The sequence below is a fragment of the Pezoporus occidentalis genome, unplaced genomic scaffold, assembly GCF_034315485.1.
Source record: "Pezoporus occidentalis ecotype Australia unplaced genomic scaffold, CSIRO_AGI_Poc_V1 ctg13, whole genome shotgun sequence".
In the NCBI taxonomy this organism is placed as follows: Eukaryota; Metazoa; Chordata; class Aves; order Psittaciformes; family Psittacidae; genus Pezoporus; species Pezoporus occidentalis.
The window spans coordinates 10,296,056-10,855,866 of NW_026913103.1; the positions used below are offsets into that span (position 1 = coordinate 10,296,056).

Genomic DNA, 559,811 nt, shown 5'->3' on the forward strand with positions numbered 1-559,811 from the left:
CCCAGATTTTCTTTTCAGCATTTTTTGCTTACATGAGTTGCTCCCCATGTTCCTTCACTTCAACTTACTCCCATAAGCTTCCTTCTGGGATGGGAGCATCTGCCTTCACAATTACAAGAAAACCAGAGGGAAAGGAGTCAGGATTATGTCTGTTGGACTGCCATCAAGCAGTATTTCCACCCCATACATTCCAAAAATGTTACTCACAACTCTAATGTGAACTTGTCTGTACCTGCTTGCATTCAGCTGACTGCATATGTCTCATACTGACTCAGCAATGGGAATAAAGGATTTATGAGCAGGCTCTTAATTTAAAGCTCCTCAAAAAGTGTTTTACAATTGGTGTAAGGATGATTAAAGCTTACTGTGTCATTAACCAAGATAGATATATTGAGTTACCAGTTGTCTTTGCCAGTCCCCTGTTGGTATCTGGGACACCCAGGAGTTTCTCACATGGTTAGTGGAAATCTAGGGCTTGATTCACGTGCACACACATAAACATCTGACGCCATATGAGGTATCCTAAGGTAAGCCACACATTCATGTGGAGCAGAAAGACATGATATAGAATCTTAGAATGGTTAGGGCTGGAAATGACCTTAAGATCGAATACTGGTGCTGTTATGAACAAAGCAGTAGCTGAAAGCCAAGTGGAGTGCCTATAGCACCTTTGGCGATACGAGACCCATGTGGGCAACTGGACTAAACCCGTAATCACAGCACTTTGAGAGAGCCCTGCGAGTGGCTCTGCTGACCCAACATGTCTACCCCATGGCAGACTTCAGTGCTGTCTGGGCTTCAGCTGACCGTTTTGGCCAGACTCCACTGCCTGCTAGCAAGTCACCTCCCTCTGCATTTTCAGCTGCTTGGGCTCCACAGACTAGCCCTGGTAGGGTCCAGCCCCACAGCCTTGGTTAAGCACACTCAGGGCATCACTACACCATGAGAAAGGGCTGCACAGCAGAGCCAGGCAAGGTATAGCAGAACCAGAGGTAAGGAGGTAAAGTTGTTGAGGTGAGGTCCAGGAGAAAAACACTAATGTGAAAAGGTATAAAATGCTGAAATGAAAAAACAGTCAGAAGATGGCAGTTTGGTGACACTGGCCAATGAAGACTCACCTGATGTTTTGCAGGTGAAGGTGAACACGCTGATGCTTGGTCTAGTAGCTTGTTAGTCATAGCTACCTCTATTAACCAATAAATTATTACTTTACACTCTTAAATTGTGTACATCTGCTTGCAGGGTATTTTTGCAGATCATGAACTGTATTGAGCAAAGTGACTCACGGGGTACAGACTGGTAAGAGATGCAGGCTACAGAGAATTTTTGTTTATTCTGAAAGAGAAGTTACAAAAGCTGAAAACAATTGTGCAGTCTGGTGTTGTCATAACTATTCATATTACAGATTTATAGCTTGGATTTTATGGGGACTATGTTAGTGTCAGCAATATAAAGATGGGAGAGAAGAAACGAATTAAGTTCTCCCACCCTGAGGAACTTTTAAGGATGCACTGAGTTCATGGGAGCAGGAAGGTTTCATGGGAGAAGGTGCACTGAGGAAAGCAGGAATGGCATTTGTGATCTGTCAAGAGAACACTAAAGGCAACACTCAAGTTTCTGCATGAAAAGGCTTTATGAAGAATGTCAGAATTTGGAATGATGGCTGCTACTTTATAGAGAGAAAACATGGAACTGAACTATGAAATGAAATTGCTAAAGGAACAGGACTGGAAACAGTGCTGAGCAAGCAGAACAGGACTGGTGGGGTGAGCTGATTTGTGTGTGTCTGCTGCAGAGCTTGTATTCAGCACTTGGGATGTGAGACCAGACAGCATAATGAATGGCATACTGGCAGTCAAAAGAAGTTCAAGCAGCTGCGAAGGGAGTATTGAAAGAAGCAATTTGTGGATCAGACCACTGACTTGCCAGAAGATGATTCAGTCTTTTAAAAGGGCACTGCAGAACAGCAGAGTATGGTTTCACCTCTGAGTGCAGGGCCTAGAGACAAAGATATTGGCCCCTGGGACCTTTTGATTTGGCTCAGTCCTTTTGATTTGGCTCTGCAGGGTTTCCCAGAAGTCACACCCCTGTTCTCTCTGTATACTGCTTTGAAAAAGGAGTTGAAACAGATTGTGTTTCCTACAGTTCAGATGGCTCTGGCTGTTATCAAAGCAGTCCCCAAAAGTGGTGGGGATGTGCATGAACAGGGAAAATGCAATCAGTAGTTGAGTTAATGTCAGAACAAGTAGGAATTGTATCACAGGTGCCAGGTCCCTTGAAGAGTACCCCTGCAAAGTGGATGGTGGGGCTTCTAGTGTGTGTAGGAGTGCTGGTTAAAGGTTTTAACTTTATTGCAGACACCCTTCACTCCATCCAATCAGGCAGCTTTATCAGTAGCATTTGAGGAACTCCAGCTGCAGCATTGGGTATAAAGGAGTCTGAAAGCATTACCAGTGCCCAAATTGCTGGATGGTTATCTGGAATAACAGAAAGCTGGGGAAGGACATGGTTCAGTGTACATACAAGCATCATGTTCTCTTGGCCTGCATTTTGTGAAAGAAAGGAGCTTGGAATACATTATGAAATGTTCTGGCCTGCACACGAGGCCACTGTTTATTGTGTCTCTCACCTCTGCATTCCTCTGTGAGGTGATTAATCCCAACACTTCTCAATTTAGGCTAATGCATGTTTAGTTGTTGGGTTTGTGTTGTTTCTTTGTGTTTTGTTTTGGTTTTTAAAGCAAGCGCATTAGTGTTTTTTTCTCTGCCTTCTAGTACTCATCAATTCTGAAATAAACCAACCTTCCTGCTTGTAGCAGCTCCTGGTATTATTAAGGAAACCATTCAGTAGAGTATCTCCTCAGACTAGTCCCCTGAAAATCTTACACCTTATCAAAAATATGTTAGTTTGGTCCAAGAGCCATGGTGACAGACTGCTGCATTAAATCAGTTCTTTTTCCTCTGGATGTATTTATATAAATGAATCTCTTATTTTAAAAAATGTTCTGGAGATGATGAACTGCTTAAAATCTGACTGCCAGCGTGAACTGTAACTTGAATATGAACACCCATTTTATGGTGTGCATACATACCAAGATTACATAAATATGTTGCACCTTTTTAAGGATGTTAGATGCATGTAAGGGATTTTATGCAAGTTAGCTATTTTTGTACTTAGTATTTTTTCAGTACCTTTTTGCTCAAGACCATAGCTCACAATGCTTAAAAGCGAAAGAGAACAGGCTGGCAGGAACAAAGGAGACTGGATATCTGACCTGTTAACAACAAACATGTATACAGTTACAAAACATGTATACAGCAAAATGAGAAAGGTAACACAGAAGGTATCAGGGAGAAAACAAATGAAACAGTCTGTTAGAGTCTTTTTTAAATGTAGCCATTTGAAGATTGTGCATGAGCTAATGAGCAAATATTAATACAGTGGGAAATCAAGTCAGATGTCAACCATATGCCACCGTATCAGAAGAGCCCAAAGAATTTACCAACCAGACTTATTTCTCATTTTACACACAGCTGAAATGGGTGAAGTTGATGTGTTTGTCTGTAATGGAGCAAATTAATACATGGCCACAGGTAAGTATTTATAATGTGAGCAAGAAATTTTGGTGTTCATGATCTGATTTCCCCACCAAACAGGACGTAGATAAAGCTGCAACAAAAAAAAAAAATCACTATGTGATAATGTCATGCACATCATGCAGTACAAAAACGGAAAAATCTCAATTTAAGAAAAAAATATTCTGCAATGACTATTGCAACTGACAGGGAAAGTTAAGTATGTCATTAAAGCAAACAGCTGCTACTGCGTATGATGACCTGTTAAGGGTTATCTTCTTTAATTCTTCAACTTATTCTGATGATCATATAAAAATGGAGGGAGTTTATAGGTTAAAATTTGTTTTAAAAATCCCTACAGTTCTTTCACAGAATGAACCCCTTAGTATAAAGCTTTATCACAGGAATGCAATTTCACATGCAAGAAAACCCAGAAGTTTTGTTTTAATGAGGAGAAAAAATTTGTTCCATTAGAAAACAAGAGATCTCAAATAATCCATTTGAATTATGTTTTATCAGAGTAATTTGCTCCTGTCATTACACTTCCATGCACAGAATTTCAGAAAGACATTCCAGCACTAACGTTTTAAATAGCCACGTTCCAGTGCATGCTCAAGGATGCATTTTAACTCTTCAAAGAGCCCATTATGTACTCTGGGTTGCTGCCTACTGAATTACTTACAGAGATTTCCTCAACTGCAAGTTGTTGGAACTAATGTTTTATAGTTATTCAGCACCTGACTTTAAAGCATCTATGGGATACTAAATTAGGCTGGGTTTATTCTAAACCAGTGTTTTAAGGAGACATGGCTAGTTCAGTAATGGGGCCCACCATGTCTAGGCAATTCCGATGACAAATAAAAATGGAAACTCAACAAGTCAGGTATTTTGGAAATACTGCACTGTTTGGGAATTGACTACAATTTCTAATTTTAAAAAAGGTAGCTCAACACTGCCTTGTCAGAATTGGCCCTGGTAGCATATGTGGTATTTCATCCCTTTAAAATAAAAACTAGAATCTCAATAAAATTTAAAAGAAAAAGCAATAGATTTGAAAGAATAGGTTCTTTAAAAACAACCCAGCCTTGCATGCCTCGCTCAATGCTCAATCACTTCAGACAGAATATGAAAATCTGAGGTTCCAATTAGAAAAGGATTACTCAAAAGTGAAACATGCGAGTCATCACCTAAACTGAAAATACCAAACAGTAAAACTAATGCATTAATGTTCTTTCAGTGTTATAATTAAACACATTTGAAACGTAAGTGATCTGGCATAAATTATGCTTACTCTGATAATACCCAATTAGAAATTTTGTATGTTAGCAAAAGTCACCTTCACTAAATTATGTAATATAGTCTCTGCCAAATTCTGAAGGGGACTACAAGAGCTAACTTCCTTGTGTTAAGTAAGTTAATAGTCTCCAAATACAAGGGCATGCACGACTACATAGAACTCAGACCAAATATATGCAAACTACATTCTTTAGTTATGATTCATATCATAGCCAGTATGATGAGACACTTTATTTAAAAAATAGTAATTTAGAAAAAAAAAAAAAAAAAGAACTGTCTGGTTTAGCCTGGTAGGTGCTCTTTGTCTCACAGCCACCTGTACCTGAAGGAATAAAGGCAGGACAGGGATTGTGACCTCATAGTGGGACTCAATAAGAATGAAAACGTGGAGCCAGGAATTATGGCAGTCCTTCAGTGAAGTCCTGTGGACCAGAGAGCTATCAGAAGGTGGCTTTTACCCACCATTGCTTTGGTGAACTCTGAAGACTGCTTTGTGTTACTTTAACGGAGGGTTCGGTCAGAAGAGCTGTCCTCACCCAAGATGACAGGTGGTGACAGTGTGAAAGGAATTTGAACTCTGTATTTTTGAAGCATTCTGCTTTGATTACAACTGCTATCATTACGCTTCACATTGACACAAGAACTGGTACTTTCTGCTATTCTCAACGTTTCTCACCTTCCTGAGAACCTAGAACTGCATTACTTATCGAGTGAGTCTTGGTGGAGCTGAGTTCCATCTAATGACTAGCACCTTTTTTCTAAGAACTCCACATGTATTCAATAGACTAATGCCAAAAGAGACTATTTGTTAAAAAAAATAAGTCATTGCGTCAGGCAGCAGTAAAGGGTTTGGAAACTACTGGTCTCCCTTTTGGCAGGTATCTGTATAGAGAGCCTTTAGCACTCATGCCAACTGGCTCTACCAGCTCCTGTATTCAGTATATTTCTACAGCTTCAAGATGTGCCAATATACAGCATACAGAAACTCTGCATTTGCATTCAGACCACAACAGAATTTAGACTTGCTTATCACAAGTTTAGCCCCTTGTTCCACAGAAACAAGCAGACACTGGGAGTCTTAACTCACTGACAGACATGCATCATTATACCTTACCTTGGCTTGAAAGTTTGAAAACTTTCAAATTCCATTCACCCGTCTTTCTCCAGAGCTATCTCAGTTACGAGCACATCAGTTATGAATGAGTGATGTACACCTCCCCTTACCCATTCTGGTGTATGGCAAGCTGCCTCCTGTTCAGGTCAATTCTTCCCACACCCCAGAGCTGCCACCACCATGGGACTGCACATACAGTTGGTTTGTGGAAGGACTGGGAGAAAAAAAAAAGAGCTGCTCTTCTGACCAAAAACTATAATTTTGTATCATTAATTAAACAAAAACAGTGAATACAGAACTTGGAAAGCAAGTTTTACTTCTTTTTAGGTTTGAGAGTGCTCTGCTGTCCTGGCTGATCCTGTGGTAAGTCTGCCCATGTTCAATAGTAAAATATAAAGTAGTGACGTTCGCTGATTACTACAACAGGTATTGTCCAGTCCTCATTTTAATGGTCTCTTCTTGATTTCGGTCACAGACGTACCCCTGTTAGAGGGAATCAGAACCCAGCACTCACATCTTTAGGACTTCCTATCAGTACATCAGAACGTCAAGGTGGAAATACATACAGATTCTTCACTGTGCCAAGTGTAGATGTGCAGGCTCTCAAAACAAACTTAGTAACGTAAATTCAGATAGAACACCCTCCTCTGAAGCCTTATAAAAATACCAGTGCAACATAGAGCCATTTTACAAAACAAATATCTTTATAGAAAGGTATTTTAGTGGTATATGCTGAGGTAAATAATAAAAACAGACCCAACAGAGGGCATGACCAGTGTTATGGAGAACTCCAGATGAAATTTGGCCAAAAGGCTATTTGTTTTATAAAAGCTAATATTTACCTACCAGTTATGATCCCTGGTAAGGCGCTTATTGCTATAATACTTCAAAATTATTCTTCAGTTTACAAATTGAAAAATATACGAAATTAGATCTGTATGAATGTTAGGTATTAGCTGTCACAAATTTTAAAAGGCATTGTACCAAGTTTTCTTAATTGTTTACTAACCAATTTGATTGTAGCAGGTAAATAAACTACAGCATACATTTTACCTGACACCATGCATCAAAATCACCATAAAAACTAAGTTTATCAAAGTCCAACTCCACAAGAAAAACATGAAAAAGTGCAAATTATGTACCCAGTATTTCTGTCACAGCTGTTTTTTCTTAATATGGCATGAAAAAGGTTTACAGCATATATTAAGAAAATTCTTACAAGTGTTCACCTCAATGCTTATATATATACAACATTTTGCTCAAAGTGCTCACTATATGAAAAAACTGATTGGATAAAAATATTAAACAGTGCTTTCTGAACGTTCAGGGAAAATTCATGTAATACATCAGTCCCGTTTGTCTTCCTCTTCACTCAGTGCAATGAGATGCAGAAGTGACATCAACTTCATGAAAACTTTCCTTGCCACATTGCCAGAAAACCTCAGTTACAGTGGCATTCTTGGCGTCCCATTGGGAGTTGGTCTTTTGTTTTTTTGCATGTGGCTTTGATGTTTTCGAGATCTCACTACTTTCATTCTCACTTCAAATACTTCTTGTATGGCTTTTCGAAAACAATGGAAATTGTAGTCTATTAATCCTACAGAGACAGAAATATTTTTCACATTAGTAAAAACATTTATACAAATCAGGTCATGAAAAAATTGCTTATGTTCTACATATAGTGAAGTAACATACTGAAGGTCATAATCACTGACTTTTACAGGCATTTTTTTCTGTGCTAAGCAAAAGCATGTTTGATAAATACACATGATCTAGTGAGCATTACAGTTCCATACTGTCTGATATTAAATATACTTATTAGCCTTAAGAAAAACCAAACAGAAGTTCACTGGCAGATAATGAAGTTTAACTTAGTAAAGACCTTTGAAGAAGTGCTCAGTATACAAGAAAAAAATCTCTCATAGAATACGATGTCATTTTGTAAATTTACCTTCCAGAATAACTGATAAAAATAAGAAACATCTAATAATCAGGATTTTCATTTTTGACAATGGATATTTGATAGAAATATTACCAAATAACAGCCAGCTATACTTCATCTTACATTGTAATTGAAAAATAACAGGCACGCTGTTAAGATTATATATATACATAACAAGGAGATAACGTTACCATGTGAGTGTGCTTAATGTAATCCCACAGAAAAGCTGTAAAGCCATACTGGTAGTCACTCGGAAGACTTACTGGGTGTTACAATTGTGTAATACTGCACTACAATTTTAGAACTTTGGTATTGAGCTTATGACCTCATTCAAAGTTAACATTAAACCTTTCTGAACTCAAATATTACTGCATTTTTCACTTCAATTTCCCTACCAGGAGACGATACATATTTTAAGTGGTTTAATTCCACCATGTTACACTTCTGTTTTTTTCCAGGAATTATTTTCCCTCTCCCCAGAGTTCAGCAAAATATTATATGGAATATCATCTGGCACCAAAAGCTAATCTTTACAATACCCAAACTGTACTGGTAAAGAATACAGGCTACAGCACCTAGCATGTAGACACAACAACCTGGTACAGTTGTGGACAAACCCAAATGGGTGTTTATTCAACATGGTGTCTTTTCTGAAATAGTGTTCTTAGTAGGTATGTTGAAGTAACACTTCTTACTCTTACAGCAGAAAATGACTGCATCTAGCAGTCATAGATAAAAAAGGTAGTACGGGTATGAAAGAGAAATTCAACCAGTTGAAGTTCTATAAAATAAAAGCTAAATAGCCTGTCACACAGTCAGCAGCCATGGTACGAGTACTGCATTCACACATCAATGCTTACTGGTGAATTAATATCACAAGATGGGGACACAGCCCAGATGATCACTCACTCTTCCATTGCTCAGTTCATGTCTCTAAGACCAGTAACTCAGAGCAAGCAGAACGATCACAAACTATGCTTTCAGTATTGACCTTGGCCAGGGTCAGAAAGATAATCAAGAAATTTTATGCACTTCAACGCAAAGTATGAAAGCCACCTAGGCACCAAATATCAAAAGCCTCTTTTCAGAGATGAGAAAAGCAAGAACATATTTCTTTCTATCAGAGTTTGAATAATTTCCCCTTGGTTATGGCACACAAGCTGTCCCAAATGCGTCTGCTGGCGCCCACAGGTACAAATCAACGTTAGCCAAGAAAAACTGACACATTCTACTGTTGCAGATGGAAGCTTTACTGCAGTTGTTGTAAACTTTCATACACTTTCATATCAGAAAGTTGTCAAATACATTTGTGATTTCATCTTATCTTAATGCCAGCACAAATACTTCATGCCTTTCAACATGTTATGTAAGCTCTATCAAACTACACTTACCTTTAATATTTGGGATAAAGCTAGAGACTGTTATCAGCTAATGGCAACCATAGTTATTCATTAACTCAGTAATATAAAGGAAAAGTAAAGCAATACTACAAAAGAGAAAAAATACCTTTTCTCTCAAAGCTTTCTTCTCTGACAAAACAAACAAGAGCAAGGAATTTTGTCACCTCTTTTAAATAAAGGACAGTTGTATTGTTCAGTTTTATGATTGCCATTGATTCCTTGTCATAAGGAGTTCCAGTGCCATCATCTTTTAGCCTAAAGGACAATATTCAGACAAACAAACAAGAAAAGATAAGCCACCAGATGAGCTAACAGAAATACTCCCACACTGGCTCCTTCACCAGATAATCTCAAATTTTATGAAATTTTCATTTTAACCTTTCAGGGAGACTCTTCTTCAAACTACGTGCAATGCCAGCTAAGAAGACATAAAGGTTAAATCATTTACCCTATCACACACCAAATCTTAGATTTGAGGCTAGAAATCAGATTGTTTGATTGCCAGGTGCCTGAACTGGAGCCTTATTTTACCCTCTGTTAGTTACCAGACATTTACTGCAAGGTTCTCATATCGCTGTGCTATATTACGACTTTATCTGAAACCTGTGAACCATTAAGTCTGTACTGGTAATTCTAAATCCAGTAACCTTGCCTGAGCAGTGGCAGCTGACTGATAGTTTAAGCCATCATGAGACTTTCATCATGAGATGCTGGCTTTTGCAATACCACATCCTGAAAAGAGATTTCTCCCTAACAGATGATGTGTCATGATGATAACTTTATTAGTTTTGTACCTTGTAATTTTACTCTCATTCCTGAATACACATACAGATCTTATCAAATGGGTTATCACCAACCTCCCAGAACAACTAGTATCAATAATATATTAATGTAGCAAGTTCCACAGATGCTCCAGGAACAGAGGACAAGAAATAAATTGTAGTACCATGTTGTAGGACTATAGCTAAAAACATGGCAAGGAGATTTCTGGTGATAAATGCTAAATAGTTACACAAAGACAGTGGCAAGGTAACATTTTGTTCTTGTGCAGTCACTAAAGTGACTCAAGGATCTGAACACAGTAGAATGTATAAACTTAAGAGAAAGGTATTTAACAATTTGCTGTTAAGTTCTAATGCTTACTGCACAGCTGCACTAAGATTCTTTTTTGTACTCTTGAAGAGGGCAAGAAATCCCTCAGTGGGTAAGAATGCAAGACTACTAGCACATTTTAAGCATGCTGCAGTTTAGCCTACAAGTCTAATGTATCTTAATGCACTAAATCTTAAGGTGTCCCTGCCTTTCCCAGGAGTAGCTCCCATTACATTTGGCCAGGAGCCAAGCCATTTAAAATGTAACTTGCAAGGAGATGTACATGCTACCCCAGGAGATCTCCAATTGCTAATGTGTAAGAAAGGGAAAATGAAAAATAAAAGAAAATAATAATAAAAAAATATAATCAAACCACAAAGGTCATGCAGGGAAAAGAAGACAAACTGAAGGAAGAGTGAAGCAGCATTCTGAGGCCAACAGAGGCCACTAGCTATTAAAGTAAATAAAATTAAATGTGGCCCCACTTTTTTTTTTAAATGGGAGGCATCCTTCTGTTGCCTTTGTCCCTGGGGAACAAAAAGATAATGTTTCCTTTTTTTTTGAGTGAGTTACTTCCCACTCCTTCCTCCAAATAAAAATATCACCATAAAAAGAGGACAGTGTTCACAAAACAGGCTGGGCAGAGGAACAGTGCTTGTTGCTGGCAAGGGATCTATTCCTCTGAGGCCTGCTGCTTCCTCCCTCTCTTCTATCCTGACAAATTACTCTGGCAAATTACACATTCTCATTATTGTTTATACTCACATCACTCTAATTTTGAGGCCATTCAAATTCTAGGTACAGAGTTTTATGAAAAACATTAGCGATTCACTTACCCATATATACAAGAAATGTCAATCACAACATCTATCATATCACAGCAGAGCTCGTAAGTTTGCATATCCACTGGAGTACTGTCCGTTGCAATATAGATCTTACTGACTACATCAAATAAAAATGCTTTTTCAATCCCAGAATTCTATTTAAGAGAAGAAGAAAGAAAAATAAAATAGAAGCCATGTTTTCAAATTAATACGAAGCTTACTGGTTCCCCTACTTGCCTGTTACACAAAAGCTATGCTGAAGAAATGCAAGTTAAACTGCAATCAAGCTCATTTTGAAAGAACTATACATACAGCACGGTCATTTGTAGCAAACCTTGATGCTCATAGACCTTCCAACAGTTTCTGCTTCTGAGCAGACGTAACACCAAGTTACAGTCCTAAACTTCCCCTCTCTGGAAAACATCTGGAGAGATTACATTTATTTTCAGTGGAAAATGCAGGGGGGGGGGGATGTAAATCTTCCAAGATCAGGCTTTGAGGGGCTTTTGATTGTAGCAATGGACATAAAAAGAGAGCTGTCATTTAAATGTATTCTAGCTGGACATGTAAGCAGGTAGAAAGAAGAAAAAGAAGAGGCTGATGGACAAAGATAGTAGTGTTTGAGAACTAATTTCTCAAGGAAATTGAGAAATTGTCTCATCAGGTTCTGTAGCTGGTTTACTGTCTGACTCCTTAAAACCTCTTTTAGAATCACAGGAGCAAGCCCAGTATTTTGATGATGCTCTTTCAGTTTTCACATAGCATTGGTGGTTAAGGCCATGTTTGTAATGCTAAAGCTTGCTAATGTGATGACAGCTATGTTCCTGCCAAGCTGATTAAGACTCTCTCCGTACTGGAGATGTATCATATGTAAGATGCCATGAGCCTCTGCTTCCTGGAAAAAAAAAAAAAAAAAAAAAAGGAAAAGAGGAAAAATGTGTATTGCTTAACTGGGAACAGTAGACTTGCCTGCTGGTATCAAGGGATTGCACCTGGGCACCTGTCCCAGCATGAACACAAAGGGCAATTTCCCAGTACTGCTAAAGCGCAAGCTATAAAATATGCTTCAAAATCCATCTATACAGGAAGAAAAGCAACTTTCTCCCGTCAAACCAAGTTTTCTCCATATATGGGCTTTCCTTTTTAATATGGTTTGGACTGCTGCCACAGCTACCAAGAAACACACTGCAAACCCCTAACAAGTTTTAATGACTTCAGCTTCCTTTGTAGTTACAGAACTTTGTCTTTTTTCTTCTTTCTTTTCTAAGTCAACTATTTATCACACAGTTAAGAGACTAGAGTGACCCTCTCACTTTCCAAATTTCCTGAAATAGGTAGAAATATGTCAACACTAGGTATGCTATTCAACAATGGCCAGCAGTATTTGGGGCATTTTCTTCTTAAAGAGGCTGAATTTTTCCACCATTGCACATACAGCTAAGGCTGGAAACAACCATCAATAACAGTAGATTATAGAGGTGAATTTCTTGCATTTCATTATGGAAGACTCCTTGAGTGGCACATTTCAGCAACTCATTAGTAAAAATAATATTCAAAATAATGTATACACTGTGGGTATCTTAGGTACATGGGCTGAAGCACATAATGTACACTGAAAGTCTCAGAGAACTGGCTTTTTTCAGCCTGGAGAAGGCTCATTGTTATCTACAAATACCTAATATAAGGGTGCTCAGAAGATAGAGCCAAATTCTTCTCAGAGCTACAATGTTGAATGACAAGAGGCAAAAGTACAAGCTGGAATTCTGACTTGATACAAGAAAAAAACCCCAATAGCATTAGAGTGGTGAAGCACTGGGAGCACACTGACCCGAGAGTTCGTAGTTTCCAACCTTGGAGATACACAAAGCTAAACTGAACCCAGCCGTGAGCAACCTGCTCCAGATTGCCTGACTCCGAGAAGGAACTGACCTCTGAAAGTCCCTGGCAGCCTACATGGCTCTGTGAGTCTGTGTTTTCTGAGCACTAAGAACAAAAATGTATGTATATTTATTTTGGTTATTCTGGCCATATGCAGTAGTTTTTAAATAATAATTCTGACAGCACCTCACATACTTCAAATAAGCCAAGATCCACCTGTAAATATAAGTATATAGCCATAATTCATTGCCAAAATACATATTTGAAAATACAAAACCTTTTAGACAAAATAAGTTGGAACTCAAGCCCTGTACTGTCATTCGTGAGGACTCAATTATAAAATTGTGTATGACAGACAGATCATGATCATTTCAGCTGTACTGGTAAGATATAAATTATTATGATGCAAGTGACAATATAATAACATTTAAGAATGAGAAGTGATTTTTCTATCCCAGAACTCCAGCTGCTACAGCCTGCCTGTATTTGCAGTGACAGTTTAAAAAGTTTTCATCTTAAGATGCTATGCCTGCTGGAAAGGGCAGACCTTGGTGTGTTAAACTATGCTCATTTTCAATTGAAACTAATACATCATGGTAGGTCAGGCTGAGAAACTTACTTCTGTTGAACTTTGTATGGTGACAGAAACCTCTGTGAAAGGGTAGGATGGACTACCAGGAATAGTGTAAAGAATACGAGAATGATTCGTGTCAAGAATTTAGGAATCATTGTTACCAATGCACCTGTGACCAGTGTACCATGTGTGGAATGTATAAAAACGACCTTGATTATAATAAATGTTGCTGTCAATGTAATGATGGGAAAGAAGAAGAAATGGGTCAGTTATTAGACGACCCTTTGGGGGTTTCTGAACGATTGGATCAGTTTTTAGGCCCTAATATTTATACATGGGAAGAGATGCAGTCAATATTGGGAATATTATTTACTGCGGAAGGAAAATCTATGATTAGGCAAGCCGGAATGAGGAACTGGGAGAGATGACATCAACAGGGTCCTCCCGGAGAGCAAAAATGGCCTAATCAGAATCCCTATTGGAATAATCAGAGTGGCCATGACAGGCAAAGCATGACAGACTGTTATAAATGCATTATTAATTGTTGTCTCTGTTACAAGTGGTGTAAGATTTTGGTCTTGTGATTTTGGTGTTGGTGACAGACTTTTATAACTGTTAATTGTTAGTTTGATACAATGTTAGTCTCTGTCTCGAGTGCTGTAACTGTGTCAAGTGTGTCTGTGGGATCCCGTGTGTGTGTGTGTGTGTGTGTGTGAATGCGAGACTGATACTAGGAAATCAGAGCAGAGTGGAGAGATCTTGAAAAAGAATCCTTTAGAGTGCATTTTGGGCACATTTGAAAGAACTGGGTTTCCTGGGGACTCGGTAAATGAGAAAACGTTGATAAAATATTGTAACCAATGATGGCTTTTGTATACTTTGGAAAATCAGGAAAATAGCCTAAAAATGGAACTTTAAACTATGATACATTGTTACAATTAATGTTGGTTTTGAGGGGACAAGGAAAATGGGATGAAGTAATGTATGCAGATATGTTTTTTCACTTTAAGAAACCACCCCAAGTGACAGATGAAATGCAAAATTAATATAGCTTCGACAGATTCCTTAATTTTGGCTTTAGAAAAGGGCAGGGAAAAACTGAAAGTTAAGTTGACGATGTTCAGCCTTTGATACTGGGGAAAGATGTTTAAAGTTAAAAAAACAGTAATCAGGAAGATAGATTAGAAAATCATGTATCACAGATACCTCCAAGAGGATCACCCTCTGCATCTGTCCTATCTGATATTGATAAGGAGGAAGAGATTGCTGTCACTGGCAACAAGCGGCCCATTCACATTCAGAGTTAAGAAGAGGTTAAACCAGAAGTGCTGTTGCAGAAGTAGGCATCTGCAGCCCCTGCAGAGCAGGGTGAGCAGCTGTGGGGGAAAAAAAAAAAAAAAGGGGGGAAAAACAAGGAGGAAAGGTGGGGGGAGCTCGAGTAGCTCCTGTGTTTGAGCATGGGATGAGTGCTGGGGCAGGCAAACAAGTGGGAACGACTGACAAGGAACCTGGGGAATTTACCCTAGCAGATCCACTGGTTAAATTAAAACTAGGGACTAGAGGAAATAAAGTGGAATTTTAGTGGATACAGGAGTAACTTATTCAGCGTTAAATCAGAGGGAAAAGATCTTTCTGAAAGATTTTATGCATCCCAAATTCTCCGAAATCTTTATTAGGGCAAGAAGCAACATTTAAAGAAGGCAAAATGGAATTAAGAGTTAAAAATCAATTAATTGCAGTTTTGAGTTTATCTTTAATTCAACAAAAAAAAGCGAACAGGAGGACCTCCCTGAAATAGAAGAAATAACTTAATCCAGGTATATCTGGGAGTATGGACATCTGAAATACCAATAAGAACTCCTGAAAAAGGGTGGACACACGCATCACGAGTAAAAGGACCCATAAAAAAATGGAAAGTTGTGACTGAACCTGGAGGCACCAAGATGACCCTCAAGAGGACTTAAATAAGTAACTGAGGGAATTCATATTGACTCTTGTAAATATTTATGGGAAAAACAAATACAACTGACATCATTTCAACAAATAATAGAATAAGGACCAACATCAATCCATGTCCTATCTGTAAACATTGCAACCTATATATTAGTGCAAGATGTCCCAAATGCTCAAATTACATTATTACTCGTAGAGAAGACCAAGAACAATTTCTGAGGAATCAATTACAGTTCCTTGGCATTTGGTGTGAAACTACCACCTCGTTGGAACAGTTACTGTGGGTCAAATACCTACCAGAGAGGCCAAGACCGGAGAGAATCGGTGCTGCAGCTGGAAAGGTCTGCCCAGGGCTGCAACCCCTGGGGCTGTGACCGCTGAGCACTATGATACTGACCGGACCTCTTTTGGTATTGGTTCTGATAGGAACCATATGGGAGAATGCTGTGGCTTCTAAAAGCATTCCCAACAACTGTAGTGAATGCACTACCACAACTAGACGAAGGAGAGTAACCTCTCAGACGCTGGTCTATCACACCGCATATGTATGTAAAGGAACAATAATCGACTACTATATACATAACCAAACCCAACATGGACTTTGTAAAGAAAAAAAAACAACTGAAACGATATGTTTTAATCCAAAAGAACTCCCCTATCAATATTGGGTAGAAATAAGAACAAACTCAGCAAAAGGAAGACTAACAGCAGAAAGCCAAATAATAGCTAATTTAAGTCACCCTGTATGGGTAACTTTTGATGCCTGTGACACTATTGATGATAATTTTTATTCCAACTATGGAAACTTGAATTGGAGAAGATATGATGGGGGACGTATTCAATTCCTTTTAGCATGAAATGGAAACAGGAGTCCAATATGAAATTCCCACAGTTACTAAAAATCTCTTTGTAAATCTTACTAAAAATATAACTAAAGCATTGCATGTAACCTACTGCTATGTTTGTGGGGGAACCCACTCACTGGTAATATTAAAGACTAAAGCAACTCCAATATTATCCGCAGCTCGAAAGGCAGTTATTAGATTAGAAGCCAAGCCACGAATCAATAAGTTACATAAAAACAAATGGGGAAACTGTAAAGAATACGAGAATGATTCGTGTCAAGAACTTAGGAATCATTGTTACCAATGCACCTGTGACCAGTGTACCATGTGTGGAATGTATAAAAACGACCTTGATTATAATAAATGTTGCTGTCAATGTAATGATGGGAAAGAAGAAGAAAGAAGGGAATAAAATAGTCCCCTCTTTAATCATTTAGACTGTTAAAACAATAAGGAACGCTTTTAGCTTTGTTTAGCTGCTTGAGTGCTTTAAGGGGGTTAAGTAACCAAGGAGACACATCCTGTTAAATATACGGGTCTAAGATTGTGGTTAAGCTTGTGATCTTTCTGTTAATATATTACCGAGAAGTTTCAGTATGTTTCTTTACCTGGAGAGAAGACCCCAGCAACGAGACAGAAACAAATGAAAAGGAGCCACAACGAGTTTTGGGCAAAGAACACAACAGGACTGGCTAGAACTCAAAACCAGGAACTGAAACCCTGGACCGAGAAGTATAAGAGACTGTACCCCAAAAACCCCGGTGTGCGTTGTTGGCGGAGCGGAGACTCCCCACGCAACCAGCGCTGCTTGCTTATTGCCTCTTGATATTAATCAATTGTAATAAAATAATTAAATCAGATCATGGCCAAGGCTAAATTTTTATAACAATAGTAACCACTAAATTGTACCAACATGACTGCAAAGACTTAATTTGCCAGAGTTTTTAGTACAACTAAAAAAAGCAAAGGATTTGGCAGAATGCTTGTGAGGAAATTGCTTGAGGGAAAACAGTACCAGCACAAACAGGTCATAAAAAAACAGGAAACAATGGACAAAACATACTCTTCAAAGAGATATTACCGCATTAATGCTCAGTCAGGGAAAATGACAGTAAGAAATCAGCTGTTTCTGTTACTAGAGGAGGAGTGTTCCTTATTAGAGAAACAAAGGCCAACAGCTGCTTTATGCAATTGAATGAAATGCTGCTATTGATCTCAATGAGAGCAGGGTCAGACTAAGCACTAGTTACCTCTGACACAACCCTACAGCTTGGAAAGAAGATGGAACATGAGCTAGAAGCTCTATCAAGCACTCTGAAGCGATGTAAGAATACTCTATGGCTAATATGAACCAAGACAGTCATTGTGAAAGATCTGCAGTGAATAGATGGGATTTTATTTTGGATAGGTAAAAACCATGATGTAGCTCAAATTCAAACCACATTTCTCAGCTACTATGGGTGTGGTAAAGTAGGCAGTTTCTATTCTTTAAATGGAATGGGTTCAATAAAACTGGTAGCATTACTCCAATTCCTAGGTTAGGTAAATGGGCTTTTTTCCTTCTTGAAAGCAGGAAGAGTAAGCCAAAATTTGGCCCTAAAAAGTCATTTTTAGAAGACTTTACAGAACATCACCAGTTACAGTTAGGAATGAAATCTCGTCAGTTATTTTAACAGGTCTTACAGCAAACAGCAGACTTCATGAATTAATTTTAATTTTAAATTCTACATTTGAGTTTACATATTATTAAATTTAAATAAACAAATCTGTACTTAATCTTATTGCTACCATGATAACGCATTGTTTGTTTTTAATACATACTTTTTAACTTTCCTCCAAGAAAAAAAAAAACAATAACCCTAAAATCAGAATCCACATTCCTGTTTCACGCAACTTGATTGAGTGGTGACAGTAGTGGTGAAGTGGTGAAGAACAGACACCCTTATATATGAAGTGGTAAGAGTGTTAGTCAGGTGAGATTTACATGGGGTTTGAATGCCAGATCAACTACTATTTTATGATTTACAAGTAGTTACATTAAAGAATGTAGAAACAGTATTATCACACTGATAGTTCCTCAAATGTGTAAGTGAACAAACTGTGGCACTACAAAGTTAGGCAAAAACCTGCTGTGAACTTAAGAGTGATCACAGTTCTATTTTTGTAGCCATCAGCTTTTTGTATTGCAAGCCTCCATGGCATAAATGAAAGCATATCCTCATGACACATTGCTTCAAAACCGAAACTAGAACACCAATACATGTACACCGGCTTCCTGAGGTATAGCATGACCACTGTCAAGATTTGTTGTCACAAAGTTGCTAAAGTAAAGAGGCTCTCACTAATTCTGGAGAGTGATGTTTACTCTTCCTGTGGTGGCAAATAGTCATTCTAAGTCTCCTGTCTATAGATAGAAGACACTTGTAAAAACAGACAAGACACAGTGATGCAGCTACACCTTGCTCAAGGTCATTAACAAACTGGACTTTGCTCTCTTTGGAGATAAGAAGCAGCCTGAGACTCTCCATACTGAATACTGCAGTGTACTTCTCTCACTTATTTGGACTTCTCATTCATTTGGAAGACTTGCTCTTCCTCACAAATTACATCTGCTATTCTAGATATTACTGGATCTGGATGTTCCAGAAACACAAACAACTGTCGTCAGTCATTCAGGAAGCAGGCTGTGTTTGATTCATCTTGTGGTTTGGTACAAATTCTTTGCCAACTCCAAACACTGAGGAGACTCCATATAGAGATCTAACAAGCAGCATGAGTGAATGGAGTGACTGGCACAAGGAGGATTACCATTCAGACAGCTTTCTCTTTAAGACTGTGTAGCATATTCAATATCAAATTGCTGCAGAACTGTTGTCATCACTCTTTTCATTATCTTACTGTCCTAAGTCTGGGTTTGAGATTCAATGGTAACTGCTACACAGTCCAGCCATCTTGGTACAAACAGATTTTTGTAACAATTACGAAATAATTAGTAACATTATGAAATAGCTAATTTGTTCCTCAATAGTAAAAGAGTGAGTTTTGGACAGACTTTCCTCTAATCCTAGCTCGCCCTTTCAGCAACACATCCAACTTTTTTCTCTCTCCGCTTTCACAGCCTACGCTGAGAAACTGTGAAATCTAATTTTATCCTACAGGCTGTTGAATAATATTAAGTAAGTTCATTACATCAAAATCACAAAAAGGCACAACAAAATACCATGGTTGGAAACTGGAGCTTGAGAAATTAATACTAGATGGAAGGTGCAAAATTAGAATACTGTGAGAAAGCATACAGTTTCAGAAGCTGCTATGACCTGACTTAAGGACCACCAAAACAAGAGTTCCCCCTTTTCAAAACCTACTGTGCTCCCCTTTGCTCATGACCACATGTTCCCAACTCTTTATCTTGTGCTAAAACAAGAGCATGTCTGACTCCTCCATGACCTGCTTTTAATTGAACAGTGCATTAGTGTGTCACAGTGACTCCACGAGGGATATGGCGAGTGTCAGTACCAGTACGAAGGACAGGAAGGGATCACACACACAGGAACAGTGGAGCAAGCAATTTACCTCCACAACGATAACAAGCCACTAGGTATACAAAGCTTCAGTGTATACTGCCCTTCAGAGTAACTACAGAAGTGGTGAAAATTGTGAAGAACTCTACCTCTAAAAATGTCAAGACAAGAGAAGAGGTAAACTTTTATACAAAGTAGAATTAATTCTAGGAAGCACTACAGACAGCTCTACATAGGAGGTCAGACTAGATAATGTTAGATAATGCTCCTTGAGGAATTTATTTATCCAAATTTTAAGTACTACTTAAATGCATGCAGCACAGACCTTTGCAACATTCAGATTAATGTATGAGCCGAAAAGTTATGACTACTAACCCACTCTGTATGATTCAGGAAATACTGTGAGTACCTCAGCAGCTCAGCAACACTGTTTTATCAGGCAGAGAGGAGAGGCTAAGCTGCATGTGGGTGCATTTCAACTAAGTTCTGATAATTCCTCTGAGAGTTCACATTGCTCATTATCTCTGAGAAGGCAGTGAACAGAGTATCATGCATGTTGGACATAGCTGGATCTACAGACAAAGTATATAACAAGTACTTACTGAAATAAAGATGTTAAGCAGGTTTTCCAGTGTTGGGAGCTGTGGAATCAGTTTCTGTACCACTTTGCTAAATGCTTCAAATATAGAATGATCATATATGCTTGTCAGATAAAAGCTGGAAAAAAACGTTACCACATTTTCCTTTTAGCCACATACTGTGAACATGATGTACCTTTCATAATATGAGTGAAATGAAATATTGTCAAACAGGAAGTGCCTACACTTCTGCAATTACGCCTTGTGATCAAAAATCACGTTATGATGGAAGCATAGAACTTCATCACTGTTTAAGAAAAAAGACAAACTAGACACTGCAAACTAGACCACCTTGATGTAGAACATCAGGATGCAACTCCCACCTTGGTTTTCTTATGAAAATACTTTTTAAATTGCATGAGAGGAATATTAGAAGTATGTATGGTTTAATCTACTTCTTAAAAGCTGTGGACCCATTTATCAGTGCAATGATGCAGTCAAGTAGTTAAGAGCAGGAAAAAGCTAGCATGTTCATAGAGCAAGTCTCTCTTTTTAATATATTTGCACTTGGCTTTAAGTGCTAAGAAAGCCAGGACAACTTGATGTCCTCTAGTTCCACTAATCCACTAATTTTTCATTATTTGCTACAATACTCTGCTTTATCAGCAGACTTAAGGCAAAGATGCAGCACCTGTCTTCCCAAATGGCTCCAAGCAGGCTGCAGCAGGTAAGGACTTGAGATTGGGAGGGGACTGTGAGGCACAAAGGTTCAAAAGCAGCAAAAATGATGTAGGTGACGTATACACTCTACTGGCTGGAGTTCTACTGCTTGCTGCCACTGTCCAAGCAACTTATTCCAAGACAGCAGCTGCAGCAAAATGGGTAGGACTCTGGCATATTTGTCATCTGGTTTTAAGCACATCTCTCCATCTTTCTCTCCAAGACAGCAATCAGAAATAAGACACTTTGTTTGGTTCAGGTCAAATGCAGTGTCTCCGATTATCCTTTTCTTTCACATATCAAAAGCTTGCAGCCAGGTACTTTAAGAGAACAGAAAATGGTAACTTGTCAAATAAGCTGCTCTCTTTTGGGATTCTCTGCACAGCAGGCTTTCTCACCTGAGGTGAATCTTCTCCAATCCAGCATCTGCAAGGTCATCATTTGCCCTTTGGTGAATATCTCTTTGTGTTTCAATCTTGTGATCATCAGATAAACCATCCACTTTATGGATAAAGATTTCAAAATTGATATCTGGATTCACTTTATAGGCTCTGGTAACAGTAAGATGCAGCCGAGCTAATGCTTCCATATAATCATCCTAATGAAGAAAAAAGAAAAGCTACAACTGTAGGAAAGTTCTTAAAATATATATGTAAAATTTTACAATACTTAATTTTAGATAATGCTACAGTTCAACAACAGCTTAATTTGTTTATTTCTTGTAAGCAGAAGCCTGAGCCTACATCCAGCATGTGCACCAATCTCATGCTGTCAGCAGTCAGATATATGACCAAGAACCTAGAGAGGTTAAAGCAAATTAGTTAACTTTTGAACATACTTTAGAGAGATTAAAAATACCCAAGCAGCTCTCTGGGTTTTAGTGACTTTCTTTCAATGCGTGTCTATGATATAGGTTATTTATTTGTTTGGAAAAAAAATCTAGGTTTTCCAAACCATTTGCCTACTGCTGAAAGAAGAAAACAAAAAGGTAGCTTAAAGCCCCTTTTTTACCTGAGAATCAATAACAAATATCAGTGCTCCAGTGCCTCTGAAAATCATCTCATAGTCAAACGTAGGGTCAAAGAAGTCAATTTGCCCAGGAAAATCCCATATCTGAAAGTTGACAAAGGAGCTGTTGGAAACATCCTCTCTGCAGATCTTGTTTGTGCTCTCCAAGAAGAGAGTCTCATTCGGCGACATTTTGTGAAAGACAACTTTCTGAATGGAAGACTTCCCACTTCTTCTCAATCCCATGAGGAGGATTCTCGGCTTAACTTCAGTACTGAAGGGATCATTGAAATCCAAAACTGAATAAAATCACACAAGAAGAAAAGTAATATAATATGGCAATATAATTAGCAACTGCCAGATAAAATGCATTTGACATTTATTTTTCTGATATTTTGACTTGGATGTATGCAAATGTTACCATTTTTAAGCTTATGGAGAGGTTATAGGGGCATTTTAATTTGAATGATTTGCCCCTTTAGGTTATAGTATCAGAAAACCTACTTCTCACTTGTAAGACAGAGACTGGAGAAGGCCTGTTTGCTCAGTTTGTATCTGAAAAATGTGTTATCGCACACAGACATCCTAAAATACCCGATTTTACTCTAATTAACACTATCCCATATACATTCTTCTTTAAAAGAATATCATCTGTAACAAATACCCTTGTCAACTGACAGCTAAATCATGCTGCTGGAAGAAACAGATGTTTGTGTTAGTTACATCTGTGTCATCTTCCTAACCCTCTGTGAGGGCCTCCTTCCTCTTAAATACATAAATAAAGTAAATAAATAAACAAATAAAACCCCACATCCCAGGAGTCATAGGAAGAGGACAACTGAACAGGCACAGAGTTCCTCTCTGTTGAGACTTATAACACAGTACAGAGCTCACAAGGAGTCCTTTTCTAAGGTGCTTAGGATTTCAATTGCTGTTGAATAATTTATGTTGTGATCTATAAAAGTTTGTTTTCTAATAAATAAGATTACAGCATATCCTCTATTTGCAAAACAAAGGCCTGGGAACACAGTGACATCACTGTGTTATGTATGCCAGTTTGAAACTGATAGCACTAAACCAGAGCATAGTGCCATCGAAGTTATATTATCATAAAGGTAGTTAAAAGGAGTGAACTATACTGTTGTATCTGTATAAGGACATGAATGTATCCACGCCTGTAAGCACACAAACTTCAGTTTCAAGTATCTCTAATAAAAACAGCTACAGCAGTCTAAATTGCTGCATTTAGCTGGCCTGTAACTTTGAAATGTCCTTTGGTGCTTAGCTGGAAACAGTACTGCACGTAGATGTAAGAAGTTTTCAGACACCTCTGTGATACCGTGTGTGCGGTGTCAAAGACAAGGAATGCAAAAAACATGAGTTTTCAATGAGTTGTCCATCTGCAGAGTAGGGCTCACAGCACACAGTGGTCAGGTTTAAAATACTAATTAGACAAGAGGCTAAGCACACTAGCTGTCAGGCAGACCTTCACCCACTACAGTACAGACTTTTCAAAATAATTACACTTCTTTCTTTTTCTTCTGGGATAAATGTTGAATTAGACGAAACCAACACACATCAGTTCACACACATGCTTCCTGCACATGCCCTGCATATGTTACCAACTTTACACCAAAAGTAGAAAGAGCCAAACCAAGAAACTCAGCAACAACAATCTGAACCTGTTCATTTATTACATAGCCTTATGGGCTAAAAAACATGGAAAGCTTGAAGGAATCCTTTAGGAGCATGTTCTGCACCTAGGAGTGGTGATCACATCTGTCTTCTTGCGTTCCTCAAGCCTCACTCGCCAGTTTCAGAAACACAAGAGCAACACATACCTAACAGGAGAGCAGACAACTCAGTTAGTCTGTGCCTCCTGAGCTTCAGTTAGAGAATTAGGGCTTCTCAACTAAAGGCCTTGCAGTGTTAGCGTAAAACATCCCTTGGCACCATCTACTGGCTCCTGAGTGGTTATGCCACTCAATGTGGGCCCATGTCACCACAGTGACTGACAGGAGTTAAAAACTCAATATCAGTGGGATCCTATCCATGTTAAATACATTTGAAAAGCCTTGACAGGTATTAGCACTTAGTGTGCTCTTGTCAATTACCACACAGAAAACACTGCCAGGCTGGAATAGTATGCAGATGAAACTCCTTCAAGCAGAATAGCAATAGGTTTTCTACTATTCATAAGAATGTCATTGTCCTTACACAGCCATGGCCAACTTTTGCTGATCCACAGACAACAAATTTAGTAAGTAATAAACTGCTGCTCTACTCTTTCTGTCAACCTCAACAGTGATAGTACCCTCCTGTGGCTGCAAGAAATGTGTCTACAATACTTCACACCTATAGAGGAATAGTAAGCATCTGCTCTAGGCTGACATAATAATACTTTATGTTTGGTGGGTACCATCTTGTCAATAAAGCAAAACAAAGGTAAAGGACTTAACAGTGTTTCCTCCACCCCACTCTCTTCTTCAATGCACAATTTTTCCACAGCTGCCAAATGCAGAGTCAATTTCATTAATGTACATCTACCCATACATCATGCAATTTGCATTTTGGCCATCAGAAGGGAAAATAATTTATTCAAAGCTTTATAATAACTTTATAAAGGCATGTGAAGACCAGTCTTCTGGTTGAAACTTTACTGCATGTTTCAAAAAGCTGACCTCCCTTTTGCTCTGTACACAAGAGATCTTGCGAAGTCTAATTTGCTGGAGGTTTGCACTTTTTGTCCCCTTCCTCTCCCCACCACAATAACACCAACTTCCCCCTGTATGTCTTACAACATATCCTCCAAATAACAGATATGACATGCTGTGGCTGATCTGGAGCTCAACACATAGTGGTTGGTTAGAATATACATACATGTCCACCAGTTTGCCCACTGCTGCCACAGAGAATCTGCTCGCCTGTCCCTCTGCGAACACTTCCATTTGGGTTTCTCTTCTGAATGCCAGTTTTTATAAAATTTGAGGGAACTTAATCATCTTTGAGACATCTTTCATTCAAATTTTGGTAGACAGCAGTTTTCAAAGCTCTGACCAGTAATGAAACGACTTCAAAACAGACTACTTACACAACTCCCTTTTCTTTAAAAAATAGTCTAAAACCACACATGTATCTAAAAATACATTTTAAATAACTTGGGCTTTTAACATTGTTGTTGTGTTAAATTATTCCAGGCTGTTAGATGTTTATGGACTGTAGTATTTACTAGAAGGAAAATGCTTTATATTAAAGCAATACTAAAAAAAAACCAACAGTTGCAAGTGCAAACAGTTACCGATAAGAATGAATACCAGCTCTTCTGCTAGTAAGACTGTTATTTAGGTTCTGAAATCCTGCCAGTTCAAAGAGAGGGAAATGTAAATGAGTATCATCCAAACCTGACTAGATAGCAAGGCTGCTATAGCAGTTTCCTCTGAGAGAGAGTTAAGAGATTACCTTATATGTAAAGGACTTGGACAATGCACTGCCTGCCCACATTCCTTTGCAGAGTACATGACAACTCCTCCTTTAATTTGCCACAGAAATGCCAATAGATGGATCACTGCAACTTCCCAGACTAGGTTACTAAGTGATATCATAATATGCTTAAGAGAAACATTAAACTCTCTATAAATTCTCATTAAATTCTCTATAAGGGAAAAATAATTTTCCATTGTGTGATTAAACACATTTCCTGCCTCATTCACTTTTGCAGAGTAAATGTTATAAAATGCCAGTTTCTAAGGCGTATCAACAGCCCTTCCTATTTTAAATTTTCTCAGCAGCCTTACTTGAAACTGCTGAAGAATTGCAGAATTCTGAAGAACAGAAGTCATGCTGGTTAGAGGCTGCCTCCTGAACTCTTCGTTAGGTAGTGGTAGGACAAGGGGTAACTGGTTCAAACTTAAACAGCGGAAGTTTAGGTTAGATACAAGGAAGTTCTTTACTGTGAGGGTGGTGAGGCACTGGAATGGGTTGCCCAAGGAACTGCTGTGAATGTTCCATCCCTGGCATGGTTCAAGGCCAGCTTGGATGGAGTCTTGGGTGAAATGGTTTACTGTGAGGTGTCCATGCCCATGGCAGAGGGGGTTGGAACTAGATGATCTTAAGTTCCTTTCCAACCCTAACTATTCTATGATTCTATGAAGTACTCACAAATTAAAGCACTTTCTCCACAGAGAAGCACTTGATTCCTTACAAAATTTCTGTAATTGCAGCAGTGTCCTTGCTCAGGGAGGGCTGTTTGTGTGCCCTGCAACATGCAGAAGAACCCAGCTCTGAGGAGTTAACTGAGAACTGCACATAGGAGTCCTGACCTGTCTCACCAGGAAGCACAGTACACAATGAATATTTTAGTATCTCTTCACACTGTTAGAGATATTAATTGATAACTAAAATAGTTTTTGATGCCCATCCTGAATTCCACATCAATTGCAATTAATTGCCAAAGCAGGTGACTTATCAGTGCTTCACAGGCATGTGTGTTGGGGATGCCACAGTGGAGGGTGTATTTGTAGATATCACCAGTTTTCAAACATCCAAATAAAGCATTGCAGTTCATCTGCTCAAGTGACATCAAGACAAAAGAAATTATTTTGCTCATGTTACCATCTGTAAAGTAACAAGCCTCTCTAAGTTTAGTTTTAAACTAATACAGCTAATAATGTTTTGCTCCTTAAGTTTTTTTTCTCCACTAATACAATTATGTTATTTTTAAGCTTCAACCTTTTTGTGTAAAGGAGAATTGGCAGTTCCAAACTTTCCACTCATGTATCTTTGAGCCCATTGATCTCATAGCATTTCCAGAGCTACTGTGACTGTGATAATTGCAGCACTTTGGAGTGCTGTCAAGACACATACAGTGAACATGTTCAACACTAACTGATCACCTGAGCCAAAACTGTTAGCAGAAAAAGCTTATATACAATCAAGAAAGCTGTTCAGCTACTATGGGTTCATAAACATTGCAGAAATACCTGGCGGAAGGAAATTCTTGTGGCAAAAGAAAATTCTCAGAACCAGAAGACCTGGTTCCACTCTGCCACAAGTGCAGCACTCTGCAATGTCTTAAAGCTACTTCCTCGAACACTCTGCAGAGGGTTTCCCCTCCTCTGAATACTTTTTAATTGCTTATATCAAAACGTGACTAGGCTTTATGTGAACTTAAGTGCTGTAAGGTCTGAATATGATACTACATGTAAAGAAAAAGAAATAAAGTACAAGAGCCATGGGAGACAGGCTGCAGACAAGAAACCAGTATAGGATGAGAAACGACCAGTATGAAGTTTTGAAATCTTCATGCCTACAAGCACAAATTATGCTTTTATTTGTTAAGCCTGGCTTTTCCCTTCACTTTCAGCAACCATGGATTGAAGCTGTTCTCATGTTGCCCTTTCCACTGTTTCTTTGTAGAAAAGTACAGGCTGTGGCACTGCATTTTGGACTACTTACTGTACAGAACGAGGAAGAGAGAGGACAAAAACTGGGAAAGCACCTTGCTCTGCAGCCCAGTGTTAAATACACAAAACACAGACCTAAATCCTAACACCCTCTATTAGAGATGCTCTATGGCTCTTTCTCCAGAGAATTCAGAATGAAAACCAGGGGATCTGGACTCTTAAAATGGGCCTTTGTTTTAATCCTGTATTAAAAAAAGGTCCCTGCATGGACTGTCTTTCTCCTGCTATTCAGAGTGTAAATGTTTCTGTTATGTATGACAGTCTGGTGTTACTGTGAAGAAGCAACTGAAATTTTTAGCTTAGTCTAACAAAGTTCCTATTGAAAAATATCCAAATCAATTCCTCTGAGGACAGAATATGGATTACTTCTCTACAGAAAATGCTAAGTTAGCTTAGCACAAAAGAAATATGCTAAAAATACATTCACTTTGCATGGGAATAAAGGTAATTCTTTAGCAGCGTCAAGTAAGGCTTTAATTAGTCTCAGCTACAGCTCTTACACCCTAGCATTCCCACAGCCTTTAACCATGCAGGCTTATACTCAAAGCACTGACACCCCCCCAAACTGCATTAGTCAGGGTGATAATTCTCATAGCAGCTTGTAGGATCGGGCCATTAAGGAAAAGGGTTCTGCATGCTAATAAACAAAGTAGCCTTAAAACATGCGGCCTTTTATTGTGCTTTTATAGAAAAGCAATTCTTTTTCACTCTCAGATACCGAAAGTTCTCCAAGCTCCTTTGTAAAATATGTCTCAGAAGAATGAATTCAGGCTCTGAACGACAGCAACAGGCTCTGAGCTGACACTGCCTATTTTTACTGAATGAGGCTGCTTTCCCGGGTGAGCCTATCCTTCCTAGCATCACCATCCATGCTGACACAGATATGCAGCGACTAACGTGGGTCCTCATATACACAGACAGACAGCAGACGTTCAGTGGAACCTGCCACTGTGGGGACTGACATTCACAGCTGCAGAGCAGCCCTGGACACGGAGCTGCGTGTTGCCACTGCCCTGTATAGCCTGACACCCAACCCCACCACCTCCCTGGCATATTCAAGTCACTTCATCAGGCCGTGGCCCCTAAGAACTAGTAACTCTCACCCCAGCCATGGAAAACACTGAAAGGAGATTACCCGCACACACATTGCCTGCGCTCCTTTTGCTTCCTCTTTCCCAGCCCTTCCTGCTACCTGTCAGCCCTCACCCTGCACCTGCCTCAGAGCTCCATGCTCGCTCTTGGCCCCACGGTCGCGCCCTGCGAGCACCCTGTCCCTGTCCTCGTCCTGTCCCCTCCCATGGTCACCAAGTAGCATCCCCCCTCAGCCCGGCCCCCTACCCCGCTCACCCCCGGCTCACCGCGGCTCGTCCTTCCTCCGGACGCCACGTCTCCCCCACAGCGCTCTCCCTGGCTCACCCTCGCCGTACCCCCAATTCCACGGGGAGCCTTGCCTCCTCCCTGACCCACATCCGCAGGCAGGCAGGCAGGCCCGACCCCCGGGAGCCAAACCTCACCTCCCCCTACCCGGCCGCTGCCCCGCTTCACCCGCATCTCCGTGGACACGGGGCCGGCCCTGCCCCACACCTCGCCTCCCCCCACACCCGCGCTCGTTGCCGGCCGCTGCCCCGTAGCTCCCTCTGCGGCCGGGGGCAGCCCCACGGCGGCCGCGGCGCAGCTTCCCGCCACCCCCGGTGACGGTGGGGTCGCCGTGGGTGGCACTCACACGCCTCATCGCCGCCGCTCTCCGCGTCGCCGTCCGAGAAAGACTCGGCCCCATCGGCGTAGCCCGCCAAGCCCACGATCTCCTCCTCCTCTTCCTCCTCCTCGTCCCCCTCTTCCTCCTCCTGCAGCTTCCTCGGCACCTGGCTCATGCCGGCTGCGCTCCCGGCGGGATTTCGAGGGCCCCTATTCCTCCGGGCAGGCTCGGGGAGCGGGGGGCCAAGGCACCGCGATGCCGCCGCTCCCCTCCCCCGCTCGGCGGAGCGCGCGGCGCAGCCTGGCGGCGGGGCGGGAACAGAGAGCAGCGGCGTGACCCGCGTCACCTGACGCGGCCGGTCACGGGCCGGCGGCGCCTCCGAGCTCGCCTAAGCCCGGTTCTTAGGCCCAGCCCTGCCGCTGGCAGGCAGAGCCCTTGGCGTTGAGGTGCTTACAGGCGGGCTTTGGGGCTGCCGGGAGCCGCCGCTTCCCACCGCGGGCCTAGAAGCACCCGTGGGAGCGGCGCACACATAGAACGCTGGCCCTAGCGTGCGGGGGGGGCGGAAGGGTGAAGGGAGCGGCGGTCTGCAGGACGGAAGCTGCTGCTGGTGTGTTTATTACAGGTAGCCTGGCCGCCGGGGCCTCTGGGTCAGTCAAGCCGTGTGCCTCACCCTGCACGGAGCCCAAAAGCGGCTGTGGGGGCACTCCGGCGTCACCCCACACGTCCTTCTGCCTTCAGTATGTGGGAGACAGTGGGACTCTGGTCAGCTCAGCTTGCAGATGCACCGTGTCCGCTTGGCACTGCTTGTGGTCTGTCCCCTGCTCCTTCCATCCTGACCGTGTGGTCATACGGCTAGGTTCAAAATGCTAGGGCAGGCGCTAATGGTAGGTGCTAACATACCTATAATGCGGGTGAGATATTATTTCAGAAATAATGATCTGGATGAATGAGGACTAAAAAGCCGTGGGAGTAACCCTCTGAAGAGGATGGGATTTTGAAGACCCTAACAGACTGAGGTGCACTGGACTGCCTGCTATTGCTTCCTCCAGACCTCCACCATACAGACAGACCTTCTGCCCCTCCACCCAGTCCCTTCTCAGGAATTTCCAGTGCTGCTGTTATTGTCTTGCACCAGTCCATGTGCATTAGTCACTGGCTGTCATTCTGTGCTGCCCACTGTGGTGACTGGCAGATGAGTTCCTGATTCTCCAGCAACACATTTTCTTCTGTTTCTGTTTCTCTCATACTACTTCTTCCTGTCCTGTCCTGTGCCCCCTCCCTGCATTCAGTGTAATGGTTGGTCTTACGTTTGGAGTCTCCACGTGTTTCCTGCGGGTGATCATCTTCCCACCTCTACACTGTGTGGCAGTCATATTACCAGGCTTTCCAAGCTGCACTAACGCACTTGAGGTAATGGACGCATGTTTTTGTTCAAGAGAGGAAGGGGGAGAAATCCCTCTAGCATTCCACACAGTGACTGATTTACTAATACATGAATTGATTGAAATGCTTTTCTTAATTCTCAACAGCTTGAAAGTTTTGCTTTAACAGATTAGCAAAAGATTATGGGAAACATTTCAAAGTTAAATCCCATACAAGGAATTAGGACTTGAGTTTGGAGCAGGATTTTTTTACCACTTGTGTTTTCTGCACTGTGTCTTGGGGCAGCCCTGGGGAGGGCATTCATCTATGGAAAACTCCTGATGGAACGAGGAGGAGAGTTTCCAGGTCCGTAATGAAGGACCATCCATCTCACTCACCAGTTGACCACATCTGTGCAGAAAGGGCGTTAAGTTTCAAGGCCAGCTATGGGGAGTGTGTCTTGCCTAGAAATTACTGTCTACATTAGTGTTCTTTTATGCTGAGAGGTATGAAACATCACCAGTGAGAGACAGAATAATCTGGAGATATTTAAATACTAAGTCAGGGTGTAGAAGCTCAGGAATGAAAGGACTGGTTACAGTGCAGCTCTTGCCACAATAGTGATATCAGTGGCCTCCTGCTTGACCGCAGCTTCGGCTTCAAAGCCATGCGAATGGTAGGCCCATTGTCAGATAGGTTTTTAGAGTAGGGCTGAAGCGCTTCTGCCAAGCCCTTGGCAATATAATCTGTCACTGACTCTACCTACGTAAGCTTCAGGACTTGTTCCTCCTTTGTCACTTTGCCACCAAGTTGTTCTCTGTCCCCTCTGCAACTGGCCATTTCCTTCTTTCTTTTGCATCAGGTCATGTAATTTTGATGCCAGTTGCATGGTACCCAGCCTTCAGTCACAGAACTTGTAATAAGGGCAGGTAGACAAGGTGGTGAGTCTTTGCATATGCAACATGTACAGTACTAGATGTGGCTGGACTTCGTTTGTGGGAAGCTGTGGTGCAGACGTGACATACTTTCTGTTTCAAGCACCTAGGGAATCCCCTCATGAATTTCCTTCCCAATGGTAAAAAAAATAAATCCAGAAGAATACAAAATTAGCTGTCTGGATTAAAAAAGGGAATTGTCCCACTGACATCCAGGCAATCACAGGAGCCCATCTGCATCTTGGTTTGTAGGATCATGGCAGCGCCTCATCCTGCTTCTGTTAAAGGGGGAAAACTCACATTAAATACATTGGTGGCAGTTCACTGCCAAGAAAAGTGTTTTTCTGTCATGTGTTAACATCTTGTTTCTCAGTCATAATGATCAAACATAGCCAAAGCAGTCCTGCAAAAATTTACATATCTTGAACTTATTTAACATACAGCTGAACTGTTACACAAATACTTTGACTGCATCAGAACTAGATGGTGCTGTGATACTTCAGTGTTTTGTCCATGTAGGGCATCATCCTGAGAATGCCCCTGAGCCAGAGGGGAGACCTTTGGAAGCAACTCGCACTGGATCAAAGACTGTTCTAACATTAACTTCAATCAGTACTTTAATAAAGGCATTTTTATCATTTCACGCTGCTCGCACAAGCTTGTCTCTCTCCTGTACCACTGTCTACAGGTGGTCCATCTAATTTGCCTCCCTACCAAACGAATTGGTGCTGGTGTGTGAATTACCGACGCACACACATAAACTGCCCCCCCCGGCTTTGGTGAACCTAAGGGGTGGGTGAGTGTGGTGGTCAGCAGGCACAGCCAGCTGCCATGTCAGCCCTCTTTGACCTTCAGCCCAGGCTCCAGAGCCCGCTGACTGCCTCCCTGCTGGAGCGCGTCTGGCGTCCCCGGCACTGGGCTTGTTTGTACCCCTTCTGCTCCTCCACAGACTATTACGACGAACAAGTAATTCAGGAGAGCACCCAGCTCTCTAGGAGCCCCTGCACAGCCACAGTCCGGCCTTTCCGACCAGCAGGGCAACTCGTCCCGCTCGAGGCCAGGCCGGTGGTCAAGACCAGCCTCCACGCAGGTGCTGGGCAGAGTGGCCGTGTCCCCACGCCTTCCCCGTTTCCTCGGTAGGGAACGGCTGCAAAGGGTCCGAGTCGGGCCTGTCCTGTCACGGCCCCCCGCCGGGGCGCAGGCGGGGCGGGCTGTCGGGGCGCTGTCCGCCCGTCCTCTCGCCGCGGCCGCCAGGTGTCGTCCTCGCAGCGAGCAAGGCGGTGGTGGGGGCGCCACCTCAGGGCAGCCGATCCTGGCCCGGCCCGGCCCAGCCCAGCCCAGCCCGGCGGCGGAGGCGCCGTTGGAGACGGTCGGGCTATGCCCGGCCCCGCGCCTGACGGGGATCGTGTGCCACGGGGGGAGCGCCGGTGAGCGGGGCGGAGCCGCCGAGCACGCGTGGGACTCCAGGCGCGGATCCGCGTCCTCTCGCCGGGGCTGCGTGTGGCTGTGGTGGGGCGGCGAGCGCGTCGTGGCGGGCTGCGGGCTGGCGCCGGGGGCCGCGGAGGTGGCGGGGCTGCAGGTGGGTGCGGGCCTTGCGAAACCAGCGCTCGGTGCCCAAGTAATTAAAAGTGTTCCTTTGTTACGGCCCCGGAGTAGGGTCCGGGGAGGGACCCTCCGGGGAGAGACCTCCCCCCTTTCATGCACACACGAACTCTCCTGGCTGCCGCAATGATACAGGATTCTGTGCCGACGTAGGGGGCTAATTGCAGGTTTGGGGGTATAAACGGGGAGCTTTACTGTTCTTTTTCCAACTTTGAAGGCTGCGTCTGATGAGAAATGGACATCTGGCTCCAGGTCATCCTTCCTGTTGTTGACATCACCTGAAAACTCCACTGAAAATATTTCCACTAGTTTACTGCAAACATCAGCTCCCTCTGAAGGCTCGAAACCTTGTGAGTATAGACTGGCTGCCGGGAGAGATCTCTGGGTTTAGAAATCCATGGCTACAGCGTGTAATTGTTCTGCAGTGTTCATTTTATTGCAAGCACTAATAAAGGGCTTATCATGCCCTAGGGTGTTGTGTGCATTACAGCATAGGCTGTAGACAGTGCTTTGTTTTTCTTGAAAGACATAACCGATATATTTTATAATTATGTGTGAAATGGTTATTTGTGTTTCTGTTTGATATTTCTGCAATAAATATGACCAAAAGGACATGTTGTTTTATGCTGAATACCTTTCATTCACAGGGAAAACACTGAGAGGGGTAGAAAGTGTCATACTGGCAGGTGGATCAGTGAATCTTCCCCCCAGATTAGTTGTTTAAATGAACTTAGAATGTCCTACCAATATTAAAGAAGAAATCTATTGGAAAGATCAACAAATCTGTCTTGTTCAAAAGTGGGAAAATGTAAGACTAAATTCTTATGCAGCATTAATTAGGAATGGTCTGGACCCTCTGAAAAGGACAGTTTGAGTGTATGGCTTATTCTCAGAAGAATGTTATTTAATTAACTTGCTTGCTTTCAATGTAGTATGTCCAGGTGTGCAGCTAGTTTTATAGTAACTTATTTTGGCAGGCTCAAGTTTCAAGTGTTGTGTAATCTTCATTCTCTAGATACTTGGAAAACAAAAGTGTTTCTGGAGATGTATGATTATGTGTAAGATCTGCAGTTGTGTTGCAGACCACGAGATGTGGCATGCTTCAATTTAGAACTCCGTAATAATTTCTGAGCAGAAAATATGAGTTACATCTACTGAATGTACCAAAACTCCAGTTGGCTGGCTAGATAAAGTATTAGGTACCTACCTGCCTTTAGATTTCAGTGAGAAGTTAAAGATACAAATGCTTATTTAGATGCCTGGTGTGTAGATGATGTATGCCTGTTTGTGTCAATGAGGACCTATTAGCCTGCCAGAGTGGAGGGGAATTCTGTAGCATCTCATTGCTTCTTTCCCTGTTGTTCGTTTGAAAAGAAATTGTAATAAAATTCAAAAGTGGTTTTGTAATAGTACTCAGCTGGGAAAGTTTTCAGTTTCCCCTATTCCTTGATACTTACCCAGAGAGTGATGTCAACCTCATGTAGGAGACTGGCTTTGAACATTAGAAACGAAATGATCAGTAAATGATTGGTAAAAATAAAGTGATAAACCTCCTGATCATCCAGGTGCTTTTCTTCATGCTTTTCTCAGAGTTGTCTTTTCTGAGGAGCAGAAACTGGGGGAAGCTGGATCCACAAATGGGGCTTTGGTGTTTGCTGATATAATGTAGTTGCAGCACCAGGATTAGCATCTTGCCCTGTCACACATGGCATGTTCTGGAGTTTGGACCATCAAACTTACGTTCTTGGGCTCGACAAGATGAATAATATCTTAATAAGTCAGGTGCTTGTACAGTACAGTAATGAGTGATTGAGCCTTGAGCTGCATTTCTCTACCTCTGATTTTGCCAGTGTGTCGTTTAATGATGTAAGAAAGAAACCTTGCTGCCCCTTACTCTCTGAATCTGATTAATAGGACTATCAATATCTATCTGCTGGAGGCTGGGGTAACTGTGAATGTTTGTAAAGCACTTCTAGGTTCTTAAATTAGTTGTAGTATCTGTCAACTACATTTTATTTATTTATTCTCATTAGTTTCAGATTTGTAATTCTTCTTTTTCTCTCAACAGTTAGGACTTTGGATGCACTTCCAGAGAACTCATAGTCATATATTTTCTTAGAGATACATCAGTGCAACATGTCACTAGTGGAAGTATTTTATTTAAAACCACAAATGAGGTACCATATTTCACTGGCAAGATTGGCCTACAGAGATGTTTGTCAAAGACATACATGAGTTGCAATTGCTTTGGGCAAATAAAATAAGTAATTTTAGCGCATTTTGTTTATTAAGGCATGCAATACATGCCACCTTCAAAAATGATCCAACCAAAAGTAAAAAGTGTAGAGCTGCACTTTGGCAAGACTTCAGTCCATAGCAGTATAGCAAGGGACTAATTCTTTGCTTCCTGTCCAGCTGTTTTGACCTCCAAAATCTCCAGAATAATTTCTGAGTACAATAATAGCAGAAATTCTTGCATACCGTTGCTAGCTTGTGGACCTTCTAGGAAAATCTCAGTTACTTCTGTCTTGACTGCTTCACTCCCTGTTAGCAGATACTGCTGAAGAGCGCTTTGTTGCAGTATATTCATAGCAGTTGTGAGAGAGAAAAGTGAAATCCTGAAATCTCCTGCATCTTGCAGGAGACATAATTCAGTGACCTTTTGCTGAATTATGTGTAATGACTTCTTTCCAATTTTTTCTCCTCCTCTTGTCTGTATTTGGTTTATCTCATGCTGCCATTTAAAAGACTATTGGGCTTGTGAAGGCAGATATTCAAATGGTAGGATGAGCCAGAGTAAACATACGTGAATTCCTGGCTTATTTGTTGCATAGCTTTCAGATGCATGTGTGTCAGGAGGTTCTCTGTACATTGCTTCTTTGAAGGACATGGTTGTACATGCCACAGTGATGCTCTGTATTGAAGGTGGTGCTAGTTTGGCTGTAGAAGTATTTTTACTGTTTTTTGTAAACTCCTTGAGGTCCAATTGCAGATGTACAGGTCTTGACAGTGAAGCAGGGAAAGATACTGTTGGTGTGCAGTAGTTCAATACCAGGGCAAAGAATGTGAAATGAGTACGTGATGAAACAGTGATGAAATGAGTAAGAGTCAGTTTAAGTCTTGTTTTAGAGAAGTGTGTGATAAGTGACACATTAAGGCTGCACAGGATTTTGAGGTTAACAGAAATGTAGCACATTACTACTAATAGTTAATCTGGTGTATTGAAAGAGGGAGATGTCCTGTGAAAGCAGTCATGTTGTGACAAATGAATCGATGTTGTGTGGCCTGACCAGTATTGTACAACAAGTTGAATTCTTGCGTTACCTAGTTGTGGAGGGGTTGTCTAGGTAACCTCTGTGATGTACTTCTGATGCAATACTGAGCATAGGTAGCTCAAAATATGATGCAGTACTGTAGATTGTTGGCTTGTTCTTTCACCATTTTACTTTTGATCCTTTGTTAGTGATCCGTGGGCACTGTAGTGGGTTTGCCCTAATCCTGAAGAAAAATTTATTTGGTCTATGCCAAAAGAGTCCAAGCTTTTTTCTTCTTTTTTTTTAATCTTACGTTCTGATCCAAAGCATATTTGGAGTATTCTTCATATCACGAAATCTTACCCCCTTCAAATCCTGGTTTAAAACAAGCTGCTTCTAGCAGTTTATCCTTTACTTTCCCTTTCTCTGTTGTGACTTGCTTTCTTCCCCATCAGTTTTTGTTAAGTGAGCCACTGAAGATAGAAGTTTTTGGGTGCATGACCTGGCATGGTGTTGGGTGAAGGCATTTTCATTTGCATTATGGAAAATGTATTTGGATTTGTTGGGAATTGATTCTGTAAGGGTGTGCATCTTCATTGTGTCTGCATTGCAGTAGGATCATTTCCTTTTCCAGTTTGAGATGCTGATTGCTTTAAGCCAGTGAGGTTATTTTCTGTTAGTTTTAACAGCGTCTGCAATGTGACATCTTAGCAAGACCTGTTGCTTGTCTATTTATATTGTGCTGATATACTTCAGAGTCAAAATTCCCCAAATTGTCTCAGATGGGTTGGTCACTGAGGAGAACGCCAGCTTTTTAAAATAGAAAAGCACCATGAATGTATGGTAATCATGTATTAGCTCAATATTTGAGTAACGTTTTAATAGTGATCACAGTGAATCATTTTAGGTATGTTTTACTTTAATAAGAGTTTGATGTCTGTGCATGTGCTATGGCTGCAGAAATTGCAGCTAGTTCAGAGTCTTGGGCAGGATGTGGTCTTTTCACCATATCGCTACTGTCTCAAATAATTGCACTAATATTTGCAGGGTATACCAGTTGCTTAAGTCAGATCATTGGTGTATTGTAAAGCTTACATAGTAGTAGTTTTCCTTAATTTTCTTTCTGCCCACTTTTGTGATTAAACTGTGTCTGGCTGAAGTCTTTTGAGAGGATTTAAGGATGTGGGGACAGGGGTTGTCTTTATTCTGGCTGTGGAATTATCTGCTTGCCATCTGCAGTCTGTCACTGACATTACTGTTCTGGTTTAAATCCAGATTTTGAAAGTGCAGCACTTTCTTATAATTTTGTCTTTTCCAGACTTTACAGCAGCTTCTGATTTCTTGCAAGTGTGGTTTTTTTTTTCATAGCTTTTCACAGCTTCTGTAAAATCAGGCCATCCTTTTTCCATGTGCGCCTTTTTTCCCTCTAAGTAGAAGTGGTATTGGTCTTAAATCTTAAATTTTTCCTCTTTTGTAATACTGTGTTATAAGTTGAGCCTTTGACTAGCCCCCAGGATCTAAACTTTGCATGTGTGGAAGCACAAGAAGTTCAGACAGATTCCTGTGGGCAACAAAACTATTGCATCTGTGTGCAATCTGTGTTCACTGTCTTCTCATTGAAGAGTGATGGATGGTGGAGTTGCAAGCAGATGTCACAGCAGATTCTGACTAGCTTGTTTTTAAATTTCAGAGTAAGAATAAGATTAAATGTTACGCTTTAACTTGTATCATGTTATCATTTTTGTATGCTGTCATATGGTGCCCTACAGGTAAATGGAGTCTCTACCCCCAAAACCTGGTAGCATGAGAAAAGCTCAGAGGCAAGATGCAGTTGGAAATTGATTTTCCTCCTGCCCCTGTGTCACACTGCCTGCAATATCCACTTCTTTCACAGGTTTAGGTTCTCTTAGACATGCTGAAATCCAGTCTCTGGACTTGTTAGGTTTGTCAGATGCCCCCCCTCTCCTCCTTCCTTGAAAAGAGATTGTGGAGGATCACATGTTCTAGCCCTTGAACAAATATAAATTTGCTTCAGCACAGGAGATGACACCCCAGTTTTAATGTGTGATCATTTCTTCCAGAGGTGTGCTAGTTTCCTCCAGGAACAGCTGTTCAACATGGTTGAATACCCTGCATTAGTGCAGCTATAGTTTAAGTTTATACGTATGAATGCAAGACTGGTGTGAAAGAAGATGAAGTGTGAAATTAAAGTACTGTATTTTATTAATGAACAATCAACTACAAAGTTGGATTCTTTAGTTTCACCTGAAGGTTACACAACATTAGTTTGGAGGAGCTGGGACTTCTGACCTGGCATGCACTGCGTGAGGCCATTGTCCGTTTCACTTTCTCTGATGTATTGATGGGCAAATGGAGATGCCTCTGCAGATGGATAGCTTAGCTACCAGTATGCCTGGTAAAGGAGTAGCAGGGGGACAGCTGGTAAACGAGGACATCTCAGTCCACAGAGGGAGTTGGTGTTAGCTGTTTTAGTCGCTACTAGCCTCAAAATAAGCAGAAGCAAATCTAATTTCTTTATATTCTAATAAGGTAAAAGAGATTTCAAAAATTTACCAAGTGATACAGATGCTTTTCATGTAGCTTGGAAAAACAGAGTACCTAACATAGCTGCTTCTCTGTGCAGATGTCTTCACGAATCACATTATTTCAGTCAGTTTAAAGGCAGGGAGAGGTAGACATTTCTTGCTGACTAGGACAGGTCTGTCCATCTGGAGAAATATCTTTCAGTTCTTCTTGCATGGTGGTCAACAGCCAAGTAAGTCATCTGCATTCAGGTATGATGGGTCTGGTCTGGAGGTGTAGGTGAACACTTCCATTGTCAGTCTGGCTAATTGTCACCTCTGTTAAAATGGCTGCATTTTGTTTGCAGGGAAAGATGGCATATATTCTCTTTAATGCCTTTTGCTCTTTTACTGTATCCATGTCAGTGACTCTCAAGCTGAGGAGGGTATGTGAGCAAGTAGGAAAAAGGCTGAGGAAGCCAGAGGAGAAAGGCTAGGAAAATGATAGCTTGAAAATTGCTTCCTGAGAACAGGCATTTCTTCTCACTTGTTTTGAGCCTGAGATCTGCTGGTTTAATCTGATGCCTTCTGATACTTCTCCAACCTGATTTCCCTCTGTTTAATATGTCCTGCCTCTGGTTGTCTTATGATCTCCTTCCTTGTGACTTTTCTAGTTTTGCTAGATGTTTTCTGAAGAGAGAGGGACAGAGTTATAACTTTCAGGATGCAATTGTACTTTTTAGACTGTTGAATAAAGGTGCTCTTGGTTGTATTCTCTGCAGTAATAATTTTTAGCACTCTGTTCTTTAACTGTGCTGATGCTTTCATAAGGACAACGCACTATAAATCTAAGATCTCATTCCTGAATCATCCAGAGCCTGTCATTATGCATATGAAGTTGAAGTGTTTTTTCCCACCATGAATACCAGTCTGTGTTTAAATGGTATCTAATTCCGCCATTTTAGAGGCTGGTTATTTGATGTTGTTAAGTCCTTCCATATCTCTTTGCAGTCAGCACTTGTCTTTCTCCTTAATAATTTAGTATTATTAGTAAGTTCTGTCATTTAACTGTTGTATTCTTTCCCTGCACCCCCTGTGATTCATTAGTGGGTATGTTGAATGCAGTATATTCTTTACACAGATCATCATGGAACTGCAGGGTTAGTGTCCCTCCACTATGAAGACTGAATGCTGTTTTGTTGTGCCGTTTATTTCCTGTCTACCTTGTTCCCCATACAGATGAGGACTTTTCCTGGTTTTGTAATATTGATTTTTTTATTTTATTTTTTTTAAGCATCATTCATTATTTTGAGGGAATCTTTCAGGACTGGATATGAGTTACCATGGTTTAAAAAATAACCACATCAGCAAAGCTGTGGTAACAGGCTATGTGCAAACTCACCACAAATGTGAAATAGCTTAATTTAAACTTCTTTCTTGCGTCCAGTCAGCATTCAACTCTAACTAGTCTACATTGCAATCAGATCCCAGCTTGCTTCATAAAATTTTAAGGTTTGGTATTCTGTTTGCGATTTAGTTTTGGTCAGATAGCACACTGGGTGAATTTGTTTCTCAGGTCTCAAGTCTTGTAATTTCTGTTTCTTTTTACTTGTCAGACTAGGTTGACTGTTTCTACATTTTAACAGTATCCAGCCATTTCTCAATGAGAATTTCTCATTTTGTTTTTCTGGCAGCAAGATGGGATCCAAAGTAAAAAATGAATGGCAGATTTAAAGAGTGGTATGAATTCTTGCACCAAGTAGCATGCCACACCAATGATTTGAAGCAGAATTTGTAGGTATAAGCTCTGGTCCTTGGTAGAGTTTCTTAAGAACCCCCCCCTCCCACACACAAAAATCCCCCCAAAACCCACAACCCAAAACCCCCAAGCCCAACTATTTTTAAAAATTATGCCCATTTCCATTGCGTGCCTACAGGAGTAACTTTAGATGAGAAAAACAAGCCCCAAATTTTTTCTGACTCTTCTCAGTTCCCCCTTATCCCTGTCCACCAACACTTGTGTTTGAGAAGTTTTAAAATCAAAATTCTGGCTTCAATAGTACATTAGTCTTTCAGAGAATCTGACCTTTCACATCTCTATGCAGACATACAAATGGGGATGTTGTCGCTTCAGTTATTAGAATCATGTCGGGTTTTTCTTCTTTTTGTTTTAATCCTCAAAGTGGAATAGTTGGCATGGAAGCAGGAAGCATATTTTATTCAAAATCTGGCATCCAGAATTTGGATGCATGTATTTCCAGCTTTTAAGAATAATTATGATTTGCAATATTGTATTACTATGAATTTGCTTAGGTATTGTATGTGGGTTTGTACATCCAGCAAGTGTCTGAATATATAATTATGTGGGATGAGCCAGTTCTGGTAACACACAGGCAAACCAAGAAAACAGGTAGTGGTGCATTCAGTAGAACCGAGAACAGCACTTGAAGAAAACAAACAACATTGAAAAGTTCATTTGTTCTCCTTCTCATAATTTGAAATTAAGAAGCTGTCCTTGACAAAGCTGAAACAAGTGTTGATCACTCATTAGGCTGTGGTGAAAAGCCAGCTTTACCTCAGTGTTTCCCAGAGACAGAGTCAGTGGAATGGAGATCTTGCTCTGTCTTGCAGTCCTCTGTACCTCTCATAAAACGCTGCCTTGGTGGAGAAAACACTAAATGCGCTTTTCAGATAAGCTAGGTCAGGAAGGGTTAGCAGAGTAGAGTGATACTACGATGAAATTTCTCACCACACTATTAAATGTGTGCTACGTTAAGAAGATGGGTTTCCTGATTTTTCTAGGGAGCAGTATACCATCATCCTCCCCCATATACTAAGATTTTGAAATCCATTAACTGTACAGGCAGTGTCTCAGTCTGATTGTTATTTATAAATTCATATTTTAATATAGCAAGCAAGCATCTGTTGCATGTCTGTGCTTTTTACTTGTAAAAAACAAACAAACCCTCACTCAGTTCTCATGATTCAGATTTTGAGTATTCACTCTTCTGCTAACAGAGAAGTTTCTCATGGTTTGTGTATTAAACTTACTAGTTCTCCAGATATACATGGTCTTTCAGGAAAAACTGGATAGGGCAAAAACGTAATGCAAAAGTTAGCAGATTTTACCAGGTACCATTAAAAAATGGTATCTCATGCTCTGTAAATGGGATTTTCAGGCCTTGCTTAATTGAAGATCAAAATAAAATGATACTAAAATAATTACTCATCTTTTAACAAAATTCTCTTTGCTTATACTTGAATAAGAGAAGTAATTACCAACAACTAGCGTGTAGTAAAATTATAATTAGTTTACTCTAGTAGGTCTCAGAAGAGTAGACCTGAAAAACAAAACCTTTGACTAGTCTTTGCATTATTAGATAGTTTAAAGCCTATTATCCTGGGCTTTTTAAAAATTCATTTTTATGCTGTGTTTGGTAACAGTAGTGCTGGATCAAACCTGATTTCCCTGCTTGTGTGACTGATCTCATTTAAGTCAATGACTGTTTACATGAATAAGACTCAAAGAATGTGGCTTTGTATGAAAAACATCCTCCCCAAGGGAGTTGTAGTAGGCTTACAGTTAGTGTAAAAAAAAAACAACAAACCCCCCAAAAAACAACAGCAAAAGAAAACCTATGTTTGTGTATTCTTGTCTCATGGTATAGTGATTTTCAGTGAAGTTTCGTATTCCATGAAATTAAATCTGTACCCAAGATTGTATGATATTGTACAGTTTTTATAATTCAGCATTCAGGTCTGTGCTATTGGAACAATAGGCTGAGTGTTTTAAGGTGCAGATAGCCTGACTAAAATAACACGTGTTGCAGAAAAAGTTGCAGTGCATTTTCAATAGAGAATGTTCAGTAGAAGGATACTTATCAGCTCTGTGTGGTATATGAAAATCACAGGAGTAGTTAACAAGATACAGAAAATCTCAGCTTGCTTTCTGTTTATAAAACTGGCCTTTCTGGAAGTACTGGAAAACAAGAATACAATATATAATATGCTTGCCTTCTCTTTCTTCCCCTCCTACCTGCCTTCCTATATTAAGCCAGAAATAGATGGGAAGATGAACTGTAAGAAAATGACATTAGAGTAAGTCCTCCTCCTCCATAGTTTTCTTTGTTTTATACACTATCAAGGGTGCCAACAGAGCAAAACTGTGCTGTAACTCTTCCTTAATCATACTGCTGTAGCTGCAAGCTCAAGGATGGATGGGCATACTTGGGGAGTGATCTTGTCAACACTGAAATGACAATGTGTTTTAGTCATATTAAGGCCACTTTTGTGGTTTTAAGGTAATAAAGATGTCCTTGACCTTAATTTCATTTTCCCATGCAGAATTCCTCTCCATCTTGTGCTGCTCCCAGAAGCTTCTCTCTATTGTTCCTCACCTTTGTCTTCTCCCTTCTTTTGTCCAAGAGTACTCTGGCATCCTTGATGTGAGAATCATCTGTTTTTCTTTGATCTGTTCCTCATCCCTTGCAAATCTGTTGTTTTGCTAGTTGTTTTCCTGACAGTGGTTGATGAGTGCTTTGAACCCAGATGAGCTATCAATAGAGCAAAAGGTGGCTTAACAAACTTTTAAAGAAGAATTTGTGAGAGTGAAAAAGGGTCCATGTCCCTCTCATGCTCATCTGTGCGCTCTTTACCAGATTGGTTGTTGTGTGACATGTCTTCTGCGTTTTTCTAAAAACTCGACATTCAGAGTTTTCTTCCTCATCCTCTCTTCTAGAATCATAGAATGGTTAGGGTTGGAAAGGACCTTAAGATCATCTAGTTCCAATCCCCCTGCCATGGGCAGGGACATCTCACCCTAAACCATGCCACCCAAGGCTTTGTCCAACCTGGTCTTGAACACTGCCAGGGATGGAGTGTTCACAACCTCCCTGGACAACCCATTCCAGTGCCTCACCACCCTAACAGGAAAGAATTTCTTATATCCAGTCAAACTTCCCCTGTTTAATTTTAACCCATTACCCCTTGTCCTGTCACTACAGTCCCTAATGAAGAGTCCTTCCCCAGCATCCTTACAGACCCCTTCAGATACTGGAAGGCTGCTAGGAGGTCTCCATGCAGCCTTCTCTTCTTCAGGCTGAACAGCCCCAACTTTCTCAGCCTATCTTCATATGGGAGGTGCTCCAGTCCCCTGATCATCCTTGTGGTCCTCCTCTGGACTTGTTCCAACAGTTCCATGTCCTTTTTATGTTGAGGACACCAGGACTGCACACAATACTCCAGGTGAGGTCTCACAAGAGCAGAGTAGAGGGGCAGGATCACCTCCTTCGACCTGCTGGTCACGCTCCTTTTGATGCAGCCCAGGGTACGGTTGGCTTTCTGGGCTGTGATCGCATACTGAAGCCGGCTCATGTTCATTTTCACATCGACCAGTACCCCCAAGTCCTTCTCCACAGGCCTGCTCTGAATCTCTTCTCTGCCCAACCTGTAGCTGTGCCTGGGATTGCTCTGACCCAGGTGTAGGACCTTGCACTTGGCATGGTTAAACTTCATAAGGTTGGCATCAGCCCACCTCACAAGCATGTCAGGGTCCCTCTGGATGGCATTATAGGCTATATCTGTTTCACTTGGCAATCTCATTTTTTCTGCTTTCACTTCACCTTCAGTAGTATTTGTGGTTTGGGGCATATTTTTCCATATCTTACTTCTTTCAACCCTGTCTACTTCAACATCAGCAGCTCATGGGCTTTTCTGATTTGTTAGCTTTGTTAGGCTTCCAGTCCTTAGTAGTGCAGGTTGTTTTTTTTTTTGATAATGCTAGTGTACCGTGTTCCTTGGTAGTAGTGATGGTGAAGGAAGATCTATTTCTGTCTTACCGGAGAGAACTCATGCCTCTTTGTGGTTTTTGTTGGGCTTTTTTCCTGTATGTTGTAAAAGCAAAAATGGGATCTCTCTGGAAGATGTCCTGGCATGTAGGAGGTACAGGGCTGCTGAGCTTCATGAGGGTAGGGAAGCAGAAGACCAAGAGGGAAATCCTGCCTCATTCTGGGAACAAGGTCCAGGAACATAGTGTTGCTGTAGCATAATCCTACTCTTCTCGATTATTTTGTCACCAGATCACCACTTTTGTTTTAGTTTTTCTTATTTCCCTTCAGGAGCTGGGCAGCCTTTGTGGGCAGATAATGTGAATATTCTCCATGTATTAACACTGTCTTGCACAAGCTGGCCTCTTGTAAAGTATGAAAGAAGACTCAGATATGCTGAAATTTCAAAATACTTATTAACTACAAAGCAGGTACTGAACTGCATTGTACTTCTTCAGTTTTGACTACCTCTTCAATAGTAAAAACAAGTCTGAAGCATCGATTTTTGGCTGTAGGGAAATTGAAAACATCAGGAGACTGAAGTGAGTGCAACAAATAGCGTTATGCTCTATGGTTGGTTGGGATCCTGCAGGGGCTGTGAGCATGCGGGAAAAGGTGGGAGAACAGGGAGTAGTGAGCAGGAGTGGGAGCATTGGTCTTCTCTTTGCACTCACAGCTCCCTGTACTTCACATGAGTTGGGTACAGGTATTTCTGGATGATGAATGTGTGATGACTTATGCGCAGCCATTAGGACAGAGTCTTCTGGGAGCTGAGATTCTGCCCTGTAGGAGGAGCAGCTTTCAAGAGATCAAGAGATGCAGACTCTGTAGTGTAGACTTTTTAATCACCTAAAATGATGTTAGTGGTGTTCTTTTTCATCTGTTTGAAGAGCCTCCTGGTATGGGAGATTTTTATTTTACCAGGATGGGTATTACATTTCGATGAAACAGATGGCATGTGTTTGACAAGTGCCCTTTAGTAAGAGAGTTAACGTAGCAAGAATGCACCCTAACCCATCGGTATTTTCTTAGGTCTTTTGTAATATCAAAGCACCCTTGTGCAGTGCTCATTATAGTCACCTGATGCAAGAGCCAAGATTTTGTGATACCTACTTTCTTCTGTTGTTCCTATGCTTGTACAGCTGGCAAGATTCTCAAAAGATATATGGAAGAGCAATGTGATACTCAAGGTGAGTTGTGTTAATCAAGCTGTAGCCTGCACTAAGAGAGGTTACATAAGATCAACTTCAGTTAGTTGGCCTAAAAGTACTTTGTGTCAGCACTTAGCTTTCTAAAATTAATTAATTGCAATACAAGTAGAATAGGACAGGAACATACAATTTTGTTTATTTTGAGGTTGGTGTGGAGGCATTCCAAATGCTGAGCTGAATGTAGTGGACTGTTGCTCTGCATGGCCTTACTCTGCTAGAACAAATGAGAAAGAACATTTTGGGAACTGAGCTGTTTGATGGACTGGAACAAAAGAGCCCTGGGGTAGGGAACCGTAAGTTGGATTTCTGTTACCTGACTGACATTCCCACCACTGGACTCTTGCATGATGTGAAGAAGATTCTTCTGCAGAGTTTCCAGAGAAGTTAGCGAGTATTAAAGAAAGCATAGAGCATGCCCACAGCTCAGTGAGTGCTCCTTCAGCTCCATATCTGCTATGGGACAGGTCAGGGCAATCAGAATTTCCAAAGTATTGTATGTCATGACCTGTTTGGAGATACTCACATCATCTACACAGATACTGCTGTGAAGGGCAGCTTGACCATCCATCAGCCAGAAAAGACCAGAAAAGAAATTGCTCTACAGCTGTTTTATAGCATTACAGCTTCATAGGGGGTATAGATTATCTTTTACAGATACTGTTTCTTAATGATAGTCTTCCTTCTGGAAGAACTTGGAACATGCCTGTATCTGTGTTGCATCTTTCTTTTCCTGTGCCTGGCTGTTTGTTGATAATGGTGAGTGCTTCAAGCACCAAAGTCTGGTTTCTCTGGGGAATCAGGTCCCCAGTCCAGTCCAGCTAGTCCAGAACTTGTCCACCATGTCAATCTTTTCCCATTTTTTACTTATTTCCGACACCTGCCTTCCACCAATAGTCTGTAATTACTAGGAGTAAAGTTGAGCTGTTCCTTTCTTTTGTTCAAAGTATCCAGCAGGAAGGGCTTCAGAAAACCTTCAGGCTGACACAGGACATAAAGCAGGTGTATGTTCACTCTCTGTAATTTGCAGGTCTCATCCGTATGCTTTTCAGACTTTTTGAAAGGATATGTTTCTCCTGGTTTGTGACAACCACACTGATGGGTGATTTGCTACACCAAAGCAGGTTATTCACTGACTTTAAAAAATAAGAGTGAACTGATCTTTTTCAGGTAGTAATTTCCAAGTTTATCTCTCTGTATAGGGTAATTCACATGGTCGTGTTCTGCCTATCCAGCTTTAGCGATAAACCCTGTTTCTTCTTTGCATTATTATTTGTATTATCGTTTTGTTGCAGTAACAAAACTGTTAGGAATTACAAATCCAAATGTAATCCTGTTGTACTTATCATCATCAGGACACTCACTGTTAGTTTCTTCAGACTGATGCATTAAAAACCTCACTGACAAAATTAATACATGGGAGGAGCAGAATTTCAGAGTTTTAGACTAGTGCCCTTGTTCTCAACTACCTGTGTTTATTTTACATCACAGCATTGCATCCTTGGATATGAACACTTGATGACGCAAATAAACTTTGGCACGTGTACTAGAATTACTGATTTAGTTGTGTTTGCTGCAGAGAAATAGCTGTACTTTGGCATGGATCAGATATCCTCAGATGCGTGCGGAGGAGGACTACCAGTTTATGCATCTTGAGATACTTAAAATCATAAATCTGTGTAAGTCATTGAATGTATTTTAGATGGATCACAGAATCACAGTGTGGTTGGGCTTGGAAAGGGCCTCTGGAGATCATCTGGTCCAGCCTCCTGCTTGGGCAGGGGCACCTAGAACTGGTTGCCTGGGTTACTTAGTTTCCTTGAAGTGCTTTGTGTTGGTGTTATATATCTAAATGTTTGAATGTTCTGTATCGAGATTCATGTACCCATATCTTAAGGCTCTGTAATGCTTAAGGATATTTTAACTTGTTTTGGGTTGAAAAATCATTGTAAGTTTTGCAATGAACAATGCGCCATTAGGCAAGATTATATGTCAATTTTGGTACTGTACAGTCCATAAAACCTGCAGATAATGAGTACACAGATGGCTTGATTTAATAGATTGGTTCATAAGCACAGCTGAGAAGGATGAAGCTGGAGGGAGTTGAGGGAGATGTTTGTCTTCAGAAGTAATTCTACAGGCAGTGTGAGGTTTTTGTGGTTTAGAATGTTGCTTAATACTCGGTATCTGAAGTATTCCAACGTGAAGGAGTGGGAAAGGACTGAGACCCTGGTGAACAATTTAAACTTTGCTGATCTCATGCAGAAGGTGAAACAAGAGTGAGCATGACATGAGATGGGTCAGTGCAGCTGAAGGCCTTTTGCAGATAATTTGTCAAACCTCTGTTGGCAAGGTTATTTACTCAATGGTGGGACTGTCTTCAGAAATAAGTGTATATTGTATAAACTAAACTTATTCCCAGACTCTCAGATTGTAACATATGAGTCAGCAAATATGTCCTACTAATACATTCATCCTAGTACTAATATACTCAGCCCAGTATGTTTTGATGAAGTAGAGATTTTGTATCAAAACCCTGCTGCTGTCACTGTTGTGCAGTCTGTCCCAGTACATGCCTTTTCTCAAGCATAACTAACCTCCTCTTCTCCTCCCAAAATCTGCAATTGTAAAGATCCTGCTGGCATGTCAGAACATGTCTTCAGAGAACCCGAGGGACATTTTTAATGAGAATAGCTTTAGAATTCCTGGCTTGATTTATGAAGAAAAGAAAAAAAGAACCACAGAAACAGCATCCTCTTACCTATTAAAATATTTGCCTTCTACTTAATGGTTATATCAGCTTAGCTTTTGCAGATGCAGATTGAATAACCAAGCTGTTTTCCACTTAGAAGTATAGACTCTGCTTAAATACAATTCCACAGAGGGAAGTGGAAAGGTAGAGCACTGGAGGTCTGTGTTCTAAATTATGAAAGAAATAAACATTCAGGACTTAAGGCTCTTATGTTTCCTGCAGAATTTTCCTGTAACTTGTCTGTGAGAAATATAGCTGAAAATATGTTTAGCAGTTTGCTGTACTGTTCTAAGGAGGTTTTTGTACCTTGTACAAAGGGAGACGAATGAGGCAACAGGTCTTTGCTTTTAATTCCATTCATCAACCCAGCTGTTTTAATGTATGCCTTTTATTTTTTTTTTTTGTTTGATTTTGAACAAGGCTTTAGGTTACAGCCACAGAAGTAAGAAAAGTGCAATCATTGTGCATTATTTATATACATGCATTCAAAATCATAATTCATATTCATAATCATGTCTATGGGTATAGAAACCTATTCCAGCCTGTGCTGAGGACAGCAATTACAGCAGGTGCCCTAAGTCTTATCTGCATCTACATTGCCTTTCAGAAAATGCCAAACCCATTCTCATTTATGCTGCTCTCAGCTGGTAGACATCATTTCTCACTGTTCAGTAACACCTCCCTCTCCTCCCTTCTCCCCTGGCCCCCCCAAAAAAGCTTGACTCCCAACATTCCTGTCATGTCTATGAATATTTGTGCAAGTCCTTGACAAGAAACTGACTCTGTTCCTCACCACTAGCCAGTCTGCTTCTGCTGCTTTGTTTGCCTGTGTCTTCCAGCGCTTATTCCAGTAGTTCAAGTACCAGAGGAGGTGAGGTGTTTACTGTGGTTTTAAACACCCTGAGTACAAGTGGATCATTACCATAGGCAAGTAGGATGAGAGAACGTAGAGGCTTGGGGTGCTGCTGGATATTTGTTTTTCCGTGGCTTTTATTTAAAATGGAAATTAAACATGGAAAACCGTAAGAAAAGAATGTTGTGGTGAACCTTAAAGATGTCCCATTGTCTGTGTTACTCTGTGGGAGACATGCCATGTGTGGTGCACAGGACATGCAGTGACTGGGCAGGGCTGAAGAGAGGTAAAGAGTGTGCTTTTGTGTGGAAGCTGTGACCTGGAACCCAAGGGCAGGCTCTCACCATCGGGAGCAACGGTTGACTAATTCTGGCAGTTCCTGCCCTCTCTATGATTCGCTTTTCAGCTTTAGTATTGTATTAACTCCTCCTCAGTGTTACACTGACTCGGAGCAGGCGTGTTCCTTACGTTTCTTGTTGCACTCCCAAACTGACACATTCACCAAAATAATGCAGGATAATTTTATGTATGTCAATTTCTTTTACTGTGTTCTGTTGCATGAATTTACATGGGACATAAATCTGGAAAAAATGGGTTTCAGGATTTTTGTTTCCTCATTTTAATACCTATCACTGTAGTACTATACCAAGGAGTTAGACCTCTGGGGAAATTTCTTTGCACTATCCTAATGATGGTCAATTCACATTAGTTTAAATATAATAATGAGATTTTGCCCCTCATCCTAAGGAGGACTTTCTCTGGAAGTGGAGAGAAGGTATTCTTTGAGAGGAGACTGGCACTCTGTTGCAAAGGTTGCCCAGATGCCAGGTCCAGTACTTGATTAAGAAATTTCTTGCTCCTCTTGGTTCTACAGACATTGTTTCAATCTCTTTGTTGTTTTTTATAAGCTTTTAATCAAAGCAAGCTCATAATAATGATAGTAAAACCCTCCAGTAACTTCTGAAGTGAATTTCTGTGTATCCTCATCATAGCAGGTCTGTTAAGAAATCAAAATGCAGTCTAACAAGGAGGAAACTTCAAGTAGAACTTCTGCTAAGCAGATGAAAATACAAATCCATAGGTCTCATCTCCAAATCTGGTTAATATGTAAAATTCAAATGCCTTTTAAGAGAACAGCTACAGATCTGTTAATGTAAAATTCCAGGTGTTGTTCTCTTGTGTAAATAGCTTGTCAGTATACCTGGAGGTACCAAAGTAGAAACTGTGTTCACCAAGGGGACAGTCCTGCTGTGCTTGATGGTTCTGGCAGAAATCATGTTTTGTAGGACAGGAGCAGAATCAAATTCAAATTCTTCATTTCTTTACCCTTTGCTGATTCCTGCTGAACTACCTTTTTTCCCCCCTTTTGTTTTTTTTTTTTTTCCAGTAGCCTGAAACACATTCCAGAAATGTCTGTGTGAGGGAGAGGAGTAAGAGTGCCAAGGCTCCTGATGAATAAGAGACTTTGTGATGAATCTTGTAAAATTGGACCTTTTCATTCAGAGAATGGTTCTCCATTACTGAGTCTTTTGTTGCCTTCTGTTGAATTAGAGGGGAGAGGAGGAGATGCAAAGTGTTTTCCTGTGACACTTCCCTCTAGTCTGCCTGAATTACCAGAGGGATGAATTGATTTGACTGTGGGTGGAATGGGGGAAAATGCAGAGGAAGTTGCTTCACCCTGTTAAATCTGAAGGTGCAGCAGTGGTGTTACTTCACCTCTAAAACTACCCAGTTTTGAGAAATTTAAATTTACATGGAAAGTTTGATTTTTAATTATATTGATCTAGGTTAAGATATAATAATGAAAATATTCAGGTTTAAAATCCTATTTTTAAAATACACGTTCAAGTTCTGCTGACTTGAAGTTGGGTGTTTTTGTTTTAGTCCTAAACTATTTCACAACAGTGTTGTAATTCTAAGATTTGTTTTGTTCATACATCAACTTGGAGCCTAAGTAAAAGGTAAATTTGGGTTGCATGTATATTCAGGCTATATCAGAATTCCAAACATACACTTTTTCCCTTCTGAACATACCATATTTCATATAGTTTTTCTGGTAATTACAGCTGGAGAACTACAGTGGCACTTTCTAATTTAACTAGGGGACATGTAGTGCATGGTCAGAGCTGCAGCAGCTGTGTCCGTGGAGTACACCTTGGTAAAATTACCCATCACACGTCAGGAGATAGTATCTGATTACTAATAGGTAATAATATGTAAACATAGGTGTGTGAGCTGTCACTTCAAGAGGGGACACTGGGTACAGTGGAGACACTGCATGAAGAGGTTGTCTGTAGTTTGCCAGGTTTAGGAGCTCTTGCTAGTGAAAGCTTGCACTTAGCAGAATTGAGTCTCATAAACTTGCATTTAAACCTTAATTCTTCATTAGGTACCACAGGGTATCACACAAAGGTCTTTGGAATGAATCCATTATTTGAAACTTCTGTAGTGGTTGTTAACTTAAACACCTTCAGAGAGAGAAGTGCCTTTTAATAGACTGGCACTTTTGCCCCTTCAGTTATTGCAGGAGTTCCTATTGTGTTAATTTGTGATGTTTCCTTCTTTCCAAATTGAAGCATGCAGCTCTGTTGCAGCAAACACTACAGCATCCTTTCAGCATTGCTATCAGAGCTGTCAGTCTTTAGCTTCAAGGGAGCTGCCCTGTTTCCACCGGTTGCTTCCAGCTTTTTGTATTTGCTCCTGGTGTGTTGGCTTGGCAGTCACTCTCATCTGGGATAGATTTTCAGAAGACTAATCCTTATTTCATATAAAAATCTTCTGGACAAAATGTCTAACTTGGGAATTAGGCTGCTGCTTTCCGCACTGCATCCAAGTTCTGTGTTTGACTTCCTTATAATGTACAAGGCTGGAAAGGCTGTGCTGCCTCTGTGCTGCTTGTCCTTCTGAACAGTTGCAGCTGCTGGCATCCCTCCAGATCTCAGAGGGAGACCTTGTAACACAGTGGTAAACATCTAAATACTTTCGGTTCTTGGGGAACCTTCCTTGGCAGGGTACTCGTTGGGGAGTATAGCAAGACACGGCTAGATGGGACCTCCTTCCCTCCTTTTCCCTCCTTCCCCAAGCAAGAAAGAGAAACAGAAAGTGGGTGCAAAAGCGAATCCTTTTGGAAGCAAGACAGCCTCTTCTCCCCATACCTGTGAGGGTAGCACCCAAACAGCCTGTGCCAGCAGCTGTACCTGATGGCAGATGTGCACTGAGGCCTCTTCCCTTCTCCCTGCAGACTGAAGATGTCATATGCACTCTCCCCCCTCCTTGATGGGCATCCTAGGAGCATAGTCTTTCTGAAGAGCTCCCCACATATGTGTGGATAATGCAGGTCTGCCAGGTTCATGTACCACAAATGAGTAAGCAGAATATGGTGAACCTGCTCCTGATTTTTAGCCTGGTGGTTTTCTTGCACTTCCTGCAGAATGGTATGGAGGGGCAGATTTTTCTGCCCTGTCTAAAGGTTTGGGGAGTTGTTTTGGGTTTCGTGTTTTTTTAAGCATTGGGATGTTGCCTGGTGTTACTGCTACAGATCTCCAAGACCTATTGTCAGGACTGAACATGTTTTTCAGGCTTCTCTGCTATCTCATCACTGCCCTCCTGTGCCTCACCCCAGCTTGCCATTTCCTCATCCATTTAATGAAGACAGAGGGTTCTTTATTGTATGATACTCAACATGCAATATGATAGTGTTGCAGGAGAGTTAGTGGAGTGGTCATTACCAGGTGTTTGGCATTTTCTGTTTCAGGGAGATCTATTGCTGTAAGAATGGCTTCAGTCTTACTCAGCCCCTATGCAAATGGGTTGGGAATGCCTTGTTGTGTGGCACCATCTATGCAGCCACAGGCTTTTCCAGGGGATGCAAGTATGTGTGCATGGTGGCGTGAGGTAGGTCCCTCTTAGCCTCTTGGAGAGGAACAGCACCTACTGCTTGAAGAGGTGAAGTGGGTCTCACAACATGTAGAAACTTCTGAGTTGGTGAACCAAATAGATGTGAAATTCCATATAGAATCTTCAAAAGATGCAAACATAGATTACATTTTTTCATGAAAGAAATATGGGGAGATCTGTTGTCATATAAAGGCTTCAGGATTGTTTTGTCTCTAGCCTCTCGGGAAGAAGGAAGCCAAGGTTTTACTGTAGAACGTGCTTTCAGTTTGCTGGTCAGATCATCTGTTTCTGTTTCACCTTCTGTTTTACTCCAAGTGAGCCTGCACTGATTACAGTGTTGTCTTTTCTGGCGGGCAGACAGTAAAGCAGTACTGATCCAATTGTTGTTTCATAACTACTTCTTGGAAGACACATCCATCATTCTGTGGACAAGTTCAATAACCAGAACATGTTTTCTTCATTTTTGAAAATGTGGCTCATGAAACATGTGTTGTTCTTTGGAAGTGAAGTGCATTTTAATGTGCAATAAAAGTCTCTTACAAAGAGTACATGCATAGCCTACAGGGAAAAGTAGTTTAATTCTCCCGTCTTTAAAGATTATTTTTATTTTGGAACTTCTCTTCCAGCAATATGATTAAAGTAATACACAGCCAGTGGTTGCCTTGGACGCTTGAGCCATCAAGGGAGTCAGGATTTGAAAGGCTTTCTCAGTATGAGTTAATAGCAATAGCAGCCTACCATACTCTCAGAATTTTATTCTATCAGCTTGTATATAGATACTTTAAAAAGGCTTATTGCAAATATTTCCTTGCTGAAGGAGAATTCAGCCATTATTGGATGTTATATTCCCATATGAAACCATCCTTTTGCCTATTAATGTATTGTATTTCTTCTGGCAAGTAGAATACATGCAATGTAAGCCATGGGACTGAATTCTTAATACAGTAATTGTACAAATGTCTTTTCCTATTCTATCAGTATAAATGCTTATTAATATTCTCTAACCTTGTTCATATCACATAATAGTTGTGTTTGGAAGGGACCTCTGAAGACCTGTGGAAGCTGCACACTTTGGATATTGCAACAGTGGCTTAAATACTTGAAGGGAACTAAATCCTCATACACTGTGCTGTTCTCATTGAAGATGAAACCACTTTCGACTGAGAAGCTTTCAAATGTATTGCTGATCTTCCAACAGTAGCACACTACTATTGATTTTGTCTCTAGTAATCATTTCAGGGTTGCCCTTACATCATTGCCATGTTTTTGTCCTTCACCCTTGGCTGAGCTTTTGAGCAGTGAGCAGCTGGAGAAGGTGATGAGTGTGATGAAAAGGTAACCGTTCAGAAAAAGTCAGAAAGGATGTTTATACCAAAAGGTTTACATTGGGCATTCAGCTTCACAAGTGAAGCAGTGAGATATTTTCAGGAGGTCACTTGTTCTGAGAGTGATTGGAAAGAGTCACCAGGGCATTGCAAGGTTTGGTTCCACATTTTGAGCAGAGGTCATGCTGGTCAAAATTTCAAGCTAGCAAGTAGTCGTCTCTTGATTTTTTGTTTTAAAAAGGGGTCAGCCCAGCATTTGAAAGCTGGACTCCAAGAAGCTAGACTCTGAAAAGCAAGCATTTCCTCCACCTTTTCTCTCATTACTAGACGATGAATTGGCAGTTGACTACCCTGATGATCTTCATCTTGTCTCTCTTTTCTCCATGGCAAACCCACAGCCTATATGTGCTTGAAAACTGTGTGTAGAGCTCAGGTCTCTGCAAGCATTTCCTCCTCTCTCAGTTGCTTTGCTATCTGTCAAATTACTAATGGTCAGACATATAAGGAATGAGTCCATGATGGATTTAAGGACTTAAGTGAGGTATAGCTCAAGGTACAGTGTCAGACACCAGACCAATAGTTTATTTCTAAGTAATGGCATAGTAACAAACATAGTAACAAACAAACAATTATCCAGGTTGAAATGACAGCAGATCCAGTAATTCACCAATACTGGGCATGTGAACAAAGACTTACATGCCCGTGGTGAACAGGCAGGCTAGCAGGAAGGCAGGCATGGCTCTTCTCCAGATGAGGAACAACTTGGACCAGCTGAGGGGCTCAGGGAATGCCTATTTCCCTGTATGTTTCTTCTTTTACTCTTGAGTTGCAGAAGCATTACCTGGGCTTGTTAACTAATGACTGTGTCCTGCCTCAGCTACTGCTCTGTGCTGGTTCTATCCTTGGTGTGCACATGGGTGGGAATACCACACAAGGCATTACTAGCCTCATGCTTACACCTCTGTTGTTGTGGCTTGTCAGTTGGAAACTGAGTATTCTGATTTCAGAAGGTACGGGTGGTGGTGTTGGAGGCAGGTCTTTCCCTGGTATCAGAGGTAGGTTCTGCTCCCAGGCAGCTGGTGGCTGTTAATGGATGACCTTTGTCTTTACTGTTCATGGAGAATTATTTTATGTAAGTGTACACAATTTTCTCATCATTTTTGCACTGGAAGGAAGGTGAAATTCCATATCCGGCATTTTAAAGGAAAAAAATAAGTGAGATAGTGAAGTGAGCCATTTAGTCGGTCATGGAAATCTGGGGACAGGAGTAAGGTGGCCAGGGGGTGCCAGCCAGCTCTAAACACCCAGACTTTTAACACAAGTGCTTTTGACTGTGCTGATATGTTTTATTTCAGGAGTTTTTAATGTTAGCATCCTGAAGGCTAGAACATAAGTATAAACCATATGTTTCAACTCCCTTAAGCTGGAAGGGGATCAAGTTTAGGATTTCCATTCTCCTTACTTGCCCCTTACAGGAAACAGTTGATGTATTTGTGGCTTTCCAAAATGAACAAGAAGAGGGTGGTACTTACTCATGGGGGTTGTTGTTACTTTATTACTGATTTTACAGCCTGTCCTGTGTATCATTTTGCTTGAGTGCATTTGGATCCAGATGTTGCTGAAATATAAGGCTATTTTTTCATCTGTGTTCACCTGCCTAAAAAGCTACCACGAGCAGAGGAGAAATAGAGAAATACTTTGAAACTGACAAGTCACAAGGGTTGTTCAGTCACGTGGTAATCATCACTATGAGCATACGAGAACTGAAATAATAATTGTAATAGTCTGTTTTCTTTTACGGCCCCTCAAGGCGAGTGCTTGTGATTATTTGCTGTCAGATACAAGTCAGAAGCAATATGTGTGTTAGGATTTGGGAACCATCGCATTAGCCTTGTGTAAGAGGGAAAAAGAGCCCATGTAAATTCCCTCATGCTAAGGGAATTTCTTGCAATAACCCATATCTGCAGCATAAATGTCGTGAGCTATTTAATAAAGATCCCTCTTGAAAAAAGAGTTGCTGAATACCCGTATTTAGTCAGTAGATCAGTAAGGCATTGCTGTCTTCTACAGCTTTTGCTCCGGTATTCTGCATAGTGCTTTATCCTGCATATAATAATATCCAGTATTATCCATAGTGATTTATTACCAGTCATTCTGCTGGTCAGCGGAAGGTACAGGAGGAAGGAGGGTCACTGTGTGCTATGAAACCTCTCTTCCAGCTGTGCATCAACAGGCTCCTTTATTTCTGGCCTGTGTAGTAACTGATAATTGCTGCCCATCGTGGCATGTTAGTCCATTTGGCACCTGTCGTGCTGCAGCTGAGTTAAGACCGACCTAAACATGTATGTAAGATTTTTCCCTGGTTAGACTGACCTTGGGAGTAAACCTGTTCCCTGGGACTATGTCTGGTTTTATGTGTGTGCAGGGTCAAAGTATTAAGTGTTAGTCAAAGTTGGTAGCTAGTTCGTGGTCTATTAAAAGTAAAACAGACAAGCTAAGACTGAATGGATTGTCTGAAGCTGTGCTCGTGTTCTGCTTCCTGCCATGCACAGGGACCTGATCTCTTTCCTCTTTCTAGTGGGTGTATATACAAGAAGTTTATAATCTCACTTGTCAGGAAAAACAGCTGTGATATGAAATATGAAAGCACATCTCACCTGGTAAAGAAAAATACTCTTTGTATACCTGTTGTGCAGAACATGACAGGACAATATAAAAGCACAAACTGTCTGCTCAACAGAAACTCTGAAACTCTAATAGATGTTGCTTACTGACTCTTAATGGCTTTTCTAATCTCCTGACCATGTCCCCTGGACAGTTTGGGAACTGCTTGGTGCATTAAAGGATGGCATCACACCTGAGATGCTGTTTGGTCCCATGCAGAGCAGCTGCTTTTGTGGATGCAGTGTGAGCTGTGCTCCAGTTTTAGGACTCCTTTTACCCACACTGTGGGGGTAACAGCAGTTTCTGGCACTGGATCCTGAGCACCTACAGCTGTGAGTTACTTCCAGCCTTTCCTCTTCCCTCCTGTTTGGAATGGTGTACCGTCTTCTCTATGAGAGAGACTGTGCGGTTGGGAGCATTCCTTGTGGAGGTCACATCTGCACTGCTCTGCAACTCCTTCTCTACCCAGAGTGGCACAACTTTTTTGGACCGCTATGCTCTCTTTTACCACAGCAGTTCTTGCTGTGCCAGAAAACATCCAAATGAGCTCTTCCACCCTTTCCTGGAGTCCTCAAGATAGATAAATTGCACCCTTGAAAGCAGTAATAAATACGAGTCTGAAATGCTGGCTTTATACGGCTTTTTAAATTTTATATGTCTTCCTCAGTGTTTCAATTAAGGCAAATTAAAAATTAATCATATAACAGGGTATGTGATAAGGTCATGCAAGTTAGCAATATAAATTCATTGTGTTTGATGGGAGCATAAAAACAAAATGTGAGATTGCAGGGGGTCTTAAAATCCTAATTCATTAGTGGTGAGCAAAATAAGAGACTCAAGATTTCCTAGGCTCAGCAAGATGCCAGTGTAAACTGGGATCCCAGATAGACATCCAGACCAGTAGGTGTTTAAAACATCCATATTACATTGCCTTCCCTTTGCCAGTGCAAAACCCCCACCACCCAAACAGGGACAAAATGTCATGTAGATTTCCACGTGTATGACCATATCTGCAGTAAGTATCCTGTGCTTGTTTTCATCCAGGTAGTCGGTTTGCTGACTGGGGATTTGTGGCTGGTTTCAGCCTCTGGAGGCTGTGATATTGGCACCATTGAATATCTCTTTGAACATATAAACTAAATGTTTTTTTTTGTGTGTGTGTTTTTTTGTTTTGTTTTTTTTTTTTAATTTGAGGCAGTCAGCCATAATCTTAATAATAATGATAATGTATTTTTGTAAAGTATCTTATGTCATTTTCTAGAATCAAAGCACTGGGACCTAAATAGCAGAGCTTCATTAAGGAGATGAAGTGAACGAAGAGAGGCATCTGGCAGAAGACCGAAGGACAGTGTAAAAATAGAGGCACATGGTAGTTTGAGTAGCATTAGTCATTTCTGATATTATGTTGCCTATGAACCTCTGCTCCATTCAGAGCGGAAGCCTGAGCCAACAAAGCTAGTTTTTGGGACATTCACACAGTGTTCCTTTCTTCCTGAAAATAAGCAGCTGAAGCTTGGGGAAATTGGAGGTGCCTTTTTGTTAGCAGAAATCTTTGCCACAAGGACAATTTGATGATGTATCCTAAATAAATCTTCAAAAAGCAAATCAGCAATTTCTGTACCACCCTTTATTTATTTAATTATTTATTTTTTCAGTATGCTGTTGTCCTAGAGCATGTGCCCAGATTCATTGCGATCGGTTAATGTGAGGATCCTGGGGAATATAATATATATAGACACCCCCTTTAGTTTTAGTTATTTATTTGTATAGCCTGCAAGAAGAGGTAGATTGCTTTGTGCTGGATTGCAGAGTTTTAGGCTGTAACATGGCTAAACCGAAACCTGTATTTCAGAAGCATTAATGATTTTTCACTTTTAATCTTGAGTTAAAGAGTCATTTTCAAAGTTCTGTCTTAAACTGTTTCTTTTTCTTAAGTTTTCAATTTCTCCCTTGTACTTACTTTCTCGTACTCTCTATTTTCATCTTTTATGCTCCTTCTCAGCAGCATAGCTCAGTGCAAACAGTAGTATATTACTTTTTGGAGTACCACTGTATGGCACATTAAATCTGGAATCAAACATCTTTATAGCTGGTAAACCAGAAGCATATAGAAATGACTCTCTCAATAGCACAGAGAAAGCTGCTATCAAACCTTGGACTGCAATACAGGTGTTCTGTTGACTCAGCTACCTCTGTAGCTGTCTAATTGCTGCTTTGTCTGTCTGACCTTTTGAGCTTTTTGTTCTCATTGTTTTCCTAATTTGAGCTCTTCTGCTCTGGTCTAGGTTGCTTCAGGCTTGCCCACTCTTGAAGTGCTTTGGTATACATGTTCACTTGGCTCTACGTAATGCTTTTCATCGTGGTGGCAACATAGGCAGGATACTGTTTCTTCTGATTGATAGAATAAATATGTTGAGTAATAATATGGTGGGATACAGGTATAATACTTAATGAGACTACAGAACATGTATCTGTTGTTATCCTGTCCAGGGAGAACAGGGACTTCAGGATTATTTCTGATTTATGTAATTGTGTGCATCATTAGATTTAGAGAATGAATGTTTCCTGAGGTAGGGAAAACATTTTTTGGCAGCTTGTTGAAAATTCCCTTGTGTCACTGACTGTATTGTACAAATAATGTAGAGTAGGGAGCAGGGGTTGAGCTTGATGGGAAAAACACATTTTACTTTAATACTCAAAAGTGCAAGTGTGAGCAATGCACTGTAATAAGGGATGGCAGTTGACGGTTAGCTAACGGGAGTTTCTCATACTTATAGATGTTAATAGTAATAAATACAATAATTCTGTGTGGTGAATGCTTTTAATTGTGGAATAAAAGGCACACCAAAACCAGTTTTCTTATGTACAGATGGTAAAACTTTTTTCCAAAATGAAGGTATTATTTAGTTCTGTAGAAGGTGGTGAGACCTGTGCTGGTTCAAAGTAGACCAGGAGAGGTTCAGCACTTGCCTCAGCTTGCTTTTCTTTATTTGCAGTGAGGAGCTGCAAATGCTCAGCTTTTCATGCCCATTTTTAAAGTAATTTGGTTAGCAGAAATGGGATGATGTAGAAGTTCCTTATCTCAGAGAAGAAATTCACTGAGGTGAGGTTTACTGTAATACTGTCTAGTATATATGCAAAATGACTGAAGTGAAAAAACATCTGTGTTCATACTTCCCTTTGTCCATTATTGAGGTGGAGAGATCCGGAGGACATGAGTAATTTGGATAAGTAACCTAAACTTTCATTATCAAGCTATGCTAAATGAATTAAACATGGGTTACTTTATAACAGTGTTACTTTATTTTTTGCATCAGTTTAATTAAGTTGGTTTTAAATCACTGCCTAAGTCACACTGATGTATTGTATTCACACAAATGAGCATTTTTCTTCCTTTGCCTACAACAATCCACAGTTCTCCAGCCACTACTAACATGTCTCAGCCTGAGAGGTATCTTTTATCCTTCAGCATGATATTCTTTATGTGTATTTAGTTTTTTATTCACTGTGTCTAACAGGTGGTTTCCTCCAGTACTACTGCTTAGTCAGTTTGTTCCTATTTTTACATTTGTAGAGTTGATTATTCAAATCTAAATGTGGAACTTTGCACTTTATTGATTGCATCTTTTTTATTCCAGACCATTTCTGCAATTTGAAATGACTTTGAAATGTGGATCTTGCCTCTCTTTAAAGGACTTGAAACTTTACCCATTCTAATGTCAGGCACAGATTTCGCAAGTGTCATCTCTGTTCTCTTGGTCACAAATGGGACTGTTGAACAAAACGACCTAGAATACACATACATGGATCCTCTTAGAAATTGCTGGACAGTTTGATAAGGAAGCTTTAATAACTGCTGAGTTCTTGATTTCTCTAAACCACCATGTTTAGTTTTTTTCACTTTTTCAGTGAGAGTCTTAACCTTCCTTTGTAGACTTTGTGTCTTTCCTCTTCCCAGTGAGTTCCTAAATGTGAGCCGAGACAGGTTTAGGGCCATTGGTTGAGTGTTTTCATTGAGATTATTTTCCAAAATGTCCTGACTTACCCCAAATTTTTTCATGGTACAACAATTTTCTTTGGTACAACAAGACAGGGCAGGAAGACAAATGGCTGTACTGGCTCAGCTGGACCAAAAGCTTCTCTTCCACCTTGCCTCAGACAGTGATTAGAAGTGGATGGCAAGGGAAGAGAAAGGGAAATAATTAAAATTGGTGTGTTATTTCCTCCTATGGCTCTCTAGGGTACTGTCAGCTCTAGGACTTTAAAAGCCGAATGTGGTTTTGTGTATATTCTGTCCCTCAGTAGATTTGTCTTCCATGTACTTCTCTCCTTGACCCCGTGTGATCTTTCAACATCTACAGACAAGAAGTTGCAGAGGTCTTGGGCTCTTCTTGCTTGTTCCCAAACTGGCTCCTCCCAGTTTCCTGTCATGGTTTTCTTTTTTTTCTTCTGAAGGGCAAACACCTATGTTGTATTGCCCCAAGTCACCTCCCTGCAGAGTGTCCTCTGTCCCTTTCCGAGGAGTTCTGGATCATCTTGACAATCCTTTTGTACAGTTTTCGTAAGCTCTTTGGAGTGTGAAGATAGAGAAAACACGCTTGGCAGTTGAAATTGATGGCTGGCTGGCTGAACACATTTGCACCTCAATGACCACCACTGGCCAATGAGGCTTTTCATTATTAGATATAACTCTTCTGTCCTCTAAACAAAGCCAGGGGACATCCTCCCTCCCTCTCTGTGCTCTCCTCCATCCCCATCCGCAGCTTCTCTTTGAGCACAGCTGCACATCACATCAGTCCTCCTGGGACATGGGACCTTCCTACCCTGCTGCTACTCCTCTACATTATGCCTTTATTTCCTTTTTCTCCCAAGATCGTACTGAAGAAGAAAATGCCACTCTTCGATTTCTAAATCCCTCTCTCTGTATATTGCGATCTCAGTGTATTTAGGTTTTAGGTAGTTGCAGCCTTTGAAAGAGGGAACAAGCAAAGAGGATTTCCAGCAGCAGATGCCTCACTAACACGTCTTGGTGAGAAGGCTTCAGAGTGTGTCTGCGAGTAGTGGTGGTGGTGCTGCGTTTTGCCTGTGCAAGGTAATACTGCTGGTTTTCCTCTATCCAGCAGCTGTGGCTGCAGCACGTGTATGTGGGGGGAGGAGGGTGAGGTGTGTGTAAAATATTTTCCTGTTTTGTTTTGGGGAAAAAAAAAACGTGAAAATTTGGAACTAAAGTTATTTTACTCATCAAATTGTTGTCTGTAGGATGTTAGTTACAGGATTTCTCTGGTTAACATGGGGTTGGATAGCAACAACCTAAGCTTCATTTCCTGAATTTCCTAAGTGAATGTTTGTGTTAATTTCTGAAGGTAAAAGAGTTCTTTTACTGCAGTGTAGTTGCTGCTGAATATTTAATCAGGTTATATTCAGATAATGTTTATGTCTTCAGCAGAAAACTCCTGTTATTTTTCCTGATGCTACCCTACCACTGCTGTAGCAGTGGCTGTAGCTTCAGATAGTGTTTTTTCATCATAAGCTGTGGCATGACTTTGGAAGGGTGTCTGGCATAGAGAGTTGAAGCAAATATCTATATATTGTATGAGAACTGAATGACTGCAACATTATTTTGGGGAGATGAACATGACAGAGAAGTTTTATCTAAATGGTTAAGAAGCATTGTTTATATTTTAAATGAAAACAGTATGCTGCTTTAGGGAAGGGTGATGAAAGAAGGATGACAGATTCAGGTGGAACAGTGGAAGCAGAGGAGTACAAAATGTAGGGTACAAGTTCAGTCCAGGTGGGTGAAAGTACTGAAGTCCCAGTGCTTTAAGCTGAGGTGCTTTGTAAATTTGTATAGGTCTCAGAGATTAGCTGGTGAGATGTAAATGTCAGTGTTGCTTTTGTGTTGTTATGAAGCTGATGATTGGGAAGATGACTGGGAGCTGATGCTCTGTGAAGTGCTCACCAAGTGTAGGAATCACAACATTTTGCTTTTGTGGCTCATCTGTAGAGGAAAAAACTAAACTACATATACATATATATGTATATGCATATTTATTTCAGTGATACATGCAGCAAGCCTAAAAGGGTCTGCTGTTTCTCCATAGCAGTGTTTCAAACACTGAGGTCTTCTCTGACTGTGTTGGAGGTCTCCATGGAGGACCAGCACGGTTAGGATAGGAATTTACCCAGCTGTAGGCTGCAAAGGGAGATGATGCAGGAAATACTTAGGCAATTATGCCAAAGTGATGTATCTTTCTGAATGTAATCCAAAACCAAACAAAGTAATGAGGAAGTTTTTTTCCTTTCCTTTGACGCTTTTTCAGTGATGCTTATTACTCTGACATGGTCTTTCCTGTCATTCATGAGACATCCCAGGACAGGCAAGACATGAATTTCTAATACAAGCAATAAACAGGAGCTTTTCCTCTCCACACCTAAATACGTATTTTAATATTACAGAGGCATAGGTAGGTTTTCTGTGGCAGGTCATTTTTAAGAGTCATTCACACCATTTTTATGCCAAAACACTTCACTGACTTAAATAATACTGTTACAGAGATAATTAATAACACAGAGAGAAATTAAGAAGCTCAGGCTAGAAAGAAAGGAGACATTTTCTCCTGGGGTTTGAAAGGAGTTGGAAGAGGCAGGGAGGTGCACGAAGGCTCTTCCAAATGACACAAGCAGGAGAGTTTTGCACCAGCAGTGCTAATGTGGTCTTGGGTGGGCAAAGAAGAGGCCTGTAGCACTTGAGCCGAGAGGCAGGAAAATCCTCTAAGGAAAGAGGTGGGAGCAGGATCCCAGCATGAGGGATGTGGAGGTTCAGCTGCACAATTGAGCTGTCAAGCTTGTGTTTTATGTGCCCTATCTCTGCCCTGCATGGATACCTCTGGTCATGAAGGGAGCAGTGCCAGAAGAAAAGGTGGCTTCCTCCAAGTTGCTTACAGATGAGGAACGAGTGCATTGGCCCATCATGTTGTTTAGTCTGTTTAAATTTCTTAATGCATAATAATATGAGAATTTAACAAGAAATTCCATTCTTTCCCACTTTCCTCTGCACTGAGGCTGCTGCCTAATTGTTTCCTTTCTTCTTTTCCCTCTTTCTTTTCTAATACTCACCAGATAGCTGGCATAATGGAGTTTTTCACTTCTACATCAAGTGCAGCACCTGCCATGTGAAATCTCTCCTTTTCTCTTTGGGTGAAAGCTTTAAGCAACACTTCTCTCACACAGAGATTAAGGCCTCAGTATTGCTGTCTGGGCTGGACATTTGATTAATACAGGGTCCCTTTATTATCACCCTGCCTTTCTGCTCTTCCTCATTAGAAATCAGTGACTCTTCCCCAATTCATTCATGACTGGGAGAAAAGAATGCCTAATGATACACATAGATAAAGAAAATGTATAGCTTGCATTCAGCTGGTAAAATGAGCTATTTTCCCACGTGGAGAGGGCATTAAGCAGGGGGTGCATTTGCCTGCTGCAGCTGCTAGTAGAAGCCTCTGACAGAAGATGGCAATGCAATGTGTGCATGCATGTACACCTACATATGGAAGAACTTAGCTCAGTTGTTGTTCATATATAATTTTGTGTTTTGGCGAAATGATGTGGTAGCCTGGAGTCGTTTTTTTTTTTTCCCTCTGAAGATTGGAAGTGTTTTTGCTCCTGTGAGCTGCTGAGTGTTTCCGTTACCACTTGACAGCACTGTGTCAGCAGAGCAATATTTACTTGCTGGTGTTTGTCCAGGGAGGAACCACAAGGAGGGTTCTGTAGGTGTGTTTTGGCCAGAGCATGGTTTCCTGAGGACATAATCCTTCCCGTAATGAATTGCACAATTTACTAAGTTAAGAATGGGTACTTTGATAGTTTGTTGTAACCCTTTTAGCACTTACATCCAGAGTTTTCTCCAATTTTTAGTGATGTAGTCCTTCCAGGCGCAGACGGTATGCAGTTCACTGGGGATTAGGGTTTGATGAGTGTGTTTCTGCTGTCCTTTTCCCGGCTGCCTCCCAGCTGAGCTGCCCATGGCTGTGCCATGGCTGGCATTTGGGGCTTGGTGGAGTTCCCTTCAGCCTGGGTGGGAGCACAAGCCAGAGAGGTGCGGTGCAAAGCACAAGCCAACAAGCTCTCCTGGACATGTGCTGATCCTGTGCAGGAGCAGCATGAATGGACTGCTGATGCAAAGAGAGGTGGAAGTAGTTCAGAGGAGAGGTGTCTCAGGTCCAGCCATTACTGAAGGGGATTTTATGGGGAGCAAGAGCTTTCTTCTGTTACTTGCTGTGTTGGTTGTAAGACCAGTGTGGCCTAGGCTTGCCTTTACCTCAGGGCAGAGGGGGCAGAGCTGCCAGAGCTTGGGGCTGAAGCGTTTGGAGGTGCAGGGTTTAGAGCCTGACTATAGGGATACATGCCAAAGGTTCCAGAAGCAGGGTTAGCAGATCCAGGATGGTGGGAGGTGTTACAGAACAGAAGCTCACCTTAGATATTATAAACCATAATGTAGATTGTAAAAAGGAATGTAAACAAAACCACATATATAAAAACATATATATATATATATATGCTTTTTTTCCTGAGTAAATTCAGCTTTAGGTTTGAATGTTACACTGAGTTGGCAGTGAATTGTGAAAAGCTTCCTAGCTCTAGGCATCACAGGAGGCAGCAGGAGGGAGGGAGCTGTCAGCAAAGGAGTGGTAAGGCTGACAGGAAAGGGACATTTTCTCTCTGTAAGTACTAAATAAACTTAAATGTCCATGGGTCAGAAAACTAGTTGAGAGGAGGCTTGTGGGGGCTAGTACTTTAATGTATTTGAGAAAAAGCAACTCAAGTTTGGGTCTTGGTAATATTGTGCCAGTTGTGTAAACCTGTCTCAATGTTCTTAGGATGTTCAATGGGGAAAATAAATCCTGGCTTCATGTGGTGCCAAGGGATCATATCAAGGGGCTTTGTGGCTATATAGCTGCACTATGGTAATACACAAGTTGTTCTTCTCTGAGTCTGTTCCTGAGAAATGTAAACCAAGGCATTCTTAGGAATCAGAAATATTTTAGGGTTACATGTACCTCATGCATATGTGTAGATGTCAGGGACTTAACTGTTGAGAGTCCTCTGTAACGTGGTTGGGAGACTGCTGCTGTTGTGCATTTCCTTCATGCTCAACCTTTATGGTCTTGCACTATCTACAGAAGTAAGAATCAAAAAAGCCCAACAACTCCGGTTCAAGATCAGTTCAGGTGAAATGAAGAATGTGGATGGGGGCAAATGAAGAACTGGTGCTAAGTGAGTGCTTTCTAAAAGAAAGATGCTTTGGCAGTGTACTGCCTCCAAAATGTGCTGGATTCACCCCAAATAATAAGGTGACAATGGGAGTAAGGTGCCTTTCTTTATCTTTCAGTTGATTTTACTTCTGTTTTTAATGTTTTAGCGTAGTAAAGCTTTTACCATCCCAACACCTGCCTGAGAAACTTATTCTACTGCTGTATGAAATGACATGATTGATAACTCAAGTTTTTAACTCTTAAAACTGAGTTTACCTCAGTTAATAACCCTTTGCATTTTTTTTGGTTGGTTGTTTTTTTTTTTTTCTTTTTAATGTGGTGTGGGTACCTGAAACTGGCAGTTTTCTTTGGCAATGGTGCTACAGGTCAAGAAAACAAAGTCAGACCTCATAAAGAGCGTATTTCCACAAGCGTACATCGTCAGAACAGGATGCACTTCATTCTTGTGGCTCTGGCAAATGAGCTGTGACATGCTCTTACTGATGCTGCTGCAAGTAATGAGCAAGAGGTTAGTTTTCTGGATGAAATACATTTAAATGGCGGTGAAGGAGAGGACTGTGATTTGTTTTGATTGGATTTCCCCATGTAATTTGCATACTGCAGTATGTAATATGAGCAGCTAGATATAATGGGTTTTTTCCTCCAAATCATAGCGTAAATCAAGAGAGAGGGAAAAAAATTGCTTTTAGTGACATTGCATTCTTTTTTGAAGAACCTAGGAGGAGCTTAGATCTGAATGGTTCAAATGAACATACTGTTCTAATTGTGTTGATTATAACAATACACAAGGTTGGGTTTGTGTACACAGTAATGTATCTGTGAGGTAAGTTATAAACATTTGGAATCATTACCTTTGTTTTCATTCTCTTTCCCAGGTCAGTGTTAAGTAGTTCTAAAACTGTTCTTCAGAGGTTTTGATAAACATTTTTCTATAGCTGACAGAGTGAAATAACTTGTTCGAGATAGGCTTGAGATAAAAGCACTTAATAATAAAGTGCTGTAGTAGCTATTACAGAACAGCTGTACTTTCTTTCTCCTTACTAAGGAGGTTATAAATTAGGGTGTTTTACTGTGCAAACTCAGTCCTTTCTTATGTTTGTCCTCATTTAAATTGACAAACCCATGAAAATAAATATGACAAAAATAGGTATAATCATTAAAAAGTTCACACTAAAAGTTTGTAAGTGTGGAATGGGGGCACAGATGTCCATTTAGAGAAACAGAACATAAACTTAGTCTGTAATCTGTGTGCAACAGGCTCAAATGACACCAGTTTAAAAAGAATGAAAGTCTTGGAAGGAACTTAGGCAGCAATAGAAAAACTTGACTTGCTCCCTCGCTAGCTTGTGCATGCCTGTGTGCACATCTGCTTGTTTTTCAGACGATTGTGCCAGCGCAATAGCAGCTCTTGTCTGGCATGACAGCACTTGAGTGCACTGAGACTGCAATGCTTGTTTCATCCCAGCATCTGGTGAGATTAAGTATTAGCACTGCTGTTAATGAACAGTTTGCGGATGTGAATGAATATTTGGGGTTGTTTTTGTTTCCTCTGGTTTGTAGCCGACAAAGCCGTCGGGATGAACAAAGCCTTCCAGACTGCCTACTACATAGATTAATTTACAGCTGCCAGTTTATATTAGTAGTTCTATTTATTCTGCTTGGGTGCTTTTTTGAGGAAAGGAGTATTTCTTAGTCAATTGTCTTGCAAAGAGAAAGGAATTCAGGAAATGTGAAGCAAACAAATTCCTGTCAATTAGGTAAGCTTTTGGCAGCTGAGTTGTTTGCTCCCTTTTCTTATGATTTTATGTTACATTGAAGGACTGAAGTTCAAAAACAGAATTTAAGTTGGGGTCTGAACTTTGTCTTTTCCCTCCTGCACTCTGCATTGGTGATGCTGGGGCTTGGGGAATAGCAGCTGTAACCAAATTTCTTGTTTGCCTTCTTAAAAGCCTGGCCTTACTGAAGGTTTTGACAAGAGCAGCAGCGTATATCTCTTGCCTCTGCAGCTCCGAAGATGCCACAGGTTTATCAGTAACCCCGCATGCTCCCTTTTTTTTGTGATGTTTTGCTATAATTCTTCTCTGTTGGTGTTTGTGCTGAGTCTTGGTTCCATGTGCCAACTGCCTGATGTAGCCAGGGACTGCTGGCTCTTGCTGCTGGGGATCTGAACCTGTGCACAACCCCTCACCCATGAGAGGTTAGGTGGTTATCAGTGAGGGCGTGAAAGAAATATCTGAGAGTTTATCCAAGAGCCGTGTGGATATGTCTGGGTATGGATGATACAGACTGGCTGATGTTATTGTCCATATTCTAAAATAACTGCTTTGGAGGACTTAAGTAGTTCAGAAAGGGATTAGTTGGTTTATTTACGGCAGGATCAGGCACACCAGGAGGTGTGCCCTTCTTCCCCAACCCCAGCTGAGCTAGCATTCTTTGTTGCCCAAATTGCTGAGAATGGGATTGAACTGGGCTAAATAAAATCTTCTTTCTCCCCCTCTTCTCTCCTGGGCTGTAGGGTGGGGAATAACGCATTGTGGGCCTGTTTGGAAACCAACTGGAAGGCAGTAAGACATGAAACGTCCCAGATGTTAAGAGGAGGCCTTGTAGTGACAGGAGCAACTGCTTTCAGGACCCTGCAGTGTCAGGGGTACCTGCTCTCCACCAAGACGTCCCAGATGAAGGGTCAGCTCTGAGGCAAGGCAAGGGAGTAGTGTCTTTTTGTCTTTCAGAAATAATTTCCCTCCTACTCATTATAATGAATGGTCCTTTCTGTAATTCACTTGTAAACCTTTGCAGGTAGCAATTACAGTACCTCATGTATTTTGATGCAAGTGTCTTATAGGAGAAATATCATGCATATGTAACTATACAGGCATATATATATATATATATATATATATATATATATATATATATATATATATATATATATATATATATATATATATATATATATATATATATATATATATATATATATATATATATATATATATATATATATATATATATATATATATATATATATATATATATATATATATATATATATATATATATATATATATATATATATATATATATATATATATATATATATATATATATATATATATATATATATATATATATATATATATATATATATATATATATATATATATATATATATATATATATATATATATATATATATATATATATATATATATATATATATATATATATATATATATATATATATATATATATATATATATATATGTACACACTTATTTTTTTGGTGAGAAGGTGGTTTTGCTCCATAGTAAGTGATCAGTAGAGGGCATGATACCTGTGCTGTGATTTCTGCTTTCTTCTGTCTTGGTTGGATTTGGTTTTGGAGCTTGCAGGTGTCTAACTGTGGCAATGGTGCAGGTGTTTGCTATGCAATGTGCAGCTTCATTTGAGAAGTACTTTCTGCTCCTGTTTTACTCTTTATTCCTTTGAAGGTTTTTTAACTGATTTGGAAACGCCAATTTAATGAATGCTGTTCTTTTAAGTGTTCCATATCAGGTGTTAGAAGTATGTGTGTGCTCCATTTAATAAGATTTTGTGTTACAGCTGAATAAAGAATCAGATTTCTTTGTTAACTACTACCTGCCATGCAGCAATCAGAAAACCTTAAGACCTGCATAGATGAGAGAGAACCATAGTATTTCTCAGTACCTGGCTGCTTTATTCCACATAGTTTTTTTCTGTACACTGTTTTTGTATGCATCTAAAATCATCACACTTATGATTATTATTAGTAAATTGAAAAGTCTTACTAAGAACTGCAGAGCTGCATAATTTCCCTCTTTCTCTTTCATTCTGGAAAGCCATCTATCTCACTATCTGTTACACCACCTAAGTCAATAGAGGCTTGATCCTCATCTGCATGTGAAAGGGGAATTACGCTGCTGTACAGATGAACAGAGTACAGGAATCATTCAGTATCTCCTTTAAGCTTCCTTAAACATTTTTAAAGAGTAAAACCTTTGACAAATTATGTGGTTAAAGACCTTCATGTCAAATGGTTTTCTTGGGTTACTTGATTTTCTTTCATGTGCACAGATGACTTAACAAAAAGAATGACTTTTGACTGTACTACAGGAATATATGTTGAGAGCATACATCATTAGTAAGACCTTGTAAAGTAATTGGTGGTTTATAAAAACCCACAAGACTTGAAATTACATATTTTTTTTTATTTTGAGTGTTTTGTTTTCAACTCCTGTTTTTTTTCTTTCCTTCTTCTGGTGTTTTTATTGGAGCTGATGACAATATTGTTTTAAGAAGCAAATCTTTTTACTCACTGTTTTCACCATCACATGTATTCTTTCTATAGAGATCTGATGGATTAACCACGAAATAGTCTGCTTATTGGTTACTCTCAGGAGAACAAATGAAGCATAAAATCTTTAGGATATTTTTTGGGTTGTTCTGCAGATATCCCAGTTGTAGCTACTTATGTTGCCTGATTTTGAATCCATTTCCCTTTTATTCTTGCCACAGATGGGGAAGCAGGCAGTGCACTGAACAGGTATGGGCTTGCAAGTGTACTTTCAGGCAGATGTGTCTGCCTGTTGAGATGCTATGTGTGCATCTGCTTTGAGCTGGATCTCTTATGGGGAGACTAAATGAGTCAGTAGTGGCAGTGCAGTGGGGACTACCTCTGAGGTGGAATCCTGTATTTGGATCTCAATATCCAAACCAGAAATGGGACTAATCCCATGTCCTCACATACAGATATGAAAAATATGCATTTAGTTTGTATTAGGTGAGGAAAAATAGTTCCTGTATTTGCTAATACATTTGGAAAATAATGATTTAGAATGAATGCAAGAAAGATAAGCAGGTCATTTTTTGAAGTCTGTCAGGTGTTAGCGAAACATCAAGCCATTCAAATTTGGACACTCGGGTCTTGAGCCAAACTGTCTGCTTTGGACTCTCTTCTAGTGAATGGAAATCATAGAATAGAAGCATACAATAGTTTGGGTTGGAAAGAACCTTAAGATCATCTAGTTCTAACCCCCCTTACATGGGCAGGGAAGCCTTCAAACCCTGGCCAACCTGGCCTTGAACACTGCCAGGGATGGAGCCTTCACAACTTCCCTGGGCAACCTCTTCCAGTGTCTCACTACGTAAGAGAGGTATTTCCTCCAGAGGGATGTTCAAAATCTCTAAATTAAGTGCTTAGTCTGGATTGCCTCTCTGTTTCCATAAGCATGCTCTGTAGTCAGCGAAGAGAATGGGGCTGAGATACCTGTGGATATGCTTCCCCATCCCTTGTTTGCCCCAGAGGATGGTGGTTTGGGTTCCAGAATAGTGGTGAGGGAGAGAGGTGCAAACATCAGGTTCTGCACTTGTGAGACATAGTTTAGGGGGAAAATTCGACAGTTTGTTCTTTTATTTCAATTAATTCCCTAAAACTCCCCATATTTTAGAGAAAACTGAATAAGTGACATTTTGTAGGGTGGTGATTCTGTTGTGATCTAAGGAGTTCTTCTGTTTTCATGTGGAGTGCACCTCATTCCCATGGTCATACTGCTCCACAGCCCTTTGTTTATCTTTCCCTCTCTTTTTACCCCTTTTGGGTGGAGGGGCATAAATCTCTTTGAAACATCTAGCTAAAATGTCACGGTACTTAATGAAACAGTGATGCAGCTAGTTATGTTCATCATGAAGAATTTAAACAAAGAATAAGCTAAGCCAGAAAGTTCATAAATATAAAGGCATGTTTTCCTGCAGGAACCATAACAGTTCTGTGGCATCTGTGTATTGTAGACAGTTACAGTATCTGGTTTTAATGTGTGTGACTTCTTACAGTGTGCAGTTACCTGAATATTCCTTTGACAGCCGTAACTTCGAATTGACTAACTTTCATGTGTTTGAGCTTCCCCTCTAGTATTTCTCCCTTTTCTCATCTGAAAAGCAGTAAAGAAACTAGCAGAAAAGAGGGAAGGAAGACACAATGGAGAAAAGTCATAACTGAGTTGAACATGTATTTGAATAGAGAAGACCTGTGCTTTTTTAAGTTTGTGGTGTGGAATTGTATCGCAGGCTAGCAATCCTATTTACTTCAAAGAGCATGCATGGATTTTAAATAGCAGATGTTGCAACCAGCAGAAAGAACTCTTCAGGCTGCTGTTTTGTAGATGGAGAAGATCTACAGATTAAATTTTCCAAGATCCCCAAAAGATCTTATATTCAGAGTTCAAAAAATAAAAAGTATCTTAAAGATTTAAATCCATTTGTAAACATGAACAATAACAAGCCTTACAGCTCTCTGGGTATCAGGAGCTGCAGTGAGATCCAAATGCTGTCAAAATTAACAGTGAATTCCCTATGACTTAATAGGGTCAAAAATCATACTTAATGGTTTGCATGTGTAAGATTAGATATACTCAAAGTGGCACAAGGAATGCCTTTGCTGCTTAAAGATGCTAAATGACAGATAATTGAACAGTGGTTAAAAGGTGCTGGGAATCCCATGGCCCTCAGGTGGGAGCACAGGGCTATAATTACAGTTCAGAAGACTACAGAGAATTTCTAGCAGTTTCTGTAAGAAAATGAAAGCCTTGACTTCGCAAAGTTCTTTCTTTAATGAAAGGCCAGTTCAGTGTTATGTATAGAGTGCACACCATCTGAGTAGAGGTGTGTGAAAATTAGAGGTGAGCTCCCTTTGTGGTCAAAGGGGTCAGAAAGAACCTGGGACACTCATCCTGTTGACTGCATTATGGCAGTTTCACTTTCTCCATTGACTGTAGAAGGATTAGAATGTAGAATTGAACTAATCTAAACCAAATCTTCCCTGAGGTTTAACTTAGGCAACATGCATCCAGCATGGTGACTATTGCAAGGCTTTGAGAGGAACATGCATGGCCTGTCATTAACCTTCAGTTTGGTGAAAGAATTTGAGGGAATTACTAATGTATTGTGTGTAAATTGTGTAAAATTGTGGGAGGAACGGGGAGCTGTGGCTGAATTCTCCAGGGTTGTTTCTTTTCCCTTCCCCTTTGCTCCTGGGTGGATCAGTAGAAAGGGAAGGCAATTGTGTAATGGCATTTTTGCCCATCACTGTGTGATGTTAGTTTGACACATGCAATTTACTTGGAAAAGCTTAAGTAGCCTTAATAACAGAAAGTCCCAGCAGAGCTGACACTAATGGTCTCCCCCGTTGTCAGCCTCAACAGAGAGATTAAGAACTAAATGAACAAAGAGACCAAATTGCCATCTCCCCCCTGTGAGTGTTGCATGAAAACAGGTATGAGCCATGACAGTGGGTCTTTGGGCACGCTCTCCCGGTGTGAGAGGGGATTTTGCCTGTGCTGTCAGTTTATTGCCATTACTGAGGGCTGCTGCAACATTACCCAGCCCAGCTGTTTTTACACAAAATAGTCAAGTCCAGCCGTCTTGAAAGAAATTCAGTATATTGTGCCCCAGTAATGCATATTGTTGAATACTCTTCAGACACTAACCATCTGATACACTGTGTTAAACCTAGACCAGCTAGGTCTACTGTTTTTCCTACCCAGTTTTGCACATGCAAATCATAATTTCTTGGCCAGAACTCTCAGTGAGGTGTAACAGTGCAGCTCTGCAGGGTGAGCCCTCGGAGATGGATGTGTCCCCAGTGCATTGGGTTGGACTTACAAAAGTGTCTCAAAGAAAATAGAACATCTGTTTAAATCACTGCTGCATATATTTTCTGTCTGTTTTTTGTGGCTACTGTGTGGAAGGCTTTAATTGCAACTCACTTCTAAGTAAGATTGATTGGCCTTTTATTCAGAGCACTGCTCATTTTCTGTTTCTATAGAATGGCAGGCCAAAAATTTCTGGCCATTAGCAAGTAAAACAAACATGTTTCAAGAGAGGTTTAGGTGGGCTTTCCAATCCAAGATTTGTTCTATGATGATGATTGTTTGTGAAGAGTAGACTCTCTACCTTATTCAGCCTCAGTACTAAGGAAAAGTGGATCACCTTTCTGTGAACAGCTGATTTTCTAAGATGCTGTTGTGTTTACAGATCAGTTGTTAAGCATAAACCGTATCTGTGTCCCCTGGATTTAGAAGACTGAAAGCTAAATAAGAGTTATGCCATCAGTATCAGCATTGTCTAGTCTTACCAGTCTTGCTTTATAATTCATTGTATTTTCCAGCATCACATACACTTGGTCAGGTATTACCAGGTGAATGGTGGAGCTTAACATATTTATACTTCAAAGGCAGTGAAATAGATGCTTTGCGTTTCATTAACTGAATGTAGGTAGATGAATGTATTTAATCGGTGGTTCTGTAGAGGAACAGTCCTGCTGTTATGTAATATAATGAATGATATCTAAGCTCCTAAAATATATTTGAGTCATAACAAGTAATGTTTTGTGCTAAAAATGTATTTGTACAGCTTAGTTTGTATGGTTTTCTATGTGCATACAGCATACAAATGAACTCTGTACATCAGATGCATGTGATATTTAATCTCAAGTGGAATGCTTGACACTTGTAGCAACAGTTCAAAGATGAGGGTAGCTTTATTAGTGTTTAGTCACGCTTTCTTAAATTCAAATTCTTGTCTTACTGTGGTCAATTAAAGTTTCGTTGTTGATCTCCAGCAATTAGAATTTGCTCCCTTATATGTTACAGTGTTGTTTTGTAATTGATTAATGTACGCATCAAAAATGTGGAGGAGGAAAAAAGGAGGAAAAAAGATGTTATTAAACTTCCTTAACAAAGACTTGCATGACTGATGCAAAAGACAGGAGGATGTAAATCTTCTTTTCCCTCCTAACGAAAACTAGAAATACCTCCTCCTGACTGGACTGCCACGCATTCTGGGAAATACCTACATGTTTCTTGAATCATGGACACTAAGCAAATCTGACAGTTTATAAGGATGTAGTAATTTAATATAAATATTTACTTAAGTAGGGCCTGGATTGTTTTCAGAAAGCAAATGCAATGAGACTGAAACAATTCTGTGTTATGCTTCCTGGAACCATGCCACTGTATCTTTTGTCTTGTCTGATGGACTATTGCCTTGTCTAACTTTCCAAGGAAGAAAAAGCAATGTAAATATAAGCAGAATTTTGATGAAGCAGAAAAGTGATTTGGGCACTCTATAAAGGAGGATTTTTTTCTTCCTTTCCAAGGAGAGAACACAGTAGACTTCCTAGATATTTTTCTCGCAAGTAAACTTACTCTATTCAGTTTTAGTATCTGGAAATTTCTCAATAATCACTAATTTTAAAACTTTTCTAGTGTATCTCTTACTGATTTTTAGAGGTACTCTTGTCCTTAAAGCAGTGAACCTGGGGAAAAGTGGGGAGTGCCCGAACAGTACATCTAGTAGTGCAGTCTGCCAAATGATTTCTGCGAACTTAAGCTCTCATTATGTTGGATAAATCTTTGTTGAGTGAAACTTTCAGGTTTCCCAGAAGCTGTATGAGAGCAGGAACTTAAAACGTAGCATTTCGTAACAACTTGTGAACAAGGCTGTGCATGCATCAAAGGAACATAATTTATACAGTTGACACTTTGGGGGTATGTCTGGTTCTTTACTGTATACCAAGCATCATTCCAGCATTCATTTAAGAATACTCAAGAGTATGTATTTTCTTCTGCTATGTCCTCCATCTCGTTGGTGAGTAATACAAGAATCACTCTGTCATTCCTGTGAGGTGCTCCTGTCCTGGCTTTGTGGTGACACAGGGTTCAGTTCAAGGCTGAACTGGTTCTGGTAGCCATGGGTCCTTTCAGCTTAACTGCAGTCTCTCTCTGCAGCCCCAGTGAGGTTTTTGCCAGCTTGGGTTTGTTGTTGGGGGGTTCCCTTTTTTTCTTCCCTCCAGTTCTCTCTCTGTGCAGCAACTCAACAATGCCTTTGAAGAGAAGACTGACAAAAGATGTTTTTTCGCTGCTTGTGCTCTCCCTTCTTACAAGCTGTCTGTTCTCCAGCAAAGGCAGACATTCTTTGCCGGCCTTCTTTTGCTAATCCCTCTGCTTGCCCTGCTCAGTCTTAATCATTCCACTGCTTTTTCATCTCTTTGCTTAGTGTCCACCCTCACTTCTTGTTCCTGTGGTTTTGATACCAACATAAGCTGACTTGAATCTCTTCCAACTTGAAAAAAGGACAGGCCATCACCAATTGCATTTGCACTTCTAGGTACCCTCTGCAACTCTCTCTCGTTGCCCAACATGCTTTCAGTAGCTGTTGGTGGAGTGCCTCCTTCTAATGCACCTGTGCCTTTTCCGGTCCAGATTTGCACATTTCATTCTGGGCAGCATCTTTCCTGACGTCTTCCTCATCAAGGTTTACAAGTTGCTCTGCCTCTTCAGCCTCACTTTAGCTGACAGCTGTCTCTTGTTCCCAGTGTTGTTCTTGAAATCCTACCCATGCTTTTGTTCTCTGATTATGTCCTCTTTGGGTTCTTGTGCCTCCACAGTGATTTGCTTGGAGGATTCTTCCCATCCAGCATTTTGCATTGTTGTCTGTGGTTGTGCCCTTGGTCGTTTGTGTTTGTATTCTGAGCCTTGTGGGTGAGATTACCTTGAGACAACATCAGCTCAACTTCTGTCTGTATGCTGAAGACTTCTCTTTGTTGCTGTGCATCCCCAACATATCTTCTCTATAGGCCAGAAATACCTGTCTTTCCAGCAGAGTCTTGTGGACATGGAGATGGTCAAGCTGGCATTTTTCTGTCTCATCACTTCTGCTTTTTTTCCTCCTTTGCAAACCATCAGCAGCAATTCTGTATTTTGGATCATTTGGAAAACAGTCATTCTTCTTGCCACTCAGATTCCTGATAATTCAGGATTTCTGTCGGTGATTGTGACCACACTGTACCTATAACTTGACAAATATTTCTGCATCTTGTCTCTTTTGTATACGTCTATATCGTTAAAACTGTCCAGAATGTTGTCTCATAAATTGTACTTCTGTTACTATAACGTGGTTCAGTGATATTGGTAATGTGAGGATTTCACCCTGTTGCTGCTGCTCTGCATACCCCTGCAGAGGTTGTTCCCTTAATCTTAGGGGTTTGACCAAAGCACCTTCCTCCCCATGACCATCCCACTTTTCTTTACAATGGTGAACATAAGGTGGTTCCCATTTTGTAGGAGGGAGCCTGTGGTGACTTTTGATCTTTCATTCAGTGTTAAGATCTCAAGTGCATCCCTGGCTGATTCCGGATGTCTCCTTCTGTTCCCTCCTCGGCTCATTTTGGCACAAACTCTTGTGCCCAGGGAGAACTACCAGGAAACATCCATGGTGCTGCCTGAGAATCCTCACTCGGTGCCTCCTCTTGCTTTTTACTGTGTTGCCTGCAAAATTAAAATGGTAACCAAGATGCTGCTAGCATGTCTGAGCTCTTACACGGTTCACTGTATTGTTGATGAATCCCTCCTGCACCATCTCTGTCTGCCCAGTTGCCGACTCTTGGTTTTTCTCTCAAATTTAGGGCAGGGATCATCTGTTTTACTGTCTGGACCCTTTTCTTTGAACCAAGTTTCAGGCCATAATTGTCTTTGATAAAGAATGTGTAAATTAGCAGCTTGTTGTGGTAATTCCATAAATTGCAGTCTCCATTCTAGACATTAATTGCCAGATGAACTGTTTGTGTAAAGTTACTTCTGTTAGTAGGTAGTTTTCAAGGAGTATAGGTAAGAGGTAAGATACCCAGGTGTGAAATAACACTAGCTGTGTGCCTGCTGAACCTGATGGGGTGAACACAATGACACAGCTAATCAAAATTAAATTGAATTAGGTTTAATCAGGCTTACAGCAATGTTTCTGGTTTGTTTGTGTTTTTTTTCTAAAAAGGAACCTGTTATTTTTCCAGTTCCCAAATGCAATTGTAATTGCACATAACCTGTGTTCCTTGTACACTCTCTGGGACCTGGGAACCTGTTTTCAGGGTACTCCATGTGTTCCTAAGTAGAAGTAGTGTGTAAATTCATCCCGGCTGTAAGAATTGATTAGATGAGCTCTGGAGATCTCTCTCTGATTTCCATTTCAGTGATTCTAACTTTAGGCTTTGTGTTCTTGCACCTCATCTTGAACATGGTATATTAATAGTCTACCTGCAGCTTAGATACAAGTTGGGTAGTTGTTTTTGTTTTGTTTTGTTTTACTCTCTTTTCGATATTTCAGTTGAATTTCTAATTAAAATGAAACTGAAAGGTGTATTTTCAAGCAATGACACTGTCATTGAGAACATAGCAAAACAGTACCAAAAGGTCAAGTCACAGACATAACCAGTGGTTAGTTTTCCGGTGTCTTTCTGTGTTACCAGTTTTGTTCTACATAAACACATCTGCTGATCTGAATGCGTTAGGAAAAAGGATAAGAAAAGCAGCTGAATTCTGCTGAGATGTTAATTGGTATGAAAGAGGGACGGTAAGGTCTTCCAACAGCATTTTCTAATTGAAGTCACTGAACTGGCATTTCGGCAATGCTTTCTGCTTCAGAGATCAAGAGAGATTATTTATTCTTAGCAGTTTTCTGTCTGCAGCTCTCAAAAGTTCAAGCAGGACAAAGGACTTGCAACGCTGCTGAACAAGCAGTGACATTGGCGATAGGTGATCATTCAGTGCATTGTTTACTTTTATGACTTGCTGTGTTTTACCAGCAGCCCAGGCTCTGGCAGATCCTTTGCTTCTATGTCAGGGATTTTGGGAGGAGGGTAAAGGTCCATCTCCTCCTTGTTAAAGTGGCAGCTGCTCTGCCTCTGTGCCCTGGGGAAGCTTCTGTAACTTGTTTCTCTACAGATGTACAGAGCTGACGTTTTACCTTTGGAAAGGAAACCACCATGAGTCCCCAGCCCCTCCACCTCTGTGTGCCTCAAGGGTTGAATTTATGACCCGGGAGTAGTAGAGACCTGCTTTTTTGGCAGTGCAGGCCTGTAAGTCTTTCATCTGCTCACAAGTACTGCTAACAGGGTAGTCTATCTGGAGTTTAGAGGAGATATGGTGGCTTCAGAAAGGATGTAACAACAGTTATGGCAACAAATAAACCTGGAAAACCAGCAAGAATGGGGAGCTAGTAGGAGTATTTGTGTAAAGAGAATATGAGAGACATTACAGGGTGAAATTTGAAACCTTAGTGAATGCACCTAGTAAGTTCCCATAGCCAGAGAAAAATTTACTTGCTTATGTCCACCTAGGTGCCATGGCTGAAATGGGATACCTGGGCTAGGGTGACAGTGAGATGTGATGGGGAAGGTACTAGAGAGAGAAGCAGGACAAATAATTTTCCTGATTTTCCTGATTTGTTGCCTGATTTCTGGGAAGCTACGAAGGTCTCTCTGCTCTCACTGCATTGATTTTTCAGAGATTAGTTAGCTGGGAACCAGACTGGAGAGCCATGGTTTGAACTTGTTTTGTTTATAGTGGGAAGCGGGTGTGAAAACCTCAGGAGGAAATGGCTGGGTTTGCCCAGATGGATACAGGCAGCTGAATGCTGCAGAAAGCACCGGTGTTAAGTTTCTGTACTCCTCAGTCTGCTCTGATGCTCCATTTATGGTGTGTTTCTCCTTGCGCAGGAGCAGAGTACCACCGTGGTACAGAGACTAACTGTTGCTGTCAGCACTGGAGAAGACTGAAGCTGGAATCCCCATTGTCCTTAGCCAGAGGTTGCCCTGCAAGACACAGCTGTAAAATGTTTGTCAAAAAAAACTAAGAGTGAGTAAAAACCAAATCTTTTTTATTTTTGTCTGAAATGTATAAAAATAATGCTGTGCAGAAGTGCATTTGGAAATGCACTGAAGTTCCTGGGTAAATAGGGATTTCTAAGGGCTGGTGGCTCAGTGCTAGTGAAGAAAAGTGTTAAGTGTCCTATTGGTTTCCCTAAGCAAGAGGCTGGCTCATAGGAAGAGCTGCTTTGTCAGGGAAAACCCACCTGGGAGGGACAAGCTTCTGGGGCTGATACAAAAGTTGCATGGGGAAATATCTGAGCAGCTGTATTGGGAAAGATGTCCTGTTATGTTTACCATGTTCACCTCCTCAGAGAGGGGAGCCTTGCAGGAATGAAGAGGATGGTTTCCTAATCTGAGTTCTCCAGGACACAGGTAGACAACGGTTTTTCCAATGGCAGAGACAGAGAACATCTTGAGGATGCTTGCAGTTTTCTCAGTGATTTTTAATTGCCTTTTGAATAGTAAATGTCTATGTTCAGAAACTCACTGCAAAGCAACATTCTTAGATATTTTGTATGTTGTAGCTCTAGACTTTAAGAGATGAACTTGTAGACCTGAAGAATCACATATTCAGTGGGAAGCTACAAAGTATGAAGCATTAGCTGGGGTGGCTGAAGGTAGGTGATTCCAGTGTCCAGCTCTTTCCTAGGCATTTGAACCCAGGTACCACTCCTGCCTTTCCACAGCTGAAAGAGGTCTGCCTATGGAGCCCATCCCCTGAGACACATCACCTGTGCTCTGCCCAAACCCAGCTGGGAGAAAATGCTTGACATTCAGTGACTGGTTTCCTTCAGAGTAGTCTGGAGAGTTTCTTTTTGTGGAGTGCTTGACTATCTGGGATATTTATCTAAGGTGTATTACAGTATTGGTTGTTAACTTTTCATGCATGATATAGCAGTGTTGTTTCATGAGCCTTGAGTGAAAGCAAGCTGCATGTCTTCTGATGCTATCTTAACAGCAAATACGTTAAAATGAAATAGTCCTGCTTGACATATTAAGGCACTCACAATTCTGATATGCGTGAAAGAAGAAAACCCAAATCAATCTTCGCTAAATATCCTATAATTAAAGCAGTGTCAGACTGAGCAATACATTGTTATAAACATAGATTGCAGTTGTTTTATTTATGCCATTTTCTGCTGCAAAAGGAATCACAGCTGCATGAATGGTTCAGCAGGATAAATGCTCAGGTACAGGAAAGCATTGTGAGAGGCTGAATTTTCAGATAAGTGGAGCCTATAACGCTTTTCTGTGTTTTTGACAACTTGCATGGATGTGTATATAGTGCCTACCACTTCCCTGGTATGCAAACCAGGACATTAGTAGTAGTAGTAGTGCTGGATGGAGAGGAAAATGAAAGACCAAAATCTGGAGACATAGTTCCTTAAAGTCTTTGGCCTTTTGAGTTGTCAGTGTTAAAAGCCCAAACTCTTTGTAAGAATGGACATCGTTCCTTAGAAATTAGATCTCTTATTTTTTACATGCTTTTATGTATGTGTGTATGTATGTAGGTATGTATGTGTAAAATAGTATTTTCATCCTCTAAGCTACATGTAGAGAATGTATGTGGGTGGACAGGGAAGCAGAGAATTTTTACTGGAGACAGAATGACTGAAGGATGTAATTCTGTAATATTATTTAACTGTTAAATTGCTGATGGATATAGAAATGAGCTGCAGTTCTGTCACAGATGTATACATGCTTGTTCATATATGTAAATGCGATGTACACAGAGAGAAGAAACAACTTAGCTTTCTCCAGTTAGCCAATTTCACATGAGGGGGAGTTGGATCTAGAGGTCTCTGTGATGATTCTGAAAAGGGTTCGTGTTTAATGTCATGAAATGTATTTGTTCCTGACCTGGTTGTGTACAGCATGTTGCAGTAGTGCACTGTGCACCTGCTGGAATAAGGTTTATGATGATGATTGTTTTTTTCAAGAAAAAGCCAGAGACTGTCCCATTAGAAAGCCCCATCCTTGGCACAAGGAGGGGCTTTCCCTGTGCTAAGTTGTTCCATTGTTTCTGGGAAATAGTGCACTGGAGAGTCAGCCAGGCTTGTGGGATCATTGCCAGAAGCAGTTTAGGGCTTAGAAAATAAAACCGAAGAGTGTGGTGTGATTTATAAAATCCATGCAGAAGACAAGTAATTAGTGAGATTTGCTGATACTTTCCACACCATTTGTTTTTTGCATTGCTTTTCCAATCCAAGTGTTGTAATGTTAAATAAATCACAGTGATTTACCACTGACAGGAGGTGTCATGGTAAAATCAGGCAGATAGAAGTCCTTTAGCAAATTGCAGAAAACTGAGTGTTTCTCACAGATACTGTGGGTAGGATTCATTTAATCTAACTTTGGATGTTTATAGTAGAGTATCTGAGATGATGCTTAATGAGGTAAGTAATTTCAGAGTGTCATTTATCTGACAGTTGAGATGTACTTCAGGATGATGTGGATCATGTCCTTTGTTGACTATAAAGGGAGCCTAGCTGAGTAAGTCAGCGGTATGTGTCTGCACTGCTTCGTGAACCTTACTGTTTACATCTGATGTCACAGTGCTGTCCAGAGTGTCCCTGAGTTTTGGAGAGATATGAAAATTTACATTCAGTTGTCTGTGGTCAGAGCAGAGGTTGTGCCAAACACTTGGCAGTCAGCCTGTTTTTTCTTTTGCTCTCACAAATCTGAGATTTGGCTTCAGTCATCAATGACTGTCTTGGGAGGAACATCATGTAATAAAATGGAAGTGATAATTTTTGGAACTGTTACTGCGAATCATAGCTCTGTGGTCAGACTTGCACATGAACGTCTTTAAACTTAAACAGGTGAAGTTCAGATTAGATACAAGGAAGTTCTTTACCGTGAGGGTGGTGATGCACTGGAACAGGTAACCCTAAGAAGTATTCAATCCCAGGTTGGACAGAGCCTTGGGCGACATGGGGGTGAGGTGTCCCTGCCCATGGCAGGAGGGTTGGAACTAGATGATCTTAAGGTCCTTTCCAACCCAAACTATTCTATGGTTCTTTGTCCATGCCATGCAATCTCTAAAATAAGAATTCATGAAAATACAGATTTTTTTTTTTTTTTTTGTGGATGATAAAAGAATCCTGATGTTTCTGTCTTTTAATCCTTTTGTGGATCCAATCCACAATCCAGATATCACTAAAGCTGGTGTGAACCTTATTTTTTCTTACATTTATTTGGAAAAACCTTCCTGCATAGAAGAGGTGGGGGAAAGAATGTATGAGAGTGACCTGAATGTGCAGCACACACTGGCCACATGGGTGGTGGGCATGTGAAAGGAAGCAGAAGGCACCAAAGAAACTAGCAAGGAGACAGTAGACAAGAATGTTGGTATTGCTGAGAAAAAAGCATGAGTGTGCTCCAGGGTGGTGTACTGCAGGGGCATGCTTGCACGAGGGATAGTGTCCTGCTGTCTTAAGTCCCACTGGTGAAAATCTCTACCTTTCCTAATCTCATTCCAAGAGAAACTATTTAGATTGCAAATGTAATGAGTTAATCTGCTGTGCAAACTATTCTGTAAGTAGTGCATACCCGGCTGTTTTACAGGCTTTCCTGTTCTCTGGATGAACAAGTAATTTCCTCTTCTTATGGGGTAAACCTTCACACAATGAGCATGTGTGCAATTTTAAACGCGTTCATTCTAATGGCTTCAGGTGACTGCTGCTTCATAAATTTTCCACCAAAGGGCTGTGAAGGGACTGGAGCATCTCTGTTATGAGCAAAGACAGAGAGCTGGGGCTGTTCAGCCTGCATAAGAGAAGGCTAAACAGAGACAAGAGAAGGGGTTCTCATCAATGTACAGGAATACCTGAAGGAGAGGATGCAAAGAGGTTGTATCCAGGCTCTTTTCAGTGGTGCCAGTAACAGGACCAGAAGCCGTGGGCACAGACTGAAACACAGGAGGTTCCCTCTGAACGTCAGGAAGCACCTTTTCTCTATAAGGGTGACTGAGCACAGGTTGCCCAGGGAGGTTGTGGAGTCTCCATCCTTGGAGACATTCAAAAGCCATCTGGGCATGGTCCTGGGCAAACATCTCTGCTGGAGCAGGGGTATTGGACCAGATGACCTCCAGAGATCCCTGCCAACCTCAGCCAGTCTGTGATTCTGTGCATTAGATACACTGGCTCTTTATCCCTCACAAATGTCCTTCACAACCTTCTTGGGAATTCTCATAAGGTTGTATAGGGCTCCTGGCCAAGGGTACTAAACATCTGCTTAATAGCAGGCTCCCAGAAAAACAACAATGTGGCTGGATACTTAGGAAATATTACCATGGTGATACTTCTGTGTTATGATGTTGGGTCAGATGGTGAAGTCAGTTTAAACTGCCTTTGATAGGTCATATATGGAGTCAGGGCACCTGATTCATAAATTTGTAATAGCCCTACTTACACTAATTATCAAGTGAAGCAGAGCAGGTACTTTAGATCTATTATATTCACTGGAACAGGAATGGCACAGCACTCGCTGGCGTCACCTTTTTACATGTAGAATTAATTGTGCAGTTAAGCTGTTGTTTTAAGATGTGTTTCCTCTTGGTAGTGAAGATACTCATCTGTGTAATACTGAAATTCTGCCACTAAATAGATCTAGAGATTCAAAAGGTGGTTTGCAGTGTGGTAGTTGTGATATTTTTAAAAGATACTGATAATTTTCCAGTTTTCTGGACCTATTCAAGAGAGTGCCCAAACATTTGGAGCAGTAACATCAGCCTCTCCAGCTCCTTCAGGTATAGCAACTAGATAAGAAATCCAGACATCTGCAGAAAACTTCTGAGTTGATTTATGATCCTCTTTGAGGAAAATATATTGAGGCCATAGTGATTGATGGTTTTTCACAACTCACAAATAGATTTGTGAAGCAAGTAGTACTTGCATATCCTTTGCCATTTATTCAGTATATATTTCCCTTGATGGGTCTTGTACATGAAGGGGGCAAACTCTGAAGATAATCAGTGTTCATTTCAATGCCTGATAACAGGAACATTAAAATCAGGGGCACTGTATATGGTGATAAGCAGGATGACATATGAAGAGCATGTTCTCTCTTCTTCTGTAACACAAATACATTTATTGGTGTCTGAAAATATGCAAAGTACCTCAGTCTCCTTCCCCAGCAGAGGAAGATGGCCACATGGGTTGTGGGACAGAAAGGACCATAAGATCTGTGTAGGGTGGGAAGGAGATGCAGGAACTTCAGGAGGAGAGGAAATCCTTGGGGATTTGGCTCCAAAATCACGATGATTAAACTCTGCAGAGGTGAGTGCCAAGCACTACACTTACTCGGCTGTGGGATTGGATCTCTGCTTCCTAGAAGGCAGGGAATGACTGGTTAAGCTGCAGGAACAGAGTTTGGAATGGGCTGGGAAGTGACTTTGATTTGTGTGATGCAGTTGCAAGGAAAGGCAAGCCCGGCTCTGGGGCTCTGGGATGCAGAAATTGAGCTGTGGAGGAGATCAGAGGGAGTTGTCACAACCCAAAAGGTTATCTGGCCTGCAGGAGTAGGAGATCATGACCAGGGGTTTGCAGGGATTCTGTAATACACAAGGACATGGTGGCTACTTCTCTGCTCTATTAAAGTTACCAGAAATAACACAGAATTCACCACTAACAAATACTGGTGATCAACACAGTGAATATATATATTCACAAACTGAACTGACCCCATAAGTGGGCCCAGGAAAGCAACAGGCAGAGTCTCATGTCAAAGATGATCCTTTTCACGGAGTTGGGAGTCAGCCAGACATCCCTGGTGAGGGTCCAAGAGCTTGTCTAGAAGATCTTGTAGAAGGTTCATGGAGGGAGCTCAACCTCTTTAGGAAAACTGTATGTAGCACATGGAATTCTCAGAGGGAAAAGCTCTGTTTTGGGTAAAAAAAAAAATAAGTCCTTTAGTCCTTTCTATATAGCACAGAGACATAAAAAGGCATTGGACACCACCCCTTGAAACAGCCAATAGATGCTGTTAGTTTCTGATGTTCACCTGCAAGAGCAAATAGATGATGATGATTTCTGTTCTTTCAGACCAATTTTTATTTTCCAGACTGTTTTCCTGATGTTGCACTTAGAACGGCCAATGGCAATTACTGGTCGTTTCTTTCTTAGGATGTTTTTCCGCTTTTTCAGACTATTTTTCACCTTTTCAGGCAATAAGTTGCTGTTACAGTCCCTTGGTTTTGTGCTTATCAATGCTGTCTCAGGGTGCCTCTGGCTTCTAGGTACCCAGCTGCACTTCAAAGGTGGTGGCTGTGCTTCTAAAGGATGCTGCTGGCACCAAGGCTGGCAGTTCCCAGGCTCACAGGCCAGCAGGCATTTTCTCTGTCACTATTTCAGCAGATATCTTCTTCTGCTCAGTATTTTTCCCCTTGCAGCCAGGTCACCTTTAGGGCTGCTTGCATCAAGTCCTGCTCACATCAGGAGTCCTCTGCAAATAGTCTGTGGGGTTTTGAGGACCAGGCCTCAAAAGAAATACAGCAGAGGATGAGCAAGCAAGATAGCAAGATAGCTGGAAAAAGTGATCCAGAGGGAAGGGAAAAAAAACCCTGCAGTGTGTTTTATCTAGAATAGAAAGCAACAAAGGAAATGAAAGAAGGGAGGGGAACGGGGATTCCCATCCATGGGCGGTGGTCTTCTATGCTTCATTATATTTGTTAGTATATTAGAAAAAGATTGGGGATCATTTTGGTAAAATAGCTTATTTTGTGGGAAACTGTGGGATTGCTTATGCTGGCAGAGAGGAGTGTTCAAATCAAAAGCAAGGAGGAGGAGACCTCCATACCACCACACCACTTCCATACCACCACACCACCATGGGGGCAGCGAGGTCCCCAAACTGAATGGCAGATACTGCCTGTGCTATAGGTAATTTGAAAAGTCGTGTCTCTAAAACCACCATGCTGGTGGAGTAGGAAGGTTGGAAGGCCTTTCCTGGCAGCAAAGGACGTACCTTGGGAGTAAGAAAAGAGGAAAGAGCAGCAGAGGAGCAAAGGGAGTTTGTCATGGGAAGGATTTTGGCACCTTCTGCTCCTGGTGAAGTGCTGCAGTCAGCTTCAGTGGGATCTGTGTGGAGTTTTAATTGATTCATGAGTGGCTCCTGCACAGAAGATGCTGGTGAGGGACAGTTCTCCCATAGTGTGGGAGCATAACATAAACCCCTGCTCTCCCACGAGTACAGCCGCCTGCCTGCTTCATTCCCAAGGTTTGGCTTCAGCGCAACTGCTGTTAAACAGCAGTGAGCTGGAAAGACCTCCTAACTGGTTTTATGCAGATGGGAGCCAGATATCTCATGCATGTGTATTTGCACACAGACAGTGCCCCTGTCAAACAATAGATACTGTTTTGTCATGTAAATAGTGCTCAACTGATGGAGGGCTTGCTGAAAATTGATCTCCCTTGTCCTGAATGGTTTTGACATGTGTACAGGCAGATATTGGAAGAGAGAGCAGGGAGAGGAATAAAGTTGTGAAACATCAATGAGATAAGCCAAAAAAAACCCCTGCATTCTGTTACATGGGAAGTTGCAAGTTCATAACCTGCATACTGGATGAGTGGGGTCAGGGCTGTCTATCGAAGAGAGGAAGTAAAAGTAGGAGAAAAAAGGGGAAGAAGTAGGAGGGGAAGAAAAACAGTTGTCTTCGTACAAAGATATTAGTGATGTTTAACTGTGACTTGACACTGCCTCCGATGTTCATCGTTGGTCTCCATGTGTCTGTGCCTCCCTCCAAAAGTGTTCTGCTTGGCAGGTGCAGCACTGAAGGTTGATCTTGGTGGTAAAAAGGCCACCAGCTGCAGTGGAGCAGTGCCGTCAACCAGTCCAGTCTGGTTGTGGTGGGAAGCGTGATGAGCAGCTGTCATGCTCCCTGGGAGGCTGCTAAATAGTCATTGTTGGAGTAATTAATAGCAACAAATGGGAAAAAAACGTAAAAGCCTAGGAAGTGCTTTCACTGATGTGCCACCAGGCCATGCTGATACTCGGTGATGAATCACACAACTGTCCATATGCAAACTGGATAATTTTAGTTGGTGTGATAAAATACGCAATGAAAACAATAGGAAAAAATGCAGAGAGCAACATATAAACTACCAGACTTTTATGTAGGTGTCCAGTTCAAAACATTGATGGGTATAAAATCTAACTCTAAAAATAGTATTGGTGTTGTTGTAAAGAAAAGTATGATCCAAAAGCACATTATTCTTGACTTGGTGGGGCTTTGCTGTTTTCCAGATATAGCTGTGGTTTTCATAATGACACCTTTGATTGTCCTGAGCTTCCCTCTGTTTTTTAGAAATCATCTTTCCTGTACTTTTTTTGGCAGTACAAATGCTGAAGCAGCCTGCAAGCGGTTTGGAGGGGAAGGAGCTGGGGAGGGGGAAGGTGCCTGAGGTGTTTTTTGTCCACTCTGCCAATTGCACGGGAGAGAGGCCAGAGCTGTGAGCTTTGAGACACTGCCACCAAGCAGCCGGCTGCCCGCCTATGCCTTGCTGTGCCATCCTGGCCAAACATCTCCTAGAGCATCTGTAGAGCAGAGTGACTCATTGAGCTGCGGGCAGCATCCATGGGGATGCGGCTGGACTTCAGTGCCTGGCGATGGTGCCTCACTGCTGCTGGTCAGGAATGTTAATCCATGATCACCTGTCTGTTTCCAAGCTCTGCCGATGGGGTGAGCAGGTTATTCTCAGAAGGGATTGCCATTTGGTGGAGCAAGGGCTTCACACCTGGCTGGTTTCCCTGGAGAGGATTGGGAAGTAGGTGTTGCTTTCCCAGCCTGCCCAGGTAAGTAATCTGATTTTAGAGAAACACAGAGGTGGCTTATTTAAAAATGCGTTAAAGCAAAATCCTTGTTTTGTTGTTGTTTTGAAGGCAGAAGGTTTGAATATTCCTGAGCTCTGTGTTTCCCGAGTTCCTGGATTTGGGGGATGATAATAAGGGATTTAATCCTGGACAGCAGGTTCTAACAGCAGGGATGTGATGTAGCACCTGTAATTGTGTTGTTTGGCTCATTTTGCACCATCTGGGTGTGAAAAGGGTGGTTGAGCTTTTAATTATAGTCCTTGGGCATCTGGTACCCTCCTCCTTCTGCTGCAAGTAGAGACATGATCAAGTAAAGATGCTTTGTGTGTGTGGCATGTGGGGAGTTAAAGCTGGCAGGGAATGATGCCACTGCTTGTTCAGCCACCAGGCTGGGGAAGGTTCCATGGGAGGGGAATGAGAGGGTTCTATCCCCTCCCTCTCCCACTGGTCACCTACCTACCAGCTCAGAAGAAAAGGAAAGTTGGTCTTAGAGTTGTCTGGGCTTCCTGTCCTAATTGGATGCACTTTTCTGAGTTGCAAATAATCTCAGCTAAGGTGATGTAAAGCAGCTGGTGTGGGGAATGTGACCTGTTGTGCCAGTGTCCATCTGTGAAACAGCCCAGAGCAGGAGCACAGCTTGTGATGTGATTGCCCTACAGTAAAGGGGACTGACGACTGCTGGAGACTAGGTCAATGTGGGAGACATCCATAAAAGACCAGTAGCTGAATCAACTCCTTGCTATGCCTTTATAAGTGATCCAAGCAATGGAAGAGGCAAGAAGGCAAACTACATGATAGCAGCAGTGCCATCACAGCCTGTCACACCAGTGTGGCAGGATATGGCAGGCTGAGGAAGCTCTTGATCTCTGGGGGGAGAATGTACTGCAGTGATGGGAACACAGTGAGAAAGAGGAAGAAAAATTCCAACTAGGGAGTACAATTTCCAGCATTACCTTGTGCAGGTATGTACCTGTTAACCAGATTTTTTTTCCCAGCAGCACTGAACTTTGCACTGTTGTGAGTCAGTCGATGTATTAAGGTACATTTCTAGTGGTGTGGCTAAGATGTAACGAACATCTACAGCTTATGTAAAATTGCTCAGAAATGTCAGCATGTCAGGAAAATATCTCCATGGAGATTTTTGCAGTGGATATAGAAACGTCTCAGTCACAGTGATGTTACTGTTTCATTTTGTTTCTTTATTTTTAATTTCAGGGGTAGGAAAACCCAGCAGGGTTTGACCACAAATGTTCTAAGATGCAGAGTTGTCACTGTATTGTGCATGACTCTATCCAAAGCATAGGCAGCCAGCTTAGGTGGGGACAAAGAAGCGATGGTATGGTTCATCTGGCAACTACTGCTGCACAGCCAAGGCTGGCATAGAAACAAATCACTCCGCTGCCTGAAAAGCTCACAGAGAAAGATCCCTGTTGTAAGGCTTGCCCTGCATTGTGTGCTGGTTAGGAGGGAAGGAGTGGGAAGTGCTCCTGGATGAGAGAGGTGCTTCTCTGGGATGTGTTGGGAGCATGGCTACTGGGCTCAGGGGGTTCAGCTCGCACAAGTTGCCAGAAAGCAAGTACTTAGGGAGGCGATGTTGAAATTCGGGTTGCTTTTCACAGACTAAATTACTAATTGTAGGCCACCTGTACTTCTTCGTTTGTACTATACCGTGCACATCAGGGTGCCAGAGCAGCAGGGTATGATGTGTACAGTGCTAGTGAAAGATACAAGGGGTTTTTCTTCTGTCTGCCATCTTTTCCATATTACCAGGGTGTCCAGACTGTGTCTGTCACGGTGAGGGTGTGAGACCAGTCCAGTGGCACCACTTCTCTGTTGTCTCTTGTTGCAGTGCCTCTGAGGCCCAGAAAGTTTGTCATGTTTCCCTGAATAAATGTGTGGTTATTTCCATGTTACGCCAAGCATGTTTACACTTAGAAAGCAAGGGGAAGGTGAGGAAAAGCTAACCTGAATATTTTACCTGGAAATAGTATTACTCAATATACATAGAAATTAAGAATCAATTATCTGGAGTTACTTTCTGGCTCTGACATAACTTTTCTATTAACCTTGGAGAAACCAGTAACTTTCCTGTGCTTTCAAGGGCCTTTTTCAGAAATGCATGTAATATTCTTGAGCATATTATTTACCTCAAAGAGTGTTATAAGAGTTACTGCTCATAAAGTGTTTCAAGATTTGTTAATACAAAGTACCACTGGAGTGCAGATTAAATTCTCCTAATATCATCTGCTACTACAAATTAGCCAGAATGGTTTTAATATACATGACCAAAAATGCTTAGTGTACATCAGTGATCCTGTAGCGTCCAGGGACTTTGGATACCACTTTGGTGACACAGGAGATCACAATACCCTATTAACTAATTAAACAGGGCTACAGCATCTTTTTGTCACAGAAAGGGTACTGGTGGACACAGTCCAGTAGCACTGGAATGATGTTCATTAAAAGCTCTCGCCCCCAGTATTTTAAAGACAGGGAGTTCACGTGCCAAAGCCATCCATGCATTTTCTCATTGTTGCTGGGAGTGGCATCTTGATATGAGGGTGGAAATAAAATCTTTCTGCTATTCTGCTGCTGATCTCCCTGCTGAAACTGTTAGCAAAAACGTCAGTACTCTGAGTGGTGGGATTATGATGGGGAGGGTTTTGTTATATCAGCTAAACTGAGACAAATCAATTTAGGGGGGCAGCAAAGACATTAAGCAGTAATAGCTTTTAGTAATAACTTTTAGTTACTGCTGTTTTGAGATGGATTCAAAAGAATAATATAAAGGTGAGAGGCATTGTATTCTGCTATCAATCTCCATGATCATCTAGTCCCTGTAGTGATTACTTAGACTGTGCAACGCCTGTAATACTGGTAGCTGATAAGGAGAAGTGCAGTGATTATTTCAAGAGAGAGAAAGATAAGTTATCTAGATACACACTGGCTATCTTGAAAGTGTTTTTCCTGCACTGAAACAGTTAAATATCCATGTGTGAAAAGCAGAGGTAAAGCTGAACCCTCTCAGAGTGGGCAGGTTCTGGGTCCTACAGCTTAAAAGTGATCTGTGGATGCATTTTCTGGAATTATGTCAGAAATCCTTTTTCAGCTCTGATGGCTCATGGAACAGGTCAGGGGAGCCCAGGAAGAAAAACACACAAGTTTGTGTGATGAGTGCTACATCTGAATTGTTGCTGGGGTCAGTGGGGTGTGATGTCAGCACTGCAGGGGGAACATCATTTCTCATTGACAGCAGAAATGAGTGTTTCCCAGTTGCAGGTCATGATCCCTCCCAGAGGTGTCCTTGGGCGAGGCTGTGAAGCATTTTATACTCATGAGGGAGCAGTCAGCTGCCTTTAATTGCTGACTGCACTCAGTCCTTCCACTGCAGAGGTTTGGGTATTTGTATCAGCAGCCAGTAACTATAACATATTCTTGTTCCTTTGGCCAACGCAGGCTGAGCTACTGTTAGCAGTGGATGTAGTTCACCTGTCCTTGGCTAATTCAAGTCTGGGAAACCCAGTGGGAAGGATGGAATGAAAGGGGGCCACACAGGTACAGGTTAGGCCAAAAGCTCTCAGGAAGTTTAAGGATTTTTGTCCCAAACTAGGGGATTGAGGGCACATTATGTGATACTGTCTGTATCCCTCTGCTTTGCAACAGAAATACAGTGTCTTCAGGAGGCTTTGAGGCTTTTTTGTGACCCCCTTCCAAAGCAATGCAAAGGCAAATGACGAGGGAGGAGCTGCTGCAGTGCTTCTGTCTCTGAAACCTTGCTTACAGCAGTGTTGTTTTCTGCTCCACAGGTCCAGAGGATGGCATAGCAGTAACATCAGTAACGTCAGTGTCCAAGGAGCTGGGGTCCTTCCTTGCCTGTCTGCATGCTGCTTGAACCAATCCCAAGCCTTTGTTTTTTGACCGAGGAATTGTGAAAACCTGTCTCTCCTAATTCATGAGCCAGCAGGATGTGGTTGCCGTGCTTTCAGAACGCCTGCTCGTAGCTGCCCACAAAGGCCAAGTGGAGAATGTGGTGCAGCTTATCAACAGGGGTGCCAAGGTAGCTGTTACCAAGGTAACAAGAGAAAAACGCTTTGCGAAATCCCTGGGAACTAACATAACTCCTAGACCATTGTCTGTGAAAATGCCTTTGTAGCTTTACCAGTCTGAATGTGACTGGGGTTAGTGCTTAGATTTCCTTAAAGTTTATACCAAATAGCTCATGTGAATTTACAGTGTAGTACATGTCTCATATTTACACACTTCCCAGCAGATGCAGCTGTAGTGAATGCTGTGTCCTTAGAAACGTGGTGTGTCAATGGAGCCACGTTTCTAATGCAATGTTTTTCAAAGCGTGCATTGACTTTTGAGCACTGTGTGAGCCGATGAGTGGAGCTATTTATCACTGTCTAGGGAAGGTGGTTCAGAGCGGCCATCTTTCTGAGTGAGGGGTGGGGGGAGCCACCTGTCACACAGGGGAATGGCATGCCGAAAGCATTTCCTGCCACTGAAATCTCTTGGTACAGCAGCCTCTCTTATACCTGTATAACTGTGTTCCCTGTACCTTTGAGATGAGGTCAGTATTGAAGTATTTCTGCTTAGACATTGAGGTAGTTCAGAGATGTTCATCTGTTTCTGACTCTCAACATGTTATAAATAATACTAGCATATAGAAGAGGAGATAGAATTAGCTGTTGCATAGAAGGTTTGATCAACAAAAACTCTTCAAAAGAATTGGGCAAGTTGGATCTTTAGAGCTCTAACATAACGTTTGGGACATCCTGTTTTGATGAACTATTGTTTTCCATCATATCTAGCTTTATTTGTATTTCCATTGGTTTTGAACACTATATATATATGGGAGCTAATATTTACAGATAGAAAGCAAACGTGAGTACATTTGATAAGTAATTTGTCTTTTCCTTTTTTTATCTGTCAGTGACAGTTGTTTTTCAATCCCTTTGCAGTGTTTGAGTTCTAGGTAGTATTTGTTTTGAAAGTTGGAGTGATCCAAGGACAACTGGTGTTTGTAGGTTTTGTTTGACAAAACTAAGTGGCCTGTTGTTGATAGGTACAAAGCACAGATGTAATAAACATAAGGGGTCCCATAAAGATGCCTGTTTGGCTCTGTTGTCCAAGAAGTTCTGTAGCTGATGAACCGGTATTAAAGGTAGTCAATAATAGATCAGGAAATACTGACTTACAGATGTCTGAATGGTAGCTTGGGGGTTTGTGGCTGTTTTTTGTTTGGTTGGGATATTTTTAAGATCATGAGCTTTTAAACTGCTAAGGGACCTACCCAGAATGATTGAAAGGATGCTATGCTTTGCATAAATTTGTGCACTAATGTAATTTCAGATCCAGCTTCCACATTTTTTGAATATAAAATGTCCATCCTTTGTCATTGTTGACAGAATAATCATGCCACTGATTTAACTATTTCATGAAATTAGTTGCCATGATCCACAATTCCAATGCAAAATTAATACTTCCTCATTGTTAAGGTGGTTTATTATGCAATAGTCAATGCCTTCTGTTAATTACAGTAAGAAGCAAATTGTGTAGCTTTGACTTTCAAACACAAAATCAGGTTAATTTAATAAAATACAGATTCACTAGAGTTGGCCAGGTTTCTTTTTCCTGTATAGTATAGGTGGCTTCTTGCACTCCCTTTATTGTTCAACCATTGCATGCAAAATCAAAGCAAAGCTCATTTGGCTGCAAAACTGCACCCAGTTGCAGAGTGTTGGTGTTTCTGTTGGGAAGCTGAGCTTGCTGGTGAGCTCTGAGGCCATCACCGTAGCTGACCTGGTACTTACTACAAGATTGTAGCTATTTCCTAGAGATTGTAGGTCATCCCCATGGAACCCAGGGAGGGGGATGACAAAATCTGTCCCTCTTGTCATTCTGGATGCATCCCAGCACATCGGCAGACAGCACAGATGAGGTACTTGGGTAGCTTGGTGATAGGCCCTGCTCGAAAGAGAAGGCAGGAGATCAGCAAGACTGTGGAGGAGTGCACAGAGGAGTAGAGAGGCTCTCAAAGGAGCAACTCAGGCTTGTGTGCTTGGGGTATTTTGGAAGTACGCACTCATTCTTTCCATGCTTTGAGCCAGATAGAGGTGAGGTTAATGTGACCCAAGAGGTGTAAGACCAAGCTGCTGCCCTCGTCAAAGCCCATCAGCTCAGGCTTAGTAATGTCCTATGCAGGTCTACACAGCATCCAGTTTGTATCTGGCTCTCACGTAGCCAGCTAGCTGCATAGGAGAGCATGTGCATATTTGCCTATGAAAGGCTGTATAAACATACCGTGTAAGAGCTTGATTTGCTAATCTGGTGACACATAAAAGCCGGTAGGATAAAGAGACATTTAAAGTCACAACAAGGTTGTCACAGGAGCAAGCCTGTATAAATTAGCCTCACTTTTTAACTGGAAATGTAAAGGGATTTTTTAGCCATCCGAGAGCCAGGTTCTTGTGCAGTCTTTTGATAAGCAGAACAGGTGAAAAATAAGAACTGCTTTCTGGATAGGGATTGTTAATTTTAGAATGGAAGTTAGATGGCAGGCTTGTTGTAGTGGAGAACTGTTGACCAAGCTTTCAGATAAATTGAAACCTGCAGTCCTCTCCCCATGATAAAACTTCTTGCAAATGATGCATAAAAATAAATTTGTTCACGTACATGCCTTAGTTGTCTTTTACCTGTATGTCTTATGCTTTTATTCAGAGTTTTCAGTTTGTTCTGTCAGGTTGGTTTTAAATTCTAGGGATTTGCTTCAAAAGGCTTTTGTACTTGTCAGCCAGTGTTCCTGCTGAATTCTGTCAGTTTTACTGGAAGAAGACATGCAGAGACAAAGCTCTTTGAAAGGAGAAAGAAGTTCCCACATCACTTTATGCTTTGTTTTTCTGATACACATCTGGAAGCTCAAACCAGTTCTTGTGAAAAACACCATGCAGAGCCACAGCTTGAAGTGACCAGCGTCTAGAGTTAAATGCTAGAGAGTCCTTTATTCAAACAGGGTTGAACATAGCTGAAGGAAAGTGAAGGATATTTTCTGTAACAAAGTACTGTTAAATACTGGATAGCTGACAAGTTCATCCAGTTCTATATTTATTTTATGTATGGAAGGTCATATGATATGGTTAACTGCTGCTTCAGTAAACAGCAGTTCAGCTGCAAAATGGTATTTAATTCTTGTTACCTCTAAGTAGATGATTCCTTTAAGAAGAAGAAAGAATATGAAAGAAACAAAGTTCAGTGGAGAATTCGTGTATCCAGGTGCTCACTTCAGTGTTTCCTTGGGGATGCACTTGTTTTGTTTTGGCAGCAGCACTAGCAACTGCAGGTGAAGTCGATATGGAAGTGTGCTTCTCCCTGATTCCAGTAAGGGATACTGGGTTCATTCCAGATTTGGGGCCTTTAAAAATATGTAGAGAAGAGCTGATGGCCACTAGGTCACATTGCTGCTGACAGTCTGACATTAGAGAGGCCAGAGGGGGAGAGGGCTGGTGGCACTGTGTTGTACGTGCATCAAGCATTTGTCCTGCTGCTGGGATCTCTGTCACCAACCAGGCGGGATTGTGGCCAAGGAAGAGATGGCCCTAGCACTCAGCAGAGGCTTCATTGCACAAAGTGCTCATGGGTAATTTCCATTTTTGTGCCTTTTTATCTGATGTTCTTCACAAGTGTGAAACTTACAGCATTTCTTTATGGTAAGTGAAAAAAATACCCCAGACGATGATACAAATTGCCTGACCCCGCAAGCAGGTGCCTTTATAAAGTATTTTGGTGAATATGCTGCAAAAGATGGAAAATTAAGAACTGAGCTTGGTGTAATTAAGTCTTTTTCTTCCAAGCAAGAAAGCTGGTCTCTTCTTTTAGTCCTTATGTAGTAGAGCTTTCTTTCAGCAATGTTATTGACAGCTGCATCTTTGACATGAAAGCACTGGGCCTTTTGCTGAGCTGCTCTGCCTTGTTTTCCCAGGATGTTGTTTTCCGGGGTTATTCTTTGTTTGATTTTGTGAGTTGGGATAGGTTAGGGAGAGGGCTGTGGACCCCCACGAGTGGCAGAGGAGCGGTGGTAGTGACATCTCAGATCAGATCAGCTCTTCTCATGAGCTTGCCCCCAGAATGGTGCTTGGAGCATGGAGAGAAGTGGGATTTGACCTTCCAGGCATCAACTTGATGAAGTAAGGCACTTTGCAGTAATGGCATCCATTAATGTCAGTTTGCTCAGTGCTCACAGATGAAATTTCCAGGTCTCCATCTATGCACTACAGCTCTCCAAGGCAGAAGTGTTCCTGGGTGTTGGGTTTCATTGGGGTGTTGCAGCACAGTGTGGAATGTTCAATAGCAAGAATTAATAAGGCCAGAAAAAGGTGTGTATTAATAAGCACACACAGAGGAGTGTCCTGCTTCTCTATTACACGTGAAAAATATTGCCAGAGAAAGACATAAAGGTAGTACAGGCAGTTTAAATGTAACTTGTACAGCACCATGGGGTTTATGAATATTTTGTCAAAGGGAAGCAGAATATAGCTTTTCTGCAGAGCACAGCATTAAGATCATAGCCATAAAATTGAAGTCTGTGGAGAAGGGATGATTATTTGGAAAAAAAACATAGAAATGCAAAAGGTAGTGCTTCTGTTTTGATTCAGTAATTCTGTTTGTTTGTTTGACGTTTGAATTAGTAGTTACAAGCCTACTATATGGCATCGCTTTTGTAATGCTGAGCTACTTGTACTCTTGCCATCAGAATTTCAACTTCAGAGCCTGTTGAGTTCTTTAAAACAATTGCTTTTTTTCTCCTCTTTAAGACGGAAACAAACACAATATATATTTTGATGCTTTCACATTTTTGTGCTCCTTCAGTTTGAAAAACTACTTGAGTCTGTTTTAAACAATAAAAATAACTGAAAAGGGAGGCAGTGAACATTTAAGGACTTACTGAGTGCCTCCTGAGGTCAATGAGAAACTTTCCACTGACCTGAGTGAGCGGGTTATTCATGGAGAGCAGTCTTAAGTCATCAGTGTGACAAGACTTGGTTTTTGTTTTCAAGCTTTCTAATAAAAGGTGGATAGGCATGTTTTTGTGTATGTGCAGAATGGATGAATAAGTAATAGTCCTTGTGCAGCACAAGAGCAGGGTGATATAGAAAACTGAATGTACTTGCGTAAAGGTATCTACAAATAAACACAACAAGAGATCATGTGGCTCGTGGTGCTGAGCTCCCCCCTGCATTGATTTGGTTTCAGAGTGCATACATTGGCAGCTGCTCTCAGAAAATTCTGCTTTAAATGCTGTGTATCAACAGCTGCCTGTCAATGCCTGGAAGTTAGACTACAGATTAAATACAAACATAAACCCTACCCTTCCATTTTACTGATGAAGTTCAATGTGGCTGTTTACTGTGCTTGGCTGCAACCTGATACTCCCCATAGCTGTAGCAGCATGTCAGGGGTGTTGAAGTTGCAGCTTTAGTGCAATGTAGTCCCATTTATTTTGTCAATAAGCCTGTGACACAGGAGCATTTTTATGATTTGTTGCCCACTGAAGCATTTCTATACATTTGAATAGAAGTCCAAATTGCATATTTTTTATATGAATGACTGCTTTATTGGTTCATTAATCCCAGGTTGCAGCAGTCTCTCATATGTATTTCTGTATTAACACCCAAGCTGTTGCAGTTGACATTTGGAAATGCTCACAAGCTTTTAAGTCAGTAATCTGCATATTAAGCAGTCCCTAGGTTTAGGGTCTCCTTGCAATAAGCATCCAGGAGACATTTGTATATTCTTGTTCAGGGAGACCTTAAAGCAGCATCCAGTACCTAAACGGGGCCTACAAGAAAGCTGTAGAAGGAGTTTTTACAAAGGCAGGTAGGGACAGAACAAGTTGGAATGGTTTTAAAATGAGAGAGGGGAGATTCAGGTTATATACTAGGAAAAAAAGTCTTCACTATGAGGGTGGTGAGGCCCTGGCGCAGGTTGCCCAGAGAAGCTGTGGCTGCCCCATCCCTGGCAGTGTTCAAGGCCAGGTTGGATGGAGCTTTGAGTAACCTGGTGTAGGGAAAGGTGTCCCTGCCCATGGCAGAGGATTGGAACTCGATGAGCTTTAAGGTCCCTTCCAACCCAAACCATTCTATGATTCTGTAATTTTTTCTTGCTGGGACCCACTTGCGTGTTCATACAAATCCACTCTTTGATGCTCCACTGGTGAGTGCGAAATGTCTTTAAGGAAGCGACATGGACAGCGAAATTTGTGTGTCTGCCGTCATCTCTCTTGCCTCTAAATATTTTGGGTATGCATTATTGTGAGAGTAAAACTTTGTGGTCTGTTGGTGTGACTTACAGACATGAAGGCACAAGCAGCTCTGGCTGTTGCTGCTAGGGCTTCCTGCTGTAGCCTGGATCCATTGAACATTTATCTCCAAAGCTTGCTGTGCTCCAGGTTTCTCATCATAGCATGAGGGGCATACAGATCACATTGTCTCTCCCTCACAGTTTGTTTTGGATTAGTGCATACATGCATATGTACTTAAATACCTGTGTGCATATGTGTATGTTTGTGTGGGGAGGTGGGTGGAGTGTTTTCCAGTGTTTGCATTGCCTGTGCTGGAACACTGTCCAGCTGTACTGCCCATCTCTGCTCTCATTTTGATGTTACTGGGAAGAAAAAGAAAGTCTGGCAGTGTCAGTTCTTGCAGGGTTATGATTAATCTTGAGATGATCGGAGCTTTTCCAAAAGCCCGAGCCTCTAATCAGTGTAATGTGCTGGAATTGATCCTCCTTCCCACTCCCATTCTCATTACAGTCATAATTTTCATTTATAGTCCCTTTGTAGTGGGAAGTGCTCAAGGACTTCAGGTATGCAATAGCTCTGATCTCCGAAGGTCTCTCTGTATGGGTCTTCAATAGGTTGGATGTCTCTCTTTTTGGATAGAGAATCTCCAAACAAACTCTCTGGAATTAAAAAAAAAAAAAATCCTTTATTTTTCTGTTTCAGTAACACTGGGTTTGGTTTTTTTTTCAATTATTCTTTTTTTAACAAAACCCTGGGTTTTGGGAACTTGGCTGAACTTACTGAACACGTGGGGATGATGATAGGGGACATGCACAGTTAAGGTGAATCTCTGTTTGCTGAGTGACAGGAACAGCCAAGTAGCTAGCCCTTGCTTGCAGCTCTCCAGCAGGTGCTTTCTCCTCCTCTGGCCATCTCCTGTGGCTGGCCATGAGCATGGGGAGGCTGCCTGTTGAGGATGAGGGACGGGTTGGTCCTAGTGACAGGAGACCCTGGTGCTCCCTGGGGCATCCTTCAGGTAATCCTGTTTCCTGGGGTGACTTTATTTTAATGTGCCTTAATGCACTGAACAAGCATGTGAAGGTTGTGTGATCCAGGTCTTCTTTTCTTGTGCTTCCTAGGCGATTACTCTGTGTGGTGATTGCCTAGGAGGGTGTATTGGGTGAGGAAAACCTGTCCCTCATATTGAGATATACTCTGCTTTCATAGTTTACTTTTAGCACAGTACCTTTGGCTGCATGTCAGCATTTTTTCAGTGTTTAGAGATGATTAACTTATCGGAAGGTTTCCCTGCTGGGATATATTAGTGTAGTTGACACTCTTTTCCTTTTAAAGAAGAGGAGCTGGCTTCAAGTTGGGTTTCTTTGGGATTTTTTTCTCTTCTGTGCACAGATAGCAATTATTTGTTTTCATGATGTATTAGTAACCTGCCAGAAAGTGAGAGGCCTGGATTAGGTGATTTACTTATTGCTATTAAGTAATGTAGAAAGTCAGAACCCATAACCATGAACGTGCTGGAGCACATACTCATAATCCAAACATGTTGTTCATAGCTGAGAATGATTTGTTAATCGGACTTGCCTTTTTTTTTTCCCTCTTTTCTCTTTTTTCCCTTTTCCCCCCATGTTACCTGGAGACTTTTATACCTCTTGCTATTGAGTTACCCAGAACTGTGACATAGCCCTGGCTCTCCTCCAGGCTTATGGAGAAGGAGGCGTGTGCAGTGCAGCTCAGTGCCCTTCACCAGAGGGGCAGAACATTTAGGGACCTGTGACCAGGTCAGGCAAGAAACTCCCAGGTGGTAGGCTGGATGGCACCCAGGAGCCGTGGTGATAGCCAAAAGCAAGCCCTTTCCATGCCTTCAGTAGGGCAGGAGTGGAAGTTTCCCATGTGGGAATGAGCTTCTGCTGCTAACTGGAGCCAGCACTGGGGTTTTGAGACCTGTGTGTCAAGAGTGCTTCTCCCTTAGATCTGGCCCCTCAGATCAATAATGCAGGACAATTAATCAATGTTAGTGTAGGAGAATTAATCAATGTTTAATGTTTTCGAATCATTGCACAGCTACTCAGTAATGACATGGATAATCTGTCCCCAGCTGTTCTGTGGATTTCGGCACTGGTTTTCCCTTTTGCTCTGAAGAGGCTGAATTCCTGGGGCTTTTTCCAGTTATGCAGGTTTGGGATTTGCTGTGTGAAAACAACCCTGCCTTGAGTTTGGCTTTTTATTTACCTGAAGAGGCTTTCCTGCTGGAGAAGCTGCTTAAAACCTCAGAGAGCTGATGGTTGCCTACTACTTACTTGAGGCCACTAGTAGTCAGTGAGCTCTCACGGTGTTTTCTCCCTCTGTAGGTGATATATTAGGGCTGATTATCTTCCTTTGCAGGATAAATCATGGGGTAGAAAAACAGCAAACAGCAACAGTAATGAAGAAATCGATACGTTATTCTTCACCTCTATCTATTATACATAACTCCTCCTTATCTCATAAAATTCCTAATGGAAAAAATGGGATTCTTTCTGAAGATGTTCTGCTTTCAGCAGGGGCTGAAATCCTGTTTTCTCAATTGTAATGAAACAGTTTTAGAGTGTTGCTGTTTAACAGTTCTTGAGTGTTTCACTTGCTTTTCATGTTGAGGTTTGAGGTTTTATATATATAGATACATACACACACACACTTCCTAGAGCAGTACTTAATTCTCGATCCTCCCTTGTGAGTTTTTCAGATTGTATGGATTACATGTTTAGGGAATGGCTTGTTGTAGCTCTTCTAGGTTGTCCATACTGCCTCTTACAATCTCTTCCCTCTCTAAGTCTCCATTCTTATGCCTCTTTTAGGAGAAGCAGCATATTCCCCTCTTCCTGAAATATTTCATTTTAAAATCTGTCAAAGGATGATGGAGTGGTGCTCAGTTATGAGTAACTATTGTTTTCCTCTTCTCATTTCACTTAGATTTTTTTTAACTCATTTGTTGGGAGGATGTAGGTTTGTTGTTGTTTTATTCTTTTTTTTAAACTGATTTTACTGTAAAATTTCATCTTTATTTTTCCTCCTAAAGCCATACAACGTGTATCCATCTCACTAATTAAAGCTTTTCTGTCCTTCTGTTTATTAGGGAAAGGTCCTTAATTACACTATCGATTGAATTTTGCATGACTATTTTGTACTCTTACTTTCATGTGGATTAGACCTTAGCAATGTTGAAAAATAGAATTTGTCTAAACCAACCTGATAGATCTTTGGCAAAAGGATGTTGGTTGTTGTACACTTGAAGTGACAGGAAGTGACCACAGGTCTTCCATTCCTTCTAAGGAGAGCATCCGTCATACACAACAGTTCATCAATTCTTATTTCTATTGCAAAGATGGTACCCATTGCAATATATTAATTAGCCCGCTGCTACTGCAACTTGGTCCTACTGAGTGAAGCTGAAAGTGGTTGACAGTTCTGTACTCCAGAGGAAAATTAAAAAATGGGCCATGAATTCTCTTCAGGCATGGATAACAAAGCCAAATCCAAAACAGTAAGGGGGTATCCTTATGTCAATATAATATCCCTTTTGTTGGTTATCACTGGGCTAAACTGAAATGTTGGAAAAGGGAGAGGAGTTTTCGGCATACACAAAACTAAGGGGAAGCCTTTGGTACACTAATATATGTCAGTTGCTGCTATTGCAGGTTTCAGAGAGCGAGGTATGAACGAGGAAAAGCAGATAAAAATTCTGTTTAACTACCATGCATAAAAATTGATCTTAAGTTATTACTGTTTTCTTCACGTTCATAGCATGGCCGGACCCCACTGCATCTTGCTGCCCACAAGGGTCATCTCCACGTTGTCCGGGTTTTGTTGAAGGCAGGTTGTGACCTGGATATTCAGGATGATGTAAGTAGATACAACCTTCTTGCTTGGGTGGAGGGGAAAAGGTAATTTGCAAGTAGCAGTAGACTGTCACTTCTTTGAAGTAGGATGAAATGAAAACAAAATGTTTCTCTATTTTCTGATATGGAGACATAAAACTGCATGGGAGACAATGTAAAATAGAGTGGTTTTCAGTGAATAGCTTGGTCCTCTTGCTCAAGCTGCTGAGCTTTATGAGAGCTCTGGTTGTGTCAGGCAGGTGTAAGTAGCAGTGAAAGTCATTATCTGTCACTTGGTGTAGGAGTGAAATAAGAGCTCACTGTACTCTGTGGGAACCCACTGGAGGACATCAGGCAGGAGACGTGATCTGTTGTGATGTTTGCTTGAAGTAGAAGATGCTTTTGTGTAGACACATACTGCAGCAAATAGAATATTGAGCAGTTGCCTGGAGCACTGTGCAGTGTCACAGGGAAATCATCCTGTTGGCAGCTGTGCTCGACGTGGGGATGGTCAAATCTGTGAGGCTGTTGTGTGGTGAAGCAGTAGCGCAATGAAAACAGCTTTGAATTTAGCAAATGGTAGTTTGTCTTCATTTGGTAAAATATGTAAGTTATTGGAATTTCTCAGTTTTCTGTAAGTATAGTTTTGATCTTGGACGAGGCTTAAAGGCACATTGGAGTGACTAGTAACACAGTTTTAGTTACCTCACTGTGATGAACAAAGGTGTAGGCTGAAATGCACAACATCAGTTGAATAACCACGAAACCATGACTTCTTCAGACTCATTGCTAACTTCTCATAGTATGCTGGAACAAGTTTGAGGAAGGGTTGCTTTTGTTCCGCCTGTAGTAAGTAAAATGAAGAGTCTTCAAAGGACCTAGAGGTCCAAAGGTAGTTTGTAGAAGCACTTGTATGGCTACTAAAAATACACTAGAAATGTCTAGGTGCCTTTTGAAAATCCCCTTAGGCATTTATTTGCATCTAGAGAGTCTTAAATGTCTGTAGAAATTGTAAGACTGGTTTCCTTCTCTGCCTGAGTAGCTTCCCTGTGAGATGGGAGCAGTCTTTCTGACAAGCTTAGGACTGGGGTACGGGTGCAGCCAGCTTGCTACTGGGAATCTTGTTTTTCTAGGAAGAAACTTTGCTTCCTGTGCTCTTTATTCTTTCCCTATGCCCATCTGTGAAATGGAGCAGATTTGCAAGTGTAATGTGAGTATCAGTTTATACAGATGTATCCTGAGTATGTTTTTTGACTTCTCCCTGCAAAAATGATTCATCAGGTATTTAGGAGAAATTGCAGGTAGTTTACAAGTACTGTCAGAGAAAAGCAAGCTGCTGCTCTAAGAATGGAAGAGCTTCCACCAATTTGGTCAAAATGAATTTCTGTGAAAACTATTTTTTGAGTAAGTCTGGGTTTTTTGTAATCCTCTAGTAATAAAATCTAGGCTGTTTATATGTAAATGTGATGGCCATAATGGAGAAACAGTAAATCAGTGTATAGCATCGTTTTGGTTTAGCAGAGTCTTGCACTGGAGAAGTGCATAGCTTGTAGAAGCCCTATTTCACTTGCCTTGCAAGCTTTGCAGGGGCTTTGTTCATAGCAACTGCATACCGCTTCTAAATGTGGTGACTAATCTGAACAGAATAGATGCATGCTTGATTCACAGATGCTGTTTCTTTAAAATGTATTTAGATTTTAGCTCTGTATTTTGTGCTAGTAATTTGGTTGGGGTTGAGGAGAGCCTCAGGAGTTGCAGAGTCTCAGTATGTGTGGATTTGTCTTAGAAGAAGGGGAAGGCTAAAACTTCAAGTGAAGATTTTTGCTTGTGAAAGGTATTAACTAAAATATTTCTGCTTTCCTTTTACATAGGTCTTCAAAAGGGTTCTATATTTTTTGTTTAAACTCGTAAAATTAATTTTTACTCTTTATTTATGCCCCACAGAATGTATCTGTATTCTATTTTAGTTGACATCTGTTGATGATGCCTTTGGTCCCTTTTACTGTGTGCTTATTTGGCAGTGAGGGCATCTTAGTTTCAATGTTGATTAACATCTATATGTTTAATTGCTCTTTTTCAGGAATACAGATTTAGGTTCAAAGATTAAATAACTCATAAGAGTGGGGGGGTATAATATTTAATTGAAAAATACATTACTTAGTTGATTTTTGTCTGTGGCATTGTTGTGATAACATCTCCAGTTTCTAAAATGCTGATTTAGATTTTATTTTTCTAAATAACAAGAGAAACGTAAGCACATTTTGTGTTGGAGTTGACTCTCTGGCTAATGAATGAATGCAAGACTAACTTTTAATCTGCCACATGATAAGCAGAAACGTGTTGGAAGTTGCTACCTGTTGTGGAGAGATTAAAACACTCACTTCATGTTCTACAGATAAATTCTTTAACCCACGGTAAGAGCCGTAAGAATTAGTTGAAGAATGACCTCCAGTGGCCTGGAGTGGGATTATTATGAATTTCAGCCGGTGGAGTCCAGCTCTGTAGAGTACGCCACCCCGGGAGCTAACTCCTTCCTTCTCCCTGCCAATACTGAAAAGTCTTACTGGGATCCCAATGCTATCTCTGAATGGTCAATGAGCATCCACACAGCACACACCTCAGAAATAGTCAAGGAGAAAGTTGTGCCGGTGAAGGAAATCAAGGATGAAAAAGATAAGAAAAACCAGAAGAGAAAGGCTAGGAAAGAACCTAGAAGATCAGAAAGAGAGAAGGAGGTTAGAAACCTTGTACATCAACCCTGCCTTGAGCTTGATGTCTCGCTTGGCTGCATGCTGCAAAACCTTGGCCCGATGGTCTGGCATGGCTGAGCTCTTCTGTGGTGCATGACTGCATGGCAGGCTTTGTGCTGGGTGCTCTACAGCAGGTCTCCTGCCCTCTATGTGCTCTCTGGGAAAACAAGTTGATTTAAAATACAGGCCTGAGGCCCCGAAACTTCCTTTCTGGAAGCTCCAGTTTAAGAAGCAGAAAATGAATTTCACATGGAACAGGAACCTGTGGTTCATAATGGTTTCTAGCTGAATATAAATATGCAGAGTGGCTTATTCCTGTACTCCCGTTCCAGTCCATTCAAGCTGTAATCTGTTTCATTTGTAATTTTTTTTTCATGCCTTGATCACTTCTGCTGGTCATGCATCATCATTGATCATTCAGAGTGAAGTAGTTCTTACTGTGTGTCATGATGACTGCTTCTCTTCAGCAGAGGAGGAGGAGAGCAGCGCAGTGACACTGGGGAACACTAGAGCACATGATTCAATTGTCTTTGTGTCAGCTGCTTCAAAACGCCCATGTATGCTTGGATGCTCCTGAGAGGATTTAATGCTTGGCTGTATTTTGAACTTTCCAACATGAATTTAGTGGTTTGATTTCATAGTATAAGACTTTGCAAGTGCCATCGAGCACTTTGTACTGGGGATTGAAGGCATGAGTTTTGGCTGGTTATTTTGGTGCAATTCTCCTGTAGCAAGACAGGTTTTTCTTAGATTTCTGCAAACATGCAAAGACAATGAGGAGGCAAAGTGTGACCCTGGAGAGGGGCTTTAAAGGAGATGGTACAATTGATGGATGTTCTGCAGAATAGGAGTGTGTAGGAAAATGAAATATAGTGGTTGTAGTTTTGGGTTTGTTTTTTTGTTTTAAATCAGAGGAAGAGGTAATATGTATTACAAACTGGTGTAAACCAAATCTCATCAGATTTGGGCAGTAGAGTCTATAATAGAGACTCCAATACCCAGGATTGCTGGCAGAAAGTGGAACAGCTCCCTGAAACCCCTTTGTAAGTTGTGTCATTTCCCTTCCCTTGGGGTGAACTTCAGATGTAAAATAGATGCCTACCCAGTTCCCCGGAGCCTGGTTGCAGTGGTTGTATCCACTGCTTTAATTTAGTCAGTAAATGAGGAAACTCGAGGAGGTAATTGCAAACACCGGGACACTGAGCAAGCGCCCCCAGCCTAACCAACACAGAACTGCTACAGTAAAGGGTAGCTCCATAGTCAGTGGAGGTCAGGATCCATGTGTCTGCCTTTCTTCAGGAGCCACAGCTTGCAACCCTCCCTTGAAAGCAGGTGTTTAAGCTCTCTGTACAAAGCACGGTTTCACACTTTGGAAATGTACTTGCTGATGCTGGGCCTTGCTGTGCAATAGACCCGTTATAGGTAGAGCTGTCAGGATGTGCAGTCCCACATCCTATGCAGCAGAGAATGCAGACTCCTATCCCAGTCTTCCAGCATCTCCCTCTCTCTAGCCCAGTGAATACCAACATGTTTCTTAAAAGTGGAGCTCTTCTGACTGAGAGCAGTGCTTTCATGGCAAGTCAAGCTGGGTGAGTACCATAACTTCTGGGTGCAGTGACCTGTGAGAGCCAAGACATCTGTGGTGTTGAAGGGAAAATGCTGGAGTTTGAGTTGCTTTCAGGGCTAGGAAGGGGATTCAGGATGCACCAGTGTAGACTTAAGTGCCTTACTTCTACCAAGCTTCACTTAAGCACCTAAGTGTCTTTGGCTTCAGGCCACACCTGCATTTAGTCAGGCTGTTGTATCTATCAAGGTCACATTTGTGTGACACAGCAGAGGTGTTATCTCTCTCCATTGCTACTGAGCTGCTCTCTGTTCCTAAGGAATAAATAACCTACAAATAGCATCATAAATTGTGCCCAACATAATAGTCTGGGCAGTTAATACACAGTTACTGGTGTAATTACACTCTGAGCCTCTGCAGCAGCCCCCTAATGCCTTGCTAAAGGTAGAACTCCGATGAGTGCTTTCAGAGACAGTTATTTTAGCAGTTAATAAAAAGAGTCAGTGATTGCACTGTCTGAAAATTCACACTGTGAAAAATGTCATTGGTTTTCTCTGACTCCATAAGAGACAAGACTGGGGTTTGCTCCTCTGCTGCAGGGAAGGCAAGGTAGGTTAGAAACACAATGGAGCCAGTGGGGTTATTTATAGGTGGGCTGCGCTGTCTGTGGCTGAGTGCTCAGTGACTCACACACAGAGGCCATCCACGGTCTGGTGGCTCAGCTTCCATGGCACCTTAAGCAGTTTAAGGTTCTTGTGTGTGATGAGGTCCAAGGGAATGGTTCACCAGTTCCTGCCCTGCTGGCTGAAGGGCCTGAGGGTGGTAGGGACCTTCTCCAGGACATTGATAACTGCCATGTCTTCACGGGGAGGAGCCTTGCAGCAGGTGAGGCAGAGTTTGAGATGCCCTTTGACACTCCTTGTTACTTGGATGAGGTATTTATTTAGCTGGTCAGGGTGCTGGTTGGATCTTATTCTTAGATGCTTGGCTTTCACTGTACTTGCATAAAGAGGATGTCAGCACCAACGCTCACACCTTGGTCAGGAAGCCCCTGAGCCTGCCATCTGTGGGAGTTGTTTCCCTTCACCTGCGATCTGTGGGACTTGTTTCCCTTCACCTGCCTGAGCTTCCATTCTGGGGACCAGAATATAGTATGAGACAAAGCCTGGGCATGGCTGAAGCTGTCCCTGTGTTGCTCTGCAGTCCCAGTGAGTGGTCCCCCAGCACATGAGCAAGGCTCCGAAAAGGAGCAGTGAGGTGTGCTTCCTGCTTTCCAAATATGTGCTTTTTTTTAGTTTAACTGAGGTGCCGTTAGAAGTAGCTGTTGTATTGACAAACCCCAAAAAGCTGAATGGCCTTTGACTGCACTGCAGTTACTGTGATGAAGTTCTTGTTAGCCTTTAAACTAGCCCAGCAAGAAGTCCCTTAATTATAAACTAAATCCAGTACAGTCTATTCCTGCCTCTAGTTTGGTTTTCTCCACAGTCAATTTTCCTGACTCTAAAGAAGTAGGAACCAACCGTTCACTGTTCAGGCTCTATCCATCACATTGGCAGATGTCATCTTGTTTTAGTCTTTATTATAATATTTTCTGGAGGTTTGCTGGTGCAGCAATGCCAGTTGGCAGGGATAGGTTGATGGATTACTTTCCACTTCGTGGTAGTCAGCTAAAATGACCTTTGCACTGTCCACATTACCCATTGCTGCAGTAGCTACTGTCATCGGTACCATGTATTAGCAAAAAAAAGGTTATAAGTACTTTCCCAGCTTGTTAGCAAGCAGATTTCTGTGTAGGAATAGTTACTGGAAACTGGCACTTGCACTTATGAGATGGTATATTTTGGACATTTTCCATAACGTGTTGGTTAGCTTTAAATGTGGAACAGATACACAGGTTCAGAGAACTTGCAGTGTTGTCAATTTTCCAATACTTTGTGTTTGTCTGAAAGTCCCAGTTCCTGTGACATTTACTATCTTTGTTTGAAATCTCTTAAAACACATTTCCAGTCTTAATAGGGGCAAGAACAAAAATAAGAGTCTGTGACCTCTAGAGACAACACGGACATAGCAAGTTTAAACAAAAATCCTTCAACACAATTTTTTAAAAGCAACTTCATGATTATAAGCCAATTTAATGGTTTACTGGGGGGGAGGGGGTTGGCATTTGAGGGGTTACTGAAAGGTTGTGGTTGGCAATGCTAATTTTCCTTTATGGATTAATAACTATTTTGCTGTCATTAGCACAAAAGAAGCCCACCAAGAGCGATTTTAAAGTCAGCTGTTAATTGCCTTTGAGAACAAATTATTCAAATTATCCAGTTAAGATGTGCAGACTGTAGGACAGAAAATACAGAAATTTCTCTAGTTTTAGTATTCAGTATAATGTGGCGTCATCTGATAAAGATTTGTAGCAGAGAACTTTTGAACCTATTTAGGGCTAGCTTCCTGCAAGCTTTTCTTCCTCAGGATACACTGCATATCTCTGCCCTCTGTGGATTTTGGTGAGCATTATCTAGATCAGCAGAAGAGGATTGAATTCATACTCTGTTTATTCATCCCCAAAAAAGGGGGATGTGTGCAGCTTTGAAGCTAAGTCTTTGTGCCTGGACTCAGGCTGTGCTTCAGCATTGGAGGTTCAAAGTATCTTCAGAGGAAAGCCAAGGCCGGTTGTTGTGGCAGCAGTGGAGCTACTGCAGCTCATTTTTCCACTGGTTGGTGTCTTACATGCTGCTGCATAAATCTTCTATTCCCTCTCTTTTATCATGGTCTCACCAACATGCGCATAAAAATGTATGGATAACCCCATATAGGTAGGGCCAGTAGTTCGTGTCTCTTCAGTCTTCAGGTTCTGAAGATTAATCTTGGGCTCTATAGCTCAGCGAATGAGTTCAGCAGTTGTTAGGGGGGCAATAGGTGGGCAGTCAAACAAGATGACTGCATCAGCATCACTTCTTTTGGAAGCTTGGCTGTAAAGGAAATAAACCAATGTAAGAAGCTTGCTTGTTGCTGTTATGTGGCCAGTCAATGAGAAATGAAAGTCATTTGGACCTCAAGATGCTCAGTTGCTTGAAGCTGATGGGTCTTGCAGTTGTGGTCTTCATCATAAAATTGCCTCAACTCTTAGCCCTAATTAGTAAACTCATCAGAGGTGCTAAAGCAACCACTCTCATCTCATGCTCCTTATCCTAAGCAGGGCTAATGGAGCAGTCAGAGCCAAAACAGGAGAGCCTCATCCAGTTAGTGAAAGTACTGGAGAATCATTATGATGAGTTACGGCAGCCTGCAATTCCCTTTAGTTCCGTACAGATACTGTTGATTATTAGACACGTTGTGCCAAATGTGTTAGATTCAGTGCCTTCTAATACTACCATGGTTTTAGTGCCCTTCAAACCTGTATATGGGATTGTGATGACTTGCAAACTTCTCTAAGCAGTTGGTTTGTAGTTCTCTAATACTTTCAATAAATTCATTAATCTTAGAAACTTTAATGACAGTTGTTTACAAGGACTGTTTTCAAAGGCAGCTTGAGTTGAAACACAACCTGTGTTGAAGATGCAGCCCCTGTGTGTGTTGTATGGGTTTGCATTGAGTCAGAATGAGGTGGGAATGGTACTGATCACAAACTTGTTTCTTTTGCAGGGTGATCAGACAGCATTGCACCGGGCTGCTGTTGTAGGGAACACCGATATTATAGCAACTCTGATTCAAGAGGGGTGTGCTTTGGACAGACAAGACAAGGTAACGGGTGAAAGCAAAGCCCTGTAGGATGGCAGCTTTGCCAGCCAGTAAGACTAAGGTCTCAGAAACAAAGTTAAGGTTTATACTCCTGAGTAAGTATCTGATGCTTTGAAAGTAATTGGAACAGTTACACTGGAAAAACACTGTTCCATCTTTTCAATATGAATTACTGATTCATTTTTTTTTTTTATAACAGGCTGATGGGGCTTTGAGCAACCTGGTCTAGTGGAAGGTGTCCCTGCCCATGGCAGGGGAGTTGGAACTGGATGAACTTTAAGGTCCCTTCCAACCCAAACTGTTCTATGATTCTATGGTAGTTTTTAGTTTAAGAGTCTGTTCTCAGCTCCTTAAGGGAGAAATTAATGTACAACCATACTGTGCCCTACTTAAACACTGCACAGTTTCCCTTGACTATCCTAGAAACTGACAATCCCAGGCTGTAAATTTAGTTGTGGAGTAAATATAACCAATTCCAAGATTCAAATGAAAGAAACAATATTTTTACCCTCTTGTAAAAATGAAATAGAAAATAAACTGGTACGAAAGGAAAATGGTTTTATTTGTAAAGAGAGCAGCGGGGTGTGCAGCTGCTGAGCTCTGAATGTAACATTACTCTGAGTGTGGTGGACACAGGACGCTAACCTTCTCCTTGTGTGTGTGCTCTGCAGGATGGGAACACTGCTCTTCACGAAGCTTGTTGGCATGGATTCAGTCAGTCTGCCAAAGTGCTCGTTAAAGCAGGAGCCAACGTTCTTGCCAAGAACAAGGTGAGACCCATGCGGGAGGAGCTTTCAGTTCTAGTGTATGGTGGCTGATGCTCAGCCCTGGCAATGTGTGGCCATGGCATTTCTCAGTAGGTGGGGACTACTGAGTGGGATTCTTTTTCTTCTTTTTTTGCATTTATTATGCCTGGATGGTTCCTCCACAGGCATTGGGGAGTTCATATTTTGACAGCTGAGGCAGAGGGAACTCAATAGCACATTGAATGATACATTAATTACAGCTGAGGAATGCTGCAATTCCTGTGGAAGTCTCCATGGTGTTCTAATTTATACCAAGCGTAGTCATTGTGCTTGGTGTGATTTAAAATGAAAATGAATTGTCCTAATAGGAAAATGGCTTTCAAAAGCCAGTATGTTTTTTGGAAATCAAACAGCCAAAGGAATGTAAGCCACATAGGGGAAAAAATAGTGTATCTTTTGTTAGAAAGTTCTTCCTAATATAATAGTGTAGACTCTTACCAAAATCCTGTAATGAACCCAGATTATGTTCCTTTTAGTATTCATGATACCTTGAGAGCAGTTTAGAGGAAAGAAGGACAGAGCCAAGGGGCTTTAGTTCCACTCTAATTGTAAAACCTGTGGAGACTTCAATTCAGTAATTCAGAAATTCATGGAAATGGCAGTAGCAGCCTGTGGTGTCAGCTGAGCTGGCGTTTGGACGACTGTGCCAGTAGGCCAGTCAGATTGCATGGTTGGCGCCATGTCCTTCGTTGCAGGTGAGAGGGCTTTGGCCTGGCTGTATGGGAACTCTGAGCATGTCTTGGTAAATGTGTCCCTGAAACAACAACTGAGAGTGGCTAGTGAAGAAAGGACAGAGCTGGTCAGAGTCTATGAGTAAAAAGGCACGTTGCCTGGGCACGGTGTTTCTGTATGTGCACATGTATACGTACAAGCATGGTCACTCTGTGGTCCATAATTACATGATCTGTGATACTGTTTTATATGTATTCCTTCTTTTATATTGTTCCAACTTCAATTTTTCTTTGTGGAATTGTTTTTGTGGTAATGTTCACCTAGATTTGTATCAAAGGTACTTCAGGAACTTCCCATGCTTGACTTTATAGTCTTGTAAACCATTATACTCCGATCTCTCAATACCTTTGTCTATGTATATATGTACATGTCTCTGCAAAGTGTGGGTTTAAGATGCAAGTCTGGTTATTGGGCATGCTCGGGTAGCAGAAGACTTAGCTTGTAGTACAGCCTATGTCAACTGGGGACAACGTGTCTTGGAAAGCACGTGCACAGAATAGCTCAGCAGGGTTGATGTCTGAAGTATGACTGGCAGACTAACACTGCATGACCAGCTCCTGTGCTGGTCTTTCATGTCTCACACACAGGGTAAGACATCCTCTCCCTTTGCATTTCACTGTTTGGGTGTTTTTTAATATACAGGATCTTTTCTCAGGAGCTGCTGAAAAATGCAGGAATCGTGCATGCTTGCACACATGCTCGTGCTTCTACCCCTTTTGATTTCAAGGCAGATGAAGAGTTTTACTCTGTCTAATCCCAGAATGTTTTCTCTGGTCTCTCAAATTCTTATGTTATTGATGACTACACAGAAACTTTCAGACACCAGGGCTGAGTGCCATAGGCAGGATCATGCTATACACAGGCTGTTGACTTAAACCTGAGCATCATGCCATTTTTGGCTGGCTGGGACAGATACAGGCTGTTAGACTTGTCAAACGCTGCTAAGCAGCAGGAGGTGGGAGGGATTTGAGACTGTATATTCTGTAACTCCTGGTTGATATGTCCTGGGAACGCTTGTACAGATGCACTTCTTGCAGCACAGCACCTAGACCACAGTGTATGTAAGGGCGATGCAATTGAAGATGACTCCCATCTTCAATTGCCTGGCTGGCCTCTGCCTTGAAGTGAAATGCAGAGGCCTGACAGAACACCTAGGACTTTAAAGGCAAGTTTTAAAAGCATTTCAGGCAGGCATTTGAAGAAGGGACAACGCATAGGGAATGCACCTGGGTAGCCATATTCCTCCTGTGCAGCAGTCACCCTGGAGATGCGATTTACTTTCAGTCAAGTTGGCTTAATGAAACTCTTCTGCTGTGGTAGATCATCCTGTTAGATCAGTTGTAGCCTTCTTTGTAGATCCTCCATCAGTCTGCATGTTCTGGTGAAGATTCAGCAGACCAGTGAAGACCTTCAGACTGGTACGACTTGGATCCACTCTCCCTCTCAAGGAAGCTGAGGAGAGCCTCTTCTGTGAGCCCTGTCCCCAGGCACCAGAACCATGACTTCTCCCAGCTTAGAACTCCTTGCCCCTCAGCAACTGTACAGGACCTTTCTGCTTTCCCACCGTGGCTGACCTTCTAAACACCACATGATAAAGGCATTGCAGAGGCAATAAACCCAGGAGGGAAATAATTGACACTTAAATGCAATTTAGCTGAGAAAGAAAATGTTCATGTCTGCCACAGCTTAGAGAAACAGTCTGTAATGTGGAACTGAAGACCTAAGAATTGGCTGTTTGTAATTCAAACCCTGCAGCTTTGATCTGTGTCTTGAAAGCATGGGGAACAAGTTAAAGGACATAATCAAAGTGAACAGGCAGCATAGTAAGCATGGGAAAACTAGTCACCTGAGCTGATTTTTTTTCTAGTTCCCAGGAGCCAAAAATCCCAAGCAATTTCAGGCCAACAAAAGCCAAATGCTGCCAGAAAAACTTGTCAGACTGATAAAATGCTTCACAGTGCTAGAAAGACAATAGACAAGCAACCTCTTCTTTCATTTCTGTCCGTAAAAGCTGCATGTTTGCTCCTTTCAGGAATCTTAGCATGTGATTGTCTGGGGTTTGGGTGGCTTTTTTTTTTTAACCTTCTCATGCTGGATGGAGACTGGTGTGCTTTCTGAACATTGCAGCTTCCCGATGATAGCCTAAAATCTGCATCCTGACATGTGAGACCCCCTGGAAACTGCCTTTATTATATCCCAGATAAATAATTCACAGGATGAAGAGGGTATTTCTGTCTCCAGGTTCATTCAGTTCATATCTTTGGGAAAATAACAGCGACATTATCCTCTTCCTGGTGGGATCTTCTTGTGGGAAGAGCTGTGAGGTTTTTTTTTAATGTTCGTGTACAATTTCTAACCACGACTTTTATATTTTCCTGTGTTTCTCTAAGGCAGGTAACACCCCTCTTCACCTGGCTTGCCAGAATAGCCATTCCCAGAGCACTCGTGTTTTATTACTTGGAGGATCTCGAGCAGACCTCAAAAACAACGTGAGTTTTGAAAAGAACGTGCTCATTTTTGTGTGCCTTTGTTTTAGCTGTTACTTTAACTTTTGGGAATACTCAGAAATACTTTCAGCTGTGGTTTTTGCTATAAATGCTACTGAAAAATGCCACTAACAAACCATTGTATACATCCTGTGCAGGAATGGTTCTCATAGGACTGAACAATGTACTACTTGTATCCGTCTCTTGAGTGGGGATGGAAGGAGTCATAGGGGGTTTTGCTGTTGCACAGACTGAGACAGCTGGTCCTTTGCTGCTTTTTGAGGTCCTGATGGCCTGACTCATACACTGTTGTGCAGTTCTGCAGAAGGGTTCTTCTTTCAGAAAGATGAAAGACTTAAAAGGGGTTTTTATGCCAGACTGGTGAAAGTCTTCAGACCTGCCCCATTGAGACAGATCATGTGTACTGTGTGTCGATCTGTCATGACGTAGATGGAAGGTGACTTCAGTTTCAGACAGCTTTCCTCCTATTTTATAATGAGAAGGAAGCCAGATGTTTTTGTCCCTTGCTTGATAGCAAGGTGGGCAGAGGCACACAAAGTGAAACCCATGGGGTTCTGCTCCCAGCGCCAGCTGCGCATGTGCCACCCCTCCTGGGGATGCTGCTCTGTCCCCCGCTCCCATATTTATTCATTATGTGCAGCACCATTGAGCATCCAGACCACATTGGTTTGTGGTTCAGAAGAACAGATTTAATGTAAAAATGTAGATCAGGTTTTGTAGTGCAGGAAAGCAGCATTTTGTGATCCCAGTATTTCCCACCAGTGGTTAAAGAATTTCTACCCCCAGCTTGCCTGGGCCCAGCTCTTGCTAAATCACACACACACACACTCACACCCACTGCGATAGCAGGTTTTGTACTGCAGAGGAGACAGCATTGCTGTTCAGTGGAGGTGTGTGGCACTTGCTGCTCTCTTTGGTTTAATAGGATTGTTTCATCCTTGAATGCCTTGACAAGTGCAAGCTTTACTACTGCGATTACATGCTCAGAGCTTTGTTTCTGTTTGCAGGCAGGAGATACCTGTCTGCATGTGGCTGCTCGTTATAATCACTTGCCCATCATTAGGGTGCTGCTCAGTGCTTTCTGTTCTGTCCATGAAAAGAACCAGGTCAGTGCATGAACCTCATTGTGACTTTGTGCCCTTTGCATATGGCTAGTTGTTGGGAAGAGGGATTCCTACCCAAGTGATCCCACTTCACTCTGTGTTTCACTGTACCACCAAATGCTTTTAAGAACAGCCTTAAAGTAATAGCATAAAAGTGGTTTATTATTTTGCCATCACATTTGCATCATTTCTTTAAAGCATTGCCTATTTATGAGGTTCTGCAATCATATGTTGGTAATAGGAAGGGGGTCTGGGACGGTAGTGGCATGAGGTTAGGAGTTGGCGCACTTGGGGCCTTATCAGTTCTTAGCAGAATGGGACTGGGCAAGAGACTTGGTTGTTTTATGGGGGCCCATTTTCTCCTCTGTAACTAGGATTTAATGATCCTGTGGCCATTACAGAGACATTGTAAAGCAGAACTCACTAACATTCAGATACTATAAAAGTGCAAATTCCTCTGAATAATTTTCTTTGCTGCATTTGCAGCATGGGGAATTGAAATAACATAAAAGTGAAGAAAAAATATGCTTTAAATTCAAAGTAATGGTCAGTCTAACCTAGGATTAATCATCCATAGCTGTTTATAGAGAAGTGATTGATTTTATACCTATAGCATAGCCTAATTGTGTGGTAGAAGGGAATGGATTTAGTACATCAAGATGTATTAAATCTGCTAAATAAATAGTTTATGTGGTGCTTAACCACATCGTCTCACGCTCCTGGGAAACTTTCCATGTGTGGTTGAGCATCATAAAGATGTTTTCTGATGTGTACATTTAATCTTGTTTCTCAGATATGAGCTATTACACCAAACAAAAAGGGTTTCAGTATGTTGAATTTACTGTGTAATTTTATTTGGAAATGAGTCTTTAAACTTGCAAAATGAGCTACTGAATATTAAGATTAACCGGTGTGAACCTGGCCCAGAGAGACACCCCTTCCCTCCATTCCCCAGCACTACCCAAAGTTGTTCCATATTTGCACATATAATGATTTTATGAGTACACCTCAGCCAGGTTAGCGACAAGCAGCAGACATCCACTAGTCTCAAGAAGATGTAATTTTCTGAAGGCAGAATGCAAGGCAGAGGAGACAGGAAGGCATTACATCCACATGTCCCGTCTCCTTTGAACAGCTGCTAACTGTGTTAGTGGTACCCGAATCTGATCACACCTGTCTTCACCTGTCTGTGCTGGGACAAGGGCAGGGCAGTGTGTTATGCAGGACCTGGATCGCTCCTGGCTTTCATCCAAACCCTGTTTTTCTTGAGGAATCTCCTGAAGGGAATACCAGCCACCACGCTGCTTGTACCTACCTGGCTGGTTTTGAGTAACGTGAGAGTTGACCGTCTGTGCACCAAATAATCAAACCCAGAAAAAAGAGAAGGATGTGGTAGGAAAACCGGTTCTGCCCTCTGATGTCTTATCCATTTGCTGGTGGTAGAGCTGGGCTGCCTCCCGGCTGCATTGTGTATCACTTGTTTCAGTTAAACCAGATCACCAGCACCCCGGCTGCGTTTCTCAAAACCAGGCTGAAGCAGGTCCTTGCCCTGAAGTAGTTTCTGCCCCCTCCTGTCCCCTTCCTCCTAATTCTATTTTTCTTACTGAACAGGCCTTATTTAAGCTCAATGAGTGCAGGTCTCTTGAACTCTGAGCCTCTTTTAGGGAGGTGTGATTTCTGCAGGGTGAGACCCAAGGACGCGTGTTACACCGTTGTTCTTTGCTTTCTGACTTGCAGGCAGGGGATACTGCGCTCCATGTAGCTGCTGCTCTCAATCACAGGAAGGTGGTTAAGCTGTTGCTGGAGGCAGGGGCTGACACATCTGTTGTCAACAATGTAAGCAGCACAGAGTTTTGTTGGTAACTTATATTAATGCAGACTCCCTTCAATGCTCTTTGTAGCGCTGGTAGAAAGTAATTTGGGTGTTAGAGCTGAATTAAATTGGGGTAAATGAAAGCAGTTAACTTCACTCTTGTGCACAGAGCATGTACTAACTTTGGGTGGAGAAATCCCACATTTCCAGGGGCTTCTGTTTGGAAGGAAATGCCATTTTCTTTTTCCTCTCAGGCAGGTCAGACCCCTCTAGAGGTTGCCAGACAGCACAATAACCCTGAGGTTGCACTCCTCCTCACTAAATCATCACAGGTACGTTACAGATCTTCCCCAGTACACACATACACTTGGAGCCGAGTCCAGTTAACCTTGAGAAGTCACATCCTCTTCTGCTGTGAAAGGTGCCTGTGTTTCTGCTGGCACTGTGTGCTGGCCTCGGGTATGTTGATGTGGAGCTTTTCAGCCCCCAAGCCCAGCAAGGTGTGCAGATTAAGCCTCCACAGCATTAAGCGCTGTCAGAGATCCCACTGGCCTGACTGGCAGAGGATGGAGCAGCCAGAGGCACTTGTTTGCCATTGTGGCCCAGGGGTTAGAAAGCTACCCTGTACCCTAAAGTTCCTGGGTTGTGTTGCTCTGCTGCCTGCTTCAGGCATCTCTCATCCTCGTTGCACTGGAAGATGCTTAGAAATGGGGACAAAATGTCCTGTTTGTACTGTGCTGCTGCATGTGAAACGCTGCAATGCTCTTCGGGTCAGAAGGCACATGGTAGGGCTCTCTATTCTGGTATGAGACAAAGTGCGGTTGCTGCCCTGCTCCTCTTTGTTACCTCTGAGTGAAAAGGGCTGGGCTTGGCTTGGCAACCAGCTGGAGGACACAGGAGGTGCTTACCTCTCCAGGGAATTGCAAAGTGTCCTTACAGACTTGCCTTAGTGGTGGTGTGTTTTCACAGCTATTGGCACCCATGGTGCTTGGCCCATCAGTGTTCATCTGGCAACACATTCTCCTTTATCCATTGCCTTTCAGACAGAGGTGAAAAGGGTATTACTCTATTACTTGGCTTCTGTGGTAAGAAAGAGCATGACATCACTGAGTAACAGTGTGGTCTGTCTTCAGGTCTCACGCTTTAACCGTGGAAGAAGCCTGAGGAAGAAGAGAGAGAGACTGAAGGAGGAAAGGCGAGCTCAGTCAGTACCACGAGATGAAGTGGTACAGAGCAAGGTATAGCTCTACGTTACCAGCTGCGTCTCCTGTGAGGGGGGATTGTAAATTCCATCAGGACCAAAGCTCTTTGGAGCCATCACTTGTGCATGAACACAGCAGCTGTCTGAGGCAGTCTGTGGTGCTGTGCTGCTAAAGGGTTGCTCACTCATGTGTGCAGAGCAGCTTAAAACTGGGCAACTGAAGAAAAGGCACCTTTTCTCCATCTATGCAAACACTCTGAACTCCCTGTCTTTGCTTCAAGCAGGGTAGCATCTCAGCTGCTGATGACACACCGAGCAGTGACCAGCCACCACAGAAGAAGAGTGATCTGAAGGATGAACCCCAGTCAACCTCACCTGATCTCAAAGGGAAAAAGAGTAAAAAGAAAAAGCCAAAGGAAAAGGTATGAGTAGGTTTAAAACAGCAGAGGGAAGGGATAATTGTTGAGCAATAGTTCTGTTGTCCCGTGTGTTGGCGAGTCAGGGCAGCAGGCCTGCCATGCTCATGGGCAGAGGTAGTAGTCTTCAGACAGAAACAGATTGTGTAATTGTCACGATGGGTTTGTCCTGTTCCCACCATGGGGCTCATAAATGGGGCAAACGTTGTATGTATTTCCTGCAGATCTTGGCACTCTCAGACCCCATCTCCCCAGCCGATCAGCAGACACTCCCTCGGGCCCAGCAAAACGTGCCTAAGCGCAGAAGTAAGCATCACTGCTTCTCTCCACCGCCTCCCCACGAGGTCCGAGCCTACCAGCTCTACACGCTTTACCGAGGGAAGGATGGGAAGGTGATGCAGGTGAGCTGGATACTGCCCTCCTGAAGCGGGATGTCGGAAGCAGCGCTCGGGACACTGGTAGCTAACAGATAGAGAATGTGCTCAACTAACTGCATTCTGGGGGGTACGGAATCATGACTGTGGGTTTGTTTTCCTTGTTTGGGCTTCAGCAGCATTTTGGCCTGAAGTCTGATAAACAATAGTCTGGGTTTGTGTGTGTCAAAGAAGATATACTTCAATAGTTTTGATTTGCAGAGTATTTCCTTTTTGGAGATAGTGTGACCAGTGAGTGGAAACAACATTGGAACTTTGATGATGCACTTTGAAATACTGAGATGGCAAAGGCCTTTTCTAAGGAGAGTAACTGAGAACAGTGGGTGAGCACTGAAGCTCACTAAACCAAGAGCTTAAGCACTTTTCTTTCTGTTTATTGCAATGCATCTTTAGGAATTCTAGGATTACTGGAGGCAGGAGCTATACAGAAACTGATTCACAAATAAATCTGGAGTTACCAGCTCCTGGGCATCTATTCCAGCTTAGAGCCTGACAGTCATTTTATTATGCAACTATTTAACAGTACACATTTATTTAAAAAAAGGCATGAAACCAGCAAATTTCCCTGTAGACACTGTAAGTGTCCATATTATGTTCTTAATGTTGCCCTCCTGTACCTCTGGGATTTCAATCTTTCCATTTCCTTAGCTTCTTAGAGCCATCATCCAGCTCTCCTCTGTCCCTTGCTGTAGTTAAAAAATTCAGAGAGACTGAAGTTCTCTCAAGGCAGACTTCAGGAGGTTTTACCATCTCCCTGTGTAATGCTTGGAAAATTTCCAGACAGGCACTGCAGGATCATCCTAAGAGAGAATATGAATTATATGTCCTAAGAGAGATTATGAAAGCTCCTACACCAGGAGCTTTCATATGTTGAATGGAGTATTTCCTTGCCCCTGGGATCTGATGGTAGGAGATGGGCTGGTAGGAGAGACTTGGGGAGCAGGAAGAAAGGTGCAGAGAGCAGACAGGATTTGTGCACAAATATAATCAATTCACAAAGATTAGCTTAATAGAGCTAGACACCCTTACATAGTATTTCTTGAAATAAATGACACAGCTCTGTCTCGTCTGTCGTCTTTGATGTTCTCAGGCTCTGAAGAGCAGATTTTCTTGAGTACCTGTATTTCTGAAACTTTCTTTAGTGCTCAGCAAACCAATCACCTTCCCCTGCCAAGGGAATAACCCTCAATTTGTGAAACAGTACTGCAGGGCCAGAGGTGAGAGGGAAGGAGTCTCCTCTGTGGACAGATTCAGAGCAGCCGCTTTGGGCTCCTGACTTGCCTCTTGAAGGAGCAGATTCCAGCCTTCAGACTGCAGAGGAAGCCAAAGAGAATCAGCTGTCCTTTTGTAAGGGAGCCTTTTGAGACCACCTCCCTGAGAGATTTAAATGTGGTCATGCAGCTCCCCTTGCAGAAGCGCGTTGGGACTTGGGACAAGTGAGTCAAAGGCAGCGATGTGCACAGCAGGCAAGGGTCAGCTGAATGTCAGCAGGGTGAAGGCAGGCAGGAGCAGTGACACAGCACCAAAACAAACAGAAAGAGCACATTATTGTCATTAGGTTAGAAAACAAATGCACACAAAACCACACATGTCCACAAAACCTTTTTTTTGGTACAGTTCAGAACTGCAGCATGTGATGTGGGATCCCTTTACACAGCACACAGTACCGTGGCGTACATGAGCTGAGCTCATCGCTGCTTGTAGCCCCAGCGAAATCAACACTGCTGTGTGTTAGGCTGTGCCCATATAAATCATATCAAGCCTGTTCTAGTCTGTACTTTTCCCACTAATAGCCTGTTTGCTGAGCTACTTTAAGATGTTATCAGGAGTTTGAGATACAGCACATGGTACAGAAGAGCCCATAACTGGACTGGGGAGGCTTTCCAAGTTCACCAAGAGGACAGTGGGATGTAGCAAGTTAATGTATGACTCTTTTCAGGCACCGATAAATGGATGTCGTTGTGAGCCCCTGATAAATAAACTGGAGAATCGGCTGGAGGCAACAGTGGAAGAAATAAAAGCTGAGTTTGGGACAGTACAAGATAAGATGAATATTAAGCTGGGCCAGATGGAAACCAAAACTCAACATCAAGTAAGACTATGACCTGGAGGTCTGCTTGCCCATATGAAAACATATCCTAAGCTTAATGAACATTTTTGTTGCCATGATTCACTTAATTGCTTCTGTGTGGTAAAATGAACCTGAAATGTAATACTCTAGCCAGGGAACTGTGATATTCCACAGGGATCTAATGTTGAAAACTAGTCTTGCAAAACCCACATTTAATGTGTAAAGTGGCTTCTGGTGCTTTTTTAGACAATAAATCTAAACTGCTTGAGGCTGTAAGAGGGGAAATTTAAAGACAGAAGGCAGTCCTACAGCTCATCAGTTTATAATTGTAAAAATCCCTCTTGCTGAATTCTGCTTGCACTGAGATTCAAGATCCTCTAAATTATTTGTTGTTTTTAATGTAATTGTTATCCATCACTAATTCTGTGATTGAACCTTTTTGCAAGCTACATCTCATTGTTGTTGGCAGCAGTCCTAGAAATGAACAATGAAAGACAGACAGTACTTTGACTTACAAGGTTCACAGGTAGGGGGGAGGGTGGTTTGGTTTTTAACATGATCACCTCAGCTAAGTTACGGTGTGTTTCCCCCCACCCCAGCTCCGTGTTTTAGACAAGCTCATGGCTGAGCGGCTCTCGGCAGAGAGAACAGAGTGCCTTCACCGCCTGCAGCAGCACACCGAGCTGGAAAAGAAAGAGGGGGAGAAACAGCAGGTAGGGCTTGAACCAGCTACTCCCTGTTAGCCCAGATGGATCAGCTCAAGAGTTTCGCACCAGCAGGCAGAGGGAATATTGGCGACTTCTCTGCAAAAAGAGACAAAAGAGCTTCAAAGACCAAATTGTTCGCTGGTATCACCACCTTACTCTCTAAACCAACTTTATAAAGCTTTTGCATTAGAAATGGAGAGCGTGAAATCCCGTCTGTCTGTCATAATTTAATTTGGTGGTTCTGAAATATGGGATCTGTAACAAAATGTTCTTTTTTCCTAACAAAGTACTTTGCAAAAATTCCTACTACTAAATTTTTAAGTTGTGCTTTCAGCTTTAGCTTCATTAAAGGATGTCCATAGGAACATCTGCAAATGGTAACAAGACCAAGACCTGCATTGTTCCTTTTAACAACCACATGGTTGTGCCTGAATCTCTCCCTTCTTCTCTGTCTGATCTTTTTTCCCCTGTGCATTAAAAGGCTGAAGTTTTTGGCAACACTGGCAACACTGCACCATCTCCAAGCTGTATGCTACTGCCAGTAGGCAAGTTCTGTTCGTGTGCTTGTTTAACCAGCATGACAAGAATTAGCTGTTCCTATAGAGAACCAGCTCTTGCCCTTCTAGCTTCTGCAAAGAACTCACCATTAAAACATGCTAAGAAATGTGTGTTCATGTCCTGTTTGCTCTAATTGAAATTACTGGAAAAACTTGAGTTGGGCTTCACTAGATGTCCATGTGCAGAGAAGGGCCAGACCTAAATTCATGATGTCATATGAACGAGGGAGTAAAAGAGCTACTCATCATTTAAATGTTGACTGGCAAATGCCTCTGCATCTGACACTTACTAAGCACCTTTGTAATTTGAAAGCTGTTAGTGATTTATCATTTAGTGAGGGACTCATCTTTACCACCAGCAGAGGTTGGCAGTGGTATAAAGCAGTGTCCCGGAAGTGTCTAATTTGAATTCCACTCTTTAGAAAATGGCAGCTTTGACCACACGTGATGTTCCTTAGAAAGTACCATTGACTGCATAATTAAACAATCATCCCTGATCAGAGGACTTACTTAGATCTGAATGTGCTACTTCAAACACAACACTAAGAGGTGGTAGCTGGAACTAAGGAGGGTGCCTTTAATTCACTAATGCCTAGTTCTTCATCTTTTCTGATCTGCAGTCCTTTAAATATTCCCAGAGGCAGCACATGCATCTGTATAGGGAATCTTGAGCCCACAGACACTCAGCTTACTTCTCTTTGTCCTTGCCACATGTCCTCAGCAGCCCAGTAACTGTTGGAACTAATCACAGGATCATCTAATTACAGTCTCCTTCTCATAGATTTCCTTGGTCGATGAGCTGAAGACTTGGTGCATGTTGAAGATTCAGAATCTGGAGCTCAAGCTGTCTGGAGATTCCAGGTCATCAAGACCAAAATCAACTTTGTCCACTTGTGAGTCTCTCACTGAGACTCTGGATACTGAGAACAACCCCCACAGTGGCAAGGACTGTAAAGCCAACCAGCCTGTGCTGCAGTCAGAAGGCTCCCACCAGCATTCCTATATCACGCTTCCAAATAGCCCTCCGGAAGATGGGGGAAGGAGCAGAGGCCAGATGCCAGAACAGAACTTTGGCCAACATTTTTGCATTCAACAGGATGGTGCATCAGGTACATTATCAGGTACTTTGATGTCATACTGATGCAAAGGAGAGCTCATCAGCTGAAGGATACTTGTATTAATACCACAGACATTAATTCTGGCTGTGTGCTTTCCCCATCCCGTATGTCTTGGGGTTAGAATACACTCCAAGGCAGCTGCTGGGAATATTTTAAGACACAGTTCCCTTCACTGACTCTTCCTGATGCTTCCATGTCACTGTGTCTTTGAAGCCAAGTTCTCTGGTGCTCTGAATAATTCCGTTTTCTGAAATTCCTCCAGCTTCCCAGTCAGAATTGCTCCTACCCTGTTTTTTGGTGTGAAGTTGTGCAGATTATCCAAAAAGTCTACTGAAGGAAGGGTATTTAATGCTTTTCAGATGCATGGAACCTGTATCAGCAGGGTGCAGTGATGTGAACCTAAAATACTCCTTTCCCTTGAACCGAAGTCTTATTTAATTATTAGTTCCTTTGACAAGGACAAAAATAGCTGAGAACATTTCAGCCCAGTCAACGATCAGCATTTCAAGCCACCTCTCTGTGCTTGACCAGGGAAGCTTTTGATGTAAAAAGTAGAAGGGGAGACTGGCTGGGCCTCCACAGCCAAGGAGAATGCTATCAAAGCCCTTGGCTTCTGTAAAATACATTGTATATGCCCCCCCCAAACACTATGCAAAGTGAACAGACATGGGCATGAATACCCCATCAGACTAGAAATGCAGAAGAACAGAAGCATCAAAATGTGTTACCTTTGCAAAATTAGTGGGGCTTTAAGTTTTGTAGAAGCAGGGAGTTCATGAGTATCAGAAGATACAAACTACTTTAGGAATGTACCCTGGTCTTTGTTACACGTTCTTCTCATGGAGTCCTTTAATTGCTGTCAGTATGTAGTCCCCCAGCTGCAATGCAGTGCTCTCTGCCTGAGCCAGCTTTTCTCTTTTAATGACTCTATTGTATCACCTGACTGTGAAGATGTGATAAGGTAGGTAAGCCTCTACAGTGTACACACAGCAAGGTCCATGGGAAACTGCATCATGCATCAAACAGCAAGGATTTCTGTATGCCAAAATAAATGCCCAGAGCTTTCCTAAATATCTATGTATTTATTTTATTCTGTAGGTACAGAGCAACAGTTAATCACTGGTGGACCAGTTTCTTCTTCTGCCCCTGCTCAAGATGTCAGGCCAAAGGACAAAGCTGGGAGTGCCAGCACGTTTCACAAGCTCCAGCAGGAGCTGCCCTCGTCCGAGCTTTTGGGCTCTAAATTAAGACACGTTAAGGTTCAAGCTGCTTTGCAGCCCTTGACCGAACCTGCAAAGACTGAACCACGGAGTGGCTACTTCATTGACAAAGGAACGCAGACAAAGAAGTCCAGCAAAAGCGGGCAGTCAAGGCACAAAGCTGTGCACCACACCGGGGCACATCTGAGCCAAGAGCAGCAGCCCTCTGTCCTGCCTGCAGGACAGCCGCCTGCCCCTGCGCTCAGAGACACCTCTCAGGCCCTGGAGATAACGCAGTACTTCTTTGAGGCCGTTTCCACGCAGATGGAGAAGTGGTATGAACGGAAGATAGAAGAAGCCCGGTGCCAAGCGAACCAGAAAGCGCAGCAAGACAAAGCTGCACTCAAGGAGCACATTAAAAGCTTAGAAGAGGAGCTCAGCAAATTAAGGACTAAGGTACAGAAAGAGAGCTAGCGTCTACCAAGCAGGTAAAGACAAGCAACAGGACCCATTTTGGAACCTGCCATATGGGAATCTGGAGTACTGGTGTATATATGTATTTGTGGTGCCTGTTACATCCAAACAAAATCCTCTTTTTCAGGAGTAGGAACTGACTTTGGAGTTAGTTCTCCAGAACCAAGAAGAATTCATATGCAGACTGTACTGATGACAACGAGATGCTGCACATTCGTTCCTTTCTTTGTTAGTTCCAAGAATATGCTAAATATTGCACTCTCAATTTCCAGGTGCTGCTTGAACACAAACTGCGTTAGAAACCAAAACTGCTTTCTGAAAAGGGAATGTCCTTATTTCCAAATAGGTCATGTGTGGCTAGAGGGTTCCACTGGAGGCTACATGTAAATATGTGGTGATACCAATACTGAAATGAACCCAGGGTGTTTGAGAGAGCTTTTGACAGAATTCTTTAGTGATGAAGGGCTATTGATACTATTTTAGCCTCTCTCTAGTCAGTGGAGAGCAGCTACAGAACCAACTCCAATTACAAGCTCACACGGGTGACAGATGCAGGCTTCCAGCTGGGAGAGGCCAGGCTCTCACTGAGTAAGATACATCATATTAGGTACAGAGGCTTCTGTTGCCACTTTGCTTTTCTCTTGGTTTTACATTATTAAAAGCTAAGTTAGATTTGTCCTTTTTTAATGGAGTCCTGCTTGCAAAGCTCCTTGTGGTTACACAGTTGGTGGGGCTATACTTCAATAATCTGACAGAGAAGTTGTTTAGGGATGGCACATATTTTACCATAACCATGTTCTATTTGCTAGGTATGATTTTTATATAAATCTCTTCTTCAGTCAGCAAATGTCTGAATTCTCCACTACTAAAGAAGCTTGAGAAAGTCCTTTTATCTAGAGAAGTGAAAGCTTCTTTACTCAAATGTTTCTTTTTTTCCTACAGAGTCAGGATTTTCTCACACACCTTGCCCTTTGTTCCTCTCTCCCGTTTTCCCCTCCCTTGTATCTCTAAAAAGAGAGGCCCGGCCTTGGTGAATCTGCAGGTCTTAAGGACTGGATTCACAAATAGTCCCACAAAATAGAGCTCAACATCATCTTAAAGTTTTTACGGATGTGTTTTGTTATAAAATCAAAACTTACAATGGCCAGTGTTGCCCACGCTGACATACTCCAGATCAGCACTGTTGCATCTGCACTCCTTTAGGGCTTCCTCCTTGTCCCCCTGAGAAGGCTTCTGTTAGAAATGTAAGTTAATAGATCATGACAGAACAGTTGTTCAGAACCAGTTCAAACACCGGATAGTACTGTTATGCCAAGGAGAAGGGTATTCTTCTTTCTGTACTGAGGAGCCCTAAAATCAATACAAAATACTTCACAGTATTGAAGACACCACTGACTAATTAGTGATTAAGCTTTTGTCTTTTTAGCAGATGTATAAAGAAAAAAAAAATTGTATCATATAGCAATATTTTTAAAGTTCCTATTAATGCACTATCAAGACAAGAAAAGTGTATCTGCAGTTATGGAAGCACTAGTTTTATTGCTCTGACTTCTGTAGTCTAACCTAGACACTTCCATATGTTTACAGTTTTGTTTAAACTACTGTAGGAACGCAGAAGCATGCTATTTAAGTTTTGTATCATCTTGATAAAGTGAATGTTTTGCCAAGCGATTAAAATAAGTGTTGCTCAAAAGTCTGTGGTGCAGTGTTCTCTAGCAAGAGAAAATAGACAGAATCCCCTCAGTTGACTCAGAATGGGGAGCAGAAAATTGGACTTCAACTTCTCAGCTTTTGTGTTTGTGGCTATGAAACACAGGAACCAGTTCTACTGTCCATGCTGAGGGAGGCTGCAGGGGCTGACTGCCATTTGTTAGCTGCTGCACACACCCACCATTTCAGAAGTTAGGGGCACCGGGCTGAACGTGCAGATGATAGCACACAGTTCCTGAGCTTGCACAAGTACAAGGGAGACGGAAAGGCTATGGATTTAACCTAATCTGCTTCACACATGAACTGCAATACCAAGGTACCCATTGGAGCAGTAATTTAAGACAGTAACTTCACTGCAGAGTAAATTTTAGAGGTTTTCTGATGCTAACAAGCATACTATAAAATAAAGGGAGGCACCTTCTGCTAATTCCTTCCGTTCTACTACCCTTTGTAGTCACCCCTCCTTCAAAAAGGAGGAGCCAACTGTATGCTGGGTTGCATCAAAAGGAATGTGACCAGCAGGTTGAGAGAAGTGATTCTCCCCCTCTGCTCTTATGAGACCCCACCTGCAGTCCTGCATCCAGCTCAGGCTCCCAACACAAGAGGTATGTGCACCTGTTGGAGCAAGTCCTGAGGAAGCCACAAAGATGATCAGAGGGCTGTAGCACTTCTGTTAGGGAGACAGGCTGAGATTTGGGCTTGTTCAGCCTGGAGAAGGCTTCAGTGAGACCTTAAAGCAGCTTCCAGTACCTAAAGGGGGCTTACAATAAATCCGGAGAGGGACTTCTTACAAAGGCAGTAGTGTCAGGACAAAAGGGAATGGCTTTAAATTGACAGAGGGAAGATTCAGATTGCCCCATCCCTGGCAGTGCTCAAGGCCAAATTGGATGGGGCTTCAAGCAACCTGGTCTAGTGGAAGGTGTCCTTACCCATGGCAGGAGTTTGGAACCAAATGATCATAGAATCACAGAACAGTTAGGGTTGGAAAGGACATTAAGAACATCCAGTTCCAACCCTCCTGCCATGGGCAGGGACACCTCCCACTAAACCATGTCTCCTAAGGCTCTGTCCAGCCTGGCCTTGAACACTGCCAGGGATGGAGCATGATCTATAAGGTCCCTTCCAACCCAGAACATTCTGTTATTCTATGAGAACTACAGTAGTTGAAGGATTTCACAAAATACCTGTATTATCTACTTTTCTTCACAGCACACACTTGAGAGTATATATACTTACTCTAGCAGACTATACTTAAGACAGCTAAAGCCTTCTGGCAGGCAATTTTGTCTTGACAAGCCAACAACGCAGTGGAGATCATGGGCTGCAGCACTCATGGGGCACTCCCTGTCAAGAACTATTCCTGGTTATGAGGTCACAACCTAGAAACATACAAACTGGAGTCGAAGGAGTAATGCAGGCTCAGGGCTGTGAATGAAAAGCACTGTGGTGAGGCAGCAGGGAAAGTCTTGTAATTAAAGAGCAGAAATCAAACCGCTGGCTCAGGGGAAGGGGGAAGTTACATGTGAGAAACAGCTAACACTGATATGCTTGATTAGCCAAAATTCCTTTCTAAACAGCATTTTCTGGTAACATGAAGAATCAAGCCCCGACACACTAATGTTCAGTGTATTCTATCAGAAAACATTAACAAAATTTAGATTCTCAACAAAATGTTTAGACATAAGTTCAAAGGGTTCTGTCTATACAAACCTCAACTTTTTAGCAGCCTCACTGGTGGTCTGCAACACATCCTTTCCTGCAAAGCTAAATATGTAACTTTGAAGACCCTTTGTTTGGCTCTAGGAAGAAGCATTCTTCCTTCTCTCCCATAGCCTGGAGGGGCCATACTGGCCTGTCCCTTCGCCTGTGCCAGCAGTGGCACTTACCAACATGGTGGCACTTACCAGACTTGCTGTGAGGCTGTCCAGCTAGTAAGGGCAGGTGGCTTCTCAAATGAATTGTAATAGAGCGAGAGAGGGAAGAGTTCCTTTATCTCTTGAAACCACGACCTGAATTGCAAGCAAGTACCTGAGTACTGGATAGTCAGGTATGCAGCTACTTTTGTCTGGCTTTTTTATGCTGAGAGAATCCCAGACTCACCTTGGCATTTTTCATTTTAGAAAAAGAAGATAAACTGCAATTCACAGGGAGGTAAGAATGATTGCAAGCTAACAATTAAAAGTTGAGTAACGTAACGTTTGGAAAACCAGCCCACAATATCTGCAGTTAGTGTTTTCTGTCTGCAATTCTTCTTTATATTGACTTTTAAATACTAAAAGTTGAAGGTAATTCCTGTTAACTTGGTCATAACTGTTTCAGGGGATAAAATCACACATCTTCATATATAAAGACCTCCCCTTTTAAGTTTTATTCATTTAGGACTGAAAAACTATCTACACAGAAAACACTTGCTTTATGTTTTATCATGTTTATTTGCTTTGGGCCTATTTATTTATCCCCAATGTTCAGGGCCTTTTAATCCCAAATTTTGGTAAAAGTCCTTGGCACAGTACAGAAGGAGCTGTTGCCACTATAAATGTTAGCACTTAAGAACTGCCACAATAGAAAACAGACAAAATAATCTGTCTTATATTTATTTGCCATTTCCCTGGTGTAACACTGCTGCTGTAGTTTTGGTGCTTTCTGCTTTTCCCACAGCACATGCTACATCATCCATTCAGGCCTTTAAAATCCTTTTGTGTCTCAGTGATTTCCACATGGGAGGGTAGCCAAACTGAGATGAGAAAGGGGAATAAACAAAACCCCCACCATAGTGGATTCCACCTTCAAACATTACCAGGTTGCCAGCAAAGGCTGCTACTCTAACCACATTCTGGAAGAAATACTATACTTGTTCACAGCAGCTGAAAGTCCAGCTGTCAACAAACTAAGATCAGGATTTTGCTAGCTTAAGTGTTCTTTGAAGTTCCTGAAGTTGCATGTTGCCTTGAGTGATCATCATCCTGATGGCATCCTGTAAACCAAAATGCAATCTACTGAACCAAACATCTGTTCACAGTCCAGGTTTTACACAAGCACATGGATTTTAACACACTAAAACACGTACAATTCTTACCAGCACTATTGTGATCTGTTTTTTTTTTTTTTTGTGAAATTAATGCTATAATCACTGAGATGGTTAAAAACCAAGCGAACAAATGAATTAATTTAACAACAAGTTTGGGGGCTGGTGACAGCTTTGCTTTAAAACTCAGTTTGGAACTGGATTCAAACTTCTAATAGTGTTTTCTTTATGCCTGTGTGTCTACTGCCTTTACAGGCAAGCAGTGACAACTGCACAGAGGCATTATGCAGACAGGTGTTTGCACAGCAAGGGGATGTTTCAATGTTATTCTGATACAAGTCCTGTAATACTTTGTGTAATGCAGCCAGCAATACCTTGAGCACTGGCTAGAAAAAGGATCAAAGTATAAAGCGGAGGACAGTAGACATACAAGAAACGTGAAGGTTTCTGCATTTCATACATGCTTCCTAGACACAACCATCTAATTTGATTGTGTTCAGCTTGAAATTTAAGATTTAAAAAAGGTATAAAAAGTTTGACCATTAATGAGTACATTATTGTATTACTCCATACAATTTTTCTCATTTGTGGTTTGAGTAGGCAGCATTTGTTTGGGTTTTAGGTTTTAATTCCAGATTATTATCTGGAAATTAAGAGAAACATTACTACTGCCAGCAGGGGGATCGTATTTAGAGATGCTGAATTACGTCTTCATATAAATGTTCCTTAAGAGAGAACAGTACTAGGAAACCTCTTACCAGCCTGGAAGTGACACCTGTAACAACCCTTGTATGAACTGCAGGACAACACACTGATCATTCCCGAGGGCAGGCAGTCAGGGTTCGGGGTTCCCGATCCTCACCTCATCTGTAGCATCTTTATTTCTCCTGAACTCCTCCCTGGCCCAGTCTTTTAAATAGCGGCGATCTGCTTCAGCAGGGACCTCACGAATAGCCCTTAGGATCTTCCTGTATAACTGAAGAACCTGCTGTCGCCTCAGGAACTGGGAAGGAAAGAGGCAAGTCCATCCGCTGTCCCAAGACACTGGTGCGAGCTAAACCCTCCGAGACTTTGTGGGACATTCAACCACCACAGTTCCCCACCGCGCAGTACTGCCCGAGATCCCGGTCCATGAAGCTTCAATGTCATCGGAAGGGGCATTCCAAGCACGCTGCGGTGCCTCAGGCCAGCTGCACACATGCACAAGCAGCATTACGTACGTGGGCGAGACTCACCTCACCCCTCGGCCACCCGCCGCCGCGGCCCAGCCCACGCCTCCCGCCCACCGGCCACCTCCCTCAGCCTCGCTGCTGCCATTCGCCACCCAGGCCGGGGGCCCTGTCAGCACTGCGGCTGCCGGAGGCAACCTGAGCCGCCCGCCCGTACCTGCTTCAGGTTGAGCGCACCCGGCGGCAGGCGGCTGGCGGCCATGACGCGCAGCTCCGCCTCTCCCGCCGCCGCCGTGGCCGCCGAGCCCGCCCCCGGCGGGCGGGGCGCACCGGCCGCCATTTCCGCTGCCTCTGGCGGCGGGCTGCTCGCTGTGGGCAAAGGCGGAGCTTGTGCCCCAGAGCACCGGCGGAGGCTAGGGCCCCCCTGCACCCGCCCGGTGCCTGGAGGGCTGCGGGCAGCCGCGGACACCAGGACCCAGATGCAACAAACTGGAACAACAAACTATAACGTGCATTGGAAACAGATCCTTGCCATCTTAGCGGAACTTTCGGTTTCTAAACTATTTTCTCCAATGACTACAACTACGCAGTAAAAGTCTGAAGTGCACGCTCGTGAATCATCCGATGAACTAAAACCACCTACTTCCACAGGTAAATTTCCCAAAGCATGCAAGTATTTCAGCTCGCTTATGAGAGATCTAAAGCACCTTGGAAACACAGAACACGGTACCTGACATTTAACTGCTTATGGGGTAGAGCTCCCCTGTTCAGTCTGCGGTTCTGAAATGTGCTTATTGTGAATGAGCTGTGGCAAAGTGACACAAATAAAAGAAACAGCCTCCGGGTCTTATCGCTGCTGTGCCTCAGACCAGCCTCAGCAGTACTTCCAAGTGAGGTTTTTCTACCTAGGAGCCAGTGAGAACATTCACATCTTTGGGCATGCACCCATGTTTCCAGCTGCTTCCTGAGCAACTCCTGCACCACACTTAGAATGAGACACCTCCGATTTTTGTACACAAAGACCAGGGGCATTTAAAGTTTCCTTCAGGTTTCCTTTGAGAGAAGTCACAAAGACTGGACCCTGAATCAAATGGCATTATCCTCATGAAAGGAAGAGGGGTGTTGACATTACATAAACCACAATACATTTTCATATGGAACTTTGTGCACTGCTAGAGAATGCACAGCATTTTCCATCAGGCAAATTTATTCAAGCTGTGATCAACTGGAAGAACAGACATCATAATTACAAACAGTGGTACCTCTCTTTATTAGTCCAGACAATATAAGATGCATAGCTTTTGAAATGAACAATCATGTCCATGCTCTTAAAACATCAGATTAACGAAAGGTCCTCAATGTCTGCCTTGGACAGAGGGGCAAACATCACAGTGTAAACTTGATAAGATAAAGATGATTGTATGGCATTATTCTCCTGTTGGTATTGTCAGACAAAAATCAGCAATAATTAAGTAGGATGTGTTAGACTGCAAAATAGTTTCAGGTTTTCAAGTACTTGTTTTTTGGTTGTTTAAAACCATCTGCTTCCCCCAGCTCCTTCCCAGAGAGGCACCCACCACATGGATGAAGCTAAAGAATGCTTTTTTGCAAAGACACCTGAAGTTCTTCTAAGGCAGAACTGCCTTAGAAGCAATACCGTTTTTTCTTATTGCAACAGACAGTGGCAGCAATAATATAACTGCTGTGAACATTACACAAAAATATTTTTTAGAAGTAATAAGTTATTACAAGAGAAGTTGAAAAGTTTTGCATTATTTTTGAGAACAGGCAATGAAAGATGATGGTCTCACCATTGCACAACCGTCCTCTTCACAAATGTGGAAGAATGCCTCAAGCACTTTGTTCTTAGGCAGTCTGACCTGCCAGAGGGCAGCTACTGCACATTAATCCTAGCTATAAAGAGGCTTTATGAACTCCGTGATGAAGTGCCGCTTCACCTATGTCAGCGGCTTAGCAGCAATCAGGTACTGACGTTATCTACAAAGTCTACAAAGTGTCTGAGGCAGTCACCAGCTCAAACCACTGTCTGAGTGCATCACTGAGAGTTTCTGGAAGCGCATTCACATCCCTAAGGATCATGTAGAATGGGAAGGGGAATTCTTCCATGTAAGATCTGATTTCAGGCAATTCCCCAGGACCTTTGAATATAGGTACTTTAATGTCCAAAATGGAATCCTGTGAAAAGAAAAAATTATGTTACTACTTCAAATAATTTTAATTCCTCCTCTGTTAAATCAGAAGTTAATAAGAGAGTTCTAAGATTAAAAGCCATAAGTGTCTGATGGCAAATCAAACCAAAGCATCTAAGTGCTTTTGCCCTTTTAGATAAACGCTCTAATCATCAAATTACAGGCCAGAAGAGACTAATCTTAAGTTTCTGCAAAACTAAGTTCCATAAATAAATCCCATCTTTCCTTAGTATTTTATGATTTGACTTTACTTAAGCACTTCAGTTTTATACATGTGATGCCTTCCCGACACTGTAAGCTCCCGTCATCTGTAAGCTCTTTAGGGCTGAGCTCAACTTGTATCTGTGCAGTGATACAAGATTCTTTTGCAAATTATAATATTTGAGTACTACAAAGACAAAAATCAGATTAAACCCCAGCTGTGCTGCTTGTAAAGTAACTTCTCAGTTGCCCAGCATAGCAGCTCAGAAAATTAATACAGTTTATGAACAACACATTTCACTGTCCAGAATTTTCACTTGACATTACAGCCAAATTTCATTTGAACCTTGCAACTGTCAGCAACAGAACTGGTGGTACCCAGCTTTCCCAGTTCAGGTGCTAAATAACTCTCCTGTACTCCTTTCAGTCTAATGTTTACTTACATTGGCTCCAACTGCCATTTCAAATGGAGACTGCTGTCAGACATGATCAATTTGAATCAAAACTGAGATGGAACAAAGCATCTCTATAACTCTGAATCTGTCAACCTGCCAGCTCCTTCTCTGGTGGCCAAAATCTACAACCTTTACATTTGAAGACAGGACCTCTTAGCTAGCCTTCCTGTGGCATGGAAGCCAATCTTTCTTCTTTTTAATACAAAAGGGATTAAGAATCACAGGAGGGAGAAATCACAAAAGATCTGACAGACATGAAAAACTGAAATTGAGCTCAATATCTTTGACCTCTGAAAAAGATAAGATAGCTGTATAGCACTACAAAAAGACAAGAAAAAGATTTGTATCAGTTTCTCATTCACTGCAGTTGAATACTTCTCCATTGTTCATTGACTTACCCGGGAATTAGGATTGTCCAACACTACAAAAATGACAAAGATATGGGCATTCTGAGCTGCTTGAACTGCTGCTGTCACTCGTTCCTTGCCTTCCAAGAAAAGGCCTCTTCCATCAGATACAATCAAAAGCAGCTGTGCTGTTTCTGAGCACAAAGAACATTTAAAATTACAGTAAGTTAAGAGTAATCCGTTTAAAGGGCAAAAAAGAGTATTTTGCCTTGCGGGTATAATGGAAAGATGATTATTCCTAATGAAATTAAGTCTTTAGCAAAGAGAATTCTGACTTAACATTAAGCTGCAGTTACCAGTAGGTCAAGAAAGAAAGTTTTTTTCCCCACGGTGTGAAACCATTGGGAATAATGGAAAAAAAAAAGCCCCAGTCCATCAGTACCATAATCAAGGATGAAAGGCGTGGAAAATACCTAATGAACTTAGTCATGGCCTTGTCTTTCATGCCTCGTAATTGCCTACTGGCTGAATTACAAGAGTCCAGCCACTAGATCATTACCTCAGTAAAGCAGCAATGAAACAAGAGTCCAAATCTATTCCTCCTATTCCTCCAGAAGCAGGTACTTATGGGTGCATCTGTGTTAGCATTTCACCTTGGACTGTGCTTCTGAAACGTGTTTCCCTCTTGTCCCTGCTTTAATGGGCTTGGCTTCCATAAGAGGAGTCTTGAACTTCCCCAAGTAAGTTATTTTTGGAGGAAATTAATCCAAAAGATGAGTTTCATAGGCACAGTCAAGGCAGTACAAGCACTACAGCGCATTCTGCCTCTGGGACCAGACCAGCTAGTTTGAAGTAAACCTCCTAAAACTTACACAGCACAGATGTTCCTCAGAACTGGCCATTTTCTGGTGGCATGTTACTTGACCCAAGTTGCCCCCAGAGATACATCCCTCTAAAGGTACATTCTAACTAAGTTATGCATCTATCATCTTTTAATTACAAGGTAAATCACAGTAATTACTGTCAGGAATGCAAGCCCCTCTCTCCTGTTTCCCCTGCAGCTTAATGGCTAGGGGAGGGATGTAGAACGCTTCCTCCTTTTCCGCAGACAGGCCCCAGATATGACAGTGCTTGGTCTTTTTTACAAAAGGGGTGATGTATCCTACTGCCTTGTCTTGTGGTAGCTGCCTGATTCTAGGGAGCTGATTGCTGCTCCATCCCAGCCTAGTTCAAGACTGGAAGCTGCTCTTGCTCAGAATATTCTGACAGCCTGGCGAACGAGCTGTGGATTATAAATCCCAGATTGTCCATTTCTTGGAGTACTTCAAGAACTTTTTTCAAATCTGGGTGCCACCATGATAAGCTTTTAACTACAACAAAGCAGCCTTTTATGCTAACTATGGGTCAGCCACGAGGTGACAAGCCTTCCAGCTTTTCTGGGAAATTTGAGCAGCTCATGACCTAAACTTGCCCTACAGTGAAAGGCAGGTAGGAGGCAAACACTCTCCTCAGAACAGTGTGCTTCTGGACACCTACAGAAGCCAGGCTCTCAAACAGAAGTGCCTAGGGAGTCAGGGTCACTAGGGAGCTGGACAATGCTCTAAAGCAGGCATAGTCTAGCACTTAAAAATTATCTGGAAACATGACATAAAAGGAGGCAGGTAGGGTACGCCTTTTTAAAAAGCCTTAAACAACATTTCCATGAATTACTGACAAAGTAGGTATTTTTGGGGTTTTGAACTGAATTTCAACCAAACATTCATTTTGACAAAGCAAAACCTAAGCTCTAAGGTAAGAGATGTCTCATTGCTAGGAGTCTTTCTGGCAGGATATTGCTTCAGGATGTAGTGAGCATTCTGCTGCCATGGCAACAAGCAGAGTCATAAAAAAGAGAAGCAGCTCACCCGGATTAATATTTTGAGACAACTGCTGTGCTGCAGCAAACATATTTGCTGATGATTCTAGAAACTGCAGAGGAAACAAACAAGAAGATTAAGTTATCTCGTCATAAAATAATAAACTTAATAATGGTAACATTTTTAAAGAACACGCTTCTGTATTTTAAATGTCAAGATAGGTCACTGCGACCACTACACAGATACAGTCCTTGGCATTTTCTTACATTGACTCTTCAAGTTTAGTAAGCATTTTTGAACTAGAGAATCTTCAGAAAAGCCTTCAATCTGGATTAATAATTTTTCCGGTGTTAACAAAGCCATCAAAATCTCAGTGAATTGTTCGGGTGATTAATGGCATCATTAAAAATATACATCCTATCTCTAGGATGTTTGGCTTCAACTTGCCAAGTATCTAGTTACGTATTGCCCATTAAAATTAAGAGCATGAACTGTCAAATTGTACCAGTTTTAAAAGGACTTTGTAAGATTACCATTGAGCTATTTGGGTCTCCTCCTCTTCCATTTAATTTTAACGGAAGATCTTACTCAAGTTTGAAAAGGTAAGACTGCAAAAATCTTCCTAAAAGGAAGAAAACTTTGTAGCTGTCCAGGAAGTATTGTCACAGAAAGTTTTCTTCAGGAATCAGTCAAGTCTGACAAACATAGAGAGCTCTTCCTCCTCTTCCTACAAGTGAAATCCATGGCATGAAAACCTTCTGAACTCCCACAAATTTTGATGGGATTTGGCTTTGGGATACCCAATAGGTTGTACCAAAATACTGTTTAAGACCCAGTATAAACAGAGAAAGATGAATGCCTGAAAGTAGCATACATCAGGCCTGAAAGTGAGAAAACACTCCCATTACAAAATTGCAACCATTCTATTGCTTTGTTCTCTAACCAGCTATCACACACTCAAATATAAAGTAGCAGTAAAGGTTACAAAGCCATCATGAATCCATGAATCTACTGATGTCTCTCTCATCTGGAAAAGATCTGCAGACCTGCTGCCTGAGGCATTCTTGTGTACCTGGGCTATTTTTGTTTTCTTCTGCTGAAACTTGCAAAGACGCAATATCCGGGTCCCCGACTGGTCACTGAACTGTTCATGGAATGGGTGCAGCAGCTGAACAGTCTCTCCAAAGCTTCAGAAAAGAATTAAAAATGACAGTGTGAAACCAGTACTTACATTCTGCTCTGAAGTTCTGAGGAAAAGATTTCAAATCAACTCACCTACACACAGCAATTTGCCCTACTTCTAGAAGAGTCAGCGCATTCCCAATAACTGCCAGGGATTCATAGGCAAGCTATTAAAGAAAAAAGGTACATCAAAAATGGGGCATTCCAAGTTTTGCTCACAGCTCAGTATTCAAATATGGAGAATGTCACCAAAATTAGTTTTGTCTAGTAAAGTAAGTGAAGAGACTTCCTATCTTTTTTCCTGTTATACAAGATAGTCATTGCAATAAAGACATCCTAGTTTTACTTGAGGGCTTCAGCTGACTAATTTAGAGATACCACTTTAAGCAGGCTAATGAAATAAAACACTGAAATAGCTATTTAGAGGGAAAAGCATTCTAAATAAATAAAATCACTGCAACTGAGCTATGATGAACTAATATTCAATCCTTCAATGACCTGCATAGCTAAACAAGTTTTGGCCTTTTGTAGGCAACAAAAGATAATTATCCAGTGGATATGTACACTTCTGTCTAACAAATTAAACATCTCCTCCTTTCAGCTAACTTTTATTAATCTTTAATAACAAATCTCTTAGGCATGAAGTGACAAGAGTGAAGTGCAGACCAGCAATGTAGCTGCTCTAGAATCACCAGTCAGGCTTTCCAACCGCCACCTGTATGAAACAAGTCAGAAGCCAGCATGCTCATCAACGACAGGTAGTCTCTTCATACTTCTCCCAAGTTTTGTTTTACCTGTTTGGAGTGATTGTCTATCATACTAGAGGAATCATCAATAGCCAAGCAAATCTGGTACTGTCGTTTGCTGGGCTTAGTCCTTCTCAACCAGATCTTATCTTTTCGGAACTGACTGGCAATATATGGTATCACTTTGCGCATGTTCAGTCTCTTCCCTGTTCTGTAGTCTCCTCTGAAAGTTAAGAAAACAAGACAGTGTCAGGCATTATCAGCAAATATCTCATTCTGGAAATCCTGGCCTATGCAGCATATGCACCAAAATAACAAAAAAGTAATTCTAATATTCATATTCAGGTATAGAGCAAAAACCACCTCACATTTTTAAAGCAATACCCAGGACAATGGGTATTCAGTGTTTTTAAAGGAAGCTCTTAAGCCTAAAATAGAAAGCAGACCTTGAATTTAGACTCTTCCATTTTGAAACAAGTCTAGGTCTCTTGAACAAAAAATAAATCACTACATATTAAAACCAACATAAAACTTTTTGACATCCGACATAATCTTTGACTCAACAGCATTTCACATGTTTAAGTTGATTCGACCACCTGTTGCACAGAAGAGAACAGAAAACAGTATCCTCAGGATGGGTACCTACTACTACACACATTCACATTTCATAAATAACCTAGTGTTCCCATACAATAGAGCTGCAGTTGTACAAAGGTTAAAGCCCTCCCCCCCAAACCAGGAGTCTGAGTAAAATAAAGCCTCAGAAAGGTGTAACTTACTTCAATTTGGCTGCCTGAGTGGGTTCCAGTATGAGTCGTAGCTGTTCGCAAAGCTGCTGTGATAGAGGAGCTGTCAGTACTAAATACCTCTGCCACAACTGTGCTGCTTCCTTCTCCTAAAACATCATACAGCACATAAAAAAAAAATAGAAGTGAATTATGAAGAAACAACAAGTTGGGAAGCCGAAAAAAAGAAAACAAACCTCAGTTTACTAAGGGGGAATTAGAAGGTAACTATCAGCTGAAACTGTCAGAATGCCTCAAGATCAAAAATTAAGGTGTACTGAAATTCAGCAAGATTGTTAAGTCTCCACACTGGCAATTTCATTCAGGAATTGCTTCCAAATATAGTTTACAATTAATGACTAGGAACAAGTATCATAGTGTGCTTCTGCTGTTGGTTACCTCAAACTCCACCTCGTGGTCTGCTGACCATAGCTTTGTGAAAGTGGTGTCCAGCACTTAACTGTAGGTGACAACTCAAAATGGAAGGAGCTCGGTAAAACTGAGAAAAATGTTTGTAACTATGCAAGCTTTAAAAGTCATTACCAACAGAGTAACTTTCTGCCAATAGCACACAGCATGTTCAAAATGAGACCTGAAACGTCATCATGCTTTAAGAATAATGGTTTTGTTGGTTTGTTTAGTTTTTTTTTGTTTGTTTGTTTTTGTGTGGGTTTTTTTTGTGTTTTTTTTTGAGGGGGGGGTGTTTGGTTTTTTTTTCAGAGTAAGTTAAACATAACAACAAAATTAACACCTAAATCATACAATTTTGAATAATTAGATTCCAGCCTGCTTGACTTCCTCAACGCTTCAGCAGTAAACCAAGATGAAATAATGCAACTGAAGGATTCCTATTGACAGTTTTATATTAAAACTGGGTCACGAACCTCATCTGGAGTTCCAGACTGCTGTGTCTGCCAAGCTTCCAATTGCCTCTCAAGTTCCTTTCTTAGCTCTTCAGGATCTCTAACGATGTGCTAGAAGTGTAGTCATGAGATTTGTGAGACAGAAAAATCAGTTCACACATCTGGTGCTTCCCCAAACTACAGCAAACTACCAGGAAGTAAAAATGCATTGCTCTTCTCCTTTTAGGCACAAAAATACTGGAAAAAACTTAAATGAAGATTCTAAGTCTGCTTTTTTTAATAGCTTCCATGTACAGGAAGGATAAATACCTCCCCACAAATACCTGCATCTGTGACACAATCAACGTAGGAACAAAGCTAGGAACATCTATGATACAGACACTATAAATAATACAGAACTTCCAACATAAATCAGTGCAATGATTTTGACAAACACCAAATTTAATGACAGTATAACGGAGATCAAACCATTAAATAACACCTATCTAGTATCCTCCAAAATATAATATGCTTCACTTAATTAATTTTTTTAAACTTTCATTCAAACCACTTAAAGAATTGAATGACATCTTCCTCTGTACCTGCCAACAAATGTTATTTGATAAGCAATTCTGTTCAAGGACATTCAAGCTTTACTACACTTCTTTTACTTTTATTGTACTTCCAGTGACAACTTCTGTTCCTACCTTGTAACACCACAATCTAGCCAAAGAGAAGTATATGGTCTGCATAACCTACAGAATTATGGATTAAAAAAAATAAGCCTATGAATGCAAACTACCAAATAATGTCTCATTCCTCAAAAAGGCGCAGCAGCAGTCCTTATTGTCACCTACTGTAGGTTTAAAGAAGAGTGAAAGAGTGTACATGGATGGAGCTTCTTTCCTTTTCCTGAAGCATGGAAACTTAACTCTTCCCCCAGCAATGTTTCTCCCTTCCTATTTAACTGGTGCTGCAAGAGCTCCCCCCTTTGTTTCAGGTTTGCATGTCAACGGAAAAGAACCCACCACCACATCCCTGAATACGAGAGAACACTCTTGCATTCCACAGCCTTTTTCCAAACAGCTGCACCATTTGGAATTAACATGTAAATATCACATAGCTGGCACACAATCGTTTCCCTGCTGTGCACAGAAACAGTAAAATACTGCTTTCCAAGTATGTACTCAGGACACAGTATAAGAAGCATGAATGGTCAATACTGCTGAAAAACAGACACCGAAAATACTCTTACTTTATCAGCTGATTATCCAACTGTCAACTGCTTCTATGCCATAACTCTTCATTGCAAAATGTGCTTTTTCACAGCTAGCAGTCTGCACTGGAAACTATGAGTGCTACATGAAGCTCTAGTATTTTCTAGGCTATGATAGTATTTTTTGAATTGACACATTCATAAAAGGCACAAGATCAGCTTTTTTAAGGAAGTAATATGTTGTGATGAATTAACTGAGTTTAATTCTTTGCCCACAATGGTGTTTAAAATTCACTGATGCCTAGCTCTCTTCACTCTGAACCCTTTATCTTCAGGGCGCACACCTTGCCCATCACTTTCAACTACCCAACCATCTGATCAGCAGATTCATCTGAGTTAAAACAGTTCTTGACAGTCAGAAAAACAAGATGTCTTTTAAAAAGAGTGAGGATGAGATCTTCTCTCATAAGGATGGGAAGGAGTTGTCATTTTAAAGTCATCATGCAGCTGCATGTACAACAAACGGTTGTGCGTTACTTCTCATTCTGCTGTTAAAGAACAGCAAGCTACCACATTGTCTGAATAAAAAGAATTCTAAACTTTCGTCTTCAGAGTTCCATTAACATGGGTCAAATAAAACAAACTGTTTCTACCACTGTAGTTTTAAGATGACACTTTGGATATCATACCTGGGGAGTGTCCATCAAAAACTGATGGGCTGTATGTATGGTCGAGTCCTTGCTTCTCTCTGGCTTCTCTTCTGTCACCTGTGGTAGCTTTTCTGCTGTAGAGTCATTAACATCCTCAGAATCAAAAGTCTGGATCTCTGGCTCCGCTTCACCTGGTCCTGCAACCACAAAACTAATTACTAACTTTGTGCATCACACATACTACAAGAACCAATATTGTAACTCAACTCCTTTACAAAGTGTTTCACATGCTTTGCAGTGCAACCCAGACATTCTTTTTTTTTTTTTTTTTAATTTCATTTCAGGAGAAGTGCACAAGTTCTAAGGCAGTTCTAGGAATAGGATGAATCCACCTTGCTACTCACTAGAACTGATAAATATGCGGTTCCTTATGCAAACTGTTTTTCTATCTTACAACCTTGCCAAATGACCTTAGTGAACAGGTGTCTTTAGCACCTGAAAATTCCATTGGTGAAGTACATTTTTGAGCTTCATAGCCTACCTGACAGTGACAGGAGGTATAAAGCAATGCGAGATCAATCAGCAAATCATCATTAAAAAAAATATGGCAATCTTTTTACTCTCAAGTTTTGTAATGAACAGCTTCCTGCAACTCAAATCAATTTACAAAGGAATGGACTGAAGATTTTCTTTTATTATTGTTTCTACTACAGGACACTGTTTAACATGTTTTTTAAGAATTATTCCAAGAAAAAAAACAAAACAGTCTGACACTGTAGGAGATGTTTTGAAGATTACAGTTTTTCAAACATACTGTTAAGAGAATCATGTGGAAGAACAAACAGGAGTGATTACATGCATGCCTGTGCCATAAAGCTAATAATGACTCTAGCAAGAGATTTAAGTAAAGAGATTAAACCTGAAGGGATTGGGAGGCAAGAAAGTTAATCAGGCTGGTAAAATTCTTGTCTCCCTCTCTAGCCACCTTTTGTTTTATCTTACAAGAAAACTATCCCAAATTCCAAGCTACAGTGTCATTTACTTAGATACATCAAAATTAAATGTTTCTGTTGCAATTGGCAAGAGGTATTTATTTATATCTTGCTTATTTCGTTTGTGTGGGCTGTGTGGCTGACAAGTCAGACTGTCTTTTCATCTACCAACCATTTGCATCTGATAGCCATTTTCTGTTAAGCAGCTCAGTTTTGGTTTGTTTCATTCTCACTTTGGGAAGAAATCAGGGCAACAGTGACACTTCAGTGCTACCTCACACTGGCTGTTGTTCAGACCAGGTCCTCAACTTCTTGATGCTTTGTCAGAAATTACACATAAAAAGAAGAGTTGTGTGGTGTTGATACTGGTGACATTGGAATGTAATTATGTGCCAATTAATTAAGCAGACTGTCACTGTGTCTAGCAGAGGGAAAGTGTTTGCCTTTTACATCTTTAAAGAAGTGGATGAAGGTTAGAGACCATTAACTTGAAAGGAAGCTGCAAAACCCTCTGTCACTCAACCAATTTAGCAAAGGCTAATGCTGGTTACTTGGCAGGAGTACGAATACTGCTGCAGAAATATCAATTAAGAGCAGATGCTTTAGTCTTATGCAGCATATGCACATCTACCATATGCAAAAATAAATACCTACATATACATTTAAAGATGCACATCAGCGTATGTTTAGAATGTTTTTTAAGTTAACATACCAGGAGTTTTAGTGGAAGAAGAATTCTTTTTTTCTGGCTTCAGCTCCTCTGTGTCTACTGCTGTGAGATCCTCATCATTCTGCATTTGGGTTTCCATAGCTGCATCTTCAGAGTCTCCCTCTTCCTTTTCTTCAGGGGGCATAATGGGTTTCTCTTGCTCTTTGCTAGCTACATCTGCACAAAGGCAACAATAGTTATTATGAGGAAAGAGGAAGGGAAAGTAGTGAAGTTGCAAAAAAAGAAAAAAAATTGCATTCTGAGCACACTGCATATCAGTTTCAGTGAACTTCAGAAGAGATCTGAGCTATTGCCTGGAACTTCAGTTTTATCTTTCACTGTGCTGTGCCATTTTGTGTTAGTGAGCTATTGCCCTGAAAACCTGATGAATGAAACAGACTAGAAATTACTTTAAAAGAAAAAAAATTAGAATAGTTTTTAAATGTTTATTAAACTAAAATCCATTTTTATGAGTGAATTCAGTATGTTATAAAATGTTATCATTAGTAGGAATCTGATTGCCAAAGAGTATCATATATTATAGTGAAATGGTTTTACATCTTAAACCAAAGCAAGGACTGTTAAACATAATTTGAAAAAACATACTGGGAAAAACTACAGTAAATAAGTGTGTTTCAGGATTTGACTCTGAAGTAACAACTCTTTACACCCAGAAATATCAACATACCATATGTCTGCGCATCATAGCTTTCAGAGCCTTGTTTAATATGTTCAAATGCATCAGCCTCCTCCACATTTTGTTTAGGCTGAGTTGTATTCTGCTTTGCTTCACTGCTGGATTCCATGGTTCTCAGTCTCTTGTGGATATGTTCATTGTGATCTCCCATTGAGCGTTCATTATCTGCCTGACCAGGTTTCCTCTTGAAACTCTAAAACAAATTAACACCATGAACTTCAAGTGAGGTGCAACCAAACACTGATTACAACAATGGTTCTGACGAGGAGAATTTGAAACTATTTGCTGGTTAATATTAAAACATTCAAATTAAAAATAATAATTAAAAAAAAAAATAAAAAGAAGAGATGAACCTGAGTATTTTTTCTGCTTTGTTTCTGAGAAGCCATCCGGGCCATGCGTGTGGATTCATGGCCTTCTGACTGATTTGCACTCGAAGCTCCACTCCCACTTTCCTGAGAGACAAAAAAAGAACCAACAACTCCAAAATCACAACTGTAACTGAAAATGGCAACTGTTGTAGTCAAATTTCAGAAGTTACACTGGGAAGCTGTGCTGCTTTCTATTGTGAATGACAGATGGCTCACAAGTGCAAGCAGTATTCTTGTGGGGAGCAGACAAGACAGTTCTGCAGCTCAAGCATTAGCCTAAAATTACAGTTTTCACTGCTATGAAATGTCACTATGTATCTACATGATCTTAAATCTTTTCCAGGGAATTTATAATTGGTGTTCCAAAAATTGAATCTTATGCACTATTCCTAAAAATACAGCAGCAGTTCCTTGACTGTACCTTAAAAACATACTCACAAGTTCAGCATTTTTAACTTAGACACTTCCATGTATTTTACCTCTTTAGACTGGTCTCTTTCTGACGCCTCTCCAGCCAGCTCAACAGCACTGTCACTCTGCAGGTTTTCTTGCCCAGTCTGCCCTTGTGTTTCATGCTCCATTCTTTCCTCAGCCTCAGGGATCTCTTCATCCATCTCTGAATTATCTTTACCCTCTTCTTCCTGAAAATAGTATTCGTTTATTGTAACAGTCTGAAAAACATTGGAAAATGGGTACTGTTGAAATGCACATAAAGTATAATGCCATCATCAGGCACAACCAACACTGGTTCACCAGGGGAAAGTCCTGTTTAACTAATCTGATATCCTTCTATGAAAAGGTCATCCGCTAGTAGGTGAAGGGAAGTTGATGGATATAGTTTTTCTGGATTTTAATATGGCTTCTGATACTATCCCTCACAGCATCCTTCTGGATAAGTTGTCCCACTATGCGATGAGTGGGTGCATGGTGTGCTGGGAGGCAGGGCTCAAAGGGCTGTGGTGAATAGGGCTACATCTGGCTGGCGACTGGTCACCAGTGGTGTTCCTTGGTCTGACCTCATACTCTCTATAGCTTCCTGAGAGGAAGTGGAGAGAGAGGTGCTGAGCTCTATTCCCTGGTATCCAGTGACAGGACACTTGGGAATGCTTCAAAGCTGCATCAGGGGAGGCTTAGACTGGACTTTAGGAAGCATTCCTTTACTGAGAGGGTGGTCAAACACTGGAACAGGCTTTCTAAAGGGGTCGATGCCCCAAGCCTTTCAGTGCTTAAGAAGCATTTAGACAATGCCCTTAACAACATGCTTTAGCTTTTTGTCAGCCCTAAATTGGTCAGGCAGTTGGACTAGATGATCTCTCTAAATCCCTTCCAACTGAAATATTCTATTCTGTTGTAACAGAAGACAAAGGAGATAACAGGAATACAGATGACAAAAATACACCAGTTTAATAGTAATCGCATTTCTGTTATCTTGATGAAGATTCCCATTCACATCACACCTACTCAATGTCAAATCTGTTTCAGTATCATAGATACATCCATTTCTTAAGTCTTCTATAAGGTAATTAGAAAAAGAAAAGCAGGCTTTTATTTATCACTCTTTACCTGAGGTTGAAGGCCTTGGTCAGCAGCAGGGATTCCCTTATCTTCAGCAGATTCATTTTTTTCCTCATCAGGTGGTTGTGACTGTTCCTCATCCTCTTCTTCTGCTGCATCCTCAGTTTTTCCTGCATTTTCATCTTGATCATGAGCATCTTTGTCCCCTTCATCTTCCTTCTCCTCTTTATCTTCAGAAGTGCCTTCTTCAGCTGGTTCTGCATCCTGATCATCTCGCTCTGTCTCACCAGTATTCTGTTCATTCTGTTCTTCTGTTTTCTCTGCCTCATTTAAATCAGCAGGTTTCTCATCTACTTCAAAATCATTTTCTTCTGGATTAAAAACAATCAGAAAGGTATACAAAACTTTTAGTGAAGTACAGAGATAGTGAATATTACAGTGAATAAAACTGGCCAGCTCATAAAAAAGAATCAGAGATATCTATACATAGAATCTATTATTTTCTGTTGCACGTAAGTCCTTTATGTCACAATTGGTTTGTAACAAATGATAACAGCAGGATGAATTCCAATTAATTCCCTTTAACCTAACAGTCTTGAGGGTGAGTTGACTTTGCAAGTATCATACTAAAAATGAAACCATAAAAGCAACTGGACAATTAAATAAAGAGCTTCTAGTCAAAGTGTCACTTGGATAACACTGAGAAAGCCTGCTCCAAAGTGTGCATGAAAGATGGGTAAAGGAAAATGTTGTAATGTTGTTAATTATTATCTAGCCTGTATTTGGTATATTTTGATACACAGAAGTGAATGTGCAGGTTCTTCTTATACACAATCCTACCACCACCTCTTTCCTTTTCTATTGAGAAAAAAAGAGCTCATTATCTGTCTGTTCCCCCATATTTCCATTTGGCTTTCATCTAGGAATCTGTGTAGAGACTTTCAGCTGTACCTTCACCCTCTTCTTCCTCATCACTCTTCTCATCATTCTCTAGGTTCAGATTATCAGGAAGATCCAAAGGTTCAACTTCAGGCTCCTTCTCTTGGTGGCCGTGATAAGGATCTATTTCGTTCTCGTCATATTCACGCTATCAGCAAAAGAATGGGGGAAAAAAATAACAGGTACATAGTAAGTGGGAAGAAAGGCAAAAATAAGAACTAAGATGCTATTGAATTCTCTAGGACAGAAATACTGGGTGCAAATCTTCCGTTCTCATCAGTTAAAAATGAATTTCCAGTGGTACACATCCTCATGTATACAAAGCAGAAAAAATTAATTTTTGCAAATGCATTTACATAAATAGGTATTTCTTAAAACCAGCATGTTTTATGTTCAGAATCCAGTTTTCCTAGCTGAAAGATTCTGAAGAGAATCTGCACTCTTGCAGATGGCAAATGCACTCTTGCATACTATGCAGAATATTCAAGCATACTGCATTCGCATGTTTGGGATGAGTCCCACTGACTTGGTGTTTCTGTTTCTAAACACGACAACAAGAATTTAAGCTTTGCCCATCAAAACATCAGTTCAGTGTAAAGCCTGTTTTGGCAGCCATTACAAGTTCAGGTTAATGCAAACAAAAATTCTTTTTGTATTATGGATCAGAAAATACAGATTTGATAAAAGGGATGCAATATACTTTACTTTCAACTCTGAAATTAACCAACTTTATTTTTTCCGAACGCACTTCACCATTAAAGACCATTTCAAATTCTTAGAAACATATGATATGAGCAACAGAATATGGTTTAACAGCAAAATACTCTGTGTAATCCAAATAACTTTTACCTCATCAATCTGTTCATGGATTTTCTCTTTGTTTCCACCATCCTCTTCTTGTTGTTCTTTTTCCTCATCTTTGGGATGCTGTTTTTTATTATCCTTGTTTCCTGTGCCCAAATTATCATCTTTTGCTACGAGCTCTGAATCGTCCTATTAACCAACAAACCCAAAAGAAAGTCAGTTATGCTACCTGCTTCTCAAAGTCTCAGTGACAAGATACCATCTCCTACAGAAAAAAAAAAAAAAAAAAAAATCAAACCAAACACTAAATAAAATTTATGATATACTGAAATTATCTCTTTCCTAGACCAAGAGCTATATAAGGGATTTCATGGTCTAAGTCAATCAAGTTAAGAGAGTTTAATTCCTTTGATATTCTTCTTCCCACCCCTTTTCTCTTTACCTCATCCATTCCTGGTCCAGTTTCTTCTGTTTTACTACTGTCATCTTCATCATCATCATCATCTTCATCCCCCCAGAGCCTCTCATCCAGTTTATCATCAGCTTCAGCATTATCAAGATTTCCCATCTGCTTATCCAGCTCCTCCTCTTCATCTGAATTTTCATCATCTGTGTACAATTCAAAACTTGTTTCAGTAGAGAAGAGATAAAGCTAACTTTTTTGTTAACTTCAGAAACAAGCAGGCATACTTAGCTTAATTTCATCACTCTACACAGTTAATTGAGAGGCATGGAAAAAGATACATATGCAGTAACACCCAGAAGAGCAGGGTCCTAGTTATGTGATTCAGAGTGTTCTCTTGGACATAAGGGGACATAGCATTTTTTCCCTCAGACTAACAAGTCCCAGGTACAAAACTTGGATGATTTAAACCTCTATTCCTTACCCTCTCTGTGCTCCATTTTCAAGATGTTTTGGCATTACTGGGAGGGGGAAGATCCATACCACTTTATCTGTGTATTAGTTTGGGAATTTCTCTTCTTGTGCGGGCGTTTTGTCAGAGATTTGGAAGTAAATTAACATTACCATAATTTATAAGGCACATTTGTTTAAGATGTTCAGGCTGTTACCCTTTAAAGTGAAGAACTGGTGCCTTTTGGGTGAATAGCAACTTGAATAAGTCTACCAAATGTTGCTATTTTTTTCCATTTTAGAAATGTAAAGTTAATTTTTTCTTATTGCTAAAAAGTTAGCTATAGCTAATTAGTCATGTTTTGAAATTAATAACAGCCATATTCTCAAGTATTCTGTGATCTTCAACAGCTCCATAAAGTCAGTGATCAATTTGAAAATGCATCAGCTCATAAGAGGAAGGAAGAATCAGCACCCTTCATTACAAAGCCATCACAGTGAAGACAGTATCTGGCACTAATCTGCTGAACACTTTTCAGTATATGCTTCATTATATAAAAGTAACAACCATCACTGGATTCTTCTATAATATTTCTTGTGAGTTTGTGATAGTGGAAGAACCAAACCTTTTTTCTCCTGCTCCCCATCATGCATTTTTCCTTCGAAGTCTTCTGACATTTCAATTGCATTGTCTTCTCCTTCAATGTCTGGTTTAGAATCTTGATCCTCTTTCTCCTTCTCTTCACCCTTTTGAAAACTGTCTTCTATCTGCATTATTATTAAAGGCAAAAATTACAATGGATCTTGCCTATATATTAAAGCTTACTTATTTTTGTGGTACTTTAAGTTTATATGCAAGATAAAAGCCAATATAAATAGGAGACTGAAAGTAAATTCATGTTTGTTTTAGCTGAAACATCTACAACGTGGACCTCAAAGGCTTTTTCAGTTTTACTTAAACAAGAACAATGCCACTTACCTGATCTTCATTTTCTATTTTGTCGCTCACATCCTTCTTGCCTTCCCCATCTCCAATACCACCATCCTCATAATCATGGAACTGTGTTGCTCCCTCTCCAGCTTCATCTTCAAGTAATTCTTTTGGCAGACAAAACCCCTACAAAAGCAAACAAAAACTCAAAACTTTCTGTAGTAGTACGTACATCTTTTGGCTTAGTTTCTACTTAAGCCTTTCGTATATATTAAATATTTGCATACCATATATCCACTGTTATCTCTCATAACTTACCTTTTGGGCAAGCTCTGTAAAAATGCTAGTTAGAACAGAAAGCAATTTTCCAGTACTCCGGTGAGATGCCAGTGAAACAGTGAGGTAGAACAGGATAAGGTCTGAATACTTGCAGAGCATGGGCTTTAGACGCACCATCAGATAGCAGGACTGGTTGAAGAACTGCAGTTAAAACCAAAGAACAGCTGTCAAACATGATTATGCACATACTGAGATGCATCTCAGAGAGGGTGATGACAGAGACTGAAAACAGATGCTCAAAACAAAAATATCAGTAGGTGAGTTTAAATACTATTTCTAGGGTTTATGAAGCTTTTTTTTCTAGATTTTCACAAAAATAAGAAAAAAAACAAAAGCTAAAACTTTCCCTTCTTACTAAAGGAGCACCTAGCTTTTGCACAATGGAAGAGTACTTATATTTGGCGATAATTTCTTACATGCTTGTAGTTGTAAGCTACTGGACAATAAGCAGTGATGTATGTTTAAATACTAAAGTTTGCAATTCCAAATCTTAAGGCCCCTGAGCAAAACAAACCTCTTGAGAAGAGCAATTTTACCGTATGTTTATCTGAAGTATAGTCTTCCCCATAAGATTTCAGGTTCTCCAGGAGTTCTGAAACTGCCAAAATTGCTTTCTGCACATGCAAAGAATCCAGATCAGCAGAGAGATCTTCATCCAAAAGCTTAGTTATATGTCCTTCTTTAACCACATCAAATGAGGCTGCATCCTCTTTGTTGGAAATACATAAAAATATATGGAAATCAAGTTAGACATCCTAAAAATGTTATAGCAAGCAAATCTAGAAATACCTCTATTAAAACAGCAGTTCCCTTCTGTATTGGTACCTCTGCTAGACACACAGTTTAAGGAATTTTTAGGTTTGCATAGTTAAAACTCTCCTCCTCTACCTCAAGTAAATGAACAAACTTACCATTTCCCTCTGGAGATTTTTCTTCCTCTTTTCCACCTTCCTGTTTTCTCTCCACCAAACACTGGATGGCATACAGAACAACACGGATAACGTTTTCCACTTTTCCTGAGAAGTGCTCCACAAACTCTTCATCTGCCCACTGATTTCCTTTTGAACCATAACACAGGCAGTTTTAGACGGAAATACATTACATTACAGGTTACTATGTTTCTCCTTCTCAAACAGCATGATAAGCACTATGCAGTTTTTACTACATTAATCTGTAAAAGCTCCTTGCTAATCCTGACCTGCAACTATGGTGTAAGAGCTGTCATCAACAGTGACTAAGGGGGAAGGGGAGAAATAAATTACTGCACAAATTAAGTATGGACTCAGTTTTGCAAGTTTGAATTTAATGTGTTTCTGGATATCTGGATGATTTCATCAAATGTTTCTGAATATATGAATAAACATGGAGCCATCCTATACAAAAAGCTAGCTAATGAATTCTTGTATCTTTATCTGAACTACAAAAGGGGCAGAGAAGAATTGTCCTTACCACTGCACTCTGACATGGAAGCATGAAGCTGTGTTCTCCAGGCTGTGAAGTCTGAAGATATATTATTAACTTCTTCTTGTATATAGTTTAGGCTCTTGATTAGGGCCATCTGATTTGCAGCTTGCTTGTCTTCCCCAGTTGGAAGAAATAGGGATTCTATGCCCTGTAACTGAGCTGAGACTTCCAGCAAACAACTCACAGCTGATGTGCAAACTTCAAAATCCTTCCTGCAACAAGAAATCCCATAACACTGAAAGAAGGACACATCATTCAATGTAAGATTAAACCTTTTCTTGGGGCACAGATCAGGGGAGGCAGCTGATCTCCATCTTGAATTTTTTTAAATTAAAATTTCTTCATTAAATTGACATTTGAAAGGAATTAATTTACCCCATTAACTAAGGAGCAATGGGGATGAAAACCCAGGAGACGAAAGATAAACTGAAGCCGAGATGAACCAATTTTTCTGACTTGCCAGGGGAGTAGGAGAAGGCACGTACATTTGCTTCAACAGCCAGGCATTGCATTTTGCAGGAGATACAACAAACAGATACAAGCTTCAAGAGCACCTGAACACACTTTTAAGATATGCACAGGCAAAGATTTTCAAGATGACTCCATCTTGTATGAACATAAAACATACAGACTCCATTTCACACACACAGGCAACTCACCAGGAATAAAACAAGGTCTCACGTGACTGTTGTCTTATTTTGTCCACTTCTGCTTTCATTGCCTTCACATTTGTTAGCATTGCAGTCAATTGTGTAGCTACCTGCATCCATAACTCATCCTTATTTCGCATCCTGCATCCAGGAGGCAGTTGCTCCATTGTTACTGGAGACAAGTATTTTAGCTCTGAGGGAATTAGGTCAGCTATTCCCGTAAAAACATTTCCCATTTCAGGTCCTGAACTCTGAAGAATGTTTGTTTTGGCATCTGTCTTTTCACTGTCACTGCACTTTGTTAATTCTTCTTTTGGGCAGCACTGTATAAACCAAGACAGCTCCTCAAGAACCATCACACACTGCATGGAAAGTTGCTGCAGCTTGTCAGTCCAGTGCTGAATACTGTCTTGAGGAGGAAATGCTACGTTATACTCTCTGTCAGCAGTCAACCTAGAATCTATTTCCTGTATACAACTCAGGAGGTTCCTAGTCAAGAAGAAAGAAAAAAAGTTACAATCACTGAGTTTTATGTCACATTTCCCTTTTAACAGCTAAATCTTCAGACTAAATTCATAAAAGATCTAGCCAATATGGAATTATGGAATCAGTGGAAGTCGAACTTTTTTTTTTTCTAGAAAAAGCTTTAATTAGTGAACTTAACTCAGTATTGCTTATATTTGAGAACATACGTCCTGAAAACAGGGATTTCTGACCATCTTTTCAATCCATCCTTAAATTCCTGGCCTGATAGTCAAATATTGTTTTCCTCCATTAATAAAAGCAAATTAGATTCTGATACACCTGCATTCTCTGAAGTGCTGTGTAATAGCCAGCTCATAACAAACAATCTGATTTGCAATGAAAGTCACAGCAATGCAGACAAGTCTTTCTTTATTCCTGCAACTGTGAAGTTGAGGACTTTATGTTTTGGACTTCTGGTTGGTTTTTCTGGGTTTTTTGCTTGTTTTTCCAAGCAAAAAAAGGCTTGTTTTTGCATCAGTAATCTTCAGTTTAGATGTCCTTCCCTGTACAAAGGAAACTGCTCCTGACCTAACTTCAGAAAGTTCTATGGATTACATTAGTGATGAACACAAATATGTAGAACAGTGGAGTTTGCAGTGAAACTGATGAGTCAAGCAATGGAGTGGAAAAAAAAAAAAAAAAAAAATCACACTAAAAAAGATTTTCTATATTCTTTTTCTTTTACAGTTTTGACACAAGATCAAGCACCTCCCACCTCTTTAGAGTTTTTCATTGTAAGCTGTTGAGGTTTTGTTCATTTTGGCTAGAAGTGCCATCCAGATAATTTATTTGCTCGAGATCAAACCAACAACTTGAACACAGCCAAAATTAACTTAGGCCAATACCAAAACAGAAAGATTTAGCAATCTATAGGTTTAATGGTTTAATTGTAATTATGTAATGGTCTTCATGTGTGTCTAATCTATTTTCCCAACTATTGGCTGCAATGACAAGATAAACAATATCTAACCCCTCCACCGCCCCAAACCTTTTCTATCTAGGGTTGAATGAGGGGAGAAGAGAAATGGGTAAATAAGGGACAAGAATTTTATTTTCTTCTACTTTACATCTTTCTTGAACTGAATTGCTTACTGTCAAACTCCTTCCCAATGTTTAAATGTTGGAAAATCCAAAATACCTCAGTAAGATCCACTGTTCTGTCAATGTAGTCAGAGATCGTCTCTGCCTGACAAGCACCTGCATGAGGTGTGCAGTGAACCCTTTGCATCGCTCAATGCTACCTAGTCCAATATCCTAAAGAAAACAGATGCAGAAGAAGTGAGAGGGAACAGTTAGATGAATAAGCAGATAACAACATTCTCTGCACCTCCATTTCATTACACTGAGCAGGTTTGAAGGATTATGGTTTAAATGAAAAGGTCTTAAAATGAAGACAAAAATCACTGTTATTACAGTTTCCTCATCTTATTTTTTTCTGCATCTTTTATACATGCTGCTCACAAATTCGATTTCAGGTAGCTTCTGCAACAGTGATACTACACTGCCCTTCCTCCTGCAGCAATTCTTATCAGGAATTTAGTTCCGATAGCAAAGCTACCTTACATAAATTATGATTAAAATCTAAAGAGATAACAATCTAAAGCTTTTACATACATGACTATTGCCGAAACCACTGCTACAACAACGCTGTACCAAAATATCATACTTTGCATCCCATTACAGAACACAGCATTATCTCACATCACCTTTTTGCTATGAAAAAATTCCATTCCAAGGTGGTAAAATAAAGTTAGCAGAAACAGGATTTCTATTTTTCCTGAGGTGTTTTTACCTTAGCAGGTGTTAGCAATGCTGTCTGAAGTCTAGAGTGGCGTGCAAGTGACCGATAGAAGTACTTCTGGCATCCATCCCAGGCAGAAGAAATCTCTGTTAGCAGCCTGACAGAGCGCAAGAAAGTTTGATATTAGCGAGCTGCACCATTTCAGTACCTCAGCATACTGGAACTACCAGGTCAGTTCTTCAACCCCAACACATTTGCTTACAATTTGTTATTTTGCAAACACACTGATGTTGTAGTTTTTTATTTTCTCCACGAGTATTCTAGTCTTAAGAAAATGTTTGATATTTTAAATAAACTAAGCAAACACTAAACAATAGCAGCAAAATCTCTATCTTTGAATATCATTTAACACTTGAATAGTGATTTTTTTTTTCTTCTCCACATGCAGCTAAATCCAGCTTGATAGGGAAATCTTTATTTTAGCCTTGCTGAAAGATTGTATAAACTAAACCCTTACATCTGAGTAAGACAATAAGCAGCATGTCTCAATAACAAAAATCACTTGCTACCAGAAAAGTAACATGGAAACATATGAACGAACATCTTTTCTATAGGTAAGTTTTTCCAGAAATGCCAACTTTGAAATCTATGTATTTTCTCCTGAAATATCCCATTATTCAATGAAAATGAAACGAAGTAATCCTGTAAATTACAACTTATCTTTAGTAAAATATCAGCAGTCTACCTTCTAATACAGTGCTAGCAAAGCATGCCAGGCAAAGCTGGACAGTAGAAGGCTAACTGAAATCTAGTTCATAGAAACAATGAAACTGAGGGTAAAGTTGTCAAAAGTGCAAATTAAAATCAAAAAATAAATAAACAAAAAACCTCAAAACAACCAAATGTTTGCTGAGTTGGACATGCTACTGTAGTATGTAAAGGATTTTCAAACTGAGAAGTAATGGGAGGAAGGGAGGGGAATGCAAGGGTATATGTAAAATCCTAAATGAATTACAGTCCAGAAATTCCACTCTAAATTCACATGCAATAAATTCTATATATTATAGCTGCAATTCATACAATCGAAGGGTTAAAAATACTGTGTACATACGTGGCATCCAGTTCATGTGTACAATTTACTACACCTAATGCACTATTCAAGTCCAGTGGATGGAGGTAGAGCATTTCATGATAATCTTTTGAACGAGACCAAGCCAGACCTTTCCGGTATGACAAACCTGGAATGACATTTGAGCACAACATCCTTTTATGCATAAAATTCCTTCATATGAAAAATGTCACTCATACAGTTGGTATTAAGATACAAAAACATCTGATGTAATTTTTTTCCTAATGCTGTCTGATTTTGGCAAGTCTTTGAACGTGCGGCAAGTTTTGTAATGTAAGAACACGTCGCAGTTAACTACCTTTAGCCGAACACAACTGAAATAAGACAAACATAGACCTGTGTGTATAAATGAGGTTGGTGGCAGTGGCCAAGAGGTAAAACAAAAAGCCTTGAACCTTTCTCAGGCTACAGCCTGAGAAAGTTACAGATGTGTACTTTTAAAACTCTGTCTAAAGTAGCTCTCCTATTTTAGCTATTTTTAAAACTGGATTAAACAGCTCATTTCTTTCAGGGCAATTAGAATACTCCTTTCAATGCACCCTGAAGGTAAGCAGAGCCTGTAAGAAATGCTCATTAGCTATTTATGTTGCCACTTTTCCAAACAAAATGGAGAGCAGGTCTTAACAGCAACACTTTTCACTGCCTCTCATCATCCTTTATGAGAGCTGAGCTAGGAATTATCACCTCATTTTTAAGACATGAAAAGGCTGATGAAAGAGGAAGGTAAAGGTGTCACCTGAAACCAAAGAGAGCCCAGTAAAGAATTCAAATCCCATGGTTAATCAAATAATCACAGAATGTCACTCCTCCAGCACAACCTTCACAGGGCAGCAGTTAACTGCTAATTCCTTTGGTACCAGTGCGTGGAAATACACAGGAAAAGGGTATGTACTGGAAACTTTCTACTTAGATTCACCTGTCTTTGCAGTCATCTAAATAAAAAAGGACCTTAATATTCTGGGAACTATTTACTCAGTACACATCAACTGATTTAAGTATCATAAACTGCAAGCACTCAAAACTACACCTGTAGCCTACTCACCCACCCAGAAAGCATTTAGGATGTTTATGTTTTCATTCACTTTCCAAGTGTGACGCTATTTAACCTTTTATCAAAATCATGCCTTCTTGAAACCCTTAACTTCATGTTTCCAAAGGAGAACCATGAGGCACAGAAATCTCTGTCTTCCCCCTCCTTTTCCCTCTCTCTCCAAACCCAAGAAGTTCTTAGGATCACTGCAGGCCAGAAGCTATGGCTTCCAAGCATTACACTCCATTCCAAATAGAAGGGGGGGGGGGGAGGGAGGGGAGAAAGCAAAGTTACATTAATTTCTATTTCTACCTATGACTTACAAGAATGCTGTCAGACAACTGTTTATTTAACAAGACTGCTTACTTCTGCTGGTTTCTGAACTGCTCACTGAGCAAGAACAGTTGATGAGTAATTTAATGTAACATCAAAGTAAAACGCAACCTTAATAGTTTGGGTAGGTCCTTTATCTTAAGACTAGTAGGGGGAAGCAATGGAGACTGGGCTGTTGATAATGATTCCCCATCAATAGACAATGAGGTCTCCATGGCTCAACCATGTCTCCGCCAATCTCATCTCTGCCAGCCTGTCAATCACTGGGAAATGGGCTCTCATTCTAATCAGCTAACTTAAACTCAGTTCTGGATCAGAGAATGTTTACAAGATGAGCTTCTTTCTTGTTTCTAAAAGCTGGGCAGTGACTTTGGACTGGAGATAAAGCAGATTTCTGTTTCAGAAAAGCTACTGTTGTACATCTAATGGAGCGTAAGAAAAAAAAGAAGGTATTTGAAAGGCCCACAGACTAGGCCTCAGTCAACAGATAAAGAGAGATACTTAACTGCTTCTACATATTAGTGGCTCAATGACTTCAAGAACATAGTATTATGGTGGGTTTAGATGCATTGGAAAAAACAGTAAAATGCTTAAGAACTTTGTACTGTTAAACCAAGCACATTTTAGCCAAAGCTCACCTGTTTTAGCAAGGCTTTTGAAGAGATCTGACAAAGCCCGTTGCTTTTGCATCTGAATATGCTTTGCCTCTGATTTCTGCTTTTCCTTAGTTGCTGTCTGATCAAATGTCAAATTTTGCAGTTCAGCTACAGAAACAATGATACCACCTGTACAGAAGACAGCACGGAAAGGTAAGAGATGTGAGAATTCAACATATACAAAGCAGCCAAGGAAAGGCAGCCCAGGAAGGGAGCTATATATCTACACTTTCTCCTGATCTCTTGCATTTATGTTACAGAGGGCAATTACGGTATGGAAGTCATAAGAGTACTTAACCTGTGAACTCGTCAAGATTTTCCACCAGACTTAAGAATAAATTATTTTCTGTGACTGTTGTACACATTTTCTTCATTTTTTTAGTAAGCTTAGGCAGACGGTACTGCAGAGATTCTGCATGGAATGTAATGCCATCCTGACATTCTTCTGGGAGGGCCTTCTGAGAAAAATAAACAGAAAGAAGATTATACACACATGCCAAAAACTGTGTTATTTAACCATCAAGAGAAATTATTGCAAAAATAAGGGAAAGTTCTACATTCATCTGAAACCACAAAACATGCCCATGTTAACAGTTCAACACCACCAGCATTTAAGGAAAATCACAATATATGCATGTCAGGCATACATCAGTTTTTAAAACAGCCAAACAAATGGAAAATGCTATGATCCTACTCTCTTGGGTGTTTGTTTTATAACTGCTTCAGGTCAGTTTCTTCAGCCTTCCAAGCTCAAAATCACATTGAGCTAAATCACTAATGCCCTCAGGGCATTGGCTAAGAATATCACTTTCCAGTAATTTAATTGCACTGCTAAACAACAACAAGATCAGTATGCAAATAGAAATTATTAAGTAACAGAACTAATCCCCAGTGTCTGTTCAATTTTGGATTGCGTGCATCTTGTTTAAGGAATGAAGACAACATGAAACTCCAACAAGTGAAACTGATAACCCTGTTAACTATCAGTAACAGGCTTACAAATCACCAACAAACCAAGCCCACAACAGAACACATTAGATTTTCATCAGGTTTCTGCCTCTTCACTCTACCCTCCTGACTGTCACAGGACAAAAGCAAGATCAGCCACCCTCCTGGTCTGAAGAAACTGAACAAAGCCTTGGAAGCCGAGAGTAACAGAATTTCCCACTCACTCCAACTTATGATGAGTTATGATTTTCTCCTTGCATCTCATTAATAAAAACTAATGGAAATTAGCAGGAATCTATTTTGGGAAGAAAATATACTTGACTTCCTCTCTGAGCTGGAAAATTTAAGAAAAACATCAAAATGTGTGGCATGGGGAGTAGGATTAAACATGTATCAGCTAGTCCAAAGTAAATGTACACTGTACACAAGCTGTGTCAGCCAACAGGAAACATAGGACAATGCAGTGCATTCCCCTTTCAGAATTCAGGCTCAAAGTAATTTTATATATGCACAAACCTTATAGCTTCGCAATCATTTGTCTTGGTCCTTGGTTAGAAGAGAAAGGGTAATAATAATTTCAACACCCAGTCCATATCACTGTACTAGTAGGGAAGGAACTAATTGCTGCAAGACAGTATGCAAGCAAATGTGTAACTGCCATCATCTTTATATTAGAGCATAGATATTGTGCCAAATCGATACAGAACACGCTTGTCTTTCCATGCTGCATTCCCATCCATCTGCAGTGTTTCATAACACTGAACAGAAGACAAACCAAAAAGTTGATGATACACTCAGATTTGACACTTATGTAAGATTTTTCTGCATAAATCAGTAAAAAGCAACACACAGATGAGAATACAGAAAATATCCTTCCAACACTTAGAATAAAGAATACAGTCACCTTGGCAATATCTGTTCTAGCAGACAGAATTTTTCTTAATGTGTTGTTTAGCCTCTGAACTTTGGTCTCTACGTTCTCAGATTCTTCCTCCTTTTGCAAGCAGTCCAGCTGCTCTTCCTTACCAATTTCCACCAAGGCAGGCCGACATGACTCACTCAGAACAACTTCAAACTTCTTCATGAATTTAAAGAGGGTCCTAAATACCAAAGGAAAGCAAAAATGTTACTGGGTTTTACAATCCTGGAAATCTCTCAGCTGTCGGAAAGAAACGTTTCCACTGTGTTACGAGCAGAAGAAACATTCTTGCATTAAAATCTAATGCATCACAGAGAAATCATCCAGAAGGAAGGTTCCAAATAAGGAATTTAATTTCAAGCTCTGAGTTACCTGCGTATTTTTTCAACTGACTGTTTTACAGCCCAAAAGCTGACATCATTCCACTTTGATATCTTCACAAAGTCCTATTAGGAAAATAAATAATCAATGCAATGAAGTATTTCTGTATCAAAGTTCATCTTTAAAGCTGATCAGCTATGATGATCTGTCAGTCTTAAAATGCAAGACATTTTAGTAGGTGAGCAAATTATTGCATAGGCATCTTAGTCTATTAATATGTGTTTATGTTGCACAGCCAAACGCTATGAAATCCAAAGGGGCTTCATTACTGGACAGAAACCTCCATGGCTAAATGGGACTGACCAAACGTTAAAGACTTCAACCAACCCCCCAAACTCAAATTCAAAAGCAAATTCTTGCCAAAGAAAATGTGTAGTATGGATTTCAGTGGTCAACGGAGCGATTATATACAAATTCAAATAATATCTGCTCTGCTGGTCCTTTGATTAGATCAGTATATTGTTTGAATAAAGTTTCCTTTTACCTTAAGTTCCTTTTCTATAGGTTGACGAAGTTCAGTGATTCTGGCCTGAACACACTCTGAAAACTGCTTATAATAATTGTATAGGTTCCACAGGATGCTGCACAGAACGTCTAAAAGGGACAGACAACAAGCTTCTTTTAAAAATAGGATATTTTTCAGCATCCAGAGGAGATTTTTCTTTGTAATTATGAAGCTTAGCAACACCATAGTTGGGGTAAACTGATTGACAGTATTCAAACAACTGAAAAACAGCAGCATAGGCTTGTGTTGTATTTATGAGCTTACTGATCTATTTGGAAAGTCCTGAATAGCTGATTATCAGGTTGCTGTAAAGAAGACTCAACATGCAACGCTAAGAACTTACCCTTTTCTGCTACTTGAGGCATCAGCAAGACATGGCAGTGGAAAACTAGTAGTGCTTGGAGTCGTGCATGAAACTCTCCCAGTGTAGATCCTTCAATGAAAGCTTGTAGTGTGCTGACCAGTGTTTTCAGATCCATTTGCTCTGTTTCTGAACATTGCACCAGAAATTTAGAGAGAAAAGTGGGAAAAAAACAAAATCAAAAACCAAACCAACAAACCAAAAACCAAACAAACCCAAGCCAACGGCAAACCAACAAACCCCTACATGAAAATTGTTATGTGCTCCTTGTAAACTTCCAACTAAGTATCAGGTCTCTATTAGGAAAGGTTCAAAACAAAATAGAAAAGGGGTAGGGTGTGGAACAATTCTAATTTAATAAGTCAAATCAACAATCACTGTGAAAAAAGAGAAAGGACAAGAGGCAGCAGTAAGATAGTGACCAAGCCAGCCAGGTACATGCCCAGTTTCAGAGTGGATCAAGTATTTAAAGACTGCTTCTTTTTCTCTGTGAATGAATGGCTTTTTTCGGTCATAATGAACCACACTACAAATTAGTCACTGCCAGTTCCTTAATTCCTCAAATCATGAAAACAGAAATGGATCTTAGAAGAATCTGGGGGAGAACACAGTGTCTTTAGAGCACTAACTATGGGAGAAGACAAGCTGTCCACTTGGATATGTAAAATAACTCAAGGATCTGAAACTCATCAAGTGCATTAATTAGCCATGAGATTGGAAGAACTCTGCCTCATGCCAGAGAATGTCACTTTCATCTTTAGTTTCACTGAGTTTTGGAGAGGCAAGGGACCGAGAGCTATATTCTTTCCTCTGTATTATGTAACATAAACACATGCAGAGAGATTTAATCAGAAGATGTACCAAACCATACTTACTGTAAGAATTCTTTAGGCTTTATACAGAATGTTAAAAGCTGTTCAGCTAGAATATAAATGATGCCTTTTCCAGTTGCAGATGGAGGCCTCCTACCCTCCAAATCTGTTTGAAACGTTTATATGTGCATGACATACACAGTTCTACTTTCTCTTAGATACTTTTTACAGAAATCTTTTTTAATTTACACTACCTACAATGTGGCCCTATCAGAGACACAGGTGGCTCCAGAAATAAATACCAAGCCACGAAGTTTACTCTGTATGGAAGACACTATACTGTCATGGAATTTAATGTAAGGCAAGGAGAATTTATTGTAGGGCAAGAATTACACCTGAAAGTGCGCTGTCAAACTCTGGCATTTAGGACCTTAATTATGCATCCTTCATAATTGCTGGAACTGCATCATACATTCATATAAAACCAGCACTTACCTTCTGTGTTTGCCTCTGTCTGGTCTTGAACATACTTCTCAATCATCTGATAGATTGAGAACCAGTGCTTTGTGGATTTCTCAACATGCTGCTTCATTATATTGTCCAAACTTACCGACCAGCAACTGGAAACAATAAAGGAAGGGAGAGAAGAAAAAAATAAAGCAAAAATATTGTGGCAGTTTGGGCTCCAAAATGTCATAAACTTTATTCTCTGTTTCTGCTAAACTAATGGAAAATTTCACAAGGTGGATAATCTGCAGGTGTGCTTAATATGCATAGCTAACTCTTGAGGACCACTGCTTTGCCACTATTATTAAATATGAGAGAAGTGTGGGAACTAGGGGTGATAAAAACAAAACTAACCAAAGCCAAGTTCAAAAGGCAGACTTGTGGAATTCCTGATCCTGGCGTACTGTGGGATAAAACTTTTACATGGTTTTAACGGAAGACTAAACAATAATTTTTAAGGGAAAATTAATGGGGGTTGTTAAGACAAAACACCGCAAGCTCAGTAAATCCTGGGCTGAAAACAGAAGAATGCTAGGAAAATACTAGGACCGAGTACTGTAGCTATCTGTTCTGATTCTAGTCCTCCTGAGGCATATACATAGGGTCATCATGGGCTGGACATGCTCATTCTGAGCCAGGGCAGTTGCTGACACTGCTACTAGGACAGCCGCACACACAGAAAACACACTGGAACACACAGTGATGCATGTTCCATCATTAAGGCAATTATGCATTGGAATGTGTTTCTGTGTGGAGATAGAAGCTTACAGTATCTAAGAAAAAGCAGCAGGGAAGGACAGTTCTTACTTCAACTCCAATCTACGCCACTGAATAATCAGTTGTGTGACCAAATCAAGGTGTTTCCGCAAGGACAAAGCTCGACTAGCATTTTCCTCCCAGTCCTGGAGAAAAAAAAAAAAGTTCACCTTTATACAAAGCCAGAAATCAGTCTTTGCATGGCAAGACTCATGCAGTACTCTGGATTACATTTCTACTCCTTAAACTTATGGCATAGATCAAGTTCACTTCCCCAAATCCTGCCAAGCAGACACTTTTCAGTTGTTTTTATTATGGTACCAATATGAGCAGGAAGTATAAAACAGAAAATACAAGTTTCCCTTTGCTCTCTGCTTACCTGTGCCTTTGCAAGAAGAATTTCCAAGCCATTCAGGAACTTTGAGAGAGGACTAGAGAGTGGGAAACTCCGAATTCTGTCCATCACAACTAACAGCTGCAGAATGAAAAACAAGCATTCAACCTATAGTAACTGACCTTTAACAGAAGCAGTCATGAAGTTCAGCTGATTTCTATTAGCATAACCCTCTCCTGCAGGAGATGAATATATATATATATATATATGTATGTATGTATGTATGTATGTATGTATGTTTCTTTAATTTTAAACTGCTTCCTTGTTTTAGGATAAGCTCACTAGTTCAGTGAAGGCAAATGCACTCAGGGAAATTAGCATAAATGGCCTAATGCAAAGAGTTTCAATTGATTCTGAGTTTCTGCATTAGTCTAAGAAATATAACCTGAGGGCCACACAGGCCCTCTAAATGGGACCCAAAATATCTATTTTAAAGCACAATGAAAGAATTTTGGAAAAAACCATCCAAGAGCCCGAACAGCAAAATACCTCAGGAATCTTTCAGGTATAGTAGACTGAAGAGTGCTTAATGCTGTAAGATCAGAGTAGGCAGTGAACATCACTTAACATTTCATAACTCAAATAGAACAGTTAATAATACCTAATGACTTCAAAATACCTGCATAAGTAATAGACACAACATTTAGGCAAGTGTATACGTACACATGTCTATACACGTACTTGCACGCAAATGAAATTCTAAAATGTTCCACTTTTCCCCAAACACTTGTTGAGGTCTTTCTACCTGCACAAGTACTGGATGCTCTGGCCATTCCTGAAGTAGCCTATTTACTTCTTTAGCAAAGCTATCAAGTACAGGTTGGCACTGTCGGACTTGCTGAATATTAGGATGCTGGTAGAAGTCATATGGACCATCTTGCTGCAGCACAAGATCTGAAGTTAGTTCCTCAAAAAAGGTATTGTGAAGAAGAGTGCTAGCTAGAAGTTGGCTTCCCAAAAGAGTATCATTCATTTCAGCACCTAGGAAACAAAAAAAGGAAGACATTACATGTACTGTCAGTTGAATGGATGTGGGGGATTTTTTTCCTGTATCCCAAGCCTCAGCATGTTATGTATTACAAGGACGTAGCAGTATGCCAGACATAAGCAATGAGATGGGAGTATGGAACAAAGAGACATACTTAAAGTTTACGTTCCCTATTTTATCAAATTTTTGTATAAAAGTAAAATCAGCATCCTAAGGGTAGGCTGTGATCCTATCAGAAGACCACAGTTCCTCTCTGCATAAATTCACATGGAGGAGTTACAACAAAATTAGTAGCAAGGCTCTGTGAAAAAGTCATCCAAGATATGCACAAAAAAAAAATTAAAATCATATATATTACACCTCAGGTATGAACATAAACGTAAGTTACTGTAGAAACAGCTTTTTCTTTTTTTTTCTGAACTGCACACATATACATTTATTAGATTAGAACTGAAGTATAGCTCTGCTTTGAGAAGCTATGATCCTGATGTCTCAAACATTGTTAATGATTTACACTTCAAGCGTGCCAAAGTTCAGAGAAAAAAAAAAACCTAAAAAAAAAATAAAATCAACCCTTGGGTTTTTTTTTTAAATATAGAAGCTCCATTTAAACCAATTCTTCTATGAACTTAATTGCAAATTTTACTTCTGGGAAATTTCTGCAAGTACATCATCTTCCACAGGATTATGCAGATCCAAGTGATTCAAATGTCTGTAGCAGGTTATTCAATTTATTCTTAAACTGTGTTTGTCTAATATATTAAAAAATGGAATAAAAAAAAAGAATAAAAGAATAAAAACCAAAGCATTCCACTGAGACAACTCTAAACATGGGGCAAATTCTTTAGAAAAATGAAATCTGGTTTTATGCACTTTTCCCATAAAAGGCCTGTCTCATGACCTGCATTATGATTAATCTGAAACAATTAATTACAAAGCTAGACCTGCACATCTGAAATATTGCTAGCAATCTTACCAATTAAAGGATAGAATTGTGACATCAGGCATGCACCAGTCTGATAGCAGGAAATAAATGTACTGAAATAATGTTTGGCTTGATGAGAGGGCAGACTCTGTTGATACCACAGGGATCGAGCAAAGTTTAAGCACAACTTTTGATGAACCATCACTACTGTTTGCATAGAGCTCTTGGACAAAAGGGCTCTATCAACTTCTAGCTGGTCTTCCAATGGATCTTCAGTTTCCATTTTTTCTTCAAGGCTTGGTTGAGCTGTGATATCTTCAAAGTCCTGCAAATTATGTGAGAATCAAACATCAATTATAATTTCTTCCTTTAATGTCTCCCCTCCCCATCAGTACAATGACACACAACTTTCTCATGGCTTTCTGTACTGCACAACACTGCTTGGTGAAGCCACACTTCAAAAGTTGTTCAGTAACACAGGACAGTTAATACTGAAAAAACCCTCAGTTTTATTTAATCAGCTTTAAAGTTGATTAAATACTTTAAGGAGATCAGCCCTCTTCACATGTAATAAACCCCCAAACGACCCTACTTGCTAAAATGAATCGAATTCCAGAATTTTACAACAAATAATTAATTATATTGTCATTCAGTTATGGAATTTGGGATTATTCAGGCAAACCACAGTACAGTTCACGTCTGGAAATTAATTTCAAAACTGTCCTACAACCAGAAGGTGTAGTAAACTAAAACCACAGTACTTGATACTGTCCTATCAAAATCTACCCCACATTTTTTTTTGGCCGACGGAAAACCTGTCTCATTTTACTTAAAGCATGTATTTTCAGGAGCTACTTCAGACATAATTTTGGGGTTTCTTTCCAGAGTGACAGTTGTTACCTTTTCATGAAGAGGAAATCTCCTCCTAAACTCTTTTTCTTCCTCCTCTTCCTCAGTCAGTCCTTTCCCATGACTTTTACTTCTGTATCTGTACAAACTGTGTTCCATTGCTTCCCGCTCTTGGGCACGGCGTTCCTGTTCATCCCATTCATTTACAATTGCCTAACGAAACACAAAGCATCACACTTTTATACAAAATCACCTCAGATTTCAAAGGGGCAGCACATATCTCGTTTGGCTCTTTCCTCCTCTACAACAGTGTAAATCAAAGCCATCTAACTTTAAGTGAAACTTGTGGCTTATCTTCTTAAGCCAATGAGGAAAAAGCACAGAAAACAGAATGAAACAGAGTGCTTGGCCAAATTCTAGTCTCCTTTCTTAATTATTTTGTAAATCACCTCTCTACAAAGTCTGGTTTTGGTTTGTTTTGCTTTTTTTGTGTGTGTGGTTTCGGGTTTTGTTGTTTGGGGTTTTTTTATATAAACAAAATCTTTGGTAACCATTACAGGCTATGATGTTACCTGACACAGATGTCTAAAAAGCTGCAGGGATTTCTGGTCCATCTCTCCCCTGAATAGTACATGGCATTGAAGATGCAGCAAAGCACTGACAAGGAGCTGTTCCAGAGTTGGGCAGGGCTGCTCTACTCCCTCAGATTCTCCTTCAGAATGCTTTAGAGAAAACTTTTTAAGTCCATGAAGGACCTCAACTGAATTCACTGAGCATAAAATTTCTGCACGAGCAAGGTAACTGGGGAAGGCACGGCCAACAGAAGGAAATGCCAACAAAGAAGTGAGGAGGTTGGTGAGATCAACTGGACACACAAATCTTTTAAGCACTGCATAGACTTCAGAAGCCACTAATCGCATGCCATGTTGCAACTGTAAGATGGCAGCTTGCAGTGGAACGATGGCATCAGGGAACATAGCATAGTCCTCTGCCAGGTGTTTTCTAAACTGATGGTGTGATTGTTGCCAAGATGCTTCCTCATTTAACAGTTTTTGTATTGCCTGGAGTGATTTAGGTCTTTCCCCATGGAGGAACTGCAGAAGGCGTGCTGTAAGATCTTGGACTGAAGAAACCCGTGCTATGCTGTTGATGTACTGGTGAGCCTCCTGGTATAAGCAGTCATAGGGTGGAGCTGGAGGCCTGAAGGCCTTTTTTCTGGAAAGACTGTTTATTTGCTCCTTCAACCTTTGCATTCTTTCATGCAACAGCCTGTTAAGAAATAAAATTGACCAGTTTAAACATACAAATTTATTTCATATAAATATGTTTATATATATCTAACATAATAGGTATATTAAAAGATGCACCAGAAATATTATGCTAGTTTGTACGACACAGCAAATAAGGAAAAACCAGAAAGTGACACCCATACAGCATGCATATGCACTTCTCTTCCCCACTTCGGACGCCCTCTGCCACTTCAACAAACTCTCATTACTTTTTTTGCTTGCTACCTGACAGCTCTGTGAGCATTAAGGAAAAAGTAGCATTACTGGAAGCAATTGATAAAACTCGGCCATTCAGGACTTGCTTTCAATGACTATTATTCTCTTTAAGCAATAGCACAGAATTATCAGATCCTCTATGCATATAACACTGAAATAAAAAACTTCCATAATAGTGGAAAATAATGAATAGTACTCAGTTTTTATCTCCATGTACAAGGAACACAAACCTACACAAAGGAGAAGTCTGTCCACTCAAAATTTCCTCAAGTTCCTCAGATAAAAAAAACAAAAGCAGACAAGCAAACAAAAAACCACAACAAAACAATGGCTATAAATTCTGAATGTCAACAGTGGTAAGAAATTTAATGCACTCACAGCACCACAGGCAAAGGCTGTTGCTAAAATACACATCTGGAGATTTCTACTGAGTACAATCATTCCAAGAATTCTGCAAAATAGCACTGGCCTCTACCAAGGCTTTGAAGGGTTACAGTTATAGACACACATTCCATCTTATTTCAATTTGTTAATAACATTGTCACATGCTAATGAAACCACCATAATTTAGAAGTATGGTTTTACTCTCACTTCCCAACATAGCTTTTTATCAAGATATAAAGGCTGCTGCTTTAATTGTTGCATGTATAGCAGTACAAAGTGTGTACAGGCACTTCCTTAGTCACTAGAGGTGAAGAGAACAGCTTCTGTGTTTTTACCACCTAAATATCCAAACTGATACTTTAAAATCAGCAACCCTTATTTCCATAGAAAACACAAATGCTGTAAAGCCATAGAGAAAAGCTTTGAAGCCCAAGCACCTGAAGATGAAATTTCTAATTTAAAAGAGAAGAGTTAACTTTCTGAGATGTTACCTGAGATGGGGATGAATATAGTTGCTGACTGCTTCATCTTCAATACTTTTTCCTGTATGCAGCTGGGACGAGAAATCATTTGTTTTCCATTCACACTCCAGCTGGTGTAACTGAAAAGGAAAGAATAAACCACACTGAAGTTCTGGTATATTGCCTTGGACATTAAAAGAAGTTTTAACTGTATAGTTTGAAAATCATGAGCAAATACTTGCCCAGGAACACCCAAACCAAACTCCTTTGCATTGATTTTATACATTACAGAGGTAAGAGCCAAATCGGCTCCATACTTACCTCTTCTTTTGCATACTTGAGCTTGTAATCCCTTTTAACAGCCGGATCAAACCGGGTCTGTGGAAGCCACACCTGGATCTGCAGCAAACCAATATTCACCCAGAGGCTTCCTCGCCAAGCTGTCTCTGGTAACTCCTTAAGCCCTTCCCCAAAAAACTGCTGCAAGCAAGTGAGCAGGAGAAACACGAATTCTTTAGGAAGTAACTCCTGATCAATGACGCTTTTAAGTATCTTGAGAAGGTACTCATATGCAACAGGATCCTTGACATAGAGCTTCTCACAGCACTCCAAAAATTCTCCTTGAAGATCTACGGGAACCAGATCTATCAGGGCAGAGAGCTGTCTGCTTAGCACTATTCCCTGTAGTTTAGCATCTGTGTGTCTAGAGGCAAAGGAATGAGAAAAGTTTATACAGAGTAAGTAAGCTTGTTATAACATGCCTGATTTAAGTGCGAGAGAGGTTTTAATACCCAAAATCTGCTATCGAAGACACAGCCAGATTGGTCCACACTGCTGTGCTGACTTCATGAAGCTGCTGTGCTCTCTCCATCCATTCTCCCAGTGTCACATGGGATGATGACAGAACAGGAAGCCCACTCACATCCCACTGGCTTGTCTTGCTGCTGCTAGTTAGAATTTCAAACAAGCACTTTGAGAAAACGGCTCGGGTCAAAATACCTGGGCCCTAAATTAAGAAATTAAGAGTTAGATTGTTCAGATGTAACTTGCACTGACTATGCTAGAACTTAAAGTATTGCTTTAGAAAGCTGCTGAATTATTTAATAAAAGAGTATTCAGCTTAATTATTTGATTAGGCTGAAGAGACAAACCTTCATAGAACAGCTCATATGGGATTTAGAAAAGTTCTTTTCCTCTGTTGCAGGTAGTGGCCTCCAAGTCAACCAGTAGTCTGGGTCTGTGGTGAAAGTACTGCTCCAAAAAGATACTAACGCAGCATTAACTAGTTGAGATGACAGGATAGACATTTCTTCATGGGATATCTAAGGAGAGAGAGAGAAACCTAGAGCTGAGAATAAGTTACAGGGAGCAGAAGAGAATCAAGCACATAGACACACCAACAGTATGATACAGTTTTTCAGTAGTACAAGATATTCCTCAAGATCCTTTTCAAATTCATGTAGTGTTTGCTTGCACCTTTTCTCAAACAGTAGACTTCCTCAGGTCTGCACTGCTTCCTGTGCAACACGCAGTGTGTATACAGAGCAAGTTTTCAGAAAAAAAGCCTCCAGTCTATGACTGTGCAACCTTTTGTTACAATACATGAGGTTCCATAAACATGAAACAGGTAAAACTACCCAGTGTTCTGCTCTGAAGCATTTAAAGTAAATCTGATGGTTTACTGAGCTTTGTGGGAAGACAACCACCACTGTATCAGAACTAATATTAACCAATCAGAATTTCTCTGACATACTGAGTGCTCTACAGAAAAAGCATCATTTTTCAGCATAAAATTACTTTGAATACATAGATATAAGCAGGCTGACATCTGCCGTTCAATCTCCTGTTTCCATTAGGTCACAGGTGGATGAATGAAGCAACATTAAGAAACTAGACCATACAGAGTTATGTAATTTAAGACTTCACTGTGTTTTATATATGTTTTAATTACATTTTTTGCATGCTCACAGTTAATAGCCTTTCTCATTAAAATAAGGAATAATTACTGTCAGGCACAGGTAATAAAACCACATGGCGAAAGTCTGACACGGATATACCTATTTTGAAAAGTCTGTTGCAAACTTCTGCAAGACTAATTAAACTAAAATTTGTTCTTACTTCTTTAAGGTGTAACAAGTGCCACAGTCCAGACAGCTGGTGAGAAGCAGCTGGGGTCAACTTCAGGGAAAAAGTTATAAGCTGAACTAGATCTGAACATATGCTTAGTTCTTGACTGCAGGTGTCCCTGTAGTAGGTGAAACAAATACAACTAAGTAAGCAGGGCACATGAAATAAATCATTTGAATAGTAAAACAAATAGAGAATGCAGGGGAAGTCACAGTAGTTAAGACTCCCTGAAAGGTTAAATGACAGCATTTTAAACACCGATGAAGAACAAGCCCTCAAAAAACTTGCATCCTTCAAGGTTGGCAAAATTAAACAAGAAGGGGAAGAAGTGGAATCTTCTCTACCTATAAGCTACATGCTCATCCAAACCGACAAAACATTTGGGGACAAACTGTCTTCCAGCTTTACAGTTCTTCTGAAAATCAGAACTTGGCTGAATTCAGGAGTGAATCAATGATTTTAGGAGTCTAATTGTACAAAAAATTACTTTCACTGAAATCCATAAATGAAGAGCTCTCTTTAAAGGAATGGCAAAACAGTCAAAAAATAAATACACTTGGCCCCTTAAAACAACACTATCGCTTCTTAAATTAATAATGTTAACTAAAACTATGAGTATGTGTGTGTAGTTTACACAAAAGGAAGCACGGCTGTTAGTGTACCTTCTCCATCACCAGGTCTAATTCAGTCTTTCTACAATAGCCTCCAGAAATACGGTGATAAACATCTTCATATTAATTCCTAATATGAAGGACTGTTCTATTTCATTGAAAAGTAAATATTATGTATTTCCAAAAGGAAAATAATATGTACTATTCACTAAACACAAGGTTTTAGTTTTCATCCATCTGTAATACATTCTACCATTAATAAAGCAATTTCTGGAATCTAATATGTTTATCCAAGGGGGCTTGGACATTGTCATTCCTATATGTGCATCAGTGAAGTTAGAAAAGAGGAAAACTACTTTCTCAATATGACACTAAACTACTCTTTTGCTCATACCTTTTATAGATTGACAAGTGCAATTCTGCATGCAACGGAGTGACTATATATATACATAAATATATATAAACATACGTATGCACCACATATACCTATCCACATACATACACACAGCTATATATGTAAAATATATGTACACACATACACAAATTTACATACAGATGTAAAGCACTGAAGTTACAGCTTTTAGGTAGGGTTTCTGAATCTCATGAAAGGAATATAGGATTTCCTTCGCCAGCCTTTCTCTCACCTTCTTGTACAAGCCTTGGCCACATAATCTGTTGTCAGTTTGTACTGCCAGAGGACGCTGATGTATTCCATCGCAGGCCACAGCTGAACCCGACTGCAGAGCTGGTTTAACAAGGCAGGGTCTGTCTGGTTGGAGATGGTATCTTCAGTAAAGCTTTCTTCTGAATAACTATACACAACTCCTTCTGCTCTCAGCTGTGAATGTACAGCTTTCAAAAACATCTTTAGTTGACCTGTTTGACAGAGTGCAAGAGGCACATAAATTCATGTACTGCATTTCTTGCCAGTGAACGTTTCACAACCTTCCATTTTTATATAAAAAAAAAAGAAAAGAAGAACGGAGATGGCAGAAATCATCTTGTTCAAAAGCGTTACCTACCCAGACTAACATCTTCTAAATGATTTGCTCTAATTATCAGGCCATCAGCTTGCAGCAATGCTTTCTTCATCTTCCATCCAGTAGCAGCAATTTTCAGACAGCACATTTTTTCCTGCCATCTACTTTCTCCAAAGGCCAGTCTTAGTTCCAAGATGTTAAGTGGTTTGCTGAGAACTTTTAACTGAGAAAAACATTCCATGCCCAGTTTATCCTGCAAACATGAAAAGAACAATTTGTTTCAGCAGCTCTAACAAAATAACAAACAAGATCTGTGACTGCAGCCACAACTAGTATTTAAAATTCACATACACCTGACTGAAGTACAAGTATATATAAACTAACTTGCAAAAACAACTTCACAATTCTTTTGTAGTCCTACTCAATACAGCAGGAAGAATGAAACTGAAGTAGTTGGCTACAATTCCTCCTTGAAGTTTTGGGTTTTGTTTTTTCTTCCTTCATGAAGAAACTATATAGATTACGCAAACAATACTTCAACGTAGCAACTTGCCTAAACTAAGAGCCCTAAATAGACAAAATAATAAAACTGCCAGAAGCTGTCATTTAAAAGAAACTGCAGTTTACACCTGCAATTTCAATACATTTGGATGCCTTGAAAAATCTCCCAAACCTCTCAGAAAGCATCAAATGTTCTTCAGAGACCCACAAAGTAACTGCGTTTTTTGAACAGCTGATATCTTTGAGAGATAAGGTCATAAAAACCAAGGTTACATTACTAATCACCAGCATGAGCCACCTACGTGACTAGTTGTGCCCTGCTTTTAAAAAGGGATTTGCATTGTTCAGAAAAATTTATTGTGAGATTTTTTTTTAAACCGAATGACACCATTTGCTGAAATAACTTAAGAAAAGAAGAATTCAATTACTGTCAAAGTTAAGAGGCCTTGTCTTGGTAAGTCATAAAGCAGCCCCGTCCTATCCTGTATAAAAGGAAGTACATGGTCTAGTCTACATACACATATATTCACTAAGTAAGCAAGTGGCATACTGGTATTCACAAGTCTCCAGAACAGAGCAAGAAGTAGTATTTTTATGCTTGGGCACCACCTTCTATTAAATGACTGCTATCTATATAAAGCATAATAAATAGCAGAAGTGCTATCTGGTTAACTGATAGATTTCACACACACACAAAAAAAACACCAACACCACCCCCCCCACCCCCCCCAAAAAAAACAACCCCACACAAAAAACAAATTAACATATACTGAGATTGTCTTTTTTAATCAATCTGACAAGTCCAAAAGGAACGTATTTTTGCTGGCCTGGAAAGCAAGTGCTGTAAATCTTCATGGTCATGTCAAAGCGTATTTGGATATTACTGTAAATACAAGTGTTTTTTTGTAAACAGAGTACCAATACCTTAAAAGGAAGAGGTCTTCCTAGAGACTTCTGTAATATCTTCATATTGGCAGAATTTCCAGTAGGATTGCCCAAGCAGCTCTGAATGTACTGAGAAACAGAATGAATTTCCCTGGAAACCCTTGTAGACAAAAAACAAAAATTAGGGGGTGTGGGGAGAAAAAAGTCCACTCAGTTAACCCAGAATTTCAAGAAACAAGGCAAAAGGATGCACAAGAAAAGTCCCTTCTCTTATCCATCCCCTGAAGGATAAGAAATTTAGATGATCACTTGGGCAAGCCCAGTGCTAAGAAATCTGAATTTCAAAAATGAACAGCTATTTAATACATTGTACTTGCATTGCTAATGGCACGCAATTTGGATGCTAATGCCAAACAATGCTAATTAGCTATAACAGTAAAGAAAACATAGAGCTCTATAAATAATTTATACAACTGTTTAACAGAAACACAAGTCAAAGCTACTCACTTGTGCTCATCTGATCCAATAAGCATGTGAGGAATTCTGTCAATTAGATGCTTCATAACCCAGTGCCAGTGCAGAGACAGAAGTGACAACCCTGGTGAATCCACTGTCAGGGTGTCAGAGACTGCCCAGAACCTGTCACGCCACAGCAAGCAGTATAATATCTAAAATGAAGCCAAAAGGTGACAGTTTTCTCAATGCTGCATGTTACAGAATACTTTGTACTTCAAGAAAGAGAAAAGCAAAACCACCAACACCTGCATTAAATTCAGACTCACACAAGGCTTTGTGTTTAGTGGTACACAACCACTACTCAGCTATATGCTCTCTAAAAATACCACATGGCTCTACTGGCCATGCAATCCCTGCATCAAGTCTACAGTGTCATTGTCAGATCTCTTTATGGCTCAAAATCTGCATTCCGCACAGAAGTAAGAAGACGGAGCACAAATACAGCTGCTGAAACAAACATGAATATTTGCTCAGTGTCAGGTATATTCTGAACCCCAACAGAAGCGCTGTGGTTTACTTCATGGCTCCTGAAACTAAAAAGTGTTCTGCATGCAATCGCATTTCACTTAACTTCCATAAATGTAATACAAAAAGTCTACTCACATCATGCATGTCATCATCATTTAAGGCCACTTGGGTAGACTTCACCCAGTGAAATACAAAGGCATCCCAAACTTCGAAGAAAGCAGCAAGGTTGACCACGATTGCATGAGGAAGACAGGTGTAGCTTCCTGGATCTGAGGTTTGGGCAAGAGGGAAAGAAAGGGAGAAACACTTAAATATTCCAGGCAGATCACATAACATAAGGGTCAATTTCTGATCACTGAATTCTTCCTATGGTTGGAGAAAAAAAGCCTGAAAAGATCTAAGAACTGAAGCAATAAAAGTAGACCTTCACTATTTGCGCAACTCTATTACCCCTATATATTTAATGTATCAAAAAAAAAAAAAAATCCATGAGGGAAGCACAGATCAATTGCTTTGATGCAACGCTTTAACTTCATCACTAATTTTTTCCCCTTGTTTCAGGAGCAAAACATCCTACTTACATAAAGGGGATTAAAACAAAAGCACATCTGAAGAACTTGGCTATTCTTATTAGACAAAGACAAAATGCTATTCGAATTTCTCTCCACCATCATCTTAAAATTTAGATAATTAAGAGAGAAATTACATTCACTCATTACCTAGAAAAGGCTGGGCATAAATGCTGTAGCATAAGGTATATTAAATTTGAGAATAATGTGTTACATATCATATTAGTCCTCATCTGGCCGCTGTACATTTACACTATCTTTCTTCACACATTCAGGACACACCATGTTTACATTACGCATTTAATACACATTAACCATACTTCAAATTGAGCATGGGACCCACTTTTGCGGAAATCTAGAGACATTCTTAAAACACTGTTTCTTGGCTTCTTGCTGGTAATCAAATTCTTCTCAATGTAGCTTCTTTTTTCTCGGTCAAGAAATAATACTGCCCTGAATTAAAAATAAAGTTGTTAGCAATTCAGTACCATTTTAAAGCCTCTGCCTTATGAGAATGGTGAACTACAAAGTGACATTTCATATTTCACTGTATTATGAAACAAGAATCAAGTGCAGCATAACTAATTGCTTATACTTTTTCTGCAGAAGCAAGCTTCACACAGAGCAGATTCCTGCCTTCAGCAATCACCAGGAAGGAAAAAGTAGTGAGTTACTAAACAGATGTAACATCACCACCTGTAGAATATGTGAGCAGCTGCTGCCTTACACAGTAAAAGCAAAATCTGTACTTTTTGCTGTTATTAGCAAAAGCAGTCCAAATCCAAAAGCAGGGCAACTATTTATGTCAGAGATTTCACACCACTGCTTCTGCCTCTCTTATGCTTTATCCTAGAGTTCTGCTCTGTCCCTGAAGTATTCCAGCCTATATAGAATGCTGGAGCTCTGCTCCCTATATTAAGTGATTGGGTTTAGTCTGAATCTACAGAGAACAGAAGCAAAGAATTTGAATACTTGTGCAGAAACTCTACCTGATTATTTTAGATCACATCTATCAAAACCTAAAAACATACTTAGCAGATATCACAAGTGTGTATACAGTACTGATTACAGTCATTGGGCAATCTTCATATGATTTTTTTGTTACCTACCGATTTGTTACAGACTTTAAAAGGATTAGGAGCTGATCTGTGTGTTCCATTTCTGTATCAAAATTCATTGAATTTCTAATGATATCCAAAAACTGCATATTCCACCTTGGATCCAGAGGTATCACATGTTCATCTGGGAAGGTGGACAAGACAGGACAACAGTTAAGGACTTTCCTTGATCCCCCTGGCTATGAACATTCAGGAAAGAAAGAAAGAAGCCTAAGAGGAAGGAGGGCAAAGGCTTAAGATATCCAAACAGAAAAGCATTAAGTTGACTGCAGGTTCCGTAAAACAGAACACTGGAAGTAAACCAACCAGTGGTCAGAGTACCCAAAAGACAGCCTGGAAATTGAAGCCCAACTCCCTTTTCCTTCACAGTCCAGGCGAGACACCCAGGACCATCCGCAAAGGGTCCAGTGTCACTGCATGCAGCTGTCAGTACCCAACAAGCTTGCAAAGGAAACCATAGGCCTGAGCTCCCTATAAAGCAGTGAGAGAAAATTATAGGCCTCAGAGATTTCAGATGGACCAACACAATAAATGCTGAGAAAAAAAACAGGATGCCTACATACGCAGTTAGAAAAGCAGTAGGTACCTGCATCACTCTTAAGAACACCCCTTAACTCAGCTGTAGGAATACACCTGGGTCACAGATGCACAGTCAGGATTCATTGCCATAGCACTTATACCTGATTTGCATAGGATGATGTCATGGTTTTAGCCCCGCCAGTAACTCAGAATGAATACATCTAATTGCCGTATTTGCAGTTCTAGACGGCAAGAATGGCTTTATTGTTATTTCTTTAGCAACAAAAGCAATGTATAGTAAGAATTTAGTCTTTCTTTGGGTACACACATTTCCTACAAAGGGTTACAAAGTGTTCAAAGAACAAATAAAGGAAGCACTGATGTTTTATAACCAATTTTTTCAGAACTACCTGTCATAGTTGGCTGTAGCAACTTGATCATGTTACTGACTCCAGATGAGAGAGGACTGGCATAGAAACTACCAAGGGCTACAGCAGATGATTCCAGCTGAATCCGCACTGGATCTGTAGGTGAAGGGAAGAGAACACAGGTGTAAACATCAGAGCATTTAGTACAAATGAATGACTTCAACAGAGCCAGCATCAGCATCCTCAATCTTATCTGTGCATGCACTCTGGACATGTTGACTGCCCTTATTTTGCATCAGCTCTAAGACATCTTAAAAGCTGTCAGAATATCATGGCCAAAGAGATAAATCCATTAAAGAGTTCTAGTTAAACTGGTAATACTTCTGATAATACTGATACTTGAATGATATTAAAAATACGGTTTGTGAAAAACCCATGAGTTTATACATTCAAATCTTTCTCTCAATGCACCTACCGTTGATTTTTTTTCAGTCCCAGTTAAAGAAAAAGGCATACCTGTCATCAAAAGTAACTTTCTAGGTATCTTCCAGTTTAGAAAGACACCTGCCTGGGAAAGACTGCAAGATCAAGGGGAGCAATCCTATTCAACTAGGGACAACAGAGTCTCAGATTTCACACCATACAAGGAAGTGTGAATTACTTCCTGAAGTTGCGTTGCTTGAACATTCAGAATAGCAGCTGAGATGCTATTCTGAATGTTCAGGCAACACAACTTCAGGAAGTCTCAGTTCTGCAGTTTCCTGGCTTTTTAACCACTTGTATTTTAACACCATATAAACAGAAGGTATTCTACTGCTTTTACTATCACTATCAAAAAAAAATCAAACAAAAAACAACTTAGTGAAGAGAAAGGCATACTTGCTTACATAGACCAAGAGGTATCCAAAAAGCACTGTAATTCAGAAGCAGAATAAGTTAAATACATACTTGAGTAATAAAAGGCAATGTTTAGCCCAAAGTCTCCTGTTGTCCCTAATATGCATAACTAGTTTTTGCCTCTCCCTGAAACCTCAATGCCCTTGATTTAGTGTGAATAGTTGAAAACTTTTATATCAGATCACTTTAATGGTCTGAATGTTTTCACAGAAGACTTATGATTGTGAAAATATAATGAATCATCCCTTAGGCAAAAGAGAAAGTTATATGATTACATACCGAGCACCTGAGGCAGACTTTTGGCTAAGGAGTTAAGCCATTTCACTCTCAATGACCAATCTTGATTGGTTGCCTTTTCTATGAACAGCCTCACTGAAGCCTGGAGAACTTCCATTTTATCCATCCAGTTTGCATTTATGTCAAGTGCACTGAATTTGAGACTCTCAGGATTAGTGGACTGCATAATTTTTTGAAGATCTTGCAGAGTCAGTGGTAATGTCCTGAAACACAAAGAAGTAAAGTCCAGCAATCCAGAGCTCAAAATGCCAGCTCCAAAACAGCATCTCCTCTTTATTTAGCTTTAGTTTCCAACCTCAAATCACCTGTGGGTGTCTGCTATTAGAAGCTCACTATTGTCAAAAAAATCACGCAGTGACAGAGGTGAATATGCACAGCAGAAATTATATTTGATTTGTGCACTGGAATGAGAAGCAAAGGTAAATTTAAAAAAAAAGAGATAGGAGAGGGAGAGATGCTGATAAAAAGAAGCCAGCAAAAGAGCACAGCACGTTGCTGTGGTTAACATTTTATCTTAGTACTAACTTACACAGCTTGATCTTTCACTGGAAGCAAACCACAGTACCTGCCCACAATAGGTCATTAATCAAAGCAGGAAGGCAGGAAGATTTTGCACCGATGTTGTGAAATTAACAGTTACATTGCAAAAGAAATCATCAGAAGAGTTTTTGTATATGGCCCCTGCACATGAGACTTCTTTCAGGCAGCTCTGTTTGAAGGAGGAAATTTGGGTTTTTTCACCTAAAGCTACCGGATTTAAAATAACCAATTAATAATTGTTTACATGAAAGCAAGAGGTACAGAGGATCATTGTGTATTTAAAACCAATTAAGTACTAATTCTTTTAAAAGCTGAGAAAGAAATCAGAGGAAGATTTATTTGGGGCTCTTATTACCTTTTTTTACCAGTGTTTGCCTTCCCATTTTTTGCTAAATGCCTAGTCCTAACTCAAAGCAGGTCAAAATATTGAACTGAATATTGAATAGAGCATTTTGGTCTGAAGATAAAACAGTAAATCAATTTGTATCTGTAGTGGTTACATGGAAAGGTAATAGTTCTCACTCACAGTGTGATGACCCCAGTCTCTACCCACACAATTTGTTCAAGATAAACTTTTGCAGGGAGCAATGACATGCCACCAGTGGTTCACATATATTTTATTTCTTATTAATTAGACAAAAAATGTTCATTGCCTACCTGCAGTTTTTAAGTCTTAGTCTATTCAAGCAATACATTAGGACCTGAGCATCACTCTGGACTGTTGAAAGAAGCGAGTCTTCAGCTGCAAACAGACCTGTAGGTAGGCAGTCTGGCCACAGTCCCATTGCTAGCAAGGAGTCACCCCAAGTTTCATGGGAAGCCAGAGATGAAGCATGCTTTGTAACCAATTCTAACACAGCCTAAAATAAACAACCAAAAAGCAGTTTAGAATCATATTCAAGCAAGTATTCAAGCACAATAACACAGGGAATGCTTTCATTACATGTATTTATTGTTAAATCATTATAAATTCAATGGTCCACAAACACTATATAATCTACATGATAAACGTACTAAAACATTCCAACCATAAGTGAAATATCAAACTGTACAGTTTAAAATGAGTAGTGAATATGGTTATCTCCAGATGACAGTGTGCACAGTGTTTCAAGCCATAGATTCATTAGTATTAATATCCCAAGGACTCAGCTGAAGCTGTTAAAAAGCCAAGTAAGCCTCAGAGTCCAGCTGGATGTTCTCTGGCTCTCTTACGCTGCAAAAGAGTTAGCCACTACCTGCAAAATGACTGACAAACCCTTTGTTCAGGCACTTCAGAAAGAGTATCTCAAACACTAGCCTCATGAAATGGTATTTTTCACATATCTAGATGATGTAGAAAAAGCTTTCAAATACAGGACTTTTTACCTGTTGGTTAATCTGCAGTTGTTGTGAGCGGCCATAAACCTCCCAACATGCTCTGTAAAAAGACTTTGCTAATCCAAGGCCTTTTTGTATCTGCTGCACAATTAACAAAGCAGCCTGAAGCAAAGGTGACAAAGACAACACAGAACCTGAAAGATACACAGCATTTAATGTGATATGAATGTTTAGTAATTGTCAGCCCTTTAACCCTCTGAAGACAAACACCACTTTAGACCCTGAGGAAAATCCAAGCCAAATGAATCTTCCTGTGTCCTGAAATTCATGGGTTCTTCCCAAGATTAGTAAGAAAGTCTGACAAGACTGTAAATAACAGGTGACCAGCTCAAAATAAGACATCAAGCAGCTGAGACAAATGAAACTCATCTTGCTCCAAAGAACAACTTGAAAAGGCCTTGCGCAAACCCTTTATTTTGCTGATTTTCACCAAGAATGTATTGCCTTCTCTATAGCAACTGGGCCAGTGTCCAATGTCTCTACACAAAGCACTCCAGTAACTATCTTTTTATGATTTGGGCCTACTTCCTGAGAACACAAAAACCCCAACCAAAAACTACCTGATTATACTTATATGCCTTTACTTATATGGGGACATTACACAATAAAATAACTAAGCTTTAACATTAAAAAGATAATTCAAATATATGTAATGAGCCCAAGTTGTTAACAAATGCTGAACAGACTTCTTTTACCTGCTATTGCTGCCTTGGTTTCGGAATGCACAGCAATAAGTGCATCACAGATGCTATCTCCCACTAAACCCAAACTATGCAGGAGTAACTTCAAATCCAGATTGTCCAACACATTTCCATCATTCTCTCCAGGAATGTATATTTCAATTCCACGATTCCGCATGGCTCTGGATATTTCCCCATGAACAGGATCCATTGAAAGAAAAAGCCTGTTGGATATTAGAACAGTTCAGTTGGAAGTGACCTATAACAATCATCTAGTCCAACTGCCTTACATTTGTAAGGTGTAACTTAGAGCTTTAAACTACCACTTGGGAAACCACCAAATCTGCTCTTCCATAAAGTAAATTCATCTTCATAAATATGGGAACACCAATATCTAGAAACCCAGAGACATCTAATGAATTTAGATAAGAAAACTGTATGAATAATTACACTTTGAAATTAGCCACTGATATATCGCATTATTTTTAACTCGGTCATATATGAGCTATGTCTCTTTTATCATTTCCTACTTAAAAAAAAAAAAGTTACACTATGCCTCCGAGCTATAGACTTTTAAAAGTCTTAGCAAGAGCTTCACATAAATCTGTGCTATTTAAAAAACAAAGTATCCAACACCCACGTAAGTTAATACTATCAGTAGACATCTATTAAAATATTAAAAGCAATTAAAAAACACTTCTGAGATACAGTGAAGTGAAAACAGGTTTCTGAAAACTCCAAGATCTTGTTTCCAATTCTGTTACAGTGAGACAGGGAAGTGCTGAAATCCTAACTTAGAAATGGAGAGTCAAAGCAGAGGTATACTGCTATGAATTTTTCAGTGCAATAGTCTGTGTAGCAGCAGGGATAAAGCCAAGCCTCTTAAGCTCTCTATCGTATGCTCATTACAGTGCAGTTTTCTTTCTTGCCAGACAGACAGTGTCACTACAGTACATGGCAAACTGAACAGCATTCAAAATACCAAAAGATTGGCTCACTGCAGACGTTGTTTTTCTAAACCTGCTATTTGGTACTGGGGGGAGAAAAAAGGCAGAAATGCAAAGTACCTGAAATTTGGATGAGGAGCTATTGTAGGAATTGTGCCATCTATCACACCTCTTTCACTCATGGTAAGAACACCTGCTGGTTCCAGTAAAGCATTCAAGCGGTCCAGCACAGAAGGGCTATGTTCAAAAGAAATTTATATGGTTATAAAAAGGTAACAGTTTGACCTCTTTCTGATTTGAAATCAAAATGGTACCAGTCTTAAGCTAAATAGCTGATTATGTCGTAAGGTAACAGGAAAACTATCAACTGCTAAGCTGCTCAAGAAGGAAGACAAGTCCAGAAAACGTAACTTACTGCTCCCATGCATTGTTATCATAGGCAAATATTCAGTAGTCAATTAACGAGGGTCAAGGAATTTACTTGGTGAAACGAGGCCACAAAGTCTCTTACTTGCAGAAGTTAACATTGTCCATCAGCAGCCAGTCTCCAGACTGCAGGGCCTGAACCAGCATCCCATCCACCCACTCAAACGTGCCATGGCTGTTACAGTCAGCAGCCTGGGCCTGCTGCAGCTTGAAACGCCGGAACTCTTCTACCAGGTGAGCAAACTCTGAAAGAAAGTATGTTTTACATCAACATTACTGGGGTGGCTTCCTGCTCCAGTGAAGACATACCTGTTTCCTGCTTTTTAGGGGAACAAAACAGAAGAGGCCCCAACTCTTCAAGTAGCCCCCCACATTCACGAGGACAGAGCAAGTTTGCAAGCAGAAGAAAATATAAACTCCATCTTTTCTCCCTCCTCAGGTGAAGTCTGATGGATATGGATATGCCATATAGAAAAGCAACCTGCGCATTATTCTACTCAGCTGATCAATGCATCAGAGAACAAATGCATTAACAGAGTACCCAAATTCCCTTGGGAATACAAGATAAAAGCTGTACTGCATCATGTATCAGAGTAACTACACAAAAAATAAATCTGGAGAACTATCACCAATGTAACTTTTTCAGAAGCTAAGCTGTAGTGAAAGTATGAAGTAGGAAATAACACACAAAAACCTTCAACCTTCCCCTCCCCCCCAAGTCTTCTCAAGATTTCACTCCAGATTTATATATTTCTCTTATTTTCTTCAGAGGAACATACAGACTTACTTCATATCTCCCACCATACATACCTGCTTTTGAGTAAGAATTTATTTTGTTGTTTAGTCGCTGGGTAAGTACAAGTATTCCCTCCAGTTTGCTCACTAAGTCGGCTGTGACACTTCTACCTCCTTCACCCAGAGATTTGGGTTTGTAATTCAGGATGAAACTGCTCCAAGCACGCAACACAAGTTCAGCATCATCTGCACAAATTTCTGTCAGGAGAAGACTGTCCCTTACTAGTGTGTTCACAGTATTCTCCACTTTTTCCAACAGGCGCTGCCACGGCCTATTGATATCAACCTGCAAACATGCCATTTATGGAGTTAGCTCATCCAGAAGACTAGTGCCTAAGGCGCCATTTAGTGTTTAAACACTACGACCACAGTGGACTGGCCACTGTTACATAGGAAGGAGAAATACTGCCATATTAACCAAAACATTATTCACCTGTTCAAATCCACCCAGGAGTTCAGTTGTGTCCATCGCACTGTTCATTGCCATGATTTTTAGTCGATGGCCAGTCAGATGGGCCAGCAGCTCAACAAGACTGGTTTTGCCGACAGCTGCCGGGCCCACCAGGATTACCATCCAGCTCATGTGCACGCATTTCATTATGAACTCAAGGGACTGCAGTGAATGATGCAGAAGCGAGAGATTTCTGCCAGGACGAGGAATATAGCTGCCACGAGAAAGAACTGAATAACCGATCTGGAAGGGAGGAGAGACACATGGGTGAGTACTCAAAGAGGCAAATCAGAGCTCAGCTGTGCAAGTCACCACCTTCTCTCTCCACTCACAAAACCTCTTGTCAACAGCTTACCTGAACATTATATGGAGTGATATGAAACTCTCTGGTTCCCGTATACACATCAGCCTCCTGGCCAAAAACGTCTCTGAATGTAGATATAACCTAAACCAGTTGAAAGTGCAAAAAGCAAAGACTTATCAGTCTTAAGTTCTCCACTGTTCTAAAAGATTTACTTCTAAAGGAGTCTTCCCTCTCAGTGCCACAGCCATGTGATAGTAACTAAGAGTTTAATTACAAGTGCCATTTCATTCAAACTGAGGTAAGCAATTTAAGTGTGAGCTGTTCGCAGCAATTTCTTCATTAACCATGCCTTCCCTTGACTTGAAATACTCTAAGTAATGTTTCTCTTTAACAAAATACTGGGAAAGAAATCACTCCATAAATCACCTCTTTGATAACACATAAAACTACAATATTACAGGAAGGGGAAAGTAAACCCATGAGAAAAACATCCAGTCACACAATCAGTACATTCAGTCTTACAGTCTGACTGACTTTTAGTTTAATACCATTTTAAATGTTGTGAAATTAAACAAAACCCAAGTATTTCTAGGCAAGAGAGGGTTAAGTGGAGGCAAAGGTAAAATAACAACTGTAGCGAGTGTGTTTTACTAGAGGAACTTTAAGCAGTGAATTTAACACAATGACAGGAGCAGTTTGACAGGCAGATGAAAGAAGTGACAGATAAAGAAAAGTCAATAAAAGAAACTCAAGCCAGAATAATTTAAAAAAGCTGGCAGGGAAGAGCAAAATTACAGGACATTATTTTTATGTCCTGTACTGACACAAACACTTTCTAACCATAACTTTAAGAATCTCTCAATATCTCGGTGCTCTCTTTTCTGCGCCATGTCTTGTCATTCCTCACAAATAGGCATGCAACCTATGCCACTCCTTTGAGAACATTATTATTTACTGCAGAATCACACAAGAATATGTTGTGTTTTGCTCTAAGTCCTTCGTTATACTTGCTTTCATTAACACCAGCTTTCTGCTTTTATACTAGTAGATAATTAACTGATATTAAACTGATACTTTAAATTCAAGGGGAGCAAGTACATGCATTAAATTTCAAAACTCCAAGCAAACCTATTTTTCTTTTGTAAGAGGTAAGTAATATCTGTGAGTGAATCACAAGGCATCTTCAAATTTTCACTTGGATTTCTAGAAATACTTCCTGACAATCCAAAGAGCAAGGAAGGAAAATACATGTCTCACCTTTTCTTTGTCTTCCCTGGTTCTCATTCTTTCACCATATACCAAAAATACATGCTGGCCTGGATCGTAACACCCTGGTGACTGGTCAACAAGCATAAGCTGGCACCAGCGGAAAAGATCACGTAAATTGAACTCCCAGGGTCCTCCTTTCTGTCCCCACTTTTTTTCGACCATCACTTCTTTGTCGATCTAGAAGAAGTAGCAATTGAAGAAAAAAAATCTTTTATTCCACACACGCGCTGGTCTTCAAACATTTTTTTATATAATTCAACTGAACGTCTGCCTTTGGCACTGCTTACAAGACAGAGGACAACAGAAAAAGCAAGCTGACTCACTTTTCTGAACATGTTGGGAACTAAAGCTTGGTTTTGTTTGCTTCTTTCTCTCTTAATTCTCTAGCACTCAGCTCAATTTTAATTTCTACTCTTGAACTCTATAAATGAGTAGTCAGTAAGATGCTGCCACAAAAGATTTTATGTCAGACCACAGAATACTATTTTCTCTTAATACTACTCCACTTCCGTTTTTTGTTCGATGACATTGAGATTAAACACAATTTCAGAAGCATGAGCATAAATAAAATAACGTGACTTGTATCCCACACTTTGCGCAAAATGGCAGCATCTAAATCACAAAATAACTGTAAGTTGATCCCTGCAACTAATGCTAGTTGAAAACCTTCTATATTAGTAGAATTCTAGAGCATTTCTTAATCCTTTGCAAGACAGATCATATGAGGAAAGATTTTCCTTTATTTTTCTTAGCGTTCCAGAAGAATGCTACGTATCATGCTGCTTCTGTAAAGGCCAGATGCAGCTTGCACTAACAACATCCCATAATAAAGAGCAGATTAAAAACTCAGACCAGAAACAGAAATATACATTTCAGATTTTTTTTGTGCTTCACAAAGAATCCATGTGTGAAAAACCATTTTCTCAACTCACTTTACCAAGCTACCAAACCATAATTGTTTCCACCTTTTGTAGAACAAAGCCTATTTTTTTTTGTGTATGTGTGTGTGTGCATATACATATATATAAAAGCCATTTAGATATATATAAGCCTTTTTTGTGTGTGTGTGTGTGTGTGTGTGTGTGTGTATATATAAGCCATTTAGATAAAGATATACATGTTTTATCTTCTGTGAAATAGCCTCTTCATTATCAACGAAGTATCTGATTGCAGTGGTACAAGAATTTGGGTGGGTTTTAGTGGTGTGCTTTACTTTATTCTGCATGTACTTCCATTCCTTTTTTTTTTTTTTACCCATATGCTTCTCTAAAAATGCTTGGAAATATAATATTAGTCTTAACATTTTTAATCTTCCTGCATTCTGCCTACTTACACACAAAAGAGGTTAAAGTGTGCATTTACCTTGTTATTGAATGCAACCATTTTAGCAATAATACTTTTATCAATAGCAGGGAACAGTGTATTCCCAATAAACTCCATATCTTCTGCTGACAGTGGATCAACATACACCTGTAGAATAAAGAGAATGCCAACTGTTGATATAATCATGAAACTACAAGACAGGATCATGACATAGTTTAAATCAAACAAATAAGCTTACCTGTGTAAATCTATTAAGGAAGGACTTGGGTAGTCCCTTTCTTCCACCTCCTTGTCTGTATGGATTCTGGCATCCAAAAATCTTGGTTGTCTTGTGCTGTACATGGAAATTCATTCCCAGTTCTGGAACATAAATCTCTGCTCTGTGATCAAAGCATGCATTTAGCCCCTCTAATACAGACTGAGAAGCCAAATTCAACTGAGGAAAGAAATGAAGATACAATATTAATGTTACACAGAACACTTTTGCATAATCTCTAGTTTAACAGTCTGGGATACACAGAAAGTAAAATTCAACTTCTTTGCTGTTCTAGCACTGTCATATGTCATTACCTCCAGCTAGACTGCTACTACTCTGGAGCAACTAACACACACTTTTCCTTATGTGCACTTTCTATTTGTACTGTGTTTCTACCATCATAACAAAACAATTCTCCATTGTAAAATCTGCATGTTCAAGATGTTTCTCCTGAACATATGTTCATACTTTTGAAATATTCACATTGTTTTGTTTGTTTGCTTGTTTTTTAAATGAAAGCAGCCTGGGTTATTTAAATATAATAGCTGTTTAAAGTGGTTCCCTTCACAACAGGAAAAACAAGGTATAGAAACAGCTAAAAAAATGTTAAGATTTTGCATTCTGCAATAATTAGAACACATGTTGTCAAGAAGTGAGCTCAGGGTGAGTGTATGCTTGAAAGTACTTGCTACATGGTACATGAACAAATTTGTGGTGGCAGGATAGCTTATACCGGCAAAATGGAACTCTTCTTCACCTCAATTAAATCAGTACCCTAACAGTGTATTATTCCCAACAAAATGCCTTCTATTTCAGTGAAATTATTTCCATATAAGATCATATGCACAAAACTTCTGTGGACACTCTTCCCAAAAACTTTCAAATCTAAATCACATCTACCCTTCATTTTCTGCAGTAATTTAGGGTGTTATTCAATCCTTGGCCTCTTGTCTAAAAGAGATCTAGCCAAAGCTGGGCTTTTACACTACCTCTATGGAGGGCCAATGGGGAGAGAGACTTAGCAGAGGGAGATTAATTTTCTCTTAAGCAGAAAAATCACTTTCAGTGTGGCACTAGATACACATAACTAAAATTAAGCAAAATTTATTTCAGTTATCAACCCTTGAAGGTATTTATGCTACATGGCAAATCACCACCTTTGCTCTTCCAGAATACTCCATTTTATGTGTAACCCAAACTAGAATTTACCTCATCTAATACAATCCAATGTCCAGCCTTTAATGCTGCTAGTAGTGGTCCATCACGCCAGGCAAAATCTCCTCCCTTCCCACCTTCAACAGGCAAGTCTGTCCCAAACAAGTCAGTCACATCCTTTGGGAGTAGAGAATGGAAGGTGAGGTTGGGGGGAAATTACAAAACTCAAAAGAAACATCATAACAGCCTTTTTTCATAAAAAGGCTTTGTTAACTATTTTTTTCCCTCCCCTTTAAATACCTACATTTTAGCTCTATTTTAAAAATTTCAGTAATTGCAAAGTGCTAAAAGCTTTTCCATTATAGGACTCCAGCACCCACCTACTATATTTAACAAAGAAAAAAAATAAACTGGAACAAAAAAGCTAAAAAGCCTTAAAGCTGTTTTTAAGTAACTCCACATAAGCCAAAAAAACCCACAACAGACAAAGATACACATCTTCACTTGAACAGAAAAAATCTGGGAATTGGCATTTCGCTCCCAAAAACTCACTGCTCTTTCTGGTTCCCCCTTCCCATACAATTTTATCTTGAGACCAAGAAGGAAACTCTGACATTTCAGACTCAGTGCTAAAGTTAAAAAGAACTACGCTTTTTAAGTTGAGCAGAATCTCCCCCCCGCCATAAACACGAAGTTACAAAGATATTATTTTATTATACCGTTTGCTCAGACAGGTTGATTCGAACAAGACAGTTTCCTGAGGCTTTTGCCAGGGCGGCAACTAGACTGGTCTTGCCCACTCCTGGTGACCCCTCCAACAAAATAGGTTTGTTAAGCTGTAGGGCTCTTAACAGCCTTTGTGCATTCACTGCTGTAGTCCCAGCATTTAGTGCATAATCTGTAATGCTGTTCCTCTGGAGAACTGGGCCTAAAACAAAGGAAAGGTAAACCAGGAAACAATTAAACCACCAGGCTGGAGCTGCTGATGGAAAAAGATCATTCCATCTGTTAATTGCTAATCTTCTTAGAGCAAGCAACGTCTGGATCCCCTTCTCAATCAGGCACATAAACTTTCCATTTGACCCACAGCTGTGCCTCAGCCTATATCCACATATTTGTGTTGAATTCTGAAAACCCCCTATGAATATAGAATGCGTTTTGCCATGTGATACCTCCTGGTTCATGACCCAAACTAGAGATCTGTCACTGAAAAAATCACAAATCTGTCCCTGCACTTCAGACATGTAAATCTAAAACTCAAAACCAGCTTTTGAAAATCTGACACTGAATGATACAATTCAGGCATGGTTTAGAACCTCATATTAATCTGTTCCATAAACTGCCAGTTTTGAGAAAGAAGACTGCTTTAACTAAAGTGTGCTTCTAGGCATGTATTTTCTTTACTGTTATTATAACATACAGTGAGGAGAGAGGATGCTTGTCTGCCAAATTCCAGCCAGTGTAGCTCACTGACACATCACTCCCCAGATTCTGTAATTCAGCATTGCTCAGGTATACAAGATATTAATCATACCATTTTATCTTGCATATCTTGATATCTGTTTAATTTAAAAGGGATCCTTCCTTCTGTGACCTAATCAGCAGAGGGAAACTAAGCAATTTACAAAAAAGCATCACCTTGTACAATTTTATGCATAACTAACACAATCCATGAATATCAAGATGTTCAAAGATTAATATAGCATAAGGAACATATAGACCCATGTACTAAAACCTTATCAGCTGAATTAAGAAGCTCATGGACATCACTGCTTAATGCCATTCTTGTATTTTAAAGGTAGCAAACAATATTTTGATTTTTGACTTGCATTAATTTGTCACGAGGAACTGAAATGCAGGACTAAATAATTTTGCAAAATTATACCAAAACTGAGAGGCTGCAGCAAAGTAGCATTAGTCTCCATTCTGTACCCAGGACCCCTGCTTCCCATGCTTTACACAAAGGCCAGGATAAGCTGTAGCTTTAGATGATGGAAGTTAGCAGACATTCTAACCACGCAAAGTGATAGAAAATTACAACTCAAAATGAAAGAAGCTCTGTTACACCAAAAAGTCTACTAAAATTAGCCCTTAACCAGTAATTTAAAAAGTCAAAGAACACAATTAAGAGATATGTCTTAATAAATGTGATCAAGTTGCAATCAACACACTTGGAGACAGAAAAGGCATTTTTCTAAGGCTTGAGAACAAACTATAAGTTGTTCTGTAACAGTTCAGGTATCCTACTTAGATTCAGTGGATAACAGAACTACGGGGTATAAACCCCACAGAATAAATGTCTACCCATTTCCCCAACGTCTCTTGCCTCTTGGAATAAAAAAGGGCTGGATTCCCATAAAGTTGTCCATCCACACAAACTCTTTCTCCTTTGTTCTGTCATAAATCTTTAGCTCATTCTTCTGATAGTCAGTCAGCTCCAGGAATTGACTCATTTTCTCACATAAGAAAGTCAGGCATTTTTCACGAGCTAATAAAGCCGTATCAGCTGAGCTGGATGTTGTACCTGTAATTAGAAAAGTTAAGCATGCTTCACAAATATAACTAGGCACATTCATCTTATGATTAAGAAACACAATTCCTTCACAGATGCCATCTTCGTACACAAAAGTTTGTATTTCTTGTTAGTGGTTTTGCTTTTCAGTGCTTCCAGTACTATTTGCTGCAGACAAATTGTTCTGTGAGCAACAAAATTAAGGACACCTGACTTCCAAATACTTTTCTTCTACAATTACTATCATCTTGATCCTTTGCTATAGCCCTCTCCACCAGCCTTCTTCCCCTGCCTGTCCTGTGGCTTTCCACATTTTCTCCATTTCCATATCTCCTATTAATCAGCTGGGCCAGTGGCTAAACATGAAAGCATGCGTTCTGAGCTATGCATATGATATAGGGTAGCATGCATAAATGCTGACATGAGGGGTGGGAGAGAGAGAATAAAATGTGGTCATGTGATTAAGTACCATACCAGCTCAGAAGACTCAATAAAAACCACAGGCTTTCTTAATTTGCCTGCTAGCCTTTGCAATAGTATTACTACCTTTAATTTACTTAAGCTTGCTAATTTACTTTCTTGCTACTGAAACACAAAAAAGGAATATGTGGTATAGGATACTGTTAAATAGAAGTGAAAACTTCTCACAAAAGAGTTCCATGCTTTCTCAAAGCATTTTGTTTGCATTCTACTAAAATTATTAATACAAATATATAACTTCATATTTTCTTCTACCAAAGGAGCACTGTAGACTCACCTGATCCTATTCCATCAATGTATACCAAACATGCCGCATGGATAAAAGACATCATTGGAGAAATGTAAAAAAGGCTGCATTTCTCAGCAGAATTTTCATCCTTTACCATGACATTCATAAAATTAACCCATGACAAGACATCTCGTGCACTCAGAATACACTGGCGACCAAACTCTTGATTAGTCAGCCATCCCACAAAGTCCATCATGAGCTCTGCTATGTCTGTCCCTAAAAAGAGAGTAAAAAAGTCAATGAAGTTACCAAATAATTTTATTGGTCACGTCTACTATACACTGTTGTATAAAAAGCACCACTAAAGGAGGTATAGCTGTAATGTATGAGCAACATAGATGGGTGCTCTATATCCAGAAAGGAAGGATAACTGAGAAGTCCATGCCTGTGCTGTCATTACAGATCATTTTAAATTAAATTAATAAGACAGAATCAAGTGATTAATACTAACAGTGAAGCTGCTAGCAGAAAAGTGCCAGTTCTTTCAACACCTTACATAGAATGAAGCTAAGATGGAGCACTAAAGGGGATAATTCAACTACCTGGATGGTGAAACCTTGAACTTAATTCTGGCTAGCCATAAACCATACACAGTGAGGGAAGAACAAAGTCTAAAATATTTCATAACTGTCATCAGAGAGAGATGTACTTACAGGAAAAAGCAACGCAGTGGTATAAATTTGAAGAACATTTAGCAGCCTCCAAACTAATTTTTTTTTCCTTAACAATGTTTGAATACCAACACACAGAGAAATACCCACCTTGATGGTTTATCCCACCCAGAGACAATCCTGGATGAAGATTGTGTTTTACAATCTGTATCAAATCATGCCGGCCATTGCTTTGTGGACACCATATTTCTGTAAATCTGTTGCGCAATGCAGGAGAAAGCTGCAACCAAGCAGAATGACATTAGCAATTCAAGTTACATTACATCGTATTACTTAATCTTGCAATTAACCAACAGCCTTGCAGCCACAGTACTTGCAAGCAGTAAACCAAGTGACCAAGCTAGACCGTTCCTTCTAATTTTGACAGGATCACTTAGTAACAAAACCTTTTGAGAGAATGTGGATTTTAAGATCTCTAGTACTGCATCAATGCAGGAAATGGCTGGTAAAGGTCAAAAGACACCGAGCTAGTCTGAAGCACCAAAGCTCCATTTTGTTGTATGACATCATGTATCAAGCAATGGCTATGTAATCCACCTTTGCTTACAGAAGCAAACTACCACATGGAAATTTGACTTCAGTTACAATTCATTTCTGTAATTCCTTTCTTCGTCTGACTGAATTAGTCAAGAAAAATCACTGACACAAATGCAATGCAGAAATAAATCCCCTTTCAGCACATGGCTTTACAGTGATCTGTTCTGTACTGTAGAAACCACTTTAAATGGAGTACCCATTGTCTTTTGGGTAAAAAAGCTTTCAGTTCTTTTTTTCAGTCCCAGCTGCCAATATTGCTTAAAAGTTTTGGGGGTTTTAAACCCGTCTTAAGTTACTTGAAGCCAAACTTGAGAAACAGATTTTTTACATTTAATGAGAAATGTCTTTTGGGATGTGATGTTCATATTCCCTGAGAAGAACAAGATGATTTCTGTCACTTTCTGAACAGAAATAGGGAGAATATTCTAACATGCAACTTCACACTACTCTAGACTCATGCTGGAACTGGATTTACTTCTTCATAAGCCACATTTCCTATATTTGAAGTATGCTATATATCAAGCCTACCTAGAGTATTTAAAGCCTGAATTTTCTGTCACATTCTGACAGGTGTTGACTTGTACTGTTGAAATTACAGCACAGAATTGATGGAAAACAGATACATCCTAATCCTCCTTTAGAGAGATGAAGCAGGTAACTACTAGGAAACACTGGATGCCAGAAATGGCATGATGAATTTTTGCATTGCACCTCCATCACTAGACAGTCAGTATGACCAGAAGATCCATCTTATACTTCCAGTTGCTTTGACACTTACCTCTTTTTTCCCAAAGTCACCTCCTGGGTTCATGGTCGCAAGGATACGAAATTTCTTCCCTGCAACTAATAGTTCTACCTCATTCTCATCATCTTGACCACCTTTTTCAGCAAGCACCAATGTCTTCTCAGCTTCAAGAACACTAGAGAGAAGGTTAAAAAAATTGTTTAAATTTTGTTTCACACTTCAAAAGTTAATTTAAAAATTAATTGGCCTGATTAAACTCCCATTGCTCCAGAATTTGTATTAAAAATTTTAAATCTGTTCATCTTCTCCAGTTGAGAACACTTCTGATTTTGTTCAGTAGGAAACCCTACCAAATCCTGCTGAAAAATTTCAGTTCAAATGATCTGTCAAAAGCCTTACATAATAAAGTAGGTATCTCGCAGCTCTCTTTACAAAAGCAATGTTAAAACTTGTATTCATAGGAGCTAGATAAAGAAATCTGCACAATAAACCAGTCTTCAAGCTGACAGAATAAATCTGAGAAGCTCTCTACCAGGTCTTTCTGGTTTTGTGGTATTTTATTTATTTTATTAGCTACTCTTCACTGTACACTATAAGCTGTAAAAGTTTGACCTGTTACCTGTTTAGAAAGACCTTGCTTAGTATCACTATAATACAAAGAGGTTAACTGAACTTTATGAAGAATGATAGCTGCCATGATACAATTAAAAAAAAAAAAAAGAACAAACCAAAACCAACAACTTGCAACAGAGAGGGTTTGGATATGGTACAAAAAATAGCTGCTAGTCATCTGAATATAATGGGTAATAGAAATGGCTAAAATGAGGGATACTGCTGCAAGCAGATAAAGAAATTAAATTATTTATTTATTTTACACAAAGGAGGGAAATAACTGGATTGTTTCTGGACTCTGACAAGATGCATAATTTTCAAGAGCTCACTGACAGGCTGAAAATACTAATATTGCAGATGGTAAATTGGGAGATTTTACTTTTAGTTTTCTTTTCCAACTTAACTCATGCTGTTAACTGTCTTCAGATACTGTTTAAACTATTCCAACTGAACTAGGGTTTATGTTCTTAAGTTCTTTATCCAGGGACATAAACTACTGAAGAAGGCAAATTCTTTCATCATCTTATTTTTGTCCATGAAACAAATACAGCAATTTGAGTGCAGATCAGTCTGTAGCAGCACTAAAAAGCCAAACGGAAAGTAACAGCACCAACTAAAGCATTCAAAACCAACATAATCAGCGTACCAACATATGTCAAATACACATAACACATATCTGCTTTTCAATCAAAGTACCTTTTATTTACCCAGACAAGTTAAGACCACCAAGACTTCAGCAGGACAAGGCAGTTTCATCTTGTCTTACCTTACTATCTTTTCTGCGGCTATAATTAAAATTTCAAACTGCGATTAAAACTAGTACTTCTTTCAGTTGGATGGCAAACAGGAAAACAAAGCAAACTGCCACAGAAGTTGAAATATGAACAAGGCCAGAAATATTTGGGTCATTCTCCCTTTCAGCAGCAACTATGTGATTTAAGAGAACAGCTCACCCAGGCCAGGTAACACATGCGCCTAAAAGAAGCTAGATTTACCCTACTCATGTTTGTATAATGAATAGTATTAAGTATCTTCAATGTGTCTAACACATTCGAGACGTACCTGTTAAGTCGTTCTAGTACTGAATCATCAGCTAAAGAAATCTCATCAAGTAGGAAAAAACCCTCTTCTTTCATTGCTAAAACAAGAGGTCCATCACACCACTCAAAGAGTCTAGAACCATCAGATTCCTCCTAAGAAATGGAAAAGGAAAAGTCGTTAATAACTGCTACTTTTTGCTTCCATGGTCACGCTATCCAAACCGCTATTGATGTAAGACAAACCTGGTCTTTTGACCTCTGTCTGACTGGTCGCAGTCCTCCCAGGAAGTCTGAAGTCTCCATATGCAAGTGGCAATTCACTGAGTATAGCTTCTGATTAGATAATGCTGCAAAGATCTGGCAAATGGTAGTTTTACCACACCTGCAACAAAGTAATTGAAATGGAAGAATAACAAAAAAAAACCACCCAAATACATACAATCAGCTCACTTTGGACAGGATTCATACTTTCATTGAAGATCTATGAGACAAATGCCCAGCATGCAAATTTCCTTCTGCTCCTTTCCTTGACAGAAATGTATGCAAAGTGAAGCCATTTTTGGCACAACTGTTGCTGACTTGCATAAGACGGCTTTAAGTAAATCAATATCTACACTGATGAATTTCTGCAGGTTCAAAGTCAAATTTATTTCAGTCTGCCCCTACAAATACTCAGCTAGCCTAACATTTCACTAAACTGGAGATGCTACATGTCTAGACCAAGCCTAAATCTGAGGGAATAAACTGCTGAGTACCTGGAGTTCTCATTCATTACATCAATAATTTTACTTCTCCCTTTCCCTAGCTAGAAGGAGCAGGGAAGTATTAATACCCCTGTACTCAACACTGGTGAGGCTGCACACTGAGTACTGTGCTCAGTTCTGCGCCCCTCACTACAAGAGGGATGCTGAGTTGCTGGAGTGGGTCCAGAAAAGGGCAATGAAGTTGGTGAAGGGTCTAGAGCACAAGTTCTCTGAAGAATGGCTGAGGGAACTGGAGTTGTTTAGTAGTCTGGAGAAGGCTCAAGGGGGACCTTTACTACTCTCTGCAACTACCTGAATGGAGGCTGTAGCGAGGAGGGTGTCGGTTCTCCTCTCCCAACTAACAAGTGATAGGACAAGAGGTAATGGCCTCAAGCTGCGCCAGGGGAGGTTAGACTGGATATTAGGAAAAACGTCTTCACAGGGAGAGTGATCAGGCATTGGCACAGGCTGCCCGGGGAAGCGGTGGAATCTCCATCCCTGGAAGTGTTCAAAAACTGTGTAGATGAGGCCCTCTGACATGGTTCAGTGTTGGTCTTGGCAGTGCTGGGGTAGAGGTTGGATTGATGATCTTAAAGGTCTTTTCCAACCCAGCTGATTCTGTGATTCTAGTGCTTTTATTCCCTTCTCATCTACAACAATTTACTCTCCAAATATATAACCAGCACAGCAGCAGACAGGTCTACTTCCACAATCTCCTTTAGAACATGACAGTGTCGACAAGGCAGTAGTAGTAGCAAGTCAACATTCAAGGCCAGACTGGATGAGGCTTTGAGCAAGTTGGTCTACTAGAAGGTGTCCCTGTCCAGGGCAGGGGGGTTGGAACAGGATGAGCTTTAAGGTCCCTTCCAACATAAACCATTCTATGATTCTATGTAAAGTGAATATGCTCTCAAACAGACAAATGTCACAATTCCCCAGAAGCAACCTCTCCAGTGACAGATAGTGAGATACTACAGGGCACCTTGTGAAAGGTGGGGACAGAAGTCAGTTCATTTCAATTTTACTGCTTTCTCTATAATTTCTATGTCTCTGTATCTCTATACATAATGCAGATAGTTCCATTAAAGACTTATGCTGAAAGAGATGCAATTGCTTCCCCTCAAAAGCAAACTGTGAAAAACAGCAGTGCAAGTCTGCCATGAGAGAGGCTAAATGTCCCAGATCAAAGAAGCACTGAAGCCTATACAATCACTTTGTGTCTAATTTGGTGTCTGGCATAGCACTGCAATGCAGTGTGGTATAAAAAGCAATGTTACCCGGTGTCTCCCACCAGCAGCACTGGTTCACCAAACTCCAGGGCTCGTCCCACCAAAATAGCAAGTCTCCTCATCCCTCTAGTCCAGACAATATGGTTAAAATCTCTGTCCATCACTGACATCCGCATGGGGGATTTAGCTGCACAACACAAAGCAATCCATCAGCTTCAGTCAAATCTAGAGAGCTACCAGTATGGTCCTTCTAGAAAACTCACCCAGTAGCTTTTTGATGCTTTCTCCTGAGAAGAGAGACTCAGGATATATTTCTTTCTTGAAGTGCTTTTCAAGGACACTCTGAATAACATCCACCTCCTCCTGTTTCCTGACTCTGCCTGCCAGAAGCATAAAACCTATAAAACAAAGGAAGAGGTAAAGCAATTACTATCTGCTTAAGCAGCAACAAAAATTTATGCTTAAGAACTAGGGTTAGAAATCAATTCTACAGACACTTAAAAAACCTGAGGTAGCAGGGCTCACCATCATTTGCTAAGTGCTGAAGCCAATCATACTCCTTCTCCAGCTGTTCTGCCAATCTGTACCTTTCAGCCCAGCGAAACAGATCCCGCAGGGTAATGAACCCATGCTTCCCAGCAAACACCGTTGAACCTCGGCGGTAAGACTGTCATAAGAACAAAATGTGAGCCATTTTTTCCTTAACCTGACTGAATACTTAGAGCAAAGCTAGTCAGACCTCTCTGATGTGACATGTCAGCCAAACTGTACTAAAAAAAGAAAGTCTAGCACAGTCATGACTCCCAAATTCAAATTACCTTTAAGCAGTTATTTGATAGGTACCAGAAACAAAATTATGCAGATAATAATAGATAAATAATAAATAAAAGTATTGACAAGAAAATTAAGTACCTGGAATAAAAAAAAAAAAAAAAAACACAAGCAAAAAATTGGTTCTACAACAAGATATGCTTTAGCACTTTGAAGTGTGCTCTGGTTTGTGCTACTGCAATTAAAATACAAGACTGCAATTTAAATATGAGACAGTTTTAGCTGCATACTAACTGTTACATGCCTGTTAAACACAAGAGTGTCAGAACACACCCAAAATTATTACTTGCAAATAATACCAAATTTAGCACAATCCAAAGACAGATAAAAAAACAATGCTGTACTTTGGATCCAGAGTAAGGGATTATTTTATACATCAACTCCAAAGGCCGCTATTAATTTTTTTGTTGACAGTTTTCCCCCAAATCTGACATGACCTCCCTTGTTCTCTAACTTAACCAACCAAACTAAGTACTCCGATGGGTTCTCTTCCATTAATTAAGTTTTAGGTTTTTAAGTATCAGTTAGCAACACCTCCCCCCCGCAAAAGAAATTTCTGTTACTTTGTGCTGGAATATGCTTGCATATTTTGTCTTCTACAAAAAGAAGAAAGACTCTCATACTTGCAGGTCTAACATGACTTTGACAAGCTTGCTGCAGTAAGAAGGTGGCAAACTGCACCGTTTGTGCAGGATGGTTTCCAGCTCGACACTTGGCAGTTCATCAAAATGCAGTTCCACAAAACGATTTCTGAAGGCTCTAGACAAAACCTAGAATACGAGAACATACTATTGTTTTAACTTTTTCCTTTGATATTCCTCACGTTATCTATCTCCCCGTACACATTCAAAGGAAATATGGAGAGTGTCATAGTGCACAAATTGGCACATCCACAGAACCACTGAAAGAAAATGTAAGAGACAGTCTGGATGAGGACAAGAGCTTTAAAACGTGTTGCATTTTAACTGTGGTAGGCAGCTAAGTACCAAACAGCCACTTGGTCATTCCCCTACAATGGGATGGGGGAGAGACTCAGAAGGGTAAATGTGAGAAAATTTGTGGGTTGAGATAAATGCAGTTTAATAGGTAAAGCAACAGGAGCACACAGAAGTAAACAAAAGTAGGAATTCATTCACCACTTCCCGTGGGCAGGCAGGTGTTCAGCTATCTCCAGGAAAGCAGGGCTCCATCAGGCACAATGGTTATTTGGGGAAACAAACATTGAACATCCCACTCTTCCCCCTTCTTCCCCCAGTTTCCATTGCTGAGCACAGCATCATATGATATGGAGAATCCTTTTGGTCACTTGGGGTAAGCTGTCCTGGCTATGTCCCCATGCAACTTTTTGTGCACCCCCAGCCTACTAGCTGGTGGGAAGCCAAAAACATCTTGACACTAAGCACTGCTCAGCGGTATCTAAGACATCCCTATGTTATCAATACTATATTGGTCACAAACCCAAAACACAGCAACATAACAGTCACTATGAAGAAAATTAACTATTCCAGTCAAAATCAGTACAAACTGGACACCCATAACCTGAGTCAAGTATCTTCTCCAGCACTTTTGAGCAAGAAACACTGAGTCAATTCTTCTGCAAGTAATAGAGAAGCTGACGAGAGGTGCCATGCTTGACCTCGTGCTCACCAACAGGGAAGGGCTGACTGGAAATTTGACGCTCCAGGGTAGCCTTGGTTGTAGCAATCATGAGATGGTTGAATTCAAGATCCTCAGGACAGTGAGAAGAGCTTGCAGCAAGCTCACTGCCCTGGCCTCTTCAGGAACCTGCTTAGTAAGGTTCCATGGGATATAGCCCTACGGGGCAGGGGGGCCCAAGACTCTTGGTTGATATTCAAGGATCGCCTGCTATAAGCGCAGGAGTGCTGCGCCCCAACTAGAAGGAAGTGCAGCAGGAGGGCCAGGAGACCTCCTTGGATGGATAAGGAGCTCCTGAGGAAACTTAAGAGGAAAAAAAAAGAGGCTTATAAAAGGCGGAAGCAAGGACAGGCGGCCTGCAAAGAATACAGGGATGGTGCCTGAGAAGCTAGGGACCAGGTTAGGAAAACTAAGGCCCAGTTAGAATTAAACTTGGCTAGCGATATTAAAGATAACAGGAAGGGATTCTATAGGTATGTAGCAAATAAAAGACAGACTAGAGACAACATGGGCCCTCTCTGGAAGCTCTCAGGAGAACTGGCTACACATGATTTGGAGAAGGCTGAGGTTCTGAATGATTTCTTTGCCTCGGCCTTCACTGGTAAAGGCTCCAACCACACCACCCAAGTCTTGGAAGGCAGATGCGGGGACTGTGAGACTGAAGAGCTTGCGCCCACTGTAGGAGAGGATCTGGTTCGAGACCATCTTAAGATCCTGAACATACAAAAGTCCATGGGACCTGATGAAATCCACCTGCAGGTCCTGAAGGAGCTGGTGAATGAAGCTGCGAAGCCACTGGCCATCATATTTGAAAAATCATGGCAGTCAGGTGAAGTTCCCAATGACTGGAAAAAGGGAAATATAACCCCCATTGTCAAGAAGAGGAAAATGGATGACCCAGGGAATTACAGACCAGTCAGTCTCACCACTGTGCCTGGCAAAATCCTGGAGCAAATTCTCCTGGAAGGCATGCTAAGGCACATGAAAATCAACAAGGTGCTTGGTGACAGCCAGCATGGCTTCACTAAGGGGAAATCCTGCCTCACCAATTTGGTGGCCTTCTGTGACGGGCCTACAGAACCGATGGAAGAGGTAGAGCAATTGAGAATTAAGGGGCAGGCTGGCAGGGGGGATACTGTTGTGGGTGTCTGTTACAGACCACCAGATCAGGGTGAGGAAGTTGACGAGGCCTTCTACAGGCAGCTGAGAGCAGCCTCACAGTCACAGGCCATAGTTGTCGTGGGGGATTTTAACTTCCCTGATGTTTGCTGGAAGGACCACTCGGCAACCCAGCCGCAGTCCAGGAGGTTCCTCCAGTGTGTGGATGATAACGTCCTCCTGCAAATGGTGGATGAGCCGACCAGGAGAGGAGCGCTGCTGGATCTCATCCTCACTAACAAGGAGGGTCTGGTTGAAGCAGTAAGGGTTGAGGGCTGCCTTGGTTGCAGCGACCATGAGATGGTGGAATTCAGGGTCTTGTGTGGTAGGACCAGTAAAATAGCAAGTAGAATTGCAACCCTGGACTTTAGCAGGGCAAACTTTGGCCTTTTCAAGCAATTGCTAGGGGAAATCCCATGGGCAAGGCTGTTTGAAGGTAAAGGGGCCCAAGATGGTTGGTTGGCATTCAAGGATTGCTTTTTCCAAGCTCAAGATCGGAGCATCCCGACACGTAGGAAGTCAAGGAAGAGGGCCAGGAGACCTGCGTGGCTAAATAGGGAATTCCTGAGTATGCTCAAGTGGAAGAGGACAGTTTACAGGTCGTGGAAGGAGGGGCTGGCCACTTGGGAGGAATATAAGGCTGCTGCTAGAGGATGTAGGAAGGCAGCCAGGATGACTAAGGCCTCCTTAGAATTAAGCCTGGCGAGAAGGGTCAAGGACAGCAAAAAGAGCTTTTTCAAATACATGGCAGATAAAACTAACACCAGAGGCAATGTAGGCCCACTGATGAACGGGATGGGTGCCCTGGTGACAGAAGATACAGAGATGGCAGAGTTACTGAATGCCTTCTTTGTCTCTGTCTACTTTGCTGCAGGCAGTCCTGTACCCCTGAGACCTTAGATGAAGTCAGGTCAACGGAGCGGTTTGCCTTAGTCGATGAGGAATGGGTTAGAGACCAGTTGAGCAATCTGGACATCCATAAATCCATGGCTCCAGATGGGATGCACCGGCAGGTGCTGAGGGAACTGGAGGAAGTCATTGCTAGACCACTCTCCATCATCTTTACCAAGTCCTGGGAAACGGGAGAGGTGCCTGAGGACTGGAGGAAAGCAAATGTCACTCCAGTCTTCAAAAAGGGCAAGAAGGAGGACCTGGGTAACTATAGACCGGTCAGCCTCACCTCCATCCCTGGGAAAGTGATGGAACACCTTATCCTTGGTGTCATCTTAAGGCATATCAAGGAGAAGAAGGTTATGAGGGGCAGTCAACATGGCTTCACCAAGGGGAAATCATGCTTGACCAATCTCTTAGCCTTTTATGAGGAAATAACACGGTGGATGGATGATGGAAGAGTGGTGGATGTGGTCTACCTTGACTTCAGCAAAGCATTTGACACAGTCTCCCACAGCATCCTCACAGCTAAATTGAGGAAGTGTGGACTGGATGATCAGGTAGTGAGGTGGACTGCAAACTGGCTGAAGGAGAGAAACCAGAGAGTTGTAGTCTATGGGGCAGAGTCTAGTTGGAGGCCTGTAACTAGTGGAGTGCCTCAAGGGTCAGTACTGGGACCAGTATTATTTAATATATTCATCAACGATTTAGATGAGGGAATTGAGTGTACTATCAGCAAGTTTGCTGATGACACTAAGCTGGGAGGAGTGGCTGACACGCCAGAAGGCTGTGCTGCCATCCAGCGAGACCTGGACAGGCTGGAGAGTTGGGCAGGGAATAACTGGATGAAATATAACAAGAGAAAGTGTAGAGTCCTGCATCTGGGCAGGAACAGCCCCAGGTTCCAGTATAGGTTGGGAAACGACCTGTTAGAGAGCAGTGTAGGGGAGAGGGACCTGGGGGTCCTAGTGGACGACAGGATGACCATGAGCCAACACTGTGGCCTTGTGGCCAAGAAGGCCAATGGCATCCTGGGGTGTATTAGAAGGGGGGTGGTTAGTAGGTCGAGAGAGGTCCTCCTTCCCCTCTACTCTGCCCTGGTGAAACCCCATCTGGAATATTGTGTCCAGTTCTGGGCCCCTCAGTTCAAGAAGGACAGGGACCTGCTGGAGAGAGTCCAGCGCAGGGCAACCAAGATGATTAAGGGAGTGGAGCATCTCCCTTATGAGGAAAGACTGAGGGAGCTAGGTCTCTATAGTTTAGAGAAGAGGAGACTGAGGGGTGACCTTATTAGTGTATATAAATATATAAAGGAGGAGTGTCACGAGGATGGAGCCAGGCTCTACTCAGTGGCAAACAATGATAGGACAAGGGGTAATGGGTACAAACTGGAACACAAGAGGTTCCACTTAAACTTGAGAAGAAACTTCTTCTCAGTGAGGGTGATGGAACACTGGAACAGGCTGCCCAGGGAGGTTGTGGAGTCTCCTTCCCTGGAGACATTCAAAACCCGCCTGGACACATTCCTGTGTAACATTATCTAGGTGTTCCTGCTCCGGCAGGGGGATTGGACTAGATGATCTTTCGAGGTCCCTTCCAATCTCTAGCATACTGTGATACTGTGATCTACCTGGACCTGTGCAAAGCGTTCGACACTGTCGCACACAACATCCTTGTCTCTAAATTGGAGAGACATCAATTTGATGGATGGACCACTCGGTGGATGAAGAACTGGCTGGATGGCCACATACAGAGAGTTGTGGTCAATGGCTCAATGTCCGGCTGGAGACCAGTAACGAGTGGCGTCCCTCAGGGATCGGTGTTGGGACCGGTCTTGTTCAACATCTTTGTAGGTGACAGGGGCAGTGGGATTGAGTGCACCCTCAGCAAGTTTGCCGATGACACCAAGCTGTGTGGTTCGGTTGATACCCTGGAGGGAAGGAATGCCATCCAGAGGGACCTTGACACGCTTGTGAGGTGGGCTGATGCCAACCTCATGAAGTTTAACCATGCCAAGTGCAAGGTCCTACACCTGGGTCGGAGCAATCCCAGGCACAGCTACAGGTTGGGCAGAGAAGAGATTCAGAGCAGCCCTGCAGAGAAGTACTTGGGGGTGTTGGCCGATGAGAAACTTAACATGAGCCTGCTTCAGTGTGCGCTTGCAGCCCAGAAAGCCAACCTTATCCTGGGCTGCATCAAAAGGAGCATGACCAGCAGGTCGAAGGAGGTCATCCTGCCCCTCTGCTCTGCTCTTGTGAGACCTAACTTGGAGTATTGTGTGCAGTTCTGGTGTCCTCAACATAAAAAGGACATGGAGCTGTTGGAACAAGTCCAGAGAAGGGCCATGAGGATGATCAGGGGACTGGAGCACCTCCTGTATGAAGATAGGCTGAGGAAGTTGGGGCTGTTCAGCCTGGAAAAGAGAAGGCTGCATAGAGACCTCATAGCAGCCTTCCAGTATCTGAAGGGGGCCTATAAGGATGCTGGGGAGGGACTCTTCATTAGGGACTGTAGTGATAGGACAAGGGGTAATGGGTTAAAACTTAAACAGGGGAAGTTTAGATCTGATATAAGGAAGAAGTTCTTTACTGTAAATGTGGTCAGGCACTGGAATGGGTTTCCCAGGGAAGTCGTGAATGCTCCATCCCTGGTGGTGTTCAAGGCCAGGTTGGAGGGAGCCTTGGGTGGCATGGTTAAGTATGAGGTGTCCCTGCCCATGGCAGGGGGAAGGAAGTAGATGATCTTAAGGTCCTTTCCAACCCTAACTATTCTATGATTCTAAATATAATATACATGAATTCCAGTTCAGTAAAACACTTGTATCTCAATTACTCTAAAATTAGAAATTTGGTATTTTTCAAAAACAAGCAACTAACCTAAACAGAACCAAGGTGTACTGAAAGTTAGTCCACAGCCACCTCAACTCTCTACCTCTTAAAAGTTTCATGTTAATTCTGTGCTATGCATCAGAAAGTTTTCACATCACACTTCTATACATGAGAGAGATTAATCCTCTAGCATCACAGCTACTGAAAGGAAGAGGTTATACAGACCTTTCTGCCACCATAAAGTCCTGGAGGATTCTGAGTAGCAAACAGCATGAAGCGAGGGTGAGCTTTAACAAATTCCTGGGTCTCAGTAATGAACAGCTCCCTGTTATCATCTAACAAGCGGTTGAGAGCCTCTAAAACATCAGTGGGAGCCAAATTCAATTCATCTAGAACAATCCAGTAACCTTTTCTCATTGCATCTATGAGAATGCCTTGGAAGGAAAAGAAAAAATCCTAGGTTAAAAGCCTAACAAACTAAATATAACAGAAGCATGCATTCAGATACTTTTAGTAACTAGTTTTCACTCAGTATAAATGCTAATCCAGAATCAGAAGCAACAGTGCTAGTTAAATTGTTGAATTATCTTTTTTATGTCCAATAGGATAAGCATGAGGAAAACATGAACTCTTAAAACTCACTGAAAGTCACATAAGTGATTATCATTAATATGCAACTACTAACTTTATGAAAGGTTTTCTCTCCATTGTAATAAAACAGACAAGCAGAAAACAAGAAAAAGCCCAGTGAAATGAGACAGGAATTTGGACTAAATATAATATGCTCACCCACCTTCCTTGAATACCAACTTCCCAGAGGCATCTGACGTATAACAGCCAATATATTCCTGAATGTCAGTGTGCTCATGATTGTTAATCCTTACACAATGATTCCCAGTAGCAGCAGCCAACCAGCGAATTAAACTGGTTTTACCAACAGAGGTCTCACCTTGAATCAGTACTGGGTGAGACCTGAAAGGCATAAACAAAAGAGTGGTTTAGAAGCACCACTCATATCTTTCTCATATACAAGATATCAACATTATTTGAAATTTTCACAGATCTACATTACCAAAACATCACCACTTAACTTGTTTGTGATATCCAGTGTCATAAACTAATATAAGTAACTTTACTCTCAAGTGCTAACTGCTACCCATAATGAATTACATGGCAGTATGAAAAAAGCAGGTTATTATAACGATAAATTTCTAGATTATCATTTAAATAAAGCTAGGTATTGCAGTAAGTCAGTTTAAGCAGACAAGAAATACATGTATAAATTAAACCCACTGTATAATGGAAGTTAACTGTAAAGTAGGAAAAAAAAAAGGACACTACCCATGCCAAACAATAAAGGCTAAACACTGACACTAGAGGCCCAAAGAAACATCTTTAACTTAATTTTTTAATGGAAATGTTGAAACAGACTTACCCTGCAGACACAACTCTGGCAATGTCTTTCAGATTAAGCTTAACTGAAGGGGTTAGCACGTAAGTCTCATCTACAGTAGGTTCTTTATCGCCAGCTGAAATCCAGTATCCTTCTACAAGTACAAATTGTCCTCGGGGTTTTGGTATTTGCTAAGGAGACACGACAGAAATAACAGATTATAAAATGAGCTTTAATTTGCTAAAGCTACTGCTACAATTACTGCTACACCACTGCAATGTATTCTGTAGGAAGTTATTTTACTGAGCACTGCAGTAAACACTGTCTCCTTGACACAGAATGCAAATTATGGGAAAAGACTGACCAGATTATTTCAAGGTCATGAAGCAGGAATCTTTGGCAGTGCCACAAAAGATACAAAAAGTCTCAAGTCCTAGCACTGAATTTTAAAGTATGCTTCCAAGCAAGAAATTGGCTTTTACCTTTCTATATCCATACGATTTTTCTAACATGAAGGGTTTTATTCCAAAATAAATACCTATGTCTTACAACTGGCTACCCCATCCCACCTGCACAAGCCCCCATGCAAAACCATGCTGAGCTCCCAGCATTAGTGAGATTCTTCCTTTCCCATTAGAGACAAAGCACAGATGTTTGCTTCATATCCATATGCTCTGCATTTGGAGTCTAAAAATAAAAAGCCTGTGAAAGCTTCCTTATTTTTTCATATTAACAAACGAACTAGCCCCCATATGGGCATTTCAAGCAGAAGTAAACATTAATGAAGGTACAGTATAATTTTTTTTTCTAGTTCTTATCTTTATAACATGGGAGACAGGACTGTGAGAAGGAAATGTAGAGGCAAAAGGCAGATAACAACTCAAAAATAAATTCTACCCTGAATACTAAATAGCTCTATATAGGCTTAGTTACATACCTGCTTGAGAAGGCTTTTGATGTTGCCAGAGACTATATGCTGGCAAATTAGCTTTTGAACTATTGGGTGAGAACTTCTGTCAAGCTGTGTCAGGAAACTCAAACAGAAGCCCTAAGAAGAAGAATTATTTTGAGGTCAGAAAACTCAAACAGAAACTCTAAGAAGAAGAATTATTTTGAGTGATAACATAAAAAAAAAAAAAAATCATCATCAGGGGAAAAAAAAAAGGTGAGGGGGAGACATAAAAAAATAATTTCTGTTTACTACTTTGCTTAGAAGACAGGATTATCCTTTACCCAGTCTTTGTAGTGAATACACACTGGAACAAACCCCAACAAAGGTAATCACCTCATAAAGTGAGCGTGGTATGCTGCTACATGGATTAGATGCTGCAAATTTCAATGCCCTGCAAAGTGTACGGAGACTATAGTGAGGTCTGTGGCCAGTTCCATCCACCAGCTTTGCTTCTGCTTCCTTTCTCACAGATAAATAAAAGCTACAAAAATAAGAAGTTACATAGTGCTGTTATTGATCAGACCATAGAATCATAGAATGGTTAGGGTTGGAAGGGACTTTAAGACCATTGCTCCAAGGAATGAAATTAAAAGTATGAACACTTAAGCTTATCTACAGCTGTCGCCTTTTATAAAACCTCCAGGTTAGGAAAGCCATGCCAAACTCTGCCATCCGTACAGCCAGTGAAGCTAAGCGACAGAATATTTTAGAACCGTATTTTTGAGAAGGCATCACTGTAAATTCAAAGTATTCTAAACACATAATAGTTCTTCTGGTTAATGCAGTGAGATAGTACACCTTAAACTAAGGGCAAGAAAGGTAACTTGATAAACACACAAGACTTTCATTGGTATGTTCTACAGCAACAAATCATTTCAGTCTCTCAGATGGGAATGAGGACTGCAACAGCGCTTTTTAACTGGTGCTACCAATAAAGCAGTCTGAGCAAGTAAACCTCCTCCACTGAAACCTTCAGAACGAAGAGGAGGGATGTCTACCATCTTCTGTTTCCTAAGACTATGCAAACCACTGTGCAGGGAACATCACAGTGTTTCCCAAAACAGTCTAACCACAGACTACAGTTACATACTTCCTTTTTATGACTTATTACAGCAAGGATTTAAAGATATTACAATCAACTTACTTCACAATTCCTTGTACTGTATTTTTATTCACATTCAAGCCTCTCAAATAATCCATAATAAGAATCTGCAAGTCTCCTTCATGTCTCAATTCTTCCACATAAAGTTCAGTAAACCTGTAAGAATCAAATCAATCTATAACAATTCAACAACTGACCATATTTAAAAAATCACGTTGTATATGATTCTTACAGTATATAACATTTAAAATTTTGTAAGCATCAGAAAACTAAAGGTTATTTGACAAGTCAGACTCAAGAACTAGAGTGACTAAAAAAGGGGAAAAAGGTATTAAATACTTTTGAGTAATGTAACTGAATTATTTTAACTTAGTAGAATGAAAATTAACTAATGGACTGAGTTTTTTAAGATTTTAAATGAACACTTATGAGATATTACCCATTCTAATTTTGTTATGACTAGCATATCCAGGACTAGCATATTTAGGTTGTTTTCTACTTTTACAAATATCCAGCTCAGCAATGAAATGAGAAAACTTGACAATAAGCAAAGGAAAATCATCAGCAGAACATGTACTCAAGTGAAGTTCTGGGTATCTTTAAATATGTCAACAGCATGTCTGATATTTAGTACGCTACACTATCAACACATAGTTAGTGAACATATTTTCTAAACATTAATTAGTCCACTATATTTACATTGGGTGTTGAATAAGAGTCTGCAGCCCTTCCATACCATGCATTACAACTGCAAACAATAGCTCAGGACACACCATAGCAATCCCAAAAGAGCTGAGCAATACCATTAACTTCAGAGGGGTGGACATTTTTGACAAATATATGCAAAAAATGCAAATATAAACTCATTTAAACTTAAAAAGTCATGCTGAAGCTGAAGTCTCCATTCTTCTGTATTACACTGACTTTCACTACTAAGCCAAGAGAGCTAATAGCAATTAAACCTTACTTTACCACTAATAACTACAAATGAGTAGCTGCATATACTTCGTGCATCTCTACAGCCTTGCACAGTGTTTATGAATCTGGTAAGGGACTGTGTTTGACTTCTGGTACTCCTCAGGGGAGCTGCATCAAACACAAGCAGAAGATCCTTGCCTTCAGGAACAGGTTATACTGAAGAACATATGTGCAACAACTCCAATTCCCTGGCTGCAGTTTAAATGCCTGAAGGTCACACATCAAATATTTTGACTATCACACAAATATTTTTGCAAGGATTATCAACACTCCTGAGTCATCAAGAGAAAGGCTGCTAAAGAGACACAAAGCTCTGGTCTTTATTATCCCTGTCAGGAATATAAACTGCTGTAAGTAACATTCCCAGACACTAACAGCTTAATTGCAAAGAATGGTCATTCCCCAGCCCTTAGTGACACCACTCTACACCATGGCTAAACCATTTGCTCATGCTCAGCAATTTTACAGAAGTATTTTCCTGATGTTGTTTTATGAAAAACCTTCACCACGATGTGGAAAGCACCTCACGGGAAGTTAATTTGAGTTTAGACTTACATCCTCAGGCTTCAAAGATGACATTCTTCACTGGGTCAACTCATAAAGCTAGTTAAACTCTGAAAAAGGCAGTGACTAAGTATTTTGTCATAAAATCACTATTTCTTACCTGTTTCTTATTCCTGGAGGAAGATTTCTCTTTCCAACATCTGTAGCTGGATTCATGCATGCAAACAAGCGAAAATCAGGGTCACGAACAAGAGGCTCTGAAGTAAAACAGAAATGAGAGACAATGTTAATGCTCAACACAGGATATTTATTACATTAAATAAAGTATATTTTATTTAAGCCAGTTTTCTATTACTGCATTACTACATGCCAGGGTGAAAAGTTTTCAGAGAATGACCCCACATAATTTTAACAGAAGTATCTCTGCATCTTCCCAACAGTCACAATCAAGTGAAACCCCGACCTTCATTTGTGCATAGCAGGATGTTTTAACAATGAAAAACGTTTCAAAAATTACATAAGCCCTAAACTTGGAACTCCTTTTACCTCTTCCAGAGCAACCCCCAGTGCTTCCCTCTGCCAGGAAGAAAACACAGCCTAGGAAGCTCATACAACATTTATCTCTATCTGTATCTCCAGAAAAACAATATTCAGCAGTAGCATTTTTTAGCTTTACCTCTGTTATGCATCTGGCTAGGAAAGAGTTGACTTTTTTCACAACAGCCCCTGTGGTGCTGTTAAGAACACACCAATGTTTCACTGTTGTTGAACTGTGCGGGCACTGCATCAAGGGTTTCTTTTTACCCTGCATTTTGCCTTCCCTCCCCCAGCAACAGGCTAGGAGTGAGCAAAAAGCTAGGAGGGAATGCTGTTGAAACAGTTCACCCAAACTGGCCAAAGCCATATTCCCTACCATGTAACATCATGCTCAGCAGTAAGAACTGAGGTAGAGGAAGAAGGGGGTTGTGGTTTTTTGCCTGACAAGGTGGCTGTCTCTTAGAGACTGGCCAGACTTTGGTCTGCTTGCAGGAGCTGGCTAGGTGACTGCCTTTGTACCACTCATTTCACATGAGTTTTCTTGCTTTTGCTTTTACTATTCTCTCCCCTCATTCTGCTGGGTGGTGGTGTGGTGGGAGAAGTGAGAGAGCAGCTGTATGGGTGCTTAGCTCCTGGCTGGGGTCAACCCACATGGACTCAGAAAAAGCAAAATATTTGTATGCTTATTTCTAGCTGGATAGTATATTCACAGGATCAGCGAAAAACAATTACTACAGTAGCAACTGAACCTCACCATCCATCAAGCCACCTCACCTTTATTTAAAAGAAAAAAAAAAAAAAAAGAAGGTTATGCTCCTTGAACAATCTTTAGAGACAGCTAAGCTTACTAAGGACACAAGAGAGATTGGCTCCTTGCAGATTCTGAAGAGGCAAAAGCTACAGTTCCTGCATGCACAAATCTCCTGAGCCACAGTGAACTACAACTACCACTTTTTGTGTAAAGAACACATGATTCTCTTCTGGACACATTCACTTTAATGATAAATGTTCTTAAATTATTTTGAGTCATATAGGGTAGGGAGTTCAATTAATTGGATAGCAAGCATAGAAATAGTACCTGTGTCTCCTCTGTCTAGTAACACCAGCGACCCAGATGATCCTTCCAGTAAACCACTCAGGCACTCCAAAGTCTCTGCGGCAGCCAAGTTAATCTCATCCAATAAAATCCACTCACCCTTTTTTACTGCTTGTGCCAGAGTACCCTAAAAAGTAAGATCAATTTGTTAATCACATCACTAGCAATCAAGTGAAGCACCCATATGCTGGAAATACTTGTTTTACAGTCTGTGGGTTGATTACACAAATGGCAATTCAGACTTTTAGAGCAATAGCAGTTTTACTGCTCTCCCTCAATAAAAGCAATTATTTTGCAAGTCACAAGTCAGTTATCACCATTAACAGCTACCATTTAGAGTGGCTCAGATAGAACTAAGGTGCATAAGCTTCAATGACACCACTATGAAAATAAAGACAGTTAATCCAAAGAACTCCAAACTAAGACACAAACAATATTACTTTCCTCAGGGAACTGTGTCTTATTGATTAAAATTATACTTAAGTCAAAGGTTCTCCAGCTATTATACTAGTAATTCTCCAACTATTACAGTAATTTTTTAGAAAGAGAACAGTCAACACTTTACACACTTCACATAAAATTTGAAAGCATATATTCAGACTAACTGGGTGACAAAGAACAATCATGCATAAACCATCATAGTTTCTCCTAATCACACTCAAATGTCATTAGAATATTATACCATGGGTTTGAAACACTTACAAAACACAACTTCTAGATAAACAGCACAGATTCTTAATATTAAATCCTTCATAGGCATCCCTAGGGAGGAACAAGCCATACTGGAGACTGGTCAAGATGTTTATCTAATCTCATACACTTTAAAAAATGTTATACTGCTGATATTCTTTTTATCATACCAGTCCTAATTCCTATTTTACAGCATTAAATTAATATGTTACAACAAAACATTTTCCCACCCCCCATCTAACAGCCGCCTCCTCAAAGTACCATACTTCATTCCACAGAGTTATCATGGAGCAAGTTTTATTTCACAGCAAGATTCTTGCCAGGAAGTTATTTATATAATACTGATTGCAAAGTCTTTTAAATGCTTCTCCTTATTCTTCCTAGCATCAAAATGCAAATGTCCAAATACCTCAACAAACGCGAAGAGAAGAGCATTTTCTGTCATTTTCATCTGTTGATGAGCATGATTCAGTTTAAGACCAAATGCTTCCCACTTTTCCTTCAGTAGTGAGCCTGAAAGCAAAACAAATTTAAGTTTGTACCATCAGAACAATAGCACCAAAAAAATGTTTAACACCAGTATTTTAATCAAACTGTTTCAAGCACAGAGATACAAAAGCAAGCTTGGCTGAGCAACAAAAACATTCAAGTTCTACAGATGACATGCACTAAAAAAAAAACCAAAAATTTGCTGGGGGTTTTGTTTGTTTGTTTTGATTGTTTGTCTGTTTTTTCATTTAGCTGAACACTACTGACATACGGGTACAGGTAATTTGCTATTCATTCCAGCATGTCCTAGTTTAGGAACAAATACTTATGCTGTACTTGGTTCCAGCATGGCTGTTACCACTCTCTTAATTTCCAGTGATAGCTCAGAAAAATAAATCCAAATTCACAAACCTTAGGACAGACAGATTAACAATGAATACTTCAGTATCAGTAAAAACATGCTGCTTTATCAGTTATGGTATTATTTACTATTGTGCTCATTTCAGTTATTTGCTTAAAGTCACAGCCTGAGGCATATAAAAAAGCAGCAGCATAATGACTTAAATTGATAGCTTTGCAAGTTACAGATTTCAGTTTGTCTTTATTTTAGGATTGTCAATGATTGAAACAATTTCCCACATTTGTGGGAATTTATCTGCATATTCAGAAGAACCAGTTAAAAAAAGAGAGGAGACGAAGTCCATAACTAAGTTCACTTAGCCCATGCTGAATGAAAGCTACAGGTTCCTACAACTTCACGTGTTCAGCAGGTCTAGAACCAGAAATCACACCATGCAAAACAAAGTATCAATACTGCCTCTGTTCCAAATGGGTTGTGAAGTCTAAAGCAAGAAAACCTGTTGTTTGGAGACAAAATCACAATGAAACAAAGGAAAATTCTGGGCAATTCAGCATCACGAACAGTGAAACCAATTCATTACTACTCTAAGAGTTGTTACTTTGGGTCTAGTTTATTGTTATTGTTTTGCTTTGTTTTTAAAAGAGGAAATATTTGTGAGATCTAAGAAAGTTCCAGGTCTGAAAGAAAGTATGAATGCATTATGAAGGTGCTGAGCCCAGAGAAGCTGTGGCTGCCCCATCCCTGGCAGTGTTCAAGGCCAGGCTGGATGGGGATTTGAGTAGCCTGGTCTGGTGGAAAGTGTCCCTGCCCATGGCAGGAGGATTAGAACTAGAGGATTTTTAAGGTCCCTTCCAGTCCAAACCATTAGACTGCATTTTTCAAAACTAGGAGAAAGGATGTAATAAAGGTGCATTAAAAACAAACAAACAAAAAGCAAACAAAGCCTCACAAATTCAGACAAATTCAGCAGTATCTACTCTCTGCAATGGTTAACACTAATGACATGTTTGATCAGTCTGAATTCTCACCAGATGCATTTTCTTTTGCTTCCTTATTAATAGCAGATTTATGAATATGCTGCATTAGTTTTAGCAGATCATGCCAACGTTTCTGCCTGTAGCAGGTCTGAATGTGTCCCAAGAATGTCTGATTTTTCTTCCTAGAGAATGTCTGAGAGAAGAGTTCTTCAAAAGACTCTCGCAGAGGCAGCCAGATCAGCTTGTTATCTACAGGCTTGTAACTGAAGAGAAGCAAAAGAGTCATTACTTATTTGTGACACAGAAAAGGAACTAGCATCTGTGAACTAAAAAAAAAAATCCAGTTACAACACTATGCATGAAGGAACCCTGGGTTTCCAAGTTTTTTTCTCAAATAATAAAAGAAGTAAAATTGCACATATTTAAATGTACATTTTGAGTCACTTGTACAGACAGGACCACCCTGATTAGTATTTTTACTATTACCATTCAGTATTTCCAGTGAATATTACAACATATTTATATTGGTTAGTTATTTTTAAAAAGACATTGGGTTGTGCTTTTAAAAGACTTTATCACTTATGGATGTACACACAGATCAGTGAAACTGCCTCTGCTCTTCATGAAGGACAATAAGGTGCCTGCATGCAAAAATGTTTCTTAAGACATTTATGCTCCATGAAACAAACATGTACCTAAACACAACTCTGACAACACAACTACACTTGTGTTAGAAGCTTGTTCTCATACTGCCAATTTGTTAAACTTGGACAACTGTTAATGACTCACCCCCCTAAGAGATCTGCAGTGTCACTTTGTTGGTTCATGTTGACAACCCTCAAACGGCGTCCTTGAAACAAAAATATAAAGCACCATCAACTTGTGGGGTTTCTTTGTTTAAATCACTGTCATGCAAGTTACAGTCTTCACACTTGATTTACCTGTAATATGAGCAAGGTACTGAACAGCTGAGGTTTTGCCAGTTCCTGTTTCACCAACCAAAAGCACAGGCTCTCCTTTGACAACACAAACTGCAAGCTGTTCAATCAATACTGCAGATGGCCGTGTGGCAGCAAAGGTTTGTTTTGCTCTGAAAAAACAAAGGAAACAACTCAAACCCAAGATTTACCAAGGAGCTCATTTGAATTTTTCCTTTATTATTTTTTAGAGGAGTGGTTGAATTTATGATCTTTAATTAAAATTAAAGGTTTGGAAAAAATTAGTTCCAAGATACTCTAATATACTTATTTTTCTCAATATGCAACCTAGAAAAAAAAAAAAAAATCAGGATTTACAAAGAACTTCCTGCCAGTGGAGTTAGTAACACATACTACAAAAATCTCCCTTCACAAAGACAGAGCCATCAAAATCTTATTATGACAGCTGTGAATCCACACTGCTTTAAAGAAAATCCTGTTCAAAAAAGCTGAAAATCTCCATGCTTTGGCTGCAAAAGTATGACACAGACAGCCTTAAAGACACACAAGGTAAAACTCAGATCACAAGAACTCATCACATTTTTCATTAGAGGAGAATGCTCAAGTTGCCTTTTTAAAAAAAAAAAAGGCTGTGACTTGTAATCTATTCTATTCTACCACCAAATATTTTGATTCATATGGACGCTACAAGATATTCTACCTTTGTACAGTGAGAGCTTGGATTTGTTTCTTCGTTAGATGCACTCTTCCAACAGAGACTTCTTGTTCCTGTACTAGAATTTCCGGTTTATAGAGTTCACAGAAGAACTCCACCTGTGAAGAAAGCATTAACATTTCTAATACTAATGTTGCCTACAACGTCACACTAAGAACACCCATGCTATACTACTGGTATTACTTTGCAGCAAGCTAGTTTTTCATGGTAAGATTTTCTATTTTGCAGGTTTTACATACTCATCACCTGAAACACTGAAGCACCTCAGAAATGTTACTGTCTGTACAAACATATTTCCATTTAATAATTTGGTAATGGGTCTATTTCTTAGCAGGAGGTCTAACAACCACCTCAAAAAAGCCTGAGTGAATACTTCTGTGTAAACAAGGATATTTTGCTACTGTCAGAAGATACTACATTCCTGTACTGGAATAATATCAAGAATGAAGGACAAACAGAAAAATCCATAGAAGTTTCAAGTCCAGCCAGCTGGCAGGTTTTTACATCTTTAAAGTAAGAAAGGAGGGAATTTTCTTTGCAATCAAACTTCTACAGTCAGAAATAGCTGACAAAGTAATGATTTAGTTTAACTCAGCCATTTATATCACACACTATTAATACAGAGAGTTACAAGGCTCTAGAGAGGTACTTGATTTTGGAACCAATGATTACAGAACAAGTAGTCAGGAAAATATCTCTAATCTCTTTTTTTAAGGGATTAGGGTTCACTGTAACCATCAAAAACCATATTCTTTACTACTCTGTGCATCTAGCAGCATCATGTGCTTAGGAACCTGAGCTGTTCCAGCTGTGTGATCCTTCTTTTGCATGATAAGACCATCTGCAATCTGCTCTGAAACAGAGCCACTGGAACTTTCGGGGTGAGGTGGGGGGGGGTGGGTAGGAACCATAACTAAAAAAAAAAAAGAAGGAAAACACAGATCCTGCAATAGCACAGAGAGCAAAAACATGTTTGGGACAGAAAAATGGGCATATTTTTCAAGAAAAACAGCAGAACACATTTAAACTCATCACTAAAATAATTGCAACTTACAGAATATTACCAGTAAGCATCATGTTTAATCATAGCTTAACATACCTTTTTTTTTGAAATGTTTAGTTTACTTCCAATAACATTTGCCATTTTCATTCTGCTCCCTTGGCTGGACAGCATACCTGTGAAACAGTCCAATGCCTGTCAAGGAGAAAACAAACAAACCAGGCTCTTCAATACAAATTCTGTATGATATAGTCTGACAAGCACCATCTTAATCTACATGAGTTTGAATCCAATCCAGCCATAGTAAATAAAATTATTTCATTGCCCAAGGATCAAGTCAAACAATGGAGATCAAGATGTTACAAGAGCTTTTAAATTCTGTAGTGGTTTTCAGTGAAAGCAAAATCTTTCAATGCCCAGTCACAAAAGTTACTTTTAGATAAACAGACGAAAACGGAGAAGTAAGTAATGTTACAAGACCTGAAAAACTGTTACACCTGAAAAATTCCAAACCTGGAATTTAAATTGATGCATAAGGAAGCAGGAAAGAAGCCTCATATTACAAGAAAAAGGAGAGATTTCAAAATTTTAACTCTCAGTCATATGCAGTTCTAGCTCAGGTTAGTTAAAATAATGCTGCAGCATGCTGTTTGTATGACAGGAGTACGTCTGGATTGGCTTTCAGCACATTACCGCAAAAAACCTTCCTAGTAGCCATGAATGCCTCCAATAGATGGATCACAAACATTCTAATTACAGTCCAATTGATCCAGATAAAACTAAAGTCCCATCTCACATTCCCAAATAGAGTATTTTAAGATTTGTGAGGCAATGCTAGAGTTTGGGTAAGCAATTTCTGGATCAAGTCTTACCGCACCTCCTGAAAAATATTCACTGCTGTGGTTGAGGAATTACTGTCAAAGTTGTAAGCAATCCTGCTGCACCAATTCAGTAAGTCTCTAAAAAGAAACATGAAAAGAGTTGGTACCATCAAAGCAAAATGCATAGCTCCTTCTTTCAGGTTCAATGTCATCTTCTGGCAATTGTACATTTAGCTGTTGTGTAAGCTGTACACAGGAAGACATATATGTAAATACGGTGCCAATTCTAAAGAGCAGCTGAGCACATAAACACCAATACTGTTGCTTTCAGATACACTGCTTAGAAACAGATAATACATACTCCATTAAACCTTAAATTCATTACACAACTAAAACCAAGAAAAGCAACAAGCTTTTCATCCTGAAAGGCACAAGCCCCCCTATTTTTTCAAGATACTGATTTCTTACCTTTTGAAAGATTTTGCTGTTGATAAGAAAAAGCAACAAGTGATTCTTGAAAAACAACTGCTGTTTTAAAATTGGTGGCACTCTTTTGCTTCACAAAAATATTAGGTACTACCCACATCTAGTATTTACCAGCTAATTCACAAAGCACTGCTGGTGACAGAAATTCCATGAGTAGAATTGACATTTTGTATAAGAGGAAGAAATAACTGAACATCAAGCCGCATTTCATCATAAAAATTCTGAAATTAACAGTACATTGCAGATCTGGTTATTTTCAGCCATCTCTAAGTTAGAATGTGGTGTCTAATATGAAATTATCTAGATAAGCACATATATACAGTTGCTGAAAATGTTATATAATAGCTATTGTGAGAACATTATACAGTACATTTCAGTTCTTAACTAGAACTGGTATGATGTGTTAAAACAAATTGAGAAGTAATCCATATGGCTTGACAGCAACTCAGTACTACATATGACAAAACCCACACTTTTTCCTTAAAAAAAAAAGTATAGCAAATAAGAAGTCCTAAGTATTGCAGACTGAAATTTTAAAAGATACTTCAAGTTTTCCAGTTTTTATGAAATTTCAGTTATTCAAACTTCCATCACTATTAAAAAAGAAATTCAGAAAATAACAAAGATAGAGCCTTTCATTTCTGCATCTACCCTAATTTCCTCCTAATAAACATGTAAGAAAAGACAACCTTAGAGATAGTTCTCGCCCTTCCAGATTTGGTTTCTTATTTTCTGATCTTGATTCTGGTGAATATTCTTGTATGTGCCTGGAACCCGAAGCACTGTTTTCTGATGCCTGATACTTGTCTCCTGTGAGGTGAATGTAAATGTCTAGCAAGTGATCAGTTACAAGAGCAAGGTTGGGGTATCTCCTTTGAAGAACCTGAGAGTGAACATCAAACAAAATAAATCTTTAGAATGGGAAACATCAAGCCCCCAGAATTTAACAGGATACATTTCAGTAGATACTCAATAACAAGCTGCACAAAACCACTGTCTTGGAATCTCTCATCTGAAGAAAATAAAGAGTTATTGTGACTGGCGTAGTATTGATTTGGGTGCCAAAAGTGAATCTTGCCAACTCTACTCCATTTAATACATCTGCACAAATGCCAACACCAAGAACAAAAGGTATATTCAACTGCATCTTAAATAATGATCATACAAGTTTACAACTGATAACCAAAGTTCTTACCTCCTGTCCTTTCTATGACTGAATTTTTTTTAAGCATTCACATTATCTATTCACTGTGCTGATAAAGACACATTAAAAGGCTAATTTTTCTTCTGTGATTCCTTTCAGCTCAGTTCTCTCCACTAAAGCTTGCTAATCAAAACTATTGCGTCAGAAAATCAGCTTTTCACAGATAAAGACCAGGAACACTGGCACTACCCTGCCAGACTGACTTTAAAGATTAATCAGAAGGACATGAACCTATTTTCAAGACAAGCACGTGAGTGTTTTCTACCACTGTCTCTTCTACTACTACAGAATCTTACAATATTTCATTTATATACTTCCGTGACTTGAGCTACAAAGTTACAAAAAAAAGAACAGAAAGAATCTAGTGGTAAGTAGCACATTTAGCACCAAAGTTTCCTTTTTTTCTTAAGGTTTTAACAGCCAAGTTCCACTTCATTATTCATCCTTTCTGGATGTCATTTTCAACATGAGTTCAGCTAGATGCTAACAAAAGATATCAACTACAAATAACATTTTCTATTGACAACTATTTTCCATCTTAAAGCTTCAGGATTAGAGTAAGCTCATTTTTTTATTTTTCTCCCTGTTTTTAAATCTCTGTGGCCTACAAAATGGCAAAGCAATTTGATTCTTAGACCCATTCAAAGTGGAACTGTGTTTGCCAAGGCAAGCTTCAGGAATCTTTGTCCAATTCACTTCAAAGGATAAATCTGAAATTATAAGGGTGTATTGTAGTACTTGGAGATAAAAACAATGATCAAATTTATTACTGGGAACATTTACTACTCTTAACTGAAACAGTTATCCACATGTTATAATACAGCAACACACACCATACCTCCTTGAGTTCTCCTTTGCTCATGTTATCCAAATGTATTTTGGTCCAATATTTGTCCAAAAGAGCAGCATGGCTGCTTTGCTGCCTGTACCAACCTCCACCACAACTGAATATCCTAAATCAAAACAACATGAAGAAACACACGATACTGTGGAACTCTGCATTTTCAGAGCATTCCTGTGCAAAGAATGTGTTACATACCTCTGCTACAGCATAACACAAGTGCATAGATCATGCAATGTTTGCCACTGTAAGGTCATGTACCCTACAATGCGTATCTCTGCTTTTCAAATAATCTGTTCTTTTATCACAGTGTTTTTCCCCCTGTAGTGCAAAATCTCCCCAGGGATACTTGCAGAAAGATGACTGACAACAAGTTAAGTCTATCAGAAAAACCATACAGAATCCTTTGTTAGGAGAAGAGTAACGCTTTGTTAGGAGAGGAGCCTGACAGAATTGGCCTGGGAATTATCTTGCACAGATCCTAAAGGATCTGTACTCTACTGCAGATGCAGGAAAAGCACCTCCAGTCTCTGCCCCCTTCACAGTGTTTCCCGATTATTTTTTTAATTCTTTATGCTCAGAGTCCTTTCCATCATTTTTTGTCCATTCTGTTTTTGTTTTCCTGCATAAATAATTATGCAGCCATGTATTATACCCACTGTGGAAGTAGCCTTGCACGTGCAAATCATGAGATACTGGATTGTAGTTTGTTTTTTTTGTTGTGGGTTTGGGGTGGTTTTTGGCTGGGGGGGGTGTGTGTGTGTGTGTTGATTCATTAGTGTTTGGTTTGTTTTTTTCTAAATAACATTCCACAGCTGTAAACTGCAACCATTTAATGTGCCTAAAAGAAACTATAATTTGCTACTATAAAAACTGTTCACCAATGTGCTGGTTTTGGTTGGGATAGAGTTATTTTCTTCATAGCAGCTAGTACAGGGCTATGTTTTGGATTTGTGCTGGACAGTGTTGATAACACAGAGATGTTGTCCCTACTGCTTAGCCCTGCTTATAAAGTCAAGGCCTTTTTTGCTCCTCACACCAGCCCAACCAGTGAGTAGCCTGGCAGTGTACAAGAGGCGGGGAGGTGATACAGCCAGGACATCTGATCCCAGCTGACCCAAGGTATATCTCATAACATATAGTGTCATGCTCAGCATACAAAGCTGGGGAAAGAAGGAAAGGGAGGGAAGGGCACTTGGAGTGATGGTGTTTGTCTTCCCAAGGAATGTGTGTGATAGAACCCTGCCTTCCTGGAGATGGCAGAACACCTGCCTGCCCATGGGAAGTAAGCAAATTCCTTGTTTTAATTTACCTGTTAAATTGTCTTTATATCAACCCACGAGTTTTCTCACTCTTCTGATTCTCTCCCCCATCCCACCAGGGAGGAGTGAGTGAGCAGCTGTGTGAGCCTTAGTTGCCAGCTGCGGTTAAACCATAACAACCAAATATACAGAAGAAGAAAAATTAGGAGTTGAGGAAACCAAAAGAAAGCTGAATCCAAAAAGACTCAACCCCAGAGAAAAAAAAGAAAAAAATAAAAAAAAAATTGATCAGATAAACCAAAGAAAAGAACAAATTTATGGAAAGAAGACAAAAGCAGGAAAATCTGTTACAGCCTTTGAAGTAAACTACAAACTATGTGAAAACTATGTAACCATTCCCCTTCCAGATATCCTAGCCTTTAATCTTGATACAATATGACATTTTGACATCTGAGGCATAGGCCACTACACAGTGAAACCATCAGGGAGAATACCTTAAATCTTTTTCTGTTTAGAAAACAGAATTAAAAAAATATCTTCAAGGAATACATGTATACAGCTTTTCAAGGAGGTAAAGGACGTAAAAGGAAAAAAAACCCCAAACTCAAACCACAACCAAATCCCCCAAAAATAATCATTCAGTAGTCAGACTACCAACTACCCCCAGATCAGCAAAACTAAGAAATATTTTACACAGGTGCTGTTAAAACCAGCAAGCCAAGACAACTTGTGAATATCAATCATATAACCTTTTTCACAGTGTTATTCCCAAGAGTGACATTTTGTTTTGGTGATGGGCTGGTTTTGCAAGTGAAAAAATTCCCCTTCACAATTTCTATGGCTTCTACTCCTTGTTAAAGGAAATTGCTAAAATACTCCTGCCCAAGCACCTCACGGTTCCCGGTTTTGATTTAAAAAGCGGATATCCATACTCTTAACCTCATTTAGTTTTACAAGCCTACCTCCTGGTCGCAAAAAACTGGAATCCCGATGCTACTTTTAAACAGTCACCACGACCAGGAATCAGCAACTCTTTTTTTTCCAAAAGAGGAATCAGCACAGAGATCTGGAGAAGAGAATAGATAAAACAATTTTTTTTTGTCAAACTGGAACAGACAGCACACCCATCCATGCTCGTTTCACACTTGAGCTGCTAGAACATTTCTGCTGAGCATTACTACATTGTCAGTAACTATAGTTCTCACAGATTGCACTTCCAAGTGATGCTAACAAGAACTGCAGAGTCCCCAGCAGTGGAAGTCACAAGTGTAATGTTTGCCTATCTTCATTGAATCATAGAATCATTTGGGTGGAAGGGACCTTAAAAATCAACTAGTTCCAATCCCCACGGACAGGGACACCTTCCACTAGACCAAGTGGCCCAAAGCCCCATGTATCTTTCTTCCGTATCCAAATTTAATGAGGAGAATGGAAATGATGGGCTCTACACTGCAAGTCTAGATCAAAACTATTTATTTTGAATTGTCAAATGAATTACTAAACACTTCTGTTTCAGAATCCTTATTTTCTTTATCTGCCCAAACAAAGATGACCTGCATCTCAAAGATGTCATTCTCAATCATCAAAACTTTTCAGTGCATACCCTGCTACCCCCAGGAAAATTTTGTATCTAAACAATCTACCCTTCCATACAGAAGCACAGTAACAATGTTGGAAGGACAAAATGGGAAGTAAGACCACAATGACCCCTCAGCACAGAGGGAGGCAAGCATGGAGGCTGTGATATGGAGAAAGAAGACTGGATGCATGCAGGGATGACCTGAAGAAAGGGGGAGATGAATGCAGGATGCTACTCAGGGTATGCTTATGATGAGTGCAATGAGCCGAGTCCACAAAAGCAAAGACGTGCATGACCCTCTGGCAGTGAAAAACTGTCTACTATATACAAGCAGTATTTCTTGGCTTTCTTATAAATTCCCTGTATTTCAGAAGACTAAAACCCAATAAACAAGCTGTCAGGTTATTTAGCCACACAAAGGATGTTTTAACAGATATGAAAGAAAACAACTATCTGCAGAATGTCCATCAGGCCTATACAGCAGAACATCTCTATGGCATTGTTCTTGCTGAAGACATGCTTGTAGCGGCCATTACTTGAAAAGGGAAGGATGACCGTCCAGCTAGTCATTCCGGAACTGTATACAGGAAATATGTTAAAACTTATACTGCTTAATGTAACAATGCATTTTTAATATCCAAGCCAGTGGTGAGAAATGCATAATAAAAAAAAAAAAAAATAAGGCAAAACAAAAAAAAACCTCCCACATAACAAAACACTAAAAAACCCACAACTTATTAACAGAACCACCCTAATAAAGTGACAATATTCTGTGGTGTTTTGGGCCACATTTGCTTTCAAATATTAAAACATGATTCAAAAGGCACATAGCTCATTATCAGTGTCAACTCAAATTTTCATAGTGAAATTTGGCATCAGTGACAGTGCCATGACTACACTAAAACAATCACAAAAACTAATGTGTGAATGCAGACAGACAGGTTAATTCTTTCTAATTCCTTTTAAAGGGGCAGTATTTTCAGCATGTAGCTGCAAAACTCCGGGTGATTAGACTCCAAAACCTGCTAGTATGGGCCTTAAGACCAGTACCTTACAACAAAATGAACCTACATACCACATCCAGAGGAGCATAATCAATGTCCTCCAGAAGTATCCAATGACCTTTGGTAACAGCTTGTGTCAAGGTTCCAGGCTGCCATACAAACTCTCCTGGTACATCTGTACAGCGATACATGCCAAGGAGTGTCTATGATGGAAACAATCAGTAAATTAGAGACCTGCTCATTGCATCTTCTAAAAACTCAGAGTGAAAACTTACAAAAATGACTGAATTTGTTATGTAACACTTACTCGGCCTCCACTTTACTAAAAATCCATCTGGTAATCAGTCCCCAGCATTACACATTTTTAATTGTGGAAAAAAAACAAAAGTTTCACCCCTCCACAACTACAATAATCTAACTGAAACGCAGTAAATAAAATGATCCAGGTAACTGATAGTGAATTTACAACACCTGTGCCACCATAATTAACTATCAACAGTGCAACATACAAAGCTGTATTGCACTGAACTTTATTTTACATTTTTGAGAAATCTGTGACTAAGCTAGCAAGAGGAATTGTAAAGCAAGTTACTCAGATACAAAATCAGTCAAGTGCCGTTTCTCTGTTAAGTTCTAACCTCCACATTTAAGTATTCCATAAATAAGTAAGTTAATGCTTTCACTGTTATGTATTTTGTACCTTGAACTTTATCACTTTTTCTTAATATATGAAAAAATACTCTTGTGGAGAACAGTTGTGAGATGGTGAAATCAGATCTTCTACACAAGAAGGTGTTTATGCATGTTCATAAAAAACTTCAGATGACACTACTGGAAGGTACTAACCACTTTGAAAAACTAAATTGAGCCAACAACAGAAATCAATTCTAGCTCAAAAATTACATATGCAAAACCAGAAGAATGTGAAATTATCTTCACCTCTGGTTTTATTTCTACAGGTAGAACTAGATCATCATTATGGAAGTGCAAGTGTCTTCAACATCACAGGACCTTACTTCATCTCAGCTTTACCACAAAAAAATTGGAATCAGAGTAAACTAATATTAGCTCAGTTGAACTGAAATAGAATTGTCCATACAAGCCTTTGGCACCAGACTGAGTAATTTTAGAATCCTCTTCTCCCCTGACAATTTTTTTTTAATAATATATATATAACAAAAAATAGGGCTCTTCCACATAGAAAAACTCTGATAAAACAACATGAATGAAACAGATACAGCAAAATTATGCACAGAATTTTTTAAACCTACTGAAGCTTAACTGTGACTGTTCTTCATATTTATTTATTCTCTACAACAGTAAGAACAACAACTCTAGCATTGGGGTTGTGGGGTCTTTGAGCAAAAAGTTAAACATTATTTTCTTAGGAAAGTAAGTCCATGCTTTAAGTAAAGATTATATCTGACCATCCACTTCATCAGTTACCTTACTATCAGTCTGATCCCCAAGCTGGACTTTCAAAATATGAGGAGGCTTTGCTCTTCCTGTGACAGCTGCTAAGTATTCTATTAAAGAAGTTTTGCCACATCCTATTGGTCCTTCTAATAGAACAGGAGTCTGATATGCTACAGCAATAGCAAGGTTTTGAAGATTCGTGAAGGCAGATTCAACCAAAACAAAATGGCTGGTGACACTTTCCTGTTCAAACATGAAATTTGAGTTATTACACTAAAATTGTTACTTTTTTTTTTTTTACAGGCTGTACAACACAGAACAATTAGGAAAAGTGAGTATGACAACTTGAAAATTTTGGCCTTCAGATCTGTCAACACATATCAAATAAAATAAAGGATTCTAAAGTGGTATTTAATGACAGATATTAAAATAGATTTAATCGAAAACCTTTTATAGGTGAAATACTTAATAAAGTATATGTACAATTTGTTCCCAAAGGGAGTTCATACTAAGTTGTCAGTACAGACATAGTAACTATTCAATCATAACACATGTCAATCAAATACAATTTGCAATATAAGTGAAATAAAATCATCAGAACGGATCCAAATGACAGGACAAATCAAACAGCAGTTAGAATGAGATGATGTAAGTATGAATACTAACTGTTATATTTACTTCTTTCTGCACAGGCAGATCAAACTCAGAGCATGAAAAAAGAAAAGAGGTAAATTCAGTAACATCTTTATTTTTTTCAAAATGCAATGAATGTAATTTATTGAATGGTAATTAATCAGTGTTACAGATACTCTCCAAATATTGTGACTCTTCTACAGTCACCTATATACCAGCATATGGCAAAAAATTAGTGCTTTCCTGCCAAAATGCCCAGAGAAAGGAAAATAAGAGTATATACTACACCAAAAAAGCCATTTTGAATTTAAGTTTGGTCTTTTCAGGTACAGTTTCATGTACTTCTCTGGTAACAATGCTAGTTCTTAAGAGTACCTGCTTTTCCTCACATTTTGCCCCTACTTCTTCATCAGACCTCCTCAGCTATAACAGGAACCTCTCCAGCATAACTTGAACTACAGTGTATACCAGATCAGTGAAATACCTGCGTGGTTATTTAAAAAAAAATAAAAGCATGCATTTTTTGGAAGTTCTCTTCTCCCTTATAGGGAAAGAGTATCCTTTCACAGCAATGCAGTTTAAAGTATGGCCTAGGTTCAGCACAGCTGCAGCAGCTATGACACTGGCACAGGAGTAAGAATCTCATTAAAGAGCTCTACAGTTTCCCCTGCTGCAATGAAGTTCAAACCACACCTTAAATCCTATAAAAAAGCTAGAATACAGTAAAATCAACTGCAGAAGTTTGGGGGAGGGTAGAAGAAGGAATTGAGGAAGAAATTCCTCTTTCCTTGTTTCTGCTGTTACCAAAATTCTGGACATAAGAAGTCTTCATTCATTTCTTTGCAGATCAGTGACACAAAACTAAACAGCTCAGCTAAAATTGTACCTAAATGAGAAAACCAGTAAAGAATACTGGCTGCAGCTACAAAGAACCTAAGCAGCTCAAAATGAACAGCATCTCAAGAGAAAAAAGGTTAAATTTTGTTTGCTCAAAAATACTGTTTGCTCCTAAAACTGTAAGGCACTACATTCTGCATTACACTTCACTCAAGTGGAAAAAGTAACAGGGGACGTTTAGACTGGATATAAGGAGGAAATTCTTTCCTGTTAGGGTGGTCAGGCACTGGAATAGGTTGCCCAGGGAGGCTGTGAATGCTCCATCCCTGGCAGTGTTCAAGACCAGGCTGGACGAGGCCTTGGGTGATACGGTTTAGTGTGAGGTGTCCCTGCCCATGGCAGGGGGGTTGGAGCTAGATAATCTTAAGGTCCTTTCCAACCCTAACTATTCTATGATTCTATAAGTAACCTCTTACTTCCTTTCCCCTTTTTCTGCCTTCTAAATGAGTAAGTAGCAGCCTTGCTTCAGAGAAAAACTAAGAATATGTTTGGAGAAAGGCTGTTTATAATATGTCTGTATAGTACAAAAACTTACTTCCTGCAGGTAAAAGCAACTATATCAGATCCTAGCTTTACTCAGCTATCAAATATCACCCTAACTTGAATTGGAGATACTATGTAAGGCTGAATAATCTTCTGTAGTTTGTTTGCAAGAACCATTACACGAAGATAAAGTTAACACCGCTTCTACCTCTTCAACGCTTCATTCCACTACAGAGCTTCTTTGCAGTGTCTACATTATGCAGTGCTAGCACACATCAGGAAAACTAAAGATACACACATTACCTGTAATATCTCAATACCATTTAAGCAAGGCAAAAGTCAGTTCACCAAATTTAGGGATTCTTAAAAATAAATAAATAAATAAATAAAAAGGTACACACTTAAGCCTGGGTTACACACCTGCTCTTCAGAAATATGCTGCAGCCTCGGCAGCACAATACCACATACAGCTACTACATTTGCAGAGAGGTCGCCCGACACTATATGTCCTTGTGTGTATTGCAGTTCTTTCTCCTTTTGCCAAAATGAGGAGTCTGGATTGGCCAAAACAAGGGCTTGTTCCACATTCCCCAGCTGAGATTCTTCTAGAAGCCTGTGAAATCCATATTTATTAACTCAATTGAAAGCCACAAACAAAACCAAATAGTGTTCAAGATGTTAAAAGTTCTTACTTTAGTCTGAAATGTATCAACTCCTCGGGACTGAATATCTTCTTCAGGAAAGATAATTTATGCTCATCATTCATGCATGTAACCAAAGCAAGACAGTTTGAAGTATACCTAAAAATTATATTTAGAACAAAACATGTCAAAACATAGTCTTAAAAAATCGAGTTTGACAACTGGCAATTGCAAAATAAAATATCAAGTTTGGAAAAAAATGCAGAAAACTTTCTTCGTAGAAATTATTTTAGTGACCATTCTTTACGATTAAAGAAACAGAACTGAGAAAAGCCATTCTATCATGGCATACTTTATCATTTATACACCAACTAGCTAAGCTGTCTCTGAAAGACTGAATGATCAATAGAAATACAGTAAAGGAGAGCATCTTCCCAAGTAAATGGAGGTTAACATATCAGACAATGAAAATGAAGTTTTCTTTGCCTGATTTTTTTAATTCTCCTCCTACCACTTCCTTTCAAAATTGCTTTCTATTTCATGCTATTTCTAAAATAACTCTTAACACAATGACTTGAAGACTCAGTGCCAAAAGAAGCCAACGACTCCCACTGTAGTTGTGTTGCAACAAAAGAACATTTAATACAAATCATAAAAATTTCATTATCATAGCACTGGTTTTACCTTCCAAGAAATAAAGCTTTCAATGAGGTTGGTGTGGTGGTGGGAGCTGTCAGAAGAAGGTTGGTTCAGGACAAAATCTAAAAGTCCACTGATTCACTTACTATTATTAAGCTGAACACCACATAAACCCATTCCAGTCAATGAATCAGAAATTCTATTTTTTTTTCTAAGACTATCTAAGTGTATGTCATCCTGAAGAGCCTCATAAATTACTGATAAGATTTCACAACACTCTAGTCCCTGCCTTTCCTAAATTATACACCTTATTTCAAAATTGTGTGTTACAAACATAATTCTGAATTTATGTTTTTTTTTTTTTAATGAAGACTATTAGAGACCTTTTCTTAAATAAATATAAGGCACTATCAATACTACTACTAACATAAATAAGGTAGATCACGTGACTAGGTTGAAGCCCTGCAGGCAGACACTTAATATAAAACATCTGATCAAACCCACATGCAAAGTCTGCAACAATGCCAATGAGAAAGCTTAGCTTAAACCAAGCTTTACAGTACCCAAGACATCTATATACAAGCAATAGAAAAAAAAACAACTCACTAGTAGTGTATCAGTGCAAAATAGCATTATATACTATTGTAATGTAAATTGAAGTGACAGTAGATTAATGTCTACTTTTTTCTTGGATAACATGCTAGAATGCATGCAGCATACCCAAAGGCTTACAGTAGAGGTGAAGTGATGAACTCATCATCTCCCATTGGGTAAGCTAAAGTTACCTGAAAAAATTCTCCAGACCACAGCTTTAAGCATGACTAAGAGCCAGCCCAAGTTTCACCCTGTGACAGATTGCTACAGCTTTCAAAACATCAGGTAAGAAGCACATGTACAGATATCATCAGTACAGATTTTTCTGGTATTATTTGAAGATTTTTCTACTTGCGTTTGAACACTGTTAAAGACAATCTAAGATAGAGATACATCTTTTCAATGGAAAAGATATGGGGGCATTAACTTACCAACGGACTAAAGTGTCATGACTCCTTAGGAGTGGAATACACACACTCCAGTCCCACAGTTCTCGGAAAACAGATTGCTCCTTCTGTAAAAATCTATAGGCTGCCTCCATGAGGTCCCGTAACTTCATTCGTCTGCGCCCATATCGGACTGTGTTTGCATCTGAGCTCTCCAGGAAAAGCCTTTGGAAAACTGGTGATGTAGTTTTAAAATATCTTAAAGCAAATCTTTAGAAAAAAAGAGAGAGAGAAAAAGATGGAACACAAACATCTAAGCCAGAAGAAAGGAAAATAACCACTAATAAAAGTGTCAGAACAGAGGTCCCAAGACTGCCATTGACAGCATACTGAGAACTAAGGCCTATGTTTGACTTTGTCTGCACTTGGGACAGACAACTACTTCAGCAGCCAGCTGACAACACACTTTACCTTACAAAAAATCATTGCTTCATTGTCAAGGGGAAGTGTCCTGCCTTTGTTGAAATCACTTTGCTCTTGTTTTCTGAAAAAGTAATACTGATTCCTTCTTATGTAAATTTGTATTCTACTGGCCCACAGGTCTAATCTTAAATGCAGAAATTTTGGTTGTGAACAATTTTCACATATTTTGCTCTGCTTTTGATCATTAAGATGAAAATCATGTTAGATCTTACAACACAATTTAATCTAAATAAGCTGTCTTTAAGACTTGTGTTTTCTAAATAATTATTTCAATTCAAAACACATTTGTCATGTGAGACAATCCAAACTATATCACCACCTCTCTTCACCAGTGAACACTGGCAGGCACATGCTCCTTATGTTCAAACACTGCACAACGGGACACTACATTACTCACGGCAAAACATCAGGGTGGTCAGCAACCAGCTTGCTCATTGCTACACACAGCCTTTCATGTTGATCATGGTTGATTTGGCCACCAGCTTTAATGGCTTCTGCATTTCTTTCCAACAAATCCAACAAGATTGGCCGAACTTGACGGCCCAGCAATAGAGTACATTCTTTATCCAATAATAACTGCGCTAAAGCATCAAGGATGAATTGCCGATCCTGCTGAGTCCAAATCTAGGGGAATGGAAGGTAAGAACAGGTTAAACGGGCAATGATTTTGACTTTTAACTTCAGAATTATTCATGCCGAATCCACAGTGAATTTTACAGACCAAATCTTTCTGAAATCAGAAGGGAGCCCAAAATTCCCAGTGGAAGTACTTACTTGATAAAGCTCTCCATAACGAAAAAATAGGGAAACAGAATGAGTAACATGCAGAATGACACACTAAATAAGAATTACAATAAAGTCCAAAATTCCTAAACTGTATTTTACAGCTAAGAGATAAAGCAAATTACCTGAAGAAAAAAATGGGGAAAATGTTATAACGACTAATGTATCTTTGTTAACAGAATTCCCATGGTCTCAGCAGCTTGGTCTCACAAGAGCCATAAAACCTTTGAGAATTTGAGATTTTTAAAAAGTGAGTTGTATCACGTTCACCATCTCTTTCTGAAAAATCAATCATGATCACAGCTTTGTTTCTGATAGCAATCAGAGAGAGAAATGCTCTTGACAACAAGCAGCATGTACCTGCAGTTTGAAGTTGAGATTTTTTTTTTCCTACTCTTATATAAAAATGGTCCTTTAGTGCAAACCAAAATATTGTACTTTAGAATAGATGGAAAACATTCACATCTCCTAGGAAAACAAACTTAAAAAAAGACCAAACACAACCCCCACACATAAAACCACTCCTTCACATCCCCCCCCAACATTCCTAAATGTGTTACTAAAGAACAACAACCCATTTCTTGTGTCTTATGCTTAAATTTCTCTGGGTTTTGAGCTCATATTTTTACCCAAGCATCAGTTGGATCACTTTGTGATATTTAGCATATAATGTCATATAAATTATCTTGATTTGTATTGGGATTATGAATTTGCACCACGTTGGTTTTGCTCTTCACTTTGACGCCCCACTCTCCTCTCCCTTGCCAAGTGAACCCTTTTCCTACCAAGAAGATTTTGTCTTTCTCAGCAAGGTCATAAATACAGCTAGGTAAGGCGGCTTTCCAAACAAACCAAGCACTTGCTAAACTGCTACAGAAAGATTCTACGATTCAGGCAGGCTTTCATTTCAGCAACACTTGCAGCCCATTTCTGCTTCACATAGACTTTTGTTACTTTTGCTCCTGGTCCTGCAGATGGAACAGTTTCATTGTTACAAGATAAATAGACTGAAGAGGTACTACACACTGCCTTTCAAATGGCGACCTTCTCAGGTTATACCACTGTCAACATCCTTCTAGAATACATGTGTGCTTGCTCAAGTTCCTAGACATCCATTCCCTAACAGCACGTAAGAAATAAGGGAAACTGCAGTCCATACACTACAAACATCAAAACCATCCCATCAGCTGCAAGCAGTTTCTTACATACTTTGTGTTTATTTTCACCAAACTCGAGCTTATCTTCCTCTCATATGCCAGAGCAGCATCAAAAATATTTTTTTTAAAGGAGCTGAAGGTTTGCATTCATCACAGAGCAAGATACTGTTCATAACAGGGCATCAGATTTTGAGTAGCAACATGAATGACAGGCTGCTGAAAGGCAGCATGGCTCAAAAGAACTGGAGACAAACTCCACTGACAAATATACAAAGTATATATTTGAAATCGGTTACATCTCTGGCTACCCAAACAAGGCACAACCAGGGGTGCTTAATTTATTAACCAGAGCTTTTAACATCAAATAAACAGTTAAAAACAAAATAGAAAATAAATAATGTGGCTCTGTAAAATTCTGTAGTTACGTGACTACTGTACAACAATTGCACTCCCCATTATCAATTTTGAGAGAGTGTCGTGGTTTAAACCCAGTCAGGCAACTCGTTCGCTCACTTCCCCCCCTTTCCTGCCCTCCCCCTGCTCTCGGAGGGACGGAGAGGAGAATCAAAAAGAATGCAACTCCCACGGGTTGAGATAAGAACAGTTTAGTAACTAAGGTATAACACAGATCACTACTGCTACCACCAATGATAATAATGATAAAGGAAATAACAAGGGAAGAGAATACATCATCTCACCACCAGCCGACCAATAACTCGCCCCCCCAGCCCGACCAAGCTCTGACCGATACCTCCTCCAACCCTGCAGTCTCCCAGCCCTTCCGGCTCACTCCCAGTTACATCCTGGGCATGACGTGCTGTGGTATGGAATACCTCTTTGGTCAGTTTGGGTCAGGTGTCCTGTCTCTGCTTCCTCCTGGCTTCCCCTCCTCCCTGGCAGAGCATGAGGCTCACAAAGTCCTTGGCCAAACCAAAACATCGCTTGTTATCAGCTCTGTTCCCGAGCTGAAAGTCAAAACATTGCACTGCACCAGCTACCAAGAAGGGGAAAAATGACTGCTACTGCTGAACCCATGACATTATCCACCCCTTATTCCATACCATTCACGTCATGCTCAGATCCCACATTTTCAATATACCATCACTCTTATCTCAGTGCACTCTTATCTTAGTGCATGGACCAGTCCCTATAAAGCTGCTGAGTCCATCTGGTCCATGGTGTCAGTCTCCATCTCTTGTACCAGTCTTCCAGAGCAGGAAAGACTGTGTGCAGTGTTCACACTCGTGAATAACCTGGGCAATAGTGTCCATTGCTAAGTCCACCCCTCGATCATGAGTCCATCTCTATGTTGCATCTCTGCTCTGATGGCCTGAAGTGCCATGGGCCTACCAGGCTCAAAATAATTTACTGTCCCCTTCAGCAGTTTCTGCAGCTTGTTGCTGGGGACTCCACACAGCTGCCTTCCATCTCCGATGCTTCCAAAGCACTGGAGGGGCCCAGTGGACTAGATACTTGCCCATACTGTCACACACCCCCTGCCACTCCTGGCTGTCCAGCCTTGGGGAAAACCTCTTGGTCCCCCTGTATCCACGTCTGACCCCAGACAAGACCCAAACCTGACTCTGCTTAACTTTTGAGATCAGACAAAATGGTTGTGGGTAGAACACAGTCTGTGTGTGTGCCAACATGCTGATCCCCATCACAATCAGCAGGCAGGTCCCAAGGATACTCAAAGGCCATTCAAAACCTTCAGAACTCTCAGCTGATGCTGCTGTACTTGTCACTGGGGCTGGTGTAGCCGCTGTGCTTGCCGGCTCTCCCACCGCCAGCTTCTCTTTTCCTGAGTCCAGCTCTTCCTCCTCTGCCTTGCTGGGAAATGCTGCGTGGTCTCCTGCATCCTCCTGGGGCTCGGCGGGCGGCTTCCGGGAAATGCCATCGGCCGTCGCGGGGCTGGGCTCGGCCGCAGGGCTCGGCTCCGCCGCGGTGCTCGGCTCCTCCGCGAGGCTCGGCTCTTCCGCGGGGCTCGGCTCCTCCGCCGCCTTCTCCCGCTGCTCGGCAGCCGCCTCCTTCTGCTCCTCGACCGCCCCGACCTCCTCCACCGGCAGCCGTCCCCCCGCGGCCTCCGGCCCCGCTCCCGCCGCCGCTTGGTCCCCGGGGCCGCTCTCCCGGGCCGCTTCAGCAGCCGCCGGCTCCCGGGGCCGCTCCCCCTCGGGTCCCCGCAGCCTCACGAAGATGGAGAGTAGGGTGAGGGCCAGGACGGTGAAGAGCAGCCGGACGGCCAGGTACAAGTCCACGGCCACGTCCGTCCCGCCCTGCTGCTGGAGCCCGCCCGTATTACAAGCCATTGCCATAAAGCACAGTGAGACAAGAACCTTAGCCCAGGCCCCATACTTGATAAACACTAACACAGCAAATACCGGCTCTACGTAAGTTACAACATTCTGAAGCTGTGAGATCAACAAGAACAACTCTGAGAGCCAATAAATCAGCATTGTGACAAGTGACTATTAATCCAGTCAGATCTGTCGTTATCTCAACCCTTCGTGCCCCACGTTGGGCGCCAAAAAGAACTGTCGTGGTTTAAACCCAGTCAGGTAACTCGTTCGCTCACTTCCCCCCCCTTTCCTGCCCTCCCCCTGCTCTCGGAGGGACGGAGAGGAGAATCAAAAAGAATGCAACTCCCACGGGTTGAGATAAGAACAGTTTAGTAACTAAGGTATAACACAGATCACTACTGCTACCACCAATGATAATAATGATAAAGGAAATAACAAGGGAAGAGAATACATCATCTCACCACCAGCCGACCAATAACTCGCCCCCCCAGCCCGACCAAGCTCTGACCGATACCTCCTCCAACCCTGCAGTCTCCCAGCCCTTCCGGCTCACTCCCAGTTACATCCTGGGCATGACGTGCTGTGGTATGGAATACCTCTTTGGTCAGTTTGGGTCAGGTGTCCTGTCTCTGCTTCCTCCTGGCTTCCCCTCCTCCCTGGCAGAGCATGAGGCTCACAAAGTCCTTGGCCAAACCAAAACATCGCTTGTTATCAGCTCTGTTCCCGAGCTGAAAGTCAAAACATTGCACTGCACCAGCTACCAAGAAGGGGAAAAATGACTGCTACTGCTGAACCCATGACAGAGAGCAAGCAGATTTTTAATCAGTGTGCATAGTACTCTTAGGACATATAAAACTGTTCAAAAATCACAGTGGCAACATTCTCATACTACAAAGGAACCGTCTGTTTGGTTTCTAAGCCTTTCAGAGTCTAAATTAAAAATCCGTGGAAAAGAAGAATACTGTCAAAGGGTTTGTTAACTAAAGGTGGCTCTGTGAAATACCCAACTTCCTCATTCAATAGCAAACGACATCTGATCTGAAAGCATTTAATTCTAGTGTTCTAATCTAGGATAGTAAATCCATACCCACAGTTCCAAACTGCTGCTTTAAGAAAGCATCACAAAAGAATGTCCCTCCAAATACAGAATATATACACACTGTGTATTAATAATGAAAGAGACATTAAAGACAAGCACAGCTAGGAGTGAGACCTGGAGTCAAACATGATCCCAGCTGCTCCTCTAGCAGCACTTTGCATCTCCTTCCCAGCCTGCACAGTACATCGCAAGGTACACAGTGCTCACAAGATGCAAAAATCTTTATCAAGAACCAGCTTAATCTAAACACCAAGATTACTAAGAGAAAGGGTCATGGCAAGGAACAATCTGGGCCCACATGAACACCTCATTTCTGACAGTGGCTCAGAGGTGCTTCCACAGAACCTTACACCATACAGAGATTTAACAGTGGGAGGGCATAAGGGCTACATGTAGGAAATCTGTCTTCTTATCCAACACAAGAACACATGTTCTTGGCTCCACTGCATCACACAACAGGTCTATGGTTATATGCCTGTGCAGCAATCGATTTGGCAAGATGATCCAAGTTTATCCTTCTTCCAGTCTTCCACTGCATGAGAAAGTTGAACAGATTTTCCACATCAGCACACTAACTGGGTTCAGGATAAAAGCGACAGAAAGGCATGGCCTGGCCTTGGGAACAGGCAAAAAGAAAACAGAGTAAGACTGCTGTCTGATTCAGTAACATAAAGCAAAACATGAGCCTGACCTCTCCCTGTAACCCACATATTTCAAGGAAGAAAAAAAGTCAATTAAAAAGGCAGGGGGGTATGCAGACTCACAAGAACAAGATAGCTTCAACTACCTCCAAAGCAAGGTAGGGCTTCCTACTCCTCCTCAACACATTGCATTTGATAAAGTTGGACAGACTGTTCCCTCAAGAACAGTGATAACATTCTCTCTGACTTTGTATCAGTGTATTTATTAACATACCATTTTCCCAAGAATCACAGCTCTTCAAAAATTAGACACTAAAAGATGAGAATACACTCCAAGATGAAACAAAAGTACGATATACTTTCCCTTATTTATAATGCTACATGATGTAATGCCTAATTAATCTTTCAAATAAAAAGCAGATGTCACATTTTAGGAAAATAAATCACGGTCTGCCTTAGTTGCCAGGATGTTAGGACATTTTTCTTGCAGCCAGTCAGAAGGTGGGTGAATTTGGGAAAGCTAGGTCACCTCTTTTTTCCTGCATTTATTAAAATAAAGGCACCTCTCAACATCAAATGCTAAGACTGAAGGGCTATAAATAAGAAATTGGAGTTATTATTAAAACAGTTTTTGAATTTTTGCTGCTGCACAGGAAAATGAAAGGGGAAATGAAGGCTGCCAAGCTAAAACACCAACAGAACTGGAGATCCAGAATGGTGTGCACAAGATCTCCAATTTCTTAAGACGGTTCTGCAGATAAAAACAGAGGAAATATCCAAAAGGGTTGGGGCTTTTTTAGTTTATATCTTTCCATATATGCATGGTGGCAGATGTGAAGGGCAGAAATAAACAAGGTTGCTCTAAAGTTCCATTCCTACTAGCATTTTAACTTTCACATTAGTGAACTCCTCTACTGAAACTGCGCCATCACAGGGAGCCAAAATGAATGCATTTGCACAAAGTCTGCATTTGGAATTCTATGCAAGAAAACGTTCTGATACAATCAGATCTTTGGTAACACACAGAACCAAAAGCACATTCCAGCAGTTCGGAATTCTACATTGATATTGCTTATGCGGTTTTCTTAATTTTTATATATATATTAATTAAAAAAAGGCAGGAAAAAAAAGACTAGTTTAGAGAGCTTTTCATCCCATTTCCCTCACTAAGAGCACAGAAATTTGCTCAGTTGTTGTGGAGTTAACAGTATACAAATACACGGAAATGGCTCTATTCTTATTCCATACTGAAGCACAGGGAACAAGATCTTCCATCACCACATGAATGGTGCCTTAATATGAATCTCAAAAGACTGTTCCATACTTAGCACTTGTGGGCAAATTCCATTCCATTCCCGGATGCTGAAGTCACCAGTTGAAGCTAAAGAGCACAGAGTTTTCTAGATTTCCAGAATTTAGAACATACATACTTACATACAAAGCAACTGGTAAGAAATCAGGAAATGACGACTGGAACCAGTTGCTGGTTAGCGGCAAGATAAGCCCAGCTTACCTGTAGCTTCCAAGCTTGGAAATAGCAGTGCCATTTTCAAAAGAAAATGTCACTGTTCTTTAATGTGCTGTTCCAGACCCCATATATATATATATAATCACTTTTCAGTAACTTCCACTTAGTGAGACTTTTAAACCTTAAGTATATCTCAAAACAGTCACCAGAAGGGAAAGGGTGCACTCTCTTCTCCAGTCTCAGGTCCCAGGTGACTCACTTCTGGTTCACCACTCCGTCTGTCTGCTACAACACATATTTGCATTATCCCCATCTCTATTTCTCAGCTGTTTCATTACCTTGAATAGCAGCTCTTCATCACTGCTTCCCACCAATTAGCATCAACTCTCCAACACAGGGATATATATTCGTGTAGATTTTACCTTGATCCTATGATTTGTAGTGACAGAAGGAAAAAGCCATCTGTCTACCAACAGAGAACCTTGACTACCCATATAAAAGGCTTCCCTAACCATAACTAAGAGGTAGTAATTCAGACAATATTCTGTAAAAGATATGATGACCTAGACTTTTCATCCTCAAACAACTGAGCCATTTCCTAGACAAAGAGAAATATGGGTTTTGATCCCCAAAGTGCGTATACGGCTTAGGGGCTTCAAAAGCTCTATCATGAAAAGTATTAATAATGTAACATTTGACGTGCTGATATTCTGTTATTATGTGTCTTCCAGTGTTTCAGAGACATAAATGAGCTAGGCTCAACTCTCCTATAAAGCAGACATGCTTTTCACATTTAGGGTAGCCAAAACATTAAAACAGTGAAAAGAGAACACAACTCCAGCATCACTGTGATGAAGAAAAGGAAGCAAAACCTAGAAAATCCAGCCCCTGTCTTTTTAACCCACAGGCTGTTTTAATGCAAATAGCAGCAAGGTAACATGCTGCAGTTATAGGACTACATGCTGCCCTGGTGCTCGTTAACAACATACCATCTCTCATTAGCATGCTTTCAGAGTCACCTTAAGACACTGGAGATATTAACAGCGGGGCAAAACGCCTGCTCGGGAGGCGGGACAGACGCTGCTCCGGGGGCAGGAGAAAACCTGCCTCACAGAGCTCCGCTCCCACAACCCTGGAAGGGGCCGGCAAGGGAAGAAACCGCAACAAGCACACACGGAAAGTAAGAAAGAGAAAGAGGGGAGCGAGCGGCGAGCTGCTCCCGCGGAGCCGCCCCGCCGGCCGCCCGAGGGCGTGAGGGGTCTCCGGGTGGAACTCACAGAGCTGCCGGGAGGAGATGGCGGCGCGGAGGAGTGGGGCCGCGTCCCCTTCCCTCCTCAGCGGCCCCCGTGAGACCCGCCCGAAGGGAGGGAGGCGGGCGCCCGCTCACCTGTTTCGCCAGGAACCTGCTCAGCTCCGCACTGCTCTTCTCGCTCCTGCGCGCCACCAGCTGCAGCGGCCCCGCCAGACAGAACCGCAGGTCCGCCGCCATCCTCCTGCTACGGCCGCTGCTGCGCCGCTTGGGCGCGGGCAGAGCTGAGGGGAGCAGCGGCAGGGGTACGGGACAGCCGCTGGCAGCACGTGGGGCGCAAGGCAGACACGCACCTCTGCACCAGCTTCCGCTCCGCCGGCGCCGCCGTCACCCACCCGTGACGTCACAGCCTCTCACGTGACGGGCCTCTCACCTGCTAAACTACAACTCCCAGCATGCACCGCTCAGAGCGGCCCACAGTCGCCGGGACTGCGGGCGCCAGGTGCATGCCGGGAGATATAGTCTCCCAGCACTAGCTACTCCACAGGCAGCCGGAGGGAGCGGAGCGAGTCTCTCCCGCTTTCTCACGGTGCTGGGCGTCCTCGTCCTGCCCTATTCCCTGCTTTCCAGAGTGACCTTCGTCGCTACTGCCGGGCTTCCCGATAGAAGACCGAGTCAAGGGCCGCGGACCACAGTGCTCACCCTGAGGCCCTTTAAATCTAGGTCACGGCAGCCGTCAGAGCCCTGAGCGAGGCCGGACGGTGACTAACCCAGACAGGCGGTTCAGGCTCGGGAGGAGAAAGGCTGGCATTACGCTAGCATTTATTTCCGCGTCACTCTGGCCCCGAGTCCTCTCGCCGGCCGCAGCCAGTTCACGAAGCCCCTGCGCGGCCCTGAGGCACTAACGATGTTTCCAGCCGGGTCAGACAGCAGGCTCGCCGAGAGCAGAAGCCGGACTTAAACCTCAGGTTCTCCGGAGGAGCCATCGGAGCTGCCTGACGCCCGGCCCGCCATAGCAGCGGGGCGCGGCTCTCCGCGCTCAGCTCCCACCAGGTGAACCAGCGCGTCCGTCCCACGGCCTCCTGCCGCCGCTCCGCTCCCCTCTCCACAGCCTTTACAGGAGGGCTCGGCGGCCGCGGCGCGGGGCTGCGTGACCAGCACGGTGATCTCTGGCCCGCGGTCAGCGCGACTTCCCGCGCTCGGAGCTGGGGCAGGGGCTGGGCCGGAGGGAGCGCTGCAGGGAAGGGGCGGGGCGGGGCGATGGCGGGGAAGGGGGACGCGGCTGCCTCGCGCTGCTCCCTTTGGCGCCAAGTGCTTCAGGCCGGGGGGCGGGGTTTGCCTGACGCCGCGGCGGGGGACGCGCTGTGCGTCTGCGGGGGTTGGCTGCCGTTGCGGGGAGCTCCGCCCCCTCGGCGCCCGGCCTGCGGGACCAGTGGCGGCGGCAGAGACCTGTGGGGAGTCGTGGGTCAGAGGTGGTGGCGCGTGGCTGACCGGTGGGTGAGGGTCGCGCAAGGGTGGCCGCTTGCCGAGTGGAACCGTTCCCCCCTCTCCCTTTCAGTCCTTTACCCGTCTCCGCCGGCCTGGCGGGGGGCTCGACGCCGCCTTGCCCTGCGCGGGTGCCATTCCCTTCTTCCATTACCCCTGCGCCGATCCCGCCGCCCTGTTCTGGTCGGTTCGGTCCGGCCCGGCCTTAGCCGCCTCGGCTCTCACGGCACCCTGCCGGCCTTTCCCTTCCCCGGGAGCAGCCTGCCCCCTCCGGTCCGTCCGTGCGGCGCGGCTGGGCCGCTATCAGCGGTTCTCCCGCCCTGAGCCCCGGAGGTCCTGGGCGCTTTCGCCGTGACAGAAATTGGGGCTGGCGGGAGCCCCTTCCCGCCCGTGCAGGGCGGGTGAGGCCCGGGGAGTGGGCAAGGGCCGCTGCTGCATCTGGGCTGGCGGTGTTGCTGGCCAGCACCGGGCAGTGCTCCCCGCGCCCCGGCACCCGAGTTTCTCCCGTGCTTCTCTTCCCCACGCAGAGGGTCCCTGCGTGGCAGGCAGCTGCACTCCCTTCAGAGGAGCTTGTGTGTCAGTGCTGCAAGCGTGTGTGCTGGTAAAGTCCTTTTGTAATGGTTGTGGAAGATACTGTACGTCCTGTGGCCAGGCATTGCTATATACTGTGGCAGGCAAAACATTACTTGCCTGCTAGTGCTCATTACTGGTTTGGCTGGTGGTGTCAGACTTGGAAATTTGCTCTTAAATGGTCAGCAGAGAAGAAATCAGAATTACCAAATCAGAGTGGTTTAGCTGGTTAAGATATACCTTCATATAACCTATTCATACCAAGTATGGTATGTGCTCGTATTCATAACAAAATTTCTTTGTAGATCTTTCTTTGGTACATATGAATAACATACACAACTGAAGATCTTCTTTATAATTAATACAGGATAGATAATTGCTTACTTTTCTTGATGGAGCTTTCTGTTATCTTGATGTAAGGGTTTTCTCATTCTAGTGTTGGATTTTGTTGAACAGCAAGGGCCACAGGTAGCTCAGGCATAACTGACTTATTTCAGGATGCTTCTGTTTTACAGTGTTGTTCTGAAAGTGTCAGTTAATCTGTTGTCTTTCCTCTGATATTTTGCTTGTAGATGGGGAAGCCATAGGAAGTTTGTATCATGGCAGCAGATGAGGATGGACTGGGACTGTTTGATACCCACTACAGTGGTAAGATGCATTACTTTGTGTTCTGTTTTGCAGTGAAATAACACGTTCAGTTTTGTGAAAATAAATAGGCCCCCAAATAACTTGGAAAACAAAATGGAAACAACTGAAACTGGGACAAATACTGATGAATTTTAACTGTAATTAAATGGTTGTGGTGCACAAGTAAGAGATATTACATCCCTTTAGTAAGTTTGGATTTTAAAACATAACTGTGTACTTTGGATTTCTGGTGTGGTTTCAGGGGGTGTCTGGAACTGGTTTCTCCCCTATATTTTACAGTGTATAATTTAACCTTCGCTATCTTTTAGTGAAGTGTGTATTTGGATGGTTCAGAGGACTGTTCCTTTGCTATGTGTAAGAGCATCTGGTATAGAACCAGCAATCAAGGTACTCTAGCTTGAGTGTCAACTCTGCTGTTGATCTGACACGTTATTGGCGAGATTCCCAGCTGCATAAGGGCTGTGGATATTGGTATTGTTCTTGGTAGAGATTCACACAGAGGAAACAAGAGTGATAAGAGGCATTGGAAAAAGACATGAAGAGAGATTGAGGAGATTTAGGTTAAAGTATGTTTAAAGAACCAGTTAGTGTGGGAATAGACAGCAATACTAAAGCAAATTCTTTGAATTACAGTACAGACTGTTATAATACTTTCTGTGTAGTGAGAAAGGTTTCTTTCAGTGGTAGTGGCTTTATCATACTAATTCTTTTATTTTTCTTTCTGAGTTGTAAACTTTGGTATTCAGTGTGTTCTAGAAAACAGTTTGAAATTTAGATCAAGTTGACTTAGTTTATAAATTTAAGATTTATTTGTATTTAAAAGACATAATTTGCTTTATGCAGAGTTCTTGTATTTAGGAGTTGATTTTACAAGAGTGTCTTTGCTCCCTGGTGACTAAAGATCTTTTCTTTAAAGCAGTAGCTTCCTGGCTAAAATTCCCCTGTGCTTTACCATTCAGTTCTACTACTTTTACTACTCTCTACTGGTCTAGGATCACAGCTATTCTTAGGTCATGGGAGAATCAGAGGTTTGAGTTTACTAAATGTTTACCTTGGATTTTTTTTTTTTTTTCTTTAGCTGAAGCTTCCCCCTTCAAGGAAGGTGATGAGAGCTCAGTTGATATTTATGATGGCTTGGACAACAGTTTGACAGTTCCTGGTAGGTTGATTGTATCTTGCTGCTTGGAGTGTTACAGAGTCTCTGTGCTTCTTAGGCTGGTTTCAAGTAAAACAACAGTTAGCTTAAAGTTTACATTTAACTAGTTTAATACACGCTTCAGTAAGTTACTTGTTTAAATTCAAGACATATTACAATCTGTATAAATACATCTAAAACAAATCTGTTAGTTGAATGAGTATAAGATGGTTTTCATGTGATAATGGCTATTTTAAGAGCTTGGGCATAGTAAAGGGGTGCAGACAGACCTTAGTTATTCTATCTGTGCCTTGATATAGGACATTTTTTCCTTGAAAAAAGCACCTTTTATTTTCTGGTTTTTAAATAGCTTCAGGATCAGCACCAACAGTCACTGATGACTAAATCCCCAATGAGACCTCCAGAAAATACTTTCCATGTGATACAGTCCATTCAGTAGATCCTTTTAACTTGGTCTTACTTTCTCAATAATTTCACATGCTAATGTAAATTAATTTCCTCTTTTAACTTCTTTGAAGGTAAGAAAGGAATGGACCTCGCACATGTTCTTTCTTAGGAGTCTCAGTGTACTGTTTAAGGAAATGCTGTTTCTAATATTTAAACAAGTGTTTCTCTATTGACCATACTACTGTAAGGCCATTGAATTTTTATGGAGGTAGTGTACTATATCCTGATATAATACATAATATATCCTATGCATGAAGCATCGAAATATCTTTTACTCACTTTCTATTCTGTATTTGTTGCAGCATGTAAGAGTATTCTCTAAGTCCCTGTTTCACATGCTGAGATGCATTGTTTATTAAATGTTATTCCTTTTTGCATTTTTTTGCAGCACAGTTAAATATTTTATATGGTCTAGTTCTGAGGGATCTTGTTTTTGAAATTTTAAAAGAGGGTTGGTAAGTTTTTTGCTCTATACAGATAAGACATTATTTGTATGTTATCTTGTATTGTTTTAATAATACTTTTTGCATTATGGTGTTGTCCAGAGGACTGAAGCATAGCTTTGATAGCTAAGTTCATTTATTTAGTTGCAAATTAATCTGTATTTCAGAGGTGTCATAAGTTGGGTCCTGTTAGTGAAGCGTATTTGGTGAACAGAGCACACAGGTTGATTTGAGGAAAAAGCACTATTATCTAAGTAGTTGGGTTGTTTGTGTGTTGGGCTGATATTTGATAGGTTTGTGGTTTGTTTTGTTGGTTTGTGGTTTGTTTGTTTTTTTCTTCTTTCACTTCTTTGGTCTAAAGCTAGGGAGTTTACATTTGTAAGGGAATATAAAGCTGCAGAGAACATTTACTCAACGTAAAGAGTGTGGTATTCAACCGCGTACCAGCTCTAGAGTAACTCCATTTGATTCTGATTAACTGATCCATGTTTGTCAATCTGTGTAGAGATCATTGGCATCTGAGTATTCTTTTTCTCAATCATTTTTTTTCAAATGCCAGTGTTTACAAGGTAAAGTCTTCCTAAAAGCTGAATAAACCGTGGGGTGCACATGTGCTAGCTTTCTGCTATCTGTTGGCTTTGCATTGCAAAACCTCAAATCACTGCTAAGTTGTAGCCCTTCTTTCTTTGTTTATCAGGTAGATTTACTGTGAGCTAGCTCTCCTTTGACTTAAACCAACTTATTAGTCATAAAACGCACCCATCTTTGTAGTTAGGTGTCCTGCATATCTCTTAATAGAAATATAATGTTTTCAGTTGGCCTCTAATTTTCATCATTACCTTTTATATTGATACAAATTGGATCAAGTATTTCCAATAAACCTACATAAATGCTGAAATTCAAGATAGAAATGTCTTCTGATAGTTTGTATTTTGTCACTGAGGAAAACACATAGCCTTTTTTCTTTATATAGTCGATTTTGTTTCTACAGACAATTCTGCTCCAAATTCTACACCAGCTGGAAACAGTTTAAATTTATTTGATGAGATATTAATTGAAGAAGGGACTGCAAAGGAGGCATCCTACAACGAGGTATGTCTTAATATGACAAAATCAATTCTGGTATTTTGGAGGGTTTTTGTTCAAAATTTTTTTGTGTAAGGTGCCAAAAATGTTGTCAGTGTGCTGGCTTTATTGGAAAAATAGGGAAACTGTTCTTAAATAAGGAAAACCAAGAGTATGCTAATAAACTGTTGCATCCACAAGTTTATCAGAATAAGTGAATCCCTCACTCTGTGACATGTTCTGTTCTCATTTCACTGTCCTTGGCATATGGTTCATGTATTCGCTACCTTACGGGAAAATGTACCATAATTTCCTTCTAGTTAGATACCTGTTCAGGCATATGATACAAAGTTAGTCTTGAAATTTTTCCCAACAAATTTTGCCAGACTAAAACAGATAGGTCATGGATTAACCTTATCTATCATTAAATCTTGTGCTTGAGACTGAAGACAGCCATGCACTAGATAACTGCTTCTAGTAAGTCAGCACAACACTTGCTCATCGCATCACCTCATCAGTTACTCATAGCATCACCTATCCTAGTCCATAAGACACATCTCACCTAATTTGAGCTTTGGAGTAAAAGGGACAGACACCCACAGGTGTAATGCTCTATAGAAGAAGCAGGAGCAAAACTTCCCAGCGTCTCTTAAGTAGTTAAATTGTCACCTTGAAAGTTTGAAAGTAGTTTACTATTAAGTATGACAATAAGGAAGTTGTCAGTTCTTCTGTGAAAGTTTTCTTGCAATGTGCAATGAAGGTCTCATGCCAAATGTATTTAATTTAATTTTGTGATCACAACAGGAGTATGTCCTTTGCAGCCTGTTTTTGCAGTGCAGGCTTGTTTGTAGTAACTTTTGTTGTTTTTTTTTTTTAACTTATCTGTTTTGTATTACATAAAATCTGACCACCAAGTCCCTATCTGTAGGGCTGTTAGAACTCCTGCTCCTCGATAATTGTGTGTTTAATTTCACAATAATATGGCTTCCTTTTATTTTCTAGCCTGTTACTGTTGGGCAAGCACACATAGATTTCCTCTTATCTGAATGTTTGTGATGTTTTAGAGACTTGGATAATTGTTAAGAGTATATTGAGTCTTCTTCTTTTAATATGGCTTAATATGTTACTTTTGGAAAAAAGAAAAAAACCCAAACAAACCACGAAACAAAAACCTTTGTAATATACATTACTGTGTTAACTAATTAAATCTAGATGAGTAACTTTTCTGTGTAATTAAATCCACTTCTGTGCTCTGAACTCTTCTCTCTTTGACAGTTGCTGGTAGAATATGGAAAATGTCAGCAGCAAATAAAAGAGCTGATGAAAAAATTTAAGGAAATACAGGCACAGGTACTGTAGTTCAAAGGGCAACATTGCCAAGATTCATGTAAAGCAAACTGAATATTGCTTTGAGAGTTACTTTCATATGCTTTCCAGAATTGATCTGTCGTATGCATAGTTTGTAAAGCACCTCTCTGTAGGTGCCAAGAGCTTGTTCTGCCTAAGATACTTGCTAAGGTAGTCTACTGACGAAGTCAGTAGGTAAATTCAGTTGTTTCGTGATGTTGCGTGAAGTAAAGTTTAGTTCCTTAAAAGCTATCTTTTTATCTCCTTAATTAGAAAACAAGTATGTCAAATGAACAGTTATCAGAAAGGTATCCAGTTCTCTTGTTTGTTTGTTTTTTTTAAAGTAGGTCTTTAACACACTATGGAGAGGGTTGCAAAGGTACCTGAGCAATTAGAAAGCAAAAGGTACTTGATCTATTAGAACTTGAAGAGCATGTCTGTGTTGCTTTAAGCATAGTGCTCTTTTGATAAGGCTGGACTGCTCTTCAGCTTGAGCTAGTATCCCCATGGTGTGCCATTCTATGTAGGTAGATTGTCCTGGGCAATTGTGCAACGTGCTCTATTGTGTATTGTGGCAAAGTCCCAAAGGTGCTGTGCTTTGCAGGGGGAAGCAGCTTCTGCCCTGTGCCACTTCCGTATTGCTTTCTACAAAACTTGCCTGCCTTTCTGAACAGCTTTGCTGAGGACAGTTATTAAGAGAAGGGGCGATCTCTCTAGGATTGACATGTAGGGTTCTAGAACGTCATATCTGGAAATTTTAGAATGATAGAGCACCCAAAGTTGTTTTTGATACCTTGAAAGAAATACAGTTATCCTCTTTCTTTGAAAGTGCTTAAAAGCTACATCTTTCATTTGACACACTGATCATAAAAGCAATAAAGTAAATAAAAGAATGACACAAAGGGGCAGATTATTAATTTTTAGCTCTATGGTTACTTGGTTTATGGTATATTTCCATTTCAGTAAATTGTATGCTTAAAATATCTTAAGCAATTACTAGGAACGCAAACAAAAGCATAAAATCTGACTTAATTCTAACTTCTTCAGAAAATTTTCTGTAAATTCTACTGTCAGTTGGCATATGATGGGACTTTTTCTAATGGTTGTCTTGCATTGATTTGCACTACGTGTTTGGATACCCAGTCTAATTTTGGGGGTTTTTGTTTTTTTTTTTTTAATCTCTCTCCCTTCTCTCTCTTGCTCTTTTCTTTGTATCTACTTAAAATAGAACGTCATTCTACAGAATGAAAATCAAGCTCTCAAAAAAAATATTTCAGCACTTATTAAAACAGCAAGAGTGGAAATTAACCGTAAGGATGAAGAAATCAGTAATCTCCATCAAAGGTACAAATAGACAGTGGAACTGAAAAAGTACTTTTTTTTTTTTTTCTGTGTTTATATACTTGTAAGAAACTTCTGTGTGTATTTTGAGTAAAGCCAGTAAAGAAAAAGGTTGCTTAGTAAATAATTATTAGTACTGGTATAGTCAGAGGAAATAGGTAGGTATCCTCCTTGCTTGTTGGGGTCTTTTGGTTTCTAATGAAAAAAAAAAAAAAAGAGGAATCCAAAGGGTGACCATTGCCTGAATTCCTTTTTGTTTTGTTTAATCACCCATTCCATTCCTGGTGGGGTTATCTAACCATCTTCGTATTTCAAAGAATTGATCTTGCACAGTTCAGCTTCAGAACTAATCTGTTTTACGGTCTCAGACATGAATTCCATGGAACTTTTCAGACACTAAATGAAATCAATAAAGAGACTATATAATGTTTTCAATGCAAGAGATGAAAGTCCTGTCTCCAATAGTGGGGGATAGCAGCTACAGAATTCTTGGTAATTTCTGTGTGCTACGAATCTTACTGCAGAGAGTTGAACATATTTAAGTATGGATGCGAGAGTAGCTGAGTGTAAGGTTTCTGAACAATTTGAAACCAGAGCAGGGGTCAAAGATTCAGGACCCCTAACTTATCACAAGGTCTCCTGCTTGTCAGTTTTGTGACATCAGCCACATATTTGGTTGGTTTGTGTTTCAGTTTGACCATATGGTATGCACCAATAGGTGTCATACAGAAGGTTCATTTAACATTACTATGCTAAAGTCTAAATGCACATTAACTAGGGGGGGGTGTTTTGGAGGCATCCATCATGAAAATCATGGGGAAAGTGGCACTTTGAGGTCTTAGAAGCACGCCTTGTCTGTTGCACGGTCTATAATAGATTAGTTCATTTTAAGCAAACTCTCAATCTGTAAAGACTGTTTTTGAGGGGAATTGTTAGTGTTTATCTCAAAAAAAAAAAAAAAGCCAACAAAAAACAAACAAAACCGAAAAACCAAACCCCAAGCCAAACTAAAAATCCCAAAGAACCCACATGGATACAGTTACTTTCATTGCACATGTATTCATATTTCATAACCAGCCTCAAGCACAGCAAAATCTTATCAGTATAATTCCAAAGTATAGGAAAGGGGTTTGGATTGCAACAGCTGCAGCATTGTTTTAGTTCAACATTCACTTCACATCACACTGTCACATTTTTGGAGTAGAGCCAGTTGTATAAGCTGATTGTTCCATATTCCAATGTACTTTGTCAGCCCATAGGAAGTGTTCAGTTTTATAAAGCAAAACCAACCCCATTTTGTATTTGAGATAAACACAGAATTATTATACACTTAAACTGATTCCTTACAACTGGACCAAATCAATAAAAAATGTCAGTCCAAAATCAAATGTCTGCGTGTAGTAGCCAATTCCTCCTTGACCCTCTAAAAAGGAGGCATGCATCTGGTGGTTTGCTGCCATCGTTTGGTGGTGTTACTTTTACTTCTTTTTCCCTAGATTAGACACAATCATTCTTTTTTTAGATAGTGGAAAGTATTTAACAAGGTTGTCATTATCCTTAATCATGTGATTTTAATGAAGTGTTTTGTTAAATATGGCAGAAAATGTCTGGATTTTTTTGCTGCTCATTTGTTTTTTTTCTAGTGAGGTAACTTTGAGTTCTGTTAGTAATGAGTAAGACAGGCTACATATGCCCTTTTTTTTTTGGTGAGGCTGTATGATGTTCATCTCATAATACAGACAATTGGAAGTCTAGCTCTGAAAAAGAAACACTGTATATACTGAGATACCCTCCTGAAGAACTCTGCAATGATGATACTCATACATGACTACAGAGCTATGATGAATTATTGCAATTTGCTACCAGTTTTCTGTATCATGCAGCCAGTTCCAGGCATGGTAGCTTTTTTGCTCACTGGGTGGAGTAAGCACAGTGACATTATACTAATTTTTTGTTTGCCAGTTTACCAGCTAGTAGCTATTGAATTGCTTGCTCTTCTCTTTTTCCCCTTCTAATCATTAATGCTCTAAAGACCAACTTTTTTCTTAAGGCAAGTCTCTTTTTATGGCTGGACAATGAAATACTAAATTGAATTAGTGAAATTGTTAATTACAGCCAGTACAGTATTTTTCCACAGATCTTGCTTTTTCTTCAAATGAATTCCATTTGCAAAATACGTACAGAAATTTTTTTTTTTTTTTTGCTGTGTGCTAATGGAAATTATTAAACTTCTATTTTTATTCAGCTTTTTTTTTCAACTTTGAAGATGGAAGAAAGCATAAAATAATTTTAGATATATGTGTTCATTGCAATTTGGCTTTAGTTACATTTAAGTGAATATAAAAGTAACATAACTTTTTTTGTTTCGGTAAACAGGCTATCAGAATTTCCCAATCATCGTGGTTTCACCAGGACATACCTTTCAGGGTCAACTAGTGGGAGGTGCTCAGAGATGTGTAAAACTAAAGATTCCAAATTCAGATCTTCTGATTTAGGTGACAGTGTAAAGATGGAGCACAGAATGAAAAATGACTGTTCAAAAGATACGCACCACAGTTACTCATCTCATAATACTGAAAATGGGAAGTCTAGCTCTGAAAAAAGAAACACTCCGTATTTACTGAGATACCCTCCTGAAGAGCTCTGCAACGATGAGACTCATGTGTGTCTCCCGAGCTATGACCATAGTTCCAACAAGGATAACAGAAAGGAAAAAAAAGAAATTAAAAGTAATGAACAGTACAGTAGGGGAAATATCAACAAGTACAAAAGAGAAGTGCATCAGAGCACCAGAAACAATGGTGACAGTGAAGATGGGAATTCGGATCCTCAGCAAAAGCCGAAAACCCTTTCAGAGAAGGCTAGTAAAAATGAGTTGCTACAAAAAAGTCAGAGTGTAAAACTCAAATGCAGTCCAAGTGTAGAAAGAAGAGTAGAAAGGGGTGTTTCTTCCTGGGAGAAACAAACTACTGATAAAGACAGGTTTCAAACAAGAGGTGAGTTGTATGTTGATGAGAGATCACAAAACGTATTAAGAAAGGATTTTAAAACACATGATAAAGATGAAAAAAATGCTGGCCAAAAAAATAAACCAAATGAAAAGCTACAAGAGCAGCCAAGGAGATCTGGTAGAGGAAGCAGTCCACACTCAAAGAATGAACATTCAAAGAATCTTCATGAATCACGTAAATGTCGCATAGAGGAGTCTAGGAAAGGAAAAGACTTTGACTGCAAGAGAGACAGGGGAACAAATGATCATACTTCTCGAGAAGGAAGGACTTCACCTTCTAATTCCAGTAGCAGAGAGCATAAATATGCACGCTTGAAGGAAAACAGTAGTAGGTATGAATGGGAAACAGCACATTCCAAATCAGAAAGACACAGAACTGAAGAAAAAAGGAAAAGAGAAAGAGAGGATGAAAACAGACATTTTAGAAATGAAAGAAAAGTTACAAAAGAGATAACTCACCAGTCATTAAAAGAATCCAAGAAAGGTACAGATGTTACAAAAAGTGAGAGAAACAAGTCCTACAAGCCAGAAGAAACATCCGGAGTAGCAGATAGCTTAAAAGACCATAAAGTTCCCAAAATTAAAGATGGTCACACTGGGTCAAAAAGTAAAGACTTAAAACTTAGCTTTATGGAAAAACTAAATTTAACTCTTTCTCCTGCTAAGAAACAATGTGTCTCTCCAACTGATGGAATTAAAACACCTTCCCAGAAGGCCACTCATGAGGGAAGTACGGAGCTCATGCTGCAGGCAGAACTGTTAGATTCTGCTCACCTTGTTAACTGTGGTCCCACAGAGCAAAGTAATTCAACACTGCAAGTTCTGGACAGCGCAGCCCAAAGCAGATTGCTGACAGCAATGCCTGTTCCTGTCAATTCTGAAAATGAAGCCTTAAAAGTAGCAGCAACAGATCCAGCACAGTCTGAAGAATTGCCAACAGTGGCAAGTAGTAAACTGAATTCAGAAACCTTACCGGAAGCAGAAGTGGTTCTGGTACAGCCCCGAGCCTTACCAAGAGCAGCAGAGGTACTGGTTTCTGATGAGGTGCAGGCTGAAACATTGGCAGAAGCAGCAGAAGCTTGTGATCTGGTTGAATCGGAAGCCTTGGCAGCAGCAGTGGCAGTGACAGATCTGAATCACCCTGAATCTTTGCCCCAAGAGGTGTCTGGGAGCGTGGCAGAGCCTGAAAACTGGTCTGTGACAGTGAGTGTGATGCAGAATGATAATGCGCCACCAGCAGCAGAAGTGGCACAAACTGAAGCTGCCAGTGAAAGTCCAGGAGCCCTTCCAGAGTCAGGGGCAGAGAAGAAAGAAGAAGATAAAATAAGTCTAGTTGCTGACATAGAAAGCTCAGCAGACCAGTGTGGCTCTCAAAACCTTGTCTTGGATAACTCTGAAGCCAAAAGTTCTGGTGACCTGGAGTCCTGTGATGTCGCTGATGATATTGGTGAAACAAAAACAGACTCTTTAATGGAAGCAGTGAAGGATAATGACCATTTGGCTGCAGAAAATGCTGAGCGTCCTGCTGATGAAAAGGGTATTTGTGAAATTGATAAGAATACATCTCAGTTACTTGACAGAACTATGTTAACTAGTAAGGATGAGCCATTAGTTGACCAGAATGCTTGTGATCTGGAGCCAGACCTCACTGAAATCAGTATTGCAGCATCTTCTGTTAGTGGAGAGATGTATCCTAGAACTAAGGAGAGAGAAACTAACCCAGTTCCTCTTGATGATGACAGCTCAATACTGAGCATCGATCTCAACCACTTGAGGCACATTCCGAAGGCAATCAGCCCACTGAACAGTCCAATGCGCCCTTTGGCTAAAGCACTTAAGATGGAAAGTCCCTGCAAAGGTCTTGTGAAGAGTTATAACAAAGGTAGTATATATGTATATTCCAATTTCTTTTCTATATAAAGTCTTAGAAGATCTGTTCATGGGAAGCGGAAATGACTTCAAACTGCTTTCTCAAAAACACAATTTTTTTTTTAAGCTGTGTAAGTCTCAATGGTCCTTTTTATTTGTAGTGGAATCGTTGCACAGTGTAGTCAAGATCATAACCAACTGACCATTAGTGCTTTAAAAGTCAGTGTTTGTCACTACTCACAGATGAAAGGTTGAAATAAGAGTGTATGTACTAACTTCTAAAAAAATACATATAGGTTTCCTAATTGCAGTTCTGAGTAGATCTCATTAGATTTTTCTCTGAAATTGTAGAGGCAAAAGTTACTTTCAAGTATTTATTTCTGAGAAAGCTGGTGAGAGTATATGAGAATTTCTAGGAATGTCAGCTAAGAGGAGGCTCTGCTCTCTATCTACATTTCAGACTGAATTTTTGTAGGTATTTTATAATTCTGAGTCAGTGGCAAAAAAAGAACAAATGGAACATTAGGATTTATCATTAATGAAGTCAGGGATGTCAGGGAGATAAAATATGTTAACAGCACTCACAGGAAGAGAAAAGAAATGACGCAAAGTTTAAATCTTTTACTTGTGTGAATTTAACTTCCTGTATTGTCCTGCTGCAACTAATAATGAGATTTCTCGGAAGTTAGATTTTCTACTAGAAGAGGAATGGTAGCGTGGCATTTAAATCCTTTTTATGTTTTGGAGTATAATCCTGATGTCTTTTTTTCAAGTCTTAGTGTGGTTTACTCTGGTATTCTGTCTTGTGCTTGAGACAGCTACTCTCGCAAATCTGAATTCCTTAAGCAGTTTATATTTTATTCCTGCAGTAGTTTCTATTCTTTGGAATATTTGAAGGAATATGAGAGCTTTGGGATCTGAGTAGGAGAGCATCAAGTCAAAGTATTTTTTTCAATTTTGTACTGTGTCTGTGAGTTGCTTGTTAGAGTTCCTGTCCAGAACTTGCTGCTGGATTCCGAAGCAGTGATTTTTTTCAGCTCTGATATTTCAGCTCTGAAGTTAGATGCCTAGTTTTCTTTGTAATTTCACTAAAGATATGCATGTCAAATGTTCTGCATCTGTTAAATTGACAGGAGGCTATGGTTTCTCTTTGCCTTAAAATTCAGTACTTGCCATTTTACTGTTTTGCAGGACGGGGTACATATATTAATGCTATATTTTTGACCGTTTTCATTTTATGCTTTAGTTTGTCAAAATATTTAAGTAATTAGTTTGAGAAAGTATTGATCGTTGTAAAACTGAAATGGAGGCGGTGATGAGTATGTTTTTTGCTCTTGTATAATCTGTATAAACATTTTCAAATGTTGCTTTAAAGTGTAATCACAAGTTCATTGTTTACGGAGATCATTTTAGATATGATCTTTTATGAGATTAAATGTTTGTTAGAGGTCATTAAGCAGTCTGATCTCTGCGTGATTGAACATAAGAGTGTTTTATTAACCAGAGTGCAGGGCAAGCCTAAAATTAACTGCAAATCTCGTTAATCAATACACATGTGCTTCAGTGGCATTTTTGTACAATGGAAATGAGCTTGGCTTTTCATCTTTTGTAACATGCTGCTTCATAGCCAACTGTAACTGCTTATTATTCTTAACAAAGTAGTATTTGCTTTGAATTTTAAATAATGATTAAATACATATTTAATGATATCTCAGAAATATAAAACATTTAATAAACTTATTTATGAGGCAGGGTAAGGCATACTACATTTGGCAGAACTTTAGCCTTTCCTCTCACTTAATTTTATTCCTGTCATTCAGGCACCTGAACTTTTGGCTTTCCCTAAAATTTCTAAGAAAAAAGGTTTTTATGCCGTTGTGCTCAGTTACAGTGCTGGTAATCTTAAACTCATCAAACCCTGAAGTTTGTCATGTGTGTAGTGCCAGGTACTCTTTTTTTGTTTAGTTTGTCAGTTTATTGAAAGATTTGAAGAATCTTTTTGTCAACCTGGAAGAGATAGTTGAATGCAGTGTTAGCAGGTTATTTCTTCTTCTGATCTTGGTTTTGTTGTGAAACTGTTAAAAGAAAAGCCACCTGTTGTATGTAAATGGTAGTCCATAAGTTAAAATTCAGCTTGTGCAGTGTTCAGAAAGCTTGTTAAAGTAAATGGAAGAAAGTTCAAAACTGGTGGAAACTGCTGGATTTTTCTGTCTTCAGTGGCTGTATTTGTGAGAGAGATCACGTGGTTTTTGGTGAAATGTTGAGCTCTTATTTGCCCTTTGAAGCACAGAAAAAATATTTAAACCAGCAGTTGCTGAAGCAAACCACACAGACTTGTTATAGCTCAGACTTCCTGTGTCGTTGTTGGCAGTTTCAAACAGTTCTGAATGGTCACTTTACAGAAGAGACAAGGATTTTCTGAAAATATCTGTTTATAATTACATTCTTTGTGGTGATTAGGAAATTCTTTTCTTTTTATAGATTTAATTCCTGAAAGTGCGGTTGTTGTCTGTCCCTCAAAGAATTTGTCAAAGGAGGTAAACAAAGAAAATCAAAAGCCAATTAGCATGTCTGATGAACACTGTGAGGTGGAGTCCCAGATGAGTATCTCTTCAGATGAAATAGAAGAAGGAGAAATCGTAAGTAGTGAAGAAGAGGAAGAAAAAGCTAAACCAGAAAGAGGCTCTGAAAATACAAAAAAGTCAAGACCAAAACCTTCTCCTGAGACACGGAATTTGACCAGCAGTCCACAAAATCAAAAGAGCAAAGCTGTGTGTTGCACTGAAGATAATGGAAAATTTGTTTCTGTGAAAGTAAGTACAAAGAAGAACAGGGAGAGGCATAAAAATCAGACTTTCAGATCTTTGAAAGATGTGAAGAAGAATAAAACTGTGAGCATTGCTTGTCTTGAAAAAATAGTACATGTTATTGTTGAACCTTCAAGTATACAAGAAATCATGCAGATGTTAAGAGCTATACGAAAACAGATGAGGAAAAGTTATATGAAGTTCAAGGTACAGTTCCCAGTTCAGCATTTTCACAGAATTATAGAATCTGGTATCATAAATTTTACATCATTAATAAAATACTTGAACTTTTCTAAGATGTCTACATTAGGTGAGACATTAAAATTGAATATCTGTGATATTGTAGAGTCCAAACTGAAGCAAGTTAAAAAGAATGCAATAGTGGACCGTCTTTTTGAACAGCAAGTATCAGATATGAAAAAACAGTTGTGGAAATTTGTAGATGAACAGCTTGATTACTTATTTGAAAAGATAAGGAGGATTATAATAAAACTATGTGATGTGAGACATGTGGGAAATGAAAGCGAAGAAAGGAAGTTTGAAAGAGTGGGAAAGCAAAAACACAAGATCAATCGTAAGAATGATATGCAAAGGTCTAGAAAAAAGTCTCTGAAAGTCCAATCTCAAAAGCCTGAAGAATATATCGTTTCAAAGCAAAATGTGGATTATCAACGAGCTAAGTGTCACCATGAGAAAAATAAAACAGATGTGCCAAAACCTGCCTTTACAAAATGTCTCAACTCCATTGATAACACGAGGAATTCCCAAACCAAAATGCACCTCTCTAAAGAGAATAATTTGCAAGGCCCTCTCACTCCATTGAAGGGTGTGAAACATGAAAAGGAAGGATTGCAGCTATCCAGAGATGCTAACAAGACTGATCTTAGTTACGAGCTTCTCACAGAACAACAAGCGTCCAGTCTTACATTTAATCTTGTAAGTGATGCTCAAATGGGTGAAATTTTCAAAAGTTTATTGCAAGGTTCTGATCTCTTGGAAAAAAATGGTAGCAATATGGACAGAAATGAGTGGGAATTCAGGACTCCAGAAAAACAGTTTTTAGATGGTCACAAGTGTAGAAGTAATGTTGCTGAACTGGTGCAAGAGATTGCTCCAAAGGAGGCTTGTGTAGAATCTCAACCAGTAGAGGATATTAAGTGGCCTGTTATTTCACCTGTAAGAGCTCCCTCTTTAACATCTAGGCTTCAGATGTCTGTTGATCCTGATGTACTAGATGAAAGCTGTATGTTTGAGGTTCCTACAAATGCAGCTTCATGCAAAGAAGAAGAATGTAATTTACAAAAGAATAAGTCATTTGTTTCTTCAATCCTCCTTGAAGATTTGGCTGTTTCCTTAACTATTCCATCACCTTTGAAATCAGATTCTCACCTCAGCTTCCTAAAACCTGAGAATAATTCCAGCTCAACTCCCGAGGGTGTTCTCAGTGCACATTACAGTGAAGATGCACTTCTGGAAGAGGAGGATGCCACTGAACAAGACATTCACTTGGCCTTAGAATCTGATAACTCGAGCAGTAAATCAAGTTGTTCATCATCGTGGACGAGTCGGCCTGTTGCTCCTGGTTTTCAGTGTCGCCCCAGCCTACCAATGCAAGCAGTAATCATGGAGAAATCCAATGATCATTTTATTGTGAAGATCAGACGTGCAGTGCCATCTATCTCACCGGCATCTGATCGGGTGGTTTCAGTGAAGGAGGTGCGAGCATCTTCAACCAAGATTGAAAAACAAGAAATAAGAAGTGGAGCAAAAGAAAGGGACAGCCAGAGTGCCACAGTAGCTGTTGTGCAAGAAAGTGTCAAACCAGATCTGGTTAAGATGGATCAGTTGCCTCATATCAGCACCGAACAAGAACAAAATCCTTCCTTACCTCAGCTTCTAAAGGAGTCTCATAGCAGTATTGGAAAGGAGGAAACCACTGAGAAGCTGGGACCCTGTAGAACATCTTCAAACACAGAGAGCCATGACACTGAAAGCACAAATAAAGGACCTGAACAATCTCAGGCACTCGAACTGAAAGTATCTGAAAATGTAAATGAAATGGGTGTTAGATCTCAAGGTTCTTTTCCTTATTCCTGCAGTATAGAGTCATACATAGACTTAACAGATGATATGGTTAGTGAAACTTCATGTTGTGTGGTGGGATCCACTAGAGGTAACAGGACTCAGGAAACCTCTACCGGAAACTTGGAAATTAGTGTTAAAAAGGAAGAACTGGAAGAGTGCCGTGATGCATTTATAGACTTAACAGAAGACCTTTCCAGTGAGACTGTAGCAGGTAAATGTAATCTTGAAACACAGTCCACTTCAAATACTGAGGTAGGATGCCAGATAAGCAGAGATGATAAAACTAGTAAAAAAAGGAAAAAGGAGGCTGTCAGAGAGAATTCCAACTCAAAAAGGCAACGAAAAGAAACTGAATCAGCAGGTGAAGGGAGTGATGCAAGTGATGTGAAGCCTGAAGAGGTAAATTCAGCACCTAAACAATGTTCTAGTAAGAAGAATGAATTGCAGCAGCACAAAGACTCTTCTCCTTTGGCTTCATCTGCATCATCACCTAGTCTGTATGCCAAAAACATCATTAAAAAGAAGGGAGAAGTAGTAGTTTCCTGGACGAGGTAATTTATGATTTGATCTGTTTGATTGTTCTAGGGTTTGGGTTTTGTTTGTTTTTTTTTTTAAACTCTGATAAACCAAAAGGTGAGAAGAAAAGGATATTCAGCTAATGGCTGAGTTTATTCAGTAGCTCTACATCCTTCTGTTGGATAGTGGAGTGTGAGCTGCCTCGTGTCTGTGCAGGGTGGCTTTATGAGATTGTCTTCTCTTAGAGTATCACTAAAAGGTGCCAGAGTCTATTTTATCTTTTTTTTTTGTAACAGTTGTCCAGGGGAAAATAAGAGATGAAAGATGATTTGATGTAATCCTGTTAACAGCCTTTGGACAAGAACAATTTTTAGTCATTTCTTAGGTAGGTTAAATCAGATTTGCCTTAAAGAAGGTGGCTTCCATATGTCATAACTAATTCCATCACTTACCCAAATCTCCCAAAACAGGATTACTTTTTGGTTTTGTTTTTAAAGCTTATATGCTAAGGTAACAAGACCTACTATATTGCACTGTCTGTTGGTTTCATTCCCCTGCCCATTTTCTTTCCTGTGCAAGAAGACCAGCCAGGCATGGTAGGTCCTACAAGGACCTGATGTTCCTACAAGGCCTGGAAGCATCAGTGACTGGGTAACGGAGAACAGTTTAAGATTTCTCACACTGAGAGAAGGCATGAGAGCAAACAGTTTTCTCTTTTGAGGCCTATACTGGTCAATCTGAAGAAGTGTACTAGGCAACCATTCAGCCCCCGTATTCCAGTTAGTATGGTGTGGGTGACAAATGAAGTGACTGTACATGTTGGAGATACCTGCAAAGTTATTGTGGTTTATTCTTATCCTCCAGAAACTATAGTTAGGTTTTGTTGCTCTTGATGCAACTTGATACAATCATCACTTTAGAAAGGGGCTTCTAAAATTTTCAGCACAGAATTTCCTAAACTATAGTTCGAACTCATGTTCTGTAATTTGGAAATACTTAGAACTTTATATATGCTGTATGGTTTGGTTGGTTTGTTTGTGTTCATGTATATATGTATTAATATTTTAAAAATGCATTTTTGCTATAGAGATGATGACAGGAATTTTACTGGGCTGCCAGATACAAACGTTTCTAGGTAGCATCCTAAAAGAAAATAAATTCCTTCATGGATAAAACTGTGAAAGCTAATACGATTTTTGATATGCAAACCAATGAGGTAGAAAAATTGTAATAATCTTCTTCTGAAGAATATGGCTGAGTTTTATGGCTTAGTCTTTGTCCACCTTTGAACTATGCCTAAAAAAAAAAAAAAATGTTTATTTAAATAAGTAGTCATTATATTTTTCTTTGAAATGGAGGAATTTCAAGAGTGTTTAATAGCATCTGGCAGGTTTCAACCAAAGATACATAGTAGCTGCTGTATAGTAACTCTGTCTGTATATGTCTTACATGTACCTAAATTCATTAATGAGACAGCAAACTGGTGACACATTTAAAAACAGAATCCTCGTCCTTTATGTTCATGTGAGCATGCTCTGGGTGTATTTGTTATATTAAGCCTCTTACAGAAGTCGAACACCTCTCTGTTTAATCATGAATGTCAGTGGGCTTTAGCCAGTGGCTTTAGCCATGCAAACTGAGGCAAGTCCACCTAGAACTGCTGGCCCCTGTTGAGTTTATTCTTTTCAAGTTTAAATGTCTTCTTTAAAAGCTTAAAACTCTTTTTTGATTACTTTGGTTTTGGACTAACCCTACTGTAATAATACTGCCCTTCCTAAAAGGAGTAGCATGATCTCCACTAACATTTCTTTGTACTAACTTTCTTAATCTGTGCTGGTAGAGGAGAAGATCCTCCATAAGATCGTTGCTGCTGTTTGAACTCAGGTTCTGCAGTTTGGAAATATTTAGAATTTTATATATACCTTATGTATTTTTTGTTTGTGTGCATGTACACATATATATGTATTAATATTTTTAAAATGCATTTTTGCTATAGAAACGATGACCGAGAAATTTTACTGGAATGCCAGAGAAAAGGACCATCAAGCAAAACCTTTGTTTCCTTAGCCACTAGGCTGAACAAAAGCCCAAATCAGGTAGGTGCTATCATTCTTATAATTTATAGACTATGCTGCTACGTTTATGGTTGCAGTTGAACAAAAAACTTCAGAAATCTACTAATTTTGAGTTGTTTTTTCCTTATGCCTTTTGTTGAGGGGTTCTTGAAAAAAAGAATCTTGGATTCTTCTACTCGTAACTTATTAAAAATATACAGTATAGGGGTATTATGGTCCAGGGATTCTTCAGTACCTATTTGATGGATGCCTTGAAAGTGCTGTGTCCAATCATAAGCCGGGGACCACAGGATTGTTTCTGTTGTTGAATCAGCACTTAAAGGCATTTTGGAGATGCCCCAAAGCCCTTGCACATGTCTAGTAAATTAGAAAAAGCTTAAAACTAGCACTGGAAAAAAAACCCTGGATTTTGCAGAAAGGACATATTTCATTACTATTTTTTCTTTTACTCTGTAATTAAGAAACTTCAGAAGGCACAGATGTCAAGTTGGTGTAGAGTATTTCTAGAGGTTTGCATATAACTTTGTACTTGTCTTGAATTGCTGTTTTAATGTCTATCCTGCAAATCCAAGAAAGGAGAAACACCCATTTGGCTAAGTTAGGAAATCCTGTGTGCTCAGGATTTGACTTTTAGGATGTTGTGTTCTATGGTTACAGAGTCTTCAAGGGGTTTAGAAGCTGTTGGGGTGGCTAACTGGATAAAGCAGCATTATCTGTACATTTATATCACTCTTCCCAGTTGGCTATTTGGCAAATGGTAGATATGCTATAGCAATATGTATATAGCAGTAAGAGATACTAGCTTATGATTGATCGAGCTCTCTATGTAAGCTGTAGCTATGTTCAGCAAAAAGATGTTTGACTCTCATCTACACACCACTTTTGTAAAATTCCAGGTATGCAGACACCTCATGATGAGCCATAAATAACAGCAGTTGTACCAGAGAGTAGAAATAAAAAATAAACTGTGCTTTTTGTGGAGTACAAAATAACATTGTGTCCTTACATTTCAATCTGGCTCGCAGTTATACCTGGCAGAATTAGAGTCTAATTGACTTTGAAGCCCTCATTTTTTTCCCTCCTGTGTTGTAAACCAGTCTCCTGTGTTAAAACAGTATTTGGCTCTAGCTGTCTGTGATGTGTGTGGAGGCTATTTCAGATGTCAAAGGTACAGGAAGACTTCCTACATTTAATTAACCTGTTGATGGTTCTCCTAAAATTCTTCTGGTAAAATTTATTGGAAGCAAAAACCAAAATAATGGTTGTCTTAAGAACTTCATGCTGTCAGATTAGTTTGTCTTGGCAGTTACAAAAATCTGGGACCATAACGATATGTCTCTTTCTTTGTTCTCCATTAGGTTTCAGAAAGATTCAAGCAATTAATGAAGCTGTTCAAGAAATCCAAGTGCAAGTAAACTTGACACGAAGTTACTTCATGGTTACAGTGTTTAGCTGTTACTAGCAACAATGGACTACAACCACTCCATTCATGTAATGGGATTAGTGGGGGGTAACCAGGTCAGAATACCAAGCTTGGTAAATCTGATGCACTTAATTATTTACTTCCCTGTCCATGTTTCCCGTGAAGTGCTTTATCAGAATAACAGAAGGAACTTTACAAAGAAACTGGCTAGAAAAGAATGGGTACATACAAATGAAGCAGTATCATTTCAAGGGGGTGACATCTCCTGTAGGTTAAATATGTTCTATAAATAATGACAAGGGCATGCTATCAAGTGGAAATGGTGGCTCGTGCTTCACTTGTTGGAAGTACTGCATGTGGTGACTTTGAACTATGATTTTAAAAAGTAAGTGTGCTTTGGAATCCAGTTGGTATTCCTGGAATATGACTGGTATGTCATCTTGGTCACATTGAAACAAATTTTAGGAAGTTAGGCCTTTTTCTTTTAGAGACAGCAGAGCAATGATGATAATGATTCCATAAGATGCTTACATAGTAATTGCATTCTGATGTTAAGGAATAGGTGGTTCTTGCTGCTTTCTCAGCAGGTTGTAGTGGGTTATAAGGAGAGAATCTGGCACTGTGCGTAGGGTTTGTCTTCGATTTTAAGCACGTTATCATCTACAACAAACTGTAGTTAAAAAAAAATTTCAGTTCTGATGGTATTTTAAAATAATTTTGGGGTTGGGTTTGGTTTTTTTTTCCCATGAAAAAGGTATTTTTCTTTGCAAAAGGCAAATACGTTTTTGTGTTCCAAATTACATCTGGGAATGGTACTTAATTTAGGTCTTCAACATAATAAGAGCTCTATTTTTGTTTAAAAAAAAATAAAATTTGACAAGTGATTTTCCTTTTAAACTTAATTTAGAAACAGACCTTTGCAGTTTTATAAAATGTGACTTTATACTTTCTAACCAGGAGAAAAACTTTTTTGTAAAAACAAGCAGTTTCAAAATGTTGTCAACTTGGCATGTTTTGACAGCAATTGTATCTTATCTTTGCAAATTGTTTATTACATTAGAAATTCACTATGTTCTATTTTAAAGAACTCTTATAACTGCTTCCAGTTTTACTAGCACATAGTAAAAGTGTGTATGTATACATATGTATACACACACTTCTCATTTGCTGCTTTATCCTGTATTTCTAAAAAAGCTTGGGGTTGTTTATTTTTTAATTTCCTCTAAGAAACATTCCTGGACATTGCACAGGTTTTACTGTTCTGAATTTGTTGATGTTTGAGGTTTTATTCTTTATTGAGGATCAAAATTGCTGTCATCTTTAGTCAGTCAGAACATCTGCTGGGTTATTTAGATTTCATTTAAGAGCCCTACCAAAGTGCATTGCCTTTCAACTTGAATTAAATTAGCTTTTTGATGGAATCCAATGACTGCGGCTTCAGTTTCAACATAATGGCTTTTTGCTCCCTCCCCGGCTAACGGGACAGAGTTCTTATTCTAATAAAACATCAGATAATTGGTTGGTGATGCTGCCACTGACACCTTTGGAGTATTGTAAATGTGACCCTATGGAATGGAATGTCATGCTGCCAAACAGTGCATCATCCTCATTTTAGGCAGTGCTCTGGAAACTGTTACAAGGAATGACTTGAGTAGGTGATGATGTCAGTTCTGGCAGTCTTCCATCTTATGTACTTGCTTCTAAAACATTTGCTTTTGATGATCAAATATCATCTTCCATGCTACACCAGAAGCATCTAATGATATCAGTGGGTGATTGGTATCCCCTACCCATGCTTGTTCTTAACGTTGATGACAGTTATTTACTCACTGGAGAATTAAATCTAACTGAAGCTGTTCTCACAACTGCCAGTTGGCAGAGTAGCTTTCATGTTTGTGGAAAACCAGACTCTACTGAGTGTTTTAACCACATCCTTAGAGATCAAAGCGTGCACAGTACTGAAGGCACTGGGGGAAGTAGCTTCTCTCCATTCAAGCGCTTCCTCTCTGTCTCAAAAAAGCAGGCAGTGTTTATTACAAAGTTGTTTCTTCATTGTCTGTTTATTTACTTTCTTATCTGTACAGGTGACGGGGGAGGCCTGGGTTTGACTGGTTTGGTTCTGACTTGGATTCCTTTTTTTGTAAGTTATGAAACTTTTTTTAATGTTCTGTTGTAATTATGTGTACAGGTTCCTAATGTAAAATATCTGATGGGTGTATATATATATATATATATAAATATGTATAAAAATAGAGCTTTGTTTAGCCAAAGATGACTTTTTTAACTACATAAAGCTCCAGGTTTATTTTGTATAAACTCCGTAGTTTGCTTACTGTAAGAGTGATGCAAAGAATAAAACTGTAAAATTCACACACCTATACCCTTGTTGAACAATGGTTGGCTTGGACTGGTTTTGTACTGTTGTTTGTAATTTGTTTCTCCAAGAAGAATTTTGATACATATATGCAAAATGTACTGTATGTAATCTACAGACTTACTTGTGAAACCTCAGGTAAATGAAAACATCTTCTAGAACAGTTGGCTAATTCCTTGACAACTACAAATGCTGTGAAGCAGCATTAAAATGGACTTCGGTTAGTTTGTATAAATGAGTAGCTCTGTTGATATTCCAGCCAATAAACATGGAAGTAAATCAGCTGCTGCTCTGATGCTGTTACTGCTCCAAACACATACTGCTTGTTTCTTACTGGACATAACTGGATCAGAAATCAGGCAATTTAACAAATAACATACAACCTTTAAACTACTTAGGAATTAGATCATATGACTTTCCTCTTTTTTTTTTATAGAATCATTGGGGGTTAGTATTGAGTGCAGTATTACAATGGAGGAAGACCTTTTGTATCCAAAGCTTTTCATTGGAAGAGTATAGCTGGCAGCCCTTTGAGAGGCTTACTTATTACTGAAGAATAGGTCTGCTTCTGTCCACCACACGTATTTCTACAGGATTCAGACTAAAAACTCTTAGTGGACATGAGTATTGGAAAACTTTCTAGAGTGGGAATTCAAGGAGCAGGGTTTATGGAGGTGTGCATAACAGTGAAATTGTAAAGCATTGGGTATTGATTTTTGAGGGATTCTCTCAGACATAGCCTGTTGCCAGCTGTCTACATAAAATAGTTGACTGGACTAAAGGCATTTCTCTTCAGTGTCAATGCAGCAACCCATAGCTATTTCCATTAAGTCTTTCCTCTAATTGTCTTCACTCTAAAACCAGCTGCAGAATAGTCTCTAGCAATTCGTCTTCATGCAGGGAGGCAGCAGTAATAAAGCATGCCAAGAACAGATTTCAGGACTTCTTGGGAGAATCAATCAAGAGGCATTGCAGGAGCAAAATTAGCTTTGATGGGGAAGATGGGTAAAGTTTTGGTGACGTCTGGTACATACATGCTCTCCCGTCAGAGTTTGACAGTACAATGCTGTGCCACCAAAAACAACCCCATCTCAGTCTTTAGGAAGAAGAGCCTGAAGTGGAAGTCAGTCACAACCTTATAGGATGGAAGAAAAGGGCCAAAAGACCAGAAGAGGAAAAAAAAAAACCATACTTGGGATTTCCATAAAATTTAAGCCTAGGCAGGGCTAGGCAGCAAAAGCTCTCGTTATCAGAACCTCAGCTCCGGTGGCCCTGATTTCTCACAAAATCTGATTTTGGTAACTCAACTTTTTTAAACCTTGTCTCTCAAAGATACCAATTCTGAAGGTACTTGAGGTGGCTCTTTAACCCAGCTGAAGAAGGGTAGCTGCGTCAAAAGTCTGTGTTTCTGTCTGAAGACTTGAGTCCCAGTTCCGGTGGCCTCCTTTTCAAAGACTCAGTCTAACACATCCTAAATTAACTCACCAGGCAACAGAGTGTGAAATCGGACATGACCGATCGATCCTTGGGCATTGATTCAAAGCAAAACTAATGGAATGTAAAGAAAATGTAAGAATCTATCGTGCCGTAAAGGCTGCCTATTTGGCCATTTTGTAAAATAAAATGTCATTTGGGAGCTGAGTGGAGGTGTAATATTTGAAGAACCAGCTAAAACAAGGCATAGGGATATTGCAAACTACTGCTGTGCAGCTTGAGCCTTGAGGGAATGGCTTTGTTAGATGCCACTGACTAAAATAATTGCATGATAATTTTGGCTAGAGGCACCATCCTATCATCTGATGATTTTCAAGCTGTGCATGGGTAGTTTAGGCTGAGTTATCCAGCTACAAAGATCCGAGAAGTCTGCTCAGCATACCACATCTATGTTTTGGCTCTTCGAAAAAATCGCATGTCCTAGCCCTGTTGAAGGAAGGTCTCTGAGCTACAGTAATCCGCAGCACTGAGTGCTCTGTCTGCAATGCTCTAAGGCAACCCAAGGGCTTTCTCATAAGGTAAGTGGCAGAAAAATAATTCTTCCCAGGACAGTATGAAGCAGGCAGGTGCCTGTTAGAGGTGAAGCAATGCAAATTAAATCCAGGAGTAGCTGGATTTTAGCATTTAACTTTCTGTGACCAGAAGTTTAAAGTTTTAACTCTGCTTTTTCAAACCTGGCATAAATTTAGGATAGATGTAATTTGAACAGTGGCGGATAATCAAATGAACTTTAAAATAACGAAGTAACAAAAACAAGGAATAAAGAAACTTCTTCCAAGAGAAATAGTAGATTTTCACCTGGTTCGAACTGATTACCCATGTGCATTTTTATTGTTTGAAATAACTATATAAAAATAGCTGAAATAACTATATAAAAAAAGCTAGTCAGTATAATGAGAAATGTCTTGGGTATGTACTATCTACACTAAAAATGGTATATTTTTAGTATACTAGAATTTGTAGTCTACTAATAGACGGGAAATAATGATGTAATTGATATTTGAGATTACTCTCTTACAATAAATAGCAATTACTCTGTTACACAGAATTCAAATACGACGAGGGAAGGGGAAGATGGAAAAATTGGGTGCACATTGCTATGACAAGGTTGTAAACAAGTTTGGGCTGATTTCTTAGAAACTCCAGCTCTTTTGGCTCTAGGCTAACTACTTCAGTTTAGACACAACATTCACCATGTCAATATTTATAGTGTGGTGCTACCATTTTTGATTTGAGGGAAAGTGTCTTATAGAGTGAATCAAACCACTCCTGCTTTTCCCTGTCAGCTGTTACAAAGGAAAGCTCAGGATAGAATTGCTTAAATAGTAGTAGAAACAACTTAAAAAAACAAGTACTTGTAGAGCCAGAGTGATATGTTTATCCTCCTCTTCCTGTCCTCTCATTACCCCAGATGGTCATAAGCATTTTCTGTAACAGTATGGGAAGTGATAATTCCTACTACTAGAGGAATGATTGCATTTCATCTCTGAGATTAAAACATGTCTGCTTTCCCATTTATTCCTGCATTTATGTTTTTCCAGCTCACTTGGATTTATTTTTTGGTTTGTTTTGTTTTTGTTGGAGTAGTATCAATTTCAGAGAGGGAACAGCCATTTGCAAAGCAGCCAATATGCCCAAAGCTCCTTTGGTTAACTGTTGTGTTGCCATCAGAAGTGGCACAAAGCAATCGGCGTCACTCATTTGTACTTGGCGTCTCGAGTACTCTGGTTTTGGGAGTTTGCTGTATGTCAACCTCTACATCTTGCTTTACTGAAAGTGAACTCTTCTGTATCAGCACTTCCAAGCTTGGAAAATCAGGTTCAGCGTTGTTAGCATGAGATGTAATGTTTTCCAGCAAACATTTCAGCATGTGAACATCTTTGCACTCATCCAAACCTATGACATTGCAACAATTTGATTTCTGCTCTGAATAAAATTCATAGGAAGTCAGAAGAAAGTTCTCACATTGATCTTTAAAAATGAGGAAAATCGACTACCATAGTTACTGTTGACTTCTTTTTTTCATGTAACTTATTTCAGTGGTACACAGGGGAGGAAAGGAGTGAACAAAAAAGATGCTCCAGGTGCATTAGAGCACCTAGGAAATTGCTTCGCTAGCTAGGTTTCCTCAGCCAGTTCTCTGTGTCAAAAGGGAAGTTCATTGTGAAAATTCAAATCCCAGATATGTAATAATAGGGTCTGTAGGATGCCTGTGCAGAGAATGACTGCACTGTTGGTTACAACTCAAAATCTTTACACTCAGTGTGGTTAAACACATCCCCCAGGCAAAATTGTATGACATGGGATGGTATCATAAACCTTAATCAAGCTATATCGATATATGATGTGGTGATATCACCCATCTGTACTGTCAGTTAAAATTGTGCAAAATTTTGGGTGCTGCAGCCAGCCACTCTCACCAAAAGCTTAGAAAGTGCTTTTCACTAATGGCTTAGTGGAATTTGGGAAGGTTTGAAAGTACAGTAGCAGAAAAAAATCAAGTGCAAACCCTAAGGTAGATATGATCCCAGTTGCTTCAATATTTTATTACCATGTTAGCAGAAAATATTCTAGGGACACAATACTGAATGTGCAGTGTATTCATAAATAGACAAATGCCTCACATTTCAATTCCCTACATTACCTGAAACTCCCAAATAGTTTCCAGAGAAGCAGCTTGGAAATCAAGCATCTGGCAGCAGAAGACAGATGAATTTGCTGATGAATCAAAGAGATTCTGGGAAAGTGGTAGTTAAAAAGATCATTTAACAGTCACAGCTAAAAAAGTCCGAATCACTCCATTGTGTAATCCCTGATTTATTTATCTCATATGTTAAAATTTATAATCAAGACAAAGTCTTGGTGATTCAGTAAGACTTTAAATGCATAAAATTAAAGCCATTAATCCTAGAAGCACTCTTACTTTATTAATATTATCCTAGAACTGAGACTATACATGTACAGCTATGTGTAAATTAAGTATCTATTTGTAGTTTTAGGAATCCAAGCAAGAAACCCGTGGTTTGTTACCCTGGTAGAGGGGAAAATATTGGATGGATGGCACTAATAATGCTGCTGCCTTGGGGTACAGAATGAAACAGTTTTTTCTTGCAGTTATAGGATACTTCTCAAAACTTTTTCAGACAATTTATCGAAGCCATGAGCATTATACATAATGGCAAAACTAAGGCAAAGCCATAGTGGAATGGAGTGGGTTGTAGAATTAAATTGCAGCTGGTAACGGATTTGCAAAGTGAGAAAAATTGTCTTCTTTCCTAGTGGGAAGAAAATAGTGTAAAACTGTAGGCAGATACAAAGTACTGTGGTTTACAGCTGAAATCAATCTCTTTCATGCTTAGAATAATCTCATGTTTGCATTTTTCATCGGTAATCATGAAGTCTGCATTCAGTTAAAGACCTGGTAAGTAGAAAATAATGATAAATTTCAAAGAGCTCTCCTGCTATGAGAAGAATATATATGAAAGGTGATTATTTATACAAAACAAAAAAAAACCTTAAACAAAACTAACAAAAACCAACCCCAACCTCCCCTCCTCAAAACCCCCCAAAAAAACCCAACCACTAAGAAGGGCCATTTCATGGGAAATCCAGTATTGCATTAAGGCAACATATTTTTTTGCATTCAGGGATGAACTTGTGACCATGGGCGATTGGAACCTGTTGGGCAGCATCCTTGAAGAAGTGCACATCCACTCTACCATAGTTGGCAAAATCTGGCTCACAATCCTGTTCATATTTCGGATGCTGGTGCTGGGAGTGGCTGCTGAAGATGTCTGGGATGATGAGCAGTCTGAGTTCATCTGCAACACAGAGCAACCTGGCTGCAACAATATCTGTTATGACCAGGCCTTCCCCATCTCTTTGATCAGATACTGGGTACTGCAGATCATATTTGTCTCTTCTCCATCACTAGTTTACATGGGCCATGCACTCTACAGGTTAAGGGCTCTCGAGAAAGAGCGACAGAAGAAGAAAGCCCACCTGCGAGCTCAGCTAGAAGACCTGGAACCCATGCCTGAGGAGCACAGGAGAGTGGAGAGAGAACTGCGTAAGCTGGAGGAACAGAAGAAAGTGAATAAGGCACCCCTGAGAGGGTCCCTGCTGCGCACCTATGTCCTACATATCCTGACCCGATCTGTGGTCGAAGTGGGCTTTATGATAGGTCAGTATCTTTTATATGGGTTTCACATGCCCCCCCTTTACAAATGCACTCGGTCCCCTTGCCCTAACACGGTGGATTGTTTCGTGTCCCGACCAACAGAGAAGACCATCTTCATGGTCTTCATGAACAGCATTGCTGCTGTCTCTCTGTTCCTCAACCTCCTAGAAATCGCCCACCTGGGCCTCAAGAAGATCAAGAAAAGCCTCTACTGGCGTCCGCCACGACTGGAGGAGGAGGCCAGCCTCTGCAACTCCAAGAAGAGTTCCGTGGTGCAGCCAGCCTCCCTGGCCAGCAACGCCTCTCTCCTGCGGCCTTCCACAGCTCCGCAGCCACCCCTTGCTCCCTCTACTGCCGCTCCCGCGGGGCAGCCGGATGTTCAGCCGGGCCGCCAGCACCGCGGAGAGCTCCGCAGCGCCCCGCCGACCCGCCGGCGGCACAGCGCGGGGCAGCACCACGGACAGCAGCCGCCGCCCTCCTCCAGCAGCGACGAGGCGTCGCGGGCACCCAGCACGGCGGCCTTAGCCCGCCGGGCGCCCCGCAGGCACAGCCGGGGCAGCGGCTGCCGCGACCGCGATGAGGAACGCGGAGAATCCCCGGACAGCGGGCACTGCCCGGGCACCCGCAACTCCAGCTTCCTCTCCCGCGTCCTCACCGGGAGCCGGGAAAGCAGCGACAGCGACAGCGCCGCCTCCTGTGGAGACCCCGGCCGCGGCTCGGGCTCCGGCTCGGAGGGGAAGTGCCGGGAGGAGGACAGCCCGACCAGCAGCCCGCCGCCGGCCGCCGCCATGGGCCGACGTGTGTCGATGGCAAGTAGCCCAAGGGGAAGCCCAAGGGAGGGGGTGGCGGCGGATCCTGGGCCGGGGCTGGTACCCCCGGCTCCCTGTCAGGGCCCCGGGGAGGAGGGGGGCAAGCCGGGGCCAGGGAGGCTTGGGCTGCGCTTCCGACCCTAACACCACGCATCCTCACGACCAACCCAAGCTCCCGCACATTCTGTCCCCTTCTCTGGTGAGAACAAAAGCATCGCTAAGAAATGATTGAGTGCTGAGGATCATTAAGTCACCGAATCTGAGCTTCTTTATACTCCCTACATCATCCCAATCAAATTCTGAGGACTGTCTCAGGGGAAACTTGTCCAGCTCCACTGACACTGTGAGAAAGAGGATCCTTGAGTACAGAGAGTGCTTAGAAGCAGAAGGCACTGTTACACATTGCTTATCAAAAAACTGTTCACTGGTTCCAGTTTTCATGGAGTTACAGTTTGTGCAGTATACAGTCAGCATAAGTCATGTTAAATTGTCACTTTAGATGCAATTTAATCACTTTTTATGCCACTGTCTCTAATACAGGGAGAGGGCTTAGAGTCCAATCTGTCTGATCTGCTGGTTTTCGATACTCAGCTGAGAAGGCTCTTTAAAAAGGTGAAGTGTAAAAAGTTATTCAAGTAAGACAGAATTCCAGTAGCACCCTGCCGAGAATTCACAGAAGTTGCCTGGCAGCTTTTACTCTTTAATGACAATGATGGTATCTTCCAGGGGAGATCTTGCAGAGAGATATAAGCTGTTCGCAAAGCAGTGTCATTACTCTTGAAACTAACACTGTTCTGGCATGCTGCCTTTGCGGATCATGATGTATGGGACTACTGCTAGCATTTTAAAATGACTCATGTGGGTATGCTCCCTATTGCTACCTGCTTGCAGCACATGATATTTTAAAGTAAAGGTGCTTCTATATACAACAGAGTCAAGATTTTGGCAAATTCACTTTACTGCTAGCATTGCTATGATACTTTATGAGTAACAATTTCAATACACAAATATGCTGGTGCATCATAGCAATATTGATTCTGGGCATTAAAACATTTATATCCTTTCAGTGTTTACTTCCTAAATTCCACATTCTATTTTGGTTGTAAAAGGCACTCAGCATTAGTTTGATCTGTTTTAATTTGACTTCCAGGAGACAATCATCATGTAGTAATATTCAGATAAAATAGAATATGTATGATTAGATTTATCTGCATGACAGGAGCATTCAAAAATTAGTGAGTTTATAAAAAAAAAATACTTAAAAGGAATTGTATTTAAAAGGTTCCAACTGAAGCATACAAAAATTGTTATCTACTGCTATGCCTGATCAATAGTGACTTGCAACAGTAATGCAGAGAAAGGACAGATACTTTTTAACATAACAATGAATCCACATGCACAAACATTTTCTGAACAGCCAAAATACAGTCTGTTCTAACCTGGATCTCACTAGTCTAACCTGCATAGCCAAATGGAGCAAAATCACAGTGGAATTGATACTGGTCTTCAATTTTCTTTGATGACTTTCCCAAACTATCATCTTTAGTTCCTTGCTGGTTTGAATGTTTTCTTTTTCCCTTCTTACATATCATTCTGCCAGAACTTGTCTGTAGCATTCCTTGCACTAGCTCAATGAGAGAAGAGTATCAAATCAACATTAAAAATATCACTTTCTATACCTCAACAACCATTCTAGCAACCTCCAAGCAAACACATACCCACACACTGTGCTAAGATGATGAGCCGACCAGGAGAGGAGCGCTGCTGGATCTCATCCTCACTAACAAGGAGGGTCTGGTTGAAGCAGTAAGGGTAGAGGGCTGCCTTGGTTGCAGCGACCACGAGATGGTGAAGTTCAGGATCTTGTGTGGTAGGACTAGTAGAATACCAAGTAGAATTGCAACCCTGGACTTTAGCAGGGCAAACTTTGGCCTTTTCAAGCAATTGCTAGGGGAAATCCCATGGGCAAGGCTGCTTGAAGGAAAAGGGGCCCAAGATAGTTGGTTGACATTCAAGGACTGCTTTTTCCGTGCTCAAGATCGGAGCATCCCGACACGTAGGAAGTCAAGGAAGAGGGCCAAGAGACCTGTGTGGCTAAATAGGGAATTGCTGGGTATGCTCAAGTGGAAGAGGAGAGTTTACAGGTCATGGAAGGAGGGGCTGGCCACTTGGGAGGAATATAAGGCTGCTGCTAGGGGATGTAGGAAGGCAGCTAGGAGGACTAAGGCTTCCTTAGAATTAAACCTGGCAAGAAGGGTCAAGGACAGCAAAAAGAGCTTTTTCAAGTACATGGCAGACAAAACTAACACCAGAGGCAATGTAGGCCCACTGATGAACGGGATGGGTGCCCTGGTGACAGAAGATGCAGAGATGGCAGAGTTACTGAATGCCTTCTTTGTCTCTGTCTACTCTGCTGCAGGCAGTCCTGAAGAGCCCTATACCCCTGAGACCTTAGATGAAGTCAGGTCGACGGAGCGACTTGCCTTAGTCGATGAGGAATGGGTTAGAGATCAGTTGAGCAATCTGGACGTCCATAAATCCATGGGTCCAGATGGGATGCACCCGCGGGTGCTGAGGGAACTGGCGGAAGTCATTGCTAGACCACTCGCCATCATCTTTACCAAGTCCTGGGAAACGGGAGAGGTGCCTGAGGACTGGAGGAAGGCAAATGTCACTCCGGTCTTCAAAAAGGGCAAGAAGGAGGAGCCGGGTAACTATAGACCGGTCAGCCTCACCTCCATCCCTGGGAAAGTGATGGAACACCTTGTCCTTGGTGCCATCTTAAAGCATATCAAGGATAAGAGGGTTATGAGGGGCAGTCAACATGGCTTCACCAGGGGGAAATCATGTTTGACCAATCTCTTAGCCTTTTATGAGGAAATAACACGGTGGATGGATGATGGCAGAGCGGTGGATGTGGTCTACCTTGACTTCAGCAAAGCCTTTGACACAGTCTCCCACAGCATCCTCACGGCTAAATTGAGGAAGTGTGGACTGGATGACCAGGTAGTGAGGTGGACTGCGAACTGGCTGAAGGAGAGAAGCCAGAGAGTTGTAGTCTATGGGGCTGAGTCTAGTTGGAGGCCTGTAACTAGTGGAGTGCCTCAAGGGTCAGTACTGGGACCGGTATTATTTAATATATTCATCAATGACACTATCAGCAAGTTTGCTGATGACACTAAGCTGGGAGGAGTGGCTGACACGCCAGAAGGCTGTGCTGCCATCCAGCGAGACCTGGACAGGCTGGAGAGTTGGGCAGGGAATAACGGGATGAAATATAACAAGGGAAAGTGTAGAGTCCTGCATCTGGGCAGGAACAACCCCAGGTTCCAGTATAGGTTGGGGAACGACCTGCTAGAGAGCAGTGTAGGGGAGAGGGACCTGGGGGTCCTAGTGGACGACAGGATGACCATGAGCCAACACTGTGCCCTTGTGGCTAAGAAGGCCAATGGCATCCTGGGATGTATTAGAAGGGCGGTGGTTAGTAGGTCGAGAGAGGTCCTCCTTCCCCTCTACTCTGCCCTGGTGAGACCCCATCTGGAATATTGTGTCCAGTTCTGGGCCCCTCAGTTCAAGAAGGACAGGGAGCTGCTGGAGAGAGTCCAGCGCAGGGCAACCAAGATGATTAAGGGAGTGGAGCATCTCCCTTATGAGGAAAGACTGAGGGAGCTGGGTCTTTATAGTTTAGAGAAGAGGAGACTGAGGGGTGACCTTATAAGTGTCTATAAATATATAAAGGGGGAGTGTCACGAGGATGGAGCCAGGCTCTACTCAGTGGCAAACAATGATAGGACAAGGGGTAATGGGTGCAAACTGGAACACAAGAGGTTCCACTTAAACTTGAGAAGGAACTTCTTCTCAGTGAGGGTGACGGAACACTGGAACAGGCTGCCCAGGGAGGTTGTGGAGTCTCCTACCCTGGAGACATTCAAAGCCCGCCTGGACACATTCCTGTGTAACGTTATCTAGGTGTTCCTGCTCTGGCAGGGGGATTGGACTAGATGATCTTTTGAGGTCCCTTCCAATCTCCAGCATACTGTGATACTGTGATACTGTGATAGCAGTACAACTGCAACTGCCCACAGCCGTCATAGCCTTCCTAGCTGAAAGAAAATCTTAAAGCTACACAAAATCAATCCATCTGATACTGCAAGAATATGAATACAGGTCAACCACATTCTGTGAATCATGGCATTGAAAGCACTGAACAGATTTAATAGTACAGCTATGGGTGCTTGACTGTCAGACATTGATGAGATCTTTTTGAGCAATATTACCAATTGCATTTCCACACCAAACACGAGTCTCTAACAGACAAAGAATAGTTTTTAGGGACGACTAGATGTTCTTGAAGTTACCTCTCATAACAAATTGCAACCTCTTAATCAGACAGTGAAGACTAGGTTGTTGATAGTACTTGACCAGGTCATGATCAAGGGATTTTTTCTAAGGAAGTACAAAACTGCAGCCCTCAGAGAGAACAGGAACTTCTTAGGACTTCCTTTTTGGAAGAAAGGTTAATTTGGACCCTTAAGAGAGAATGCATTCATTCCTCACTGTAAACCCCCATGAAACAACTCAATAGGATATTGAATACAAAATGCATGTTTGGCATGAGGATATCTCAACTTTTCAGACTTCAGAGCAGCTGTATATATAACAGAAGAAATGCCCTTTCCATCGTTAGGATTTGTACAGACCAATCATGTTGGCACACAATGCAAACTAACAAACAAAGCTATTTAAAACCTCCTCATCTGGAATTGGGGAAGAGCCATTTCTTCATTTCATGTTCAGCCGTGGCATAAAACCTTGAAAAAACTATTTGTGCTCTGACAGTTTAGTTTTACACCCAAAACCACTCACTCTTCATACTCTGTTCAGTTTCTTGGTCACTGCATTGTCCAAAGTTATCTGTTATTCAGATTGAGAAGGCAAAATGAAAGAGGCAGAAACCTTGAAAAATTTCTTAGGCTAAAGGCTTCTCAAAAGGCTCTGATCCATTGGAAAAAAACATCTTTTCCTTGAGCCGCTGCTGGTCAAACTTTACATCTATTAGGTTCTGAGGACAGACCACCAAAACTGGACCTTCACTGCATCAGGCAAAGTACACGGCAAAACACAGGAGGAGAGAATCGCTGCATGGCATGAGCATAATTTCCAACTCATTTCAGGCCACCTAAACAGAGTGACAGGAATATTGCTGACGATGGTGAGCTTATCTCAACTTGATGGAGACCTGGGATAAATAATGTTACAAAACTCTACACTGACAGGGGAATTCAGCATCTGGTACAGCTGAAAACAGGCTATCTGTAACCCTCCAAAACCTTGGTACTGAGGAATGCAGTCAGCATGCTTTGAAGTGATAATCTGCTCACTGATAACTGTCTGTAGACTAATCATTTCCAAGGCTCACTTAGAGTATACACCTTAGAGAATATATGGTATCTTATCTTCTAAGAGATATTGTGGGTACACACATAGTTCTGCCCTAAGTTTTGTATATCTCTCCATATTTTAGCTTTTATTTAAGGGGAGAGAGCTATGGAGCAAAAGGGAACTGTTTGCATGGTCCTTGGCTGCCAGCCTCCCTTAGGTGAGCAGGCCTTAAATGGTTGCTTTTCATACATCCATCAGCGAAAAGAGCTGCTCTGAATTTAGTATAACTAGAATCACAAATGACAACTGGGAGTTGGATTCACAAAGGTCTGTAGGAATTATGCTGCTGTCAATAGGTTTCTGCACATGAATGGCATCATAAAGAGAAAAAAGCTTCACAATTTGCACCAGTCAGGCCCTTGACTGGGACATAATACATTTCTAAGTCTGATAATATTAATAGGCAGTCAAAGGTCAGTATATAACTAGTGCAGATATAATCTGTGCTTTCTTCAAAATAGGCAGAGCCAGGAATTACAGCCTGCAATAGGCATCTAGCTCTCGGAGCACTGCACTAAGAGGACTGTCTCATTGATTTATGTGTGCAAGACAGTGTGAAGCCATTGGGACCATCAAATAACTTTTTCTCTCTGGGGAGATGAAAATAAGAGATCTGAGCACTTCAACTTAACAATTAGAGAGCAAAGTCACCCTTTGCCAGAACGAAGCAGGATTCCTTGTCTGCCATTTTCTGCAAATCAAAGGAACAACTGCAAAACACCAGAACGCTCAGCTGAGCATGGCCACAGCTTGGCATTGCATCTTCACGGTGTTACAGTGTCATCACAATTTGGCAGCTGAATGCAAACATTCCTGCAAAAGCAGGAGGCTGTGTATAGTATTTCCTCACTAGCTGCGTTCGAAGTCTTTTGTTAGCTGTGTCTCTCCCTGCCTTTCTAAAGCAGAGGACTCCAGTTGCATGCTACCTGAGCATGTCCAGCATCAGTTCCTTTTGTTTAGCTTTCCAAATAATCCTCTAAACCCTGTGAGATCTAATTTGGTTAACTGCCATTGGGAGTTATTTACAGTAGGTTGGTAACTCCTCTTAGTAAGGCACCATGTTTCAGATGACTTGGAACCAGGTTATCACATTTGCATTCCAAGCCTAAACCTGCATTGAAACATCTACTGTGCCAGTCCTCTTGCTAGAGCACCAAGGACATAGCAAGAAGATGGGGAGACTTAACATTAGCTTCATTGAGCCAAGATAATTTCCTGGAGTCACAAAACAAAATTGGAAGTCATTAGGAGATTAATAATATTCTTAACAATATTTTAGCTGAAGTCCTCTCCTGGGAAACCAAAATGACTAGGCCAAGATTTTCAGAAAGAATTAGTGCATTTTAGGCACTCCAGATTATTTTAAATTGGGGTGTTCTTTTTTTTTTCAAGGAGTGCTGAGCTTTCCTAAGCATTCCTCAATGCATTTCCTCTACGCATTCCTTATTATTTAGCCCTGTGCTTTCAGTGTAATTTCTTTAAAGCTGTATTTTTTGCCTACAAAGTAATCAATGTGTCTTTAAAAGCAAAGCCCCCTCTTCATGGTGAATGAGTGGGATAAAACTGATAATGAAGCAGCTGGTAAAGCTGATACCCTCAGCTTACCGAATCGGACTGAGATAGGGCTGCTGATTTTATTCATCTGCAGAAAGAAAAGTCTCTGGGGCTGAAATCCTGGCTCTGTCAAATTCGGGGAAATTCTGCGATCCACTGGGTTCGGTTTCCCTCACTGCATTGCTCTCTTATTCCTCTGTGGTGTTCAGCTCTTTTTCTACTTCTCAATTCTCCATTCAGCTTGGAGCCTTTTACCCAGTGGGAAAATACTCCACAGTGAGCAGGACATGAAAAAGAGAGCTGCTATGTCAGCCTGAATGCTTGCAGTCTTCTGCAGAACAAGGCATGTTTACTCGCCTTTTCAGCAACACTTGAGGAATAAATACCCACTCATTTAACTAGCTGCTCACCCGCTTTCACTCCTGGGCCTGGGAACAGTTTGATAAGAGTGAATGTACATTGAAATAACAAGCCTGATAACTGTGGAGGAGTTTTTTAAACAGCTGAGCTTCACCTATAGGAAAATCTACAGGTGGGGTAAGGGACTCTAGGGTGTTTGAGAATCCTTGAGGGTATTCGTGTTTACACCTGCTGGTAACTACTGCTGGTTTTGTAGAGTTTTATTCTGCAAAAGCCTCTTTATACATACATATATATACATATATGTGCGTATATTCCACACTAATTGTATTTATTCTGCCCTGGAGCATTCAGGAGAAGCTCGTGGTGATGACAGTGAGTGTATGAATTATCCTCAAAAGCTAGGTGGTGACCCCAAAGGCAGCCATTTGCCAGTTGCACAAACAGGTAAACTTTGGGGGTCATCAGCAGTTGACAGCTAATGAGCCCTCTGAGTATTTGTGCAGCAACAAATGCATAAGGTGGATCTTAGAAATCCATCTTTGTATGGTTTTAAAGGAATCAAAAATACACAACCCTCCTTCAGTTGTAAAGCAAAGGCACTAGGATGTGTCCACTCTTTTCAAGCAAGTTACTGCAGGGAGTTACATGTTTATTTTGGTTCCCTTCTGCCCACCCTCTCCTTAGCACTGAACAAAGCCTGACAAGGTAAGTATGTTGTCAGCTAAAACACCAGATTCCCACCTTCCCAATTATGTATGTGTTGGGGATAATTATAATGGTAACATTTATTTTTCTCCTCTAAGCCAACTCAGCTTCATGCTTTCTTTCTCTTGTTATCTTTCAGAGCATGCTCCTAGAACTATCATCTATCATGAAAAAGTAATTACATTCTAAGGAGAAGAAATAAACAAAGGGATTGAGCACAAACTGCCTTCAGCAGAGAGATAAAAAACAGGTTATCTGTTGCTATGTTCCCTTCTCCTGCCACTACAATGCTCAATTCATAATACAGTTTCAGAAAGCAACCACTTTATTCCTCCATTTTGCACCAATCCCAGCCATACCATACTCTGATTGCTGGTGTTCAGGTAGCTCATGCCACAACTGAAGATTTTTCTCATGTAGACTGAGCCAGACATGGGCAGTGTGTGCTGCTGCTGCAGAAACAGCCTTGTGTCTTTGGGAGAACTTTTTGGGATGTACTACTTGTTGTGCATGGTAGTAGTGTTCATATCAGAAACCAGCCTGATCCATAGACCTTCAAGGTAGCAGAAGACCCAAAGCACTTACAAGAAAGGGTTAGTTTGATTTGAAAGTTACCTGGAGGGCAGCGTGGCCTCTATCTCCCCAAGCTTCAGCAGCCAATGAATAAAGGATGGAAGAAACACTCATGGAATCTGAAGGGACAGAGAATTTGAGAGAGATGAAAAACAAACTGAAGAATATGCTGCTGCTCACCTGCCTGTGTTAATGCAGACCTCAAGCTCTGATGGACACTTTCCGTGCTAATGTGGCCTCCTCGTAGCTAATACTCTCTGCTTCAAAATTGAAACAGTAAAATTGGGCAATTTATTTTAATTGCAAAATATCTGTGCTTTTCAGTTTGTTGTTCAAAAAGATCTGCAAGCTATCACTTCAGGGTCATGAAAATCCTATTCCTTTCACTGTCTCTTTAGCTCATACAGAGGAACTGAAAGACAAGCAAAGCCCCAAAGACCTCATCTTCAGTTTGCTAGGACAGACTAGCTCTGGAGGGTTGGATTTCCGGGTTGTATGTGGCCCAAGAAAGCAATCTTTCCACTTGTATATCTGGAAAACAAAGCACCTTCATCTGACTGTCCCTGACCCCATTTCTGGCCACATGCTTTTGGCTACTTTTATTTGTCAAGCTTATCATAGCTTGCACTTGCAATCACCTCAATAGCAAGTGATGCTTGGAACAAGCTCATTTGCTATGCCAGTTTCCTCAAGCATAAAAATCCTCTTTGACTTTAAGCAACTTTAAGCAAGGCTAGCAGAAAGCAGAAAAAAAAGAGCCAAGCATAAAGATTGCATGAGATTACAGCGTTTTTGTTCTGGTGCACATGATTTACATTTATATCCTGCCCCACTACAAACTCACTGACAGGTTGTGTGTGCATTTGTTTAGTATTTTAAGGCAAAAAAAAAAAAGGAAATACTTCAGATGGTGGCCATTAAGCACCAGCACCAACTGATCAGGGATCGAGAAACAGCTTTGCCAAAGTACATTCTCTACTGCCAGGATAAGTGTAGCTGTGGTGGATGCTACGTCTTCTGACAGATTTGAGGGGGTGGGAAGCTTTCTTCATATACGTTCAACAGGAAGATTCAGAAAACCGGGGAACTCTGGAAAGTTACATGTTTCAGTTTTGGAACTGGAAAAATCACAGGCAACTTTCCCTGCTGCAGATGGAGGAGCGCACAATTCACATCCTGAAGGATGGTGGCCCAGGGCACGCGATCTAGGGTTTCCTGTCTGATAAGAAAGCGTAAGGACCTCCCTCTAGCAGCTTGCCTCCTCCCTGCTCCCCACAGCAGCACCCCAGCAAGTGTATTGGCCAGGGTAGGACAAGTGGTCACGCCATCCCCTCCTTCCTAGCTCTCCTCCTGCCAGGCTGTTGAGCAGGCTCTCAGGTAGCATCCAACACAAGGAGTGAGGTGGCTGCCATGTGTTTGGGAGTCCCACAGAGCAAACACCCCCTGCTAGAGCCCACACCCTGCTTGTGGTAATAGCTCCTAAGGCTGTTACAATTTCTTCTTTTCTGCATCTTTTGCAGTGTAAGTGATGCCAATGGTCCATAGCACAAGTTCTCACTTCAGAGAGGAACTCTACCGTATTTGGGTTAGACTCAGAGATTTTCAGCTATATTTTGCTTCTGCAGAAACCTCTCAATTTCTCTCAGGTTTTCTGTAAAGGGGAAACACAACCCAACCTCTCCCCTTGCCTCCCAACATCCTCAGAGGCACTTCAGAAGACCAAAACAAAGACTTAGCTGAATTGCCTTAAGTCAAGCACTAGGGGAGTGGGTACAAATACAGCTTCTTTGATCTTCCAAAACAACTTATTTCATCTTTGCAATGAAATACCCTCGGCTGTTCCTGCAGCAGATCAAAGATGACTGGATCCCTGGATCAAAGGTGAATAGTGAATTAGCAATGGGACCACGTGAGTGGAGACCTCTTCATCAGCCCAGAGATTCACTGAGCAGTATCAACCGCATCCAACCTACCCTCCCAAATCTCATCTCCAACCCATGCGTTAACTGAGCACTGCAACATCAATTTCAGAGTCAAGAATAGTCAATTTACAATACATAATGATATGTCTTTATTTCATCAACAGAAATGGTGTCTAGACAAAATTCAGTTAACACTAGCAATTCAAATGAATGAAAAGGGTCGGATGGTTTTTTTTTATTTTTGTTTTTTTGCACAATACTGTATTTACAATGAGTAAATGACATTTTAAATTCATTAGTTCATAGCAATGCTTTCTTCGAAAAAGGTAAAAATTCTTAGTAACAGAGAGTAAGCATCAACAGCCACCTCATTTATTTATACAATAAAAATCACAAGAAACCACAGTCACCTAGAAAAAAAAATAAAGACAAGCTTAAGAACTAGTACAATAAAATGATGCATTGAATTAAGTTACATTAATCGCATAGAATTTGTGTAAAAAGTATGTAGAAAAAACACCTGATGTAACCTGTTACAGTCATTGACCAGTTATGAGAGGTACAGAGGGTTATACAGGTAGATATGTGTGAAAACTGTCCATACTGTTTGACCTGGGGAGGAAGAGAAGAGGGGTTGCACCCCCTTGCATACACTGATAAAACCCTGTTTTGAATATGGCCTCTGAAGTTTGTAAGGCATATATAAGAGGTGCACTTGTAACCAACTGGTTCTGGAACAAACTCTTAGGGCATCCCCACCCTTGAAATCAAAGGTGATGCTTGGGACTATGAGTAAACCATGCACTGAATATCACCAAAGTGTTTAGTATCATTCCTGCCGGTCTGAGGGATCCAGATAGCTTCAGGCAGAGCAAAGGCAGTAGTGAGAACAGGACTGAAACCATGCACGTTTCTCTCAGGTACATCACAAAATATGGGTAACGCCAGCCTGGGCTGGGGATCCCAGCCCCAACCCCTTGTGTGGAGTAGCTGCTCCCTCCTCTGCCCACATTCCCGAGGGTGGGCTCCTTTGGTCGCAGGGACAAGCCCAGCCGGACACTGCAGTCCCCACTCGGCTCCCTCCAAATGGAGGGGTTGCTTGGGTTCGTAGCCTGGGCCCATCTCTGCTTCTAAGCAATCAATGAAATCAAACACTGCCAGTTGCCATTTCTATTTTAGGATGCTAGTTTCTTTTTGCATGCCCTTAATTAGGCAAAAGGGACAACAGTGGCACTGCATGAACCACACAGTGACTTTCGCCTACGGAAAGGGCTCTGCCCACAGTCACTAAAATTTGTACAAGAACAGGAGTCATCTAACAGGCTTTCTAGCAGTCGTTAGGTTGGGGTAATAACCTTATAAAAAGGTATTTTTAGCACTCCTTCCTGCCAAAAAGCGATCTTTTTTGCAAAAATGGCAATGTTATCTGCCTAATACCGTAAAATGCATATCAATATTTGACTTCGATATAAATAACACCTATCTTGGTGGAGTGTAGGAAAATACTGTACACTTAGACTTTGCAAGTAATGCCATTAAAATTTTTAGAGAAAAGAGAATAATTATTCTACAGACCACCAACAATAGATCTTTTAAATATACACACAGTATTTGAACATATGCATATACACATATATTGTATTCTACAGCATCAGATCTGATGCCTGAGTCATGAAATACTCCGGGGAGTATTATAAATATACATACATGTATTCTAAACAGGAAAATACACAAACACACACTCTGACTAGAATTATAGATGTATGTATACATACATACACATATTATATATATGATGTAAAATTAACTTGGACTGTGTTGGCAGAGACAAAACTGAAATGAAGTCAAAATCTGTTGAGAAATTTTCTAGCAGGAAAGAGAGCATAAGCTCTTTATGTTAATAGTTTTACTTTCACCTCACTTCCGATAAAAATAAACTGCTCCATACTTAGCAGATCCCCTCCTTATGCAAAGCCATCAGCTCCACTGCTCATATTGAGCTAAACCTTCTTTCTCTAGGTGGCCCTAAAATAGAGAGAGACTTAAAATGCTGCAGCCATGGGCTACAACATTCACCTGGAGGCACCTCCAGATGCATCTCAGACCAGAAAAAAAAAAGGTGAAAGCAGTGCTCCCTGTTGCAATGGTAGAGGACATGAAGTGGAGCAAAACATGAGCTTCTCAAAACCTGGCAAACATTCACTTTGTCTCACTGCAAAATTCCCTACAGTCTCTATTCTGCAAACCCACCACTCTCTCTCTCTTAAACACCACAGTGGTGGATTACAAGACACAAGTGAAGATGCGGTGCTGATTCTGGGATTGCAACGCTTCCCCGTGCTTTCTCCTAGTGGATCAGATTCAATTTTATTACAGGATTATAGCAATTCCAGCATGCAGATTTGTTTTATTTATTAGGTAATCATAAAGTTACATGTTAAAATATCTAACTCTAGGCATTTTAACTTCTATTTAAGCGCTCTTTAGAATACAGACTTGACAAAGTGTTGGACTCCAGATTAACAACCACGCTATCAGCATTAATTATTTCTCTGGCAGCAGTTAATCCATTTAGCAAAGTTATGTATCTAGTTCCCACTCCTTTTTAAAGAGAAGCAGCAGTTAGCATACTAATCACTGTGGCTTGCCTTTGCAGCACATTTTACTTCCTTGGGAAAAAAAAAACATAATACAAGGATTAGATCCAAAAATATAGTGCATCTTAAAAACAGCATATACCCTTAGAAAGACATTTAATAAATTACTTGTACAATATATAAAATAATAGTTTTATACTGCAGCATCAAACTCTGACGCCTGAGTCATTACATTAGGAAGTCTGTGATATAAATACCGGGATCTCCTGATAACACAGCCAACATTTTTGCTTTTGTTTTGCTTGTTTTCTTCTTTTTTTTTAGATTTTTTCCTTTTTTTTTTCCCCACTACCTTTTTGTTCCAGAATCAGCTTGCAATGAGCTTTAATTGTGTTCAAGGCACCCCCAGAGAACGCAGAGAAACAAACACATTATATAGTGTAGTACTCACCTGACAAAGCATAACAAGCTTAAATGAAATGAGGTTTCCTGGCAATACAAGTATAGCAACGGCAAAGGAAAAGGAGGACTAGATACAGACTGGACAAAGTTTCAAGGACTCATACACCCATGAAAGTGGTGCAGTGCCCAGCTGGGGAGATGGGGTCTTGCCATGCCATTCCCAAGCAATGCCCAACAGGACTGATGCTGTTTGATGAAAGCAAAGAGATTCTTACTTAAGATCATGGTGACCACTGGCCAAAGTCTTTAAAATCCATAAATACTACAGTCAGTTGGGTTTGCTTTTCTTTCCAATAGTATTCTTGTTGTCAGTTTGTTTTGACCCCATGAGACAAGAAGGGCTGGGTATGTGAACTGACGTCCAAGTCTGAAACTAATTCTCACAATGTTTTCCTTTAACATTAGCCCAGTAACTGCTTAAAGAGCTGTGTGGTTTAGAATAGCAAAACAACCTCAAAACAAAATAGAAACAAAAACCAACCACCACCACCACCACCAGAAAAACCCCACTGAAAACCATGATACATGTAAATATAGGAAGCAATGACACAAAACCAGCCACTTCTAATGGGAAAGAATGAAATCAAACATCCAGAAAAGCTCATGGGGGAGGGGAAGAGAGAGAGACAAGAGAAAGGTTGAGGAAGAGACACTTATTTGAGCAGTGGTTTTAAATATCAGTTCCCAAGGTAGAGGAAATCAAGAGACCCAGCACCAGTACGAAGCCAGGTCAAACCTAAGAGCTGCAGCGCAATGGGTTGTGTGGGTGGGTTTTTTAAACCGTTGGAATGAGGTCAAGAGTACCAGTTGCACATGAGTTGTTAGTAGAGTAAGTCTTCATGTCAGGAAGCAAGTTAAAACTCGGTTTTATTCTCATGAAACATTCTATCTATTCATATATATAGGAGGTCACTTAAAAATAAAAAAGGCAACAGAAAAAACATCTTTAAAATACTGTGTCACTTGACCCTTCCCTCCCACCCACCCCCAGCCCCCCCCCCCCCCCGCCCCCCAAGTAGCTATGACTCTATAATGTGATTCACATTTAGTTTTAAATTCTAGCTTTCACCATGGTCTCATAGAAACAAAACTTCTCTGCGAAGCACAGAACTGCTTTGCAACGTCAACAAATTCAAAGGAAAAATCAAATCCCTCCCGCACCACCATGGAGCTTCTCAGTCAGTTACCTGCAAAAGATGGCTGGGAGGGGGTTCAGATATTTTTAGATTAAGCTCTTTTAAAAAGAAAGGACGACTCCTCCTCCTTTTTCAACTGTGTGAACTAGGAGTTTATGGCATTTGTATATTTTTGAACATTTAAAGGTAAGGATTTTGTACAGTAATGATTAATACTTAAACATAAATATTTTCCTACATTATATACTAGTTTTCCTTTGTACATGCGGGGAAAAAATGTATTTTCAACAAACATGGCACATGCTATATGCACTTCCTCCTCGGTAGCTTGGCTACAATAGTTTGGGTGAAGAGGATAAAAGCAAGACTTTGTGTCAAGTGGGCGACGGTCCATGAGCACAGTCTGAAGATGGAAGAAGTGGAGAGAGGGAGCTGATTCCTCCTCCAAGGTCAAGATGCTGATCTACTCAGTGCCGCAAAAAACCACCAGCGCACACCTCTAGTGTAAACGTTAGCACAGAAGACCACATTATCCTTCAGTGCTTCTGAGAAGCTGCTTCCCCACACTTGTTTTGTTTTTAATAGGTGTGAACAGCTGGTCATTTTTTTTTCAGCGAGAACAAACAATATCAGCCAGTAAAGCACATGACAGTTGTTGTCGATAAAGCCACGCAACCTGGCACACGTAAGGCAAAGAATCACAAATTAAAAACTCAGTACACTTAGAATAATAAGAATAATTATTAAAAAAGCATTAGGAAGATGTTTCTCTGTCTACACTGTACATACAGATGTTATGCTTGGAAAGCTGCTGTCTCATACAGTCATAACATGAGTCAACATTGCTTAAGATACAAATCCAATACAGTTACAACTAAGCCAATTCACTGAGTAGTCTCCTTCAAGACAGCACTCTTTTAGCTGCGGTTTGTGCTGAGGGCAACGCTGCAGGACGAGAGGATCCTGGAAAACAAGAGTTTGATGGGCAAGTGACCAAATCAGGTGCTGGCAGATGTGTGTTTTGCTCTTGGAGGAGACAGTGCTAACTTGACTTCTGAAAGGAAACCAAAGTCAACAACTAAGGGTCTGGTCCTGCAACTATGCCTACCCAGGCAGGATTAATGACTTCACCAGACCCACCTCTGCAGCTTGGGTCTGGTGAGCAAAACAGGTAACATTTGAGGACAGCTGAGGTGAGGCTCTGGGGACTAGCCGGAGCAGCAGTTGCTTCCATGAGTAAAGGATGTAGAGCGGGGCTGAAGAAAAAGCCCCCTCCAAGTGTATTGATGTGATCTCTTTTTGCTTTACTTCGTGGAACGTATGATGAACTGATCCAGTTGTCAAATACTTTTTTCTCTAAAGAGCGAAATATACCTTCCCCTATAAGATTCCAAAAGCATCATTAACAGCACTTAAACTTGGTTTGTGAAACAGAAAGAAGTCTGAATATAAAAATAATTCAAGCAGATTCTCTTTACAAATTGTATAGTGAATTCAGTATTTGGCAAGACTGTTTTGACTACATAATGAGCTCCTGAGTGTTTGTCTATTAGCTAAAACTTTCCTATTTTCTTTAAGCCATAAAGCAAAGAAAACCATATACTCAAGTTATACTGAAGTCACGACTTCATTTATGAAAAGAGGTTTGACCAGAAACTCAGTGCAAGTGGCAAAGTTGACCATTACTGTACAGTATCTGCAGGAAAATAAAATAACTCCACATTGCTCAAGTGGCACAAAATGGCTGTGCCAAAAAACCTGTCTATAATAAAATCTCAAATAAGTTTCCAACATTAAAATTTTATAAATAAGTACAAATTGAATGATATTGCTGAACTGCGAACGGAGGAAAAAATTATCATGTAACAAGTTACCAAACTAGTTCTAGCATCGAAGACAAAAAGGAATGTTGGAACTTGTTTATACAATAGAAACAAAAGCTTCCAGTTTGTAGGATGAGAAAAATTGAGGCATGCAGGGACTTTTGCATATGGATATATATATTTTATATATATTATATATAATATGTACAGTTTAGCTATAAAACTTTGATGTGTAAAGAAGCTGTCTTCAATGAAAAATTGAACATTCAGAGGAAATTCCTGAGTTAGGGTTTTGTGACATGGGCCACTGAGAAAAAAGCTGCGGTTGGGTCCTCAGAGGTGTTATGTCCATCCCTGTTAAGATTGAAATCAACATACAAAAACAGTGTTGCCACTGCTTCGTTCCCTGCCTGAGCAAGGGATAGCACCATTGTGAAGAGAACTCCTGCTTGTAGAGAGGAGGGAATACTTAAAAACAGTATTGCTGCTAAGACCACTGTAGTGTGCACCAAATACGTTCTTCTAGACAACAAATGAACACTGCCACTGGCTGACTGAAGAACACCTGACCAGGTGTAACGTTACGAGTCACTAGGTGTAATCTTTCCTAGGTTGTTCATCTGTTGTACATTTATCAGTCATTTCCTGACAGAAGTCTACCGTGACCGTCTGGCTGCTCTGCTCTGCTGGAAGCTCTCTCTCAGGGTAAGTACCTGTGTCGGCTCCATCCAACCCCCCGCTGGCAGAACAATTCTCCGAGATGTTGTTGGGCAGCCAGGGTGCTCCCAGTTGCACCGAGCCTTGCTCTGAGCAGCACTGCATGCTTTCCCCAATGCACTGGGAGGTCACCAGGCTCTGCTCCACACCAGCTGGGGAGGGGCTGATGGTGGTCGCTGGCTGTAGATCCATGGGTCTGAGAACGGGGCAGTATCGGTGGAGAGCTTGGATCTGTTCTGGGCTCTGCATATCTCTACACACTTCTTGGGACAGACAAGAGAAGTTGTCTAACAATTCTCCCATGCTTGCTTTCAGTTGGTTCCTTTCTGAGAGCAATTTCTCTTTCTCACACACCTGAAAAAGAAAGAACGTATCTTAGGTTGAGGAAGGACCATCCACCAGCTGCACACTCCAGGCATGTATGCAGCAGTACCTGGGAAGAACACCAAGATGTCACAGTTGGTTTGATGGGTAAAGGAAAAGTCACAAAGACATCAGGTATTTGACCACCATGAGGTCTGTGTGGACTACAGCTTCCGAAACATCTTCAGAGTTAAACACTTGACTTGGAAGAGGATAGAGTTACAAGTTATTCCCAAGAGACTGTTAGTTCTCTCTCTAGACTAAGGATGATTGGATGATACAAAAAACACTCCGAAAGAAACATTCTGATGAAGAAAAGCCATTACCCATCTAAACGGCAAGAAAACAGGGCTTAGTTCTTGAAGTTAGGATATGTTGCCAGGTCACTGGTGAGTGCTCTCCTCCCTGTAGAGGCGGACTGGGAGGGTTAGGCACAGAGCCAGACCCAGCCTGGAGTTACACCTCTAAAAACTGGTTTTGACTCAGTGCAGACTGATTTGGATGGTCCTGCTGCATCACTTGCTGTCCCAGGAAGACGGGTATATAGCTCAAAGGAGTAGATGAGATTTTGTAGAATACCAGAGCTATTTCCAGAGCTGAGCTGGCCCCCAAAGCAGCGCAGTTGTGTACCTCACCTAGTAACACTGCTAAACCCAAGCTGCCTCAGCATCTGAGGCGTGAAAACTCCACAACTCAGATCATCCAACTATGGGTGGCTGTTGACAGCTGATAGTATTGCCCTGGGTCTGAAGCCTGCACCAGAAGCACACAGCTGTGCGAATGAGAAAGAGAGCAGTGCACATGAAAAGAACCAACTGCTAAAATATTGATAAATCTATCAAGAAAGCAAAAAATTATAAAAAAATAAACAGATGCTCAAGTACATCTTGAGATAATGAATTATGGAAGAGAATATGCTGTGAGTTTGCAAGGAAAAAAAGAAATTTAAGTGGGTAGACGGATAAGAGGGAAAGCAGGCAAAAAAAACCCAAACCTATCAAGCTCAGAGGATACGACCATTACGCTCACTGTCTGCTGTGAAACCATCTGTGTCAACAAGATGGGTGACTTACACGAATTAAGTGCAGGGGGAGAAAGAGGTCTTTCATAAAAAAGACCCCACTGCGTGAAAACCCGTTAAACCCCAGTACCACTACACAATTCAGGAGACTGGAAATCACTGGTCACAAAGTGGACATAAGATGACAAAGGAATTTCCAGTGATGATGTGTGAAGTCAAGTGGAGTTTTACTGCTGGCTCTCCTAAGTGGAAAAGTATAGATCTTGAAGCAGACTACCTGCTTGGACAGCATGCGTATGGAGGGAGGGCAGGACTGCTTGAGAGGCAATGTTAAAATTGCATGAGTTTAATTTTGTAGCTCTATACTCTTGCACATCTCGTGACTTTTTTTCATGAATGTCCATTTTCAGAATGATCTCCCATAGAATCTCACAGAATAGTTTAGGCTGGAAAAGAGCTTTAAGATCAAGTCCAACCATTAATCTAACACTGTCAAGCCCACCAATAAACCATGTCCCTCAGTGCCACATCTACGTGTCTTTTAAATACATACAGGGATGGTGACTCCACCACTTCTGTGGGCAGCCTGCTCCAACGCTTGACAACCCTTTTGGTGAAGGCATTTTTCCTAATATTCAGTCTAAACTTCCCCTGGTGCAACTTGAGGCCATTTCCTCTTGTCCTATCACTTGTTACTTGGGAGAAGAGACTGACACCCACCTCATGATAACCTCCTTTCAGGTAGTTGTAGAGAGCAATAAGGTCTCCCCTCAGCCTCCTTTTCTCCAGGCTGATCAACCCCAGTTCCCTCAGCCGTTCCTCATGAGACTTGTGCTCCAGGCCCTTCACCAGTTTCATTTCTCATCTTTGGACCTGCTCCAGCACAGGAGCATATGTCTCTTGTAGTGAGAGGCCCAAAACTGAACACAGTGTTCGAGGTACAGCCTCACCAGTACTGAGCACAGGGGTACAATCCCTTCCCTGGTCCTGTTGGCCACACTATTTCTGATACAGGCCAGGATGCCGTTGAACGGCCTTCTTGGCTGCCTGGGCACAAGCTGGCTCATGTTCAGTGGCTGTCACTCAGCACCTCCAGATCTTTTCCTGCCTGGCAGCTTTCCAGCTACTCCTCCCCAGGCCTATAGTGCGCATGGGGGTGTTGTGGCCCCTGACACTTTGCCTTGTTGAACCTCACACAATTGGCCTCAGCCCATCGATCCAACCTGTCCAGATCCCTCTGTAGAGCCTTCCTGCCCTCCAGCAGATCAACACTCCTACCCAACTTGGTGTCCTTTGCAAACTTACTGAGGGTGCACTCGATCCCCCCCCCCCATCCAGATCACTTACAAAGACACTAAGCAGAACTGGCCCCAGTACTGAGCCCTGGGGAATACCGCTGGTGACTGGCCACCAACTGGAGTTAACTTCATCCACCACCCCTCTTTGGGCCTGGCCACCCTGCCAGTTTTTTTACCCAGTGAAGAGTACACCCATCCAAGCCATGAGCAGCCAGCTTCTCCAGGAGAATGCTCTAGGAAACAGTGTCAAAAGCTTTACTGAAGTCTTGGTAGGCGACATTCACAGCATTTCCCTCTTCCACTGCTCAGATCACCTTGTCAAAGAAGGTGATCAGGTTGGTCAAAGCAGGACCTGCCTTTCATGAACTCATGCTGACTGGGCCAGATCACCTGGTTATCATATGTGTGACATGTGATAGCACTCAAGGTGATTTGTTCATAATCTTCCCTGGCACTGAGGCCAGACTGACAGACCTGCAGTTCCCTGGATCCTCCTTCAGGCCCTTCTTGTAGATGGGCATCATATTTGCTAACCTCTGGTCTGCTCGGACCTCCTAAACAGGTCAAAGTCTGCCCTCTGGAAGTCCAAGGTAGCAGTTCTGCTGATCCCTCTCCTTACTTCTCCTAGAATCAAAAAGTCTTCATCATTTTGTGACTGCTGTGGCCAAGACAGCCTCCAAGCACCACATCACAGTGTCCCTCTCTGTTCACAAACGGGTCCAGCAGGTACCTTCCCCAGTTGTCTCACTCACTACATATTGCTACATCCTCAAGTCCAGCTTGCTAAATTTACATTTCTTTTGAAGAATTCTGCACCTCAAAGGGGTTTTGATTCCTGAAATTCAGCAGGGATCAGGACCACAGGGTCACTCATACACTTTTCATTCATTTCCCTGAGATGTGTGTGGGTGCAGGGGAGAGAAGGGGACTTAAAAGTATTATTTTTGCCTATACACAGGGTTGAATATGCTAGACGATAACAGTAAAGTCAGAGGACTGCATAAAGCCAAAGAACCCAAATTAATTCTCAGGTAAAGGCTACCTTGCTGCTAGCCCAGCCCTTAAGAGCGGTGCTCTGCACTGAAGAACAAGAGACATCCCCATCACCAGATCAGCCAGTACTGGATCTGCTTCTGACAGCCTGGATGAGGAGTCGCTCTTTCACCCTGCAGAATCTCTAACTCAGCCCACATGCACTATGGATTATGCTGGGTGCAGGAGCATAATCCACAGTGTTGGATTAACAGTTGCTCATTATTTTGTTTACCTTTGATGTTTTGTTTGTTTTGCATCAGGGGAGCACTACTCTGAACAATGCTTTGATATTAACCTCTGCTTTCTTTTCCCCAGGACTTCAGCAGTATGGTATCTAAAGGCTTCACAAGCCTTGATGATTTAAGCCTCTCAACCAGTTTATGGGGCCAGTGTCACATCCCTGTTACAGAGATGATGCAGATAGTCAGAGGCAGTAAGTGAGTAACCCAAAGTCATGCGGCTTTCTGCCATTTGTGAGGTGATTGTAACTCAGCTTCTTCCAACAGATGCCTCCTTCATGCAACATTTGCTACAGCTTGTGCAGAGAATGAAGCACGACAAAGCCTACCGTAAAGGCCAGTATGATCACAAGAACAAGAAGTACCTAGCTCCCAAGACCCACCATGTTCAACCTACAACAGAGCATGTTTTAAATGTGCACAGAGATATTTAAGTCAAAGACTCCAAATAACCTTTAATTTTAACAGAAGATGGGTACACAGAGATATCAATAAGGAAATCAATTTAAACTCCTTTTGTTTCATCTGTGTGAATGAATCAATTTATCACTCAAATCCTTGGAGGCCAGGTCTAATGCTAGACTCCTGTGCTTCGTAATGCAAGTGAACTATACAGTTCTGCATGCTGCACACCCACATTTCTCACAGCAGCTGAACTGGGGCTATTACTTTTTTTTTTTTTTTTGACGTTTCAGAAAGCTTTTAGGGCTTTCAAACAGATGAGGAGGTTCTAACCCATGTTGAAGTTCCAGTGTTGCATCTCTCCTGCTGAGTGACACCCATGTAGACATTTCTTTCCCCATGACCCTTGTCTTGAGCCTTTTTTTTTGTTGTGTACCATCTTGCTCTCTCAATGGGCAAGGGATGACAGGGGAAGAGGAGCAGGACTCTCAGACCACAGGGGCATGGTCACAAAGGAGGGAGTTTTATCGGATTAGGTTCCTATAGCTAAGATGTCTACATGTGACATGGCTCTCCAGGTGATCTTATTTAGCAGTGGAGAGGAACAGGCAGTTCTGGGCTCTATGTCACTGCCCCTGCAGCACTGGATGAGACTAAAAAAACTTGTCATTTCACTGGCTATAAAGGAAACTAGGACAAGTAGCTGCACTACAAGTGTCTATATTGTAGACATCTCTGTGTAGCCACCCAAACCACACCTGAGGTGTTCATTACTGAAAGAGAGAGGAATTTCCTGAGCAAACACTTAGCCTTGCTCCAGTCAACTCACTCCAGATTAGAATGTGGTAGCACTGTCCATTGACACCTTGGTACACAGGAGACCTGTCCCATGATGTGCTCTGGCCAGCGAGCAGAGCATGCTTTGCTCTCCTTTCCACAGTAGACTACTGTGAGAGACAAACGTCAGTGAAGGCTGCGGCCAACCAGCAGCTGCCACCTGAACCAAGTACAGAGGACATGAACGCCACTGTAATGTGGAGTGGGAATAGGCCTTTTGTGTTAGATGGTCCTTGAATTATGGGGGAGGGTGTGTGTGTTTCAGTCCATGCCATACCAAGAGCATTAGAAGGGAAAAGACAGCAGGAGCAAGGAGGAACATACCCTTGCCATCCCACTGACATACACTAACGGATGCCCACTTGTCTGGATATTCACATTCCTGGCTTTTCAGTTCCCTTTCCATTTCTGCCATTTGCTCAGTAAATAAAAAGAACTGAATTAAAGACATAGTGCGCAGAAATATCCTGGAAACACTGACCTGCCTTCTAGCACACAAAAGAGAAAGAAAATCTCTATGCAGAGATAAATCTGGTCCCACCACACCACTGTTTGGAACAGACAATCTCTGAAGTTCTCTTCATACCTATCTTTTTTGAGCACTCCACAAATCCATGATGAACAGATTGTTATGGTATTTAGGCATGGAGATGGGGCTTGGATGAGGAAATGCCATTGTGGAGGCACTGTAAGTACTGGGAGTAAGTTAAACTGCAAGAAGGGAGCTGTGATACACGTCTCCCTCCTCTTCCAACTCATTCGACAATTTATTCTTGAGGTATCAGAATAAAGAGATATCTAGGCCTCATTCCACTGTGTTTCCCATAAACAGTATATACACACATACCAATATATTTTTGTATATTAATTTTTCATACTAGTGGCTCCACTTACTCATGTAAAAACTGACTGAACCCACTAAACGCTGGACAAGAATTGAGTGCCATGCAAGCTGCATCATGAGGGTGAGTGGAGACACAGCAAGAGCACACAACTCACCAACTTGCGGATTTCACATTCTAGGTTTTGAATACAGTCCAGTTTCCTCTTGCGGCAGCGCTGAGCTGCAATTCGGTTCTTGCTGCGCCGGCGGACATCGTGGATGAACTCTAGCTGCTCTGAGGTTAGCTTGTGCATCTTTATCATCATCTGGAAATCATTCCTTGGAAGATCTGTGATTTGATCAACAGGAAAAGGAAGTTTCACCTAAACCAAATAGAAAACAAGAGGGAAGAGTATTATTTTGATTGCTGAATGCGAGCAGAACAACAGTGAGCGGGAGGGTAAGTACCTATGCTGCCGAGCCCTAAATAAACAACACACAAAGTTTTACATTAAGCAGGTTTTTAACACTCCCTTGTGGCACATTGAAGAGATCCAGCTGGTAAGGATCAGATATAACTGTACTGAAATCATCAATACAGATGAGTCCCAGGTAAAAATATCATCATTCTAAAAAGCTCTAACAGATTTCCTTGCATTAAAAGAAGGTTCTGTCTGCTAAGAGATGCAAGCTTTTGAAAACAGTGAGGTACCTCACTGCTATTAATTTCAAACTAATTTCAATGAACAAGCTATTACCACAACTGGAAACCTGTCTCTGCATGGCCTGCAGGACTGCAATTTTGAGTAGGTGTGAGGTTAAAAATGCAACCTGCCACCTCAAATGGATGAAAAATACCATATTGCAGTTAGGAAAGGTCATCTAATCAACATTTCAACTGAGCAGTACACCGTATAAGAAGAAAGAGTCAGAGGAGTGTGACATAATTTATCCATGCTCATTTTGAGCTAAACCAATGTTTGCTGACATTCTGGTATTTTTGTAGATTGACGAGCACCCAACTCGCATTTCCTGAAAAAAGCCCAAACGGTCTAAAACTTCAGTTACTTGCAGTAAACCATTCTTCTCTGGGCCATGAACTGCCATCCAGTTTTAACCTACACCTTGCAACAGTAGCTCTAGGTTCTGCCCTCAGCAATTCCAACCACCTCTCCAACTCTTACTGATGATGCATTAAAGCAAAGCAAAACACAAATCTCCTGACAGCTTGGAGCAATGAACACATACTGACTCAAAACCTGGAGAATGGTGGATGCACTCAAAGACTTCTGTTAGCTTTCTTCCCAGACCTACCAGCTTGCTCCAGTCAAAGTGAGCACCTCTCCCTACAAACCCTGCTTCACATCCAAAAAATGTTCCTCAGTGGACTGCTGTGTTTGGTGGTCAAATAAGAATCAATTGACAAGGCTGAAGGAGATGACAGCTGAGCATGACCCCTTCTTTTTCTGAGTCATACCCACACTGCCCAAAAGATGGCAGTAAATATTTACATTTCTGTCCAGATTTAGTACAATCAGATCTCTCAAACAAGACTATCCTGCATGCAGGCTACCAAAGAAGATACAACTTAAGTTGCTCCAGCCAAGCAAAAGATACAAGTTGAAAAGGTTTACTTTTTCTATTTAAAAAATGGTTATTGTCTTTAAATAATGCACTTTAACTATCTGGAGATAAAGAAAATAACAGCATAGATTAGAAATAAGTTATTTTCACTGGAGAGCTGAGTTTGTTTATGCAGAACAGTTTGCTGAGGACACGTACACAAACAGCAGCGGCCTCTGGCACAGAGAGTCATAGACCCTTGCTGGGGACTTGGACCTGCCTATATCCAGCTCCTTGCCTTACTCAGGACCTTGTGTTTTCTTGCACTCTTCTATCACTGCTCCATGCATCTCAAAGTCCGGGCCACATGAAATTCAGTGCATCCTTTCAGACGGTTTCATGCCTTGAACCTTGTCCCTCTGCCCCATGTATCCAGGCACCACATTGTAATACACTGCCTGACATGCCAATTGAAACTAGCAAGAAACACCAAACTGTCCCATTCCCCCCAAAGTCCTGCTTGTACACACAAAGGCTGACCTTAGGCATGGTATTGTGGACTACCTTGTTTACAGACTGCTAACTAATGACATGAAACCTGTTTGCTTTCCCCGCCCTAGCCTTTGGACGATCAACATAAACTTGGTGTCATCTGCTTTTCTCTCAAGCTTCAACCATGGTCTGAAAATGAAAGACACCACAGTTTCACTGCAAAAACAGTCCTTGTACTTTCCCGGTTTTTCCTTATTAAGTCAAATGCAGAAAGTGATGTTAACTTTTATTTCTTCCTCCCTCTCCTTTCAAAACATATTCATTTGCAAGAAGGAGATGTGCTTGCAGCTGGAACAGGAATGAAAGGGAAGCAACTTCTATCTGTCAGGTAGAACTTGTTAAAGGAAATGAGAAAATAAATAGAAACAATTAAAAAAAAAAAAAGGATTGAAAATAAACCCATCTATACAGCAGGCCAGAGACTGCTATCAGTAAACCCAGCATAATCCCACTCCTGTCATAGGCAGCACTGTGCAGGATTAAAATCATGAAAGGGAGAGTGGAAGCAAGTCAGACTCATTTTCTTCACCGTTCACAGCATTTTTACTGCCTGTCTCCCACTCCAAAATCTGCTGTCAACTGAAAAAAAACCCAACCACCAAGCCTTTGGCACAGACACAGTGAATAACTGCACCAGAATACTGCTGCCATGAGAGGCTAATGGTGTTCTATGCTGGCACAGGGCAAGACTCTAAACTGGCGGTTATCCTAACAGAGTGGTAAGTCAATTTGTAAGAGCCAACCACTGTGGCATGAGTGGGATTCATCTGACCCACTCAGAACTGTCTGAAATAATGGTTTCACTAGCTGGCATCAAGGACAGAGAAGCCTTCAGATGGCAATGCATCCCGCACTGCTTCTCCCTCCTCCTGGCTGCAGAAGGAGCAGGCATGAGGCTTAGAGAAGATGCTGCATCTTACAGTATCTAAAGTAGGTGAGGTAAGTCTTACCTGTGGTGTCTGAAAAAGGACAGTTAAACTTTTCCAAGATGTGTAAGAAACCCCCAGCAAGTATGTTTTCTTGTAAAATTTTCCTTTTAATAACTATGAATTTTATACAGGAAATGACTGTCCACTCTTTGGTTTGGATTATTTCAAACTACAAATATAAACTGGATCCCCTCTCCTTCCAGGAGTTACTCCAGCCAGAGCTAACCTCACAGGGCTCTCAGATCTTCCCTATCAGCACAACTACTCCTTCCCTGCAGCAGCAGCTCTGTTTCCACCACAAAACAAATAAACTGGCACTTTCTGCCCCTGCTTGCGGCCTCTACTGCTCCTGGCTCTGGCTAACGCACACCTGAGAGGACAGCCAACCCACACTGGTGGCAAACGAAAACCTGGTGATGATTTCATGGCATTTTCTCTCCCCTGTATTAGCTTGGGATGCCAGTGTAAATGTCATTGCTACGTGGCTAAGCGGCTAAGTAACAGAAGCAATCTAGACAGATGGGGACAGCCATTGACTCAGCACATGAAAGGCCCATATACAACCAATTAATTACTTCAAGGTTCTCAGCTTGGATCATACACCAGTTACTGCTGTGCCACTCACATACTGTACTAGTTACTGCTGCTACCGCTCTCCTCCTCTCCTTTTCTATGGAACAAAGGGAAGGACCAAGACTCCGTATTCCCTCACATCAAAATACAGATGTCAAGCGTTGAGAACTTCCTTATTTTATGAGTAACATTAGCTTTTCATTCTTTATTTGTATCTAAATTTCAACATCTTCCTCGAGCTGGCAAGTGCTATTAAAGATAAGGAACTTCCCAAGTTTGGTTTAATATCACAGCAACTAAAAGGATATGCGGGCTGGGCATAAGAAAAAGTTATTATGTACTGGGCATAGGAGGGTGGCACTCCAATCTGCTTTTGCAGAAAAAAAATCAAGAACTGGAGAGTCCTCAAAGAGCTCCAGCAAGGTCTTAACTTAAAGCTTAGGGCTTAACAGAATTGACTGTAGGCTGCAATAAACTAATACAGTGTTTAAAAGGACCTTCCTGAAATGTCAAGCTTGTAATGGAGAACTCTCAGTGTTGTAATACAGTAATTCTCTGCTACCAGCATGGGGACAACTCCTATTGAAGAGGGGAAAGAAAACGAAACTGCCATGAAGTTAAACTTGCAAGAATGATGTTTGACAAGACTCCGTTTAACCAGATGTTGCCAAACACAAATTTCCCAGTGCTCTGCTGATGTCACTGAGGATCCCGGTCAGGGGATATCCATCAGAGAAGAATATGGAGAGTAACTTTCTCATTTTCAGATCTGTAAACCCAGTAAGATCAGGAAAGCTAGGGTGCCTGATCACCAAATTCTGGGGAGGAACTACATACAAAAGCAAGTTAACACCGTAACATGAATTTTACATGGTCTAGTGTGAAATGTCCTGCCCATGGCAGGGGGGTTGGAACTAGATGATCCCCAGGTCCTTTCCAACCCTAACCATTTTATGTTTCTATGCCCTTTCTACATAATAGTCTTCATTAAGCAGAAATATTAAGCAGCAAAGAAGACTCAGCTTAGGTAACTCAGGACAGCTCCAGTAGATTTTTGGTAGAGCAACTTTGGTTTACCCCCTTTAATGGGCCTCTGACTTCTCATACTTCATTAAGCATCATCAGATGAACAGAGAAAGGGTGGCTGCCTGTCACTTAGCATGGAGGGATCTGGGCTCTCACTGAAGGTTATTTCCTTACAATATCCTCAATGGTCCAATTGCACTAGCTTTGCCTTTATGAAAATTCCCTTTGAAAAGTGAGTCACTAACCCAGGCGGGAAATTCTTTTGAAATACAAATGAAAGACACATTGAATGCAATTCTCTAGATAATAATAGTTCTTGGAAAACTCCACCTCTCACCTCCTCCTACCCTTGTTTATTCTTTCCCTAAGAAAACTCACTCATTGAATTAGACTGAGATGATTTCTTTTTATCTGGTTTTGTAGTACAATATTTTTTACAAGTTTTCTAGTAGAAAAAAACAGATATTTGCTGAAGAAAAGAAGTATCAAGAAAGGTAGGTAGTGCTGAAGTTTCTGTTCCTAAGTAGGTTAACAGATTGACAGACTACTTCCTTCTCAGCAATTCATTATTTCAGGGCTTATTGTCTTGTTGTTGCTATTTTAAGCAGGATTGTCAGAACTTGCCTGCAAGCACTGAGCATAAGTCTTCTCTCTACTATTATATCCCAATAATTGATTTTTAACAACCTGTGGAGGCCTGAGGGAGCTGGGTGAAAAGAGCAACACAAACTGTTAAATATTTCTGCAAAGTCCCAGCAGCTCAAGTAACAGCCCCATTCCTGCAACTCTGTAAGAGGGGGATACCCCTCACTGCACTTGCTGCTTCTATCACAAAGCTTTAAGAAAGGGAAATCTCAGAAGATTCTGGGTATTCCTTAACAGGAAGGAAAATGAAAGGCAAAGACATCCCATAAAGGATTTACCAGTGGTGTCATGGGGACTGTCACCTCCTCTGACCCCAGTGGGACAGGGAGGCTGGTATGGGGACTGTCACCTCCTCTGACCCCAGTGGGACAGGGAGGCTGGTCATAGAGCAGGGTCATCTTTACCCACATGGCACTCATGTCAAGCCCTAGCACCCCACTTTTGGCACCAAACAACTCGGGCATATGCTCCTGAACAGCATCCACCTGCAGGAAAGCAGACAGTCCAAAAAAAGCAGAGAGAAGAAACCTTTCACCTACTTCACACACAATCGATAACACTGGCAAATGATGTTTTGTGACATTAATTCTGGGACCAACAGCATTCTGGGAGCCAAGTCAAGACCAGCAAGGTCCAAATTCATGGGGAACTGAGCAGCCCCATGAGATAACTGAGGGTCAGAGTCCATCAAGCTTATTTCTATAACCCAAATGAAAGCCCACCTACAGCAGAAGAGCCTGTGTGACCACCTCTGGAGGGGTGAGCACCTGTGTGTTGCCCCAAGCTATCTTATCAGTGCTTTTTTTAAGCAGCCCAGCAAACACTGTGTGATCTGATACGGCAGGGGGCAAAGGACCCATCTGGGAAGTCATTAGGAAAGCATGGGCAAAATGACAATTTCTGGAATGGAGAAAGATTCCCCTGCAGCTTGCATGCAGGTGAAGGACAGAAAGCAGTTCCTTTCAGACTGCTGTGAGCCTCTCCTGCTGTTTTAATGGCAGCCAAACTGCTAAAAGTAGGTAAAGCAACTTACACCAAACCTTCCTGCTGCTATTTTCTACTGCTGGGTTTAACATATCCTTCACTGCAGCTTCCACAGCAGAGGATCTTGCAGGATTGTAGGGTACACCTCCCAAGTTGCTGTACAAATACAGCATTGTTTAATGAGGCTGTAAAGTCCTTCCTTGTATTGGTAACAACCTTTACAAATTAATTTTTCTGACAAAATCTGCACTGAAGCACCAGTGTGATCTGTTTACCCTTGGCTTGTTCAGGGTTGTGCAGTGCAACTTTGTGGAGCATTAATTTCCTCACATTTTTAATGCCTGCCAGTCCTGTTTAAAATGCCCTGGGGAAAATCAAAAAAAAAGGGGGGAAAAAAAAAGAAAAAAGGAAAATAAAAGCACCTTATCAGCAGTCCCAGGGAGAAACCTTGCTCAGCACAGTGCAGAAAACCTTCCCAGGAGGAAACCAGCAGCAAAAGTAGGAGTGCAGCAAACCCTTTCTTAGCTCTGCCCCAGAGAAACACACATCTGCCTGCCAGTTGCACACCCAGCTGGCCTCCTACCCATTTGCTTCTCTTGTCCCTCCTGTCATCCAAGGTCTCCTGCACACATTCACATACTTATTTTAGGAAACCACCAGCAGTCCCCTATAACCTTCTCATTTGACTCTTACGGGTTTGTTTCTGCTGCAGCATCTCCACACAATTAGCCAATTACGACAGCTAATTAATCATCAAAACCCAAAAGGCTAACCTCCCACCCTCTTTGCTGCCTCATGCTGTGCATTAGCCCTTGCTGAGCAAGCAGCACATGTGGCTGGAGATTCGATGCTCCCCCCAGTCCCACTCCCTGCTCCCTTCCACCTCTTGTAAAAGCAGGATGTCACCAAATAACCTTGGTATGATCAGAGCAGTTCTGCCACAGGGCTTCCAAGTGAGGTCCTAAACACCGTATCACAGGCAGCCTCCCAAGGAGACTCCTCTCCACTCTGCACTGTCCCTAGTTCAGCATATGGGGCCAAACAAGAACTGTCCTCTCAAAACCACCAGCGCAGCGTGACAGAGATTAACACACTTGAGGCTCCCCAAACCTTCCTTACAGTTAAGCAAGCAACTTCTGCCAAGAAGGGTTGAACCAGATGATCCTTGAGGTCCCTCCAACCTGGTATTCTGTGACTCTAAAGGAACCACCCACTTCTATCTGGAACGTAGCTGGAATAAGGATTGAGGGATAAAATAAACTTTACTCTTCTCATGCCTAGCCCATCACTAAGGCTGGTTCTAAACCGGGTGCTCAATGCACGTGAACCTCCCAAACATGCACCCACTGCTCCCCATGCTGAAGCACAAACTCTCAGTGGAGAATTTCAGCATTACTAGAGGAGCCAGATACGTGATTTCACCCAGATGCTCTCAGGTCATGCAGTTTCCTGATGAAACTCTATGAAAACATCCAGTCTGTTTTTCAGTTTCTGGGCAACACAACACATCTCCATCATTTAAGGCTTTCCTCAAACTAGGGACTTCATACAGACAGTTTATTCCATCACTTCAGCATCTCCACCTGGGCCATCTCTAGTTTTAGAGCAGGCCCTCTTTTTCTCACAGGAGATCTGCATGGAAACTCACAGCTTGCTCTTCAGCCCCAGACAATTCCCCTGCCATTCTCTAGCAGTCCTGGAAATTAAAGGATAATTTCTCTTTGAAAACCTTTATGCAATGGCTGCTAAAGTTCACCACCAAACAAAGTGGGGCCACGGGCATGAAACACTATCTCAGCTGTCACTTAACAGAGGCAGAACCCATCACCTGCACATGCGAGACACACACACAAAGGGAAGACTACTTGAATACCATTACCACAGCTGAGAGTGGGCAGCTATGCAACTGTTCCAAGAAACCTCACACCTCTATCTCCTTCCACTCTGCCTGCCTCCTCTACTTGGACTGTTAGCAGTATGCAGCAGGGGCTCTTTGGAGCAGGCTGCTCAGCCATTGGTGTCAGTGAAGGCATAGTGTGAGGTTGCTAAGACATACCAGCAGCAATAACAGCAGAGCTGGAATCACCTCTGCAAATGAAGGATGAAGAACAGTGCTTTGTGCCCTGGGAGTGGGTGAGGGAGGGAGGAGGACAGGACACTTCTAGCAGGCTCCTAAGCACATCGATGCACTTTCATCATTCAGCAGTTTGCCACTGTCCCATACCCAAATTCTGACAATTGCCAAACACCTCTGTGGTCAAGCAGACCTATTTACGCGAAGTCAACCATGCACACTAAGCTGACGAGGGAATAAACAGGAGTTACTCTTTGCTCCTATAAACAAAGAAAGTGCTGGAGAAATGCCAAGTCATTTGAAAGGATCAAGGGGCAATTAACTGGGTCACAACGACTGCAATATATGTACTTATCTTAAATCCCTACCTCATGCCCTCTGTCTTGCACAGGACATGATTCACTGTCTGCTTCTGAGAATGACCCAGACTCATCGCTGGAGTTTGTTCCATAGGATGGCTCACATTTAATCTGGGCTCGGACTGGGTTGTACAATCCGTCCCCCACCACACCGGGCTCCTGGTGCTCAGGTGCCAGGAATCGGGGGCCTTGGGAGCAAGGGGAAGAGGAGAGCTCGCAAAGACGCAGGCTGCAGGGGGAGCCGCCGCTGCCGTCCTCTGCATATGAGTAGGAAGAGCATGAGCTGGATGTCCTGGTTCTGGTTTCCAAAGGAGGAGAGCGAGGGCAAACTTTAATTGGCACCGGACAGCTGGTGTTCGGCCGCATCCTTCCCGGCAAGTGATCAGCTGTCAGTCCGCTGTGCGAATAGGTCTGAGAGCTGGGGAGAGACTGGCTACTGCCAGCCCACAGGCCCTTTGGCACAGTCTCAGTGAGGTCTTTGTCCAAGCTGCTCACACCAGAATATGAATGCACCGAAGTGTTTACTTGGTCACAAGCGTTTGAAGAGAATATAACACTCCTCCTGTCCAGTTCCCCTTCTTGCTTACAGAGAGTTTCAAAGCCAGGCCCCCTGAGTGGCGATCCCACTGTGAAGTTGGAAGCATCCTTCTGCATGGCATGGGACTGTCCATAGTTCCCTGTGAAAGGGATGTAATCAGTTTTGTGGTCACCCTGAGATGTCCCTTTTTCAAAAGGGCATGCTGGACTCCTGCCAAAGTGCTGTTGGGAAGTACTGGGGAAGCCAACCAAATCTATGCTTTTTGTTCTGTTGAAGAAAGACCTCAAGCAAGAAGAGGAGGACCCACTTTTCGGCCTGTCAACGCAAGTGGGGCTTGGCTGTTTCCTGTCCATTTCAACATCCCCTTCTTTATCCCTGATGTCAGGTTCATCTCCAGACAGGCAAAGTGTGATGCTTTCTTCATCATTCTCTTCATTCTGAGGCTCGCTTTTTATCTGCCCCATAGCAAGTCCTGATTTGAGGCCATTTCCAGAGCTCTCTTCACTGAATGTGCTTGCAAAACCTGAGGTACTGATGTGTGATGTGTTGTAGACATTCTTGGTACAAGCAAGCTGGTATTTCTTGTATCTGGGGTACCGTGTTACTGCATCTTTATCCAAATTGTCCTTGCTATCCCTCAGCATGTCAGAGTCAGACAGCATCCCTTCGCCTTTGTCTGCTCCAGCAACAGTGGTTTCAAAATTGAAGGGCTCTTGGTGCATCCTCTCTCTGGGGCAAGATATTTTTGATGTCTCCGATTCCATCGTCTCCTCCTCATCTCCATCCGAGTTCTCCTCATCGTGCATGCGCTGACAGGCGGTATCTTTTTTGCACAGGAACAGGCCATCTTCATTGTTCAGCAGCTGCGTCTGAAGGAAGCTGAAGCAGGAGTCCTCCAGGTTGTGCATGCGCAGGAATTCAGCGCAGTGGATGACCTCTTGGATGTTTTCTCTGCTGAGTAACAGCTTAGCAGTGTAAGCAAACTGTAACAATGGACCAAATCCCCTGACAGTGACCTGCAAAAAAACAGAAGGGGAGATTGACAGCGTTACTATCAGCTCTTGCTATCATCCCAGGTCCTTCATCATACAGTTACTCTATCACGCCAGCAATGATGCTACATCCAGTAACCGGCACTGCTCTCTTTATGTTGCTCCTGTACAGGTTATGTTGCTCCTGTTACAGGTTGAGCTGAACACTGTTTTTCCTAAATACCTTGAGGACCTATGAACTAAGCCTCTTCTCTAACGAAAGGCTGGAAAAAAATAGACTGGTGTGGACACTGATAATTCTTGGGTGGATCTTATTTTAACTGTGATGTGCACTTCTACAAAAATAACAATTCAATTTTGATTCCTTTTTTTTTATTGATTCTTTTTGATGGAAAAAAAATAGGTTAAGTACTGGCTCCACAGTTCTTTTTTTCCATCCTGTGGAGATTATTCTCATACAGTTCCTGATTTTAGTGAGTCTAAGGTACACCTAACATGAAAGAAATCCATATACATAGTTCAAGTGATGCAAATTACTCTGAGTCTCAGCCCAGTACTTAATTTTTCACCATTTTCTTTGTAGGAAAGAGTAACAAGTATTTCTAGGACAGTGATCTCCAACCAGCTGTTCCAGGTCTGAGTTATGCACCACTACTCGTCCTTTTTTCTCATCATGCCATCTATATTCCTCATTCACACGTCATATAATAAAAAATACACATTCCCCCCCATTTTTTTTTCAGCGATATCTTCACACATAACTATCAAATAACTTGCCAAGCCACATGGTAAACTATAGATATAGTCTATTTTTTGACAAAAAATGCACTGGCATTAACTTCAGTTGTATTTTTTCCCTCAATGGGCAGGAAGCAAAGGCAAATGGAAAACCATTCTTCATGAAGCAGACAGAGGCTGCTTCAAAACCTGGGCTCACCATCAAGGATAAAGGTTTTTCCACAAGACGGAGATTCAGTGGTTTGGCCACTAAGTTGAGAGACCATAACTCAATTTCCCATTGCACTAACCACCTTCTACATGACCCTGACAAGTCATTTCAGTCTTGATTCACAAAGATGCCTTCTTGCCTTGCTTGCAAGTGGTGTTCATGAATCTAAGTTCCCTGTGCTTTGCACACAAAGGAAAGGCATTTAGATGGGATTTAAAAAGGCCAAATGCCTTCATGCTTATGTGAGGTTGGAAAGCAACCTCCTGATACAACTGAGCCCAGCTCAGTTTCTTCTTTTAAAACCAACAAGAAGAGGAAGCACTGCTGTCCCTTTTTTGTAAAATGGCCTAAAGATCAGAAGAGACATAGAAAGTAGAAGACAAGGTCCATTTCCCAGGGATTCAAACTCACATTTCCCAGCTCCTCAGAAGGATATCTTACCAAGTAGGAATGCGATACCTCAAAGGTGAGCTGCTTATCCTTGTCCTTCCAACTGAATTCATGCTACTGCACAAGAAGCTGCTCAAGAGGTCAGTGAGAATCAGGCCACAAATTTGTGATGGTCTTATTTGTGATTAGCATAAATCTGAGTGAATGACTTGGTTCATTCATTAAAACCTTATAAATTGCCTACACTGCCTCAGGACCAATGGAAGAGCTCACAGTTTTTATAGACAATCCTGACTTCCAGGAAAAAGCCTTTGTTATTCATAGATGTGTAGCTGTGATGCTGGATTATGAAGACACCACAAGTGGTGATGGAGAGAACAATATTTTAAAACACCTCTACAACTGCTCCCAGTAGCTTTTCCACACATATTACCACCATATCTGCTATTTCAAGAAACACTGCATTTTCATGCAGATACTTACACACTTGCACATCCTTTTACAATACACCTCTGGTTCAGAATTGCCTAGATTTACAGCTGGCTATTAAACAGATCTCTGCTTTATCAGTGTTACACTTTCTGCCTATCTGTTAGATTATGAGCTCACTATAAAGGCCTATCTGCATTTTATCTATGCAGCATGATGAACAAAATTGCTTGGGAACTTAATGAGCTCCTTGCAGGCCGATGTTTCTCTTTTATAAGATATTCAGTGTGGGGGCTTACATATGCCTACACATTTTGCAAGCTCCACAGTAGCACAGACTGTAGGAGAAGCCATACATACTGCCTGGGGATTTTGGGTTCCTTTCGGTGAGGAGGTACTCTGAAGAACCAACCCAGCTCTCCTGGCAGTTGTGTCCCTTGGCCACTAGGTGGAACGACTGGAAAGCAAATGACAATCATTCGCTGTGCCCGGCCAGGGTTTCACCTGCCAGCCTGCGGCCCCAGCACAGGCACTCCGCAGAGCCCCGGGCTGGCTCAGACCACCCCACAGCACGGCTGTCTCCCACACTGACTCAGATTTTTGCTGCCCATAAATAACCATGATAACAGCAGCAAGACAGCTGTTACAGCTGTTCTGTGCTGGATGTACTGGGAACAGAGCCTGAGACTGCATCGTGGGCTCCTGACAATGCTCAGCAAACACCTCAAGTGAAGGACGATGAAAACACTGGTGATGAATTTAACCTTACAAGATCTTACCCAATGACACAACTTTCCTCACTCTCAAGATCTTCAGATGCAAAGGGGGAAAGTTTCAAGCACCTGGTGCTTGTCATTGCCCTCAGGGAGGAATCTCTCAAGTGACAATGCTTGAAACTACACGAACAATAACTTTAGAAACAAACAGATGCAAAGCTTGCTGCCAAGTGTGAAAACCAGTGCAAACTCTGCCGCCTGAAGCTGTCTAAATATTGATTTGGTTCCCGTGGTGGGTCCCCTGCCTCAGCCCCACCAGCTTTGGGACCGCCCATATCTGATGCACTCTGTCAAGATGGATGAAATCAAAGCGCTGAAGTGTGGCTATGAGCACCATATATTAGGAAAGAGAAGGCTTCGAAGCCATGTGCATTACCATCACACACGCATTTCTGTAGGAAGAGGTAAGAACAGACTTTAAAAATGATTAGACCTGACTGATGCATCCCAGTGAAAACAGCTACTGAAACCAAGTTGATCTGTGTTTTCAGAAGGAAACAGATCATTTCTCTGATATAACAGTCCCCATTTACACGTGAGAGAGACCTTTGCTGGATGAGTAAAACACATGCCAGCAACAATCTCAGTTTATTCCCCCCCACTGTAAATAAGATGCCATATGTCCCAGTTCTGTTTGCTTTTAAGTGTCATTTTCCATGTACATTAATGTTTAAGTAGGCAGGTCAATTTGTGGGAACCTCCACCAGGCTCCTTATCCAAGCTCATACTCCAAGTCACCGCTTCCCTGCTCTCCAATCGTTTAACTTATGCTGATTTCTACCCGTTTCTGTTGTGTAAATGGGTACAATAAATTGAGGCACAGTAAAGGTAAAACATACATAAAAACATCAATGCACACACAGACAAGAAAAGCAAAACAGAGATTCTCAGAGGCCTGCTCTCCCTTATCTTTAAAGGCAGGTCAGGAGAGGACTTCTCTTGTGTACATGAAACATGCCAAGTCTAAGTATGAATCATTTTGTCTTGCTCCTGTTTCCAGCTGGTCTTGTATGCATTAAAGCCCATCTGCACAGCAGCGCACAGAGGACATGGGTACTGCAACCCTACCTAAGCCATCTGGCACCTCTTCTTGCTCGACAGCAACCCAAGAGATCAAGAACCAGGGATACACATGCAGCTGTGCTGCTACAGGTACACCACGCTCAGCACATGCTACGGAGGTCTACGTCGATTCAACACTGTGGTGATAATAAGCCTGACCACTGCTAAGGTGAAAGAAAGTTCTCCAGTCCTTTATGTGCCACTTGTCTTCCAGACTCTGCTAGCCGAGTACATCCATGCCCTCATGAATGCATGATACTGAGGAATGGGCTGGAAATAATGCAGTGATATAATCACCATCAAGAGAGTTGTTAATCAGCATTAGCCATATTGAATTTACCAGCAAAATACAGACAGAAGCCCTGCAGAAAATAAGCATGCAAAATCTATTTTAGTTCAGTCCAACACTGCTTTTCTCCTTACAGAGTCTGTGGAGTGCAATGCTCTGGTTAGTTTTAATTGATTTAAGACACCAGACTTCCACTACTTCCTCTGGGAGATCATTGCCAGACTCTACTTGAAACCTCCCTGTGAGGAAATCTTCCTGCTCTTATTTTCCTCCATCATCTGTCATTACATTTTCTCGATGCATTCCGGGTAATGCTTCTCCCTTTTGAAGAAATATTTGTGTTGTTATACTCTCTGCCTTCCCTTCTTCTTTGGTTGCCATTATATCATTGACGAAAACCTGGCTAACTCAAGGAAAACAATATTGATCACTGTCAGATGGCAGAATAAGAAGCTGAGACAAGAGTCAGCAACGAGGAATGCTAGTAAAGAAGGCAGCGTTACAGATGCAAATATAGAACACTTTTAGCACAGCATTTTTCTAAAACTGGGCATGAGCTATTCTAAAATTAGGAGGAGGGTTACCTCACTTTCATGTTAGGAACATCGTATTTTTGTAAGGGACTCCTATGGCAGAGATTCTATTTAAAGGCAGTTGTACACACACCCACAGGCACCACAGGAGACACAGCACTGTGGGTGAACTCCCTCTGGCTCCCTATTGTACGTGGTCTCCTCCATGACAGCTGATCGAGCGTGGAAACCTTTGTGTTGGCTGCATTGCCCACACACGGGATTTGGCCTCTGAGCACATGCAAAGGTCTGACATTTCTGAGGACAGGCTGGACTCACTGTGCGCTGCAGAGTTCATCAGTGCTGCTCGTTAGCTGCTGCCCAGACTTCCAGATGTCTCAAAATCCCAGACAAATAGACAAAATCCTCCAGTTCTGCACAGACAGTATTTCTTAGAGGGGGAAAAAAAGGTTATTTCCAAGGGAAACATAGATGTCTGGTAACTCTGCTCCGAATGGCATCTGTATGAAAAGTTGCATATGGAGTGGGGAAGGTCAATCCCTGCAAAATGCCAGCAAGTCTGAGTTCAATTTAAAGAGGGGAAAAGTGACTAAGGGCAAGGAAAGATCACTGTAAACATGTAGGAATGTAAAACTTGGCAAGGCAGTATCTAAAATGGAGCAAGAGAATGTTTACTGTAATCTGATGCATACGATCATCAAGAACAGAGAACTGTCTAGTTTGCTACGTGGTGCTACTGACGATTGCAAAGAAGAAACTTTGAAGAATGAAAATGTAGGGGTTTTCTCTTGACTCTTAAACTAACAGCGAGTTCAGTGACATCTTAGAAAGCTTTCCAGGGAAGGTGATGGATACTTTATGTATGAGTACTGCAGAGCAAAACTAACTTGCTCTAGCAAGGCAGGCTTTAATTTGCTAGGCTTTTCCAGGCCTAATTTTTGTGTTAATGAGAGCAGAGTGCCAGTGATCTTCTAGAAAACAGCATCTAAGTTCAACAGCAAATGTACAAGCAACTGTTTCAAATAAAGCATACCTAGGGCATATTCAAAGAACAAGCTCACTGGCGGTGGTGTGGGAGGGCAGAGGCCCCTCCTCCCCTCAATCAATGAGATCTGCAGAACATTAGTTGCTAAATCCTACCAAACTGTGGATAAATTAGATGGTCAGACCTGGAGCCCCACTGGGAAAGCAGAAGTCCTGACAGAGGAGCGAAGGCACAGGTTATTATCTTTATGCACTGGAGTAGTCTTTTTGAAATCAATAGGAGCAATGATGGGTTTTCTGCGAAGCATAAAAACTGCTTGTAAAATTATGGATTATATTTTTAGTATTTTGATTTTCAGGTTAAATTCATCACCAAGTACCTAAAAACAGTTGGAAAGCCTCCATCTCTAATCTCCAAACATCAATGTAATTATTGGGCCATTTTGTAGGGAAGGAAGAAAGGAAAATTGAATAAAACCTCATATGCTGTGTAACAAATCCCAAACTAAATATTAATTTAGAACAACTGGATAGAAACACACAAGTAATGCAACCTTTTTCTTTCAGAACTCAAAATCAATCTGTTATTCACACATTGTTTTGAAGTGGGCCTATGGTGGTATCCACTTTGTTAACCTTTCAGTGTTGCTATTGCAGCCTAAAGGCGTGTGTGGAGACCTTCCAAATCCACCTCAGCCCTGAAGTTTGTCTAATAAACCCAAGGATGTATCAAACAAACTACTAACTTCTCACTCAGCCAGCGTGTTCCTAACAGCACAACTTATATAATCAAACACACGCTGGAAATAGGAGATAAGATTAGTGACAGTTAACTGCTGCTATTTTTTCCACAGCCTGAAGAAGGTCTCTGGGATTAAATATTAACTCTAATCTTATTTGCTAAAATTAGCACACACTGTATTCTTTTTCTTTTACAGCCAATTGCAAGTATAGTGCAGAAGTTATTTTTAGAGTGTAATCTGATAACCAAAATCAGTCACCAAAGCTGTTATTCCATTAAGAGTTAAGAGACTTCCTGGCTATTTACTTAGTTATTTTTACCTGGGATGTTGAAGACTGGCAGATCCTGGTTTTCCTAGCTTCAAATTATTTGGTTTCAGAAAACTGTTTTAAATTTTAAATATATTACTAGGCTCCAACAGGTTAGGAGTGTGCAAAATCAATGGCGCTAGACATCAGGTTTTTTTTTTCCTATATTTGCTCAAAGTAAGCCTGCACATAGTCAGGAATTATTCTGTAACCACGATCCTTTTACATAAGGTGAGAACATGCAGGAGGCAGGAAAAAGTCAGAAAAAGATATAATAAATAGCAGAGTACTTTTGTAAGCCAATGCCATGCCAGTATTTTACTGCATTTTCCCCTCTTTAATTTAAATGTTCTCTCACCAGCAGCTTATGGATGTATTTCCCTTATAAAGCTGTGGAGCTCCTAAAATGTGTAATCACCCTTTAAAATCCAGCTTGGGTGAGAAGTATCAGATGCAGGTATTTGTGTTGTCTGAGCTTTTAACAAGACAGGAATGTACAAGCTGCAGACAGAAAAGGCTGATGAAGAGAGGCCTTTGTTTTCATTCTAAAGCCACTTTTTAATTAAGCAGATACCCCGATGGCTCCAGCTTAGCATTCTGCCACTTCGGGTAGTACATACATACTTGGACAGAAAAGGGACCCAAAGTCCAAGTGACAGTCTGACATCTCCTGCATCACATTGTATAGCATCACATCACACCGCAGGGGTGGGAAGCCACCATATCACCACCATGACAGACACCCCTGGGCACGAATGCATGCCAGGCGATGGGAGAACCCAGACATGCAGCTCCCTTCTTTGGGAGGCTGATTTACCTACTTTATTTCTTTAATTTTTTAGAAAAAAGTCCCACTGAAAAAGCTGCCACCTGCAAAGCCATACCAAGGGGCACCCTGGTACCTTTCCAGTGTATCCTTCACAACAGCTTCTTGAGGAACCAGGCTGAGAGCTCCAAGGAGATGCTTAACAACCTTTAGCAGCACTTTTGAGATAGAAGCCACATCGGAAATGCTAGACCAACTTCCAGTTTTGTGCCTGATACCCATGCAGATACTCCCTTCAGCTTTCCCCCTTTAAAGTGCCAACTTTTGGCCAGATGACAAATTTACACTAGAAGGCCTGTGACAGTATTTACAAATCTAAGGAGGAAAGCAAATCACTTCTTACTGTCTTCTCCAGCCTAACAGACATTCAGGAGCAGCACTTCAAAGGGCCTCCTCCCTCCACATTCGAAAAGGAAGGAAAAGACTGTATTTCTCAGTGTTCAGGGAGCACCACAATGCTTCTTGTGTGACGAGGAGGGAGAAGAGGTCATTCACGCTAGACTCGCCTTAAGGATGGGGAGCAGCAATTGCAAACTGTGTCCATCACACCACGAGAAGTGCGTCAGTGCTGATGGTGGGGCAAGGGGCTCAGAATTGATCGTCAAGTGTAAAGATGGCGTAAGCAGCCAGCAGATCGATGCCCATATTATTGGTTATGTCAGCACTCGACTGCACTTGACTTATGGGTGGAGCATTAAAGAGTTAAGGCACCCACATACTTGGGGTTTTCTGAACCAGATTCACTGCGGTAATAGCCTCATCCAAACACTAGTTTATTAAACCACGAACGGTATACTGCCTGTAATGCTATGCATCAAACCAGAGGAATGACAGCTGAAGTACCACTGTTTGGAGAAAATATCTTAATGAACTTGAGCAGAACACTTTTTTCTTGACTAATTACATAGTTTGTGGTACATTGTCAATGTTGGAGGCTGCCCAGGGCAGCTGAAGAACAGGAGAAAAATCAAAATCATGGCCAAGAGAGTATCTGCTGGCAAGAATAGGTGAAAAAATTGGAGAAGAACTTTCAAGCTGCTGAGGTCAGACTCTGGGTGGAGGTGTTAGAAATAGAATTAGAGATGAGGATGTTTCAAGTAACCTTTTCTCTGAAGGAACCACTTGGCTACGACACGACTGAATCAACAAAGAACACATAAAAACCAGTGGCACTAATTAGCAGTTTAAACGCTCAGGCATGAACTGGAAGATAAAGCAAAGGGAAATACTGCTGTGATATCTGGCAGTTTGCAATACATTTGTTTTCCCAATGCAACTTACACCTTAAGAAACCTGGAACGCAGTAATGAGGCATGACACAGGAAAGTGGCTCAGCAGAAATGCTACCTTCTCTCCTTGGGTGCCTGCACAAGCCATGCTCAAACCATCGAGGAAGAGCTGGGCAGAAACGAGCAGATTTTAACCCAAGAACATCATCAGAAATGAAGTGCAGCTAAAATTTAAAATTAAAATCAGTCCCGCATTTTTGCAAAAGGGAAACTAAACTGACCCTCAGATTAAAAAAGAAAAAAATTAAAGAAGGGAAAGTGTTGAGCAGTGAGGAGGGGGGAGGAGGAAGTGGGAAAGCTTTCACAGAATATAAATTGCGAGAGAAGAGTCTGTGAAAGATCTGTTTAGGTGCATATCATGAACCAAAGTGGGGAGAAAAAGGGAAAACAAAAAGCAGTTTAAGAACTTCTCAAAGGAAGAAACTCTAGAAGCCTCCAAGTTACATTAGGAAATACCAAAATAGGCAGAAAATTAAGACACATGTAGAAATGTGCTAATTCAGAGGGTGCTTAGGGGAGTGGTTCAGAGTTTCTGAAGCTGCAATTAATACACAAGCAAACACAATACAGAAAAATTACAAAGACTGTAAATTACACGAATACTCCTCTTTCCAAAGTATGGCAGAATCCATTTATGTGAATAAACTATGTAATCCAGTGTATTAAACACACACTGCATTAAAGACACTGTAATTACTTTATAAAAACGAGGAATACTTCACAGCAAGACGTCTCACTACAAGCCCTGCTATTATACTTTGCATAGCGTAGGAAAGAAAGAAGCAGGCTCTGTCAGATATGATTTAGGAAAACACAAGGCTGCAGTCTGAGGAAGAGAACTAAATCAGAAGACAAAGGAGCTGGAGAAGAAGCAGGCTCAGGAAACGGTGCTGGCTAATATCCGATGCATCTCAAGGATGCTCAGCTGTGGGTTCTACGGGGCTGATGATGCCAGTGCTTCCAGCATTACCTGTGACCATGCACTAGCATGGCACAGTATATAAAATCACTGGCATCCTTAGGCCTGTGTAGCAGAGAGCACAGCCAAGCAAATACTGGAACATTTGAAATCTAGAGATGCTTCTGCTAGGCTGTGGAAGGAACTGAATATCAAAGGCTTTACTATTGCGCTTCACAAGGTAACCAGGCAATTACAATTATTAACTGATATGCTGAAACCCTGTAAAAATAACCTGGCTTCCTGCAGGCATCGTATTTTTAACACAAAACCTGCCAAATACTGCATAAGTTCCAGATTTCCCTTCCCTCCTCCCCTGCCTTGCCTTCTAATTTCTGGTATTTGGACACACAGTTTTTCTGTGTTCACCTTGGTTTTGCTCCTGCATGGCTACTAGCAGATCTGAGGATTATGGTGGCTTTTGTTCCACTGCTTGGTGTGTTCACATTTCATCAATGATGTCCACTCAGCTCACCAAAGCACATTTGCAAGGCGAACCAGCCATTGCTGAGCTGCCAAAGTTCCTCTCCTCCCATCCTCCATGAGCAGCAGTTAACTCCTCCCATGGTAGCCCAAAACGTTAGCTAAGCCTCCATAAATCTCACCAGAAAAAAAACAGAGGTATTTGCTTTCTTGCTGAGATCACACCTGCTGCGAAAACAGGCAAATGGCTCTTTCAGTCCCTAAAGAAGCACAGGCCCAGCAGGAGTGCCCTGCAGCACAGTGGTCAGAGGATGGGAAGGATGGGCAACGGCATTCCAGCCACAACCCTGTGCCCAGCTCCACGCTGCTCCCAAGGAATTGACTTTCTCCTTTTTGACCTATAAATGAGATTTTTAAGATCTAACCAGCAAGTGAGGCGTAGAAAATGCCATCTATGCTAGAAGCCCTAGAAATACTCATCACATAGAAAAATGATGGCATTTCCAGCTTGACATGTGACTTACCAGGAGGATGGAAGTTGGGACTTTACAGCTATTTGTGTGTGTGTTTTTCTACATATGCTCACGTGCACCCACGCATGCTAGTGTGAGAAAGAGACTAGAGAACGTGAATGTGTGTGAAAGGGGCTGAATTAGCCCCATCTGCTCCGAGAAGATCATCATCTCCTTATATTTCTGTTATCATCATATCATTGCCATACTAGAGTGCTTCTAAAAGGCTACAGCTCTGGCAGCCAGCATCATTACAGCTGCTCAGATTATTAGAAGCATAAATAAAGTCTCAGAGACACTACTAAGAAAATATTAACTACAATTATTACTGTCTGATAAAATAATGAACAGTGAAGTGTTATTCTGCTGCCTCAGTCACCAGTGCGCATTTATGTGTGTCTTGAGTAATGAAAACCAGTTTATTTGCATACTGAATCATCCTGGTTCTTGCTATTTTATTTTGTTTATCTTTCTAAGGGTTAAGGAGGCTGAAACTCCCTGCTTGCAGAAATCAGTGTACCCCACCTCCTTTTCTGCTCTATGTAATCCCATTAATTCCAAGTGAACAGAAAGCCATGCCTGTAGCCATGCGCACGCCTGTCAGAGAAGAGAGACGGGGCAGTGTGCAACCTACCAGCAGCAACTCTAAAACCTCCTGATGGACTTTTATTCTTGGACCTTGTTGCTTTTTCTCCCTAGATGAGAAGCAAGGGCCCACATGATGTCAATGCCATGTTTGCTGCGTGGATCCTCCTCGCCTTTGCCTCTTCTGCTGGCCTGCACTGCTTTGGCTTTGTGAGCTTGTTTTTCCCCACATTCACAAGTGGCCCTGGGCAGTACTGTCCCTTCTTGCCGGCAGTGAGGAACTGGGGTTGGTTTCTAATTAACAGAAGTTATGACTTCCCTGCAAGCACTGGGAGAAAAAGTTCTTAACCGAGTTCACAGTGCTGATGGTGGCTGACACTGCCCAAACACAACTGCTGCAAAAGAGACATTTTCTCTACCAGGGCTTGTGGGAAGCTGATGACTCAGGGCGACACCAGGGTGACAGGTAGCTGTGGAACATTATCAAGCTGGATACCCAAGCTGGGCTGTTTCTGCTGGAGTGCACAAGGCTGGCCCAGGGTGAGAGAATGAGGCTCCTGGGGAAGAGGGCACATCACAGCCAGGTACAAAGGAAAATTAGAAAGGTGACAGAGAGGGGCAGCAGCAACTAAATGCAGTCAGAAATACGGCAAAAATGCAATGCTGAGTGAGAGAAAAGGGAAGAGGTCATCTTCCAAGACAGCTTCCCTCAATCTAGGCCAGGAAAACCCTGCACCGTACCTTTGGTGTTTTTATCCCACTGCCCTTTCTCTGTGCTGTTCCCATCATTTCTTCAGCATTTCATGCTCCCTTGCCTGGTCTCTCTTCCTCATCTACAAGCCTTTTGTTCCACCAACCCCCACTTCCGTGCTGACTGCCAGCTCTGAGCAGCCAGCCACCTTTTGATTTGCACACCCCAGGGCTCTCGCTGCCTGCACTGGTATGACAGTGATGGAGGGCAAAAAATGGGGTGCAGAGGCAAAAGGAAACACCAACTTGAAGCACTCCCCCCTGCCAGCTGGGAGGGAAGGACAGCTCATAGGAGACAATCTTCTCCCTCCATACAAATCACTGCTAGGATGAACCCCTGCTCCTGGGAGGCAGAGTCGAGCTGCAGCCTTCCTCTCTATTTTCCCTCCAGCATTCTCCTCTCCTCATTCTCCGTAGTTGGCCTCTTCTGGCCACTAAAGCAGGTTAGATGTGGCATGCCCTGAATAAATGACCCACATTAATTTTTCCTCTTTAATTAAAGAGTTATGTGAAATAATTTGCTATGGGAAAGAAAACAATGCATTGTTCCAGACACATTTACAAAGACAAAGATGATATTCCCAAATGAATTTTGTTCCCTTTAAAGCCTTTATGGAAGGCACAACACAGAGAATGGTAAAGGATTTGCTGAAGAAGAACTGAAGTTCATTTTAAACCAGTGTACCATGTACAAATGCTGTCTTACAAATAGGATTATTTAATTTAAACCTTAGATCTGTCAAGTTCCATTACTTCAATTGGAGCCTGTCGTTTCTTGACTTCATTATAAATCAGGATTATATTACAATTTACATTAGGTAAAGTCATTGCTTCAATAGGAGGCAGTGAAAAAAAATTACACAGCAGTCGGTAAATAGAGCAAAGTCACTGCGCTGTTCTTGAAAGGCAAAAAGTCATCTTGCTAAATGAGGGTCTGAGCTGTCCTGTACCAAGACTGTTCCTAATAAATAAAAGACCTCTGGGAAAAGTGCTGAGCATACGCTGGATCTATTTTCGGCTAGCATCAGCAGCTGCTGCCCCTGGGATCACATCTTTGCTCATACCCTACACCATATGTAATCACTCCAGTGCTGCAACCAGTAAGATAATGAAAGAGCATGGCATAAATCTATACTTGAGTGGAATGCTAAATGAGAAAAATAATACAAAAAAGGGGGAAATAAACCACATTTTCAAGTCATTAGGAAGAAAGACTTTGACATATGAAGTGTTGCAACCATTAATAGCACTTATCATATACAGAGGAGACAAAGAGACAAATTAATCAAACTGACAGAACTGGGACATTTTATGCTAATGCTGGCTCCTGGGTTTTCGTTTGTATTCCTCTGTGTCTGGAAAACTGATACCATTACAGGGCAGGAAATTGCATGAATAACATGCAACAGATCATAAAAATTCACACACCAAGTGCAGAAACACTGCCAAAAGCACTGTAAAAACAAGGCTAGAGACCTCAACAGAGGAACTACCAACAGCTAATGAATGCAAATCAGACAGGAATATTTCCCATCCATGCATAACAATGAGACACAGGCTGTGACTCCGCAGTCTCCAATAGTGTAGGTATAGTATAAAGCCTGGAGAGCAAACACACAGATAGCTGGGTGGAACTGCTGGCCAAGCCAACGTCTATGTTTGTTCGCAGTACTTCGGCCAGCAGTTTAAAGCCACTGGGGAACTGGCATAGCCAAGTGTCTCTTCTGTCTAAATGTGCCGCTATGTTAGATTTAATTTAATGAATCAGGTAGAAATGAGAGTAGGAGGAGGATGAAAGAGGAAATAAAACAGAGCCATGAAACAGCACATAACCACACATAACAAAAATCCCTCACCCCTGTGCAAATCCACAGCACGCAGCAACAACCCTCACAGAGAAAGACATTTCAACATAAGCCATTTGGGAAATACAAAAATACAAAACGTGCTTGCTGTTCAAAGCCACAGCCATGTTGTAAGGAGCAGGAAATGGCAAGAACTGCAGGAATGCTGGGCAGGGCACGGTGTAACGCAGGATCTTGCCAAGGTTCCTTCATTTGCTGTAAAGGCTTCTCAGGGACCTTTAAAGAACCCTGGCCAACCAGAGCACTGGTGAAGTGCAGAGAGAGCTCATCAGCCATATAAACACCAAATGACAAATACATTCACTTGATGGACAGCCACTGCATTTTTGATTGCTCTCCATTTTTAGTAAAGTGATGCTTCCCCCTTGTGCAGTAGCTACCATACAAACCCAAGGCTAGGACTAACTTTTGGGGGGTAAAAAGAGTAAAGCTGATGCCTTTTGGAGCTGCATCCATTTCAGTTGCTGCTCTCACCTTCCCCAGAACAGAATGACATGCAGCTGATAGGACTAAGCAAGAGCATTTGCATGTCAGAACCACATGCATAAAGAGGGTGAGGAAATGCCAGCCTGCCCAGGGATGGCTGCTTTCCTGAAGAATAAGTACAGATCAAGTTCTTCCCACATTTGCTGGAGGACCTCATGTTCAGAGGTGGCAGGGCAGGAGTTGTTTCATCCCAGCAGAGATGGGCATGGAAAGCATACAACAGAGAGCCCAGCTCTCCAGTAGACTGCTATGGAGGTTTTACAAAGTTTTGGTCATGTGAATAGGGTTTATATCCAAACTTCAAAATCTCCTTCTGTTCCTCTGATCACTACTAAAGTCTCAATGGGGTGCTTGGCATGGTACCAAAAAATGGTGTGCACACACAAAGACAAGCTGATCCAAAAGCTTTCCAAAGACAAGGATGATGTAACCTTTGTTCTAAGGGGATGTCCTGGGTTCAGCAGTAGCAGTCATTCTTCTCCTTCTTAGTAGCTGGTGCAGTGCTGTGTTTCTGACTTTCAGCCTGGGAACAGCGCTGATAACATCAATGTTTTTAGTTGCTGCTCAGTAATGTTTACTCTGACCAAGGACTTCCTGAGTCTCACAATCTGCCAGGGAGGAGGGGAAGCCGGGAGGAAGCAGAGGCAGGACACCTGACCCAAACTGACCAAAGAGGTATTCCATACCACAGCACGTCATGCTCGCTATATAAACTGGGGGCAGTTACCCGGAAGGGTGAGATCACTGCTCGGGCTGGGCTGGGTATCGGTCCGTGGGTCGTGAGCGGTTGTATTCTGTTCCCTTGTTATTTCCCTTATCATTATTATTATTGGTGGCAGCAGCAGTGATTTGTGTTATACCTTAGTTACTGGACTGTTCTTATCTCAACCCGGGGGAGTTACCTTCTTTCGATTCTCCTCCCCATCCCTCCAGGAGTTGGGGGGAGGAAAGGGGAGGAGTGAGCAAGCGGCTGCATGGTTCTGAGTTACTGGCTGGCTTAAACGATGAGAGGGGAGAAATAAAAACAGGCATTCATTAATTCCTGTAAATATACATCCACCTGACAGATGGAAAAGGGTTGCAAGCTGCAAATGGAACAACTTTCCCCTTTCCCTTAAATTAATAATATTAAAAAATAATAGCGCAGACAATGAGTTACAAAAAGGCCTCATGAAAACCTTGTCTTTTAGAAATTTTAATATCAGGAGGGAAATAATTTGGTCAAATAGTTATAACAATGTTGATTTCATCTGCCCTTTACAACAACAAAGACACCTTTGAAGCCTCTCAAGAACATACATGACACCTGACCCTTTTTTTACCTCTATGTGCAATCAGAGCAGCTTGGGAAAAGAAAAGCCTATTTTGAGTAAAACATCCTTTCATGAAAGAGAATATTTATAGGGGGCTTTACTACCACCTTACCATTCAACCAAGAGGTACAAAGCACAGTAACAAGAAATGACCATGAATTCTCAGACCCCCTGTAGCTACGCAATTCCTCTGCAGAAAACCAGTTTCAGAACTGGACTGTAACCTCACCCATAATCATAAATTCCATAAGAGAAGGATTAGGCTCATCTTTGAAAAGGAAGAAAACTAAACCAAGCCCGTGGTAGCTCTTACCGGGTGTTCTTCTCTGTCATCCAACTGCAAGATACATTGACGACAGGGAAAGAAGAAAAGGGAGTCAATGATTGAAAAGTTTCTGCTAGTACTGAAAGCAATTGTTTCTGCTTTCTGAATGCTTTAATGACTTTGTAAATGTGAACAAGCTTCTCTGTAGCATACCCCAATGCCTATATACATCATGGACACCTCTTCATTCTTCACTTCCTTGGACAGTGGTATAGATATTATTTGTCCTTAATGGCTACTGCTTACACAAATCAGACAAAAATGACAAGAATAGATGGCTTTTACAGAAGACAGGCAACTCTTATTTTTTGTGCCTTGAATTTGACAAATTAATTCAGACATTTAAAACATGACCTTAGTTTGACGTGTCCAGTCTCTTCAAAACTAACAAGTTCAAGGAACAGACAGAAACTGCTTGATTTGCCTTTATGTCCAGACTAGAACACCATATACAGAAAGCCATACATGGGGGAACATGGAAATCTGCAGTCAGACAAAAATAAGGTGAAAAAAATAGTTCAATTCAACAGGCAGATGGAATGGCTGGAAACCTGTCCTCTTCTAGCCCACTTTTGCCTCCTGGAAGCAGAAATGAGCACTAGTCTCTGTGGAAAGCAGAAGGGAAGTTGTCAGGATTTGTCCTTCCCCAGCTTTTTCCTGTCTTGAAAGGTTACTGGCTCCTACCCTGTCCTTTGAAAGAAACAGGAAATAAATTGAACTTACTCTGTTTTAACTTGACCAAGAATCCCCTGACAAGGAAATTTTCTCTGCCTGTGTATCGGGGGAGAGAAGCGGCTAGGCATGCTGTACTACTGCTGTGTGGTCAGAGATGGAAATGTATTTTGCTTTCAGAGTTGCTTAAGACTAGTTTCTTACTAGCTGCAAGCCCTTGAAACAGAGGAACACAGGCTGAATTTCAAAGGTAAGCAAAAACCCAACACATTTCCCACACGCAGAAGCTTTACACAGCCAAAAACCTAGCCTCAGCCTCTTAGCTGACTGTCTGATGAAAATCCTGGACCACTTCATCTAAGGCATCTTCTCCTGAAACTGAGAACTGCACTGAATGGACATTTTCTTCAAATCTACTTTTTTTTTACCTTGAAACACTATTACAGCCTGCATCCCCACCCATCTTGGGAACATAAAGATGTATATGCACAGACTAGGGAATTTGGTCTTATCACAAGCAGATTTCAAGTAGAGCATTACCACGTGTTTAATGCACAATACACTGGATGCCCACTTCTCTTTTAAACTATTAGCATTCTTCAGGTCCCTTTCTGGGTCAATTCTTTTATTTGGATGGTCTCCTTTCTATTGTACTACCCCCATAAACCCACTTCAGCCCTGGCTTCGGGAGGTATATCTGACACTGCAGGAGCAGAAGGGAGCACTGAGAATACAATACCACCACTGAATCCATCCTGGGTCACACCTGTGAAATCTCTCTGAGACCTACACTTCCATTTCTCTAAAGTGCTGTTCTGAAATGACGAGCAGCTGCTGCAAGGAATGATATGGATTAGGTGCAAAAGATACATAACTAAACATGGTTGCTTCAACACCAAAACCAAGATGGCTGGATTTTGAGGTCCTGAAAACTCACAGCTCCCATCTGCCAAGACTGATTAACTCTCTCTGGAAGAGATCAGGTCTTGCTAGGTACCTGCTTGCCTACCATTTGGGTAAATGCGATGCCCCAAAATTACAATGCTACAGGAAAAAGTTTTTACATCTCACCCTCAAGTATCAAGATTGTTATTTTTAAATTAAGAATTTCTTCTACAACAGCTCAAAAATTCCTAATGAAGCACCCTTAAAGTGCCCCAGTCTCCTGGTGACTGGAAGTCTGCAGCAGTTCACAGCCTCCTTCTGATCCGCTCCATGCCTCCACATCTACTGTCTTCTTGGATGTGGTAGTCTCAGCAGCTGTTACTGATGGCAGTGCACAGGACCTCAGAGGTGATGCAGGAAGAACAGGCAGAGGACACAGAGTAAAGCCCATCAGTTGTTCAGGACCAACTGACCAGATACAGCAGCGAGTTGCTCCATTCTACCCCAATTATCTTGAAAAAGGTTGCAACTAGTCTGAAAATCCCCTCAATGTCTCCTGCATGCTTAAAAGATAGAGAAGGAAGAAAATGCTTAAAAGATAGAGAGGGAAGAAAATGAGACTGAAACTCTGGCTGGGGAGTGATAAGGTGGAAGCTCTGGGTTTAGATACATGGGCTGCTCCGTGACTAGCAGCTGTGCCAGCTGCGGGTCAGCCTGTTCACCTCTGTGTGAGGTAATATGAACCAGAGCATTTAGAGAGGTAAACATAGCTGAGTGATTCACACAAGGTGATTTAATCATCACTGACCTGATGCACAGACCTGTACTGTAATTCCCATCTGACGCATCAGCTTCCACCCCAGCATTCGCAGAGAGGTGATAACAATACTTTATTTGTTCACAAGAGACCTCAAAAATCTAGTGCTGAAGGTTTTACGTTACCATGTCTTAACTTCAGAACCAATACCTCTCAATTCCAGCTGTTTGGTAACACCTTGTTTATGTACTGGTTTTACTGGAAGTGCTAGTACTGTGATTCTCTGCTGTTCTCAGCCCAGCTATAGCTATTTTAACTGCAGACCCCCGCCTAGCAATGATCCCTGGGTCACAGCAAGGAATTCACAGTGCCATATTAATTGCAAATTAACCTACTTTCCTCCACAAAGTCTTGTAAAGCTTCATCACTGACTCTTAAGTGACCTGAAAGATGCATTGTGCAAACTTTAAGCAAGAAACCCCCAAAGAGCCCTCCCAAAATACAAATTGTAAACTGAAAAAAAAGGTACAAGGACCTCTTTGTGCGGGAAACAGTCACACTTAACCACACACTTTGACACCACCTGCTCTTAAAAAGTCAGATTAAGCAAAGTGAAAGACGAAAAAAATTTATTAGCAAATCTGAACTGCTATCCTAGGATCTTAAATTCCACTCAACTACGTCTGTACTGAGTAGCAAACTTCTTTGAGGGCTGTCTAAAGCTCATCCCTTTCCAAGGCCATTTGCCTTACAGTTATGAAACCATGTCCAGTCATACACATCACTGGGCAGTTTGTTGCTAAGAACATGTGCCAAATTTTTCAGTTGATTTTAATCTGGCTTCAAAGCAACTGCCAGTGGCTCTCATGGTGTCTTTCCCCAGTAAATTAAAACATGCTTCCCAGAGATATGCCTGATACTTTTCATTTAAGTCTTTAAACAACCACACACGCCTCCTCTCAAGCTCTTTCAGAGAACTTGTATCTCATTTTTAAAACAAACCAAGCCCGGGCTAGATGGATTTGTAGTTTGACTAAGTACAGCTGCTCCTACTTATTTATTTTATCAAAGTAAATAAAGTGCCCAAGGACATGGCTTTTAATAGTGTTAGACTGTGCTGGGACTTAGAGGTGTTTGCCGTCGGTCCCCATCAAAGTGGGAGAGATGAAAATTCAGGACTGCACAAAAGTCCTGGAATAAACCTCCCATTTCTCTCTTCAGAGCTTGCACTGAACATGCAAAACAGAGTAAGTCTACTTGTTCCTCTAAAAAAACACAACAGCCTGCCTGTAAAATTCACAAAGAGCATCTCATTCCCAAATCCTAGTACGATTCAATTGCCTTCTGCTCACCTAAACCCCATATTTCACTTCCAAATTGAACCATACTTCCTAGCCTTAATGTTTGTTGACTGCTGTGATGCATCATTTGAATACATGCCATATTCCACCCTGTAACATGCTCAATTTCACTAGTAGCTGAGAAAAACAGTCGATCTGACATTATTCACTGGGGAATTCTTGTCAGACAGTGCTGTACGGAGATAAAACCTTATCTTATTTGGGTCCTGGGAATGCTAACAAAACAAACCTTGGTACTAGGGTTAGAAAATACCTTACAGGTTGTTGTCTCTGAAGTGGTGAAACTGAGGGTGTCTTATCTGGGCCTTATCTGTCTGTTTATTCAAATGGAAAATGCTCAGCCTATACTTCTGGACTCCTAAAAAAGCAGATGCTTAGCTTGCTGGCATTAAATTTTCAGAGAAAGAAAAAGCAAAGGTAAGAGATTCAAAGGTGGAGGGGGAGAAAGGAAGGAGATCTTTCAGTTCTGTTGAGGCACAATCATGGCTCAGCCACCTCATTCTCCTTCCTGCCTACATACATATTTGAATACAGAAAACACCCTCAACAAACCCAAATTTAAAACAAATAAAATATACCTCCTGTTACACATCCTTGCTCCTTCTGCTCATGCCCTTACTACATTCTACCTCTAGGACTTACTCTTCAGGACATCTTTTACATTTTAGATCTCTTGTCATGTCTGAGAGAGAAAGTTTCCACACTGCAAACTGCCTTTTCAATAGTGAGTGCAATCACAGTCAATCAGCCCAATTTAGCACTATCGGCAGGCAGGAGTCTAACAAAGGCAACGAAATTGAGTTCACTTATTGCGGTGGTGAAAACCATTCTGAGCATTCACCTCCACATCCCCTTCGACGGTACATTTTTATATGCTTACTAGAATAAATAAATAAATAGTACAGCTATCGACAAAGGGCAGGAGAGGAGTTATTTCAAGATTTTCTCTCCTTAACATGCATGCATGCATGGCTTTTGTTTTGCTTTTTAAACCTAGCTCTCTCCACAACACGAGATTTTTTTCCTTTTTCTCCACTGGAAAAGATCAGAGAAGTAACATCAGTAGCAAGACAGCCCTCATCAGAAAATAATGGAAGTTACACCATGCATAATGAAAAGCATGCAGCTAGTTTCTTCATCATACTTGAGGCATGAAAAATCAGGCAGTGCCAGAAGCCTCTGCAGCAAGACAGGGATTGGAATTTCATATCGCATCTTGATGGTTTCACTTCTGTTTTATCGCTCACCTGCTAGAAACAAACAATGTTGTTTGTACCTTGTATTGGGCCACATAACCAACACACACCTAACAATACCAATTTCTGTCTCGTGGTTTCTCCTGAATTACTATCATGCCACCTAAGACCTCAAAAAGTACCCAAATGCTCAGTTTTACTCGCACTATAGATCTGCAGCCTCCAGTCATCCTTCTGTACAGCTAGTGTCAGCATTGTGAATCAGCATGAAAAATAACACATTCCTTGAGGAACTTTGGGAACCAAAGACCTAATGTCCATATGTGTGGACTCACTGAAGTGGCATTGCTGAGTCAAGGCTGAAGAGGAAATTAGTTTGAAGTCTGACTTTACTAGAAGCCTGATGGATACAGACTCTTGCCACTACAAAAAGCTCTGTGGATGAAGGGAGCGGTGGCTTTCAGGAAGGCTTGCAGATCATGGCTGCCTCCTGAGCCACAGCAGAAATAATTCTGGCCAGTACTGCAATCTGTGAAGAACATCAATGGCCTTTACAGTCATATAAAGAGAAAACCACATTAATGCTTCCTATTCTTTAAGAACTAACCTCAGCTATTCCTAATACATCTCTGGGGTGACAAAGAGTCTTTTGTTGTTCCCTACTGTGTAATAACATCCCTCCAGCTGGGAAAGAAACTTTTTCTTGCCCTCTTGCTCCCCTTTCCCACATTTATCACCTCTTCCACTAGATGCTCCTGTGGAGAGCACTCCCAGCTCAGTCCCTGCATTCCTTAAAGATATTATATTCATACATATACACAGTACATGGAAAGGAAAGAGACAAAGTAAGAAAATATGGTTTCTTTCTAGAGAGATAAAAAGGAATAATAATCGCTTTTAGCCAGCAGGGTATGTAATAGCTGACCTCCTGCATCCTGCCTTTGATTTTCTCCTCATCACAATCATCTTTCGCTGGCTAATTCCCAGCATTTTTCCCTCAGGCTGGCGGGTTGGCATGGATGGTTAGCAGCTGCCAGTATTTCTCCTCCCTGTCAGCTACAAGCCATACTAATGTTAGATGCCTGGCTCAATCCCACCCCAGGGTGCCGCATGCCCTCGCTTTCCAACATACTCAGCTTTTGCCAGCCTTGAATCTGAATCGAAGTCCCGTCCTGCCTTTCTCCTTGCAAAGATGAGCTGTGTGAGGGAGTTAACCCATATCAAGTGAAGAAGCAGATGACAGATTTCACAGGGCTAGACCTCATGGGGAAACAGCAAGTTTGGCAGCAGCCATCAGGGAGCAGTAAAGCAGTAAGAACGCAGAGAAATTCAGCCTGTGGTGTGTGCCAACATCTACTTTGAACATCATTCTCTTAATAGCAAAGAAAAGAGCTGTGTGAATAAACAAACAAAAAAGGCTCCCCAAGCACATCCCACCGCCTCTTCCTAAAAGAGATGCCGCTTCCCTTTGCCCCATGGAAGATTTGTAAGCCAAAGACAACTCTGTTTCACCCTTCTGGAAGGCAACATTTCCAGCAGATAGTTCACTGCACTAAAAAAAGTCACCAGTAACCATTCTTTGAAACAGATGCAAGAAATTCAAGGTTATGGGTAAAACTAACCAGCCTACTGGAGTACTAAGGTAGTTTTATACCTTTAGTCCATAACAGAAAGGACAGTATCAGACCAGTGCTAGAGAAAGCTCAGTCTACTACTTCAGAAGACCTCTGTTTAATTTCACCAGAGAGAAAGGCATTTGGTGATCTCACAGCTGGAATGACCAGGTGAAAGTATTTTCAAATGTATACCCCAAAGTAAAAAAAAAAACCATAAGCAAGGTCAGGCATCTCATTTCTAAGCTGTAGGAATCTAATGCAGCTGAGGGGGTTTATTTGTTGTTGCTGTTTCCATCTTTTCCCCAGTTAACTGCAACCTCAGCTTTCAGAAAACCAAGTGAATAAGGTGTTTGCACAGAATGCTCCTCTGTCCAGCACCCAGCTTTCAGCTTGCCCATATAGGCTCACTGTGCACTTCTTTTAGCAAAGACAGGCAGGTAATAATAGTGAATAAAAAGCCTATTTGATGAAGCTCAAGTAAAGTAGCTTGGCTCCTTCTCAAGTAAAGTAGAGTACCACTACAGCATGAATGACTAAATCATCTACTCGAGAGCTATTACTTGCAGCAATGAAGCAATGTTAATTGGATAATGGCCTGCTGCCAGCTAATATTGGCATGACCTACAGTACCCCTGGCTGACAGCCGTGTCTCTCTCTCTATCACACCTTTTTTTGTAATCTGGATGGGAAGTGGAAACCATTAAAAAAGCCTCATAAGTGCCATTTAACTTCTTATCATGAATTAAAACCTTAATTAAGTGCCTTGTTAAAGGAAGGAAGACCAGTTTTGGTGATTAAATAAAACAAAACAACAGTTAGGGGTATGAACTGAATTACTAACTTTACAGCTTTAAACTCAGTTTTTAGAAAATACTAATTTTGGGTTGCATTTCACAGCACCTGCTAGAGAAACAAACTGCACAACTGCTGAAAAATACCCTGGGTGAAAAGCAGGCGAGGTTCTACTTGTTTACCAAAACCTGCCAATAAAGAGAAAAGCATAGAAGTTAAGAGCTAACGGGGTCCTTTTTAATTAGCTGTAGGCAGCTGATACACTCTAGTCCTCTAACTCTGCTCTGAGGGCTGATCACACACCATGGCCACATCTGAGCCCTTGTTATTATGTGGCTGTTTTTCCAAGTGCTTATCTACACACTAAAATCCAGTGCTTTAACAAAAGGTGTAGTACAAAATCAAATTACCAAGGCTTCCACAAAAGGGTTTATGGAAACTCTTCAATCAGTGCAGAATTAGCTCCATACTGACTTAGTTTAAGTTGATTAGGGAAAGGTTTGAACTGAGGCACATTAAGTCATGCTTGAACTGATTTGAAATGTGTAACGCAAAGTTTTGCAGCAGTTTAAAACCCTGTGAGTTCTACCAGCCCCAATTCTGAGCATTCACAATGTCTCCCCACTGAAATGACTGGAGTATCATAAAGACTGCTCTCGCTTGTAATTGGATATAAACACGAAATAATGTAAAAAACATCTGTTCACTGTTTAGCTAGACAACAGTTAACAATGTCTGGATGCCAGATTAGCAAAAAGACCCCAACATGCTATGAAGTAAAAGAAAAGTCTGCAATTTAGACTTCAGAGGCAGATTTACTGCTTTGAATAATCAAAAAGAAGTTCTTTTGTTTTGATGTTAAACTCCCTCACACCAACATTACATGAGTGTAAAAGCTTTATAAACAAAGCTTTATCCAGCTCTGACATCAAACCTTTGAGAAATTATAATAATAATGCCCTTTCTCCACAATTGCACACTTTAGCAGTTTTCAAACCATGCCAGAATTTAAAATGCAACGCTTGCATTGTTGACTTACAAACAGCTTTGTTAATTTATGAGTGATCATCACCTTCAGAAAAGTCCTGATCTGTGAAGGCTGTATTTACAAATGATTTTCAGTCTCTGTTTTTTCTATAACAAGTATATGCCAACATAAATAGTCTCTAAACCTGAAAAAAAAGTATTGGCTCAAGACATCAACTTTCAACTTCAGTTTGAAATTTCTCCACCGGAAGAGTAACCCCCTGCATGACAGATTAAGTCAGTTTTCACAGATACCTTTAGCAATAACTCATGGGCTGTCAGAGCTCTGCAGACCACAGACTAAAACAAACAAAAGCCTTGGGAAGAGCTATTAGCTTGTGAACTGAAGAAGACCCTGCTAACTTCTTTTAATGCAATACAACTAAGATGGTGTTTTCCTTGCTCTATCAGATCTTTAAATCCAGGAGGGTTTCAGGTCCTTTTGTCGGGAGCTCCCACACTGTTGGAGGTACTTCCCATATCTATACACAGGCATCTACCAAAGTTCCTGGCAGAGGCATACCAGAAGCAGAGATGTGCATCTTAAACCAAGGAATAACTGAGGAAAAACAAAGTGCATCAGGCAGCTCTCTTTACCCCAATTCCTGACTAGCATTTGTGAGGAAATTATTTAACTGACCACGTCTGCATTGAATCTAATTTGCTTGGTAGCTATTTTGTTTCACATGTTAGAATCAATGCAGTTAATCTGCACATGGAAAATATCTGTACAAGTAAGCACTGGTAACCGTAGTATCTTCTTTTAAAAAGCTAAGGGAATTATTTTCCAGGATGAGAAGGTTAAAGCCCTGGCATTCTGCAACTAACAGAAGCACGTGGCAAAGTTAACAGTGGTGGTCTTAAGTGAAGTGCTGTGAAAAACCTTCAGAACTAGATTCACTGCTTCTGTAAATCCATAGACTTCACTAGACCTGTAGCAACCACCAGTGTAACCTTTAGGTACTAAGACGTTTTGATCTTTCATGCGACATATTCTAGAATCTGAAACTTCAATACTTCATTTATCCAAAGGGGATTCACTTAAATAGAAATCATTTCTGCTTGGACTGGAGGAATATTTTTTTGTAGTATCTCATGAAACACATAGAAAGACAAAGCTTTGTGTTTTAAATCTTTAGTGTCATATGAACATAGGACTGAGTCACCAAATGCAGACACGGCATGATCCCTGCTCCTTCCACTTGCCTGTGGCTCAGCATCCCACCACTATTGTGCTTAGAAATCTGCTAATTTCCAATCTACTTTTACTAAAAGCTAGTTGAAACCAATTAATGCTTGTGGCAACACTGTATTTAGTATTAAAGAGAAACTCCTCAGCCATTTCATCTCCTCTGCCTACACAAGAGCTGTAGCATGTCTCAGTTGTCACGCCAGTCGTACAAACCTGCTACGGTCATCTTCTCCTCCTTCTGCTGAACCAGGTCAGGCTCCTTTTTATGAACACTTCAGTCACTCTTGTATATGTTTATGTGAATTTCAATTAAATCTCTCTATCTAACAGGACCTGAATCATACATGGAGGTCTCACCAAGGCTTTATATAAGAGTGCTGATACTCTCCTATCTCTTCATACCTGTGCACCCCTGGGTGTGTTTTGTCACTTCTCTGCTCCTGCCTTAGCTTTGCACTGCAAAAGCTACGCTACACTGACAGAGTCGATTCTTCCACTGGAAATTATCAGTGGATGCTGCAGAAACATAGTGTGCATCCTAGCATGTCCTCTGTGATGTCTTTAAACTCCTATGCAAAGTGTCTGGGTTGAAATTTCTTCATGAGTAATATTCAGTGTTAAGACATGATGAAATTACCCCAGTGACCTACTTCGAATGCTCTCCAACTTGTGCTGTGACAACATCATGACTGCACTGAAGTTCCTGGAGGGCTAAACTAGAGGAGGGAAAAATGGTTTGTGACACTTTGGGACCCGACATCATTTAAAACACACCATGCTTCTTCATGGCCAGTAAGCGAAGGATGCTGAAAAACCCTCTGTATGCCAGAGCACCTTCCCACTGAGTGACTGCTGCCCCATGCTCTGGGTACACTGCCACCATTCCTGTGCTGCCCAACCCAGACAGAGGCATTGCATAGGTGGTGCTGAGGCGGCTGGTGATGGCAGCCTGGCCAGCAGGCACACATATCCCTTCTGTGGACAGCAAAGCCACTGGCATGCCCTGCAGTAGCTGTGCTGTCACGGCTGTATGGCTGTGAGGAAATTACAGTGGGGGTGGAAGCCAGCCAGTGAGATTCTGCGGTAAAATAAAGTAAACTTTCCAGTGAGGTATGTATTTTCTACATCCCTTGGCTTCCTGCTGTGGGAACCATGCTGCATGAGAAAAACCCTGCTTTTTGACAGACTGCTCATGGTTTCTCAGTGGAAAACACATGGCCCAAAGCAGCTAACCTAAACTTGTTGTGAGGGGAGGTGAGAGGAAGCAAGGCTCAGTGAGGTGCAGGAGAGGGGAAAGAGAAGGAGAAGGAAACGGGGGGGGACGGGACGGGACAGCAGTGTGATTCCCAACAATGTGACAGCTCAAACAATTTTTCAACAATAACCTGCTGTCTAGCAGCTGTATCACCCCTTTCAAATTTCCTGTCTGGAAGAGCAGAAGACTGTCAAGGTCCTGATAACGTCCTGAACAAAGCTATGGCAATTGTTTGGGTACGACTCCCTTGGTGGAAGTGACAAAGGTGAGCTGAAGCATCTTAAAGCTTTGCCACCGTAACCTCTAGGAGCTGTGAGGACGGCTGGACTGAACAAGTCCATCCTTCGGCAATTTGCAACCCATCCGAACGCAAAAACCGCATTCAGAGCAGTGCTGGGGCAGGCATCGAAACCTGCACCACACTCCCCTTGGCCACAGAGGTCTTCCTCATTGCTCAGGTTGGAAGGGGTTCGTGTTTACAGTGTGGGCAAGGCGAGAAACTGTACCTCTTCCGGCAGGCTGACCACCAGGTCATTTTCCGTCTGCCCGACCAAGGCCTGCAAGAAGTACTCGCTGCAGGCAGCCAGCACAGCCCGGTGGGCGCGGAACTCCTTCCCCTCCACGATCAGCGTCACGTCACAGAGAATGTCCTGCTTCCGCTGGTCATTTAAGCAGAGGAGAATATTGGTACAGTGCACCGTTGACTCATACACATACATGGGGGAGTCAGTCTTCTCATCCACAGACATGCCGTTCACACCCTGCAACAGAGAAGGGGGGAAGAAAACACAAACAAGGCAGTGAGGAGCTACATAGCTGCTGGGCAAACACGGCACGGTGGGATGCTGCTTGATTTCTGGATACCTAAGGACCATGGCCAAGTAGCCCATTAATTCTTAAATCCAAGCAAGTTGCTCAGGAAAGATATTGGGAATGGTGTTCACTGCCAACAACTTTCACTCCGCTGTGCTTCAATTACCTATTCACCCCCCAGCTTTCCCCCTCAAAACCAAAGCAGAGTTTAGATGGACTGCAAAGTGCCTTCCCTCAACCACCTACTACACATCCAGGACTTTCAACTGAATAGCGGCAATAAAATAACATGCAGATATGGGAAATTTTAGATTTTAGCAAAAAAAAGCAAGGGTAACTGTTGGGTCTTCTAATAATGAAAATAGGGCTTTGTGCTTGCTTCTTTTACTTTGATATTAAAGGAAAAAACCCTCAAAACCCCTGTCTCATCTCCAGTGGACAGGCAGTACTGCATGCTTACACCGAAGACCTCAGCTCAAGTGAAAGCCAAGGTGGAACTGTACCTTGCAAAGACAACGAAGACAAACCACTAACTACAGTGACTTCATTTCTCAATCAGAATTCATGGTTTTAAAACTTAAGGGTGAGCAAAAATTGTTTAGTGGCTTCAGAAGAAATCTGTTTCCAGGTATTGCTAAAGCAACATACCCTCACCAGTGGTTTTATGCCATTTACAGAAAAGAGCAGTTTCTGAATTCCAGACCCACAGACACAAGAAAAACCCCTGACCCATGTGGAGGCTGCGGGGCAGCATGTGGGTCTGGGGTTGCTCCTGCCTGCAGGTAAGTCTCCCCTCCTTACAGCAGGGCAGAGTTTGGAAGGATTTAAGACACCTGTTATTATCCTCTCCCTGTTGTTCTGCAATTTTTGACACATGTAGAACTTGCAATGCCTCTGAACATGGGGACTGGATTTGCAGTGGAGATGGTGACGGGGATCAGCTTTCCCAACCCTGTGTGAATCCCCTTTGCACTTGAACATGTTGAAGTAATTCTTCTACCCAAAACTTTCTGCCCAGCACCAGACTCTTTACATTATTTTCCTATTTCAACTCATCTAAGTAGAAAAGCATAAGAGCTTGTGCTGCATCTGAACACCCTATGTACCCCCAGACAAACTGAACACACTCGTTTTCAGAGCTTACCTGGGGAAAAAAGGTTATTTGTATGTATTAGTCTACCTGCCTCTGAAAGAAGAGTTCTGCAAACGCACAAACTGTAAATATTTTAAGGAATGATTCTTCCTCATTGAGAACGACAACCGCCTTCTGAAAGGTAAGATTCAGAGGCCCACAGGGCTAAGGGCAATAGAAGGTGATATTTTGGTATAGTACTGCTGCACTATAAATATCTGACCCCTATAGCAAGTAAAAGCAAAATTCCTCCTCTGCTTCTTTTTAACGTGAATCTTTGCAGCATCTTCCTTTGTGAGTATGATATGCAGGTAGACAAGTATAAACAAGAAGACTTCAAGCTATTTCTCTTGCCATGAATTAAAACCAGGGTGCCGTACAGTGCTGTTGAAAGAGAGTAATAATCTAGATAGGAATGGACTTAAGAGGAGCCACTTGTTACTTGCAAGTATTTACTAGACTTCTCAGGGAACTCCATCTTCCCATTTTCATAGGGGTATTTTTAAGTCAGTGGCTATGATGACTCTTTCTACAAAACAGGTATTTTTTGCCAACATTACATTACTGGAAGTATCAATGAGATGCTTATGGCTTCGCTTTTACTGGTATTTTCAATATTTACTGCTGACTCATGCTACACTTCTGAGTAGCCAGCTGAAATGCCTATGTGAACAGAAAAGAAGCAGCCTACCAACCCAAAGTCACTGACTTTAGAGAGAAGATACCTAGCTGCTTATTGACTTGCATGAAGGTAGGTGAAGGAGACATTTGGGTTTTATTATGCTAACAGTTGCATTTCTTAACCAGAATAAAATTAATTTTCTTCCTCCTCATATATTGATACTAACAAGAAGAATTGGCAGCCATCCTTTTTTTACCACTCCAGTAAGGTAAAAGAGAAAATGACACTTAGCTCTTCCCACTCAGCTTTCTGTGTAACTGAACACTGATGCTAACAACAGCATTATAGTAACATTCTAAGTGGTCACTCTTGCATGCTGTGAAATGCAAGAGTTTACAAGAACAATCTAGTGGGAAAACCTGAGAACTGCCAATAACAATGCAAAGGGGAATAGTGCTAATTTCTTTTTTTCCTTTTTCTCAGGCATGTGTATGCCTGTAATGCCTCAGTGATGAAAAAACCTATAAAAAACCTGAAACCTGGCAGGTAATTAACAGAACATCAATTACATTTTCAGTGCCTGTAAAAAAAACCAACCAAAACCCACTGTTTGCCTGAAATAGCAATCCTTTTTTACAGTAATAGTGCAATTTGTGTGAATCAAACCCTGAATTACTTGGTTACTAATTAGTAATTTCCCACTTCTTAACTACAACTCTCATCAAGTGTATTTTTTTAAAAACTCATTGCATGCCCTGTGACGTGCTGAAAACACCACGCTGTATTTCCCCACTGGCGAGCCAGACTGCCTTCTATGCTAGGAAACCTGATCAAAGTCGTACTGAGATGCTGGGGCTGTGAAGTTCACCATCCACACTCCAACGGATCCCTAGATACACTCCCAGTAAGGACCTCCACCCAGCTGCTTGTACCACGATGCTTTCCAAAGGCCACTGTTGTGACTCCACTGACTTCCCGACAGCGGATCCACAGCATATCCCTTCCAGCAGTCACTCAAAGCCCATGTGGATGCCCTGGCCAGTGGCTGCAATCTCAGCCCGACACAGACTTCCCCTGGCCATGCCCCTGTCTGCTCCAGGAAACACCCTGAGCCCTGCATTGCGCACAGGGAAGCTGGGGCTGGGCTACAGTCAGGACCACCTATTTATCAGCTTTTAATGTTTCAACACAAGTGATTTATGGTCTTCCCTTTTCCATGATCTGCCATCAACTGAATGACCTCCAGGCATGAGTTGTTTCCTCTCCAAGAGGACTTTATCGTGCAGGACAGGAGCAAGATGGTGAAATCCTGCACTGGGAAGTAGCTTGTTCATTTTCACAGGGAAAGGGTTTAGAGTGCAAAGAGAAAGGTCATCACAGGGCTTTGGCATGTTGTAGCAAGAAAATTAGCAGAATTCAGCTTTTTTCCTCTCCTCAGAAGAGAAACACAGGGATTGGGTATTAACTCTGAACTGTGAGGCAAGCTGGGCTGGAAGTCTTTTATATAAATGTTAATTCAAACCATGTAATTTTTTGCTGAATTCAGTATTATGCTGAGTTTGCAGAACCTTGTTCATGGAAATCATTGCAACACACTTGGTATTTCTTCAAACTGAAGAGAGAATGTCTTAGCAAGCCTTTCTCTGGCTCAAAAGAACATGCTGTGCATTTGTTTGCATATAGGTCACCATACTGACAGAAAAAGCCTCTTTGAAACAAAAGTTTCCAGAAACTGGCATGAACTACTGTAGGCAAGAAAAGCACCATTGAAACCTTGCCAAAAAACAGTTGCTGGTAAAGGGCAGTAACCGCAGAGAAACAAACTGTTGCTTACACAGTCCTTCCACAGCAACGGGTGGCAGACCCCACCAAGCCCTTGGCAGCATGGAGGAGGCATGTGAAACCTTGGGAGACAAGAAAGCAACTCATGGGACATCCAGATCACTTTGGTTTGCAGCACATCGTCTCTACTGGCTGGCGCTCACCCAAAACTCTCCAGGAACTCATAAACACACCGCCTGAGCTGCTACCAAAAATACATTACCTATCGCAAAAAAAAAACCAGCTCCCACCTCACAAGACTAGAGGGCAGGCAACGTGGAATCTGTTTTTAAAGGGAAACATTAGAGGACAGAGAATCTTATCAAGGCAAACCAGAAAGTCCTGCATCAGAACTGGGTTAATTATGTGAAAAGTAAATCTTGATCGTGGCAGAACTACAGGGCGCTTAACCAGGCAAATTACCATCATGACAAAGCAGCATGGCTTCTGCACGGGGAAGTCATGTCTCTGATGGGCTCTATTAGAATTCCTGAAGTGTGTCAAATTAGCAGTGAGGAACACTGGTACGCGTAATTAGTGTTGACTTTCAGAAATCCTTTGACAAAACCTTTACAAAAGGTTGCTAGAGAGGCTCAGTTATCATAAGGTAAGAAGTTACATCAGACTGGAAATCACGTATGCTAAACTGTATTCAACAGAGAAGGGATGCAGGGGCAATTTTCAGTAAGTAAACAGTGAAATTCCTCCAGAAATACATCAGCAGCAGTACTGGCTCACATCTGTCTATGGTTACACCATGCAATATGCCTGAGCTCCTCTGACCTCTAAAGCTACAGCAGGGTTGAGCACACCTAGCAGCAGTCCTACAGTGAGGTCATTGAGAATATGGTACCAGATACGGGAAGCAATTCTTAACAACAAAGGCTTTAGACTGGACATAAGAAAAAATCTGAGGCACAGGTTGCCTGAAGAGGTTGTGTCATCTTCACCGTTGGAGGATTTCAAGACCAGACTTGATACAGCACTGAGCAACCTGCTCTGATCCCAGCACTGACGTGCTCTGAGCAGGAGGTTGTGACAGGAACCTCCTCAGGTCCTTTACAACATGAATTAATCATTGATCCTACATTGATTAGTGACCTGAAAGTCCACAGACCATGACAGGGAGGTCAAAACAGTGAAAACAGTTCAAATGTCAAAGGTAATAGGGATTGTTGGGAATTGAAAAAAAAAGACAATATAAAAAAGGATTAGACACTAACAAGGTGGCACAGTAAATCCAGCATGCTCTGTTATGCACAGGTGGCAATTATAGGGAAAAAAAAGTTATAGAGCAGTTGTGGTCAGAGAGGACCTCCAGGTATCATCTAGTCCAGCCTCCCTGCTCAAAGCAGGGTGTCCTAGAGAAGGCTGCTCAGGACTGTGTGCAGCAGGGTTTTGACACTCTTCAAAGGTGGAGATCCCACACCATCTCTGAACAACCTGTTGCAGTGTTTGACCACTGTCACAGTGGAACAGGAACTCATTGACCTGGACTCTCTATTCCAATTTGGAGTCTAACAAAAAAGACAGACTGGATACACAGACTCTCATCACCTAGAGACAGATTTTAGAAAGAAAAATATTTTAATAAGGAGATGTATTTTCTATTTACTTGTGGTGTACTACACTGCTGGGTAGTGTCTGCATCTGGTTATTGGTGTTGAAACAGGGAAAAAAGAAACCCTCAGGAGAACAACGGAAAAGACGATTGTCAAGGAAAGAGAAAAACCCCTCCTCAACATGTATGATCAATTCAGTAAGCACTATGCAAATAATACGAAATAAAAAGGTCAAAGCAGCACTGCTATTTATTGTTTCTAGTGTTACAAGTAGGAGACGACACTGAAGTAAAAGAAGTGAGACAAAAGCAGAATTTGTAAAAATAAAAGCTGTGACTCCTGACTATAGAAATGAACTGAGATTGTACCCTGTACTCATAGGGAGATGAGCTGGGTTGTTTTTATTTTTTCCTGGGAGACTTCTCAGTCACTGCAATAAACCATAAGCAGAACTGACCACTGCTGCAAAGAACTCACCACATTTGTAAAGGAATTAGTCACTCCTAACAGATATATCCAGGGCCACATTACTCAGGGTACAAGTTTACATGGGATGAATATTCACACACTCCAGCATGCTGCTCAACAACAAACTGCCTGAGCAGAGAAACGTGCCTGTATTATCTGTCTTTCCTAACCTACTAACCATTGTCTGGGATCAACATAGATGAACTCCAAATCTACCACCTCCACACATGCTCCCTAGGCCCCTTGTACCCTCTGTCCCCAACTGCAGGAGACAGTGATGGGCATGCTGCCCTGTGTTCCCCTCTCTTGAAAGGGCACTGAAGTTGCATAGGACTAAGCTGTTGAGGGCAAGCAGTAGAGAACATCTATCCAAAGACTACATGTAGTGGGTGCCACTGACGCCAAGGGGTCCTGCTCCCACTGACTCCAGCAAAGCGGTGCATTTAGGACATGAAAAGCCATCAGATGTTGAGCTCAACTCAGAAAAGAAGGCATACAGTCTACAGCAGAAGCATCTTTGTAGCCTCTCCATGGTAAAACACCAGTGAGGAAGGCGATAAAGAGAAAAAATGGCCTGAAGGCACCATCTCCTCCCATCAAACAAAAGCTCACTTGTATCCCAGGAAGTGCAAGTAGGGCATCAGATCTACAACAGCAACTACCATCAACTTCATGGTAAAGACCTGAAAAGGTTTATCAGTATCTTCACATTATGCTTGTAACAACGCATTTTAGTATGGAAGTGAGCAGGCAATACTGTGCAATTTCTCATTTAAAGAACTGCAGGACATGACCTGGTGTAAAATGAACTGCAGGTTTTGTTTGGAAGCATAAGCTGGCAATCACATTATATTCTGCTATAGCAGGTGACTCCTGGCTTTCTCCTCATCAGGTTAAGAGAGGATCAAAACTGAACCGGGGTTATTTTTAGTTCCAGTTCACATTCTTCTAATCAGCTCCACCAACAGGATTAAAAAGACACTTACGAACAACTTGAAGTGGTCTGCCTGAATGTACCTAAGACTATTTGGTCAGAGGTAGCTAGAAAGTCTGTTCTGCTGTAAATGTCTGACAATATTTCTGTTCAATATGATGCAAAGTGTAAAAAAAAGCTCTTTTTTTTCTGAGTTTTTGTGTATTTTTTTTCCCTTAACAATTTAGCAAACGACACTGGAAAAAAAATGGGGAGAATGACGATAAAATAATTAAAAAGTTGAGAGGAACTTGTACTTTTGACAAATGGAAGCAAAAGCACATCAGACTTGACAGCTTTTAGGGATAAACATGCAATGGTTTTAAGTGGCAAGTGGGAGGAAAATAATTTTCCAGGCTTCCTTCCCCATCTCCTAATATTTTTTCTATGAAAAGACTCATTTTGTGTAATCAACGCTTTGGTTTTAAAGAAATTTATCAATAACTGACACTTCAGAGCTCCTAAAATGACCATCCTTATAATTGGTTATTACGATCTCTCAATTATAGCTATAACAACAAAGGATATGATTATATTGTCACTGCTTTCCTTTAAAAAGAAACTATTGAAAGGCCTAATGATTAATTCACCATTTTTGAGAGCTCATTGTAATGACAGAAGACTATATACAAAGGTCTCTTCAGTGAGCCCATTATTCAATTAATAAATGCTGAATACCAAGCAGTCACAGTCATACGAATCTCCCAAGAACTGTGTGAATTTTTAACCAATTAATTATCAATTACAACATCATAAAACATCAGCACAAAAATAGAAACAACGAAATTTAATTATACATTATTCTTCTTCGTTGCTGCAAATACTATACAAGACTGATTTTGATTAATAATTCATACGGCAATAAAGTATCAGGAAAGATAATTACACTGTGCCACAATTCTCACACTGATTTCTGTAATTACAGATTACAACAGTGTTAGCAATTTAAAAAGGTTAGGGAGCAGTAGTAATTTGCTATGTCATCCTCAGCAATATTAATGTCTTCTTCTCTGAGCACCCCAGATAATTGAAAATAGACTAGCGGGCTGCCAGGCTACATGAGCTTGCCTCCTGCCAAACATACTGTGGGTGCCAGGGCCATTAGCAAGAACCTCTTCAGAAATGAGCTTTTCACATTGTTCAAGTACCTTCTGCTGTATCACAGAAGATACACAGTCAAGGGGAAAAGACATCGTAGAGCATTCTTGGCCGGCAGCTGTTAATGTGTTGCTCCTGATAGCACTGGCTGGTGCTTCTGACCCTACAGCCTCAAAGCAAGACCTTCATTTGACCATGACTGGGAGAGGGGATAGCTAAGAGAAACCAAGGACAGGATTCAACCACGGGCCCTCAAGAGAGGCGGGTCTGGTGGGGCACACAGCAGGGCCCTGCAGACAGTTGGACATTAATGTTGCTGAGGAGGCTGCATGGCTCCAACACATCAAGTGTGGGAGCACCCTCCAAATGCTAAACAGCTGCACGCAGTTCAAGGGCCACTAACTGGATGAGCTACACCACATGCAGTGAGCAGAAGCATCGTACCTGGGCTCCCTGCAGAGCTGGGCCATGTTTCTGTATGGCCAGCTTTACATGTTTTCCAAGTAGAGCTGAGAATACTGGAAATTCATTCCTTAGCTTAAGCTGACAGGAACAAGGATGCGTCCTCTAGATCATTGAACTGCTGCTTTTGCACAGCTCCGATGTAGGCAGTAAGTCCCATTGCAAAAGACACTTACTGGCTTCATTATACTGGACCTAGACTCTACAGCGCAACTGGGTAGAGACTAGGGAAAAAAAATAAAGGAACTCTGATCCTGCAGACCTTTAAACAGAACTGCTGAATATAACTTTTGTCTGTCACATTTTGCTTACTTACAATGATTCCAGTATTGGCAGATTGCACACACAGACAAAAATGTACCACAGCTCCATTTCTGCCATGGATCTTGTTGTTTGTTTGTTTTTTTAAATTAGTATCAGGGTGCCCATAGTCTCCATGATGAATGTTGATCTAAATCCCAGGTGTCTACTCTGAAGAAACTGCACTCCAGGTTGTTCAGAGATTGGTACCATAAGGAGGCAGGGATTCCCAGCGGAGGCTGCCTTGAAGAGTCCAAGTAGATTTATGATCCACATACAGATAAAACCTATTTCCTGACTTCAGAGGGTTGTGTTGTTACTGTTTTTTGAGAGAGTAACCCAGCTGAACAAGGTAATGACAGCTTGCAGTCTTCAGGGACTAAGTTAACAGGCAAATAATGTTTACACATGGTACATGCACTGACATATGCATTCTATACAGGCCTACTAGGCAAAATATATACGTGCATCTTTTTATGACTCAGTAAAAATTCTATAATTAGACTATAAATTGTCCTACGCTCAGTAAGTCAAGCTTAATTTAACACGCATTTTCAATGTCCTTTAAATATAAATGATGATGTCTTCAGGAAAGAGGCATGCAGATGGAGGAGAGGGGGAGACATACACCAGGTAGGAAAACAGGGCAAACAACAGAAGACCTGTCTGTCCTCTATTCCTGCTTCTCAGAAGAACCCTTCCCCCATAAAAATCTCGCCTCATAGCTTTCTTTACAGTAGCTGGCTATGGCGAAGGGGACAGAAATCAAGTCTGCTGCTCAGAATAGCTTATTCAAAGCAGCATGGGGAATGCCCAATGCTGAAACAGTGCCAGGAAACCACCAAGCAAAACAAACAACATAATATGTTTTTCTGAGGTGGTCAATGGCTTCAAAACCTCGGGGAAAAGACATCACCTTTTGGGTTATTCTTGGGTAAAATGGCTTGCCAGACTAAAGAATCAGAGAGGGAAAAATGAAGCACTGATTTGTTTTTATCTTGTGCTCCATCTTGGTGAGCTCTCTGAAAAGGTTTAAGGTCTCCACGCAAATGGAGGCTGGAAATTCTTGCAAGGGACCACCAGATTTAGGCCTTCCCTGCTTTAAATGAGTACGTTTGTTGAGGAATGATACAGCTTTCCTTCTTTTCCTAAATCTTTACATAATTTATGTGTACTTCTATGGGCATATGTGCACGTGTATGTATGTATAATTTGCACTATGATGCCATCTGACACGCTGAAATTGATGAGGCATAAATGGTTGGTCAAATATCCAGAGCACTTGCCAGTATGACAATACATCAGGACAGTAAAGAATGTGTCTCCCTCTTTGAAATCTCTTTTGCTAATATGACTATGAGGCCAGGCTAATACTGACCCAATACCACCAGTGTTTGGAAGCTATGAATTAGTAACAATGGCACTGTTCTGCTCCTTTTATCAGCCTTTTAATGTGAAAGATTATGTCAGCAAATTCAGTGAAAGCTATTAATTTCCCTTATGTTTTTTTTTTTTCCCAAGGAAGCCCAGCCCTTAAAACCTGCGGTAGAGTTCAGTGCTGAAGCTCTGTGCTTGAAATTTCTAGTTTCTATCAAATGAACGTAGTTTTTGACTTTATTTTTTTTTTCCAGAGGAAAACAGAGAAGTTGTCTCTCAAAATTATGTCTCCTGGTTAATTCTCTCTTCACTTATCAATCTCTACTAACTATTGCTTTTCCAGCCTAACTGCAGAACTGGTGGAAGAAGCACTCTCTGCATGGGAGGCTATGGCCAAAACCCCTGCTAACATTGACTATTCAAATTGCACAGGTTACAAAAATGACAAAAGCCCGTGTTCTCTTGTGAGACTACACAGTTGGTACAGGGAAAATCTGTTCTTTTTTTTTTTTTTTTCCCCTAAAATGCAAGCTCTTCATCTCTGCTGCAAGTTAGCAGGTGTTCAGAACATCCTTCTTGTTTCCTGGGGTCACAAACTGGTATGTCCTTTGGACCATGTCTGTTGTGATTAATGTGTGAAGAGCAGGAAAGCACACAGTAGGTCACTGGGTTAAATCTGGGACAGAATTCTGTAGGGTATAAATTCACATGTTCTGCTTTTGGGAAAGTATACAGGTGTCACCTTCTCCTTGGAGACTGGGCTGCTGTCTGCTTGTGCAGTGTTTTCCACAACCAGATACCAACAAAAACGGTCTCCTTTGACAATGTAATGAAATAAAAAATGTTTTCTTATGGCTAAATCAGAGATTTTTACTGATAAAAAAAAGAAATAAATAAATTTTAGTGACTGACTCCTGCATTAGGATTCACATTATTTATAGGTCTGAACCTTGGAAGCCCTATCAACACATACAAAACCCAATTTTCATACGTTTTTCTAACCGTCAAATCATCAGTAGGTCACTGAAACAACTATCTGGAAACTCTCACAGCAAATGCCAAGGGGATACCTGGATTACACCAAGGGATTCTGCCAGTGTTTTTGACCCTGAAAGGATCTGAGAATTGCCATTTTATTATTAGAAGGTTTAAGCAAGAGTTGCAAGCATTCCCATCCTCAGAGTCTGGCACATGTCTAGATTCCTATTTAAAGTCCCTTTATCCATGGACTGGCCCTCGTTCTGGAACTAAACTGCCTTTCCTGGTGTAGACAATAAATCATCCCACAGAGAAAGGCGCACAGAAAGCAATCGATTCTGCTGCCAACACCTACTGGGCTACAGACGAGGTAAGTAGAGGATGTGAGACAGAAATGGGCTTTTTGACTAAGTGCATCTGCAGCCTTAAGGAGCTCAGAGAGAAACAAAAGATTTGAGGCTTTTGGATCCCAGTTCTCAGGGCAAGTACAGCCACATAGCATCTGTACCTATAGTTTCTCAGAGGACTGCAACTGCAAAGACAGAAGGCGGCAAAGACAAGCTTTCCTTCTTCTGTAAGATCCATGGGAGCTTATGAAAGCTTTTTTTTTTGTTATGGTAAACAACAAGGGATTAAAGCTGCAAAAGCTGCTATAAGAAGAACTTGAATTTTATCGTTGTTTAAGGATACTTTCATTATTTGTTGAGCTTTTCATGCAGTTTTTGAAATCTGTTTGGTTTCTTTGTCTGTGTCTTTCCCCCAAACCACAACTAAATCAAATGAAATCAAATAGGAGATTAACATGAAAAACCCAAAAGTAAGCCACACTTTATCCCAGGGGAACAGAGTGGCTTGATTATTTCTGTTAGAATTAGTGCACTCTGTCATGGGAGTTTCAATCTCAGGGAATTCCTTATACGGTTCACAAACCCGAAAGGCAGAAGGGACCACCTCATCTGGTCTCCTAAAGGCAGTATCAACAGTTGCCTTTAACATGCAGACTCACAATCCCAACAGAGCGAAGAAAACCATCAGGTTGTTTGACAAGCTCTCTTTTCAACCGTTACTCGAATTATCTATACCTTTAGCCTCCAAGTTCTCTCCTGACACCTCCTGAAATAGCTGTTCCGCTATTTTACCCTGGACTGACGTCAAGCTAAACCAGCCTTCAGTTGCACGAAACATCCCTTTTATCTTTCTGAAATATCGGAAATACATTTGGCAGCCCTCCAATTTTCTGGAATTTCCCCTGTTTCCCAAAATTTATTATAAATTAAGAGCACTTAACAGAGCTTTTCAGCTACTCCCTTTAACATTCCTGGATGCAGAAGTTACTAGGATGTGCAAATGTTTAATTTCAACCACTCCCGCCTGTCTCAGATCCTCCTTTGCTATAAGCAGCAAACTTTCTCTTATTTCCACGTCACCGTGCAGGATGGACACATCCTCTTCCATGGTTTCAAATAAAAAACCCAAGTAGGGAGCATGTCTGCCTTTTCTGTTTTCCCTTTTTTGATATTCGATTAATTAATGTTTCAACACGACTTCTATTTCTTCGTTTAACCAGAATGGCTTCTCATTAGAATAACGTTTTTTGTTATTGATGGCAGGGTAAAATCATAATTTTGAGTAGCTGGCAGAATACTCTTCAACAATTCCCAGTGCGTTCAGCGCTTTTTACTTTAAATGTAATGTTATGCCAACACAACAGGTTCTAACTTCGGAAAACACCTTTTTCAGTTCTGAGTACAGTGCGTGCATAAATTTATGATCGCCTGGTAGGTGGTGTACTCTGCTTGCACAAGGTCACCATACGGGATTTGAGGCCACATGATTCACATTATTTAAGACTGTCCACAAATAACACTGTTTGACAAACTGCTTCCCTTCTTGCTTCATTTTCTCATGCAACAAGTTACAAACCTTTATTTTCCACCCTGCTTTTAAAAGAACAACTCCCATTGAAACCCTTCTGGATTCCTGCTCATGTGCCACTCTCTCCAATGCCTCTTTCATAATGCTAACAACTGGCTAATAAAAAGCCAAACAGTGTGCTTGTTGTACCATCCCAATAATTTAGAGTTTCATATACTGAAAGCACCATAAGGCTGGTTAACGTGGCTGGGTATTCACTGATGTCACCCTCTGTGGTTAGTTGACAGCCTCCATTTGCTCATTTGTCTTCAGGGGAAATGTACTATTGGCATAGAAAGAGGCCACCAAACACAGGCATTCCCCGCAGTCTCTGCAGACCATAGCTTGGAGACCTGCAAAATACCAGGCCCTTCTGCACCCTCAGCAGCATGGTAAGGGCAGCCTGCCTTCCCTCTCCCTTCGCAAGGGGACCTGACTGTACCATATCAGAGGGCAACGCAAATCAAACCACAGAGGACCTTGTCCCTACATTGCCATGCTACTGTCAGGACCATGGCAAGTTTGCTCAGGGCTGTGTTTCAGGCAGCTGTGACCTATGGAAGCTCTGCTTGGCTGATGAAATGTACCCCATACCTACAGTCTGGACAAACATTAACAGTATTTGACACACAAGCAAATGCTTTTTTTTCTGAGAAGAAAAAAGTCTGTATGCTTTCTTCTGATATGAACTGAGAAGCTATATTCTCCATAGATCTTAGAGACATGCAATTAAAGACTGTCAAATTTGCATGCACACAAGGATCCAACTGAAGGCTGAGAAGGCGATGTTACAACATTTCTCACTTGACTTGACAACCTTCTATTCTTTTAACAGCTTCTGTGCATAATTTCCTTACCTTAAACAAACTAAAGGTGCCACTGTGGAACCTAACCCTTGAGCCCAGGGAGCTACCCTATTTCTGCTTCCCAAGCAGCTCTGGCTGACCCTCAATTGGTCTGCAAAATCACAAACAAGCAGCCCACGATGCTGCACTAAATATGGATGGAGAGCATAGCTCTGTATAGCTCTGCAGTTCTTGGTTTGTAAGACACCAGGTTTCTGAGACAGTATTAAGTGGAAGCCATCAGCTGGGCTTTCTTTTCAAAAGGTTCTGGCTACTCAAGATGCATTTCCATGGGAAAAGCAACAGCAACGCCTACACCTGTGGCCCCAGACCAACTCTCCAACTGGTATCTCGTGTCTGCTCCACAGCATGGGGGCACCAGAGCTTTAGAAGAGCTAAAAAACCATGTCAAAAACTGGAAAATCAACACACCATTTCAAGCTTTATTTTCCTCTTTACTTCCCCTTCAGCACACTTTGGTCATGGTTTTCCAACTACAGGCTGAGAGAACATCACAGCAAGAAAACTGTGACCTTGTGCACCTGGCAAACCTACTGGGGTTCAACATAAGGCTTTGTAGAGCGAAATGACAAGATAGAAGGCAGGCAGACCTATCTATAGTGCACATGTACACTGAGAAACACTGGGAGGTCTACATGCAATAGGACTTAGCTGGCACATTCCAGCACTTACTTGGCAAGGTGTTGAGTGCCTTTAACCCATGCCTTTTAATGAGATTTTAGATCCCCTGTAGCAAGCAGCATCAAGCCTTAAAAGCATGAAGTCAAGGAGATTAAAATACAGATTAATAATTATACAGTATAAACATCTGGGATGAAATAAAATGCTTTTGCTCCACTGGAGACTGACATGTTTATGTATAAAGCCGGGAATCTATAAAGCTCATTGATTAGTATTTCAAACAAAACTAATCTAAAAGCATTCCTAATTATTAACTAAAATATGTAGTACAAACAGCGTGCTATGAAACAATCAATACTTTCCAGTGCTTGCAACCCTTACGGCAATTTCTGTACTAAAAGGGGGACCAGCGTAGATGGCAATCTCCAGTGCTTGCCAGGGAGTTTGCCTCTCCATATGCATGTAAAACAGAACAGTCCGCAATGTAAAAGCAAGCATACTTCTTTCTTTCGTCTGCCCCTTCAATGCCTGCCTTCCCTACCTGTATCTAGCCTTTATTGCAGGCTGCAATAAAAAATAAATAATTAAAAAATTACTCCGCAAATCTTCCAACTAAATCAATGTACTCTGTTTCTTGGGCTGTCAGAAGAATACAAATATTGTTATGCAGGACCAAATCCAGCCTTTTTAGACAAACTTGACATAGCTTCCAGAAGGAAAAGACAATTTCCCATTCCCAGACTACATCAAGATTTTCCCATTAGAACAACTCAAGTCTTGTAAAAATATGCACAGTTAATTTATATTTAACAGAGGTCAAGATCAGGTACATTTATAGAATCCTAGGATCATAGAATAGTTTGGGTTGGAAGGGACCTTCAAAGGTCATCTAGTCCAACCCCCCTGCAATGAGCAGCAACACCTTCACATAGATCAGGTTGCCTGGAACCACATTCAGACTGGCCTTGAATGTCTCCAGGGATGGCACATCCAACATCTCTCTTGGCATCCTCTTCTGGAGTATTTTACCACCCTCATTGTAAATAATTTCTTCCTGACCTATAGATTCATGCTATTACTTCAAGAATTTAAGTCCCAGTAAGACACAGTTTGGTCTTATGTCCAAAGGAATGTTAAAATGTTTTAAAAAATACTTGTTGCTTGATGAAATACAGGGCAGTCACTGCTCTGCTATGAATGTCATGATGCTTTTTCATCAGAGCATACTGTGCTCCAACACTGTGTCTTAAAACCAGACGTGTATGTGCACATCGTTATGCATGTGTATATATGTACGTGTATATATATATACATGTGCACACACAATAATTAGTATCTCTTAGAAAAGATTTATTATTGATATTGCATTTTTCTAGAATACTCCATGTTGCCTGGCATGAGCTCTCCAAACATTAAAAGAATTACATGATCTCTATTAAAAGGGTCCTTGAGCCAGTTCTATCAATAGAGCTACTCGGCCTTATATAAGGAGGAAATGCTCCTTCAACTCTGTACAAATTGGGTGGCTCAGTATCATCTGTAGCCATTATTCCATGCACTTCTCACCTAAAGCACCTATACACATACGCATTCTTCTCTGCTCTATGTGGCAAGAATTTTTCCGAATGGAGCATAAGGAAGAGAAGAAATTAAGATCCTGAAAAGGATGTTTGTGCAAATGTTTTTAGTAATAATAAAGGAGGAAAGAGATGTCTGAGAAAAAAACCTCTGAAATGGGACTAATCCAGAGGCAATGGTTTAAAGTAGAAGCGATGTGGAAGAGGCAGGAACAATAATCACAAGGATGCTAAAAATTGCATTATTATGGATGAGTGGAAGGGTTCCAGATAAAAGAAGGGAAAGGACTAGGCTTACCTTGCAGAGAGAGAAAGCTAAAGAGGCTGGGGCTTATGGATCAAGAGTTACACATTAGGAAAGGTGCAGGAGGGATGGCTGGAAAAGTTTCAAGAGAGAAGGGTCTGTGGGAAGGAGGCAAGAGCCCAGTCCTGGCCCTGTCACCTCCAGGGGAGCAGAGAAGCAGAGGTGAGAGAAGGAAAACGAATCATGGGAAAGAGTGGTCATTTTCCAATGTTTTCAGTGTGCAAAAAGAAACTGAATAAGACAGCGATAAAGCCATGGCATACTACAGTGAGTATGTAAGGATGCTGGGAGGGAGCAGAGAAGAATGGGCAAGTGGCAGAGAGAAGCTCCACTGCCCAGAACAGAGGAGAACAACCAACAAGGAGCTTGAAAGAGCAGTGGGAATGGAGGTAACATCAAGAAAAAGGTGCCTGGAAATTGTCCGTTCCTTCACTGGGAGGTGGGGTGATGCTGGGAGGCGAGGGCAGGGAAAATCACAGGCACACTGAGAAGCAAATGGAGAGCTGTCAAGAGTGGAGAAGAGATGAGAGAGGTAATCGTGGGTAAGAGGCTGGAGAGTGGGTGAGGACACAGTGCCAAGAGACGATAATCCAGCTGATTCGAGAATTAGGCACAAGAGATGTCAAGCGAAAGGCAGAGAGCAGAAGAGGCTACAGAGGTGGCAAAAAGAGCGTGAGCTTAAAATAAAACTATCAAGGGTTGCATCAGCTGTATGCTTCCCCTCTGCTTGCCCCCTCTCTCCATTGCATGGGAGCAAACAAAAAATCCAGCCACCCTCAGGCTGATCCCGGAGGAGAAACAGAATAGAGAAGAGGACAAAAAAGCTGGCTGACAATAGCTGCCCATGGAAAAAAAGATGGGGTTTAGCACAGCTGTATGGCTATATTTGATTTACGTGGGTTTCTTCATGCAAAACAGAGGCACAGCAGTGCAAATGGTTTTCTAAAGAAAGCAGCGCGGACAGAAACTCCTGTACATTAGAAAGAGAGAAAGGAAACACTAATATCCTGGGCTACACCAGAGCTGAGGGTCCTGTCTTGGGCAGCCAGCACAAAGGCGCTTGCATCGCACTATCGCCATGGAAAGCAGTGCTATGCCCAGCAGCGGGAGGACTGAGGTACACAAAGCCCTAAGTACTTTCTCAGATAGCTTACTATTCTGAGTTTGAGCTTGACATCCCCTTGTAACAAAAAGGCTTGCCTCCTTAGGAAAATGACTGCCAAAACCCGGAAAAAAATCTTGTGACAAAGAAAACCACTTCCAAATTAAGCAACAAATCACAGTAGCCCTGATTGCACACACTAATCATTTTTGTAAATGGCCTTTTTTAGTAGCAAGTAATTAATCTTGCGTTAGAGCCTGAAAAATCCCTACTAGTTTTTGAACTTGCAGACAGCTGGAAAATGCCTGCTTAGGCTAGTGTGCACATCTTTTGAGTAATTCTTACTTGCTAATTACTCTTCCAGAAGCTGCCAACAGCAATTCTTACATTTTGCTAACTAGGGAAGGATATCACATCACATTATCATATATCATGTGAATTAACAACAGGATGCTGGTGAAGCAATGGCATAAAAATCAGAGAGTTGAGCAAGAAATTAAAGCTAATCAATTTGCACCAAGAAAAAAAAAAATCTGCAGTACGTAAACAGCATTTCAGAAACAAAGGACACAACTGGGAAACAAAAACCAAAACTGAAACCAGCATTTGCAGAAGTTGCCAGAGTAAGCTTCCTTCTCTTGGTAACAGATGAGATAAGACTGAAGCCCGGGACCCCTCTGCAAATCAGACTTGCTAGTACTCCGCTAACTCACTGCAACAGGAGCAATATTCCCCTCTGCAACACAAGAGACGTGATTCAAGCTGGCAAGCCCTTGCACATAAAAGCACAACGCTTTACCCTGCTCGAGGTTTCTGCAATATTCACCACAGTGGCCCAGTGGGGATTCTAGCTTGTGGTGTGCAGAAAGCTTGCTGGTGCTCCGGCACAGCAAAGGAGACCCCCCATGGCTAAAGGGGCACTGAAGGGCACCGAATGGGTGCTGTTGGAGGAACCCCTTTGGGAGGGAGCTGCTGATGGCACACGCATTCCGTGCAGCCCTTAAGCCTGTGGGGGGAGGCACGTTAGAGGGAAATCAAAGAGGTACCTTTATGTATTTGTGTGCACACTAACTGCAGTGAGCTAACGCAGGATTTGCAATGGGAATGTCTGCTCTGAAAATGGCAAAGACAAGTTATAATCAGGACGAACATCCTTATGCAGCATCTCAGGGGAGGCTCTGGCCTGCTTTGATCAAATGCCATTTTCTTGGAATGCTGTTATGCTGTAGTCATCAATCCTATTTAAGGGAAGGGCAAAAAGGCTTTGTATCACTGCTTTCCCTCCTCACTTGATGCGACATAAAATACTGGCACATTAGCACAGGAGAAAGAAACAGAGCCTGGCTTATAATGGCCATGCTCACGTATTTATTAAGCAGCCTGGGGAAGGCACACGAGGCACAGGAGACAACTATGCAGCTTGTGAATTGAATGCAGCTTCCTGCTACCAAGAGGTTTCCCTAAAATCCCTCCACAAATGCTCTGCAACCAAAGTGTAGAAGCAACCACTTGCTTCGCTCCGATTGCCCACTTGAACTTTTCAAGAAGGTTGCATATATTTACCATCGATCTACAGCACTGTGTTGCCAACTGACTTGCAGTGGAAAAGGCTGAAAAACCTGACTGCAGTACGTATACAGTCCACACTCTGCTTTGCAGGTGGACTGCTCTACAGTCCACCTAGGGAAATACAGCAGTATCCCCATTTACTGGCAGGCTGTGGCAGTACATGCAAACCACCTGATTTAGGAGTTTGCGCTGCCACTGCCAAGGCTGTAGGTAAGGGAGAGAGGATGATTTCTTGGCTACTTGTCCAGACTGGTTAAAGCAGTCAAAAGGTGACTTCCCTGATCATTATGGCCTAGACAGGAGCTGGAATTTGGCCTACGCTGGTTGTTCAAATGCTTCACTACTAGACACTGCTACAGGGTTTAGCATCGCTGCCTTCATTATCTCTCTGTGGCTTCATCTGTCTGTGCTGCGTACACATAAGCATACACGGATCGTGAGACTCACAACGAACTCTTGTAATACTGGCTGTCAGCAGCTGACTTGGAGTCAGGAAAAACATGCTTCAGCAAGAGGTCGTGTCTATAAATATGGCAAAACTAATTATCCCAAGAAGGGTTCCCCTTCCTCTTAAAATTAGCAGTGTATACATTCGGATATCTGAATGTAAACACGTGGCTCTGCATTTCACCAGCTTCACTATCAAGCATTGGTGCACTGCTATGGAAGGAAAAGTATGACTCCTGTTTGAAGTCTCTACTGTAACAGACACTAAACCTGACAAGAGAAAAGTTTTATTGCAGAGAAAAAGCGTGAAGCCTAAAACCAGAAACACAACAAATGTTACAAGAGAAGTATTAAGCAAGTGGCCCTGCAAGAAATGGAGAAGACAGCCAAAGCCCCTCCTGCAACCAAGGCAGTGGGCAAGCTCCAATGAAGGGTCTAGGAGAGAAAAGTGGCTGGTAGTTGTAAGAGAGGACAAGGGAGCTGATGCCATCCTGGGATTGAGAACAGGAAGGCCTTCCAGAAAAAATCTGTAATACACAGGGCAAGAAAAAGCCCCCAGGACCAACCAGACCCGGGGACTATGTGAACCAGAAGAGCTCAGAAAAATCCTTGTTCTTTCCTGATTTTTTTTTCCTTCTTTTGTTTTCTTTGGCAGTTTTGCTTCATTATTTCAAGCCTAGCTTTAAGTAAATATTTCTTTAATCATTAAAGGTATCCTTAAATCTCATCCAGTTGTCCAGGTTTTCAGAGACAAAAGCAGAGCACTACATTCCCTCAGGTAAGGCTGTCTCTCAGACTGGTGAACAGGACACCTGCAGTGCAGCATAAGGATAATAAGATGCATACACCCTTTTATTTAACAGAGGCCTGTATGAAAGGTGTCTTCCAGTGACCACTGCTAGACCAGAGAGCCTTTTAGCATGCAATAGGAGGGTTGAAAAAAAGGCTGAATGAATCGTAAGTGAGCAAAAAAGGCTAAGGCACACCTCCATGCTTTTCCATTTCAGCTCTATAAAGTTCAACTGTGTCCACGATACTACTTGAACCACTATCCAGAGTGAGAGAAGTGAGCAAGTGTGAATCCAGCAGATTTTGCCTAAGAATTGAGCAAAATTCCACAGCACAACAGAGGATGGAGGAGTTGTCATCATTTACATAACAAAAAAAGGTGAGTCCAGCAACCTTATCCCGAACAAAGGAATAATCAGGCAAGCTTCACCCAGTGCAGTCACTGGGAGGAAAGGTCAGGAAAACAAGACAGATTTCTAAGTAGAAAACCCACTTGTCTCCCTAACTCTTTGCATGTCCATAGGTGCAAAGGCATTGCCAGCTTCTGCAGAGAAAGCCTGCCCTGGAGCCTCCCAGGAGTGGAGGGTGGGAAGTGCCATAGGCCAATATTTGCAGCAAAGGAGCATCCACTGCTTAACCAATGCAAAAAGACAGCTCCAAATGCATGAAACATCAGCAAAAGCCAAATGGGAGATGAACAGAAACATGCTCTCGCATCCAGAGCCATCTGTCCCTCTTCACTCATTTTTGTTGTTTTACAGATTGACCTACTGTTCCAAATCCCAGATTTTCAGAAATAGCCTTGGCTGAAGGTATTACCAGGAAAAGCGATCAGTGTCAGCTAACCAGAAACTGAGGAATTCTTTCCAGGAGGCTGAGACAGTGATGACAGAAGCTGGAAAACCAAAATCCCAGAGAGAGAAAAGCACAGGCCATTCAAATAAATAGGCAAGAAGCAGAAGAACCAACATTTGACAGTGCAAGTGATGTTCTCTCCTGCCAAAAGTAGGGGAGAAGTTTAACAAAGACCATTCCTGTCTTTTGGTACAAACACTGCATTTCAGAGGACAACCAACAATCCTTTCTCTGCTTTCCAGACTGGCCTCGGAGTAAAGGAAACCAGAAAACCCAGGAGATCTGTAAAATCTATTACTGTACCAAATAAACAGCTAGTATTCTCCCATGAACTGACAATCCCTTCAACTATTCCAAAACAATTACTGCCTCCCCATGATGTACAAAGATAAATTTCCTCTCCAAGGTAATTTTTAATATCATAAGTAGGTCTGGTAGTGGCATCCCCATTAATTTAATATCCTCAGAGACCTTTACCATCTTTCCCTGTTGAGATTTTCCACAAAGCACCCATCCTCATCATTTTTCAGTCTTTTGAGCCCTTAATTTCCTGTTAGACTGGCATGTCTTCATCGGCCTGACTGGCTTTATTGTGTGCTTTAATCAGTGGCTAAGTGAATAACCCCTTGCAAGGCTTTTGGGGGGGATTTCCTTCCAGTGCTGCCAAAGGAGCCACAACTTGCCGCATGTCCTCTCCCACCTCAGTGCTCCCTCTCCCTTTGAAATGGGGAGAAAGGAAAACTAGAAAACGCAACAGATGGTCTGAAATCCTCTTCCTGTGAAAACCATCGCTACGACAGCTAGCTTAGGCAGTATTTCAAATATTTCCGCCTGTGCCAACAGCAGTATCCATGGCTAGGGAAGACGAGGAGACTGGTTGTGAAACTCCCCCATAGGCACACTGTTTGCAACAGCCTAGTCCTCTTGTTGAAGGCTCTCTTCTTTTCCCTACTCTAAATCCAACGAGAAAACTAATCTCCAGATTTAAGGCTGACAGGTGGTACATGCATAATTAAAGATGACCCAACAGAGAATGCTCTCATTCCTGGCATATTATCAGACACTTAAGCAAAGCAATTATCAGTAGGCAATCTTTTCTGTCAACAGAGATTGGATGAAACATTTTGCCAGTCAGGAAGATACTGTAATGATGATACATATGTATTTGCAAACACTTCAGCAATGTAACATAGACTTAAATCTCTCTTCTCTCAGAGAAATGTCTTCATCACCTATGGAGGACTACCTATGGAGTAACCTCTTCTCACATTTCCACGTTCCCCTGTGCTATTTCCACAGACTTGCAGTACATACTACATAAACTCCATCCTGCTCCTACTCATGTCAACCCATCCGCACTCTCCGCAAGCCCTCTGTTCCTCCCCACCTCTTCCTACAGTCCTCTCTGTCTCCTGCACCCCTTATACCTGCACTAGCCTTAGATGGCTGATCTGTGCTCCAGGAAACCTTGTCCTTTCTCTTTCTTACTGAAAAGCAAACAAAACACCAACTCCTCCGACAAAACCCAAGCAAACACCCTCTTCTTCCCCTGCAGGTAGCAGCAACCTGTGGTATGCCAGGTGTTGGGCACTATAGTGCTCTCTTTTTCTCTTCCTTATAACTGTTGTGTCATGAACGCGTGGGGAGGAATTATGGATCTCATACATCATGATGGACTCTCATCTGTTGTGAACAACCATGTCTTACTCATTGAGGACCACGAGCTATACACCTTTCCGTGGAAGATGTGAAGGTGGAAGAGGTGAGTGGCCTTGCTCTTCCCAGCTTATAGAAAGGGGCAAGCGGAAGCAAAGATTGGTTGGGAATTTTTTGTGGAATAAACCCAAAAGTCTATGCTAGAACTAGGAACATCTTCCCTGCTTTTTGGTTGAACAAGCAGATGGCACTGCCTCCCAAAATAGCAATGTCACCCATGCAGTTTGAAAGAGGCAGAAACTTTTTAACCTAAACTCTTAAAATGTTGCCTTCAAGCAGTGTTTTGCAATGAATCCAGAAAGTGTTCTGCGCCTTTATTTTTCCTGCTTCTAAGAAGGGATTTTAAAAAAAGGATATTTTGTGGAAGAAAAACAGGCAGAACAAAAAATAATTAGGAAAAGGAAAGCCTAAAAAGGTGAGTGGTTTTCTTAATTTTGGGGAAATTAGGATTGTGAGAAGTATTATAAACCGCAATTACATATACACACGGGACTGCACTTTACCTTATGAAAGAGCTGCTCTTAGGGTATAAAATTGCTTTAATATTGCACTAAGACAAGTGTTTTAAAAAAATGGCTTATGATAATGGCTTTCAAAGCAAAAGTAAAGCTGCTTTTCCCTGAGAATAGGGCTTTAGAGAAGGGAAGCTTCACAATGCCAGTGGTGTGTGTTTTGCTGCATTTCACAAGATCTCTCATTATTTAAATTCCGATGTATTTATGTCATACATGGATAAACGATCTTATTGTTCAGAGCATGTCTTTATATGAACATCTCTGCTGTTAGAACTAGCGTTATTTTGCTTCCCCTCCCGCCCGCCACCCCCCCCCCCAAGTCAGAACAAAAGTCTCTTTAACTGCAGTTTTGGTAACTTCATGCAAATGGCAGTTTTTACACATCAATCGTCAGTTTAATAACACTAATGATAAGAGGGGAATTAACGGTAATGGGCTGACTTTGTGGCAAGCACATCAGAGTTTATAGAGAAGTTTCTGCTATGTCAAACTTCACAGCCCTGTGTTATCAAAAGCACTAGCAATGAGAATTAAGATTTAACCATTGACTTGTTAGCAAGCTGGGCTTAGTGAATCACAGCTTTCCTGCACAAAGATTGATTATTTCAAAATCCATTGTACCAGATAGGGAGAGATAGCGATAGTCTTCTGGGACAGCAGGGAGCCATTTACACAACAAAATACATTTGCCAGGGGATAGAGATCTGACTGAGCAGGCTCAATATCTCTCTCAATTAAAGTAATACTGGTTAGTCTCTCAGTCTTCCCTAAGGCACAGTTTGGTCATTCCTTCTCCTGTTCCACCCCACTCCTGCAATCACAGTACTCTGCAGTGTTTAAAGTCCAGTCTTGCATCCATCACTCCTACAAATGACCCTAGTGACTTCACAGGTGCTGGTTATACACATTCATGCTGCAGGACCAGTGTGGGAAGAGGAAAATGGCATTATTTGAATGGCTAGGGCAGCAAGAATAAATGGGTCTTCCATGGATTGACGGATGACTACAAAGAGCCACATTTTGAAGACGTGGCTCAAACATGACCACAGGAATGACACTCAATGTAAGAAAAGCCATTTGCTTTCCCAACATGCAAACCTCTCCCCTGAGATTGTCAAAATGCCAGCTTTTGACACAAAATACCACAGGAGAAGTGAGTGACAGCACATTTTTAATAACACTACAAATGTCTGCTTAAGCAGGCATAGTAGTTTTCCATGACAATTATGGTCTAAGGACAAATGTGACATCTCTTGCTTCTTAACTCCCCTTTTTAGCCAGTCAGACAGACACAGTCCTACACCCTAGGCCACTTCAGCCTAGTTCTAATGTGGGAAGTAAGGATCCAAATTACACTTTACTTCCTCCCACTCACCTTTGCCTATGATCAGGACTCACTAATAAATTGCTTTACAACTGAATCCCATCCCACATAGGGCATCTTCTTTTCCACAGATCCCTCACTGCCTTCTCACACTGCCTGTAGGTTTGATGCCATGATTTCCAGCTACGGGCTATTAAGGACTGAATCCTGCATCCCGAGGAAGATGAGCCATTTCCATGGAAGCATTTGAATCACAACCTTCCCCAAGTCAGTACCCTTCAGTTTGGCCATATTTCCTGGTTCATGCCCCCACAAGAGCATTTCCAGGTAAAGAAGCTTACACTAATGACTGCTGATTTAACCATGCTGTGTGTGCATCCTCCTGCCACGTGTTGGCTTCTCTGAGAATCAAGTTTTGGAGAGGAGAAATGAAGCCTGTTCCCTTATCATTATTTACAGCACACACTTTCACTGATGCTTTCCATGAGTAGGCAAGTGGAAAAATATGTTTTTAAGCAATACAAAGTCTGTTGAAGTATCACAAGAAGCCCCACGGCAGGCCAATGCTTATTATGCACCAAAGGAATGAAACAGCATCTTTGGGGAGAAGTCGTTTTATCGTCAAGCAGCAGCCTGGGAGAACTGTGGGAGCTGAGCTGTCTCACCCATGAGCAAACTAGGAAATGATAGGAGCTTGTAGGTGTTGTCTGTGTGCAAGGTCAGGGGCAGAGGAGCAGTTAAACCCTGTCTCTGAGGTACCGCCCCTGTGAGGGTGGATGCCTAAATGAAAGCTGGAGAGGGACTTTTTATTAGAGTGAATAGTGATAGGACAAGGGGAAATGGCTTTAAACTGACAGAAGGAGATTTAGATTAGATATTAGGAAGTTTTTTACTGTGAGGGTGCTGAGACACTGGCACAGCTTGCCCAGAGAACTTGTGGCTGCCTCATCCTTGGCAGTGCTCAAGGCCAGGCTGGATGGGGATTTGAGCAACCTAGTCTAGTGGAAGGTGTCCTTGCCCACGGCAGGGGGGTTGGAACTGAATGACTTTTAAGGTCCCTTCCAACCCAACCCACTCTATGATTACAGGGGGAAAAAAAATGGTGAAAAGTAACTATTAAATTCAACACCATCAATGTGGCTGGGGGATACAAGGCAGCGTTAGCAGTGGGTTTGGGCAGGCACAGAGCAAAACAGCACCAGGAACATACATGTACGATGTGCATTCTGAAAAGGATAAAGTTGCTTTACTTTTGCTGCACTGTCACCATGACATCATGCTCCTAGCTGTTTGCATCACAGACCTTGACATGCTGTCTGAGTGCCTCTAAATGAGACCATGAAGTTTGAGTCCCATAATCTGTTGCTGTTCCCCCAATCCAGTCCCTGACACTACTAGTGAGAATAGTACAAATCCTCATCTTCCCACAAACCTATGCTAGAATTACCCCATAACCACAGTCTAGCCCAAAAAGCAAGTCCTCAGCCAACGAAGCAATGCATAAAGGTCGCTGCTGGAGCTGGGAACATGACTCGATTTCTCCCAAGTCTGAAGGAGTCCCAGTTCCTACTGAAAAAAATGGGAGCTGTGCATCCTTAACCTTTAGCTGCAGGCTGGTATCCACTCCAAACACCATCTCAAAAAATACCACTGCTTCATCAATACCTTTGTAATTCAACAAAAAAAAAAATTAAAAAGCATCTGAAGAGCTTTGCATGGTAAACATCAGAAAAACACTGCTTCCCAACCTTGCAGCCAGTTGTTCTATAATATCTTCCGCTTTGTGCTGACAACCTTTTTTCCCTCCAATCATTCAGACACAATGCCTCCAGGTCTGTCTAAGTAATGTAATTTACTGGAGTGGAATTCCCTTGATACCTTCTGCAGCACTCAGTGACAGTATCATTTATACTCTACACTGTCATGCCATGACACTGATACATTGGCTTTCATCCCTCATTCAGCACAGAGGGTGCAATTTCACCTTCAATTGTGCCCTTTCACAGACTGCGCGTACAAATTCCCTCCATTCATTCCTAATTACAAGCCTCTGCTGAAATACTCTCATTAGATTTATATTTCTCACTCCAAAGTGTCAATCTTATTTGAAAATTCCAATTTTCCGGCAGATTCATCCATTAGCAGCAACCTCCAAAGCATTCCTTAACCGAGTACATTAAAAGTGAAGCTGGCAGAGCAGACACACACTTAAAATACACCATTACAGCAAATCTCCATTGCTAATGTTTTTGCATTATTCGAGCACGCAATAAGGAGCCTGTGACCAGCCAGCTCTGTTCCTTCAGCAAGCCACAGGCACAAGCCAGCAGTCAACTGCTGTGTCTGGCTCTGCTCCCACTGTTAGGCTGCGTCGCATCCCCAGTCATCTCCTGTTATCCCCTGGCTGCATGGGCAGGGATCGCCGCTGCCTGGGATCTGCTGCCGCTGTCTCAGAGGACCTCCTGCTACATCACAGGGAGCAGCAACAGGCAAGGCGGCTGCTTAAAAGCCTCCAGAAACTGAAAGCCATAGAAAAGAGTTTATAACAACTGTAAAAGTGCCTGTGTGCAGCTTGTTTGCTGTGGGAAAGTTAAAAATAAAACAAGCTGGGGTTTCCTGAAGTAGCAGATCTTCTGCGATACAACCCAACAGGTTGTTAGAGCTCTTCAGATGAAAATCTCAACAGCATTTGCTTCGGTTGCTTATGCTAATCCTAATTTAGTGTCACTTGAAGGACTGTTCCCTTTAGAGTATGTCCAGAAAACACAATTCCACAGACTCCACAGAGCAGGTCTGGTTAGAAGAATCAAAAAGAGATCTGTCTACCTCTTCAAGAGGAAGGTAAACACCTTAAAAACCTCATCACCATACAAGGGAAAAAATGAAGAGCCCAGCAGCAAGTACTGATAGTTGCACAACGTGTCCTATGTGCCATCACTATAAATAGCCCGTGTGGCGATACTCCTGGAAAAGACCAGTATGTCTCATCCAGCTGGAAAGCGTGGCAGCCCTGAGCAGCGCGCGAGTGCCATCGCCGCATGACGCACTCTCTCCTGCCATTATCTTCAAAGCCATCAGATTTGAACTCATCTGCATTGGGTGCAGGAACAGAAAGAAGGGGGGACGGGGACGGGGACAAGAGAGAAGACATGAGAGAAAAAACCCACATCTGTACTAAAAAGGGAAAATTCCACAGAAAAAATAACAAGCACTTATGTTGCTTGTCAGCAACTGCTCACCTTCAGGACCGAGACATCCAGGCGATTATAACAGATGTAATACGCTGCAGCAACCACTGCTGTGGAAAGTAATTATTGCTAAAGTTTTACTCATTCCCACCTGAAACATTTAAAACCCTGACTACTGCATTAGCTTTCTTGCCTTTCGTACTCTATGTCAAGGCAAGGAGCCAGTCCAAAGCATGCACACAGATATAAAAGCAGAAACGAATGTTTCAGCAAGACAAAAGTAAGGCAGCAACAACAAGCACCAAGGTCTCCTAAGAAGAGGGGGAGGGTTACATCATGCTAATTTAAAGGGATTTCATATTGCATAATAAAAGCCTCACCACCAACAGCATGGCTATTCCATGGAACAAGCACGTGTGCCTCTAAGGGACCCAGCACCCCGCATCCTCCGTGCCACACAGCATTACTCAGAGCAAAAACCTATTGTATTACGCAGCCCGATTACGCAGCCCAATTCTCAAGACCAACACCTCTGCTACCCTGTCAAGCCTGGAAAACCTGGGAAGGTCATGAGGCAACAAGAAAGCAGTGAAGCTCGAGCTGGCATGCAGCAGAAAGCAAGTTTTCAGCCTGTACCTTCAGTTCTGCAGCTCTTGGAGAGATACTTTCTCTACTCATCCATTGCAAGAATGACATAAAACCGAGACGCTTGACATGCACCGGCACACTCATTCTCTGGAAATGCCACAGCTACTTAATGAGTGAAGCTGGGACAGCACCAAACCTGACACCATGAAGTCACAAATTTCCCTGCGTATGCTGACATCTCTTTAATGGTTCTTTGGCCACAAGCTGAGGTACCAATTAATGTGGCCCGAACAGATTTAGTAGCTCAGGATATTGCAACTAATTTATCAGATTCCTAACCAGATTCCTAAATTTACATTTCCTAGGTAAATACCTGGAAAAGCTACTGAGGCACCATATTTCACTACCGTCACGCTGAAAGCCAAATCCAAAGGTTTTTATGTGCCAGTATTTAACCCTGAGAACTTGTTTCTTGCTTCTCAACAGATACGTATAGATTTCCTTTTTCTCCTTCTTTGCCAGAAGATGAAGCTCTGGATCAACAGTTCAAGTTACACCAATAAAGTTTTGAAAGGCTGATTTTAAAGATCTTTCAGCCCTCTCCAAAGCTGCTTTTTCCAGAGAGCAGAACAATCCTGCTTCCAAAATTCTTTCATCACCACCTCTTACTTATGCACTGAGCATAGATCCTTTTTCATTTTTTTTAAATAAGTTGATGAATTAACCCAGCTAGACCACACTGCAAATAAACTCTGCCTCTCCTTTCAACACAGACCCATTCACAAGCATTTAAGTCTAAGACTCACCAGACAGCTGAAGTTGCAGGCAAGCCAGTCATCAGAGCTAAGAGAAGGATTATGCTTGCCCTACAAATTCTGAAGCATCTGAATCTTATTTTTAGTTGTACACAAAGGGCAATAAATGGAAAATCTTATTGTAACCACCACTTTTTCATGGCCACCCACACTTCCAACACCTACAGCAAAAGTATATAAATGCAAAAAACCCAGAACTCATGGCTCATCTGAAAAAGGGACGCAAACTGGCTAATTGCTGCTACTTTTTTTCCAGTTTGCATTTAGAGTGCCATTATATTTTGTTAAACATCAGGGTCAGCTATTCGCATACCTACTGTCTGAGCTCCTGCTGGATTTTCATAGAGTTGTAGAATAGTTAGCGCTGGAAAGGACCTTATGACCATCTAGTTCCAACCCCCCTGCTGTGGACAGGGACACCTCACACTAGACCATGCCACCCAAGGCTCTGTTTTCATACATTTAATCAGTTGTTTTCTCTGAGTTACCTGGTAGAGTCCTTCTCTTAAGTTCACTGACCACTGACCAGTTTTCAAATGATGAAACGGAGGAGGTGCCTCTCCCTAACTCTCAGTTTCTCCCCCCACTTCCCAAACCTACCGAGGTACAAGGAGTTAATGCTTCACTTAACCTGTGAGAAATTATGCTGAATACTCTACCCAGAAACTGGCAATTGACAAAAAATCCCTTTACACTCATAACAGTAGGAGAACTTCAAACAAATTGCTGTCAAGGATGATTTCATTGTGTTTAAATGTACTTCACTTCAAGCCGCTTTGCAAATTACTCTTTAATTTTATACCCCAAACCTTCCAGGTCTACTATGACGGCAGTTTACTCTCGTCTGTCCTGTGCTCAATTCTTTCCACCTACCAAAAGTAACACAAGCATAAGCCTAATTATCTTCAGAAAAAAACTGCAGAAATCTAATTCAGTTAGCTGAGTAAAGAAGAAATAAAGAAAAAAGGTCTATCTTAAGACCAGATTCAACAAGCTTACAGGTGATGCCATGTCTGGGGATGGAGAAAGGAAAGGCAACAATATCATGTCATTAACTACCTTGCTGCCTCTGAAAGCGCAAGTCATTATAGCCAGAAAAGCATCCACTCCAACACTTTTACTTCTCAACTCTTTGCAAATCATAACAGGAAACACATCCCCCAAGCTAGCCAACAATACTTAACAAAATAACCTAAGACAAAGGGCCAGCTCTGGAAAAATGTACTTTTACCTGCCCTAGCTCATTAACTGCGTGCTAAACCCATTGCCTTCCCACAGCCCGTGGCCAGCCCAGTGCGGAGCAGGCTGCTCTCCCCATACGCCGCTGAAATCAGCGTGTGCTTCTCTGGTGAGGATTTAGGTCATAGGACCCATGTGATGAATGCTGCAGAATGTGGGCACCTAATATGAAAATAAATGGGTCATACACCACTGAGCTAACAACCACACCATCCCCAGGCCAGGCACTGAATGACTGTGCAGGGCTCTGCCAGTGGGAGAGGACAGGTTGAACCAGTAGTGAAAACAAAACCGATGTGGTGAGACAGTTTACTTTTCACTGGTCTGGGTGACAGAGAAAGTTGATCTCGCCATCATCATCTCTCAGTCTTTTTTGTAAAAAGAAAAAAGAAAACACAAAGCAACATGCAGGGGCAGGTAAGCTGCCCCATGGAGACAGGCCAGCCTCTCCCCGCTCCTCGGTAAGGGGAAGTGCCACCAGCCCTATGTGGTGGGGGAGCTGTGACTCAGTGCCCTGGGTTGACACATGCAGTGTCACCTGCCACAGGGAAAAATAAAACTCCTTGCTGCAACACGGCGGCCACGTGGGAAACACCGAGTCAACAGATCAACAACACCGCCTGCCCACGCGGCCTGGCGCACCGCTGGGGTGAGCAAACAAACCAACCTGTGGTCAGTGCCAGCAAAACAGTTTGTTTCATATGGTGTGCTACATCACCATAAACACCACGGTCCTCCTCCGCTGTACCAGCTAAACACAGACAAACACAAGTGGGATGCTCCTCCTGGCCGCATGGCCCCGGATCACCATGCATACCTGGATGGGGATGCCTCCGGCACGGGGCTCTTGGTCAGAACTATCCAGAGAGGGACTTCAGCTCACCACCCACCCCACGTGTGCACATGCAGACGCTGCATGTGAAGCTACACCAGCACTTTTCAGACCAGACTGATTATATCTGTCAAGACATATATATGTATTTTAATTATATACTTACATGTATGTCTATTATATATAGATATATTTTATTTATACACACGCATACATATGTATATATAAATAAAACCCCATGTTTAATCAACAGAAATATTTGCAGCAAACACCTACCAAAAGCTGTGCCTGGCGGCTACCCAGGCTTGGGGTACAGCCTGCCTTGTGAGTACAGAGGGTGCCCAGGAGCACCTGCTCACGCCAAGGGACCAATGTAGTGCTGGCAGGGGTCAATGGCAGGGGGCAGCATGAGTAACCAGATCAATTAGCAGCAAAGAAGATTTCCCTTATATTGTAGGAAAATGCTTGTTGGCATTTGTGAGCACTATGCCCAGGACAGGATGCCATGGGAGGTCGTGAAGCTCCCCAGGGTGGGAGAAGCATGAGATGGTGCATGATGTGCAGAGCCCCAATATGCCAGGACCATAGAATGGGTCAGAACATGCCTTCTCCACTATAAAAACAGCACTCCATCAGGAAAATGTGCCAGAAACATCATGAAATCCAGACATGGCCATATCTTGCATCAAAATCCAGGAGGTTAAAACCATCATGTCCTCATGTATGGCTATGGCTTTTGGGAACTGGGTTTGGTACTGAGTGTTAGGAGTGTTTGGTAAGTCAGTGTTCAAAGGGATGTGACTTTGCCTCCAAAAATCCAATTTCCTTCTTAATTCAGCCAAGTTACCTGACCTTTCAATGCAGATTTTTAAGATACGTTTTTCCCAGGCTGTGGTAGGCGGGTGACAGACATTTAATCACCAGAATCTGCATCATAAAATTTTACATTATTTACATCTGCCTACAGATGGCTGTAGGACAGGCTTCAAGAAATCTGTTCTAAAATTTCTGAAGCATTCTGAAGAGCTCATACCGAGCAAATAGGAAATTTGTGTGCAGGCGTTCCTGTGGTTTGGATTACCCCTTTTTGTTCTATCTGAACAAAGCACTTGAACGGCTGGATTCTGACCACTGGACAAGCAGCACAAATAAGGACAGTTTATTAGATGCAGAATGCTGTTGATGGGATGTTATTTTTGCTGCTTTTAAAGGAAAACACACAGGGGTAAAACAAAGGGAGAAATGTGAGCAGGGTGTGGAAATTGCTAGGAATCACCACCCGTCTCTGCTGGGATGCCAGCAGCCCTGCCGCAGCATCTGCCGCAGCCATGTCCCCAGTGCCTGAGCAAAGCCCCATCCATACTCTGCCATGTTCAGGATAACAAACTGTGGGATGCTCAGCAAAGAGCATAGTTTTTCCCTAATTCCTGTACTCCCTCATTATCATACACATGGTCTAACCTGCCCAGGATTAATTCCCAGGGGACCTGGAGAAATGTTTTTTATCTCAGCACATGCACCATAACAAGGTTTTGCAATCTGCTCTGTTAGAATAAGGAAGACCCCTTTGCTTTGAATTTAAACATCAAATATGTATTATTTTTATGGACATCATATTAATCAGTATCCTTAGTTTTATAAAAGCTAAGCAATAAATGGAAGGAGGCCAGGGGAAGGCATACTTGTTTAGGAAATACACTGCACCCTGGAAAAAGCAAGGAGGATATGGTTGTTACACCTGGGTCTGTCTGGTGCAACTGCTCTTTCTGACAGGGCTAATGAACAAGAGAAAGTTCACTTCTTTCTATGGGAATTGCTATAGCAAGGTAATTGTTACAAGCAGAGTTTGTATCAAAACAAGCCAGCCAGTGGGAAGCACTCAGAAATTAAGTAAGCAATCATCAGCTTGCCCTGGCATCTACTTCTGCCAGCACGGATCTGCATTCACAATGAGCACAACCCTGGCCAACAACCTAACAGGTGATGCATGTGTTTCCTAGAAGACAGAACACACATCATCTTTTAAAAGTCTGACATATCTTGAGCACAAGACTACAGTTAAAAAAAAGTAAGGAAAACATGTATTTCATGACAGTTTCTATATTCTGGTTTTCAAGTTTATTTGGCCCTCAGACCTATTTTACTGTTGGAAATGGAGACTTCTGATTATTTGCAGCTCAAGAAGTACCAAGACAAACTTCCTATGCACCTCTTGGAATGAGAGGGTTTTTTCTATTTATGTCCATTCAGTTTCTGGCTGTTTTTTTTTCAAGACCTCAGAAAGATTCCATTTTTTAAGCTATTTCCTCTGAAAGGGTTTTTAATAGTGAATTTACAGGATGCTCAATGATAAGCTTTTCAAGTATCATGAGAAAAGCCTGCAAAAAATTTATGAATAAAGGTTCCAAACCTCATGGGAATGGTGCTAAGTAGGATTAATGAACAATGTGTTGCTTCTGCCTGCCTAGCTGTTAACAACTCTTATTTTCAAGTTTTCCTCTCTTAAGACAAGTGCTAGAAACAAGTTTCAAAACAGACCCAAAACTGTCCTGTAGTCAGATGATTCCTGCTATTGCAGGTTTGATTAATAATTGCACCACATATTGTGAAGCTCACAATGAAATGGCAACGCCCTCACTTTTTTTGGAAAACAAAATCAAACCAACAACTTGTAAGGCCTATTTGACAGCAAATTCCATGACAACCCACCCTTTCTCCATCCCTTACTACCTTCACTATCATTTTTCCTGATACTAATTGCACAATAAAATAGTTTCCCCTCTCTAAAAAATGCACGGCTTTCTCCACCCTCCTACAGCCAGGTGGAGCAGATAATTCCACATGGGGTGCACTGGAGGTGGCAAAGAAGATACTACTGATGCTTAAAGGGCCTTTTGGGGCAGCAGGCTGAAAGGAGAAGCAGCAAGAGGGCTCCTTCAGGGGAAGTATTCTGGAAACCCCAAAGAAGGAGGATATGGGTTCTATGATGAGAAAAACACTGGGATGCCAGCAGTCCTGCCGAGCAAACGGCGGCCTCCAAACTCAAGCAGAGCACAGTGTTTTTGACACATCACACCGTGGTAAGTGTACACACGCTCACCCAGTTGTGGAGAAAAACAAAGTGTAGTTAGGGGGGTGGGGTGAAGAAATCTATTTTAAGTACTTCTTGCTATGGTTTACTATGGTAGCAGAACACTTAGAAAAGCCTTCAAAATGACAATCACCATCTTGGTTAAAAAAGCAAGTAACTATTTCAATAACAATTTATTCACCACCTGATGTTTCATGCTGAATTACAGCTTTTACAGTATTTTTCTGAAGTATGATGTTTATTGCCTCCACCTTGCCACCCCAAGACCCTTTTTTTTTTCTTTTCTTTTTTCTTTAAATGGAAAGGAATTTGAATCATGACTTACATGTAACTTTTCTAGGTTCTGTGCTGGCTAAAGTGTTCTCACGATGCAGGGAACAGGATCAGTGGAAAGTAAGAGGCTGCAGCAATCCATTAAGATGTGGCCTTCCAAAGCTTTGTAGGGCAATGCTCTGGCAACTCAAGTCGGTAGCAACCTAAAATAAAATAAAGGTAGACATTAAAAAATTCAAGCACTGGATCGTCAGGAAATTTTTCTTTTTCCCTTCCCTTTCCTTTTTCCTTTCCTCTTTCCTTTCCTTTTTCCTCTTTCCTTTTTCCTTTCCTTTCCTCTTTTCTTTTCTTTTCTTTTCTTTTCTTTTCTTTTCTTTTCTTTTCTTTTCTTTTCTTTTCTTTTCTTTTCTTTTCTTTTCTTTTCTTTTCTTTTCTTTTCTTTTCTTTTCCTTTTCTCTTCTCTTCTCTTTTCTTTTCTTTTCTTTTCTTCTCTTCTCTTCTCTTCTTTTCTTTTTTCCTTCTATTTGGGAGCTGCTTTTTTTTTTTTCAAACAACAGAAGGTCTTTATGTCAGATACGACAATTACATTATGCCCATTATATACCTCCTCTTACATTTAAGCTGTAGAGACCTTACAACAAAGACTCTTTTCCTCGCATTCATACAGCACCCAGACCTCTGAGAGGTCTCTGAGAACACTTATGGGAAAACTAACACTTCTGTGATTATTCTACTAGATCATACCACAGGTATGTGCATACTTATGAACATATACTAGGAAATTCTTTATGATGAGAGTGGTGAGACACTGCCATATGCTGCCCAGAGAAGCTGTGGCTGCCCCATCCCTGTCAGCGTTCAAGGCCAGGCTGGATGGGGCTTTGAGCAACCTGGTCTAGTGACCAGGTTAAAAGCTAGATCAGCTTTTAAGCTCAACCCAAACCATTCTGTGGTTCTACGAAACTGCACATCACTCCAGAAACGTGTTCCAACAAAACCAGCAAAATGATCAAACAGACTTTAAGTAACAACACTGGCTTTTGTCAATGCTTTGTTTTGATTTCAGTTAGGAATTTAAGTCAAGAAGACCAAATTTGTTCCTTTGTTTCCACTTTATTCTGGGGAGCTTCAGAGAGGAAACACCATCAGCATAATTCCATACCCCCAGGTCAATGAAATGTGCATATTATTCCTCCACCCATCCTAAAGCAAAGCTGCCTGTCATGCCAATCTTCATAAAAGAAAACTGGCGAGGGAAGAAAACGTTAAGTTTGCTCTGTGTGTCCACAGCAAATTCATGGTGCTGCCACTGCTGTGCAAGGGGTTCAGGGCTCAGTCCCTGGAAGGGAGACACTCTGGGACAGGGAGGGCTGGAAGAAGGGGACACCCCTCCCAGCACCAAAGTCCCAGCATCCCTACACAGCCCAGATCCCACCCAATGACCAGTCCCAGCTGACTTGAAAAGGCATCCCCCTATCTGTCAGTGAAGCAGTCACACTCTGAAGTGGTTGGGGAGGAGGGTGGGAAGGAAATACTTGTGGAAGGCAAAGTAATTACTTTTAAGCTACATGGGTTTTCAAGTTGGAGTTTTCAAGTTGCCAGTGCCCAACACTTTACTGTTTTCCTGGAGAAAAGAAACACCTGAATGCTTAACTGCTATTTACTTGAATAAAGTTGTGATTGGGGGTGGAAAGGAATATATTTTCTTTTGAACAGAAGGGGACAGCAGCAGTACAAACAGTGGCATTTATCTATCTTCCCAGGGTTATTGCAAGGCCTGTGTTTGCAGAATAACCACAACCTAGGTAAAGCTACATAAAAAGGAGGGTTGACGGGAAGTTAAAAATCCTACTACTATTTTTCTGAAATTTGCAAAATGAACTCTTCAGTAAAAACTTCTGGCTTCTCAAGAAATGTCTACTGACTCCATAAAAAGGTCAAAAAATACATCAGAGCAGAGCAAACTGAAGAGGTTTGATTGCTGTTTTTTGTAAGCATGCTTATATATTGGATGTTTTCTGGGGACTGATGCTACACCACTTTACTCCAAGCCTTCTAGAAAACTGGATCACTTATGAGAAGCAGGTTATTTGTTCTGGATGGCACTCTCCTAGATGATTTACTAACAGATGCTCTAAATACTGCTACATTTAAGGATTACCTATATGGGTACTTGAAAAGAATCATGAGGCAATGCCAGGAACACAATGCTTGTGTGCAGTCAGTTTATGTAATTTCCCCCAACGGGGCATAATATTCATTGACAGACTGTTAAGAGGACTGAATATTTACGGTCACAAATATACATTATCTAGATTGCCTATAAAACTAAAAATATAAACTCCAAATCTGTTCAGTCATAAATCATTGGTAGAGCAAAAATAACTGTTGCTTACTCAACAGCAAAAGGAATAAAACCAGAGAAGGCTCTGTGCTTTCAAGGACAAGTCAGTTTTCCGAGCTAAAGGTGCACTTGCCACACCGCATCAGAAGGAAAGGAGAATAAACAGAAGTGGAGAACAGGGAAACAAGAAAAGAAGCGGGGGCGGGGGAAGACTTCCAGTGCCCTGTTTTTCTGAGAAGGTGTGATTGATGTTCACTGCTGCAGAAATCATGAGGCTACATCCCAAACATTTCATTCCCTTCTGCAAATGTCTCACTCCGTGTATCACCCCATGTTCCCTAGATACTATTGCCCTACATAGGATGATCCAGCCAGCATCAAGTTTTACACATGATCTAAAACACGAAAGCAGGAATCTCTCTGCCCAGGGGTCAGCTTAGGGTAGAATGAAACCCAACTCCCCCGCCTATGCTCAACACGGGAGCTTCTTCATGCTCTCCATTCAATAAAAGAATTTTCTTTCTGAAACAGGCAAATTGTTAAAAGCAAAACTGTTGCTGCAGCTGGAAACTTACAAGGAATACATGAAAACTGAAGTTATACGAAAGGAAGAGCCAACAATGCATCTACTGAAGAGGAGTTTCATCATTTTAACATGCTGACCAGCCACATTTACAGCATGGGAAGAGCTGGATCCTCTCAAAGGCTTGCTCACATGAAGATCTCTGCTCTCAGCACAGGCCTCCATATGTAGGCAATCAGTTACACGACTGAGAAGCGACAAAATCACTGTTCTACGCCAACTTGAAGACCCAGTTCCTGCAGTCAGGGGGGGTGCCAGGAAATCTTATCTTTATTTTAAAAAGCATTTGCCTTCACAGCTGCAGAGAAAGCTAAAGAAATAACAATACTTCAAAACAGACACTGTGTTTTAAAAAACTCACATTGTTTAACGACTTCTGTACATTTTTTGAATCAGGTTGCCTTTTTCCCCTTTGTGAGGGCTTCCAGTACTGCATGGTGGCTCAAGGTAGCACTGAAGAATGCAAATGTAAAGGAAGACACACCAGACATCACAACTGGCAGAAGGAAGCATGATGCGTAAAAGGTATGTACTTCACAAAAACACCTTCCAGCTTGGATTTATGTTAAACAGAGGGTATGTTTCAAAGAGAGCTTTGTTGCTAATGCAAAATAACAAGAGGTTTGATGTTTAAGAGGAGGAAAGCTGGTAAGTTCTTCAGTTTGCAGTGAACAAACCAATAAAGATGATGAACACAAAGAACACACCTGGGTATTACTCCAATTCACAGGAAATATATTTTCAGATGCATTAAATCATGCAATCATGCTCAAGAAAACCACAGAAGTTGGGTGGGCAATGAGGGAGGCAAGCAACAAGTACACAGGGGGGCTTGAAAACACACTAATGTTCACAAAGGGTCCATAAAATCAGGGTAAGTAAAATGAACACACAGGACAAGATGAGTCGGTGAGCTTCTCACAGATGTGGACTGGAGAAAAAGTATGTAAGGAAAGCTGCGCACCCGTGAGCAGGGAGAAGTGAGCACTGATGTGCAAACAGAGCTGGTGTTTTCTGAAGCAACACCTCACTTGGTGGTGTGCAATGCTTCTTACACAAATGTGCAGTGTCGTTAGTCCCAGTGAAGTCAAGGATACCGGCCTGCTACACGCAATACTATCATGGGTTAGCAAATGTGTTTTCTTTACATTTTGTGTGCTTTTGGGTGAAGGTGAAGAATATTTCTTTCTGGTTGAAACAGCTTCATTGGAACATTTATAGCTTGCAACTGCTTGAAGGATCGCCTGAGGCTGAGAAGGCATTTGCAGTGCTCTTGACACCTAGTGCAGGATCTCTCCCTGAAATCTCTAAATTAGACCCAGGATGTTATTGATACGTATGTCAGAAAAGATACATGGACTGCTTCACTATTAGTGCATTTAATTTCCTCCTAATAACCTGCTCGGTTTTTCCAAAGAAGAACTCGTCCATAACTTCTCTTAAGCTCACGTGCACCATTTGGCCAGAAGCAGCCAAAACCATGAGTCTGAAGGGCACAGCAGCTTCTTCCCCAGTGCCCAGAAGTGGGATACAGAAGACCACCACAACCAGGAAGGTGTGGCTCAGATGCAGGGAGGTACCCACCCAGGACCACAAGGCCTGGCCCTATGGTACGTCCCTATCTGGGTGACTTGTGTCAACAGTCAGTGGAGATGAGAATAGGCCATTTCTTCAGATAATCAGGAATCAGTCTGTCTAGAAACCATGACCAAAGTCATCAGGAGAAGCAGCAGGATAACTGCTGCTGACTGACAGAAGGGGAAGGCAGCTGCTGCCTCCCTGTGATGATCAGGGAAGCACTCCAGGGTCTGCAACTGGATTTTCCCCAGCTACACTTAACAGCACTAACTGGGCTTAAATGGAAAACCTGCAGAGCTGCTGAGGCATAGGCATGGGTGGAATTTTCCACCCCCTCTTGTCTTCTGGTTGAAGTCAACTCTGTGACACATCAACCATGCTGGGCTAGGAGAAGTGGGAGACTGTAGCTCAAGAACATCATCACAGGAACTTGCAAATCTCTTCACGTAAAATCTGAATGACTTTATCATTGGAATATACTTCACTGAAAATCAAGATAAAATAGTTTATCTTGGTGGTATGACTCATGAAAGAATGGTTCAGTGTAAAAGGAACGTTATCAAATGACACGAGTGTGCCCCACGCAGTAAAACCAATACAAAGCAAAGTCACAGCCTAATACTTTGTGTCAGATCTGATGAAAATTCAGATATCTGGCTTATTTCTCCTTAAGGACTGGAAATTTTGGTTAATACACATACAAACTGGAGAACATAAGATGGTTCAGGGATGAGGATGAAACTGCTGTTCCGGAGCCTGGCATCTCAGATGACAATACTGGACTAACCAGCGCTAGGTCTCTTGGGTAAGGACACTTCCCACAGCAGCACACAATGATGCAGCTCACTGGGTTCAGGCTCCTGGACTCCTGCCCAACACATGTAAACCACAGGAATGCATGTATGCCCTGCTGAAAGGATGTTCCCGCTTTGAACGATTATCACAGTCAGAGTTTTACTGCTGATTTCTTTTTAAAAATGCAAATCAAGAGAACAGTTAACACAGAATGAAAGAACGGGCCACAGTCAACCACAAAAACTTTCCATAAGGTTCAGCATGTGGGAAACAGATAAGTAAATGCTGCGAAAGATGAACAATATTTAAGTATTAACACAAATGTTTGTTTTGGGAAGGTTTATCTGGCATCTCTACCGGTTTTCCTCCAAGCTCTAATACAAAAATAACTATGTCTAACTGCAACTGGGAGAGATGGCAGCAGCTCAACATTGCTCCCTTTTTTTTCTATGTACTCAGGAAAAACCCTGACATTTTACAGCATCAGACAAACTAATTTTCAGGTGATTTCAGATCAGGGTGAAGTTAGTGATGCATATGCAAGTTCAGAAAGTTGAGTCAATGGTCTCATTTTCATCAGCCTGTGAAATAAGGACATAAGCAAGCAACACAGAACAGGTATTATCCTTTAGCTCATATAAATGATGTATGCAACAGTTGCACATTGACTATGAAGAGGGAGCCCATCGATGGAGGTACGCGTCTACCACAAGCCTGCACAAGCTGTGGTGGGGCTGAGAGTTGGCCAATGCTGCATCTCACGTGCAGGAGCTGCCTCTGAGCTTCTCCGTCTTCACCCTCACGCCAAGCAGGAGAAAGGTGAAAGACCTAAAAATGCTTTGTGTGTTATCTTCACTGACTGTGACAAACGGGAGAAAGGCAGAATCATGATGGGAAAGAGCTTCAAAAATATGTTCCCTGTTGGGTGAACTCAAGTCTGTTCAACAAGAAAAGCCAGAGAGGCCATGCACAGTAATGCTGACAAAAAGGAAATGGTACTTCACTTTAGCCAAAGTCATAAATCTTACCAGAGAGCCTCTAACGGCAAAACGTCAAGCAGGGAAATTTTTATACACAGATAATTAGTTGAGCTGATATTGGGTTTACCGTGCTGTGTAGCACCTCCTCAACCTGCAAAACACCACACAAGGCTCTGGCTGCCTTGCTGTCCCTGCCTTCACTGGGAGCCTTGTGGCTGACACTGCCAGAAAACCTTACTAAAAAAAGTTGGAAATGGGTATTTCTGCCCCACAGAAATCTCTTTGAGATGAACACAGAAAGATTTTTTTGATGGGAAAATGTGCCACCTTTATCAAATCGCTCCCCCTCTGCTACAGGGGATATGAACCAACAGGACACCTCCCACCATTAGCACCCTTGTCTCATGGAGTACAGACACCATGCATAGATCCTGCAGAGCAGGCAGTTCAGTCAGGGAAAAAGGCTGACCCACCAAAGCAGAGAAAGAAAATGTGGTTGAGGAAATTCACCAGCGAAAGCAGCTGCGGAGCTGCCTCACAAGGACTAAAGTCAACAGGGTGTTCCCACCACCTGCGCTGTGAACAAGGCAGCCCATCCGCCAGCGCTCATTCCTCGACATCTTGCTCCTTTCGGAGCACAGCCAGCTACTTCCACTAGCTACAGACGTGAGCAAAGGCTGTACCGCATCTAATAATCAGACCACAGTTCCAGTCACAGAAAAGCCACTTTTTGGTTTCTAGATGAGACGGTATCCAGGGCACATATGCTGCAGCGCAGTGGGCACATTAGGTGCCAGCAAGCACCCCCAACGCTTCTGATGCTACCTTAGAAGGGACTGATTTGGTCTAGAGGAGAAGGTCTGGAAGCCTTCATCCCCAAAAGATGCCTGAATTAGAGAATGACCCAGACAGGACAGCAGCTTGCTGTTCTATGACTGGCCGAGAGATGCCTCAGTGAGCAAGGAGAGCCCATCCCATTTGCACTGTGGGGATTTACATACCTGTCAGACTGTCTTGGTGCTCCTAACTACTTTCTGCCCACCTTCTGTTCTTGTTTTCATTCCCAAACCAATGCAAAGGCAGATACACTGTATTACTCAGCTGCACTCCTCTGCTGCTCCAGAAGAGCTGGAAGCAGGTTAAGGTTATGGGGCGGATGAGCTCCACCACCCCATCAAGCTTCATCTGCACAGGGTTAAACAGCAGCTCCCTTGTCCAAGGCTCAGTTATCTTACTACCATATGTTAAACTGAATGACCAATCTGTATTTACTGCACCAAACTACAATTATGGGAGGTTATTTTCAATCATTCAGCCTAATGGTATGCAGCTGTCACAGAAATCTTTGAACACATCACTGGCTCTCTTTGAGCTGATTAACCAGATAAGGAACTGTAGCCAAAGACATGAAAGGATGGGTCCAAATTTCAAGCTCTCAGCTGAGCAAAGAATTTAATTCAAAGGACTGTACAAAATGGGGTGTGTGTGCTTCACAACACAAATGAAGGTTTTGTTTACTACTGATATAAACAGGTGAAAAACCTTCTGTTGCTCAGTTTAAAAATCAATGCACACCAGCCTCAAAAGTGGTGCTGATGACTATTACAGCTGCCACAGCAATTTGTGTGGATGCCAGTATCTGTGCCGTTTTTTCCTCTGAATTGGAACTGAGGGACAACCCGCCAATTAACTTTACACTGAAGAAACCTTGTGATGCTCAAGAGCTCCAAACCACAGCCCCTTTGCCCAAACTGCTTCTGTTCAGTGCTCTTCGTTGGATAGCACAGTGTTTGGGTTTTTTAATTCAAGACAGCTCTGTGTATTTGCTTTTATTTCTAGCATAATGTTTACTATTCCAATCAGAACATTCTGTAATCTTGTCTAAATGTTTTACTATTAATTGCTGCACCCCGCACCCCACCCTTAATAATTATCCTCAGGAGAGGTAAACATTTCAACATGACTTACTTTAGTTAAAGCCATGAATATGCATTATTTATTTATTTAGGTAAACAGCAATTAAGAAAAATCACCCAAACTGTCTTATCTTTCAAACAAGCACTACTCCACCACATTTGCCATGGGAATTGTAAGTCCCTTAAACACATATATTACTTCGTACGCCTCCAGGGTGACTTACATTTGTGGGCCTCAGATCATGTAGCAGCTGCCAGGAAAGCAATCCCTACATTGTCCAAGGCCGTGCAATGAGTCTAAAGCACTGACTCACTTTCAAGTATAAGCAGCAGGTATTCAGACTCAACAGAGAAGAAAGTAGCAACACTTTGGGTTCAGGATGAGGACCAGAACACTGCTATCTGTCACCCTATATGATGATTTTTGAGGTTTGTTTTCAACAAGACCACCTCTATTAGCATCAAAACACTCATGACCCTCCCTATGCTCTGATTCCACAGTCTATGGGGCTATGTCCTTACAACCAAGGGGCTGTCACCACCACAGCCTCTCCATGCTACGATGGGGAGCAGCCAGCCCCAAACTAATGAGTGTTTGGTGCCAGAACAGTCATATAGCCCCATGTGCTGTATAAATATCAAACCTATGCACTGAGTAGTAAGCAGCTGAGTGATGTCACTCGATTCTCCTGGACTTCCTCCTCCGTATTATCAACCTCAAACATTACAGCATCCCGCCCTGCCTAATACTTCCACCACCAGCTTCTACCACACGCCGTGACAGAATCAGGCAGCACCACAGACAATGAAGCTACCTACAGGTAACTCATTTTTTTAAACCAAAAAATTAAGACACGTCAAGACAGTCCTGACATGGCTGATCATCCAAACCAAGGATCACACCGGCACTGCAAGAGAGGAATGAAAATGTCTCACAAAGACAAAGGGATTTTCGGAGAATTAGAATTGTTAAGTAAATAGATAAAACTGCGGTCTGGCTTTGTTTCAGTTTTCAGAGCTAATTTCCGGCCACCGTTCAGAGAAATGCTTTGCATTTCCATTTCTGACTCACCCGTTTCAACAGGCACGCTCGCTGGAATTACTAAGCATGGGATCTGATGAAAACATTTCACTTTCTGAATCAAAGTGCTTTCCAATTTTGTTGATGTGAATTTACCAATTTAACGCGGTGACTGACAAGACCGGTGGTGTGCGGGTACAGTCCCGGTGAGTGATGCGATGGGTCAGAGGACTCTCCCACCTGATGTCCCACCGAAGTACACGGATGCCTCCCAAATTCTGGACAGCTTCTCAGAACGTGCTGACACCGGTCTCTTGCACTCTGATCACAGAATGATGCACGCTCCCAGAGACACGTTTAAACGTCAGGTATGAATGAAAAGCATTCCTGAAAAGAATGTTATGAAACCGAAAATCGGAGATCGCCGCAGTGCTGTGCCTAAGTTGAGTCATCAGTTCCCTTTACAGCCTAATAATTGACGCTGCCTTGATCAGAATGACTGATCCGAATGTTGCTTTGTGTTTGTGGTTTTTCTGTTGATCTTTCTTTTTTCTTGTTGTTGTTTAAAAAAATAGATTTCTTATGTAAACAAGCTGCCTGTCATCTCGCGGGAGTGTTTGTATGTGCCAGATCACGGGAAACATCTGTCAAAACCAGATTTTGCTCTCCTCAGACAACTCGGTACAATCTGAATCAGACTGTACTGCAAAGAAACTAAAACCAGGTCTTGTTACGGAAAAAATACACTGCCAACTCTCAGTGGAAGCACTGATTTTATTGCATTTTCTTGGAATTAAATGCTGCAAAGGTTATTAGAAGAGTTCCCTCCTTCCCCTGAGGGATCTCTCCCCCAGAGGAAATCCCAGGAATTTAAAAGCTGCTTTTCTCCCCTCTTCCTGCGCTTTTCCAAAATGAAGTACCTTCTAGGAAGAGACAGATAGGAGAAGAAACAGGGTTCAGTGAAACTTAAGAGAACGCTGATTTCCCACCTTTCGACACTGGTACTCGGATAACCGTGTGATTCCCCTCCTGATGCTTTCAACAAACAAATGCTCCCACATGTCTGCATTCTTCAGGTCACACCTCCCCAGAACGACTCATTAAGTATTTTCACATCTTCTAAACAGGGAAAGATCAAATGAGGCTGCAACTGCCTCTAGTGGTGTTTTCTGAAGAAAAGGTGACACAAAAGAGGGTGGTTGCTACTACCAGAATAAGAGTGATGCTAGACAGCCATACTGCGGGTCTTCTGCCAGGGAATCTGCCCTGGAATAGCAACATCATTAGGGGAGGGGGAAAAAAATAAAAATCAAAGGGAGATATAGGTTAAGAGCTAGACAGAAAGAGGATTAGGCTATGCAATTAGCATGAAAATAGAGAGGAGATGGCACCAGGCTCAGTGGTACCACCCAGGGCTGGGGCTGTTAAATGGACCCATACAGTTACAGATTAAGGGGTCAGTATTTGAAACATTTAACAGTGAACACATGGTCTTACTACAAGTATGTCCCTGGATGGGTGAGAAATGCATTGCCATGTCTACATCAGCCTTTTTCTGTAGACCAAAATCACCAGTACTGCAGAGCTGACGTTATGCCCAAGTTTTGGTTCTGCCTCGTGGTAATGCCAGCCTGACACTACAGATTGAGTGCCCAGGAGCAGCTGGAGTACATCCACAGTGCTGCTGGAGGCACAACTCTCATCTTATACCAGTAACTCATGGATTATACAGCATGCTAACAATGCTTAAAAACAAGGCATGAAGATAAGAGAACCTCACTATACTTTGGAGAAGATGAAGAAGGACTCATCTAAACACTGAATACTGACAGTGATACAATGGTAGAATTTAAAACAAGACAACAGACAAAATCCAATGTGGTGGAGAAGAAATGATAAAACAAGTGGCATAAGGAAGAAAATTATTACTGATGAAGATGACATTGGATTTTATTTCCCTGAGGTAGACAGTTGGACATGAAACTAATACTTACAAGTTTTTGCAAAATATTGTACTGTGTCTCCTTCAAATGGGGCAGAAGTGGATTTAAAGTCTTGCTTTTAGTAACAGAAGTCTTCATGCAAGTAATTTACACAGCTCTTTTGAAATCAGAAACAACTGCGGACCTACACTTACAAAACAAACCTATGACAATACTAAACAAGATGTAATCTCAACTGTGATTTAGAAATTAAGTACAAAAGCATATAGCATGGAATCCAATGTGTATCATCAACTCCGCAATATTTTGGAGAGGCTCTCATATTTTTCTGAACAACACTTTTACCTGCTTCAGCTATTTAAGGGAGTCATGGACAGCCACACTGCCAAAGTGTGAGGAAAAAGACTATTTTGGCCAGATTTGAGAAGAGACTGCACCTAGTTAGCACTGGTTTTATCTGCCTAACCTACAATAACATATACTTTCAACTGTGACTTTCATAAACTCTTTGAAGTTTTATTATTCCAAGGCTGGCAAGGCTGGCAACACCAAGACAGAAGAAGCAGAGAAAAACTGAATAGGAATTAAAAGCACTTTGCACTCTCAAGCCAGCAAGCAAAATAATCATATTTGGCTTCATGAGAGCACTGCCAATACTAACAAACCATTTGCCGTCTGGAGTTGCATACCAGCAGGTCATGCACAAAATGTACATTAGTGTTTTAGGTGCAAGCTAATTGAGCAAAATTTGAAGTGCCACTTTTGTATTTGCTTTTTACTTTATTTTGCACAAACTCTTGAATGCCATGATGAAAAAAGGTATGGGAAACAAAGCAAAACAGGATTCATCACATCATAAAGAAAGTTAACTAAACCAGCAAAGACTGTATTTTAACTGTTTATCTAGTTCTCTGTAAGAGGTCAAGTCAAACAGAAAACTTGGGCACTACATGAATCCATTTTTCAGTTTCATGCCAGCTGAAAACAGAAGTTTAATATCAGTATTGTCACCATCCCAGTTAACAACTATCATCCAAACAGTAGTAAGAACCAGCATGCACTAGGCCAAAATCAAAGCCAACAATAACCAGAAAAAAGAACTGTTTTCTTAGCAAGCTCCCCCCTCTGCTCTTAAACTGTGGCTATGCCAGCTTCAGGGATGTCTGGCATGACCCACACTCACTGCTTGGTCCTGTAAGAAACAGGTTCTCTGCACCCAGTTAATTACAGTTTAATTTTGCCATGTCAAAGCGCCCCTCTCTCCAATTCTCATGGCTTTTGGTTTTTTTTGCTTTGTTTTGCTTTTAACTCATACCACAACACCTGCCTGTTCTGCCTTGATTTTCTTATTATTCTCTGTAGTCCTGGCATTTAAAATGATGTTAAAAATAGGCAGTTACATCAGGAATGATTAGTACAGCACATGTTGTACCAAGAATGTTATATTTTACTGACTATGAAGTTAGTGTACCAAAACCAGCCAAAGCTGTTAGTTTGATCTGAAAGTGTATTTTTCCTTTCCTGCTTGCAACAGGATAATTAATACTTGGAAGAAATAACTGAGAAAATAATCATGCTGGTAGGTGAGCAATCCCAGTGACATAAGCTCATGCTTGGGTCAAGGGCTGTAGTTTGGGATTTATCTCCATGAAGGAAGAATAACAAGGTGTGTGCCTCAGTGTGTGACAAAGACACTCGCCACACTGCCTTGTTCAGCATCATCCCAACTTACTTATTACCTGTGCCAGTGTCCTCACTGCACTGAAAAAGTCTATGCTATTTCCTGAAGCTCTGCAAGCAAAAAATTAAATCTGATGCTTTCCTACTTGTTAAGGTGGCTGATGAAAAACTCCTTAAGGAATACCCGGGCAAAAAGGCTCTCCAAAATCATACCACACAGTTATAAAAGCCAATCCGCAATGGCCGGCAAATGCTTCCATGTAGAAATTGGCTTAACACAGCTTCCGGTTTGGTAAATAGTAAAAGGAAACTATGAATAAATATTTGTTTTCCCACATTTATTTCTACAGTGGGTGAGGCAAGACAAAAGGATGTTTAGGCACTGAACTGATTTCAGGTTTTGTTCTCTGCGTACATTTTGGCCTGCAATGTTATAGGGCTTTTAATCTCATATACCCTATGGATCCTATTATTATCACCATCATAATGAAACCAGATGCAGCCTACTTCCTGTTCCCCCAGCCTGACACCGGCAGAGCATGCTGAAATGAGAGTCACTCATGTAAAACTGACCAAAGAAGGCTACCCATCATTTCAGCTGCTTGGCTTCACCTCCCTATGCCAGGCAGTGCCATCTCAAGCTGTTCCTGCCAATGTGCAGAGCAAGCAGCAGCCTAACCTGTAAGCATCAGGAGAGATCCAACTCAGCTTGTCCACAGGAAAGGTGGAATATAGCCCCTGGGTGTTTCTATGATTCCTGTTGCTCTCAGCACAATTAGATTTTATTGAACCATAATCCTAGGTAAGTATATTGAATCTTACAGCTAAAGTCAATTACACTGCGTTAAACAGCCTTCCTGATTTGCAGGAGGAAAATCACTTCTTCAGTATAAAACTAAATTAGCTCAATAACTGGTTACATGTAGCTTAGCACAGGGTTGAAACAGCAACTGAGTGGTTGCCGTATTTTCAGTTACCAGTCCTTTAGAAATGTAAGCAGACTGAATTCTCAGTTTTACCAGCTGGGAAAAAGGATAATCATTGCAGGCAGAGAGGGAACATCCAGTGTCAGCAGCACCATGTTTCAAACCATCCTGTGGCAGTGGACTCTGAACTAACCAGCCTTGGAAGGGAAGAGACATCTCTTTTCCTGCAATTAAAAGTTGTCATACTTAGAGGTTTGGGCTAGATGCAACAGTCAACCTAGAGCTGCACTGTGTCTCTCCAAGTGAGAAGCAGGTTGGAGAAGAGCATTACTAATGTTTGGAGAGGAAAAAAGAGCATATAGGGCTCCCCACACTCTTCCCAGAGAAAAATACTTCCTGTAAGGGGTGACAAAAATTTAACTCCCAGCCCACAGGAGATAAAAGGACTCATCGAAAGGCATGTCACCTGCCAGTTCTGATCGCTTACTCAGAATTTGCATCAGCACTGGGGGAGATTCATGTAAAAATCACTTAAATGAGTATCTGCATATCAGGGGCTGAGTGGAGGAGCAGAGGGGCTGAAGGCCACCCTTAGCAAGTGCAGCAACACTGTGTCAGTGCACACCTTGACAAGAGGCTGGGAAGATGGTAGCCCACTCCCTAGTACCACCTTCCTCAACTGCTAGTGCCATCTCTGGTAAACCTCTGCCCAGCCCAAGCACTTTTTGGTTTATTTCTTACACACAACTTTATTTAAATGTCAAGAGATCTCCACGTAACTCAGGAGATGAAAGAAGCTGCATTTCTGATCCCGCTGGGTTTGTGTGGGTCGTGTGTGTTGAGCAGACAGGAATGACTCAAAGCCATAAGTAGACAGACTGAGAGCAAGGCGAGAGACAGGGAATACTCCAAATGCCTGCTGCTGCACCAGGGCAGCCAAACTCCAGGAGAAATAGGCCTGAAAGACTTGGAAAGAAAAAACCCAACCCTTTAGATCTGGAAATCATTTCCTCCACTCTTGAACACTGAAATGCAAGCAGCATGGGTGATTATCCCCTGTGAGGAAATGCATCCCTCTCACTGTAGTCCCTGGGGTGGCTCTCCCCGTCACAACATCCACGTCTTTCAGCAGCATCAGTAGGCTTCAACTTCACAATGGATAGGAGGAGGATCATCTCCACTTTACAGATGAGGAAGTTGGTCACGGGGCAGATGAAGGAGGTTGCCTGAAAACGCACAGGAAACCTGTGACTGAGGTGGGGAACTGAACCCAGACCATGAGTTACAGTTGGATGCCCAGTCCAAGCTCTGTGGCTCACAGATCACCTCTTCTACTGGGGCTTTGAAATTTAAGTTTGGTGGGGATTTTTAATGAATGTGGGTTGTTTTTTTTAATTTGTCTAGCCACTACGTTTCATTTCACTCACACTTCTGCTTTGTGGAAGCTTTTTATTCTGCTTCTTTTTTGTTTTGGTCTAGAAAAACAACACTACTGAACATTAAACAGAATTTAACCTTCACAATTTGGTCTTCTCACCTCCAGCATCAGCCTCTCTCTAGCCCTCAGTGTTAAGTGCCCTTTGTTTGTGCACCCTGTGCTCAAAATTATGGATTCATCAAAGCACAGCAGCAATGTTTAGTAGGAGGTGTCTTATTCACAGCTTCAAAGAATTACAGCGACTGCTTATGCAAACATCAGTGTTGTGAGGCAGCAGAGCAGATCGGGTGGGAAAACCAGAGAAAGGAGATGCACAAAAAAGGTAAGTTCTGAAGTAAATGGTCTGACACTGCTATGCATCGCATCAAAATGAGCAATTGGCTGAAGAACAGCTACCAGTAAGCCACCACATCAGACAGCCCAGAACGTTTTACCGGCTCAGCTAATGAATCACTGGGCAAACCTTAGCAATGTGCTCACAGCCAGGGTAGTCTTCACAGCAGGTGAGAACGTTGTCTATTCCATCATCATAATGATCTGTGGCTTAATTGGTATTTGAAAATGTCTTAAGATCTTCCATTGAAAGGCATATAATATGTATTTCTAAGGCAAAATTCTGTGGCATTATATTATTTGCAAGGAGGTGCAACAAGTCAAACTATTACTTCACAAAATATTTCACACCGGCTGAATCCCTTACAGAAGATCTCAAGATCTTGAGAGGGAAAAAATAGCTAATTTCCACCTGTGTAATAACTAATGCAGTGAGAAAGAAAACACTGCAAACCACAAGCTATCAAAAGTGTCCAATACGCTATTTTCAGCTTATCTGGATGCAGCCCAAACTATCCACAGCTAACCACGGTACGTCAGAGGATTGTCATCATTCCATTTCCACCACAGGCTTTCACTAACTTGTGCTCACTGTGCATCCAAGGCTGTCAAGCCTTGCAAAATAACGTAAGACTTTTACTTAAAGCAGCTGAGCAGCTGCAAAAACAACCCTCTGAAAATATTGCTGGTCCCACTTGGCAGCTGGAAATACAGTTATTGATTGAAAAATTTGATGTTTGATATTACTTAATAGCTGGGGAAAAAACTATTTGTGAATCATAATTAACATTTATTTAACTATTTAAAAGCACGCATCTACTGTTTTAGACTTCACAGAGAGCCAATATGTGGCCTTCTGGCACCATTAAACAGACTAATACAGTTAAATTGAAAGGATATGAGGCAGAAAGCCATGCTGGAATAGTGAATCCTTCAAGGAACTAGTATAACAGAAATTGTCTCAGTAGCGTGTGCCCCGCAACACCAGGTCCAAACCTGCTCTACCACATAAGTAGCAACTACCTTAGGGTAAATTTAAGTCAACGCAAAGCTCCTGGTGCCACAGTGCTTCAAAGACCATGACATAAACTGGATTAAAATCCAGCACTAATAAAGCAAGTAGTTCCCCTTGAAACAGCTGCAGGGCTTACGGGCAACTCTACAGTGATGCCAGACCAGGACAGCCAACAGTGGGGCACCACACGAAAAAGGACCAGAAGCACTCATCACCCCTGGCGGAGCCAGGCTCCTGCCTCCTGCACCGAAAGTGTGACCAGCAGGACTAGGGATGTGATCACTGTTCTGTACTTGGTACTGGTGAGGTCACACCTAGAATACTGTGTTCAGTTCTGGGCCCCTCACTGCAAGAAAGACATTGTGGTGCTGGAGCGTGTTGAGAGAAGAGCAATGAAGGTGGTAAAGGGTCTGAAGCACAAGTTTGATGAGGAACAGCTGAGGGAACTGGTGATAGGATTAGCATATATATTATATATATATATATATATGTATTTTTTTAAGCTAGTTTATGTACAGCAAATGTAACTTACAGGGAATACTTCGCAAGGTGCCAAGGAATGCGAGCAGCTTGTATAATGTGCTTAACTGAGTGATTTGAGCCCTAAGCCACTAACTCTCCCACCCTTGCTCTCTGAAGAGACGATATTATCAGTGGCCATTTCAAGGGAAATGCTCTTAAGTCGTAAATACTTCTCATATCATATGTCTTATAACCTGCATCATCAGAAAAAGAAAACTGATGGCAATATAGAAAAAAATAAAAGATAAAAAATTTCAGGTCACAAACATCCTCAAATGGATCATACTTTCAAAAGAAATTGACATGATAAGGTTTTCTTGGTGTACACCTCCAAGTTTTCCAGGACGATGTTACTCATTTTAAGTGCAAACATGTTCTTACATGCCATACTCAATGCAATTGGCTTGTAACCTGAAATGCGGTCTTTTTCATCAACACTCAGTCCTCATGGAAATAGATGCAGCTGACTAAAGTCACTGCCATTCACAGCCTAGCGAAGTTCTCTAGCTGTACCCACAGCCTGACCAATGAGACCAACTAGTGTGTTTTTTTTGGCTCAGTTAGGGCAGCTATTCATGGACTATTTCAAATTGAGTTAGGCAGATCATAGTTTATGAACATCTCCACAAAGTATTTACCCTAGCAGGGCTATATCAGCATGGGTAAAACACTGAAGTGCAAAAATGCAGACTGGGATGAATACTCAGAAATCATGTATGGCACAGAGTGAATGACAAAACAGATCAATGCGTATTTTGCCAATTTTTGTTCTAGGCTTACATGTAGCCACCCGTTCTCAGAAGTGTTCAGGTATTGTGTTGGGGAGTTTTAGAGCAAGTCAGCAAAGAGCCTTTGAAGTGCTTTAGCTCTATGCTATGGGAATGCTCATGTTCCCACATGCATTGCTACTGTCTACTAGATGTTAAACTATGAAATTATAAAGAACGATCAAAATGTCTAAAGAACACCCCAAAACTGAAGAAACCATTTGATGCTGCTTTTGCAAAAATACTTACTTACAGTCCTGGAAGTGATTTCCAAGTAAGCCAGCTGCTGCTCTAGACAGTTTACTGGATGGTGTGGCTCAGATCTTTCATACAAGCAGCACCTACAGTTATATCTAGAAAAGGAAATAAAATCAAAATTCTTTGTGAGCAAACATGCAAACAAAGTCATCTTTCTTTTTAAAATCATAACCAGCTTAAAACTAGCTTTAGCAAGACTTGATACCAGTCCTCATGCCAAGCTTCACGTGTGCTGCCCACTTACAGGAACAAGTTCCAAGGTGCAGTCAAAGCCTACCCAGGATGATGAAGTTGAGAGTGACTGTGCTCGGGTAAAAAGCCCCATGCCGAGCATATCAAAGCAGCAAACAAATGCATGCAGATGTTTTTCTCATCTAGTTCTACTTTAAAACACTTGCAGGAAACGCAAGACGAAATACTGGTGTTGGTGCCAAAAAATGTAGGTGATTTCAGCAAGGCCAGGAATTCCAGGCACCAACTTCTTTTTTCTCCCTCGAGTGGGTGTTCGCTTGTAAGTTGTAGACATGTTAGCAATTGAACAACTGAGTGAATTAATGTTCAACTTAACCGTCATTGTTAGGTTGGGAGGTTATTACTGCTTGTTCTGCTAAAGTGACAGGTTAAAATAGGTTTGTATCTGAAAAGCTGTTTTCTACAATTCATATTCTCTGGCGTTTTGTACCAAGTAATTTCCTTCCATTATGTCAACTCCCTTTGTATGAACCGTCACTGTCAGTGCCACCACAGCAGCTGGGATGGGCAAGGAGAAACAGCCAGGGGACAAGCGAGGAACATAGAGCACTCAGCCCCAATCATTTCTCTTTGGGCTGCCATCTTATATTTTTCCCCAGACATTTTATGCCATTTACACAAGACTTCTCAACAAAGAGGTATGCTCACATTTGCTGGACATGTTCTGCTTTTAAAGCAAACAAGCAAGCAAAGGCAAAACCCAGGGGTAAAGAGAGGGCTCTACTTCACCTAGCTGTGAGCCTGAGAAACCTGTTTGCTATCAGGCACTACTTGGTACATGGGATGGAAGGTTGTGGTTTCCCAACTTTGCGGGCGATTATATTATTAATGGAAACCCCAAACTCTCAACATTGAGCTGACTGGTATGGAGGTGGAAAAAAATACCACATGTTGAGCTTTTGCAGACTCAGATCCATTTTGTACTAGTAAATGAGCTTTTATCCTTCCCTCCTTCGCTTTGTTTTTTTCTTTCAGGGTAGCTCACAAGCTGCTACAACTCACACTGTACTAAGAGCTGTTCACACCGCACAAAGTGTTTACCACTCACAACTGATGCTAAAAATTAATTTACAGCACCGCTACACCAAGCTTTGACAAATTGTCATGTGTTGACACAGTCATAAGTTGTTGGTTTAAAAAAGTAACACTTCCCTCTTCTGCCACCTCATGTTTGAGACCAGGGATGGGCACATTATGCAAAGTTTGAAGGTTTGTAAGCTTCACAAATGTTTGGGCTTCACAAAACAAGCTTGGTTGTGAAAGTTTTTTCTCTTACAGTTAGGCGTGTGTTTATTGCCAAAAACACTCTAGTAAGGGAAAAAAAAAATCCTTTCCCATCTACCAAGATCTGTGTGTTGTGCAAAACTAGCAGAAGAGGCTGTAAAATAAATAACCTTGCATGATATTTGCTCTAGATAAGATCAGGCCCTGTATCAACTACTCAGAGCTGCAGACACCAGCCTCCTACTGTAGAAAAGAAGGGGAAAAAATATAGCTGCAAGTAAGAGTTTTAATTGTTCTCAGCTGTCACACAATGTTATCTTAAGCAAGGGCATTTATTTCTCGATTCTTCTACATAGCTCTGTATGGGAGTGGTGGGGGAAAGCTGCAGCATTCATCAGACAAGGTCCAAATTGATTTCCATGCACTCCAGATAGTCAGCGCTAGTCAGCGCTCATGCCCACGAGTGGCAGTTCTTAAATTTTAACTCCTCCTCTTCTTCCTCAGGCCAGGATAATCTGTCTAGTTTAAGCCTGCAATCAGTAATGTGCACAAAGGTGGTGTCAGCTGAAATGAGCAGTGTTTCAGTGGTGATGCTAACTTAAAACGTTAGCCCCACATTAGCCTACATCAAGGTAAAGAAACAAAGACAAGGATGGAGAGAACCAAGCCATCAGGAGATAACCAAGGCATCCATTTGGCTGCAGTGTCAACGCCTTCAAGTTATCTTTGTTTTTCTTGTCTTCTAAGGTTTAAATTCCTCTGCACTTCTGAAGAGACACCCATGTAAGCCACGCACTGCCGTCCAGCAACCAAACCAAGTGGTCAGTAGGTTTTACCTCCAGTGTTGTTGACAGTCAGGACAGGAAGACTGCCAATGGCAAGACCCCAGGCAGAAACTGAAACGCTAGCAATGCTCCTGGGCAGCAAAGCATAGTACTGCAAAATGAGTATCTCAGAGCCTGCCAAACAGGCTTCATGAGGAGCCCTTAAAGGTCACTACTTCATGCTGTGCACCAGTGATCTGGACCTCAGTGCTCCAATACCTCTCCCTAAGCTCTACCACCTCTCAGTGCACACACCATGCAAGAATGCAGAGGAAATTCATTCAGGAAATTAACTTGGCAATACAAGGCATTGATTTTCTTTTTCTCCCCCTCTGTACACTTGTACAAAGAATCATAGAATAGTTAGGGTTGGAAAGGACCTTAAGATCATCTAGTTCCAACCCCCCTGCCATGGGCAGGGACACCTCACACTAAACCATGCCACCCAAAGCTCTGTCCAAACTGGCCTTGAACACTGCCAGGGATGGAGCATTCACAACTTCCTTGGGCAACCCATTCCAGTGCCTCACCACCCTTACAGTAAAGAACTTCTTCCTTATATCCAAACTAAACTTCCCCTGTTTAAGTTTTAACCCATTACCCCTTGTCCTATCACTACAGTCTCTAACGATGAGCCCCTCTCCAGCATCCCTATAGCTCCCCTTCAGATATTGGAAGGCTGCTCTGAGGTCTCCACGCAGCCTTCTCTTCTCCAGGCTGAACAGCCCCAACTTCCTCAGCCTGTCTTCATACGGGAGGTGCTCCAGTCCCCTGATCATCCTCGTGGCCCTCCTCTGGACTTGTTCCAACAGTTCCATGTCCTTTTTATGTTGAGGACACCAGAACTGCACACAATACTCCAGGTGAGGTCTCACAAGAGCAGAGTAGAGGGGCAGGATCACCTCCTTTTGATGCAGCCCAGGATACGGCTGGCTTTCTGGGCTGCAAGCGCACACTGGAGCTCCTAATGAAACACAGCTCCTGCAGAACATGAAATTTCATAAAGACTCTTCACTTACTTGCACCTCTCACACCCTGTACAGAATTTCTTCATGATCTGAGATGTTACTGTGACAAATGACATACATTACTCTCTGAAAGATCTAATGGAAGCAGAGGACATTTACATCATTATAGTCTGGACAGACATTACCTTGTGCTGCTGACTGGAATTATATCATCCATGCTTGCTTAGCTTAGATTGCTGTACAGTTAGAAAAACACTGCAGTAGCAACTCCTACCTCCCTCCCCCAAAGGAACAAAAGATGTATAAATATTTTCAGTGCATCACATGAAATGCATTATTTCACTGGATTCAGTCCAAGAGTTGATAAGGTTGAAAGAAAGACTGCTCAACTACTAAGTCAAAAACCTCAGCTGTGTTAATTACCAAGAGGGTAACACTACATTTCCTCCACCTTGGAGGAAAACTAATAAAATCTTAAGTTTTACCATAAGTAATTGCAACTGCCCAAGTGCGTTTTTACTTCTTTGTTCTGTAGAAGGAAACACAATGGACTTAATCTTCCTGAATTCTTACTTTGCAATGGAAAAATCCCCAGACATCCTCACTAACCCAGTGAAGAATATTAGGAAAAAAGCAGGACTTGGGGTTTCCTGGTGTGTGGTTTGCTTGTTTGGTGGGTTTTGGTGGAAAAAGTACCTCTTTACTTGTGTACAAGTTTTTTCCTGATGGTTCCAACTTATGAGTGTGAAGAAACCACCCACAAGCAGAAGGGCCTTTCTTGCCAAGTCCCTTAATGTGAGCTTGTGTCTGCTGTAACCAAGGTAGGACAGCAGGAAGGTTCAACACTGGGGAAATGCAGACCAAGGATCTCTTGCATCACACCTCTCTGTTTTGCCATCAGGTTTCATCATGGGGAGGACGGCAGAGTCTTGGCTGATCCCACAGCTGCACTCCCTCCTGCTGCTATTTGCAGGGCATTAGAAAAAAGCCATAAGGATGACATTTGCCCAAGCAAGCCCTCACCAAGATTTCAAAAGCAAACAGGAATATATGAAGCTGTCCTGCTCTCTTCATGATGCACACATACAAACAAAAGGATAAATCTATATCATAAATATATATACTGAATATGCACTGGGTAGTCAGTGCCTGCATGGAGTGCAGACTGTGTGAAACAAACGCCCTTGGCTAGAAATTAAAGAAAACGAAGGCTGCAGTTTTTTCATTCCCTAGGCACCACTCTTCCAACCAGCAAGGACAGGAAGCTAACCAGCTGACCCAAATGCTTGAGCTGCTGGAGTTTAAGAGCAGCTTGTCTCCTCTCCCAAGGCAAGTGGCACCAGTGACTAACTACACCGTGGGCAATTTTCCTGTCTCTTCTCTACGCCCATCTTCATGTTGCTGCAAAGGTCACCACGTCATATCTGTTACACAGAGATCTGCCACCCACCAGCAAACAGGGAAGTAGCTTATCTGGACAGTCTGGCAGGACCTCCTGTGAGCATTTGGAGGTGGGGGGAAACCTTGCAGCTTTCCACTTCTTTTTGGTGTGTGGGGGGGGCATGCTTCAAAAATGGTTCTGGTTCTTAAACCTTCAGATGGGGCTGAAATGCTCAAATTGCCTCGAACTGAAGGGATCTTGCACAGCTAGCTTTGCTCAGCAAAGCCCAGGTCCTAAAAGAAGTCATTCCATCCCTGACTCTCCCTCCCTGGTGCAGGGGAGGGAGTGACGGGAAGTGATACCTCTGTAAGCTTGAAATCATGAGAAAAGGCATCAGATCTTTGTCCATGCCTCCCTGGAGAACACCCTGCACTTCCAGCCCTTTCAAGCAGAAGCATCTTGGAGGCCCTGCGAAGAGTTTAATCACTTGAAAGCCAGCATCTGTGTTCTCCCCCTGTCACTCCACTAACAAGAAGTGCAAGGACCCTTGAGGAGGCAGACTGGGAACCGCATGCACTCCCCATCCCACCAATGCTCACACACGTGGGCATCCTTTGCTTTACCATTTTTTCCAACTGTATACACCAATACATTTTTCCTTACTTTCTTAGCATTACACCCACTGCATGGTGCACAACAATCAATGCCAGCATTACATATAACATTAGCACAGAAGCATGTAGTTCACTGAAATAGGACTTTCTTCTTCCCCAACTTCTCATAGCCAGTTTTGTTAAATAAATCTGAATCCTTGCTTGACTTGTGTCTACTCAGATCAAACTTTTATTCAAGGACAGAAGCATTTTGTTTCTAACAAATGTATTCCCACTTCCCAAATAAAAATCTCTACTTCGGACAGAGGGAACCAGCATCCAACTTTTACTGTAGTGCGATGCTCCAAACAAATGAACTTAAAAATTCACTTAAATGGCAACACAGAGATGAAGGGCTCTAAAGCTTTATCTATCGCATGGCAAAAATGACTCTGAGCATGTGCCCCATGTCCTCTGAGGCAATATTTTTAATGGGGTGTTCAAGGAGCCACCACCCCCTTTATCAGCTCTTTGTTACTTCCCCAAAATTACAAAAGCAACCCAGTTCCAGGAGTTGCTGGGCCACAGTGAGGATGTATTCAAAGCACTGTCTGTTCAGTAACAGGGACACCAAAATTGGCAATAAAAGCATTGAAGAGGCATGTGGGAATATGCAAAAATTTCATTCAGCACAAAGCAAGACCAGGACACAAGGATCCTAAATTAATCCAGTTCCTGTCTTCCCAGTGATTTCCCTCACCATTCGAAAGACTTTGGTTTGGATTTTAGTCAAGTCTGGTTTACAGTGCGCAACTTCGGCTGTCAAAAAAAACTCCAACCCTGCTGGAACGCCTTACTCATTACGCAGCCTTGCAGAAATTATTAGCTATGTTACAAGGCATTTCCCTTTGGGGACCAGAAAGGGTGAAGAAAGGGGATGGAGAGTGACAGCCTGTGGTTTCTAATGCAGCAGCAAGAAAATAAATAAGTAAAAGGAATACAGGATATAACGTGTTTACATTTGTCAAAACAAGTTTCCTGGAGACATGGAGGGTTCATGCTGCTGAGCTGTCACTTCTGCTTGAAACTGCTGCCTCATGCTATTGGGAGGTCAGTCACTGACCTACTTTCTGATACAACTGAATTAATTTGCTACTTTCTGTACACAAACGGGTTTTTATTTTTTTTACAGGAATACTCAACAAACCCATAAAAAGCTGCCTTTTATCCAGCTTGGAGCTTCAACTGATGCTGTGCAAGGCTATTACATACCCTGGCACGGGGCCCAGTATGCTTGGTCTGCTTATTCTTTCGGAAAAATCTGTACAGAATATTTTTAACGAGTTGATGTTGCAAATAACATCTTTTCTTTCTGAACTCCTACATTACACTAATACCAGCAATATAACCCACTACAGACAGTAACAGAGGCCAGCACTTGAACATGTTGTGCTTTGTCTAGGCTGCTCCTGAAATAGATGCTTACTACAACAGGATCAGCTCCCCAAACAGACAGATGAACGGCACCATATATTTAGCATATTATAACACACGGTTATTAATAGAAGACAAGATGAGTAGGTGAAACTTATCAACTAAACACCTATTGATGCGATTGTTCCCTGCACAGGCCCAGTTCACAAACATCTGTGCTCATCAGAAAATGGTGGTATGGTAGAAGCACTACCTAAAACTAATGCATTAAACTCAGAAAGTGGCAGAAGTAGTAACAAAAGAGGTGCCACCTACTTGCTCTCTTTGCTTAAATGCCTATATGCACATAGCTCTAGCATCACTACACATATCCTTCCATTAAAATAAAACCATGGTTCAAGGTTTCACAGACCTTCCAAGTCCCTGGACACCAAAATATCACAAATCGGCTCTTGAAATCATCCTTAGCACTGCCATAATTGCAAGCTTCACTGCTTGGGTAGACTCACCTCTCCAGGTCATTCGTGGGTAGCAGCACTGCTGTTCGGAAAGAGGAAAGCAGCATATCGACCTGTGAAAGCAGGGCCATTCGGCAACAAGGCTCTGGACTAACATTTGCAAGATGAGAACCCACAAACACACACTTGCGTCAGACCTCTTCAGCAACTTGGTCCCATGCATTCATCTGACCCTCTGTCTGCAAAGTGAAGGTAAGGATCTTCTCCAAGTGTCTGGCTTGCTTAGTACCAAATCACTGTGGGGGAGACTTGACTTTCCTTTGCATTTCCCCAGGGTCCAATCTAACAATAGTGGAGGTAGTACGAACTACCGTAATATGAGACAACTGTTGGTATCACAACAGATTTATGATCACTTGAGTTCCTGGACTTGATGAGGCTCATGTTGCCAAAGATAACTATGCCAAGCCTAGCACTTTAAACTGCAAGTGTATTTTTGTCAACCTTTTCAGCTTTCATCTGCGCATATTTACAAGCCCTGAATCTGAAGTTCAAATAAATCCAATAATTCACTCAAACCCACCAGGATTTGAAAACATTAGGGAAGTGTCAAGATGTCATCGAGCTTGTTCTGCAAAAAAGACTGCTTTATAGTTTCAGAAAGAAATAGACAAGGGAGCTATTTAACGAGATGGTGGCATATTGAAACATGGATAGATAGGTAATTAATAGCTACCTTCTCTAAGTGAAAACTTTTCTGAGTGAAAAATCAGTTTATATGAAAAACTAGAAGTCAATTGCTGCCATTTTTTGGTGGATAAGAACTGTCATGCATGTTAGCATCTCCATTACCATGAAGGATTTTACTCCTTTAAGCAGCTCACAAAGACCACTTAAAAACAGCATGTGGGAAGCAAGGAACTAACAGAAGGAGACACCAAAGAAAATGTTGATGTTTGTAACTAGAATTCTAATGAAAAATGTTATCAGGAATCCATGAAAACAGAAAAGAACTTTTGCCACGAGAAATCAAAGTTAAGACAACAGGTTCATTTTGGTCCATTAGTATCAAGAGTAATCGCACAGGTATATATGCGCTGTCATTAGGATAAATTGGCCAAATAACCTTTTTATGTTGGTAGCACACAACATTTTCCAATTAGAAAGGTCCAATATTTTACCAGCAGATCACCTAATTCAGAACCCTCTTAACCCTGTCATGTGGGTTTCTTTACCAAATTTCTATAGAGCTTCGAGTGGAACATACAGCACCTTAAAGCAAACAAAACAGGAGAGAGGAAAAATAGTCATGATCCAAGAAATAGGAAGTACAAACCCATTAATTAAGCATTTAATTCTTTTTATCTATCCCTCATGTCTGTCTTCATAGTTTAAAGTCTCTCTCAGCAATCAACCGATTTTGGGATTCACTGCTGTCATACCAGTTGTGGCAGTACTTCAGCTAAAAAGGCACTGTCAAACATAATGAAGTGTTTTTTTCAGCTTGTACCCACACTGGTGCAGTGCATGGCACACATGCTTCCTGGTGAGGGAAGGTGCGGGAGGGCTTTACCTGCCTTAGTTCCCAAAGACTGCAGACCAGTCCTAAGTGGCAAAGACAGCTGAATTACACTGGTGATTGGGACTACACGCCACAGAAACAATCTTGCACGCACCTAGACATGCACAAAAAGCACCCAGTGGGCTTTGAAATATATCTGAGATTTTTCAGTTGTTTTCTTGTATTTTCTTTCCAACTTAGTGGTGGACTTGGCAGTGCTAAGTCAACAGTTGAACCCGGTGATCTTAAAGGTCCTTTCCAACCTAAACAATTCTATGATTCTTTTCCAACCTGCATGTCTCAGACATACTATACAAACACAGAAGAATTTCCCAGCACTTCACTGTTACAGCTCAGCCTCTCCCTTGAATCCATGGACACCACTCCCTGTTCTTCACCCAAGGATGTGGCGCACAGAGCATGGGAAAGGACAAGGCAGAGATTCCCCACTGGGAAGGAGAAAATATGTTTCTCTAATTGGTATTTCTGTTTCTAACAGTTTGTTTTCACACTGGTCCTACGGAACTGGTGTTGGCAGAGACCAAATAGTAGGCCAGGGCTTATAAAGCTTTGCGATATATAACAATGGTTACTGACACAATGAGCTCTGCATCTGTATCTGCTGACTCAAGAGAAGGCGGCAGTACTGAAGTCCCAACTGTAAACTGCATTTACACCGCACATTTGGCTGCCTCACCTGAATTATCCCTGCTTTAGCTACCCCTAGTAAGCTCTGGCCCGGCAGCTGACACTCCCGAGCAGCTGGTGGCAGCGGCCATCTGAAACCAGTACATCAAGCTGCTGGCTCCCAGGCCAGGGGCTATCACCATGCATTCCCCCAGCACGTAGCACAGCAGGGCCCCGACCTACTCAGCCTCTAGGCATCACTGAAACATAAATGAGGATAACCCAAATGCCAAAGAAGGGCAAATATTCAGGCTTGGAACAACGGCATGCTTTAAAGCAAATGCCTTGCAGCCCAGAGCTTGAAATAGAAATTTACGTGACAAAACCATCACGATGTGAAAGCCTGCATCAAAAAAACCCAGCAAGCTGCACTGTTTGTCATCTCAGTTTCCAACCCTTATGAAGTCCAAATAGCTCAAATACAAATCTGCAATACTGCTCTCTGAGTAAAAGCTATTTTAAACCAATTTTGGCAGCCACTAAAAGTCGTAACCAGGATGCCAGCTGTATGGTTACTTGCATCCTTCTGCTGGCTCTGACTGGCCATCAGCAGCAAGGGGACACCCGCCTGCTCTGCTAGGGAAGCTCTGATGCCTCTGCCTGGGTTCCTGCAGCGAGGAGAGCCTGCCTTTGCCGCTCCACGAACAGATGAAGAATATCACCAATAAAAATCAGAATTTCCAAAGTTTCAAAAATTCCTTTTCCATAAATCGAGCCTCAGACAGAGAATAACTGATAATGAGCTGCAAAGCCCTGTTTTATAGGCACTCACTTGGGATGACCCGCATAACTCATCCACTTTGCCACTTAACATTTCCAAACTCACAGCTTTTACAACCATGCATGACCAAATCACTTTTTTGCTTTATGTACAAAAGCGCCTAGCGTATTTCTTCATTTTTCAGCAAAAATGAACATCTCCACACAAATATGTCCAACATTTGCTGATCCAGGTGACTTCTGTGGTCCTCTTTACCTCTGCCACCAGCCTTCTCTGAAACATCTGAATGTGTTTCAGCTTTCCAAACAACAGCCAACCCAGATCTGCAGCTGAAGTCCAACCTGACACTTAGCAGAACTTCTTTTCCCTGGGTCCCCAGGCTGCACAAAGCTCCTGTCCCTGTTTCATATCTGGAAATACACAATGGAAGGGTAGGATTAACCCTCGTGACCACAGAGCGCAGCCTAAGATACATTAAACTAAATATAACAAAATATAAGTAAAAATAAGGAAAGGTCCACAATAAGTAAATTCCATGTTATCAATGCACACTGCAGGAACATACATATCCACAGACAGGATTAGTGCATTACTGCACCTGTGTCGGATGGAGGAGGAGGGAGAGGTCAAGCCAGGAAATTTGGGAAGCAAAAGCAGGCATATCTGACATGGAAATGGCACTGAAGAAAAAGGGAAGGGAATGTGTTTGCACAACCACGGCAAGGCCTGCAGTGTCAGGAACGTGCAGGGGAAGCGGTGGGGGTGGGAAGGGATGCTGTTCAAATGGCATTGCTGGCAGAGTGTGAGGTCAGTCACAAGAGGTCACGTCATTCCTGCAGAAAATCCTGCTGCAATTATCCTACTGGGCAAGAACGCTCATCCTCACACAAAGAGTGCAAGGCACAGGCTTGGTCAACCTAAGTGACCCAGGGCTTGGGCTACGGAAAAACAAATCCCAGGAAGCAAGGCCATTCCCAGCAAACTGGACACAGATAGACTGCAGCTGCTGAAACACATAACTGGAGTGACATAATATTAGAACATATTTTTATGCTTACTAAGACAACAACAAAACGAAGCCTGAAGCTGTATTTTGGGCACACTAGCTCAAACTATCTTTAGACAGGAAAAGTGTGTGTGTACAGATGTTCCAGCAGGCATGGAGAGCAGAGAGCTGGAAAAAGTGCTCACTCACTTCCGAGCCTCATAAAAAACCGTCTGTTGTAAATAAGGGTAGGAATAAATACACCAGGCAATGCTGAAACTAAAGGGAAAAAAAAGCAGGCAAGAAGCCAGCAGCTGGTCAGGGACAGATGAGGTTTAGCGGCTGTACAGCTCCCACACCTTCTCTTCTCCCAGTGGATGTTTTCAGGTGCTACTCCCTACTACAATCTCCCCCCTACGTTTTACTCCTCCTGCCAGCTCTTTTCATCGTGCTTTCTAACTATCTCACTTTCACAGATGCTCTCTTGGAAGCATGACTGAAGCTATAAATTCATGTCTACACATCTGTAACAAAAACAGTTTTTCTAAAACCTATTCTTCTTCCCTATCGATGGTGACACAAATGATAGAGTCCCTGGCAATTCAGGGGTCTTGCTGCAGCTTTAAACACTAACAAAGACAGATTGCAATGCTCTCTCTCACAAGAAAAACAGCAATAATGGATCTTTATATATATATATATAAATACAAGAAATGGCCTCAAAGCTCTTGTTCTGTTGAACAACTATTATTTTTTAAAATAAAACATAATTACCACCTTGCTCCAGAAAAAAACCTTGGAGTCCATCAGTGCCAGAACTGATCTAAGTTACCACCATCAGCTTGCAGCAGTAGAAGGATGAGGGCAGCAACCACACAGAGTACAATTTAGACCTCCCTAGAAAAAAAAACTATATAAATAGGGCATACTAGATTGGGATGCTGCCTTGTAAGGTTGTGACTGAGCCCTGCTTTTAACCAGAAAAACCTAACATGGTGTGGCAAAGAGCTGAGTTAAACCTCAGGTACAGAAGGCCTTGCACCTGGGGAACTTTCTGCTACAGGGAGGACACCTCTGCTGCAGCCCACAGACTTGAGATCCAGCCACAACAAGGACAGGTCCCTGCATATATTGTGCACACTTCTAGATGCATTCTTCCTTGCCCCTCCATGGATGTTAAGAAAATCACTGGTGTCATGACCCAAGCAAGCAACGTCTGCAAGGTCTCTAGAGGTCACCCAAGCATACTAACAGTACAAAAGCCCATGGCAAAGCAAAACCTCCAATTCTTGTGCTTTGGGCAAGATGCAGAAGCGACTGTTCCTGCAAGCAGTGCTTGTACAAGACAACTGCAATCTGCATGGAGCTGCCTCTCCTTTGGGCTCAACGTGATTTGCAGTTATGACAAATAAATTAGCCATGGGCAATCACCGGGTTAATACTGGCATGGCAAATCACAGGCTTAAAGACATGGCATAAAGAGCACGGCTTTGGGTGATGGAAACAGGCCACCAGCCTGCTGGTGGCAGGGTGACGTGGTAACCAGCTAAAGGAAAACAAAAATGTGCCATGAGGAGCAAAGGGACTTGGAGGGGGAAAAAAAAAAGCCAAAGGAGGGAAGCTTGGAAGACGACAGTGCTTGCAGAGGAAACTTCACATGGTATACTTGAAACAAGTGCAGGGAAGCAGGAACAGAGTTTAGCACTGGAGTTGTAAGTGACTGGTCCATCCTGGCAAGTGCCTCTGCTTTCAGGAGAGCCCAGGACCTCTCCTAAGCTCTACGTTCACCCAGCACAAAAAAAACTCTGCTTGCAATGTGTGTGTGGTGCCACTGCTACTACAGCATGACAGCAGCTTCCCAGTGTGTAAGAGGATGACTCTAATGCTAGTGCTGCAATGGTATTTGCCATGACTTTTGTTAGGGTTTTCATATTTAGCAAAACCACTAGTGTTTTTATAGAAATTCACACACACACTGCTTGGGAGATGTGGGGGGAGAGGAGGGAGGGAGAATAGAAGCTGGATTGAAAGTTCAGCTTCTTTCAGCTGAATTTGTTAGTAGGTTCATCATCATTTTTTGACAGAATAATCTTTCCACGGTGAATTATTTCCACTAGAAAAAAAAGGAGACTAACAAATTGCTGGATATAATTTATGCCTTAAATAATATAAGCAATTAATGGCATTTTAGCAGGAACACATTCTTCTCTCCAGAAATAAAATCCCAATTTCATCTCATCTAAATTGCTTGGTCAGCTTCAAATGAGTGCAATATAAATCTCTTTCCCATACTGCTTCTGTTATCTATGATAAAGGGAAGAGACAGAAGGTAATCCTGTGTTCTGTATTCACTGACACATCATTTTCATGCTACACTACACTGTAATTTCTTTCTAATGGGATAAAGCTCTTGCAGTCTTCCCACATTGTTCTGCCACACACATATCCCCAACTGGTACCAAGATTGTGGGACTGGCAGGTGCAACACCAAGGGACCACGCTTGGTGGAATTAGGATGCCTGCTGCACATTTCAGCAGTGCTACAGCTGTGAAAATAAACAGCTAGACTGTGTAATTAAGGTATGCTTTTATTCCTTCCCACCCACCGCCTCCTGGAAGCAAGGCAGTCAGAGAGTACATCACTTTTCAGTACTTCTTGTAATTGCCAACTAAACTTTTAGTTTGTCATCTAATCAGTTTGAGACAATCCAAAAAGACACGCAGAGCTGGAAGAGATTAAAGGACGTGGAAGCCAGCTGAAACTGAGAAGTCCTTGCAGTCTTAACCATAACAGAGATACCGCTTCATACGAAGCAAAAAATCTTTAAAGCTCTTTCAGCTGTCCTGATCAAGATGAATACAAGAAATAAGCCAAGCCCATGTATATCAAGGTGGGGCTCTGAAGTATAATACATGTAGTATTTTTGTCTACAAACAACATTTTCATAAGACTTCAGAGAAGATGAAGATAACGATGAAGATAAAACCCTTGGTGTAATGTTCATAAAAGCTTTCTTAAAATTAATAAAGTCTGGACGTTAGGCCAAACTGAGGATCCAGCTGTTCTTGATGCAAAGGGAAAGCTACCTGTGATGTCCCTGCTCACCGCAGGGGGGGTTGGACTAGATGACCTTTGAAGGTCCCGTCCTATGATTCTCTGTGACTGCAGAAATTACTATATGTTTAGGAAACATCCACATTTATTTGTAAAACATTTTTCTCTGTTAAAATGTGCAAGACTACTAACTATCTGCTGTCAGTTAATAAACGATATTATCAAGCACCACAACTTAAAGAGACAAGCATCTCAGTACTAATGTGCCTTTGACACCCACGGCTCTACTTCAGCTGATTGCCATACTCACATACAGAGCACACCTTATGTATAAATATTATCTAATTATCTGGCTACTACTTACCTAGCTTTTTCTATAACCCCATCACTTCAACATTCTACAACAGAATTAATCTCATCTAATTCAGACACGAGGTAGAAACTTGCAGCTGAGAGTCATCTCTCCAGAATTCTTTTACCATTGATGCAAAATGACAGTCCCTTCCAGAGCACCTGTCACACCGTTTCAGGTATCCATCTTTGAGGAGGCAAACAAACCCCTTTGCTGCCTACATCAGGGACTCAGAGCTCTGCTGTGGCCATCTGCACTGGCACAAATCCCTGCTCTACGGGGGCTGGCAGCAGGAGAGCCTGGTCTGCTCTCCTGGGCTAAGGTTCAGCTGTAGAGCATTTCAGCAACTTTGCCATCTCCAGCTGAACTGGGGTCCTCAGTGCACCTGGGTAGGATGACCACAGCAAGAACAAGTCTGCAGAGAAAGGGGCATAAGAAATCTAATGCCAGGCACTGGCAGTGGGATTGCAGCTGCTTTATACTGCTTCTCACTGCAGAATATGAATCTGCCCTATTAGCTCTGGTTTACCAACAGTTCATGCTTCAAAAATCTGACAAAATACCCCAAAGGCTAACTCCTGAATTCCACCCCAGCTGCCACGATCAATTTGTATTACGACTTTGTATCTGCAACCACTTATGTGAAGGGCCCAAATGACTTGATCCAGCCTAGCTAGGGAGGCAATGCTGCTAACACCCATGCTGGGTCACGGGGAAAGAGCAGCAGTGTCAAGAAGGCTGGCTACCAGTTTAACAGGGTTTCCAGCTGAGATCCTGCAAGCAAAGCTCCCTGCAGAAACCACTGAGCAGTCTCACCAGATGCTCCTGTGGCTTTGTGGAGCACTGGCCAGGGAAGCCCTCAGGCATCCAGACCTACCCCCCAGCAAGCCCCCAGTTCTCACAACTGGCCTCTGCTGCATTCCAACCTACCTATGGGGTTCAGTGCCAACCTGTATTCTGATGTCTGCTGATGTCCAAACTATAAATACAGAAGGTCCTGTGTTCATTTAGGCTCTTCTCGTCCAAAACTCCCTCTGAAATGCAATCCAGATGAGCTCCTTGGCGTGGATAGCACATGCAGTGGCTGCCCTCACTGTCAGCAGCACCATTTAGCAGACTGTTTTCAAAAGGGAGCAGAATTATTTCAGATAGACTGCCTTTCACCGTAGTTGGAAAGGGGCTCCTTGATCATGCTCCCATGCTCAGATCCTGGCTTCTGAGCGTCCCGAGGGCAGTGCAACTCACACCACCAACAACACAGGAAAATGCTGTGCCTTTCTTTACTTTGCTGCCTGTGATGCTTATCAGTTCTTCAAGGGAAAATGCATGACTTAGCTCTCGGCTGGCAAATAGATGACTATACTTTGTCATCCAGGGGCTCTAGACACAAAGGATTGTGTCACATGAAGCATGTCAGTGCACCTACTGCCACAGCTCACGCTGCTCCAGGGGGGCTCCACGGCACAGAAGAGGGCAGGCAGAAAGCAAACTCTCGGAAGCGATGTTCAGCCACAGGCATTACCAGGAGCCGCAGCTACCCTAACAAGGCTATTGAGAAAGACTAACGAAGGAAGAAACAAAAGGGCTAAACCTGGCTAGTTGGGAAGGCCATGGTAAACAGTAATAAATGCCATGAGCCATGCGCATGTAAAACAACAAGGCTAAATCTGGAAGGCAGGTGTTGAGATTTTCACTGGGAAGAACTCCATGGCAGAAAGCTTGGAGTTGGGTGCTGGAATCACCTCCCTGGGCACAGATCTGGGATGTTCTTGCCTCAACCTTTTAAAGCTAGGCCAGATGAGAAATAATAGGAGGTTGGCAGGGAGAGTGTGAGCAGATGATCAAATAAGCCATTTCTGCCTTAAATTTCTAACTCTCTGGCAGATCAGCATCTCACCCAACAGGCTGATGACACTGCTACTAGAAATAAAAATGATGGCTGTTTGTACCGAAGTGTAGATGTCAAAAGAGGAACAGCAGAGGTGAGGTAGCACAACCAGCCTAGCAAGAAGCATGCAAACTACTTCAACCCTGATGCACATGAAGGTGCAAAGCTGCAGTGACTATGGCTGGGAGAATGAACAGGGTCTGACAACTTTTCTATGAAAGCAGGGTTTGCATAAAGGAACCAGAGTTACAACACAAAACTGCTATTTGCAGAAATGAATAAAGGATAAAAAGAGCATGGGATGTTATTTTTGTCCCCATGTTATACAGAGTGGTCGAAAACTCTGTAACCTAAACATTTTTTTATGTAGCGACTGCCATAATCTAAACCACCACATGAAAAAAATGCAAAACTCTATTAAGTCAAACATGCAAGCACCTATAAATGAGGAAGGTAGGGGCAAGTGTTCACCTTTAAGACTATCTGTAGCTACAGTTACATCATTTTAGGTCACTTTTAAATATAGCTACAAGCAAACTCCTTACTTCCAGTGCACTGCATGAAACACGTGCTTTTATCCTATTTCTACAGCAACTTGCTTCACCTACTAACCCCTATGGACAGCTGGGAAAAAAAGACAAAGTAGTGTCCACTGCTCCTAATTAAAATCCCATAGCCTTGTGGTCTGAGAGCTCTAGAGAACTGGTGGGTTCACACTATTTGCTTGAGGTCAGACAGAAAAAGCAAGTTAGACCAGAGATGACGATCTCTTGGCTCGTGTGTGCAATACAGTACTCTGCAGCTGGGCCAGAAAAGCAGTCACTGGGAAGCTCTGGTTCCAGTAACCTAACCTTAAATAGTCTAAATTTGCAAAGCGCCCCCCTCAAGTGAACCAAATGTAACTTCTTCCCTCAAAGCCTTTTTGCACCCACAGATGTTGCTTGGAAGCCAATGCAACTCCGCCGTCTGTGCCGATCTTAAGCTGCTCTCTAGAGTTTTTCTGTATCACTGAGTGCCAGTAAGTGTTCACACTCCAAGTAGGATCTGCTCTGACCACTTGTGTGTTCCTCCAGCTGCTCAAAAGCCCATCTGCTCGGACAGGCTTGCTGGCTTCGCTTTCAGCACATGACCCAAGTGTTTCCATCACTTACCCTGGAGAACCTGGGGGACAACTGGTGACAAAGTGAGAGATCTTTGTATTTGTGACAAATTCACTCCGTCTGTTACCTAGTATTTTCCCCAGGTATTTACTTCTGGAGGCATGAGGCATCTGTGCTTTTGATGAGTTTCCTACACTCACATCCACAGGTTAAAATGGAAATAACATCTGAGTGGAAGACTCCTAGTTTGGTCTTTACATTTGTATTTTCAATGACTAATTTTGTTGAAGTTGGTAAACGCAGCTGTTGCCTTGCCAGTTGGTGACATTTCCTTTTGGACTTCCCCACTGGTTGGTGTGTTTCTGCCAAGACATGTAAATTGACTCATTCCTTGTATTCCTTTGCCTTTTTATATAATGCTTCGCTTGGGATTTGCTGAAGGTCTCCAGAGATTTGTTCTCCTAAGTTATTATTAGTGCTGCAATGCTAGGCAGTCGTTACTTACATGTTTTCTGAATTCTCACTTCAGCATCCCATGCTCAGGATGCTCAATCTAACTGATGTAACACTTCACTAGCTGTACTTTTTCTTATGGTGGTGTGGTCATGTCAACATCAAATCAACAGCAGTCATAAAGAGAGGACAGAATGCACACTGGTTTTGCACCAACGTATGAACCTCCACTTGGTTTTCCACTCGGCTCTCCATTTACTTCAGTAGTTCAAGCTTGTCAACACTTTACAATTATCCTAACTATGTATTTGAAAATAGTAGAATAATGGTCTGAAAAAGATAATAAAAATACCCTTACCCTCCCAAAGAACCCCAAAGAAACAACTGCATGAGACTGGCAGGGAATCTGCCTCAAGCCATGGAACAGGAGAAGCTATCAAAAAATCTGGTCATTCCTTTATCTCCTACATTGAAATGGCTGAGCTGAAGCTGAAAGACAAAGAATTAGAATCTGTGTTTTGTTCTGGAGTTTGGGTTGGTTTTATTTATTTATTTTCTTCATTTTTCATGACTGTACCACTGAAAGAAACAATTGCTCTTCAACTGTTGCAACCACTTATATCACCTTTCTAGGATACTTTAATTGGAATGCAATTTATCCAGCAGTCAGATTATTACATTTTTCCTATTCCCATATTTCTTGAAGAACTTGGCAACTATTCACTCAATCATTTTTCGGCAAGGTCCCTACCTGAAGCTTCTCCAAATTTTGGTTTTAGTGAGCTTTCTACATCTGCCTTTGTGCTATGAGACAGCATCTGTACTTTGGCAAAGTCATAGAATCATAGAATAGTTAGCGTTGGAAAGGACCTTAAGATCATTTAGTTCCAACCCCCCTGCCATGGGCAGGGACACCTCACACTAAACCATCTCACCCAAGGCTTCATCCAACCTGGCCTTGAAGACCGCCAGGGATGGAGCATCCACAACCTCCCTGGGCAACCCATTCCAGTGCCTCACCACCCTTACAGTAAAGAATTTCTTCCTTATATCCAAACTAAACTTCCCCTAAGTTTGAATCCGTTACCCCTTTCCTGTCACTACAGTCCCTAATGAAGAGTCCCTCCCCAGCATCCTTATTGGCCCCCTTCAGATACTGGAAGGCTGCTATGAGGTCTCTATGCAGCCTTCTCTTCTCCAGGCTGAACAGCCCCAACTTTCTCAGCCTGTCTACATATAGGAGGTGCTCCAGCCCCCTGATCATCCTCGTGGCCCTCCTCTGGACTTGTTCCAACAGTTCCATGTCCTTTTGATGTTCCCAACAATTGGAAAAAGGGAAATATAACCCCATTTTCAAGAAGGGGAAAATGGATGACCCGGGGAATTACAGACCAGTCAGTCTCACCTCTGTGCCTGGCAAAATCTTGGAGCAGGTTCTCCTGGAAGGCATGCTAAGGCGCATGAAAAACAACAAGGTGCTTGGTGACAGCCAGCATGGCTTCACTAAGGGGAAATCCTGCCTGACCAATTGGGTGGCCTTCTGTGATGGGGCTACAGAACTGATGGACAGGGGTAGAGCAGTTGATGTCATCTACCTGGACTTGTGCAAAGCGTTCGACACTGTCCCACATGACATCCTTGTCTCTAAATTGGAGAGACATCAATTTGATAGGTGGACCACTCAGTGGATAAAGAACTGACTGGATGGCCACACACAAAGAGTTGTGGTCAATGGTGCTCCTCCTGTCATCGTCCTTCTTTTCCTCTCACCAAGTAGTTTTCACAGGTTCATCTTGGACAGGCACACTGGTGGTGGCAGATGCAGACAACAGTGGAGGGGACACCTTTTTTTGAGAACTAGATCAGCTATCTGCTATACTTCTCTTGGGCCCCTCTACTCTTGTTCTAACACAGACTTTCCTGCTGCTTTTGCTGGATGCATCTAAATGTCCGATGTTGGCGTTGATATTTGCACCCTTGGAAAGCCCATTATTTGGGCTTGTTAAGCTGAAAAGCAGTTACATTTTTCAGCAAATTACACCTTGTTCATTTGGTAGTAAACACAAAAGAAACACCTCTTTTACTAGTTCTCCTACAGTTTTCTTTCTTCATCCTGTTTCAAAAAATATTACACATCTACTGCACATGGAGATCTGCTGAAGATGTTAACTGTGTTTACCTCCAATACACCCAGATCACAACAATTCCACCAGCTGCTCTGGAGACACCTTTACACCATGCCCATGCACCACCAGAGCTCTGCCAGGCCCTACGCTACTGCTTTGGAGACAGAAGATGACACTTGGCTATTGATTCCTCCATTCTGCCACCGTCCCTAACCCCGAGAAGGAAGTCTCCCTGTTAGTAAGCAGATATCAGGCTGAGGAATTTGGTCCAATTTCCTGATAGCTCATATCTCACCATAGTGGTTGTCTGTTGGTAACACTGTGTAATTGTCATTTCATGTAATATGTTTGAAATCTAGTTCAGAGCAATCGACTGCTAATTTGTTCCCCAGTCTATGAGCTATTTTTCTGCCTTGGAAGTCATAATTAATGCTACTCCCTCTGTGTTATAATCATCTTGCTTTGTGAATATATTATAGCTTTGTTCTCATTCTTAGATTGCTCTTCATCAATTCCTGGTCACAGACATTTTGCTTACTCAAAGGATTTTACTTAATGTATTTGTTTCTCTGTTTCACCTGCATCTCCTCTGTTGTGGCAGCCTTTCCTCCAGTGTTCCAGAAACCTACTTTCAATGCTTGGTGGTTGTTTTTTTTTCCCAAATTTATCCCTGAAGAACTTCTCAGAGGTTTGCCTGGCTCATGGTTTTCAGCAAAGCAGGTTGCATCACTATTTCACCCACCTGGCACGTGTTTTGCTGGAACAGCTACCTCACCATCCTCCTCTAATTCACCTCTTTTCCAAGGACAGATTTTTGCCTGTAGCTGAACCCCAAACACAGTATTACTGCTTTTCATCTCAACCATGTCATTTGGCCAGTTTGGTTTGGGTCATACGACTCTATAACCTTGCCTCAATGAGTTCACCTTGCTCTGGTCATTGGGCTAGACGGTACCCATGCACCGCCAACTGCTAAGGGAACAGAGCAGTTTTCCTGTCATCTACGTTCTACTCAATAAGGATGTCGCAAGATGAAAAGATTGCAGAGTACTCACATTTTACAGGAACAGCAGCCATTTCAATACCTGGCTTAAAAAAGAAACCACATCTTGTATCTCAGAAGCAGCTGTGTTCTGTCTCCAGAGCTGCTGTGAATTGTTCCTACCGTCTTCAGAATGACATTTTGCATTGCCTTCCTCCCTCATCCCCAGCATTAGTATGCTAGTAGTTATCACTACACAAATCTTCTACAGGTTCACATTAGGACTCCCTAAATACAGTGTAACACAGAAACTTAACACCTACCAAAGCTGGGAGAAAAAAATCAGAAAATTTTTTTTTTGGCTACTGATCTAGCTCATATTCTTCTATACTTATGGTGCTATTTGGTTCAGCAGATGGAGAATGAAAAGGAAGGTCCCTTTTGCCAACAATTTATACTACCTCACGTGAGAGACGTTTATCTACATTCACGCCCCATGTGACAAAGTCAGTCGGAACCTGACAGTGGGTAAACTGTAAGGGAAGAGCAGGCTTCGTATGTGGATGGCCAAGCTACAGACCTAAAATATTAACATTCAAAAGTCAGGATTCAAGAGAGAGCCACAAAAGGCCAGCAGTGTTGAAAGTAACAGTAGCTCATCATTGCAGAAAGCCCAGTCCTTCAGGAATACAGGCTCCAGAGAAGAAGGAAATTTAACCTAGAGGATGAGTACCCAGGACTTGTTAGCTCACTTACTAAAAGCAAAATTGCAGGGAGTACCTATCAACCAAACAAGAGATGTAGACCAAACCAGCACATTATGAACTGCTCTCTATGTAAATCTGGAGGATGATCAATGAATTAGGTCAGTGCACTATCTGCACTGTTGGGTGTCATCTTTGGCATCAGCCAAGTTAGCGAATGGAGTGGGAGACGGGGGAGAAGGGAGAAGCAGAAAACTGAGTTCAGGGTTAAAAGAGAATCTTCTGGTTAAAAAATGAGACAAAAATGCTGTTATCTGGGGTACCTGAAAATCAGTGTCAGCCTTTTAAACTTGCAGAATGACAGAAGACACTAACACGGAAGAACATTCAGAAGATTGTAAAACCCAGAGATGGCAATGATACTCACAGATAACCAGCTCTCAAGTAGTGTAAATATAGACCAAGCAAGTTTAACCAAGCTTGCCTTAAAAAAGACAAACCACCCACATGTCATCCCTTCTTGGTAACACACTGTAACATACAACCAACCATGTAAAGGCTAAAGCAAACAAGAAGGACCTGGGTTGTGTTAAAAACCTTCTTCTATAACCCTCAGCAACTTCTTTGTCCCTCAGCTTACACATGCGTAAAAGCTGTGTACGCTCTTAACAGGTGTCTGTAAAATGGGTTTAATTAAAATTTGGTGGTTAAAGTACTGTTCACTGTAAAATTCTGAGGAAAGTTAAGTAATTTTGCCACTTGCAGTTATCTGATACATAATTTCTCCTTAGAAAACACAGCTTTTTTTCCAAAGTACAAAGTACATACAAAGTGCCCTGTGTTTCTGACACTGGAAGACTCTTGAATCCACTTGTTCAAATCCAGACTTTAAAATGCCTTTATAGCAACACTCCTGGACTTTCTGAAACACAGACCATCACACTGCTGAGTTACCCTCTGCCAAGAAAGAGCAATCAGCAAGTGGATACAGGACGCAGCCGGTACCTATCTGTGCTAACTCCCCACCAAGTCTCAAGGAGAGCACTTCCAATGTACTTTTTGCCTAGGGAAGAGCAGGTTCTGAGTGAATGCAAGGTGTCACAACAATCTGTGGCTATTAGGTCTACAACAATAAAAAGAGGAAGTTGAAGGAAGACTTAAATGACTATTTCAAATTTGCAAGAGAACAGTTAGCTTCTGTTGCCCCAGGCAATTACAGTACTTTTGTTTTGATTATGAATTTTAATTTTGTGATACCTAACTTTCTTGGCCTTATAATGGCTAGACAGCAAATCTGTGCATGACTGTGCTGCAGTTTCACTTCCACCTCTTGACAATTGGCCCTCTTTGACAGAGCACATTTTAATACTATCTGTACTTCCAGATAAGCCAGGCTGCCGCTGCAGTGCTCCATCAAGATCAGGTCTGTTGTCAGCTTTTGATTTTACTGCTTGTGGAAAAAGCAGACATGTAAAGGCAAGAACTGAAGCATCACCCCAAACAGGAATGGGGCCCAATCCCTGCCCGCAAAAGTGGGCAACTGAGATGCTTGGGAAGCCTGGAAAGGACACAGGGCCACCTCCTCCTTAGTTTAACTCCCCCAGTTCTGCAACTCCATTTTAGCACCTGTTGAGCAGACACAACAAGAAATACTTGGGGAATGAATGCCAAGGGAAGACTTCCTTGCAGAGTATTTTTGTGTCAGTCTTCATTAGCAGGTGAGTGGCAGCCATACATACTGACACGGGTGAGCACATGGGGGTTCCATGGAAAACAGAGCACCAACATTCACTCCTAGGAGGCTCAGTCTCACCTACGTGGCATCCACATTCACACTGCAATCACAACTGCACCAGCTACAGTCTTGTTAGAGCCTTTCCTCACAGGATGCTGGTTAGAGATTCTAAATCCCTATCCTATCTCCCATTATCCAAAGTCTTCCGACTGCAGACTCAAACTCCTTTATAGTAACGGAGAGCTTTAACACTAATATCACCTGCCAAGGAGGTACTTTTTATTGCATGTTTTAAAATATATCAGTCTGATATATTACCCTGTTTATTTATTCCTTACCAACTTCATAAAACCACCAGCACTGAAGACCACCAGTGACACAGGAGCTTTTGATGTTTGTAGCTTGCTTACAGGACCCAAACCTAAGAGACAGCATCACTGCATCAAGAAATGTCACATCAAGGTTTCCAGTAGTGTCAACATTTCCCATTTCATTAAATGGAAAAGGGAGCAGAGAAAGGAGGAAACCGTATTTCTGCTCCACTTACTTGACGAATGCAAGAAACTGCGTATAGAAGAGCTCATCTGACACAACCTCTCTGAATCTTGCTGAAACACACAAACAAAGCAAGATCAACCCAGGCAACTAGAATTTGCTTTCACGGTTTAGGCAAACAGTTTAAAAACCAAAAGTTTCTGGATCTCTTGGCTGAATGCTTCCAAATAATAACTACCCACATGCAAGTATACTCGCCAGTAAATAGCAGGTTTCAGGATTCAGCTCCTATCTACTTCAGCCTTTCAACAGATTAACTCCATATGACAACTTAGCTACAAGTCTCAGCCTGGAAGCACTTCCCTCCCCCCCGCCACCTAAATCACAGTCAGAAATGCTCCGAAGGAGATTAGTGAGACGGTTTTGCAAAGCACAAAGCACTGACCTAAATGTGTTTCTGTTTAAGTAGGTGAAGGTTCTAAATTTGACTGAAATAGCAATGTTTGGTCCAGCATTTTTTGTTTTTCAAGATCTGCGTAAGCTTTTGAAGCCTCTCATTTCATATAAAGCAGGTTTCACCATCACTAGACATGTTTTCTGCTCTTAGCCTATTTTGTTGTAAACGTACCGACAAATTGCACGTACACATACTCTAGAGAAATGAGAGGGTTTGTGCTTCACCTGCTAGCTCTGAAACAGCAACAGCTACAGGCGATGCTCTGGCTTGTGCCAGCACTTAGTAGCAGTGCTCCAGCATATGAGGGGGATGGCTGCTTCATCAAACAATGTGCTCTGTAAGCTTTTACACTAGGCAAGGAGATCCCAAAATATAGGCCAGCCATATTTCTTATTTTCATCCATACAATGTTATTAAATCAATGGGATTTGCATGGATTAGCAAAGGACAAAATTAGCTTATTTTAGTAATGGTAAAATGACATTAAGATTATAACCCATTTCACATTCCCAAGACTAATTACTTCCCAACTCAAAGCATCAGAAGGCTATTTCTGCCCAACAGTCATGGCAAATGAAAATAAAATAGTTCTCCCCCCCCCTTTTTTTTCTTTTCTCTCTTTTAGAGATATTTTAAAGCTGAAAGGACTAATCATTTTCTTTAAAGAGCAAAAAAGGAACACAGGCTGCTGTGCTGCTTGGTTTGAAACATCAGACTTGGAAGCTGCTGCCAACCCACCGAACCCTGAGCTCTGACATCACAGCTGGCTGTGATGTAATTCCTTTTGGAAGATGGAGCCCTCATACACCAGTGAGGTTGCTGTTTGCCCCCGGCTGCTCCTGAGATTCTGACCCGTCAATAATAGCGCCTGTATGGGGACATTCAGATAAAATGTCACCGAGGTTTTGAAATGATAACCAGAAAATGCTACGTGGTATTAGTTCTGCTAAACATCACACAAGCTTGAATTTTAGTTTTTATTAGCCTCTGCAAGGCCGAATTTCCCACAACGATGTAAGTGGTGTCTCAAAATCATCTGAAAATGGTTTTGTTACCCTCACAGTAAAGCTTTACATCCCTCCCCCAACATGAGATAAGCATAAAATAGCTAATCTGACAGCATCTCACACGTTGATTTTAAAGGAACCCAAATATAAAACGGGCTGAAGGATACCTAGGATAATGCAGACATACACACTTTGCACATGTCAGGGACACAGACACTTTGGGAGCGTGTAAGAAATCAGCAGCCACCACAGGACCTGCAGCAGCTGCCCATCTGTACGCTGCTCTGGGTGCACAGCCACCACAATTCGACTCAGCCCACTTTAGCCTACAGCCAAAGCAGGTTACTCCATTTGTAGCTGCTGACAAACTAAGGGGTTCTTTGCTTTTAATGCTGTCAAGAAAGGCAACAAGTTATTAACACAGAGCCCATGCATACACTTGTTCAACAGTCACCCTTCCAACTACCCAGCTTCGAGCGCTGGTCTGGGGCTGTACCCGCAGCTGTGGCAAGGTGCAGGGAGGCTAAGCAGTCCCAATATGGGTACACACACCTTAGCAATCCCATGGTGGGCAACTCCAGCAGCATCCCGAGCTGAAACCCTGGCTGTCACACATCAAGACTGATGGCTTTCATAGCATTTTCCTCCTGAAGGCAGTTTATTCTGGCTGTTTTGTTTCAAGCTGCTCACATCCATTGCTCCCTGCACTCTCAGCAAATGCAGGGCTGATTTACAGCCTCTGTCCAGGAGACTTCATCTCAGCAGGGCTGCATGTGCACACTACAGTTTAAAGTACTTTGGGACTGCTCAGAGTGAAATGCATAAAATGCTAATGTATTACTAGACTCCTACAATATTTTTAAATAGCAGCTCCGGTATATGGAACTATTTTACAAGCAAGTCAGTGTTCTATGACACCAAAGATTTTTATTTTATCTGCTAAAGTTTAAGTATCACAGAAAAGTGGGTGTTGATAGGATCTGCCAGCAGCACAAACAAAAATGTACGAACCCAGACTAGGAATGAAATGATCTCTCCACAACAGGGAAATTAAGGCAAAACAACGGGGGGAGGGGGGGGATCCATAATATACAGTGGCTCAAAAGTATCAAACAAGCAAGTAGAACAAAGATTTCAGAGCACATTTGGACATGCCCTTCTTCCAAGGCAACATGTCAAAACCACTACTTCTCCTCCCCTTCTCCTTGACAGATGGTCTGGCTGGGCTTGAAGCCACACCACCAAGCTGTGATCCTGGCAAAACCCACAAGGTAAATAAGGTTGGGCACAAAGTGCAACTGGATGGGAGGCATGTGAGTGCTGAAGGATGAGATGCTGATGATTTAGCAAGCAACACAAACTGCTCTGAAACAATGCTCCGGCGCAGCGCCAGGAGAGCTCCGGAGGTAAATGCTACATAGTCAGGGCTGTATGCATCTCCAGTTAGGCCCTTATGTGTTTGAAAGGTTAAATGCTTCAAGTTTCCTGGGCAAATCCCAATTTTCTTCATTTTTCTTCAAGCTACCAAAAAGACCCCAGCAAACCTTCAATTAGTCAGTTAAGATTCAGTGAATTTTGTTTTCTTCTGTGCTGCTAGTGTGACATTAAGATGCCAGAAAGTGCTACAATTCTCATTTGCGAGACAGAATATGTTTCATGAGTGCCAAGCCACCTATATGTATGCTTTGTAAAAGCAGCTGATTCCCTCAGAGGTAAAAAACAGAGGAGCTGCCGAGTCACATTATTTGGCCATTTTCTTTTGTTTTAGCATTGTATAGCAGAACCATCTGTGTGAGACCCAATCGATAATCAAAGCCAAATGACAAATCTCCCTGTTTCTGCAGGTTTAAATGTCGAATTACCAATGCCATTTGAATTCTGTTTGGCTTTTAACTTCAGATCAAAGCTAACATAGCTGGGAAGACAATGCTTCCTACCCTCCACTTCCCCCCGCCCCCCCTTGTTGCTCTGAAATCATCTGTCTCCAAGCCAGAAGTCTAAATGGAGTGCAGGGAGAGTTCAAAACAGAGAAGGTTGATGGGAGTCTACTGCCAATTCTGCTCTGCAGTCACAGCTTGCTCCCACAGCTCCATTAGCTGCCTGCAATCAAGGGCGGCCGACTCAGTCCTGCTTGCTGTCCAGGTTTAATAGGTTCAGCTAGTTAATGAGCAATGGCTAGATTGCATTCCAAGACTTCACATCATTCACAAAGCAATTAAGTGTACACTTCTGGATCTCCTCCAGGAGCCCAAGAGGAGTGCCTTGTTCTATTGAGAGGATAAATGCAAGCCACAATTTTCAAAACTGAATAGTGTGACACAGTGGAAAACAGGCAGAATATTCACCTTCTCTAAGTATCAAGTTGAATGCATCATTTCTTTTCCACAAGCCTCTGAAGGGCTCCCTTACCTGTACACCCCTGGATTATAGGTTGCTCTTGCCAGATGAAACCAAGAACTGTAAGCCACTGGGAAGCATTTCAGTGAGCTGCTGACAAAGCAGGCTAGGGAGCAGTCATGTTAATGAAACAGGAGGTATTTAATTTGAAAGCTACTGCAAAGGCAGGGGTACTTTTTGCATGCATACTTTTTACATGTTCCCAGCAGAGGACTACAAGGACTACCTTGCAAACACTGAATTGCTGATCCCCAGATTCACAAAGCTCACAGAATGACTTGAGCCATTTGGCAGCCCTCACAAAACCAGGACCATGTTCCTGAAGGATGAGGCTACCTCCAAGGATACAGCTGGGGGAAAAGCAAGCATGTCTTTTTGACTGTCTCATGCCCATTCACCCCCTATGCTTTTGCACTGCTTTACCACCATTAACGTGTGTACTATTACTGTTCCAATGCCCCTTCCAAATGTTTGTAGCTTTTCTTGCTCTCACTCTTGCTCTCAGGGGGAGGTAACTGCTCTGGCGGCACAAAGGATCCTTAAATAGCTGATTCACAAGGTGGACCAAAGCTGGATCCTGAACATGCTCTGAAAAGACAACTCCTTACATGTGCAGGCTGCCTCTTCCAGGCTATGTAGCTGAATCCCAGGGAGAAAGGAGTCCTGCTGGCAAGGACTTCCCTGTCTTTTCTCTCCGTGAAGGAACTGAAAAGACATGCTGCTTCTCTCTTACACAGATGCTAAGATCACAGAGCTAGTGAGTAAGTGGGAGCCATGTCTAAATAACAAGGAAAGAGAGAAGCTGTTCATACATTCCTCTTTCCTCACCGTACGCTCTCATTGCACTCACATACGGGGTTTACAAAAGCCTGGATACTTAGTGGTTTACAACATCATTACCAAAAAGAACAACAAAAAACTCAAGATCCCTTCACAACCTATTTCTGTTAAACCGGGGATCAAATAAATCTATCTAGGACAAAGCGATATTTTAAATTCTTAAGAATTGGAGTACCCAATCACTAAACCCACATCAATGCAGTTTCTGAGTGAAGACACACAAAAGCATCTGCTATCTAAACTGGAGATGAGTTTAACAGTGTGAGGGGAAATATTCCCTCACTCGTTTACCAAAAACCTCATCACTAAACTGTAAAAAAATACTTGCACAATAACAGAGACTGGTCTTTTTACTCTAAATGCAAAACCTTGGTATGGAAAGGAAGCACAGCTGAAGGGTTATATAAGGGTGTTTCTTTTTTTCTATTATTCTTCATTTCCTTTGCGCATGCCAGTCAAAACTATAAAATACTTGAGGGAGAAATGCAGGAGGCATGGTTTCACATTCCAGATGATCTATTCCCATGTGCTGTGTACAAGCCAGGCGACCACCCAGGAAAGTTGGGCAAACACGATGCGGCCCACCAGTGCTGCAGTCACACACTAGCAGCCCTTCTCCATCAACACTTTGACCTGTATGTGCTATGAGAGGTAACCACCAAGCCTTACGAGTGGCTGAGCATGTGGCAGGATCAGCTTTACGCCCGCTCTGAAACAACACTAATGAGCAGCCCTGCATTTTCTCCTCTTGAGGAGCCAAACCAAGCTCAGACACAGTGCTGAAGCATTTTGAATTAACTATCCATAAAGGAAAAAACCCAAACCAACTAGATAACCTTAATATAGGAGCTTGTAATATTAATAGCTCTTTACTTTTCAAACTCTTTCACCCCCTGTCCCTTTGCCCTCCATCACATCTTTCACCCTGGTTTTCCTAAGCAAAGGAGAGCAAAGGTGGGTCACCTGTAGTCTTGGTAAAGGTATGACCAGCTATTTCCTCTCCTTAGAGCCCATGACTATGTTATTTTCTTTTCACACGTTGATCACAGAAAGCTTTGGTAACTGTTTCAGAGTCACTAAAAAGGAATCAGTCCCTCAGAAGCCAAGCTGGTTAAGAAACTCTGCTGGCTAGAGCAACAGAAGTAGGCATGACTTGCCTTTAACAAAATAGGAGGCATTTGTTTTTAGTTAACTGGGTAAAGGGCAGTAAAACTCGGCCAAGTATTTATTTATTGGACTGGAGTGACTGCAGCGAGAGAGGAGGGTGAGATGCGTGTAAGGTTTCTGTAATCCCAACCTTGGCAGGGAGGTAAGTGAACTTTGATTTCACTGTTGGAATAAGACAGCACAGAAAAGCTTTGGTATGTAATGCAGAAACATTGATTTATACAAGGGATGTTCTGGGGGGTGCATGAGGGAAAACCAGAAAAATAAGGTCTTTAAAGCTTTCCCAAGATGATACCTTTTCTACATCTGTTGGCCATTACTTTCTGCTAGTTGAAGACGTTCGAGAGCATGAGGAGGCAACAAACTGCTAGTGAGACTGGCACTTTGCAAGAACGACACTCTCATTTCAGCACTGAGGAATGCTGCTTGTACCCTGGGTGTCACTGGAGCATACCCCTCTGATCTCTCCAGCGGGAACACCAACTAAATTTTACAATAGCAACAAGTATTAACAATGGATCCAAACCTGTGCTCCAAAGTGTTACTACTGGATGGTACTTCAGTACATGCTAGTATGTGGCTCCACCAGCTGAGGGTTACATGAAAGGGGTGGGCCACAAGATACAACCCTGGATTCCTATCAGCTCTGGCAAGCATAACTGATTTTCAGATCATGGGAGGGCAAAAAGACATGGAGGTCTTCCACCAGGTATGGTACCACCTCGGGATGCTGCAGAGGCTCGCTGGATGTGTGCCAGGGATCAAGAAACAAAAATAATGAGAGAAAACCAGATGAGCTGGCAGTGCTTAGCTGGAGCTCTCAGGCAACATCTAATGCTGAGGAATCTTGCAATTCTGTTTATATTATTTTACCGCAAGCAGGTGCTGGGAAGCCCAGGATGGGAGGGGCATGCAGACAAAAAAAAGAAAGAGGAACCACTTTTTTTGTGACGTGCGTGATCTATTCAGATGAATCTTTTTTTACTGACAGGCTCTTTTCCTGGAACCAGCATGGGCACCCAAGTGTCACTGCTGGACCCTCCGATAAATAGACAGCGTACCTGAAACGTTAGGTTATGTTGCCTTTGTGGTGCAGGTGGCCCTGGTTTTGATGCGAGTTCTGGGGGGATTGAGTGATTTTTAACAGAGACAGTATTAAATCCTCCAGGCTTTCAAATTTAGGTTAGTTTTGCTGGGCTTTTTTGCTATTTTCATCCTATTATAGTTATGTGCTGTGATGTTTGCCATCTGAAAAGTGATGAATAAAGGATGGATCTCCACTGACATCCATCATTTCTTCCCTCGGTCACCGTGCATACAATTTTTACACCAATGGATTTTGTACAGAGAAATGCTTTGACCTGCAGATTTCCCCCCACTCGCTGTTGCCCCTTGTCCAACACAGCAGCCACCTTACTCCCTCCTTTCTTCTGCAGCTCTTTGTTGAGGAATGACAGGGTCATCAGTGCCACCGGCTGACATGATTAGTGTGGCTGACAGACACCATACCAGTAGCGTAACCACTGCTCTAAAGGAAGCAAAGCAGAGGACAAGGGGTGGGGGGAAACCAAACAACCCAAAACCCACACCCAAAACAAAACCTGCAGCCATTTCAGGCAGAAGGAATCAGGCTCAAATAGACACCAGTAACGTCAACCTTTCCTGTTAACGAGAAGGTCCTTGCACCACAATAGACGTATGCAGCATTTCAATGCGCTCCCATGCTCTCAAAATAGGTACACTTCTGCACGCCCCAGCGCTTATCCTGGAGGTATGCTTCAGTTCTCAGAGATCAAAAGCATAGATTAGAGAGTGGAGGGAAACAAAATGGTTAAATGAGCCCCCCAAAAGCAGCATCAGACAGGAGATAAAGCCTGACCTGTGATTCAGCAAATCTGAATTCTCAGAAGTACAACAATCTGCGTGCTACTGAAAGACAGCAGCAGTCCATTACACGTATTGATTTGCAGCACTTTGTCAGCACTAATGATGTTACCTCATTAAAAGAGATAAATGCCCTACTGTTCTACCAAAAGCATCTGTTCCTTCCTCCTTCTTGCCTGTTCTCCAGCAGGGCCCAAAGCAGCAGCAGCAGCACAGTGAAATCAAATCAAAATCCAACACTAAACTCGCTTTGAGCCGTGTGCTAAGGTTGCTTTTCTGTTATTCCTTATTATTCTCTTTCAAATGGGGTTATTCCACGTTTCCTACCAGGCACCTCTTCTCTTGACACCGAATGAGCACATCAAAAGAAAACAAAGCCCCGTGAACCGCCACGGCCCTCCTGCCAGCAAAGGGCTTCTCAGAATATAAACTCATGTCTACATTGGCTAATTCATTCACTGCTAGGTAAAACAATATGGGCTGCTACCTCAATCACAACAGGTGAAATAACAGGCAAGGTGGAGATAATGACTTCTGTCCATTAACACCCCACGATGCACTCCCGCACACAACGCGCCAGTTTTGTTTCAACAGATTTCTTGTTACATGTAAAGGTAGCAGTTTACTGTAATGAATGTTTTATGCATCATTCCTTTGTGTATAGGGTCTCCAAAGTACACATTATTAAAGTCTATTAAACTCTCTATTTAGCAGAATTACCAATGTGCCTTTGGGGAAATTACTACAATGAAGCCATACCGGTATTTAAATTCCAGTTGTTTAACAATCTTTTCCTAATCACCAATCCAGGTATCTACATTAAAGTGCAGTCAGACTTCTCCCAGCACTGTCTATGAGCTGCTTATGGAAATTCATTTAAAAAAATGAGTATTTCAACTTGGCATATTTTTCATAATTAAGCCTCAGCCAGCTACTGCTTTAAAATAACAGGAACTCCTTCCTTATCCTCTTCACCAAGCAGAGCACTTCACAGTCAATGTGGTTACAGAAACAAATACTTCCAGCCATACAATTTATATCAATATCTGCAAGATACTAGCCTATTTAAAGAATATTTGGCCAACATGGACCCATTCTTTACAAATAGCTTTGCTGTCAGAAAGAACCTACCTGTCCTTGCAGCCTATGGATGCAATGATGGAGCAGCCCAAAAGTTGCTTAAGCTCGGTGTATACCCAGGTCTCTCCTCTTGTCCAGCTACTAAACTCTTCGAGTTGTATGTAAAGCAACAACAGAGTAGCTACTAACTGCTGTTTGTGCCCCTCAGACCATTTCCCCTTTTAATACTGCATGCTACAGATACAGCTAGCTGTAAATGTGTGCCTCTAAATGTGCATGCTTTCATGGTAATGAGTCTTAAACTTAGTTCAGAATTTGTAAATGTGTGCCTATGCCTCCCGTGATAAGAACAGATATTTTTTCCAGTGGGAAGAGTCTCATGTTTCTCAGGGGAAAGGAAGTACACTTCATCATGCTAGACATCACAGGATTCAGCTTCCTGGGGTGGGGTGAAGAGACCTAGATCCCAACCTTTCAGGTTTCCTTAATGACCTTCAATAAATCACTGTGCTCCTACTTGCATTTCTCATCAGTATGAGCGTGCCATTTTATCCTCTTTGAGATTTACAAGGACTGGTTTAGATTGGATATTAGGAAATATTTCTTTATCGAACCAGTTGTTAAGCACTGGAACAGGCTGCCCAGGGAAGTGGTGGAGTTACCATCCCTGGAGGTATTTAAAAGACGTGTAGATGTGGCACTTACGGACATTATTTGGTGGTGGTGGACTTGGCAGTGCTAGGCTAACATTTGGACTTGATGATCTTGAAGCTGACCCAACCTAAACAATTCTATGATTCTATAATTCTATGCCCAGAAGCACTAAGGTTCTATTATGGGGCAGTCAAGCTCTCCAGCAAAGACAACCAAGCAAGTACCTAAACACTATATATTGTAACTGCGTACAATGACAAATATATGGCTATACTTGCCACTATGTTACACCAATAGTTTAAAACTTCAACACCAGATCAATTCTCAGTCACCTTCAATGACAAAAAACCAACAGTAACATATTGACAAAATGCTGACAAAAACCTTTTTAAACCAGTGGGCACAGAAACAGAATACAACTAATGAAGACAAGTTGCTCAACAGGGCTTCACATCAAATAAACACGCAGAATTCAGGCTACCATACAGCTGCATGTTTTGATATGCCAGCATTCAAAGTTTATGCCCAAGTACCTATAAAAGTAGGACTAAAGTCATCACTGGAAGCTGGTACATCTAGTAAAGGCTACTCTCACAAGTATGAATCAAATACTGCCTGCTCTTTCTGGCTGTAAGGCAAATGCAGTGCCCTCTGGCAGACCTACACAATGAAGCTGTTTCCATTAAGACCAAAAGTCCTTCAGAGAACAATCCTTGGAAAAAACACACAGCAAATGGGTGGACCTATTTTAGCCACACACTACTTTCTCATAAATCAATGGACAAAAGTGCTTCCTTTCTCCAGTTACAAACCCTGAGCCAAATTACTACCTGTTTTACAAATGCAACCTCATTGACTTTGCTGAAGTTACACATGCACCATAGACCAGATTTTGTCCTTGCATGCAATGGGAGGCCAAATCTCCCATAAATAAGAAAGGAAACAATGTTCATCTTAACTGAAGTGAGACAAGGAACATTCCTTTCACCTTTAAAAAGGAGACATATGTCTAAGAGGCAGAAGGGGAAACACGACTAATTTCACTTCTTCAGCTTGTCTCTCCATTAGGAAAGACTTGTATGCTTAGAAAGGAAATATTTTTCAGCTTTTAAGGTTACTTTATGTGACTGCAGATCAGAAGTCCAAGAATATCAGATGTTGTTTCAGAGAAGTTTCCATCATCTACTTCACTATGTATTAAAGAAGTATCTCTTCCATCCCATTTGACGAGGGTGGTAGATGAAGGGTGCAACTCTACTGCAGACTGAAGCCATCAGTCCATTTTTAATATCACTTGCTCCTCTGCCTCAACCTTAGTTACATGAGCACAAGTTGATATGGTCCTGCTCAGTTGCACAAAACCCAGCCACATCTTTAGTTGAGTTAATTGTTGGCTGGACTGACCCCATTAAGCAGCTCACTGTATGGTTTTATAAATGCCAACAGTGGTGCAAGAGGGAATGGGGAATGTCCTGGCTAAGGACATTGTCAGACAAGAAAGAGAATGAACAGCCATAACGGGGACTGGCTTAGGCTGCCATGAAACCTTTAGTCCCTGACGCCTAGTAGTAGACATTGTAGAAACACAAAACACAGCGTGAAGTGTGGCGCTTAACACTGGCATTGCAATATGTGCCTGACGTTCCCATCATCTTAGGTCCTCATGTTTATCACACGAGATGACAGACCTCACAAAAGCACCTGGCACTGCAATGCCACTTTTTTCCCAGGGTATTGGGTGTAGACATGGTGAGGCCTTCATTTGTTGTTGTGGCAGGTGGACAAGCAGCTACCTTAGCCAAGCTGTCGCTTTGTCTCTCCTGCCACCTACTGTACCGAAAATCAAAATTATGTGTCACCAACTCCGTGCTTCTCTGCTTCTGACTGGAAATACCGACCTTTAGCTCTTCCAGAAGTACCACTGCATGCATGCGGGAACTCCCCGCTGTCATACCCCCCCCCAGCAATGCTATCCGACATACCCTGATGAAAGCTAAATGCAGCACTTTGAGCTCTACTTAACTCACTGCTGCTTCAGGGTTAAAATTAGCATTAAATACTAAAAATTCTCCAGAGTTTAGGGCATGAACTCCTCCTCCCCTTTGCCCCACAGAAAATTAATCAAAGAAGATTTATTTTCAACAGTGAACAGGCCATGATGCCCTGTAAGCCTCCGACCCTTTATTTGCTGTTATTTATGATGACAACACTCACAAGGGGCAAAACCCAGCAGAAAAATAACTTCCCACTGGGTGTTTGACTGTCAGACCGTGGGCAGGGCTGAAACTCTTGCTGCACTTGAGCTGCGTAACCAAATGAGTGTCACCCAAGAGTCTGCTTCAGACCGTGGTTTACCCCTGTCCTTTTAACCTCTCACTCTCAAAAAGCACAGCTGAGCGAGTCTGGCTGCGCCATGCACACCCTCGTGTAGCAGTGCAGTACTACCCACCTGAGATTGTTCCCCCCAGGAACAGCATGTGGTCCTGTTCCTTCTAGTATCACCAGGTTGCAGAAGAGGCTTCACTGATGCTTGCACTTAAGTGGCGCATCCAAAGAGAAGACAAGTATTTTGTCATCACCATCTGTGTTCTGCCATCCATCCAGACATCGTTAATCACAGTGAACAGCAACGAGAAGGGCAGCAACAAGTCTGAGCTGGTCTGGCACAGTCCAAGCCAACTGCAGGGCCTTCAAACCCCCATTCCTGGAACTATGTGGAAGCCAGTAAGCAATCAACCCAAAAATGAGAAGACAGATATCCCATATTAATTATTTATGCCATCCTCCCAGAAGGCATGACAACTTTATTTTCTAATATTTTATTATTAATTTCAAAAAAGTATTCAAATAGAAAATAACATGCTGAACTTGCTACAGAAATCTCACTATTTTCTAGTCAGAAGCTACCTTGTGGGCGCTGGCTTATTTTCCCATATATGGCATTCCCTCTTACCTAATCAACATCTTGGGGCTCTATGACAGCAGATATCCTTGATAAAAGGAGAATTCTGATGAAGGAGAAAGACATGCAACATTTGCATGACCAAGTAAGCTATCAAATGTATTTATTTATGCTGTGACCATAGTAACAAAGAGGGATTAAATGTGGAACTGAGAGTCAGGTAAAATGCATTTTAAATCTGATTTTTCACTGGTTGAAGTAAGGAAATTGTCGACTAGCAGGACTCTTAAGGGTCTTTACAAGCTGCAATTAGAGAAGCAGATACAAAAGATAAATTGCTCTACGTCTGCAAAAGCAAGTCTTAAGATGAAAGGCTCACTATTACTTTCAAAAGTAGCATTAAGAATTTGATCAACTGAGAAAAAAACATTAATATAATTTCATTCACTCACAGATCACTGAACAACAACAACAACATCTCTGAAAAATAAAGACATCTCCTTTCCTTAAACAAATCTGACAAGACTGTAACTAAAAATATTTCTGTAACACACAGCTCAGTATGGACACAGGAAAACAACTGGTATGAGTAACCACAGTGTCTGATCGCTCCATACATACATCTCAAGGCAGCCACCAAAATGCATCAAGAGCCATAATACAGCCACTTAAAGCCAAATATGACCCACAAATACCTATTAAACATGAATGAATTTATCAAGGACCAACAGTATGTACTTCTTAATTGCACAAAGGCTGCAAACAGGTTAAAAAAAAACATTTTTTTACAGCATGTGATCAGAAGTGACTTTTACCAACACCAATTTAGTTTATAACAGAATCAAGGCAAAAGAAATAAAGGATCACGTTTGCAGTTAGTAACGCTACAGGAACTATGAGTGAAAAGGTAATGGAGTGAACAGAGCCTTAAAATAACTTGGTATTTTTTTAACATAGACTTGAAAAACTTGCTACTGCAAGAGCAGTGTCAGAGGGTGCTCACACATCCTCGCTAGAAACTCTCAAGACAACTCTCAAGGATCCCTAAGGATGCTCCAAGGGAATTAAAGAAGACAATTTTATACATGCTGTGCTGTCTGGATTGATGTCTCACTAAACCAACAGGCAAAGTCTGAACTCCAAAAGGACTTCTACCTCTGCTGTGCTCCACCGAATGGAAGAGAGATTTAAGCTTGTTTGGTGTAAGGCTGACAGAGACTTTGTAGCAGAAATGGAAGTCAGCTGATGAGCAGGTGATAAGCTGCTCCCAGAGTTTCCCTTCCTTTGAGAGGAGAGGAGCGGCTGGGAGATTTTCAGAGCAGATTCTCCAAACAAGCTGTTAAGAGAAGCCACTATCCATAAGGCTCGACAGGAGGAAAAAGGAAGCAGGGAAATCACAGTTAATGGGATTTGGCCGCAACCAGAAAACAGCTAGGTTTCTGAATACGTTACAAACAGTCCCGCACTTCACTGTTGCACCAGTTCATTGCTGGATGAGAAAACTTTACAGATGTAATGCCTTATAAAGCTCCGCAGAAATTTAGATTAACCTATTTAGAACAAATCTCACCTCTCCCCCTGGCACACCCTGTAGACGCATACATGAAGAAGAGGAAATTATCACCACTGCACCACAGCTTCAATGATTTTCTGTAAGGAGGAAGCTGTCAGGCTACAGATTTATTTATCTTGAGGTTATTTCTTTAGTCCCATAAACAAATGTTTGTGACACAAGGAGGTCACCAACCTGCTCACCTTAGATATCACTGCAGCAACTTATAAAGCTTGCCCAAGTTTTCTGTAGGAGGGAATTGCTATCTGATCCTGTCAAGCACGATAATTTGAGCTCAAATGCAGAGGGTTACCTCGCTCCCAGAGCTTCTCTCCTTAGCATAACTTCAGATCGAGGAAGGTAATACAATCTGGGCACAGAATAAGGTCTTTGAAAGGAAATACAGTGCTCTCACAACTGGAGGAAAGCAAGCAAAACCCTGGCTATGGGGTGCATCGCTATGGAAAGAGCAACCTCAGCAGGAGATCCTTAATGCCTCTCTCTGCCACTCTGGTGAGGGATGCACCAAGGACCTCCCGTTCATTCTCCAACCTCAGTGGAGAGAGCTGGTTGCTTAAGGCAGCAATGAAAGAGAAATTACCCTAGATGATGCCCTCTACCTGTGCAGTTTGAAGTCAAGCACAGAACATGACACAACACGTGCAAACTCCAAACTTATCCTTCCTCAGATCCCGAAGGAGGCAGCGCCACAGTATGTGTGTGGAGGGAAAATGCCAGCAGCAGAGAAATTTCTGGTCTTATCGTAAGATAGAGGAAGAGGCAGCAGGAGCAGAAGAATAGAAACGATAGGAGAAGTGAGATAAGAGAGTTATGGGGCTGATAGCATCTGATAGACAATACACTTTTAGAAGAAGGGGAGGAAGTTGAGCCGCCATGAAAGAGGGGGAAGGAAGAATAAGGTTGATTTTCCCGACAGTCAGGTCATGAACAGTTCCCGAAACCTGTCTAGTCAGTCTGGCTGACTGACACAAAGATGCAAAAAGCCACACATGCAGCATCTCTGGAGTGGGAAAAGGAGATACTGAGGAGTGGGGCACCCTGCAGGGGAACTGAAAAAACCTGCAAGTCCTGTAAGTGTCATACACAGAGATGAAGCTACTGAGCTCTCAACTGACAATGAACATGAACAGTTAACAGAGGGTCATGCAGAATTGTCCACTAAAACAAAAAATTGTTAAAACTTTGGCTCCTCACAAATGTCTTTTGGAAATTGCACAGCCACTGCTGAGAGATTAGCTTTATAAAGTGAGAATTTAACTGGAATTGCAGCTCTGGGTAACTACGGGAAATGTTGCTCACAGCAACAGAACATGTAGGATAATTACGTATTTTGGGGAAGAAGGAAAAGAAAGTTACAGTAACTATGCAAACAGAATAAACAGAATAAATAACAATGCCGTCCTTTTCTGGGACCCTTCCGAGGATCTCAGAGCAATCTACAGCCATCCCTCATTAAAAGCTGCTATGTCACAGCCACAGCTTATTGCATGACCTAGGTCCCAAACCTGTCTGTACTTCTCATCCTTGTACTTTTACCCCTCCGCTGATTCTCACGCAGTACACCAGCCATAAACTGAGGGCAGGCAGGAACCTGGTTGTGGGTTTGTGCAGTGTGGGACCCCAGCTGGGACTCGGGGTGCTGCCAAGTGCTCCTTCAACATAATTAACGAGGCAGCCCAATCAAGAGACAGAGAAGACAAAAGGTTTCCACCAAGTGAGAAAACTCTTAAGTGTGAGAAATGGAGGCTCTCCCCACGCCAAACGCGCTCAGCAGCACAGCCTGGCAGGGCAAGAAGACGCGGAAAGCTAGTTGTCTTGCAGACAAAGGTGTAAGTAGAAGGAGGAGGAGAAAAAGGAGAAAATATGGTCAGGCAGAGGGAGACAGGCTCCAGACAAGCCCTCCCCAAAGGAAAGCAACTCAGCGGACACCCCTGTGGAAGATGCTACTCAGCAGGCGGAAGGGTCAAGTTAAAATGCAAACCCACATTTACATGCTCCCACGAGTTCCTTAACTGCAGCTGAGAATTTAATGAAATGCTTTGTATAGGACTTGTTTGATTGCACATGTTTTCCACCAATTTCCAGATCAGTTTCCGCTCCTACTCCGATTTTTAATCACCACTGGGACAAAACACTAATATTCAGATATTGCCTTGCTGAGAAAAGTGGAGTAACTGGAAGTTATGTTAACAATATTTAAATACAGTCCATGTCTATTTAAAGGCTTGAACACAACTCGTTAGAACACTGCATAAATTACCCCAACCTAATTCTCCGGGATGCATCAAGATCTGAAAAGCCCCAAGTTTGATGTTCTCTCTTACCACCCACTTAAAAAAACCAAAACCAACATGCTGGGGTTAGCTTAGGTTGCAAACGGTAATCAAATCAACATTCAACTGAAAAAACGCAATCTACTCCCTGATGTAATGAAGATCATGCCATAACCAGTTCAAAACCAAAACAAGAAGAGGCTCTCCCCCACCCCCTCTGTGCACACACATCCCCATTTTTGCTGTCATTGATGCCCCAACCCAGCCTGCCTGCTCGGGATCCTGCACTGCTCCCTCCATCCCGCCCCGCCGCCTGAAACCATCCCTGGACGGAGCGAAGCACGCTGCTGCTGCCACCGCCACTGGCCTCCCCGTCCCCACCGCCCTGCTCGTGCTGGCGGCCAGACAAAGCAAACTCCAGTTGCATCACAGAGCAAACTCATTTTCCAGCAACCTCCCAGCCTGGAGTTTACCGCTACTGTAACCCGGTGCTGTCAACAACACTGCCTTTGTTGCGCACCCGTGCACACGGCTTGCTTGTTGCTTGGGTTGTTAGTTTTTATTATTATTATATTTATTTATTTTTAAGGAAAATTTTTGTTTTAAATGAGTAATCTGCGTTTGAGTGATTTCTCTTCTGTGCTGGCTCCACCCTGTACTGTAAACGAGACATTACCTTATACAAGAATGAATCTGCTGCATTCCTCTGTCTAGCTGCCTCGCAGCACATTTCCTACGCTTGCAGCAGCCCCGGCAGCGCACGCTCTCCCACCCTCCTTCCTCCCCCCGCCCCTCACCTTTTCTCTTTTTTCTTTTCCCTTTTTTTTTTTTTTCCTTTTCACTGCCTCGCTGTGTTTTTGTGTAAATGATCTCACATGACTCAACAAATCCATCTGCCTGGAGCAGGCCAAGTTTGGAGCCTTCCCAGGAGGGAGGAGAAGAATTGCTTTGTGGAAAGGACCTGGAGCTTTGCCCTTTCTCTGGCTCAAATTACCCGCCTGTCAGGCCTGACGGATTTGGCTAAAAATAAAAGGAAGCGGGCCGTGAAAAGGAGATGAATGAGCTCAGCAGTTCCTTAGATAACATGGGTCTGGTGTCGCCCAAAGATCCCAGAACTGAGCATGTAAGTGCAGTGCTGCAGCCTAGGTGAACTTGGCTGCTTGGGGACCAAATAAAACAGGCACAAAAAAGGGGCAAAACCAACCCTATGCTGTTGGAAATAAACGGATTAAAGACACACAGAACAGGAAAATTGCCTGCTGTAGGCTTTTAGCTTGTAAAAGGGGAGATTTACAGCATTTCCAGTGGGAAAACAAGGCGTGGGGAGGTGTGGCGGGGGGACGCACGTGATGTCAGCCTCCTACCCTACCCAGGGAGCCTCAGCATCCTCCCTGCAAATGCCTGCCCAGCGCCCGCAGTGGGTATTAAGCACTTAGTTTGGCAATGTAATGACACACTGCAACAATCTGTAATGCGAGGCAGTCAGCAAAGCCCTGGCTCGCAAAGCTCTTTCTCCTAACCATTAACCATATGTTTGGCTCCGCCGCCGCCCAAGCGAGCGGGTGTTCCAGCGCACCATCTGGTTTCTATCCACACAAGCAACTGCAAAGCACAGAGTATTTCCCTCTGGAGCTGTGTTTTCCTCCCCAGCTCCCCCTCCCCACCCGGCCCCCCACTCCTCTGCTCCTCGTCTTTCTCCTTCACTTCCCTTCAGCAGCAGCCTGACCTCCCCACTGCAATGCCCGAAGGGCTGGGGACCAGGGCTGCCCCACCAAAGGTATGGCAGAAGAGTAGGGAGAGCAGGGATGCTACACTGTGCTACCCCCCATGCACACACACACAGAGGGATCGCATCCTTCATGCCCAGTGCTTGGGGTACCATGTTAAAAATATAGGTGTGCTCTTGACCAGTCCAGGAGCCACTGCAGTGCCCACTGCATCTCACTCACGCACACATGCGCACAGGGAATGTTCAGTTTGGATTACATCAACTCCATGCCGACACTGCAGAAGGACTTCAAGAATGAACCTAACAACAGATGGACAATTACCAGTGTTATCTCCTGCTCCCAAGTAGGGCCTTCTAGGCACATTTGGGGCTGGTTCCCCATTCCCACCAAATTAAGAAGATTCGGGGCGGGGGGGGGGGGGGAAGGAGAAAAAGAGAAAAAGAAAGGGGAATGGAACAAGAGAGCTCTAAAGAAAATGAATGAAAATATTTACTTTTCCCGTGATAACTAAACAAGTTCTATCTGAAACTATAAAAAAGCTTTCAAGTGTAATATTTTAGAAGACCTTGTGCCATATGCTTATGATTTTATGAATTCTAACTACTATTTATGTTTTTGAAGCACTTTCATCCTTCTGTTTATTTCTGAAGTCACCTATGGGACATCAACAGTAATTTTCCTCTCAGGTTGGCCAATTTAAGATTACTCATGACCTAATGCAAGTATTCAGGGATGTAAGCAATAGGATATTAAGCAAATCCCACACTTGCTCCTTTAAAATAAGTTTATACTCTGCAATGAGTCACACATACAGTGTTTATCCAAGTTACCAGTGCTACAAGAAAAAAAAGCCCATTACATTTGCAAATACATACAAATCGCAGCTGTAAGCACCCAACTGCTTACACCAGGACTCATTTCTATGACTGGATATTGATTTTTTAATAATGTGTCATTATACCAATGTTGATACAGCAACTATCTTCCCAGAGCATGCAATTTAATACTAAAAAGAAGCTGGCTCTAGGAAATATCAAATGGGTGTTTAAGGCATCCATTCACATGCTTTAAACGTCCTTCTTGGTCATGACAACAGCAACGCAAAGCCACAACTGCATTTTTCCCACTTGGAACTAACAAAGAAAATGCAAAGGACTCGCCAGTTAAAACCAGCTCAGTCTAAGGCAACTAGCTCTGCTCATCTGCTTCTCAGTAAAATACTGCAGAACAACTCCAATCAGTGCTGGAAACCAAGAGCCTACTTTGAAAAAGATACTTGTTTTCCAAATCTACTCATATATGTGAGAAATCAGCTCACAGAAAAAGCACACTGTAGGCCCTTATCCTGGAATCAAATACATGAGAGGAAAACCCATATGCTTGTGAAAAGCCTGATGACTTCACTGGGACTGCCTAAGAAGTTTGAGGATAGGATCTGACCCCAATTACAAACATCGAGCGCAATTTAGCACTGTAAACTTCCCCCACTTCATCTTCCACTCCCCCTCAGTGAGGGAAATAAAACAATTAAAAACATAAGAGATGCATTTAAGCTAGCAACTTACATTGCCTACAAACCAGGACCTAAATATGTTAAAAGTCCATTATTTTAAGATAAGGTTGTTACAAACATATTAGTAGCATGTTTAAACAGCACACATTAGGTTTCTGTATGTCTTCGTTCACACACAAAACAACCAGTGGTAGTCCTCTAAAGCATTAAAGGTCTAGGTCTGGGTCTTTTAGCAGATAATGATCTGCTCTGATCCAGAAACCTTTTAAAAGAGGGAATTCAAGGGAAATATTCATAGCTTCAGAGCTTTACAGTCTGAAGGGACAGCTAATCATTTGACCTTCCTCCACAGAACAGGCATGGAGCTTCCCCACCTGCACTGATGGGGCTGTAAGAGGCTGAATTAGAGAATCTATTAGGGTAAAAAAAACTTATCTAAAAAAATAAAAACAAACAAAAAACCAAGCAACCATCTCACAGCCTCAGATTCAACAGACGGACATAAGGAAAGAAGCTACTGCAGTCCCAGCAACGCTGTCCTATTCAGCATTCACCCATGCTGGGGGAACACTCACACCCCATTGCCTGGTCTGAATTAATGTAACAGCCAGCCACCGTTTCTTGTCATACCTCTTGTCACTTTCCTCTACACCTCAGTCCCTGACAAAAGGCTACTGTCAGCCTGAACCCTAGCCAGTTTATAAAGCATAATAAAAAGCAGTGTCACGTCATTACCTGAATCCACCGAGTCCGCCTGCCAACAACGATGTTTACGCAATCACATTTTTCAGTTTTTAAAAACTTCTCTCTTGCCTCATCGCTCTGTGTGAAAAACAACACAAAAAGAGAAAATTCATTTATTGTGCACAATTATCTGTTATTCGCGTTACAGCGGCTGGCTTTCCCAGCAGATATTTAGGTCTTCTGTTTTCTGCCACGTTTCATGAAGATGTTACACAAGAAAGAAGCCCCTTCCCCAAAATTCACACTGACCAAATAGAAGTGACAGAGAAAATCTGGGGGGCAGCCACGGTACCACAGCCCATCACTTGCAGTTCTTGCAAGTGTTTGTTGCAGGACAATGCAGTTCTCCTGCACCCAAATCCTCTGCCCTCTCCTGCCTGGCAGCACCAGGACCAGTGCCAAGCAGACATTCAGTGTACCAAAAGCAGAAATACGAGAGAAGAGAGAGCTACTTAAGTTTCTTTCAGTTTCAACAGTAAATACATGCCACTAATAACCACCACAGCAGCAATGTAAAAATACATGCAAAATTACATTGGTTACTTAATCTACAGTTTCCCTGAACTTTGCACCTACAACACTATTTCTGCAGTAACTCCACTTAAAATTCTTGAAGGGTCTGTGTTTACTTCTCAGTTCACATATTAGTAGCTTTTAAGTTTCAGTGTCAAATTCTCCTACCAATACACCAATAAAACAAAATGTACACCTCACATAAGAAATTTCCACACTTAAATAAGGAAGAAAAAAAGGCCCATATGGTAAAAACCCAACTGAAGATCCAACCTCTAAAAAACCCACCAGCCTCCCTGAATGGTCAGAAGACACATCGTAAGTAAAGAAAGAATGCCACTGGATTTTCAGGACTGGAAATGCCATCAATGTCAGTATTTCATTGCTTTCTCTGAAAGGGAACAAAACAAACCACATAAGGAGATGCAACTCAACAATCTGTACATGATCTCTTGCCCACCTTCAGAAGGGCACATGAATTAAACACAGCCACGCAGCATGGGCTAGGGGATATGGCTGTGACACCCTTCCTGCTATTTCAGGGCTCGGGCATTTGGCATACTCTGTCCATCATCAACATGGATGTCTGCCAGAAAGTTCTGTGTCAAGCTTTCAGTCACAGTGGTCTGACTGAGCTATTCCTGAGAAAGTGGTTGGAAAGACTCAACAAATTCCGGCAGCAGAGAGTTTAAACTTCAGACTAGCCATGTGCCTGCCGCACAAAGCAAAGAGTATGGTCAAGCCCAGGGCTGAGGAGAAGAGAGGTAGCCTTTGCCTCTGGCATCTGCTCCCAACCAGGCTGGGCCATTTCCCGAGCAAGGACATGGACTGAAGCTCTCTCCTGTTCCAGGTGACCTCCCTGCCACAGCCCCAGCAGCCTGGAGCCATCTATACTCAACACAGAGCAGCCAAGAGCTGGGCTAGGGGGTGACAGGGAAATATACATAAGAACAAGAAATTTCACTTAATGGGGATGGAAAATTGGAGGTAGGATAAGGAAAGAACATCACCGAGAGCTGCACAGTGGCTGTGCAGCCACAGCACTGCCAATGAATCATATTCAAGCCTCTACAACACTGGTGGACACTGTTCACCATTTGTCTGCTTCCTGCTTTTTTTCTTTGGTGTATAGAGAGAACATTGATGAGTGAAGCACTGAAAAGGGAAGAAAATGTGGTGGGCAAGCGCTGCCTACAGCGGTTCACTTCACCCTCTCCTGCCACGCTTGGCACATGGGACAGACCTGAGCTGAGCATCAGGGCTATAGATAAAAGAGCAGGACAACTCTGACAGATGTTAACAGTGAAGACCACAGCCACCCTGCCACTCCCTGCCACCCCTCTCAGCACTCGGGCAGATGAGCCATGCCTTGGAGAGCTGACACACTGCTCCAATGCAGCACTGCTCCAGTCATTTAAACCCAGCATTTCCCAAGTGGCCATTAATGGCGAGTTCCTAACCAACCTGAAATCCCGGCTTCTCTCAAGCAAAACTAATGAACAGTCACAGCAAAGAGAACTATACTCCCAGCATATGAAACACTATGTGGTGTGCAGACATCTCAGCAGCAAGACTGTAAGATCCTCAAGATCCTTTGTCCTCTTGTTTTAATTCTCTTCCTGTAAAGATGCGGCAATGCTTCCCAAATCATTTGTTAAACCCTCAAGCCTGACACTGATAAACAGAACAAGTTTGTGAGGAAAAGACAAACTTCTTCAGTTTATGTGTAGTGTGCCATAAATAAAAGCCCAGGGCTAAACACCAAACAGTGAGGAAAAATCAAGATGCTGAACAGGGCATCAGCCCAGGGCTAGAGCTCTACACTCAGTGCTAGGCAAGGGACTTCTAGGAAGAGCATGATCACATATTTAGAAATGTAATCAAAAACTGTATATGCATCTACAAGACTTAAAATTAGGTCTGCACAAATCCTTTTTATATCTCACTGAGTCACACTCTGACCTTAATTATATTGTAATGTTTGTGTAAGAAAATAAAATTAACAGCAAATAGCTGAAACCGCCCTAGCTATTATGCTGCTTTAGACATTCATAGTGCATAACAGAGTACAGGTCTACAGTCAACCAAATGCACACTGCCGAAAGACAGACCTTAAAGGTAAATAATTCAGGGCTTGAATTCTTTAAGGTAAATAATTTAGGGCTCTGATGAACTTGCTGACTGCAAATAGGGATTTCCACTGTAAGGAACCCTCTAAACTGCCCTACATCCAATCCCCAGGAGTGCAGAGCAGAAAACTGTCAGTAAAAACATGCCTCAAATATTCCTGGCTATAGCAGCAAGGACTCTAACACAAAAGGAGTCTTGGGTAGGAAAAGGCAGCTTCACAGTTTGGTTCCAGTTCTCTGTACTGCTCCCATGAGCTGCTGAAAAGGAGGTGCAATTTCAGAAACACCACTTGGGCAAGCAGTGAGATGGTCTGTAAAGCAAGCTAGTTGTCCCATGCTGCGTCTCACTGGAAAAACCCTTCAAGGGTAGCCAACAGAGAAGTTTGGGCCAAAGGTGCTAAAAACACGTGGCTATGGGCGAGACTATAACCTCTTTGCTAAATGAGGCAGCCTGTAGATGAAAAGGAACCAAAGCTTTGACTCCTCCTTACTTCACAATCTCTCTTCCTGATCCTCTTACAGAATTGACTACGGTCAATTTATCATCACCTGGGAATTTCTGTGCATCCATCAAAAGGCATCTCAGCCACACAAAATCCACCAACAAACCACAGTTATCAATCCTTATCAATTCTTAAACTATCAGCAAATGCCAGCCTTCCCAGCATACATCCTCTAGTGCCAAGGAGTCATTCACAAGCAGCAACTATTCCTGACCAAGCAAGGAAACTGTATTAAAATGGAGATAGAGTGAACTGCCAGTTATACAATGTTGTCGCTGCTAAAAAAACTCCTGAGGATTTTCATGCTGTCTCACACACACACACATACAGTAATATGTAAAAACACCCTGGAGTTGCCCCACACCCTCGTACAAGACCTACTTGAAACCAGACCGTGGAAGAAAACTCCGCCTTTCGCCACCAGTCACGTCACCAGCAATAGCCAAGACGCTGCAAAGCTGCTGATGAGCCTGGAAACCACACAGGAGCATGCCCACGGAGGAGCAGTTGAGAATGCAACTGCTGTTTCTGCTCCATGCCCAGTGGAGATGAGATCTCATAGCCAGCAGAGATCTGGGTCACCACCAGGAAGCTGGAGTTATCCTGGCATCATCTTCTAGGTAATGTTCCCAAAAGGGAGAACAAATCTGCAGCAAGGTTGCATCCTCTGAGTCCCTGAGTGCAAAACAAAAGCCACCACCAGTGGTTGCTTTGGCCCCTGGCAATAACATCCTATAAAAAAAAAAGCCAACCAGCATGTCTTGTGTGTAAACTATTTTGCAGGAAGAGTTTGCTGTAAGTATGAGGTTCAGCTTGCAAACGCAACTCAGCTGCTAAAGTCTGCCTCCTAAACACCAAGCTAAAAGGTACTTGTTTGTCTATCCTGTATTTCAAAAATGAAAACCCAAACATGGGGAAGTACAAAGCAAGAAAGACAATGAAGTATGAATTTTAAACCTGAGATGTTTGTGAAAACGTATTTGTGAAAAATAAACGTGCTGAGTCTCCACATAATCAAGTAGCTGATACCTATCCAGGCACAGGACTGAAAACCAAACCAGCTTTCCAAGCTCTGCTAACCAAAGCTTTTACAATCTTCCTGTACACCATTTCCTTGTTTACGTCTCATGGCACTAGAGTTCAACTTCTAGAGAAACACGAATGGTGAACCTCGAAAGTGAAATGTGATATTATTTACAGAATAAGAAAGCATGCTGTTTGCAAGAATCTGTAGCTGCACACATCCCAATCCTGTTCCTCAGTCCAACACCCACTTCTGAAATCCTGTACCAAACAGATTAGCTGATGTGCACATGCTTGCGCTCTTGCGGAAACAATAGTCTCTTTCAGCCCGTGCAGTCTTCTGAAGAACCAGGCGAAAACGTCATGGGAAAAGTTAGGAAATATCTGCAGAAAACAGTCCGCAAGATGAAAGGCAGAACAAGCCTTTTAACTCATATGAAGTACATAACATGGAGGAGAAACGCACAGCTTTGTTACCTAGCCGCTCTGCCAAAGGGCTTTGCTTTGGATGGAAAAGGGGCTTAAAACAACTCTGGAAAATAAAACACTCGGTGGAGGAACAACTCCCTTACAAACAGAGCACTGCAGGAGAAACCCAGCTTGGGGAGCTGTGCGGCAGATTGAAGAGCTGATACCCACTCCTCTTACACGCAGGGCTCTACTGTTGACGGCAGGAATCTTGGCAGGCAGGATGAATCCTCCTGCCCCCAGTGCACAGCACTCCTCCCTTCACTCCCCTCCCAAACAAAGCTCTGCTACTGTGGAGGGCACAGCACTACTTTCTAATTAATCTAGCACTAGGTCTGAGCTGCCTTGGGGTTAAGCTAAACATCTTCTGTCTTTAACCACTACGGCAGAAGTGACTATAGAGAGAAACACTGCCATAAGGATAGGGAATTGAGGACAGAAAAGAAGCCGCAACAGAGCCGCCCCTGACCTCTCAAAATTTTGCCTCCAGAGGCAAAAAAATAAGAAACTGCATTTTGAATCAGCAGGGAAATGGGGCAGAGCGACTTGCGCTCAGTAACATTATGGTTGGGAATATCACATAGAAGACATTCTGGAGTTGTACCTTTCACCTTCTGTTCCAAACCGCAGGTCTCCCAAAACCCTGTAAGAAAAAAAATACCCCTTCCCCACTCTCAGGACAGCACTAAGCACTGAGAGAGACATTTGCAATGAATACAGTTCTACAAATTCTTGGTGCTCCTCTCGCAAGGGGCTACAGAACTCCTGCAGGAAACAAACACTCCTTATCAAAGCAGATTTTCTCTGTATGCATTCACGCTGCCTGTTATTTTTTAATTGTCTGGTATGCATCTTCCTACAGGATTGCTTATGGTAAAGGAAATACTGACATTAGGTCTGCAAAAACCAGTGTCTCCTGTCCTATGCAAACGCCACAGAGGTTAATAGTGGTAATCGCGGCTCGAACTCTGCCTTTGCCTGATGCCAAGCAGAACATGTAACTCCTGGCATCTTACCTCTCACGGGTACTTCTCCTCAACTCACACTCACTCTCTGCAGGATTTTACTAAGCAGTTCATCTAAACCTGATGCTAAGTACTTTTTCAAACTGCAGGAGTGAGTCAAAGTACAATCTGATGTGTTTAATTGCACAGACACTGCATGAGAATATGAGAGCTGATCACAAAAGAATACAAGTTGTTTTCATTTCACAGCTCTAAGAGTCAAAAAGGGTGTGTAGGACCCTGATATATACCAGATGCTTTAAAGTAAGGTGGAAAAACTGGTGTGGACACATTTGTCCATCGTGAAAGCTTCCCGACAGCTACCAACTGGCCATGCTGTAGCAAGCAGCCTTGCTCTGCCTGTGAAAGATTACAAGCATACTGGAACGGGAGTATTCACAGCTTCCATGAACATATATAATCCTGCTTTCAATCCTGCTCACTTTTCCTGAAAATAAATACGGCAAGCCCATCAATACAATGTAAGAAAGCTTCAAAACAGAACTCCTTTTGTTACATAAATTCTTGTACCTATTTAAGAAAAATGGATTATTTTATAGAAAAATAATTTGTTCCACATTCAACACAAGAGATGGAAGAGCAGAAGTTTTTCACTTGTTTGCAGAGAGTCTTGAGTCAGTTCCTTCAGAAATTTTTGTTCAGAATTTTTGTTCGGATTTAAAAAAATACATTTAAAAGACTTTTGCCTCAGCTACTATCCTCCCTGCTCTAGAAAAGCACTGCCTATGCCAGCCTTGAGCTCAGCACTGAAATCACTCATTCCAGCATAGGACCATGGAGATGATACTTTGCCCATTAAGTATCCCAGTGTCTTCCTTATTACTCTGGAAGGATACAAGTGAATGAACCACACTTTTTCTGAACACCACTTTCTGCTTTTATTGAGTACTTCAGTTACTGGTTCCATCTGCACCTCCTTGCCCTTCGAGGCATCAGTTTAAGGTTGCTGGGTCTGATTTTCAACTACCCAGCTGTAAGTCTCTTTGAGGAAAAAAGGTTGGAAGCTATTAGCCCTGTGAGAAAACATGCATTTAGTCCACAATCACGGGCTCCTGAAGCACAGCTGTTAAGCACAAATCTCAGTTTCTGAAATTTTCTTTCTGTTGCCTCATTATCTTTACTACATGCCAGCAGAAACCAGAGTCCCCGCAGGCAGAGGGAGGAAGTCTTTATGCTTCCAGCTGCATCTAATGCTGGCTAGTCAACCAGATGCAAAATGTTGTATCAACCTGATGTTTCCCTTCAAAGTCTCAAAATATTTCTCTTACTGCTGGGACTAGGTGCTTGTGGTTTGAGTTACCGCTGGGGAAATGGAATCTCACAGCCAGCATTTCAGATTACTTCCCAACACTGCCAAGCTGCCCTCAAAAGAAGAAAACAACCAGAAGATGTCAGACACAAAATGGCTTAAATCAGATACCCAGAAAATATTCTGTCATAAACAAAGTTAAGTGCAATTAACTGAAGGCTGAAGCTCCCAGCAACTCATCCTTTTAATCTTAAGAGTAAGATAGGATCTTTAAGAACTACCCCTGGCCAAGAGGTCCAGACCACTAAATTTAATCCTGCAGGTGCTGACTTCATGCTGTTGTTGTCTTCCAGCCAGACTATTCCAGTTAAGCAGCCTTTAATACTTTCAGCAGAATCCACAGACTGAAACTTCATTTTTTAAAGTATAGTCATGCACAAAGAAAAAAAACATTTCAACTTGCCAAGGAAGAACAGAAATACCAGATCAATGTGCATACAGTCTCAGAACTATAACCCTAATCCCTCGCTTGCTAAGAAATCTCTTTCAAAGAAATGTTTATGTTAAAATTTAAAGTTATGTTCAACATTAATCTTAGGGAATTTTACAGCAGAACGCACCAATTTTAAAAGGATTCTACAGTTTTAATGAATTCCTAGAACCCATAGACAGAAATTAAATGGGGGGTACAGTGTTGGCTAGACATATTTCAATATTTGTTACCATAGAAACAAGCCAGCAGATTTAGGTTTTGGAGTTATCCTTGCTATAAAATATTAAACTTCTTACAGTTTTTGCATATGTATATTATGGCAAGAACACTGTCAATCCTGATAAAGCCCAAAGCATCTTAATTATTTAACAAGATTTTTTTGCTTCTTTTTTTTTTAACAGAGTATCTTTTATTATTTATTTTTTTTTTCCTTCAGTAGACTGTATTTTAAAATCCTTCAACACTTCCAGAATACCAAAAGAGACACTTCTGGCTGACAGAATAATATACAGGAGATGCACAGGAGATAAAGGCTTATTCCTCCACGATGCTACAGAGAAGTGATAGATAAAAGGCACATATATTCTGATAAAGATGATTCAACAGTAATGATAAAAATTGTACCAATTAGCAACTGTGATAATTGTACTGGCTAAAAGTACATTAAATATCATATTTCATTTGAAAAAGCATTCAGACTTCAAATTTGGTATTTTGTTTTCAACCCAAGCAATGGGGAAATGTTGAAGTACAGCATTTAAGTGACTGAGATAACATCTCAACACTTCAACGCTATGAAATACTCCTGGCAGATGCCTGAGAAATGAAACAAACGCATTGTCCTTTCATGCTTCAGAAGAGCATCAACAGTTGTGTTCAACCTTCAGTGCAATCAGGACACAGAAGGATCAGCAATTCAAACAATAAGGAAAAATAGAACTTTACTCCAGCAAAACTCCTTCAAAAAGGAAGGAGAAAAACCTTGTTTGGACAACTGGAATGGTGGAGGGGACTGACAGCTCAGCTTGCCATCCAGAGGAGTCCCGAACATCATCTGTTGCTGGGATGCAAGCTCAGCCCGGAGCAGTGGGAAAGATCAACACTTAGGCAAGCCCAAGTTCACCACTGCCAGGACTGAATGTGTGCAAGTGACTTTGACCTTGATTTCACAGTCAAAACTGGTTGCATGTTGTGGCCCTCACTTTTTGTTTGGATTCAAAAAAATCTGTTTACTGGAGCCTCGACATGAGGCTTCCACATGATGAAACACTGAAAAACTTGGGAGTAAAAGTCATAACCCACGCAGTTGTTTTGGTACTATATTCCAGCACTGAAGTGGACCAGGAAAAACACCAACAGAATCAAAGCAAACCAGAACAAAGTAAAGAAACTGAGCGAGACTGAAACATCCTCTTCTTCCAAGAATTGAACAATGCTTTTTACGAAGTGCAAAGATAAGTAGCGGGATTACCATTTCCTAATGCTTCTGAGGTCAGTCCTCAAACACAGGCTCTCAAATAGCCAATTAAATGTAAGCAGTCCTTACACTCACATGTGTACTATCATCTTAGAAAAGCCCAACAGCTCAAGCCTCTTTAAAAAAAAAAGGAAAAAATTATTCTTGAAGACTTGCAAGACAAACCTTTAACTAATGGAAAAATCGCCAACACTTTAAAAGAGGAAAATGGTTAAGATGGCTTAATTTTAAATGAGTAAGAATTCAAATGTCACTTCCTGCATGTGACATAGATTTGAAGAACCTTGCATTTTTGTTTTCTTTGGTGTGGTTAACGGTGGAATCTTTGTAGAATACATTTCTATGGCATTTACTGTTGCATGTTTATGTTCAGCAACTGCTTTACATAATTCTGAACACAAGAAAAGCAGAAAGTGATTTTTACTCCATGAAGAGAGAGAGAGAGAGATCTAAAAAGTAGCATGCTACTAGGGCTTTCAAAAGAAAGAAAGGCTGGAGAAAAACTATCCCAGCACTCAAGGGAAAAATGCACAGTTTCCTTTCACTGACAACTGCAGTGAGGTACAATGAATTTATTTTATCTGAGCAGCTCTGTATGCACATTAAAGACAGAGCAACGGTATGTACTGCAGAGAATTTATCCACACGAATCCACAAAGGGCACCACTATCAACCTGCAGTCAAGAGGTGGGAAGTTATTCAGACGTCTGAATAAGTTCTGGAATTATAAAAGATGCAGGCAGCACATGTTGCCAAAGATACGGCAATGCACATACGCATTCAAATGCAGAGCTATAAGCCCACTCAACATGCTCCCTTGTACTCTTCAGGCCAGGTTTGTCCCTTAGGGAGCTGTACATCACTGGACACAGGGCTCCAGGGTATTAATTTCCAACTGCTGCTGCAGGTGTCAACACCTCAGCTCATCCCCTCATCCTTCTTGACAACCATTTTGCAAGTCAGGGGCTGGTTTGAAGAATCAGTTAAGAAACGTGATGTGGCTTTTCTGAAGTTTTATGTGGAATTCATGTATACAAGTAAAAGAAAGAAGAGAGAAGTCTACATATGTGCTGCAGGTGTATCCTGGAACAAAAGTGCTATCATTCAACCAGAGTGCTCAACTGACAGACTGTGCTGCGTCACAAAACATGAACACCCTGAGAAACGCATCCACACAGCGATGGTTTTTAAATCGTTTGATAAACACCTCTCCCATTTAAGTGACAGATTGTCGCGCCATTAGGGATGGCTTGGGTTGCCCTCCTGTGGTGGCAGGACAGCATGCCCCATGCCTGGGCCCTGAATGAGGACACGCCAGCACTGGGTGCCTAAAGGAAAGGGAGGGACAGCAAAACCCTTGCAGCAGCACTGCTGAACTGGAGGAAGGTGTGCTCTAGTTCCGGGTAACATGGCTCCATTTGGTCTGCTCAAAATAGATGCTTTAGAAAATAAACCAGAGAGATAAAACAGGAGATGGTGTTTCTCTGTCTTGTCACACAAGAAGAAAGTAGATTTCAACCAAACAAAAACCTCATAGAATAAATAATAAAATGGTTTGTGTTGGAAGAGGCCTTGAAGCTCATTCAGTTCCAACCCCCCTGCCATGGGCAGGGACACCTCACACTAGACCAGGTTGCTCAAAGCCCTGTCCAACCTGGCTTTGAACACTGCCAGGGATGGGGCAGCCACAGCTTCTCTGGACAACCTGTGCCAGTGCCACATCACCCTCACAGGAAAGAACTCAACACGTGTAAAAGAAAATACTCTATCAAACATACAATTTACCCAACAGCAGTTCATTCCCTTTTATACCAGGGAGGCCAAGAGCCCAGTTGGATTCATGGGGCATGAGCTTCCCATCTCCTCCAGACTTTGGAAAAGAATATAAACATATCATGATCCACCATGTCTTCACTGAGTAATTAAACAGTAAAGCCACCATACGCTGTTGGGATGTGTATTTGCCATCTGAGGTGGGGCAGGAGTACTGCTGCCTCCTCCTGCATCTTGTGGACAGTCACCAAAATAAAGAAGGGGAATTGTTGTACACAGAGATCTGAACTGGCACAGAAATGCATACTGCTCTTTTAATATTGGAAAATTAACATGCAAGAAAGTTGATGAATGGGAAGGATTAAATATAGAACTAAAAATAAGCAAAATGATTAATTGCTAGGAAAGGGAACTGATGATTTATAGAGGAGAAAATCAGTAAGATTTAGGAAAGTAAAGGGAATCAGCAGCGGGTCAGCTGCAGGGTGGGACCATCTGGTGCATATGAGCCATGGGCAGTACAGGGCTCATGCCCCTGGCTCTGGCTGACCCTCTCTCTTCCCAGCCTCGGCATGTGTGGAGCAGACACAGCCAAAATAGGCGGTGTTTAGAGGTTACTGGCTGAAAATAACCAACTTTAAAAACAATAAGCTGCAATTGGTTTTAAATAATATCCCATAATCTGAAACAAAAGAAAATGGTCTCTTCATTCAATTAAATGCTTCCATGTGGTCTTGCAGTGGGATGGTGGTAGCACTGTCGTGCTCACATCGTCATATTCCAGTGCTTTCTAGACATTTGTAAAAATAAACGCATAGTTCCTTAGCGCTGTTTTCATTTATCTTAAGAAGGGATAAATAGTAACGGAAACAAAAGGCATTTTTAGCCTATTTAGTTTTAATTTGGGGTTATAACATCTCAACAGTAACCCACGCTTTTTGTCCTATGCTTCCTTGCTTTGCAACTAATAAAATAATCAAACTCTTTTGCAGTTGGCATGCAACTGACAGGCACCCCAAAGCAGCATAAGCCCTAGCAATAATCCACACCTAAAAGTCTATTATGATCAGCCACTTGCTTGGTGTCTTCAATCCATTTGCTTTTGTGGGGAATGTTAATACAGAGGAAAAAAACCCACCCAGATACGCTGTGAAACCGTAAAAGCACTTCTCATTTTAGCATAACACCTGCTTGATTTTTTTTTTTTTACTTAATGCCATTTTTAAATCACTTGCAAAAACACTTTTTTTTTCAGTTAAAAAAGAAAAAAAATGATACAACTGACTACACCCTCTTTGGGTTATGCTCATGAATGAGCCGCTGTCTGCATTAGAAACAAGCACCTGGATGAATTCATGGGCATCCAGCAAAGCCCCCTGGTTTCCTTTCCAAACACTAATTTACAAAAGACACTGTCAAATCCCAGCCTGTGAGCAGCCTTGCTTGTAACATACAAAATCTTACGGGTGGAAGCGATGATGTGCAGGAGGCAGAGGGGCTGCTCACTGTGGTGAAGGCCAAGGCTCCAGCTCACAGCAGCTCTGCACAGGGAGACCACTCCCTTGCCCGGAGAGGTTATTAAGACACCAAAGCAAATACTTTTCATACTTTTCTGAAGGTCCATTATGAAATACTGTGCTGAACACTCATTAAGGAACAATTCTGCACTATCTTCGGGAGATCTTGTGCTTCCTCATACAAGTCTTTATGTGGGCTCATCCCCTTCACAGCAAAATACTGTCTGCACGGGGTAAACAGCAGGACATGCATTCACAGAGCCAGTCAGGAATGAAGCTGTCTGAGACTGTGGGTAAGCATCAGCGCATTTCAGTTCAAGCACAGTCATCTTACTAAACAAATGACCCATCATTTCAGCAGGGACCCTTCCCACCACCCTTCATTTCACCTGGTCCAGCTCCCACACATTCTAGGCAGAAATTTCCCATCCTTCGCTACCCAGCGGAAAGGACAAGCTCAGAAGAGCTGTCGCTGGATCGCCGACACACCCTGGGGGGCTTTAAGCTCTGGAAGTGGGCTGAGATAAAACTCATCACCATCTAAGCAGCTTTCTGTGCCTTTCACTCCCATCTCTTGCCTTCACAAGTTCTACACTGTCCTCTCTTCCTCTCAGTCCTCCAGAAGGACATGGGGGGGTTTTTCCTTTCAGAACCTGAGGATATGCAACACTGTTCCCAAAGGACTCCAGCTGCTCCTGCTCCACTGAGGGAAGATTCAGAGCCACGGTTTAAGGAACACATTACCTTGATGCATTTTTCTTGCCAAGGTCCAGTTTTACTCATTAGCCTTTTGAAGAAGTACCTTTTCAGTCATCTCTGAACTCTATGCCCTTTACCCTATACAAAGGGTAAAATCTAGAGGAATAGCACACATTAACTGCTGTGACAGAATTCTTCACGAAGAGCAGTAACAGATCTTTTTAAGAACCCGATATATGTAGGAATCAACATACGAACCTCAAATTTCAAGAAATGCACCACTCAGTTTAACGCTGTATGCTACAACAGTGTTTTACACTCAGCAGCACTATACAGTCTCACTATTAACTAAACAAACTTCCATATTTGATTTAATGGGAAGCTGTTCTTCTAAACAAAATATCTGAGGCAAGAAGGTTTACTTAAGCTGCCAAGTATTTAAATGCAACTGAAAAGAAAAATCAGAATACGCATAACAGATTTCACAAAAAAAGCTGTAACAACAGTTTAAGCTGAAGTGGCCAGCAGATGAAGCAATAGAAAATTGGAAGCAACTACCATATAATATTCAAGAAATATTAAGTTTTAAGTGAAGACTCAACACAGCATTCACACAACAATGCGTGGTGATGAAAAGCACATACTTTGCATAATCAGCAAGAAGGTATTTCAAACACAGCCATCAAAACAGGAGACCGGTAATGTCACACTGAGAACTGGCTGCAGAAGAGCAGGGCTGGTAGCTTGGGCAGGGAGGGACTGGGTGCATGTGCCTGTGCGTCAGCCTCACCACCAGAAGAGGAGGTAACAGCTACGCGCAGCCCTTCGGCTCTGCTGAAGGCTGCCCAGGCAGCAGAGGCATCTGCTTGCTGCCAGCCCAACTGGTACACATGGCTTTGGCAAATACCTTCCCATGAAGGAACACCTCTTGGTAAAACCAGGAGAACCACAACCTGTGCAGCCAGCAGAATCACAGCACCTGATCAGTGCCCACTCTCACCATCCTGGGGAGCCAACTTCACCACCTAGATTTGTGTTGACCCAAGTAGGCACTAACAGCAGCCTCTCTTCTGACACTCCCTAAGGGCACCATCCCCACTGGCTTCCTTCAGACTGGAACATCATGGTCCAGCTCCCCTCACTCCCGGACCAGCACTGTCCTCTCAGGCTCCTAGCAGGCTTAAGCACATGCTTAGCCAGAACTCAGGCTGAACTCCAGGTCCACAAGTTTACTTTTTCCAAGGTACAGAGGAATAACCCAGACCTATGGATGGATTTTATGTGGGCTCTAGAAACCAACTTTTACTTCGACAGGTACCAGATGGGCACAGCCAGACAAAACACCAATTACCTACATGCTCTATCCTTTCTTTCAGCTGATGCAGAGGAAGATACAGAAAGCATTCTTTGGACATCACTTGATGGTCCAGAATCACAGGGCTCCTCCTCTGTGTCAAGGGCCAGCAGTGTCTGCCCTTCCTGCCCTACTTCTCACTTCAACAGTGAGCCCCTTTACTACAGAATCACCCCTGGCAGCTCCTCTCTGGACTTATGCAATTGCTCACACATTCTCCCAGAGTCCCTGTGAGCTGGAGAGTCCCCGTTCATGATCCAAGGGAAAAGCAAGGAGCTTGCCAGCTGCATTTGAAAGAGACAGCAAGAAGCCTGATGATAATGAAGTGCCAGGGTTTTCTGTCTCAGCTTCAGGTAGAACTTCAAGATGGCAAAGAAATCATCCACCCCATTGCAGACGCAGATGCCAAGAGAGCCTTTTCCTTTGTTTTTCTCCTATGTTAAATATTTCACGAGCATGAAATAATATCTTTTTCTTTTAACTGAACTGTCATGTGCTTTGCAGTACCACCATGCTTACAGTGCGGGCCTGGCAAACTCAGATGAAAATGGTCAATGAGCTTCAGGTATGTTTGTTTTGCTGTTCTTTCTTATGTTTGATGCTTTGGAACCTGAAAATGTTGGAATGTGATTGCTATTCTTGCATGATCAGCCCTCAAATACTGCAGGGTTACACACAACACGCACAGCACTGTTTACCAGATCAAGCCCACAAAGTTGTTACTTGGAGAAAATCAATTCCTGCATGGTAGTTATTACAGAACATTAATTTGCACAAGGAAAAAGTGTGTTCTCCCCCGACTTACAAAATGATCTTTCAGTATTACAGCCTTTTGTCTTCTTAGGAGGGATGAGGAACAAACATTTTAAAAAATAAAAAAAAAAGAAAGAAAACTGAGATAATGTGAGAAACCAGCTGATTTTTAACCAATAGACGTAGAGTCCACTGGAAGTCATGGATGCACTTGGGCATTCCTTCAGTCTGCACAGTTTGGGAGCTCTACACCCAATTTCAGACCCTGGCCTGTTGGGCATTATCCAGCCAAATTACATGGAATTAAATCCCAGAGGATATGGAGAGAGGAATGGGCAGGAAGGGGAACCTGCTAGAGACACCACCAAGCAGATGATGGGGCAGCTATTAATCTGGAGGGCAGCTTGGGGCTGCATGCCCTCACTGCAGAGGTAATGGGGACTAACAGGAATGACACAGAGCTCATGAGGAAGGAAGTGGGAAGAGTCAGGCAAGCATCTGTGCCTCCAATTCTGCTACATGAAGGTAATTTGTCTTGAACCAGCTTTGAACTTGTCTAGAAGCAGGCACTGAGCACAGTTTTCCAGGTGAACACCAAATCTGTGCTGGATCATCCAATTGGTGAGACTTTCCTTTCCTGGAAGGCTTTCTGGGGGTTGGCCCAGGGCAGGTAGGCACAAGGCTGTGTGATGGAGCCCGAAGGCAGCATCCCCCACCCTAGGGCGTGCGCCCAGGCAGGACACAGGGACACGCATGCCCAAACCAGAGCTCACCCTGCAAACCTGGCACGTGCATCTCTCAGGCGCAGTTTGTTTCTCATAAGCTGATTAAAGCCAATAGGTTTGTGCTTGTATTTACTGACACACCACGCGTATTTTGCCTCTGCCTGTCACACGCTGCCTGCTTTGAAGAGCACGCTGCAGGCATTCCAGAAGTGCCAGCCAGACCCATGCAGCTTGGGTCTCCCCGTGGCCACTGGTGGCCTTCACTCCACCCCACGCAGGGGCTATCCTGACCCCATCCTCACCAGCTAATGCTCCTCGCTCTCCAGGAGCACCCTGCTGCCTCCTCCCTTCCCATCTCCATCAGAGCAGACATACGTCACACCACCCAGCTTAGTGCTTCTCCTCTCCAAAGCCAGCCATAAGAAGGAACTAATCCTCTCTAAGCCCCAGGAAAGCAGGTAGCCTCCATTGTACATGCACAGAAATGGAGGAAGGGGTGAAAAAGTTCAGCCTGTTTCGCTCAGTACATCCCTGAAGATCAAGCAGAGCACTGGTAAGCACTTTAACTTAAGCTCTTAGGCAACACAGGCTAACCTACCAAATAAGCCTAACAAGCGGGCGCTGAATGTTTATGACATATTTGTTTACGTGACACGCAAAAAATTTACTCTGCCATTTCTCTGGGTATGTTCATTGCTTTGTAAGTTCGTGTGCGCTCACTTGTGGCTCCATGCTCTCAAACCTCCAAACTAATTTCAGCCAAAGAACTGACTGGAGGCAACAGGACCAATCCATGCAGCGCTGTGAGCTTCCTTCAGAAATCTCCGCATGGACTACAGGAGCCACGCTCCCCACTCTCCCAGCCTAACTGCTACACAAGAGAAGCAGGAGGACAAACAACAGCTGCAGGATGGCATTTGCAGAAACCCTGAGGTAACCCGCTGCAAACCTCCCCAGTGCAGGAACTCCGCAGCCCGCTGCCAGCATCACCACTGGACATCCAATGGATTACCTGCCCCCTGGGCTTCTCACACGTGTGGTTATTACGTAAGGTCATGTGCTCCAACACGTGTGTTCCTCGAAGTGATGGGCTCCCTGAACGGCATCCAGAGGATCAAGGAGAGCTTTGAGAGGACGCTGCTGTTCGGTCAGTTGTATCCTGTCCAGACACTTAACTAGGATGTCTCTGTTCTTCTAAGAGGTTTGAGACCTCAGTGTAGTTAATCCATTAATGCAGTGGAACTCCACACCTACGTTACATGTTATGGGATAATGATCTCCAGTACCAACACGGGTAGATATTATCCAGATGGAATATGAAAGTTGCTTTAAAAAGACCTAAACCTTTTAAAACCACTTCACAGTGTTAAGATTTTAAAGTGACTGAATAAATGCTATCTGCTAACAACATTTAAAGTGGGTGGCAATCCTGGGTCTAGCATACGTTTTGCATCAGGACAAAACTATGATAAATTGGTTGAAACCACAGCAATATGCAGTTGACACCCACGTATGTTATACTGGTGCCCAAGAACAAATGATATGTGTAGAATATATCTCAGCATGCTCCATGTATTAGCACTGTTAAGAATAATGCAAGTACTTAAAACCTAAAAAAAGTCTAATGCAGTAGGAAAAGTATGTAAGTTTGTCTTGCACACATACATACTCCTCTGTGTTCGCTACAAAATCTGTATTGTTTACTAAAACATTCTTTGCGTAGATAGCAAAAGATCAACAAGAGAGCATCAAATAAGAAAATAAAAATGAAAGTGATTTTGTAACTATGATGTCCTCCGGCCCTTGTTCCCTATGTTCCTACTGTAATACATATGCTGAAAAATGAAAATAGATGTCATATTTATAAACATGATACATGGACATGCAAATACCACCTGAAACATAAAATAGTAAGCTGCCAGGCATGGCTTGTGAATAACAGTGATGCCTTTGGATATTCCAAGTAACTTAAGTAACAGGAAACCAACAAACTAAATCACCTAGGTCAGGAGCAGCTATGCTTAATGGCAATAAATAATAAATACTGAAAGAATGGTACAGTATAAAAAAACCTTCCCTCTGTTTTTGCAAAGAATGAAGCAGTGCCTGGCTCCTCACCTGCAGCTCCACAATACAGTTATTGTGACTAACTCAGCTGATTTCCCATCTAAAGTTTGTTTTATCTCACTCTGCAGAACTGCACAGATGCTCCTCCCAAAAAAATGAAATCCAGCCTGCTGCTGACACGTCACTCTTAATCCCTAATTCAAGCACTGTGGGAGGATCCTTTACAGATTAGAAGAAGTTACGCTTTCCTGCTAAAACCCAAGTATCAGTTCTGACCAAATCCTACATAGAATCATCCACCTTGCTTGAGGAAGAAAAGCACTTCAGGCTTCACCCAGCACTCACGCCATGGTGCTTCTAAGCAGCCCCTCACCTGCTGGTGCAGGGAACCTGCTAGGGGAAGGGTTCTTTGTTCTCACCTGTATGCCAAGCATTTGCAGAGCATCGGCTGCTTTCAGGCATGGTGAATGGCCTCAGCAGAAGGCGTAAGTAAACCATTACCCCCCTTCATTATTTGTTTTTCTGCTGTAAAACACACTCCAGCAGGTGATGCTGCCACTAAATTTCTCAGTGTTTTAATTACCTGCAAACACATTAACAAAATAAAGGAAGGTGAAATGGCATTTCAAATGTCAGTGTCCCCAGGACTCTTTCTGTTACACAGGAAAATTTCACTAGGAAAAAAAAATCCCTCTACATCAGTGTCTGGAACTAAACACTTGGACTATACCTTGGAAATTAACCTGGACAGGAAAGAAACAAGTCTTTCAGTTTATTAAGGGGATTGATCATTAGCTTGTACAATCACAAATTCTCCTCTGGTTAAATAACGTATTCAGGACAGAGCATAGCCAAAAACCTGATACCTACTGGCACAAAAAAAAAAAGCAAAGGCAAAAAAAAAAAAGATTCTTAAGAAGACTGATAAACGCACACAAACCCCCTTTTCTCAAAGCCTAAGACTTATTTCTCCTGCATTTATCCCACACTTAGCAGATAATTTCCCTAACACCCTTAAAAAGACAGACACTAATTCTACGCATTATTAGTGATCACAGACTAACTGCAATAGTTCTATGCTGAACTTCATGTAGTAAACATCGCATTCCACAGCTTGATGAGCCAGCTTTCAGATAAACATGCTTGCTTAAACAGCAAGTATTAACACCCTGTGGCAATCCAAGTCCATGCACAGTGACTCAGTGCAATTATTCTGAGTGTAACAATAAGTGGGCAGTCATGCGGATTTGTAACTTATTGGTTTAAGCATGAAATTAAACAAGCAAGAAAAATTAATGAAAACTGTTCAATTTTAGAGCAGACTAGGTACAAAATATGGGTAACTATTATAAACATGACATAATCTCATTTTAAAAGACTGTATAACACATAGGTTTTACAAATATTTACAGACATTAATCTTATTAAGTTGATTTTGAGAGTTTTATTCAGTAACAGGATTGATTGGCTGGAGAAACGCAGGCTCAGACAAAACAAAAAACAACAAAAACCCAACAGCTGAAAGCTCTATTTTTGTCAGAATGATGGATTCTTTTCTTAAGTAACTTGTTTTGTTGTCTCTTGTTCCAAGACTATAAACATTATTAGCAGTTCTCCAACTGGCAAGAGTCTGAGATGTTTTGTCTTCACCATTCTGGATTGCTTTTCTGTTTTCTTACACAGTCCAAGAGTCAGAGAAGAGGCAGCTTTCATCTTGCTTCCCTGTATGATCACCCTGCTCTTGCCCACAACTGGATCTTGCCTCTGAAGCAATATATATACACATCCGCTCCACGGGCTCACGTCTGCTTGGTAAGAGGTGGGTTGCAAATCCTGATAAGCAAAGCTATTGCAAACTACACAAGTTTGCATATCTGACACAACCAACATTAACATCCAGTTCCCTGTTGTTTACTTGCTTCCCATAATCACCGACTTCTCACAGCCAAGCTTCCATACAGCTTTCATGTGGCCACAGTTATTTCTGCTTACACCGAGAGGTCACTTCACATGCTGCTAGGAGAAGGGATTCTGCTTTCTTCTGTGACTTCAGGCAGCTTCTAGGAAACTAAGATTTCCTGACCCCTTTCCAACTAAAGGCAAAGGTCAGAGGACCTAACAATGAAGCACAGGGTTATAGCTCAATATTTTAGTGCTAAAAAATTTACCCACAAAAGCAAAGAGGACAACTGCTATATAAAATTCTACACACAGTGACCAAAATACATCTTGTCCAAAACATGTGCTTGTAGCTTAAGCAAGGATTTGCACCCACTAAAACAATACTACTATGTATAAGTTTTCCAAAAAGACCATTTGTTACTAAGCAAAGGTCCAGTACATTAAAATCGGTACATCTGTCTTTTTTTTTATAAAAACATCCCAGAAAGTACAATATATGTAATATGAATAAAACAGGGCACCTGCCTTGCTGGACTTCACTGCTAATGCTCACGTTCATGCTTTACTTCCATGTTACGACCTGCATCAACCCCTCTGCCATCCCCTTGACCTATCAAAAGCATTACACCAAAGAGATTATTTTTTTTTACATCATTGCTAGGCCAGTTATCCTCCTCTTTTCACTAATAGGGCTACATCTGATGTACCATCCTACCTCTACAGTACTCCTCATATGCAGGATCTGAAAGGGTACATATTGGAACAGCTTTGCTCCCAAGTTTTTCAGAGCAGTATAATACTGTCCAGAGCACCAAGACTTCACTACATATTTATGAGCAGCCAATTTTCAAACAATTCCCTCCCCAGGCAAAGAAAATAATCACCAAAAACCACACTGAATATTGTTTCAATATGTGGGGTGGGTCTGAGCTTACAAGCATGGTCTTAGCTGTCCCATACAGAGAATGACAATTTTTATGCTAATTTCCACCCTATCTCCTTTTCTCCATTTGGCCCTAAATCTGCACTGATCAATGTGGTATACCAATGACCCTGTAAATCAATGGCAGGCCCCTTGTCTATTTCACTGGATACAGCCTAGTTTCTGCCACATGTAACACACTGCAATTAGGTATTCTAATTCTTTCCGTAGAAGCTAAGTGTTCCCTGCACAGTTGTATTTTTTGTTTACACACTTTTTTATAAGACTTCCAAATGCATCATTCAGAGGAAACACCAGCAATGTTTAATAGTAACCACATGATAGTAGTTTATACTGTACACAAGAAAATGCCTTCTCAGATCACACTCATGGTCCATCCTACCATCAGCTTCAGCCAGCAGAGCTACAGAAGCTTCAGGGCAAGGTGCAAGAAAACTGGCACTGGTCAATCACAGGAAAACCCACCATATTGTGTCTCTTCTGTTCCCCTGACTTGCTGAAAACCAAGCTCTTTGAAGCTCTTTGAAACCAAGCTTATGCCCCAAAGGCTGCCAGCTAATAACTCTCTCCAATAGCTTCTATGGTGGAAGGCCTCACTCCTTTAGGCTACTCATTGGGATGCAGAAAAGGCTTATGCAAACCTCTAAGGCTTCTTCCATATAAATGATGCTGAGCTACTTTCTCTGCCCCAGACATTTAGGCACGCTTCATTCTGCATGCTCTACGATGAGCATGCAACCACTCACACAAGCTCACTATGTCCTGTGCTCACCACAGCAGTTCCCAAACTGGTCAAGCATGGGATAGAATAAAGACATATGCAGAATGGAAATCCAGCTGCTTTTCCTGAATGGCTTCAGTGAAATTAAAACCCTCCATCTACTTGCTGACTTCCTCCATTTAAGACAATTAGTTAAAAAGGCACACGGCTGTAGAAAACAGGAGTGTTGTACTCAGGGCTTAGAGAAAGGCAAAAAATATTTACTACAGACTGCCTGCATATGAGGAAAACAGACTATCTGATAGAGTCTGAACTTGCTTGTGCACCAACAGCCAAGAAAGAATAGTAGGAATGAATGGGGAAACTTTTACGGTTCCCTTTTCAACCAGGCAGAAGCAAGAAGGGCCTCTGGCAGGTTGATCAGATGACTTCTCTTTTGACTGCTCTCCAAGTAAGGAGAGAGGCAGGAAAGGAAGCGTAAGCCCTACTGTCAGAAGAGCAAAGGCATGCTCTTCTCATGCTCCAGTCCCTGGAGAGCTGCCACCTGATGTACAGCACACCATTATTTTTCATAAGTCCTCCTTCTCCCTGCTCTTGCTCTAGAGGGATATTGGTTCATGCTCCAGCCCTCTGTCCCCATGTTCCTTGTGCAGCCTCCCCACATCTTGGTCAAAGCAGCACAGGAAATAAGGACAGCTATATAGTAGTTGTAAAGCACCTAGGACTCCTTCAATGGGACCTGGCAACTGAGAGTCCCTTCTGAGGCCACCGCAGAGTGGTGGCAAGGCTGCCTGAAGCACCAAAGGGCCTGCCAAACTCAGCCTCCACTCCAGCTTAGCATTCCTCTGCCCAAGGGAAATCATTTCCCCTACACAGATTCACTGATGTACAGCTTACAAGTTAAATACTGTCCCCTAACTCACACATTCACAAGCACATGGTCTGCAGCTGCAGGGAGGAACCCCAGGGGAGGCAGAGCTGTTGATGTGCCATTCATGGCCTGCCACCAGCTGAGAAAGCTCCCATCTGAAAGGATGAATTGCTTATCTTCAGCATCAGATGTTCTTCACACTGTCTTAGATGATCAGTCCGATGTCTAAGCCAATCCCCTCCCTTCCCATAAAAATCACACAGATCCATGAAGGAAAAAACTCCGACCACAACAGACTGTGCTGCTTGGTCCACACAGCACCTTTACCCTTTGCTCCCTTTCTCATGTAAGTGCCAGGAACCACGTGCTGTTACCTTGGGTTTCTCTTCTTTTGAGGACAGAGAAAGACAGATGAAGAGCTGTTCTTCCTATGGCCTCTGTTTCAGCTTGGGACAGGTCTACACTACTGTCACAGAGCCGTAGTAGCTGGGACCAGAGCACTGGGCACGCCTAGCTTGCAAACCAGACTCCTACTGAACAGCGAATACTGTGGACAGACTCCTGCGGTACCCAAATCAACTAGTCCTAAGTTACGCTGGCAATTTCAATGTAATGCTGCTCCCCATCTTCACTGAATCCTGTTTTCAAGGTGAGGGAGGTAGCTTTATGTTGTAGGGATTGTTTTGTGCCAAAGCAGAGAACAAAAGAAGTGATGGTAGGAATGGTATAGAAATGCTCAACCTACTTGACTGGTGGAGTCCAAGGACAGTACACTGGCCCACATCCTCACAGCCAGGAGGAGACCTGCTGGTTGAGCACAGATTCTTTCATTCCTGGAAACTACTGAGAAAAAATGAAATAAAAAGCTAGGTCACTGAGACTACTAAATGCCGTGAGGCATGAGAAACATATGCAGAAAGGCTCATTAATCACACAATACCCTCATCCCTCCCTCCTGTGCCTTGCATTGGGGATCCAAGACAAACACTAGAGTTTTAATCTCTTTTCAAGAAATTACACTAAATGACATGAATCCTTCATTTCTCCATGTTGGAGTTTCTAGGCAGTAAGACTTTGCTATAAATTCTATTCCACGCCAGGTAATCATTTTAAATAGTTTTAAAATGGACCTCCTTGACATCTGATGGTGGGAGGTCTGAGATACTCCACATGACCAAGTCTACTTCTCTGAAGACACTGTGGTATTCCCCCCCACTTATATGAGAAGGGCTGCTTCTTTTTGTTGTTGTGTGCTTTTAATGCATCTCCCCTTCTCCAGAAAACATTCCCAGGGTTTTGTGGCACCATGAGAGTAAGCCTTGCATGGGATCATGCTTGAAGGGAAAACTAAAGTTCTCCCCTACAGAGGACTGAGGAGACTCCATAGCCAGGGTCGTTCCAGAGAAGACCAGCAGTACACTTCCAAGGGAAAGCAGGCGCCAGGAACTCAGGACTGGTATCATGATTTTCAGTCTTGCTACCTAATAATGTTATGCTAGCACAATACATATCTGCAGGTCTGAGATGTAAAAATAAGGTCCCTACAATTAAATGCTAATGTGAGCTACGGTGAACAATCTAAAAAGGAGGACCCAGCTACATCAGGTTTTGGACAACTGCTCAAAGTGGGAAGTTCCTTATGTAAGGCCTAATTTTAAAGTAATAAAACCAGTTTTCTCTCTTCCTTCTGCCCTTAATGGAGACTCCACACCTAGAAGACCACTGTCCCCAGGAAGCAAAGGGCATTGTTGCACACTAAGAGGAGAAAACAACACTGAAGGGTGCAGATCCCACTGTGAGTACCTGCAGCAACACTAACTCAACACATCTTCATCTTTCCCTGTCTGCTTGGTCGGTTCCTCCTCTGCCACAACTCACTGACCCCTTACTATTCCCATTTTAAATTTCTGTAGCCTTGCTTATCAGCAACACAGTAAAATGCCCGAGTCTGGAACATCTTTTTAAAATGCTGTCTTCTTTTTTTCCCCCCTAACCAGAAGGTTTCATTGACAGAGGTTTTATTAGAATCACAGAATCATTTAGGTTGAAAAAGACCTTTAAGATCAACTCCAGCCAAAAACCCAGCATTGCCAAATACACCACTAAACTATGCCCATAAATGCCGCATCTCCAAGTCTTTTAAATACCTCCAGGGATGGCGACTCCACTGCTTCCCTGGGCAGCCTGTCCCAGTGCTTGATAATCACAGAATCATAGAATAGTTAGGGTCCAACCCCCCCTGCCATGGGCATCATCCTGAGGATTCACAAGTCCAGGGCCTCACCACCCTCATGGTAAAGAACTTACTCTTTATTCTTCCCTTCTTCCCCTGTTTAAATTTTAACCGGTTACCCCTTGTCCTGTCTACAACAGTTCCATGTCCTTTTTATGTTGAGGACACCAGAACTGCACACAATACTCCAGGTGAGGTCTCTCAAGAGCAGAGTAGAGGGGCAGGATCACCTCCTTCAACCTGCTGGTCACGCTCCTTTTGATGCGGCCAGGATACGGTTGGCTTTGTGGGCTGCGAGCACACACTGAAGCTGGCTCATGGTCAGTTTTTCATCAACCAACACCCAAATCCGTCTCTGCAGGGCTGCTCTGAATAAACAGTGAAGGAGGGAAGAGAGCGCTGAGCTGGCTGGAGGATGGAGGCAGAGACATTCCCCCTTCCCAGCCACACCACGCTCCAAACTTCAGGCTGCTCTCCTGCCTCGGCCATGACAACTCCCCATATTCCATGGCAGCTTTTGTCACAAAAGGACTCAAATTTCTGGAACCCCCTGTATTAAAAAGTTGCAGGTAATGTACACCCACTAACGCTACCATGCTAACCAAGAGCTGGGGGGCTAGCATAGTGTCTTTGGGGCTGACGCTGAATCCTTTCCATGAAGGCATTTTTCCTAATATCCAATCTAAACTTTCCCTGGCACAACTTGAGGCCGTTTTCTGATTCCATTGGCTGTTATTTTGGAGAAGAGATAGACCTCACCTCATGACAACCCCCTTTCAGATAGCTGCAGAGAGTGATAAGGGCTCCCCTGAGCCTGCTTTTCTCCAGGCTGATCAACCCCAGTTCCCTCAGCCGTTCCTCAACACACTTGCACTCCAGACCCTTCACCAGCTTTGCTGCCCTTCTCCAGACAACTCAGTATCTCTCTTGTAGCGAGGGGCCCTGAACTGAACACAGTATTTGAGACGCGACCTCACCAGTGCAGAGTACAGGGGAACGATCGCATCCATAGTCCAACTATTAACAGCTATTCTGGTGGAAGTGGATGGATAGTAAATGGCTGCAGAGAGGAGAGGGTGAAACAGGAACCCTGAGATGGAAAACTTCAGAGTCCTCTGGAGGACCCCCATGTGAACCCTCACTTTCAGCTTAAGTTACCAGCTAGAGATGACTGCAGAGCCAAGAGATTTTGTCTAAGCCTAGCACAAATAGGGCTGCCTTACCTATTGCTTTACAGCAGCAGGTATGATGGTGACACAACAATACATGTTAACGTGTCACCAGAAAAGCAAGGTATGTGATGCTCTTAACTCTCGCTGCTGCCCATAAGAAGCGCTGTCTGATCAAAGGGACATGGAGCAAAGACATAGAAGGGCCTTTCTTTCCCTGCTGGAAATATACTGACTAACCACCTCATGAAGGGTACTGCAGAAACCCTGCAGGCTCACTGCTGATGCCTGCATTGCTAACACTTCTGACTCCTGGTGCCCTGTCCACAAGTATTTCAGACAAGGCAAAGGAGATATCCTTATTTTAGTGACTAGCTCAGTTATCAATACAAGCACGCTGTCTGTTCATCATAAACTTCCTTTGTTATCTGCCGACTACAACAGGGAGTGGAGGGAGTAAGGGGAGGAAGATACTCTGCATTTATGTTTCCATTAATTCATCAAGAGAAATAGATCACACGTTCATTTATTCTGCGTTCCAGGACACTTCTCCTAGACACTATATATAGTTTCTCAGATACCAGTGTCTCCCTCACCTACATATTCACACTAATCCATATAAAAGTATGAGTCATTACACAAAGTTCCATCCAGAAGAGTAAGCCATTCATCCTTCGTGGGAGGAGGAGGAGAGGGGAAATTAAGAGCTGTTTCCAATTTAATTGGCAGACTACATTTTTGTTCTGCTTCCACTGGAAAGTGTGGTGCTAATTTTTCTGCCACAGCTTGCAACCACAGTGAGATCTCGATCTGCTTCATTTATGCCTGCCAGCAGGACCTCTGAAAAAATAAAACAGATCAGAATTGTATTTGCCATGTGCCTCTGGTCAGTGTGCAAGCTCTGTGTGCTGACCTAAATGCTTGTGTTGTTTGGGGGACTCAAATGTTTTAAACCTCCCTGCAACTGTTAAACCCCATTTTCATCACATAGATGGTAAAATGGCAGAGTTTAAATGGTACACGGTAACTCTCACACCAACTGCTCAAGCTTTGGTGTTGTAGCTTGAGAGCATGATACTTTCTGAATTCATTTTAAAAAAGGGAGAGGAGTAAGATGGATTCACTCACGATGCTCTGCAGCATACCCTCTCCTTTTACTTTCATACACTAAAGCTCATATGCCCCACCCTGTCTTTTTACTGTGTCTTCTAGTCAAAAATATGATTTCCTGTATGCAAGCAACTCTTTTTTGGGTAATTCTGAAGTGAGACTGCATAAAAAGCATCAACTTGGAACAGGTAGGTGCTTTAACTCCTACATCACCTCCTCCAACACAGGTGTTTAATTAAGTGCTGCCCCTTCCAAAGTGACAGGGGATGGCTTGGACTGTCTTCTCTTTTTTTACTCTTTGTGTAACTTCTGATTTTTCCCTCAGCTGCTTCTTGGCTTTGCATCACCTTCTCTCTCATTTTCTAATCCAACGATTCCAGCCTGGCAGCTGCATGCAACATTTATGACTATTTCAACTCAACCTCCCTCATCTTGTTCCTTTTTTCAGACAGCCCCTAAATCAGGGTGGCCAGTCCTTGCCTCCCAAGCAATTTAGGGCTCACTGCCACAGACTGCATCACCCGAGAGGTGCAAGGGCTCTGCTGGTGAGGGAATAGCTGTGACCCTGCCAGGGTTGAGATGGGTAAAATCCATGGGAGCTGCTGAGCCCCAGGACCACCAGCAAGGCAGCCCCAAGGAAGCACTGAGCAGCAAATCCCCTGCAGAAGGATTGGCACCTTCTAAATGAGCTGCTCCCAGAGCTCCTGTAGCATTCAAGGAGTGATGCCTGGGATCTATACAAGAATCCTGCCAAGCAGGCTGCACGGTTACAGAGACCAGCCATCTCAAGTCCAAAGCAAACAAAACACAAGAAACAACAGCCAGAAAGTCTTTCTGCAGGAGATGAACTTGAGCCAAAGTGCTATGAGACTTTCCGCACCTTTTCCCAAATTAAATCAGTTTAATTCTGTATGACTTTGCTAATGATTCACAGATCTTGTTACATCTTCCTAGGGCATTCAATTTCCCTGCAGCTATTCCTTTTCAAAATGTGTATCAGTCCTTAATGCTTCCATAATGGTTGCCTATCAACACTTTCCAAACTGTCAAACACACAGTCCACAAGTACTGTGGGTCCTTTAGCTGCTGTTTCAATTAACAAGATACAAGGTGGCACAAACATCAGAAAGACTGCTCTACACCTCTACTTGATATCCAGTAGCTACATTGACCGCTCAACTTGCTCAAGCTCCCCTGGAGCAGAGCATTTGGAGCTCCTATCAACCATGAACCAATGCCAGATACTCCAGGTAGAGAAAACACCTTTCTCTTCAGTAAGGAGTAGGTAAACTCTGTCCTGCTCCATAGTGGAAAATGACATAAACTGGAAAAAAGGGTAATCAGTAAGCACTAAAGCTGCACAAACTGCTAAAAAAGAAGGGCATTAGATCAATCAGATGTGCTTAGAAGGAGAGGTCCACTCCCTCCACTCCCATCTCCTCCCCAAGACAGTAGGTGCAACTTTTATCTTCACCATCAGCAAGATGGCAGCGTAGTTTGCTAGGCTGTAGCGTTTCATCTGAAACTGAAGGGAATATGAGCATGCACACAATAATACATTCAACAAATATCCAAGGCATTAAGCAGCACCTGAACAGTTAAGGAAAATTACGGGCCCTCAAGTGAAGATTTCAAAATTACAAGGAAACAAATCTGTACTTGCAAATGTTAACTACAATCTTCTTGGGGTATGGCTGCAGAAGAAAAGCATCTCGTCTAAAGAGAGTGTCTCCTTGCAAATTCCAGGTATCTAAGCCTTCTTTTATTTAGTTTTAAGGCTCACCAACAGTTTGCATTAGATATTTAAACCTTAAAGGCTATGAAACTACTTAATCTCAAAAAATAGTTTTTTAAAGGCAAAAAGTACATACTTGCAGCTGATAAGCAACAATCAGGTAAACCCTTTTCTTTTAAAATACAGCTACTCTTTTTGCCTTCTGAAAGTTGCGGAAACTTGTAAAGGTAGAAAAGGCTAAAAAAAAAAAAAAGGGAAAAAAAAGAAACGCAACACTAGATAATTTTAAACACTTTGCATACCTAAAAAGGGCATATTAAACCACAACCTTAGTCATAAACCTACAGCAGCGAATCAGTAAGGGCAGAGACGCAGCACTGCAGGCACGACCTGCAGCCGCCAGGCTGTCGGTGAGGCAGCGGGTTGGAGTGCACGACAACACATGCCAAAGGAAGTGGGTGTCGGTGTCGTACCTCGCCCTGAGCATCTCCTTCTCTGCCCCACACCCTCCCCTGACCACCTGTAGCAGCCTCAGAGGAAGCAGGCATGCTCCCACATACTTTCCAGCGACGCTGCACCAGCCACAAAGTACACACGCAAGCCATTGGCACACGTGTGAAAGTGTATACATGGAGTACCAGCGCCAAGTTTTTCTGCAATGATTAACCTACTCTGCATGCATACAGGCTTCCCCTTCTCTTTCTCTAATTTAAAGGAAAAACAATAACCCACAGAAAAGTAGTGCAAGGAGCAAGAAGGACCCCTCCGTCCCATTTGTGCTGTTTCCCTTTCTCCCCGCCATGCACACCTACCCACACCTACTCAGCGTTGGAAAAAGGCTGTAAGCAGCGTATTATCACTAGTGTGTCCTGGGTATCGGGAGCTGTGGTTTTGAGATTAAACAGCCAGCAAAGAAATTTCACCCTTTTGACCAGAATTTTCCATAAGTGACTAAGCATGGGTTACGAAAATAAATAAAAAAGAGAAAGAAATGTCTTAAATTTCCTCTCATGGTCAGATGGTCAAGATCAATTCTCTGTGATAAGCTAAAATTAGGGCAAAAAGGGCACATACCAAGTGTCCAAGAGAAGGTGCCTGGCTGTGGGGACCATGCTGCTGAGGACACTGAGAGCTGGTGCCCAGATAGCAGGACCTGGCTTGATGACTCTCCTTGCAGGCACCAGAAAGGCACTCTGCCTCCACCTCCTTCAAATACTTTGCCATCAGTATCTTTTCATCTGTTGTCAGCCTTAAAATAAAAATAAATGCAATCCCCCTAAAAACAGCCCAGCTCCACAGAAAAAGTTTTATCCCCATAAACCCCAAATGACAAAGCAGTAGGAGGGAACAAGTGGGGCTCGGGGAAGGAAGAGGTGTGGGGTCTCTGCTGTTAAGAAAGCAACTTGCTTTCCAAAGGTCATCTGGAAACTCTTGGGGCACTGCATATTCTGCAGCAATGATTTCTCCCTCCTTGAGCCGTTTCAGTCTCGGCAATGAGCCGGGGGAGGCGGCCATGGGTGGGGAAGGAGTTAAAAATAAAAACAAACACTGAAAAGCTGTATGTAAACTGTTTCACCCCCGTGATCATTTCAACTCGTGGTTTCTGTAACTGACTGAGCAGCGCACCTGCAGAGCAAGCCACGTCAGGAGATACCTCCTTATAAATACCCTGGAGAACCCTCACCCGGCTGTGCCTCCTCGGGCACCTCTCTGCACAGGAGGATGACACAGGCATCCTACTTCATGGGAACGTCCTAAACTTTACATTCAGGGAACAAACAGAAGCTGCAGGGATAGAGGGGAAGAAAAGCAAAATTCCTCAGATATAAATACCCTGAATGCAATTTCAGCTTTGCAACAGTTAACATCACCCTTATCTGAATTTCAACAAGGTCTCAGGTACTTGGTCATCTCTGCTTCTCCCCACAGTCTCTTACCCAGACAAACAAAGCGGGTGTGCCAGATGTTAGACCAAGTACAGCCATAAATCCTGCAGCCTCCTCTGTCCCGTTCAGGTGACCTGAAGCCTGAAGTGCCAACCCAGCAGTGAAGTGATGCTCTGAACACTGCACACCCTTGTGAATGGTAGGTGCCCATCTCCAGCACCAGTTCAGCACACAAGGTCTGTCACCCTCACTGACGGTCAGACATCCTACAGGACTGGGGAGAGTGAAGTGGGGTTTGGCAGTCTCTGGCTTTGCCGACCAGCACCCATTAGCAGCTCCCTCTCCACTGAGCACAGGAGACCCAAGGGCACAGCCACCTGGCACCACCAACCACACGGAGCTGCAGTGGGCAGCAGAACAGCCTCCACTGGCTCAAGATACCCTAGGGAGGTAGAGGTTTTGATTTTGGAAAGCAAAGGAGTAACATCATAATATGCTAATCTTACCACAAGAGTTTCTGAGGCTATTCAGGTACGGCTTTGGGGTCCCTCCATACACAATCCCACATGGTTCATTTTTTTTGCTTGAAATCACACCCAGGAGCAGCACTTTTATGGGCTGGCTCCTGGACACCTTTCAACCAGAAGCAGGTGAAAGCTCAGCTCACACTTGAGCCAACTGAGAAGCAGATATACCCATGAAGTTTTCAAATTCCAGCCCAGCATTACTGCTGAGAAGTAAAGCTCAGCAGCTGCAACTGCGTCCAAATCAGAAACATGTAATTTTTGGAACAGCTGAAATCAGTCTAAAGAGGCAAGTGCATTAATTAACACTGCTGATGTTGGGAAATGCACAGGTAATCACAATGAGCAAGTCTCAAAGGCTGGTGTTCAAATAAGCATCCCCAGTATAGCTGTTTGTCCAAAGCTTAACCAAACTATTCGAACTTGCTGGTCTGCAAAGTCAGACTGCAAGGAAAAACCTTTCAGAAGACACAGTTCTTGACACTACAACATGGCTACCAGGACACAGACTGGAATTAGATCCTAGGAATGGGGAAACAGATCTTCCCCTACATTTTCCTCAAGACCAAATCATATTTTCTATTCTGACAACAAGCAGAGCACAACAGACTTCTAATATGACCCCGTTACAGGGCAGCAGGAGGTGACCATGGGCTGCCTGAAGACTGAACAGCCAAAGGCTATTCTTTCCCATCCACTGGCTTTTGTATTGCTTGTTTACAGAAGTGTGGCACTGAGGACACTCTAAAACCATCTGCACCACAGGACGATCACACACAGGGACAGTAACTTCACTGCAAGGGATGGACTGAAGTTGTAAGAGAAGACGACAGGTGCCTGTGGAAGAAGGAAAACATCAGACCAAGCAGAAACCCCTTTTGGTACCCATGTTTACCACCTCACCCTACCCCCTGTGCACACACACCCTCCCCACAGCACTCAAGTCTTTCCTGCACTTTGAATTCCTTTGCTGCTGAGCACGGCAGTCAGCCCTTTCATGTTATGTTAGAGCAGACTGTAAAGACTTTGGTCCTGTAAAGTTCTCCCGTGACATTACTGACCTCCTCACTCTCTATGCTACTCCAGTTTCCATAAGAAAGAAAAAAGTACTTAAAAAAATCTCAAGTGATTCAAACAAGTACTGTGTTCATCTTCAGAAATGACTGGCATCACTTTGAGATCAAAATATCTACCCAATTGCTATAGGAAGGCTTTTTAGCTTCAAGTTCTATACAGATAAAACTTCAACAGCACAGTAATTTATTTTTGTCCAACAAAAAGAATTGTGAAAAGCACCAGAAATATTTGCAGCAGGCCACTAATGCCAATTCCAGCTTTCCTTGCAAGCTATTTTCACTACATTAGTCTTGATAGCATCACAATTTGGAGAGGTAGGGAACAATATAGATTAACAAAGTCACGGCAGCCTAGGGAGGAATGGAGGGAGGGAAATAAGGAGGCAATATTTATCTGCTGAAAGTAGGAGTTGCGAAGAAAAACAAGCATTACACTGACTGAGTAATACACAGGTTGGTATATAACAACTTGCACATTACATTTGCAACCTTGTGTTTTGCTTTAATAACTGGGCCTAGACAAAGCAGCTGGACTGTAGCTGTACCATGATGCACACCAGACCTTACTTGCTTTGATCTTACAGAATGGTAAAAATTTTGAAGAGAAAGTTTGGAGATGACCTGAATGATGCTCACAGCTTTTTAAGCTTGGAATTTGGTCATTACTGCATTAAGCATTACTCACTTTCTGAACAAAGTGGAAAGTTAACACAAATTGGCAGATGACTAACTGTCCAAGAAACAGATCACTGAATGAATCACTGGCTCTACTTTTAGTCTAATAATAAGGCAAACGAAGAGGAACAAGAAGGGAGAAAAGACCAACAAAAAATTTCCTTGCAGAGTGCTTACATTTGCACTGCCCGTGAACTTCCACCTACAGCAAACTACGCAACGATTTTACAGTTTACCATGAGTTTTACACTGGGCTTAGCTCACTGACATGCCTCACCATTACTTCACACCATCAATTAATCTGGATTTCTGTAAAAAGAATTCTGAACCACAGCTCCCCTCAGTACATATTTAGTAACAGCTACAGGAATAAATTAGGGGATTGGTAATGCAGTTAAATCGCTGAGTAGAGTCAGAAGCATTTGGCAGTTTACAGGTTCAGCACACAGAAGTACCTCAGGAACAGCAGATACCCGAAGTTGACGTGAAGCAGAATTTAGGTTTCTCAGCTTGAAAGCAGGACCTAATGAAAAACCTGCAGACACTCTGATTTCTGCTAGTCAAATTCTGGCCAAAAGTTTGCCCAATATACATGGCAGGCACTCAGCTTTGCATAAAATCACCAGCTGTGCTGCTCAAGAACACAGGAGAACAGTGGCAGCGCTATCCCTCCTTCTAAACAACAGCCAACTGGCTCCAGCAGCCACAAAGGGCGAAGCTATGCATTACTGCTCAAAGTGATGCGTGTTTGCCCCTTTCCAAAGGCTCTGCGTCCCCAGTGCTCCCCCACCTACCCTGCCTTAGCCCTGCTACTCTTCAGACCCCTGGTCTTACTCTTCAGATTGTCTAGAAAATTAGCCAGGGCTAAGAAAACGGTAGATTGACGTGTGCTAGGTTGGAGAGCTGAATCAGCTCAGCAAAGCCCAAGCGCACAGCCAAGCAGGACCTCCTGTGTTCACCCAGCACCAGCCCCTCTAGTTACAATAGGTTAGACTCCATCCTTCACCTAACCAAAGGCAAGCCACTGTGAAATGCACTGAACCCATTACCCAACAGCTCTAAGTGCCCATGCTTGCCATCATCCCCAGAGTGATAAAAGATTGGAAGGAAAACCTGAGGGTCTAGGATCACAGTCGCCTGGCTCAAAAAAACTCTCCACAATCAGTTCATCTCAGCTATAACTTAGGTTATACACAAGAGCTCATCACAGCTGGGAGACAGGCGACACACCAGGTCACATCAGGCCAGGAGCAACCAGAATGAAGTCAGAATAACACAGTTATTTGAATGTTTACAAAAGAGAGCACTTTTGCATTTTGCTAATGTAGAAGACTTGCTTGATTGAGTTCTGTTTTCCTCTAACGTTTCTTTCAATTGTCTGTTGCAAACCCAAGCCAAAATTAAAGGGCCTGAACCTCTCATTCCCTGGCAGCAACCTCTTATGACCAAACTGCAGGTTAGGCTGGGTACAGGTTGATTTGGTTTTCAGTAGTACCACCACACTGCAAAAGCAAAACAAGAGTGACCTTCAGGAGATGGGGAAAGATGCTGTGATGGTCATTTGCCCCTTAGGGGCTAGGTGTCCCATGGCCAGCTCTAGGTCTTTAAACAAATTTTGGTTTAATTTGATTCGTTACCCAGGTTCTTGCCAGACCCTGCAGTAAACTCAACCCACAGAAAACTAACCCTGTGCACACAATGAATAACCTGCTGCCAATTTAGCTCTTAGGACTGGCCCACTGTGAGATGACACAGGTGCCATGGCAAGTACAAGGCAAGGAGAGGAGATGATGCAGAGCTGAATGAACCACAAGCTCAAAATTCAGTAGCAACAGCGTCCGTCGTTGTTCACAGGTCCAGCCCTTGGTGACTCTGGACAACAGTCCCATTTCCAAGTCAGCAAAGCTCACAACATGGATGAGATTTAGATGCATTATTCATTTGTCATGACCCAACCTCAGAACACTTCTAATGGCAATTATCTTCTGAAGACAAGCTGAACTCAGAGCACTGAACCTGTGTCCTCTTGAACTCTGAATAACCACTGACACCCTATTTTGCAGTCTGTGCTGATTATTATTTGTGAGCTTCAGTAAGAACTGTCCATAAATGAATCCCTTAAGTTGGAAATTGGCCTTTTACTGCTACAGATCTGAAAATAGTAAAATCTCTCTTATTGTTGCCATGTAACAAACAACTGGATTTTCACATGTTTCAAAGTTATATCTCCACAGGCTTCTACGCCTCTATTTTTAGTGCGCCTCTCCCAGTAAGAAGCTACAAGACAAAGATTCTCCATCGCAGTCTGGTTATACAAGAAACTAACACCACATCCACAGTATTTCAGCACAGTCCAAATTAACTACATAAATATATTTAAATATTTAATGGGAAAAGATGCCCGCTGACAGAGAGGGAGCTGGGATATCTCTAGATTTACTGACGATCTGCCCCAGAGTAGATTTTGTAAAAAGCACACTCTGCTTTTAAAACAGAATAATAAGCAAAGAACGATCACATCCTCATAAGGAATAACTTACCAGTATAAATATTGCAACAACAGAGAAAGCAAACACAGAGATTTCATAAATGTTGGAATTTTCAGTCTTAACAGGGAAGAAAAGACTAGCTCTGCCTCATTTATAGTCTTTAAATCTTTTAACACAGGCAACTTTAAAGGAGGCAGCAACACTATATATTAATGAAGCAGATCAGGAGACACTGATTGGACTGCTATTAGAAGTTAAATACCTCACACAAAAGAATTAAAATTTGATATACTCCTATTTGATATAGAAGGGCATGCCCTGCTTGTATGAAAACAAAGTAACCTCACGTTCTACAAATTACAGTTTAAAAAAAGCACGGTATGTGCTAGGGGTTGCTTCACTGCTCTGAACACAGGGCAATGAACAGAGACTCTTTACATTTAGCTGCATAGGTAAATAGCTAAAAGGACGACAGTGTATTTGAAATCTATTACTTAAAAAAAAAAAAGAGAGAAAGAGTTTAATAGATCACTTTCTGTATCACTTTCAGTACTGGAACATGTGCATTTCCTCCTAGGTACTGACAGACACATCCTGCAGTTGTCATTTATTCTCCAACTCCTATTTTCTGTTTACTTTCCTTTCCATATCCTATGACCCCAACTCAGACTGCAATACAGGTCACTCAGCAACCTTACTGTCCTCTCTTTAACAAAGTGGAAGAACAGCAGCTCAGCAAGACAAGGTAGTGTGCCAAGTCTTCCCCAACTCGTCATAAATAGATTATACTTTCCAGATGAGCATCTTACACATTGAAACTGAGCATCAGCAATACTCACTGCAGTGAAACACCAAACAATGAGGAGACAGCAGAGGGGAAGATTTTAGCACCGCCAGCAGGGGTACAATTAGGGCCTTTTGGAGGGTATGAGATCTTTCACTGTTGCACAGCAAATCACTAAAGTTTCCATAAATTTTGCTGTATGTTTTGGGGTTTTAAGTAAAAAGCTCAAAGTAATATTTTCCAACCTTTCACTAAGAGTAGGGGCCAAACCCACATGTTTTAAAGGTCTTCCACAGTTTTATTATTAGAAGTAGAAACCCTACTGATACTGATGAGTCATTTGTATTGGCGGAAACCAAGAACACCCATTTTCTTCATGTGTTACAAAGATCTCAATGTGGTTTTCTATTCATTACTGGTAGAAGTAGTTGACTAAAACCAAAACAAGTGACAAGAACTCACCTTACTGTTATTAAAGCCGGGTTTATATCAGCTGATTTTGTTTATCACACTTTTAGAGACTGCTTATTTTTCACTCCATTTCACAAAAAGAAGAAAAATATGCAAAAGGCGACTTCGAATCTAAATTCTGTGACAGTAAATCCAGAACTGCAGATGGATAATTCACACTGCTTCTGCAAAGGCTTTTGTGATCGACTAAGAAAGTAAAAACAAAGGAGGGAAGAAAACAAACCACAAGAAGATCAGTTAAAAATCATCAGTCAGCAGAATCTATTGCTTTAGGATCCTTATGAGTAATCAGAACAGAATCTGTAAATAAAGAAGCAGTTGTACAACAGTGCAAGTTTTCATCTTCATGCAAATGAAGACATCCTTTCATGCTAATGGCCAACAATACTGCCACACGGGAGATGAAAAACAGACCAAAGAAACTGCAAAATTCTGAGAATTAAAGATACCTAAAACTAGGTTGTTAATAGGAATGCCTTGCTGGCTTTAAAGATTTCTGCCATAGAAAGGGGCAGAGGGTAGAAGACTGTACAGCTAGCAATCATCAAGGGAAGATATAATTCATACGCTGGACATGGCATGTCCAAATCAGGAACAGTGCTCAGGGGAATTCTTTTTTTTTTGTAACATCCCATTCACAAAAAAAAGAAAGCAAGAAACAAACTAAACCCCAGAGGTTTGTTCCTGCTGAATACCCATAGCATCTAGATACGCTTCAAGCACAACCTCTGCAGTGGTGTAATGATTTTGTTTTGCACTCTCCGCCTAGCAGAACAGCAGCCTGGCAAAATGACAGTGTATTTTGATATTACTGGGGAAGGAAACCACAGCAAAGCAGTGACCAAAGAACTGAAAATAACCTTTGAACAACAGCTCGGCACTGATGGTCTCTCTGCCTGCGCCTCCTATTGTGGATAGTTTATTGCAAGGGTAGCTCCAAGCTGCACCAGACATGTGAGTCAGCAAGAGCAGCTTGTAGGAAACTGCTGACATGTTCAATTGCTCTCACATACACTGAACACACCTACCCACTAAATAAAAAACAGACTGCATGCAAATTGGGGTAAAGCAACACCTCCACACCTACAGTTCCTGTTTTCCTACTTCAGGGTTAGGTTTTAAAGCGATCGCTAATAATGAAAAGAGAAAACCTCAGTGGATGTCAGCTATAACAGTACCTATGATTAAGTCTCAGGGGTCATTTTGTTTATTTGAACAGACGTAACTGCTTTTCCCCTTTTCAAAAAACAAAATTGCTGCTCTACAGCCCAAAAGCCCTGCATGGTGACAAGCAATAAACAGTTCCTGTTTTTTTAGTGGGAAGACTCTTCTTGAACCTATCCATTTACCCATCACAGCCCAGATAAGTGTATTCAAAGCTTAGGAAAAAAAAACCAAACAAACAAAAAAAAGAAATAAGCTCCCAGCTTCCATTTAAACTCCTACTAGGGGTAAACTGGAAATTCCCAGGGTTTTAATTTCTAACAGCTTTTCAAGCATCTGTTCAGTTGACACAAAAGCAGAGAAAGTTGTATGCAAATTATAGGTCTCCGGAATAAATTTGGGAGGATCCAACCCTTTCAGGTCACGGTTCACATTAAGAAGAAGAAAACGGCATACCTCAGGTCCCAGTGCCTCTTGACCACCACCACCACCTCCTCCTGCTTCTCCTCTTTGAGACACTCAATCTAAAGTGTCTCAATGTGCTCTGAGGGCAGGTCTGCATGATTAGGTGTAAACAGCCAAGGGGGAGCAAAGGCAGAGTAGATCACAAAGGGGTGAGGGGTTATACATGAAGAGGCTGCACACCTGGCAGCCCCCTCAACCACCCAAGAGCTGCAGTTCAGCCCCTGCAACATCAGGAGCCTTTGGAAGCAACCTGTTTCACACTAAAAAGGGACAAATCTATCGATCCGCTGAGATGCCAGTGCAGCACAGCTGGTGTTCTTCAGGTTGTTGCTGGGGCTCTTTCTGCATAAAGATCAATACAAGCAAGCAGAAGAGTTTTCGAGACCGATTTTTGACAGATCAAAGTTACTGCCATACACATAAACTTTCAGCATAAAGGTTCTCCCAGACGCATTCCCCAGTTCCTTTTTGTTTACCTGTTCTGAACATATGGCTGCTCTTCAATCAATACTATTAGTTCTAGTTAACTCAGGGGCCTCAAGTCCGTCACAGCCAGGGAGGGATTTGCATACATTCCACTGCTCCCCTGCTCTAAAATTGTAATTCACAGTCAAAGAGTAACACAGTAACCAGTCCTCTTTTCGATACACTGCAAAGATGTTCCTGCCCAACTAAAAGGCAAAATGAACACACTGCAACTCAGCTGGCTATATTCATGAATTTTACACCTTCCTGATACAAGCGCCAAAATGGATGCGTAATATTCAGGCAGCTGCCAAGGTTAATATCTTCTGACTGAATTTAAAGGAAGGATGACCATTTATTGCAAAAAGCTGAATAAGCAGTTTGAGCACTATTCTGGAAGACCTCAGGGAGTTACTGGGGGTAGAAAACTACTGCCCACTCAGCTACTACAGCAAAATCATTTAAGCTACTCAAATATCAGTGAAGAACTGAAATACCAGAAAGACCCTCTTCTACATTCTCCTCAAATGCCTGTAGTCAGGAGAAACACTGGAAGCAGCAAGACTAGCTCTGATTTTTATGAAAGCTGTAAGTTTAAATCCTGATTTTCTTCCACACATTAATGGAATGATTGGTATATTTCCCCTAAGAGTTTAAACTCAGAAATAACTAATATAAGACCATTATACCCAAAATGAGCTGAGCTGAAAATTCAGACCCAGAGGTGAAAGACAGAAGCATGCATTCCTGCAAATGTAAGTCGGGATCTGCTAAACACTACAGGTATGTTCATGCAACTTGTAAACTACGAAGCCATTCAGATAACAATCCTTTGATTAAAAAGGCACGCACATCTTGATTTGAATATATAAACCGTGTTCATACCACCTAAATTAAAATCACAAAAGACTGTTCACATCACACAGAAAATGCTACTCAATTTACATCAACAGTTTATTACATAAAAATGTCATTACTACTGTAATGATTACTTCGCATATATTAATGTTACACATCTCATTTTTCTGCTTAGTGCCATAAATGTCTTTTAGCTACGCTCTAAGAGGTCTCCTCTTTATCTGTGCGTATGTGAAGTCCTACCCAAAAAGAATGCCACAGGCACACAATCAGAAAACATCTTTTTTATTATTATTTTTGGATTTCATGAAAAAATAAAAAATGCAACTGATTTTTTCTATATAAAAATACTGGTGGTATTTTTAGGGAAAAAATTGAGGAAAATGACTAACCAGCAATCACACCGCAGCCTATTAAGAAAAAATTGCTATTGCACATCAGAACAGAAAATCAAGCAATGAAACTTTTAAAATAAGGAAGGGCAAGCAACTTCTGTTACATATTCCACGCTACACATCATGTAAGGAGGGTTTTAGTCTCAGCTCTCTTTGTTGTTAATTATGCACATGCAGAAAGAGATACGCGAGATTGCTGTACAGTATCGAAATTTTATTAAACTCATTCATTTCAACAAGCCTCTGAGGGCTTCTACAATGTCAAAGATTTACCAGAGTCTCCTCATATTAGAAGCATCACGTCTATAACACTGCCTGTTCACTGGGATTTGGACCGATGTTCTCGGCTGGCAACTCGAGTGCCATCTCTTAACTTTCCTTCACGCTCAGCACAGAAGAGCAAACAGCTGACGTCTTCTTGCTGCAAAATGAACGACAGAAAGCAAAGGAGGAAGGCGAGGAAGAGGTCCCACCTACATCACCAGCGTGTCCTGCCAGCGTGCACGACATTAATACCAACAGACATTCCAGATGCGCCTCAGGGTCAGAAAAGGACTAGAAATACCTGTCCTAGCACTGTTTCCCTGCGTAGGATACCTGGGCATAAACAATTGTTGATGATTAACCAGTTGGGATCCATCAGCACGTGCATCAATTGTGTATCTGCTGTGTGCAGCTTTCCCATCCAATCTTTGCAATTGTAAAAGTTTTCAGAAATTTTAGTTTAACCTGCAAATTACACAGAAGAGTTGCCCAGCAATGCACACTCTGCTTCTGCAGAGCATTTCTGTAAAAGATCTCTTAAATATCCTGACAATCTCCAAAAACATTAGGGACCTTTCTTGTCTTGTGCTTGACAGCACAGCGCACTGGTGTACATCTGTCTGAAAGGCTCATCCAGTGTTCAGAGAGCAAACCAGCAGGAAAACTAGACCCATGTTCCTGCTTTTCCGATCCTCTACTTTTACAATTAGTCACGGCTTCCCTCCATTCCTTGCTGAGACCTTCAGAACAGCCTTTGAAGCTGGAGGGTCAATTGTGAGAAACGACGCTGAAAGCACAGGTTCGACACACCGCAGGGAAGTCCGACGCCGATCCATCTTGCTGCACAAGCGCCCAGATCCCGGTGTGAAAGGGGGGCCGGCGGGACGATACAAAAGGCAACACAGGCTTTTAAAAGAACGCGCCCACATCTGAAGTGGAATCTTATTTCTATCTGTCAGATGTAAAGGCACCTAGAACGCTGGTGTAAGGCTGGTGTGAGGCTGTTGCTACAACAGCCCCATAGACAACAGCTTAACACACAACCTTATCGCTTTATTCCATTCATCTCATCAAATACAATTATCTCAAATTTCAGTATTTACATACCTGAAGAAGTCAATTTACCTAAGCACCACCACCCTCTTTAAACTGCAGAGCATTCCACCATCTACAGCACAATCTCAGACAATTCCCTGGCTGAAAAACATCGACTTGTCTCTAGCTCGAGCCCCAGAATACCAAATTAAAATATGCACAAGTTTAGCGACAGTTCCAAAGTCTGTAAAAATGGGCTTTAATCGCGAAAACACAGACACGGCTTCAACTAGAGCAAACAGCAACACAGTAATTTGCCAATCTTTCTCCAACAGCCTAAAGACTATTTCTAATAAGAGGACATCTCTGTCTTGCGTTTGTTAATAAAGAATGAAACCTGGGGTTTACTCCGGAGCTGCCGGGGCTCCAGCGAGCAGGGCACAACGATCTCACGATAACCGAAGCGTTTTAAGCAAGACACCCCGCCGCATTACAAAAATAGCCCGCTCCACAAAAGGAGAGGCACGATTTCACACTTAGCGTCTTTCATGACAGCCAGCGCCTTCGCGGCGCGCTGCCTTGCCTACACGCTACGCTTTAATGATCCAAGAAACTGTTATCGGAGTTCGCATCTCCCTCCGAACCCACAAAATCCGGGCTGGGGGGACACAGCGGGTGGGGGGCACACGCACACACAACACGGTGCACGCCCGGGGGTGCGACGCGACGCGGCGTCCCCCTGCCCCGAGCCGCTGCAGGTGGCGGCGGGGCCGGAGGAAGGCGGCAGCGGTGGCGGGACGGCCCTTTAGCGGAGGGGCTGCCCCGAAGCTCCCGGCCCGCCCGGCGGCGCGGAGCATACGCGGACACACGCGCGCTGGGGCGCCTGCCGTGCACTCGCCGTTACGCAACGTGTGCGTTTCCCACTTGAAGGAATAAGCAGCGAGCGTTCCTCCGGCAGAGCCCGCGCCTGCCCCGGAGCTGGGTGCAGCCCCCCGCCTAACAGCTGCTCGGGGAGGAGGAGGAAAGCCACGCTGCCCCCCCCACACTCCCGGACAGCCTCCCCCAAAACTTCACCCCCCCCTCCCCTCCGCCTTCCCCCTTCCCTTCCTCGGCGGGGCTGCCGAGCCGCGGAACAGGCGCACTCACCTCGCCTCCGCGCAACTTTCGGGGGTCGCCCCTCTCGCTGCAGCTTTGGGAAGGGGAAAAGGGGGGGGGGGGATCGTGAGGCGGGGTGGAGCGGGCCCGGGTTGTGGGGGTAAAAGGCTGTTAGGGCTGAGGAGGTTTGGGGAGGGGGGGGTTTGCTCTTGTTGTTGCTGCTGCTGTTGTTTCGGAAATTCTTATTAGTATTTCTCTGCAGTCAGAAACCTGCACCCTCCCCCCCCCCAAATGAAAGAGAAAAAAATCCCGACCCAGACGCTCATCACATGGCGATTGCTTTGAACCAGCTGCTTCCAGAGCCAAAGTCTTGCGGAGAAAAATAAAGGGGGAAGGGAGGGAGGGAGGGGGCTGGCAGGGGGGCCGGAGGAGGAGAGAAAGCCGCAGCAGAGGGAGGGAGGGTTGGGAGGGAGGGAGGGAGTCGGGGGAGGGGGGGGAGCGGCACGGCGGCGGTTGTGTCGCTGCCGGAGCGGCACCGGGGCCAGCGGCGGCGGCAGCCCGGCGGAGGAGGAGGGGTGGGGAGGCGGCGCTGCTCCTGCTGCCGCGGCCGCTGCTGCCCGGCTCTGCCGTCCGCCGCCGCCCCTCAATCGCTACATTGTTGACATTCGCAGGCTGACATCATCCTCCCCGCCCCGCCGCCCGCTCCATTCACAACAGCGCTACGCCAACAGCGCAGCGCCCGCTCCCTCAGCCGACCCGGACGCTACGCACAGAAAGCGGCGTACGGCCGCTCCGCCAATAGCGGCGCCGCTCGCGTTCCACCCGCCCCGCCCCTCTGGCGGACGGGAGGCGCATGCGCGGAGCGGGCTTTCTGCCGCTTGCTGGCCCGGTGTGGGGGGGCGGTGTGAGCCGTGTGTGTGCTCGTGGCGCCGGACCCGGAGTTGGGGTTCGCGCCGGTGGCCGCGGGGGGCTCTGGGAGCCGTAGTTCCGCCGCGAAGGGCCGCTGAGGCGGCGGCATGGCGGGGGGGGGGCGACCCGAGCCGGCCCGCCTCGCCGCGGTGTCCACGGCCATGGGGGTGGCGGGGTGTAGTGTGGCGGCGGGCACCTCCCCGGGGGAAAGCCGGGACCCGCTACCCTGGCCAGGCTTGGCCGTGAACAAGAAGGTGAAGGGCATGGTGAAAAATGCCCACCCTGTTCGCTGCCGGCGCAGCCTGGGTGTCGATGGTCGTGGTGGTATTTTATGCGCTCCGCCCCAAAGAGAAACCTCATCCTACTTATAATGCTGACCGCGAGCGTCCAGCAGTCATGAGTCAGCCCTGCCGAACGTCACAGGAATAGATAAGTGCTCCGGAGCCTGAAAACAAAAACAAAATCCCCTCAAGCATTCCCGGCGCCAGAGGGTGGGCCGTGCTGTGCCCTATCCCAACAAGTGTAAGGTGCTTGTTTACCAGCCCTTTCTCGCCCGGAGGCCTGGCGCTGTGGTGCCTTTTGCCAAGTAGAAAGCTGTGATTCCAGAAAACCATCGTGATGCTCTCAGGGCTTCCGAGCAAGACCCAAATGCCATGAGACATGAAATGCAGTGAGGGGAACTAGTACATTAATAAACTGCGTTCTGCAAGCCTAAGTTTCTCTAGTTGGGCTGGGACAGAAGAACATAAAGATGTGGGGTGGTTGAGAAAAAGGAAATTTAGAAAATAAATGATTCACGATAGGGGTTGTGAGTGAGATTGTCTCTGGAGACGTCTAATTAAAGGGTGTTGGATAACTAAGGGGGTTACATTTTCCTGGGTCAATGGTCTTGAAAAAGGAATTGTGGTTGCAGTAAATGTCAATAAAGATTGATGGTGACCTACTGCTAACAAGTGCGCGTTCAGTCATTAACATGTGCATGTTTGTTGTTTTTTCTGTGTTTATGTCAGTCTTTAGTGTACCTTTTCATACTCTGTTTCCCCCTTTCGCTGCAGACAGATGATGTATACTATTTTCCATATCTTTTAGAGAGGAACAATTTCTATGAAGTTATTTCACTCATGTCTTCCGCTGAAATTGCAGCAGCTCCACCAGGCTAACTGTGTTTTCAAAGCCTGCTAGACTACGGAAAACTGCAAATCCTGCATGCCAACACAAAATCAACTGTCTGTATGTAGCAACAAATGTATTGTCACTTTTTGGAAGCCCTGGCTTGCATTTTGCACGGGTGTCTTGTTGTGCAAAGCAAAAAGCTCTTTAGTTCAATAGCATTTACCCCTTTTACTTTTCCTAGCTACACATGGCTACAGAACAGCACCCCACTGGAGAATTTGACACATAAACTTCACTTTCCCTCTCCAATCAATGTTCATATAAAGCCTTGCTCACCAGTGCCATTTAAGTTCTGGCTCTGCAGACATATATGGTGCTAAGCATGTGAAAAGTCCCACAGTGTGTAAGGGGACTTGTCATGTGTTTAAATGCTAGCAGACTGAGTCTCCTCCTTGCCTTGTTTTTCCTAGAGACACAAAAATAATTTTGTATTGGCGTGAGAGATAAAAATACTATATTGAGAAGGACGGAGAGATAAAAATAAGCCTTACAGCATTTATAATGCTTTAGTTAGCACGCTACGTGCCCATTATGCCATGGCATTCAAAGTGCACATATTCTGTTATTTACAACACAGTGTGGGAGATAACCGCTCCAGGTAGTCAAAGCCAGCCAAATAGAAAACTCAACAAAGCACTCTGGATACGCCTCTGCCCATACCACATGTTTCTGAAAGGCACAATAATTGCCATTTATCTCACTGGCCGACATTTTAAAATGAATGTTACTATTTGGCTTAAAGGAAGCATGAAGTGAAAACATCTATTTCAGATATTATTATTATTCTGTTTACCCTGTGATAAAATTTGCAGTGACTTTAGTGTGAACCGGATCCTGCTTGTGCTGGACTGAGATTGGCACAGATGGAAAGAAACTAAAGCCAGGCAGGGACTGGGCACACAGGCTTTGTGAAAACTCACCCAACACGTCTATGCAGCTTCTGGTACACAAATACTATCAATAATTTTCTGACCAGCTCATAATGGAAGACAGGATCTTGATTCTTCTATATAATTCAGATTGTGATTTTATTATGGTCTCTCTGTATCTATCTGTATATAAATAACACCAGAAAACTGGGAAGAAACAACAAGAGTTGATTTTCAAAGGCAGGAGAAATATTGCACCAACAGAATGAAACCTACTCTTTAAAAATGGTATTTTTGTATCATGTGTCTTACATTTTAACTCATTTGCCTTCCCAACTCATTCCCAAACTGCTTACATTCCAGCAACAAATCCAGGCTGATCCTGTCTCTATTGCAATCAACTGGCTCCACACTTCAAATCTTGTGTAAAAGTAACTATTTCTGGACAGTTTTTCTTAAAGTACAGCCAAACTTTGTCAAGCAACGACAACAAAATGAGGTAGAAAAAAATGTGAATAGATAACGATTTAGAAGTTATCCCATGAATACTTCAGGGATAGCTTGCTGCTAACGCTACAATGCTATCCTTGAGGAAAGCTGAGACCCGCATATGAACAGCTGGTTTGAGCTCGACTCTGTGGGCAGATTTCCTCGCTACATGTTACCTTTACTAATTTCTTAATTAGGTGGCTTCTCTGCACCACTGTGACTTCATCACTTTTGAGAGGACTGCCTGGTTGAGCTTATGGCACTTGACCTACTTTTCAGTGTTTTCTTTATGGATAACACAAAACTTTCCAGAGTATCTGCATTATGAATATCTATTTCAATCATGCTTCATATGTAAATTTAAAAGATTTTAAATGGAATCCAATATTGTAAAACATGTCCCAACATCCCTTTCTGAGACCTCATTTGCATATCAATCTCGTTACTTGAATAGTCTTAATAGTGCCACTTGTTGGAGAGCTCTGTGTATTGCAAGGTATTTCAGTCACGTATTTATAAAAACGAATTGGTTTTTCCTGGGGATAGGTAATTCCCAATTTAAAGTTCTAAGGGAAGAGATGAAAGTACTATACAGAACAACTTTTGTTGCCGTCTCAGCTTCAACCGCTCTGACTCGGAAGACTCTATGAATGAGTGACATGTTAGCAGATCTTATGCAACTTGATTTTTACAATGGTAATGGAGAAGTGAAAAAGGAAAAATAAGAACAAATCTTGCAGGCTTTAACTGAGGCAATTGTAATTTCCTTCTGAAGTACATTTTACCCTGCAAAATTTGGGTGAAAAAGATCAACTTCCCTGGATAAGCAGCCCCAGTCCTGTGCACAGACCTATGTCATTATCAATAATTATGCACATATTCTCCTGGGTTGTGAAGGTAGAATTAATGAAATTGCATCATTTTCTTTGCAGTGATTAAGAAATTCACAGTTGATTACTGATTATACCACAGGCACCGTATGTCTTTTCGCAACCAGATTCTAACACACCCCAGGTACCTTGCGTTTCCAGGAGCACTGACAGTATGAACAGCACACCCTGAGTCAGTGGCTGTGACGGCTGCGAAGAAGACACTGTCATGGTGTGTGGTATCAAAGATCCACAGTATAATGTCTCCACAGCATGGCTTGACATCACATCAAAAGCTCCACAAAGGAACATTTGCCACGCACAGAGCATCAGATCTCCAGCATGGTATTTTGAGGAGCTGATGAGATGTAATATATGAAATATATAGAAATATTAACAAAGTGTTGTTGCAAGGACTAAAATTATAGTGTCGGGGCAAGGCAGGAAAAAATGGCAGTCACTGACCTTTAAAAAAATAGATGCAGATAACAGAAAGGGAATCTAAAGAGCTGTTGACTTTCTATGTCAAGAAGTCAAGGGTCAGGAATCATTACGGTTTATGTCTTATGTCCAAAACATGCTTTGTGGTCACTAAGTCAAAAAGTAGGGTCTACCCGGTGTTCATCTTCTTCAAAGAAAAAGAGAAGTAAACTGCGCAGATCACCTGCTTGCTGAGATTGCCAGACTTCAGTTTGACATAATAATACGGGAAAAGTACTTGCAACACCTGTGCTAGGCAGATAGGATGAATGACCTCAAGGTTACTCTTTTTATTGGTTCTAAAGAAGGTCAGAATTTTTCAGCCCTAAAGCGAACACAATCCTATCATCCTTCTGGTCTCTTGGAGTTCAGTGTCTTGAAAGGCAGTCCAAATATAGCCCACAGGGAGTCCTGGAGATGGCCAGCAAGGACAAGGCTTTGTCCTTGCCCATTTTGTCTCTAAATCAGTGCCACCTTCTGAGATCATCATCTCGATTACTGCTTTCATTTTTATTTTATTTTTTTTACTTAGTATATTTATTATTTACTATTTCTGAATAACATTTTAGAATTTGTATTTGGAATTGTATTTTAAAATACAATGAAAAACTATATTATGCTTTTAGTGTTTTAAAGGTCAAATCTTGCAAATTCCATGATTCTGCAGGTCAGGATGATCCCAGAGCCTGCTTGCAAAAGCAAGGACATTCATAATGATGTATTTAAACCTCATTTTATATTCCCCTATCACTAAGAATCAGGCAAATCAACTCCAAAAGTTGTTTGAGGGCAACTGTGGACAAAGCTCAACCTTGTTTTAGCTTAGCTTGCTCAAAAGCCTTGTAATCTTTTTTTTTTTCCCCAACAACCCTCTGTCTTTCCAGCTATCCAGAAAAGTGAAAATATCTGCAGCAAAATGTGGAAGTGTGGACAAAGCATCTGTGTTGGCAACATGGTCCTTTTGCAAACCAAGGGATGCACAAGAAGGGTAAAAAAAAACCATCCTTTCTCTTGAGCACTGCTGAGGGAGGGACTGGAGAATAAGGAGGGCACGTGGTGGTTAACACAGATGTGTCGGAGCAGTGTTTGTGCTCTAGAGAGTAAATATCAGGCAGGAGACATTCAAGAGGACAGAGATATTTCTGAGCAGTCCATATCTCTCCTGTGACATGTCACAGGACACCAGTGATCTGGTGAGGTTTAATTCAAAGTCATGATTTTGGGAACGAACAGAAGATGGGTAAGAAAAAAAAAAAACCCACAACACTACTCCATGGGGAGAACTTACTATTCCTAAGGACTCTTTGCTCCACATAGTCTTTAACATCAATGAAAGCTTATGCACATGCACCAGTGGCTGACTAGACCCAAAACCACTAATTAAGAGTAAAAGCATTGAGGTAATTATTACTCACAAACAAAGATACTGAGTTGGTAACAGTTCAGGCTTTCTAGCACCCATGATTCTGCTTTCAATGGATAACTGTAACTGGGGCTTTGTCCAATACATTTCTTACCCTCCAGGCTGGACTGTGGAGCCACAGCAGAGGACATCTTGCTGTTGATGGAAGGAAGTCACAAGGAGTTTCTTCAGAACTGGCAGTGGTAGTCGGATATCTGACTGGATGCCTGGCTTCTTCTGTGCCTCTGGCAACATCTCCCTTACTTCATGTAGCTGAAACTTGACTGGAGCATAAGAAGGCTCATGGAGGTTGAGGATGTTGCCCGGCTGAACAGAAGCCAGAGAAGGACAGTCAGGAGAGCAGGTGGGGAACATGGAAAGTGCAGGTGTACTGGCACTTAGGAAGCACACATTAACTGTACCAACACAGTGGCTTCCACTGCCTCTGATGGCATTGGACCACACGTTGGAATATTTTGGACTTCTTATTCCAGGCTAAATCCCTGACACTCTGAAGTACCGAGGGCAGGTTGGAGTGCTTCATTTACTATGCTGAAGTCTTCGGCTTTTGCTAAGGCAGTTTGTTTTGCTTTTAGCTTTCATGCTAACCAAAAAACTTGGGACAGCAACAAATTTCTGGGTTTCCACTCATATAACTAACAACTGCTTGATTTATTTAGTTCTCACATCCATTGCTTTTACTTTTTTTCAAAGAGACTGCAGGATGTTCTTGCACTTCAAGCGAGGACTGGGACAGGAAATATATTTCTGTAAGAGTGAAGATGGCGCTTTCCATGCAGAGGGATTTATAAGCTGCATTCGTATGTTTTTTGATTAATAGATAGTGTTGCTGAAGTGTTAGCACTTAAGGCAGAGGTCAAGTCTATGTTATTTTTCTTTCTTAAAGGTGCAAGCAGAGTGCATTGGCTTGCAGCATGTGTGTGATTATTATTATTTTTTTTTTGCAGCTACAGCAAGTAATTGTGACCCCTGATTACTGGAGTGATTTAAAACTGCTCTTTGCTGTGTTAACTTGAAGTTGTGAACTACAAAGGTCTGCTGTGAATAGCATATGAATAGAAAAGGGACTCTGTTGGAACTCGCTATTATGTTTGAAGTTGGTAGAAACTAGAGGTTGAAAAGACCCACTAGTTCACTGAATTGATTCATTGCACATGCGAGACAGAAACTCCTTGCGCAGAGATGTCCTCCCTGTGTTTCTCAGGGAAAAGAAAACATTGAGATGTTTCTGGAGAAAATGCTTTGACACAATACAATCCATTAGGATGTCTACATTTTGACCTGGTTTGCCATCTAATTTTTGCATCAAATTTGCAGTGGCAGTTGCAGAATGGCTAAAAAATTAAAGCTTCATGTAGAACAAAGGTGATTTATTATGTGTTTCCCTTTTTTACAGTGAAAGGAAATGCTATTCTGTAGCTGTTGCAATTCTCTTTTTCTCAGAAGAATTGTCAGTTTAGTCTAAATGCAAATGTTGTGAACACATAGGTAAGACACAAGGTTTATAATATTTTTTTTATTATTTTTAAGTATAAGCCCAACAAAACATTTTTAAACAACTGGCATCCTGCGATGTCTGAAATTCAGTAACAATACGAGTAAAAGCTTGAAAGCAGCTGGTAAAGAAACAAAATTGGTAATATTTGGTTCTTATTTCAAGCAAAAGGAAAAAATAAGCAAATGCTGTAAAGACTGACAAGCAAATTCCATTAGAAGAAGTGTCAGTCATCTAATAATTGAAGTTAATTCAATTTATTTAATTTAACTAGACGTGTAGGCCAAGAAACCTTTTTCGTTTGCTTTCTTTTTTTTTTTTTTTTAATGGACTTTCATGGGAAGTTGATAGAGTTCCTCAAAGGAATAGACTTGCTAGCTGCAATTTACGTGTGGCACAGCCTACTTTTGTCTTTAGCTTATGAAATTTGGTCTAGTTTGTCATGACTACTTTCTTTGTTAAAAGGTAAAATGCACATTGGGCAAATGTTCTATGGCAATTTGCATAAAAAGTGATGACAAAGAGCAATTAATTCCTCATTATTATGCAGTGAAATGCTACTTTGCTCCTAAGTGACTGTAGAGGAGGGGTTTTTCTCTGTGTGTAAATCTGTTGTGGCATTGTTCTAAAAATAGTACTTAAGAGCCCTCTGCACTCTTTGTAAATCAGGGTCTTTGACACTCCATTGGATTCTCCACAGAGAGATTGTTCTCACACATGCTGAACACTAAGAATATCGCCCCAAATGTTCATCACGATAATAAGCATCAGAATTTTGTTAGATAAAGCAAGATAGAGGCATTTAATATTTTGTCAAATTAGATCTCTATCCTTTTTATCTGGAGATCAGTATTCAAAGTACACTCAGATCACACACAAATAGAAACATATTCCTACCACACACAGCTAGTCTGTACAGAACAAAGAGCCAAGATACCGTTTTCTATGAAGGCTTGATTCTGAGTACAGATTTCATTACCAGCTCACCATAGGATAATGAAATTCCTTCAGGGCAAAGATGAGGTACATCAAAGAGGCAGTGTGGAAAGGCAGACTTTGTTAGTGCATGCTCTGTCACCTGCATTACTGGTCCTTGCCTGCCTTTAATTTGTAAGGAAATGCTAGTAATTCAAACCTTTTTATTGGACCAACTTATATATATATATATATATATATATATATATATATATATACACGTATGTGTATATGCACACACATACAGAAATATGTATTTTTCAAATTACAAAACCTTCTGTGAGTTGTGTAACTTCTTTGCAGCTGAAACGGAATGAAGAAAATAATTAATTTCTTCCTGGCAAAAATGACCCATGCAGATCCTAAAAATATCTTTGCATTTAGTAAATAAATGCTGTCTGTACCAGGTAGATAAATAAACCCTTCTGTAACTTTGCCTTTTTACTTCTGTAACAATTCAGACTGACTTTAGTGCTTATGGAAATGAGAGGCCAATGTTTGGTAAGACCAGGAGCTGCTGAAGACACATATCGCTGAAGCTTTCCCACAAAGCTTTGCCAATATGGGAACAAAAGGGTTGCCCTACAGAAACACATCACAGCTCTATCTAGTCCAGCACCCCGCCTCTGGCAGTGGCCAGTAACTGATGCTTCAGAGCAAATCAAAACCACAGCAAGCACCTAGCTAATTATGAGATGCTATGCGTAGAGGAAAAAAAGGATGATCCTGACTCACAAGAGAGCAGTTTATGCCCTGAAGCGTGGGGTTTGATTTCCCCTGTATCCGTTTGCTTAACTCACACAGTTGCAAATACTATTTATGCTCAAAAGAGTTTCTAATCCTTTCTTGGATCCTAATCAACAATCTGCCTCAAATAACCTGGGTTACCAGGAAGTTCTTGGGGCTGAGCACACACTGTGTGAAAGCTTTGTGCTTTACTAGTTTAGGGAAAGCTTTCCAGCTTTGGCCTAACACCCACTGCCCCGAGGAGCAGACCTAATTGTCTAGATGAAAAATACTCAAGCCACCACTCCCTTCCCCTTGAGTCCTCCCTAACTGAAGCAGTTAATTCTTTCCCAGCCCCCACCTGCAAAACTATTACTTTGGGTAGATTTATTTTGCTGGCACAGGGCAGTGGCTCCTGCTTTCTGTCCTGCTAAGAGGTTTGGGCAGGTTCCTCAGTGCAACTCACCCCAGTGAGTTAGAGGTCTGCCTGCAGGCAGAGGATGCTGCCTGGCCATGTGCCTCCCACAGTTGCAAAGGAGAGGGCAGTGACAGGCAGAGGAACGGGGCAGAGGAGATGCTCATGGAAAGCAGCAGTGGCGCCAGTTTCTTTCTGCTCTTCCAGCATTTGCTCATGAAGTAGCAGGAGCTCCTCTTGGGCTACTCTGTGAAAACAGGCAATGCCTGTGAGACTCCCTTTCCTTCCCAGCTTACTCCAGCCTGCTCTCCCAGGCAAGAATGCAAGGAACATTTTCAAAGCATCCTTTGATGACCTTGAATAACACTGAGCATCACTGTGGAGTGATCCTGGCTCTGTTACAGCAGAATGATAATCCTCTCTGCACTCCCCATTGAGAGTGGGTTTCTTCTGTGTATATCACAGAACGGTTATTAAAATCCAGCACATGGATCTTAACAGCAATACCAGAAGGTAAAGGAGATCCAAAAAAGGCTTAACTACTGCCCATGGGGCCTAACTGCTTAAACCTAAAGATGTGACCCTGAGAGAGGTGCCTCCTAAACAAAGAGGTGCCCAAACTATGTAGGTTTTTCATCTCAAAGCTTTGCCTTCATGACCTGAGGCTGTCATTGCTGCACAGGCACAGACAAGCTTTGGTTTTGATGGTGGCAAGCAGATTGGTACCTAAGGGTGTGCTTCCGAGACAGCTCCAAACAGTCCTTGTGGGCACTGGTCTCATCCCACTCTTCCCTCTGGTCATGTTTTCCCATCTCTACCCCACCACTTGCCCCTTCGGCAGGCACTGGTGTTTGTCTGACATTGCAGTAAGCCTGTTCAGGAGGTAAAGTGGCTGTGCGTTTCTTTGGAGGAATAGCCAGCTTAACTTCCTAAACCAGCTGATCAGAAGATCAAAGGAGATCACAGCTGGTGCAAAGGGAGGATGGGAATGAGAGGCTGGGGACAGGGCAGAGCACCCCACACTTTTGTGGACCTGCAGCCTTAAGAGTCCAGCAGTGAGGCACCTCTGCCCCAGCCTGGCACCCCACAAGAAGGTGCTCTGCCTGCTTGATGCTCTCCGATGTGGAGGCTCACCACTACATTTTAGTGGGGGTCAGTGCTGTAAGACCAGTGGAAAGCTGCAGGTCAGTGGGGTGGAGAAGGGAGGAGCTTGGGGGGACAAAAGGGTTGGTTAGCAGACACATTCTGTGAAGAAAAAGTAATGAGTCCAGTGGCTGTTCACAGGCTGAGAGCTGGAAAGCTCTCAAGCCCCATGAGCCCCTTTCCTGCGAGGCAGAGGCACCGGGCAAGCTGGGAACATAGCAAGGGCTGTAAGCAAGCAGCTTGTAGTAGGCATGGGCTTATGCATGTTTTGCGGGATAAGGCCTGTTTCTCTTCATGCTTTCTCCATACCTAATGTCACCCATGCCTCTGTTTCCATCAGCTTTCCCAGGGTCTCTTCATCTGTTGCTCCAGCTATAGCAAACATCAAACAAAACTGAAATCAGAGCCTTTGTTTAGCAATGATCTCTACACAGGAGATACTGCCTGCTGAATACAGAGGTCTGAAACTGTCTTGAGGTGTGTCGGTCTGTTTGTCTAGCATGGCTCATGCTATTTTATTTGCTTAAGTGTCATTGCCTGCATCCTATGAGAGGTGGGAGGGATGCCTTCTGCAAGCTATACTGAATTTTCCTGAAACCACCAAGCAAAGAGAATGCCATTTCACATCATGAAACTGTTATTTCAGCTACACACGTTATGTTGTAGTCTTCAGACTACGTTTTACTTGCCTAGGATGTATAAGTGTGATCTACTAATACCACTCACCATTTTCCATAATTTATGCTGCCCTTCAGTCTTAGCAGCGTGCATAAACTTCAGCAACGCATTGTCACTCCTCTCTAAATCATGGTGAAAAATCAACCAAGGAACAGAATCAGACCTGGGGCATTCTCTGTTTCACTTGCTCTGCTTTCCAGACCAGGCTATGAGGTGCCAGGATGACACAGCAGAAGAAAAATTGCAGCCAACAAGGTGTGAAATAAAGTCCCTGATAGAAAGAAATTGGAATGGATAATGTATTAGCATGAACCTTGCGATGGCTGTTCAGCTTAGCAGTTGTCGTCCTGGGGGTGGCAGAGTTAAGGAGACACCCAGCTTTCCTGAAGGTAAATGTTCCCCCTTTTCTTCAGGCAGCCTCTTCATAAAACCTCACAATGAGCAAATAGATTTAGTGGAAATAGGAAGACATGAGGGTTAACCTTCAAATCACCAGGGGTTTAGCATTTACCATTGTAACTCAGGGCTGTACCGAGATTATTTGTTTCCTATTGCTTAATCCATTTATAACACAGCGTACTAATTCACAGTTTGTCGTGTGACCCATCGCTCTGCTATGAGGAGGTTTGTCAAAAGCTTTTTGAAAGCCTGCTGACACCTCCTACTCCCTTAATTCACTGGGACTTTTGGGAAGGTTTGAGGGGAGAGAGCTGCAGCTGGTCTGATCCTGCATGCACAAATTAAGCTCATCCATGGTGGCATCCTTGGCCCTGGGGTCAGCATTACCTGTGTTCATTTCTGACTCATATTTTGGAACAGGGAAATTCTTTAGTCTTGGGAAACACCCTTGTTTTTCAGTTGCATTGCAAGCTCTTTCCAGTCACTATGTTCTGAAGTTCAGCTTTTGAACACTCTGGATTCTTTTAACTTCATCAGATTGGGTTTTCTCAACTTGCTCCCGTACCTCTTCTTCAGAAATGTTTATAGTATCACACTCATAATTTCAGTAGATTTCAAAATGTTCCACTCTAGTGAAGACAAATACAAATAATAACTTCAGCTTCTTGAAAATCATAGAATCATAGAATAGTTAGGGTTGGAAAAGACCTTAAGATCATTTAGTTCCAACCCCCCTGCCATGGGCAGGGACACCTCACACTAAACCATGTCACCCAAGGCTTCATCCAACCTGGTCTTGAACACTGCCAGGGATGGAGCATTCACAACCTCCCTGGGCAACCCATTCCAGGGCCTTACCACCCTAACAGGAAAGAACTTCTTCCTTATATCCAGTCTAAACTTCCTCTGTTTAAGTTTTAACCCATTGCCCCTTGTCCTGTCACTACAGTCCCTAATGAAGAGTCCCTCCCCAGCATCCCTATAGCTACCCTTCAGATACTGGAAGACTGCTATGAGGTCTCCACGCAGCCTTCTCTTCTCCAGGCTGAACAGCCCCAACTTCCTCAGCCTGTCTACATACAGGAGGTGCTCCAGTCCCCTGATCATCCTCATGGCCCTCCTCTGGACTTGTTCCAACAGTTCCATGTCCTTTTTATGTTGAGGACACCAGAACTGCACACAATACTCCAGGTGAGGTCTCACAAGAGCAGAGTAGAGGGGCAGGATCACCTCCTTCGACCTGCTGGTCACGCTCCTTTTGATGCAGCCCAGGATATGGTTGGCTTTCTGGGCTGTGAGCGCACACTGAAGCTGGCTCATGGTCAGTTTTTCATCAACCAACACCCCAAGTCCTTCTCCGCAAGGCTGCTCTGAATCTCTTCTCTGCCCAACCTGTACCTGTGCCTGGGATTGCTCCGACCCAGGTGTAGGACCTTGCACTTGTCATGATTAAACTTCATAAGGTTGGCATCCTTAATTCCTTAATGACTTGGAGGGCCTACAGAGACACACATGCAGCTTTATGTATAGTCTCTGAATGATTATATATTGTTTATCTCAATATCTTTGGCTATTTGCTCCCCCTCCTCCCTCTGAATTACTCTCTATTTATGGTTTACTTGTGACTTGTGCTGAGCTGGTTTGGGCAGAATTTCTAACACATCTGTGTGAACTCCTGGTGTTGTCCTGGAGGCTACATCTCTGAAGTTCACAGCACCATGCTCTTCTTCCACTATTTAAGGCTCTGGTATTTCTTAAAAAGGTTTTCCTTGCCTTTGTTCAACATGATAATACAGTGCAATGTGATAATTCAATGAGGCATTTGATTTTTTTAAATATTAATATCATTGACAATTATATTAGGAGAGCAACTTTAACTTAAGGTTGTTAGATACTTTCCTCCTCTCATCTATTCATAAACTGCCCCATTTTAACTGCTGCAGATGGTTTCTTCTAAGCTCCATGTCAAACCTATCTATTAAAAATGTGGAGTTTTAAGAAAAAAAGTGGAGATTTTTGAAAGGGAGATGGGCTGGGAGGTGAGGGAGGAGGTGGGAGGGGTCTGAATGAGGAGCTGGTGGGAAATACTGAGACTGCCTGACTTGAGGACCTCAGCTGAATCAAAGTACCTGCACCCACCAGCATCTCTTAGCTGCCCATGTGGGTGACTTACAGTGTGCCCTCTTGGAGCCTGCAATTTGTACAAACGAGACTCAGGACAAGATTGCAAACTTAACTTGTATGTCTGACGTGAACCAACATTGAGCCAAACCCAGAAAGATGCACAGCTAGTTCACTACCTTACCCAACCAATTCCAAGCAATTTTCATTTTAACTCATCACTGAGAAGGTCTCGAGAGAAAAAAACTCTGACTAAGTTATCTTTGCCTTCTTTCTGTGGCTTTGGTACAAAACGGATTAATTAAAAATGAGAGAAAATTAATCTGTTCTTTTCTCTCATCATGAGAACCACATGTGCTGCGTAAAGCAGAGAGAGAAAAGAAGTGCTATAAGTAGTGGATTAGTTTATGTACTTCATGGGAAAAAATCAGCCAGCTCATTTCAAAGCAAAGTATGCCTACAGTACTTTAATGGGAAGAAGGAGGAAATAATAATTATTATATCTGAATTGGCTTAGGGCTAAATTCTGTAGATGAATATGGGTGTGACTGGGCAAAGTGTTGTCTTGATGTTAACCTGAAGGAAAAATTAACCTATCAAACACAGAGTCAGTTGCAAAAATTGTTATATGTGTGACTGTATATCCATGCAAAGATATCTGATCTTTTTATTTTCTTATCTGAGTATGCAAATCAGCTTACTCCTTATTAGCCCCTGTAGGACCATATTCATTCAAAAAAGCACAGTAATTTCAGTATTTCAGTTTTAGAGATCCGAAATGGCCAGTGTAAATGCTAGTGGACAAAAGAAACAAAATAAATGAATGAATTGTGTATTTGTGGGTTCGGCTCTTAGATAAAAGGAAAAGTGAGTAAGCATCAAGGAAAGGAAAGGCCAGTAAGCTTAACTTTGTCTATGGAGTTAGTGATATCTTTAAGGCAGACAGGATTATGTCATTGATCAAGCCTAACAGCCATGGTCATAAGAAGTAATAAATAAGTAATATTTTAAAGAGAGTTTATAATAGGAAAACTTTGATAACTGGAGCATTACTAAAAAGTTGAGGAAGGACTAAAGCATAAACAGAGTCCAGTCCTGTTGGTGGAAAAGAGAGCTCTGCTGCAGCTCTTGGCTGCAGCAGTCCTGTGGTTACTGAGAAGCAATTTTTTTTCAGCATCCAGAAATGTATGAGTTAAAAATTCTTTCTCAACTGACAAGGGTTCAGCTAAACAGATCAAAAAGAGAAGGAAAACCAAAACACAGGCTCAGAAGTTGCCTTTGCCTTGTACCAGGAGTCAGAAGGTGTCTAAAGATGTGTCATGTCTTAAAAGGCTAAATGAAATGTTCTAGTTCCTCAGTACATGAAGGAAGAAAAGGTTTACTGAAATATTTCCTTTGTCGTATCCTATAAAAATGTTATAAGGACAGTGTATATAAAAGAGTAAGAAAAACAGAGGTTACTGGAAATTCATGTAAAGGCGAGATTCCGTGTTTTATAGCATAATGATAGAAAGCCATCACTCCCAATACTAATAGGAGTCTAATTATCCAGAATTTTTTTTTTTGTTACAGTTTCTAGACTTTTCTCCTAAACCTCCACGTCAGTACTTGGAAACAGACTGTTATGGATGTTACCAGAGTAGGTGGATAATTCATCCATCTTTCCTAAGTCAAGATTAACAAACAAGAATATTCATATTTGAAGTCAAGGGACAAAGTTTTCTGTGATGGATTTTGACACAGCGTCCATGAGTAGTGATGTGCCAGCAGCTGCTCTTTCAGTGGCACCACCCAAAGTGCCCTCCCCTCCCATAGGATGTGGCTGTGGCTGCAGAGCTGTGTGGGTGCTCATCTGCATTGAGGCTTGCACTGCTCATTCTGGAGTGGTTTTCTGTCAAGCCAGACCTTGAAAAAGGTTGGCTCTGGCATGAAAATCCTTCTGCCAGCTGCAAAAAGATGAAGTTTCATCAGTTCCAGCAGTTCATCTTTTGGTCCTGCTTGCTGAGCTGGTTCCTGCCAGGTGCTAGGTCTGGAGGAAAGTGGTTGATGGAGTTTGCCTGTATAACACTTCTGTAAATCCTGGAAATTCTCTTACTTCACTCCTTGACCCACCAGAAGTACATGGATAGGGCTGAGAGAGCTGAATGAAACTACCTTCAGTTCTTCTTTGGAGGGCAAACACTGATACGTTTTCTACTGAAGCACAAGTTAATGTGTGTGCTGAAACATCAACACACAAAGTTACCCTCGATTTGAAACTGAGTGAGATTTTGAATGTGTGGCAAAAAGGTAAGTAGGAAACATTTAATCCTAAATATCCCAGTTGAGTCTAAATGTTACTTCAAGAGGGTTTTGGATGCTACTGTTGAGGCCAAATTTGCTGAAGAACTGTGGTATTCTCCCTGAAAGTTGTAGTGAGGTGAAAACTGATGGAATATGGTTGTGTTTCTGAGCCTGTTCAGAGCTGCAGTAATGCTGGTGAGGAGAATGGCCTTCACCTTTGTGCAAGGTGCAGCAGCCTCTCCCCCACCAGCAGCCTCTGCAGACATGGTGCACAATCAGAGCTGGGTGGATGATGAGACTTACGGTGTTTCTTAGAAAAAGTCCAAGATTGCTACTAGAAGGACGTACAGAATTTGTAAGCTGCAGCAGCCCAAGTTTAGATTTAATGCAAATACAGTAAGGATTTTGGGGAGTTAGGACATGGGCATCCTCAAGAATCCCAGCTCAGATAAAGAACAGACCCCTTCCTTGACCTACTACCAGGTTGAAAATAGTTCAGGAAGAAATTCTGCCTTCAAATTGTTCATGGCTTTTTGCATCACTTACTCACTGATACCAGTGCAAATGGGAATGAAATGTACCAGCCATGCACCAGAGAAATGACTTTGCAGTCCACTGGAGACCCTGTCCCATTGACCTGTCTAGGAGTTATGTGTCTGTAACTGGGACTGTTGCTGACCCCAGGTACCCTGATGGACACCATCCATTTACTCCATTGGGTGCCATGCTTTGTTAGTTTTTTTGCAGTGAGACCAGAAAACAGGACAGGCCACTATAAAGCCTTATTCAAAACACTGTGTTTCTCTTCTTTGTCTAAGCATTTCAAGCTCTTCTTTTTTTCCCAGACAAGGAAATACTGCTACAGTGCACAAGTGAAACCAGGTTATTTCTGCTATTTTTATGCTACAAATATGTACAGAGTACTGAGAATAATTGTTATATGTCCTTCTCTGAGCTGAAAACCAAGTAAAAGCAAACCTTAACCATAGCACTGATAAATAACTATCTGTGATTTCTGTTAACAAAGCTTTTTTTTCTTTTTCATGCACAGTGGAGAAGCAGCAGACTGGGAGTGTTGTTAGCAATATATTGTCTTCTCACTATTGTTGGAGTGGCATATCATCACCTCATTTTATTTCTTCCATATGTTTCATGCCAGGTTTTCTATAATGGTACTTTGAGAATACTGCGTTCTTTTGTTTGCATTGATACAGAAATAAATATAAAATGTTTTTGAAGGCACCATAAGGATGGAGAGTTTGATGGGATTGTGGGTAAAAGCAAGGAAGCCATGAACAGAGTCACAGACTGCTACATGATACAGAATCCATGGAAGAAATGAGTTAAGAGGTTATTAAATGAAGAAAAAAGATGTTCTTGTGAGGAAGGCACTGAATTGATGCCAAAGTGGTCTGGTCTTTGTTTCTGGATGCATTATTGGATTCCTTTGCGACCTGTGACAAGTCACTTAATCTCTCATTGCCTCAGTTCTTCTTCAGTAAAATGGAAGTAAATAAAATTTCTTTACCTCACTGATCTACTTTAGAGATAAATCCATTCAAAAGTTATGAAATGCTCAGCTGTTAAAGTGATGAGCACAGGGGAAAATTAGTAAATCAATGCATACTAACTCTCTGCTTGTGATGAGTTTAGCAAGTAATTTCTCTGGCTAGTAAACCTGATATGAAGAAAAACACTGACTTTCTCCTAGTCAGCGAAACATCAATGACCAGTGTTTTGTGTGAAGTCATAAGAAGGTCTGAGGTACTTGTAATAATAATATATCAGGAAAAAACACAATTAAATACCCCCCCTTTTTTCTTCTTACATCAAGGAAGAAAAGACCCAAGAGAGGGAATGACAGATATCCCCTAGCTGCATAAAATGAGCATTTGAATAGAGGAAATGTACAACTTTTCTATTACTGGGAAACTTTTAAATATTAAAACGTACATAAGCTTGACTTTTCACTGCTGGGTACCTTGCACAGTCAGTTACATCCACTAACAGTGAGAATCAAATGCTTCATATATAGCTGGTTGTATTTATATTCCCCTTGCACCTGTATAAATGACCACACAAGGCTCTAGGCATGGAGAAGCCATTTCCCGTAGATTTCCAGCATATCACAACCTGAGGATGTTGCTTTATTCTTCAGTACCATGTTTGTCACCAAAGCTACAGAGATGAGAGGTAAATGCTATCAGGAATCACACCCAGAAAGCTTCCTAATCCTAGATAACTACTAGGTGATGCTGTATGTGTTTGGAACTGATAAGGAAATCTTTTAAATTTCCTATTATCTTTGATTAGATATGGGTTTCGGTTTTGATTTAGTGTTAGGCACCTACTGTGAGGAACAAAGAAGGTGTCACATATAACAGAGAGTTAATTGTTTTAAAAAGTGAGATCCCTAAGAGAATAAAAAGCAGGTTGTTGAATTTCTTCTCATTTTATTGATTATCTTTTCACTATGATTACCCATCTGCGGAAACATATGCTTTCAAAGGAGATAATCTTATCTCTGAGATGACTAACATGCATCTAAATTTTCCATTGTTACATAGCAGTGACATGTCTTTGAACCAGACCCTTCTCCCGAATGTGTCAAACACCAATGACACTGGCTGGCTTTTAGGATGAGGACAAGCAGTTTTCTTTGAATCACTGTGTTCTTCCTTCGTGGCTCACGTGTTTGAAATTTATTTGTAGGCAGATGCTGACAATTTCCTGAAGAAACTTCATGGTTCATTACCTCCCTTTATGACAGCAGCAAAATAAATTGCTGTAAAGTCAGTTAATGTGATAGAAAATGTTCAAATTTGCAAAATAATAATAATAAAAATCTCAATTCTGCTTTCTAAACTCTTCCAAAATACTTTCCAAATCCCCTCCGCTTTTGCATCTGTACACAGATAGTGGGTATTACTTTGTGTTAAGTAGAACAAAGGTCGCCTCTGCAAAGCAAATACCTCTGGTTTATGATGCAGCCTAAAGAGATTCTTCAGGAAAACCAGTGTGTGTAATTCAGGACAAGCGGAGGAGAAACAAGGAATGGGGCTTGTTCTTCCACTATGTGTTGCTTGCTAGGTCCCTAACAGGAGCTGGAATTGCAGCATAAAATGGAATATTGGTTGAATACGTGCTCACATTTTTCCTAGGTAGGAATGGATATATATCATGTAATAAGCATATAGATACTGTGTATATTCCAGTGATCATAAAATGAATACAGCAGGGGGTACAGTAAGCAGACTTTTCCAAATTCCAGTATCTTTGCCATACTTGATAGTAATACCGTGTGGAAGTAGCTGCTGGTTTAGGTTCTCCTGAGTGACTTGGTGGCCAGGTTTCCAAAGAAGCTTTAACTGAGCTGACTCTCATGTTCATAGGGAAATAGTAACAAGAGTGCTTCGGGGCTCACTCCTGCCATTCAGGAGGGGGATTTTCTCCACTGTTAAGCTTGGATTCTAGTCTGTATTGGCACAGCCCTTGTGTATTATCGCAGCTCGTAGATCTCAAAAGGGCAAAATGCAAGAAGGTGAAAAAAAAAAAGAAGCTGCAAGGGGGAAGAAGGGGAGTGTTAACTAGAATGAGTTCTCTTGATCAGCACAGGAGATGCTGCACAAATAAAAGGGTAAAGGTGGTATAGCCAAATGTGACCTGACCCAAGACAGGAAAATGCTTTTGACAAATCAGTGCTAAAGAGCTTGAGTGGAGGTCAAACAGATGATATCCCTCTATTTTGAATGATAAAGAGACAGATTCTGTAAGTAACGGTGACTGCATCCAGAGCAGGTGAGCAGCTATGAGCTCTGTAATGTATGTTTGTGTCAATAAAGCATGCAGGTAGCAAATCATAATCTCATAGCAAGCAAATCATTCCGAAGAGGAGATTTGCATCTTAAAAGCACTCCCTAAGCCAGAAGATAAGTCTTCCAAAGCCTGTATTTACCACATACAGCACATGTTTAATTGGGGGTGATGTGATTTCACTTACAGTTGGAAGCTAATAACCTCAGCTCAAACTCCAAGGGTACGCAGAGAGGAGCAGTGTTTCAAAGTGTGTGCCACTGGACAGACTAACCAGATGGAAGAAAGAAATAGGGTTTGTGGGGATCTGATGAAAAAAAGGGCTTGTATCCTGTTTCTTATTTTTCCATTAAGCCTGATCGGTAAGTAAAGGAATAGAATTGAAATGCAGACCTGTAAGTTCATTGCTGAGATGAAAGAAAACACTCAGCATGAAGGCATGAAGGCACAAAGGCACAAGAAAGAAAGACGGGAAAGTAAAAGAGGAGGCAAAAGGCAAAACTTCAGTAGAAAAATCCAAGGCACCGGAATGGCTGATTTCAGCTTCAGAGAGTTGCCCTGAGCATACATTAAACCGGGTTCAGCTGCTCTATGTACCATCAAATATTTCATATTAATAATTAACAAGTCACTGGCTGTCAGAGCAAGATTCAGATGGATGGAAGGGGAGTTTGGGTCACCTTTCCTAGGACTGAGAGTCTTAATGAAGGGATAGCTTTACTGCACTGTTGAGGAATGATGATATACTAGGCAGAAGGATTAAGGGATATACATCCTGAAGGCTCCCTCCATGCTCATTCCCCCATAGGAGAGTATTTCATTTCCTCTTTTTATTCTTCTCCTTGATACACAGCCAGTGTGTACACACAAAGGGCTTGATCTTGCCTGCCAATGTGTGATGCACCCTGATGTACATGCCTGTACAAATTAGCTTGCTTACATGCAAAATCAACAGCAAAGGTGCTGTGTATCAGTGACATGACTGCACTCAATGAGTGCTATAAATCAGAGTGCTTGGTGTGTCTTTGTTGTACGCATTCTCATTTATCAAGGTGATATTTACACACTTGCTTAGTTCCCACGCATGAGAAATGGGAATGCACTGAAATCTCTTGCAATGCCTTGTTCTGGCTTTAGATTTTCTTCCCAACACTCCTGTTCATCTTCAAACCTACTTGAACATGAACATAAATGATAGACTACAAGGCACTGGGTTTATTACCTTCCCGTCAATCACTGGTGGGCTTTTGCCACTCATGCCATCACATGAAAAGCTTGAAATGGCATAGTCAAACCCCAAGTTTTCTTTGTTACTCTCATGAAGTGGAGAATGAGTTCAAAGAGACAGCAGAAGGCCTTCACAGCCTTGGCTGCAGGAACACTGGTGACCACAGCTAGAGAGAATAGCCCCGCGGGAAGCAGCAGGCAGGATTTAAGAGAGAAACTGAGGAAACAACAGTATCTTCAAGATCAGCTGGAAAATGTTTATGGAGTCAGCTGCCATTTGTACTTCTGGCCTGGGATGAAAAATAAGCATAAAAGCTGTGCAGAATTACCTTTTTTCTAGTCCTACAGAAGGACAGACAGACACACTGACAAACTCTGAAAGCCCAGAAGAAAAAGTGGCACATTTCAAAGAGCTAATTACAATTTCTTTCCCTTGGAGATTAATCCACTGACTGTAATTAAGCTCCCTCTATTTTTGAGATCTTGGCAAGATCTAAGAAATATGCGAGTGAGCAAGAGAGTGCCCTTGCTAGCCAAGCAGATTTTTTCACTAAGCTCTATCAGGCCTAATTAATAGAATTTTGTGTAAGACCAACGAGAAAACAGATTTCCAATAGAGCTGAATCAAATGGCCTTGGCTACCTCTGCACACACAGTTTGTTAGGAGCCAGGCCACAGCCAGGATTTACACATTCAGAAGATAAAAAGGAGTCGCAGGGGGGAAGCAGGATGAACAAGCTCCCCCTGCCCCATCTCCTTCTTCTCCTTTGCTGCTGCTTTGTTCTGTTTGTAATCTTACCAGATGGCTAAGGCAGCCTAGAGAAGAGATTGCCTGAAACAGGCAGGTGATGAGGCCAGCAGCAGGGACTCCAGCAGTGATTGAAGAAACCGATACAGCTCTCTAACCCTTGCTGCTAACAAAGTGCTTTGTTATTCTTCTTTTGCTCATGGCTACATTGCATTTTCTGCCTTTCTGAGGGCCACAAAGGATGCTAAAAGCCAGATCCTCAGCTGGCACAAGTGAGGATAGTATCACTAACATCTCTGGTGCATGGCTGATCTGTGCTAACTGCAGCTTTAGCCCTTAATTGATGCACAACCCAGCTCTTCTCTTTATGGCTTCTCCTGTGAGTATGCTGTCATGCCACTCTCGGAGCAGGGAAGACCTAGCCCTTTCCCACAGCTTTACCTGGCAGACAGCATGTTTTGCTTTCCACCCACACCAGGGTAATGTTACGGGCAAACAGTGGTGCAACAGAGACTGAACTAGGTCATGGAGAGCATTCAGAGAGTCCCAGAAATCTCTAGAGAGGATACTGACTATGCCTACACCACCCTCAAGAGCAGACTTGACTATTTTCCATACTGCAAGTCTGTTAAGTGCAGACCCTGCCTGGGTTCAAGGTGTGCTCTCCGCAGCAGCTGTGGGGACCACGCTTGCCTGAGCTTGCTCTGTGGGCTAGGATGCTCCCAGGTGCATTGAAACAGGCCATGGGCAAGCTATTTGCAAGGTAGCTGTATGGACTGAAAGTGGGTGGGATGTGGGGCAAAATATGCTCACAGCTACTCTGGGGTTGGTTTTCAAAGCCACCAGGTCTGTTCATGTTCAGTGATCCTTTGTAACTCAGATCAAATCCATGGTGCTGCCAGGAAAGGTTGAAGCAGCTCATTCTCTATTTCCATTGCAGCTCCCAGCAATTCAGTGTGACGGATTAGTCTTTAGGACAAACTGTTGGGTATTTAATTCCATGCAATATATATTCTGAGCTTAGCCTCATAAACATTGCTACTGAAAATCCTGTTGACTTGAATGGGAGCAGAATTGGGTCCTATTACTGCACTGGTTTAGCTGTAAGAGCAGAACAAGGCTCACAGCGGCTTACAGTTACTGTACAAAGACCCAACTCTCTCAGTTCTTTGGTTTGTGGATTGTAGCAACATAAATTAGCGTACATTTAAAGTTCTAGTATTCACCCACAATGAACTAAACAACAACAGAAAGTTTGTCTTTGTAGTTGAAAAAATAAAATGAAAGCCACAGAACAAAAGCTGAAATACCATAAAAATAAGGTAGGAATATTTTTCACAGCTGAGCTATATGCAGTATAAATATATTTTGTCTAATTTTTTTCTTTCTGGAGAATTAAACATTGAATAAAAAAATGAAGGCAAAATTTTCTACTATTTCTTAATCCTTATTATAATTATTGTTTAATCCTTTTAAAAACTTCTTTTTAATAGGGCCTTAATAGTATCAATTTCTCACTCTATATTGTCAAACACTGCTAAGACTTTTCGTATCTCTTTTAGAAGTGGAAGCACTTCTGCTAGAAAAGTAGAAGTGTTTATTTGAGCTGGTAACTCGTGAAAAAAGATAAAGTTTGAATACAGACATCTCATACAGAAGGCTTTTGTCTGGGAGTTTGAGAGCTTTCTTCTACAAATGCAGTGATTGGAATGGGAAGAGCTTTACCAGTTCTTTTGACCTCTACCACGTATCGTATTTGCTTCTTTACCAATGATCTCCTTGTAGTGGAAGCTATGAGACCTTCCATAGAGGAGAGTTAAAGGTCTTAAGATAAAGCTGATCATCTTCCAAAAGGTCAGAAATAAGAAAGCTTTTCTGAAAAGTTTCCTTGATCTTGCCAGTACTATAGCAAAACTTTCAAGCTTTGGCATTGGAGTTAAGTTGCCCACAGAATACGAGAAACAAAGAAAAAGGCAATTTGTCGTGACCAGAAGCAGAAGAGCTGGAATGTTATCATCACATCTGGAGATATCAAATCACCACCAGATGCTGAATCAGACATCTGAATGAAGAACTTGCAAGGACCAACTGAAACTGACACACAAGTGGTGGTGTAGGAAACTGGGAAATACTGTTCTTCTCTAACCAGCCAAACCTCAGAAAAGCCCATGAAGGCCTCACAACTGGTCCCAGTCAAGACAGACAATGCAGACGGCTGTCCCTTCAATGCCAGTCCAGAGGGGCTGGCACTGCACATGGCTCATGGAGGCACAGGTGGATCCCACAGCAGTTTTCTGCTTTTCAGAAGTAAATACAGAAGTATTGCTTTTCAGAAGTAAATAAAGGACACTCATGTGGGGCATCCCAGACTGGTATATTTGGTGGGGATCTAGACAGGTGACATGAGTTTCACCTAAGGCACTGTCTATTAAAGACGTTACTACTTTTTAGGCTGTTACAGATCGTGACCAGGCTCTCTGAAAAGTCATAGACTACACTTTCAAGTGGTGAATTAAAGAGATGCTGGTGTTGGCAAGCATTTATTAAAGTGCATCTAATCTTACACGCTCTTAAGCTTTCTATATAATGTGCAGTAAAACTGCATTATCCCACACACCTTTCTCTCGGGATGCACTGGCTAGACTCCTCTGGCCAGTAGCAACATTTCCTGAGTTTCCAGAAATAACGAATGATTTCTTAATGCAGAAGTGCCATGGCTTTACTGCAGTCACAAAAACAGATTAAATTAGTATTGACCTCTGTGCTGCAGTAGCCATGCGGGTATCAGTAGAACATATGACAACTCCGCATACTGGTTCTTATTCCGCTTGAGGAAGATGAGATCATCGCTGACCTAAAAATTGGCAGCTGCCTCTGCACCAGTGAGAGCAGCCTGGTTTCACTGACCTTGTAAGAAAGTACCGACATCTATCACATATATTTGGAACTTCAAAAGGAAGAGTTTTGCAAAAACTCAGACCTTTTGCTGACATAACAGATTTGCACTGTGGGAACCATTACGTCAAACTGAGGATTATTTCATGCTGTCCTACTGCTGTCCCTCAGCCCTGGTTCTGCAGTCACACAGGGAAGTTGTGCTGCCAGAAAGATTTCCAGGGTGAAAGGATGGATGGACAGTGAAGCTAACAGCTGTAAATAATGCACAGTCATGTGGAGAGCTAAAGGAATCACTCACATAGCTTGGGATTAAATGGGCAAAAGCAGTAAGAAGGTATTTTTGTCATATCAGGAATAAAAAGTTTGTGGGTTAGGTAAGGGCCCACTGCTGCTTGCAAATGGTGGATGTGTAAATTGGATCTTGAAAAGGCAGACACTTTCAAAGAGATTTTTGTGCTATAGGTGGGGTGGAGCAGGAGGATATGACCAGCTCAGACAAAGTTATAGCCAGAAGTTGAAACTCTCATGTACAGAAAAAAAGTGCATGAAGCAGCATCTGCTAAAGATCAAAATTTTCAAGTCAGCCTGTTCAGATGATGCATAGCCAAGAGGCTGAAAGGAGTGAGCCAGGCTGCTCATAGCTTGAAAAACTGAGATATTTAGGCAAGGAGTGAGCAGTGTCATTCAGGGAAATATAAGACCCTGATGAAGATCTTGGTCAAAATAATAGAGCAGTGGTATCAGGACTCTACAAACAATTCTAGTTACATCTAAAATTCTAGCAGTCGTCAGTCAGTATGGTTTCAGTGATGGTATATGTCATCATACAAACCTGTTGCCCTTTTCTGAGAGGATTACTGTCCCGCAGATCTGCCTCAGTACATGCACTTCTGCTTCTCAAAGCCATTTGGCTTAATACTGCATTATCTTTTGATTGAAAAACTTGCACAGAATGAGGAGCACTTTCTTGGAAAGTAGTACTGAACAGAAGGACACAGGGGTCATTGCAAATAATTACCCAACCACAAGCACTTAACGGAATGCCGTGGGAAAAATTGGCCAATGTAGCCCATAGATGTATATTAAAGGAATATGTAGTAAAAGGAGGAAAGTGATTTTGAATTAATGACTGCTATTACGATACTTTGTCCACTTCTCGTTTTCATGCTTCAAGGAAGATGTGAAATACTGCAGAGAATTAAAAGTACAGCTACAAAAATGACCCAAGAGCTGGAAGTCAAGCCCTAAAAATAAGGCTGATGCAGTCTGAGAGGTGACTTGATCTGTGTTTATAGATATTTACACAGAGAAATGAGATCTAGGGCAATGTTTTAATGCCACGTGTAAAAATGTAACAAGATCTAACATCTGTAAGCTGAAGTTAAATTAATTCAACCTTGAAATAAAACCAGCTTCCTAGTGGTGGTGGTAAATGAATATTGAAATAGCTTACCACAGTGGTGGTGGGCTTGACATTGCTTCACGTCTTTAGGATGAGATCAGTAGCTTTCCATGCAAGCAAGCCAAGGCTCAGTTTTATGCTATAACTAAGCTGATGCAGCCAGTGCCTTGAAAATACCCTGCTACCTGTGACCTTTTGTGGTCCCACAGCTCCCTGCACTGCTACCAAGTGGGGTTTGCTGACCTAGCCTTTCAGTGACATGGCTGGGGCAGAAAGACAGAAGGAAACTAACACCAGAAGACAAGGTGAGATGCCGCTTGCTGGTTCAGCTCCCGCACTGGAGGACCCTGGCCCTGTGTGAATGCCAGAGCACTGGAGGAAAGAGGACACAACTCACAGGGATGATGATAAGGTGGAAGACCACTCACTCATTTTGGCGATGGTTTGCCTTAGGTATGATGTCAGGTTATGCTCAAACTCACATGAGTTCACCCATGCCAGCTACTACCCTCAGAAGAAGACCTGAACATGACAGGGAAGATTTTCAAGACCCACAGTTTGAGGAAGGTTGAAAACAACTGGAGTAGGTGATACCATCCTGTCCTTCCCAGTCCGACTTGGCATGCTTCTGTGGTAATGATGGAAAAACATCAGCCAACAAAAGGATGATGCAGATGAAGGATGGGAGCAGAGGCAACAACACATTACGTTGGTGTCACATCATATATTGAAATGTTTAGCTCCAGCTTCTGGAAATGGTACCAAATAAGATTTGCCCCAGTCTTTGTTGACCGGCGTGTTGTGGACAGTGCAGACTGAGCTGTGTTCCTCTGGGAGGGTCCCTGAACAGCTCTGCTTTCTTCTGTTATTTCTGTGTTTTGCTAGTGTTTATATTCCATATGTAATAAAAAAAATACTCTAAATTAAAGTAACTTAAAACAGTTCATTATGTAAATGACCTGTATTTTTGCAGACAGCGTTCTCCAATCCTAAAATGGCAGATTATTGATACCAAGTTTTTAAAGAAGAAAATAGAATATTAAAAACCCAGATTAACATGTACAAGCAATGTGGTATCATTATTTAAAAAGCACTAAGGTGTTAAAATCAAAAATAACAATCTTTTTGCTCAGTCACCAAGTTCAGGATTGATCACGTCTTTGGACAATTCATGTAAAACACTTTTTCTTCCCCTGTTGAAGGAGCGTGTGTGTGTTTTGAGTGTAGATCAAGAGTCAAGGTCATACATCTATTATGTAGTCATATAGATTCTGAGGTCAGAGAGGACCTAATGGTCCTAGTAGACACACAGGGTATCAGACATAGCCACAGCTGAATCTGCCCTGTTTGTCAGCAGTACTTATATATACATAAACACAGAAAGACACCTTGCTCTGAGACATTTTTCTTCTGGGATCGTAAATTTATATTAAAGTACTTTTATTATAGTCTGTTTTTCTTGGCTTGAAAGTACCAGAGTATAATTTAATCCTCCCCTCTCACTGCCTCTGTTTTCTGTTCCTCCCCTGAAGAGAAGGAGCGTGACAGAGAAGTAACGGCCAGAAGATGCCCCGAGGAAAGCATGGTCCCCCATAAATAGGAAATGAAACAGAAAGCTGCAATCATGAAAGAAGGGGCTAGGAAGGATTTTAATAACATTCTTCAAAAGGTGTCTTGTGAACACTCACCACAATTTAATCCTCGAGCATTTAAGTGCTCCTGAAACATTACATCTTCTAAAAGGGGGGGGAAACACCTTTATTCGCTAGTGTTTCTAAGCCCGGTGATTTTTTAACAGTACATTTTCTCATAAAGCTAGTATATGAGAAAGGGAAAACAGTCCACACCCTTTGCAAAAGGTTTGCACCAACACCATTCCATGTGGTTTGCCCCACCACAATCCTGTGCTGCTTACAGTTGTTGTTTGTGTTCCCTTCCTAAAGTCAGTTAGAACAGCCCTTGGGCACTAACTTCTCTTGTCCAAAGGGCTGACTGGGATACTGGTACAAGGCAAGCATTGCAGATTTAGCTGGTTTACCATTTGCTGGTAAAGCTGCACAGCTGCATTATGCCTCTGGATACGACCAGACTTGCTGAGTAAGGGCTTATTGTCTGAAAAATTAACTTCCAACCCGGAGCTTGCTGCTCTTCCAAGGACACACATGCTGGATTTGAGGTGAGGGTAGCCAGTGGGCTATGGTGCCTTTCCCAACCCTGAGGTGGCCTGGGATCTGCAGCCGAAATTGTCCTGGAAGCTGGACTCCAGACTCCTCTGGACTCCCAGCCCTGCGGCGCTGGGCACTTCAGGAAAGAAAAGTCCTGTAGGAAAGGCACACTTTAAAATATCCGAGTGAAGAAAGACACTCTGCAGTGCAGGAAGCAAGCATGTACTGGTCAAGGAATTAGATTACTCAAGGTGGTGACTCACCCAGCAACTATTCAGTGTTTGTGGTTAAAAGAGAAACCTTTGCCAGAGAATGACTAAAATCCATTGGCACAGGCTCTAAAGGAATCATGACTGGGCCTAAATGACTGTGTACGCAAGTGAGTTATTTTTCCGCCCCTTTCCACTGAAGCAAGGCGGAGGATAAAAAAAAAACCACCGTCCCTGTTTACGTAGGTTATTACAGCACTGGAGTTGCCTCAGGGGGCCTTTCCAGCAGCCACTGTCGCTGGGGCCAGGTTCAGGCTTACATTTCCCTGTTCAGGCTGGGCTGTGATTTTTGTGTTCATTTTAAAGGCTTGAGTTGGCAGTGTACAGCTAGCTCCGGGGCATTCATTCTTGCTTCGCTGAATGGTATATAAGAGGAGAAAGAACAAATTCCAGGATCTCACAGTTTTGCCACAGAAATGAAAAACAGAATGATCGGCTTTCGCAGGCTGCACGGCGGTAATCTGGGACTAATCTTAGCTCAATCGCTGCAAGCTGTCGAGTCTGGCCGTGGCTTGTTGCTCAGCATCTGGCAGGATCAAACCAAAGTCATCTCAAGTTAACTCGGAGAAAGTGCCACTAATACATGCAGAAAGCAAGGAGGACGTGGTGTGATCAAGAGATAATTGAGATGCTTATTTTTCTTCTGATCTCCAAAATTGTTTTCATGTTACTGTTTTCTTTGTTTAATGCTGAGATCCCCAATGCCCTGATTTTTTTTCCTCCTTGCAGCCTAGCAAACCGTATTTACTGTCTTTGTCAAAGGTCAGTGAAATATTTCAGTGGCACAGGCTGTCAGCAAACATGCTTAAAAGAACTTGAGAGTATTTGGTTGTTTTTGTCAGTTTCTCGTGGCTGTAAGGGAACTGTGCAATCAGGGAATAGCCTGGCACGCACAGATGTGTATTTCCCTCCAGTAAAGGTTAAAGCACAGCCCTGGCATCATTCAGAAAAGCCTTCCCACACCTGCTTTTCATTTCCTTTTGCTATTTCTGGTAATGAAAATTGGAAGTGTTGCTGTAGATTTGGGGTGTAGAAGGCCCTCTACACATTTTTCTGAAAGGCAAGCCTGGGATTAAATGAATGTTTAAAAGTCAAAAAGATGAAATCAGAGAATTTCTGGAAGGAGAAGAAGAACAGGGGAAAAAGCTTGCTCTCGGTTGTTATTTTTTACTACTGATCCAGCTGGGAAGCTCAAGTTGCCTTTCGTCCTTTTCAAACCTCAGCTGGTTTTGCACCAGAAAATCCACTGTTTGCTGGAGCTGCCCCTTTCTAGGGTTTAACATGGAAACAACAGAACTGCAGTCTGTTTTACAACAAGCCATTGAGCTTCCTGTAGAAACAAATTCCTTTCCAGCACTTTCTTCCCCGGCTTGCCAGTCAGCCTTTTGTTCTCTGTCTTTTCAAAGCTTGGCTGTGCAGCCTGAAGGAAAGGGGCTAGCCTAGCCAAATGCACTTTTTCACTGTTCCTCCCCACCCCGACTGCTACTGAGACAGCCCCCGGTATACTCTGGCAGCAATCAGGGTGCGCTAATTCCTATGGGAGATCCTTGTTCACGTCTCCCAATCCCCTCTCCTCACTTGGCTTCAGCAGACTTTTGGGTGTGTTCTGTTTTTCTGGGTGGGATTTCTCAGCCCCCTGAGGGAGAGCAGCACAAATTCCCACCAGCCCTGGCAAAAGAAGCTGCTGTCTTAACGGCTCTGTGAACAGTGCAGATGAAGGCCCCAGAACAACGCTGTGTGTGAATTTAAATCTTACCTGAGCACTTGGGGTATTTCCCCAGAACACACAAAGCCCATTTGGAGAAACCACTTGCTGGGCAAGTTTTGGCAGCCAGCTCCAGGCGAGAATCCTGAATGGAGAAGAAGAACGTCGCTGTGTTCAAGGGGCTTGGCCCAGTCTGCTCTCGGTGCTAATGGCCACCCATTGTCACAGGGCTGGTTGCTGGCTCCCCACTCACCTTGCCGACTTCCCAAGAGCCCACTGCTAGGCTTTTCATCCTCTGTGTGCAGCTTGTGGGTGAAAACGGATTTCTGCCCTGGGGCTGCATTTTCTCCTGATCTGAACCACTAAGTCGTGCAGCGCTGAGCCAGGAGGAGATTTAGCCTCGGGTGCACTGGCGCCCTCAGGCAGATCTCATCCTGTGACTCCAGCCTCCTCTTTTCCTGACAATACTTTTGCTGCTCCAGGGTTTTTGGTCAAATGATAGTGATGTGATGTCTGTGTCCACAGGTGCCTTTTTGAATACATGCAAACATGCAGGTTTGAGTGTTTCACTCTGAGATATGAATGAAATAATGTCCAGAGGCCCCTGCCTACCTCAGCACTTCTGTGTGATTTGGGGTGTGGAATTTTATATACGGAGCAGAGCGACAATCCTGCCCTTCCTGCTCCCTCCACTTTTAAATCCCTTTTGGAGCCTCTCCATGCTTTTGCACTCCATTAAGGTTATTAGCAGACACTTAGGAAGAGTGTAGTTTGGTCCACCCACTCTGAAAGCATCTCATTTAAATGGGAACTTTATAGGCAGGTCTCAAACCCCGCAGGTCAGTTTAGTGTTTTCCAGAAACTGCACATCCCCTTTTAGCATTCATAAAGCAGGCTGACTCCATCATTCTATCTCACAGCTTGGAAAGAGAATCTCTGCTTGCCAGTATCCTTATTTTAACATGTAGGACAGAATCCCAATTGCTGTATGAAAAGAAAGAAACCAAAGAAGGCTGGCCTTGAAAAAATGAGCAGGTTCTGGTCCTGAGTTAAGTGCAGTGCTGCGCTTAGCTCCAGGGAAAGCAGGAAGGATGCAGAAAAGTGATCTCCACTGAGGCATTCCTTTACTACAGGTTTTGTATCTCATCTTTATTCTCTGTCAGGGTTTCTCCACCTTTAAACCACAGTGGATCGCCTGTGCTCCTTTGAAAGAAGCATTCAGTTGTTAATCGGTATGTGTCATGCATAAAGAAAAGCAATAGCCGAAGCTTTTGACTTTGGCAGGATCAATTGTCCCAATTTACCTGTGGTCTCTTTTTCATTCTTTCTTTTTTTTTTTTTTTTTTTTATAATATATGCTGAAAGTGCTCTAACATCCCCCATCACCGTAAGGATTCAGACTTTGAACAACAACCCCATCCTTTCTGCCTTTGGCACTATTTGCTGATTAGCCATCTGCTGTCATCAAAGTCCTGGTGAAGAAATGTGTGCTCCGCAGAGCTGAGTGAGTGGCATTTGGCAATACCAAAGTGCAGAAATATCCAAAGCAGTGTCCATGCAAAGGCCAGAGCCTCAGGCAGAGCATCTATTGCAGACGGGGCAGAGAGCTGAGGAAGACACCAGGAACCCTGGGCGCTGTGAAGGGCTCCACTGATAGCCATCACCACTGTCCACCTCGACTGTGCTTCTTAGACACTGTTTTCCTCATGGGGTGTCCCATGTTATTACTCTTGCTTTGGTTCAAACCTCCTTGAGTATTACTGAGATATTACATCAGCTTCTGTGTCCGGCCTTTCAAATAGATAACACTTGCAGGAAACAATAATATGTGAGTATAAATGATGTGCTATCTGCCCTAAAGTTTTAGGAAGAAAGATTACTGAACAATTAAGATCAGCACTTCGTTAAGAACGCTCATCTGTGCCAATGAAGAAGCAAAAGTGCCATATTTGAAAGAGAGCTGACCTCCTGCAGCAGAGTGTTGCTGTTCCTTTGCTTCAGGTGCTTATTGGTCTTCATTTGCTCCTCTTAACTCATTATTTTTTATGAGAAAATAGCTGCCATTTGACCTACTTTAGGAAGAAGAATAATGACAACAGCACATCTGGTGGACCATAATAACACATTATATGAAGACCTTCTCTGTATCAAGAGAGACCCTAACAAAGAACATACACTCTCTCATTTTTCTGATTATGTATCATGTGCTCAAATTCCAGTAGTGGATCTGTGGATGGAGAGATATGGATGTTTCACTTGGGCACCCACAAATAAGGAGGGGGGACACTGGTCTGTGCCTCTCTGGCAAGGTGCAGAGAACACCAAAGCTTCCTGACTGTGGGTGGGCAATGACTTTTTTAGTCTCAAATGCATGGCAAGAATATGGCCCACACCAGGCAGGTCTCTGTTTCATGGATTCCCTCTGATGACAGTTGTCTCTCCTACTGCAGAATTATGTAGGGCTCATGGCAGCCTGTTTAAACACCCACATTTCAAGACCAAAGGCTCTAAGGCACCTTCTGTATCAGACTTACTCAGGATTCAACTGGCTTTAGATTGAACTGTGCCAGCAATGTAATGATGTGCAGAAAAAGTATGTAACAAACTGGGACAGAAAGAGGATGCTTTCCCCACACCTGAAATTACTGGGAGAACTCTAGGAAAAAGAGTATCACCTTGTCCTTGGAAATCTGGCTCAGGCACAGTGTTTAACTCCCCTACTGAAAGTATCTGATTGTCCTTTTTTTTTTTAGTTTCTGGATAGCTGTTAACAAAATTTGCTTTGCACTTGGATCTATACCTAATTGACAGACATCTTCTCCCCAAACCAAGAAAACATGAAGCAAATTAAATCAACAGTGCAACCCCTTTAGTTGTAGAAAGGCAAAAATTCTCCGTGAAGCCGTTAGCTGCAGAAAGAGCCCCAGAATACATGATGGGATGAACAAATACATGGTGAAAACTTAACACACTCCCTGAAGCTACAGAAACAGGCTCACAAATTTTAAACAATCCTCCACTGTCCCCAGTGATCCTCTTTGGGACCAGTGCTTGATATTGCATGCTGGTTAAAAACCCACATGTTTCAAGGCACGGCTGGGTAACAGTAGGGAAGCCAAGCAATAGAGACAGCTCCTACATTACTGCACACAATAGTTATTGCCATTAGGGGATAAAGGGATGCAGCAATTGCCCTTAATTTAGAAACAAATAGGAGAGTGACGACTAGCAGCTGGAGGAGTCTGCATGCACGTGCGCTAACAGACAATCTATAGCATGGGAGCAAGAGGATGTGTTTTCAAGATGACATGGAAAGAACCCACTTTGAAGTTCCCAGGCTGAGTAAAATCAATATCTGAATGCTCCAGTGACACATGTTTGATGTTGTCTACATATAGAAACCCAATAGAGGCCACTTATTCTTGAATAGTACTAGACTGAGCAAAGTAGTTCGTGTTACAGCTTTGTTTGGGAAGCAGCACTGTACCTGCCAGAACAGCATCCTTAATGCATCGTATCTGGCACTGGAGAATAGGTAGGGTATGCACCCCAACCACCTGCGAGAATGAGTGCACAGACAAACAGATCTCATCTGTGATTGTTTTCTGAAATAATCATTGGTCAGATTGCCAGATTCTGTCAAGTGGCTACTTGAACCCATCTCACATGCCAGGCGTTTGCAAAGCCTATTTATAGAGTGACTGTGACTGCAGTGTTGCTGAAGGTCTGTCAGCATTTCCACTGCAGGCTCCTATAACTTGGCAGTACAATACCCACTCCAGGCTACAGCCTGACGTGAAGGGTGGGATCTTGTCTTAAAACAAACAATACTTCTCCTTACCTTTGGATTTCTTTCCCTAAATTCATTAAAATTTGTTGGTATCCGTTAGACTTTTGCATTCCTTTTGCTTTAAACAAAAAAAAAACAAACCCAAAGTATAAATCTTCCTGGTTTGGTTTTTGGTTTTTTGTTTTTTTTAAACAGGTTGTTTTTTTTTTTTCCATGGCTACAGATCAAGCTGTATTTTCCTATAGGGAACACAGAGATGTCTAGAGAATTGGAAATGGCAAGTGGCTGCCCCTGTGTGTTATTAATGCTGTCACTGGCTGATGGTTGTATGTGTTCCTGGGGAGTGCATGTGACACTCTCCTCTAGCTATGTGTAGGACAGTCAGGTGTTCCTCATAAGACACAGAGAGCTACTTAGCTGCTGTGCTTGACACCCTCTAACACCATCACGTGTTCCAGGGCACAGCTGTTCAAGCACATGTGGGTCTGCCCATGGTCGCAGCTGGGCACAGCTCCTGCCTGTGTGGACACTTCTGTTTTGGGAGTCAAGGAAAGAGTTTGCTATTGCTTGGGTCCCACTGCCTCCCTCCAATGCTCCCTGACGTTTGTGGGCACTGCAGGAGACTTTTTGCCAGTGTGCCTTTCCCTGCTCATCACCTCTCTCTTGTCATCTGACCCAAGAGGGATTGCAGTGCTTGGCAGCCGCAGCTCCTTGCCTGCTCTCATACAGAGTCTGGGCGTGCATTGATTTTTCCGCTTTTCTCAGACTGCACTCATCTGTCATTTTATACTGCTGGAGATACCATTAACAATAAAATAAAGGATGAAAGGTACAGAACCCATTAGAGTGCTTACATCATGTGTATGGGAGAGTGAGTGAAACAATTAAAAGCACATCAGCTTATAAACATGCTGATACAGATATTAGCACAGTGAATAACATTCAGAGCATAATACCAGGGGATAGAGATGAAATCTCCCCTTTTCTTTCTCCTTCCCTTCCTGGGAAGCAGAGGGAGGGATCTGATATTTCATAACCCCACTGAATATATGTAGCCATAGGTATTGTACATGAGCAAGATGAAAAGAAGATTAAATAGTAAAATCAAGGGACATTACAGAAAAACCAGTTAGCAGCTGGCTTCTGTGTGAATGAATTTCAGACTCACCATGGTAAGACTAGAGTGACAAGAAGGTTAAATGTGAAAGGAAGAAGTAGCAGTACCAACCTGGAACTAGTTTATAGTAAGCTGAGAAAAGCTTCAGCAAAACAAAAGAGCAAGTTTGATTATTCCCATTCACGGAATGATTTATCCAAATTCCTTCTGAGATCTTGACACCCTGCGAGGATGATATAAATAAGAATAAAATGTATATAAATATTAGATGACAAACAGGCACTCACCCACCTTCCTGAACACTCCAGCTTCATTTGCAAGGGAAAACATCTGCTGTGTTTGTTTTGCAGTCTTTGTTTTTATTATCTGCCTTTTTCTCTCTATGACTTTGGGTGACATTACCCAGGGTGAGTTTACTCCAGTCAGCAGGAGTGAGCGCACCTTGATGGTGGTGTCAGCTCTCCCACTTACTCCAAAGGGTTGTGTGTTTGGTGCCTCTGTGGGTTAGTGGTCCCCACTGCAGGTACATTTCTGGCACTTCCAGATAGCATCCCAGGCAGTCAGGTCAGGCCAGGTTAGGACCAAGCCATTTTAGAGGCTGATGATGCTTGAGAACTTGCACAGAACAGAAAGCTATTGAATAATTGCAGCTATTTGGGACAGGAGGTTTTGTAAATGCTCTCTTTGATGAGGTCAGTGGTGAAAAAGCATGGATTTCCTATATTTTTATAGGAATGTATATATATGTATTTCCTATATTTTTATAGGAATGTTTTTTACTGTATGTCACTGTGCAAAAGAGAGCTCCTACTGTGATAACGTTCTGGATGATGATGTACTGCAGTGGGGAGGGTGAGTCAAGCACGACAAGGGTGCGGAGGCGACACGATTGGACCAGCTGACAGCACCACGTGCTGGGTGAACCAGTCTGCTGCTGCTGATGCACCCTTGCCTCTGTGTGATTTCCCTTCCCTGGGGCATGCTCTTCTTGGTCAGAGTCTACATGGTCCTTGGTCCTGTTGGTCACTGTTGTTACATGCTTGTGGCTAAGAGCTCAAAAGAACCCATGAGTGAGCTGAACTCAGTAAAGCATAACCCAATGGTGTCCACAAAGTTCTTTCTGGGGCAGCCACCCTCCTTCTTTCCAGAAAATGGTACATATTAATATGGATTATTACTCTGCAGAAGGATGATTGCTAGTAGTTAGGATGTCCACACCCACATCTCCATGAGTTTAATTGTATCAGTGCAAATCTCCCTGGCTGATTTAGGATGTGGTTATATTCACTTACTTTGCTCTATGTGTAGAAGCTTAAGTCCTATAAGGGATACCTGTGCACAAAAATCTACCCCAGATTCAGTGAGTAGATGTATTCACACTGATCAAAACCTGCTTAATATCTCACCTATAAGCTAAATGAAAACAACAGTATGTTTACATCAGGCTTAGTAACCATCTGTGGAGTAAAACCGTGGTGCTCTCATGCATGAGTTCAGTCATGTTTGTGCTTGACAAGGGTACAGATGACATAAGTTGAAGATGAAATAAAAGAGAAAAAAAACATGCACTCAAAGTCATTAGTTTGGTAATAGGGAATCACTGTGGGATAAACCAAACCAAACCAAACCAAACCAAACCAAACCAAAAACAGAGGAAAGGGAAATGATCTTCTCATTATGACCCGTGTAGTGTGTTAATCTTGCTTTGAACAACAAGCACTGCAGTCCTTCAGCCTCTGATTCAACACAAGGTTTAGAGTGGAGGTAGAAAAGACAAGATGGGTCCTGCAAGCCTGAGCACGTTTTGAGAAGAGGCATGGTGTCAGGACATTTCCACAGCTCCAGGGCAGATGGCAGGGTTGCAGCACACAGCCCTTGTCTCCCCTGGTGAGCAGGAGGCAAGGGTGCACAGGGAGGGAGAAGCACAGGTCTGGTACACACATACTTGGGTTCCTGTCGTGGGATCAGGAAGGAAATGCCAACTAACAGAAAAGCTCTCAACTGGGGATTTTTTTTTTGTCACCGATCCCCTAGCATTAAGAAACAACGATTTTGCATGGGCTGACTCATTTCAGATATTCCAAGTATGGAAAAAAACCTGAAAGATCACAAATCTGTCACAAAGCTCATTTTGATTCAGGTATTTGCCTACCCAGATATCTAACTAGATGGCACCAGAACAGCTGCGTACCCCTTCTGGAAGCCTCAGTTTTTGTTCTCAGGGAAACTGCCAAATGCAGTTATAATTTCCCTTTCTTGTGTGAAACAGCAGTGCCAAAACTGTTTAGGTCTGTAGGCCACATGACTTATAATAGTGTCAGGCAAAGCAGTCCTGTGTGATGCCTCCAGTGAAGTGCAGCCCTGACAAGCTCCTGCAGGTGCTGAGCACACTCTACACATCCCAGTCAGCCTGTGTGTCCCAGGGAAAGGGGCTTCAGGAGCCAGCAGCGCTTGCCCAGAGCAGATCATACAGCTAGATCCAAACCAGCTGCTTTCCCAGGCGAGCAATTAGGTGATGGCCTGAGTCAGACAATTTGAGGTGACAAGAACCTTCCCTGCCTCCTTGGGGTGCTGAAACCCCTTCCTGCTCCCCTGCCATGCAGTGATACCGCACAGCCGTGGCAGGGCTGTGTACCCATGGGAGAGGGGGAGGTCAGCAGCTGGCTGCTGTTGTCACAGCCGGATTTGGCCGACTTCTTTGGAGTTCTGGGAAAGAGGGTGATTAGGCTGTGGGATGCTTGATGAGGTTGTGGCCAGTCATCGGGGGACTGATGATAAATGGGCTGTGCAGTGAGCAGCCCTGCAGCTTCTGTTGACATGGTCAGGCACAAATTCTCAGAGGGGATTTCTGTGTTGCCTAACTCCCAAGGGCTGAAAAACCTTGTTTAACTGAAAAGATCCTTTATTTACATTATTTTCTTCTTCAGAACAAATAAGATTGTTGGAAATAGAAAAACTGCCAAAGAGAAAACCTTGTGAGTGGAAAAAGACAGAATAAGAAACAATGAGAAGAAAAGTGTGAGAATAAGCCAAAGCCACACAGCTCTCTGCTTTGCCACAACTATTTCCTGACCTGTTTATTGCAGTTAGTGCCTATTAATGGGCTGACTCGAACTCTCAGATGTGTGAGCTCCTACCCCAATAGTTATGTTGTGGTAAAAACAAAGTGCGAACAACAACCCAAAAACCCTCCACAACCAGTTCTTGGCATTGAAAGTGTTAGCAAGCGCTAATGTAGTAATTAAATGTACCCAATGCTTTCTGACTTCACAGATGACAGTCTGTGGTTTGCCTGCCCACCCAAAACGTGTGGGAGGGCAAACCCAAGTCTTAGAGCACCAGAGTGTCTCATCACTTTCCTTATCAAGATTTTCACAGTCACTGGGAAAGCGTTGCACCCATCAGCAGGAGACATTCCAGCCCAGGAGATGAGATGACTTTCCTACAATTCAAGTTGCACAGGATTCCTGCATAATCACACTCCATATCTCATCTCTTTCTGCTGCGCACCTTTTTCCTCCTGTGAATTCTTGAATCACTTCTTCATCTGAATATAAAGGAAACTCACAGGAGAAAGCAGGAGTTTAAAGCTAAAAGACTACAGCTCCACAGACACCTTAGAGTCATGGCCAAGGTTGTTCTGTGGTGACCCTGAGCACCTGCACCGTCAGGAAACCTTTGTCAAAATCCCTGACAAACAGTTAATAAAACAAATAGTCACAGGATGAGGGGAGTGGTATTTGATGGCAGAGAGTCTAGGGCAGGAGCAGGCTGGCAAGTCTCTGTGTAGCTAAGTGCAAACAAGGAGAAGCTCCAAGCACATTATCTAGAGCAAGTGTTCGAAAGGTGTCAGTCTGGAAAGGAGAGGAAGCCACTACAGCCACAGCGATGTACACAACCCATTGCTGGTTCATGACTCAAGAGAGGGCAGTGAAGAGCAACAAAGAGACCTGAAGAGATAGAGTGAGATGACAGGAGGGAAACTGCTGTTGACAACAGTGTTGTAACACTAGAGGCTTGGGTCTGCTGAGGTGCTTGCTTGCCAGCTGTATGGAGAGGTGAACTTCCCTTCTCCTGCTTGCTGCTGCTGACCAGGACTCTCACCCTCTTTCTGACATGCACTGTGTTGCTTGTGAGGCCAACTGTGAAGCTGATCCATTTACCTTTGCTCCTGATGTCCATTTTCTTTCCATTTCATGAGCTACTTCAGCTCAGTAAGAGTTACAAGAAGCAGTTGTGCTGCAGCATGGGAATCAGTGCAACTGCATAACTAGGGGGATGAAGCAGTGCATCACTTTTGGTCGTCGGTGACCCTGTCTGACTGCAGCTTGGTCATGGTGTCCCACCAGAGCTCAACCAGCTCTGTGGCCCATCACCAGGAAAGGGCTGGGCTGGGTGTTCAGGTTGGCAAGTACTGTACAGTTCTAGCCCAAACTGGGATTTTCCAGAGAACCAAAAGGATTTCTGAGTATCTGTGTAAACAGCAACATCCAGACACCACACAATGTATTATAGCTATTAGAAAACAAGCAAGATACTTGAGACAACACAAGTGAGAGGATACCATTTACAGCTGCAAAGGCATTACAAGCTAATCTGTCATGTAAGGTATACTCTAGTGGTAGGCCAGTCTTTCTAGAGAGGATCCAGAAACCTGGTGATAGAACAACTAAAGTTAAGGGAGGCTTCTTGGAAAAGTCAGCAAAAAGGGACTTGCTTAGTTAGATAGGAGGTGAACAAAAGGGGTTAGAGAGGAGCATCCTATGGCACACAAACAATGCATATAGCACTGCCTGAGCTAAAAATGAAGTGAAACTGAAAGGCAAGCTTTTCCAGTAAATGGTAAATACTCCTTCAACAGTCTGTTAAGTTCATTGCCACAAGATATGAAAAAAGTAGAGGCACTAGTAGGCATTTAGACACATCAATAAAAGGATGTGTATTGTTGTTGTGTATAGGATAACTGGAAAATATAAGGAAGTAAATACATTGCAGATAATAAGCCACTTTCTTTTCTTGGTGCAGGTAAATTGCTTACTGTTTTGGAGATCATACTACTGCACAACTACTTAAAAAGATCCTGGCACCTTTCTCAGAAACATCTAGAATTGGCCAGTCTCAGACAGGACATGAAATGTTATAACCTTCTATGGAAATCCTCCTATTCCTAAGACAATAAAGAAATCCCATGTGAACACAAGTGCGGTGGATCTCGGGAGCTCATTTTCCTGACACAAAGAACCAGGAATGTTTGAAGGAATGGGTAATGGTGTGACCCCATATGCTCATCTCTGCCTCCAAGACTAGCAATTATGAGGTGCAGTGACAGCCTCTAAACAGCCATATAAAGGCATTTAGGGCAGAGTGCAAGACACATACCCTCTTCTTCTTAGCTTTAACTCAAGAAATGTTCAGCAAATTGTGTAATCCAGAATTATAACATATTCTCTCAACAAATGGTGCTGCAGGCCCGTGTGATGTGAGGGTCTTCTGGCACGTATGGCCATAGAAGCTAAGGGAAGAACAGCACCCACCCTTGAACAGCATGAGCCAGGAAACTGAAATGAAGAAGCCTGTTTCATGTTAGATTAACAGCTCTTAATGGCTTTTTGATCTGCCATTCTGTATGAATTTATAGTAAAGGACTAAGATGTTTTGGATCCATAAATAATCATAAACAAATGTTGGACCAGACAATCTTGCTTCTCCACACAGAGCAGGATTTTGCAAAGCTTTCAGAAATAGCACGTCTTGTTGCATTTGGGTGCAGAAATTAAATTGCCTTAAGGCAGCTTTAACTTGTGTGACCGACACTTACAAAGTGAATCACAGTAGGTTTTACTGACCTTGGCAAAATCAGAGGTCATATTTTCACAGATATAAGTCCTTTTAGACCTATTCCCCTGACATATTTGCTGGCAAAAGGTTTCTTTCTGTACCTCTGCAGAATGTAATGCATGTCCTCACCTTCATTCTTCTCTCTTCAAAGTATTACTGAGGCTATCGAGAAGGAAATTAAGTTCGTTTTAGAACATTTCAGTGCAATTATTCAGGGCAGGATTCTCTGCCATACTCTTGGGTATTTTTATATTTATGAGTTCTCTTTAGGGCTTTAATGGGGCAGCAGTCACAATAAGATGGACAAAATAGGACTCTTACAGTGACACTGGGTACATTAGGGGCTGATTCTCATTCTTATTAACCTTAAATTGTTAATCCTCTGAGCAGTGGCAGTGATTGCAATGTGACTTGCATTTGAGTGAGGTACAACATAGGTTGAATCCAGTTTCCAGGGTCTGACCCTTCCTTATTCCGCTAGAAATGCTGAGACCAAGTCAGTCATTTCCTCCTGAAGAACAGGTGATGTACAAGAGAGGTTGCCCGATCAGCATATCTTCATTTTCTCTGTAAAGAAAGCATCACTGCTAACATTTCAGGTAAAATAAGGAAGAAGACAAAAATGGAAAAATAATAAGGTCCAGAGGGTTTGCAAAAGCCTAATACCAAGTGTTCTGCTTCTTTTCATGTGTTCTGTGAGTTGCTCATTTTACTTCGAAGTTAAAGAGCATGCAATGCCAAGGCAGGATGGAATAGTATCATAACTATGTGTGGGCTCTTATAAATTTATGGTAAATCTGAAGCGGCTTTCAGTGAAAAACATTGAGTTATGTCACATTTATGTCACAGCCTGAGATCAGTTCCTATGGCTCAAATGATGCAGTATAAGGGGACTTTGGTTGCCCAGACCAAAGCTTTAGCTAGCTCAGTACCCTATCTCTAACAGTGACCGACAGTGGGTAGGAAAATGGTTTGGGGGTGACAGTGATACAGGTATTTTCCCAGCTTCTGACATACTCTGTGACCCAGAAACTCCCAGAGCTGGAGGTGGCATCTTTGTGCACAGTAGCTCAGGATGGTCTTTTCCTATGATTTATCCAATTGTTTTTTGGAACCCATGCAAGCTGTTGGCATTTGCAGCATCCCCTGGCAATTAATTCCTCAGTATGAGCTTTGCTTTGTGAAAAAGTGCCACCTTTGTTTTGCAACTGCCATGTGGTAGGTTCAAAATTTGGTGCTGTGTCCTTCTTGCTGTATAGGAAGAGTGACTAATCATTCCCTATCCAACTCTTCCATGCCATTCAAGGTTTCCTAAATGCCTGTCATCTCCCTGCTCACCTCTCTCTAGGTGAAAGCTTTCTAGGTTGTTTACTTGCTTCCAGAATCTTTATTTTTTCCACAGTCATGTGTGTTGTGAGTCTGTCCTTCTTGTAACTGTATCCTATTTTTTAAGATGCATGGAGAGACTGGAACTCCACAGAGAGTTCAAGATACAGGAATAAAAAGGACTCTTGGTCTCTGTTCCTTTCCTAACAGTTCATGAAATGCCATTTGCTCTTTTGGTGCTGCTAAACCCTGAGCTAGCATGTTTGTAGAAAAGGCTGAATCATAGAATACACATTAATGAAATGCCTGTTGTAATGCAGGATTACATTTTGGGGGGTAACAGTCAACTCAAACCACACTGCCTTATCTCTGAATTTAGGGTTGCTTTTCCGTGTATGCATAGATGTGTTCAGACACTGAACTTTGTCTGACTTTGTCTTATTTCCCTGTTGCTTTGTATTGTAGCATTGAATTATGATTCTGCACAGTCATCACTCATTCTTACAGCTTCAGTGCCTTAGTATGATCAATAAACCTCATCAGCTTACTCTCCATTGCCTTTTCTAGGTGGTTAGTAAATATGCTTAATGTCGCAGAAGCAGAATGGTTCTCCACAGGAACTTAAGGTTTATTCCTCCTCTTTGTTTCCTCTAATCCATGAGAGAACTTTCCCTCTAGTTTAGCATCTTTAAGAGTCCTTGATAAAGGATATTGTGAAACCTTGCTGAACTCCTACTTTATCATCCAAATGAACTACAGTTATGTGCTCATTACTGCCTTTAGAAAACTGGTGAATTGTGAGATACTGCTTCCTTGCACAACAACCATTATGACTCTTCTCCATTATATCATATTTTCCCATGTGTCCACTTGTTCTATGCTTTTTTTAAAGTTCCTGTTGATTTGTCCAGTGCAGCTGGTGGTGTTACTGATAGTGTGGCTCCCTGTTTGCCCTGTCTTTACCTCATGAAGCCACACGCCAACCAGTGATATCTGAAACATCAGAAAGAGAAGCCTGGAAGATAGAGTCTTTCTGATATGTCCATGGGATGCAAAGATTGCTACACAGACGTTTTCAGGCCTTCCTGGAACTGCCATCTGCTAGCAGATATGTGAGCATCAGTTGCTATGGTAGCACACAAAATACTGTGTCCAAAGCCTGGAAACACAGAGTATAGGTCTAGAGCTGGGCTGTTGACCAAAAATCTCTGCAAGGTCTAGAGGATGAGAGTTTTATCCCCTTCCCGGCCTATGCAAAGAAATCCTTTTACTGTTGTATAATCTCAGTTGTATACTGAGCCCATGTCTCACAGCTGACATGGGTTCAGTAGCAGATATTGTCATACTGGTTGGGAATAACAATATGTGGAGCTCCTCGTAAAACAAGCCTTACTTTTGTTTTGCAAATCTCCCAGTGGAGAGGCCTATATACAGCGGCAATGGGCTGCAGTGAGACATTTCGGTGACTGTTTCCCAGAAACTTATGCAACATCCATTGTGCTTGTGCAGCCTGTTGCAAAAAATGGATGCCATCCCCAGAATGAGGGCTGAATATTGATTTAGCAAATTGGGAGAAAAAAGGAATTAAATAAAAGGCCATTGTAGCCGGTACTGCAGATAAATAGCTGGGAGGTTAATTTATGTTATTTATGGAAATCTGGAATACTGGGAATGCTCTAATGCTTATCCCAGCTAGACTATTAGTGCTGTTCAAGTTCTTATATGCATGCATCACCATGTTATCTAAATGTTGCTAAGCCCTCTTTAAAAGCAGTCAGGCAAGGCTTTAAACCAACTAGAAAGGGGACTACGAAAAAAGTATCGTTTTCTGTAGCTATTTATAAACCTAAAGGATTTGTGTAATACAAGTGCACACAAGAAATGCTTTTAGTTACCAAACAGTAGAGAAAAGCTGCAGTGAAAGAAGACAAAAATTCTCCCTCGCCCAAAAGAACAACAGTTCAGGGTGATTTTTTGAAAACATTATTTATAGTTCTTTCCTTCTTTTGCTGCTGGAAGAAGGTTGTATGTATGACTAATGGAATCTCTCTGAGCTAAAGAAAACACTTCAGACTAATTTATGTTCAACATGAATTTACCTTGTGCAAAACACACACTCCTCACTCGTTTGACTATGCAAGTAACATAAATTGAGAAAAGAAAAAAAAGCAAATGGAATATGCATCTCAGCTCTTAAGGGGATGATAACTGGAGAACTTCTATGGGGGGCACCGTGATTTGCTCTCAAGCCTTCTCTTTTATCAGCTTGTGGAAAAGGTGAGACAAGGAGATCCAATGGTGAAATGGCTGTGCTACGTCAGCTAAAAATACTCCCTGGTCAAAGCAAAGAGCGGATGGGAATGTGCCAGAGGTGGGGAGGGAGGCAAGCCTGCAACATGTATAAACAAATGCCCCAGCGACAACTGGAATGTATACAAAGCCATTGTCAGAGATTTCCTACACCTTCAGGGGCTCATTCTTCTGCTGAGATGCACAAACATAGATGCTTTTCTGACAGGGTATCTCAAAGAGTGTAAAAGCAAAAGCCACTGCTAAATATAGACGGCTGTCACATGCTGCCTTTAGTCACATTTCAATTCATTGTAAACTGCAGCATGCCTTGCACCATGGTGCTTTTAACCTCGGCGACGTGTTTGAGGCAGTTTTCGTTTGTGCATATCCCTTTCCCCCCTCTGATTTAGAAGTGCAAATGTAGATGTGCAGTCAATAAACAGGCGGTTTTGATGGTCCTCTTGAGCTTTAAAATGTACAGGCATGCCTGAAACAACATGGAAAGTGCTGGTGAAGGGGGAGTGAGTGGATGAGTCACTTTTAAAGCAAAGCAGGAAAACTGGGGGAAAAAAAAAAAAAAGAAAAGATCTGTATCTTGACTCAGTGCCCAAACTCTTATGCTGATGCTTCACTGCAGTCTCTGAAGTTCAGCTTATTTTTCCTCTCATTTGTTCGCTTATTTTTATGTCTTACATAATGGAGCTTTGATTCACAGAAATCTATTTATATAGTCTAGGATTTGGGCCAAACTCTGAAGTCCTAACTCTGCCTTTCCTTAGGCAAAATGGCCATTGTAGTTAACAATATGAATGAGGTTTGCTAGGTCTGTGCGTTCAGGGCTGGATTCCGGGGGGGGGGGGGCACAATTGATCACCTCATGGTTTCTTATATTCCTGCTAGAGTGGTGATTGAATTTAAGGAACTCTAGGCTGTACTGAAGCTGGAGGACAAATTGCTCAAGACTGACAAAATACTCCAGCTTTTACTGGTGAGGTCAATATGAGCCTGTGCTCCTTCCATATGTCCAAAGGCCACCAGTCAGCCCTCTGAGTCCCAGCTTTCTGCCTTAATAATCCCCTCCCTCCATGTCAGTCCTGCAGCAGGACAGATGTGGAAGCTACCTGCAAGCTGCCTGCTTGGCAAATCCTTGACATGAGGATGGGGATGTACTCCCTTCACTGTGGCTACAGCAAAGGATGTTTGCTGTGAAGGAGGAATGGCTGGACCATGAGGCACCACCAGCATCACCCCAACTGCAGTATGTCTTTTTGAGGGCTGCAGCTGGCTGGTATCATTAAGAGCAGGTTCACAACTGAATGGGATATTAGAAGTGGGGACCAGGAGCTGGCTTCTCCTGGGGCTGCTTTGCTTGAGGCGGTTGGAACAGAGCAAAGAACCACATACACTGGGTCTGCCCGAGGAGCTGGCAGAACCAGCTGACCTTTTATCTGACAAGCTGGCAGCACGGAGATGGCTGCCAGAGAGAGAGCTCCCCACTGACATCAGAGTTATTCTTGGGGCTGGATGGAAAACAGCAAGAGATAATGCTCTTTGCTGTAATGATGAGGCTGACTTCAAATGCTTCACGTGAAAATAGCAACCCAAACCCACCTAAGTAGGTCAGAGGAGCAGAACTGAAGGAGGTTGCTTCTCTGTGGCACTGTGACCAAGGGCTGGAGTTTCTTCTCTCTAATAAAGTGTGAACCCCCCACAAAAGCACCTCTGGGGGCCAGACATGCCCAGGAATATTCTTAGCAGTCTGCTAATACCTCAGATCACCATCCAGCATTCCTTTTAGTGCAAATGCTCTTATAATCCTTTTTGGTTTTATTATTCTGTTTGTGAGAATGCAGCATCTTTGATACTGCTACATCTTGATCATAATTAATGACACCATGTTCATACTTTTAGTCAGACTAAAAGACATCACTGTAGTGATTCAGGGGGATCAGGGAAAATGTTTTCAGTTTATGCTAGAATGCATGTACACACATATTTATATATAGCACATTCTCTCGCGCCGAATATATGTCTTTTGACTAGTTTGTCACAGTTCAGAATACAAAAGCTATAGATAAAGTACTCCAGTTTTTGGCAATAGCAGAGTAACGAAGTAGCCAAACAAGAATTCCTTAGCCCTTCACTCCCTCAGCTATTATTCTTTGAATGTTGGAGATAAATGTCATTTGTAAATCCCACTCATTGCTAACATTAGTACTATGCATATGTACTTCCTTTGACAAGTAACCCTACCAGTGAAATCTTTAAGGCAGCAAACTTTGAACAGCTTTCTTTTAAGCATGGATAATTAGTAATTGGGGGCATCTGTCTCTGCTGAACACCCACACTTACTCTTCTTTAAGGTATTCCAGGTTGGTGACTTGTAGTCAAAGAACCTTGAAACGTTTGACATTCTTTTTCCTAATTATGAGTTCCGTTATCAACTTTCTCTGCTGAAGTGGCTTTTCCTTTCTCTCCCTTTCTCTTTCATTTTACAGTGCAAACTCTGCCTATGGGGCTTGGGCTCTGGTCCTTTTCCTTATAGTCCAGCAAACCAAGCTGACCCACAGGGTCTAGGGCAACCCTGAAAGACTTGAGCCCATTAGCTCAGCCACTGCTTGGCCTCCTGCCATCTCTGTGAGCATCACAAAGTGGAGAGCAGAGCAGCTCTTGTGCATTGTTGCCCCATGCCAGGAGATCTGAGGGCCTCCCAGGTGTGGGAGAAATCATCCTTTTTTCACAAGAAAGACGTTTCTCAGGAGCCTATTTCCTCCAGGTTGAAGTTTTGTCTTGTTATATTGCCGTGGAAGCACCATGAGGGGTACAGCCCATGAGAAATAAACCATCCAGACCAGTGAGCAGAGCTACCCTTTCCTTCAGCCTAGGGAAAAGAGTGCGTTTTCTCCCTCTGCTTCTCTCCCAGGCTTTACCATAACAAGAAGCACAGTGAAAATATTAAAGGTACCTCAAGCCAGGTGTCACTTGGCTCCTGTTCTGATGGAGTTAAAGCCCTCCAGAAGACACTCCAGGTCTAAGTCTGTTAAGGTCCCCTGAACTGCCTTCTGGAATTGCCTTCTTCTGCTGACTCCAGGCAGGCCCTTGGAAAACTGGCCTCTGAAGTCAGCCTAGAGTGAAGGAGAAAACTGGCATTTGTGAATACCTCTGTTGCCTGACGTCCCTTCCCATCTCATCCAGGTATCTTGAAACCTTGAAGCCATCGGTCGTGATTAAAATATGGAACAGAAATCATAAAAAGTACAAAGCATCTTTGCTTAAATTAAGCCACTTTGTGAAATCATTTTTCCAAGTATAATGATAGCAATGCTACACCAGAGAATTTAGGAAATAAATACGTTTCCAGGCTGAGATTTTTTTAAGTCAACCTTAATACCCTAGCAAATACTACCACAGTTGCCAAGCTGTAAACTTCTAAATCCAGAAGTCAATGACAGACATTGTCAGTAATAGACATTTAATGCTAACAACACTAGCAGGTGATGCAGCAATAATGAATATAATGGCCCCTTGCAAATAGAGGGTGGGTAATGTCTTTCCGTGATAGCCCCGCACCATGCTGAGCACACAGCGCAATCACGGCATCTGCACTTTCCAGTGGTTTTATGAAGAGCAGACTGCAATTCGCTGATTACATTACATTTTGATTTCTGTACGGAAGTCACAAGGGATTCAGGTATGTCTAAGCTGGGGTAACCCAGGAGAAAATTAGGTTTCTTTAAGTTTACTTGCATCCCTCTCACTGTAATGATTTTTCTTCTTAACAAGCGTCAATGTATGTGAGAAATGAGAAGTGCATGTAGCAGCTCAGCATCACAGAGCATTGCATCAGCCAGGGAGTTCTTCTGCCATGCCCTGGCTAGTGAGCTCCTTGCAGCCCTGACAGCTCCTGTCATGGGGCACATGGGGTACTGTGGTAGCCTAAAAGGGATTCCCATGCCATGAGGACCTGTGTGCCCTGAGTTGTCCTTTTCCCAGCTCTAAGACTCCCATTGCAAGTGATGCACCACTGGAACAATCCAAAATTACTTCACTGATCCTGGAGATGGATGGAAGAAGTCTCCAACAACATAAATTTTCCAGTTAAGTCAGGAGGAGAAAGCGGGTAAGCTGCAATGGACTCACCTGTGCTGCCATGGTTCATGGGTGTGAGAGCACACCTGTCAGGATAATCCATAGCTTGTGTCTGCCTGCCCCAAATGGTGACCCAAATGCATTTTCAACAGATATTCACAAGGTGTATATAATTTATTAAAAAACAAACCAAAACAAGACAATGGCACTTCAGTGTTTGAGTAAAATTGTTTCCTGACCTATAATTTGCCAATCTTTTAAACACAAAACACGCTTGTCAGATGGGCAAAGCAATGTTTGCAAAACATTTGTGCTGTGCCAAGTAGGTGATGGGTTTTAGTAGTGATAGAGGGCTGCAAAAGTCCCTGCTTCCTTCAGACTCGGTAAGTACCCAAGAGTAAACATCTGCAGTGGCTGCCTCCTTCACCCCAAAGCATGACAGCAGTTCCCAGTATTTTTACTTTTGCTATTAGCAAATCCAGTTGGTCTCAAGGGTTGCTACAACTGGCTGCTTAGTGAGAGCTCTTAGAGTGAGCAGAAGCTCATGAGAAAAGTACCATGCTTGAACTGAAGACATTTTTGTGAAGCTGTGACTGAAGTTTTCTTTATGTGCTTTCCTCTTTATTTTTCACTGCTGTTGCGTTTTTCTTTTACCCTGTAGTAATCACGGCAAGCTCATCTGTGGTCCTAGTAGTTTCTTTTCTTAACAAGGAGGAGTCAGTTGGTGCTTCTAGGAGGAGAGAAAGTGTTAAGTAGTATTTGGGGTAGGTAGAGAAATCCTTGCTGGGTATTTAACCTACATTTGTTTCATTTTACAGGAGTGTTCAGGTCTAAGTCTGCTGTTAAAGATGAAATAACTCAAGTAATTCAATAGGATTTAGCTGAATTACTGAAAAGGCTATGGTAGCAAAATTTGTAGTGTCTTTGAGGTCAAGAAATCTTGAAACAGAGAGGAGATTACTGGACAAGTTACATTTCCTTGGAGCTGATAGCCTTACCTTTCCCCAGTTAGCAGCTTATTTTAATTGCAGAGGAAAACGTTCTTTGTTCCAAGCTCAGCATTTGACTGACAAATTCAACACCATGCAGGCAATATTAGTCCCTGGCAGCCCTACACAGGTTGATGAGAGAAGCAAGTTCTGCAAAACAGGAAAACAAAGGCAAGTGGCAAGCCACACAATGCATCTTTTGTCCACATGTATGTGAAGTTCATTGTCAGAAGCCATCTTTTCCTCCAACTGTGAGAGAAGGCTGTGATTGTGGAAATTTCCAACAATGGTTTTGAAGTAACAGAGGTTCTAGCGTATCTAGGCAGAAGTACTGGATGTTCAAAGAGACAAAAGTAAAGGCCCTCTAAAGCCCAAGAAACTGAAGTAAGGAAGCATATACACGTGGTTTCTCTTTATAAAGCTGGCTACTGAGCAGCTGTGCTTCCCTTGTAACTCCTAACACTTTAACCTCCACTCTCAGACCTGCTGTATCTTAAATCCAGTATTTGGTACTACATCTTATAACAAGGAACTGGTTAAATGCAAGGTAATCTTTTAAAATTCTTCTAAAGGATTTTGCCTAGAAATTGTCTGCTTAGGATCAGTTCTGCATGCTATGTTCCTGTCTGTGCTTCGATTTGAGTCTGTAGTTTTACAGTAGTTTTACATCTAGACCGTAAGTACAGAACATCTGTGGGGCTGTGTATAAATAGTTACATAAATAGCTGACAGTGGACAAAACAATTGCTTCGGTGAATCAGGTAATCACTGGGCAAGTTACCCAGAAGAAAAGCTGACTCTTCTTTCCCAGGAAAGCCATAACAGTCCCTCTGGCATAAGGATTTTCAGATGTTAGTGGAAGGAAGCACTTTTTTTTCTGATGACCTAAGTAATTGGTATTTTCTCTTTAAATAAGCATGCCAAGTTTATGCCTTGCAGATTTCTTGTTCAAACTCCATCTACGTTTAACATTTCCTGGCTGTCTGCATGGCTTCTTAGCATCCAGAATCTTAACGTTTTTATTGCAGCAGGAGCTTTACTGCAATGGTCATTTCCTTAGCCCATTGCTTGGGCTACTCCATTATTGCTTTTTCTTCGCTAGCTCCTTTCTCTCTGTGGTGATCACATCCCTGTGCTGGGTCTTGTCTCTTTGTGATATCAGGTAGAAATAATTTCTTTTCACTTGCAAGCTCTACCAGTGCCTATCCCCACCCTGCCCATAAACCTTTGTTCAGTGTCAGGAGGCTGCTTCCACCTTCATCAGCCACAAGCAAGCACCTCTGCTATTTTCTCCTCGGGCTTGGGAGGAACTCCTTGTTAAAAATGTGCAACACTCTCTCCCTTTCTTCCAGCCTCTGTTTTCGGAAAGGCTCTCCTTTGAACACTGCAGGTCAAAATCTTGTCAGTAGCTGTTGGACCCTGTTTAGCAAGATGACTAAAACTGTCCTATGCTCATATTGTGTCTCTGTCTCTGGGTCTAGTTTTTCATGTTTGTGTTGTAAGCAAGGACTCAAGGACTGTGCGCTGAATAGTACAGTGGGGATCCCAAGTCTGTGACAAGCACCCGTGACTCATTGTGTGAGAGCGTGCTTGGGCAGAGGGTGAGGAAGGGAGGGGAAGGTACACAGAGATTTTAAGAAGTTCCTTTCCCTCCCTTTAAACACTCTCTTTGATACACCTCAGCACTGTTCCTCTGGGGGAGTGCTGTGTAAACCTCACAGACCTTTACTTCAACCTCCAGCTCCAGCCTGGCTTTCTCCAGGAATGCAGGGAACTACACAGGATGCTTTCAGATATTGCATTACAGTCTGAAACCAAGGCAGTGCTTTCGAGTGGAAAACCCAAGTCAGCCTCAAAGAAGTGGGAATTTGGTTGGTAGCCAACTCCTTCTGTGTAGCTCTGCTTTTCACATCACCCTGCCCTCCCTTTTCCTCTAGGCTTAGTCCTGCGGAGTGTTAGGTTCTTGCTTTCTCCAAGAGTTTTACTATTCTGAACAGTGCAGCATTTTACGGTTAGGTGCATCCTCCCTTTCAGACTATTCCTAAGAGGAGAAGCAGCACATGCAGAAGAGAAAAGAGTGTTGTGAAGGACAGTTTATAAATGACTTCAGTGGTGCAGAGTGATGTGTCATTCTGGCAGAAAGCCCATTAAAGAAGAAGCGCTGCTCTTGAATGCATTCAGCTGGGGTTTCTGAAAACTCCTTTATACCCACTCATTATCCATTTCACATTCTGGAAGTGGATGGTTATGTTTGCCTATGTGACGCAGATCTTAATAGTTTTCTGCAGTACTACATCATTTAGCTCTCAGCTAATACAAGAACAAGCTAGTAATTAACATTAAATGCTGAGAAATGGATCTGATGCGATGAACATTCAGCACATAATGAAGACGCTGTGATTTCTTACTTGGAAGCCATCGTGGTCTTACAACAAAACCAGTTGTTACAGATGCCCAAACAGAGCTGGGATTAACAATAGGATCTGGTTACATTTGCAAACCTAATTGTTGCTAGTCTGGTAGAAGTTGCACTCTCAGGCTCCACTTCGACGGATAACAGCTCTGGCATCTATTGTCATTTCATAATGGTGTAATGCTATTTATGCCACAGAAATCCCAGATGAGCAGTGAATTACACGCAGATCAGGCACACCATGGAAAATGCAGCTGTGTCGGGGGACTAGGCTTGCAGGCAACTGCCCTGCAAGGCCAACTCATACAATGTGGAGTGGGACAACATGGGTCAGCATTAATAATTATTAATAAGATGATTTGTTTGTCCATTAAAGGGTCAAAAGAACTGGAACCTGAGCTTGCCAGACAACACAAATCTAACAGCTGCTGCTGGACAAACAGACAGGCAGAACCAAGCCTTGGCAAGGGCAATGGTGGAAACCTTGCCCTTGATGCCACTAAGAAGAGGGGTGCCAAAAGGAGGTAAATATGCTACAGCTGTTCTGGCTCCTGATGCTGCCCGGGAACTGGTGGTATTAGTGACTGTGAGGGCTCCTGCAGGACCAGAGCCCCCGTGGGCTTGAGGATGAGGGGGACCAGACATCCTGGGTTGATCCCTAAATACAAAGGCATGTTCCCAGCATCCCATTTTTTTCAGAACAAGCTGTGGAAGGGAGAGGCCCCACTTCCTTTCCCCATGCAACACTGCTGCAGAGCCCCAGCCTCTCCATGCTGGGGTGTCCAGGCCCCTTAAAAGCCACCCAGGGAAGACCTGTGATAGAGAACTGCAGAGAGAGGCTGTCCCCTCCTGTGGGAGAGTGATCTTCCCCTCTCTGCTGAGCCTTCGCCTTACCTGATTAAGCAGCTGCTGCTGCATTTCTCTGACAGTGAGGAGAAATTCACTGGGCAGTGGTGATGCCAGAGAGCCATGGGGAGGAGAGGACCTGACCCTGAGTGCATGGGGTGACCCATTGCCTTGTATCTCTTAAAGCTGGATGCTCTGTGCTTGTGGCAGGTTGTTGTGGTTTAAGCCCAACCGGCAATCCAGAACCATGCAGACATCGCTCACTCCCCCCAGCCTTCCTCACCCAGGCTCCTGGAGGGATGGGGAGGAGAATCGAAACAATGCAACTCCCACAGGTTGAGATAAGAGCAGTCCGGTAACTAAGGTATAACACAAATCACAACCACTCACCACCTGCCGACAGATACCCAGCAGATTATATTCTCTTCCCTTGTTATTTCCCTTATCATTATTATTACTGGTGGCAGCAGCAGTGATTTGTGTTATACCTTATCTCAACCCATGGGAGTTACATTCTTTTGATTCTCCTCCCCATCCCTCCAGGAAGGGGGGGGGAGGATGGGGGGGGACAGTGAGCTGACGGCTGCATTGTTCTGGATTGGCAGCTGGGTTTAAACCACAGTTCTAGTGGGTCACAAAGGGTTGAGATAACGACAGATCTGACTGGAGTGTGTCTAATCCTATTTGTGATAAGCATTCATTGTTTTGGATTAATAGTCACTTGTCACAGTGCTGATTTATTGGCTCTCAAAGTTGTTGCTCTTGATCTCACAGTTTCAGCATGTTGTACCTTACTTACAGCTGTTGTTTGCTCTGTTAGTGTTTATCGGCTGGGGGCCTTGGGTTAAGGTTTTTGTCTCATTGTACCTTATGGTAATGACTTGTAATACAATAGAATCATTGATCATGAAACTGATCTGGCTTGCATTCCCAGTTTGCTCACCACTTCTATACTTCGGGAGGTATATAACAGAAGTGTTTAACAATTACACATCCTTTTCCCCCTCCTCGGGTGGTCAGCCTATGAGGGAGACATTCTCACGCACCCTAGTGACAAGCACAGCAGCTACTCAAAGTCTGACTACAACAGATAACACAGCCACTCCAAATCCAAGCACAGGAGCTACACCAACCCCAGTGACAAGTACAGCAAACAAACTCCGACCCAAGCAGCGATCTAGCCCTTCCAGGTAACTGCCCCCAGTTTATATAGCGATCATGACGTGCTGTGGTATGGAATACCTCTTTAGCTAGTTTGGGTCAGGTGTCCTGTCTCTGCTTCCTCCCGGCTTCCCCTCCTCCCTGGCAGAGCATGAGACTCAGGAAGTCCTTGGTCAGAGTAAACATTACTGAGTGTCGTGGTTTAAACCCAGTCAGGTAACTCATTCACTCGCTCCCCCCCTTCTTTCCCTCCCCCTACTCCCGGAGGGACGGCGAGGAGAATTGAAAAGAATGCAACTCCCACGGGTTGAGATAAGAACAGTTTAGTAACTAAGGTATAACACAAATCACTGCTGCTACCACCAATAACAACCATGATAAAGGAAATAACAAGGGAAGAGAATACATCACCTCACTACCAGCCAACCGATGATAACTTGCCCCCCAAGCCCGACCAAGCACCGACCCATACCTCCTCCAACCCTGCAGTCCCCCAGCCCTTCCGGCTAACTCCCAGTTACATCCTGGGCATGACGTGCTGTGGTATGGAATACCTCTTTGGTCAGTTTGGGTCAGGTGTCCTGTCTCTGCTTCCTCCTGGCTTCCCCTCCTCCCTGGCAGAGCATGAGGCTCACAAAGTCCTTGGCCAAACCAAAACATCCTTGTTATCAGCTCTGTTCCCAGGCCGAAAGTCAAAACACTGCACTGCACCAGCTACCAAGAAGGAGAAAAATGACTGCTACTGCTGAACCCAGGACACTGAGCAACAACTAAAAACATTGATGTTATCAGTACTGTTGCCAGGCTGAAAGTCAGAAACACAGCACTGCACCAGCTACTAAGAAGGAGAAAAAATGACTGCTACTGCTGAACTCAGGACACAGGGGAGGAGAGTGGACACAAAGCAATGTTTAAGAAAAAGGAAGAGTAGGGTGGCCCCAGATGCCAAAATGTCTTCACCTAGCTCTGGACCCAAGCAGAAATAGGATGTAATGTTCAGGCACAGCAAATGCTGTGATGACAGCAAGTACGAAACAAATTGCATGCTTCTTGTATGATTTGTGTTTTGGTTTTGGGGACATTCTTTTCTAGGGTTATATGTCCAGTAGGGAAAGCACAATACAAGTGGAAAAAAAAAGGCAAGTGGGATGAGGGGGGAGGAATGAGAATAGGGGAGAAATGGGTGAGGAGAAAAGCAGAGAGTGAATCCAAGATGAAGAGATCACGAGAAATTTACGTAGATTTGAAACAAGGAGCTGACCAACCCAGGCCAAAGAAAAGCCACCCTCTACTGTGGAAAATTTTGAGTGCACCATATCAGACTTTAGCCTTACCCTGCCCAAAATGTTCCACGTCCATATCAGACAGATAATAAAAGTTCCTATAAATTTCTCACACAGTAGCAGCTTGAAAAATACAGTGAATCCTAAGAGTGTAAAAATAGATCGAGCACCGACAGTCACTCGGTTTACCTTGGAAAAATTAAGTATTGCATTGGTTCCACTAAAATTGGGACTAAAGTCAAAAGGCTAGATGACAAAACTTGCCTCCCTGGTGCTGTGCAGCAATTCCTTGCAAATGGGCACTAACTCGTGGCTTGCCTTATTTTCCCTTTTTCTGATAAAAGTACATTTTTTAAACTGCAGTAACCTGAGCTAAATAGAAACTTTTCTACCAGATACAGGACGCTGAACACCAGACATGCTACTTCATGGCCATGTCTCTTGGGCTTATGCTTTTGCTTTGTGTATTTTTAAGACTTTGTGCTGTTTATAGAGTAGCCTGCGGTTGAAACAGCAGGCATTTATAATATATCCACAGTCCCCTCCTCGACTAATTTGATCCCCAAAGACACAGAAACAGGTTCTCAAGGCAGAATTCTTCAGTCAGTCCTTCTTTTCTCTGTGCTTTTATTTTTCAGGTTTTAGTGCAAAAATGTCACAGTCATGATCTGTCTTGTTTGTTTGCTGGTAATTTAATTTCACAGCTTTGTTCAGTTCCCCTTGAGCTATTTAATCCAAAATGCACAACGGAAAACTAAAAATACTTGAGTCTAGTGGGGTAGGGTCAGCTTTGGGCCTGAAGTACGAGTGGGGGAAAAGATAATCTCTGGCAGTGTGTCTTCATGCACATTCTGCAATGGCATATATTAATTTTTAATCTATTAATTTTCTAAATTATTCATGTCAGAGAAATAGAATAAAGAGAGGAAAAGCAATAGCAGTCAGTACCTAAACCCATCATTCCTGTGCAGCTAATAGCCTCTTTCCTCTCTCGGTATGTTCTAATTCTCCTTCTCTCCATCCTGGTACTCTTGTGGCACAGCTGTGAATGGGCTTATGTTATCCATCAGCAGCAGAGGTGGCCATGCCTGATGCTCTTGAGGCTGAGCTTTGCAGACATTCCAGTGCTGGTGTCAATGCCATTTTCAGGAACATCCATCCCACTCTTTTCCCCTCTGTGCACGATTCTTTCCTTTCAACTGTGCTGACAGTGCTGCTTGGGGGTCCATGCTGTAAATTAGATCAGTCATCAATTCTGTTTGAAAAAAAAGAAACAGGTGTGTATTTTTTGGGTTCCTAGGTCTAGAAGCAGGCACAGTCCACAAGGGGTTGTGTCTATACAGATGAGGAGAGGGTTTTCTGTGGTGTGAGGGTGGGAAATAGAGTAGGGTCGCCTTGCCAGTATTGCTGAAGCCTCTGCATTGCTACACCATAGCCCAAATCCATTCCTCCATGAGAGGCGTAAAGCACTCAGGGGTGAAACAGGCTTCAAAATGTGCAGCTTTCCTGAATATTTCTGAGCAGCTGGCTCACAGCTCAGATGCCTTCACAGCATAAACGGTTGTGGTGCCCATGTGCTACATGGTGCTACATGTACATATGCGCAAAAAGTGGACTGAGGATTTTGACTATCAGCTCAGGAAAACAGCCAAAATTCAGCTAAAAGTACTCTAAGAAAGGATGCAGTGCATGGACAGAGCTACGATTTGGTGACTCAGATCAAGCTTTTCTTTGACAGCACCTTGTTTTAATAGTGTCAGTAGTGCCTGTGTGTGCAGTCAACACTGAGCAGACCTGGCCTCTGGCTTCTTCAGCCCTTCTCTCTGTCAAGTGAGAGTTACTGTTACCTCAAGAGGCTATACAGATCAAAAGCAGCTAGTTAAATATGCGTACAGATTTTCAGACCTGTATCTCTGTGTATTTGGGCAACACAGCACAACTGATGCTGATCTCAATTGTGCCTTTTTTGCATTACCGTCAAACAAACAATGAAAGAGTGTGAGCAGCATTCTCCAAGGTATTGCTGTCTGTGTGCTGTCTCCCCGCTTCATTTCTTCAGGTCGGTAAGACTGTAAGAGCCATCCTCTGCAAGAGCTTTTGTTTTAAATTAAAGATGCTACAAGACTATTATGTCACAAGACATCATGAAAAATACCCTTTCAGAATACCAGATTGATGCTTCCACCCTGTAAGTGCAATGGCTACACATATTGCTAATGTTTGTATAGGCACAGCATAAGGTCCTTGAGGGCAGGCAGGAAGGCACTGCTTTGTTCTTCCACCTGCGCTGAATAAAAAGGGCTATTGGTATGCCGATAAATCCTGCCACAGAGTTTCGTCACGTTTGGAAGGAAAATAATATGTGTTACAAAGCCTGGTAGGTCAGAAGAAAAGAAAAAAATTGCTTTGCTTTGTTTTAAATAGGGGTTGTTTTGTGTGTAGGCATCTGCATAACGGGATACAGCAGTGATGAGGATATTGATAGCTGTGATTAAAGACCTAAATTCCAATGCCCTGCTCTGTGCTTGTTTCTTAAGCCATCTTCAGCACAGTCTTCAGGTAAAACACTATATAATAAGTTTGAAAAATATCTGGTTTTGTTCATTGCTCAGCTGCCAGCTGTCAAAGCAGTGTGCATTTCATCTACATCTCTAGGGGTGAAACCTGTAAGAAACCTGGCTTTATATTGCCCTCCACAGCATCCACTCTTGGAAAGATGGATGGTGCTCTTCAGTACCCTCTCTGGAGTTTGCTCTGAGTCCTCCTGTGCACAGCCATGAAGGTGTGAGAAAACTGTGTGACAGGATGGATCATATCCTCATGTACCTTCCTGCAGTTTGCCTCCACAGAACCACCGAGACACAGATAGAAGATATATCCTGGTTTATGGCCTGCCTGAAGTCCTGTGTCCTCCTTTACATACTGATTGTGTAAGTATAGGATTGCTGCTTTGGGAAAGCCACCTGCAACAGCTACCACTGCAAAGAGGTTGTGGCTGATGGCAGCAGGGGTTATGGATAAATTCATGCCACAGAAAAAGGGAAGAACTGAGGAAAGCCTCCAAGCTAAGGGTGGAAACAGCCCAGGAATGAAGTAAGGATGTGGAAGGGCAGTTCTACCACAGATGTGAGATGCTCCACATGGCATCTACCAGTGACACTGCAGACAGCCCTGGGAGAGATGAGTGGCTGAGGTGGCACATCTGCAGGCTTGTAGGTCTTCTTCTGACACAGCTACATCAGTAGCCCAGCAGAGATCTCCAACAGCTGGAGCGGAGTCTCCACTTTGGCTTGGTGGTCTGCTTGTCAGGATTAACATGGCTTCTGATTGTTTTACAAAGCTCAGGTAGACTGGACAGAGTAAAAGACATCCTGGAGGTTGCTGAGAAGATGAGGAACGAGTTTCATTTGGAGAGCTCCTGTAAGTCAAATGCTTAAGCAGTGGACAGCATCTGGACTGTTCATGTGCTCAGGAAGACCCTGAGGAGTAGCAACCCAAGGAATCCTGAGGACGCTTGGCAGAAAGAACTTGACTGCCAGACCTTAGCTCTGCACCACTTTTTACAAGACCATGAATGCATAGCCATAGTTGCCCCCCACACCTCCTCAGTCCATCAGAGAGGGGTTATACAGGCTGGTCTCACTACTGTGAGCCTCTGGCCTCTGTGATGGTAGCCCTGTCTGTGGGACACTGACCTCAGAGCTGGGCAAGTGAGCTGCCAGTGGTTTAACAAGTTGGTAAAGCAAAGCACAAAAAGAAGGGTACCCAAGGGAAGACCATCAGGCTATTTTCTGGATTTCCATGCCCTTTGATTTTCTTTCTGTCGCTGTTCTTTTATACGTAATGGTAACGGATCCACTTTACCAAGAAGATGGATGGATAGCCCATAATCTGGATTTGAGACTTGACATGGTTAAGTCAGAAAAGGCTAGTGGCTGAGTTTTATTTATATCACTTCTGCAGACTCCAAGTAAGTGCTAAAAAGGCAGACTATACTTTTTACTTATTTTTAAGGTTTTGGCCACATTACAGTTTCATGCTTTCTGTTTTTTCTGCAGTAACTTATTCCAGCCATAAACCAGTGATGGTCTGAGCATGTTTAATCTGAGGGAATTCCAAATGGCTGTCGTAATAGAGAGTGACCAGTCTTTCAGTGTGTGGTCTGTGGTTAATCTGAGCTGGCCCAAATAAAAAAGTGATATGAAAATACCTCTATAACTGTGGATTCCCCAGTGAGGAAGTCCAGAATTTTTGTAAAAGTTTTATTTTATTTTTAGTCCTTAATGGCACAAAGCTATTAAATGTGGACTGTTTTTCATGTTTGCCCTTTGCCAGTATCCTCTCTGGAGGAAACCATTACAATTTTCTTGCATTTGAAGACAGAAGTTTTTTGCATTTGACAATTGAAAAATATTTTTGCACTCTACAACATCTGCTTGTTATTTTGACTTAGGCCCTTTAGCGAACTTTTAGTTCACACACTGTCTTCCGTTTCATCTGTACAAAAAACAAGTGAGGCTCGTGATGGGTACCCTGTATTTAACAGGTCTGAGCTTGGTGGAAGCAGACTCTAAATTAGATTTTCAGAGCTCCTGGTACAGGGGAGAACAGTCTGCCTGTGGCCCTGTGTGTTTGATCACCTGGGTGGTGTAATTAACCCCTTTCTAGAAGGTCTGCCATGATCAGTGGGAAGCTGAGGGCTGCAGGGGTTTTGACACCTCATGTATCTACACTTCCAGCAGTTGGGATCAGACAGTGTAAGACATTCAGGCATGTCAGTCTGAGAGTGATGCTTGGAGGCTGGTTGTATGGTCAACCATACCCCTGGTCTGATGGCAGCAGGGGTGCTCTAAGGACTTGCACCGTGGTGGTGGCCTTCAAGAGGAATCTCACCAAACTCTATGGGCACTGCCTCAACCTCCTGGGGCCTCTGCTGTGAGCATAATGGAAGATCACAGTGCTCCGCTACCTAACAGAGACATTGCATTTGTGTTTGTAAGGTTTTCTACAATGGCAGATAAGTAGGGGAAACTAAGTACCTAACAGAAGTAGATGAAACTTCTCATTTGCTTTGCCTCATCTCTGGCTGGACTAACTCCAATGACCAATTGTAATTCCCCCTCTCCTTAAAAAAATCAATACTCCACTAAATCATTGTCTTTTTCAAGTCGAAACACGAACAATTTATTGCACAATGACATCTACCTTAAATCCAGGCAATATTTCATCCTGAACACCAGCGAATTTTAGGGCCTGATATTTGATGATATTGAGAATAGCATAAATGAGTTATGTAGGGTATTTTGGTCTACAGGTTCTGAAAAACACCAGTAAACTTGAAATAAATATTCTGTCAAATGCAGCACAGAGTGTATACTGATATGGCATAAACACACCATCTACTATTCCTGGAAATATGACATTACAATTTACTAGTCTAGCATAAGGTCTCTTCTCTTAACTGGTCAGCCAGCACCATATGGGAGTCACCTGCCTATATGTTAATTACATTTTATAGTCTGGCACCAGAGCCACCCTCACCATGTGTCAGTAAGCAACCCATTTTCTAGTGCTGTCAGACCTTTTCTATAGAAAAAAGGGGAAGCAGTGGAAGGTAATTGTTATGTTCTGCCAGAAAGGCCAGAAAACAGTGATGGGGACTTCTGGGGTTATTCCTGGCAGGTTTCCATTGCTCAGGGTAGATGTACCTATGTATGCTCCCATGGTGTCATGAGATGGGGCAGGGTGGGAGACCAGGACATCAGTGTGAGTGCCAAAAATGCATCGGACTTGCAAGCTTGAGTTGGGTTGTCATCTGTCCCTGTATGGCCACCACAGATGTTTAATGCACTGTAGGACTGCTACAACTAAAGGTTTAAACTAGCAGCACTGATCACTGCCAGCATTGGTCTGGTGGCCCACTAAGAAGCTGAATGAAGTGTCCTTCCTATAAGCTATGTGACATGTTAGGACAGTGGCTTGTGTGCATCTTTATCCATTTCTTTATGCAAAGATGACAAGTTTATTGAATCAAATTGTGAAGCTTTTGTTCAGTGGTGGTGGTTTTACTTGAGGGGAGCTTTGCCAGAATAAATCCCAAATGAAAAGGAGGCAGGCCTTCAGGTTTTGATGGGGTGTTCTAGCTGACATTTGGAGTTGAAGCATAAGTTGAAGCATATTTACTAAGGGACTTTACTGAAAGAAACTTCTTGTGATAAGTATAACAATTTGGGATTCAAAAGAAGTTGCAGAATTGTTGCCACATGTGCTGAATCTTATCCCATGCAGGACTCCTTCAAATTGACCTTGACTAGTGGAGTGGGTGAGATTAATAATGATTTGAATAATTTATCTCATTGAAATATTTTTGTGGGGGTTTTGTACTTCCTACAGATGTCTCAGTTGGACTTTCAGCCACAATGTCTAGCAATTTTGAGTATATGATTACAAATGCTTAGACGTATAACAACTATGTCATACTTTTTCATGCTATTCACCTATTACTAGACATCCAGAATAATAAAAGCTGACCAGGGCATAAGGCTTCCTTTCATAAGATCCCCTGTGCAAATATGAAAACAGAGGCATAATGAAGGTACTATTATTTTCTCTTCACATCACTTACATGTGCCACAGAGATGGAATGGAGAATAAGTTTACTAAATAAGGAGAAAAGGAAAGCTTTTAAGTGGGTCCTGAGTGGCTTTCTTTCCCAAACAGAGATCATTTGTCATGGCATTAATACAGAAGAAGAGAGCAAAGGTGGGACTCTCTGGCAGTCCTGACTCTAGGCAGATCTCAAATTAACACTGCCACTCTACAGCTTCGTGACTGCTTGTACAGTGGCAGGGGTGGAAGATATGGCACCTGCAAAGACTTTGCCTCTAGAGGTGAGTGGAAAGCCTGAGCCAACTGCTGGCGCCATGCAGTACCCACTGATAAGCCACTTGGTAGCATCATGTCAGTGCTCCTGTCCTCCCGCTCACAGAAACTGCTGCTGCCTAGGTCCTTGCATGTGTGTTGTCTTCACATAAAATCATAGAATACCAGATTGGAAGGGACCTCAGGGATAATCTGGTACAACCTTTCTAGGTAAAGCACAACCTATATGTCCCAGCACCCTGTCCAGCTGAGTCTTAAAAGTGTCCAGTGTTGGGGAATCCACTACTTCCCTGGGGAGATTATTCAAATGTCTGATTGTTTCCATTGTGAAAAAAATTTCCTCTTGCGTCCAACTGGAATCCCCCCATGGGTAACTTGTGCCCATCCAGGTCTTTGAAAGAGGGATGGATTTTTTCTGTTACAGGGGAGTAGTGTCTTGTCATGTTATGCCATGGTTTTCATGTTACGTCATGGAGTTTACCTTCTACTGCTGTTGATGACAGTGGCAGCACTGAATCTGGATTCAAAGAAGTAAAGGTGAGATGTGGACTGAATAAATGAAGCTTCAGAGACCAGGAAAGACCTAAATATATGAGGCCTCCTGCATCCCTGTGAGAGAGCCCTTCTCCCTTTCATGTCCTCCCGGTGTCTTGGAGGGGAGGGGGACCTTGTGAGACCTCATGAAAGAGCTGACTGAAAATGCGCAGACGTCATTAAAATGATCCAGTGGACCTCAGTAAAAATGTACTTAGCAGTCCTGGCTGAGAGAGACATTTTTTCACACTCTAATGGCCACACAGCTCCCTAAGTGGAAGAAGGAATGTCATTTACTTCACAAAAGCGAAAAAAAAAAGTCTATGAGATCATTTATAACATTACTCGCAACCATTATCTATCCCAAATCATTCTTATGCGTTGTCTGTGATACTGGCTGCCTTGCAGTGCTCAGAGTCTCTCTTAACATAAAACTCTTTCTTATTCATTAATGGCATACCAACTGAAATATTTAAAGCATTTGCAGACAAATGTAGCTAATTGTATCCTAGATGCAGGAAGGCCCAGGGGAACGCTAACTGCTGCCACAGTCACATTTACCTGCCCTGGGGGAGGCTGTTGTTTCACTAAAAACCCTGTCAAATACAGGTTGGTTAATAAGAAAATGCTATTCTACAAATAGAGCGTATTTAGGCTCACATCCTGCGCTGACGCACTCGTCTGAGTGATAAAAGCTTCCTGACCTCTCCCACATTCCACTGGCCTACTGCATCCTGGTGAAAGAGCTTCATCAGCTGAACGGCTGGCAGCACTCAACCCACCCTGGACCAACCACTGAGGTACCCTTTGCCAGTGGTTGAAGAAAGCCAGGGTTACGTGGACTAGCGTGTTCTACAAGAGGCTGGTCCTGAGTGCGTGATTAAATTCAGGTGCAGAAAGACCTAAAAACTTGTTCAGGAAGCTCAAGCAATGAAAGAAGACTAGATTTTTGTCACCCTTGAGGCATACAGTTTCATGCTTGATTTGTACTCAAGTCCTGTTTCCCATCCCCACACAAGACCAGCCTCAACCCTGATGTGTGTGGCAATGGTTTCTCATGTGTGTCTCTAGCAGATATCTCCAGGCTCCAGCCCACTGCTATGGCTGACACAGTGAGCATCTTGAATAGCTTCTTGCTTGTGCACAGTTTAAGCGGCTGAACTAGCCATTACAGAATAATGCCCAGTTCACTATGTGCAGGGCTGCTAAGGATTGTTCATGATCTCCTGAATATTTTTTTTCTCACTCACTGCCTTTATTTGTCTGGGAATCCTACCCTGCACTTTCAAAAACATTTGTTTTGACTCTGAGTTCATGCTGCAGAGCAGGATTAATGCATTGCAGGGCCCTTGGGGAGTATCTGGGGCCTCCCACCAAGTCATCATCGTATTTTCTTCAGATCTGGCACAGCTGCTTCCTCTGACTGGGGCTATCAAGTGGGTGCTATTTACCATTGCCAGGAACACGAGAAATGGTGATGCGCCTATGTGAGTTAGGGCATCCAAAAAGAAAAACACTTTGTGGTGTGCCCCAGTGCTGGAGAAATTGCAGATATTGCTCAGGTTCTCAGCAAACAACCCATGAACATAGCACATTCAAAATGACCACCACATTAGCAAGACATTATTTGAATAGCAGACAACTGTGGAAACATTTGGCAAGAAAACACGTGGGAGATAACAAAGCAATTGCAAATTTTGGCTGCCACAAAGCACAGTGTTTGAAAATCCTGCCCAGAAAGTCCTGAGGTGAAAATGTTACATGTGGTGCCCCAGATTATTTGTACATATGAGACATCGACACTTTTGATGGTAATGACTATTGCTTTTCCCATGCTACTGGCAGTGCCCTAAACTGATACAAGGGCAAAAATATATTGTCTTGGCCAGCTCTTATAACTGGAAAAAGCATGCCCTATTCTGCCGAATAAAAGTGGTTGAAGGATCTACTCTAAGAATCATGACTCCAGCTATTTAGTGGCAGTGTAGCCCCAATAAAAAAGATAAATAAATTGAGAGGTGGGTGGAGAGCAGCTGAGAACACCATGAATGAGCATGGGTTAGTCCTAAACCTGGGTTAAGGCTCACAGCCAAAGAATAAAGGATCTGGTGAGGGGGGAACATGTTGTTCTCATTATCTGCCAGTGGTTGCACATCTGCATTGGAAGTCAACAAAAGGGCTTTTTTTTCTTTTGTACCATTATACATTGTGTAATAAGATAAGAATAAAACTAATCCACATTTATCTCAAATTTCTCAGAATGGCTGTAGACCCTGCAGACATAGCTGACTTTATAAAATGTGAAAGTCTGAGTCACACCAGCAGATTGTACATGGCAGGGAAACTAATCTGATGTAATAGGAATGTTTACAAGCCCAGTAACCCTTCTCCCTCCACCCTCATCTGTTTTAAAAAGCCACGTAAGGCCATGGATCAAAGCAATGCAGTGGCAGCATGCTGAACACTGAAACAATAACAGCCCTGACTTCCTCAGGCATCATTAGTATGAGTTACCAGAGGATTTTTGCATTCACCAAAGAAGGAGGTAGTATAATCATTTACATCAAAGACTGGAAGTGGAGCTTTAATACCACCAACTCTTATCACTAAAATATTGCTAAACATGATTAAACACAGTTCACTGGAAATATCAGAAGCTGACTACCCAGTGGGATCAAAAAAGCAGCAAACAGCTCAGAAATGTGTACTCAGTTAATGCTTACCAGATGCAATCAATTTAGCGTAATAGTCAGTTCCAGTCCTTAATTCGTATCTTTATGAATTGAGTGCAGATACACTCCTGTCTAATAGATTTCCTGCCTCTATTTTTTTCTTTCTTTTCCAAGCAACACACCACCTTTGGTTCCTTGAACTCTTCGTCACTCCCTAGGAAGGCTGGATGTTCCTTTCACATTTCAAATTTGATATTGGTCTCTGGGCAGATCTCAGGCTTGGTAAGGGTAAATATGATGACAACACATTTAGGAGTTTGTAAGATATGTGACTTCACTGCTCATGACACTGAAAATAAATAAGAAGTGCAAAGTCAAAAGAGCCCATGCTGAACAGATTAAATGCTGCCTGTAAATGAGAATTTGTCACCCTGGGGATGTAACTTGCAGGGTCCCATGGGTTTCCTTTCTGGTCCTGGTAGAAGATCTGTAGATAACAAAAAAACTGGGAAGAAGTGTTAGGGATACGTCAGCCAGAAAAATTGGTCTGGATTACTTGTTAAAGGAAGGTCAGCCAAACAGTATACATTCTGACAGCCAAATGAAAGACCATGAAGCTAGGGATAAGTATAGGCAGCTTACCTACAGGAATGGGGGCTTTATTCTAGAAAGTGGTGGTTTAGCAAAGGATTTAGGTGAAAAGCTGGTAACCAAGACTACATGGGAGCTCTCAGGATAATTCATAGCATAAAGGCCAATTTGAATCTCAAAGAAGAGCAGCAATATATTTAGCTGCCCTACTAACGTGCTGGAGAAAGCTCAGACAAAAGTAACAAGAGTGATCAGAGGTCTGGTAAATGTGAACTCAGGGGTAAAAGTGAAAGATGAGACTGTGTCTAGTCTGGAAAAGCGAAGACAGGACAGCTTTCAAATACATAAAAGGTAGCTGCGAAGGAGACTGTAATAAACTGTTGTCCATATCTGCTTGCAGTAGCACAAGTAACAGCTTAACTTGCAGCAGGAAAGATTTATGTTAGCCATCAGAAACATTTTCTAATGATAAGGACCACTGAGCAGCAGAACATATTGCAGATTACCAGAGGATTAAGAACTGGTTAGGCTGGTGATTTCCAAGCTTTACTTTACACCAAACCTCAGCTGAGAAAACTAGCAGGGTTCTGCCTCCCATTGTTAAGTGGCAAAATTGCTTTGTCTTAAAGAACTTTGAATACTGGAAATAATGGTGGTGATGATGACTACTCACACGAAAGAAACTGTGCAGGGAATGCACCAGTTCTATTAAAAACAAAGGAAAAGTCAGCCTGGGAGTTAGCCACCTTCTGTAATGGTATTTAAGAGTAAGAGGGTGCTGGAAAGCTAGCTGGGATGTGACTAGGGCGTGCAGGAGCTGATACGGTGGTAGAGGTTGGGAGGCTGTGCAAAGAGGAATCATTGAAGAAAACCATGATGAATCAGTCTTAAAGCAAGCAGGAAATAAGTGGGTTTTGGGGTGAGTTCAGATGAAGGGGAACTAAGGACTTTTGTGAGGTGACCATGGGGTTATTGGCATGACACAGAGCTGGGAGCAGAGAGGGCTGATGCAGGGGACATGAGATGATAGTAAAGCAGAGGACACAGCTGGGTGCATTTGCGTTTGGGTTGCAGCTGCTTTTCCTGCTTCCATTCCTCCTCAGCTGTGGTGACCCCACAGTGTACACCTCGCTGGCGTGATTCCCAAGAGAAGTGGCTGCGCACCTCTGAGGGATGCTCAGACCCAGTCTTGGGGTGACGTTACTCAAGCAGACTTTGTTATGATTGCAAATACCTACTGAGCAGCCTTTGTCAGATACATTGCTCTTGACAAGCAAAAAGTAATGCAGAGCTGCTGACAAAGGGGACCATCTTTCTGTTTTCCATGCTTCTTGCGCTGTTTAAACTGTACCTGTCTGAAGCCTAAGGAAATGTGCACTGATGTAAATGTGTGTGTGAAAATGGGGAGGTCCTGCTCTGCTGGCAGATGGTGCCCTCATCTACCCCTTTCCCGAGAGCCCAAGGGCATGTCCTCATGTTGTGTCACTCCTACCACTATGACCAAAATCCCTTATTGCTCATGTCTGGGAAACAGAGTCACGATCTCAAATGTTGTCACATCAGCTGAGTAGAGAAATGCTAGGCCTCCCACTACATACGTGTGGGTAGCACCTTTTCTTTTATTAGCTCAGAATACTTTCTAATAGCAGTTAACCTTTGTGACATCCTTGAGTGACTGGCCTGCTATGATTAATCTGTATCTTGCATATAGGAAAATCACTACCAAAGCAAGAAAAACTTAGCTCAAAATCATCCTCTAAATCATTGCTTGAGCCTGGAAAAGAATATGCTATTTCTTGTTTCCCCCCACAGTGAGCTGCTCTAGTGATTAAAACACACAGCTAGATATAGAGAAGATGACAATCTGGAAATGCAACTCCTTAACAGTATCTGTACGTTAAAGAAGGCTTTACTTCTATTGTAAGCCTTGCCTGGACAGATCTCTACATCCTCTCAGTTCCTGGCCAGTGAAGACCTGAAATGTGTGGGGCTGAAGCCGCAAGGGTGCAGTGCTGCCCTGGTTGTGTATATACTGTAATTCCTGTTGGAGGTAGTCCCAGCCCATGCTCAGCACCCCAAGATTAAGAAATGTTCAGAACTGTAAAAATACAAATCACAAAACAAGCTTGGTGAAGTTTGAAGAGCAGTTTTTGAACACCCCAATGTGGACGGTAAACCACAACAACAGTAACAGGAAAAGCAGCACCACAAACGAAAACCCAGTACTCCATTTGAAACTAAATTCATTTAATAAACTAGAAGAAATTGCTCAGCAATGAAAAACTTCAGCACACCACCCTGACCACATAAGATACATGAGAACAAACAGACTTGTGGGCACACCTCAAGCAATGTTCAAACAGCAGCCTTCTCCAAAACAGTCTCCACAAGAGCAAGGTGATCTCACTGTCTGGTAGAAATAATGCTCATCAGCCAACTGTAATCAATCAATTTCACAGCAGTGCTTGCTATATGTAAAAAGTGAAGTTGTTAAAAATGCACAGGACGTTTGTACCAGACCACTACCTTCTGACCTCAATGAACAAACAAACTGAAACTATTTCTCACGGGAACCAGTTTTAGGTTACAGATCAAGTAGTAATTTGGGAACTTCAGCAAAGAACAAACTAAAGCCCAGCAAAACCTCCAGAAAGCATTTGCAATGATGCTTTAGATTTGGTGGCAAAACTCCACTTGGGGTCATCTTTTGCAAAAGGGTCCAAGAAAAGAATTTTATTCTCACTAGTGCCCTGGCAAAGCAACTTTGAAAGGTGGGCAGTCCATGTTGGAGAGGCAGTTCATGAAGGGGATGAAGGTCTACTTGTTGCAGCAGGTGGCAGGCAACCAGGAGCCCCTTTTTGATGCTTGGGACCAGTTGGCTGAGCAGGGGAAACATCTAGCTTCTCTGATCATGAACAAGGCTGTACATATAAAACATATAGACACACAAGTGTTGTATCAGCAACTGGTAAATTACAACATTTCTTACTCACTGTGTAAGAACTAATTTTCTGTGATTTGTATCAAGCAGTTGATGGGTGGAAGTGGAAAGTCAATTAAAAGCACACAGATCAGATCTTTTAACATCATTTGCTATTAATAAAAAAAAGCTCCCAGCTGCTTCAAATATGCTCAGCGATTTGTGGGGAAGGTTGAATAGATGAGGCATCACAACAAGTTTTGTACTTACATCTAACGGATGTATTAAATAAGGGAAGTAGTAACTGCAGTTAATAATGGACAGGCTGTTTCTGGTTTCTGGTTACTGTGAAGTAGATACTCAAAGACATAAGTTCTTAAAGATATAGATGAGCACTTTGTGATGTTTCCCAAGGCATTGCACTGGAAATCAGTGACAGCTGTGTGAAGTGAGAACGCTACCTGCTTGAGCTGCAGTTTGGAAAATCTCACCTACATCCTTCATGTTTCTAAAATGAGTGTGCCTTAACATTGCCCACCTGTTTCTAGTCATAGACTGGAAGAGGAAATGAGCTTTGTTTCTTCCACTCTCCATTGATCTCTCAACTGTGAATGAGCAAGCCCAAATGAAGATAGTGCCCTTTTCACACCCATTAGCTAAACTGAAACCGAAAGTCACTACATGAAACACTTTTCTGCATAACAGAAACCAAAAGTCTTTGCAATTAAAAAGGGTAAATACTGAGCAGAAAAAATATTGATAATGCTATACATGATGTAAACCAGTCTTAAGTGTTAAGATGATTTCCTCTTTTTTCCTGTGATTTTGCAGTTTGACTTGAAAGTCACCATTATCAAACTGACAAATCAAGGGCAGCAATTGCTGGAGCTGAAGAGAAAAGTTTGTCTGAAGTCTCCTACTTCTCTGTGTGGTTCCTTCTGCTGGGCAGTGTGCACAATCTCCACCCAGGTTCAGGGCCTGATGGCACTAGGCCTTCTCCCAGTGTAAAAGATGTAGTGAAGTGTTTAGATGGAAAGGATAAAGAGGACCAGGAATGGTGAAAACTAAGGGTCTATGAGGTGCTGGGAGGCTGGCTGCATTGTCCAAGGCCACACAGAAATTTGGGGCAGGCAGGTAAACCAGCCACTCCAGCCTGTGGGAGGTGTGCGTTGATTTCAGTGCCTCTACCCTGAGAAGCTGCGAAGGCAATGATATGAGGATTATCAGCAGTCACCAAAGAGTCCCTTCACAGTGACATTATCATTCATCTACTGGGAGAGTGTGTCCACAAGTGACTTGGCAGGGAAAAAATGATCTTTTGTGCTAGATGACATTCTTCAAAATATTTTGCACAAAGCAGGAGGTATCAGAATATCTAGCAAAAAGTGAAGCAACTGGAAGACACCTTGTGATAGACACCATAGGGATACATTTAATACCTAGCCAAAGCAACTCTTCTAAAATTATTGACTAATTCAGCCCAACCCTGGCACACACAAGCTGCAGGACTGCATTGGCATGTGCAAGATTGGTGCTTAACATGGTAGACAACTTAGTCTTCATGGTTGAAGACACCTAGCAGAAGATGTTGTGAATTACTCTGTCTCATGGTAGCTGATTAGGAAGGAGTTTCTATTTTGACAGCAGCTGTGCTACCAAGATGGGACACTATGAATCTTGATGTAAGCATGCACTACAGGTAAATAGCCCTAAGGGAGTTTTACCATGTTCAGAATGTTTGTTAGCATAACTACTCCTGGGCAGTTATTATCATTGGGTGGGGAAAATGAGGCGGGGAGTTACCTGTCTTTGCTATGGCCACAGAGGTAGGTAGCACTCCAACCAAATTCCTGCACCTTGTTTGCAGAGGTCCCCTGGGTGTCTTTGTGTCTCCCTCATACATACTCCACAGTGCCAAGGCTGGGGACTGGACAGATCCTACAGGTGAACTTTGCAGAACAGGGAGCTTCAGGGGTTATTTAATCTCTAGAGGTCTGGGAAGGGGAATCAGAGAACGCAAACAAAACACTATAGACTTTCCCTAGAGGAGTAGGGCAGCGCCTACAAATAGAAAATGGTGGGTTTACTTTTGCAACATGCATAAATCTGTACTCCCTTTCCTATTCCCCACACCCTGCTGGGATCTTCTGCTGAATTGTAGCTCCCTTGACATGGCCCTCAGAGCAGTGTGTGGCTTTCAGCCATAGCATTTCTAGCTCTCTTTGGGATACAAACTTTGGGCTTCATTCAAGAAAGCACTTAGGCATGTGTAATTCCTTGAATTTCAATGTGACTATTCATGAGCGTAGAGTTAGCACATATTTAATTGCCTTCCTGAATACGGGCCAAAATAGAGAGTATCCCTGGGGTGCATGGGAAAGAAACTTAGTTTTCATTGCTTCAGTAGAGATAGCTACTCAGAAGCATTTGCAAATGGTTTGGGAAGGTTTGGGACTTCTTGCTAGCACATCTCTAGAGGGCAAAGCAGGCAACCAACCCTACTGCAAATGAGATGAGGATTACCTGTGCCTGTACCACCCAAGAAGAAGGGCTCACAGGAGATTTGGTGCTTTTTCTCATTTTTTTGTGTCTGCCCAGCAAATGCTCTGCCCCAATGTTCTCCCCATCCATTGGGGGAATTTATCAGTTTTTATTAATGTCCTTTGGGAAAGAGCTCTGGATTTAGGATATTCAATTGTGCAAGTAAAAACAGAAGAGAAAACTTCTTAAGTGTCTCATTTTTAAAGACTCTGGTTTCCATTTGAAAAGTAACTAGAAAGTGATGAGGAGAAAATCATGCTTTTTTTGTTAACTCTGATGTGGTAGCAAACTGGAGGTACAATACCGGCAGAGATGGTATATTTTCTTAGTGCTCAATTTGCCACCTAATCCAACAGACTTCCATCGTATTCAACTGAAATTGTTACTGAGTGTGAAAAACCACGAAAGTCTTTAGTATTTACCACCAGTTCTTAACCAAATACCCTCTTCACTTTTCAAAAGCAGCTCTAAAACTTGATATGGTGTTGTTAGTGAGTAGCAGTTTCCATTTGATTTTTCAGTTGTAACTAGTGAACATCTGAAACTGTTCTGGAATTTTGAAAATGAAACATTTTGCCCAAGACCTACATTCATTCACATACAGGCAATTACAGTAGATACCTCCACATTCCTGATGAGAATCATCTCATCTTAAAATAGATGTCTTTTAGATATTTATTATATGGCTAATTGAGGCTGAGAACCCAGTTTGCAACAAAAAGCTACTTTCCCCACGGTCACTTTTATTGGTAGCTTGGCCTACGACAGTCATGACCCATATATGAATGCGCCAAGTGGGCTGAGCCATGATGCTGAAGATCCGCATGCTGACTGCTGCTGCAGCCTCACAGGGTTTTGGGTTGAGTCATGTGTGGGTGGGGGTAAGGCTTTCTCCTTCACAAGCAGTGTTGTTTTCACTGGCTGGCTGGGCAAGAACGGGGAGGAAGGAGGTTAATCAAACAGCCTGCTTGTGGCAGCATCCAATGCGGCTGCTCAGCATGCCAGGATTGAGAGCGGGTGTCTGTCCTCTGCCCTGGGTGAGAGGCTGCTGAAGGCTGGAGAGGGCATGTAGATGGTCCCCTGGCAGCATGAGGCCCTGGGGTGCAGGATAGTCCTGTTCTTGTGGAGAGAGGCACAAGCTGAGTCCTGGGATGGGGCTGTTCCTCTCCTACAGCACTGCAGAGTGCTGGGGACAAGAGGGAACAGCTGGAGGTGATGAGGGCTCGGTGCAGTGCCTTCGTGCTGCCCCATCCCACCTCTCCTCCTGCCCTGTTTGCAGCTGAGCTGCTTTTCATGGCATAAAGGCTCCTTTAACTACAGGATCCTGGGCCATTGCAAAGCTTACAATGGGCAGAACTGCTTTGGGCCATAGAGTGAAAGCAGATTAAGACACGGTCCTTCCCTGCCATGCAGGAAACAGGGTCAGTGTGCACAGGAGTGCACAGTGTGGCTGATGGTGATATGCGGCAAAGTACATTGCTGACATTGCAATGCGCTTCTCTGCCTGAGATGACACATGAATGTCTCCCTGTCAGAGGTGAGAGAAGTACTCTTGAAAGACATAGGAGAGAACTTGAAAGATAATTTCTGCTTTAGCTGTTTCTGAGGAGGATGGCCCAGGAAAGGCAAAACACAAAGGCATACTCGCATTTACACACAAGTATGTATGTTGTCTGTGAGGATGGTGATTATGCATAGGGACAGGTAATAGAAAGTTTGCCCAGGAAACATGCAGTTCTAAAGCAAGGCTGGCCTGCACAAAGAAAGCACACTCTAACTGAATGGACTATTTTCAAATTAGCAAACCTTAATGGTTAACTTTGGGATTTAGAAAAATCTTATTTCTAAATATAAAGCCATGCTTACAGTGGCATCTAGTGGCTCTTGTGTTTATGGACCTCTCCTCCCCAGCACGGCTGTGAGAATAGGACCAGGAGAGATTTACAACAGCATTTGTTCATCATTTTGTCCAAGATTGATGTTCCAGCAGCACTTTTCTTGTGCAGACTTCCCCCCCACCTTAGAGTATTGTCTAATGGATCAGTGCAAAGATTAACACTGAAGTCAGGGGAGTCCCAGCCTTGAGGGTTAGTGTTGGGTTAAAAAAATAGGTGAAGTTCTGGACTCAGATCTTTATTTCATTTCATAATTATAGAAAAGGAATTTGAAAAGGCAAAAAATTAGGGTGTTTCAGATTCACAAAAGCTGGCAGCAGCTCAGATCCAAGTTTCCATTTCCCATGAACTGTTAATGTTTCAGCAAATATGAAATGCACACATGCAGGTCTATCAAAGGGCAAGGGAGACCGGTTCTGGCTGTGCTTCCCTTCATGCTGGGTGGTGCCAGAGTCAGGGCTGAGAGATGGGCCTTCTTCTGCCAGTAAATACCCTAAGGGAGGATATTGACAGCCAGGTTGCTGATAAAATGACTCAGTAAGCACTCTTCCTCTCAAGAGACTGATCTGGCAGAAGAGCTCTTTCCCACAAGGCAGCAAGAAGAGAGGGAGGTCAGTGCTGATGGCAGCTGCAAGGATGTACCAGGGAAAGTGTGACCTCCTGCTCCTTTACTTCACCTGCAGCCACCTGACATTCCTATTGCTCCTCTTAGCTGTCTGCCAGCCTTTCCTCAGTGCAGGCTTCCCCTTCATCTTCTTGGGGATTCACCAGCAACCCCAGCTTCCTCTGCTCCCACCATCCCAGCTCTCCTCAGACTTCCAGCCTGTCAATGCCCACACACTGCTTTCTCCTTTTGATATGCTTAAGCCCAGTTCCTCACTGCTCATAGCTTCCAGCATCTCTTTGGTCCCCTCCTGATCTGCTCTCCAGTGGCATCTCTCACCTTCCCATGCTGTGGACATCACTGGTATAAATATTAGTGTCACACTGAGTTTTTCTAATGAAGACTCCTCTGTTTCATCTATCTATTTTCCAGCTGGTCCCTCCACTTTCATTGAATCCTACATCAGGAATTTCATCTCCTTTTAGAATCAGAATCATAGAATGGCTTGGGTTGGAAAGGACCTTAAGATCATCAAGATCCAACCACACTGCCATAGGCATGGACACCTCACACTAGACTAAGTTGCTCAAGGCCTGGCCTTAAGCAACCTGGTCTAGTGGCTTTTTCACCTGCTTTGGCTCATGCCTATTTCCTTCACCACATTCCCTGCTGCCCCTTTCTGCAGAGCACAGCAGGTTTTGCTAAGAAAAACAGTGAGCTATGCTGTGACCTGTCTTCTGGTTTGACCCACTCTTTCCTTTAGTCACAAGCACAGCTTTGACCAACATTATTCTGGGGTTTTTGTCCTCTCCTTCTGTGAAGTTCAGACACAACAGCCATGCCTCTGCTAACAAAACTCAACAGGCCAAGGGAAAGGGCCTGAACAGTGGCATATTGTTGTCCATACAGTTAGTTAGCAAGGTCCTGGCACACTAGCGTTCTGTTGACCATGCTTAGGCATAGTTCAGGACCACTCCTATATAGGCTACAGCAGCTGGACGGGGTTACCTGTGTGGTGTGAGCACGTGTGTGTCAGACCTAAAAAGAAGTCTCAGAACCATTTTATTTACTAAGGTAGCTGCAATCAGCATGATCAAAACTACTACGACAAATAAGCCAGAAGACGATAGCATCCTCACTGAAGAGCACTCTGATCCTTCCTTCTCAGCAAGCAAGGGCTGTACTTGAACAGCTGTGCACCTCCCATGAAATCTGCCCTTCCTCACCATGCCTATTGGGAAGATGTAACAGATTTGGGGAAGCATTGACATGAACTCATGGCAGAAAGACACACCAAGGAGCTTCAGACTCTTCAGGCTTTCTTCAGAGATCCCTAAGCCCCAGGTAACTGCGAGGTGAGAGGAGTGATTAGGAGAGGAAGATCACCTCATACCTGCTCTGCATCCAACATGGTTCCCTAAGTGCTCCTCATCAGCTGCTGTCAGGGATGGGCTGGATGTGCCCTTGGCTGCTGGTCCTCTTTGCTTGCCCTATATGCAAGAACAAAAGCACTTTCAAGGGCCAGACCTATACAGGTGGTGTTTTCTGCAGTGGGAGGACAGCTAGATTTACATACTGAATCGTTGTGTTAAAACAAGTCAGGTCAGGCAACAACACAGGGGAAGACCTAGAGAACTCATGCACTACAAAAACCCAAGGGAGTTTTTTCTTATGTGCATACCTTATATTATAATGTATGAAATATTGTAGCTAATGAGTCCTACTTACGTGAGATGTTAATACATCCACATCCTCTACTACTTTATCTTTTGACATTTTAGAGCCTCTTCTTTTCTTTTTTTTATGGAAGCTATAATTTTCTTGAGTACACTATCATGAATTCATTTAAAGACCTAAAAGCTCAACTATAGTCTAATTGTGACATAGATATCAGTAATACGAAATCTGCTTTTGCAATGCAAATGCCTGTCTATTAGCAGAATCTTGTACATTTGATTCTGAGTTTGGAGCAGCAGCTGTTTATTCAGTTCGCAGGTTTCTTGTGGTTTGTGGTTTCTTGTGGTTTAAACATTTGCAGGGTGTAGACACTAACGAGAGCACTGAATTGTTTACGGTGATCTTTGAAGCAGCATTGCAGATTTGTTACGACTTTTTGCCGGGCCAGCAGAAACATATTAGCCTCTCCTTATGCAAAGTCCCACGTGCAGAGTAACTTCTCTAATACAGCACTTCAGGACCATGCCACCATGCAGGTCAATGAGAGTTTATACTGCTGCTGTATGGCAGTTGATCACACCCCTTCTTCAGCTCTTTCATTTGGAGGTTTGTCTTTTCCCCAAAATAGGCCATTCAGGCATAAAGGGGAAAAAAACCCAACCCAAAACCTCAAACCAGCTAAACCAAAACCTAATTTTAAAGTGCTAGCAGCAAAAGCCCATGTAAGATCATTGGGCAAGGAAGCAAATTAGTCTCATCTCAACAACTCATGAACCAGCTCTGTAAAGCTGGCTCTGCACCAGGAATACAGGAACACCCCCTCCTAGTTGGGAACCCATCTCTTACAACAACAATCTCTTACTGGAAACTGTGAGGCAGAGCTCCCCTCACCTTTCCTGTGTACTTTTGTTGGTAATTCCAAGCCAGTTCCACCACTGCCTGTTTTCCACTTCAGTAGTCAGCAAAATGACTTTCCAGGAGCCTGTTCAGTTCATGCAAAGCTCCCTTGCATGAGCTCTTGGGAGAATGGGCTGTTTGTCCCAGACTCAGAGAGTAAGTCATTAGACTTGTCCTAACAACTCCTAACTTGATAAATATTGATTGCAGAGTGGTCCACTAGATCGTTGTTGCCTCCATTGGGAAGGAGAGGAAGATTTAGTTGAAATATGTTGGGCAAACCTCTGGCGAGATATAATTGTTGAAACAATATTGTACTATGGAGGAACAGGAAAACAATCTCACATTCCCTTTCTGCCTAATTCTCGATTACATGCAGTCTTCCTTAGGTATATGGCAAAAGGGAGCCCTCTAGGGTAAGAGTTGTATAGGAAGGACTCAGTTTTCAAGATGTTTCACAGCTGGTTTTGGTTTGTACGTCAGCAGTTATGAAGGTTCATGAAATACGATGATTTATGTTGTAACCTCCAGCTCAAGGGAAACCCAAGCTGTTCACTCAAGGCTAGGACACTGCCAGCAGAAAGATCACCATGTCTATGCCATGCTACTCTAAGCATTCGTCAAAAAACAGGCTGGAAGGGTTGGGAGTCCTTTATAATGGCTCAGAATGGCCCTTCTCATGCTCCCTAAAAGAGAGTGATGGAGGATGAGAACAGCTGAAAGGAGCAGGATGAATGTGATATTTAAAAATACAAGATCTTTGTACTTAGCAAGTTAAGTAGCTTATGGCTTATGTAGGTTCTCTTCCTTGCTATTGACTGAATGCAAGACTCAGACCTGCTCTGGTCCTGTCACCACAGCCCCAAGGACAGGAGAGTGCGACAAGACCCTCATCACCTCGTGGGATGGATGTCCTTCGAACCTGGCACAGCAGCAGCCTTCCCGTTGCATCCAGCTCAGAGGCACCACAACTGCTGGGCACCATAGCCTCGTGCTGTTTCCTCAGGCAGGATTTACTGTCATGTCTATAGTGTAATAATACTCCCTCCATTATCCCTGCCATTTCACTAAAGCACATGGCCATACCTCAGGTAAATTACAGGCCCTCAACAGAAATTACTGGGTGTAACTCCCTGGCCTGAGTTAAAAGGATGATAGACTAGACCGGGGGATTGCAGAACTTCTTCCTGAGCCTGGGAAACCGTGAATTGCCTTGTGAAGCCTGTGGCTTTGCACAGTACTGCAGAGTCTTATTGTTTTCAGTCCATTTTGTTTACCACCCCAATGGCAGTGATCTTACTGGCTTGGGCAGCTGCATTGCTAAAGGATCATATGACTGTATATTCTCTGGCCTTTCCTTCTAACACAGAAATACCATAGACGGTAACAAATTCTTACTGAGGGATTGCTGTCAGGGAGGCAGTGTTTTTTTTTCAACCCTCACACCAAAAAAATGAAATAAGTAGTTTTGCCTTGGGTGCCAGCCTATGGTGGTTCGGTGGTTCCTCTGCCACACACAGCAGCTCAGCACTGTTCTTCAACTGGGAATGAGGTTTCTGTGCAGCGCCTTACTTCAGGCAATGAAATATGAGGTGAGAGTGTTTGGGTGAGGCAGCTGTTTGGGTGAGAAAGGCACCGCAACTCATGTACTACTGTGCTTCTTAATATTGGACTAGAGCAAGGGTAGTAATAGCAAAATCCATTTCTGTTTCTTTCCTGATCAGATGCCATGGCAGTGTCAGAGAAAGTTATGTGAAAACTTCCTCTCAGACCTCAGTGTGACCTGAAGTGTGCTTTGGATTTCAGGTTTTTAATTCCTCTAAAACTTTCAGCCAGTTTTGAACTGGCTTAACTGGGGTCATCCCTATGTTGATTTGCCCCTCTGCTATCTGCTGGGGTGCCATGAGTGCAGCGAGCATTCTCTGCAAGGATGCTTCCTTCTCCCTACCTCTCCTATCATTTCTCACTCTTCCATCTGACTGAATTTCTGAAGTGCATCCTGGTAACAACAGAAGCAGAGGAGCTTCAGGCACTGGAGCATGGCTCACAGGAGCAGGGAGGACTCATGGAGAGATCCAGCTGGAAGAGAAGACAAAGGGAGCAGTCACCAGCAGGGCAAAACAATTTCAAGAGTTATCATATGGCACAGTGCCCTTACCTTCCCCTGATGGGAACAGCTTGTCTTCATCAGAGAAGTATGAAGGCTTCATCTTGGGTCACCAAATGACATCAGTCTGCCAAAATACCTTCCCTGTCGTAGCACAAATCTGGTTATTGGGTCAAGTATATTCAATACCCAGAAACTAAAGAGTTTGTCTGTGACAGATGCTGATTGCAAAAGGCTTCACCTGGTAAAGAACTGCTCAATTAGTCTATGCGTCGCTCTGAAGGAACAGAGAATGGCAAAAGACCAGATTCTGGGTAATTGGCTGCCACCTCTGGAGTGACAGAAATCAGTGTAAAATGAAACACACAGGTGAGCTGCACAGTGTTTCCAGCCAATATCCTGGTCTCTGGACCAGAAATGGGAGGTCAGAGCATGACTCTTTTTTTTCAAAAAGTCTTTTCCATCCCAGCAAGCTCAGTGTTCCCAACACTGAATACTTTTTATCCAAATACTCTGTCCTTGGAAAAAAAATCCTTTATAAAGCATTTGGTCAAAACCCAACCCACAACAACCAAATAAGCTAGCAAGCAAAAACTCCAGGAGCTCCCTCAGGATAACAATTATGTTGCCTCTTGAACTTGGGAGAGGCATTTCCCATGGTAAATGTGTCTAGGTAGCATGAGGCCATTTGTAAATTAGTGTCATCCACTGTATTACAAAGAGTCAGACTCTGGTACAGATGTAGTAGCTCCAGAGCATTTATGAGATAAAGGATAACTTAACAACTCCCAATTAGCTTCTAGAAAAGAATACATGGCACTTAAGGTGCTCCAAAAAAACAGCATGCAACTCTTCTGAAAAAGCAATGCTGCTACTCCTTGTGATGCTTTAGCCTCCTGTGGTGCCAGATGTAGCTAGTGTTTTACTATTTCTTTCTTCAAATAGCAGTGCTCAGGGGGGATAAACTTTACTTAACCTAATTAATTTTAATCACAGCTTTCAAATCTCATACTGTGCAAAGAATTACAAATTGGAATACATTAATAGAAGCCATGGTTTATGCTGCAAGCTAATAGGGAAGTGTGCATTTACATTTTCTGCATGAGTTTGCAATTACCATTAAAGTAAAATTCAGTTATGTCCTTTTAAATTACTAAAATGTGAAGAGCAGATTGAGCTGGTCCCATTTGTTGTAGAAAATGACTTGAAAATGGCCTACATTTCAAAGAATTAAACGATTCTTACTGAATAAGAGGTTTTAGAAAATTATTTCCAGTTGTCTAGAGTTAAGGTGCTTCCAGGCATTTTGTTTAAACAATCTTTCTGGTAAAATAATGGATCACTTAATGTTTCCTACCTGCTTCAGTACAGGTTCATGTAAGGAACAAAGAGAGTTCTCCCACGAAGCCTCACCAATGTATTCCTTTAGGAGTAAGCCAGAGAAACAACATCTCAAATGACCACATCCAAAACATAACTCCGAGGTACCACAGCACTGAGCATCTATCAGTCCAGACAATTTCTTTCCCAATGGGGAGATTCCTCCTTATGTTATGAATAATGGGAGGCGGAGGTCAAAAATACCCTCAAAATATTAAAATGCAGCAGCTCTGGGGTTTCATTACAAACACAAAACTCTTCCATGTGTCTCTGAAATTCTAACTCTAGTGGGACCAGGCTAAAAACTTTATGTATGCCAAATGATTTAAGAGCCTTTGTCCCATCTTAAAAAAGTATGGTCTTTGAAGACTGATCCCTTCAGCCACTGGTGGTGACTGGGGGGCATTCCCCAGTGCCCAGCTGTGCGACTGCTGGACCAGTCTTAGTAACACCTACTTTTGTATCTGGAAGACCAGGTGTTAAATTTCAGTGGTCTGTGTTGCCTCAACTGCAGAGGCATCAGTTCCGGGGAAGACAGTGACAACAGAAGGAGCACAAACAAGGTGGTCTTGGCCTTGCATCTATTGAGGCCAAAACAACCTGGTTAATTTTACAGCACTGTGATACCAGATCAAAATGATCTGGCCAACTAGTGCTCATCTTCAGAAGCAACTTGATCTTGTAAGAAACTAAGACTCATTGACTTAGTGGAAACCTAGATACCAAGGTGCCAAACATCCTTTTGAGCATGCAGCTCAGATAAGTAAGTCATCTGGCTCTTTTGAGAAAGCGTTGTCTTCCTAGAAATGGCCTTGTTTGCAAGAAAAGTTGAATCTTTCCGAAAGGAGTGTTGTCCTCGGGAGTGTATTCTGTGCTGCACTCTGACAGTGCCCAAAATTGGTTTTCATGTAGTGTTGAAGACAATGTCTGCAAGAGTACAGCAGTGTTTGTATTTACGTCCCTGTATAAGCCTCCTGTAACTTATCCTTTTTATTTTTTTAATTCAAGATCATGTAAAGTGAGCAGTGCAAGAGGAAAACCACAGTCTTGTCATAATTTGTACAGACACAGAAACAGTTTATACCTTTGTATAGCAAAAAGGTCAAAACACATGGCTTTGGGGAAAACAAGCAGATGTATCTATTATAGATGACAACCTTTAGCTAAGCTGTAAACTTCATGCTTATTAAATAATTGATAGTACATCAGAGCTTCAGGAAAGCCATGCTTAATGTGCTAAGCTTAAATAAAATGGCTTGTGATAATGATATTTTGTAAAACATAATATAAAGTACAAATTGACATACAGACCAACAGGATGAAACATTCCAATTTTATTAAACAGATTATTATACCTAAAACAGCACTGAACCTCTGGAAAAGGAAAATTAACGTGTTTTCACTGTGAAATATCACTTCAAACTTGTATTTGCAACAGAAAGCTTGTTGAGGGTTTCTTATCTTTAAAAATGCAGCTCAGATGCTCTGTAGAGTGCTTATAACCACAGAATGATATAAGTAACTTTAAAGGAAATGATGAGCTGATTCTTAACTGATGCAAATCACCAGAGGTCTGTGAGAGTAAGTGGAAACCTACTCAATGGACAATTTCAATTTTAAATAAGATACAGACTGCAGATCTACCAAAATAGTTCCCACATACTTTCTTTAAATTGCAACAAAAGGAGGAAAATCCACTTTTTCACCAAGCCAGTTTCCGTAGGTGACCTTGAGAATACATACTCATCTGGCAGAAGGAAATGCAAAACCATACCTTGTTTTCCTTTCTGTCATGCCCAGGTAAATCACTGGTAAGTTTAGAAGGTTGCACTGCTGTAGAAAAACAGAGGCAGGCTGCAGCTGAACACAGAGATGCCTCATCTCCAAGTGATTTGTCTGCATCTTTTATGCCAGCTAGCAGGATGAGTGGTGCGAATGCCACACTTCTGCCTTCAAAAGAGCCCTGTGTGCTGCTGAAGCAGAAGCTGGACTCCAACAAGCACTTTCTGAATCCTTTCAGGGTTAAAACTAAGAAGCCACCATGGGTATGAGGCTTATGCCAGGGTTTACCCATAGCAGTCACCACCTGGAGCAGAAGAGCTCTGCACTTGTCCTTCTTCCCTTCGTTGGCAGCTGCACATACTGCAAGCACCCTCTGGTTGCTGGAGTCATTTCAAAGGCTACTCTAGTAATTAATCTGAGTGACTCAGGGACTGTGTTGTTTTTTCTTTTATTTATTTTTTTAAATGTGGAAAATCTTAAATCAAAAGTACCACCCAAGGTGTTTATTAAAAATAAATAAAGGCTAATTTCTTAACTGCTACAATCCAACTTCCTTTTTGTTTCTAAGCCTGTCCAGCCACCATCAGAGTTAGCCTGGGACTTAAGCAGGCTCTTTGTAGTAGCTGCAAACCCCAACTTTTCCCCATGCACACATTTTCTTTGCTCTTCAATTATTAACAATATCTAAATCCAGACACAAAACCATTTTGTACCCATTAGAGAGGCTTTGTGCATTGAACAGGCTCCGCTCAACGTTCCTTCCCAACAATTCAAATTCCAGACCAGAAGGAGTATACCATACCACTGCAATTCCCATTTCCAAGCTGTAAAGCCACTTTCAGCACCACAGATGATTACTTAGTGCATTTCAATCAGCTCAGGAATGTTCCCAGGCCACTGTGTTGAAATGAATTGTGCACATAACTGAAGACTCGCTCATTGACAATCACGTTTTTAAGTTACCAGGCCTGTCATGTTCTCTCTGTGGAGCAGAGATGCTTCTTCAAAAGCAGTGATATTCCTCCGGGGGCAAGGGGAAAAAAACCCAAGCCATATTTTTGCATAATCACAGCATTCAGTAGTACAAAATTCACTGCTCTGTGGGAAATGGCAAAAACAAAAAGCCTCAGTAAGTACTAAGTGCTCAGTGCTCTGACTTGTTAATGCCAGGGAGAAATTGCCTTGCACAGGTGAGACTGTGAGGCCTACTTTGCACCATTTTTCTGTTGCCATGCCTTTATTCAGGGTCTCATCACAGTTACAGAGCATAATGTCATGGTTTGAAGGCCTCCATGAGCAATACAGCTCTAAAAAGAAGCCTTCTCCTGCTGCTCAGTCCTCCTTCAGCAGAAGTCCTTCAGGAAACCCAGGTTATACATGACGTAATTTAGCCTCTGCTGGCAGTCTCAGTACTGTTTAATTAACTGCTTCAAATTTATTATGGTTTCTTGCAGATCCAGCATAAATGCTGTGTCTTGGCTACCACAAAGCTGACATTGAGAAATCCTCCAGAAAAACTGCATGTATTTATTACCACTTACATAGTGAAAATATATTGCTCCTGTCTGCTAGTATGCACAATAAAAAAGGAATAACACATTTTTCTTCTTCACTTTGCTTGAATTTAGAGGCCAATTTGTATCTACCATGTATATTGGCAAATAAGGTCAGTAAGCAGGAAGTTTATAACCCCTCTGTGCCCATGTCCAACATTACATCAGAGACTGCAAGTAGAGGATGACTGCGTAAGACCTCTGTATTTGCCTAAATTTCAGTGATGAAGAACATGGGAAAAAGAACGCTAAGCTGGGCATGAAGAAGCCATTGAACACAAACAGTGACTGATTGTGTCCATCTTAATTTAGGGTATTGGTGGTGCAGATCTCGGGCACACTCCACTGGATGGGCGTTTGCCTTGGCTGGCTTCCTGGCTGGGGCTGGCAGCACCCTAAGCAAAGCATGTATAGAGGTTTCTGCAGGTCTCAAAAGGCGATCCCCCCAGCAAGAGACAACGAGTCAGGTCTTCGCTAACAGCAACGGCATGCTGAGAGCAAACACAGAACACGGCGCCATCCTGGAGTGTGCAGGGCTTTGGCTATGCCCTCCTGAACTCAGCTGTGTTTTCTGGATCACTGAAAGAAACTCTGGCGCTGATTTTTATTTATTTAAGGTAAAGAGGGTTTGGCCTCGTTTCTCAAGCCAAGTAGGCCACAGCTCTCTCAAAATGATGGGCCTCTGGGGGGCCAGGAGTAACTGAGCTAGTCAAGAGATTAGGAGAATTTATTATTATGCAGCACTTTAAAGGTTTTCTCCAGATATAAGTGAAACATGCATTTAGTTAAGTTTTGCTTGCTCGCTCACTGGTGTCTCGAGAAAGTAATGCTTTTTTGTTTATGCCTATGCAGTCACTGATGGATTTGTGAAAGGCAGCTGATCTTGCATTTCCTGCGTTCTACATAGTAGAAAAGAAAGAATTCTAGCTTGGTGAGGAATTCTTTCTTCTGATGAGCACTGCATGTGGAGATACAGCTTCAGGCACATTCCTTCCTAACTGCACAGCATTTTAATGCAATTAAGCACAGTCACTTGTAAGGACAATCATGAAGCTATACCATAAACAGATCTCTGCTAAGCTCTCTTTTGTCTTTCAACAAAAAAAGATACCATACTTTTTAAATACTTCTACAGATTTTTTAACAAGTAACAATGTGTTTGGTTTAGAATGTTTTACCCTCTCCCTGAATTATAAAGTTCTTTAGAGCATTACCAGAAAGTTGTCTCTTAGATTGTCGCATTTCATTAAAAGTTATGATCCTGAACAAGATTAAGCAGAGTCAGCTAGTCTGTAGCAAGCCCCATGGTCTTTAATAAAAGCTTTTTATATGTAGGAGACACATTATCTCATGATGTAATTTCATCATCCTGCTATGCATATCCAAAAGATGTACCCATTCATACATTTCTATCCTACTTTCACAAGAGCTGACCTGGTTTGTAATTGTTTTGCTTCCATTTGTACCAGTTTAATGATCTTAGCTGCAAAACCCAGCTAAAAATAATAATAAAAAAACCCGAGTTAAAAATAAAATAAGAAGTATCCAATCCTTCTTAAAACTAAAAGCATGAACTGTTTGGCCAAGCTAGATCTAGGAAACCTCTCTTGAAATGTGCTGTTTAACTGATATTTAATCAGCAACAAACTCACTGGGGCCCGCTACATAAATTACTGGATGAACAGGCAGGAAACTTCAATATTACCCCCAGATAAGCTATGCACCTTCTGGAAGGTCAGCTATGATCCCTTGGGACTCTGTTTTCCTGTAATCATGCTTTTTGGAAAGTGATTTGAAGCCTTCAGGTGAGAAATACTTGGCAAGTGTTACACATCAGTAATAAAAGTAGGCCTAATGACCACAACTTTTTCCCCTGCATGCTTCCCATGGGGCCAGAACCACCCATGGAGACTGTTCCGCAGCATTTTGCCGGTGTTTTTACCCTATGAGCTGTTGCAAGATGGGCTCCAGTTGCTGGTTTATCATTATAAGCCTGTACTGTGACTTGTGGATTTAAATACTGGTGACAACCCAGTCATTGGTGGAGATTTTCTTATTACCTGTGCTCTCCACATTGCCAAATAAGCTTTTGACTCCTGGTTGCTGTGATTACATTTTTTACAAGATACTGCAGCCTGTGAGACTAGAACAGTGTGCTAATGACCCCATGTCCTTGTTCTCTGCTTCCCTTGCTTATGCCTCTTGTTTCTTCACACTCAAGTAAGGAAAGGTATTGAGGTTAATATTCCTGTCCTTGAAATGGAATCTATCCTTGCCCCACAGGGCAATTAATGAAAACAATTTGGATACAGAGCCTTTCATCTCTAGGTCACTGGTTTATTTAGTAGGAGTCAACAATGACTCACACCATTCATTTGCCTGCTGGGTGGCAAACACAGGAAGAAATGGCTGTGCTAGCCTAGATTATACGCTTTTACCTTGCAAAAACACTGCCACAAGTTAACACCCCTGCTGCTCTTTGAGGTGAGTTGTGGTGGCTACAAGACTTCTTGTACCACAGGTCCTCCTGCAGCCTACCTGCAGGCACACACCAAAGCTACACATGGCCTGTGCTGCTTTTCATACTACTAATTCTAGGCATATTTAGATACACCCAGCTATTATATGTCAAACACTAGCCTTCATTCAAATAACAGGGAAAGTTATGCTGTGCACTTTTACTGGGAGAACTGCAGGTCAATTACATATTTGTCTATGAAATGATTTTAAAGTCTAGAACACGTTCAATGCACAAACACAACAGATGGGTCAAATGGATGTAGGTATCATCTCTGGTTTTCCTCACTGGCAGATGCTGACAAATAAAGTTCTTGAGGTATTAACATATGCTGAAGGCATCTGAGAGTAATTTCTCCCAGATTCACCTGTGTATCCTATGGGGAGGCTAACTTGCAAGGCAGACACATGTATGTTCTGTGCCATCTATTTCAGGAGCCTAAATATTGAATTACTGTGGAAGAACACGTCTCTCCCTTGCCTGTAACACAAGTAGGAGAAAGCGTCTTTGTGAATGCTTCTACTACCCCTCCAGTTACCTGCTCTGAGCTCTGAGAAAATGGTTGTTAGGGGAAGAATAACCATATACTGCATAGACAGCACCATATCCTACAACCCTGATCCTTGTTATAGGGCAGGCTGCATATCTTCAAGCCCACAGGAACTTCTTCCATTTGTAAGTAGGCTATGGGTAGGCTTTCCAACTCTGACAAGCACACTCAGCTCTTAAAAATAAAGAGAAACCTGCAGCTTTCCTTCCCATGTCTCTTCAGAGCAGCTCAAAAGCCATCACCAGAGTCAAGGTTTGCTTACAGTCATGTTGAAAACTTTTGAACTCTGCTGTGTCTGAAAGAAAGGGGAGGCAGCATTAGTGCATTATCATCACTCACAGAACAATGATTACGTCTGAGCAGATACCATGGGGAACATTAGTCCAAGTAAATACCAACTACTGGATCATAAAGGTTCAGGAGAGCTCAAAGTGCTTAGTGTTCATCATCTGATTCTTAAGGGATTTGTATTTATGCCACGTTAGTAAGTGAACATCATAACCCGTGATTCATCGCCATACTGTACAGCAATATTTTATGCATCTGACTGCAATAACACTGATGTGTTGCAATTTTTAACTGGCTTGTGGAGGCAGCTACTTTTCTACTTTGGACACTCTCAGGCTGGAGCACGGGGCAGACAATGGAGCTGTGAGATTTGAGAAATCTCCTGTGATGATCTTGCAATAATCCTCATAACATAAAGTGCTGCTGTGGTGGCTTGAATACAGATGAATAAATACCTTGCCTGAACGCTTCTGTATTTAAGGCATATTTTCGAGCCACCGCAAGCTTGTCCATTACACAGCAGGAGGGGCACTGAGGCAGAGCATAATCAGTCAGCACTTTCAAACTTCTTTTAAGCACTTTTTAAAACATTCATTTATCCTGCAAGCAAAAAGGGCTCTTTGAGCCTGGCAGCACTACAGATAATTTTATATTGCAGTGGACAGCTCTTCTAACAACCACCACCACCAAGATCTTCAATATTAATTTACAGATCACCTTTTAATTGTTTATGTTTTCTCTGGGGGGGGAATAAGTAATTCTGAGAAATGCTGTCTTTTGGTGCAGGAAGAAAATTCAAACAAAGAAACCTTAAAAGCAGCAAGTTGCTTATCACTATAAACCATTCCCAAGAAACTTGGCTATTGCTGCTGCTGTTGTGACAGTAGTGAGACTTCCTTGGGAAATGTGGAAGAACATACCCCTCTTCCTGCCCCTGCACATGCCGTTAATGATCAAGGGCTACCATCCTGGGAGCTTGATGTTTGTTAAAGAGCGAAGAGCACAACAGTGTTTGTGGTTGTGACAGAGAAGGAGTCTCAGCCAGGCATGGTTTGCTGGAAGAGTAATAACCTCTCAGGCCAGCTGACAGAGTTGGAAAAAGCCATTATTTTTGCAACACCATCATCATCCTGCAGGTGTGAGGGTAATACAACCATTTGCTTCCCTGCCCAGCCAGTTATAGACACCTGGATTAACATGCCAAATAGACTGTAAATTCACTTTCCACATGACAATCTCCTTAATTTTTCCTGCAAATTTTGGAGATCTCTGCATTCTGTTTGATTTCAGAAAGGGACTTTGTAGGTTCACTTTCTGTGAACCCAAAGCTCTGCTTTCTCCCAGCCACTTCAATACGCAGACTAGAAATAAACACTCAAAGACATAGCACTGCTTAAAAACCTGTAATACCAACACCTGCCATTAGTCTGATGTTCTCCCTACTAAAGATACTCTGAAAATGACTCTCTGCATTGTTACAAAATGTGTTCCCAAATAAATCAAGTAAAGGCTAAACTTCCCTAGAGCAATCTTCTTTGTAATCAGATTTCATGGCTCTCTTCAGCAACGGCCTGATCTCTGTACATGAGCCTCAGTGGCAGAACTAGATTTGTAGGAGCTGAATAGAATTCAGACAAATGTGCGATGTGTTGAATCAGCTAGCTCCCCTTCCAGCTCTGAGACAGGGCACCAGAGAAGGAAAACGTCCCTAGAATCTGAGCTCTCAGGCAATTAAAACCAAGTTAGATTCTTAATGTTCATTCCTTTTCCCTTCTTTCTTTCATGATTTACCACAATAGGATTCTGTTAAAAAGAAATCGAGTTCTTAGCCTGAGGTCCAGCTCCTGAAGTGGTCAGATAAAAAAAATGCTCTATGGAGAAGCAAATTCGCCTGCTCCTCCACCTTGCTGAAGTCACTGACTTGGAGAAAAAAAAGTTGCTGCTGCTGGTAGCTCTCACATGAGTTTACTGGCTCCTTCTGCTCATGGAAAGGACTAGCCCATTCACCTGTACCTGCTCAAAGCCAGCCAAGGCTGAGGTGCAGCCCAGGAGGTGCAAGATACATGGTCCTAAAACCACTGACTTAGAGCAGCTGAGATTGAAAACTCAGTTTGACCTATAGCATTTCTTGGCCAAGGCATGCCATAATATGCCAAACAAACAAGCCAGCCACATTCAGATCCCCAGCTGTGTGGTGAGGCTTTTTCCTCTTTTACTCTTTCAGGTCTGAGAAGTCAGAGCACTCAGGAGAACAGCCACAAAAGCTGCCACCACACCACTTGTTTCACTGCTTGGTTCCTTTGGTAGTGCACTCAGAGGGCTTACGCCAATACTAAGGGCGGCTTCCCTGATCCAGAGATGTTGAGATACAGTGCACTCAATGATCAGCACACTTATTTTTTTTTCCAAAACAAGTAACAAAAATCCCTCCTCAGCCATCCCTTGGTACCTACTGTTTTTGATGAGCATAATGACCACTTCATCATGATGATCATTTGGTGATCACCTCAAACCTCACACTTTGCTACAGCTTCAGTGTGTTGCCAGCATGCAAGCACATCTGGATCAGTGCCTGGAGTCCTCTAACAAAAGCCAGCAGCACGGCTCTCACCAGCAGGCCGGCTAACATTTGGCCATTGCACTGTGCTCTGATGTAAGGAACAGCTGCACAGACCAAAATGACTCCTTGTGCTGTCTCTGCCTCTTAGATCCTATCTGAGTACTTCATTGACAGAAACAGTTTATGCCTGACAGACCTCA

The 559,811-nt window shown here is 42.0% G+C and overlaps 7 protein-coding genes and 3 long non-coding RNA genes across 15 annotated transcripts; 4 read left to right on the top strand and 6 right to left on the bottom strand.

The window, feature by feature from the left end:
* Positions 1–6,276: 6,276 nt before the first annotated feature.
* On the bottom strand, positions 6,277–29,793 carry RRAGD (Ras related GTP binding D). Its single transcript, XM_062608388.1, has 7 exons — positions 29,506–29,793; positions 22,324–22,619; positions 21,711–21,910; positions 20,617–20,731; positions 11,256–11,398; positions 9,434–9,582; positions 6,277–7,582 (listed from the first exon to the last, which is right to left on the bottom strand). Exons 1-7 carry the CDS (start codon positions 29,651–29,653, stop codon positions 7,431–7,433), a joined length of 1,203 nt encoding a protein of 400 aa, XP_062464372.1. The 5' UTR covers positions 29,654–29,793; the 3' UTR covers positions 6,277–7,430.
* A 3,291-nt stretch (positions 29,794–33,084) lies between these two features.
* On the top strand, positions 33,085–128,508 carry ANKRD6 (ankyrin repeat domain 6). Its single transcript, XM_062608391.1, has 19 exons — positions 33,085–33,202; positions 33,595–33,731; positions 80,522–80,652; positions 81,353–81,518; positions 93,284–93,549; positions 103,555–103,653; positions 111,582–111,680; positions 112,349–112,447; positions 115,606–115,704; positions 116,730–116,828; positions 118,563–118,661; positions 118,893–118,970; positions 119,772–119,876; positions 120,124–120,261; positions 120,480–120,656; positions 122,629–122,781; positions 123,360–123,473; positions 124,806–125,145; positions 126,241–128,508. Exons 5-19 carry the CDS (start codon positions 93,430–93,432, stop codon positions 126,813–126,815), a joined length of 2,394 nt encoding a protein of 797 aa, XP_062464375.1. The 5' UTR covers positions 33,085–33,202; positions 33,595–33,731; positions 80,522–80,652; positions 81,353–81,518; positions 93,284–93,429; the 3' UTR covers positions 126,816–128,508.
* Positions 117,658–119,929, bottom strand: LOC134158455 (uncharacterized). Its single transcript, XR_009962769.1, has 2 exons — positions 118,821–119,929; positions 117,658–118,728 (listed from the first exon to the last, which is right to left on the bottom strand). It is a non-coding gene; the product is annotated as an uncharacterized LOC134158455 (long non-coding RNA).
* A 2,429-nt stretch (positions 128,509–130,937) lies between the features above and the next one.
* On the bottom strand, positions 130,938–133,080 carry LYRM2 (LYR motif containing 2). The gene is made up of 3 exons (XM_062608375.1): positions 132,937–133,080; positions 132,413–132,553; positions 130,938–131,499 (listed from the first exon to the last, which is right to left on the bottom strand). Exons 1-3 carry the CDS (start codon positions 133,057–133,059, stop codon positions 131,419–131,421), a joined length of 345 nt encoding a protein of 114 aa, XP_062464359.1. The 5' UTR covers positions 133,060–133,080; the 3' UTR covers positions 130,938–131,418.
* An 885-nt stretch (positions 133,081–133,965) lies between these two features.
* On the bottom strand, positions 133,966–239,345 carry MDN1 (midasin AAA ATPase 1). Its single transcript, XM_062608389.1, has 102 exons — positions 239,117–239,345; positions 230,682–230,908; positions 229,847–230,071; positions 228,234–228,341; positions 227,962–228,154; positions 225,559–225,771; positions 224,184–224,315; positions 222,492–222,595; positions 220,265–220,379; positions 218,912–219,105; positions 217,793–217,874; positions 217,015–217,110; positions 215,901–216,013; positions 215,204–215,352; positions 215,052–215,112; positions 214,314–214,525; positions 212,845–212,948; positions 211,728–211,872; positions 210,273–210,369; positions 208,673–208,786; positions 207,862–208,009; positions 207,514–207,624; positions 206,619–206,767; positions 205,977–206,155; positions 205,409–205,617; positions 199,274–199,420; positions 198,345–198,486; positions 198,083–198,217; positions 197,868–198,006; positions 196,091–196,229; positions 195,870–196,000; positions 194,229–194,370; positions 193,004–193,133; positions 192,231–192,458; positions 191,288–191,485; positions 189,681–189,889; positions 189,016–189,138; positions 187,789–187,986; positions 187,590–187,697; positions 186,216–186,404; positions 185,010–185,099; positions 184,637–184,897; positions 184,219–184,489; positions 183,494–183,653; positions 183,103–183,219; positions 182,051–182,259; positions 181,344–181,489; positions 180,636–180,838; positions 179,421–179,641; positions 178,287–178,400; positions 177,349–177,481; positions 176,583–176,692; positions 175,806–175,939; positions 175,194–175,354; positions 174,726–174,846; positions 173,343–173,553; positions 172,965–173,196; positions 171,701–171,827; positions 170,734–170,904; positions 170,374–170,588; positions 169,904–170,285; positions 169,613–169,722; positions 167,805–168,501; positions 167,284–167,445; positions 166,435–166,708; positions 165,216–165,451; positions 164,456–164,551; positions 164,128–164,222; positions 163,309–163,433; positions 161,984–162,130; positions 161,620–161,729; positions 161,127–161,200; positions 160,740–160,935; positions 159,186–159,345; positions 158,870–159,016; positions 156,851–156,977; positions 155,791–155,896; positions 155,137–155,252; positions 153,483–153,962; positions 152,809–153,035; positions 152,271–152,417; positions 151,896–152,068; positions 151,339–151,500; positions 151,069–151,206; positions 150,716–150,857; positions 149,679–149,845; positions 149,282–149,425; positions 148,445–148,580; positions 147,542–147,864; positions 146,458–146,619; positions 145,961–146,062; positions 145,599–145,800; positions 144,914–145,087; positions 143,249–143,406; positions 141,386–141,475; positions 140,496–140,611; positions 139,765–139,939; positions 139,064–139,137; positions 138,861–138,975; positions 137,837–137,900; positions 135,984–136,126; positions 133,966–134,915 (listed from the first exon to the last, which is right to left on the bottom strand). The coding sequence occupies exons 1-102, from the start codon at positions 239,216–239,218 to the stop codon at positions 134,727–134,729; spliced, it is 16,710 nt and encodes a 5,569-aa protein (XP_062464373.1). The 5' UTR covers positions 239,219–239,345; the 3' UTR covers positions 133,966–134,726.
* Positions 239,346–239,540: 195 nt separating this feature from the next.
* On the top strand, positions 239,541–263,921 carry CASP8AP2 (caspase 8 associated protein 2). Of its 3 annotated transcripts, none has more exons than XM_062608396.1 (10): positions 239,541–240,031; positions 241,606–241,681; positions 242,760–242,840; positions 244,701–244,819; positions 246,068–246,142; positions 247,368–247,483; positions 249,857–252,372; positions 254,841–257,802; positions 259,764–259,863; positions 261,201–263,921. In XM_062608396.1, exons 2-10 carry the CDS (start codon positions 241,633–241,635, stop codon positions 261,255–261,257), a joined length of 6,075 nt encoding a protein of 2,024 aa, XP_062464380.1. In that variant the 5' UTR covers positions 239,541–240,031; positions 241,606–241,632; the 3' UTR covers positions 261,258–263,921. The 3 variants fall into 3 exon arrangements, with proteins under 3 accessions (XP_062464380.1, XP_062464379.1, XP_062464381.1); XM_062608395.1 differs by lacking the exon at positions 239,541–240,031 and adding an exon at positions 240,356–240,471; XM_062608397.1 differs by lacking the exon at positions 239,541–240,031 and adding an exon at positions 240,356–240,471 and having other exon boundaries at positions 244,719–244,819.
* Positions 263,922–264,015: 94 nt separating this feature from the next.
* GJA10 (gap junction protein alpha 10) lies at positions 264,016–270,266 on the top strand. Its single transcript, XM_062608132.1, has 3 exons — positions 264,016–265,208; positions 268,781–269,316; positions 269,416–270,266. Coding segments are annotated over exons 1-3 (1,389 nt in total). The 5' UTR covers positions 264,016–265,206.
* A 10,540-nt stretch (positions 270,267–280,806) lies between these two features.
* On the bottom strand, positions 280,807–470,599 carry BACH2 (BTB domain and CNC homolog 2). 3 transcript variants are annotated; one of them, XM_062608393.1, is made up of 7 exons: positions 470,157–470,599; positions 427,736–427,822; positions 365,499–365,649; positions 330,722–330,976; positions 302,149–303,693; positions 293,611–293,817; positions 280,807–287,770 (listed from the first exon to the last, which is right to left on the bottom strand). In XM_062608393.1, exons 4-7 carry the CDS (start codon positions 330,962–330,964, stop codon positions 287,291–287,293), a joined length of 2,475 nt encoding a protein of 824 aa, XP_062464377.1. In that variant the 5' UTR covers positions 330,965–330,976; positions 365,499–365,649; positions 427,736–427,822; positions 470,157–470,599; the 3' UTR covers positions 280,807–287,290. The 3 variants fall into 3 exon arrangements, with proteins under 3 accessions (XP_062464377.1, XP_062464376.1, XP_062464378.1); XM_062608392.1 differs by having other exon boundaries at positions 469,894–470,599; XM_062608394.1 differs by lacking the exons at positions 427,736–427,822; positions 470,157–470,599 and adding an exon at positions 374,904–376,026.
* Positions 406,235–408,538, bottom strand: LOC134158338 (uncharacterized). The gene is made up of 3 exons (XR_009962727.1): positions 407,576–408,538; positions 407,367–407,449; positions 406,235–406,919 (listed from the first exon to the last, which is right to left on the bottom strand). It is a non-coding gene; the product is annotated as an uncharacterized LOC134158338 (long non-coding RNA).
* Positions 470,600–472,989: 2,390 nt separating the features above from the next.
* LOC134158457 (uncharacterized) lies at positions 472,990–478,290 on the top strand. 2 transcript variants are annotated; one of them, XR_009962771.1, is made up of 4 exons: positions 472,990–474,496; positions 475,516–475,619; positions 476,156–476,397; positions 477,002–478,290. It is a non-coding gene; the product is annotated as an uncharacterized LOC134158457 (long non-coding RNA). The 2 variants fall into 2 exon arrangements; XR_009962770.1 differs by having other exon boundaries at positions 472,990–475,619.
* The last annotated feature ends 81,521 nt before the right edge of the window (positions 478,291–559,811 follow it).

Excerpts from the sequence above, each read along its gene's own strand:
- LYRM2 (XM_062608375.1), bottom strand. The coding sequence starts at position 133,059 with ATGGCGGCCGGTGCGCCCCGCCCGCCGGGGGCGGGCTCGGCGGCCACG. Across the intron at positions 132,554-132,936 it reads GTGCGCTCAACCTGAAGCAG|TTCCTGAGGCGACAGCAGGT; the intron begins GTACGGGCGGGC and ends TTTCCTTCCCAG. Across the intron at positions 131,500-132,412 it reads ATAAAGATGCTACAGATGAG|GATGCCATCAGGATGATGAT; the intron begins GTGAGGATCGGG and ends TTTGGTTTACAG.
- RRAGD (XM_062608388.1), bottom strand. The coding sequence starts at position 29,653 with ATGAGCCAGGTGCCGAGGAAGCTGCAGGAGGAGGAAGAGGGGGACGAG. Across the intron at positions 21,911-22,323 it reads TATTTGTTATTGATTCTCAG|GATGATTATATGGAAGCATT; the intron begins GTAAAAAAGGGG and ends TTTCTTCATTAG. Across the intron at positions 9,583-11,255 it reads GACATTTCTTGTATATATGG|GCTAAAAGATGATGGCACTG; the intron begins GTAAGTGAATCG and ends ATTGTCCTTTAG.
- CASP8AP2 (XM_062608396.1), top strand. The coding sequence starts at position 241,633 with ATGGCAGCAGATGAGGATGGACTGGGACTGTTTGATACCCACTACAGT. Across the intron at positions 246,143-247,367 it reads TTAAGGAAATACAGGCACAG|AACGTCATTCTACAGAATGA; the intron begins GTACTGTAGTTC and ends TACTTAAAATAG. Across the intron at positions 252,373-254,840 it reads TGTGAAGAGTTATAACAAAG|ATTTAATTCCTGAAAGTGCG; the intron begins GTAGTATATATG and ends TTCTTTTTATAG.
- BACH2 (XM_062608393.1), bottom strand. The coding sequence starts at position 330,964 with ATGTCTGTGGATGAGAAGACTGACTCCCCCATGTATGTGTATGAGTCA. Across the intron at positions 303,694-330,721 it reads TGGTCAGCCTGCCGGAAGAG|GTCACTGTCAGGGGATTTGG; the intron begins GTACAGTTTCTC and ends GTTTTTTTGCAG. Across the intron at positions 293,818-302,148 it reads TGCAAGACAGAGGGCATGAG|GTGAAACTTCCTTTTCCTGT; the intron begins GTAGGGATTTAA and ends TATTTGGTTTAG.
- MDN1 (XM_062608389.1), bottom strand. The coding sequence starts at position 239,218 with ATGGCGGCGGACCTGCGGTTCTGTCTGGCGGGGCCGCTGCAGCTGGTG. Across the intron at positions 230,072-230,681 it reads GACCACCCTGATGTTTTGCC|ATTTGCTTTAAGATATTTTA; the intron begins GTGAGTAATGTA and ends TTTTTTCTAAAG. Across the intron at positions 139,138-139,764 it reads TAGACAATCACTCCAAACAG|CTTGCCTATGAATCCCTGGC; the intron begins GTAAAACAAAAC and ends TTTCTTTAATAG.
- ANKRD6 (XM_062608391.1), top strand. The coding sequence starts at position 93,430 with ATGAGCCAGCAGGATGTGGTTGCCGTGCTTTCAGAACGCCTGCTCGTA. Across the intron at positions 93,550-103,554 it reads CCAAGGTAGCTGTTACCAAG|CATGGCCGGACCCCACTGCA; the intron begins GTAACAAGAGAA and ends TCACGTTCATAG. Across the intron at positions 118,662-118,892 it reads ACACATCTGTTGTCAACAAT|GCAGGTCAGACCCCTCTAGA; the intron begins GTAAGCAGCACA and ends TTTTCCTCTCAG.
- GJA10 (XM_062608132.1), top strand. Across the intron at positions 269,317-269,415 it reads CGAAGTGGGCTTTATGATAG|AGAAGACCATCTTCATGGTC; the intron begins GTCAGTATCTTT and ends CCCGACCAACAG.